The sequence below is a fragment of the Athalia rosae genome, chromosome 3, assembly GCF_917208135.1.
Source record: "Athalia rosae chromosome 3, iyAthRosa1.1, whole genome shotgun sequence".
In the NCBI taxonomy this organism is placed as follows: Eukaryota; Metazoa; Arthropoda; class Insecta; order Hymenoptera; family Athaliidae; genus Athalia; species Athalia rosae.
In genome coordinates, this window is record NC_064028.1 from 1,609,955 (window position 1) to 2,123,694 (window position 513,740).

Genomic DNA, 513,740 nt, shown 5'->3' on the forward strand with positions numbered 1-513,740 from the left:
TACATGTACATTACTTTTCATCTGATTCCTGGTGTATGTGAGTCACTCATACGACGAAATTTGTCAACCGTATAGGAGTAACGATTAATAATTGGTAAATAAACAAAGAAAAATGATAAAATAATTGAATGAATGAATAAATAATAAAATGACAAAACAAATAGAATTAGAACAATTTGCGAGCTAAACGAGACACTGGATCGTTTAGACTTAATTATAGTGCCTAAGCAAAAATGGTCTGACCAGAGTTTCAATGATAAATTGCGGTTGTTCAAAGATTAAAAAATTAAAAACCAAAAAAGAAAAATTTATTGTATAAATATATATTGATATATTAGGAACCTGATTTTCAAGACTGCAGCTCGCATGGAATTTGTGAAATAACGCAGCTCGACATCAATGCAAAAAGATGTATGAGAAATTATCATAAAATTCACTTTCGATTAAACACAACCTGATAACGTTGGGACGGGTATACAATCAATGTATATGTATTTAGTTGAGATTATAAAATTTGCGAGTATGTACTATTTCATTACGTAATCTATGATGAATCTATCCTCGAAAAGTTCTGATCTCGAAGAATAATTATTACATATGAGAAAAAGCGAAGATAAATGAGATAATCTCGAGTGAATAAAATTTGTGAATTATTTAATCAAAGTTTACTACATCAATCATACTAATTCAATGAGCAATATTACCGTTATAACTGACAATGAGTTCATAAATATGAAGAAAGTCTTACTAAAACGTAAATAACAAAATTAATAAACAGTTGTTTAACATGTATAATTGTAGATGTGCAATACCTATATCGAATTATCGTACAAGTCATTTAGTGAATTTGTCCAATTTATTTTGAGTTCATGCATTAACTGTGAACAATTAATAATATTACCTTGATGATAATAATAATTATAATAAGAATGATAACAACAACAACAATAATCATAATCATAATCACAAATAACAATCGATCCCATGATAGAATATGTGATCCTTTTAGGGTTCCTTCTTTCTTTCAGTTATTTGTTTTCTTCTTTTTCTTTTTTCTCTTTCAAAGACAAATAATTAAATAAAATAACGTGTAACGTCTTTTGAATAGTTAAAATATTCCATTATATTTCTCTATAGTCTATTGTATACTTACTAACATTAAATTGTAACAATAACTATATAGTCTGTGGTAAAAACGTAAAAAAGCAACACAAGAAAAAACACACAAACAAAAACTTAAGATACTGTATACAGTAACAAAACCAAAATTCATCAGACTACACATAAGTATTATAACGACGGTAATTTAGAAATCTGGTTGGGCTACGTTGTTGAATTTGTTCAATCGTTTCTAACAGATTATTAATAATCTCTGAAAAATTGGACGTGCAGAAAAATATTATTGATTTGGATAGAAAATCTAACTAATGAACCTGGAGTATTCGATATGAGTACATACCTCATTCCGCTCGGTGAAATTTAAGCAAAGAGATAACTCTGCGGACAAAAATGATCTCCCTTATTAAATCCGACACTTTACTCACTCCTATCTTTGGCACATTTGAAATATAGTTTTTATTGTTTTTGATTTGTTCATCAGCGAGATTAGCTTACAAGCAGAGTTGATGGAAGTTATAAAATAAATGAATACATAAGGTTTGATTTCTGATCAGGAAGGATTTGACTGGACAAGTTTGATAAAAATAAAGAACAGAAACTAATAAACAAAACTCAAAGCAGCATAGTGACTTTGAAAAATAATTCAAAAAATCCCTATCAAATCCAAGTGCTGAGAAATTATCATGTTGCATTCATCAAATTCGCTATTACAATATACATATGTATGTATAATGTACATACATATTATACGAAGGAAAAAGTGTGATTGAGATAATAAGAGAATAATAATAATAATAATAACAACAACAACAACAATAACAATAATGATAATAACAATACCAATAGTAGTAGTAATAATAATAATAATAATAATAGTAATAATGATGTGTTGTTTGTTCGAAAAAAAAAGAAAAAAGCAAAAAGAAAAAAAATCTTTGAATTAAAACAGAACAAAATTAAAATCCTGTGGAATTTTTTTACGGGATTCAAGACGAATTAAAATTAAGTAAAACACAAGCCAAAGTGCATCGCTTGTTTCATGTCTTCGAACTTAGCCGATAATCCAATTATTGTAACAAAATATAGCTGGTATAAAATAAGTTTATAAATATAATGACTATATTATAATAACACAGTGGGTGTATACTGTGATCTACACAATGATATGGCGCACGAAAAATCACTGAATGTTAGGATTATGATGTATAACATAAGTGATGATTTTTAGTTAATATTTCATCTTGTGAGAGTAACACTTGATATATAAAATAATTAATAATAATAATCTTGAAATACTTATTGTTAGTGTATAGGATTAGATATGTGTATATGTGTTACACCAGCTTAATGTTATCTGGTATGGTAAAATAGTGTACGAGCACAGTAATTTAAGAATTTATAATATCTCAAACCCTACAATTAATGAACTAACAAGAAACTTAAGAACACCCTTTCTTACAAGGTACATCAACTTCTTGTCTATTTTCGAAAGACATGCATATTTTGTCACATCGCAGGTAGGCACAAGATACATGTGTATATATCATTTGATTAAGCAATTGATATTAATGAAAATAAAATATTTGAGATCTAGCCAAACTGTTGATTAGAATATGTGATTAAAAGGCAATCTGTGCGTGAGGTTCGGAGAGGTACAAATAATTTAAATATCAAAATGATTATTAATATAACTGTGCAGGACCAGAGAGCAAAGCGCAGTATGGATACGATGTTAGAAAAGCAAATGTAAAGTCACTTAACATATGTATGTACGTGTATGCCAATCGACTACACGATGTAAACTTTAAAAGTATAATTGGCAGATGAACTGCAACTACGTGTCTACAGAATAACTTACAGGTATATACCCTATACATAAATATACATATTTTATGTATTGTCACGCAGCAAATTAAGGGATAGTATAAATGTAATACTGACGATGATGATGAAAAATAATTGATAGTTCTAACGAAAACTAGTTAATAATATGGATCGATAATATATAAGCAACAAAAAGTGCTTTTATGAAATACAATATTATTTATACCATCCTGATGATATATAATATACAACATATGTATTAAGAAAAATAATATAATGAACGTGTATTATCTACCAAGGTATATTATTATTACAAACATGAATAAATAAATTGAAAAATATATATATATATATATACATATATGTACGTATATTATATATACTATGATTATTATTATATCATACGTAATAACATTGTATATTATGACCAGTAAACCAGTAAATAATAAAAGTTGTCCTATATGTAAAAAAATCTATTGAATTGGTTTTTCAGATTACTACCAAATATCAGAAACATTCATGGATTCCTAGGCTTCTACTAGTTTAAATATTATTAAGATTTAGCTCTAATTATTGAATATATAAGGTGTAATAAATAATTTTCGTAGAATTTCAATTTAACGATTCGAGATTGAAGATTTAAAGAGTATTTGACGACTTGTTAAAGTTCGTATCAAATTTGCCGCTCTGGAAAGATGGCGCCGTGACATCGACTCATCGTTTTGCTCATCAAAACTATTTTATATATTTGGCTGCTAATTGTCACATTTTATCTGAATATCACATAAATATTAATAAGATTTTGGATTTTATTTATAGGATAGATACTATCTTTGGTAATTACGTTTCTATTTGTTTGCATTGCGTGTGGCAATATCTGCCAGCTATTTCCGGCGAGTTCTGTCTGTTACTTTGCGGTGACGTTTACGCGATTAATACTGAGAACAGTATCAGTGCTCTTTCTATAGTGTGATTTACGCAGGCTTTGAACAACCAAAGACGTTGAACGTATCCTGAAAACTACAGGGAAGAAAACCAGCAGCGATTCAACATTTTTTAGAATAGATATCTGATAAACCGCATCGACATTCAAACGAAGGACACTTTTGAGGTTTGGGCAGTCATTAGTTATATCAATAGACAAAAATGGGCTTGACCATAAGTAGCCTGCTAACACGCCTTTTTGGCAAAAAACAAATGAGGATCTTGATGGTCGGTTTGGATGCTGCTGGAAAAACAACAATCCTCTACAAATTAAAATTGGGTGAGATTGTAACCACCATACCCACTATTGGTTTCAACGTAGAGACAGTCGAGTACAAAAACATCTGCTTCACGGTCTGGGACGTCGGTGGTCAAGACAAGATCCGACCACTCTGGAGGCACTACTTTCAAAATACTCAAGGACTCATTTACGTCGTAGACAGTAGCGATCGGGATCGTATTGCCGAAGCTGAACGGGAACTAGCCAATATGTTACAAGAAGATGAACTGAGAGATGCTGTCCTATTGGTATTTGCTAACAAACAAGATTTACCTAATGCTATGTCTGCCGCTGAGCTTACCGACAAATTAGGTCTTAATGCGCTACGAGGACGTCATTGGTACATTCAGAGTACTTGCGCTACTCAAGGACATGGACTTTACGAAGGGCTTGATTGGCTGAGTAACGAAATGGCTAAAAAGTGATAATATCAATCAGTTACCAATTCGTCGCAACAACAAATTATAATGTTTATCATTTGGTATATTTAAGCATGGACATAGGGAAAAGTAATCAAGACTATAATAATCGTATGGTTTGCTACGCTTTACACTAATGCAGATATCTTTCTATTTATCTAAACTTTTCTCGGCATTGAATATAAATTCATTCTCGAGCGCAAGCAACGCATAATGCAAATTCTATATTAAATTTGTCCTTGTTGGTAGCAAATTACTCTTGGACATTATTCTAAATTTACGTTAAAGTTGACATGTACACACCTTGTGAGCATGGTAATTCATAGTTTTAAGATATATAGTCACTCGTTAGTAGGTACTAACACAAAAGGAGGAACTAATTCTTTTGTCATTTTATACATGTTATATAACTCTCTTTGAAATTGTTTTCTGCAATTTTGGAATGTTATTCTCAACACTCTTGGATTTGAATAGCGCAAATGCAGCCAAATTTTGAAATTGCTACTTGAATTTATATCACTATGTAAGGTCTCATGTGTAAATTTATCTGACCAATACTCACATTTTCCCAAAAAGGTGTATTATTTTCTGAATTAATTTTGTGAAAAATGTGAAAAAGTAGCTAGCATCTTACATATGTAACGGTGAGACTTTGGATTATACGAGCTATATAACGAATAGTTTTAAGTACATTTAAGATTTGATTAATTTTCTCTATGCCTGCGCAACTAAATAAGCCGCAGTGGTGTCTCCTTCAACAACACAGACTGTTTGTATCGTCATGTTGACAAGAAAATTGTAAAATTAGTAATATTCATAATTAAGAATTAAGAATATAAGTTGTGCGGTATCTGGCTGAAGATCCATTCATTAATACTGAAGATAGTTGTTTGTATTGTATGAGACTAGTTATTAAGTGAATGATAAATAAATCAAAAAATAAAATCCTAACATTGTGGTAAGTTAATAGCTTTTACACAAATTTGTGCAAATGATTTAGAGTAAGGGGCAGGTAAATACTAGAGTAATTTCTTGTTCATTTTATAACTTTATTATTGTACAAAACATTTACGGTACATTTTCTTAGTACAACATAGAGTTCTCCAACAACGTATCAAATATTCTTCGTTCTCATGTTACCCTAGTGTAATTTTTTCGTTTTATTGATGTATTAATATTACTGTATGTTCATATATCATTACATCATTACGGAAATTATCTGAACTATTAATAGGTATTATTTATGTACAGGTGTAACATTTGTTCACAAAATTTATCAAAACTTCGCATTTAGCTCTTCAAACTAATCAACCTTAAACAAACTTAGATAAAACTAACAAAAGAAGAAAAAAAAAATAATTTCAACATCGCTTTATTGCCCGTAATAGATATATATTATATTTAATCTGTAAATTCCGTTGATAAAATAAGAATATTGATATTCTGTTTGCTGGCAGTGTCCATATCCATTTATTCCAAGGTTTTTTTTTGAAATATTGAGCTTGTTGAAAATTCTGATCTCGAATTTCAGATAGTTATTGCTAAGATCAAGACAGCTTAACATGCGCTTAGAGTAAAAAAAAGTTCAACCAGTTGCTTTACATTTACAAAATGTCTAGAGTAGAATAAAATTTGTAGTTTGTCGATTTCCACAGCCCATACGTTTAATAAACAGTTACATCAAAAAGCTTTCACAGTATGTCTGATTGATGATGTTAGAAATTTCACCCAGTTTGGAATAGACAGACTAGAAATAGGGCTGATGAATGTAGTTCTCAATTCAAGAACAGACAAACCCCAAAGGTTCGACTTTTCTAACAAGGTGAGGATAGATGATTCCGCTGAACTTATTTTTTTATCCAACTGTTACTTTGTTGTAGCGGTGCTGCCTTCCCAAGCACGGGAAAATGATTTTCTAAAGCGTGACTTGTCAAATGAGCTCGCAAATCGGAACCACTCTTCACAACCTGACCACAAGTTGCACAAGCATCGAGTCCCTTGATCTGTGACCCTAACTCTTTTTTGTGAACCTTGAAAAGTTCTTGCTGTTTGTTTATATCTGGCAAGAGGACTAACAGTTCTGGAAATATTGTTCCGAATGCAGTTAGACCTATTGAATCACGGCATCGACTGTAATAATGTTGAGGATCGCAACTGCCCTGTCTAAAAAGTACACTAAGACAACGAAAATCTTCTATTGCTTCAGGTATACTAAGTTCTTCGCTCACCTTGGCGACCAAATTGATATTTCTCTTAGAAAAGTCTGGAGGTGGGACATATTCGTAGGCTCTTTCTTGCTTGTCGTTGTTTGGCAAAATTGAATAACTTTGACCTGAACTATTTGTGAAGGTCAAACCATTGCTCTGTGGTCTCTGAACACTATTGAGAGTTACAAAAAATCCAGGCGGTGGCGATGGAGCTGTTCCAAACCCTGGAGGAGGTTCCGTAAATCCAGGAGGTCTGCTTGGAACTGTTCCCAAAGCTGGAAAGTCTTCAAAACTGGTACCTCTGTCACTCGTTGAATGTAAACTATCGATTTTCAATTCCGATCTTTTTCGTTGGACAGTAGCAGAAAGAGTGGCACCTGTATCAGTATTTACATCAGATGAGTTTGCTGAAACAGATGTGGCTTCCATAGAACTTGCATTTGAAGTGTTTTTCGCTTTCTTCTTCTCTTTTTTAGGTAGTCCGTTGTCTTTTCTATCATCATCTGTACTCATTCCAAGTGTTACTTTACTCTTAGAATTCCCACTACTATGGAAGACATCTTCAACTTTCTTGGAATCGTCGGATGAATTTTTAGATGATTCCCTTTCTTTCTTTATCGTTTCTTTTACTTTCTTTGGGGATGCATCTTTTTTCACATTTGGTGCACTGATGTTACATTTAGAACCACTGGATTCGTTGCCACTAGAATTATTGCTACTCGAGTTTTGTTTAGGTTTTTTCTTTTTGGTTTTTCCCTTAGTAAAATCGCTTGTAGCTTTTGCACTATTTGTTTCAGATGTTTGTGGTTGGACCCATGAAGGTACGGACGGTACAACAGAAAGAGTCGATTGTTTTTTGGACTTCAGAGGTTTTGAAAGGCTGGGAAAATCTCTGCCAGATGCTATCGGGGGTGATGGTGCCAGTGGAGGTGGAGCAACTTTTTTAGATTTTGGGACAACGTTTTGTGGGGCTTTTGTACATGTTACTTTTGTCCATTGTGCTGTATTCAAGTTTGTGGAAGGTTCTGGGTTACCTAATGCTGGAAAATCAGAATCTCGCGATAACTGAGCAGGACGTATTCTTATGTTGGGACCCGATACTCTCGTTGTTACAACACCATTTGGTTTATGATTAACATGAATTGAAACGTTTGGCGCTGAACTTTGTGGTCGCTGTAGTGTACTTGGACCGGGTTTATTCGAACTTGAAACGCTTAAGTTCACAGTTTTCGAAATAGTGCTTGTGGAACTAGGAGTGGATTCTGGTCCAAGAGCAGGAAAGTTTTCGTCAGTTACGTCTAGCGTTTTGGATCTAACTGTGCTACGAATCGTTACATTTCCCCTCCCTTTTGCTTGCCCAAAATTCGGAATCATTGGTGTGGCATTGCCCAGAGTAGGGAATTCTTCAGTGCTTTGAACATCGACTGAAGGTTGCCTCACATAGGTAGGTTCATTGCTAGTTACAAAGTAATCTACGCCACCTACGGCACCAGATTCTTGTTGAAAATCTCTAGCATTAAAATCTCGGTTATTATAATCCCTACTATTGTTATGATCCCTAGAATTTCTGGATGTTGAAGAACCTGGCATTCTTCGATTGTTTCGATTATCACCCCGTGGTGCTAAAGTAAATTCCAGTTCTAAAGTCCTTGCCTGTTTAGTAGCTGCTTTTCCTAATTGCTTACCGTGAATGCTAGCTTTATGTGCTTTCAAATCAATATCTGACCTAAATACACGTGTGAATTTTTCATCCGCGCAAGGACCTTCCTCGCATAGAAAGTGTTCTTGTAGAAAATGATCTCTAAGATCATCGTACGAACTGTAATATTGATGCAAGCCATCGGCGTCGCAGAAATGGCAGTACAGATGATCTCGCCGTAGATGTCGGAACAGCTCATCGTTATCCATATAGCGTTGATCGCAAAACTCACAAAGTGGGTGTCCCTTATGACTTTTATCATCCGAGTCCCCTTTTCTGCGATGCTGGGCCAGGTCTGATCTTGTGTAACAGCGTCTCTCGTGTGAGAATATCTGTCAAAAAAGTACACGTCACAAATATTGACAATAAACCACTGTTTAGAATTGGACTGTGTAGGATTGATGAAATTTTATTTAAAGCTGAATAATTAGCGGTATCTATTATTGAGGCACGATCAAACTAATGAAGATGACCATTTAATTTACCTTCAAATTTTCCACACATAAATCACAATAGTGTAACTTGTGATGTTGTCTCATATGATCCTTCAGGCTATTGAAATTACTGAAGACTTGTCTCTCCTGGCAAGTATCGCACGAATGTGCCAACAGCATAGTGAACCTTTCCTGGATCTCTTCATCATCAAAATGAATGTTGTATCTTTTATCCAAAAGATTTCCTTTTTTCAAGTGTCGGAATGGCTTGACTTGCCTTGTAAATACAACTTTTGGTAAATCTTGACGACATATGGGACACTCATTTTGACAACACAATACACGCATGCGAGTACTACAGTCATGACAAACTGGATGTTCACACATTCCAATGCTGTAAATCTCAACATTTTTGAAACAAACTACGCAGGTGTTGTCAGGATTACTGTTGTCTAATGTTCCAGACATTATTCTGTGTATATATTTGACTTTCTGTCAGAATCTTGTTTGGTTTTTTATTTATTTTTTTCCTGTCAAACAAGTGTCAGTTTGAAATTTGCGATTCAGGGAATGACTTTGTATTATGGTGTTTTTCTTCTAGGTCTATACCGTTTAGACTTGGCATTCAAAATAGGCATTCAAAGTAATTCCCAAGTGGCTATGGGATAGAGGAACATAAGATCCTTGAGATAGGTTGTGAACTTTGATTTTCTGGTCAAGGTGTGTTGCGTAAAATTGTCAATTACGGAATATCACATATGCCCAAAAAGGGGTTATGCAGGTAGCAACATTAGAATTTTTATTCTTATGTTGTATTCGTCCTGTCTCGGTAATATGTATCTCAAAATAGACACAGGTGATAAAATTCGGAGCAAACAGATGGTGAAATGTGCCCGTGGTGATAAGGTTATACCAGTCCGAAGTTCATTATTTGTAAAGTTTTTCTACGTTCACCGCTATATTTTCAGATGAATTTCGAAAAACTAGGATCTCTCCAAATTTACCGCACTATGTAACAGCTTTTTCTGCGATCCAACTGCTTTTGGAAATTTTTTTTTATCCAAAAAGTAGATCCACGAATTACCGTAATAAACCGGAAATGTGTATAACAGCATATGTTGTAAGCGATCGTGCTGCTACCAAACGCGTGGCAGATGGGTTCATGAGATTTAAAATCTCATACGTTCGTTATCATGGAACATATTATGTATATTTGCAGACCTTGCCCAGACTTCGACCAGACATAAGACCAGACATGCATTGAGTAATGGTGAGTAAAGCCTATTAGCAGCCACAATTGATATTTCTGCGAACCCGAATAGTTCAGATCTTGTCAGATATTGTTTGACTTTTAGGCAAGATTCTATAAGGCCATAACGCGACTTTTAACACCAGAATTTAGCTAACGATAAGTATCTCTTTTGGCTCTTTGGAGACACGACTGAACGACTATGATCCATCTGAAGAACTGACTACTTAGATATTCTATTTTAAACCTGAAATCGAAAAAATCTGGCTGGATCATTGTCAATTAACAGAGGTCTACAAAAAACATCGCAGGTACGGTGCGCGCGAAAAATCGAGTTGAAACCTAATCGAAATTTGCTTTGTAATGAGCAGAAGAAAGGCGGTTGCCCAAGAATCAAAAAACTAAAACACAGACTATAGCAGTCTTGAATGTTTTTCGAATCTGAAGCCAAATTATCACACTTTTTGTAATTCGTTCGTGCGACTGGTGTCCAATGTATCTCAAGCAGGGAATTCGAATCTAAAACTTAAACTGACCTTGCACTATTAATAATCAAGTTTCCATCAATACTTAGGTACGGAAAAATCTTCATAAAATCGCCAAAAATAGAAGCCCTCCCGTTTCGTATTTGTGGACTTTTCTAATTCTCGTACGGAAATTGCCGGAGAATGGAATATTCGTAATATTGCATTAATCTGGTAGCGTGGCGGACCCATTCGACAAAAAAGGACTTAAATTGAAGGCAGCAAGACATACTGCTGGAAACGTCTATTCGGATACCAAATCGAACCTTTAAAGAAGTCTAGGATCCTGTACCCAATGCAGGTAACTGCTCTTCCGTTAATGAGAAAGCTTTTCTAATTATGAAAAGGAACGTTCAATTTGATCGCCGTCGTCCGATGCTCTCAACAAACGAGACCGCGTCTTTAAACCGACGAATATTTTAATCAGCGTATCACGTCGTGACACGAACCTCATTCACGAATGATGCAAAAATTTAAACATGAATTAACGCCCACCGGATGTTCATAATTCCTTCAGATAATTTCGACCGCTATTATGATTGTAGTATCTTATTCAGGATTCATTACGACTACGGCCATGCAGCAGCATTAATGAAAACGATAGTCTCTAAAGCTCAGGCTGTTTCCCCGCAAAAAGATTGCACGTTCATATCCTTTGCGTCGTCAACTTTTCATTCTCCAATTGACTCAACTCAATTGAGAGTATACGAGACATAAGATCTTATCTACAATGGCTCAAGTGGTACAAATATTTTTTCGCGAAAGTCTGCCTTGTAGTCTAAAAAAACGATTACAAAAAACATGAAAAAAATAAAACAAATCAAGTTATGTATGCATTAACGTCCATGAAATAAATTATCCCAAGGATTGAGACCGAGTAAAAAGAAAAGGATTCGAAAAGAAGAAACATAAAATCTTCCGCCGCTTCTTTGGCGAACCGATGCATGAATCTTCATCATTGACAAGACGCACGACACTCCTACAAATTTCAGTACATAAATATGACCCTGAAACGACAACAATAAACGTATAAAAACCGACTCTACAATCGAACTAAACTTCTCGTTATGTATACATGGCAGACAACACGAATATATATATTCATATTACAATGCATACATACTGAACAAAAAAATAAGGAATGCTATATAATGCGCGCATATCAGAGCGCCATTTAAAGATATTACATACATATACTTTCTGTTCGTGTTAAGATTACCAAATTGTTTTCGTCGATTATAGGATGACCTTAAATGGTCCTATATACATATAGATAAATCGGGTCATCTAAGTTATTATTTACTGGCTTCGAAAATAATTATTTTTACCCACAATCGACCAACTGTTATTTGTGGGAGGTAAAACTGCAAGTTTTCCAATTGAGTTTGCGATAAATGAACACACAAGTATACACATTTCATGATAAATAATTTGCGTACCATTTTTTTTTTTTTATTCATTTTTTTTTTATTTCATTATTTTATCACAAAAATACCAATACATGTACATATAATATTTATTGTATATACTACCTGCACGAATACGTCGATGACTGGGCAATTAGTACTTTTCTTTTAAAATATATTAAAAATTTCTCTTGAAACTTATACTTTTAAATTTTATAATTTACGTATATAATGTGCTCGGTGATAGTATAAATATTATTATAGCTGATGAATAATGAGACCTGCGGTCAACACAGATATCAAACTGAAAGTGATCGAAGAAGCTCCGTTGGCGCTGTCACACTCTTTTGGTTTTGGGTTGTCGGTGATACGTGAGCACAAAGCACTCTTGAAAGAAGATACAGCAGCGTCGCTATCTGCCTTGTTGAAAGACTGCGTGGAAACAATAAGGAATAATGAGTAAGTTTGACTATTGTATATAGTATTCTGATAATAGTATTCCCGATGTAATAGTATTCTTGTCTTCTCACCCGGTTGAAAACTACTGTTGGTACGGATGTCAATGGCGGTTGTAATAGGGCAGTTTTCCTTCCATTAGCTTCAAACAGATCTTCTCCTTTTTGCGTATGAGCGCATGCTACCAGTGAAGCTATTTCCATACCCGTTGGTTTCTCAAGATTACACTGTAATAAAGAAAAAGATAATATTTTTCTGAATGCTGATTCAATTTTGGAAGAGAACAAAAACCATAATAATTAATATCCAATTCTGATTTTCAATTCTGATAGATATAGATGAATATAATATATAAATAAAAAAGAATCTCACTTGAAGAGCGGTTGCATCATAAGGTGTTTCTTTCGTGGCCTTTTGCATGAGACAGTTGATCAAAGTAATTTTAGCATCAAGGTTGGCGTTTGTTGAAGGATCGATGAGGCATGACTGAAATCTGTTGCCCATACATTCGTTGGGTCCGTGATGACACGTCCAATTCTTTGATGAAACTACAGCACCAGGAATTTGGGGGAATGCTCCCGGATTGTTGAGTGGAGTGTAGCTTGATTTTCCAAAAGGTACGAGTTCTAAGTCGATGTAATTATTGAGTTGGCGCCAAGTTGGTTCGAATTGTTTTGTGAAGAAAGCCATACTGTCCGCACATAACGTCTCGTAGTAAATCGTGACCGGAACTTTCTGTGAAAAATAAAGAAATAACATTAATAAATAAAAGTTATAATGTTCATACACATATAGACAAACGAAACAACAAATTTGTTGCCACGAATTTATTTATCGCAAAGTGAAACATGTTCACGGCTTGGTATCGAACTTATCGCACGCCCTAATACCATTACGTGCTATATGTTTGAACAATAATTTGCATTTCTTTTATCAGGAGGACTACTGGAGACTGGCCGTGCCTTAATGTCGCGTGTTTACTCGAACGTCCTGCTAATCAGCCGAATGGAAATAACGTATAGGTAGATATGTACGCGTACATATAATATTATCTAGTTTAACGCATGTACTCAGCTGTATTACATTGTCCTGCGTGTATTCTTATTGTCTTCAAAGAAAGACGGGTTTTAGAAAGTGACCCATAGGTCTAATTGACAATAAAATTATAGGGGGAAAAGAGTCTCGGCGTGTACGTATACATATATTACGTGTACAAGTATTTTAAATCTATAATCGTGAGATGAGACCAAAATAAATCTGCCACACAGATATCTATATTGATATATATATTACATTTACCAGTTTTCAAAGTTTAAAATAATATCAGAATTCGGAGCGCCGCGCATCAGATATATATATATTAATTATGGTAGTTATTCATCAGTCCCTGAAATAGCTTGTTATACCGTGTGTGTGTGTACATACATATATCAATGTATATATGTATATGTACCTGGTATACTGCAGTGAGACTGGAAAATAACCGCGTATCCATGACCGCTCAGGAAACAGGTATATTATCCTTTGTCTCACGTAGTTCGCGTGATAATCGCATGTATAAAATTGCAAATGAAATAATTGTCCTTGTACAGTAATATATGATAGACGAAGTCCTAGGTTTAATTATTTCAAAGTAGAGACAAGTGTCGTTATAATATTATTTTATACGCGTTTAAACCATGAATAAATTTGCAAGACGCCCGGAAAAAAGAAAGGTAAAGAGCGTCCTTGCAAGCGTCGGTCTGACCATATGAATATTAAAATTTATTTCTAATCAAAGTTCAGTATATAATTGTTCGATGAAGCTATAAATTCATTTATAATTCGCAGGTAACTAGTCGCAATAGTCAACGATGATCGAACACCGTTTAAATTCAAATGAAGAACCAAAAGAATATCGAACTCTCTCTATCTCTAGGCGTGGCGCAGCGGCCATTTTGGTGTAACGGTGCAAATCGCCGGCGGTTTCCGGCAAAGACAAAATTACGAAATCAAAAACTATTGGTATCGAATGTGTATAAAAAATGAATTTGCGTTATGTACTTTCCAAATATTCATGAAAACCAATCTGTATTAATGTCCGAATGTAAAAGATCTATTATGTAATCGAAATCCTACGAATTTTCAGAATATAAGGGAGAAAAACCGGATAGAATCGAGGAGTGAAAAAGAAGCTATTCAAGGAGGATATTTACCGTGACAGCCGTTGCGGTGCCGATGGCGATAAGTAACACAAGTAACTTGATCATTTTTGCAAATAAAAAATATTCGTTTGTTACAGAAAAAAAAAATTGGCTCAAAAATTATGAATTACGATTCCGTTTACTTTGGAGGTTGGCTAAGAACTGACTCAACTGAACGAACGGGACGCGAGAGCTGACGAGACTCGTTCGCGAGTATGTACATTATACGCTTTGAAACAGGCTGAATAAACGTGTGTATAGCATAGAATGGTCGTACCTACAGTATAAATATGTACATGTACGTGTACATAAGTATGTTGATACAAAGGAAAGGCCGTGGATTCCTTGGTCAGATAATGGTGGGGGGAAAAATTTCGTATCGGCGAAGAGCATGAAGAGAACGAGCGAACGAACGGACGATGATGCCGGCTGGTAAACACGCAAAGCACGCTATGTATTCGTATCTATATATGTATTTGTATTTACTAGATGGGTGTAGATACGTATATACACCTCACATACACCAGAGTAAACGCTTTGGCTTTCTGTACCACCGAGCTTGACGGACATACACGTATACGTGTGTGTGTGTGTGTGTGTGTGTGTGTGTGTGTAACGTACCTAGGCATACGGGTTTGATTCTGAAAGTGTTCATCACGAATCATACATACCAATCTAGCAATAGCCATACCCATATTCCCGAAGAGTTTCAGAATCGGAACATCTAAGCGCACCTCTATATATACCTGCACACTAACCTGACCGCGTGGGGCTATGTCAGGTATATAAAAAGAAGTAAAATAAGACGATGGAAACTATATGGAACTTGAAAGAGCTGATGAGAACTCGACGCCGAACGTAACAACTATCTCTCTACCTTTAACGGTTTCTTGCTCCGTAAGTTTCGAGGAACATGTACACGGGTATATATGTAGATACGATACATTATATATTGCGTGCGGACGATTTGGAACACGGGAATTAGTTTTTAGGACCTTTTGGGACACGGTCAAATTTTTTTTTTCCTCTCAGGCTACTTATAATATTGCACGGGCTACGCCCGGAGGATCTCCACTTCAGCGACGGTGTTTGATTTTTAAAATTCAAACGCGTTTTATACGCGGGGCCAATATTATTATACCGTATAAATTATCGGGCCGCTTTTAGTCACGTAATACGGTATTTTTGGTTTCGGCGAAATCTTTTTACGATTCCTAAATTTGAACTACCGCTGACCATGTATTAGTTACGTAAAATTTTTTTAAAATATCGTACCAACCAGTTATGGATTATTCGCATCTTCGTTCTTAAGTATATATATATGTATATTTTTTTTTCTTCACTTCTTTCTTTCCTCTCCAGTTTACACTTACTCGAGAATTAAATTAATATAGCTCTATGTGCTATAGGTTGAAATTAGCTTCTTACACCGCTGCATATTTTCACGATTCTATGTGGGTGTGAGACTATGCCGCGTAACAATAGTACATCGTTTATTATTATACACTCATGTACTGGCGATTCACATTTGCTCACACGTAACTAAACATTCTATACTTCTTTATGTCTGTCCAACTATTGGCATAATATAATGGACGTTTCCTCTGATGAAAATTACATGAAAAATTGTTACAGAGCATTCGCAAATTTAAATGTGCGGTTTAAATATACATATAATGTGATGTGTGATCGTACAGCAGACGAAATTAATTCTGCGTGAAAATAATTATACTATAAATACCATGTTCACTTTAATCGTGACAAATTCTCGTTTATGAAGAAAAGAAGGAAAAAGGAAATGAAAAAAAATCCCATCAGCGTAATTAAAATGTATATATTCGTCCGACTGATGCTGAGTTTCGTGAAATATAAATATTCGGGATAGTATATATGTTGTATTTTAAACTCTGAGAAATTCAGAATGGACTTGAACCGATAGGCTTCGCTGGGGTATCAGATTTCGATTCGTTGCTTCAATACATTATGAATAAACTTTTTTTATCGCTGACGTTTACCGGTAATAACTCATCGTTTGTGTGATTTTTGTTACGCATATAACTTGAGAAATCAATGTCCATAATGCGGGAAGAAAATGCGATATGCGGTATGTATTTATCTGCAGCAAAGAATTGTGATAAACTGCCGCAGCTTATGTATCATGCCGCGAGCATAATAATATAATCATTGGCGGAGATTAGGTCCTGTAGAATTGCCCGGAAGTGTTGGTGACAACTTGAAATCCATATACACGTTTCATAAGTATACTCGTGCGAATACCTATGTATGAATCTGGGAGTTTGTTCAATTATTTCAATGTAGGTACAATCATAGATGTACAATAATTGTCAATTCAACTCTTTGACTCATAAATTATTATAACGAAAGCTTCAATTGCTACTGTAGCGCTGTACGGTTGGATATAAAAAAATTAGATCAATTGCAACCGACTGTATGGAAGAATTTTTGCCGCGCCCATTTTCCTTTATTATACATATACACTAGACTATCCAACTATAGCTACCTATGTAATATCTTCTCTCGACGTGAAACTATCATAAAAATTATCCTGTAGCCATTATATTTGTGAAGTTAATTAATTTTGTTACTTCGTTTAAAAACTTCAGACTTGAAATTTTGGAACATTTTTAAATTAAACGACTCTCCCTAATGGACAATGTGCGTGTGGGAGTACGTACACCCCATTAAATTGAGATCAAACAAAAATATTTCAGTTTGAATTCAAAAGTGCCAAGTAACAATGGAGAGGAAACTTTCAACTATGATCGGTAGAAATGGCTTCGGAGAAAACTGAGGCGAAGGTATGATAACTCACGATCAATATTATTTTTCGTTAACAATTTTGAATAAAATTGCGAGTAGAAAAATACAGTTATAAGGAAGGGAGATTAATGTGTGTCCCGCTAAGTGAACTCGGTGGTAATAGCGTCGTTGGTAAATGATACACGTATATTAAAATTTTAAGAAAAGAAGCTATGTACAGAGATATGGAATTCGGAGAGGTACTGATATTGATAAAGATTTATTGCCTAAGTATGCTTTGCAAAAAAAATCAATGAATAAATAACACATTCTGGCCACAAATTGCATTTACTGTTATTTATTTGCTATAAAACTTAACTTTTTGAAATCATCAAAGTACCAAAAAATGTAACCCAGCTTCACCATCCCAGGTTTTTCCCCAATTTTTTCGTGATTATTTCCCATTTTTCCCGATTTATTTTCGATCTTTTAATGAATTGTTCAATTACCCCATCCATCCCGCCGAAAAAGCGACAGGCAGCGCCGAGTAGTTTAACATCAGCCCGCGGCACTTGCCTGAACTAAAATTCCAAGTTTCTTGCCCCTTGACTCACCGAGACCCGCCTTACAGCGGAGGGGTCGCGTGTAATGCGGGTGCATCTATCATCAGGCGCTTTGGTCGCGGACCCGCGTGTAATGCGGGAGTGCATATCGCTAGGCGCATTGAGGGGCTGGGGAAGATGCGGCGATTAAATAATTAATGCACTCGAAATATCTATGAATTGATTAAAGAATCGGATTGCATCATAGATATATCAAACAATATATATTGAATAATTTAATATATTGAATTGAATATATTGAATAATATATATTGTTCAATATATCTATGATTGGATCTAGAAATCAACTCGAGTTCGTGTCACTCTACCTGCATATCATTGCAGGGAATGAAGGTCTATTAATTAATTGAAAATCGAGTAAGAAATAGATAATGACATGATGATGACAAAGCAGTGATTCTTTATAGGAAGCGAGGGTCTAATTACAAATTTTAACAACGATTTCATTTCGAATATCTTCGTGTCAAATGATGGAGACGAGAAGGAGTGAACCCGTGGGCCCTTACTTTCAATTGAAACGTCTGGAATTATACAAGTAACCATTCCAATTCCGTTAGTGTTAATCTACCTGTTGCAATCTCTGATACTTCTATCCTTTGTAGTGGGCAGGTTGAAGTTCTCCTCCAAAATGCCTCGGCTTGATATAGGCAAGGTATTGTTGGATAACATCGGGGTCTTTTATGAATAATATAAGCATGATCTCTATTTTGGTTCCAGTCTTTTATTTCAAATACAGAGATGCTCTAGTCATACGATCGTGGCCCATCTCAGAAAAGGAAACTGCGGCGATGAGGTTGTACTAGAGGAAAAATTGCCACCTCTCCCTCAACTTGCGGATTCGACTCGCAAAATCCTAAATGAAGGATGATGAACCGATTTCTGTGTGCTATTTATCCGGTATCAGCCCTTTCTGACGAGCATCTCCTTACCTGCAACAAGAAGTGTGCTTACACCCGCCGGTTCACAATTTGCAAAATAATTATCATACATATACATAGCGTCGAATAGTGATGTATACAAATGAGTCCTTATGCAATATATTCATAAGTTGTATTCTCTCAAATAACTGGGGCAATATTTTAATATTGATATGAACATTATTCATGTTGTCAATGATATTGCAAAGTTTTGGATAATTATTCAAATAATGTATGTATGCTGAATGTATTCCACCTGCATACCTCATGAATAAATGACAAGCTATTTTAGAAACGAATACTTGTTTCCTATTATTTCCACCCTTACATCCTTGGAACCATCTCTCATTGACATGTAGAGGCCTGGAATAACTAATAGTGAGCAAGCAAGTGATGAAGAATGATACAACATGATGTCTAGGAAAACCTCCTCGGTTTTTCTGTTCTCCTGATACAAAAATAAATTTTCAGCGAAAATTTTATCCACAGGATCAGACACCCGGACTCGGAATACCTCCTCAGGATTTCTGTTCTCCTGATACAAAATTTTGTTTTCGGAGAAAATTTTTATTTCCGGATTTGGAATACCTCCTCGGTTTTTCTGTTCTCCTGATACCAAAAAAAAAAAAAAAAAATTTTGAAAGAGATTCTATACACATGATCAAATGCATACACAAGATCAGGCACCCGGACTCGGAATACCTCCTTAGGATTTCTGTTCTCCTGATACAAAATTTTGTTTTCGGAGAAAATTTTTATTTCCGGATTTGGAATACCTCCTCGGTTTTTCTGTTCTCCTGATACCAAAAAAAAAAAAAAAAATTTTTGAAAGAGATCCTATACACATGATCAAATGCATACACAGGATCAGGCACCCGGACTCGGAATACCTCCTCAGGATTTCTGTTCTCCTGATACAAAATTTTGTTTTCGGAGAAAATTTTTATTCCCTGATTTGGAATACCTCCTCGGTTTTTCTGTTCTCCTGATACCAAAAAAAAAAAAAAAAAATTTTTGAAAGAGATCCTATACACAGGATCGAATGCATACACAGGATGAGGCACCCGGTCTCGGAATACCTCCTCAGGATTTCTGTTCTCCTGATACAAAAAATAATTTTTGACCTAAATTTTAATCTCCAGGACCTACATTCTAGAGCTTAGAACTATTCTTTTCCTTTTGTATCGAGAAATCATTGACTGATTGAATACACAGGCAGGCATACAGTTAGTCCTGCAAGGAACCAGTTGCTCTCTTTATCATACTAGAAATAAATATACAGGATTGAAGGCATATGCATGATGAGGCACATGGGGTCTCGGACCACCTCCTCGAGTTTCCTGTTCTCCTGATACAAATACCTACTTTTGGGCAAGTTTTCAATTTTAAGGGCGTGTATTCTAGAGCTCTACACTATACTGCCGGTCGTGATTCAGTGTGATCTGATACGCATGCATGCATGTGATGTGTGATATGATTTACACAAGAACATATCACCAACAATGGATATCATCATACCTATGATATTATCTAATGATGCATACAGGGATGGATCATTGATAACTGAACAATTGACATTTCGGTTACAATGAGTTTTTATTAATAAATTAATCGTCAAGAATACATATTGAGACTTTGCAATGAACAATATAAAATCATTTTTGTATACTTATGATTAATGCGTTACAAGAGTATGAACGATAGTTTCATTTCAATTAACATTCAATTATTAATTTCTTGTTCTCCAAGATACGAGACGTATACATTATTATTAATTTCTACATAATTATTCACTCGGCACACATAATAATAGGATGTGTGAATCACCAAACTACAGGATATTGTATAGTCTATTGGTGTCAATGCATCGAGGATAGTCTTGTATTTTCTATGCAGAGGCGGTCCCACCGTTTCTTCAGAGACTGTCCAATGCTCTTCTGAAAATAAAAATGAGAAAGAGGTGAGAAAATATGATGAAACTCAACTTTAGCTTGTCGGGTCTTTGTCCGGATTGATTCCAGCCTAAAATAGATCCCCTTTGAGTTTACGGGCAGCATCTGGTACGAGTCCTGTTTGATCCATGTCTTCTAAGCGTAGAATAAAATTTCCCTGGTTTACTCGAGCCAATGGATAGTTGCATCATCTTGCACAGAGCTGTACGGAGGCCTCCGAGATGCAGGTAACCTGAAAACGGCATCGGAGTGAAGAGAATCACATCAGTAAGAAGAAAAACCAAATCCTCATCTCTTAACTAACCAGTGAATATTTTCTAAGCTCACCTGTTGGGCTCGGGGCGAACCGAACATGCATCCCTTATGTTCTGTACGACCTTTTGGGAAATGTTCCAAGATTCGAGGAGGAGAGTAGAGCACGCTGCACTTTGTGCATGTCATCGAATGTCACGCGATAGAGATTATAAACTCTATGAATTCTCTCAATTTTCTTTAATCTGGGGGGTTACCTGCAAGTGTCATATGCGCGTGGAGCCACACACGTCGAAGTGAACGAGAGAGACCATCAAAGTGCACCCATTCCAGAATTGTTCCCCAATTTTTCCTTGTTTTTTCGTTTTCGTAATTAATTTTCCAATTACTGCATCTTGCCCTGGCCCTGGAAGCGTTTTAAGATATGTGACTGAAGTTACACCATCCTAGATTTATTTTGGATTTTCTTCTAATTTTTTCTAATTTTTTCTGATTTTTTCTAATTTTTTCCGATTTTTTAATTAATTATTCAAATTTTCCGCCCATCCTTCTGGGCGCCGCCATTTTCTCTAAGCTCCGCCCACCGCGAGTACAGCTAGCGCCATGTGGCGGAATTTTGGTGAACTAACTCTCGGAAAAACGCGAAAGTTTTGACCCTTCTCCGAGCAATACCGGAAAAGTATTGACCCTTCCTATAGGCAAAAAACGTGAAAGTTTTGACCATTCTCTGAGCGAACCCGGGAAAGTATTGACCCTATTCAAATTATTATCACCCTAGGTGGGTCATTAGTTTTCCGGTTAAACAAATTTCCGGGTAACAAAATATAAAGAATCACTGCTTTGTCATCATCATGTCATTATCTATTTCTTACTCGATTTTCAATTAATTAATAGACCTTCATTCCCTGCAATGATATGCAGGTAGAGTGACACGAACTCGAGTTGATTTCTAGATCCAATCATAGATATATTGAACAATATATATTATTCAATATATTCAATTTAATATATTCAATTATTCAATATATATTGTTCGATATATCTATGATCCAATCCGATTCTTTAATCAATTCATAGATATTTCGAGTGCATTAATTATTCAATCGCCGCATCTTCCCCAGCCCCTCAAGGCGCCTAGTGATATGCTCTCCCGCATTACACGCGGGTCCACGACCAAAGCGCCTGATGATAGATGCACCCGCATTACACGCGACTCCTCCGCTGTAAGGCGGGTCTCGGTGAGTCAAGGGGCAAGAAACTTGGAATTTTAGTTCAGGCAAGTGCCGCGGGCTGATGTTAAACTACTCGGCGCTGCCTGTCACTTTTCGGCGGGGAAGATGGGGTAATTGAATAATTCATTAAAAAATCGAAAATAAATCGGGAAAAATGGGAAATAATCACGAAAAAATTGGGGAGAAACCTGGGATGGTGAAGCTGGGTTATATTTGTTGGTACTTTGATGATTTCTCTCGTTCACCATGACGTGTGTGACTCCACGCGCAACTGACGTTTGCAGATACCTCCCAGATCACGGAAAATTGGAAGAATCCAGCTCCATGATAATTTCTCATCAAGATCAATTGTAGTGTCAAAGTGCAGCGTCGCAGTCTCTCAAAGGTGAGTTCTATAGCAAATAAATAATAGTAAATTTGATATGTGGTTAGATTGTGTTAATTATTTTGAATTTTGCTGTCAAAACTGTTCCACGCTTTTCATTCTACCAGTATGAGCGCTGCAGGGTTCATTACTCCGGTATTGATCTCACGGGAGATATACCATACCGGATAACGAGCAATAAAATGTGTTTCTTTTTGATAGAATAAAGCGTTATTTGGTTCATTTCAATTCTTACAAGCGTCGATATTATTTTATTACAGTTATCACATAGCTGCCGGTGTCAAAAATATGAGACGTCATTTTTATTGTCACTTTAAAAGGGGATCGACGAGTCGTAATTTCCTATTGTTATCAGCTCTCGAATCTAATGTAAGTAGGAATAATTGTGAAAGCTTGAATTCCTCAGTGACTGATGTTGTCTTTTATTTTTTATTTATTTTGCGCAGATTTCTTCAATCACTGGCATGAGTGATAGACAATCGTCGGAAAAAGGGGATGAACGAATCTTCCGAAATAATGATTCGCTTCGCACATGAAATAACAATCATCACACTTGATGAAACGATCTACTTTACACTGGAAAAAGTATCAGTCCAACGATGTTCGAATTCCGAAATGAATAGTCGCGCCTAATTATGGTAAATATAAAATACTGTCGATCGCAAGTTGATCTTTCGGAAAAATAATATTTATCCGTAATGCATAATTCTCACTTCTTTGAATCCAACAGATGGTTTTGCGTCAAGAATTCCAGAAGCAAATGTAAACGAAAAATAGACCGTTTAACATATCAATGAATACTAAGACACATATCATAAAATAAAAATGCACGTTCCTGGAAACTATCTTCGTCCATATTATTAATAATAATAATAATTAAAGGTAATAATAGTATCGATAAGAGAAATGATAATTTGAAAGTGAAAACTGAAAAAAAAAAAACAAGATAAAATTTCAATCTCAATTAGCATGGAGTTGAGGAAAACATTTTGGACTAAGCAATTTTTATTCGTTCTATTTTTATTGATCGCATTATTTTGTATCGGTTTAAAGTACAACGTCTGTTTTTTGGGTGGGTTATCGCGAAAATTAAATCTTGACAAATCTCAGAATGCGGATTCTTATTCCGACATATTGTTACTGAGGTCGCCCAGTAGAGTAGTAAATGTTGAAGAAATTCCGTTGGATAATATTGCAAGCTTAGATCCTCATGTAACGAAAGTACAACTGGTTCCTTTGTGGCCAAACAACGAAACACTCAAAGAGATTATCGACGTTGCTCCAAAGTACCAAATACTTCGACAACAAGGACTCAGACCCGAAAGACAATTGCCCGTTGCTCTCATCATCGGTGTCAAGAAAGGGGGGACTAGAGCTCTCCTGGAATTTCTAAGACTTCATCCAGACATAAGAGCGGCCGGATCCGAAGTCCACTTCTTCGACAGACATTACTCGAAAGGATTTCATTGGTACAGGTAGGTGGTGATGTCTCTTGCCGTAGTTAAATATCGTTGATATTTTCAAGTGAGATAAAAATTCACGTGTGAATTAACATTTCAGACACCACATGCCGCCGACTTTAGAGGGCCAGGTGACGATGGAAAAAACGCCGTCTTATTTTATAACTGAAGAAGTACCTCGGCGAGTGCAGCATATGAATCCAGGAACGAAATTGATAGTCGTCGTTCGAGATCCGGTGACGAGAGCGATATCAGATTATACGCAAGTTAAAAGTAAACGAGTTAGGATGCCGAAATTCGAGGAATTGGCATTTTTGAACGACACACAAATCGTAGATACTTCATGGGGGCCTTTAAAAATTGGTGTTTACGCCAGACACCTGGAACACTGGTTACTCTACTTCCCACTTTCCCAGCTACTTTTTGTCAGCGGTGAACGATTGATAGCCGATCCTGTCGTTGAGGTCACGAGGGTCCAGGATTTCCTTGGTCTAAAACGAGTCATATCGGAAAAACATTTCTACTTCAATTCGACGAAGGGGTTTCCTTGCCTCTTGAAATCTGAGGGAAGATCGAGCCCGCATTGCTTAGGTGAGTCGCTGAGAACATTTGAATTCAAATTATAATCGATAAAAATTAAATACAGTCCTCGCTTCCACGTTCATTTATCTCCTGATCAAAAAGGTAAAACGAAGGGGCGGAGTCACCCTCACATTGATCCAGCGGCTATACAACGATTAAGGGATTTTTACCGGCCTTTTAATCAAAGATTTTATCAACTAACCGGGATGAATTTCGGCTGGCCATAACCAGGAACTTAATTTCATAACTCGACGAATTGCGTAAACGTATTCACATTCGCATACGTAGAACATATCTTATAAATATATCGAAATGGTGGTACCATCGCTGTGAACGAAATACTTGACTTTCTCGCACTTTGTTATTTATTGTTAACTCACAGCTTCCATGCACAGTTGAAAAACTGGCGTCAATTTTCAATACTCTTTAATGGCGACTGATAAGAACTTCATCCCTCCTAGAGCCTCGTGTGCTGCAGGAGGGTGAATTCGTTGGTTATTAAATTTCTACGCATCAATATAATTATACGTGGAAAGCAATCAACGCATAGATTCATTAGGGTGCGGATGCGTACTTGGGATAATCTTTTCTATAACGCACATTTAATAGGTAAAAATATAATAATTATAGATAAAACGCTGTTTCAAACTACTTCCACGTGACGATCGATCGATGACGTAGTTTTTCACAGCCAAATGCGACGATAAACCTGGAACCGTAAAGTTTTTATAAAAGTTGGAAAATTTTATTTCGCAATATTGAAAAAAATTCGTAAAATCGATAATACAATTGTTAGTATTTAGAAGTGCACGTATAATAAACAGCGGTAAAATACAGCACGTTGCTTTGCTCAAATAAATCATACGAATAGACATTTAAATATTATTATCCCATATTATAAACTGAAAAGCACTCACGTGCATATCTAGAAGTATACATATACAGGCATACTATACCTATTGAAGATATGTATACGCGTATACAAGTACAATAATTTTAATTGTAAGCCGAGTCATGAAGATGATATTTGTAGATGAGAAATTATGATACAATTACAATCAAAGTTTATAAAGACTATGTACAAAATTAAGATATTGTATTATAAAAAGATTGCAATTAAAATTCAAAGAAATATGTAAGAGACCTAATTATTCAATTTCTTCTATACATCCGAATTGAGCTTGAAATGTTATGGTACTTAGAGTATATAGTACCAAACCAAAGTCAGCAGATTTGGATTTTTCAACGGAGGGTAATATGTATTTTGATTTCGGAAAGGGAAATCTGCCGTTAAATTTGAAGAAAGATATTTACGAATGATAATTATCGTCGTATCCCCGACATTGTTCGAATTCAGGATGAATATCGTGAAAACTGAAGTAAAATCAAATATCATTGAGTAGCGATTTATTTACAAATGCATGGTGGGTACACGTATAAAAAGGCACTGCCTGGTTGAAATTTATCGTATGAGATAAATACACAAGTCATTTAAATAAATCCTAGGCTTACGTATGATCGATCATTAAATTAGTTGACGCGCTCAGAAGTCCCGACGCTTCGTTAATAGTAAATAACTAAAAATCTATCTAGGCAGCAGAAGATTGCCGCGTCTTTGGTCTATTTCTTAGACAAACTTCGAAACGTGAAGAATCTATTATTATCAGCGGCAGTGATTCGGAACACTTTGCTATTGCTTTCGTCGATATATTTCAGCTATTCGTTCCTCGTTTCGAAATTCGTATATTCATTTGTAATTCTACGCATAAATGCATAAACTGTGCGTTTAACAGATTTGAAAGCTACGATTGTAACAGTCGCTAATTTCATATTAAACTGTGGCGAAATTTCTTTTCTTCTCATTTCTTTTCGTTTACTTTTTTCTATCTCCAAATCCGCACGACCTCGAAACGTGGCGTGAATTATATCGTTGCCGATTCAAAATTCCAGTCATCGAATGTAAAAGAAATCAAAAAGATTTCACTCAACTTCCGCAGTCGACAAAGACTCTTGAACAGAAAAAAAGTGTCCACCTTTTCTCAATTGACAAAAGATAACACTCCGTAGATCGCAGATGTGAATTAGTCGTTTGATTTTTAGGATGATTTCTATATACCTATCGCATCGGCACGCGTCGATTTGTACGGAAAGCGAACGAGACAGAACGAGAAAAAAACAAAAAAAAAATGGAAAAGAAAGCTTGGTTTAAACTAGTTATAAATTGGCAACGTTAATCATATCTCGGAATTACGTATGTCCTGGAATATGTCAATTAAATTATTAACGCCAATTAAATAACCGTCTTCGTGATTTCCAACCTGCCATTCGGCGTCGTGACGTATGTTCATTAAATGCGAAGGAAGTGGTAGAGTTTTAGCGAAATCAATCATCCATATTCCCGCATCTGTAGCATCGTGGACAAACAACAGACTCGATCCAACGACCTCGTGTGTCGCGAAAAACGTCGAAGCCTTCAGCGTTGCTCGTATGGCTTTCAACCGTTGCAAATACTTTGGAACGGCGTGCGGATAACCTTCGGTAAAACGCTTGAGCGCTTCGGTAACCTGGAAATAAATAATTCAATTAAACTCCATTATCAACGGTCCGTGGGATTCGAGGTTGATTTTTGTCTTTTTGTCTCGTCTTTTGTATCCACAAATCGGTCGTTCTCCGGCGTTTTTCACCTGCTCGCGGGTTCTGGTGGTCTTGAAATCCTTCGTGGAGCCTCCTTGAGCCCTTTTTATCCCTTCGACCCTAAATCCGAGCGTTGCAGTGCTGGATATGGTTTCCCTCCACACCATGTACCTCGGTTTCGTAACGCCCTGTACCCGACGTTCCTCGACCGTAGGTGCGGTCGGATCGACTTGGACCATTTTTTCGTACATGTCTTTGCGCAGCTGGAATTAATCAAACGTTCGACAAATTTATTATCGCCCGCAAGCTCTGACGCGCGATAACCGAACGCGTGAGCCTTGAACCGCTCCGAAATCAAACGCGAATCGCGCGAAATGTACGGGAAAACAATTATTACAAATGAACGATATACGAATGATCGATTTTCCATCCCCTCGTCGCTGCTACTCACTGTTTAACATTCATTTTCGAAACGAGGACGAAACGAATACCTTCGGTCTTTCCTTTGCCTTGGCGAGCTCCGATTCGAGATAAGTCCGGACCCCGACCTTGCAGTCCATTACGCAGGGCTGTTCGAACTCCCCGAGGAGATCCTGCAGCTGCAGGTAAGACGCCATGATCGATTTCCTCGGGTCGCCTTCCACCGCGGTCTCCCTACGCTTATCCGTATCGGGATCGATGGTCTCACCCGCGTCTTGTTCGCCGCCGTCCTCCGTCTCTCTCACGTCCAAAACACCCTTGAATTCCGGGACGTATGGCCTCAGTACGTCGCGCATTAGCAAACGGAAACAGGATTCCTCCTGAGGGCATAATTTTTTCAATATCGTACCCGGGGTCGGGCCGGCGCGGAAATTTCCTTGATGTCCTGCCAGCTGCACCTGAACAACATCGACGCGGTGAATTCGACAAATATTTATCCATCGCTCGATTTGAAAAATTATTCGATAAGGAGGGGGGGTGCGATTTGTCTATAGGCTCACCCATGGGTAACGCTGTTTCTTATAGGTTTGGAAGAAGGGCGTCCACTGCACGATATTTCTGAGCTTTCGCCATCCGGAGGTCTGTAACGTGAGAACGGGATAGATGAGACAAAAAATTAATCGAGATGTTATTTTCCGTCGGAAGAGAGGAAGAGAGAGGGGAAAAGAAAGTACGAAACTTGGTCGAGGAGGACGCGCGCGGATGATAATTTCGCCCTTCGATATTCTACGAGTAGGTCGTTTGAAAAGTTCGCATCTCCTTTACTCGGGACGATTGATAAATTTACCTCGGAAATGCGAGTTGCCGATATCGTTTGATTTCCGAGTGGCCGTAATTTGGTGTTATCCGAGTAATCGGATTCCCATTCGGAGCTTAGATCGTCGCCGCTGGCCTCTCCCCATTCCAACTGGGATGAGGAATTCGATTGCGGAACGGTCAGCAACTGGAAATACGCTTTGTACCCCGAAGACGAATTTTGATCGATTCCGAAGCCGGCGGACGACTGTCCGTTAGCCGACTGATTTTTCTTGTTCTGACTTTTCTCGCGCGCGTAATTGTTAGGGGGCGATGGGCTCCTCGACGAGGAGGACGACTGCCTGTCCACGGAGATGGACAATTTTCTGGGGTTCCTTTTCGAGCGCGACCTGCTCAGGCGTTTCTGCTTCGACACTATGATCCTTCCGCAGTCCAGCTGATGCGCCAACACGTCCGGATGTTCGTTACCGTCGAAAATAACCGTGGCATTGTTGCAGCATCCTCCGCACGCGTGGCTACAGATTTCGCTGAGCGCCGCGGTGTACACTATCCTGGGCACCAGTCTCTTCAAATCCTCCTGCATCTTCTCCTTTCTCGGGGGTTTGGTGTTTTTTTTTTTTGTTTTTTTCTGTTTCGTTTTTTCAAGGATCTTCGCCGTGGAACGTGTTACTTCGCGGTGATACGAGACAACGATTTTTCCCTACCCCTTTCACCATGTAGTCGAAATTCGGCCCGAATATTTCCCCGTGTTTTTCACTCAACAAATACACGAACACGTTTCGCTGGGCGAACGATCCGATCGATCGAATCGTTCGTTCATTCGTACAGGGGAACGTGCGTCTGATAGAAACCTGAAAATATCGATCACGTGACGTTTACACTAATGCTTCGAGGACACCTGTTGGAATCCCTGTCCGTTTGCCCGTGCCTCTTTCGTACGCCGTGTATATTACCGATACGTACATGTATATTTATTATATCGTCACGCGCTACGTCATACGAAACACACGTATGTACGCAGGGGCAACACCTTTTATGCAAAAATAATTTATATACACGCGCGTATGTAAATACATAAATATTTTTTATCGAACGTACATCGTCTCGTTTGTAACGGACGATTCTATTTTTTACTTTTTTTCTCTTTTTTTCAACGACGAGGATACGATTGTCATTCCGCGTATGTAGCGCCGCCGTCCGCTTCCCTTTTATCGCCTATAATAACATTTCACGAATTCCGCCGATTTCCGAGTTCTTCGTCGCACTGCACACGGTGAATGTGTCGCGCTCCGCGGAGTCAGCGAATCGAAAATAATACGAAATAATGAGATATGAAATAATAAAAAAAATAAATAAAAAAACAAACAGCGAGGGAAACGAACGATTTTCGGTCGCTGCTGCCGCTGCCGCCGTCGCCGAAGGTCTCGATACCGTGCACTTTACCGCAGACGTGCGACTTTGCCCGTATAATTAATATCGCAGACATCAAGATGTCCCGGTTCTCGCGGTGTTTGTCTTCTACTTAACCCAATTGCGAGTATTGCTAGTACCAGCGACAGCGGAGATACGCGACAAACTCATCGTTATAAAATACACGCTACACACCGCACACGCCGCTACTGAAAAACCGCGCTTCGCCAGTATGTAACACAACTTACACCTATCTCTACTGTATAGTTATATGTATCGAGCGTGGCAATGTGGGCGTGAAGCAAACACATTTATTTCTCGCGTGTACGGGGCATTCCGTATGTCTCAACCCGTACGATCAGATTCCGACCCTCGCCTCACCATTTTCGTTATGTACTCTTCCCCCCCCCCCCCCCCCGCGAATTTCGAGTTTTCTTTTTTTTTTTTTTTCATCTAATCAACCGATCGGAGAAAATCGATCGGTCGGATCGTGGTGCAGAGACGAAACGGTTGAATGAAAATAATAATTGCGCACAGGTAGAATAATAATTGTGTACAGAGGCACAGGTATGCGCGTACCTGTACCGTGCGTACGATTCGTTGAATTGAATTTCCAGCTACGGACGGGCATCTGGAGAGGAAATAAAATACGCGAATCTAACATGTGTATCGAAAGTCACGTTCTTTAATTATATACCCACGTCAACGCGATGATGTTGCAGTTGCGTAATTTCCGATCCGCCGTATGACGCGTCGTCGATCGTACATCTGTATATTCTCCGTGTGAGAAGCAATTTATCGACAAAAAGGAGAAGCTGAATTTCCAAAGATCGCGTAAAGAACGAAATCGAAAGAGGGGGAAGAAAAAATGGCGTGCGATTTCTGTCCACACGGTATACGTATAACGTGTATAACTCGGAGAATGATGCACTCCTTTCGAGCGGATGCAGATACATACGGACCTATTGAATAACGCCGTACCGCGGAGTCGCGAAATTCAAGATGATGAGAAAAAAAAAAAAAAATAGAAAAAAAAAATAAATAAAAGAAAAGGGAGACGATTAACCGAGCGATCTCGTCCGAGAGTTGAATTTCCAGAAATTCCCGTTACACACACGGTGTAACTGCGGTGATGTTAATAAAACTCGGCAGTGAATTCTCCTCTCTCGCTGTCCTCACTGGCTCTTTTTCTCGTGGTTGAATAACGCGCGTATTTCCATTGTACGTTATACCCTATGACACGGTGTGGTACGTACGTACGTGAACGTGGTCAAAAACCTGACCGCTTTATCATCGCGTATAAACACGGACAGATACGCGCGGTTATCGTACTTTTCAGTTTAATTCAAAAGTTGAAACTAACGATTCCCGACAAACATTCCACCGTTGATATCACACAACGTCTACACACATAAGCACATAATCTACATCTACACGCATACGCATAGATTATGTCTATTTATCTCTGTCTGCTCTACCCGCGTGCTATACGTGTATATATATATATATATACATGTATACGTATGTACTAATTTATGGATCATGTATTGCCCCGCGATGCAGCAACGTACGACGTACATACGTATACGTGTACCCGCGTGCACGTCGGAAATGCGTCATTGGGGAGAGCCTGTAATTAACATACGCTGTACGCATTAACATATGTACACGTACGCGCAATTATATACGTGTGTATAAGATACACGTGTATCCCGGGCTATTTATTTTCTCTTCCTTCGACGTTTTATGTGCGTTAAGTATGAAATATTTTAATAATTATTTGGCAGCAAAGAAAAAAAGGGATAAAAGAAAGAAGCGGAGCAGTGAGAGGAAAAAAAGATGGTCGATTACTTAAAATTATTACATGAGTAATTATTAAGCGTTTATTATAATTACGAGAGTTTAATGTATAGTAGGTATGTATGTATGTATGTATACGCTTGCGGTCTTATTCGCATGTGAAAATGATGAATATAAGTTGATTTTTCGATAGGTAGGTACATGGCGCTTATATTTATTTGCATGTATATATATATCGTACGGTAATTTATAGTTCACGGTCGCCCCTGGCTACGTACGAAAAAACTGATAATAATAATGATTACAATAAAAAGTATATACCTTTGATATGTGACTATACATATACATATGTATATATGTAACGTGGTATATTGGGTATTTAAATGCCAACGACTTCACGCGAGTCTAACAACCTTCGATTTGAAACGCGGGCTATGCACTACTTTATTAAATTACCGATAATACGTACGTGTCGGTGTACTATATTGTATTACACATGGACACCGAGTTATACGTACGACGCGAAAACGCAGGTTGCGCGGTATTAGCTAAATGTGGGGGTTGAGGCGAGGAGATCTAGGGATGAAATATTTCATTACCTTCTTTCTTCCCGCTACGGGAATTTGGGGTTGAAAACGATCGCATATTCCTAACAAACAGTCGTCGCATTTGCAATAACAGCTGTTCGAATTCGAATCGTTTGACCCTAGCGAACTGAAGGTGCTCGTGCTCGCTTGACTGTCCATCGAATCAGCCCTGAGAAAAAGTGCCCTCTTCGACGACAGATTGGCGCACTTTTCATCCTGACTCTCCATTTTAACGAGCAAAAGTTGCTCCATCAAGTTCAACGTGGGCGGTGGCAACCTCAGAGTGTTGGGTGGCGATTCTTTCTTCTTGCGATCCATTTTTTTTTTTTTTTTTCAAGGAATTTCAATAGCCTTTATCTTCTTCAATTTTTAACGATTTTTATTCTTGTTTTTTAGACGGCCTCCTACGTAGTTCGACGTTCCATAACCGTTGGACTGATTATTTATTCCTATCAGGATTTTCACCGACCGAAAGTGTTGTACGACACGATCAGCGGTACGACTGAATAAATTTTCGAAGCATTCACAATTGTTTACTCGGGTTAAAACGATTACGAAAATTTAGTCGTTCTCTCCGGTTAGTTTCGGCAGCTGATTATTTCAGGGATAACAAAACCGCTTGGTTGCGGAGGCGTCGTTTCGATTGCGGCAGCATCGCAGTCGTCATTATCTTCGTCATCGTAATCCTCGTCGTCGTCATCGGGAGTGACACCTACTTTTAGTTTTTAGCGGGCTCTTCTCTCGACCCTGGACATCGCGGTCGCACATTTTGCAACACTTGAGGTCGCAATAAAAATAATTAGCTGTAACGCAGAGTATTTTTCGCGCTCTGTTTGCAGGTTTGTATAAATACCGATTATGCGAAAACGACAGACGCCAAAAAAGAATGAGATAATATAGATGAATTTTTGGTAGAAAAAAAAAACTCAAAAACCACGACTACTAACTTCGGAGTACATGACTAGCTCTTACAGTTAAGAAAAAAATCAAATAAAGAGGAAAAAAAAAACATTGCGAGGAAAACGAACGATTTCCATGAGACGAATATCCGCTCCGACGAATACAAAAATGAAAGAAAAAAAAAAAATCAGAAGGAAAAAGAATCCCTTCCTTGGAGGTGCTTCTCTTTTACTGTGGGCGGGGTGCGGTGGTGCCGGCGAATCTTTAGACGTTTATCTCTTCCAAGTTTTCAATGAACGCGCACCGTATAATATTTAACATTTATTTATGTATTTATTCTCTCATCCTCTAGTTCTTCTTCTCCTTCGTTTTTTTTTTTTTTTTTTTTTTTTTTATTACCTTTTTTTCTCTCGCTTTATTACGTATATAATATTTAAACTATGAACTTGACACACATATTTATTGTTATTATCAAATTTCTTCTGTGAATTTTTTGCTGTTACGTATATTTAAACACAGATTTATGAAAACAAACAAACCAACGGCACACAAAAAAAAAAAGAGAGAAGGAAAAAAAACGAATTTAAATAAATCGAAAGCACTTCCGTTTTTAATTATTTTTCACGTCGTCGATTCCTCCGAACACAGCACTTAGGTAGTTGATGAAAATTATTTTTCAAATCTAAGTTCGACCGACACCGAGGGCACGTGTGAAAAATTTAATGAAAAGTTTTGGCATAAAGTCGAGAATGAGAATGAAAAATGATTAATTGATCAAACGCAGCGACTATTCGCGGTTGCAACTTTGGAAGTAGCGGAGAGAGAAGTAAACTAAGGAGGAGAAAAAATATGTTTTTTTTTCTTTTCAAAGACAAGCGAAGTTATCGTGTCGAGTAGTTGCTAACATTAACTTTATAATAGTAACGGAGAGTATCTGTTTGCCAGCGACACAACCGGGCTGCTGTAAAAGGGGAGCGGAGTAGACTAAGGATTTTATGGTGCCAGTCATGTTACACGCTGCTACATAGGTGTACGGTACAGTAGGTACAACTGTGGGAGAACCTAGACAAACCAGCAACGTTCACATCGACACCGGTATTCGTCATCTAATAGTTTACACTATACCACGCCGTACTATACCTAGACGTATAAAAGGTACGCGAGCCTATAAATTTCAAAATCATATCACACGGCTCCTCCTACTCCTCCTCCTCCTCCTCCTTCTCCTCCTGCTCCCCTTCGACATCTTTTGCACTCGTATAAACGTTTGACATTATCGGGGTTGAAATTAACGGGGAGGGGAGAATTCGCCTGTATCATTATTAATTAAATTCATACACTGTACCGCAACTATATCATCCGTGCGTTACAACACACATCTTCCAAACTTTCCTCTCGTTTCTTTTCTCCTTTTTTTTTTTATTTTGCTCTCTTTTCGTTGCACTACTTTCGTCTACTTCTATACAACAACTATAAGTTATATTAATTTCTTCTGTGTGTGTGTGTGTGTGTGTGTTTTTTTTTTTCCCCCGCCAGGTCGATTTTTTCAATCAAATTAAATTTCGTTTTCTCTAATCTAATATAATAGAAATTATACCGTGCCTATTGGCGTTGGTATTTATAAGAGTGTTTAGTGTGGACAGTAGTTACTGCAATAGCGTATAGTAATACGTGTAGTAACCAACCCAGATTGGTGAGCCTGTGACGTCATTCGAACGAGTCGAGTAAAGAAGAGGAAAAAAAAGAAGAAATAATATTAGAGAAAAAAAGAAAAAAGAAAAAGAAATGTTAAAGCACAAAGCTATCTGTCTATCGGATGGAGCGCGGTGTACGTTTTACGTACGCTATGCTCAATATTTATCACCCATAAAAATTGAGGTACTGCAACGCACGGTCTGCTAAACGCGTTACAAACATCGTACAGAAAAGGATGTAAAGAATTATATCCCTCTCTACAGTCTTGTCCTCCAACATCTTATCGTACATACATATATAGAAGTTTCATCGAACGAGGGAGAAAGTTATTTACTTTAAAAAGAGCTCGGTACACACGTGTGTAAAAACAATATATACAACCGCGTACCTGTACGTGCATAATAAAAAAAAAATTTAACGATTCTTACATCGCGCGAATGCACCTATGCGATTTCCTCCCGGAGCGCGCGTGTTCCACTAATTGACACAATTAGTGTAATCATTATACTTAACCGGTAGCGGCGCATGAGTATTATAACGAGTGCTTCTGACGCAAAAGAAACGTAACAAATGAGAAAACCTCCGTACACCTAGGAGCGCGAGTGCAGTAATTTCGCCGGTAAATTTTATTCGTTGAAATTTAAACAATTAAAAAAGAAATAACGTTCATAATGTAACTCTGAATTATGCATTATGGCGTATCGAGATCGTTAATTAAATTTAATTGGTTGTTAGCTCGCCTTCCCTGTAAATGGGCGTAATGAATTTCGACGATATTCACTTACATTCCCAGCAGAAGAAAAAAAAATAAATAAATAAAATCGAATAAAAATAATCGAGAAAAAGTTAAATAAATTTAAGTGCGGTCAACAACGAATGCACGAGCGCGGGGTACCGCGTAACGGAGTGTGAAATCGTGAAAAAAAAAAAAATATAAAATAAATTAAATAATAATGAATACATTTCATGGGTACTCTCTCATTATAATACCGACGAGAGAAAAAAATTAATATGAAAAAAGAATAACCAAAAGTACCACTTGAACACCACGGACAGACCGCTACAGCTTATGTACCACATAATTATACGTATACCTCGTGTAAAATAGGTAGGTATATCATGTATAGCTGAGTATGTATTTATGCGTTCGGTAAATAGATAGGTCCTCGAGATGGGCACGTACCGAATATCGAGAATACACACCGCCAGAAATTGCGAACGCAGTGAAAAAGAAGAGAAATTAATATTAAGAAACGGAATCTGGTCGAGTTGACACGGAATGCACCATACGCGGTATATACGATATAATGTGACGCAAGTAGCCGTTGGCATTCAACGAAATCAGGCCCGACCATTATTATGTTACATTAATTCAGCAACGCATTAAACGTACACACTACATACCGCGCAGAACTTACGCCCTTATACACATATACATTACTATAATCCGCGATGCATACATATTCGTATGTACATACAAATAGTTAACTACATGCGTCGGTAAATAATTTGATTACATATCACATTTTGATAATTAATCGCTCGTTACACTTTTTAAGCAGCGTTTGCGAAACTCCCCATATACCTATGTATTGTACGTACTGAGATATATACCTGTAGAATATGTTGTAAACATTTTTATGTATATAAATATATATGTGTATTTTTTTGTTGCAAGTGGATATACAATAGCCGCTGTTAAATGTTACGTACGATGAACGCAGACGGGAAATGCCCGGCATAAATTGTGGTAGAAATTTTCCGTGATCTTTTGCTTCTATTTTATTTTTTTATGTTTTTTTTTTTTCCCTGCATGGTCAAAGGTATGCGCAGAAGATGTATCGGAGATAACTATATTCGTAGTAAAGAGGTATCTGTAATTCGCATATCTTAAATAAGTTGGAGAAAATAGTCCGGTAAGAACTGACGTCTATTTCACAATCGTTACTCGGTATGGGTATTGATAGTATAATACTATTTCATCGTGCAACTTGAACAGCGAACAGCTGACTGCGCTTTGCTATTAGAATTGCTAATATTATAAGTAATTCTGATGTATACAACATAATATACTACGGTATAAGTGATTTTTTTTTTTTTTTTTTCTTCAATACAAATATAGGTATATGTTGGAGTAAACGATTACGAAGACAGAAATATTTTACAGCTTGTATAATATTGCATAGTTGCCTTTACATATGTACACGGGTAGATGTGTACGTACTTATACCTGAGAGATCACAAATCATAGGATTTATACGCGTGGACAGCTGAATAAACATTATAGCAAAAGTAATTTATCGACTTGTTAGATTTTATAAGACGAATTACTGTTATGGATATTTATCGTATAAGGTTTTCAGCTTAAAGAGGGGAATGAACGAACGTCAGAGGTGTTTACTAGAAGTAATTAGGAATGTTTGAAAGTTTTACAAGCGATGCGCCTTAACACCAGCAACTCGAAGTACGGGATGAAATAATTTTATAGAATTTTTATTTCTTAACGTGGGATTATCATCTGTTTTTTAGCGCTTCAGTTTCGGAGATACATAGACCTACTGTCATAAGCTTGAAATAACTGAGGAAAGGCAAGAGCGCGTTTGAATCGTGAATTTTTGCGAATCGGATGACTGATGGAGGAATTTTTTATACGCTGAGTTTCAGGCCTCTACGGCGATTTGAGATGTCATCGAGGCATCGGTCGCCATTATTATAGTTTCGTACTCGTAAATCGACGGAAAATACCCAATTACACAATGTAATTGGAGTGGGACTTGGGTTCTGGCCAAGTTTTGTTATGATAAAGAAATCAAAAATGATTTACCACTCACTTTTGGATGCCTGATTGGTTGGAGCTCACTGATTTCACAATCGTCCCCGCTGAGACTTGAGTTTGTTGAACAATCGGAGATTTTACGACACATCGGAATATCCAGTAACTCAACTTGGCTTTTACTACGACTATCTTCAAAGAGGACCCCAGAAGCTTCGGAATTTGGAGAGTTTCCCTCGGAGCGTGTTAACTTTGGGTAATATGGGCTTGGCGAAGCTAAACACGAATTCCTTCTGTTGATATTGCTAGAAATAGAGGAGAAAATAAAGAAATAAATAAAATACCAAATTGTTCTATCTCTACATGATGGATATTATGTGCTGACCACAGTCTAAATTATTTTGAAAATGACCCATAAAATTACCTTTGCGTAATGCTGTGTTTGGAGCCGACACACAAGCAGCACGAGTCAGAATGACGTCTGTGGCGGCATATTTGGAGCAGATGGAAGTCCAACGACAGGGAATTTTCAGTATTTTGTTTGATCTCATCACAATCGAAACAGGAACAACTGCTAGCTTGACTCGGACCACCATTCCCATCAAATTTCTCATCTATATTATTCCTCTCAAACTTCTCTTCCAGATATGAATAATCCGAAAAATCACTAACCACTACACTAGGAGTTCTCCAGTACCTCGGCTGCCCATCATCTTTATCACCAGCTTCGCATTCTGCAGCCTCGTTCACGTTTGAACTCCCCCAAGCTGTAATTTGAAAATTTACATTTAATAATTTTCATAACGACTCTTAATACCGCTGTGCAACAGCAGGTTGATACATCTACGGACGCAAGTAAGAGTGCTGGATACTCACATAAAATTTGGTACTGCATGAAGTGCAGGTTCACAGCTCTCTGTAAAGATAGTGTCGTATTTGATCAAGAATTCTGTTAATTGTAATGTCGACACTTTAACAAGTATACGCATACTTTTCATATTTTCTCAGAGCAATTAGCACCTTAAGAAATTAATATCCGTTTGTTATTCGTCAAGGTTCTAACAAAATTAACCAGAGTAAAGCAAAACCGACTAATTTTTAACAAAACTACAATGAGATTTAATTCTCAAACATTTTTCAAATATGTTGCGGTATCGAGCACTCTTTGTCAAAGGACTTGAAAATATTACCTTTACTTTGATCGTCGTCACTCAGCACCGCGCTGTCAGAGCTACAACATCTGGAAACCCGTACCTTCTGCCCATTCGGAGGTTGGATATTTTGGTAGTTATCGTCGTCACTGGGTATTGCAGAATCGAGGCTCCAGCATCTAGCAACAAAGCCTCTTTTCTGGTCAGGATCCGGCTCGATGCCTTCGTCACTCTGAGGACTCTTGTTGTTCGTTCGTACTATTGGAAATCTTGTGAGTTTTAAATGGTCGTAATTTTTGTTACCCTCGACTAGCGTGTCATCATTGGTTCTATTCTCATTCATTTTGGAATGTTGCTTTGCGTTGTTGCTTGGAGAATGATTTGAAGAAGATGCCAGACTTTTGTGGTCTAATTTATCAACAGTTTCCAGCGGTCCATTTCTCAATTGAGATTTCTTGACCTCAAGAATGTTAGAAAAGTGATGAATCAAATTTTGTATAGAACGGAAGATGGACAGCTCAGTAGAGAAAGGATTCTCGACTGTTCCAACACGGCGTTTCTTCTGAGAATTTTTCAGAGGTGAATTTTTATTCCCTGATGTGAATTCACCCTTCTGTGGAATCTGATCCACCGTAGATTTGGAAACAGGTCTAGATACCTTAGCCTGATAATCAATTACACTACACTCTTTTATTATAAACGTTCTATTAAAAACACACATCACATTGTTATTCAAGACCTTGCTTCGCTTCTTCCGATTTTTCAAACCCTTTTTGTAACCTTTTTTTATGGAAACACAAAGCAAGCATCTTGAACGGTGTTCATGCCCTTTGCGATGACGGTGGCGGCCATTAAACGAAGACAGTCGTTCCTCAAACTCTTTGGAACCCTGATGCTTGATACGGCCGCTTCTTGGTCTTCGCTGTCCTATTCTTTTAGTTTTGTTGGTTTTTTTAAATATGTTATCGGCATCACAACGAGCGTTGACTAACCGCGTGGGGTTAATACTATCATCAAGGACACCGTTCACCGAACGTTGGACAAAGTGTTTTTGTCCAGACACAGCGCGATTCTCAATTACTGCCAATTTATAATTCACAAATCGTGACATGAAATCGTTCGCCTCGCACGCTGCCTCTCCAGAATCGTTGAAATCTTCGGAGCCGTTGCTTTTATCTGGGTTTGATAAATACCTCGTATACTTCTTGAACGATAATAATTTCCCCTCTGAATTACCATCGCCAACGACGTTGTTATGCACATTTTCGAATATTGTTTGTTCATCACCAAGTATCAGGTTCTTCCAAAATATCGTTTGTCTGTAAACACAAGAAGAAGAATTCTCGTGATTGTATGTTACAACCGTTCAACAGGTGAATGTAGTTCAAATTGACAATTGACTATCGATCATTAATTTGAGAATCAAAGCGCCACGTTTTTTATCTCAACTAAATTTTGTCTGGTCGGTAAAAAGTTATCAACAAAGAAAAAACTTTAAGTCGGTAAGCGAGTTAATTTGTTTATTTCTGCGCCGGTAAAGCAGAAATTAACAACAATAAGAATCTTTACGCGCGCCTGAGATTCAAATTACTTATAAATGAGACGACTTCTGAATAAATTCAAACGTAGCGCAATCGTTATTATTACAAGATTACATCTCCGTTTCAATTCCAATAAATACAGACTTTCGTTCAACAATTTCCTTGAGTGTCCGAATGAAATGGTCACGCGGCAATAAATTCTATACACTATAAATTAATCGTTCAATAAACGCTGTTGCTATACGTCCATTGACGTCACAACGTGCGTCAGAGTGCCGAAAGAAGTAAAAATGTTTCGATTGAATGATTACGGTTAATCAGCAGCCTTTTCTCATGTGGGTATGATTCTATGGTATGAACCCGGTATAAGGTATGGCTATTACATCGTTGGATCAACTTTAAATGCCCGTTATTTGAAAAGCAAACTCTCTTTTCATCATCTTGTGACCGATTGCAATCGGTCGCAAATTAACCAGATAATCAATTATCGCTATTTCATTAATCAAATAATCGTATACCTGCTCACTGATCATGATGCAAATATCACAGGATAAAACACCCATTTCATAGATATAGCTAAGAAATATTGATTGTTCACGTATGAAGATTTGATTTACATCATATTATTCCAATAAAATTTTCCGTTGTTATTATCATTTAAAAATTTATGTATCATCTTATACAACGTAAATAGATATATAATGAAATAGATTATAGGTGTTGTAAATGTTCCGCTCGTTTACGAAATATGTTGACCTTTTTTTTTTTTAATTTTAAATTTTCTTCTTTTCTTTTCTTTTCCATCATTTGGTCGATTGCTATGAAACCGAAAGAGAAATTATTCAAAGCAGAGAGCCAGAAGTTGATTCAGAAGAAATCTGAGAACAAAAATCAATTTCGGCCCTTGGATGTTTTGTCCCCGGGTGAACATATAATTTTTCTAGAAAATAATTCAATTAAATCTACGTAACTCCGTTACGTTACATACTATAAAGGTGAAGGATCCGTACGTTAGTGAATAATTCTAAGGTCATCGTAAATTGCAAGGACGATTCAATACAACGAATATTAAAATCACTTCATTTGAAAGGAAAAAAATAACATTTATGATCGTGATGAATTCATGAGGAAAATTTTGTACAATCAGAATTTAACGATAGCTCAGTGAAAAAGTGAACAGAAAAGAAAAGACTGGAACAAAAAAAAAAAACAATTATTGAAGAAGGTTGGGCACCAAAATACATATGGCATCATTCATAAGCGATCAGTATTCTTCAGGCGTGTTTCTTCGCGACGCGAATCATCAGCCGTGTCTTAACAATAGCAAAAGCTTTAGACGCCTTCTACCGAATATATGTTATGTAATTCGGTTGAATATTGATGTGATATTTATGAACCACCAAACGGGACACTAATTCTCAACGTGTCCATTGTAGTCAAGAGACTCGTTAGAGTCTCGCACCGAGTAGATTCAAAAGAACGTGAGTCTATCGAGTATTTTTACTGCGCCGAAAGCTCGAAAGCTCATTTCCGTTACGTTGAAGCGAAACCGCCATGGTTTGGAACAGTATTTCCGGGCGCTAGCATCAAACCTAGTCTTTAGAGAGTCCCAATTTTTCACTTTTCCCCAGAAGGGTGTATGTTACAAAAAAAAAAAAAGGTTTCAACACACACATTTCAATCAAACTACCCGAATTTTGATGTTTTCTCTTTAAAATACGTCCTTCTGGCACACAAATGCATTTGGTGCTCACGACCTTCTGGTAACTACGCCAAATCCAGTGAAAAGTTGCCACCCTCCTCTACATCTATTAATCTATCTAGGCAAACGAACTAACAGCTTCTTCGCAACACAACATGAAGATTCATCCCAACACAACCGCAGTCTTTTTCTTAGTTGTTCAATATTCACGATAGAGACCTTTTTTTGATCGTAAACTTTCCTCGGTAATATGCCCCGCACATTCTCTATCGGATTCAAATCAGGAGTTGAAAGCGGCCACTCCAGTATCCGAATCCCAAACTCTTGAAACCATTGTTTGGTGGTAGAAGCTGTAGGGGGTGGTGCCATTATCTTGTTGAAAAATTAAATTGGTATCCTCAATTAAAGTAATGAAAGATAATAAGTGGTCGTGAAGCAAATTCGGATAATAAGCAGCGTTCATTATGTCGGTTACATGGGCTAATTTGGTTTCAGGAAGTCGAGATACAACAGACCAAACAATGACGGATCCACCTCCCTGATCTCGTTGTGAGATAATTTCTCTATCGTGGGTCCATCCAAATTAAACATTTGGTCGTCACTAAAAATCACGCGTTGCCAAATATTTGAATTCTCAGTCGAGCTGCAACTTGATGTGGTTTCGATCGCGGTTTCTCACGCGACTAGGACGACAATTCAAGTTGAAGTCGCGCACCAGACTTGACAATAACACTCCTCTTTAATTTTTAATCTTTAGTTTTTGCGAAACTCCTCATTCACCTTTTTATCCGTCGTCTTCCCTATACCGTCGAACGCACTGCATCATCAATTAGGAGAAAAAGTCTCTCGGTGCAAGGATAAGCTCGTTTCCAGATCGCCGTACCGTATGAGCGCAAAATGTATTTCGAAACTGATCTTCGGCCGTCATTCATTTTTGCTATGCAAGCATGATTATGCGCGTATGCACGACCGTTAATCTTGTAACTCGGCCATCTACCATCCCTCGTGATCTGACAGTGTCAACAGTGCGCTGATATGTATCGCTCTACCAATCTCACGAACGTATGATTTCTATTGTGAGATTGTCGAAGGGGGGGCACGAAATCATGCAGATTATATAACCAGGATTCGACGCTTCCGAAGCCTGAGTATGAGATGCGCCGACCCGGTGATGAGCTGAATTTTCGTTGAGTGTAATTTTTCATAGATCGTTAGAGCTCGGAGTAATGCTCTAGGAGTTTGATTCAGCCATCGACAAAATGGCGCTATTTTCGACGCAGGTTTATTTCCAAATTCTTGGAGCTTTGATTGGCTTGGTCGGTTTCGCGTATATTTACCTCAGACATGTGGCATATAAGTACTGGAGTTCAAAGGGAGTACCGCAGACGAATCCGACTGCCCCCTTTGGAGACTTGTGGCCGGTCCTCAGGGCGAAAAAATCGATAGGTGAAAGGGTCTAAGAATGAACCTCGTGCGAACCTCATCCTGCATATTTTGCGATCCTTTTTCTAACGAATGTTCCATTTTTTTATTGTCAGGTCAACTGGTCCGAGATGAATACTTCGAGTTTGAAAAAAAACCGATCTTCGGAATGTACTCTTTCCACAAACCAACCTTGGTGATTCGAGACCCTGAAATCATTCGATTCGTGCTTATTAAAGATTTTCCGCACTTCCAAGACCGCGGGGTGTACTACAACGAAGAAGTCGATCCTTTGTCGGGCCATTTGTTCAGCTTGTCCGGTCCGAAATGGAAGAAGTTGAGGGTCAAGTTTTCGCCAACGTTCACTTCTGGAAAAATGAAGTACATGTTCGCCACTGTCAAAGAGTGTTCCGAAAAGCTCGCGCTTTACTTCGGGGAGGAAGTTAAGCGAAATAATCAGCTGGTCGAAGTCAAAGATTTCATGGCAAGGTAAGCCTGGCGTATTCAAAGCGAAGATATATCGCAACCGAAAGACGTCATCTCACGATCGACATGACTCGATATTTTTTTTTTATTTGCCCGTAGATTTTCTACGGATATCATTTCATCGGTTGCTTTTGGTATCGAGTGCAACAGCATGAAAAATCCAAACGATGAATTTCGCGAATGCGGTCGAGCGGCGTTTAAATCTAGACCTCTGATAAACGCACTGTTCGCAGTATTTCCGGACGCGTTAAAATTATTCAACATGAAGGTCATCCTCCCAGAGGTTTCGAATTTCTTCATCAAGGCGTTCAACGATACCGTGAAATATAGAACAGAGAAGAAATTAATTCGAAAAGATTTTCTCGAGCTGATAATTCAATTGATGAACAAAGGCTGCGTACAGGGCGACGACGAGGAGGAAACGGCGACCGAGTCAAGTAACAGAATAACTATTCTCCTTCGAACCGGTCGACTTGTCTCGGTTTCGGATAATCAAGTTTCCATCGCGTTTTTTCAGAGGATAATAGTGAAAAAATCACGATGCTCGAAGGAGCTGCACAAGCGTTCGTCTTTTTTCTGGCCGGATCCGAGACCTCGTCGTCAACGGCGACACACTGTCTCTACGAGTTGGCGTTCCATCAGGACATTCAAGACAAGCTGGCTAGCGAGATAAAAACGGTAACGGAGAAATTCGGAGGAGTTACTTACGAGAGCATCGCGGCAATGCCGTATTTGCACAAGGTGGTGTCCGGTCGGTATCCAAAAAAATCGAATTCGTTCGTCTCTGCGTTAACGAGATCTCCGTTGAGAGGTGTCCACTGATTTCAGAGACTCTCCGAAAATATCCATCGGTCCCCATACTGAACCGACAGGCAACTGCGGACGTTGAATTGCCCGGACTCGGTCTCACAGTTGCAAAAGGAACTCCAATTATCATTCCAGTTTACGGACTGCATTCGGATCCCGACATATACCCAAATCCGCAGGTGTTCGATCCGGAACGATTCAGCAAGGAGAATATTGACCGCAGACATAATTACGCCTATCTTCCCTTTGGCGAGGGACCGAGAAACTGTATCGGTAAGTTTTTCGGATCGATCGCAAAAGTTGACCATTCGACTGACGGGTTCTCCCTTGACTTGTAGGAATGAGATTTGGACTTCTCCAAAGTAAAATTGGTATCATCAGCCTGATAAGCAAGTTCCGGTTGGCTCCAGCACCTGATACCGCAGTTCCACTACCCATAGACACGGGTAACTTTGTGCTTTGTCCAGGGGAAGGAATAGTGCTTCGCGTCGAAGAGAGATCCAATTAATAATAACCTGGTTTATACTTTTGAGTGATCGTAAGTACGTAAGTTCAATATTTCAAAGCAGCGGTGCTTTGTTACTTGAACGAATTCGACCGTCAAACGACTTTGAAAAATGGTCGTCGTTACGGCAAAATGGTAAAAACAATATTCAGTTGGTCTTATAGTGAACATTTTTTTTAAAAGCTTCAATTCTCGATTTCGAATGAAAAATTACGAGAATTTAAGTGCTCGCGTAAAACTTTAAACGCGTTCTTCTCGAAACCACTTTTTTCAAACTGGGAGGTCCGAATATTTGAACACCGTTGCGTGGATCGATTCAAAATTTTCATAAGCTTCACAATTATATTCTCTACGGAAGTACGTAGCCATTTTTTTATTTTACGTGAACTTTTTTTTTATCAACGATTCACTGCTTATTTTTTGATAAAAAATCGTTTCATTTTTTTTCCAAGTACACCATTTCTACAAAAGTTGATTAAAAAAAAAAAACCCCTACGTACTCTTATAAGCAATGATATATAGATTTTAAACAGCGATTTCAAACATTGTCTCTGTCGCCTCCATTTCAAACCACAATTGTAATAAAAAAAAAATATTCTCCATACTTCAATATCTGTTAAATAAACCCTTTGAAAAGAAATTTCATTCCTTTATCCATGCTCCCAAAATAAATCGTCAAAGTTAGGCCTTTTCGATGGTACGACGAGTTACGAAAAGGCCCGCCAAGTACCACTTTTCGATTTTATTTTCTACTTGTTTTTTTCCAACAAATATTTTGATTTTGTTTCAATAGTTTACTCTTTTTTCCAATTGGTAATCTGGTTTGTTGCATGTTTATTCCCGTCTTCGACAGTACGTCCGATGAGGATACAAATTTACATTTATAACTTGGCACGATAATTGATTTGGATCTTTTTGTTCCTTTTGTTGATGATTTTTCTTCATATCAAAGATATTTGTGCAGTAATTTTTCTCGAACATTTGACGCACGTACTTGGCGAAACTTTTTGCACCGTAGGTGCTTTTTGGGGGTATTGAATACAATACAGCAGACGGTGAAGTAGTTGTAACAGTTGGAATAATGGTTAGATAACATGATTTACAATACGAACAATCGATTGCAGAATTAAGAGAATACAAAAAGAAAATAAGCTAACGATTCATCAAACAAGAATGGTGGAGGTTGAGTTTAAATGTAATCAGGTCAATGTCACTCCAAGGCGAGTGAGAGCCGCCAATGTCCCAGATTGTATTACCTATATTTTAGATGTACAACTATCCAAGCTCGTTTGGTAGTTCAACTAACCATATAGTTAAGGCTACGATAACGTACGATCCATGTATTATGATCGAATTCAGATTCTTGTGAAATACAGGAAAAAAAACCCCGTAATTCACGAACAAGTTCCTCCGCGGTTTACCGCAGTTCTGTTGGCCACTATACATTCACGTAGAATCTTTTGGATGTGAATCAATTTCGTTATAGTACGGTGTGAACGATTTTATTATATGACGTCCGACCGAATGTACATTCCGCGATTATCGATAATGATATTAAAATTAATTATAGTAAAAAAAATTATGATATTGAGGAAAAATCATTTTTCTACCAACACCATTAAATATGAGTTAAAATTGAAAGAATTTATACTCTCACCTATTATCCATTTTTGCAATGAAACCAGCATCTTATCCAAAATGAAATTTTGATATCAGTAGCACATGGATATATGTTAAGAAAAGAAGGAAAAAAACACTGTTCACAAATCGGATTCCATAGGAATTTCAGTTATATCCCTGAACATGCTATACTTTGCCGTATGAAATTGAATAAAACATATGTATTAAATGAAAAAAATTAACAGGAATAAATAAATAAAATTCCGGGGTAATGTATTAATATAGATTTAAATTTGAATTTCAAATTCTTTTGCATACTATTTAGTGGTTTAAGGAACAACTGTAGACTCACTGAGCTCCAGTTATAAACTGTACTACCACTACCATGTCACCACATTTCACATCGGTCTCTTACAGGAAGGACACTTGGAAGGGGATTTTACGTGTAGATATCATGGATGCACTTGTGTAATATGAGTGTACAAAGAAGGAGGAAGATCGTCGGTTATTGATATACTATAATTGTCTCAATTGCCAGTTATACTTGGAATGTTAAAGAAGAAGCGATGAACTTAGAAAGGAAATATTCAAAGACTTTCCATAGCGCAAACAGCGGGTGGCGGAAAAAACAGTTATGAAAACCTGCAACGTTATTCTGGAATCAATGTAACTGAATTATCTTGTTTTTTGATTGATCCATGCATTTTTTTTGATAGACAACTAAATTTTAAAATTTTAATTTATCATTTTATTGGAATTATAGAAATAATTTAGCAACTCGCGTTAGCGTGAAAAGGAACTTTTTTTTATAAACTGCTCTGATTGTTATATTAATTATGTATGTATATTTGATTATTTGAGGAATATTATAACATCCCGGTTAGCTAATTTATTAGCTAATTTGAGTTCTAATTTACAAGAGTCATTTCTAATCATTATCCTCGTATAATTCACCTGGAAGGCAACAAGTTACTCATTATGAGAATTCCCGGATAACATATCGGGTATCTTTTATGAAATATGCAACAGAAGATTGCACACTGCATTATTAACCACTGCCAAATATAGCTTGGGCATTTATTTCAAGTTGTCGACCGAGTTTGACGTAACAAACTGATAACCCATTGAATCGAGGTTCAGTGGAAAGCTTTTTTTTTTAATTTATTTTTATTACATTACCGTTATGCATAATTGATTTTGCCTAAAAAAAATTGAAAAGTAGATGGAAATTTTGGATGTATTTAATTCACAAATCGTTCAAATCAGGCTGCTACTCAATAGAAAAAGGAACGCAACAGTCGTCCGGTTGTAAAAAAAAAATTTGTCCTTCTGAACGTTCGCCAAGTTCATAATCGCTAGAAATGTTTGCGGACTAATGAAAATCGTGACGTGAATATCTATCACATACGAACTGGCGTACAATCTGGTATGAATTGGCACATCAGCGCTACAATAACGAAATACATACGTGATAATGACGATACATACAGAGTAAACATGAAATATTTCACAAAACATTATGACCTCAAAGGTTACGCAGATGCTTGCAAATTACCAGATTGACTTACCAGCACATTTACTGAGAGAATATTCCAGCATGGAATCCTGTAGTTTATTCTAAAAATTTTTCATCAAAATTGTGGCTAACAAATGTTGAAAGCGAATGAAGAACCTTTTGCCCAATAATTACAAAACTTCGTAACAGGCAATTTCAGTGAACGCATTATCATCGTCATTTTTATCGGTAGAAAAAAATTGAAAATCTTCTGAAGCAGTTGCGGCAGTGACGATAGGTCTCAACCATGTGTCAATCTCAATACCAGTGTCTAATTGAGAAAATGTAGTTTCGAGTCGCGGTTGGGTCACTATCAACGCTTTTTTTTTTATATTGGCTCTTAAGAATTTCCAGATTTGTACTTGTACAGTTTCTGGCAAATAAAATTCAAAGACGTTATTCAAAATGATTACGTCGCTGCTTTTCACAACTTCGTCTGCGTCTTCTATCTTCTTGTGCAATATCTTTATTCGATCATCCATGTTATATTTTTGCACAATATCCGATTGTAGTTTACAAAATTCTTCATTCATTTCAACCCCAATAATTTTTTGCGCATCAGTATACACATATGCCTGAAAAGTTAGTGTATTTATCCACCCAGATACATTCACGAAACTATAGATCAATCAAGATTTGTCTAGTGCTCAGATGACAATTGTAATACACGATCTCCGCTAGAATGTTTTTGAGGTTTAAATTTGATCATCCAATTCTGAAGGTTAAAAAATGTCACTACTTACTCCGTACAAAACAGCACCCAATCTAGACCCAACATCCAGCACAGTCTTGCCTTCCAATGTAGGCAACAAATTGTTGAATATGTGATATAGACAGTCCTTAGACATCGAATGCGATATATAAACTGAAAATTTTCATATATGTTGGATTACTGCCTGAGAAATGTTCAATGTTTCTGCTATAATTCTAGACGGAAAGAAAGTTCAGATCCTTACTGAATGGTTTGGCATTTTTTGATCCACAATTTTGGCAGTAATATCTATTTAATTTGCCAGCTTCAACCAAATCATCGACGTCATCATCTGTGTAAAGAAATCCATCGACGTGTAACGTTACATTAGGATCACAGTCAGAATTCTGTGGATTATTTGCAGAAATTAATATTAATATAAGAAAGGCTCAGCTCCAAATTAGAGCTATTCAGACAACTCGGTCGGCTTAATACACACCTCTCCAGATTTTGGCGAGATTATTTTTTCAGATGGAAGCGTGGCGTCGAATGGAATTCTTTCTTTAATATCTTCAGCGATATTATTGAGTATAGCAACGGGGTCATCCAATATAAATTCCTTGGAGTCAAAATCCTCAGTACTAAGTTTGAATTTTTCTAATCCTGCAAGAGCTATTCTCATTATCAACAAGACAAATTAATATAAATCCAAATTACATATTCGCTGCTATGATCGATCTAACCTATCGTGTTGAAACCCTTCGCCAAATCTGGCAATATCCAACGTTGTTTTATGAAATTGAAAAATGAATTATGCTCTACTGGGTCGAGTTTTGCTAGCAGATTGATGAATTCTGTTTCCGCTTCTTCAAGAGTGACAGAATATTTTGATGTGGACATTTTAACCTTTTTAAACAATTATCTGCCAACTATTATCACTGTTCGTTACACCGGTACACGCTCATAGTAGATAGCGGCGACGCAATGCAAACCGCAACATTTGACAACAATCATCAACAATGGTTTTCGCGGTTCCTACAACAAAGTCCTGAAGCAGGGAACGACATGAATTTACGAAAATAGGATGATGCTTATGCGAGAACTTTGGTGCGAATGCGAACAGCCAACGGTCTTGTGCGCTTTCATTGAACTTGTCCAAACATACGATGGGCTTGAGTTTCCTTCCTCAAAAGCCTTACCGAATGGCGTTCTAACCATTCTAACTAACCTGCTGCACAGTAATTAATGGCGGACCAGTAGTAGTGTAGTGCGTATTGTACGATAGGCACAGATGTATTATTTCTAGAAATGTTGAGTGCGCCAACGATTGAATGAAAATTATTTTCATGCAGTTTATTGCAACGAAGATTTTCTAGCATGCTGCGCAAACAAATGGATAAAATGTGCAAGCCCCGTCATTTTGAAAAATAAAAGTTTGCTTGTGTGCAGTGCATACAGTGTAGCCTGCTCCTAAATATTTTATCAATTTATACTGCACTGCAAAAGGTCTTTGAAGAAAGTCGAAGCAGAAAAATTATCACTCTTGGCCGAGTGAAATTCGTGACGGGATATGGGGGACGCAGCGATGGGCGTCGTGACGCCCGGGGACGGTCAGCAGGTCGTCAAGGAGGGCTGGCTTCAAAAACGCGGTATGGAATACACACGTACACACAATGCACTCATATTCGTTCATGCACCGCATGTATGCATACAAACTTGGATGCACGAATTCTTAAATACGCAAATTACTGAACTGTTGATCCAATGATTCGATACTGTGTATACTTTTCTTATAATGCCACGGTCCATCAGCCAGCGATCGACAATAAAGAATTTTGATTGTAGGTGAACACATAAAGAACTGGAGATCTCGATACTTTGTTCTTCGAGATGACGGAACACTGGTTGGATTCAAAACTAAACCAGACCAGCAAGTTGCCACAGCAGCACAGCCACTGAATAATTTTACAGTTCGCGGCTGTCAAATAATGTCTGTTGACAGGCCTAAGCCATTCACATTTGTTATTAGAGGCCTGCAATGGACCACAGTTATCGAACGAACGTTTCACGTCGATACTGAACAAGAAAGAGAGGCTTGGGTTGCAGCTATCAGGTATTATTACACCAGTGACAAGACATCCCATAAATTTTCAAGTCAGGTAAAATATTAACTTGGTTAAATACGTGTAGATACGTGGCAGCCAGGCTAGCTAGTCAGGACCAATTAGAGCAAGTGATGCAGCCATCCACCTCGTCGGAAGATGTAGATATGGAGTTGTCGGGTGGTGCACGATCTGATTCCTGTGGTTCTCTAGGAGTTGTATCAGGAGACAGTGACGGCGGTAGTATTGACGAATTATCGGCAAAATTCAGTGTACAGGGTACATCGAGCAGTAAAAGTACTGGAAAAAAGAAAGTGGCAAGTGTATCTCTTTTTTTGCTTGTAATTCTAATTCTACAGGTTCCAAAATTTTAACGTTTGTACGATCTCTGATATTTCAGACCCTGGAAAACTTTGAATTTTTGAAAGTGTTGGGTAAAGGAACATTTGGCAAGGTGATTTTGTGCCGTGAGAAAGCAACCGGTCACTTATACGCTATAAAAATATTACGAAAGGAAGTAATAATCCGCAAAGACGAAGTCGCACATACACTTACAGAAAATCGTGTTCTCCGCACGACCAGTCATCCTTTTTTAATCGTACGTAAATCACGTGTTGTTGACATTCATCTGCTGCATTCCCTCTGCGGATTGTTAACTATGTGAATCATTTATTTTATCAGTCCCTCAAGTACAGCTTCCAAACAGCTGACAGGCTGTGTTTTGTTATGGAATATGTCAATGGCGGCGAACTATTCTTCCACCTCAGTCGGTCCAGATTATTTGGAGAGGATCGTACACGCTTTTATGGGGCAGAAATTATATCTGCGCTAGGATATTTGCATCACCAGGGTATTATCTACCGTGATTTAAAATTGGAAAACCTTCTGCTCGATAAAGATGGACACATAAAAATAGCAGACTTTGGACTGTGCAAAGAAGATATTACATATGGTATTGCTAGGATAATCGTCTAATGTGAATACATTATTTATCGCGTTGAACATTCTCATATTTTGAATCTGTTGAAGGGAGGACTACAAAGACATTTTGCGGAACGCCGGAGTACCTAGCTCCAGAAGTACTTGAAGACAATGACTATGGCAGAGCCGTAGATTGGTGGGGGGTCGGAGTTGTTATGTACGAAATGATGTGCGGCCGATTACCATTTTACAACAGAGACCATGAAAAACTATTCACGCTCATTATTATGGAGGAAGTTAAATTTCCAAGAGCCATCAGTAACGAGGCTAAAGATATGCTCGGTGGTAAGTGAACTTTGATTGCGACTTTAATGCAGATAGATATTGTATAGAAACATGAAAATTTTATTTATTCCATTCTCTGTCGTCATACCCAGGTTTATTGATAAAGGATCCTAGCAGAAGATTGGGAGGTGGTCCAAATGATGCAAAGGATATCATGAATCATGCCTTTTTCTCACCAATTGACTGGTCGGACTTGGAGCAAAAGAAAATTCCACCACCTTTCAAGCCACAAGTAACATCGGAAACGGACACTCGGTATTTCGACAGCGAATTCACTGGAGAAAGTGTCGAACTAACGCCTCCGGATCAAGGATGCTTGGGAAGTGGAGGTGGTTTGAATTCAATTGCGGAAGAACAAGAACACTTTCCTCAATTTTCATATCAGGAAAGTCATTCAGCAGCTACGTCATCGATAGTTTCCATCAATCGCTGACCCTATACTATGCATGGAGTCTTCTTCAAACTTCTCAACGTTAAGTATGGTGATTCGGTGCTCTGTAGCCTCTGATTTTTTTTCCTTCAGAGTATATATAGGTACTATTGAGCTATTCCTTAAATGAAATGCAATCCATCTCCTGATTCATGATTCTACATTCAAAATATAAATATATGAAATACAAGAGAAAAAAAAAGAAACTATTTATAATAGTAGAATGAGGGGAATTGCAGATTGCTGACTCACCTGAGATTGAACGTGAATCCGAATATGTCCTAATCATGTACGGAATTATTCCGGGACATCAATAATTGTATAAAATTACCTGCAAAAAAGCCTTTTTCAATAGCATGGGTTATTCATGATTAATGCCTAGTAATAAATATCTTATTACCACGTCATGAGGTTTTAGGTGAGTGAAAAAAAAAATAACTAATCCACAAAAGTTACGATTAACACTCATCCGAAGTATTTATTGAAATTTTTTATTCTGCTATAAATCGCAAATTGTATCTTGAAGAGAAAAAATGTTGAAAATTTACGGAAACGTCAGTTTCGCTTTGATATTATATACATGTATACATTTTTTTTTCTCTCACCCTGTTATAATAAATTGAATACTGATTAATTAAAAAATAATAATAATGATAAAAAAATGAAAGATAAACCTTTACAAAGAAAAAAGAAAAATGAAAAAAGCAAAAAAAAAAAACGAATGAAAACAAATAACATTATGCCAATAGGAAATTATAATTATACACTATAATAACTATATTATTATATATACATATATTTATGTTTTAACAATTAAACGATCATACAGTATATGTCGTTATCATTGATTTCCGTACATTCCTAGTTATGATCCCCAATTGCATGCACCTTAACGTAAAGATAAATTGAAGTTCGTAGTAAAAAATTAAAAGTTGAACCGATCATTGCTTCTTATTAAATAAAATAGACCTTCTAGTTTTTTGTGACTAATCCATAGAGTATTGTGGCCAGGTAGTTTCTTTGATTAACCATAATTGATCTAAAACTGCGCCTTCCTTGTCATCGGAGACTTGTTCCAAGTATAAATGAGTTCTATTAAAAGCCTTCATTCTTGTGTATCCATAATCGGAACTTCGATAAGCAGACCACGATGGTCGAACGGGGATAAATTTTTCTTTACCCTCCTTACAACCCGCCGAACCTGTCACTACATGAACAGGAGCTTTGTAATTTTTATACGGTTCTCCATACGATCCGTTATACACCTATAGATCAAAAACAGGAAATAGAATTCTGGTGTCAAACAGATGAAAAAATACAAATTATTATCAAAATATGTAGAGCTATACCTTAAAGTTGTACATAGGCCAGGTACGTTCGTAGCTGTGTTCGTGTGCCCATATTTCAAGATCCACTTTGTGTTTGTAAAACAGATCTTCTAAACCGAACCAATTGAAAAACGGTAATCCAACTCTGACCAACGATTGATGATTTGTACAATCGTCGGCGTTACTATTACTGCAGTACATGGGTCTGTGGCCGTAGGTAACGATCCATGGTCGTTTAGCTCTGTGATAAATTAATATATTTCCATAGATGCGAGTAGTTGGAACAGACCATCAGTTTAGAAAAGAGCTGGTTTATACCTGACTTCAGGACGATTCGCTTCGCGCAAGTCCTGTTCGAGCCATTCGAATTGTTTGATCATTTGTTTTAGTCCATAATTCATAAAATAATAAGCCTCAGTTTCAATGGCAACAAAGTGAACTGGACCCATATTAAAACTGTACCAAAGCCCTTCCGAATCGCCAGGCATTGTGAAACGAGCCCTGTAAAAATCGAACGAGTATAAAAAAAAAATTCATGCATCGATATGACAGATATTTGTGAAGATATTAAATACCTGTAGTTACTAAAATTATATTTTTCTTCGTGATTACCAGGAACAGTCATATACGGCAGATAGGCAGCGATTGATTCAATTTGCTTCATGAATTCATCGCCAACCTGTGCATTATTAGTATTCATATCATATGCAAAATCACCTACATGGATCGCCGCATCGTAAAGACCACGCTGAGTCTCTTCCTGCAATCGCGTCAAGCTTTGAGCATTCTCATTACCCATATCACCAAATATCACAACCCGAGGAGACCACGTATTCTGGTCCTCTGGTGGAGTTGAAAAATAAAACAAATCGGACCATCCATGTTCGCTCCCGACATGATACACTATAAATCAAGAATCAAGATTGAGCTAAAGTTCAAAAACTACAGATAATGAAGGAGAAAATAAACTCTCACTGTATTTGCTATCGGGTGTTAAATCTCGGAGCCAAACTCTGTGAATGTATTGCTTGTGCTTTTTTTTGCCACCATCGATAAAGAGAGTTGAATTTCCTTTAGCAGTTAAAGCAAAACCACCAATTCCATACTCGACGATGGATTCCGCTGTTTCATCCATCGTACTCCAAGTGACCGATATGTCATGGATGTCATCTTGTCAAGTACAATAATTCATGGATAATAAAATGATACTAAATGAAGCTACGAAGATATTGAATATTCGATGAAAATATAATAATAAAATCTACCTCCATAAGCAATGTGCACAGCTTCAGGCTGATACTGTACAACTCCTAAGGCTGTACCCAATAGTCCCAAAATTAAAACACTCGATGAGCGAAACATCTTGCACCGGTAGTTAAGAGACAAAGACTGATGTCAGACCAGACTATACTGCGGAGTCAAACACGAACGCGCATATATTTTCACTGGGGGAAATATTGTTATCTGCATGGGACAAGGGAAAACGTAAACATACGACTCAAATCGCACTGCTTGGATTGGTCAGAGTATTTGTATGACGACTATGGAGAGGTAAATAATATACGTACACATCAAATGACTAATAGATTTTTTGCAGTTCTATCATTTCATCAAAAGAAAAACTACCAACTATTTACAAATTTAAGGATCTATTGGAATATCTAATGAATAACACTGGCTAATATTCTGATCTCCTAATCTAGCCCAAAATCAATTAGAATATATGATTGTGTGTAGAATTGTAGAATGACTGCAGTGAGTGAGGCATTGTTATGTGCAGATTAGATGAAGCGGTATGATAAATTGATTAGTCACTTGCATGGTTGTGTGTGAATTAATGATTTCCGTTAGTGGAACAATCCTTGATTCGGGTTTGATTTGCATAAAGTAACGCTGAAGCTTTCAAACGACAAATAACAAACATCGCATCAATCCTGATCAAATATGCAATTTTGTTCGGTACAATTGTGAATAAATAAATTGAGATAAAATTTCTTTAGTCTCATACTTTTGCATGGATAAAAATCCAGGTTAGATTATCCAAGATTCTACACGTTCCACTGAATTAAAATATACTCAAAATCAAAGTAAATCCCTGTCAACACTTCAAATAACTGTTTAATCTTTACATAATACAATTACTATCATCCATGGAGCTAGGAATCCATGTTGATCCATGCTATCATTGAACTGTCAAATGAAATCTCAAACCAAATAACAACACAGAGGGCGTGTCGGATTTTTTTCTAAATTAAAAACCCGGTGCGTGAAGAGTTGCATTCTGTCAGGCGGTAAACCACCCCGGATGCCGGGAGATTTGAAAATCTGCCTACTGAATGTAGTTCCATTGAGTTGAAGAGTCGGCTTAAACGCTTCGAGGTATAATTTTCAAAATATTTCAACGTTTCATTTATCCTCTATTCAACAGTAGAGCCGAGTATGTTCACTATTCGTTACAAGATTTTAAATTTCGTAATACAACGACGTAAATTGATTTTTGATTTTATTGCGATGTTAGTGTTGTCACAGTCAGAGAAGAAGAAAATTTTCAAATTCGTTTCAGAAGAAAGAAAACTGAATGGAATGTGTTGTTTTTTTTTGGTTCAGGAACCTGTATACATGTTATATGTTAATGTGTTGTCCCTTGCAGGGTATAAAGCAACAAGTCCGAAGTAAGTGTCCTCAAATTGGAGCGTCCGTAGCATTTTCCAAGTACCTCGTCTCATTTACAAGTGTCTACGTGCCCATGCTAGTCTGAAGCTAGGTGCCCTCGAGTTAACTGAGACAGAAAATAATTATTCAACCACATGGAAGAAAACAAATTTTCGCAGGTCGATCGCCGCGGCTGGTTATTTCTGTAATTTTTTGACGAAAACGATGAAAAAAAAGGAGAAAAAAAGGGTTGAAAACCCCAACATTTAATGAATCAAATTCAGAGTCTCTCAACTGCATTTCGCTCCCAGCTTATCTTTAGTTTTCTTTTCAAAGTGACGTAGAAATCAGGTGAAAAGGTGGGCGTGTGCACATTAGAAAAAATAAATAAAATAATATTAAAAAAAAGGAAGGAAAAAAAGAGAATGAAATAAAATCGTGTCGAGGGGGAAGGGTGAAAAAAACTCGGTCAAGTTGAATGCAAGTATGAGGTATAATGTATATATCCTGTAGTATAAATGGAAAATGGTAGTAGCGAATTGGTACTTGAATATCACGGTGAGATTTTGCGCTAGAGGGTTTTCGATAAAATTCCCAATGGCGTAGGGTATAGAAAGGTTATAAAGGAAGGTTGGTTGGTAGTTTGGTAGGGTAGGTGGAATAAGGGCGATGCGCCGTATCGAGTCTCGACTCGAAAAGCATCATCCCCTACGAGAAGGCAGAGGCAGAGCCAGACTGGCAGCATCGGGCCCCCTATATTGATCTCTCGACTCACCTCCTCTCCGCCGTGTGCATTTCGCACGAATCTCAGTGTTAGAAGGTGGCTTCGTCATTCGCGCAAACCTTCGCAACTTACGTGAATTAAAAATAAAAATAAGAAAAGAAAATAGGTATCGAACAACCGAAAAGCTAAAAACACATTGGGGGTAAAAAAACGGCGGATGGAAAATAAATTATTATAACAAATAACAGAAATTACCGAAAACGAACAACAAAGAGAACGAATGTTAAAATAAAGAATTTCAATTGTAAAAAGAGATAAAAAATTAAAAGAAAAAAAAAACACACGCACACACAAGCGAACGAAAAATGAACGCGGTGACGGGGTATCTTCGAGTACGAGAAAAGAAAAAATAGTTTTGTTACGTACATATATTAATGATAATGCAACTGATTATTTCACTATAATATAGGGTGGAAAGAATCTGATAATCGTAATAATAACGATAATAACAATAATAATAATAACGATATTATTGATAAAATAATGATGACGATAACGATGGTTAAAGAGATCGGGTAGAAGAAAGTGTTTCGCAGGTTAAAAGATCTGGTGTACATATATTTTTTAGAATAAAACGGGGGATTCTGTACAAGGTGCGGGCGTTATTTGTGTGCAAGTTAAATATTATTATCAATATTGATCTGAATGAAATGGAATCAAATGAATGAATTAGATAAATCGAAGGAAGAAAAGAAAAAAAAAAGGTAAAAGAAAAGGAAAATAAATAAATAAATAGATAAATCAAATAAAATAAACTAAAATGATTATTTCAACGAAGTGTAGTGCGCCAGAATACTTATACCACGATCATAGAATTGGTATACACCCATCGCGAAGAACAGTTTTGAATGATATTTCAAATTCAATAAATAAAATTCACGATAGTAATAATGAGGAGGCCAACAAATGCAATTTTGACGTATTAGAATCGGGTCATTCGTTGAAAGCTAATTTTAAATAAATAACATTAGTCATTTTTCTCATTTCTCTTTCTCACCATCCGAGAGAGAGGGAGTAAAAAATTTACAACACATTCCATCACCCGTAGCAAGTATTATACCATAGATATATTGACATGGTGGACGAATCGAAAAGGCTGGAGAAACAAATTACAATGAAGAGAATAAACAATGGCCATAGTTCAGCGGGATCGTATATCATGATGGAAAATAAAAGTAAAAAAAAATTCTACCCCTAATAATTACCGAAGTTGTAAAACAAGTAGGAGGAAAAAACGAACGAACGAACGAACGAAAAAAGAAAAAGGAAAACAATAATCAAACGCGAAAAGTCCATATTGACTATTCAATAAAAAAAAATATATATATACATATACATCATATATTATATATATCTTTAACTAATAATATTTGACAAACCTATGCGCATCGAGATGTAGAGGGGCCCAAATACGGGGCCCCCCCAGCGTGCGGTGCCCAAATTTTGATTATTCGTTATAAAATAACAATTATATTATCAAATATACCATCGTCTAATTGACAGAGAAAAAATATTCATAAAATAAATAACAAGAAAAAAATAACCGAACGAGGTTCTAGGCCATCGTATAGTTAAATATACATATATATCAATTATAAGGAAAACCTGTCTTTCATATAAACCCTGATCCCCGGATCAAGGGTGCCAAATTCAGAATATTAATAGTAACGATATTAATACTAATAATAATAATAATAATAATAATAATAATAATATAATAATAATATGAATAAAGTATACATAATAAAAAAAAAATATTTAGGATCCAAATCAAGTGATCGTTGATATGCGATTTGCCTTAGTATTTGTTTGTGGTTAGGGGAGGAAAACTAAACTTTAAACGAGAGTTATGAAACATATTATAATTAATTGATTGGATAATTCTCTCGATTAAACAGAACAAAAAAAAAAAAAAAAAAATAGAAGAAAAAGGAAAAGGAAATAAAGTAAAGCAAAAGTAAACCTATGTCTGCAGTGCGTTGGTTGACGTATTGCAATAGACGTGGGGTGTCTTGAAATCAACGTTTGTTAAAAGCAAAATTCAATAAAAAAAAAAACCCAAAAATAATAACAAAATTAATAAAATAAAATAAAATTACTTTTAAATAAAGTTTACATTAAATACTAATATGTCCGTTCTAATAAAATCAAAATCGAGCTGATATTATATCGTAGATAAAATAAATACATGTAATTATAAAAAATAACAAACTAAAATAAAAACAGAAAAAAATTATTCTATCCATGTATAATAGTGCAGTAATAAATTATACATATATTATATCTTTGCATAACAGAGTAAAGCTCCGATTATTATCAATCCATCTGGTGACAAGATAAATAAAGAGAAATAAGGAAGGAAAAGAAACGAAGAAAATAATTCGTATTTTATGATTATTGTTATTATTATTATTATTATTATTGCTGTTGTTGTACTATACCTATGAAAACCGCTGCACAAATGATCGCACAACATTGATACACGTTTGCGTTAAAAATGATTTGAAAGGGGGGAAAAACGAGAAAAACAAAAAAAAAAAAAAAAAAGTAAATCAAAATTTATACACATAAATTAAAAAATGTTCGCAACAATTCGAGTGAGATAATCGTTTTGAAAAACGACAAAACCGCGACGATGACGAGATGAAAAAAGATAAGAGACGTGACGTTGTAATTTTATTCGTAAATGATCTACCGTATACATATATATGTGTATAAATATAAAAATCTAGTAAATTTGAATAACAAAAAAAATTAAAAGATGGTGGACCTGGGTGGATACATCATCATACTGATGAATCACAATGGAAAAGTCAAGTTGTACGGTGAGTTTTGATTTTGAATTGAAATTATTTTTTATGTTTCTGCAAATGAAATAGAGGTAAGGGAAAAAAAATTACTATCACAATTCACAAGTTACCCATCCATAATGTGGGGATATAGGTAGCTTACCTACGATTACACGTGCTTTGGAAAACGCGTGCCAAGTTTCTGAGTCGTTACCATAGAGACACACAAATATGATCATAGCAGCTTCAAGGGTAGCTTGCAAACGAAAAACTTGGTTCGAAGCCAAATATCGAAAAGACAAAAAGGGGTAAAGAAATGAGAATGAAAAAATGTACACGAGCTCGGGCTTACTATCACATGGATATAAAATAATGGTGTTTCTTTTTCGAACAAAAAATTGATTCGATTCAACGACGGTTGTTTTTGATTCAACAAATTATTTATCTCTTTGAAAATTAGGATCGCCTGCCGATAATGCGGATAGCTTAGAGGTCGGTGATGAGATTTTAGAAGTGAATGGACGGACCTTGGAAAACGCTACGCACTCAGAAGTCATCCAACATATTCATCAGGTAAATGTTATACAATATGAAATGGTTTGATTTATATTCGTTCGAAGAGAAGATGAAAAATATAATAATTTATTACACGTGTAACGAGTGACGAGGAATTTGATACTGCATAAGGAACTTTGTGTGAAATTTGGAAAATTTCAAACGATGCAGTTACAAGACGATTACGACTGGATTGGAATGTTACTCTTTGTTTTTCGAGTCTTGAAAATATCCAGATACAAAAATTTTCACTCTCTCCTGCACGCTGTTATGCTTTCCCGATTATCACTTCGATCGTTAATCGTGGATAATTGGTCGAAAATTAATGAGATTGAAAAAGAAAAATTATTTTCAGTGCATCAAATCGCGAACGATATGTTTGAGGGTCCGGAGAAGAAGTGGAAACAAAATGGGTGAGTTTATTTCACGTGCATCAACAATAAAATACCGGCAAAAATACCACCGAAGCATAATTCAATCAACTGATCAATCAGTTGGAATACCGCAGGTGTATGTGATGTGCGTTATTGGACTTACGCTAACGGAATTACTCGCGGACAATGGGCCGATAGCGAATGAAAAATTACCAAGGTTTCAAAAAAAAATTCACCGGATCCTTCAGTTTCCGGGGGAATGTAGTAAAACAGACAAACGAAAATCGAAAAATCTAAAAAACGTAGTAGCATCGCCAAGGATATGTACACCAGTTGGATAGGTATTATATACACGCACATACATACATATATACCTGTATACACCTACCTTATAATATTTACCGGAGGTGGGAGAGAAAGCCTGTTGCCTCCACGTTGATATACAGTTATCCAGTATTGGTTCTGTCTCGCGTATAACAGCTTGTTTTAGATATTTTCGTTCCCCTGCCTGGTAAAATGTTAAATAATTTAATTAATCGATTACACGAATCATGAATATTTCATTTCATTTCATATCACATTTATAATCCGTACATAATCCGTATGTTCAATGATACGGCCGTCTCGAATGTTGTAAAAAAAATCATGTGATGCGTATATGTGAAGAACGAAAAACCAAAGAAACTAAAAATAAATCCGAAAAAGTTCATTCGACACCCAAAAAAAGAAGAGAGGAAGAATATAACGAAAAAAAAAAAAACAAACAAACGGTGCATATGTTATAATTCGTACGTTGCGGCCGACGATTTAATTTTTATTATCGCATACGTAAAAGAGAAAAAGAAACTAGAAGGAAAAAAGAAGTTCTTAATTCAACGAACAAAAATATCCTCGTAACATTAACAACGATACCAACAACAACAACCATCTAGGGAATCGGCTGTCCTCACTTTATCATTATTATGATTGTATTGTGCATTATGCAGGTTGGATTAAAATCGGGTGTTGCAAAATCGATGTTTGCCGCGTTACGATGAGATCCTCGCTAATATTTTAAACGCGGTATAATATTGGAATAATCATCGACGATGATTCAAGTGATATAATAATAATGACGATGATAATAATAAATAATTTGAGTACGTCATGTAAAATAAACCAACATACATACGTGTACGAGATATAATACACACTCCGTGTACCGCATATATCTGTACGTGATTTCGCGATGATGGGCGGAAACCCGGTGATGTGGTACTTTGAAAATTTGTCCGTTTAATTGTTGTGAAAAAAGAACAAAATAAAACGGAATTGTAATAACAATAAAGTTAAAGGATAATTTAACTACGCACGTGTATATATATATATATATGTATACGTACGTTATACGCGTGTATGTACACACGAGAGTGGCACATAATAGATAATCATAAGTTCATATATAGATATATTATTTACTGCGGAATTATTATGTCGCGTTTTACTCATTCGAAGGACACGTACGGTGCATAGTGTGGATATGATATAAGTATATGCACCGGAGAAGAGCGAAAAAATCTATTTAAATAAAAATTCAAACAAATAAGAAATAAATCAGACACATTTTACACCTCTCATAGCCCAAGGATCCTTCGCTGGGAATCGGTGCATTGAATATTTTTTCTATTACAAAAGGAAAAAAGAAACTCACCACTGTGAACCCGGACCGATAAACAATATTATCGATTTTTGAAGCGTTGGTCGCAAAAAACAAATAAAAATTATCCAACGAACGGATTATGGGATGGAATTTTGAGGTATTCTACTTTCTCGTACAAAAAAAAAAAAAAATTAATAATTGGAACTAAAAACAAATTCTTACTCATTTTAATTAAATGTAATCAAATTTGCTTTTTTTTTTTTCTATCTTTGGTTTTCCGCAGGCAATGTTAAAAAAATTTTCTCTCATATTATAAACGGTGTGGTTATAACGTCCCATTGCAATATGTATAATACTACACATAGGTATATAAATGTACACGGTTGAATACAGTTAGAAAACTGGTTTCACACACACACCGAGTTATTACGCTATACATGCCGTATACGCTTATATACCTCAATACCTATGGCTATAGTATAGCTGCACACAGCACGACATAACATTTAAAAAAAATATGTTGAGATGATTTTTCGGTTTCTTTTTTTTTTTCGTTGTTTGATAAATATAAAAAATATCTATAATCTGCGTATTTATCCAGAGTGAGAAGAGAAAGAAGAAGAAAAAAATCGATCGATCAATTCATTGAAATTTCGTTCGATTCAATGAAACCGTTGATTGATTCGATCCACGTTATATTCGTGCGAATCGAATGAAAATTAAAAAAAAACGAGAAATTGAATGAGCTACTCTTCGTTATAAAAGTACCAAATTTTTCGAAAATAAAATGAAGAAATAAGAAAAATGTAAGATGGAAAAATTACATAATCTGAATGACGACGATGATGTTCGAAAATCGATGAATAAAAAATAATGGTAGATCCCTCGTCCAGCTGGTGGTGGAAAATCAAACCATGGAAAAACCGTACGGAAATTACGATAAGCACGGTCGTTAAAAGAAAAAAAAAAGGGGGGAAAAAATTCACGACCATAAAGCAGTTACCCTTGATTTTATAATTTTACGCCTAGTTTTTTCCCTTTTTTTTTTACTGTTTGCCATATCTGCTATGAATATGCATATCGTATACGTGAATGTATGTATCTTTTATATAACGTACATGCAGTATGTGGCACATGTGCATATTTTTCATATGGGTATGTGATTATTATAAGATCATTACGAAATGTGAAAAACATTTTTGAAGTTTATCGGTATTCGTGAAGCCTGATCAAAACTATTCATTAATCGTCAGCGAATTACAGGAGAATTGCCAAACCTCGATCGTGTGTGTCCGACTAGCTGCAGGTATATGCTCATTACAGGCAAATTACACAGGCGTATACATAGCTATGCATACGGTTACATAAACTTCAACAATAAGTAGCACACACCTGTGCACTGTATTTCTTCTTTTCTTTTATTTGCCTTCCTCTACGTTACGATGCACACGTGTTCTAATCAAGCACGTAAGAATCATGCATGAGGTGTTCGCTCCCATACGATATCGCGATCGCGCATATCGACGTAATTCGCACGTTGAATTTTACGAGCACGAGCTAGATAGGATAGTCACCTGGAAAAATATCAAATAACGATTATATGATATTCGAGCGAATTGAATGAGCGAATTGAAATCTAGTTTATTTAAGTGCGTTGAACTCGACTGCATCCCAAAGTAGTGGTGGTAGTAGGGATCCGAGTTTATCGGATTGCACCGGTCCATGTAGGTGGTACTGTGATCCAAAAATAAACGTGTCCGTGAGTGTCGATTGATCTTTTATTTTTCTAAATATACGAATCAGTTCTTTCTCTATTCTCGATCATTGCGGGACGGTTTTGATCGATGACAGGGTGGAAATGTAGAAAAAAGAAAACTTAGAAAAATAAAAATACAACAGTCTGATGTGGTGCGGTTGCGACAGGAGCCGATCGAGGCGAAACAGCGATTCGACTATAATTGATGACGATGACGATCATCAAGATTTTGATAATAAAAACTACTTCGTCGATTTATCGACGATAAAATTCATCGACGAAGACGAACCGGACGACGTTCGTTATCCGGCGATAGGTTTCTGCGTACTTTGTCGATAAAAGCAATTAGAAGAAAACACAATATAGGTACGTCAAACGTGATTGAGATGAAAAAAATTTAATTTTTCCTCTTCCAGAAGAGTTGGATGGACCAAACGCCGGGCGTATCAGAGATGCTTGGGTCATCGCAGTGGAAAGGTATAAAAATCCGAACAAAAAATAAAACAACAATTTTCGTACGAAACGTAGAACGTGTAGTCCAATAAGTAGCTCGGATGAAAGTTTTATCCGTATAATGGATTTTTCGTATTTCTTTTTCTCATTTCTTTTCAAATTTTTCACAGAGGAGCGAGAGAAAGATTGCAGAGACTGACAGCTTTGAGGAGAATCCAACCGCGAGATATACAAGCCATTCTTCACCAAAAGGTAATTTCTTCTCTTTCAAAGATATACGAAAGCTATATAGTAGCATGTGTGTACGAATAAATTCGGAACTGAGAAAAAGTAAAAGGAAATTAAACGAAAAAATAATAAAGGTTGTACGCAAAGCGTGGATATAGTTGTGAAATGAAAAAAATTAGAGTAATGGAAAAAAGGAGCAAAAACGACGTCAGCTCTTTGTCGTCAAAGTAGAATTTTATGGCCTTGTACATGTGGCACATTTTATCGCCCATTGCATTACAGCTTTGATACTCATTAAATCGTTTTTTCGACAATAATGGCGGCGCAATGAGAACGTCGCGTCGATACCTACAATAAAACCGGATACATTCACCCGACCAAAAACTATTCCATACATCGAGCACAGGTGTACACACCCATGCATGATAATGATCGGAACAACGACGTCACTGTTCCACAGAATAACAGGGCATAGAAGGAAAATGAATATTTTGATTGTCGGCGTGACAAAATGTGATCTTTCTGATTTAACTGAGCATTGCATACGCACGCCTCATCTAGTTTCATTCGAAAATTAGTTCATTCCCTTCAGTTCGGTTCATTTTCCTCTAAGCGTGGGATAGGCGTCGATCAAATTGAGTAGGAAATAAATTCCATCGCAATATATCTCAATTTTTCTGCTCCCAACAGCGAATAATTGATGATTACTCGATCGATTGCATGATTTTGGCTTTCAGATTTGAATTCCTGAGCTGATTATACGTGAGATTACCCTTGAAAAACCAAAAAAAAATTCGATTTTTGAGCAAAAAATAAATCATTCTTTTAATTGGGTTTAATATGCTTTTCTGGCGTATTTTGACCTCAGGAATCCAAATCTGGAAGAAAAATTGATCTATCTCAATAATTGAGCAAGTTATCGCCAATTTTCAGCTTTTTGGGGTCAAAAATAAAAAATTGAGTTTTCAGTCTATATTAATGTAATTTGAGCTCAGGAATCCGAATCCGAAAGAGAAATTGATCTATCTGCAAAAATGACCGAGTTATCGCCGAATTATCGCATTTTTTTGCATAAATTTGAGGATATCTCGAAGGGAAAAAATCGTAGCTCAATTTGGACAACGGATTCGTGTTTCTGGGATCAAAATACGTAAGAAAAGTGCCATACGATCAATTTTAAAAAATAAAAATTTTTGGCCAAAATTTGAGATTTTTCCAAGGGGTACCCCTTACGATTTTTTCAAATTTTGACCAAAAATTTTTATTTTTAAAAATTGATCGTATGGCACTTTTCTTACGTATTTTGACCTCAGGATCACGAATCCGTTGTCCAAATTGAGCTACGATTTTTTCCCTCCGAGATATCCTCAAATTTATGCAAAAAAATGCGATAATTCGGTGATAACTCGGTCATTTTTGAAGATAGACCATTTTTTCTTTCGGATTCGCATTCCTGAGCTCAAATTACATTAATATAGACTAAAAAATCAATTTTTTATTTTTGACCCCAAAAAGCTGAAAATTGGCGATAACTCGGTAAATTTTAGAGATACATCGATTTTTCTTCCAGATTCGGATTCCTGAGGTCAAATTACGTAAGAAAAGCATATTAAACCCAATTAAAAAGATGATTTATTTTTTGCTCAAAAATCGAATTTTTTTTCGGTTTTTCAAGAGTAATCTTACGTATAATCAGTTTAGGAATCCAAATCTGAAAGCCCAAATCATCTACTCGTGCAATCGATCGAGTAATCGTCAATTATTCGCTGTTGGGAGCAGAGAAATTACAAGACATGTCGAGTGGTTTTAGTCGTGGCCCCACTTTGATTCTTCGCATGGGTCAAAATATTCGAAGTTCTCAATTCAGCAGCAAACCCGAGCTCACAACTGGAGTCAGGTAGCCACGAGCGAGGGGGTTTGTTGTGGGGCGTCACCTCTGCTCAGCCCTGAAGGTGACGTTTCACAACAAAGCGCTACGCTGCCGGCTACGCTGACTCCAGCAAAGCTCGAGTTTGCTGGTGAATTGAGAAATACGAATATTTCGACCCATGCGAAGAATCAAAGTGGGGCCACGACTAAAACCACTCGCTATGTCTCATAAATTTTCTGCTCCCAACAGCGAATAATTGACGATTACCTGATCGATTGCACGAGTAGATGACTTTGGCTTTCAGATTCGGATTCCTGAGCTCAAATTACATAAGAATAGCGTATAAAATAAAATATTTTTCTTTGACCGAAAATCGACGAAAATCCGAGGGGTACTCCTTTGGATTTTGGATTACATGGGACACTTTTGACCCCCTGAACTTTGTGAAAATTCATTTTCATTCATATGTTTGCGATGTACCATACAGCAAAGATCAGGCTACTCTGCCATGCATCGGCATTCTAGACTCACATGCCTACATCGTAGACGTTTGTAAAGTGTCTCTTTTTTTTACACCCTCAAAGAGCTTTTTAATCTTTCCTTTTTTTCCTCTTTCATTTTTTCATAAGGCTATTCACTACGTATAATTACTTCGGCCCTTGCTCCAAGTTATGTGCTTACATCCTCATTCTCCCCCATTATTATTATTATGATTAGCAGTAGTTTTTGCTCGCGGGGCTGCTCATGTAAAAAAAAAAAAAAAAAAAGACCTCTGAAATCTTTTGGCACACTTAGATGCACTCAGGTACATACCTCTGTATGTACGTACAATAGGGTATACATATGTGTACGTACATACCTGCGCAACTGGGTCATCGATATATACCTGTATCCACAACCTGAGATTATTCTGACCGATTCATCCGCGAAATTATAAAGACTAGTTTACTAAAACCAGCGGAGCACCGCGCGGGTAGTGAAAAAGAATAAAATGGAGAAATATGTAAAATGAAAACGGAGATGGAGATGGAAGAAAATTATTTCATATCTCTGTCAAAATCGCAGGATGAGAATACGGACGGAGGAGCGTCTTCGAGCACGATAACAACCAGGGCTGAAGTAGCGACCAACCAAATTACCGTGACGGTGAAGGACAGGTGAGATAAAAAAAAAAAGGACGTTCTCCTTTTGTATTTCCTATTTTTTTTTTTTTCGCAATTTTGAAACCGTACGCGATTCATCGATGTGGTTTATTTTTCAGAGATCGTGGGGCGAGTGAATTTCCGGTGAAATTGAGCAACGGGACCGTGCCAAAAGTGTCTAATAAAGTTCAACAGGGATCGGTGACTTTGAATAAATCTGGTAATAATGACAACAAGGACGAAATATCTGGTACGGCGGTCGCGCAACAGCAGGGCGTTTTGAAGGACAAGAAGGATACTCTGGAAAAGCAACAGAGTTGCCCCGAAGAATCTAACAATCTTCTTGTTCAGCCGCAAGCTAATAATCAGGGCAACAGAGGAATCGGTGAAAGAAGGGCCAGTAGTCCATTTCAAAATGGCCGTACCGAAGTCCTGATAGGAGACGCCGAAGGAGGACCAAGATCTCCCAGAGGATCGACATCTTCGGCTGCCAATGACAATAACATATTGAACCCGACCCTAGCTGAGTCCGACAATCCAGAACCAATTTGTAGGTGAGTAAATAGAATTTCGCACAAAAATTCAAAAAAAAAAAAAATCAACAAAAAACTTCGTCTCCATCGCGCGTTACACGGACGCGTGTAGGGTTGCCCTGCGTTAGGGGCGCTTTTTTTTTTCTTTTTTTTTTTCCTCTACTCATCGTCGCGACGAAGTGTTCCCGAGGAGGTTTTTCTCTTTTACCAAGGATCGATGAAATTCCGTACTCCAAATCTAAAGAAATCTTCGATAAATCGATCGTTATCGTCCTACGACGGAGAGTAGAAACTTGTAAACGCACCCCTTGCGCGATTCATAGGCGGTGTGTATTTCCCCCTTCCTTCGTTTCGTTCTTATTTTACTCCGCCGTTGCGAGTGCAGTCTAAACAAAATTTTATTTTTTTTTTTCCATTATTATTTTTATTGTTACTCGGCTTTTTATTTAATCTTATACCGCGACCGGCAAGGAGTGGCGGCCCAGGCCGTATTCTCTCGAAAGGGAACGAGGGGGCGCGATGGCGAGCGCGCGCGCGCGCGCTCGCTAGCGTTGAAGTAAAAGAATGGGTAAGGAAAAAAAGGAAAAATAGAAGTAAGAAAAAGAGAAAAGGAAATAAGAAGAAGGAAGAAAAAAAAAACAAGCAAACAATAAGAAAACAAGGAGAATGAGGAAGGCGGGATGAGGAGAAGAAGGGAAAAGAACGAGAGGAGACAAAGGCTTGGCGAGCGCATACCTTCCTTACTTCTGCACCCCAAGAACTAACAAACTCGAACACACTATAGACCATACCACTTTAGCATATGCTATACTTTCCGGCGATAGCGTGCAAAGAGAGTAACCCGTAAAAATCCAGATCCCTCAATTCCTCTTGGTGAAGGGTCGACAAAACACCCTGGGATTTTACGGGCTCCCTTGCCCCCGCCAACGCCGGAAAATACGTCATCTCCGCAACGATCGAAATCCCTGACGAGGATTTCCCTCTTTCGATTCGAGGGAAATCCTCCGGAATTTATTAACCGATCTCTCTACGTCGGTTAAGCGAGGACCGTATATTCCTCATCGCGTCTAGATACAATTGACCGAGGAATTCCAAAAATCCTGTGGGTTGGTTTCGCACTTTCACTTTTATGAGTAGACGGCATACCTACGAGGAAATCGCGATCCCCATGAGCCTGTAACGCGAACGTTGTATCGCCAAGGGGATTTCAACCGATCTTCGTTATTTCGAGCGGCATTTACGTACCGACCACCATTTCAAATCTGCAATCAATGAAACGTCGAATACGCGAGTAAACCATACGATACCCGACCTGGGTCAACGATCGCGAGTCGAAGATCGTTCGCTTCTTGAATTTGAAGGGGATGTGTGGTGAAAAACCTGCCGTTCGAATTTTGGCCGGATAAAACGAACGAAAACGACGAATTTTTTTATTCGAAGTAACGTTATACCGTATCATACGTACTGCGCAACATTTGTAGGCGTACTTTTGATAAAATTACACTATAGAGAATCGAATCATTCGAAACGACGAGCGGATTCTCATATTGGTTACAATGAGTACGTGTAATACGAGGTTACGAATAATACAAACGTTCCAGACGATAACTGCAATGGAAACGACGATGATAAAAAAAAAATTTATCTCGTACATGAGACACGCCGCCGCGTGCGTGCCGCAAAATAAAATACTTGCCTATTTTTTTCATTCCACGACTTCGAAATCCGCGAGTGGAATCTAAACTGTAACGATAATATCATCGATGTTGTTATTATTGTTACATTTTGCCTTTCTATTATCTGGAGCGCTATAATATAATCGCTGCACATCGGATATAGGAGGATGTGCGGATGGTGAATACGCGCCAATAACAATGTTGTATACTATTATTATCAAGGTCAATGTGGTAATTTCAATTTTCGCTTCATGTTTTTACCGAATCAGGTTACCGGTACGCTCGACTTTTGAATTCCATTTTATCGCACGATTTTGCCGTACAGCTACGTACGGGATACGTGCCGGTTACCTAATTTTTTTCCAACGCAAAAGGCCCAAAGAAATCGATGAAAAAAAGCTAACGAAAAGGTTGATATACCTGCGGGGGAAAAGGGCTGTAGGAGAAGGTGAACATTGCGCCGTTACATCGAAGGGCTCGTTTCCCACCGGGCTTCAACAAAGAGACGACCCGTCGCCGTGCGTTCTTCGATTATTATTTTTTTCATTTCTTTTTGTTCAATCTCCATCCTTTGTACCCTCGCATCCATTCTTTCATTTCATTTCAATTCTGATTTTTTTCCATCCTCTTTATTTTCCTTTTATTTTTCATGTCTAATTCCAAAGCGGAATACGGGTTGGAACAGGAAACGATATGGGAGAGTGAGCAATTGGTATGCTCTACCTGTAACGTTGACACACTATCGCCATATTGCACCACGTGTCGTGTAGCTACTACCGTGCGGCGGTATTATTATTGGCTTTTTTTTTCAGTTGGTTTTTTTTCTTTTTTTCCCCCTCGTTTATTACCTTTTTTCCATTCATTTGGAAAAGTCAGAGCGGGATTCTCGTCGACGCTTCGATTCGTATTTGCGTTATGATAGGACTTCGCGGTAGTCGTACGTGTAAACCTCGGGCAGGGAACGTTGTTTCGAGTTCTCCAAAGACGGTCGCAAATTAATTTCGCGCTTCTCCAACTTCTTCCCTTTTTTTTTTTTTTTCAAGTTTACGTATGATTAGAAAAAAAAACAAGCAAACGTGCACAGGAATTTCCGTAGCCACTGACGCGGTTACTTCGTATGCAATTCACGTGAATATAAATATACTGTGGGCATCGCATCTACATATGTACACAGTCGTATACATAATATAAACGCATCGATTCCATATGCGTAATTAATTATTTATCAATTTTTTTTTCCATTCCGTTTTCTTTTTCTTCTTCACGTAAGGACGAACAACATCGCTACGTAGAGTAGATTTCAAATGTACGGACAACACTTCGTGTATTCTTATAAATCAAGGAGCGAATCGTTTTCTTTTTTTTTTCTTTTTTTTTTCTTAGTGGGGATTCAGATGAATAAATAAAGATGTGCGATATGAATCGAATCGAGGCCGATGTGTATGGAAAGAATGTAATAATAAAAACGATGTATATGTATTCATGTATCCGAATACGTACAACACGGCGATTAATTAAGCATCGTACGGATCGTAATGTCATAAATTTTGCGCTTCAGTTAATGAACTTTCCAATTTTTAATTAATCAAACAATTACTTATTATAAATAATATCTATAGAAACTATAATTGCAATCTCGCATGAGAACCAGACCGTTCCACATCTGTTCGGATATAATCAGACGATAAAAATTAATTTCACTTGTACAGAAACGCTGCGCGTGGAAGAATTTTCAATTTTTCTTCAAAAAAAGATCTCAAAAAACGTAAAACTCTCGAGATAAAAATTCAGGCTCCCAGTTCTCCGGTTTCGTGGAATTTGACTTACAGTCAGTTTTCGGTTCACTGTACCACGTTTACTTCAATGGGTAGGTTTATCCGTACGTATACCACCGTAGATACCATAGATATACACACACACACACATATATATATATATCGAACATACCACCGTGCGAAGCTGCAAAGAAGCTGCAGGATATCGATTCCTTTTTTTCCACATACTCATCCGTACGTGTGCGTGGGTATATAGGATCAATGAAGAAAAGAAAAGAAAAAAATAAAAAAAAAAAAAACCTAATTCCCCTCCCAGAATTTTTACGGTCTTCGTATTTCATACCTGCGACTATTTGATCTTGTGCCTACCTGCTGTCATTACCGCACAACAGTTTCCGCGTTCAGAAAGCTACCGGCGGTCCCCATAGAGGAGCGCGTAGGAGAGTAAAATAGAATGAAAAAGATAAAGAGGAAGAAAAAGGAAAATTCTTCGGGCGTAGCGTGGCCCGGGCTAACCTGCAGGTAGCCACGGGGATCTTAAAAATACTTTGAAAAGCACGGGGGCCCCTACGCGTCGGCCTTTCCCGGGGTAAAAATTGTATATATATATATAGATATGGGGATAGACCGCACTCTCTACGGGGATAGTCACGTCGTGAGTCAAAAACCGTTACACCTGCACTTCCCGTCATTTGTATTTCACCCGAGGGAGGGAAGAGAAAAGAAGAAAGAGAGAAAAAAAACGTATCGAGAGAGACGGGAAGGGAGGACAGGTTGATATTGAAAACATGGCGGTTCTGCCCCGGTCCCCACGAGGTAATTACGCCGATGAATCTAAGGGGTATTTCCATGCCAACAATTTTCGTATACACACGTTACGATTCCCCTGCACGCGTGGAGTAGGTCCGAGTCGGTCAACCCCGACTTTCTTTCGATTCGTTTATTCACCTGTTTGTATTACATACTTTTTGGATTTCCTTCGAACGATGCGCGACAGGTTTCCACTGGCAACGAATTGCATACAATAATTGTTTTTATTTTTTTGTTTTTTTTTCACGTATCGGTGACTCACCGCGAATGACTGGAATAACGGAATACGCCAGTTTTCATTATTTTCTTATCGCATGTAAAATCGTAGATGCGACGAAAGATAACAGCGTCCGGTTGTCAATGGAGTACGTATACGTTACATACGAAACAATAAATGAAATGAAGCGAGAAATCGAAGAGAAGAAAATTAAAATCACGACGCACAACTGTGCGCCAATTAATTTCTCACGCGTACGACACGGTGCAATTAGACGGATGAAACTCGTGTGGAGATACACGAGCAAAAACACATCGGAAAGAAAACCCACACGTACGAGCGTACGTATGTGCAATAAAAATTATATACCTCTATGAATACGAAGATAAGCTTTTGTTATCGGTTGGTGCTTCTGATAAAGCACATTCCTGGCATCGGGCCTGCATGATTCTCGCGCGAGAGACACACCTCTGATAAATAATGTCCGCGCGTTGTATCCCGCCGTTTAGAATCTGTAAATGAGAAAAAAATCGCGTTTATATTTGTTCGCTTAAATCGCCGCCGAGTGACAACAAAAAAAAAACAGTCCAATAAAAATCAAATAAATACATACCCGCATTATCGCAGCAACTGGTCGTGCATACGTGTACGTACGTGTGTCATAAATATACCATCGATTACACGCGGTAAAATGGTGCTTACGAATTTTTCAAATGTGAACGAATTGTGCGGACCTTGTTACACTTGCTGGGAATGTTTCACCGGACATTTGCGAAACTGTTTCTGCAGGTAAAATATTATCTCGTCTATCTTTGTACGAGTTGTTCGTTTCCTTCGTCCTTAGCGTCGATTTTCCGAAAATCAACGCGTTGGCGCAGTACGTCTGACACACGATTACGTAAATAGTAAAGTAAAATAAGAAAAAAAAAAAATAGATTACGTTCTGCGGAAGTTCCGATGGTGTACACGATACAAATTATACCAAGGAATGTGCACACACAGATACGAGAGTATGTAATAATTGAAGTTTGTGTATTACGTAATTTCCTGTGCAAGAGGATAAACTCGTTATTGCATATGGGTAGACGTAAACGTGCGTACGTACCTTTACATTGTTACACACTCAATTGCGATACGATTTTCGCGCGACATCATCGCCAAAGCAAACCTCGCCCTTGTTATTTTATTGTGTAATCTGATCGCTGGACGAGGTGATTCGCTACGTCGTCAATATACGTGCGTCTGTTATTTACATCGCAGACCGTCGCACGTCAGATCCAAATTTATAGGAGATCACATATTTATCTGTATCCATCTATTCAGCCGATTCGATAGATGAAAAAACTAGTTCAAATATCTCGAGAAATCACGTGCGTGGGATCGCGGTACCTAACGTCTGACGTTAGGGAGAAGCACTCGACAAAACTTCTAAATATGTTATCACCGATACATAAATACATCGTATGTATAGAAAATGTACATACACTCGACACTCACCCATATACTTTTTGAAGTGTCAAGGCTCGAATATCCTCAGACTTTTTTTTTCCTTTCTCCATACTCGAGGGCAGAAAACGAATGAAAATTAGAGAACATCACGAGAGCCTTGTAATAAGGGATGATGGTTTGACTCTGCGGCTAAACGCGAGGAATATCATCCAGACGCATTGAAGGGTCTCAATAATTTTTTCAAAACGTTGCGTAGCGGCGCCTCCTGCACCGTCTCGGTATTTCGTATTTCCTTTTTCATATTTTCGTAAGTAATACGAGTTGAGAGGGAGGTTTTTACATCTGCAGTCTGAAACAGAAGACGTTTACTTTCGTTTTCTCTCTCTCTCTCTCTCTCTCTCTTTGCTCTTCGCTCTTCAACTTCGCCTGTTCGTATACCCCTGCTTATAATTTCTGGATTTGCTCAAAAATGAGAAGAGAGAAAAAGAAAAAAAAGAAAAAAAATGGAGGGGAAAAAAATGCGTATAGAAAACTGCAGGAAACGTACGCCGCAGCTGACCACTCGTGGGGCGTAGAAAAAAAAGTGAAAGAAAAAAATGTGAAAAATAAAAAAAAAACAAAACGGAGATGCCGCAGAATACGAGGGTACGTTGTTGTACGTATACGCGTATCCTCCGAACGATGAGATGGAAGTAAAATTTGAAAGCCAAGGGGTAAAAAAAAGACCCGTTCGTCTTGCGCCATTTTTCATGTCGATCTTTGTTTCGCGTATAGAGTACGCTAGAATTTTGCACCGAGCGAGTTGTTTGAAATTTATACAATGCGGTGTACCGGGTTAAATCCCTACGGAGCGACGTTGAAGACCTATTATTTTATTGTTCGTTTCACATACGTATACGTGGGTATGGGTGTGCATGAAATTTAGCTCGTGGTCTTTGGATGCTTTGGTACTTTTCTTCATTTTCAACGAGACGTACGTCGGGTAGATGGGGTGCGGGGTAGGCGTAGCTATATGCGAGTCGCGTTGTTAAGTCGGCTTTACGCGTGGCCCTCTCGTTTCTTTTGTAGACTACATCGGGGACTCGTTATGTGCCTATACTGCATAATACCCGAACGTACGATATACCTGTTTTTCCACTGTCAGTGTCTGCTGTGGACTGAACGACAGACGACGACGACGACGACGACGACGACGACGACGACGAGGATGACGACGACTCCGAACGGCCTGCGCTACGCGCCGACCACATCGAGTTGGAAGAATTTTTTAGGGGCTTCGGACCCTGTATTATAATACCTTCCCAACTACCGTATCTACCACCTATATTCCGTACTATAGAATTTTTTCTTTTTACCTTCTTTCTTTCTTTCTTTCTTTCTTTATTTATTTTCAACGATGAAACGGGAATAGCTGGTGCAATTTTGCGACTCGAAGAAAGAAAGAACTCGAAGATGAGCGATTTTCAGCTCTGCAGTTTGAGGAAAAAAGAAATTCTAATTTTCCTCCCTCCGCAGATACGTATAAAAATGAAATGAGACCGCCGGTTGTTTTTCCGACTACGGGTTACCTTCGTGTAAAAGTCGGTGAGTGGAGTGCGCACAGGGGTACCTCCTATGTATAGCCGCATCATCGTCGTCGTCGTCGTCGTGACGTTTCTCAGCTGCACTCGGAAAGTTTGAGTCCGTGGCGGCCGGTACGGCGTGTAGAAGTACGGTCTGAAAATTGAGGAGAAAAGGTAGGAGAGACGACGACGGTGCAGCGGCGCCTGGACAGTGCAGAGAACCAGAACACTCGGGGCACACATTGCGGGCCGACCCAAGACAGGTACGCCGTCTTAACCAAGGTTCAACTTCGAGGGGGGAACAAGACTGGAGAGGAAAGGGAAGAGGGATGGGAAAAAGTACCCCCTCTTCGCCCTTCCCTTCCACTCCACTCCACTCCATTCCATTCCATTCCCTTGCCTTGCCTTTCCTTTCCTTTCCTTTCCTCATTTTATCCCTCGCCCTCGCGCCCTCGCCGTACACACAACCTGAAACTACCACCTCCACTTCCACCTTCTTCGCAGGCAATAACGCGATCATCGCAGCGCGACACGACGACCGAGCGAACGCCGTCCATGCATACCTGGTGGTCGTACGCCTGCAGCCGTCTGAAAGAGTAAAAAAAAATACACGATTCGTTAGAAATGGGGGGGGGGGAAAAAAAAAAATGGGTAACGAGAATTGAAACATAAAAAGGAAGATGGACGCGATTCTTCTTCGCGACGAGGTACAATTAATGGTACTACACGTAATGTTTACCCGACGAAATCACGAGCTATATATAAACGTGTACATAATGATATTCAAGGTTACAGCCGATCGCATGGCATCGCTTCCGCGGACTACGAGGCATTGAAATCTCCGGGAGGAAAAATTCGAACCGCAGCTATCGTCACCGTTCGCTGAATATTATAGGGACCACGTATTGTACGGAGATTTTGAACGTTGGCCCATTTAATCAACCGGAATAACGTGCGTCCGAAATTTTCGCAATTCATTCATAACGATCGATTAATTATTTCATGATAAAAAATATCTGCACTGTTAAACCTACGCGTACGTGAGAATTTTGGTTTTTATGATCCGTCGTTCGATTTTGCCGATGGTTTTTCAATAAATTTTTCTTTTCCGCTTCGTTTTCTTTTTGACGAACGGAAAAATTGGGGACTCTTTGCAAAAACGAAACAACGGGTCCTGAGAGAGATAAAAATATCTACAATATTTGGATTTGTCGTGGCAAGTGTTAGAAAAATCTTTTGCGAGAACCCGTATGCGTGTATGTGTAAGTGGAGAACATGAGGAACGTGTGGGAGTAGGAGGGAAGAAGAAGAGTAGGAGAAGAAGGGAAGGGAGTTAAGGGGGGAAAGAGGGAAAAGAGGGAACGGAGGAGTTTTGAAGTGAGGGGTAAAATGTGGTGGGGATGGGGTAAGCCGAAGCCAACAAACTCAGTTCCGAGCCGGACTGACACCTCGCGCGATATACCGCGGTGCATATAGAGCTAACTTTGTTTTTTCGAAAAAAGGGAAAAATCAAAAATTCAATTTTACGCGATAACCGTGATTCGGAAAAAAACATTCTTTCGCAATATCCGGTTACTATATTATTTCGAGTACGAAAAAATTCAACTCTCTCAAAATCAGAAACCTGAGAGACCGAGTGATTCACGTGAATGAAAGAAAGAAAGGAAAAAAAAAAAGATCTTTCTCTGGAAATAATAAATAATAATTGTACACGAAACGAGAGATGAAAATAAATCTGTGAATCGAGGTGCATGCCTTTAAACGCGATTAATTTCCGCATGCACGGTGCATCTGCAGTGAGAATATAATCATCGTCAACGTACACCTCGTACTACATACATGTGATGGAAGATAAAGTCGCTATCAAACTACGTGCGCAGTTAATGTTACGTACACGTTAAATAAACACACACGCACACCTACGTAGGTGTGTTTGATATTTGGATTACTTCCGAAGTTTGTTTCAGTTTTTTTTTTTTTTTTTCAATTTTCTCCTTCGATTTAACTTTTCTACCGATATTTTCTCAACCGATTCGCCGCTGCTCTTCGCTTAGTGCAGGTGCAAGAGGACATAGGTGCGTACCGATCGGACGAGATTTAGAGCCGCGAGGAACGCTGAGAAGGTACCAAACTTGTAAATGCTGAGGTGAAACAGCGAGCGAGAGCAACGCAACGAACGCAGCATCTCACCGGCTATGAGTTGCTGTTGAGGAATCTTATATTAATACCGAGAATATATATATATATATATATAGATATATAGATATATATATATAGCCTGTCGTGGGTAACGGTGGAAATACCAATCCCATACCTTGATGAAAACCGGTATATATGCGAGAAGAAACGCATTGAAACAAAACGAAAAGCGAACGAAAAGACGGAAAGAAGGAGAGAGAGAAAAGGAAAATTGGATACACATGGCGTTCTACGCGTTCGTCGACGATGAATCGATGATTATCAATTGCGTCGAATGACACGATGTAACAATTCGAAAAAATACAACCGTAACGGACTTTTTTTATTTTCGATTTTTTTTTTTTTTTATTCTTATACTATTATCATCGATACCATTTTATTCGGGCGAGAAGAGAGAACTGTTACTTTATAGTTACTTCCTCGTATAATTACTCGATTTATTTCACATTTCCTGGAGGAGTTCATCACGAATCCGAGTCAAAGCTGTGAAATTGACTAATAACGATCGTTAACGGTGGAATAAAAGGAAATAAGCGAAAAAGGATACTACGTAGTTCGTAGTGTAGATACGTACTATAATTAGTCTAATTACGGAATTTGGACGATTTCGATCTAGAGATAAAAAAAAAAGAAGGAGAAGAACAGAACGGAGAGAGAGAGAGAGAGAGAGAGAGAGAGAGAAACCCGACAAGTGCATCGGTATATGTAGAAGTCGTGGCAAGACGATCCGATCGAAAATATACATATGTATGTATATATACGTACAACTGAATATCAACTGACAATGATATCGTAACATAATGCCGGCACCTGCACCACCACCACCACCGTCGTCATCATCATCATCATCATCATCATCATCGTCGACGAATGGGACTCTTATCATTTTACAACAAGCTCTAATTAAAAAGCAAATAACAACAAATACAAGGATCGCAAAACGATGTTATAAAATCGTCGAACATTCAGCGTTATTCGACTATCGAGCAACGATTCACTCGTGAATCGCTTCGATGAATAATTATTTTCTTCATTTTTTTTAAATTCGATTAGAACAATCATGAACAACGTCCACGTTATTTATTATTGAAAAAAGGCACGTTAGGAAAAATCAACGGTCAGAAAACGACAAAAATAAATATACAGCTACGCCATGAGGATATTGAAAACACTGCACTGGTACGTTTCTATTTCCCCTTTTCTTTTTACCACCAATTTTCTCTCGATGTGTAAATCCACGAAAAACGGAGGAAAAAATATCATATACTTTGAAAAAATTAGCATAAATGGATGATCACGTGTCCATTGTTACGAGAGAACCCCTACAGATACATTAGAGACTTGGCGAATTAGATAATTGGCTAGGAAAGAAAATCGGAATCCATATGAGAGGCTAAAAATATCTTGAAAAATATACCATTTGACATTAGAATAGTTTTTGGATTTTTAAGTACGCACGGTTATTGCGGTTCTTTTTATTTTTGTTTTTCTAATTTCTTTCTCCATTAGATTGCGTGATGATCGTATATTTTTCCATAAATATATATTATATTTTCACGTTATTCGATAGCTGATCTCGTATATCCTAATTTATGAAGTTATTTTAGCAATTTTATGCAAAGAACTGCTTCGCCGGCTAGGGGTGTTCAGAAAATTCGGATTCTGAAGAGAAGGAATGCAATTATATATAGGTGTGTGTCAATATAAAACGATCTTTCTAAATAATATATTGGTGTATTTGATCGAAATTGATTGAGTAATTTATTTGAAAATAATAAGAAAGGAAAACTGTATTCATACTTCCACATACTGAAACCGGTCGATTGTCATGGAAGTTGCCGGTATGCAGGCGTAACCGACACGCGGTAAAGGTGCATACCGGTAACTTGAATGACAGACGCCAATTTCAACGTGGAAAATCGTCATATTTCGATATCGCACATGATAGATGTGTACGTAACGCTGTAGCGTAAAAGTAGAATTTATACCCGTAAATAGAAAAAGAATGAAACGAAACGAGAGGAAAGAAAATTGAATAAAATAAGCAAATGAATAAGGGAACTACAATGAAACAAACGAGTCAAATAAAACTAGATCAAAAGTCAGTAGCCTAGAATCCGCGATAATCCAGTTTTACAAAAGTGGACAGAGAGCGGCTGGCAGCTCTGTAGCTAATCTCTTGGTAGCGTACATTAACTTTGTGTTTTTTTTTTTTTTTTTATTTATTTTTATAAAATAGAAACCAGTCAACGTACCTGGTAACGACAAATTTTAGAAAACGTCGTTAAACCAGCTAGAATATACGTATAAAAATTTTACACGAAAATAACATTCGCAACTATGATTTCTCTGTCGAAGAAAACCTGAAAAATGCGTTTATTTTATTTTATTTATTTCTTTTCCCCTCTCTTCCGTTAATGATAATTAGAAAATTTCATCAGACCGGCCGCCAAAATTTATTACAACCACTCTCGTAAATATAATAATGGGTACGTGCAATGAGCGTGTAGGAAAAATTCCGCGGTATAATTAAGAGTATATTTGTTGGCCCGACGATATGAGAAGTGAAAAATAGTTGTGAAAAAAAAAAAAGAAATAGAAGAGCACACAAAAAGATACCACGCGATTGTTGAGTCGACATACTTAATTTGCATATCATTTATTTCTCATCCCGCAAATGCTGTATACCTCAAATACCTACACAACGAATAAACCGCGCACCGCCATCGGTCGTAGAATTTTATTTGAAAATTTATGCAAATATGTAATGGGCGTTGAATCGCGTCGGATTTTTTTCTCATTTTTTCTCTTTCCTCCTCCTCTTTGTTCCGATTTACTTTCATTCGACGTATGCATTGCAATCTTCTCGGTTTACGTACGCGTTATTCGGTGCAAGTTTTTTTTTTTTTTTATTACAAACGCACCTGTACACGTCCCGTGCGTTAGCTTTTTCCGGTTCGCCGTGACGATGACGAGGATGTACCGGACGACGAGACGGACCGTTCTCTCGCACAGTTTGCGTCCAGAGTCACGCCTCGCAATTTTCAAATCACCGAACGTTTCGTTCTGTAAAAAAATGATTTCCACAATTTTCCGATCAACTTTCGATCCAATTATCGATTCGTAAAAATCATATGAGACGCAACAGGTTGACGGGACATGATACTTCGGGCGTAATAGTAACGTACCAAAAGTTACGTGTTCCTTCTACACGTATACAGTCGGACAACTTTTCCCCTGCGGGTCGTAACAGCTAACTTACCGCGTACACTTCACCATTACACACGCGCCGTGCACATATCCATACGCGTACATAAAAAAGTCCATATCCTTCTCGACGTATTATATGCATACCGATTTAATACGACGCGAAAGAAATACCTGAGCGCAGCGGCAGCGGCAGCCAGGATATTATTACCTACGGTGAACGGTAGCTAAACATTCAAAGGTTTTACAATATCGCGGTACGTGCCAATTTTCATATCCAACCTGCGATACTCGGATATCCGGTTACCGCATTTTTCATCCCCGCGCGTTCGTTCGTTTTCTTTTTGAAAACTTTCATCGACACTCGACGAACGTGTCGGGGACAATTCTGCAAGCTCAACCCCCCCGCGCGATTTTCGCACGGTTCGTCGAGCCTTTTTTTTCTACTTTTTTTCAGCGTCAGGCTCGGGTCGCGCTTTCATCCCCCCGAAAGAGAATTTTCGTTTGAGATACAAACGTGCGTACACGTTCGACCGTAGAGCGAAATAATCGAACACTCGGTATGTTTTACGCGTCCAGTTTTAGTTCGAAAGGCAGGAAAAAAAAAAAAAAAAAAAAAGAAACACAGGTACAGGTATGTGGGTACGACGCACACGTATCGAACCATTGTGCGGTGACCCATTGTTATAGTTAACAGCGGTAGAATATCTGGTAACCGCGTTTACAAATTCAAGCGCACACATCGTCTGCGAGCAACTTACGTTATTCTTAACATAAGCAGATCGACGGAACGATCGATCGATCGTTTGTTTCGCACTTAACGTATAACGTTCGGTGTTTAAAATTAGCAGAGCTGGCGTCATTTCATGCATTCCAGTTTATTTTTTTACCCTTTTATTTATCCCGCCGTCTGTCCTCGGCTCTGTAACGAATATAATTCGACGTTCAATCGTTATCGGGGTGGAATCACAGTTGCGTGCATATCGCGTATCCGTACGTTCGAATATGTCCCTGTTAATAATATGAAAAAAAGAGAAATGAAATAAAAGACAAAGTATAGAAAAATCGCAGATACCTGAATCGAATCCGTGTACCGCGTGTGGGTTGAGACCCCGGTTGCATTTTGTCATCGGTAGTGTGCTGAACCTTTTACACGGGTGGTACCTATACTACATACGCGGGGAGAAACGAGACACGTAGGTATTTCCTACTCACGCATTCTTTGTCCTCTCCTTTCTCTTTCCTCTTCATTTATTTATTTGTTTATTTATTTTTTCACGTCTCTTTGTCCGCGACACCAGCGAAGTCTGCAGTCCATTGAGTACCCCGTTCCTCGAAACCATTATTCAACCGTTTCGTATTTTCCTGTCGTCCGCAAACGTCTGCCGAACCGGCTGGATTAGGTAGGTAGGTAGGTAGGCCGCCGATACCTGGAGAACCGTGAGGGGCGAGGGCGGGCGGGCGGGTTACGGGCTCTGCGTATTTTGCCCTTCTCGGTATTAAATTCGACCGCTGGAAAAAAGGAAGAGAAAAACTATGAAACGATCGAAAAGGAATACGACGCGCGGCGTCAGAGCGGGAGTCCGTCAAAAGTCATCTGGAAAAATGAAAAATTAGATGGGAAAATTTAGAACATCCCGAGCGGAAAATAGCCGAATACGCAAACGAGGGATAAAGTCGATTCGGTATTCGAGCACTTTCGTTCTTTCATAGGCACGGTCGTACCCCTCATTCGTCCCTAGCGTATAACCGTGTACCGTTAAATCCCAAGTTTGAAAACACTATAAGGTAATTAGAAGACTTCCTCCGTAGATAGAATGTATTTGTAGGTCTTCTAATTGCATAAGTCGCGTAAAAAGTGTAAATACCTGGCATGTACGTTATTCGTTGAAACGCTTCTTAGATAAAATGAGAATACGGAAAACGTATATCGGTAGCGCGGGAGAACGGAGAGAGGGAGAGAGAGGGAGAGAGAGAGAGAGAGGGTGAAAGAAAATTGAGAGAATTATTTTTGCAATTTCCAGGTCTCGCAGACAAGGCAGTGGCGTAGCGGAAATCCACCTGCAACAGGAAAATAACAACGGGTCACGGGAGGTCAAGGAGGGGGTTGGGCCCGTAGAGGGGCCCGATGAAATGTGGGCCCCAACAGCCCTCGGGCATCACCGGGAACTTCCCGTAGACGTTCCCGACACCCTCCTCCAGCAGGCCTACCCCAACGCAACAAAGGTAAAAGTAGATACCGAGTCACCCCGCGCTCGGAAAATCGTCCATTCCCGTAGCGCTAGCGATCTTCGCGAATTGCAGGCCGATAACTGCGCTGATTTAACCCCCTTTAACAACGTTCTAACACTCGATAAAAATCATACATTAAATTTTAACAATAACACAAAACCCGAGAGAATTTGCAACGGAAACGGCGGAGAGGAGGACGGTAGGGAAACGGAGGTAGATATCGCCGACCAAACGGACGGCGAGGCTCCTCGGAGGATCGATCCGCCCTTCCCGAAGACGGTGGAGGTCGAAATTCAGCCGAGGAATCAGAAGGAATCGAACGTAGACGCCGAGGACGACTATCCCTTCGCCAAAGAGGATTATCCGACGATGTTGAAAACTTGCAGCGACGATTCCGCCAGCCCTCGAAGCTCGTCGGGCAGGTCGGACAGTACAGCCCCGCTGGACGGAAGCCTCGAAGTAAATTTGGACGCGAGTTTGGTGATCGGGCATCGCATCAACGGTGGCGAAAAAGATTCCACCTCGCTGTACGACGCGCGACGCATCGACCTCGGATCGCCCTGCAGGACGATGATGATGTCGGACATAAAAGTAACGCCTTTGTTCAATCGTGGTAGGGTTTCGACGTCCTTCGACAATCCGGCCTACGGTTTGGTCGGCCTTCAGGACATTCAGGGGCTGTTGATAAGGTCCGACGAAGTGTCGGATCTCACCAGATTGATAGACGACGCTCTGGTCACCGGAAAGTGCAACAAGGATCAAGCCGCTCCCAACGCCGCGAAACTGAGGAGGAGCGCGAAGAATCAGAAGAATTCGCATCAAGCGAGGACGATAGCGGTCGGTTCCAGGGTCGATGCGGAAGTCGAGGAGTTGAGCCGGGCCGGATCTACCGATGATTTGATAGACGGCGAGACGCCGGCGACGATCGCTTCGAGGATGAAGAACAAAAAGAAGAAGCTGTCGTCCAGCGGATACTCGACCCTCAGGAGCGAGGGCTCCACGGACTTCGACGCCTCTTCGTTCGTCGTGGAGAACGACAAGAGCTTCAGGGAAATGGCGGTCGACTGTCCGACCGATTTTATACCGATCGCTAAATCACATCCGGTTTATCCGCCGCCGGGCAAACCGGCGGGCAACGGGAAATCGGGCGTCCCGGACAATCAGAAGAGAAAGGAAAAGGCGATAGAAAAGTTAAACGTTGCAGATTCTAAACCCTGTGATGTAAATCCTAACAACGTGAATTTTCACGTCGACGTAAACAACCAGTCACGAGAATCAAAACCGAACACGAACGATATTAAAACCGTCGAATCAATTAACAACAATCGCAGTACGCTACTTCCAACCGATAAAGCTAGCGATAGCGTAATCGTAGAGATCGTTGATCATAAAGATTTGAAGGTAAGGTCACGTGTCAAGAGACTGCTTTTGGATAGCTTCTCACTAAAGCACCGCAAACCAACACAATGTCATTTCGGCACCGCTTCTAACAATCCTTCCAGCTGCTTTAAACCTAGCTTGACCATTTCAAACGACAAAAGAAATACACTCCGACGATCAAAAGCCAGGTATTCGTCGACCCGAAACCGTTTCGAGACCAAAAACTACCCCGAAGATTTGTCGAAAATCATGAATTTCGGTTCCAGCGACAATTTGCTGAACGATTCTCACTATGATTCTATCGAAAACCAATTTTCATACGTAAATTCGTGCCTCGACGTGTCTCCAGACCGTCTACCAGATTTTTCGAGCCGAGATATTCCCGAACAGGAAATTCAAGTTTCGGAAAGTGTCCCATTTTCGTGCAAACCAACTTTCTCTCCCGATCGTTTTTCCGACGAATCGTTTACTCAGGAGAGAAATCAAAATTCTCGCAATTCGTTTCGTGAATTGATCAACCAAAAGGGCGTCCCGTTGATAGTATATTACTCCCAAAAAGAGGAGACCGCTCGTATCGCGAACGGGATAAGGGTAATTTCTTCCAACGAGAACTCGTTAAATTCTGTTGAAAATTTTCATCCTTTGGACGACTCGCCAAACACCCAAAATATGAAGAACTCCAGACTCTCTTTAGATTACAAGAAATATCAAAATAATCTCGCAGTCTCGAATTCCCCGCTTAGCGGGAGATTATCGATAGAAAATATTCGGATGAACGAATCTCTGTCAAAGAGTGAGTTGAATTTGTCGAGTCCCCTCGATACTTCGATTTCGAAAGTTCACTCCTGGCTTTCCGACTCTAATTTAGCGCCGTCCGGCGAATGGGACGATAAAAAATCCACGACAAACGCCCAAAACTTATCCCAAATACTTTACTCTGACAAAACCTCCACACAAATATCACCAGACCGCACATCGAAGAATTCGCTTTACGACTCGGTACACCCATACGAAGACCTGGACGATGTTTATTCTCAGGTAAAAATGCACAAACATCTTATCATTCATTTACTCACCTACCTCTAAGCATTATTAACATTGAGTACACACGCACACTTCCGCATGTAAATTACAGAAATATTTCTGAGAGCCTTGCTTCTGTCCTTCGATCAAAGACAAAAAGAAAAAAAACTCATCATTATTTCATACAATCGAATCGTTCATTAACTTCCGAATCGAAAATCATAATTAATACCTTCGAAAAAAAATCAAAAAATCTGACCGAGTTCTCTCTTAACATAATACTACAAATTTTTGCAGCATTTTCAATGCGAGTCAGAACTGCGAGAAAAATAATAAATAAATATATGCAACCGAACACCAAAACGTTCGAAAAAACTTTTCAACCAAGATCCCAGAGTTTAAATAAAAAGTTCATCACGAATGAAGAAAGTCTGATAATGATGACGATTACTATGATAAAGATAATAATTTTAATTAAAGTAATAAATAATATTAATAATAGTCTAAACTATACATTTAATTTTAAGCGCATGCCGGTGGTTTTCTTAGGTTTTTGGTTTCTCCTATTATTTATTATCCAAACGAGCTATCTTTTTCCGAATCGTGTGTGATTTTGTGCATTGTAAAATAAAATGGTGGATACTGTAGAGGTGAGAAAAAAAACTATGTGGGTTTCATGTGGGTATAATACTTTGGCGTAAATTTGCACCTTCGATGATGTAATGACGATGATAATAATAATAATAACAACAAGGATAACGATAACAACAATAATTATCCCGCTATGTATACTGTTGTAAAAGTAGAACTTGTTGGTACTCCCTTAGAAAAATTCTTCGCTCTTTTCTCTATCGCAACGGTGTTTATGTGAATCATATATTTGCGTCAGAGAATTGCGATGATATACGAATAACGAATCGGCATAGACTGCAAATTGATTGGGAAACATTTTTTTTTTTTTTTCTCTCTTCGTGAATTTTTAGGCCGGACTGAACGGAGTTAAGCCTGCCATACCACCTAGAGATCAAAAACGAGCCCCAGCCAGACCTCCCAAGGACAACAGATTGTCGCAGAACAACAATGTCGAACAAACCGAACCAACGCAACAACAGCTTCATTCCATAAGGAAATATCAGGTGAGTTTGAATATTTGTTCATAAAAATAAAAAATAAAAAAAATCAGAGAGAAAGTGAAAGGCTTGAAAAAATCGAGAGAACGAGGAGAAAAAGTATGATGGTAAAATAAAATAAAAAAAAAAAAGGGAGGCAGCAGGGTTCCACGTGGAGTTCGTAAATTTTCTAGCAGATAACTTTCCCGAACAGTTCGTAACAACGCAGACACAAAGAATGCCAGAACCAGAATCCCTGTCGTCCTGGGCATTTGCGCCAGTGAGAAACGTGCGCTCTAACGTCACTTAGATTATCGCTTTATCTAAAAGGTACAGTTTCTACAGTCGCCCGCATATTATAATAACGTATTTTTTACGGGGGACTAGTTGGGGTTGGTTGGTTGAACGCGTCAAGTGTTTTCTCTGGAATTTAAAGAACCCATAAAACAAACTCGTCGAGGTGAGATTAGGGGCCTGGCTTTTTTATGTACAAGAGTTCTGCTGGAGAACAGCTTTTCAAAAGACTATGGCGTAACTCGATGTTACGCCGTGTACGGTATCTGCAATTGAAAGCTGAGAATTAATCTGGAGAAGACCTAAAATACGGACCATCTACGATTACATTATAGTTGTCTCAAGGTATATTCTATAAGATTATATAACACGGCGCAACCATCTCATCCGTTTCTCTCTCTGACAAAATAATTCTTTTTTTTTTTTTTTTTTTTCATTAAAAACGACACGACGTTTTATTATTTCACCTTGTTTCAACATGATCGCGGCAACAGTTTGTGTACTCGAAAGCACATGTGTTTTTGATATATAATTTAAATTCTGGTGGGGATCAATGCGGTAAGTGAAGCCTGATACGCGAGTACGTTATGGTATAATTCGCTCGGTTATTTATTTTCGAAAAATAGGAATTGCCTCCTTTAAATCTATTCGACTATTTTTTTCTAACAGCGAAAATATTTGAGACCGTATCAATGTTTGCTGTTCAATACCACTGTTAATTGTTTACCAGGAACAACTTAGAAAACGGAAAGACGAGGAAGAAAAACAAGAATGTTTGAACCGGTCACTTAGAGGATCCCGGAAACTCCACGCTTTAGAAAGTCATTCGACAAACCTTTCCGGGCAAGAAAATCCAGCCTATGCTCAAGACGAATTTGTTAATAGATCAAACTCAATAGCGAGCAAACCAACGAATTCCTTAACTTCGCAGGAAATTGAAGAACCTCCGAGACCGCTCAGTGAGTAGTAGAAAAAAAATAACAACCCCCAATTCAAGGCGTTGTTCACGAGACAACGTATCTTTTTGCCATTCTTTTTAGCTTACGGAGAAGTTGTAGCGACCTTGGAAAGGTTACAACTGCAGCTCAAAAACGTTGCGGGAGCTTTAGGCGTGCCTTCTCCTGGAGTAGAAGCAAAACTAGAAGCAGTCAGAACACTTTTGGTACAAAGACGTTTTGCAACTGCTCTCGCCACGCACCATGCCCTACGAAATTGTCTGAGGGAAAGCGGGAAAATTATTAAACCTCTACATCATACCGAAGATGCAGCTAATCTTGCTCGAGATGTAAGTTCATTCGATCTGACTCGTCCTGTTTGGGAAAGGCGTCAATATTCTATTTTTTTTTTTTCTAGTGCGTTGAGGTACTCGAACAATGGCAGACATCGACGAAGGGTGGTGGAAATAGCGGAGATGGTATGGGTTCAATCGTTGAAGAACTCACCAGTTTATTAACAAGTTACGAGATAGAGGGTCTTCTCCTGGCCCATGATTCAGTTAGTTCCTACGTCGACGGTCTTCAACGCCGACAAAGTCCGTCCTCGTCCTTGCCAAGCGGACCACCAAGTCCTAATTCTAGCACACACGGTTCTAGAGTAGCTGAGAATATTAAAATCATTAGGATTGAAAAAACTAATGAGCCACTCGGTGCTACTGTTCGAAACGAAGGAGACGCAGTCATTATAGGTAAGCTATACAAGGGTGTTTCGAAGGGCGTTGATATGAGGCTGAGATTTAACAAAAAAATTGTCTAACACAGGTCGAGTGGTTCGAGGAGGAGCAGCAGACAAATCGGGTCTCTTACACGAAGGTGACGAAGTTCTAGAAGTCAACGGAGTTGAAATGCGGGGTAAAAGCGTAAACGAGGTCTGCGATATCCTTGCCGGTATGCAAGGAGGCCTAACGTTCCTTGTGTTGCCCGCTCCGGTTGACCACAGAAATACAATCAGCACCAATGTACGAGAAGACAACACTTTGGTACGTATAACGTGCGTTAGACCACTTTTTCAGACATTCGCAATTGATTGCAATAATGTGTTTGCTCCAAATTACAGATCCAACATGTACGAGCCCATTTTGATTACGACCCTGAAGAAGATCCTTACATACCTTGCCGAGAGCTGGGAGTCAGCTTTCAGAAAGGAGATGTTCTGCATGTAATTTCTCAGGAAGATCCTAGCTGGTGGCAAGCGTACCGAGAGGGAGAAGAGGACCAGACCTTGGCCGGTCTTATTCCTAGCAAGAGTTTCCAACACCAGTAAGAATATAATCATATCTTATTACTTGAGGAGATTCGTACATCTCGAATATTCGGTTCTGACATTCGCCGTTTACTCCTTTCTCAAGGCGCGAGTCTATGAAGCAAACGATAGCTGGAGACAAATCAGCTGGACGTGGTTCAAAAAAATCGAGTACATTACTTTGTGCAAGGAAAAATCCTAAAAAGAAAAAGAGAAGCAAGTCTGGTTCAAATTTCAACGACGACGGTTATCCCCTCTATGCTACAACAGCTATTGATGGTGAGTAGCTAGTTTGATTATTTCTTACAAATGCGAGGAATTTATTATAAAATATCAATCATCCATTCAGATTATGACAGCGAAGAGGTACTCACCTATGAAGAAGTTGCCCTTTACTACCCACGAGCTAATCACAAAAGGCCGATAGTATTAATTGGCCCACCCAACATTGGAAGGCATGAATTAAGGCAAAGATTGATGCAGGATAGCGAAAGATTTGCAGCAGCAATTCCTCGTGAGTAACTGCTGAAAGCAAATGAAATTTTTTTCAAATATTTTCATTACAATTTCAAAAATTTTCTGCCCGGTTTCATCTATAGATACAAGCAGGCCGAGGAAAGATTCTGAAGTAGATGGACAAGACTATCATTTCATATCACGTTCCCAGTTTGAATCGGATATACTCTGCAGAAGATTTGTGGAGCATGGAGAATATGAAAAGGCTTATTATGGCACGTCAGTGGAAGCTATACGCTCAGTGGTGAACTCTGGTAAAATTTGTGTACTTAATTTGCATCCGCAGAGTTTAAAGATTCTTAGAAGCTCTGATCTTAAACCATACGTCGTATTTGTGGCACCGCCAAGTCTCGAAAAGTTGAGACAAAAGAGGATTAAAAACAATGAAAACTTCAAAGAAGAAGAATTAAAAGATATCATCGAAAAGGCCAGAGAAATGGAGGATAAATATGGTCACTTATTCGACATGATTATCATCAATAATGATACCGATCGGGCGTATAATCAGTTGCTCACAGAAATTAATTCTCTGGAAAGAGAGCCTCAATGGGTTCCTGCCTCTTGGCTCCAATGAGAGCAAAATAAAAAACAAGCGATTAAATCTTGGTACACATTCCCTCTTAGAAGCTTCTCAAACGAATGTTGACACATTTGAAACAATAGTTGATACTTCTTATCGATTCTAAAATAGTCAAAATGAGATCTTAACCATCTAGATTGATCGTACCTTGAGCTATCCTTCGATTTTTATTCATGGCCAAATTACCAAGTTGAGCTTGCCTTGACTTCTTTCGTCAAAGATCGTTGTCTCAAACCTGTAAACATTGTTCACTATTTTTGTTACTATTCTCATTCATGAGATATTTTTTACATAGAATTCTGTAATTTAACTTTATGATATAAGCAGATATTTTGTAATTACTTAATCATTTGGTAATTTGATTATTAATTGTCGAAGAAAAAAGATAATGAAGAAAAAAACGGAAATTGAGAACAAAACAATGCAAAGTAATCGTGATGCTAATGAGTGTGTTAAATTACATAAACAGAAGCGTCTATCAGGGAAATTTAGAATCTCGATAAAAAAAATATCACAACACACATAATTTTATCGCATCTAGTAAAAATCGAAATTAAAACAACACAGTTATTGATATTTCACCGTATATTAGACTGTCTTTTATCTGTATAGAAATTTTATTCCCAACATGTAAACTTGTTACGTAATAGGCATGTAATAGATGATCGATTGAAATTTTCAAGCTTGTGTCAAGTTCTAAAATTGTGCCAACTGTTAAAATAGGCAGGTTGAAGAAAAAAAAAACCGATCATAAACACGAATGTGCCAAAATTGAATTGGATATAATTCATGGAGTTTTAAATTAAAAAGATGCGCTCAAAGGCACTGTAGGACTCGTCGTTAATTATAATTATGTAAATACTTGTGCAATTGACAATTGTATAGAGAAATATAGATATATTATCCCATACCTCCGCGCTAAACAAGAGTATACCATCTTCCCTCCAATGCTCATACTTTATTTAACATCAAATGTATTCATAAATTTGTTGTACGTTTGTTGTTATTATCATGAATTATATTAGCTGAGCCGTCAAATTTTCACTGAACTTTCTTTGCTAATCGAGTATTGTCAAAGGTATGAGAAAGTTTGCAATTTTAAATTGTTTCAAATCAAGGTTCTCTTTGATAGCAAGGTGGTAATAACGCTGCTAAGATTCTATCAATAGTCAATATTACATCGAAAATTATTTCTCGATCGAACGAATAGATTATCGATACAAATTATTGACAGCTGATAGAAACTTGGCGATTAAGTAGATTATCGATAATGCTAAAGTGTGTATATTGATATTGGTTTCAGATGTAAAATAAACATATAAGCGTTCAAGCGTATATAAATAAGAGAATAAATAATATAATTAGCAATAATGTTGATAAGTAAAATAAATTCAAGCATTCGAAATACGTGCGAACATTCTAAAAAGAAACTCTTCCGAACGTTAACTATATTATAATATATTACGTTAAATTATATTAACATAAAGGATGATAATTCCAACAAGTATGTGAATTCAGAGATCATATTTCAAAGGTATCGTCAGACTCTTGTGGGTAACGCAATCACCTACGGAACTTGCATTGTAAATATGATCTTTCGTTCAATCATTGGAAAACGAATACTTGCCCAAAGGCAGCTACTTATACATGCTCTTCAATGTCTTTCATTTAAGGAGGAAATATTGAGAAAGAGTACGAGTTGAAATTTAATTTTCCAGAATTATTGACCGAGAACCTGTCGTGATTATACTGTGAAATGTGCGTTAAGTTGTAGAGAGAATCTTGTAAAAATTGTAACATTTAAAAAAGTCAAGAGAAATATCGCCATGTGCGGTTATTACGCCGCCATTCGTGCGACATTCATTCTGTTACATGTTATGTTAAATAAAGGTTATTATAACATTTCAAAAGTCAATTTCTAGCTTACTTGGATTAAACTGGGTTGAGTTGAAACTTGCAATTTCCAATCAAGTCTCTGCGGGTTGCGGTAAAAACTCTGGGAAACCGTTTGTGTCCCTCTTTACATGATTAACAATTTTTGAATGTTGAATGGTAACACGTAGCGACACCAACTGCCACATTCGACAACAATCACTAACCTTGTTTTGAGATTCCGGACGCAAACGAAGAGACCGTACGACACGACGACCGCTATGGGACTGACGATAATGAATGAACAGCGCGAGTAGAAAATTCCAGTGGTGGCCATTTTGTTTACCGACGACAGCCACAGTCACAACAAATAGGCACCGGTGCCCTCTACCAAGTACGACTTAATACCCGTTCTCCATTCATTTGTCGTGATTGTCATAGCATTGAGCAGAGCATTGAGAATAGATAGGGTCTATTCTCAATGTCAGTACATCACCTGTCAACAATTGAAAAGACAATATGAATTACATGGTACAGATAATAACCGTGATTTAATATTTATGACTACACATATCGCGGATAAACTGAGTTTTAATTGACGAAATGGAACAACGGAGGCCAAGGTGCTGATTTTCAAATAATTTGATTCCAATTACTCCATTACTTTTTTATTGTTTGAATACACTCTATCACTCTCGGGAAAAATGAAAAATAAATAATTCTAGGCATAAGAAAGGGAACAAATTCGACAAACAAAAAGATGAGCGTTCTAAGTTACCTGAAAAAAGCTTGAGCAACCAATCTGAAGCTGTCAAAGCATCCCCAAGTATAAAGAAGCTGACCCCAGAAGACTACGACTATGTCAATTCTGACAAATCTCAATTTGATCATCTGAAACGAGAGACGCAGGTGGATACGTCTGAGCAAGTTCCAGCAAGTTCTCACTCTCGACGTAAAGTTGTATCAAACTGGGAAAAATATGATGACATTATTAGCACCGATACAGAAACACATAGTAAAGATTTTCAGTCACTACTAAATGCACCGATATCGGAAGGTGGTCATTTCGTATTCAAATCAGAAAAAAATTGGACGATCCAAGCAACTAAATACTCGGATTTATTCTCACTCAATGTTGATAAACTTGCCAGAGATATCAACTGTATTCCATTCAATGAATACATTGAAGTAGAAGATAAATATTTTACTGTAAGTTGTGACTCTAAGATATGGTATCAAAGCCCCTAGCAATCCAAACTGTCTATGATAATATTTTCAGATTGATCAGTTAACCAGGTTTCAAAATTTAGCAGAAAAATCTCGATCAGGCAACGAATACGTGGACAACATTTCAAAAATTCTGATAGAAAGTTTTAAAGAAGATAGTGCTAAAAATCAGGGAGTTGAATCCAATGGTGAACTGGAAGAGTTTTCTGAAGTCATTGATACACATCCTGATGAGAATATCGAAGAAGAGTTGGAGTTTCTCTTATCTTTGAAAGAACCCATCAATATTGATCAACCTAGAAACGCACCAGCTATCCACCAAACTCATACGGAAGGTAAGTTTGCCAATCGATTTTAGTTCATAAAAATATTTGGCAGACAATCTGCATAACATGAGTGAAGAGTTCTTAGTTGATGACAATATACTTAATTTCTGTTATAAAAGAAAAAATCCAGAACCCATCTTCGGTACCTGTGAAGTCAATTGACCTGGAGAAGTGGCTGGATTCAATCTTGGATTAGCATCATAATATAATAAGTATCCCAAAAACACTGTAGAATATATTTATGAAATGATTTATTCAACAATAAATTCTACACCGCATCTCCCAATTTCTATATTTATCGTATCATCAATCTCAATTAAAAAAAGACTAGAAAAGTAAAGTCACCAAACCTTCATCTAAAAAAAAAGATGGAACTCATAACTCGCAATGTTATTAACGGCCTATGGTATGATAAAAATCTGTTTAAAGCAAAGAATACGAAATCACGGTCTGAATAACTTAACAAAATATGTCAACTATACAATATAACAATACCCATAATTTTTATTTATAACTCTGAATATTTCAAATTAGAGAGCACAACGCTGTGGAGGTAAGATGTGTATGCGTGATTTTGGTGCGTAATTATTTACGAGACGAAAAGAAAAACAATTTCATCTGTAACGGATTATAAAGCAGCCACGTATGGTGTTTTTCGCCCTCGTTTATGTAACAAGATGTGGCTTTATACATATATAGAATGTACCAGCAACTATATTTCTATTGACATATAATATCAAACTTTCATTGCACCATAAAGTTTTAGATGCGGAAGAACATTAAACAAAGTACAGCTCTAGTCAACATTTATACAAAAGAAAATAAATAGAGTTGTAATATGTTATTCAGTGTTCTTTTAGCACGATGGAATGAGAAAACTTATATAGATGTTTTTTTTCTCAATATAGGAGTCCTCGAGCAAACCGACATATGTGCATCGAAAAGTTTTCCAACATCTAATTATTAGATCGATCGGAAATTGGAAATATTAAATTACAATTATGAGATAACGAAACAATTTTGACAAAAATCACTCAACGAATGATTGCCAGATATCTCGTGGAGATATAAGTATTAATCAGCAGTCTTAAGAAATGACAGATCGTTGGACTAGTCAAGATTATATTCATATACAACTGCTGCTGCATCTTCATTATCGATATTCACAGCTTCAGTCGCAGTTTCTGTTGGCGGTGCCACTGCTGGAACAAGAAGATTTGGCAATGACTTCTTACCCCGTCTAGAAGGGGACTTGATACTTTTATCGTCATCTGTTTGTACGGGACATTCAAAATGTACGCAGTGAAATACCTAGAAGATATTGCAAAATTACCATATTTCTTTCAGATGTATCACAAATCACAGCGAAAAAATTACATAGACTGGGCTTCCAAAACTTACTTCATTAGCTGTATTGTGCGTTCCGACAATGCGAATAAAAACGACTGGTCTTGGCGGTTGGATGCGGAATGTTTGCCACGATCTACAAGCCTCCTTTCTTTTGTCTGCAACGAGTTCCCAGTCCCGCGAATCACCTGAGATCTCAATGTAGTAAGAATACGAACGTTTATCGCAGTCCCAGAGCAGCAATCTAATGAAAAGATAAGTACATCGTCCGGTTGTTGGTTTGTTCTTTATTTTCTTGAAAAAGAGATAAATACCGCATAGAGTCGATCATGTATGGCTGTCCAAGTTGTACTAAAATAGCCCCAGAACCAAGTTGATGACACGTGTATCCACTGTCCCAATCATAATTTGACGTATCTCCGTTAAGTAGAGCATTACGAGACCTGAATGAAATTACCTAGTTTTATCGTCATTGCAAGTGAAAAGGAACTCCCAAACATGACCAGAACGAGAGCTAACCTGCTGACACCCTCCATTACGCTGGCACTTTTTTCCAAAGTAGCAACATTTCCTGATGGCACCACAAAGCCTTTGCACAACTTGACTGGCTGGTGTGTGAAATAAGCTTCGAAGCTCACCACATGAAACACCTAATCAAGCGGATCATAAATTGAGGTTTTTGGACCCTCTTATTTTCAAATCACGAATGCTGGAAAATATACCTTGTTTACAGTGTTGTTAGTACCAACTATACGAATGTACGAGACAACTCTGGCTTCAAAGTGTAAATACTGCCAGCTCCGACAAAAATATTCCGTGTGATCTATCACTCTGACCCAATCCTTTTGGTCCACTGATACCTGATGAGAGAAAATTAACGATGGTCAATTATCGCTAAAAGTTGCATTAAATTTATCATTCTTCCCACATAGCACGACTTACTTCAACATAATAAGAGTACGATCGAAGGTCTCGATCCCACAATAACATTTTTACGTGATTTATAATACACTGTGTGCCCAACTTGATTAAAATTCCATGTCCTTGAGCATCGGTTATAGCGTGACGAGTGTACCTATGGATGAATATATTATAACAAGGAGTTGAAATAAACTCAGAATGAATTGTCTCCTTATTCCTGAAGAACATAATGCCTACCCTCTTTCCATATCATATGTGTGTGTATCGCCATCGAGTAAAGAACTGCGCATTTCACCTTGCAAAACTTGGGCACCAAGTCTGGGATGGGCTACGTTTTCATCGAGCAACAGACGACCACGATAATTTAATTGCGAGTCTTTTGTTAATGTTCTCACTGTAATTGCATCCAGAATAGCCTCCGATGAGACCAAACCAGTAGGTCGAACTACATTCAATAAATCTCTTATATCAACCAATCCTAGCCTCACCTGGCCTAGAGACAAAAAAACCGAGTATGGCATTTATTGTTAGATGAAAAAAAGAAATCCAATGACTTTTGACAATATCGACAAAATAGATTATATTTTTAATCCTTGCCTACAACGTCCTTGGCTTCTACTTCAGGATTTGCTTTCACCCAGGCATGCACTGCTAAGAATATATCCACTTCTGGTGCGTAAAATGAATCTCGAGCAATTAGTTCATTCAGCGCACTCGGACTCAATTGTAAAAAACTATCGTGCTGTATAACTTCGAGAGCATGTTCATCCATGTACTCGTGACAAACCTATCCAGAAATAACAGTAATTAATTAGGGATTCAAAAATCCCATGGGGAAAAAAGTAGCATTCATGGAAAACACACTTTAGTCAAGAATTCAAGCTGATACAGTCGAGCAGCATCAAATATAAGGCAAACATTTTTAATGTTGAGAATTTCTCTCAGATGATCAGAGACTGCTGTTTCCATATCTAAAAATCCATACTGATGAGCCAACCCCAGTATATCCAGAATCACCTGAGTACCAAATGAAGCTTGTGTAGGTAATATGGTGTTACAAAAATTCATAAAAACTAATCACTGCAAAAAAAAACAATACCATTTGTGATAAAACCTACCTCTTCACGTTGATTTGCCAAAGACATGTGGCCGGTGTAAACATATTTGAGCAATTCTTTGAACGCTGGTAAATTGGTTCCTTTGAGTTCAATTTCCTGTTGATTTGATTCTTTCAGACCTCCGTACAAAAGTGCTCTGAAGTACTGACTCCTTGCTGCCAATATAACTTTGTGACCATTAAATCGCTGACCAGCCACAATTAAAGTTACATCAGAATAATCATCAGATAAATACAATGCACCGATATCCTCGGATAAGGAATGTATATGTTCTATTTCACCTGACGAAGGACTCAAGTGATGATGGGAGCTCATCTTTGGGGATAAGCTTCTAGAGTGTAAGCGATATAAATTTGTTAGAAAAATGAGTATAACAGTTGCCACTATGGAATCAATAATAAGAAGACGGTGTCTATGATGAGCTGGAGAGCTGATGTAAATATTAAATATATTCAGCTCAACTCATTGACCTTAAATCGAAGAATATATTAGGTGAATACAAGGTAACTCACCAATGGATTTTGTGACAGAACTAATGATCCAGGTTAGAAAAATGCTAATCCAATTCACAAAATTCGCCACTAAAATGTTTCGACCTTTTGACCTAGGTAAGGTTCACTATCGTAACCCAAACTCGGCCAGGCTATGAATAACCTTTTCAAGGTATAACATTAGAAATCATAAGAAAGTAAATGCATATGTAGTGCGTATTTTCCTTCAATGAAGATTTCGGTCTCTGATCGACGAGCCGCGACACGGTTTAAAATCGAGAGTCGATCTCAGAATCGAATTTCAAATTCGGATATCTGCGAGTTTATCATTCTCCCCGTGGCGATCGAATATGAAACATCAAATTGCGAAGATGATTCCTTTGTTGGGAAATGTAATACAAAGTCACAGTGATAGTTCTACTTTTACAGCAGATACTTTAACTCGGTCACCGATTATCACAGTTAAAAGTCCTGTAGGATCATGATGTCGGATGGACTAAAAAAACAATAAGAAAAAGCAATTTTAGATCACACGATCGGAAGGCCAAAAGCGTTTCGGTCAAATCATTGCCATCCACCTTCCGCCCATAAAAGGTAATGATTACAAATTGTGTTACGGTGAGCCCCGGGCATTTAACGAGTACCATAACCGTGGTAGTTCAAAATATGACAAATTTCATATACCGAATGCAAAGTTATAACAAATAGTAAAGAAGACCCGTAAAGTACTGACGTATTGTGCGGTAAGTCGGTATAAAAAATTCCAAATCTATATTTCAAATAACAATTTTTTTTCCTGTGGTGAGTTTATCAAAAGCGATTGTCTGTCAATAAATAGTTGCTTATTGGTTGTGTAATTAAAATACATATATATACCTAGTATGAGGACTGTATCTGCGATACAGGACTGCGTCCTACATGCCTTTTATGGTTGTAGACTGATTGTGAGCAAATCTTGTGTAGCTATACTTCCATTCACTCAGAGTTATTACAAACTAGGTATGATATATACTAAGTTTCTTTAATGTAGAAGAAATTTCAACCTGACAATCAAATTTCTTCCTCAGGAATGTACTATAGATAAAAAATAAAGAATATGTGTTAGCTGAATCTCGTTCAATAAGTGGGCGTTTTGGCCTGTTCCATTCACACACAGTTGTATAATAACATTCTCCTTATTAAGGCGATGAGATATTATATTCAATTACATTACAACTATTTACAATTTCAATTACTGAATAATGATTTCATAATTATTTTATTAACACAATAATACAGACTATTCAATAAATCGTATCAAGCGCATTGTTTTTTGTCTCTATTCTATTCCAGTATCAAATTACGAAGTGAAACATATTTCAATGAGTATTAACCCAGTTCTGGATTGAAAAAATTCTCAGAAAAATCAAAATTCACATCGGCTTGTGAAAATGTTTCTATAGAAATATCAATTACATTATCCGATGTCATTATGTGTCCTGAATGCAAACTCTCCCCGTCACTACCGCCATCCTGAAAGCATGAAGTAATCCTACCATCACCCAAATAGTTAATTAGAAATACTCGAACATCCGTAACATAATACATATACTCTTACGTTCCCATAATTAGGTGAATTCAGGTGATCACAGGTAGATGTGTTTAATGCTGTAAGTGTGCAGGTATCAGTGTCACGAAAAATAATCGAATGGGACTCCATCATATCATCGTTACTGCAGTCGTCATTACTATAAGCTCCATTATCTTTGTGCAATAATTCTGTAAGTCCCTTTATATACTTCATAGCTAATCGCAGAGTCGATATTTTTGTCAATTTTTCATTAGATCCATCTCCCTGAATGAAAAAGTACGTTCTCAATAATTGCTTACCATTTAATTGAATTAACCAGGTGTATATGAGGATTTTAATGGATAAAAAATTTGAGTGGATGCGCAATTTTCCTAATAAAGTGTCTTTTATTTAAAAAAATTAAGGTCCGCTTGCCGAATTCCATGTCTCATTGTAAATAAATTATAGAACAAATTGGAACAAAAAAAATCATTTATTTTTTACAGAACAGGCATTACGTTATGAATTAAATGACTGATATTTGCTGTAGGATATCTTCCATACTTCTATACGAGACCACTAAAATCCCCACATTTCGTTAGATAGGAAAAGTGTGAAAACAACTGAGTCAACTTACTGAGAAAATTAATTGAGGCATGTAAGACGGTACGGCCTTCCTTAATGTTTCGAAAGCCAAATTTATTTCACGCATTCTTGAACGTTCTCTAGCGTTTGCTGTTTTTCTTCTGTACTTACTCAATGATGCAGTTGCAGGTTTTTGTTTAGCGTTCGATACAGACGTTGATAATTCAGAAGCAACATTATTATCGTTGTTTTTACCCACCACCACGCACCCTTTTTCTTTGCCGGGTAAAGTTGTTGTTTTTTTGGCTCTATGGCCAAGTCGTGGTCTTAAACTATATTTTTCGAATCTGTTTTGGCAATTAATTAACGATTTACTCACATTCATTTTTTATTCAAAATACCGGAGTGAACATAGAAATCAAATTATTTTTGTATTTGCGGTTCGACATTTATGATTATTTTGTTTGCGTGAGTCGAAACACAGAGAGGTCTATTGGGATCTGCTTCGAAGTGTAGAATACGCCTTGATCAAACTTGTAACATAAATCTCCAAGATATTTCAGTGGGAGAACCAGTTTTATACGATATTCAAAACTTGAACTCAACCCGCTAGAATTCAGCGCTGCAAGCGGCTTGGATTTTAACTATGATTGCCGTCTTTTTAAATATCGGCGCATAATCCCAATTCACAAGATTCAACCCTCAATAACGTTATCATACGGAATTACTTTTTTTTCTATCTGCAAAGAATTTGGCCATGTTCCGAATCGTGTTTGGAAATGAATCTGTGATGACTAATGAATTTTGTAACCACGTTGGTAATGAATTTGACTTATGAGTGTAACGTTTGTCGAGTAAAACGACAGCAGCGTAGTCGTTGATGTGACGTATGGCTCTTCCGATACACTGGTTGACTGCTTTCATACATAAATTCTCGTAGAATAAACTACCAGCGTTCGGGGCCTGGAAAAAAATTTGTATCACAGCGCGGGAGTGACTGGAATCAGTCGAAATTTCGTGAAACGAATTACGTACCATATTCTCGTTTAGAAATTTAATTTTTTCCTGTAGCTCCGGCGATTTTATGTTCGGATATGGCATACCTATTACTACAATACAACGGCCTAGGTTGTCAGAAAAATTTAATCCTTCGCTCAGCTTTCCTCCTGCAACAAGAAAAACGCAATCCATCAATTGTTGATCGAAGAATTTTTTTTAGATTTTACTTTTAACCAATTATTCTATCACGATTCTATTATTGTAATGGCACACACCGATAACACTGAATAACAAAGAGCCGTTCCGCGGATGCTGAGGATTATTCACAGACTTAGTGTAATCTTCGAGTGTTTTTTCTACCTGTAACAAAGTCCAACATTGCAATTGTTCAATCTGATGCTTCGGGTTATTCACTTACTTCTGACGTGAGTTTTGGCTCTCTAAAGATACGTTTCTTCATGGATAATTTTTTCAGGATTCCTGACGCCTCGAGATGCTCGTGGACTGTTATTTCATATTTGTAAGATGGTAAAAATACGACCATTCCACCTGGCGCAATGTTGCAAAGGTTGGATAATATGCGACCAACCTCATCTAACTGAAAAAAAGATTGGTAATTTAGTTCAACATGTATTAGTATTTTAGTTCAGCGACTTACAATTTTTTTATTATCTCGATTTTGGTAGTTGAATTCCAAATCCGTTCCACTAGGCCCTCGAGTCAACACAGTGGCCAAAATATTATCTTTTGACACAACATGACCACAAGTAAATGTACGAATCCTCTTAGGATCTGCACCTGCACTCGCAAATAATTGATCCTTAAATTCAGATATAGGTTCCATTGTCCCACCAGCTAGGACAACTGCCCTTGCATCTGTAACTGTTAAAAATTCTCTAATTATAAACTATGTCTATCAGGACTTTACATTTCAGAATAAAGTCACAAACCTATATCTATGAAGTGAGCTGCAGGATTCAGAAGCACAAACTTCAGCCCAGCTTGACCTATCGTGGATGCGGGAAGTAGAAAGACTCGTCCGTCAGAACAATTATTTTTCAAGCATTCCAAGAAATTTATCACAGCCATGAGAGAGCTGGATTGACTCTCCGCTGATTTTTTATCATCCTTCACAATCAATGGAATTTCTACAACTTCAGATTGCTTTCCTTGAAGAGTGTTTAGAAAATCTTTCAGTCCTGATTTATGTGTTTTATTATTATGGATCATTACAACGTTCCCTGCTTTATCCATGTATTTCTGAAGTTTGAAACATAGTTTTGAATTTTTCACAAAGTCGATCAACTTAAACAAGTTTATCGTGTCTATTTCAGCTGCTGTTTCAAACTCTTCTAATGTATACAACCTCGATGATTTTTCAGCGATCTTATCCTGAGGATTGGACTTGCTAGTTCCACCGAGAAAGTGAATCAATTTCTTCAGACAAAAGCTCAATTGATTTATGGAAAGCAGATTCATAGGAGAAAACCGAGACTCAAACCTGTCGAATAGTAAAACTCTGTGAGAACTGAAATAAAAAAAAATTACTAAAAATCATTATGCTCTCACCTATTTTGATACTGGGTCAGTTGATTAATTGAGTGTAGAAGATTCCTTCCTGTGATTTCTGCACTATGCATTCTTTCTATGGCATCTAATAAATTATGTGCTTCATCTATTATCAGTACATTTCCTTTAAGATTAATTCCCAGGCTCAGACGTGTACTTTTATGCAAGATTGAATTGTACGGCAAAATAATAACTTGACCATCTTCCACACTATTTCTTGACGAATAATAAGCGCAAGTGTTTAATTCTTGTGCAATTCGAGATACATCTTCAACATCTTTTATTGCACCCAAAATCTGGGTCTTCAGTGCTTCTTGATTTCCAGGTAAAAAAGGGCAGCTGGTAGTTACCTTAGATTTTTTAAGACTCTTTTCATCTTTGGCTGTGGACTTTTTACGCTGTAACTGCAGGCACTTTTCATTTATTAGATTCGAGTGTTTCAATCGTTTGACATTTTTATTTATGCAGTAGCTCATCCTGGAAGCAAGAGGTACCAATCGAACGTTACTACTGTAAGGGCTTTGCTTCAATTCTCCAATAAATTGAGATAACTGAGTATGTGTTCTAGAACAATAATAAATCTTGGTATTCTGATATTGATCGGTTTCCTCATCCGATTCGTCAGAATCATCTGAAAGATCCTCTAAAATTAGATCATCATCGTCGTGATCTTTTTCATCTTCTCTGTTATTTGAATCCAGATCTATGGAGTCTGGTCGGACAGCTTTTGATTTGTGAAATACTTTTTTAGCATCACCTACTATCTTCTGTTTGATTTTTGACATTTTTTCCTCATTCTTTAGTATCAGATCAAGCTGATTCTGTAATAGTTGTTTCTCATTTCTAATTTTTAGTTGGTCAGTTTGAATGCTGAACCAATCTGTGGTCTGTTTTTCATCCATTTCTCGTAACTTGGTATCCAATGCTGCTATTTTTACAATTAAGTCGTTCTTTTTATGGTCTTCATGGTCTAGAAGCCATTTAACAGCTCCGCAGATGATTGAAAGAGACTTGCCAGTTCCAGTGGGACTCTCAAATATACCTAGATCACCATTCTCAAGACACATGTACAACTCTTTCATAAAATCTTTTTGAATTTGATATGCAGGAAATGGAAAAGCAAATTCCACAGGTGGTTCCATAGCTGTCATTTTTCAAACAATAATCAGTCGCCTTGTAGTTTGTTATAATACTCGAGTAGCAATATTTATCAAATTGTAGCTTAAGATCCTGGAAAATTTTTAAAGTTTATTTAGTTACTAGAGAACTGATTTGGAAAGTAATATTCGGACTGCTGAATGAGTGCTGTCAAAATCTTCAGTCAAAATAACATGTGCTCGTAGCGTTGCCATCTCGTGCAAGCATTGTGTAAGCAATTACCTTCAACATCAGCGCTCAGCAGTGGCAGCAAGTATGGTGGCAGCCCACTACAACCCGTTCCTGTTGGTAAGGGAAGGGAGGAAGAAGGAAAGAAGCTGTTAGTAGTTCGATTCCGAGCACCCTTTGTTGGTTTACGTTAGTTCACGTTTGTAAATTCCGAAGAGTAGATACCAAAATGGCAGTGACGGTTATCCAAGTGACGTTTCGCAGCAGCTTTCTTTTTTCCATTTTCACGTATAATTCAGGGCCTCAGATCTCAGCCAAGTGAGCATGTGAAATTGTTAATCAAACGTCATAACGTTGGCGAAGGACACCGAACACCTAACAATACTCGACAAGATTGGTAAGTTTGAAGAATCTCTCATTGTTAGTCAGCTCGTCGTTCTCCAAATCGTATCTAGAACGCTCCTGTTTTAAAAGTCCCTTTATCATTTGAAAAATTTTCATGCATTCATTTAAAATCCCATGTATTGAAATTTTTCTGTTATCTACGTAGATTTTACTAGTGACAGCACCTAGGTTCATGTTTATACGGTTTTTCAAAGTCTGCTATTATCTGTAGTCAAATATGTTTGTCAAATTTTATTGTCATTAAAAATATTCATCGGTAACTACAATTGTTACGCCAGTATACCTCATTAGGTAGGCGCTATGCGATTTAAGCCAAAACAAAACTGTGACACAATACTTGATGAGGGCAATGATAAGCCTTGCAATGGTGATCGTAATAATAACATCAACAACAATGTGTATGCAAATAATTTCATGTTGCACAAAAGATAATGAGTCTGATTAGTGATCAAAAGATTTCAATTTTCAAATACTCATAGACTCATTGGAATAAAATTACCAGTGTCTTTATTTTTTCTGATATTTTTTCCTCTTGCTAAGTTTACAGTCAGATACTAACATACGTCAATTAGTATTCTTTATTTGGATGCTAATTGCACAGGAATGAACAGATTACATGTATTTGTGATGTGTGTGTTGGTTATTTTGTACGCCTTTATGACACACTTTCATATTTACGCCTACCCAACACAAGTGCTTATCTCTTTTCTATAAATATATGATTCTTCCGGTTATCCAGGCGATATTAATGATTCATTTTTTCATGAATCACGCGCTTGTTAGCAGTCAGGAACTCCTGTAATTCAGGTAATGTTTTCATAGTCATACATCTTATGTACAATCTCACTACATCCTTGAGGAAGCGTTTCGCCCCGTTGATTTTCTGGCTTACAAGAGCATGACCATATCCGGACTGATATCTATAAGTATAATTAGCGGGTATAAAAAAAATTTCGAGATTGCTATTCATTTCAGTATGGAGGTATGATATGATTCATTGATAATTCCTGCGATATCAGAATCTTGATATTCATTGTTGTGTAATGTCATTTTATGCTGTGTAAGGTTATTTCCTTATAGAATTTATTTATTTATAGTTATGTATTTAAACTTTCTTTAAATAAATAAGATCAAGAATGTGAAATGATTCAACAACCTGTCTCCATTGATTTTACTGCAGTTACAGTGCTGTGTGTTTCTCATTAGCTTGTCATTCACGTCAGTCGGAAATTACACTCTGCAAAAACGTCCAATACTGGTACTAATAATAATAGTTCCTGTTAAATGGTAACGAGACATTTATTTATCTGAGCTTGGTATACATACCTATCCACCTACACAATCTCATTTCTCATTCATTTGGCTTCTCGCCGACACAGTTTCATCTGTAGCATAGGGAACTGCAACTACAGGTATTATTTATATTTTCCTACACATATATTTCTAGATACTTACATATTTACATGCTCTGAATCAAGTTTTGCGGCCTAGTTATGATACTATGGATTCATAAATGATAGATTCATGCACGCGTCACTTATCATAACTTAACCCAATTGAATTAGAGGGAGGAAAAAACCCGAATTCCATTAATCTGAATCGCAGGTCCTCCTGCTATTCACATGACGCGATGACCCTCCACTGGTGGATGCATTGGTTTTGGGTTACTCTATCAATCACTGGTAAGTAAGATGAACTGTAATTATTTTTAACAATTACCATTAATTATTGATGAATCTGATATGACCAAATAATGGATTTTAGCTGTTACGGGGATTCCCTTACCCTCTACGTCAGCTGAACTTGGGCCGACATTGATACTGACAGAAAGATTTCTGCAGACAACTCCTCGGCATTCCACTTCCCCTTCCCCTTTGTCTTCCTTGCCTTCTGCGTCTCCTAAAAACCAAAATCTTCGCACTGTCAAAGCGATTGAAAATCCTTTACCACCCTCATCGACGGTGCAGAGTAGTACTTCTGCTGCGGTAACTGAGAAGTCTGAGGTTTCACCGAAGAATTGGAACACCACGAGAGATGATAAGAAGGATGAAATATCAGTATTAACTGATTCCGGGCCCCAGGATTCCAATGATACACGACCTGCCTTATATATTGATCACGCAAATAGATCTTCTGTTAACAGAGCTTCATCTGTAATAAAAAAGGACAGCAAAGTGACATGGATATTAGCAGCTAATAAAACTGCGAGAACGATAAAAATCATTGATGGAAAGTCGAACGGAGAACGTGAGGGGCTTAAGATGAGCAAAAATTCTTCAGAGGTAGAAGTTGAGAAGGTCAGTGAGGCAGACCTCGCTGTATTACCACTGAACGAGGCTGTCTTACCAACTAGGCTTAAGCTGGTCTTGAACAGAACTAAATTTATTCCTTCCACTAATGTAAATGAGAAATTGAATGGCAAGGTTGAGGAAGTAGAACCTCTGAAGCAAGAATTTGCTGAAACAAGGCTCGAGGCTACCGCAGCATCCATCCTGCAAGGTTTGCTGCTCATTCTCAAATAATGTTCATCAACGGCCCATAAGGTTCAAACGAATTTTTACTTTTTTCTAACACAATTTTATATCTAATAATATTTACAGAAATAAGCGAATCTCCGAGATTAAGTCGGGCAAGAAGCGCCTTTGCCGGAGACTATCAAGAAGATCAGGGTAAGCAGCAAGAACAACGGAGGCAGGAAAAACCGCCAGAAAACTTTGGAAACGTGACTAACTCTGCCGTTGACATAGCTGCTGTCACTGGCAGCTGTTTGGCAACTCTAATTTTAATCGGAACAATGGCAAGCTTTGGATTTGTTATGTACAGGTAATGAAGGAAAAAAATAGTCCTGAAAAAAATATTTAAATATTAAACTTCACCAACAATGCAAGTATCGTTAATTGTAGGAGGCGATATTTGAATCCACCACAAACGCTGAACAGTGACAAATGCAGTAATCCGGACAGCTCGGGGTACATCGATGACTCAACGATTCGGGTAAGAAATATTAATGGCTGACCATTGATGATTAATTAAATTACTTGGATATTTTACAGGATAATTCGGAGGAGATGTACAGCTTGGATAACGACTCCTTCCTCAATTCTCTCGAGGCTATGACCATACAGAATTACTGGACTGACAGCGTAAAACATACAAAGTTGTGAGCTTGTTCAGCCCGAGCAAACTAGGAACAGAAAATCCGTCCTGCGCACTCGGATAATTTATTTAAAGATTGGTTTTGTTGGAGATCTCGATACATTCCGATACGGCACACTTATTAGCTATTCGATGGTCAGATTTATTGCCTATTCGTTCGCAGGACTTTATTGCTGAAGTTTTATAACTGTCAATGAAAGAGCGTGCCCAGTTGAGCTGTGAAACTGTCAAGTATTAAAAATAATCGTGCAATAGAACGCGACGTGTTCTTGAGTGTAAGTAGTTTTATGTAAGGTAACTTTAGGTTTTAAAAATATACGTATGTGCGTGGCAAATTCAAATTTAGTAGATCATATGTTGGCTGGGTGTTAATATTATTGAAATAGCTTGAAATGACAAGTACAAATAAAACTCGTAGGGCTCAGTCCAGAGCGTATTTTGTAACGAATGACTGTGAACCAGCAGGTATGGACATTCCAAATTTCCAAGTATGTGAATTAACAGATGTACATAAAACAATATTGTCTGAGGTGATGAAATTTTTAACTGCAAAAAAAGCTCCGCTGCATATTTCATACACTAGTATAGTATTAGAATTAGTATTAGCATGACGGATTCGTAGATCGATTGGTCGGCTACCATTAAATTAATTTGCAAGATACAGTTAGTCAGAAAGGATTTTAACTAATTAACAAAACATCGGACCAATATAATAGATACATAGGTGAGCTATCGATAAACTACTAGCCTTTACATGATCGACATATCCAGGTAATAGTTATACTCGTAAATATAGCGGTTTAGAGATGTAAAATATTGGGAATTGTCACGGTTATCAATCTTTGGAATATGGATACGTGATAACGAGATGGATAAATATGTCCGTTGGAAAATCTGAGCCGATAATAAAAATATTTAATTTTAATTCCAACAACAGAAAAGTAAAACTTTCATATTTTACGGGTGATCGAAATCACTGCTAAAATTCATCATAATTATCCCTAAAATTATATTTCTATATGATAAACTCTGAAAATCAATTGTGATAGATACAATTAACTAACTTTTCATCGTTAACGGTAGTTTGTAGGGTAGACCAGGACTTAAATTAGCTACCCACACACCCACCTACTTAATTACTTTTATCTTATACACTGACGTTATTATCCGCACTACACATAGTTCGTCGTATCGTTGTTACTATTTAATTCGTAAGGTTGTGAATATTAGAGGCATACGTCGTTGATATTGCTTAGTCGTAAATAAAATTAATTATCAAGAATAATCGAGGTGAAACTAAATAAAAAGTCGATGACACGAATTCATCATTAAATGCTTCTTTGCACTTCGGTAAAGGATATAATTATTATTACAGATTATTGTAACATCAGGTGGCTAGTTCGTATGGTATAGTCGAGTTATTATACTGTTTATACTATAATATTTCACTTATTATATCGTGTAAATACCTGTAAGACAAGGGAGATATGGAAAAATCTTCATGACCTTATCACGTCGGGCGAGCAGCAATAAATTTCGGTTATCGTTATACCAACCGCAACTATGATGCAACGCGAAGGAATTAAATAATGTATACAAAAACCGCGCAGTATGCGGTATTTGAATCGTAATAAATTATTTTATCGTTCACAAAGCACGAAATGATCTACCCTATTAAATTCACGTTTTTGTTCCAGGTCCTATCCCGCGTACCTATTTGAAATTATTTAAAAAAAAATTTGTGCGCTCCTGATGGCAAAAATAGTTCATCGAATAAACGTTAGAGGTCGACTGTAGGTCAACTTTTGAACTTTGGTTTGAACTTTTAGGTTCCGATCAGTGCCTCCGATGAACCGTTTAAAGTGACGAAGTAGCGCGTTGTTGCCGCCAGAATTCCTGTCGGCTTTTCAAAAACGCGATTCCTTCTTCCGCGTATGTAGCGATGTGATCTGCCGAGGCTTGGTGCGGTGCTTTTATGTCTGAAAAAATGTTAAAGAATGAGGTAATTAGAACCTAAATAACACGAAATATCGCCACAGTTCATACATTTGATCTATTCTTTAATATTCTTCGAGGTTTTTGAATGCCTGTTGCATGTCATCATGGATCCTATCAAACTCAGCGCGTATTTCATCTTCTCCGGAGTTTCCAGGGTCCTGAAATTTCATGGAAGCGATCCTGTAAAGTAAGTCTCGCATTGATTCCTTTATGATATCCCAAGTTATCCTGTGCGCAAGGTGTGTGTCTTGTGGGCTATATTCAACAGCTGCTTTTGCCAGTTCATAAAACCCAATAATATTTTTCAACATCCCAACCGTCTTGTAAAACGGACAAAAACGGTCATAGACCGAATAACTATTCTGCTGTAGAAAATCCTCCTTCAAGATCCTTGCAACCTCAAGAGTGACCTTATCCCCTTCGGCTAGTGAACCCTTTCCGACAAGCTGGACTATCTCGCTGAGTTCCTGTTCCTCCTGAAGGACCTGATTAGCCCTAGCTCTAAGACTGACAACCTCTGGAAAATTCTCTTCGTAGAATTCATCCAACGCTCTAAGATTCTTGCTGTATGAAAGGAGCCAATTTATGGCAGGAAAATGCTTTCGCTGTGCAAGTTTCTTATCGAGCCCCCAAAAAACTTGAACAATCCCAAGAGTAGCGCTGGTAACTGGGTCAGAAAAATCTCCTCCAGGCGGTGAAACTGCCCCAACAACACTGACGGAACCTTCCCGTTCAGGATTTCCCAGGCATTGAACTCTCCCTGCACGTTCATAAAAACTTGCAAGTCGCGCACCCAGATAAGCTGGGTATCCAGAGTCAGCAGGCATTTCGGCTAATCTCCCCGATATTTCTCTAAGGGCTTCAGCCCACCGGGACGTTGAGTCTGCCATCATTGATACATTGTATCCCATATCCCTGAAATACTCGGCTATTGTTATTCCCGTGTAAATTGAAGCTTCTCGGGCTGCGACTGGCATGTTGGATGTGTTTGCTACAAGGGTCGTCCTCTTCATAATTGATTCTGTGGCACCTTCGACTTCTACCGAAAGTTCTGGAAAGTCCCTAAGGACCTGCAGAAGAAGAGATTGATTTACGTGAGGTGAAAATTTTTATAACAATTTACACACTTCTGACATCTCGTTGCCTCGTTCCCCGCACCCCACATACACTATGACGTCGGAATTAGAGTATTTCGACAGTGACTGCGAAATGACAGTTTTTCCACATCCAAACGCACCCGGGATCGCTGTGGTTCCTCCTTGGACACAGGGAAAAAGAGCATCGAGGACCCTTTGACCGGTGAGAAGTGGATGATTGGCATTGAGCTTTTCGGTGTATGGTCTTGGCGTCCGGACAGGCCAAAGCTGGAGCATGGTATGCTTTTTTATTTCCCCATCAAATTCTGTTTCAAGTATAACATCGTCAACGGTATAGCTTCCTTCCGGAGCGATGTAGGTAATCGTTCCCATAGCCTTTGGATGGACAAGCAGCTTGTGTCTGACTAAACTATTTTCATCCACAATACCGAAGAGATCACCCCCGGCAAGATGACTTCCTGGTCGAATTTTAACGGGCATGAAGTCCCACTTTATACTCCTGGATAACGCAGGAACAGCTATACCCTTTGGTATGTAAATCGAGCCTGTTAAGTCGTGGATATCTTTCAACGGTCGTTCGATCCCGTCAAAAATACTTCCAAGAATACCAGGACCCAGTTCTACGCAAAGAGGACTCTTGGTACGCAAAACGGGATCCCCGACCGTCAAACCGCTTGTTTCTTCATAAACCTGGACCGTTGCCGTGTCCCGATCGAGACGAATTATCTCTCCTATCAATTTTGAGTGACCGACACGCACTAATTCGTACATTGCAGCTCCTAACATTTTTTCCGCCGTAACGACTGGCCCCGATACTCCGAAAACGTAACCCACGCATGATTCTGAATCAGATAAATCAAGATCCCGTAACGCGGAAGACATCGCTAAATTTATAATCGAACAAATGAATCATAATTGAAACGAATTTTATGCATGAGCGGCGTTGCACCAATTATAAAAACAATGAAACGAGATAAACTGAAATTATGTAATCATCGTCACCTATTCACCTGGATGTTTTAGCAAGTTCTGAAGGTACTTTTTGTCGACTTCCAACTGTCCCAGAAGTCGTTGATGAGCAGTGCTGCTTTTCTGCTTCTCCGGAGTCTCGGATCGGCGCCTTCTGGTCACATTCTTCTTTTCCTTTGGTGGGTCCTTGGGTTCAGTGTCACTCCGTTTGATATTTAAAGAGTCCGTCTCATCATTTGAGGGCTCATGTTCCTCCGTAGAGACATTTTTTCCAGCCAAAAGAGATACAGGTATGGGAGGAGATTTATCTGCGATCAAAGGTAAAGATATTGCGACTAATTTTCTCGAAATTTCTGTAACAAAACGGGAACTTGTTTATTGCAGGTCAAATACGAACCCCCGATTATATTCTGGATGGCTTCTTGTGCTTTTTGAACGCCGAGTCTGAACCCGTCAAATTCGGAGCGAATCCTCATACCTCTGTAATAATAAACGAGGCTGAGTTCAAAATCTCCAAGATGATAGAGCGCCTCTGCCTTGTAATACATCGCCCTGGCGTTGCTTGGTTCCTTTGAATTTTCCTGGAGAGCAGCCTCGGCATCCTGTAGAGCCTTTTGGGGCTCCCCAAGAAGAAGGTAACACTTGCTTCTCGCTATGAGCGCGTTTCTATCTTCCGGACTGAGTTCGAGCGCCTGAAATGAGATAAATTTTTGCAAATTCAATATCAACACCAGATACATCCGTGGTACGAAATTTATTCGATTATCAGAATCTATGTTCCTCAGAACCTTATTAACAAAATTAACGGCGATTTCAACGTCTCCGGATCGCATTTCGCGCGCCGCAAGAGCTAACATTGCTCCAGGTTCGGCTTCCTCCGGGATTTGTAGTGCCCGGCACCTATCTTGTTGCCTTTTCATTTTGAGGGATTGTTTTATATCTCTGCTTCCCATGTTAACAGCAGCGGCACGATCCTTATCCGTGTAAACCTCCTCCTGCCTCCTAAGTCCGCAATTTTTTCGTCTTTTTTTCTTCTTAGATTTTTGCGCGCTCATCTCAGTATCCAGCAAGTTAGTTTTCATCCCACGGGCACCGCTTTTTCGTTTTTTCCTTTTATCACCGCTCTTTCCGTGTCCTTCGTTCTGATCATTTTTCAATTCCGACAGGGTGTCTATCGTGGCCGAAGTTCCGATCGTTGAAGAATCACCCAGAGTAGCTGTCCTTCCATCTCGCTTGGTCGTTTGCCTACCACCACCGTATTTTCCTCTGCGATTTCCATTTGCGCCTCCACGATCGACGCTCTCCTCAAGACCGACCCGTACAAAACTCAGGAGGAAATCGTTCGATTGCAACGTTGGATTGAGGATTTCTGTTGCCTGAGCACTCGCCATATCTGCAGACGCGAGTTCGCCAGCGATAACATCCGGTAATCTATCCTCAGCCATATTTTTACGTTAGTGATTAGGCGACTTTATAAAATCCGTTTACCGTCTACGCGTTTCTTCTGGGGATGCGTCACGTAAACCGAAAGGTAAAAATCTGATACGTGTGCATATCGACACCGAAGGTGGCTCGTTTCCTTGGAAACTCAGTCAACAATGCGTCATATTCTTATATTATTGTTATCGTACACACATAGGTTTTTACCTATTTCAGAATCATCCCCTGCATGGCACCACGTGACTCTTATACCTATACGATTTTCGATGTACAGCTGCGTGCCGAACTTATTTTTCTTTTTAATTCAAACCAAATCGCATCGGAACACGATGCTTTTTATTACATATGTATACCATATCCTGCGATACACGTCGCGTGCAGATTTCTCGAATTCCCGGAAGTTGAGATGGGATATCTTCGGGAATTCGTTTGATACGAGTAGACAAAAAAAAAATAATATATACATCATGTCACAACATCATCGTATCCCTATACTTGTACGAGGTGAGTTTCGTGTGCATTTCGCACCTGTGGCTTCTCAAGACGAGTGACAAATCGGTTTTTGATTATTTTTCGACAGACTATAAACAAAATAGTATAGTATACAGTAGTGCACCAACCTGGTTGTATGAATACAAAGCTTTATTGTAGTTCCCATTTTTCAAATGTCCCGCAGCTTCGTCGACGTGAAGTTTTGTTTCTACCGTAACCGCAGATGGTTTTATAATCTTTGCTTGATTCCCTTTTGAATTACCAGAATTTCCCGATGGATTATTGGTACGCGGCGCCATTTAATCTCTCCCCTAGGATATCCTTTCACCTCCTCCAACAACTGGAGCAGATCCACATCACGCTGCGAGAGGGTGCAGGGAATTCACTCTGTAAAAATTCGATTCAACTTCGTAATTAATCCGAATATATCTATTTTATTTTATTTTATTTATTTTTTTGAGGGGGATGAATTCTTGAAATCAAACCGGGTCTCTTATCCAGACCGTTTAGCGATTCTCAGGAGAATGTGAGCTTCGCTTCCTTTTCTTTTCAATATCAGAATTATTATACCATGGCGAGCAGTGTTTCTTCGAGGACGCTATTATATTATTTAACCGAGACAGGCGGTGCCAGCTGCTGCAGATAATGCTTACAAATTACTAATTGCAGTTCAGATATATCCCCGTTTCAGAAACATTTATTATCCCTATAGGATGTAAACCTTAACTGGATATAATACAAGCTTTTATTTTCATCGACACACAACATATAATACACACACCGCACATGCATACAATGGTACACATATAAATACTCCGAAAGGTAATTCACTTTGCGTGCAGTCTAATAAACCTTGTATCATACCCGTTAATTAACCGCTGACTCATCACGCGGTCACGAGATTCTCAATATTATTATTATCGTACCTGTCTCATTTCCCCCAAGACAAAGAGTTCTGAGGATTTTCAATATTTCGAATTTTCATCTTCCTGAAAACTCATGGGATCCGGTCCTCGCACTTTTCATGTTCTGTTTATCGGACAAACAAAAATTATTTTCATAATTGTTCATTGATTCATTTTCTTGGATTCCAGTTTCCAGATTTTCGAAATTATCTCCTGGACTGAGGCGAGTGCTTTTTTGTACAGTGCTTTCAATTTTCGAATTTTTGTAACGCGCTTCACTCACCTTTTCTGCGGCGTGATAAAACTTTTCGTTAACTTTTCTCCCCCCTTTTCTTCTCGGCTTCTCGGGTTGTTCGTCTTCTTCCCCTGGGACGATTCCTTAGGGACAGAGCATTGTATAAGCCGTCTTTTAAGGGTGGTGCAAGGAATAAAACTGAGACATATTTGAACTGAATTACGTCTTCTAGGCATACCGAGCTATTATTTCGATATAATTATTAATCGATAAACAGCTGAGGGAATGAACGAGCCCCCGTGGAAGACCCTTGCGTGTTTTGAATTCTTTAATATCGGCGGAATTATTATCGAACAAATTTAGGTATTGTAGAAGCGCGGTACATCTATAAGCGGTAGCTCGACTATATACATATTCTATAATATCATATTTATATTAAAAAACAGTCTGCTGCATATGACGAATTGATAGGGTCACGCTACAGAAACTGGTCATAACTTTGTCGAGGGGAACGGGAACCAACAGACTCGGTAGGAAGGAATAAAAAATGGAAAACTAGTTACACTACTTTGATTCAAATAGTTTTTATTATTCCATGAAAGTGTGAAAAAATTATGGAATACGTGAATCGAAATTCTCGCGTGCCTTAGGCCTGCACAGTCTCCAACGCAATCTTTTCTAATTCAGCAATTGATTCCTTATTCTTGTGGGTTCCGCGGATGTCATCTTTGGTGATGCTGTACTCGAGACCCTGTCCGGAAATATAAGTTCTAACGTCTGCGCGACCCAAGGGATTGAGTTTCGGACCATCGCCAAGTTCCTCAACGACTTCACTGGAGGCAAAAAAAAAAAAATAATGAACGATCAGAGATAACGAAGATGAATCAATCGACATTCGCGCGCATGTACAATTGTTCGGAATATTTTTTACTTACGAGACAACTCTGAATCCGCCGGTTCCAGCAACGTAATTTACAGTACGCCGGAAATAACCATCGCTGTAAGAGTAAGATCCCTTCAGATTGAGACCGTCTCTAGTTTCGGTTCTGTTTTGATTGTTGTCCATTATTCCATCGACAATTGAGGAAGCGAATGTGTAGACTGCGTTCGCTGCTTCCTGTTCTAATCTAAGTTTTTCCAGGAATCTTGCCCGCGCTCTCGGCTCAATGGGAACCTTTACTCCGTCGATATCTTCGAAGAGTAATTCCGCAGGGATTTGTTCGGGTTCCTCGGAGATTTTCAGGGGTTCCTCCAGAATTCGGAGGGGTTGCTCCAAGATTTGCAGGGTGTTTTCCAGGATTGGCTTGGGTTCTTCGGAGACCTCTGCAATCGCAGCAGCTTCCGTCAGCGCGGGTTCGGTGGGCACAGGTAATTCCTGTGCGATATCCTCGCTCAGGACTCCTGCCAAGAGAACGGCGAGGATCGTAGTCTGAAAATGGCGAAAGAATAGGAAATGTATAATTCAGATCGTGTGATAACATCGGATTTAAGAGTAATTGATTTTCCGCAAACTTGTTCAATTTTCTCTATCGAATTCTCACCTTCAAAATTGTTGAGATCATCCTGATTTCGGTGGCGATTGACTTCTGTTGAATTTCAAAGTGAGGATGTCTTTTATATACTAACAATTGACGCGCCCTCGGGACCACCGCTCATTTAAGCCTGTAGGGGAATCACGTGGATTGGTTAATTTTGGGACCGATTGTCATATTTAGCTTTCCAAATTTCGAATACACTTTCACAATCATTTCGTACGTGTATAGATAACCGCGTATGTGACTATGGAAAATTAAAAATATTATTCGCCTGGTTTACTCACTGTACTTTCAGTTGCAACGGTTTGGTGCATGATGCAAATTCCCAACGATTCCTCACAATATTTATAATTCCAGAGTTTCGTCCAGTGAAAAACAATATTTTTATTCTTCCTCAAATTTTGGTGTCCCCATTTACCCAGCTACTAAGACTTTTCCCGGGGCTCATTGTCAACCTCTGAGATAGTGACATAATCGCTAATTATACACAAGAGGAAAGTTAATGACTAGCTATCATCGAAGCATTCCGATCTCATTGAAGATAGTAACTTAGCAAATTAAAAAGGTAATCTCTTCTGTACAAACTGCTCAATTTTTTGAAAATTTCGTTACTTTAACTTTTTTTTATTGGAAGTCTTACTTTTCTACAGTCTTTCATTTTTTCTCGATCTTGAGATCAAGAATTAAAATCATTCGTATGGATAAATAATTGAAAAATTCGTCAGGTATCGGCGTTCTTAATTTTTATTACTCATCAAAATATACACGATCAATTACTGTATAGATTTCTCGATCAATGCATTTCCCGGTGCACAACAACCATGCACTGAAACGTATTTATGTCATTTATTCCAAGGCACGGTTCGGAGGTCGTTTTCTTAACTCTTCTCTCATGGCAAAACATGCTGGTGTTGTTGTTTACTTTAACATTGATGCTTCCCTTGAAGCAAGTAGCGATCGTCGTAGGCCTCGACGAGGCAATCGGTGCTATTCTGGGAGGTCTCGATAATTTTCCGCTTGATTTTCTCCTCAGAGACTGCAGATTTTCGTTGTCAAATTTCCCCTGGAATATGTAATAATCGTTTCATTTCCGCCACAACGGTTCGCCAAAAATCGATGGATTAATTTTACCGGTACAACTCTGAGGTACGCTGGGATGAAAAGTCCAGAATTCAAAGTAACCCGAGGTGATCGTCGCTCTCTGCAGATGCCCCGTGGTAACGGAATTTCCCCACAATTTCGGTCATCGTCGCCCAAATTTTCTCGCTGTTTCATTCTCCGCTGAGAATTACCGTATTTTAAAAGTTTTGCCGTCATGGATTCCTCGGACACGACCTTTGCAGAGGCAAAGTAATTTTATTCCGAGATCGGGGAACACCGCGGGACAATCAGAGCGTTAACTAAATATTCCATCTTTTTACCTCCAGGACGGTTTGGATCAACCGTGGCATTTCCGGTTGAGTTTCTTTCCCCAGTTTTATTACCTCGGACTCTACATCTCGTAACGGTTTTTCACGCGCTGCGTTTTTTCTCATCAAAGACCTTGAGACATCCCATGAGATAAAGTTCGACAGAAAATCGTCGGATAATGACCTAGCAATGATTGAGAAATGATTATTCGAACCTTGCTTTTTTTTTCAGTATCTCCTGCGCATCCGGATAGTGCGCTATGGCCTCGTTTAGATCCGATTTACTGAGAACGAAGAGGTTTGAAAAACCGTGCGATCTGACGTCTGCCGTTCGACGATTCCCACCGTTTAACGCTAGCAAACTTATTTCCCCGAAAACCGATCCTTCCGTTAACGTCGCCAGAACTTCGGTTCCCGAGGGTCCCCCGATGACCTGTACGCCCCCAGTTTTCACTATGTACATCTCCTTGCCGACTTCCCCCTGAGGATTTTTTTTCCAAGGATAAAAACTGGTTCGATTATCGGTAACCAGAATAGCGAAATCATATCCTGCTCGATCAGCCAGCCACGCACCTTTCGACAGATTATATCACCGGGTAGAAAAATTACGGGGCGAAGTTTCAGTACCAGTTCGCGAAGGAGAGCTTCGTCGCAATCGTGGAACAGTTGGACTTTGCTTAGGGTCTGGATGTGGACGTTTATGGCCACGTCAGTTTTCATTTTAATCGGAAGAGAGTCCAAGATTCGTCCCTCGTCTGAAAAATTATCGCAATACTTAAAAATTCTTATATTCATTTATTTTATCAATATTGTTATTTACAGGAACGTACCAAGGGTGTGTTGCTGCTCCCAAGTAAAAGTGAACCAGAGTTTCACCCTCTCTTGTAATTCACCAGGGAGGTTCAATCTTCTCATATATTCAAGAGTCTCGTCAACCAGCTTCCGGTATTCCGTTCTCGAGTAAGTAGCCGTCGTTATTATGTCTCGAATCTACGTTAAATATTGCAATTCAATTTTGAATCATTTTAATGGGATAGGGAATTATTCAGATATTATTTTAATTACCTGCCCGATTAACAGAGCAAAGACAAAAACGCCCATCAGCCAACTAGCCGTCATGAACATGTATTCGTACTCGTTTTCTGGCTTAGGATTTTTTCCAATCGAAGTCGCTGTTTTCGTTGCAAAATAAAAACAACGGATGTAACTGAAAAATATATAAATAACGATATTGATTTAGATGCGTTATCGTAGTACAACGTTATTTCTATACATTTGATAACGATGATTGTAAATGACGAGATCGCGGAAGATGATTTATTCATTTTGCATGATTTGAAGTGCGGAGTTTAATGGAAACTCACTCACGCGTTTCCAACCCCATTGAAGACCCATCCATTGCTGCCGAGGCCTTCCCAAGCAGAAAAAGCGTAATAAGCGCAAGCGTTTATGTGGATTAAATACAGCATGTAGGATAAGGTCCGAGCTATCCGTACAACGTGAGGATTGGAAAGAACGCTATCCATGCAATTATACAACTCCCAAAATGTCTGAACCTGCGGTGCATTATGAATATAATTCTGCTTCTCATCTGAATTCGTGAGATATTCTAGCAACTTTGGACATGATCTATGAATACATTATACCTTGAAAAATCTAGGAATCCTCAGAAGAGCTTGGCAATATCCATATGCAAAGTAAAGCAAGTCCAGAGGAATCAACGACAAAATATCCATCTGTGAATCAAGACTCGATCGATTATTTATTTATTTTTTTATCATAAGAATCTGGAATCGAAAATGATATTTGTTCATGTAAAAAAAAAAAATAATCATTCTAAACTTGTTCAAGGACGAAGTGCAGATTCTAAGCTCACGGGAGCTCACAAGTTTTTTAGCGAAGTTAAACTATTTGTTTAACATACTTTGAACTGCCATTTTCTCATGTAATTCTTCCTCGTGAGTCCGGGATCCTTCACCCAAAATCCATCTTCTAGAAACATTACTCTTGGTCTGACAAAAACGATATCTACAAGGTAGATGATGTCCGCCAAATAATCGCAGACCATCCATTTTCTAGCATTACTGATTGTTTGGTAAGGAAATGTACTTCTCAACGGGATTACACAGCAATTGTAAGTGAAACATAGCGTCACGAGAAGAAGCCAGTATATGTAGGCGTAGCCTGCAATTATCGAAAATTTCAATAATATTCCTATATTTAATTGCCCTAGGATATCAAGTTTCCATACACTACTCGAACCCCTTTGCAGTCCTCTGCAATTGAACCTACTTTGGGGATCTATAGATCGGTTCCAATTGATGTTCTTCAGCATGTACCATCTGCTCCTGTTTTGCCCGAGGGCGGACTTTGTCCATCCAGCTTCGGTATCGTGAATAGTTTTTTGTGTTCTTACGCCAGCGTCTGTACAGTTACAGTTGTCTCCTGCGGTTGGATAAAATTTCATAGAAAGGATGGGTATTATATTCATATATCTGTTTGAAATCGATATTATGATAATAATCGTATGAGCGCATTATCCCGAGGGAACCGCTCACCCTGCTCGCTGCTAGCCGTCGAAGGTGTTGGCGGAAAATCGAGACGCCTTCGAATTCTTTGTGCACGTTCTGTAAAAGCACGTACCAAATGTTGCATTCTTTCCTGGATGAAAAGCTGACCGTTGGAATGAACGCTGAAATAATAAAAATCGGAATCAAAAAAGAAAAGGTTTAAAGCTAAGCAACAACACCAGGGTTATTATTATACTGACGTATAACCACTTCCCGTGTTGCATAATATTTTCGGCGAGGCCTGAATTTCCGTCTCAGAATCCCCGTTAAAGGAATCAACGTCCTCTGAATTTTTTTTAATCATTTCTGGTCGCGATATTGTTCCCGATGGATTCAAAATCTCTGAGTCTGGAGGATCAACTGCTCCTGCAGGAATAAAACAAATATTTGCCAACCCTTCTATCCGTTTGTATTTATAATTTTTTTTTTTTTTCAGAATTGTCTGACTCCAAGAATTCAGACGGATAATTCTGTACCAGAGTTTGCAAACCCCTCTGTTATTCCGTCATCCCTGGAGCTGTTCTCCCTTCGATTGCACAACGGGAATGATTCGATATCCTGATTATCACACCAGGAAGACCCTATCGAAGAATGTTTATCGCAGGACATTTTATCGAGCTCCAATTGCACCGGGTATACCATTCTCTGTAAATATTTTATTTATTTTAATTTTCTATCAACATTTGCCACAGTTCTTTCCTTTCTACATGTTATTTACTATCAGTCTGTGGGTTGAGGTATATAATTTACAGGTACACGGCAAACATATTTTTATGCAGTCACTGACCTTCTTCAACAATCCCATTCTTTCCATTGCCGTTGAAGAGCAAGGACTGAACTATCGCGGTTCTTGAACACGACGTATGATGTTTTATTATCATCATGATTATTGTTGTACGGGAAAATCGAGATTTTAGAGAGCCTGCGCGTCGGGATGGATCAATATTTTCCGATACTTTGCGTACACATCAGGTGTATTTTTACACCTTATTAAGAACTTGAATTGCTGGGAGTTTTCTTCGTTGTTGGAAACAATTTTTCTAAATTTTTTAGGCGTTATCGGAAAGCTGGTCACTGAATCTCAATTAATGAATCTCTGAAAGAGTTGGTAGGATCTCAGAGTTTATTCGGATCTGAATATGACTTTAAAAGTTCAGAATTTAACTTGCGGAGTGAAACAATTGTGCCCGATGGTTCTGTAGAGGTCACCGAACAGACTATGACATCAAAATTCACAAATACATCGCACAATTCAATTTCAATAACAAATTCATCTTCAACTTTTTAATTCTAAACTCGTTTTCGAATTAAACTTCAGTTATACGAGTATAACGCAGCATAATTTTGTTTTGCAAATGCGTACAATTAGAAAGTATTTAAGGAGTCTGCACTACCTGTTTGTGAAACAATTAATGATGTGTCATCGTTGTACTGCAAGTTATACAATTGCTTGTTATTTTTATCATTCAAATGTTATAATCACATAATGAATAATGGACGTCAAACTTTACATCTCGATAGAGCTTGAGATCCATTGCGATCGTTGGACGATCCCGAAATCCATATCTCCAAAGCATAAAATTGATAAATCTATCACGTGAAATGTATAAACTCATTTCTCAAAAGGAACTTCGGTCCCTAAACTTCGATCAAGGGAAATGTAAACCTATATCCGAGATTCATAGCGCGATAAGTACGTAACAGAATATAAAATATCTACTTAAGGCGATAACAGAATCTGCTTGTCATTATCGTCATAATTTTTTATAAACAGCCGAGGTATCATTTTGAAATGAGCAAATCTGAATTCGATTACGCCAATCGCTTTGGCCGAAGTATTATCCATATCCCCCATCATCCGTCTATCATTTTCAAGCCTGTTTAGATAGTGGCGGGAATAATCGGCTTTGAAATCGTCGATCTTCAGTCTCCATATAATTCTTAGACAGACCGAACGCTGTCCAGCGTACCGCTACTGCAAAAAAGTGACAAATCGTTTTTGTTAACTAATAAATAGGCTCAAAATGAAAAAACTCACTACAATAGTTCCGGTGCTATCCTTTGTTATAGTTTTTTTATATAACCGACATTTCACCTACGATTATGTAGAGGTGCAAATTGACAAGGGGATTTTGAAGGGATTTAAAACAACAACCGGAAGATCAAACGCTGATTATTACGCTTTTAAAGGCATTCCCTACGCCAAACCACCAGTTGGAGAACGAAGGTTCAAGGTCGGTGCAATTTCAGACTATATTCGATTACTTTGAATCGTCGTCATCCCATTATTAGACAGATTCGGATAATCGTCAATAAGGAACACCCAGAATTACGGAATGCAGTATTCAGGTACTCCATAATTACCGTTCCAAAATTCCTCAGCTGACCGAGAAACGCTGACCTTCAACAGTTTCTCTAAGTATTGGAACAAGTTCACGTTCATGTACTAGATCGGTATAAGCCACTGCTATACATATGTATAACCTGTACGGTTATACACACACATATTAATTGAGGTCACGCGACGTCAGTGCTAGTTTTTGAACCCGCTAGTCAATCTGCCGGTAATTATGCGACCGTTTGAAACACCTGTAGACAGGTATTGTTGAACCTGAAGTCTGGAGGCTCAGTGGTTGCCAAATACTAGGTTAGAATAATAGACTAGGTGGAAAACTTACTCGTGATAACTTTGATATTAGTAACTATTCCAAGAAAAAGGTGAGCTGGATTTATTATCAATGAAATGTTTTCAAATCCGATTACCAAATCACAGCCTCCAAAATGCCATGTTTTTAAAAATATTAAGAATTAATGCAACACCTGAATGCATGATCAAGAGTTTGATTACATTGATTCGTTGATTTATAGGCTCCCGAAGAAGAAGCAGCATGGGCTGGGGTTCGGGATGCTCTATCCCACGGAAACGTATGTCCACACCTGGATTTGGCCTTTGGGTTTCTTCGTGGCCAAGAGGACTGTTTATACCTGAATGTTTACACTCCTTCGGTGTCTTCGGAGGGTCCCTTGCTTCCTGTTATGGTTTGGATACATGGGGGAGGTTTTGTTTTGGGGTCTGGTAACGAGGAAGTTTATGGTTCTAACTATCTCCTTGAAGCAGGAGTGGTACTTGTCACATTGAATTACCGTCTGGGTGCTTTAGGTATATTTCTAATCAAGAGAAGACTCCATGCTTATCCAAAAATATATAAATAACCTGTTGCACGCAGGGTTCCTATCTATCGAAGATGATGAAGCTCCTGGAAATGCAGGGCTTAAGGATCAGGTTGCTGCACTTCGATGGGTCCGAAGAAACATAAAACATTTTGGTGGTGACCCAGAAAGAGTTACTCTTTTTGGAGAAAGTGCTGGTGGAGCTTCTGTGCATCTCCATCTTCTATCGCCCTTGTCGGCAGGTTAGTTAAGTGACACACTCAAGTTTGTTTGTATTCAGATCATTGGTGATTTACCGCCAGCTTTGTCGATTCTGCTTTAGGACTTTTTTCACAAGCCATTGGACAAAGCGGCTCTGGTGCCAATCCATGGGTGATATCGCACAACGTTTCAAACAATACGATCAGACTTGCGGAATGTCTTGGTGCTAAGAATATCGATGGGGATAAAAGACTGGCATTACAATTTCTAAAAACTGCACCTTATGGGGATATTATTAAAATTCAGTCAACTTTGAGAACTTCGGAGGTAATAAATATCAGATTTGTTTGCATTTTGAGAGATGAGATTGTATAGTTTATGATCTCTTCGACAACCTTCAGGAAGTACGTACGCGTGTAGCGTTCTTGTACACCCCGTCTGTTGAGACTGGAGTCAATGTAGATGAAGCATTTCTTCCGGACCATCCAATGGAGATTATACGCTCTGGAAAATTTAACAAGGTACCTTACATCACAGGATACACGAGTCACGAAGGATACTTGTTCATGAAAGGTGTGTAAATATTAGGGTGGGTTGAAAAATTTTTTTTTTTTTTTATTTTCTTAGCATGGGGGCAGAATTTGTACGTTATGAAAAAAGGAAATTTTTTAAACATGGAAAAAAATTTTTTACTTGATATTTTGAGGTAGCCCACTCGTTTTTCGAATAAATAATTAATCAAGTGGGGTACTTCCCGCAAAAAAATTTTTTTTTTGGTCAAAAATCATAGAAAATATAAAAAAATTGTCGATTGTGATTGTTTTTTACTCAACTTCAATTTTGAGTCAAAAAAAGAGCATGTCATTTTTTGATTTCTCGGTCTACGAGAGAGCCCGCACTTTGCTGGAGTCAGGTAGCCAGCAGCGTAGCGCTTTGTTGTGAAACGTCACCTTCAGGGCTGAACAGAGGTGACGCCCCACAACAAACCGCGCGCCCGTGGCTACCTGACTCCAGTTGTAAGCTCGGGTTTGCTGCTGAATTGAGAACTTCGAATATTTTGACCCATGCGACGAATCAAAGTGGGGCCACGACTAAAACCACTCGATATGTCTTGTAATTTTTCTGCTCCCAACAGCGAGTAATTGATGATTACTCGATCGATTGCATGAGTAGATGATTTTGGCTTTCAGATTTGGATTCCTGAGCTGATTATACGTGAGATTACTCTTGAAAAACCAAAAAGAAATTCGATTTTTGAGCAAAAACTAAATCATTGTTTTAATTGGGTTTAATATGCTTTTCTGACGTATTTTGACCTCAGGAATCCGAATCTGAAAGAAAAATCGATGTATCTCTAAAATTGACCGAGTTATCGCCAATTTTCAGCTTTTTGGGGTCAAAAATAAAAAATTGATTTTTTAGTCTATATTAATGTAATTTGAGCTCAGGAATGCGAATCCGAAAGAAAAAATGATCTATCTTAAAAAATGACCGAGTTATCGCCGAATAATCGCATTTTTTTGCATAAATTTGAGGATATCTCGAAGGGAAAAAATCGTAGCTCAATTTGGACAACGGATTCGTGTTCCTGAGGTCAAAATACATAAGAAAAGTGCCATACGATCAATTTTAAAAAATAAAAATTTTTGGCCAAAATTTGAGATTTTTCCAAGGGGTACCCCTTACGATTTTTTCAAATTTTGACCAAAAATTTTTATTTTTTAAAATTGACCATATGGCACTTTTCTTAAGTATTTTGACCCCAGGAACACGAATCCGTTGTCCAAATTGAGCTACGATTTTTTCCCTTCGAGATATCCTCAAATTTATGCAAAAAAATGCGATTATTCGGCGATAACTCGGTCATTTTTGCAGATAGATCATTTTTTCTTTCGAATTCGCATTCCTGAGCTCAAATTACATTAAGATAGACTAAAAAATCAATTTTTTATTTTTGACCCCGAAAAGCTGAAAATTGGCGATAACTCGGTCAATTTTAGAGATACATCGATTTTTCTTTCAGATTCGGATTCCTGAGGTCAAAATACGTCAGAAAAGCGTATTAAACCCAATTAAAACAATGATTTAGTTTTTGCTCAAAAATCGAATTTCTTTTTGGTTTTTCAAGAGTAATCTCACGTATAATCAGCTCAGGAATCCAAATCTGAAAGCCAAAATCATCTACTCATGCAATCGATCGAGTAATCATCAATTACTCGCTGTTGGGAGCAGAAAAATTACAAGACATATCGAGTGGTTTTAGTCGTAGACCCACTTTGATTCGTCGCAATCCATGCATGGGTCGAAATATTCGAATTTCTCAATTCACCAGCAAACCCGAGCTTTGCTGGAGTCAGGTAGCCACGAGTGAGGGGGTTTGTTGTGGGGCGTCACCTCTGCTCAGCCCTGAAGGTGACGTTTCACAACAAAGCGCTACGCTGCTGGCTACTTACTCCAGCAAAGCTCGGGCTCCCATGTAGACCGAGAAAATTCGAATATTTCGACGCATGCATGGATTGCGATAAATCAAAGTGGGTCTACGACTAAAACCGATCGATATGTCTTAATTTTTCTGCTAATGTGGCCATTGTAACTTAATAATTATTATTTCAGAGTTAACGAAACCAGAGACAATGAACGCTGCTTACGAAGACACTGCGAGATACGTTCCGCGTGATATCAAAAACGAAGAGTTCAGAAATGCTCTAGGAAAATCAATCAGGACTTTTTACTTTGAGGATAAACCAATCGGGACTGACAATATATCGAATCTAGTCGATGTAAGTTGATTCTTACTTTTATGAAATCACGTAAGCTCTGTTATTTCTACTTAGCAAAATTTGTCTTCGTTTCAGCTTTACACAGATACGACTTTTGTCGCAGGGATAAACATAGCGACCAAACTCCAGCTCTCTGTGGGTCAAAGCCCGATATATTTTTATCTTTTCTCTTATGATGGTGGATTGAATCTTCTGAAATATTTCTTCAAAATAAGCCTTCCTGGTGCGTTTTACCTCCTCAGTTGCTGATGATTGCCTTGCAACCATCAACTTTTTATTGTTTTGCATTTTTTTAACATCAATAATTAATCAGGTGCGGCGCATGGAGATGAACTCGGTTATCTATTCAACCATCAACTCCTCTTTTGGAGAAAGGCAGAGCCGGCTTCAGAAGACGAAGACGTCATGTTAATGATGGTACGGCTGTGGACTAACTTTGCTAAATATGGGTAAGTATCTGTGACAAATTTAAGAGGTATTTTTCTTAGTATTATCCCTAATCTTTTGTCTACAGCAATCCAACTCCAAAGGGAGACTGGACTGGAAGTCGACTGGAACTCGACTGGAAGCCTACAACGGCGGACAGATTCAATTATTTGCACATCTCAGGAAGGGATAGTAAGCTTGAGGTTAACCCAAACGCGAAACGTGCAGAGTTTTGGGAAAAGGCTTACAAGCAATACGCAGCACTTTCATCGTGACCACATTTTTTGAGGTAGACAATTCATGAAACACTCAATATAGTTGTTATTGATTTTTTTTCTTACGAGTTAAATCATATTCTTACGTTCAATCGTAACCAGGCAGATTCCTCGCACTGCTTAGGACACGATTGCGAATCATAAGAACTATTATTGAAATATCAATAAATAAGTGGAATGGGATATTGTGAGATAATTTATTCGCAAAAATATCCATGGGGTTGACAAATTTTTGTGCTCCGTCTCAGACCCTCAGTGAGCTTATAAGTTTGCCGCCAGAAGAAATTCAAGTTTAATTAGAGTCACACAAGGCAAACGTTGCATGTTTCTTTTGATTTATCGGGGGCACTCCGAGGTATTCAATATATATATGAAATGAGTTTAAGGAATACAAAACACAATCGTTATATTTCGTTATTAACAATACTCATAATGATGATGTTAAAAATTATCAGTAATTACGATTATAATGGTAAGGATGACCTTCAGGTTTTCTTTTCTGCTTTTCGGAAGACGGCATTTGTCCCAAGGAAGAAGATCGTTAAAATATGTATTTACGTAACAGTTTTTAGGCTTATTAATATTTCCGTTTTGGAAAAAAAAAATATGAAAAAAACCTTATATTAGGAATGCACTGACAATACAATGATTTCAATCGAAACTCCCGTGGATTCGTGATCGCGATACATTTTGTGATGTGCTTTCAAGTCATCATCTTTACCATCAGATCAGTCTCCATATCGCCAACACGTTTCGACATTCAATCGATATCGATTGAAGTTCAATTATTCATTGTTTTTACTGTCTTTGGAAACTTTATACATGATCTAGAGTTCGTCTTTTTCATCGAGGTCAATATCACTCAAATCTATGTCTTCTTCCTGAGGGGGCTCGCCATCTTTTCCATCCCATGGCTCTGTTTCGTAAATGGGTGGCAACTGGGCTCCCTTCAAAGGTGCGGTACCACCTCGGCCGTAGCTCAAGTCCCTCAAGAACTCGCCGATACCATCTTCAGAAAAGCTTCCCCTTAAGAGTGAATATTTCATCTTTTTAACATTCACAACTGCCATGGCCGGGTAACCGAAACCACCGATTTCCAACGCTTCTTCAATATTTGGTTGAGTACCAGCCTCGGCCCACACCCATCTAAAGAACGTTAAAAAAATTATTTGACGAATCTAAAAGAAATTTCATTCAATATCTCCACACTCACCCCCACATCTTCTTCTTGTACTTTTCACCCAAATTTTTCAAGACCTTCAAATATCCGTTTCTGCAATCTGCCTGACAGTCGAGAATGTGAGGAAGCACCGAAACCACACACAGAGGTCGACTCTCACAAGTATCTTTCAAAGTCCGCTCGTTCAATATTTGCACAATTTCAGGGGCAGGGATATTCTCGGCAAGTTTTTCGATAGCCCAGTTTACAATGTCGCTACTGGTGCGTCCTCCGTCGTATTCCCCAACTGAATCGGAATCTTTTTTACCCGGGGCAAAGAATTTTACCGTTGGGTAACCCTGTACTCCATATTCACTTGCCTAGGAAAAAAATTGTACAAAATCGAATCGATCTGTTTACAGGTAATAGCCAGACAGATATAAAAATTAGGGTTGAGTATAATGACAACAATAACTACCTTCAAAGTGTGCACTGTGGCATCTAAGGCTCCCAGTTTCACTTTTCCTTTGAGTTCAGAAGCCGCAGACTCCCAATGAGGTGCCAAGTTCTTGCAGTGTCCGCACCAAGGAGCATAAAATTCAACCAGCCACATATCTTCCGATCCAAGTACTAGTTTATCAAAGTTTGCATCGGTAAGTTCGATTACATCTTTGGAGCTACCTGTCTGTAACAAAGTATCAGCGTTCAGGAAGTCATGATTGAAGAGCCATACTGGAATCATTTGCCAGTCGGGACATCAAATTGAGCAAACCTTTGAACCAGAGCTGCTTTTTTTGCCACCCAAAGCAGCCTGTATTTTTTGTTTCGCTGCATTAATTCCTGCATCAACAAAAGCCTGGGCTGTTCGTGCTCCATTGTAATCCTCAGGTTTGTTTTTATCTGAACCAAATACTTTAATAGTCGGGAAACCTTGTACAGAATATTTTCCTGCCAAGGATTTGTGCTCATCAGCGTTTACTGCTCCAACTTTAATGACACCCTGTGGATAGTTAGAAATTAAATTAAATATGAATTAGAGCTTGATAAGCTTGTTTTTACCTTGAGAGCTGTTGCAGCTTTGCCATATTCGGGTACTAGCTGTTGACAGTGTCCACACCATGGTGCATAAAATTCAACAATCCAAACATGGTCGCTTTGCAACACTAAGCGGTCAAAATTGCTTGGTGTTAGGTCTACAACATCAGAACTACTTGGATATAGAGCTTCGGAGGCCGCAATCAGCAGCAACAATCCGAATGCAGCTGCAGGTGCAAGAGATGGACAGTAAATTAGTAAAATGAGTAAAAGAACATAGGTAGATGGCTTATCAATACAAGTGAATCAGAATAGCTGGTTAAATGTGAAAAACCGGCTAAATTTAATAATTTGATTACGTTACCTGGAAAAGTCCGAATCATCTCTACAGATACCTCCGTTCAATATGGATTCAATATTTCAATTTGCAGTAATAAATGTACAGAGATGGGAGTCGTCTAGTGTCGTCGTCGATGATCGGTTTGGCTTTGTGGTTCAACGCGCTTTTCAAGTCGGTCTGTCGCACACCTCCGCAGCTCTCCGTGATTTTTCGTGGACTGCAAGGATTGGTCCACCTCAACATAACGTAACCACGATACGCAAGACGCTTTACGTAAATTCAAAGATCAGGTTATAAAGAAAACATTTTTACCATCATAGAAATTCGAGCAAGAGACTGCAGTGCTGCCGTTTTTAACGGCCATGAAATAAATTGTTACTCGTTGCTGCTGCCGAGTGCTGTAATGGCTAATCTTGCCATTGTGTGTGTGAATTCCTAAATTTTCTCATAAATTTCTACCATCTTCAGTGTCGATAATCATTAGATGACCCCCTGGAATTGTTAACTATACGCTGAAAGTTGTTACTAAAATAAAATCTCAGGTTTTTATGAGCAAAAGTCGCGAGTGGCTATCGTGCGTCTGTCGTATCGTGTTTTAACTCAACGTCGTCGTCGTCGTCGTCCTCTGAAAATTTATAATAATAATTTTCGGCGGATTTCGCACAGTCAAAGAAAAGTAGAAAAGAATCCATTTCGATATAAAGAAAAACTAAAGAACGCTCAGTGCGGCGTGTAAAAATGGACTTCAAATGATTATCTCAAGGAATTTTCCCCTCACTATTATTAATCATTTTCATCTTCATGCTTCATCTTCTTCTGCTGCTGCTTCTTGTCGTGGATGTTTATGGGATGTGGTGCGCGTGCCCAAATCCTGGATATTCGTATGATAATGCACGTTGTAAATACATAACATCATAATGCTAGACTACGATCCGTCATCGTCCCCTCGTCCTGTGTATGCATATTATAAATAATCATTTCAAACAATCAATAGATGCCAGGTAATCGATAATTAATCAAAGTTTAAAATCGTGTAGCGCTCGATGCGTCTCGGAAACTCAACAAAAATTGAAAGCTAAAAACAAACAAAAACCAAAATAATAAGAAGATGACTACAAATAGGATTCAAGATAGGAGTAGTCAGAGGCTTATTCATTTTTTATCTTTTTGTTAACCTCTCCTATCTAGACTTTTAAAAGTAACATTTTTCTTTTATCATCAGATCATAAACCAATAAAACCAGTGAAAAGTTTTTTAAACTTGTGTAATTGTGAAGTATTAGTATATTAGTATTTGTGTATCAGTGGTTAGCCAAAATGGAAGAGCAAAGCGTTCACAGCAGTACAAGCGATATAAATAGTGAGGAGGCAGCAAAGACCGAGCGTGAGTTAATCATTCTCTGATACATATTATGTTGGGCACTATAACCCCCCCAACTGATCAGGTCTTTCAAAAACTGCCTATAATGATTATTATATCTGATCAAATAACCTACATGATACGTTACATCGATACCACCTGACTACATACATAAATGTCTGGTTGTTTGCATTGGCAAAAAAGAACATATTCAACTACATCATTACCGTTGTCGCTAATTGTCTAGTAGCAGCTCTTCAATTTTCTTGTGCTCTCTCATTTTATTAATATTCTCTCAGGCATAGACTCGTGATCCTTGTACTTTGAGCCTTGAATCCTCTCGTTTTAAGCATTAAAATTCATGGGGATGGGCAAAGATCGAGTCGTAGACTTCGAATAATGAATTGATGTTACTTAGCAAACGTTTTTATTCACCTTTAACACCTGTTTGAGCTGATAAGTTTATTTTTAGTTAGGAGAGGGGAGATTTTATATATGTATCAGTATTTCATTTTCTACACGATTGATATTATCTCAGAGTATGAATACTGATAATAACTAGGCTACATGCATTCGGTTCAGCTATTACGTACATACAAAATTATTGCCAAGAGAGATAACAATCCTCAACCAACAATCGGCTACCAATTAAGAAGCCAGATGGTAACAGTTATGAGTAACTGATGATGATTGTTTGAAAACACTTGATTTTACATCAGAATCACAACATATTCAGTAATGCAGACATATTACAAAAATTACGGTATAAATTCAGGTCACTTTTCTCAAAGAATTATATCATTTTCTTTTGGTTTGAAAGCATTTCTCTGTTTGCACCATCAGCGCTGATAATACCCCGCAAAAAGAGAATATGCCTAGTTGGAAGCACAGGAGAAGACCCAGCGCTTGGAGCAGCTGCCCAGCAGTTCAGTGTCCCTGTATTGAAGTCAGAAACAGGAACGGAGTATTTGGAAGATACAACATATTGCACTTATTTCATACTTATGAAATTTGAAGGTCCCGAATACGATGCTCTTCACAAAAGCGCCCATAGGTATGAAAGCAGTCAAAAAAACAGTGAAAACACAGCAATGTGATGGAACAAATTCAATGTGATGATTCAACATTGTCATTTATTATTTCTGCAGGATACTTGGGCCAACTGCTCTGCTCCAGTTGGCTGAAAAAAAGGATTCACTGCCCAGTATAAACCGGCCAATGTACACCCAAGCAATGTTGGGATCTGTTGTTGTTTTTACCGGGTTTAGGAAAAAAGAAGAATTGGTAATTTTATTTTTATCGCCTTTTTTTTTTTTACAAGCCTCTGAAAAATCATCCAAACCATACTGTGACGCTTTCATTACAGACAAAGTTGATCAACATGATCCACAGTATGGGCGGTAGCATAAGGAAAGAAATGGGTGTAAAAGTAACGCACTTGATAGCAAACTGCTGCGGGGGTGACAAATACAGATATGCCGTCACATTCAGGGTTCCAATTATGTCCATGGATTGGGTTACCGCACTTTGGGATGCAAGGGACGATCTCACAAGTTTTGGTTCCAATGACAAACTGGTGATTAATCCTACAATTTCTAAATTCTGAAACATTTTCGAGCAGATAAAGTAAAACAGAAATTGATCCATCTTTTTAAATTTCTGTGCAGATAGCAGCTCACAAGTTGAAACCCTTCTTTGGCGCAAAAGTCTGCTTTTTCGGTTTTCCTGATGAGGAAAAAAAACACATGTGCGAGGTCTTGCAGCAACAGGGCGGAGAACCCGCAGAAATTGACGACCCTAATTGTACACATGTGGTATGTTCAAGTTCGGCTTTTTCAATATTTTAATGAATTTCTTAGAATCTGGCTTCAACAAGCTTCGCTAACGTTTTTACTGCTGCACAATTTGCGATCTAGGTAACTGACAAAGACGACAACTGTGGTACTTCAAAATCAGTTGAAACTAATTCAATTCCTGTCCGCTCAAAATACCCACCATTTTCCTTCACTTATTATAACCCCTACACAAACCAAATTCCGACAATTGATAAGAGAAATGGTAACGCAGAGACTGTTTCTTCCCATTTTAAAGACTCTGGCCAAGATCTTGACAATCCTAAATGCAAAAAAAACAGTGAAACTTTTTCTGATCATCGCGAGTGCACGCGACAATCCAACAGTGGTATGAACGAAACATCCAGTCAATATGATTCTGCTATTTCTTTGGATAGCACTTCTTTCATTCCTGACGACTCTTGCGACTACGCTTTTGATTTTATTGCTAATATTTCGAGCTCAACTAGAACTTCTCAGGGATCTGACGAGGGTTTTGTTTCTCTAAATTCGTCTCAGCTATTCTCTACCTGTAGTAATTTCTGCCGAGAAGATGATGACACTTCTTCGTCTTCCTTATTCAAAATCACCACTGAAATGAAGAAAGAGAAGAAATCGTTTAAGAGCATTGAATCGGTAACTCCCCTGAATATCATCCAGCCAAAAAATCGGTCTAAAAAAACTTTATGGAAGAAGTCAAAGTCATGTATCTTGGTTAGCAAGCCATTGCCCTCCACCAGAAGCAAAATATTCTTCAGAAATCATTCACAACCCAATTTATCAAATTTCAAGATGACAACAAAGATTTTTAGGAAGAATTCTGTACCTGCTCATCCTCAATTCTCAAGATTTCGAACCCTCCTGCTTCACAGAATGATTAACCATGCAGGATTTCCCTCAAATTTTTGCCCCAGGAATTTGATCCCCAATTCTAGAAACCTGTATCCAAAAATTCACCTTCCTCGTCGAAGATCACAGAGAACACTCGGCCCGAATCTTAGTACAACCAGAAATTGGAGGATTGGTCAGAGAACCGCCGATCACCAAGCTATCACAGAGAAAATGGAAACGGAAAATGAAAATCCGGATTTTTTGCCGGTACTTTTTGCTTGTTTCAGACTGGGGATCGGATCTGGGCTCCCTTTGTTAGTTATACTAACAACCGAAAATTTCCAAAATCCAATCCGAACTTTTCCTAAAATTTGTACCGATTTGTCCAGGGAATAGAAAATACCTAACCAGTGGTTTTGTGAATGTATATGTTTTATTCGAATCAGTTTTTTCCTTCTGTTGTGCTTGTAAATTGTGGGCGTTGCCTGGTTTGAAAGTTTGACCAATCATCATTGAATTTTACGTTTCAACAGGTCGTTGATGAGTCCAATGTGAATTCTCTACCTGATTTAGCATCCGTCAGAGCCCACATAGTGAAAGCTGAGTGGTTCTGGACGTCCGTACAGAACGAAGGCGCTGCAGATGAAAAAGAGTACCTGTTCGAAGATGTGAGCTGAAATTTAAACTTAGCTTTAAATTCTTAGCTTTCTAAAATCCCTGGTATTTTTGATTTGCTTGATATTCTCAGTATTTGGAATCTGTTGTATCACCGTTGGCAACAGCACGGAGGGACAGTCAGGCAGCTACTCCAACTACAGCTTCAACAAGGAGAAAACGCAAGAGACTCGCTGAAACTTTATCTAGTCTAGTTCAAAATGGTGCCGATTCCCCAGCCGTCCATAAACGAAGATCAAGCATAAGTGACGCAGGACATCTGAGTGTCAGTGGAAGTTTTTTAGACTGCACTTCGAGCCCAGATAAACAACTGGATGGTAAGTGCTGTGTAATAATTGATGTTTTTGGTTGTCACATTAAATTTCGATTATCAGACTTCCTTCGACTTATGATGGTTCCGCTGTTTCGAGAGACAATTTTTTTCTTTTTTTTTTTCCTCCTCATCAATAACGTCACTTATTAACTGCCATTGTCGCTCGGATAATTGATTTAGGAATTTGAAGTTGAAATTATGAGAAAAAAGTTGCATGCATTGAAAAAATACTAACTATCTAACATGGACCATTAATATGAGAGGGAAGAAACTGACTTATTGAATTGAGTTGGTAACCGACAGCTATTCCAGAGGTAGAAGCTGCCAGCACAGAAACAACGAGAAAAAATCTTTCCCCTAGACATCAAGTATTCTTAGAACTTGTAACTACCGAATCTAACTACGTCGGAATCCTTAGCACAATTATGACGGTGAGTAACAAAAATATTTCAACATCGAATTCGACTGGCTGTTTGATGTCATTCAATTTACAGCTGTTTAAATCTCCGCTTGAAGACCTGATAGAAACAAGTGGTGAGCTTTTAAACAGTACGGAGGCAAAAATAATATTTGGAAATTTTCCTCCGATATACGAAGTGCACAAACGGATGCTCGAAGAGCTACGATACAATGCTGGTCACTGGGTAGAGGACGTTAGCATAGGAAATATATTTTTAAAGTATGCTCCAGACCTGGTCAAAGCGTATCCTCCATACGTTAATTTCTTTGAAAATACTAAAGAAATGTTGGAGGAATGCGATCAAAACAAACCCAGGTTTCACGCGTTTCTTAAAATCTGTCAAACCAAACCAGAATGTGGGAGGCAGAGCCTCAAAGAACTGCTCATTAAACCTGTACAGAGGTTGCCCAGTATTAGCTTATTGTTAAATGGTGAGTTCTGTTTGTTTGCTTCTTTTTTCATTCTTCCTTTTTTAGTTTTTTTCAATTAATCCACTTTGTGGCCGATCTAATTGTTTTGAATATCGCTTTTCAGATATTCTTAAGCATACCAATAAAAACAATCCAGACCACAGTGCTTTGGAGTTGTCTATAAGTAGCATAAAGGAGGTGATGACGTATATAAATGAAGATAAGAGAAAAACTGAGGGCCAGTTGGTCATGTTTGACATATTCAACGAGATAGACAACTGCCCGCCCCATCTGGTATCTTCACATCGTTCATTCATAGGAAAATGCGAAGTTATGGAGCTCGGTGAGGGACTCAGTGGACGGGGGGATCACCTTGTGCTTTTCTTATTCACCGACACGCTAGAAATATGTAAAAAGAGATCGAAAGCCTTCAACTCCCTAAAGAGCCCAAAAGAAGCTAATGGACTACATCCCACAAAGCTTAGTCAAGGAAAACCATACAAACATATCAGAATGCTGTCGCTCAATACGATAAAGAGGGTTGTGGATATCAAAGAAACTGACGGTGTGTATTTCAGACCTTATGTATTTGATCTCTTCAATATGTGAATAATTACGAGCGTTTCTCTCCGGGGCTTGTTTACAGAATGTCATAAAGTATTTGCTCTGATGGTTCGGAGCAATCAGGAGCTGAAGGAAAAACTTTTTTCTTTTACTATTACGGACGAGGAAGTTAACAAGACTAATTATCTAAGAATTCTATGCAGACAGATGGCCAACTCCGTGTGCAAAGCCGACGCGGTAGATCTTTTGAATTACAATGATATTTTCGAAAACTAGTCGCTGATGACTCTTATTTAAAAAAACATTTTTTTCAACATCCCACAGGACACATTTTTGATCAGTCTGGATTCCCATCAGTTAGAAATCGACACGAGCGACGTAGCTTTAGGAACTTTGAGTAAAGCATTTAAGTAAGTCTTTCTTCAATTTATCATCTCACGTTTATCTCTTTCTTCTTTTAAAATATTTTATATTTCTCACGGTATCTATTCTGTATCAGTTGAGGAGCCGATTTCGTGGCTCCTTGTTATTGGAAGTGCATTTAGATTATAATCAAACTCTCATAGATGAATTAATTTATTGTTACCATAAGTTATAATTAGTGGGAATCTTTTTTATTTCTGTTTCTTTTGTGTCGCATGTGAACAAACAAATAATGGGGCGTCGACCCGCGTTTGGTTGCAGGAGCCTATTTCATAACTTTTACCTGGAGTATATGGACCCGTATGTGTTCCTACTCAATAGCATGTGTGAAACCACGTTACATGTCCCACTGCCGTCAGTTTACGCAACAAGGCTGATTATGTTTTATTTTCGCTTTTGTTTCCCCATCCTTGAATCCCCATCAACGCTTACAATTTTTATTTCAATTATTAGCATTGTTGTTTAGAGACAAAACTCGAAACTTTTATTATTCCATTACCACGTGCATGCCCAGTTCAATTTAGTCGTTGTTATTATTTTCTTATTATATATTCTTTTTTTTTTCTTCAATTTTTCCAAATACGGTGAACCTTTTGATAAAAAAAATTTAATTCTCTGTAGTCTATTTTATGCACGTGATTTGCTATTACTTTATTTAAAATTGAAAAATTCAAGAACACAAGACCTTGTTTGATAAATATGAACGAGTGGCAGTTGTAGCTAAAACCCTCTTGTTTGTCAGAAACATTATTTTCACTGATTGAGGATGCAACGAATATTTGGATTCGATCTAAATCTAAATAGACAAAACAAAATACCTTGGAAAAAAAAAAACTATATGTCAGTGAAAGTAATGGATCTGGAAGCGTTGCGATTTTTAACAAATATAAAAAAAAAAAAATTTCAAGAATCTTATTAAACAAACGGAATACCATTCAATGATGAAATCGATATAATTTTGCACAGGTTCGCCTCTCGCACGAGAATGAAAGTTGGACGAGCTTTTAGTTTTAACAAGACACCAAGCAAACTAAAAAGAGCAATGTCTACGATGATGTCACCCTTTGGATCTACGAACAGTTTGACACCCGCAAGTCAACAACTCGCTCAGATGCGGTTAGCCAGCTGTAATAACATTAACGTTAGTTGACATTTTTATGTTGTATGGTTCTCATTTTCATCCTCCAACTATATCAATTCTTATCTTTTCAATCCCTTCTCCCCGGTCCATCTACTTGTGCCTACAAACTATTCTTCTCCCTCAACGACCATCTAACCAGACCTAATATTGTATGAATTGTTGTTCATGCATCTATGGATTAAAATTCTGTGTCAATTTTTGTAAGTATATCTTTCGATCGTACGATTTTTTCTCTGATTTTTCATCGACAAACAATCAAGAACTTTCTTCTTCACCTGATCCTGCTTCGATTAAAGATATATTTCTCCTTGTAGGAACTTGGTAATGGCGGTTCGGGCTCCCCTACGAGAGATGACGTATTGGTAGCTCCGATGTCTGTTCAGCCAACCCGAAAAGCTAAATGCAGTTCTCTTAGCATGGCATCATTAAGAAGGTTGTAGCAATAAAACACAAAAACTGATATACAATTATTTATCCAATTTTCATGATGCTATTATTGCTAAATATCATAACTTAACCGCCTCATATTCATAATCATCATCCCGAATCTTTGGCTTGCTAATATCAGCGCCGTACATCTACTTTGTTCTGTTTTTTTTTTTTTTTTTCTTTTTAAAAAAAACAAAATTGATCTGCTTATTATCACTCGACGGTTTGGAAACAAATTTTTGTGTTTTTTTTTCGCCTACTACTAATTGGTTGTGAAACACATGATTAAACACGAAATTCATAGATTCAAACTCCTCCGTTACATGGAAAAAAACCGAAAAAAAAAACCAACTGTGCCTATGCGTATTATGATAACATACGCTAACGTATGTTCCTCTAGCGTGAATGTTATTAATGATACCTACTTGATTAGCGCTATCATCATCATCATCAGAATCGTCATCATCATCATCATCGTTATTCTTATTATTTTTATTATTATTATCATTATTATAATTATTATCGATATTGTTATTATTAATAACATGTATAGTTGTTAATATTATTTATTTTTCAAAACTACGTTCATATCAATTTTATTGATTATTGTAGACGTTATTCCAATAATCAGTCAATGAACTAATTGGTCGATCAATCATGCTACATAATTCCCTTCATCTCCAACGAAATAGTGCTACTAAACAATTATTTTAAGTGTGTACGCACGGACCTATGATATATTGCATAAATCTACTCATAGTTCTTACCGAAAATGTTATTATTATTTTTAGATTATCATTATTACTATTATTATAATTATTGTTATTGTAATTAGTATTATTACTGTGTGTATATTTTGGAAAAATAATTTCTGAAGCAGAAAAATGCCGAATGAATAAAAATTGGTGTTTTTCAGCTACAGAGAAAAAAAAATCACAAATAGGCTGAATATTCTTTGCGGTGTATTTAAAAATCCTAACCATCTTTCTCGTTGCTAAAATTCCTTTTGTTTGTTTCGCCAGAGTTTTTTAACGAACTATTTTTGTTTGCTTTCGCAGTAATCCATACACAGCTTGTTAATAAGAGCTTCTTTGTGATGAAATATGAATTAGTTGTTATTATCGCTGACATTTAACTTGGTTCTCTTTTCCCTTTGATTTATTTTATCAGAAACTGTTCGGAGGAGGTTGTGCAGGAGAAAAAAACTGAACTTTGAGTGGCGACGAATTAAAAAGCAAAAGAGAATAATTGGCAACGAGGAGAAAAAGAATTTGATCTTCAAGGATTATAAGGAAAAATGGGAGGCGATGAAACAATCCGATGATAATCGATGGATTTATTGTATAGCGGATATAATAATGTACATAATTAATTAATTTATTTATTAATTGATAAATCGTACAGATTGTAATGATTATTTTTGAAAGTTGAAAACTCACTTCCTGTTTGCCTGGTATGTATTCCTATCGAGTCACTGTGTCTGTGCGAGTGTATGCTGTGAGGAGAAATCTATTTTTCTTTTTTTTTCTTCATTTCACTCTTCTTTTCTTAAAATTCAACAATGGTCTGCAAGAAAATTACTTTTTAACGAACGAAAAGTGCATATTCGTACGAGGCAGCGAATAACGTGAATCGATGAATCATTTCAATATGATAGCTTCTCGTTCTGGTATCATCGTGTAATAGAGAAAAAAAAATCCAACGAAAGAAAACGGTGTATTTATCTCTGTATTTTCATCTCAGGGAACGGTATAAAATAATTATGTTATAATGATGATGATGATAATCATTTTAATGAACATAGTAATAATAATAATAATAATAATAATTAGAATTGCAGTGTTTCACTGAGATGTATGAGATGTATTGTAGTACTACTATTAACATCTTGAAATGTATTTCTGTGGTGTTTTAGATATTAAGATTTAGAAGAAGAAAAATTTTATTATTAGTTTTGTATAATACCGAAGAAAAAAGAAAAACATGTGAAAGAACAGTAATCAATAAATAAATAAGTAATTCCTGGTGAAAAAACAAAATTGAAAAAAAAAAATGAATAACAAAAAAAAAAGATCGGAGAATTAGATAGCTTTTTTTTTTGCAATCTTTTGATCTAACAATTGGATATTAAAAAATTGAAATTATTTGACAAGAGCTAAATATATTAACTAAGTATTTGATTATACATAATAAACGATTATTTAAGTGCAAAAAATAAAATACATATATTTAAAACTTCGAAGAAAAAAGGACACTTTTTTTGTTAAAAAAGTCATCGTCATTTTGAAAACTAAATTAGGGTATACAATTTGAAGAGAAAAAAGAATTGAAAGATTACAAGAAAAAAATAAATAAATAAATACAAAAGCATGTAGAAAAAGTGATGGATTAAAACGTTGTAAAATAATTATTCCCTCATAACTTGGATATATCATTCTAATACGAGATCCTATAAACGAAATCATAACTTCAATTCATACTTCGCGCGTAACTACCTAAACCGCGCGGTAAATTTGTTTTGAATCGAAGATTTGAATATTTCGATATATCTCGAAAATCGATCTCTCGTAAAACGAGAGCACGGCGGCAATTGTTTTTGTCGTTCGGTGCTTACAAGCGTTAGTTTGGCCGTTAATTTTGATTGTTCACAAGTTTAATTGTCGAAATATCTTTTAATTTCTAAAGAATAAGTAATTATTATGGTGATTAAAGTGATCAGGATGGCCCAAGTGTCATTCAGGGCCCAAAATCGGCGGTGATGGCGTTGATAGGAAGCCAAACTGGAAATTCGGAATTTGCAACGGCGTTCCTCTCTGTGGACGCTCTTTCTCTGTAAACGACCACCATAAGAATTTTGACGCTCTGTACAACATTCAGAATGGAAGATTAGAGAAGGTACGCATTATTATTTTCAGAATATGACCTAGGTGGAGAGCCGCTTCAGGAATTGCTGAAGAATTTCAGAAAGAAAAAAACTTGACTTTGGCAAAGTCGCAGGTGAGGTCTTATCGCGTCGTTTCGTTCGACGTTATCCATCAGCATTAGCGCCGTACCTTGACAATATTAGCAGCTTTTTCTAATTTTCCTTTTCTGTTATTTTTGTTACTTTGGACGCGGAGAATAGACAGGTATCCTCGATGCTGTGGGTTTATAACGCGCATGTGTGTTTTTTGGTTGGTCATCCGACCGTATACCTACGAAGGGAAACGACGAATTACGACGTCGACGTCGACGTCGCGACGCTCGGGGAACTCTTGCGATGAGCGCTGCTGCCTTTTCCGAAGAGGCGAAGAGGCAGTGCTGAGGTAGTCGTTACAATGCCACCAACCCTGCTGACGCTCTCGACTGTGTCAAACCTCGAGGGTACATTACAACAACAATAATAATAATTAGCATAATCGTAATAATCATAATAGTAGTAATTACAAGTAATAGAAACATAATTATTGTGCACAGGTACACACGCATATACTTATAGATAGACACACATAGAACATCTTCGCCGCTTTCCAAGTAAAAGGAACTAAACATAAATACAATAACAAAATATTTAAAAAACAGAAGACATATAAAAAAGGTGAAAATAATAATAATAATATACGCAAATATCGAAAGGGAAGAAAATTTAACGCTAAACGACGCCGAGAACTTGGATAAAAATAATAAATATACATAAATAAATACGAAGAGAATCGGAAAATTTATACATGAGAAACGAAACACATAAAAAAACAAACGAGCTACAAAGCTAAATAGTCCAAAAGAATTAATCTTTTACACGGAGATATGTAATTACAATATTTGCAATTGAAAAAGAAAAATACATGATACATAAAATTGGTGACAAGAAATATCAATAAATATACATGTATACGTAATACACAACGTAAATAATAAATGAGATAGTTGAAATATAAGTGTGATGAAAAAGTGATTGATTATCATATGGTGTGATTATTACATATGATAATTTTGGTGGTGGCTAATAATAAATTATTCTGCAGTGTATATAATATGGTATATAATATATTTATTCAGTGAGATTTATTTTATTATCACAACGTATAGAACGAAAAAGAGAATTTAATATCGAAGAATCGTGGTATAGGAATAACAAGTGTATGTTTATATTAAAAACGAATGTATAATATGTTGTCTATAAAAAGAATAATAATAACAACAACAAATTCGTGAAATAAACCAAAAAAAGAAAATAAATTAATAAAACCAAAAACAAATAAAAGAAATCCAAAGAACCAAAATTCGAAAATTAAGAAATAATTATAAATAATAACTAAATTCACTCTAAAAGTCAGGTGGATGAAATTATTATTATATTATTATAATTATTGCTATAGCTCGTTGTGAATATCATACCAATAGAGGATGAGGATATTTATTAATGAAAAAACGAAACACACAAAAAAGAAAAACAAAAAATACTCAAAATAATGATGACAACAATAATGATCATACCAAATAACAAATAATTAATCAAACAATTTTCATGGGGTAATAACGAATATAAATATAACGAATGTATAAGTGTAACGAAATATAAAGCGAATATTAACGAAAATATATACCTAAAAAGAGTGAAACAAAAAGGAAAGGAGAGAAGTGTGGCAGAGAGCAGCTGCTGCACCTGCGCAAGAAACCAAAATCGCCGAGATATATATCTGCATTATATATCAACTTTACCTGCTACGCCACCTACATATATGAATATTGAATAGGGGGATAAGGATTTATAAGTAAAATCGAGATTACATTATACATAAAAAGAAGAAATTCCTCAAAATTGGAAAATCAATCAACAGCAGTCGCATACAACGAGAAAACTCGAACTCACGATCCTCTATCACAGCATATAGATGGTACGCCTTATTTATTTTTCGTTTTTTATTTCTGTCTTTTTTCAATTATTTATTAATTTATTTATTTGATGGTATCGTTTAATGGTTCAATTTGGGTGGTATGTGCATGTGATCGTTTACGGAGCTGTAGTTATTGGAATATTGTTTTTTTCCTCCTGACATTTTTTTAAATAATTTTTCTGTTCTCTTTTTGTTCAGCTAAAAGAAGCTTTTGAAATAAATACGGAAATGAACTCGATGACTTCCGAGATAGAAATATGATGAAATTCCTCTTAAATGAAAAAACCAAAGCTGATTTATATTTGCGTATAATAAGGTTGGTTGGTTTATTTTTTTTACTTTAATGATATCAAGTTATATTCTATCCTCTTGGAGGCACTTAAAATTTTGTGATCGACATCCGGTAGATTTGAGATTTTTTAAAATCCCTGGATTCAAGGGTCTATTTACAATTACTATTTAATGATCCTAACCTAACCCAGAGGAGAAGAAAAAACCTACCCCAAATACCTCTTTGGGAGGGATAGATATTTTTTGTTTGTTTGGTATCAGATCTGATGAAGAATATCGTAAGTCAACTTAAAGTTGAGCTGAATAAAAGAACAACTGGAATCAGAAGCATGCATGCGCTTTTTTTCATTTATTGTTCAAAGAATTGTTCGTTCTGTTCGTGCTTGTTGGCTTCGGAACTAGTAATTGTGAATCATGATTCTATTTCCTTGACACCTCCCGGAAAGCTAAAGAAGAATACTAACTATAATACAACTCTGCAATAACCTCATATAATATTTCATTCTTAAAAATCGTAAATGAAAGACGTCATCTTTTTTAAAAAAGAATATTTTATTTACTATTCGTTGGAACAATTCCGCCCTGAAAATGTCTGTTTTAAGTAATTTCAGAATCCTATGATAATCCAGTGATGATGATGATGATGATGATGATGATATTCGGGGGAAATTCTGTTTAATTCCTAAATGTCCGTTTGAAGTGATTCCATTCCAAGTGATAAATTACGATGTCTGTTTTGATGCTGATGATGATGGTGATACCGTACAATAGTACTTGAATATATTTCGTCTAAATCAGCGGTTTTATGGTTTGTGCGGTAGAAAACGTGTTCTGCAGAGGTGGCCCGTATAATTCCTCTTCAGAACCAGCAGCAAACTGCCTATTTATAAAACGGTTTCGAACCCGCCGCGCCGCTGCTTCTCGACTTCGCGTGGCTAGCTGATGGCCCAGTGCGGAGCAGAGCGGAGCCAGGAGTCCGTTCTTCGGTTATGGCAGAAGAGAGCGAGAACGAGAGTTCGCCCTAACCCCAACCAAAAAGCGAGTAAGCGAGTAAGCATCGTGAAGCACAAGCTCAAGTTTGATAGTGTTGTTGGTTGGGGGACGTGAAACCAACACCAGTTTCATGCCTACAGGGTGGTACAAAAAAGATGAAAAGAAAAAAGAATCTACATTACCGAGAGGCGAACGATTCGGCAGAGTTTCCAAAAATTCTTAATTTCTTTACTCGAGGCTGACGTTCTAAGGGTAGCTTTGACGGTACAGAATTTGGAGGTATAATTTAGTACCTTTGGGGTAGAAATTTGTAAAATAATCGTAATAGCTGCCGGTGGGTATTCAAACGTCAGATTCAGACGTAGTTAGAAAAAAATCTCGTCACCGGTGAGTTCAAGCTGAGGAAGCTACATAGATTCAGAAAACGATAAAGTAAAGGTCTGTTCATGACTGTTGAAATGATCAAATTACACGGAATATTTATCGGTATCACCACCTGTCGTTATCGTGGCAAAGACTTTTTGAAAACCTTCGCTTCGAGCGTTCGTTTTTTGGCCAGAGATATCGACAAATATGCGAACGACAGAGGGATGCTCTATTTTTCTATTTTGCTGAATGAAAAATTCATCAACGCGTACAGCTTTTATTGAAATTTTAAAAGGGATCAATTAGTTGTTTTTTATCAGGCATTTATTTACTTATTTATTTTTATTGCCCACCCTATATACCTGTATCCTCATGCAGGTTCTGATTCTGAAAGACCACGCGAACAATTCTCCTCCACTACCAAAGGGTAAAAATAGAAACATCGCTTAGCTCTCTGCTGATGCTGCCGCTAGAAGTTATATACTAATCTGAGGTACCAGAAAGCGAACCAAACATCTCGAGGGATTATGGCCTCCTCATGATTTCAACCTGAATATCCGTGTAGAAGATGTTTTACCGATTATGTTGGACTCTGGTAACACCGTCGACAGATTTTTCTCATTCTTCACTTCTCACAGTCTTTTCACTCTTCGCTCCTTCGTTAGTTCGATTTCGCTTTTCCATCTGTTCCCTTTCCTGCTTCAGCTTTGAAAATTGTGTAGTTTAATTATAATTATTTTTCTTTTTCTTGTTTCTTCAGTGTTTCAGATTCTATTCAGCTTCGTTTTCTTCTTTATCCCTAAATCGTTTGGCCTGCAGCACATTCTTCGCAACCACTTCTGCGCTGAAAATTTACTCTCTGTGTCGGGCACCGTATTCAGGGTGTTCGAAATTAATGGCGATGAATAACTTGCAATAATTTGAATTCTGAAAAGAACGATTCACTATGACTAACGGTCATCGTTTCCTTCTGAATCACCGGAAGCAGAATTAATCTAACGTGTGTACGAGTACAATCGTACTCGAATATAGGAATAGAAGAAATACAATCCTCTTTCGCTCCGTCATCATCATCATCATCATCATCATATATTACAATAGGATATCCCAGTTTTTCAGTGATTCTTGTACAACATAAAGTGAGTCAACATTTCCAAATGGACCAAAAATAACGCAAGGGTTTTCCAACTCCGAATCACTCGATAACTTTTCTGGGAGTTTGATGTATTTTATCGAACACCCGAATGAATTCGATAAAAATTCTTCGACATCAATCGTCACGGTCGTCTGTGGAGTCCATTTTCTTATACATATGGTTTATTTTTCATTTTAATTTCCCAAGAATTTTTTTGGCTCTCCATCGGCCACGTGGCCCTAACGTGCAGGCAACCGGACATCGGATATATAAAAACAAAAAAACCATTTTCTTTTTTTATTTCCAACGTTTCGCCCACCGGGCGCGTCACTACGCCAAAACCAAATTCGACGCCTGCGAAACGGTCGGGTCGACGTCGTCGTCATTCGTCGCCAATTATTATTCGCACACTTTTCAAATGCTTAAAATATTCCTGCCCTTTTTAAATACACCCCGTTGTATAAAAATATAATTACCCGTATACCTCGTTACGGTTTCATTGCGCAAATTGTAGAATTATTTAAAAAAAAAAATTGAAATACATATTTCATCGACATCGTCACGAGCATCGCGTTATTTGGGTGTACGGTTTTCGGTTTTTTTTACAGAAAAAATTCCCATCGAAATTTCCTCTCAAATCTTGTCCGCAGCCGATCGATGACATTTTAAATTTTCACCGATCATGCGATCCGGTCAGGATATCGCGGGCGTATCTGGGGTAATTTCCTTCGTTTTTTCATTAATTTTGAGTAAGTTGCCGGGCGAGACGCGGGTAAAGCTCGTCGAGGATCAGAGGCAACATTCCTAGCAGATCACGGATGCTTATAGAAGCGTTACGTAACATGCGTATACGTACCGTGGCGGCAGCGGTACTCGGAAAGCTTGCGGGTTGCTCACGTCTTGTCTCGTCTGGTCTCGTCTCGTTTCATTTAGTTCAATCTTCTCTCTCTCCCTCTCTCTTTGCAGATTTTAAAGCATCGTTATACCAAGAGAAACGTTGAAATCGTTAAGAATTAGGGAAAATCTCCTTTCGCCGTTCATTTCTCCTCGAAGATTATACAGGGGCTGCCCAAAGTTTTTTTCATTCTCTTTCCACCCTCCGTTTGTCTCATGGGTCAATGAGAACAGAATATGACATTGAATCGATATTCTTACATTATTTATTTAATTTTTCCATTCTTTTTGTTCATAGATCATCGGAAATTGTAACGTCGACTTAACGAGAGGGATGGTGGAATGCGTGGGGCGGATGAAAGTCGTCGATATTTGACGAGGATAGAAAAAAATCGTCCTGAAATAATCCACCCCCCCAGAAGATAGAAAAATAACAACAAAAAATATTGTCGAGAAAAATTGAGAAAACAAAAGGGGGGAAAACAAAAAAAAAATCGGCCATACCAAATTTTTTTATAAAATATAATGCAGCAGCCCCAGGGTGGGACTCCAAATGGACCACCCAATGGAGTTGCGGGTGGGGCCCAAATGCCTGCGGTGGCTACAGGCCTTGGAACCAACCAAACTGGAGCCACTGGAACTACGTCAGTTGGCCAAAATCGGGCACAAGTTAACGGGGGAAGATTCGATTTCGACGACGGTGGTACTTATTGCGGAGGATGGGAAGATGGAAAAGCACATGGGCACGGAGTTTGCACCGGACCCAAGGGACAGGGTGCTTACTCTGGAAGCTGGCACTACGGATTTGAAGTTTCTGGCGTGTACACCTGGCCAAGGTGAGCTCGATGAAATCACTCTCTTATTTTTCTCGTCTTCCGAAATATTAATACCTGATTTCCCTCTTTCGTTTCTTTTCTCTTCTTTTTCAAATCAGTGAAACCACTAGACGCTGATTTTCCCATTTTTTTTTTTTTCTAGCTGTGTGCAAAAATGAATAAGAATGAATGTGGAATGGCTATAAAAAATTGAAACTATCTCGGAAACGTAATAATTAATTGGAGGGATTTGGAGTTGCTCTAATTTCGAATCTGATCCATCGAATAGGGCAGTCGAAATGGCGGTAAGAAATTGAAAAATCTATCACACTAGGTAAAAATGAACGCCGATTTTTACCTCACAAATCGCTCTCTTCGTTTTCAATTAAAAATTTCTGTCAACGCACAATTTGATCCGGACGAAATACTCGGCAGAAAAATCTTCCATCCGTAGGATTTTGGTGACGACTGCGGCGGCAGGACCTTGACCCAGATTATCCCTGGGGATGGAAATTACCGTTCCTCTGGAACTAGGGCGACGGGTACAAGGACGTTGAACGTCCCGGTGGCCAGGGCTGTTTCCCGAATCCCTCACACCCCGCGCCTACACCCAACTATCGTTGGGATATGAAATCCCTTCTGCATTAATTTAAAGTCCTGTGGGACTACGGATACTGAATTTAAACCTTCCACCGGGATCTCGGGCTATTTTTACCGGAAATTTAAAATTACATATCCTGAATTATTCCTCGACTCACATCAGTCGTGAAGATTTGTACAATTATTTTTTCAAATTTTTCTTCTCGACTTTCTTTCGCCTTTCAAATCGAGTTTTTAATATTCAAGCCCGACAAAGAACAACAATTTTTGACAATCGACAACAAGCGAGGGTGAAAGACGACCAGAAAAACTGGTTTTATTAACTTTGCGATAAATAAATAAATACACGCATGGGTATGACGTGTACATACATTTAATGTGAGGTGTATCGGAACACAATGTTTCCTAGAAATACACGTCGGTTTGAGGGACGGGAGCTGCTTGGTTCTGGTGCCGTTGGTGATGATGCGATTCCAAAAATAATCTAGTCATTCGTTACATCTGGGGTACCGCGCGATGCCGCAGTCGACGAAAGAATTTCAAACCCAGATAAATATCTATATATACATACATACATATTTAAATATATATAAATCGTACACCTCTTAACACAGATATTATGTATCCGCCAAATCATCGTCATTAGGCTCGAAATTCATTGGATTCACATCACGAACCACCCTCGTCAGGTTCGGCTTTTTATTCCTCGTCATTTTCCTCGTTCGTTCCCCGGTTATTTGATATAAGAATTTTTTTTTGCTCTCGCCTATGCGAGGTCATTCGTCGCCAAAATGTCTAATTTCACCCTAGTCGGATAAGGTACACGTTTTATACGATGAGATAGCTATATCGATAATTTATATGTGTAAGAATATGCGTATGTGTTACACCCGCACGCGTGCTTCAAATAACTAACCTGCCGCTTCGTATTATGAGTATGTGTACCACATCGCACACATACCCATATACTTGAGATTATTAGTATGGAATGAAACGAAACGCACGGATGACGCAGATCTAGATGCGATTATATCTCGAGATGCACGCATATGTTATACGTATATAGCATTAAATATTCGTACAGGACGATTAAAGAAATAAGGAAAAAGAGAAAGCGAATATAAAATTATCCGTTCGAATCAACCCTCAACTGCGCTGCAATGGGTTCAATTAAAAAGTATAATGTAGATATTGCCGTGTTTTCGTCGAATATTTCCTCAGATTGTTCGATAACTGTTTTTATTTATTTATTTTTTTATTCGCAGCGGTTCGGCCTACGAAGGACAATGGCAGAACGGAAAACGTCATGGGCTTGGTATGGAGACACGTGGCCGTTGGCTCTACAGAGGGGAATGGACGCAAGGTTTTAAGGGTCGTTACGGAGTTAGACAATCGACTACGTCGACCGCCAGGTACGAGGGCACCTGGGCTAGCGGACTCCACGATGGATATGGATCGGAAACATACGCCGATAGTGGTGAGAATCTAATTTCACCGATAAAAGTTAAACGAAATCCCGAGGGAATTGGAATGAACGAGAAATGGTAATTTAAAAAATTGATGTCTTTTGTGTTGGCCCAAATTTACTGCAACCAATTTCCAGATTTCTCATACTCTGCCGTCAGAGCTGTAAAATGAAAACGTATACTTTTAGAATTATTGGTACAGATTTCAAATCCCGCGGAATAAAGCCAGAAAAGGCGATTTAACTTACAAACTGGGAATGGGGGATGATATGGGGCGGGGTGACGAGGAGAGAAGTAGAGGAGGGTCGGAAATCAATGCGACCTTGACTACACGATGCCGCCAGCAACTCTGACGCCGCGACAGGACGTCGCGACTATCCCGAATACCTTCTAATCCTCCCGAACTGCCTGGAAGTTCTCTAAAATTTGATCGATTTTATTCGTAACTTTTCTGCAGAAAATACCTGAACCCGAGCAATAGAAACAAGGACATGGGCATTCCTTTTCTTTATTCTAACCATTTTCATTTATTCCCTAGGGACTTATCAGGGCCAATGGCACCGGGGGATGAGACACGGATACGGCATACGAGCGAGCGCACCTTTTGGACTTGCTTCACATTATAAACCACCTAAGCAAGTTAGGGCGTCCCTGACATCCCTAAGGAGTGCGGCAGATGGAGGAGCTGCGCCACCGGCTCCTACACCGGAACCTACGGACAGAAGGGACAGAAGAGTCGATGACAGCAGAGGAGGTTTTGTCCTAAAAGCTAGAAGCGACGATCCACCGGCTAGACGGAAAAGTCTCACCGAAAAATCGGGACTCAAAAAAGGAATTTTATCGGTAGGTAATTCTCTTTTGGGACTGTCGGGTATTGCGGGAGAATAGCGTGACCTGTTCGCCCTTTTCTCTCACGTTCGTTTCTTCGAAGGGACTCAAAATAAGAAAACAGAGGAGCACCGGTGACCTTGAAAAACGGGGTACAGGAGGAAGTATCAGAAGTAATGCAAGCTCCGCGTCATGGATGTCGACGGAAAGCTCGCAAAGTCAAGCTTCCGCTTCCGTTCATACCGACAGCAACGCGTCCTTCGTCATCGAGGTAAGGTATTATTATCTGATCTTTTTGTTTTGATCATACTCCTCAGTCTGCCCGGCCACTCCGAAGCACTTTTTCGACTTTTGGAAACTTACTCTGATTCCGTCATTTGAACGAACGACTTTTTTGTTGATCTAGGACGAGCAAATGGACGCTTCGGTTACCGAGACTTACCTCGGCGAGTGGAAAAACGACCGTAGAACTGGTTTTGGAATATCAGAAAGAAGCGACGGTCTTCGATACGAAGGTGAATGGTTCAACAACCGGAAATATGGTTACGGAGTAACGACTTTCAGAGACGGTAGCAAGGAGGAAGGGAAATACAAGAACAACGTTCTGATAACGAGTCAAAAGAAGAAGCACCTGTTCTTGATACGTTCTGCGAAATTTCGAGAGCGAATAGAGGCCGCTGTAAATGCCGCCCAACGTGCCAGTAAAATAGCCTTGCAAAAAGCCGACATTGCGATATCGAGAACGGCGACTGCTAGAGGAAAGGCCGAGCTGGCTGATATTGCTGCTGAACATGCCAGGGAGGATTCGGACATTGCCCAACACACCGCTAGACAATTTGCTCCTGATTTCCGACAACCGGGACTCGAGAGATTGAGAAATCGTGAGATACCAAAATATGTTCCACCCCCGCAAGACGCCACCCCAGGAAAAAGCATTTTACATAAAAATACGGGTCTTCAGGAACAAAATTTGCAGGAAAATGCCAGTCAGACTCAGAGTCCGTCCCAAGGATCGCCCATCGGCAAACAAAGTTTAGAAAATCAACAAATTAACCCCATCGGTCCGAGTCAAAGTCTGACTCAATCGATCACGCAATCTATGAGAAGAGCTAGTATGAAGCCAGCGCAAAATCAGATCAATCAGAACAGTCAAATTAGCAACAACAGTACCGTTTCGAATCAACAATCTCAATCATCCGCTTATCATCCGACTCAAAGTTATAATAATATGGCCACGGTTCAACAAAATCAGTATCAACAACCAGCGGTACAGACCGCAGGTTACTCTCATTCGGTAAATGCGTACAACACTCAGGTGAATAATACTAGCCAATTGACGTCGTCGTCATCGTCGCAAAATCAATTTCAAACAAATTATGGACAAAGTCATCAATCCGCGACTGGTTATGGGAGTGCTCAAGTTCAGGGACAGTTCTCGCAACATAATAACGCTGGTAATAATCAGTTGTTACAAAACCAACCGCCATATGCTATGCTGAATCAGCAGGATCAGGCCTCCGAACAATATCAGGTTTATCACCAATCGCAAGGATACAATCAAAATCAGTATCAGCAACAAAGTTTTCAGAATCAACAGGTAACCGAGCCCAATGTAACTTTTTGACTGTCTTTTCTTTGGCTTTACATTCCGTTTGATGGATCAGAGAAGGGTAGAACAGATATTCTGTGAAACGATTTTACGGAATATTTTCAAACGGCCATTTCGAAACCCCATTTTTCAAAGATTTGCGATTATTTGAACTTTGTCTACTATCCAAGTCAAATTTTTCAACAATTGAATACTACTTTTTTGATAAAATGCCCAACCGAACGTTTATCTAGTAATTCAAGCCGTGCAAATTTTTGGAATTTTGTATTCTAGATATTATTGCCTATAAATTCTACTAGTACTCCGGTCATTTTCGGTCCCATGACGCAACCACAAATGAATCAATTTGGAGCTCAACTTTACACAGGACTTGTAAGCCTATAATATAGTATACCTGGGTCTGAATTGCATTTCGACTGTGCACCTCATACCCTTCGTTATTTGGTTTTTATTCTTTTACTTTCCTCACCCCACAAATCTCGATGTCAGTGTAGCACATGAATAAGAAAAACGACCTCAATAACGCGCTGTGATGAATTATACCACATACCGGTTTTTTTTAAATCTATAACCGTTGTCGTTTCCCATGTTAAAATTTTTTGTGGTTCATGATTTAAAATTCTTGTCATGCTATTAGAATGAAAATGTATGCGCAAATTACTTTATGTATTATTGAATTGAAAATTATTTTGCAGTCGCCTACGATGCAACAACAACCAATGAATAATCAAATGGTAAACCAAATGAACCAGATGAATCAAATCAACAACCATAGTCAGAGTCAAAATCAATATAACATATTGCCTAATTATGGAGTACAACAACCACAAGGCGGTGTTGGTGGAAATCAGCAACTGATGCAGCAACAACAATATCAACATGACGCTTCAGGTGGTAGTAGCGAACAAATGATGTTTATGCAACAACAACAAAGAGGAGCTCCCAATTCGACTAGTATACGAAGAAACAGTAGGGTACTGAATCCTCAGGACAGACCTGGGGGACAAGGAATAGGACAGGCATTAAGCGATAGGTAATTATTGCTATACTTATCTGATTTATGAAAAGGTTTTGTAATGGAAACAGTACGATAATGTTATTTTCTTTCTTATTCTTATTCTCAGACTTGACCATTACAAACGACCTCCTAGCAGAGATAGTTCCGTAGATCGATACGCGAAAGCACATTCAAGACTCACAGGTTCGAGACAGCCCTCGGTTGACAAAACGACTGTTATAACACCGACAAATTCTCCTGGCATGGCGACGCAAGAATCGATCGACAGGTGAAGTTTATAGATTTGAAAATATTTCATCTCGTTATTGACCAAAATGACCTGAAGTGAAGAACTGCGAACATAATTTTTCCTTTTTTTCCTTCTTCTTTCTCTTACCTTCTAGATCTGCGAGGGGAGGAAGCACTTTCAGATCCGCAACGCCTCTCAACGGTTCAGCAGTTGGAAGTGGGGCAGCAACCCCGGTGTATACCGTTCCCACGTCTAGTCAGTTCGAGAACGCTTTGATACGAAATCGAGGCCTGGGGCAGGATATCCTCCCCAGTCCTGGACAACCGAAAAGAACGGAAAGCCTTTACGTCAGTCCTGGTCCTCGAGGATCAGTTCCATCGTCAGGTGGCGGAGGTGGGGGAGGCGGGGGAGGAGGAGGACCAAAGGTGAGTGTTTTTTTTCGGTTTTTTTGGTTCTTGAGTGTTTGATTTTACCATTTTTCGTTCTAAACTGTGCATTTTCTTAGCATAAAAACCACCATACCTAGTGAAAATTGATTATCCTCGTAAAATTTAGGAAGTATATTATTAAAATTTCAATAGTACTATAAAGATCAATTTTCGAATATTATTATTCTATTTTCTCTCTATATCTTCTTTTGTTATCGTCCTCATAATAATGTATAATTATACTTAATTACTCACTTACTGTCACCCATCCTACTATTGCATTATTCAATTAGATAAATCTATACATATATTATCTGCTTGATTATCCTCATAGATCGATTAGATATAATTTTGCCTCTCTGTCAAAACTATTTTCATACCTTTGTCTGCTCTACAACGAAATTTCGTCCTTGGCCCCCTTGAAAACTTTTAATTAATACACATACTCCCTATATAATACATATATCTCAATCGTTTTACATGCCTGTATAGAAAAAAAGAAAGCAAAAACAGACTCAAACATTTAGGGATGATTAGATAAAATTAACAATAGGAATTGCGTATCCCGATCCTGATATCCGCTTTATTATCTTCCATGACGTCCATCTCTTCAAATCATCGATAAATATTCATATTCATTATTTTGTTTTTTTGGTTACTTGTTTGTCTGTTTGTTTTTATGCCCGTGCGCCTCGATGAGAAAGGTGTTATAATTCGATCAAATTTTTCTATCATTCATTTTTTAATTCTCGTTTTCTTTCAATAATCATGTTTTCTTGTTGTCGATGCGCTTTATTCTTTACCATCTCTTTACTGGCTAAATGAATAATGAAATGTTTTATAACATTATTATATACCTATACACGATACATTTATATGCAATATAATAATATCTCTTCTTGTAACTCTATGTGACATTTATTTTTTCTCTTTTTTCTTTTGGGTTTTCCTTTTTTCCGACCCTCCATTCTGTTCTTCTTATTTTCGGTTTTCTTTTTCTTCCCTTATTTTCTGTTTTTTTTTTTGTGGGTTTTTTCTTTTTGTGTTGTATTTCTGTGCATGCCGTACGCGAATCCCAGGAATTGCGGAATCGGAAAAAGGTACCCCGCGCCTACTCCTTCTCCGCCACCAACACCTGCACCATCACCGTCGCCGCCGCAACCAGAAACGGGCGCGCAACCCTCTGATCAGTATAAGTATTTGATTAATACAATAATGATAATAAATAACAATAATAATGATAATAAATAATGAAAAGGTTAAACCATACATACGTATAGGTATACGACTTCTGTTATTACAAGTACAATATGTATTTATCGATACATGATGTGCGCATAGGTACATAAATTGATTTATTTATTTATTTATTTTTTTTCATTCAATATGGCGAGGTGCATGACGTTGATGTAGCGCATAAAACCAAATTATAATTTAAATGAAAAGTAAAAATACAAAGAAAAAAGAAAATTATAAAACATGATAAAGGTATTTCTAAGTCGTCGAATAGAGCAAAAAAACGAAACCAAAAAATAAGAAAAAAAACCAAAGAAACAAACAAGAACAAACTCAATATAGAAAAACATCTAATAACAGAAGACAGCTTGTTATTATTATTATATTATTTTTTTAAACCAATTTTTTTTTCTAATTTTCTATTTTCAATTCGTGTATATGGTGTAAATATGTATATGCATACATGGTTACTATGTATTAGGAAATTCTGAAGCATAATAGGTTCATACAGGCATGTATAGCTGTTAGTATGGTTGTTGCCATGAAAGTCATCATCATTATCATCATTATTAATATCTGTATTTTCTTCATCTCCGCCATCTCCTTTTTCTTCTTCTTCTTTCGTCTCTTACTATTGCTGTTGCTATTGTATCCTGCCAGTCTATATGCGCATGCATAATTAGATTATTATACATACCTCTACGTGTATATAATTAATATAAATATCATCAGCTGATACTCTATTAGTTTTTTTATTACGATGATGATGGTGATGATGATGGAGGTTCACCGTTCGATACCAGTACCTAATTTCCGACTGACGAATTCCGATGACATTTTCATTAGTTATTGTTAGTCTAGTTGTGATAAATAATTCATGATATACGTTATTATTTTTTTATTATTATTCAAAAGACCACATGAGATGAGAACAATAATTAATTGCCATATACTACATACTATGTGATATACCACATTAGATATAATAGCTCGATTATTCATAAATGTGATTATCAATAGTTCCTCAAAGAATAATGAAATAACTATATATATAAATATGAGAACGAAACATACACACAGATGTACTTAATTGTACGTACTAAAAATGTAGCAATAGGTACACAGATAAATGTGCTCTGTACGCTTAATTATTTTTTTCTCATCTTCAAAAAATGAGCTTAATTAACATTACGGTGTATGTATGTTTATTTTATTATACATGATCGTACGTAATACAGAAAGAAAATGGAAATCAATAACGATGATTATAACTTGCTTGTTCGATAACTGTTCTCTCTGTTTGTTTTTTTTTAATCTTTTTCTTGTAATACCGCTTTGGTTTTTTATTCTTGATTTTGGATTTTAATTGTTCCTATTATGATTATGATTATTATTATTATTATTGGCAATATTGTAAAACGAAATGGTTGTGCGATGCGGTGCGGCGGGGACGGATAATCGTTTAAATGATTGTTATATGTTTTATTAATTTTTTTATATTTGATTTAATTAGAATTTATCTACGTCTAGTTGCGAGGGTCACGTTGCGTTTTGTCGATACGGATTATGAATTGCTAGAAATATACATAAAATGGAACATATTAAGTGCGTGTAAGTGAAAGCTTTATGAGTTTGTATACGTACAGTTTACCTATATGTCGGCGATCGAGAGTTATTTCAGTTTAAAAATATAGTGGGGGGATATTTGAGTCTATTTTCGTAGACCCCGGGCATGCAGGGGCGGTCAGTTTGCGGACAGGAGAGGAGGCTGACTTCTTACAAGAGCTAAAGAGCGCCACGTATTTCTCACCGTCGTTTTGAGAGATGAGAAAAAAAAAGCGCAAGTAAAAAAGAAGAAGCCAACAAGAGAAAATAAGGGAATAAAATAAAATAAAATAAAATAAAACCCCGATTAAACTTGAAACGCGAGAGAGGGACGGACAGTGCTTACACCCTGGCATTTTTTGCTCTTTTTCGTGTGCCTCTTCTTGTTTTCCGGGGATGTATTTATTCTATTGCTAAATCGGGATCGTGCAGTTGGTATTTTTTTTATTTTTTTTTGTCTCGTGGGATATAACGATTCTTATAACATTTATAATAAAAATCGTAATAATAACATTTACAAAAATGAAGGGGTGAAGATAATGTGAGCTTTCATTGAAACATCCGTGTTTTGAAAGACGTATTTTTTATCTTTTTTTTTTTTTTTCTTTTAGTTCGTTTCTTGATAAAATATCTAAAATTTGTGCAGTGTATCTAAAACTTAAGTAAAATTTTGAAGGCAAAAAATAGCGTGCAACAGATAAAATTAACGCCAATTGTATAATACCGACATCATCATGCTCTGGTCAGACCCAGACGAAGAAGAGGAAGCTCTTTTGTGCAGCCCTGCGCTGATGGCACGAAGAGCTTCGGAATCGTGGATAGTCGCTCCTCCTGTTGAGGTATCAAAAATGGAATTTGAAAAAATTTAAGATCTCGAGATTCGCGATACCTGAATTAAGCCCTCTATTTTATTCCGCGATCGCGCACGCGTCTTGTTCGCTTATTTTACCTCTGTTCTTCAATTTCACCATTTTTTCGTTCCTTTGAGTCTTTATTTTATTCATTTATTTATTTTTTTTTGTTTTCTCAGGAACGTATTTTTGTTTTCAATCTTCCATCCATTTCCCAGCCTCGAACTGCTTGATAATTAGCGTTTAGAAATGTCCGGATTTTTTTCTTCTGCTCTGCAGCTGACCTTATACTTAAGAATAGGAATTAATATTTACATAAGTATACTCATACTGTACGCCTATAGCAGCATGATGTTTGGATTGCCGTAATACATTATATACAATTCCGTAAATTGTCACGATGGTGATGACGATAATGATGATTATTATTATTATTGTTCCTGGTTTCTAAATAAATTTTTCTGAAACATACGAATATTTATGTACAGATATATGTATATTCCTTTATTTTCTTATATTATTATTAAATCAGGCGATGCCGGTGACAGCGATGCCCCTGCAACGTAAAAAATCATTACCCGATGTAGCACAGCCCATACAGCTATCGGCAAGTTCGCCGTTGTCAAGAGAAGAAGTTAGCGTTTTGAGCAGCGCACGTAGAGAGGAAATAAGAAGGCAAATTGACGAGGGGGAGAGATTGAGGGCGAACCCTTTCCTTTACCTTGTCAGTCCGCAGGTCAAAGTATGTTTCATGAGAATAAAATTAGAAAAAAGCAAAATTGAAGAAAAAACAAAAAAAAAAAATCAGTACTTTGCAGAATTTAAAATTTTGCCAATTACATTTTTTAACTGATGTAATTTTTTTGGTTTTTCAGGACTGGTTTTCCCGACAGCAGCTCGTTATGCTGGTACTTTTCATCAACATATCTCTCGCCCTTATGTTTTTCAAATTATTAACGTAGCAGGCCGAAGAAATTCGGATTAACAAAACCTTTCCTACGCCGAACCTTGTGGTCTGCCTCGCTCCTCGACTGTAGCAGGAGCAGAGTAATATAATTCACTGATCGTATACAACGGAAGTGATATCCACGAAAACGATATTAATAATAATAAGACAAAAGAAGAAAATTGAGAGAATTTTTATCAAAATGAAGTGAAGAAAAAAATCAACTCGATTTGAAATAACTGAAAAATAAAAATTGAGAGATAAAAGTTCATCGTAAGAAGAGCAGAAATGAAAGAAAATAGAAAATGAACTCTATACATGAATGACGATGATTAGATTAACATACGAACACACATATATATACATACCCATATGTATATTATTAGGTAAATACAATATAAATCATTCTCTGATGTTTTATCATTATACTATTTTTACACTGACTATATAGGAATATATCTATACATGTATTTTAATGAATATACAAGTATCACCATCTATAATGATAAGCATGCAAAAGGGAATAATAAAAAAGGGGAGATATCTCAGATTGCAGAAAGAGTAAGGAAAATATAGAAAGAATAAACGGGCGCCAAAAAAATTAATAATCGTAATACTAATAATAATAATAATGATGATGATGATGATGATAATAATCGCAATAATAATAATAATAATACCAACGTTAACAAAATTTACATGACGCACAAATTTCATTATGAGAACCAAAAATTAAATTAATCGTTGTTTTGTTTTCCTTTTGTTTCTTCTCATTATTATTTGATCTTTCATTTTGTTATTATTATTTATTGTAATTGTCGTCAGCTGTATTATTACTGCTGTCCTTATTAATGTTACTTTTTCTATTGTTATAATTATCATCATTATTATTGTTGTTGTTCTTATTATTGTTATTATTATCATTATCAATAATTACGTCGTGTGCCTTGTACAGCCTTTCGACCGCGTAGAGTGAAAAGAAGAAACATCTTAAGAAAACTTAATTATTATAATTAACAGAACAATTTTTCTACATTCATGATGATAATAATATATGGTAGTGATAATAAGCATCGCTATTGTATGTTCATAATGATTGTATTTTATTTACAATTAGTATAAATAAATTATTATACATATATAATATATTCAAATGCGTATAGGTATTTCCTAATACATGATCGTTGTTGTTGTATTTGTTGTTATTATCATTATTACTATTACTATTATTATTATTGTTACTACTGTTATCCCTATTTTTGTTTTCCAATTCGAATCCTTACATATATATGTATATATATATATATATTAATGTCGCGATGCCTTTTCACATAAAAATATTATATTTAACATTCATGCTATAAATACGTACACGTATATGTATACATGATACTTTATATCTAGTATAAATGTATATATGTATACCTGCCATGTAACACATATATATGTATATATATAGTAATTTATATACCTATATATGATACTAATAATATTAATAACAATGATAATACTATTTTCTAAATATTCTGTCGTAAAAATTACAATTGAAAAAAACGAACAAAGAAAAAAGAAGAAGAGAAAAACGCACATCCGTATTTATAGTAAAACTATACCGTTAAGATATGAATAATATTATACACTATCAATTGATTAATTCGTTTATTGATTCGTCGAACGATAATGAATTCGTGAAATTATTTACCATGAAAAAATTCCTATTTATAAATCATAAAATTTATATACCTATTGTGCATATTAATTAAATGGGACGATTATAGTTGATATTCAAAATGCATTCTTGTTGTCACAATCGTTATCATGACTATTATTGTTGTTATTATTATCACTATTATTATTACTATGATCATCTCACTATGCATAACCATTATCATTATTGTTGTTGTTGTTGTTGTTGTTGTTATAATTATTATTGTTAATTTTATTATAATTTTATTTCAAATCACCGCATGTATACCTGTGTCATTATACTTATACGCAAAGCCATCTCTAATTATAAATATACAAGCTGTACAATAAACTAATTCAAAAGAAGAACAAACGAAAGATAACAAAACAAATCAGTTGATTAATGAATTAGAAGAAAAGTTATACATAACTTCACTATATATTAATATCAAACTACGCACGAAGTATAATATTCATATTTATACTCACACGCATAATTATTTGTAATTAATAAATAGAATAATAATAATAACAATAATAATGAAATATCATTTGAATGAATTAAAATAATATATTATATTAATTTATATTGTATATATAGTTTGATAAGAATAATTGAATTTATTATATCATATACGTGGTATGATGGTATGCATACTATAAATACCCAGCTTTCATCGGTACATACATCTACTTTTGCAAATCTAATATTCAGTTGCCGTAGTTGTATTATTATTATTAATGGTGGTTGGTGTTGTTATTTTCACTATTATTACTATTATCATTATTTTTATTGGAATCAGAATTATTATTGCGACAAGATTTTGATGATGATAATAAGAATATTAATATTAATGATAATAATGATGATGAGAGCGATGAAAATGGAACAGTAATTTTACAGGATCGATATTTATTTGAATGATACAACACAATTCGCAAAAAAAGGAAATACATAATGATAGTAATTGATTAAAGATATAAAGAGAATCATATAATATGGTAATAGTGATGACAAATTTTATATCATAAAAATATTTATTGTTGGTAGTGTTGTATCGGTGAAAATCAATGGTGTATACATACATACTTATACCTATGCTTATACCTAGGCATACATGACATACATACGTGTTTATCATTATTTAAAAAAATTAAAGAACATAAAAAATAAATCAAATAATATCACTGTATTAGACTATTAAACAATGAAGTGAGGTGGTTCAAAATATGCTATTATGAAATAATAAAGTAAAAAGAAAATATCTTTTATTTTGAGCGTATGTTAATGAAACAAACGACTTGCTGATGGAATTCGATCAATACAATGAGAAGGCAACGACCGGAGCTGTTATGACGCCTGCACTCGAATGAACCTGAGAAAAAAAACCCTTTCAATCTTCAATTGGACGAATAATATTGTTGAAAACTTTTTCATATGGGAATGTCGTTTGTGGAGAGAAACAAAGAACAAAAAGTTTTACCATCGCCAACCGAAATTCTACAAAAATGAATAAAACACAATGAGATATCCAGAGTTCTGACAACTTCCTATCGTATATCGAAGAAATATCGGAGATGAGGGAATTCAAAGGATTTTCTATCTACATGGTCGAATGATGATCGCACGTGCGTAAATTTGAAGTAAACATTTTTACTACATAATAATACAAGCGAGCATACTTTGGTATGCGTGGCCTCGGATTTTGATTTCGTTCCGCACGCGGTTTGTGCGTGATTAGAAATAAAATACGGTGGGGGGTTATAAAATAGTTTAGCTAAAGGTTAAAGCCTCATGCAAATTAGCAAACTGCGAAACTAACATTTTAATACAGAATATTTAGAAAATTATACAAACTAAAATCATGTTTGAACACAAATCTTGGACTGCACAAAGCAACTAATAGGTAATTTCTTCATTCTTATTTTTTTGCTTTGAACGGAGAAATATTTCCGAATTAAAGAAAAAAAAATAAATTACTGCCTTTACAAATACTCATAATTGATTAAATCATTAATTACGATCATTTTTATCTCATGTTGATTACAATAATTTTTGAAAATTTTAGTACCGCCTCGGGGTATAACTTTCAAATCGCGGGGTGGCGCTGAAATCATTTGAGAAAGTTATTTCGCTTCAGATTGGTCGATTGTGATTTGCTTCTCTGCGCAAAATCCATTTGCTGTTGATGTTACTTCAATAATTACACACGCTTTACCATGTATATCCAAATCTCAATTGTGTTGTATGATACGAAGAGTGACTGTGACTTTGGTGTATGAACTTAATTTCAATCGACTTGACGCATCCCCTGACTAAAATAAATTACAAATATTCGATCTAGAATTTACGATCGTTGATCATCGATCGAATCGATCAATTAATTTATCTTATCGAACATTTCATAGCCTGTACAACAGAGAAACAACATCTCATTACTATATTTAATTGCGTGTGTTTTGATTCAAGAGGGAATGAGATATAGGAAGATAGAAGAGCGAGAGAGAAATATCAAAACACAAGATAGTGAGATTCTAAACGAGTGTCAATACATACGAATAAATACCATACACATGGAAAATTAATCACTAGTTTGTTTAAAATCGCGTAAACAGCTGGCAGTCTTCGATGGAACGTTGAAGTGAAAATACAAGTGCGTGACGAGTGACAGGTTGATAACTAAACGTAATTTTGGTGAATCTATACACGATATACCATCCTTTCCTAGGAATATAATAACTACAAACTAGGCTGTGCTCTTGAAAAATAACATAAAAATTCACCAAAAATAACATAACAAGTTTATACTTTTTTTCTGAGCAAAAGCTCTACCTCTACATCACAACGATGCGCTGTGAAAATGTGTTTTTGTTTTTTCTATAAATAAATAAGTGATGATAGAAAAGTGCAACGAGAACAATAGGAAAGCACAATAAACTCGTCGGTCCTGGACGATTTAATTAATAACTAAAATCAATCGATGCATTTAATTTATACATCGTTATTAATAGCTGACGACATTCAGCTTCGTGTCTTTGAGGGTTTATAATAATCATCTCTTGAGTTGAATGGAAGCCAACTGAAATAGAATCCAAATCTGAATCCGAAGAAGAACGACTGCAAATAAAAGCCTCTTTGTTCTGCTGTTTCTGCGCAGTCGTTCTCTGAATTTGTGGCGCAGCGTCCGACAACGACGCGTTTTGTTGTGATTTTTCTTATTATCACTATTGAGTATAAATCTTGTGAAAATAAAACTCTTGAACGATTTTCATATTTAAGCATAAAACGAAATTGTACTTGGTTGTGGTAACGATTACCGAGCGCGTCGTAGATCGCCATTTTTGATACTCCAAAATCACGAATAGTAATTTCTGACTACAAGGTGCGCGCTGTATATCCTTTGATCGTTATTCACCTGTTCTTATTCTCTTTAACTCTATTAATTGATGAACAGTTTTGATATGAACTGTGAATTTAATTTTTATATCTCGATATAACTCTCCGTGTAATCAAAGAATCGACGACATTGCAACAGGATCATTATTATCGTTAGTGTTTTGTTTTCGCGAGCAGCTGATTACTATGACGTTATTTGTACTGTGAAAATCAGCAGTTTTTAGAATCAGGTGTTCTCACAGCCAATCTCCATAATCATATGAAATCATTCTTCGAATCAACTCTCCGGGCAACGTTCTCAACCAGCTGCAAAATAATAATTGAATTTTGTAATAGTATTAATAATAAGAACAGTAAGAGGAGTAATATTGAACAATAGAAAAAGTGACATCCTATCGCTAATTCCATAGTTTAAAACGTACAAAAAACGAGGAAGAGGAATTCAAATTTGTTTTTTAATCCCCAGTCCAACAACTGGATGAGGTCATATGAGGATTGACGACCAAGATTTTTTTTTTATGCCATGCCTAACTGAGACCTTGGAGAGATATTCATCAAAGAATGGTCGTTCCAACAAGAGAATACTCCAGAATTGAATGTGGTAACCTGTCTGAAAGCTTGGATTCATTTATTCCTTTGTTTTTTTGACTGCCATTATCTCCAGCTGATCATTGGCGTCATTCTTCAATTCTACCAACAAATACTGTCAATAAGAAATATAGCTGTGAATTATTTCAGTCAATACAAGTTGCGACAAGTTGAAAGAAGAAAGGAAGAAAGAAAGACTACAAGAATATTGTTGTACTTTGCTGGGATATGAGAAACCGGTAAGACAAAGTAGTTTATAAATATTGCTACTGAGCGAATGCAGCAAAAAGAGATAGCTGTAGAAGTAATTTGTAACTACGAGCATCGTAAACAAGAAGAGGAACAACTGAGAGTGAAATCAGTGGTTTGTGAGTTGTTTGGTGAGTGAAAATTGAGGTTATCGTGAATATTGATATCCGCTGATAATATTCTATCCATACAAAATAATACAGCGCTTGTGTTCAAAATCTTTACCTAATCATCGATGAATAACAGGACATCGGGGGCCGACCTCGCGGTAGGTGAAGAGCGTGGGGTTCGGCCCCGGTCCAGCTGACTAGGAGCCCCCAAATAGTGATTGAACTACATGCAAGGCGGAAGTGTTTTTATAGACCACAATCTCATAGTCAGCTTATTGCACAGATATCTCATCAACCGATTATTGGTATACCTACTCAATATCGGATGACGCCGGTTTTGTCCCACTGCTCGCCAACAGAACGATCTATTTTTCCTTGTTGCTGTACAATTTCATCTCCAATTAGTTCCTCGTCAAAAAAGAAGAAGACGAAATCCCAACTAGCTGTTCCTGATTCTAATTAGTCGAAGAAATCTAATTATTTTATCATAATAACAATCGATTGGAAGTTTTATAATCACACGTTAAACTAAATCGCTAAAATGTTGTATATATTTCACGTCGACACTGGGACTACCATCACCTTTGACATGAAGTTGGCGCTCGAGAGGTAATTGTAGAAAAAAATTCATATAACCCACCAACATGACTTTTGTATTCCTATTTTCAGTGTCTCGCAGTTGAGAGAAGCTATAGAAAGAGAATGCGGCGTAGCAGCCAGTCAGCAGGTGCTGTTGGTGAGCGGCGGAGAAAGTCTTGAGCCCAACGCAAGGGTCTGCACATATTCTGCTGGGACGGATACAAACCCAATTTATTTATTCAGCAAAGCTTCAATCGAGAGTCACCAACCACCCACACCCAGCATAGACTACGGCTCAGGTCAGCTACTTGAGAAAAAAAAACAAACTTTATGGCAGATATTGACCCTATTTTTCTCAAGCAATGCAATATGCTATTTGCTGATAAATTATTATCTCGGTGTTAAATGAATCGTAAATTGTCGTTGCTGCGGAAAATTATGTACGCCATTTGACTCTGGATATGCATATTCTGTAGTATGATCATCGTCGTGCATTGTCATTGAACCTATTGAGTACAGATGAGTTTGAGAACCTTCATTCCAAATTTCAATGCTTCGTTATAATATCATACGCATTACATGTAATCAGCAATAATCACATTGACCCAGATACTGAATTTGCCTCAAGAGCATGCGATTCACTATGACAAAATTAAAAAATTTCTTGTAGCAAATAATAAAATAGTATCTTCATCTATTTATCTTATAATGAGAGCATGTACCAGACTTGATAGCCTCTGAAGACTGATTGCGAACAGCGTGTCGATATCCAGATACATTCATTGATTTTCTAATTCCTGATACCATCTTACTGACAATAACTACTGAATCACCCGATTCACGATCTGGTTATGTTTGTCCGTTATCCTTAGAGCTAAATTACTTAACTATCTTGACTGATATACTCACAATGTCTGCCATCTGTCTGACACGGTCTCTCTTATCTAAAAATACATATTTTTTTTTATGACGTTTATCGATGGTTGTCATCTGGTGGAGCTGCTGCAACTTGCTTGAATTTAAAATATTGTGTAATCTTTGTTATTACAAATTGGGTTAACAGAAAGTCATCACATTTACATGTTATTATAGACGAGAACTGATAATTTCATTGTTATATAGTGTTTCATATGCAACGTGGTTAATATTGTGGAAGATATTTTATCATTCATAAATAAGTGACTTGAAATTCAGGTCTTTGAACTCACTGTCACGTCGATGAATCTCCAATGAGTATTTCCCACCAAAATTTACTCCAAATAGTAGATAATCATTGCAACATTTAATCAACCAGATAATATTCATTCATTGATATTCAATCCCCGCTTTATCAAAGTTTATAAGTACAGTAGCAACGGTTTTTTTCCCCCCTACTTTCATTAGAAATGATGCAAAACTTTGATTCGCTTACTAATGAGCTAAAGCTGATGTAACGAGCGTCGAATGTGCAATATTTATCAACATTCTTTATATGCAGATGTGGATCTCCAAACGCAGATCGAAGGTTCTTTGGCTATGCCTGCGACTTATCAAACTGTCGTAAATAGAGCACAACTCGGTCATCAATGCTGCGTTTTGGCACGTGAACAAACAAGAATATGTGAAAGACTCGTGCACGACCAACATCTTCAACAACAGGGTTGGGCTGCTGTCGTAGCCAACCTAGAAGATATTACTCAAATGTTTCAATCCAGAGCGGACATTCTCCAGCAAAGTTTCAACCACTATTTAGCGGAAAGGCAGCAGCACATTAATCTCCTCAACAAGTAATTGAGATTTTGTAAATTGAAAACAGTTTTTTCATGGCTGTAAATAATTTCAAAAAAATTTCCATCTTTCTCCCCAGTTTTAACGAGGATTTGGGAATGCTGTCGAAAATTCCCATCCTTCCTGCTCTCAGGGCTCACGCAGAAGGACTTTTAAGTCCTGACGATCAAGAGACAGTCACGGATCTTCAGCGTTCTGGTAACGAAGAAGCGTTGAGTCTGCTGAAGTGGATATCGGCAAAGGACAATCAAAGTAGCCTCGAACAAGTTGCTGAGCAGTGTTCGAGGGGCTTGGAACAGTTTGACGAACGAGTGATGGAATCGCTCAAGGCAGAAGTAAATAGTGCTGTCGAAGCGGCGAATAAACAGGATATGAAAGAGATAAAGGGTCTGGGTGAGCGACTTTTCGGTCTCGAACAGCTGATGTTCGAGGCTAAAAAGTTGGTGCAGGAACAGGCTGATTTAGCGCAGGCCCTTCTACAAAATCAGAATAGAGCGACCAACCTTGGAGATGCAAGCATATTGCCTGATTTATGCGCGTCGCATAGGAGGCAGCTGTTGGTTATGCTCCAGAATCATAATCACCTCCGTGATATAAGAAGAAGATGTACAAAGGCTAAGGAAGAGCTCTCAGTTAATCTTTACCACCGTTTAAAGTGGATTATGTACGTCGAGAATAAGATGATGGAGGTCGATGGAAAGCTAGTCATGTATAACGAAAGCCTTAAAAGGCTCAGACGACACCTGGAAGTTTTACAACAAATTCATTTGGCTCCTGAAATGTATATGAGTGCCGTTGCGGAGGTCGTGAGACGCAGGACTTTTTCGCAAGCTTTCTTGCTTTGGGCAAGCAACCTCGCCTGTCAACTTCTCACCGTACATAGCGAAGAACTTGCTCGGAGAACTGACTTCCAGAGCAAATTCGACGGACACTTTCTCAACACTCTTTTCCCTGGACTGGAAGATACCCCTCCCTCATTTGCTACTCAAGCTCCGTCCATATTCGACAGCGCTTTACCCAAGGTATGAAAACTTTTTTGCAGGCAAAATTTTATATCATAGAAATTGTCATTTTTTACCAGCTAACTTCGGACGACATGCAATCTCTCAGAGAAACACTCCCCGATCTTGCCCTGGCTGTTTCTACGCCGGATTTAAACAGCATCACACAATTTTTTCTATCTAAAAGTCTGACGGAGGGCAGCACTACGGAAGGTTTCAAGGATAAAGAGGTTGGCCAGCAGTCGGAGGATCCTAGTACCAAAATGTCTGGACAAAGAAGAGCCCCGTTGCTGAGTGACAGGTGAGAGTAAACACAATTTGAGTAGTTTGAGGAATGGTAAAAGAGTTTAAGTGCAAAAATCAGCGACTTTTTTTCGATTATTCAGGGGAGGTTTTGAGTCTGAAACAGACACGGAAGAGTTTGAAAAAATAGGTCAAGGTGCACAGGACCTGAAACAAGGGAGTTCTTACGACGGTGAGAGGGAACGAGAATCACAGAAGGAATTATCAGAGGTTGGTCCTTCCCAGAGTGTGTCTTCCCACTCATTTAAAACTTCCGAGTCCCATTGTGTCTTAAAACATGACTCTCCCTCTAACATCGTTGTTCAGTTATCTTCTTCTCCCTCTTCTTTTTCATCTGCTTCGATGGTCGCTAGTTATCGTTACCCTCAAAGAGATGATAATTCCTCGGACTCGGTAAGCTATTCCTTTCACTTGTCTTCGAACGAACGACCGGCGCAGCTCAGTCCGCTCGACGAAAGCGTTGAGGTCGAGGAAGAAACTTTTTCCGATCACAACTATCTTGCTCGCGTGACTAATGATAATATCAAGAAAAGCGTGATGAAAACTCCAAGTATTCCCCTCAATTCTATTTCTAATCGTAATCCTGATCCTAATACCCCGCATTATCCTCCCTCAATTAACCCCGGGGCGTGCGACGGTGGCGATTGCGGAGTGCAGAACCAGTCTGGCAGCAACGGAAGCAGTCCGTCAACTCGAGAAACTGGGATGGCTGATTTCATGGGTACTGAATTTTATATGGACGAATCTTTGCCGAGCAGTCTTAGCGAACATCCTGTCGATGTTCATCAACAAGCAATGGTTTCTCTATTACAGGTACTTTAACGTCACACATTCCACATTATTCTTTCCATCTCAAATACATCTGATTGTTCATCGTAGCCATTCAAACATCATGTTTTATTTTGTTCACTTCTTTTGTCTTTATTTATTTTTCTCTTAGTTTGAAATACTCCACAAATCACGCCGCTTCTTCAGTCAAATTATTTATTCTTGTCTTCTCTCCAAACTTAGGTATGTTGCTATCAAAAATTTTTCTTTATTATTCTATTCGTTGCTTCCTATTGTCGCAAGATTTTCAAAATTCGAACAGAACTCGATGTACCTGGGGAAATTTGACGAAGGATCAAAAAAGGGTGAAGGATATCTCAGTCGTCGTCTTCATTATTTTTTGTCGCGTGATTAATGCGACAGTTTGCACAAAATCAGAGATCAATTTCCTCCGTTATATCGCTCGCTGCACAGTCAGCTTCAAATTATTAACAGCTTTTGTTAGCACCTGTTGGATTCTTTTGAATTACATATTATATTATATTATTGTTATCGAATATTAATCTTTGAAAATGCTGTCTGCGCGTGCAGGTATTTTAATTATTTTTGTTTCACAGGATTATAGCTGCCGTCGCACCCAATTCCCAATCCAATGTTATCGTATTATACATCCCTAAACACACACTCGGATATTAACTTGACACAATACCGTAGCTAATTTGAGGAGAAATTTAGCCGGCATCAATAACGGTCTGATCCTAACGTGGCGTGATTTTTAACTTGTTTTTTTTTTTAGGAAAATCTTGGAAACACGCGAGAAGAGGTAGAGAGACTTCGTTCGGTTCTCCGTTGTATGAAATCAGTCGCTGGAGATGCGCTTCTAGCTTTCCGGCAAGAATTGGCGTCGTTAAAAGAACAGACCGTGAATGACCAGGGCTCGTTCAATCAACTGACGGACAACGTGAGAAAGGCACTCGAAATGCATTCCAGAGAATGTGAAAAAACGTTCCGCGAAAGAGCACAAGAGTTGACCGTAGATCACGAACTTGAACTGGGTGATCTGAAGAAGCTCATGCAGGGACGGGATGAGGAAATAAAGGCTCTTAAAGAATCACTCGCCGACAAACTTGACGCTCAATCAGACGTTGAGGAAGTTCTCGCTGCTTTGAGGCTTAAAATCGACAACGATCAGAGAGAATTGGCAACCTTTCGATCGAAAATTATTCTGATGGACGAGGCTCTCCAGAGAGCTCACCTCGAGAAGGAAATCGCTGTGAAGGAAACTCAGGAAGCTGGTATTGCAGAGGTTTCAAATTTGAAGGCCGTTATCAAAGAACAGGAAGAGCAGCTCAGGAAACTGGAGGAAAGTCTGATCGTTTGCAAAGGTGAACAAGAGGAGGCCATCAAAGCGGCGACTGACAAATTTCAGAAAGAGTATAAAACCGAATTGGATAACATAAGGAGCAGGTTCAAACTCATGGCAGCTTCTACAATGGAAAGAAGCCCCAGCGATTTGAGTCTTGAGAAAATTGAGGTGAGAATCAAACCGTATAAGCGGAAATATTTTATTCAGATAATTTTTTGTACGATAAATCGTTTAATTACAGCGTCCAGACATGATAGGACTCGGAAATCACGAGACCATCATCGCGCAGATGAAGGAGGATATGGAAACTGAGAAGGCGGCCGCAATTCGTGTTGCCATAGAGAAGGAGAGGAGCGATTGCGCGGCGAAATTGGATCACGAACTGCGACTCGCCCGGCAGAGAAATGACGCCGAGAGACAAGTCTGGTTCAACGAGGCTATGCGCCGAGTGATCGAAGAAAAGGAGAGGCAGGTAGAAACTCACAGATCCAGGGAAACCATCCTGGCGGAGGAATGCGAGCGGCTGAAGGACACCATAAGGAGACTTACGGAGTCGGAGAGCAACATTCGACAGACCCTCAGTGAGACGGTAATGAATTTTGAATTCAACGAAGCTCGGTGAGTTTTACTCAATTTATACCGAATTTTTTTCAGGTTGAAAGTCTCGAGGCGGACAAAGTGCGACTAGAGGCCAACATCGAGGCAAATCGAACCATGCTCAGCGAACGCGAGAGTCGTTTAGAAACCTTGATCGCGGAGCGCGACAAGCTCAGGTCGGAATTGAACGACGAAAGACTGAAGATAAACAGTAGCGGTGGAGAGTTCGAGGAAACGCTGCACCTTTTGAAGGCAAAGAACGAGAGGCTTGAAAATCTTAAAGTAGGGACGGACTCGCGACTGCAGAAACTCGAGGCAGAAAAAGACAAGCTCAAAGCGGAGCTTGAAATTCACCGGAAAAACGACGAAATCGAAGTTTCCGAGTCCAAAAAAGTGCGCCTGGAATCTGGACCGGAACTCGATGACCTACTTCGCAGACTGGAAGCACGTGATGTGGAGAATAAGCGTTTAATCACCGAACTCCGACTTTTGACAGAGAGCAAGGACCTTGTTCAAACAAAACTTGAAACCGTAGAATCCGAAAAGGTCAACCTGGAGGTCGAGCTTGTAAAAGAAAGGTACAGATCTGTAGTCAGCGGCGCGGAAGCTCTCATCGCTTCCACCTCTGCAGGACCCTCCGGTGCCGAAGGTTGTGACAAAGAAATGTGTGCCTCTGTTGCCATAGTGTCCGATAGTTCTAGTTGTGACGTTGCGACTAGTCCAGAACCCATTCGCCATCAACCCTCCGCCCACTTGAGAGAAAAGTTGACTCGAAGTACAGCAAGTCTAATTCAACAAGATAGAATAAGCATATCGAGCTGTAATCCTGGAGACGTCGTATTAGTCCTGTGGGATAGCGAGCACAGGAATTATATCATCCTGCAGGAATCTCCCATGCTTTATTTTCTTCATTCTGATTGCGTCAACACGTTAGATTTGAGAGTTGAGCCCGATGGTTCCAGGAGGTTGTACGTCATCGCAGAAGTCATCCGCAAGGAGTATTGCCACGCTAAAAAAGTGAGTAGAGATTATCAAAAATTGTAGATGATATTTTGACAGGTTCTTCCAATGTAATTTGTTTGTTTTTTTTTTTTATTTTCTTTTCTGTTTCAGCCACAGAATCGATACAAGGTACCGCAAGGCACTAAATTTTATCAAGTAAAGGTGCGTCCTCAGCAAAAAGAGGAACATTTGAGTAAACCGGTGAGTTCCAGTGTTCAGGAAACAGCGGGCACTACTGCTTCGACTGATTTGATAGCGAAAAAAAAGCAAGAACAAGAACGGGAACAGGAACAGGAACAAACTACACACTGACAAATCGCGAGTAGTCGGGGAACTCCTCCTTCGTCTTATTCTGATTCTTCCGCTTCTGCGTCAACTTCGTGTTCTTCTCCATTGTCAACGTCCTCGTCTACTTCTGGCTCTAATTCTTCATCTTTTCTGATTAGCTTCCAGCAGAAGAGTAACGGTATCCAGATATCAAGACTCGTTGAATCCCTAGATTTTTGCTTGGTGCGTGTTTTCTGCTCTAATTATCGCCTCAACAGACAACGACGTGCGAGTTTTGGGTAATCGATTAGTTTGAAAATTAAATTCTGAGTTGAAAAAATTGGGTTAATCAATGGCAACGTTTACATTATAAGACGATAGCTGAAAATGACATTCTAGCCAGCATACATTGACGGTGGCACCTCAACAATTGATAGAAATTTTTGAATGATTAGTGATTAAATTAGAGATAATAACGAAGCAAATGATGTTACACATAATCTGCCAAAGCCTTCAACTACTACATTGTACGATTACGATTATCGTTATGACATAATATAGATATACCATGATAATATAATGAGATACCTACACTTACGATATACATATGTAATATGCGTACGTTTCGTGATACTATATTGTTATAATTACACGTTAGATAAAAAGAAACACGATAGATTTTAGTTATAAAAGTAATTTTCAGGTATAAAAATCGGATTAACGGATGGATGTGATGGAATAAAAAAAATCAACGATCGATTGTTGTTAGTTTAAAATAAAAAATATTTGGGTAAAGAGGGGTGAAAGTATAAAAAAATAAATAAATAATGCCAGCAGGGACCCACGAGCGAATGAAAAATTATTCACGATAATGATTCTCTTTATAATATGCTGGCGTTTTATTGTGATAAACGAGTAGACATAGTTTATAACAATAGTAATTATTATTATTATAAATTCAAATATAAAAGTGTTAGTGAAAAAGAAGAGACACAACAAACGAATAAAATAAAACAGAATAGAAATTTTTTTAATTGATTACAATTAATTATAAAATAATATCATTATCATCATTATATATATATATAAATATAACTTGAAATGTGAATAAAGAAACTTGAAAAATAATTTTATCCTACGAACGCGCCTATACCCTAGAGCATGTACACCTGGAGGGAGCACGATCGCCAATAATGAGGGAAATAGTAAATATTATATTTCAGTCTCTAGTCTTCAGGGTCGAATTATTATTCAAATTATCTTTAGAAGGATCCAGGGATCTAGATTATTTCACCGAGTATCAAAGTCAGTTTGTAATAAATATGAATGTGCAAAGTGAAAATATATCACACTCATATTTCATGATACATACCACTCATGATTAAATGCATCAACCATCATTTCAAGACTTTTCCTAAGTTTCCCCCCATTATAATATTCCCCCATTTTCTCCGATTTTTTTTCGACTCTTCCATTAACCTTTCAATCACCGCATCTTCCCCTAGTCCTGGAAGTGTTCTATCATATGCAGCTGGAGTTACACAATCCCAGATTGATTCCTGATTTTTTTTTTATTTTTTCTAATTTTTTCCGATTTTTTAATTAATTATTTAAATTTTCCGTCCATTTCTGTGGGCGCCGCCATTTTCTCTAAGCTCCGCCCACCGCGAGTACAACTAGCGCCATGTGGCGGAATTTCAGCGAACTAACCCCCAGAAAAACGCGAAAGTTTTGACCCTTCTCCAAGCCAAATCGGAAAATTATTGACCCACTTCAGGCGCTAATACTTTGACTAGGGGTCAATACTTTCCCGGGCTTGCTCAGAGAAGGGTCAAAACTTTCACGTTTTACCCCCGAAAAAAGGGTCAATACTTTTCCGGTTTTGCTTAAAGAAGGGTCAAAACTTTCGCGTTTTTCGACTCGGAGAAAGGGTCAATACTTTTCCGGTTTTGCTTGAAGAAGGGTCAAAACTTTCGCGTTTTTCCGGGGGTTAGTTCACCGAAAATCCGCCACATGGCGCTAGCTGTACTCGCGGTGGGCGGAGCTCAGAGAAAGGGGGTCAATACTTTCCCGGTTTTTCTCGAAGAAGGGTCAAAACTTTCGCGTTTTCTGGGGGTTAGTTCGCCGAAATTCCGCCACATGGCGCTAGTTGTACTCGCGGTGGGCGGAGCTTAGAGAAAATGGCGGCGCCCACAGAAATGGACGGAAAATTTAAATAATTAATTAAAAAATCGGAAAAAATTAGAAAAAATAAAAAAAAAATCAGGAATCAATCAGGGATTGTGTAACTTCAGCTGCACATCATAAAACGCTTCCAGGACCAGCGAAAGATAGAGATGATTAACGAATTAATTAGGAAAACGAGAAAACAAGGAGAAATTAGGGAACAATTCTGGAATGGGTGCACTTTGATGGTCTCTCTCATTCAACTTGACGTGTGTGGCTTCACGCGCAAATGACATTCGCCGGTAACCCCTCAGATCAGAGAAAATTGAGAGGATTCATGTAGTTTATAATCTCTATCGCGTGTTATTCGGTGACATGCACAAAGTGCAGCGTGCTCTACTCTCCTCCTCGAATCTCGAAACATTTTCCAAAAGGTCGTACAGAACATAAGGAGTGCATGTTCGGATCGCCCCGAGCCCAACAGGTGAGCTTAGAAAAGATCCACTAGTCAGTTGAGAGATGAGGATCTGGTTTTTCTTCTTGCCAATGTCATTCTCTTCACTCCGATGCCGTTTACAGGTTACCTGCTTACAGAGGCCTCCGTACAGCTCTGTGCAAGATGATGCAACTATCCATTGGCTCGAGTAAACCAGGGAAATTTTATTCTACGCTTAGAAGACATGGATCAAACAGGACTCGTACCAGATGCTGCCCGTAAACTCAAAGGGGATCTATTTTAGGCTGGAATCAATCTGGACAAAGACCCGACAAGCTAAAGTTGAGTTTCATCATATTTCCTCACCTCTTTCTCATTTTTATTTTCAGAAGAGCATTGGACAGTCTCTGAAGAAACGGTGGCACCGCCTCTGCATAGAAAATACAAGACTATCCTCGATGCATTGACACCAATAGACTATACAATATCCTGTAGTTCGGTGATTCACACATCCGATTATTATGTGTGCCGAGTGAATAATTATGTAGAAATGAATAATAATGTATACGTCTCGTATCTTAGAGAATAAAAAATGAATAATTGAATGTTAATTGAAATGAAACTATCGTTCATACTCTTGTAACGCATTAATCATAAGTATACAAAAATAATTTTATATTGTTCATTGCAAAGTCTCAATATGTATTCTTGACGATCAATTTATTAATAAAAACTCATTGTAACCGAAACGTCGATTGTTCAGTTATCAATGATCCACTCCTGTATGCATCATTAGATGATATCATAGACATGATGATATCCATTGTTGGTGATATGTTCTTGTGTAAATCATATCACACATCACATGCATGCATGCGTATCAGATCACACTGAATCACGACCGGCAGTATAGTGTAGAGCTCTAGAATACAGGCCCTTAAAATTGAAAGCTTGCCCAAAAGTAGGTATTTGTATCAGGAGAACAGGAAACCCGAGGAGGTATTCTGAGACCGGGTGCCTCATCCTGTGTATGCATTCGATCCTGTGTATAGAATCTCTTTCGAATTTTTTTTTTTTTTTTTTTTGGTATCAGGAGAACAGGATACCCGAGGAGGTATTCCAAATTCGGAAATAAAAATTTTCGCCGAAAATAAAAATTTGTATCAGGAGAACAGAAATCCTGAGGAGGTATTCCGAGACCGGGTGCCTCATCCTGTGTATGCATTCGATCCTGTGTATAGAATCTCTTTCGAATTTTCTTTTTTTTTTTTTTTGGTATCAGGAGAACAGGATACCCGAGGAGGTATTCCAAATTCGGAAATAAAAATTTTCGCCGAAAATAAAAATTTGTATCAGGAGAACAGAAATCCTGAGGAGGTATTCCGAGACCGGGTGCCTCATCCTGTGTATGCATTCGATCCTGTGTATAGAATCTCTTTCGAAATTTTTTTTTTTTTTCCTTGGTATCAGGAGAACAGAAAAAGCGAGGAGGTATTTCGGAACCAGGTGCCTGATCTTGTGGAGAAAATTTTCGCTGAAAATTTATTTTTGTATCAGGAGAACAGGATACCCGAGGAGGTATTCCTAGACATAATGTTGTATCATACTTCTTCACTTGCTCACTCACTCTCCGTTATTCCAGGACTCTACATGTCAATGAGAGATGGTTTCAGGGATGTAAGGGTGGGAATAATGGGAAACAAATTTTCGCTCCTAAAATAGCTTGTCATTTATTCATGAGGTATGCAGGGCGAATACATTCAGCGTACATACATTATTTAAATAATTATTAAAAACTTTGCAATATCATTGACAACATGAATAATGTTCATATCAATATTAAAATATTGCCCCAGTTATTCGAAAGAGTACAACTTATGAATACATTGCATAAGAACTTATTCGTATACATCAACTATTCGACGCTATGCTTATGTATGATAATTATTTTGCAAATTGTAAACTGGCGGGTGTAAGCACACTTCTTGTTGCAGGTAAGGGGATGCTCGTCAGAAAGTGCTGATACCGGTTAAATAGCACCCAGAAATCGGTTCATTATTCTTTACTCAAGATTTTGCGATTTGAATCCGCAAGTTGAGGGAGAGGTGGCAATTTTTCCTCTAGTACAACCTCATCGCCGCAGCATAGATATATTGAACGCAGTTTCCTTCTCTGAGATGGGCCACGATCGTATGACTAGAGCATCTCTGTATTTGAAATAAAAAACTGGAACCAAAATAGAAATCATGCTGATATTATTCATAAAAGACACCGATGTTATTCAACAATACCTTGCCTATATCAAGCCGAGGCATTTTGGAGGAGAACTTCAACCTGCTCACTACAAAGGATAGAAGTATCAGAGATTGCAACAGGTGGATTAACACTAACGGAATTGGAATGGTTACTTGTATAATTCCAGACGTTCCAATTGAAAGTAAGGGCCTACGGGTTCACTTCTTGTCGTCTCCATCATTAGACACGAAGATATTCGAAACGAAATCGTTGTTCAACTTTGTAATTAGACCCTCGCTTCCTATAAAGAATCACTACTTTGTCATCATCATGTCATTATCTATTTCTTACTCGATTTTCAATTAATTAATAGACCTTCATTCCCTGCAATGATATGCAGGTAGAGTGACACGAACTCGAGTTTATTTTTAGATCCAATCATAGATATATTGAACAATATATATTGAATAATATATTGAATAATATACATTGTTTAATATATCTATGATCCAATCCGATTCTTTAATCAATTCATAGATATTTCAAGTGCATTAATTATTTAATCGCCGCATCTTCCCCAGCCCCTCAATGCGCCTAGCGGTATGCACTCCCGCATTACACGCGGGTCCGCGACCAAAGCGCCTGATGATAGATGCACCCGCATTACACGCGACTCCTCCGCTGTAAGGCGGGTCTCGGTGCGTCAAGGGGCAAGAAACTTGGAATTTTAGTTCAGGCAAGTGCCGCGGGCTGATGTTAAACTACTCGGCGCTGCCTGTCACTTTTTCGGCGGGGAAGATGGGGTAATTGAATAATTCATTAAAAAATCGAAAATAAATCGGGAAAATTGGGAAATAATCAGAAAAAAATACAATAGTAGTGATACATTGTATTTTGATCTATGAAATACGAATCTGATTACGAAATTAAGCAACGACTAAAAGCTATGGAGATATTTAAATTTTTGCGCAAAGATCGGAGTACGGCCCGAGTGAGAAATGATTTTTCGTGCTCAGATGTCGCTCGGTTCAGACCTTTAATAATGGCGGCTAACAGTGAAACACGCTGACTTGTGTAACTGAATAGTACAACTGGTAGAATCGTGGTAGTATATTTCGATATTTGGCGTGATTATTATTTGAATTACGATAGTTCATTGCCAACTGAATCGGCAAAGAGATTAGATTACTTGGACGTAGCTCAGCAGTGAAGATTCCATTTTATAATACAAATTAAAAGCCTAAAAGCAAGCCATGGGTAACGTTCTCGCAGCATCAGCACCTCCACCGCCACCGCCTCCATCGCCGGTCGCAGGTTTTGCAAAGCAAGACCTGGCGACGAACGCCTTTTCTCCAGTACCCCTGGTCTCTGAAGTGCAGCAAAATCTGGAGAACCCAGGGACGATTGAAGACCTTCATAAACTGTGTAAAGGTACGTACATTAAATCCCCTTATCTGAATGTCATGCGCTTTTCGATTCTCGGTATTGTCGAGGTTATAGATTTTTTTCATACCACTCATTTTGTGTGGTTTCATGAATGATAACTCTACTTTTAAGATCGTTCGTCAATCTTATTACCCAGAGAGAAATCGGCCCATCATTATCAGCTGCAGACGATTCTGATATGATTATCAGATCAGGTTAGGTCAGGTTTACTCTACCCAATCCCCACATTATCGCTGACACTGCTTTTCTGCAGATGTATTCCCGGTCAACTTCGAAGGCGCCAAGCTGATGGTCAATAAAGGTCTAAGCAACCATTTCCATATTTCTCACACAATAAATATGAGCTCCATCACGCAGTCTGGATACAGGTAAAGAAGCATATAGTTTAACCCCTGCCGATGTCATTGAAATAAAATGATTCAATGTTTTTCAACTTTAGATTTGGAGCAACTTATGTAGGGACTAAGCAGACCTCACCTACGGAGGCTTATCCCGTTCTTCTAGGGGATATCGACCCTGCTGGTAATCTGAATGCTAATATTATTCACCAGTTCAGCCAACGGATACGAGGAAAACTTGTAACACAAGTGCAACAAAGTAAATATACAGCAGCCCAGATGACAAGCGATTACCGTGGTGACACTTATACAGTTTCTGTGACGCTAGGCAATCCTGATATCATATCTGGATCTGGTGAGAATACAACCACGATATCATTTGCCAAGTTTTTGTCAAGGAAAATGAGCTTATCAGTTCTTCACCAGGTGTCTTGGTAACGCATTACTTGCAAAGCATCACTCCTTCGTTAGCTGTGGGTGGTGAACTTGCCTATCAACGTGGTCCCGGAGTTCCAGGTGGCCACATAGCTGTTGTGTCAGCTGCAGGAAGGTACACGAACGGAGAATCCACAATCAGCGGTAGTCTAAGTGAGTTAGGAAGTATTTTGTCGATCTACGATTGCCACATAATTGAAGCTCATCGATTATCGAGCTTTCAGAGCTTGTAGAACTCATGAACACGGAGAATTGAGGTGTTGAAGTTGATTTTCGCATTCGCCTTTTGCAGGTTTAGCCGGTGCCCACATTTGTTTCCATCAGAAAGCTAGTCAGCAATTACAAGTAGGCGTCGAACTTGAGGTCAATTCTAGAACACAGGAATCCACGGGAGCCATCGCTTATCAAATTGATTTACCTAAAGCGGATCTAGTTTTCAAGGGTGAGAATAATCTAATGGCAAAAACTTGATGCGTTCCAATGTCTTTTACCGCACGAGACATTCGGAAATACCAATTCTCCTATTTTTTCCACAGGAAGCATTGACTCGAATTGGACAGTAGGTGCGGTACTAGAAAAGAAATTGCAGCCTCTGCCATTTTCTTTCGCATTAAGCGGGGTGATGAATCACAGCAAGCACCAATTCAGACTGGGGTGTGGTCTAATAATCGGCTAATATTCACCAACAATGCCAATGATTTATTTTGTTTGAAAATACATAGCCCAATTTAAAAACGTTAACGCAAGAAGGTATCAGACAGTCACAGCTGACACCGTTTTTTATCTAATAGACTCGACATATATACCAACAAAAGCATGCAAAAACGAACTTGAACTAGGGCCACATTGTTCTATTATTCGTTTACGATGTTACGATCATCATTTACGCTCAACTATATTGTGAATACATCCATGTGACTCCACCGTGTTGATACATATATATATATTGAAAAACTACGCAGAGATTTTTCAACTATTGGGTCAGTTTATGTTATCTTTTCAATTGAACCAAAAACAAAAATTTTAGAGAATTCGATCTCTGTTGTCGGAGAAACTGCTTTGGTTACGCGGAGCCTGAGGCGCCGGCGAATTCTTTCCACATAATAAAAGCGTTACAATAGAGACATGGAGTGTTATTTCGATTGATATCAATGTACGGTGAAACAGATGGATACGCATCTCGGGAGTTCAAATCTGCTATTGCAATTAATTTATTCGTCGAATTGATCGAGTTACCTTCAAGTTTCCAAGGATCCTGGATTCGAAGCGTTTTCGTCTTCGTTAGGAATATGCATTTTAACATGAAGCATGATCGATCGTTCTAATTATACTCACGTTCAACAGTGTAAGTCCATCGCAGGACTGTACCGTATCAAAGTCTGACGATGAAAATTCCCAATAATTTCCAACAATCGAACAATGGAACGTTGCTGTGTACGTTCAAACGAAATGCCGCATTTTGGAAACTGCACGTCAGCCACCTCGATCTGTCAGACTGTCACCTGGTCGTGAATTCCTGATCTCCCAAATTGGATGGATTTCACAGTGATGTCGTTCGAACGGACTGACACATCTCATGGGTGTGCCGAGTATAGTGTACAAGTGGAGATCGCTCCGCACTCTTTATATCGCCGTATTTCTGATGAACATCACCGGGTGCGCGATCACGGTGCTTTTGGTAACGACCGCAGCGTCGAAGTTGCGTGCATCAGAGATGGGGGTTTATTTAGATCTGGCGATTCCCGGTGCCGCTTTTTTTTGGCCATGGATGATAATTTTTACCGCCCTCTTCTGCGCTACGATATACGCGATCGGTATCAAAATTTGCCTCCATCTGAAATTCGCGAACGCAGAATCGAGTCTGCGATTGAACAACCTCCTTCTGACCCACTGCGCGCTCTGTTTCTTATCTGCGATCTTTGAGATCGGCTTGGGTGGCCTCTGGGTACACCAAGTTATGAACATCGATCGTAGACTCGAGTCTGGTATCTGGGAATCCATGCGGGAGTATCCTACCGATTTAACGGCTAAGACTAAGGTAGACGCCATGCAGTTTGAATTGAGCTGCTGCGGCAGCGAATCCTTCGAGGACTGGCTAGACCTCGGGTGGTTGCAGGCGCGCGAGAGCGGCGAAAGGTGAGTGTGTATCTGAATATCAGCGCTAATCTTATCTTTGAGCGATAAGATCGATCTTTGAATTGACTCTTTTAACGAGTCGCAGAAATGAGAGCCCCACCGCCGCATCCTCGAAGGGCGTTCCATTTTCCTGTTGCGTTACGGAGACGTTAGCCCCTTGCGTTCATCACGGCCTCGACGTGCCTAATGACGTTTACAACTTGGACCACAGGCTCACCATATCGCGAATAGGCTGCCGGGCTAAGCTTCTGAACCAAACGCTCCATTATGGCGGGCTGATGATCGTCGCTTTGATCTCCCTTTCCACTTACCAAGTAACGAAGCAATTCCACCTATATGACTTTCGATTGGAAGCAACGATTATCAGACTTTTGCCTCTCCTTGATTCTCAATGCAGATGATACTCGCCGTTTTATCACGTCTGCTGCAAACCGCCCACAGCAACGCTCTCTTCATCGGATCCGGAAGGAGTCGATACCTGGCATGGATATTCGGCAGCTCACCTGGTTCAGAAAAATATAATCGGCTCCTCGGTCCGGAGCGGGTAGCAAAAATTCCCTCTCACCGTCCGGAATGGAATAATCGTCCCGTCGATACCGTCGACGCACCTCTGAAAAATTCACCTTTAGCAACACGAGTTCTCGACGAACAGGGGGGATCCTCCTACCGCGGGGCGTTCGCTGAAGCAGGCGAAAAAAACTTGACCGATGAAACGGGTGCAAAGATTACGCCGTCACCTCCTTCCTCTGGCACCACATTGCGGGAGAGCTGCGCCCCGGCGAAGGAGATCGCTTCCTCGGTAAAACCGACCCAGTTTCAGGTAACAACGGACTCGCAATCAAATTACGTCAGCTCCACCAAGGATTGGGGAGGTCCCGCCGAAGAGCAGATTCACTCCTCGACCGGATACGACCAGGTTCGCCTCGATTGCTCGAAAAATTGTCCAAAGGATGACGACCAGCTGCAGCGCAAGGATCTAGCCCCCGAGTACGAGAGGAGTCCGTTTTCTAACTTGCATTTCCGCTCGAATAACAACGAGCGACCCGAAGCAGAAAGCGACGTCCGTTGTTCCCGGTCCAGGGACGCGAACATGCGGGGGGAACGGGTCGGGAACGGGGTTTGTTCCTGCGGGTGCGATCCAGCGGAGACCTCGTACGGTCGGTTTCACCGCACCGCGTCGAGGAGGAACTGCCAAATTATACATCCCCCGGGACCGGCGCTAATCGAGCTACCCCCGATGGATCGGAGGCGGCGCAGCTTCGTTCGCGACAGCCCCGATATTCCTGGGATTTCTCACCCCGCCTGCAGACTGTGCCCTCGACAGCGGCACTTCGTTCACCCTCAAGAAGGCAACGATTATCGCCACCCTCGCCACGGTACAGGCGGCAGTCATTCATTCGGGCGTGTTCATTTCAGAGGTTGATCGCTTCGAGAGTCCTGCGGACGTCGCAGAGAACTGATCTGGATCTTCGTTGTAACGAAGGATCGATCGCCGTCAAAAATGAGAATACAGATGCGAGTGCCAAGGAGATATTATACTTGTACAATATTGCGATTATTTACGGAATATATTGTATTTTATGTTATAATGTACAATTTTAATCGTTTATTCACCAGGAAGTAAATACATAGGGCTTTTGTCTGCTATTTGATGTTAGACTTTTAATAATTATACCCGAAGGTATATTGCAATATGTTTTCGAAGCTATGAGAAAGCGTTCGCTGTTCGTAAATTGTAGCGATCTGTTACTCCTTTATCTACACGTTATTATATATCTCGCATTACGCAGCCTGTTTACATATATGCATACCTAATTATATTGCAGGGTATATATGTATGTATAACCGCCGTTAGAAATCCAGAAATTGCGAAAAAGTCCACTGAGATTTTTTTGCAGAGCAATTAAATATCTAGCGATAGCGATATACAGGTGATGAGATGAATTATTAAAGTGACCCATTTTTATCATTATTTATTGCTTATAGACGTATATATTGTACTATGCATACTTATATCATATACGATACAAAGCCCTTGTTACGTATAAACTTTCCAATTTTCCAAATTAAATAATCTCAGACTTTGATCCCGCATTTATCATTCGTCTATTATCGTTGTACGACATGGTATGATCACAGCCAAGATTTATATACTCTTTACAACAATTACTGCACAGTACCCATTGCGTGACTGTTGCGCGTATATAGATCAGGGCTTGCACAATCAAGGGATGAGGGGATATAAATTACAGTCGATGTCACTTAGTGTACATACATATACATAGAATATCAGGAACAATAGCACGTGAATGAGAAATTTTACAATTTTACATCTACATGCAGACGAACAGCCACTGAGACGAAAAAAAACAAAAATAGAAAAAAAAAAACAAATGGACAAAGGACGAATTACAGACGGACGCATACAGATAATACACATATCGATAGATATACCCATACCATACATAGTTCGATATATCTATGCCTATACCTACATGTATACAGGTATATTATATGCGCTCATATGGCGGGATTGAAAATTTAATAAATGGAACGAACGTATGCGGTGACTGGCTAAAAATTATTTCACGATGCTTCGGACCACTAATTGATCCTTTATTCATTCGGTTTCATCACGTTACACTCCAACCGTTGCTTTACATATACCGTATATTTTCAAAGACAAGTAAGAAAAGAAATAATTCAATAATTCACGGCCGACGAAGTCCACGGTTACAGTGGTATACGGGGTGGAATAGAAAAATACCTCATCACTGTTCAACGAAAAATACAACCGTAACGTCAACGTCAACAATATTGATAATAGATAATAGATGATAATAATAATAATAATAATAATAATAACACCAAGAACAATAATGTTAATGATAAGAAATCACAGCCGTTTCCCCAACAACGCCAACGTTTTCGATAACATGTCGGTCTTATCTGATTATTGAGTATATTCTACAGTAGGTGTATACGTGTTAGATAAGTTTAAGTATGTCTTTTGCATCGATAATTATTCCTCGGAGACCGTATAACGAAGCAAGAATTAAAAAGCAAGTTATTGAACGGTAGACGAGAGGTATAGTATACCCGTAATATGTTAATGAGAGTCAGGTGTACGAAAGTACGAACGAAGAGAAAGCATAAATGTCACCCGACGAATCATTTATCTAACTCGAATCGAAATTTCACATGAACAAATACTATATTCAATATCCATATTCACCCGTGCACCGCTAAAAGTATACACAGTACAATTTCATACACAGATTTATAACGCAGATGCTATTCGGATGGTATACACATTATAGGTACATACACCTTCGGTATATGTATAGGTATAATATGCATTTTGGGAAGCTGCTATGTATAATAAAAGTTTTACGAACAATTCGACGCGACGCAGCTAATCCTGATTCTCTTGATATTCGTTGAATTCGAATAGGAATACACGACCGATCGCATACATCTCGTACTCGTCGACATTAGGTATACGTATAGACGAGTGACTTTTTTGCCCAAAATTTTGATTTCGTACGGTGAAAAAGAATGCACATATCATAGCGCCGTTTATGGCGGTATAGATTGCAATTTGGAGAAGCGATTAGCTGACATCGGTTATTGAGAAAAAGCATGGGTGGCAAAAAGCGAAGAGCAAACATACGATAAGAACGCAAACGACGCAGACGACGATGACAGGTAGTGACGGTTCAACTATATACCTATATTTATCATTTAACAATGATTAATTAACGTTATTATTATGGTAATTGAAGGCGTTACTATATCACGCTACTATATCGCTTGAAATATAGATAATAATATAATAGAATATAATCTAATATAATGTAATGGTAATGTAATATATAACATCCTATCATCATGTATGATATATCAATATAATATGCAAATGCAATAATTGTATACCTATATAATATACATAGAACAATGCATAATAATTCAACGACAAATTTCCACTAATTCATAACGTATCCACATACTAGCGTTCTCTATTATTGACAGTATTAATGATACTAATAACAATATAGGTATTCTTTGTGTAGTAATAATAATAATAATAATAATAGTGATAATGATCATCATAATAATAATATTGCTCCGTCCCGTAACAATTACATATGCTCTATTCATAAATAAGCCAACCTGCAGCATTTTCGTTTATCGACTATTATCATAGTTCAATATATCTACGCTATTATATATCTATGAAGATGAACATTTGTTATTTTGAGGTAATATATACCCAATATACATATGTGTAAGAGATCAAATCTTGTCGTCATTTGCCTTTGTCTTTTTTTTTTTCTCTCTCTTTCTTCTTACTTCGTTTCATTTCGGTTTGTATTCGCGATGCGAAGAGATCGCAGTTTATCGCCTAATCAGGATTGTAATGCGTGAAATTTGGCGAACGTTCGCGATGTTGATCGCCTGGTTTTATTGTAGGACAATTAGTTATCGCTCGATCGTTCAGCGATCGGGCTGTGCGAACGAGCTATAAGTAGGGTCCCAACTTTTATTACTTCCCCGCACCGCGGACCGCGACAATCGCAATGTTCTAATATCGATATACCTATGTATGTTACTATTTTTTTTACAGTCATCTATGGAACATATATAGTTTTATAATCGTAATACGTAATTATAATGATAATTTACAAGTTTTGGAGTTAATCTTACTGTGATCTCATCGTGTTGTTGAATTCGCGGGCGAAGCCTACGATTTACGGTGAGCGATTATAATAAATAACGGAACAAGGCTTGTCAAACCGCGGATATGACGCTCCCTATTTATTATTTTCTTTTGGGAAATAATTCAAATTTCTATTACAACTCAATTCGTGTGTAACAATCGTATAATAACTGACGAATGTAAATCCATGCGACCTGTCTACAAGAATATTCAATGAAGATTTCTTTACTTTCTATCTTGTAGTTAGGATACTCACATGTAAAGAGAATTTGAATTCTTCTACCCATACTCACATTGATATTTATATTTATATTTGTATTTATATTCATATTTGCATTAATATTTATATTCATATTTATAATTATATTTATATTTATACTTATACTTGTATTTATAATTATATTAACATTTATATTTATATTCGTATGCATTGTATACGCATATTCATATTCATATTTATATTAATACTTGTATAATTATAATAATCGTATTTATATATTTGTATATAAATATGCAGGTGTATAATTTGTGGGTATCGCACACCTGTTGAGAGGTGTGCTTGCGTGTTACCTACGTAGGTATATGTATGTATTGAATACACATGTCCATAAAATCATTTATTTGTATAGCTGAACGTGTATAATAAATAATGTATAATTATCATGTGCGACACATAGTTAGGTAGGTATATAGATACATAGGTGTCTGATAAATTATCCAAAATTTTTGTAATACAGATATTTCAAATACGTTGGTTAACTTTTAATGCGTAATAATTATGAAAAGATTAATAACGATGCGAATATATATATCAATAATTGATAATAAATGACAACGGTTGTAGAGAAATTGCACAGATGTACATACGTGTGGGTTAGACGGTACAGAGTATCCGGATATTTCCTCACCCTGACTCCGCAGTTATTTGAAATCGAAGTTCGAACATTCCCATACGAGGTCACGATCACCATCTCATTATCGGATGGTACGATTATCTTTTTGCACCGAAAACGAAACCCGATTCGGCCCAACCGCGTCGCAACTGCCCTTGGTGTACCTGTACCCGTTACGTGGTCCAACAACGAGACGTGCGATCATTTCTGATCGATCGCCTCTCCGCATTGTTACAATATTTTTTCTACCGTCGTTACCAAACGTGCGCGAAGTTAACGATGAATGACAATTTATTCGTTGATGCGGCGAGATGAATATAATAAATTCGTCAAGAGGTCCTCGTTTTCAATGTTCAAACTACGGTAGATAAGGAACAACTTTCTATTGGTTGGTACAACTCTATAATGTAGAGGAATATATGAGGCTGTATGATATCATGTGCGTTGTTCAAATATCTCCCCGGGAGTCTGCCATGCATGTCATGTGTCTCTATGTTACATCGAAATCAAAGTAACCATTACACTTTAATTGCCACTAAAACTACCGTTACGATGATCCGACAACGGCTGACAATGATTCCATGGCGCCGGATCGTTCGGTTGTCTTTTTTCGAAATTGATAGAAAAAAATTACAAAAACATTTGGCACTCATGAAAGGGATTCCAACAAAGTGATACCGTCTGTTCGACGTCGTGTCTATCGGATCTCGATCGATATTACAATTGAAATCTTCACCTCCGAATGATAATTGCGTTAATCACGATACATCCGTTCGTTCTTCTTCGTCCATCGGCTCCTTCTTTCTCTTCGATTTCTTTATCTTGTACAATCAATGAATTTTTTCAATTCCTCTCGACCAGTCGACGAAACAGTTTTAACGAATCGTCGCTCTCGTCGTTTTTCGCAAAAGCGACAATCTTTCTCGAAACATTGATCGCAGGACACCGACCACGACACAAAATTTTCCATCGACACACGAATTCATGCGACATGCATCAGACATCGTACGAGGGAAATAAAGATGACGTAACGAAGGCTACGAGAAAATGAAAAAAAAAAAAAACGACAATTCTACGGGCACATATCTACGACGCAACGTCTCAACGTCCGAAGCGATGCGTCGAGTCGATCGGACCTCGGAAAACTGATGGACATCTCACGCGAAGTAAAATAGGCGAGCTATCGACGCATCCGTGCAGACGTTGCGGACGCGTGCATCGTAACGATAGAAACAATATAAACGGAGTGCGGTACAGGAGATGGAGGACCTCTTTGATCGCTGTTGATTATCCACTATCCACTATCCACTGTCCAGTCCCGCGAACGGAAGAACGGGACAAGGGATATCCCCGCAAACGACAGGAACGGTTTACGACTTCAGTAGCTTGTTCGTACGTTGGTTGGCCACCGCAATCCGAGTTTCGTTGGACTCCCCCTACACCACACACACACATACACGCGATATAATTGATCCTTCGGTGATTGTAATTGATCACTCGTCTGGGCATCGGGGATTCGAGTTACGTACGATACGCGTGCGAAGAGACACGCGTTCACGAGAGGAAGCTGTGATCTCTACACGTAGCGTGGTAAGATTCGAACCGAGTTGGATGCATGCGCGTACGAGAGCCGCGGGGTGATAAGGTACGGTATACCGAAAATACCCGCGCGTTCGAATACCGAATGGTGTTGTTGTTGTTGTTGTTGTTGTTGAATATATGCGACAGGGTCGACCTTGGAAAGTCCACCGCGAACCCCTTCAGCCGAGGCGACGGGGTATACGGGACACTGCGAGGTCGGTAGAGACTACGCTACGATTAATCAATTGTAATACTAGGTCGTTAAGTACATAAATATATAACGCCACCGTATGTGTATGTTCGTATCTTCTCTGTAATACTGTATAAACAATAAGCGACACCTCGAGTGTAGGTATGCGTAACGATGCGTCGGTACGGTAACTGATAATTAGGGTGTTTAGTAGATGTAGTGGTGGTGGTGGTGGAGATGTGTGTGGAGGTGCCGATCGACGGTCGGGTCAGGCGGCTTATTTAAGCAGCTGATGAGCTCGCTCGTTGGCCACCTGTATCCTCGTCTCATTCGACTCGCCCTGTGTGCCAAGAAAACGTATCAATGTTCAGATGTGAGTAGGAAAAAATGTTTCGATTAATATTCCCACGCGAATTTTCGCTGCGTCCACATCGTCCGACGTCTCGGTCTATACCGCTGCAGGTACGTTTCTCCACGGGTCCGCAACGTAGGTACGCGACTTACCTCGTCGTCGGTGGTCGTCACAGCGGCGCGGATAAACTCAAAAATTGATCGTCCTCGATTACGGTATACAACGAACCTGCGCAAGGTAGCGCCTGGCCTCGACCACGAGGATCAACGCGAGCCTACATTCTATCGGCGATATATTTTTTACCTTGCGATTGATCCTGTCGATTTGCCGATTCTGATTCTCGAGCTCGCTACCCATGTCAATGGCCATGTTCCGGAGGTTCCCGATCATCGTGTTCACCTGGCCCATGTTATCCTCCATCTCGTCCTCCCGCGCGTCGTTCGTTATCTTCGCTATGTAACCGCCCTGCGGTCCCAGACCGTTGCGGTCGTCCATCACCCGCTGGGGCTGATTGTTGACCACCTTCCCGTCGTCGTTTCCTTTCCACGTGCCCTCGTCCTCTTTGAAGCTCGCCCCTCTGCGATTCAGACGAGTCAACTTCGTTAAAATTCTCACAGTTTCGGTCGACGTTCGGTTAGTTAGGGGATATTGTCAAGTCGAGTTTCGTTGAACTCGGGGGTACTGGGAGCGAATTGTGACAGTCTAAGGGAGGGGGTGGTGTTGAATATCAACGGCGTACTTGTTACAGGGTAATACGCAGAGACCGCAACATTTCTCCATCCCCGTCAAGTTCTTTTCAGCCTCTCGCATGTCAGCGTTGATCTGGTCCATGCCCTCTTCGATTCTGTCCAGTTGCTCTGTTTCAATGTGAACCAATCGGGTATTAGATAGATGAATCTCATTCCTTTGAAATATAGGTACGTATACAGAGAAAACCACAAAACAATATCACCCAGCTCAGACAAAGCCCGTCGCACGTTTGACGTTAGAGTGGCAGGTTGGATAAAAAGTGAAGAATGACAATGAGCGAGTTGACCCGTGGTGAGAATTCGATTGACGGCCAGTCCGAAGCCGGACGACCGGCTCAAATTTCGTTATTTCATGCTAGGGTCGAGTATCGAAAACTTTACAAGGGAGTTGGAAGCTCTTCGAGGTCTTGGATTGAAATTGATCCACCGCGCGCCTCTAAATCGAAACGATTGCGAACGATCGTCAGTACCCGGTTATACCGCGACAATTGATCAATCTACAGCGGTCAGTGGTCTTCGATAGATTCGGTTACAGTCTGGTATCAAATGAAAATCGAACGAATCGGAGTTTCTTTGTACAAATAAAACGAAAGCGATGCATGCTCGATACAGGGATCTCCCCCCCCCACCCCATCAAACTAATGAAAAGACACAACTGCGGTATATCTCGAATGTTTTTGTTGTTGTTGTTTTAGTTGTTATTGTAGCGGCAGCGGCAGCAGCAGCAGTTATTCGTGTTGTTCGTGGAGTCGCTATTCTTGTTGTTGTATCTGTATAATTAGTTTCGCCAAGTGTCGTCTCTGCGGTTCCACCAAACGAACGATATATTTTTACAAAGAGAATTGACGGGGTTAGCAAATGGCGAAGATAATCAACGACAATGCAACAACGATCGATGACTCGTTGATCGTACAGCGACGCGGGTGAAATGGACCTGGAATTGCGGATGTCGAATGGCGATTGCTCGAGGCTGACAATTCTAATAACTTAGAGGTACACGATCCACCCGTGTCAGCGTCGGTATGGTATATCAATGAGTGTGAGGCATGGTATTGATATATAAATACATATATATCACAGATATCGGTATACGGGTGGTACGGGTGAGGGTGAGGGTACGGGTATCGGTATCGGTCGGTATTGGTATTGGTATCGGTATGCCTAATGATGTATACAATGTAACGCATATATGATCTAAGCACCAACGGTCAAAAGTTAGAGGTGTCAACGTCCCCATCGGGTCAAAGACGGATCGGCGTTTTTTTTTGTTTTTTTATTTTTTTTATTTTTCTAAAAAAATGGCCGCGTGTCGCAGGGTTGTGTTGTGTGTTCGTTGGTTGATATTATATACGTATATATATATAGGTATATGTAATATCTACTGATGTGCGGGGGTGTCAGCAGAGCTAGTTAATTAATGTTAGTCTAGGTAATGGCTTACCGCCTTGCTCGTCCAGCATTACGAGGGTTTTCATCCCGACCTCGTGGCTCTAAACAGGGAACCGACCAATCAGAAGCGTCGTTATCTCACCCACTGCCAGAACCCTCTTACTCAGAATCCGTAGCAAAAAAAACTAGGAGATCGGAGCGGCCTAGTGAAAATTTACGCCTACCAAATTTTCCCCCTGCTGCACCGTGCCCTTTTTCACGGTATAACGAACTATCGTATACATATGCCCGACATCGGCAATTCCCGAGAAATAAGTTTCAAAGTTCGATTGAAAAAAAAAAAACCCGGTAAGTATAGCATAGACGAGAATTTCAAGGGACCTCGAGAATTCCTCGCGACGAGATAATTGTGAAAACGTGTAATCGATTCGTTGCAGATAAGGTGTCGTCGTTGAATATTCGTCGAGTGCGAATCAGTGAAATACAATTGTTGCGCGATGACGAGGGTACGCGTTTCGCGTTCAGATGAAAGATACACACGTGATATACATTACGGTATGCCTAGGTATCAAGATGAAATTTACGGACCAGTAAGAGGGTGGAAGTGGTGTTGCTTTTCAAACATATTCTTTACGTATAAACCCAGCGGAATAAATTTGTCTATCTACGTTACTCTTTGGTTACCTATTGGGAGGTATTAATAATGGTTAGTTGGGGAATCAGATTTGTGCTGCTGAAAATTTATAACCGGCAACTAATTTCAATATCCCGGGTGGTCAACATTGAGTCAAAGTTGCTACGGGTATAGGTACAAGCCGCCCTTAACTATGGTTAATATTATAATGAGTATAATACCTATTAGTATGATATGTACAATATATCCAAATAGGTACGTATACATTATACAATATACCTACGAAACGATTTAAAATAGTGTTGGTTAGTTAGTCAGTCAGTTTAAGTTACTTAGTTGGTTAGATGGTTAGTTAATTAGTTAGTTAGTTAGTTAGTTAGTTAGTTAGTTAGTTACACATAGTTACAGTTGATCGTTAAGGACTCCGAGTGAACCCCTGAAAAGCATCGTTAGATTTTGATAGCCACATGCACACCAGCACCCAAGTGAGGGTCAATGTGACGTAGCTTACCGCCTTGGTGGTCCAACATCATCAGAGTGTTTGCTCCAACTTCCTCGCTCTACGGCGCCCCCACAACGAAAACATATATAGGACCACCAAGATTATTCATTATTCCGAATTAATCATCACAAGTCATTAAAGTAGTGAGGGGGAAAAGAGTCAAGTAACAAAAGAAAACTATCGATAGGACGGGCCCAGTGTCTTACCGGAAACCAACCCCCAAAAATTGAAATCAACCGCCACCCCGGCGAAGTTCGACGGTCGTCGTAACTTCGATTCTTATCGTTGGACATTCTTTCCTTTCACCCCGATCGCGATGGTACACAGCAAATTTTGCAGTCGGGCAAATCTCAGCGTCGAAACGCGTGGCTTTTCGACGATATGGAATCCCAAGATAATCCGGTAAGACATTAGGTACGACAAATAATAAATATCGAATATTGAAGCTAACGTGATATGTACAATAAATGGTAACTGCAATGAGCACCTATACTAAATGAATAACTTGTCACATGTTGTTGACGTTAAAGAAATGCGCGGGTGGTCGTAAATACGTAATGAATCGATAATAATATAATATGAGAACAACAGTGAAAATAATTATAGAATAACAACGGAGACAAAGATGACGATGGTTGTAACGATGATAATAACAATAACGATGATAATAATAACGATGGAGATGACGATGGCGATGATGATGATGATGATGATATCTAACAAAGTGATTCGAACCAGTATGAGTATTCGATATTACAGGAAAAAGATAAATTACAAACAGACAGACTACTGCTATAACGGGACAGGTACAGTATTACACTAGATTACGAAGATTGAAAGCAACACAGCTAAAAGCTCTGGTGAGGCTACGATTAATTACGCAGTTTATCTGTGATGATGTATCTACATGGAGAAAAGAAGAGAGTAAATTATACTTATTATTTTGTCAAAAAAAAGTGACGCGTACAGCTTTCGTGGGGAAAATTGTTATTGTATACCGCAATAATGCATCTTTCGCTAAGCAACAAACAATGATTTTGTCGGTCAAAGAACAATTAACTATATTTCCGCTCGGTACGATTCATCAAAAAAACCTCTACGTGCTACTCTTTTGCTAAAAAATTTAAATAAATTTAACTTTTTGCTCAACTCGGCGTAGGTATCCTATTTGCCTTCCCTTTCCTTCCATTGCTATATTCCCTCATTCGTTTGCCTCGATTAATTTCGTTACTCTACGGGTTGCTTTTGTATGTATCATGTATACTTGCTTCCTTTTCACCTGTCCTTCGTCGGTCATTGCTCAAAAATTTTTCATCGTTATTCTTTCTAACGTATCGCGAGTAGTATGTCTGAAAGTGTTTCATTGTTAGCACAAACACGGGTAAATGGATACAGAGTGTTACTGCGAAGGGGTGTGATGTATAGTACGTAAGTTCATCGGTGTGCCGCGAATCGGTTGTAAATTTTTTTGCCAAATTTTCGTGTAAGGGCGGGTACGTATATAGAGATTGAGATTTTCTCACCGTGGGCACAATTACATCACGGGGTGATCATATTTAACTGTATATATTTTGTGTAACCGATAAACGGACCAACATCTTACCAACCAACCAACCAAGCCAGCGCAAACTTTAAACGTCGACTCTACACGTTGTGTACGTAAAGCACATCTTGCACTCTCTCACCTTTTGGTACCTAGCTGCGACCCAACTAAAACAGCTCCTCGAATCATGCTCATCGATTTTACGTTCGACTGGCTGCAACGGGTGGTGTGAATAAAATCGAACGTCCCGATCGGCGGCGGCTCGTTATCGCTACGGACTTGGGTCCCTCCCCTCGGCCATTTTGATCCACGTGAAAACAGCCGAGCATCGGGGGGGCACCTCGATTTTACTCACGCTCCCCAATGTGCTTGACCCGATCGAGTCGATGTACTTTTTAACATGCAACGCGGTGTCGTGATTGCGTCACCTTCGTTACGTATTCGTATTATTTTTCTCTGTATTATTTTTCAATTCTACCGTCTAGCTACGCGTAGAGGAGAGTCGGGCGGATCGGCGACGGGGGGATACCGAGCCCTCCCTTGTTTACAAAAATACGCCCCACTGTCCTCTACGACGACGTGTGAGTGTTATACGGTGTAAAAATACGTAAGGTGTAACATCGCGTTGTCAGGGGAAGGAATATCGATATTTCGAAAGAAATCGTATTTGTCTGATCGTCTATATGTATATAGAGTCTCGTGTCGATGGTGTCGGGTTTGCAGTCCCCCCCCCCCCCCGCCCGCCCCCCTCAGAGGGTTCGAGAATGTATCATTGCTTAGATTATATAGCATCAATTATATATCATTGTATTAATGGAGAGGGGATGTTGGTCGGAAGAAAGTGGGTAAAAGAGAACGACGAAGTTATCGAATTGCCATAGACACGTGGGGAGGTAAGAGGAATATACACGATCGTCGACATGGGTGTAAAACCATGTCCGAGAACGATTCAGAAATAAAATGATGAGATTTTTTTTAACGAAAGTTTACCTCCGTCTCGCAGCCGTGAATATGCCATGCGGTGTCAAGGGCGAAAATACGATCGGAGGTCAAGGCTCGTGTAGCGAATGACACTGGAGTATCACACACGGTGCCCGAGGAAAAAAAAGTCGTGGGCGAAGAGTGGATGGCGAAAAGATGACCGGGGTGAATTTTGGCATGTTCTGTCATTCGGCTCAACAATTATTCGTTTCGATGGCAAAGCAGCACTCGTCAATCGTAGGCATACTACTGCACCGTACACGCGCACAGACGCACACACAGACACACACACACGCACACACACATTATTGACGACGGACGTAGAATTTCGTGTGTAATGCGGACAATGATATGACAAGTAAGCGTATAAAAAAAAAGGAATATATATATTCCTCGAAGCGCATAAATTATTTCCAAAGGTGAAAAAGGTGTGGTAAGTGTAGATCAGAGAATGGTGGGTATTAGTTATACGCGTAAAAAAATCGAGAAGCTATATAATAGAGAAAATAAACGAACTGGGGTAATGTTAGTTTGAGGGTAAGTGGTTCACTCACCTCCCTGGTCGTCCAGGGCGACCAGAGTACGGATGCCAGCCTCCTTGCTCTACGTTAGACAGAGGCAGCACAACACACACAACCACCACCAGTGTTAGAGAGTCGGTATAATAATGTTATATAATATCGGTATAATATCGGTATATCGGTGGTAGGAGTGCTCGTAGTAGAAGTGGCGGTGGTAAGGGGTAGCGGTAGCGGTAGCGCTGTTACCAGTAGTATTTCCAGTAGTATACAAAAGTAGTGGTAGTGGTATTGTTAGTAGCTGTGGTATCGGTATCGGTATCGGCAGCTGTATCTGTAGTGGGTGATCGATCGCTAGCGGGAGATCACGAGGAAACAGGTGGGCTAGTACATCCTAGAGACTGAGAATAAGTGGATCTCATCGAATAATCGAACGTTAGATTAGCCCCGCAGGCAGCGCCGAGTATTTTGGTTCTGTTATCTGAAAATTCCCTGTATACAAAGTAGGTAACACATAATGGGCAGGGTATACCTGGTACTCGTTGGAACGGCAGGGGTACGCTTATCCCTCTGCATGACTTCAAAAAATTCCTCTCCATTTTTTTTTTTTTTCGATTACCGTCCGTGTTCCGATCTGACAATGTCAACCGCCGTCCATGGAGTGTCTCGATCGCGACAAACGGAGACGTCGATCGTATGGAATTCCCCCGATTTCAAAAAATCCATGGACTGCGTTGATTTTTTTTTAGTTCGTGAAAACGATATCGCGAATTTACTCGAACGACGAAATCGACGATCAAACCGACGGGGAGCTCGCAATGTACACGTATATCGGGGATCGAGAGCCTGGTATAAGTTCGGTTTTATGAGACAGACGGAGAAATCTGTATCGGGTGAAGTGTTGGAGTTTCGGGGGGTGCAGGCGATGTTGTCCCTCGTTAGGAGAGTGGTGACAAGTTTCGTATGCTGCGGATTGGCACGACACAAACACAAACACAAACATACACAGACACATGGCGCGACAACACTGAGAGCCCCGGATCAGCCAGCAGCAGCAAATTGCCGACATTTTTCGTCCTCCTTCTCAAGCCTTACCCTAGCCCCAGCTCTTAGAGTTGACCGATTTAAATAAAGGGACTTTCGACCGCGAGGGATCTCACACGGTTTCAAGACGAAAAGCCGCGTAGAACGACCTTTGATTGTAAAGTTACCTCGAGTCAGAGGAGTCTGTTGAATACGAAGAATTCTTAATCTCATTAAAAATACCGATCATCGAATGTCCGGTATTGCTTATCGTCGTCGTTGTTGTCTAGGCTGTTCGTTAGTTTGAAAAATTTCACAAATGTATCATTCAATTCGTATTTCTATCGCGGATCAACGTCATCTCAATCATCGTTATCTGTAACGGATTCAGAAAAAATAAGGGCGGACCGGCGTTGAGAAGGAAGACGATTTAGTGCCATCAACTATGTCATTATGATTAATTGATAATTGTTTCCGACGACATTGTCATCGTTGTTATCATTCGATATTTAATATGATGGTATTATTTTTAGTTTTATTGCGATAGTTTCGCTTTTCCCCCACTTCCCCTTTTTTTCTTCTGTTTGTATTCACTCGGTTCGTGTGATTTATATAATATCGGTATATGGATATGTTTTGCAATAAAACTTTGATGTTTCGTATTTATGTTTGTATTGGTCTTCTACGACCAATTTGGTCTCCGATGATTCAAATTTCTCCTATCGAACTAGGATGTACGATTCCGTTTATGGTCGGCTGACTATGAATTAAAAAAGAAAAAAAAAACAACGTAATCGAAAGAAATTCTCTCAAATGTGATATCTCCGTATCAGTGAAGACACGTAATGCATGTATGTGTGTTTGTAACTGATCAACTGTGAATTCATTGCGATTAACTTTGATTTGGCAATATTATATAATCTGTCTGGTAATGTATATTTTCTTCTTCACATCTCGCTATATGTATATACTTTTCTTCTCCATTCTCCATTTATTTTGCATTCCTTCGATTTCGAATCTTATACAAACGAATTTTCATCTCTCACAATTAAAGTATAAATGCGAATGCTAAATTCAACGAGTCAGTAATAACGAGGCAACATTAACCAGTGTACTACGAGTACGTATCTACACATCCAGCAGTAGGTGATGGTAGGTAGTGGGTGGCAGCGTCATCGACAACATACCTTGGGTACGTATTATAGGTGTCACATATGAAAAGAAGAGTGTGTAGACGACAGTAAAGAACAATCTGAGATAGCGGAGTGATAGAATAGAGTTAGAATTAGATACATAGACGAACGAGGTTGTAACGAGTGTGTTAAGAGACACAGGTAGCACGAGCATTAGAGGGAAGTGGAGGTATGAAGTATGCATGACCTGAATGAACATAATATCGTGAACATCGCCTACAAAGAAATCTCAAATCGCGATAACCGGAAGAGATACTCGTACGCGGTTCAACCTACGGTTACATTCCGTATCTTTATTGAAAATCATAACTCTGAGAACAGGGCTGGAAAAGTTTTGTCTTTTTTTTTTTTTTTTCTTAATATCCTCCCAGTTTTTCGAACAGCGGTACGAAATAAAAAAAAAGGACAAAGTAGATTCGAGACATCGTCGACGAAACTCGATCATGTCTCCGCATGTTGGCGAGAAAACGCAAATTTACTGCTCAGATATTTTTCAAAGTTTTCATTTTTCGACATTTCAACGGCAACGGAATGTTCCGTCACAGTTATTTCACAGCGAATTTTAATGTATGTTTAGTTGGATGATATTATTATATTTAAACACAGAGACAGGGTGACGGATCAGCCACTACATTTCAGCCCGTTATCAGCACCAGCAGTAGCAGCAGCAGCAACAGCAGCAGAATTTCAGTTACAAACACCACATACATCGACCGATCAGACGCTTTGATTAACATGGGCATATAAGTGTATATACCCATGTGCGCAGGTATATTGTAATTATATTAAATTGAACAGCTATTTTGATACCCTGGGCTATCAAGGGGAGACTCGGTTGTCCTTGGAAATCTAACGAACAAATTATATGTTTAACAGATACACACATGGACATTGATATCGTTAACAATATAGTTGAGTTGTTTAACGATTATTTAATTAATTTTACTCGCTAAGCGACTACGGACGTTCACCGCTGACCGATTGATAACGACTAAACAAGAACAATAGAATACAGAGTGAAAGAGATGGATATATACCTATAATAGAAAAATGGTGTGCTCTGCACGGTCATCCATAAACCTATATCGAGAGCTATCAACTAGTCGGGCGTAATCCACAAATAAAAATTAATCCAATTGAAAAGAAACGTCAAAAAAGATACGCAAAATATCACAGATGTAGCGTGTGAGGAAAAAATTGTTATTCGTTACTCGTCGATATCCATGTAAACTCAATGTATCAAAGAATGAATAAATGAAATTGAACGTCCAAGATCGAAGAAAAAATTGACAATTATCTTATAGCGAACGACAAGTGAGTAGGTGGAAGTCGAGCCTTATGAAATGAAATTTTTTGACAGTCAGAAAAGTGTGGTCCACGACATTGTGGTTATTAGCTCTCGATATAACAGCGTGATCCCTACGAACGTCGGATATTTAAAACGTATAGTCGGGATGTAGACGTTTTCATAGTCGCGATGATAATCATACCTGGCGATATTGGTAGCCTGGTATTGGCAGTAGTAACAGAGTTAACAGATGCTATAACAGTAGCAGTGGCAGTAGAAGTAGAAGTAGAAGTAGAAGTAGTAGTAGTAGTAGTAAAGGTATCGGTAGCGGTAGCAGTAATGGTACGAGTGCCAATGGTATCGTTATTAGTAGTACAGTAGCAGTGGCAGTAGTAGTAGCGGTACAAGTATAGAAGTAGAAGTAGAAGTAGTTTGCGGATGCGGTAGCAGTAAGGACCTAGAAGACTCATTTGGACAAACATAGAACCATTTCACCAATTACAATGATAATAGTTAGGTCTTTCTTATATTCGAACGAACCGTCCCCTGGCGAATAACGAGATTTCAGGACTTAGTTTTTCTTAACCGGCTGAGAGATTTCCTCCAGTCTTCGATATCGACGTCTCAATCGTTATTCGCTAGGCGACGCGAATCGTTCACATTCAATTCATAGAGGCAACTAAGTTCATGTGATAACGTATAGTAAAAGTTATATAACTTGCAGCAGGAGGTCGGCTGCAAGCGCAAACTTACCTCCTCGCATAACGCCAGCATACGCCTCGTGCTCTCCAACGACTGAAAAATAAAACGTTCAAATGAGACCTCGAAATCAAGGAGACGGACTTGGAAAGAAGAGGATATCGGCCTTCGCCGTCGACTCACCTCATCTGTGGTTTGACCAGCCTTCAGTTGGAGTTCCTGAAGTTCGGTACGCGGAGGTCCGGCTCCCGCGCCTCCATCGGGACCGGCGTCCCCACCGGGTCCACCCGCTGTAGTAGGTGCAGGCATGATCACTGCGTTTCTCTCTTTCTCCTTCGGAGAGCGGTTCCCTTTTATTTCCGACGTGTACTCTTTCCGGTATGCCTTCTCCGCCGCCCACAGCAATCGCTCGGTTATTTATTCCACCCCTGCAGTTATTCTTCCTTCGAACGAGAGCGACGAGCGACAAGACTGAAACAAAAAGGAAGAAGAATACATCAGGCGACCGCGAAAGTCTTCCTACTTCTGACGAGCTTGGTAAGAACCGATTTGGTTCCACTTCCGAGAAGAAGTGCAGGTCGAGGAAGACGAGAGAAGAGCTAGAGGTCGCCACAACGAAAATGGCAGATCTTAACGTCCTGGTACCGCAAATCAATACTACGAGAACCGCGCGACTGTACACGTATACGTATCAAACTACCAAAAACTATAGACATAAGTGTACGTATATTGTATGCCATTGTAGGTACGAATAAACTCGGATACAACGTGTCTTCCACCAAAAATCGAATCTCGAGCTTCGTTTGAAATCGGAAGTTTTTGCCAACTGTTTCATTTCAAATAACTTCCGAATGATGAATTGAAAACTTGGAGAACCTAGATGACACCTTGTCCTCCCCCTATGAATTCATGACGAAATATGTCGAGGCAGCTGAAAACGGGATAACGATTCAAATCGAGTAAATTATTCGTGTACCACGTGTACAGTACACTCATATAAGTCGAGAAAAAACAGAAAACTTCCATTTTTTATTCGATCGATCAATACTAGACTACGTGATCGCACGCGTCGCGTTACGTCACACTTGATTAATTGATATAAATAATTTTCTGATAGCTGCTGAGCAGGTGGTAAAAACCGCGACGAAGCGTGTGACAATTAATTTTCCCTCAATTTTCACAGCTGATTATCTGACACACCCGTTCACAATTCATCGACTTATTGCGTTTCAATTCCACCCAAATTGCCGGTCGTCTCAAAGCCATTGGTGCTCGTGTCGTGTATCGACAATGAACCTACATATGGTATATACTTATCTGCGCAAGGTATATGCATCATTCGCTTCGTATGTGCCGGTAATGTGTCGATGGGTGTCGACGACGTGTAATGAATAGAGTTACCCAATGAGATTTACGATGACATGGAGCGATGATTTTTCGAATGCATCGTAAACGAAATTTGAATATCGAGGTGCGAGAATTGATAACTGAAATTTGGCCAGTTTACGTTCATTCATTGATTCTCTGTTACTTACAATATTTATTATGGTATGTGTGCGATACGCAGGCTACCGACACAACACACACACGTCCGAACTGCTTGCAACTGCACGAAGCAATTAAGCGGCACCTCGCTGCTCACTTCCTCATTAATTGATTATTTTCAGCGGACCCAGTTATATCTCACCAGCTGTGATCCCCTAGCCAATAAAATATAACAGTAATTATTAAGAGAAAAGAAAAAAATAAACCCATATACAGCGCAATCTCTGGAAATCAGTGCATTTCACATGTATACCTCTGTCGGCGCGCGCGCGGTGAACTTTGGTGCACACTATACACTGAATTGAGTGAAAATGATGATTAATCCACGCTATGTAATTTTTAGACGACGAGACTTATCGTTAGCGGCATGCATATGTCAGCTGTCATGTTTGAACTTCAAGGCAAGGCTTTCGTGTGAGATTTGAAAATTTTTCCGATAATCGAGTAGGCGAGAGGGTCGAACACCGCAGAGCCGTGAACCGAGCAAAAATGGACGGTCAAGAGCGTTGAAAGAGCGACCCTGTCCATGAACCGTGGAAATCCACTATCTTCTTGTTTCTCCTTATTAGCTATATCCGTGTATAATACGTGAGGATGCACTATCAAGTTATTGAAATTTACCGGATCTTGGGAACTGAAAACTGGGCTACGCTGGTAATCGGTGCGCTGATACCACTGGCTAAGGCGGAACAAACCGACAAATCCCGAGCGATTCCGACGACCGACGAGCTTCGAAGTCTACACCGGACGTCGCGTCGCGCCGCAAAGCCGTCAAGTGCTTACGAGGTTCTATAGGTGAGCGTTGCGACTCGCTCCCAAGTTCGTTTTCCTCTTTCCGTATCAATTCGATAAATCCGGCGGTAGATATAATTTGTTACAAAACCTATGACAGGGATAACGATGATGTCATCCGATCTGATCAAATGGGAATTCGCCCATGTATCAAATGCACGACGAAGACGAGTATGTCAGTCGATATTACCAGAGCGAGGAATGCGAAATCCATTCACAACTGATGTCACATAATCCGTTGAATCGTCGAACCAGGAAGCCCCTGCCGAACTGGGCGACTTTGAAATTGAAGAGGTGCTGCAAAGCGATCAATTTCAAAGTTCACCGCTGGCGATTGATTCGCCGGAGAAATGCCGAAAAGCGATATATTTCGATACTCGTCGAACAGACGGCGATTGTTATTCTGTATATGAACCAACTTTCCACTTTTATATTATACCAGATATACAACGCCTAGCTGTTTAATTGGTAAATCGATGACCGTGACTGCTGCAACGACGTTTCACCTTGGCGTACTCCACCCACTGTCTTCGAGCAATACGTTTAAAAAATTTGTCGAGCCCCGCGACCAAAAATCTCGCTAAATATCAGCAGTTTAACACTCACCGAACTGTAAGCTTGTCGTTAATCCTCAAGCTTTGCAACCGGTGGGAATATATCCGAGAAACACCAAAGGATTGACTCAGCCACACCGTTAACCGAAGATTGGTATTACAAGCGCGCGACGAATCAACGAACACCGACACTTGTCTCCTTCTGACAACCGGAAGCAGTCTCTCTCTTGACTAAATTTATCACCGATCAAAACCTGTTGAGCAAACAAAACCGGACTCGACAATTTAAGATATAATTTTCAGATGCATTTACAACGATTCTCGACGCGAGCTTGCGAACCCTCAACTGTCAGAAGTCCCGACTCGCCATTACCGACGTGTATCACGTGACAGACCCAACCTCAACCCGCGAAACCGATACACCTTTGAAAAGCACTCGACGATTCCTCTGCCGGTATGGCGTTATCAACCCATGGCGGTTTTCATTACCCGTCAATTCGACTACTGCCAAGTACTCGATGCGAAATAACACTTCGATGAGATGCAAGATAAACGTATCGCACTACCTCGTTCTCATATATCTACACACTTTTCTCGACACGAATACATACCTCGAACTACACTCCGGTGACGTTAATAATGCGTGAATTGCTCCTCGTTCGTGGTTATGCTCACTGGTCACTGTACGTCACTCGTCTGACTTGGATTTCACTTATGCCTGCCCTCGTCTGCCGATAGTCGTCACTACTTCATTCTCTTCTCTCACCTACCGCCTTACTTGTGCCCCACGTCCGAGGTCGGCGGTATTGTGTTGTACCAATATACCTAAGGATCTTTGTGTCGTACTATGTCCTAATGCAAATGAGAACACGGCTGAATAGGAATGTCGTAAAGCATGTAGAGTGATGCAAAATCTATGTGTGCACTAATGTAACGTCACATGCAGCTGCCAACTTGTATACTGGCCGAGGACGTGCTTAATACGTAGGAGTTTGACGCGCTTTACTCGTTTGGAAAAATGCAAGAAACGGTCCTGTCGAGCAACGACAGTCGACTGAGCTCCAAAGTGTTATCGTACCGACTGTAAAGATAGTACCAAAACAATAGAGAATCGTCGTTTAATATGTCAAGCAACAATGACAACATGGCGGAAAAATTGAATCAACAAACCGTATTCGCAGACGTTTTTTGATGTCAACTGCAAGCTCTCACAGATACCTTCATCGATGTATGAAAATTCGCAAGTGGTAGGGATTCTGGAGGTACGTTTGGTACATAATATCAAAGCTTAAAAGCTTTCGCACGCAACCTTACAGCATGTCGGCTGCAGCGAAACTAGCAGTTTAACCAGGTTAGGAACCAACTTGCGAAGTTAAGTCTACGCACCGCGATCCTGGGCTCGAAATTATATGGTAAACGACCGCAATTAATCAACGAGACAGCCCAGCTATATCCTTAGATCTTGGTCGAGTAGTTACGGCCTCAAATATAATCCAGTCTAGTTTAGACTCTTCAATAGTACAAAACTGTTAATGGTTACGACCATCTTCGAGCCAGCTTTTTGCCAAGTTTGTTTCACTGATCACTCCAAATGCAAACTTTACAGAATGTGACTCCAACTCTATTGACTCTTTTGAAGAGGGGTGAGCAAAATGAGCATCCCAGGTTTCAGAGGCAGAGGAGTAGCTCTGCGAGGACGAAGAGGAATCGGAGAGATTCGTAATGTGCACCCTAATTTCAACCGTCCCCGCAGAGAAAACAATGGTCCACCTGGAGAGGAGTGGTTCGACCCAACACCTTCTGGCTCTTGGAAACTCATAAATAACGTGCCTCTACTACCGTTGCCTCAGCATCAACAATCTGGTAATTACGAATCTCATTCGTACAGGGGGCAACCTCGGTTCTTTCAAAGAGCTAGAGGTAAAAGGAGTAGAGGCGACGGACGATCGCAGGATAGAAATTCGCCTATTCTTCGTCACAGAGATCTTGAACTAGCCAGAAAGCAGTCCGAACCGTACAAAGTTGCCCCCTTGGGTTCAGAGGAAGAACGGCAGCAGAAGATAGCAGAAACAGCGGATAAGCTGAAGCAAAAACTGTCTGTCCTAACCGGTGGAGATTCTGTTAATTTTTGGGAGGATGATATAAGTGCCGTTACTTTCTCACAAGCTGAGGAAACTATTAATGTGAATAGGGGGATCGCAGAGCTCAGCCATGACCCCCCTGAGCTTAATCTCACTGTGAATGACCTTAGAGACATTGGGAGAGTCGATTCGGAACACCCTCCCAATTCTGGTGAAACTTGTGAAACGATAGCTGTGAAAAACGTGGCAAAAGACAATTGTGATAGTCAACAATCTGCAAATGCATTAAAAGTCAATGCCAATGTCAATGTTGAAGGTGGCAATTCCCTAGAAGTTGAACACTTAAAAGATACGGCACTGCATTCCCAAAAATCAATTGGCACCCACGAAAATCTCATTGTTGGAAACGGAGACAAGATACAAAGCAAGATTGATTCGGAGGACTGGGACAAGGTGAGTATCATAATTTTATTATTCTGTTACTCGATAACATGAGTGAAAACTAGAAACTGAGCGATTCCATTATTTCAGGTAACTAATTATCGACGTAATTGATCAGGGCTCGCTTGATTCATCTGTTATGCAAGGCAGTTAAATGAAAAGTTTACTTACTCAGTTGTATTTTCAGCCTGACGTCAATCGTTTGAATTTTATTCCAAACTGCAACCAGAAAACGTCTACAGCTAAGTCTCCCCACTTAGAAGAGGGCGATTCACCTGATAAAAATGAAATTCAAATCTGTCGATTTGAACCAGATCGTAACAAGGAACCGTCCAGAGCAACAGTGGCGATCGAGTTTGAATCAAGGTTTTCACAGGAAGAGAAAAGCTTTTCTCAGTCTACTTTTGTACCAACATTTGGATCAAACTCAGGACCAAGGCCCCGACCTGATATGAGCTTAGACTTTCATCCTGGTATGCGGTCTTCGTTTCATCAAAATTTTACTTTTGCCTCTGGGCCACCAATAGGCGTACCGTTTCACCCTGAAGCTACCATGGAAATGTCACCAAATTTTAGGCCTGATTTTCAAGCGAGATTCCACAGCAGGCCTTGTTCCAGTGATTCATTTGCAACCCCTAGGTTTCACCGCTCTCACATAGGCACCTCAGAATTCAGCGGGAAAACCCCACAAATTGAAATAAGAAGTGAAAATAATATGTTGAGAGCAATGAATCAAAGCAATCACAATCTTCAAATCAAGTATGATCCTCGTGGACCTCCGCCAAGATTTGCTATGCCTTTTCGTCAAGACCATTTACACCCACCAACCATCTTTAACCCCAATGAACTGCCGCCGAAATTTCGCTCTTTCAATCGAAACGGACTTCAAGCACCACCGGATTTTCACCCCAGAGGTCCGCCACCCCAATTTAACAATGGAGAACATAGACTCCATAGCCCGTTTGTTCATAACAGTCCGAGTCACGATGCGCCACTTGCGATGATAAATGCGAGTATTAGACCAGAATTTCCACAGATTATGCAGACCGGATATCCACAATTTCGGCCCATACATGTAGAAAATCAACCACCTACTGGATGTGAGGCTATTGTCAATGGAAGCTTCAATCCATCCATGCCACCCCCTAATCCTGTGCCTTGCATAGCGCACAAGTTTCCGTTGTCTCCCGTTCCTCCACCACCACCGCCACCATCTTCGTCGTGTTCTCCTTCGCCTAGAGAACACCAAGGCTTACCGCAACACTTACCCATATCTGTAGAAACATTGTGTGTCCAACCACCTCCACCACCTTCTTCGACCAGCTCAATTATCCCCAGGATGAAGGAGCAACAGGTTTTGGCGAATGAAAGTGAGAATCCAATCCCCAATATGAACGATGAATTAGAAGACATGCAAGAGGCTCTTGAGTTTGCAAAGCAGCTCATGAATATGACAAGTGTAGCACAGAATGCCTCGCAGCCGAACATACCTGTTTTTCCAAATCAGTCACAGATTCCATCTACTGAACCTTTCCATTTGGAGGAACAGCAGAGATGTCAGGCCACTGGAAGGAATCAAGTAGAGAACAGAGAGGAGCATGAACATGACATCAAAACACTCAAAAAAATGGAAGACAAAAATGATAGATGTGAAAGAATAGATTTGGAGAAATCAGAAAACCTTGAGCAAAATCAAAAGTTAAACACAGTCGGCTCACAGTCCTTGCAACTTTCTCGTCATGGTACACATCATAAATCAGGCATTAACGACAACATAGTACAATCTGGCAGCATAACATCAGAAGGAAATGGTAGTCTGCAGGTGTCTGGTCCAAAGCCTTCGACTAAATCCTTGCTGGTATCTACAATTGATGCAAACTGGAAGGACAAGGTAATAAATCAATTTCTAAAAATGAGTAAAAAGGATATTTGCAATATGGTCAACAGCTCAGGACTCAGGAAATTTGACATTGCCATGAAGCACCTTGTGAAGGAAAGGAAATACTCTTTGTCTCAGGAGAGACGATGTACCGCAGATGATAAGGTGAAAGGCTACGATATGTCCCGAGAAGAATTCATGAACCAGCTAAGTGCTATGTTAGATCCCAGTGCTACAGTTGATGTCAATAACCTGCCAGCAAAATTTATTCAACATCTGGGCGAAGTTTTGAAGCTAGACATTCAAACCCATCTAATAGACTCAGTTGATTCAGGAACGATGGTCGATGACACAATTCAAGATCACTTAGCTCCAGATATGCAGCTGCTAAATACTGCCGAGTGCTCGGAGCTACCTGCGATCGCTAATCATATCAGCATTGAAACTATGAAAGGGGATAAGCAAGAGAAGACTGTGTTCGAAGAAATATTTCCAGCAAAAATCACAAGAGCAAAGCTACCTCATAAGTCGCCCACACAGAAGACAGGGAGTGTAGAAAGTGGTAGGGAGCATTTGTCCCATAGATTCATCAGCGCTAAGTCCAAGCAAAGCATGATGCCTGAGGAAGGTCCCGATTCAAATGATATAATTTTCATAAAATCAACTACATCAACTGTAGAAGGTGAAACACTGGTTGAAAAAAGCCCACTATCTGTAAGTGTTCTTTCTGAAAAAACTTGCGACAGGACGAAAGAACGGCGCAGCAAGAATTGCCATGATTTGAGTGAACGCAGAAATTCACCTAACATTGAGTGCGATGCCAGAAACAGAGTGCCGATTAATAATTTGAGCGAACAGGAAGTCGGACGACGGAGTACTACTGCATCCAGCCGAGATACTTCATTGAGTGGTAAATCCCAATCGCCAAGAGATAAAGATACCTCGAGGTCTCTTGGCAGCTCGAGTCACAAAAAAGGATATCAAACAAATAGAAATCATTCCCCACCCTTACCTCCAGAGGGGAAAAATTGCAGCCCAATTGTTGTTTCTTCAATGAAGGTTCAAGAAAATTCTGTCGATAGCGAGAGTGACAGTATGAGCAGTAGCGGTACAATTTCGAGCAAAAGTGATAGGTCACCCTCGCGAAATGTAACAAAGCTTTTGAAGATAATTAAAGAGAAGGAGAAAATTGCAAAACATATGAGTTTGAATGAAACAATACGTGATGAGGTCACAGCCGAAATAGAATATGCTCAACAGAAGAATAAGGAGAAGCTACAGGAGCGAAAAATTCGGGAACGAGAGAAAGAGAGGAAGAAACAAGAGTGGAGAGAGGATCGCAAGGAACTGCAAACAAAAAATTTAATCAGTGAGGAGCTTTCATTATCCGAGCAAATCATTGTTGACAAGATACCAACTGAAACTCTTCCAGTGAAAACGGCGAACCACATTACGTCTAAACATGAAGGTTCTAGCGCCAGGATGTCGAACAAGGATCCAGGTCAAACTCCTGTTACAGAAACTAAACTAGCAAAAGGAAACCTAATGCATACAAAATTAGACCAGGGTTCAGATGCTCACGAATCACCGTCGTCCAAAAAATGTGAGAACAAAGCGGTACCTACACAACGTTTAGACAATAACGATGAAACAGACAGTTCCAGTTTACCAGAAAATACAAATAAGATTTCAGGCAAAAAAAATGCGACCCACGCTGCAGACCGTTCGTCTGATATTGAAGTCACTAAATCGAGAGTAAAAAAGATAGATATACAAGCATATAAAGCAAGGACATTGCAAAAAAACGTTGTGAAGCAGAAGGAAGTAATAACAAGTGAAAATATTCTTGGCTCTGTCATTCATTCGAGTAACAACCAGCTTGCCCCTGCAAAAGAAACAAGAAAGGAGAAGGATGTGGAGGATCTGACAGATTATGATCATGGAGAACAAGAGCCAACTCCAACTGTCGTTGAAGAGATAAATGCTGGACGCAACTGCGAATCAAACAATAAGCATCCTATGAGACAGTTGCACAAGGAGAAGAGCACCAGCTCTGAGATGAACTCTGAAATCCAAGAGAAAAAAACAAAACTACGTGAAGAAGCTTGCAAAGAAGTGTTGGCCAAAGACGAGAATAGATGTACTGTCGATGTGCAATGTAAAAATCATGAAGCAACTGTACGGAAGGGCCACCGATCAAGAAAAGATGAACGATGTACGGTTACACAAGATAAGAATAAAACGCATAGAAAAAAGTCAAAACATTCATCTCGAAGAGATTCCTCCTTAGTTATTGATAAATTGCAAAATGATAAAAAACAACAACTTGGACCATCTTTTCATCGAAAAAAGTCTCCAGTAAAGTCTGCACATCGAAATAATAATATTGATGAAATAGTGGATAGAAAACAACGGAAGGATAAAAACAGATGTACCGACTCCAAAGAAAAAAAAAAGGAGAAGCATGAGCAACCAGAAAAAAATGATCCGAAACGCAATAGATCACCTCTCACCCCTCCGGTCGATAAAAAAATACGATTGGATGAAACCGAAATTAAGGACAATGTTAATCGTGAGCAACAGGAGCCTGACGTGATTTCCAACCGATCTTTGGTGGTGGAAACTGATCTGCCAGTTTTGCCACTGAAAGATTGCGAAATTGCTCAGAGAACAGCAAATCTTCTACCAGATATTGTAGTACCGAAAGTTTCAGAATCCAAAAATTCCATAATTTCCCTCAACAATGCACACTCTGAGTTAGCTGGTAAAATGATAGACCATGGAGAAACTTCTTGTAGCCATAAAAATCATCACAACAATAGAATCCATAAGGGTGGAGTTGAGACAAGAGATATCGAAAATGTTGATAGACTTAATGAAAGATCTGCTGACACTAAATTGGAAAACCAATCGTCTCATAATGAGATAAATCGTTGTGATGAAATTGAAGAAGAACCGTCATTATCGCAGTCCAAGGAAAGGTCGATACATGAGGATGTAAAAATTGTCCTCGATGATTTAATAGCCATAGCAATCACACAGCTAGAATCGTTGATCGATAGGAATGAACAGAAGGGTAATTATGCGGCAACTGCGACTTCCTTGCCAACAATATTGGAATTACATTTGCCAAACAACAAGGAATATGAATTCCTCAATGACGGTCACCCAGGGAACTCATCCAATCATGATATTCCAAATCTGAATTCTCCCGAAATTCCTGCAAGTCCACTGCAAGGCTTTTCAGAGGAGTCGATCAAAAGCAGCATACTGGGGAAATGCAAACTAGCTCAATCCGTCTCAAATATAAGTGAGGGCTATATGTCAGACAAGAAACTCGAAAAACTTGATGGAATTATGCTTGAGATGCCCGCAGAAGGTAACGTAATACCTCAAAATTCTGAAGAAGGACAGAGTCTACTTGATGACGCATCTTCAATTTTATATCACAAGTCTGAGAAACCAAGTCGTTTGGCAACTGAAACACCAAACAATGCGGAATCAAAGGCCATGAGTAATTGCCAAGAATCGACTGAAACTGAAAAGGAAGAAAAACAATCTGTAAGGAATGTGGAAAAAAGCGAATCCTTTGTGAGATCTGTAACTCCTTCTGGTGACACTCTCTCACTGGGCAGTACAATAGATTTTGACCAAAATGAATTCATTGTTCTCTCAGAGATATCATCGGATGAAAACTTTTCACAAGATGAGGAACGAAAGCCAGTAACGGTGTTGGAACCTGAGACTGAGAAAGTTGATACTCTGGAAACGACAAACTGTCAACAAAACGAAAAAAAAATTCGTCCAAAAACCCCAACTCCGAGGCATCCAGCAGATTCTGAGTTGATGGAAAAACGAACTTCTGATGTGCCGTTAAGTTGTGAAACTATTACAAAGGATGGAAAACCCGAAACGTCGAATAGAAAATCAAAAATAAAGACCCGAAATTCATCTCCCATTCCAAACATCCAAACAGAATCAGTTGTGGATACTTCTGTGAAAATATCCACAGCCAACAACCTTGGCGAATGTCAAGAAAAAACAATAGAAGAAAGAATCAACTTTAATAAATCTGCAGAAAGCGTGGCTACTCCAGAGTGTAATTCTGTTACTTCCAAAACTTTTACTAGCAACAATGACCGTGGCAAAAGCGAACAAGTTGTAGGTGTTAAATCAGGCAGCCCAAGAAGTGTTAAAAGTTTTCTCACTAAAAGTACGTTATCTTGTGACAGTGTCACCACCAAGAGCTTACACAGAACAAGGCACTTGCACCGTATAAACCGAAAAAAGAACAAGAAACCAAAACTTGATCGAAAAGATATAACAGAAACCATTAACAACAAAGAAATCGTGACAGTAATAAGAAAACTCCACACTAAAGAATCTGTCATGGCAAGAATGATAGAAATTGACGTCGAGATACATAAATTAATGTCTGAGAAAATGAATCTGTATCAAATGCTGGAAAGTGGAGCATTACTAACGGAACAAAATGTGGCTGCTGGTAAAGAAAAGTCTCAACCTTCGAGTGAAAAAATTAACATTTCAGCTGACCCACTTTTCGATGACGAACCTAATGAAAGCTGTACAACCAAGAAATACAAATTTGGCTCCAAGTCAGAAATAAAGAGCGCCACTACCACTTTGGAAAATGATTCAATTCATCAAGGTAATGACGCTCGGCAAACATCCATTGCAAAAAAAGAGAAAACGAATAGACATAGCAGACCTTCTACACGGCAAGGTAAGAAATTGAAAACCAGAAGCGCAGAGGACAAACCCATGGACAGACTGAAGAATTCGTACAAAGATGAAAGACGCAGAAGTAAAGAAATTTCACAAGGGCGGTCCAGCCATAACTCGTGTAAGGAAGAAAATACCCAAAGCAATGTACGTTTGGAAAAAAACCACCGACAAGATACAGTATATTCTCAGAAAACCAGAAGAACCAGTCGCAATGGTATAAAAAAAAATAACAGAGTTGCTGATTCTAAAGAAAATTCCTTCTGTCATATCAAGAAAGAAGTACAATCTTGGAAAGACAGCAATGAAACATGGGCAGCAACAGTAGATAGCTCTGCAAATGTAACAAAATGTCCCGAAATGCAGAGCCAGATTCATTTCACTGACAACCGTCAATGTTTGACATCCTTCTCCCACAAGATTAGTGTAGATTCCAGAAAAGACTCTGTGTTGCTCGAAGGAATGTTGCAACAAGAAGAGATAGTTGTGAAGAATGGCAGTTTTGCTCCGTCCAAGAAGACCAAGGGAGAAGCACCATCCCTATCAAGATCACCGAATATTTTGTCCACTGATGAAGATGAGATGCCTTTGAGTTTGCTATACGTCAAAAAGTTCAATAAAAAGGTCGAGCCTTTTAATTCGAAAAATAGCTTATCCAACACCAGTATAAATCCCTCGGAATTTACCAAAATCAAATCTGCCAGGTTAGTGGAAATTCCAGAAGATGATGTCCAGACGACAAATGACGTGATAATTAATAAAACTGAGAAATATCGACGTTCGAAAAAGATTAAATCTGAAAAAAAAGACCATGCGATGATTCCATCAAATATTGAGCCAAAAGTAATTTGGTCTACGGAGACATCTCAAGACAGCTGTGAGGATCAGTTAAAAGGTGTTTGTACAAATCCGATGGACTTGGGTAATTCTCAAATATCGAAGGACGCGAATATTTCTAATGAGAATAATAAGAGCGAAATTTCCAACAGTAAATCCAAGTATGAGTTGGAACAACGACTTACCGATACTTTGGATAATTCCACATTCTTTGAACACTCTCCTGGAAAAAAACAATGGAATAGTGAATCGGTACCATTGGATCCAGAAGTGAACTCGTGTGGAAAGTACTCACATGAATCCCAAAAGTATCCAAGCAAAAAAAGAAAGCCTGGATATTGGCCTGAATGCAGAGATCATAAACCAACTGATTCCACTGCTACAACTTGTTTAAAAAAAAAATTCGACAAGGGATACAATATAGACAGCGATCACCCATTTAAAAGAAAAAGAACAATTAGCAATTCCAAGATGATGGACTGTAGCGTCAGATTGGTAGATTGCAAATATACTTACATGAGAAAATATTCACATTCTGATGATCATCAAAGCTTTGCCGATTTGTATGACTCTCACGAATCTGAAGAATTCCCTGAATTCGGAAATGATGATCCACAACATCATACTCAAATAGCAAATGTCGTTGAAGAACCGACTCCATCATCAGCAGAACGTTCAGATCATTCGATGTGTAAATATGCAACTCTGTCAGGTGATGATGATGGAAATTATTTATCTACGGCATACACCATAAGCTCCAATCTTGAGGAAGAAGATTTGAACTACGACAATGGGAATCATGAAATTATGGAATTGCATAACATGAGTGTGCCTCAAACTCTGGGAGAGCAAGAATGCTCTACAAGAGAGACTTCAGAAGCCGAAGCTTGCAAATTAACAGATGAATTACAAGCAAATAGTTTGGAGCTACAAGAATTATCACTGCTTGCAGAGTCAGCTGTTGGAATCCAAGAATATGAATCCCCGACAATGTCCGGGCTGCATTCTCAGGCATCAGATATTTGTCAAAACTCGTCAGTTGGCTGCGTAGAAATTTCTGAACATGAGGAATATGCAAAACCAAGACTCCCTGATATGCCTCTATCAAATTTGGTCGATCAAAATATCGATCAAATTCGAAATGCATCGGAACAATTATCAGAAATCAATAGTAATGTCAGTGAAGAAGAGAGTGCAAGGCAATTTATACCCCAAGATAGCAATGATTTTGAGTCAAAAAATAAATTGAATGTTGCAAAATTAAAGGAAATTGAAGAGGTGACAGTACCACGTATCCAGTACAGCGTACACAAAGGACCTATTCTAGAAATCAAGGTAAATGACTCGAAACAAACAGACCAAGCTGCAATTGGAAATGAAGTAACTATTTGCACTGTAATCTCTCTGTTGATATTTTTAAGGTGTTTGGCAACTCAATCCTTGCAGCCAGCGAAGATGGGGTGATATATCGGTATAGTCAAACCTGCAACGGGATTCTGAACACTTATGAAGGTCACCAGGCAGCAGTTACCTGTATGCACGTCTTAGAAGTTTCTTCTTTGGGAACTACTAAGGATTTGTTGTTTTCCGGTTCCTTAGATGGCTCTTTGCGTTGCTACGATATAAAGGTAGTTGAGTATGAACAATATGTTGCAATCGAGAATTTTACTATTCTTGCAATCCTTACAGTCTGGTCAACAAGTTCGAGATGCGACTAAGGTGGGAAGCCCTGTTCAATGTATGGATCAATCTTGGGGTGTAATTTTTCTCGGTACTAAATCTGGCTGCGTATCTAGATACCACGTCAAGGTAAATAAGCATGCATTATATGGTTCGAGTAAGAAACATCCACACGTTTCGAAAATATCAATAACAACGATTCTGGCAATGTCCTATTGTTACAGTCAAACACTCTCAAGGGAGAAGAAATAAAGTTTTCAGACGAATCGGTGCTGGCTTTGAAATCTACAACGGAAGGTCCACGCAGGGTGCTTATAGTCGCCTCCCGAAGCCAGCCAATAACGATCAGAGATGCTCAGAGTGGCTTATTTCTTCGAACAGTCAGCGGGCATAAGAGCCATACCGTTTACAGTCTGATGATGGAGAGTAACCTAGTGTTTTGCGGAACGAGCAGCACTGCTATACCCGTATTTGACTTTATCGTGAGTGACTATGCCAATGTCGACTCGGTCGTGTAATTTTTAGGTAATTTCTCCTCTGTCTGTCTTATTTTAGAACGGATCTCAAGTCAGATTGTACAACGCAGGTCCGGGAATCGTCTGTATGCGGATGTACAAGTTCTTATTGTTTGCAGGCTGTTACGATGGAAACATCTACGTATTTGATACAAAGGTAAATCTCTCGATCCAATTGTGCTATAATGTACATTCAACGCTAGAAAACTATGAGAAAATTTTGTTATAGGTACACAGATTAGTCTGCAGTATACCTGGACCAGGAAATATGTTGCTCAGCATGGACATTGTTAAGGATAAGGTGAAACTTTTTATTTACCTTTATTATTATTTTGGAAAGGAAGACGAACTAAAAATAACAACAGCTATTACTTTTTTTTACAGTTGATAGCAGGCAGCAAAGATCGGCGTCTGCATATGTGGCAGATGCCTAATCAAGTACAGGCACTACTGACGAACAGAGCATAACTGTCGGTTATACCAATACTGTGATTCTAGTCAAATGCTGTTGGTACAGTTTTTAAGTGAAATTTTTATTGAAAATCTAGCAATCCCAACTACGATCATATGATATGAGTTATATGTATGCGTGGACCATGAATGACAGATAATCATCGACTAACAAAGTCTTGGACTATTTGTAATATTTATTGGACAGCGTTGAATTTGGTAACGAGTTGTATTTGAAAGTATATTTTTCCGAGTAACGCGCGCGCGTAACCAAACACGCGACTGTATATAAGTAGAGATATGTAGGTATAAGCACATACGTTTGTACATGTGGATAATTTCATCTAGAATGTATGACGCACATATTTGGGCGAATCAAACTGACTATTCAGAAAGAGATTCTTACCTGTACGTAATGTTACATAGGACGTTATGTAAAGTTGTGTAATTGCAGTCTTACCAAAGTTAAACGTGCCCATGAATTTTTAGAGCGAATAGCAAACACCTTCACAAATCGACCCGAAAAATACAAGAGAAATATAAACATACATGCATGCAGGCATGTTTTTTACTATATTATACTGCGCTGAATATTTGCAATTATAGTATACGAACATTTTTAAAGAATAGAAATTCGTGTAATTACCTGCTGTAGCAAATCGGTTGAATTCTCAATATGCTTGGAAGATTGCCGAATTAACGAACGAGGTATGGAGCTGGTCAGAAATAATGAGTCGGATTTTTTTTTTTTTTCTCCTTACCTGTTAATAATTGCACAGCACTTGAGTTTGAATGAATAAAAACATGTTTGAAATTTATCTTCTCATCATTCTGTCTCCAGTAGAGCACCCTTTGAAAGTGCGTTGCCATGGGAATGTTATGTGCTAAAGATCCAACGTCAGTTATTGCCATATATACCCACAGCAGACGATGTATCTTTGCTTGGGTCCACAAATGTCTGGCAAGACCCTTCTGCTGAAGTGTTTGCAGCATAAAGAAATCGACGAAGCTACACACACAGTTCCTACCAATGGAACAAACATGTTTACAATAAGAAATGACAATGGTCACTTTGAGGTAGTAATCAGGGAGCTCGGTGGTGTGGTAGCACCAATATGGAAACATTATTTCTTACGGGTGAGTTATAGTTTTAAATGACTCATCCACATTCTCGACAAATCGAATTGAATTCGCATTTAGGTCTGACAAATATTGTACAGATTGCGTATCGCTTTAATGTGTATCGTGCAAACAAAATTAGTTAGAAATATAATGCTTGATAACAGATAATTTTATTCAAATACATCATCGTTACTATTGGTTAGCCCGTGATACCGTTACTTATTTAACGAATATTGGGTGAAATAATCTTTGGAAATTATATGTTTAGATTCAGGTCAGGGTAGGTTAGCAAGTCGTTACTGAAGTATGGGGGACTGAGTAGCAAGAGTTTCTTCAATGAATTCAGTAGATATGTGCTGTGATGTATCTACTTGTTTCAATAAAATCAATACATCACTCATCCTACAGTTTAGCTCATTGACATACTTTCTAAAATCATTCTGTTCTTGGCTTTGGGTATTTTGCGACAAAGTTCTCCGCCCAGATAACTAAAAATAACTCAGACTCACAATCGGTACAGGGGATCGAAGAAATGAGAATGATGATGAAACTTAATATTCATAATGTCAATAAGAATTTTTATGTATGATAAAAATATTTTGCAGGTGCGTAAGATAATCTACGTTGTTGACACCAGCAACCTTTGTCAAATAAGTGCAGCAGGTGTGTTGCTGTATTCATTGCTGGTAGAACCACGACTGCAACATGTAAAAATTGCACTAGTTCTTGCAAAGATGGACCTATCCTATCGACAGATGAGAAACGAGGCTTTGCTTATGCTGCAATTGACGCGATTGTGTAAAGAGATAACGCAGAAAATAACAGTCATCCAAACAAGCGCAATGACTGGCGAAGGTTTAGAAGAATTAAGACAATGGATATTTGATCCCGAAACAGTAAGGGCTGCAATTGCTGCAAACTTATGAGACAATCCAAATTTTGAAATGTTAAGAGATTGTGGTAGATCAAATTTACAAGTCGGTTGAGAAGCATAGTTGAAAATAAATTACATTTATTCCTCAACAGCGTGAGTACAGAAGGGAAGAAATATCATACCTGACTATGTCGATGATCTTCGTCTGGTATTGACATTCCACTTGTAAACGCTTACCTCATCTTTAGATTTGCCACTCCAAGGCCTGTCTTAACGTGTGTTTAGACCGTTTGACAATAACTGCACTTCCAAGTGACAAATTCACCAACGAAAGGGAAATAATTGTTTGATAAGAAGACACTATACCGAGGTACATATGTATAAACTATCTTGTATCTCTAGTGATATTTTACATATCATATCCAAATCGATGATGAAATTTTATGTATAATCACCATGACTCCGGAGTCATTTGACCCGAACAACAGGTTGCTTTTGTCCCACAGAGTATCACTCTATCTGGGCGTACATATAATTCACACTCGAAATATAAGCCTGGTGTTCTAGACTTAGTGTATCCTCGTTAGGTCCTCGACGATCTTCACTAGATCATCTACCGTCGCGTCTTTTTTCATACCACTGCCATCGTCGATCTGTAGAAATACACAACCTCATTATAAATCGATCGCAATTTGGAAAAAGCCATATATAAATGGAGAGAACTATTTCAATTAAATAAATAATGCTAGTAACAGCTCATCTCACCTGCAATCCTGTAGCTACCTCCGCCATTTTGTCATGGCTCAGGTCAAGAAAGCTTTCGATTAAATCTCCATCGACAAACCCTTCGCAAGGTTCGATTTTCAAGTCTGTATTGAAACTTCTCCAGAAGCTGTGCTCTATTTTGCCAACGCTTTTTATTACTGTCGTCAAACGGTCCTCCAAATTATGAAGAAATTCGTAAAATCCAGACGGAATTTGCGTGACCAGACCTATGGCACCTCCAACTGTTCCAAATAGCACACAGCCCTGCGTCGGTGTACTTGATTCTCCCAAATGCTGCATCACCAGGGAACCGTGTCTGAATACATTTACCATGTCACCCAAATGAAATTGGCCCACTTCTTGCATTTGTTGTCTCTCTTCTTCCGAAGTTGCAGCGCTGTATTTTGCAACAGAAAATTGAGTCATTAGGCTTGGAACAATTGCTTTGATTTTTTCGATGTCTCTTACCTGTCTTTTTGACAGACAAAAAGATTGAAACAATTCTCAGCTCCGAGGAATGTATCGTCATCCAAAATCTCTATACTTGTCATCCAGTTAGGATTATAATCTCTAGCTATCTCCTCAAAGCTGCCTTCCATTGTTTTATATTGTAGGAGCGTAAGAGATCTCATAAGATCTCCAACAAGTACAAAGTCTCCCTTAGTCTTGAGGAACAGGGCAATGATATTGTTGAAGTGACTACATTCCAATCTGAGCTCCTTTTCAGCTGTCCATTCGAACAGCCTGACCGTACTATTGATGCTAGCCAATAACTTGCCATTGAATTCTACCAGAGAATAACAGGCCCCCTTAATTTCCTTCTCCGCAACCTGAACAAGCTTTCCATCGTTCCAGTGATAGAGTAATATCCTTCCCATTTTTGGCTCCGACTCGTCGGGGTTAATAAGGGCTGTTCCCACTATGAAGTAGGACGTGGAATCCTCTCCTAGCTTAGTGGATATCAGAGACATTGCGTATTCCGATGGCATGAGCGTATGAGCATGAAGAACTTCGAAGGTATGCTGGTCAATGATGAGCAGATTGTGAACTTCGATTTCTTGTCCGATATCACTCGCTGTGTGACCTGGCTTATTATGAGATGCGATATGGCTACTGCTCGATGTTGAAGCTGCCTGTGTAGAGGCTGAAGAACGGACCACGCTAACCCCACTGCTTTCCTGCATGTCCACTCTCATTGTGATGACCCCAAACGTTTGAGAGCTCTCCTGATACGTAATTCTCCTCGGAGATTCTCCTAGGGGGACTGTTCTTATGTGTAACTTCTGGATTTCATCTATTGTTCCAATTGTCACAGTGCTATCCGTTGCCAATGCTAAGCTATCTGGATAAGACTCTGCATTCAAAGAACACATGTGATTCACTTCCTTAAGATTAACGTTACTGAACACCAGCTTGTGATTGGAGGAGTATATTACCGTGGGGCGGTCAGAGCAGGCAAAAACGTTGGTGGTAGAGAGCGACCTAAAGGTACGTAGCACCGTTGGCTGCGTCCCTAACGTCACCTTCTTTTTATCTGTTAGAATACCACTTTGCTTTTGCAGCGTGAAGTAGTACATGCTACCGTCGCCAAGTGCGCATAGAAGGTACGTGTTACCCTCGAAACAAGTCATGAGAATTGATCTCGGAATAATCTCGCCCCCCAGGAGTTCTTTGTTGATTTCTTCCAACCCAGGAAGAGTTAAGATTCTCACCGATATGTCTGTCCAAAGTCCGACTGCGACAATATAGGCTTCCGCGTTACCGTCCAATGGAGAAATATCCAGACACGCAACCTCGTGTTGGAGAGTCACCGATCCCTTGGGAATAATTTGCGACGGGGCTATTTCCATATAAAATAAATCGTTACCCGTAGCGCAGAGCACCTGTTGTCCGTTGCATGCAACAACGCTGATCGTCCTGTTGTTTTCTGGTTTCCATTCAGATACTACAGACTTTGTCTCGTTTGAAATTAGCCTCGCGGAAGTTGGCGTAATCTGAATGAATGTGTCATTGCTCACATTGCCTGTGTGAAAGGTCTGTTCATCCGACACAAACCCAGGGATTTCAGTCTCTTCGACTTCTTCTCCGTTTAAGGTCAGGATTCTGGTCTGACCCACAAACGAGAGTACCAGAGTATTGTCATAGTTTTCTCCACCAATTTTGAGAGCCCACATTCCTTTTATACCTGGTAGGTCAATGCTTGCGTGTTCCTGGATCCCTATACCATTTCTAATTATCCTCAATGATCCTTCTTTGAAAGCCCCGGAGCAAGTAACCATCTGCCCCTGCCCCTGCCTCTCCAAATCTACAACAGCCATATCGACGATCGGGGCTAAGTTTGTAAATGTTTCCATTGGAACACAGTAAGATCCGTTTTCATCAGCTTTTGTTATCAGCTTGATCAACTGTGAGTCCCCCAAGCGACTGCCGATGAAAATCACGCCATTGTCCAAGTATGTTATACATTCGGGGATGCTGATTTCTCCCAAGAGCTCTACCTTCAGATCCTTCACTATCGTTGTTCCATCATTCTTTTTCTCTTGTTCCAAAAATAGCATAAACAAATGGCCGGCCATGTCCCCCAGTAGGTATCTAAGCCCTTGGTTATCAACCTTTGCATAGCAAGTAATTGTACTTTGTTTGATGATAGGTGGTACAACCGCAACATAGGTTGTTCCGTCGTGATAAAGAATGCTTTCCTGGCCAATTATTATAGCCCCGCATATGGGGGAAGGTACAGGAATTACCATCATAGCTTCTCTTTCGACATTATCTTGACGCCATGGTATTTTGACAAACTCCTTATCCCTGAGAGATATTTCATGTGTTTTAACATGCCTGCCATTTATGTCTTGGTGGATAAGAATCAATGTAGGATTTGAACAGCCGTGAAGAAAGTTCACATCCTGAACCTGCAGTTCATCCATTCTAATCGATGATGCCTTCAACTCTGGGTTATCCTTATCTAAAGGAATTATCTTGAAAAGACCGTCATACAGTCGCAAACCTATTACACGTGCTTTTGGATCTATTACAGCCTTTATTCCTGTTTCGGATGCCTTCCCAATTCGATCTGCGACATTCCCATGTGCCTTTGTTATTATCTCGATGTCCTCACCTTCCCCCATGCACTCCAGTATCATTGCATTGTACCTTGTTGTGAGAAGGAATAATAGGTCCTTCTTCTCGTGCTGAAAATGAATAAAAATTGTTGAAAAGAGGTGCTTACCAAACTCTGAGAGGCAACAAATAGTCCAAGTTGCTGTTATCAACTCTTGCCAAAGTATTGAATTCACCAGAAGGTAGATGACATATGGTCAAAAAATTCAGGAATCAATCGAACAGTCTTTTCTTAGATTTGAGTGACTCAAAACAGCCGATTCATAGATTTGGTTGAGTTAACAATAGTATGCGATCAAGAAAAGATTCTCATAACTTAGAGGTGCAATGAACAATGAAAATTAAAGCTAAATGGGTAAAAATTTGTATCAGCGATGAATATCAGCGAATGATTGTTCAGAAGGAACATACACTCACCGGTGGCCTGAAAAACTTAACAACGGCGATCTTTCCGTAAATACCGATTTCCTTGAGGGGACGAAGCCCCTCCGGAGTGACGAGATAGATTTCGAGCCTCATATTTTTCGCCAATATTAAATTGAGGTCAGTCGGAGATGTGAAGTTTCCTGGGGATCAAAAATAACGCATGTTTCTAATTGATAACCAATTTGCTCGCTGCGCGGTTCGCCTAATGTTCCAACTTTTCTAATGCTTACCAGTGACACAAGCAGTAACCGCAGTTGGCTTGTGAGCCGTAACGACGTAGTGATGAGCCATTATTTTCATAATATATTATATTTGAATATGATAGTAAACTGACTCTTTGGACATTAAGAATACACCGTCGACCGTCGATGTTATTCCCAACATAACCATCACAACGACGAACTCTCGCCGGACCCCATTCGACCCTGGTCCAATTCCATATTCCAATGGTCCACCGTAGCACCTACTCTTTTTCCCGCTGCGCGGATTCGCAGTAGCTCCATGTGGCTCCTTTTCAAAATTTTGTAAGTCTAAAACCTAAAATGTACTTCACGACAACAATGGCAGCTTTTGATAGCATACAAGTCACAGACTTGGATACATACCATAGCACGTACAATTATTTGCTTCCTTCCCTACCCCATTGACTTATTTTCTTTGTAATCATTTTCTGATTGTTTGTAGCAGAGGTTTACAGCAAGGATGCAGCCCGTATTGCGCACCTGTGACTTGAGTCGCCTATCACTACGAACGGTACAACGTGACACTAATCTGTCACGCTTAGAAATAATTGTATCATGTTCTGTGTCGTGTGTCCACGAAATACAGTGCTCATGATGACTTAATTTAAATATTTCTCACGGACCCCAGTGAATCCGTCTGCCAACAGATACTCTACATGAAACAACTGTTGAAATGTTTCGCGAAGGTTATTATCTAGAAATAATTAAGGTAGGTGAACGTCGAATATCTGAACCATATGTGCAAGTTCCTGTCATTCCTACACATTTGTCTGTACTTTAGAAACGTACCTATCAGTAGTACGCATACATCCATAATGAACATATTTATAAACAACTATTTAGTTGTTGTAGGCAAATTGCAACAAGTCTGAATATAAATCTACTCTGCTTTCCTTCGTCAGGGTAAAGAGTCCGCGGCAAATGCAGTTATAACAGTGAAAGAGAAGTCTGTAGAAATGAAAAGCAAGAAGAAAATTACGACTAATAAATGGCTCAGTTTAGAAGACTGGGCGTCACTGTATCAAGTTCTAGAAAAAGCTTTGACACAGAATGTCCAAGGCTTTCAGAAGCAAGACTCGATGGCAAACAAAAGGCTCACTAAACACTTGGAAATCGTGTAAGCAAGTACCTCTAATATCTATAGAAAAAGCCTTGAGTTCTGAATTGTGTTAGACAGAAAACTATTCCTGAAATATTTATAATGATGTGAGTCATTTTTATTTTATAGATATACCATTGAAGCCTGTGAAAATCCAACAGACAGAACTTCTCTTCCCACAATGAGGGTCTGTGTGTCACCGCTGAAGAAAAAATCCCATCCCAGATCCAAAAACACCAAAAAACAGAATAGCTATGACTCAGCTGACAAATCCTGTAATACCTCTTCATTATCTTCTACTACAAGCTCGAAAATTATGAAATTACGGAAGTCATTAACGACTGGAACTATTGCGGAAGGCCAAAGGGATGTCAAAGTAGAGGAGTATATACCAGATGCTCCAAAGACTAATAAGCCTGTAAATAGTAATGGTAACGGAGCAAAGATTAAGTATATTCCAAGTAGGAAGAGTGCCCTGGTAAATTTACAGACTTCTACAGACTCTAATGAATATGTCCCAGCTGTGCTGAATGAAGACTTAGCTGCAAACAGTGTACTAGATACTTTATATATTCCAAATTCGATACCCAAAGCTGAAACTTCATATGAAACGTACGAGCCGAGCAGCTCTGTGGAAATGGAATCTACTCGGATGTATATTCCCAACTCCAAGTCAGGAAGAAAAAAGATAGAAGAATACCAGCCAGACTTCACCAGTAAAACTATGAAGTTCGATAACAGCTACGTGCCCTCTAGTTCTGCCAAAATTAAAGAGCTGAAAAAAAGCAGCAGAAAGCCATCATTGGGATCTAAGAAGCTTAAAAACAGGGAAACAGATTTTGGTAAAACGGAAGTAAGTTCTACAAAACACTCCAACTTGACGAATCGCTCAATTAAACGCGAAATTTGACATTATTAGATAATGTGATATCGGCCGGATTAGATACGTGCCACCATTTAGGTGCTAAATCATAAGGAAAAGAATAGATAACTATTTTATTTATACTATCGAAAATACAGAATAGTTAAGGATTGACAGCAGGGTGATTATTACAAACATTCTTCTTTTTTCACTATAAACTAGATGAATTTATTCTGTGCAAAAGGATGCTTATGCCTATGATCTGTGTAGGTTCTTTGTTTTCAATTGTATCATACAGTATTACGTGGGTAAGTAGGGTGAATGGGTCATGATGAAACAAATCGTGTAAAATAATTTTTGATTTATTGTTAAAATTGATTATAATTATCTGTAATATAATTTTTTTTTAAAATGAAATAAATGCGTACATCATCTCTATTGTTATTTCGGACACATGGATATAGGCACATGAAACAGATTTAATTAATCCACAGGGGCAAGTAGGCAGGACACGTGAAGATCCGTCATTTTGCGAAAGTCAGCAGACGACTTGGTGGTGGCCAAAGTGGCAAGGTAGTTTCAGTTTAGATTCAGCCACTGGATGATAGATACATTTTAAGAGCATATAAAAGAGTTCACCTTACGGTTTCGCACACAGTGGCCTACCTTAACTATCTCCTCCGTCTTCAACACGATTATTAAATAAAGTAAATAGGAAGTCCTTGTGAGGGGTGCGTTAAAAATTATACACATGTATACATACTTCAGTATGTATCTACCAACCTACCTACCCACCTACTTACGTATCTTATGTTACACTAGTCCTTTCGGCTGAATTAGGGTGATGGGCGTAAGCGAATCGATTTCAGATCGAAATGAATAATAAAATACAAAAGTAAGTTTGAGGTGCGAATACTACGTAAACGGGACATGTCGTACAGTGATGGTGGACGTTCGATACGTAAATCAAGCACAAAATCGCCAAAAAAGTTACGTGTCGTGAAGGGGGACAACGACAAAGTGTCGACGACGATCAGCAGCTACGGTGATCACAACAATCGCGCCTATGACGGGCACGGTCCTCAACCCTCTATACATAAACGAAATTTGTATATTGTATCGTTCCCCCTGATATTTCTATTTAATATATTGCGAACGCTGCTCTACCAACTATTCGTTATATTTAAGTATTTTTACACGTCAACGTCGCGCCTTGTCCACCGCAGCAAAAATATTAACAACTGCAATAAACCGTCGAATTGTCACCTGGAAATCATAGTCGGACAAGATAATTCTGACAAAGATAACCTTCTTGCCATAACGGGTTCTGGTCTTGAATCCGAAGATCAGATGTCACAAATATCACGGCGACCCACTGGTCCAGGACCTGGGGATCCTCTACTTGCCAAACAGAAACACCACCACAGACGAGCCTTCGAATTCATCAGCAAGGCCCTGAAGATCGATGAAGAAAATGAGGGTGAGATATCCGCTGCCTCCATATTCATCATAAAGAACAAAGGTTTTTTTACACAATCAAATTTCTCGTAGGTCACAAGGAGATGGCCATCGAGTTATATAAGAAGGGTATTGGAGAATTAGAGAAAGGCATTGCCGTTGAATGTAACGGTGGTCGAGGTGAAGTCTGGGAACGTGCTCAAAAACTCCATGAAAAAATGCGAGCCAATTTAGCTATGGCCAAGGATCGCCTCGACTTTTTAGGTTTGTATTCCCCATGTATGTATATATTTTTACTACTCATGTCATTTTTATTTTCCTGTTATTTACTATTTGTATCAAACAAACATCAGAACGCACTTGCTATTTAGTTAGAGCTGATGTGGTGGCTTTTACAATATTCAGAGTTTTCTGTGTGGCTTGCATAATTATTGTACCCTCCAGCGTTTGGATTCTTCAAAACTTGTATGTAAATAGTTGCATCACTAGATATGTATATAACTGTAATTAGTATAATAGATCTACACGCAGATTTTTGGTGTTCTAGACGAAGTTTTTCTAGCTTCCTGTTATTAATTGATTGAGTCAGTATGAAAAAATAGTGCTGGTCATACATTTCCTAGTACAATATTTATTTTATTGTGGTGAGAACACGACTATTCATGCAAAAACAGAGTCTATTCTTCTAACAGTATGGATATGACCATTTTCCCAGTATTGTTCGTATCACTAAATGAGTTTGATTACTTGAGGCTGAATTAGATAAACCATCTTCATTGTGAAATCAATTAACAAAATTTAGCGATAAAGAAAATCAATGATTGCTAGAAGCTTGTGGAATACTCAAGGAAATGAATTATTGTACTACCTAACATAAATCGAATGAATACAATGATAGCATGTGTAGAATGTCTGAAAATTTTTGTAGCTAGTATATGTAAACTGGAGAGACTGGGTGTTGCAAACAGCCCCGTAGAGACAGAGCTGGAAACAATAGGTCGTCACAACCAGCCAGGAAACCATTTGAAACATCGTCTTAGCCCTCGATCGGCACAAGCAATTAAAAATATTGACCATATTAGTCATAACGACACGGCGCAGTCCAGCGCAGATCAACAAGCTATGGTTGCCAACTCAAACACTTCGTACCTAACATTCCAGACACCAAAATACGTACAAAGGCCGCGATCGCCGAAAAACAATTGCACTCACATCCTAGAAGGTATTATTATTTACGCATTTATTTTGTATTCATTCCTTATCGCGCACTCCCAATTTTTGCAAAGCTTTCAACATTTGTAACTCCTAGCATCCTATCAGCATTTTTGCACGACAATTCCCATACTGCAATTCAGAGTAATAATAATGTACACAAATAAAGCCTGGTCTGTGCCACATATTGATTTTTTAGCTTCTGGAAGAAAGTTAGCAGTTCCTGGAAAGCGTGCAGCAGGCTCAGCAATGAGCAAAAGTCAAACTCTACCTCGTAGCATGGGCAGATCGGCACCCAGCCTTCCTTGTCATCGAACAATGCCTGTTAAACCGTCATCCACGCCGCCATCTGTGAAGAGACAATTTTCGGTACCCAACAATGGGTCACCTGTTAGAAGACCAGGAACTCCAGCAGGATCTGGAAGCAACCGAGGAACTCCAACAAGGAAGGCTTCGATGCCAAAAGGCATAGATCCCAAATTGGCTCAGGTCATTCTTGATGAAATTTTAGAAGGTGGAGCACCCGTTCTCTGGGCGGACATTGCAGGGCAGGAAGTAATAAGCGCCAAAACTTTTTCGAATTAGTGCTTGTACCAAAATTAATTTTTAATTGCTCCATTTCTCATGCTCATGTCTAGACAGCCAAACAAGCGCTGCAGGAAATGGTCATCCTGCCCTCTATACGTCCGGAACTTTTCACCGGTCTGCGTACGCCGTCTAGAGGTTTGCTGCTCTTCGGTCCACCTGGCAATGGGAAGACTCTGCTTGCACGAGCCGTTGCTACTCAGTGTAATGCAACGTTTTTTTCAATATCAGCGGCTAGCCTGACATCCAAGTATGTCGGCGAGGGTGAAAAATTGGTTAGAGCTCTCTTTGCCATTGCCCGAGAACTTCAGCCATCTGTGATATTCATCGATGAAGTAGATTCGCTACTCAGCGAACGCAGAGATAACGAACACGAAGCGTCTAGGTAAAGAAATCATGTTTAAAGACTTTTCAACAACTTCCTACAACTCAGAAAACTTTCAGGCGTCTCAAAACAGAATTTCTCGTCGAGTTTGATGGGCTACCCTGCACACCAGAGGAGAGAGTGTTAGTTATGGCTGCGACCAACAGACCCCAGGAATTGGACGAGGCTGCTTTGAGAAGATTCACAAAAAGGGTCTACGTCACACTACCTCATTCTCAGACGCGAATCTTACTTCTGAAAAGACTTCTTAGCAAGCATAATAACCCGCTAACCTCGCAGGAACTGGAACAGTTGGCTCAGTTTACCGAGGGGTATTCCGGCAGTGATTTAACAGGGTTGGCTAAGGATGCCGCACTCGGACCCATCAGAGGTAGTTTTTATTCTTCTTTCGCCGGCGATCGTGGTGGGATATCGCACGATTGCTCGCTACGATAGCCGCGAATGGATTGCTAGTTTGAATAGAATATGGGCTCAAGATATTCATTCGTTTTTTTTTTGTCTTGTTTTTCTCTTCTTCCAGAACTGAATCCAGAGCAAGTGAAAGAGCTAGATTTAAACTTGGTGCGTAACATCACGATGCAGGATTTTATTGATTCTTTGAAAAGAATTCGTAGGTCGGTTTCACCGTCGAGCTTAGCTGCGTACGAGAAATGGAGCTTGGAGTACGGAGACGTCAGTCATTGATTCAAAAATTGTTTAGAGGTAAGGACCCTGATCCTCGGCCCCGAGTGCAGACTTATTTTGGCTAGGCTGTATCACGTGTCGTGAAGTTATATTGCGATATTTTCGTTTAACGTTGATAATTACCCATTTACCATTATTCACTACATCGTTTTAAAGCGTAGCGTACTTACGTTGGACACAGAAATCCTGACTAAAATCACTCGAGTCAAGTCTGAGTCGAAAGGCGTTCTTCTATATGGACGTTACGTAAGTGCACAATCAGGTGACTCACTGCAGTGACTTTGCAGAACGATTTTCGAGTGGCATTTTTTTATCGTACATGCCGACAAACGGTATGAAACAATGAATTCAGTTAATCGTCAAGGGCTGTTTCAATCAGCAGTCCTCGACAAATGCTTAGCGTTCAATCGAAGTTGGTCAAAAGAGAATCTGACGAATTAAACAAACACACGGCACGCAAATTAAAAATAGGAAATTCAAACGAAAAAGCCATTCGTTGAAGGAAATCAGACGATCAATAATTTGGGTAAAGAAAGATGAGTTTCACCTAGCTAGATACCTATAGGAGACAGACAACGAAAGCCGAACAGGCATACGCATCAAACGAAGATTAATAAATCATTGAAACTATATTTTTCTTGTTACTACTGACTCAAAATGACTAATCGGTAGACCGTATGGGCTTACAATTATTTATTTTTTTTTTTTTGATTTGAATTTGCAAGCAAAGAATATCAATCAGTTTGGTTTCTGCCTCCATCATTATCGTGTAGGGCGCAATGAAAAGAAACAACCAGATAGGTACTTAGGTACGTACTACGTACGTAGATAAATATAGCAGATATTATTTATAGTTAGATTGCGGATAAACATTTCTCTATTGTATGTAAGGTGAAATCACCTAGTTACTTCTTCTTTAATATATATTAAATACTTAATATTAGATCTCATAAGTTATCGTAAGACAACACCCATTATGATCCCACTGCACTTTCCGTATAGGTATAACAATCAGAAATCTAATATAAATAGAGCGACAAAATACTTTAGAGTTCTAGAATTGATGAAAAGAATCGTATAAAAGAAAAGAAAAGTATCAGTCCGATACGTTTTTATCTGATTAACCCTTTCAAATAGTTATCCCCCTAAATACTCAAAATTTGGATCTGTCTTCATAATATGCTTCCTGGTGCTCATTTGTTCCACTATCGGTTTTAGAGCCTTCTGTCTAGGATCCGAGTGTGGAGATTTATCTCCCTAGGTATGTACAATTTATACGAACATGGAGTGCTTTTGCATTCTTCCGCCCTTCCAAGCTCACAACAGCTCAGTCTTCATCATCCAGTTATTTTGCTACTTTTATAACTCACATGTAATCATTATTAATCGATGTGATGAATTACTATACCCTAATACCAATACCTCATCGTAACATGAAAATTCAGGTTCAGAAGAACTATCAACATTTTTGGTTTTCAGAGAATCCTGTTGGAATCTTTTTTCAATTATAATAAAACAGACCGCATGGGTATTTTCATAGTGAATTGCTTGGGTAGCTTAAAAATCTTTCCGGAACGCCTTAAGTCATTTGTAAAATTATCTGGTCTGGTTGCTTTTGTAAATAATGTGAGAACTAAGTTTTCATTCTCGAAAATTTCATAGCCTGATGCCCAAAGCTGTGTACTTTATTTGTGTATTGCAGGAAAAATCTGATTACTGTAAAACTTTATTGCTGAATAAAATCGCTCCTTTATACGCTTATAACTTAACGAGACCACGTCTTACCACAGCGCAGGAAACTAAAACGCGTTACAGCATGAACAACTGTGTACGTAATAGCTTAATGTTGGGAACCACATAGGGTGGGACTCCTCGCTCGTCACTAAAAGAAGGAACAGCAGCGGTGCAGATGTATGTATTTTAAATATTTATTCCTTCTATTTTCAAAGGACAATTTCTCTTTATCATAAGATAACATTATCCTAAGCATTGTCGAGGCTCTGACACCTCACTGTACCTAGATTATCGTTTTTCTCTTGTATATAACACACATTTCTTCTTCCCTTTGCTTCTTTCATCGATTATTCACTATTTCCATTGGTCAACTGTTTGTCATTTCATTTCCCTTCTTTTATATCAAGCAAATATCAATACTGCGTTCACACGACAGTGTACTAATAATTTGTTCTTTCTTGGCTTTTCTCCTTAGTTTATTTTATCTCAGATAATTATGTTGTTGACTTCTGCATGCTCACCGTTTTACATCTCATTGGAATCAGCTTTAATTACTCCGGTGGAGGATGTAAAATAGTGCCGAATAGTTGTATAAAAAAAAACAATCTTGTTTCGAATAATTGTTGCACAGAAATATTATTGTTCGGTCGTTACTCGAACATCGATATTCTTGCCTTTGTCCCGTTCACATAAACAAAACGAACCAAAAGTTCTACTCTATCCTCTAAACAAAAATGTCAAAAAGTTTCAGATGGGGTCAGAGTAAAGTCCTCAAGACTTGTGTAAAACATTCGAGTGTTTGGATATTTGAATCGAAACAATATAGAAAAGTCATTGCAAGAGGGGACAGTTGGAGGGGATTGAGCCACTGACTAAAATAGGTAAGCCATGCTACGAAGAAGACTAGCCTCTATTTGTCAGCTTTGATTAATAATTGAGAGCATCGCACCTGCAAGAGAAAGTGTTTCGTACCAACGTTGTCATGTAGTAAAAACTAACTGAAAGTGAACTGCAGGCACCATTGCCAGCCCCCATCGAATATAGTAAAGAAAGATAATTGGAAATAAGAATTATTTCCGAATATGATTAAATTCAATCATAAGGGTGATCGGGTGCCTTTAGAAAGAGGGTTTTCGTCTTACAATTAGGAATTCGATCCGCACATCTCAATTTATAAAATCAACCTTTTTTTTATTGATTATCTTTCGTGTCCAGAATAATTTGCAACTAAATTCCATCTGTCGTTTATTATTCTTCATCTCCAGAAAACAATCGAAAACCACGCAATGCTTTTGCAAGCGACGCGAGAGTGAAATTAAATTTGTACATGAAAAATAAACACCGATGTCTCGGGTTTGGCATTCAACATAATAAGTATTTACAAAAATTCATGGTTCAATAATAGAGAGACGGAAACTTGAAAAAAAGCCAGATGAGAAAGATAAAAAGAAAAAATAAATAAAAATAAATCAAGAATGCATAACTAACCAAAATTTTACTGCAACTACACACTGCCCAATTGTGCACATACACGGCTTGAAACTCTGACTTACTTTGCTATCATGTATACCATTACTTACAAATATACTCTATTTTACGTTAAACACGTGAAAATCACAAAGGTAAGGTGAAGGTCAGAGTCAATGTCAAATTTCTAAGTCAAAGGTTGATTTAATATAAATAAGTTTGAAAGAACGACCTAGTTCCTCTTACTTTTTTTTTTGTTAAAAAAAATGTTTTTTTCCTTTTTCTTTTTTTACTTTTCATCACTTTTATCATCTTTTGTTACATACACTAATGTCTCAAAGATAGCTCCCCTCCCTATCCTTTCGTCCCCCTTTCTTCTCCATTGCCGATTCAAAAACGTTGCGCGATTCATACTTCTATTCGTTTTTCAATGTCAGTTTTCAGTTTCATTGGGTTGGGTATTGAGGCATGGTGTATGCGACCATAGCTGGTTGTTGGCCAGGCTGCAGTGGAGCAGTCGCTGTGGGTGCAGCAGCCGATCCTTGACCAGGTTGCCACGCTCCAGCTGCTGGTGAGGGCATCCTCATGCTGTTCATGTACTGCGCCTGCTGGCCATAGTATTGACCGTAGTATTGGGTTGGTTGCAAGAACTGTCCCTGCATCTGTGGATATCCCTGGGCATACCAGTAGCCCATTTGCTGGCCATATCCATACGGATACTGACCACCTCCGGTTGTCACCTGATGAAAAATTCAAATGAAATCCACGCAAGAATCAGGAGTGTGAAGGAAAGAAATGTAAGAATGGCAGAGCTAATTCAAACATAAAACTGTATGAACAGAACTCCAGGTTCTCTTTTAGACTCTAGATGTTTTCGAGAGTATCTCAATGCATGATTTTGTCAAAAAGAATGAGGCCATGCAAACTGTCATTATTTTTTGTCCCTTCAGAAGCCTTACAAAACTGTCGTATGGATGAAAAAAAATACCCATATAAAGATACAATGAGGAAGGCAAAGAGTCTAAAACAGCAATTAAACAATCAACTACAGATAAACAATAGATCCTTAAGTCCTTCAACCATCCCAATGATCAAAATTTTCCTGATAGAGCGCATACCTGTTGAGGCTGCTGATTGGCATTGGGCCCAACACTGTTTGGATCCCCATTTTCTTTTCCCCAAAAACACTTGACGATGCTACCGTTGATTTCAGTGTTATGGGTAGACTCGATGGCATGCGTCGCAGATTCCTTGGTAGTGAACTTGATAAACGCATAACCCTTGTCCTTGAAAACTCTGATATCCTGGATGGTGCCGAATGGAGAAAAGGTTTTGGTTATCAGCTCATCTGTTATCCCGTTCGTGAATCCTCCGCAATAAACCGTACAATTGGTAGGACTGCTTTGATTGTACACCTGGATAAAACGAAGAACATATGACACAGGTCACGCATGTGAGAACCGAGAGATTTTTACCTCTTCGTAATTGGGTTTGCTATTGTTAGTGTGTCTGGGTCTCTCCGATCTCGGTGGCGGAAGCTTCCTGGTAGACCAATTGGTCCTGATGGTACGTGATCCTAGCCACTGTCCGTTCATAGCAGATATCGCATTTTCAGCTTCGGACTTTTTAACAAAAGAGACAAACGCATATCCTTTGCTTTTGAGGGTCTGCGGATCCCTGACAATCCTGCAGTTGCTTATTTCCCCAAACGGCGCAAAGGCCTCTTTGAGTGTCTGAGTCTCAATTTCGGGTGACAAGTCACCAACAAATATGTGATGGTGGTTGCTTGTGTCTAGCCTTGGCTGATTACCCGGACTCGTGGCCCAGTTAACCTTCATCTCTTTTTCAAGGAATAGCCGCTTGTTCATAGCGGCTAACGCAGTAGCGGCGCTCTGGTGGTTAGTGAACTCGACGAAAGCGTACGGGTCGTTACCGGGTTCGCGTATTATCTTGCAGCCTTTAACGGCTCCGATTTGCGAGAACAAAGTGCATAGCAGCTCCTCGGATACCGAGGCGTCAAGATTTCCGACGTACAGAGTACGCGGGTTGCTTTCCTCGCTCATGCTTGAGACGCTAGCGGTTATAAACGGACCGCAGTGTTCACTTGGATCACTATAATCTATGATTACTATTTACGATTAATATTTACAATTTACACCTTCGGTGCGTGGCGCGTTCATCTATCTCGAGTCCAGCATCAGAATATCCTCTTTTCAATCGCGTTTTAAAGGTAACACGGACAACTTAACGTGAAGCTACACCCAGCCTCTACGTCATACTAACATAAAATGGCCGCTCTCCTGACTCCCGTTCAACCACTTTCCCCCCAATCCCAATCATCCGACGAGCAATTAACGGCTCAGACGCGCCGGTTATTCGAACCATGCGACAGATATGACGCTCCGGTCCTCGCTTTCACCAAAATTTGCCGCTTATTCTCTTACACAGATTTAACCAACATTTACCGCTCTTGTTATTTAAAAATATCGTATCGTCATAAAGTGGTTAATATTCGACGGGGCACGTGTTATCCCGCAAGGGGACGCTAGGATTTCGTAACAGGTAGTGCGGAAATACCGGGCTTTCATTGGCCGTCAAAGATTAGTGCTCGCTAGTTTTGTTCCGAATTTTTTCAGGAACAAACTGCACCCACATCAGCAGTTTACCCCATTCATCTATACTGGTCTGACGCGGTGCGCGACGTCGTACAATCATTGCAGTTGAAATCGGTAGCGAGTCGACGCTGGACCGGAGCATCAGAGCACGGAACAACTCCACTAGCTGCTACATCCCTTCACGTATGTGGCAATCGTTCTCGCAGCCACGAAAAAACATTCTAACGCGATGGATCACGCGAGTCGTACGCGTTAATCCGCGGCCGATTTCGAAGAGCGGCTACGAGCGCGAAACTTTAAGAAACGCGGGACTTGTAACGAAAACGTATCCAAGGATGGACCTACATCCTCATGCATCGTTCACACGCATCGTTTCACCTGCATGCTACTCACAACAGAATTGGATTGCTTCGACAAGTCCGTGCCTAACTCGTCATTCAAACTATCAAATTATGTCGATGAATGGATGAGCGAGATGAGTGCGCGCCGCGCACTATACCGATCGGTAGCGCCACTGAGCGCCGATTATTGGCGACACCAATGTCAATCGAAGCAACAGTGAGCAATAATGTGTCACGATATCCGGGGATCGTGATTGTTTAAAATACCTGTTTTGCTTTATAAAGTAATCACTTGCGCGTGTCATACAGTGAACCGACATACTTGATCTTGCAGTGAACACGGCTTCTTTGCAATTATATTCAACAAGTTGTATTCAAACTGTCGCTCCGTGAATTTTACCTCGAATAAAAAAAAAAGTTGATCAGCCGAGACCTTCATCTTTCACCATGGCTAACGCCCGGGCTCTTCATTTTGTGTTTAAAATTGGTGAACGCAAATTGACCACAAAATTTTATAGAGAAATCCTTGGAATGAAGGTTAGATTAATCATTGGATCACTTTTTGCACCGTTCACACTTTTTACCAAACGTCGTACGCGTAACAGTTTTTCATAATCGCGAACACGATTACAAATCACGGCGAGAACTAATCACTCATCCCTGCGTTCTAATGATGATCGTTGACACTTGATTAATGCGTGATTATTCGTTAATTGTACAATTGTCACTGAGTGAAATAAAAATTGAATTTTAAAAACCGCCCGGCTTCTTTATTTTGTTAAAATTGGTGAACGTAAATTGAACGCCAGAGCTTATTTTGAAATTCTTGAAATGAAGATTAGATTGATTCATAGATCATTTTTTACATCATTGAGTGGTAGACTATCACGACCACTTTACGTGTGATTACGTAATAATAATTTTTTTCCAATTACTAATTGGCGCAGATCGAAGAGTTCCTTGTTGTTGAAAAAATGAATGAAATTACAGGTACTGCGACATGAGGAATTTGCAGAGGGTTGCGAGGCTGCCTGCAACGGGTTAGTAAATTTAAATAATTTGTCCTGTCACAACCTTCCACAGCTTTGTTTTCATTTTCCAATAATCTAGGCCTTACGCGAATCGTTGGAGTAAGACTATGGTAGGATATGGTCCGGAAGACAGCCATTTCGTATTCGAGCTCACTTACAACTATGGAATAAATTCGTACGAGCGAGGAAATGATTTTAAGGGTATAACAATTCGCTCTAAAGAAGCAATTGAAAGGGCTCGATCTCTCGGTTGGCCTGTCCAAGAACAAAATGGGAAATTTCTACTTGAAGCACCGGGTGGTTACGAATACCTCATTATCGATGAGCCGCAGCCAACAGATAGAGGCAATGATCCCTGATTACTGCATAGCTCTTAAATTCTATTTGTTGACTTACATGCTACGAAGTCACAATGTTTTTTGTACTGTTCATTGTTCATTGACTTTAATGATTTTCACAGATCCTGTTGAAAAAGTTACTCTGTCAAGCTCTAATCTGCAGCGTACAATCACATACTGGAGAGATGTTTTGAAAATGACTGTCTTTCAGCAAGTGAATCGCAAAGTTCTTTTGGGATATGACAACAATCAAGCCAAGCTTGAGTTCGAGGATGTCGGTGAGCACAAATCAAGGGAATTGGAACTGACAATCACTTAGATTAAATCTGTTGTCTAAATATGCCTTGTACCACAGGCTCAGGAATAAACCATGCAAAGGCCTATGGAAGGATTGCTTTTTCGGTGCCACATAACGATTTACTTCTTCTGAACGAAGAAATAAAGAAGTCTAAACAGAAAATTCTCACGGATCTTCTGTCTCTTGATACCCCAGGCAAAGCCACTGTGACTGTGCTAATATTGGCTGATCCAGTGAGTATATTTGTGTTATGATCCTCGTCGAATATCTAACTCAGACTCAAGGTCACTTTGGACCCCTAATTGCCAAATCCTTTAACTTCTATGATGTTCGGTCGTTTATTTCAGGACGATCACGAGATCTGTTTTGTTGATGATGAAGGGTTCCGAGAACTATCCAAACCCGATTATCCAAGTGAAGCCATTCTCGACAGATTCATTGCCAAGGAAGATAAAGTCGCCAACCAAAGTGCATAGCAAACTTCATCGATATTGCAAATAATAATGATTTGCTTAATCGGCGACAAGTGGATTGGATTATTTTTATTTTCGTATTCAATATGTTCTTCAAAGAATGTTTATTCAAATATTAAGATGAGGCGTAAATGATACGCAACTCGCTCTGTTGGGTCAATTCGTTTTAATGTCTAGAATTAAGTCAACATTTTTTGGAATAATATAGAAAAAAAAATATAGCTCGTTTCATCAATAAATAAAACCTAGACAGTTCCAGAAGAAAAATTCTCCATCTTTTTTCCTATGTTTGCATGTTCTAAAAACATTTTTGTAATCCGGGTTTACTAGTATACCTTGCACACATAATCAGCATATAAATAACGCGTGGACGTGTATACATACATGCGAATGTGATGTGGCCACACATCTCATGACAGTTTCAGATTACACCGAGTGACCTCTGAACTAATGTTCTTGGCATTTATCATGAGAAAGAATCTGCCCACATTAATAAGAGGAACTCAAACCACTTCCAGTCATCATTGAGCAACTTGATAAATGAGAACTGTAAATAGAGTGTCATTCCAAGTTTGAAAACATCAGTGAGCGGTTGTGAGGCAACAGAAGTTCTGTTCCTATTCCAATGATGGAACTGAAGTTACTGTTGTTCACCTTTTTGGTGCTTGTAGCCAGTTTTAGTGAGTGAATTCGAATGATTATGACATCACGTGTGACATTATTTTTCCACCTACGTTATCGAAGAATACCAGAAATATCTGTACCTAAATTTATTCATCGAAACTTATTTTTACAGGTGACGTTGGAGCAAAACGATTCAGTTTTGGTGGTAGCAAAAGTCGAGGAAGTAGTCATACATCGCATACGTCACATTCGTCGTATAAACCACCAGTCTCTCATTACAAACCCCCAGTTTCTCATTACAACCCTCCGGTTCATAAACAAACAATAACGCCTGTACACCACGGTGGTGAGTTTTTAGCAAAGAAATTGCGATGTTTTTGTGTTTTGTATTCTTGTATTTCCTCAAAGTTGGCTCAATGTCTCTCGTTGCTAGTTTTATGGATAGCGAGGGATTATCAGTGACCTCGAATGTATGATCATAACGTCTTGCTGTTAACTTCTGACCTTTTAATCAGTTCTATCTGAAAGAATGTACCATTAAAATTTTCTAATGTAACAGAACATATCCATGGTAACAGTCTGACCTGATAGGACTGCTGCGTACAAATTGAAAACAAAAATACTTCAAGTCACGCATAATATTTCTTTGTCAGCTGCGAGAAACAAAAAATTATACAAGCGCAATGATCGCAGTATTCTAATTTTTTACAATTCTTTATCTAACTACAAACTTGTCTTTCAAAAACTGTGATGTTAAACAAAAGCATGTATTGTTCACAGGTTCGTCGTCTTTTTTAAACGGAGAACGTGGATTTGGTTCAACAGGTAATACTTTTTTATTAACAGATGTTTAACAGATTAACAAAATTACACGAACGAACGATGGAATCACATTCATCTGTATCAAAGACAATATTCTCGCTTAGTCTTTGCTTTTGAAAACATGCAGATAAATTTGTTGTAGGTAGTAGTAATAAAAAATCGCCCCTCTCTCCATTCGCACCTGTACCAAAGCCTCCAGTACACAGCGGTAATAATTTTTCTCAATTTAGTCATTTTGTCTTTGCTATTTATTAAAACACCAGATGAATTCGTTACAGGTAACAATAATAATAAGTCACCATTCTCTCCATTCGCACCTGTACCAAAGCCTCCAGTGAACAGTGGTAATAATTTTTTTCAACTTTGTCATTTTTTCTTTGCTATTTATTAGAACACCAGATGAAATTGTTGCAGGTAACAATAATAATAAGTCACCACTCTCTCCATTTGCACCTGTACCAAAGCCATCTGTGAACACCGGTAATAATTTTTCTTTTTTCTTATCTGTTTTAGCTGTAATTATGTGTTTGTTATGTTCCATATAATATATTTCAAACTATGACAAATGTTTTATTGCAGGCCATGTTACCAACAATAACAGACCACCATATCCATCCTTTCCTCCTGTGCCAACACATACTGGTAATGGTATGTCCTTTACACCTCTTAATTCATCAAACTTATTACGATTGATAGTAACTTCTTTGTTTGCAACAATTTGTTACAGGTAACTCAAAACCTTCAGCTCCTGTAATAGGCAATGGACAAGGAACACCGTCTAGACCCTTTGTTCCAGTTCCCCCCGTGCATAATGGTGATAATTTGATAATCACCAATTTAATCATGATGAAACAAATATTTACACCAGTTTATTCACATTTCAGGAAACTCTCATTTTGGAAATCCACACCCTAGGCCAGGGGTTAACAGTGGCTCAAGTAATCATTCGATGGGATCAAACGTTGGTCACTCCGGTAATGTTCTCCCACTGCTTTGATACGTGACTCAATTATATTTGCAATTCTGAATCCCATTCCTATTTTTTAGTACACCAGCCAACTCAAGGATCTCATTTCCAAACTGGACACATTCAACCAACCCCTAGCTACCCTCGCCAACCGCCGTACAACCCTTCATTTAACCGACCTGGAAATAGTTCACATCATCAGCTGCCAATAACGCCATCAGTCATTCACGGCACAACTTCAGGAAACCCCTACCCCCGTCAACCACCATACAATCCCTCATTTGGACAACCGGGAAATATTCCACATCCTCAGCCACCAATAAATCCATCAGTTGTTCACGGCACAAATTCAGGGATTTCCTATCCTCGTCAGCCACCATATAACCCTTCGTTTGGCCATCCTACCGGAAACTACTATCCGTTACAACCAGGGCAGCAGGGGACCCATTTTGTCCAACCAAATCCAACCCACATCTATCATCAACCTGTTATGAGTCTGCCACCAAACCCCTCGCACACTGTGGTGGTTGTGCCAGGGCAATCCGGATATCACAGAGGAACTGGGGACATCTTCAAAGAAGCAATTATCCATGCTGGTGTTAACGCCGCTGTCCATAGATTAACCTCCCCGCACTATCATAGCTCCAACTGGAACCATAACTCTTGGAGCAATTATCCACCACAGACTGGAAGCGTAACTACCACGCACATTGTTAACAATAATTACTACGACCAATCTGGTGGTGGTGGTGGCGTTGGTCTTCCCAATAATGGAGCAGGAGGATCAAATTTGCCTCAAAACTATCCTGTGCAGTCTTATCCAAATGGAGGACAAGGCAGTTTTCCACAAACCCAACTACCACCTGGAGTGGTGAATCCTGGTTTGAATTCTGGAAATTTTGGATCACAGGGTTCCTCTGGGCAACCAGGAAATATTGGACCGCAGTCTCCAACTAATGGGCAATCTTATCCAAACCAAAACAATGGTAATGGCCAATCAAACACTGCGTTTGATCTATCGGGCTGGATCCCTGACGAAGAGTTACGAACCATCAGTGAAAAACTTTTTGCCATGGATGAGAATAATGCCTACAAGTTTATAACTCTGAACTTACAGAATCAAACTTTGAACAACACTAACCTCACAGATCAATCACCACAACCGTAAGTCTATAATAGTATTGATAATTTATACACTTGGTGAAATCTTGTCTAATGTTTCGTACAGACTCTTCAATGTGCAATCTGCTGCCTACGAGATTCCAACAATTCGAGCAATTCGTTCTCTATATCAAACAGCCGATGAAATAAAAAAGAAGACTCGTGAGAACAGTCGAAAAGAAGAAGCTCTATTGATAGATCTTCTGTTGAACACTAACGTAATGACTGCAGCGATGGAATTTTTGGCAAAGAAGAAGCTGATAAAAAGTGATTACCTTGAGCACAAGGATGCCTTAAAGCGAATTTGGTTCACACCATATGATGGAAACTCTTCTGGATTCAAGCGTGTATTTCAAGGTGAGGCTATTGGTGGAGAAGTCCTCTATGGAATTCAAGACTGGGTGGCACTCGACTTCCAAGAAAAAACCAATGGAGCTAACTACTTGAGTTATGTACAAGAAATCAAATTGGGAAGGGTGAGATCGATATATTTTTCTCAAAATTGGAGCACTGACCTGATAATTCAACTGATTACCTGATCGATAATTATTCTGTTGCAGATTCCAAAAGCATCCCTTTTGAAACTGAACTTTGAGTTGAGTGGAATTGTGAAAGCTGGGACTTCAATTTTTGTCGGTACCTCCCCAGAGTTAGAAATGGCATTATATACAATTTGCCATTACACAAGACCCGATAATTACTGCCCTATTTCGCTTGGTGGGACGCAATTAACATTATACACTCACACTTTCAGATACTTCGGAAACGATCTAATCGATCTGGGTTTTCCTATTATATTGTAGAAAATGTCTAAGTACAGTAATTTACCAATATTCCTCTCTACAATAATCCTAATTGTTATTAATCGCATATTAATCATGCAATTATCTAAGCTTTGGAGCATCTAAGGTCCAAGCAATTTTAAAAATGCAAATATCCACACCAAAAAATTATCAATTTATAAAAATAATACAAAGTAATAAGAAAATGATTTCTACATATCAATATTAACCGAGAGCATCATTATATTCCGGTAGCTCTCATGAACGTAGCTTCAGACTAAAATATCGAACATATACCTATATCCTAGAACTCGTGGGCTAGTATATCCCTGCATCTTTGGTGATGATGAATTTCCTCGTAGACATTACATAGTGCATTACTTGACCTGCATTCACTTTTCAAGGTAATGGCTATGACGGGAATAGTGAGGGTGTGGTACCGGTGGTACCTTCGGACCCAATACAAGTATTGAGAATCACTGAGAATAGATTTAAATGGTATCCAACAACAACAAGGATTGTATACATACAAGCAACGCCACGACCCCGCGATGCGTATACATATGTCACTTATCGAAGCTTGAAGTTGAGCTTTAAATATGACGTCACGCGATTTTCTTGGGTACCATAACCTGTTAAAAGAAGGACTGATTTCCACTTAGCTTGCTGTCAAATTTTTATGCAATCAACTAGCATTACATGCAATTAATTACTAAAACCAGCCATGTTTTTCTTGGTAGTCACCATTGCGTAGAATAAAATCGGACAATCAAGATACAATTTTAAATACAAAGATTTGAATTAATTATGGGTGACGACGTAACGACTTGTCGTGTCCTAAACAAACATGATGATCAATTTATCATACTATTCACCGAATGGTTAAAATCTAGCTTCAAGACTACAGTCTTCAATCTCAAAACCAGCTCACTTGGAGAGGTGATTACCTTATCTCAGCAAAAAATAATCTCCCTCTCGCTATGGAGTTTTTGCCTATTTCTCATCTCCCTTGGGGATGATGTTACGAGTCTAAGATTTTGTCAAATATATATATTCTGCTAAAGTCCTATGAACCAAACCGTAGTTTCATTGAATCTGATACTTATAAATGAAACATTGGACCAAATAATTTCTTGTAGTTATTAAAAGTAGGAAGATTAGTTTTTCAGAATTTGAATGTTGGGATGAATTCTTATAGATGAGCACATCTCAGGTAGACAATTTTGCTACTAATCGCAACAGGACACGTGATGAGTATCTGAAGGAGGCAAGGATTGCTCTATCTGGGAAAGATAAGACAATGGAGTTTATTTCAACTGAACAAAAATTGCGATGGAAATCTGGGGCTTGGAACCACGGGATAATGGAATTGAAGCACGTACCGCTACAGGAGGTTTCTCTGCAGATACTAGAGAAATTAGTGACACGACAAACCTTCTTGGAAAGCAAAGTTGAAGAGCTCAAAAAAGAGAATGATCAGTCAAAAGCTACAATAGAAAGATTAAATGAAAAACTGGAAGCTATGACAAATTTAAAAAACAGCATGGAGCAAACATTATACGAGAGATTCTTGGAAGTTCTCAACTCAAAGAAGGCAAGAATTCGAGAACTGGAAGAACAGTCAAAAAAATCATGCACCCCTGGTACTAGCGAATCGGTATTTGATGCAGACACTGATGGAAGCGAAACCTCTGATCAAGATGGAACAGAGAATGGAGTACCAGAATGGAACAAATCCAAGGAAAAGTGCAATTCTACATTATTTCCACTAAAAACTAGTGCTTCCGGTAGCAATATTAGAAAGGAAAAGTTTTCGAAGAGGCAAATGGAAGATGATGATGAAAAAATGATAGATTCAGATTACGAGGAAACAAAAAGGAGGCAGAAAAATCATAGACCCGTTGCTTCTAAGCCATCATCTGAGTCCAACGGACTAAAGGTCTCAAAGTTTCCAGTCAATAAACCATCGACGAGTAAAAATTATAATGATATTGAAGCTGACAAAGTAGATAGTAACAAAGTAGAAGGAAATGTTGTGGTTCGAACTACTGAGAGTACTTCAAAAATAAGCATGCTGAATCTTACCAGCGAAGAATCCGAGGAAGATTTATTTGCCTGAGTCTTGGAAAATTGACTGAGAAAGAGTCGCATGCTATATTTCGATCAAGTCATTAAATTTTAGTAGTTAAATATATCCATTTTCTAATATAAGAAAATGTTACAAGACAAAGGATGTATATCAGAGTAATAGTAAATTCTATTAGCTTAAGTTGTATAAATTTTGTTTATATTAACAAAAATGTATAGAAATCAATCTAGTTGCAAACAAGTTTTTACCATATACATGATCTACTTAAAATTGAAGATTTTTATTACATACGTTTTAGATAGTATTTATTTTCCTCCCACTGTTTTAGTTGTCAAACACATTCCTTGATGAAAATTTTAGTGGCCTCCTAGTATTGAGTAGTAGAGTGTCACATTATTACCAGACTGTAAATAAAATTTAGTTGAAGGCATCAATGGAAAATATTTGTTATTTTAATCATGCCTCAGGAAAATTCCTTATCCCCTCGTTATCCACAACTTTTGCTAACAAGTGGCTCATGTTCTCGTGTAATTCCATTTAGGCATATTAGTCTTTTTGCAGGTTTTATTTGTAAATGATTATATATGTATTATACAAACAAGAGACGCAAAAATATACAAGCTTTTTAGATTGGCAAAAAAATAAGAGCACCATTTAGAATTCATAGGTTTATTATTATCATCTTCGCATCGAGCGTAGATTTGTATCGGTATTATTATCGTTTTTCTTTCATTTTTTTTTCTTCTTACGTTATACAATAATTTCTCATTGCATCCCAGATTAATCTTGTACAACATTTCTGGTTGATGGTGAAATATGTGTGGGAAAAAGCAGAAAAAAGTATCGTAGTATTTATTAAACATGAGATTTCATATCCACCCCTTTTAATTTCCATTTGTAAAAATAAAACATGACTCAACAGTACAAGACTGTAACTTTTTCTTGTTTCTTTTCTTTCGTTCCGTACGATTATTTACATCGATACTCAATCGAGGTTTATTAATAATTACCTACGACGACGATATGGTATAAGTGGACAACAAAAACATAATGCCGATGAATTTCGTGTAACAAATGATTGCATAATCAATCATTAATTGATTAGAAATTCCTAATTATACCAATATTTCCCTTTTTCACAGGTGGTATCACTCGTCATTTTGGATTATTAGATAACAGCGGATCGGGCTGTTCTTTGTTAACCCATCATTAGCAATTTCTGTTTAAAATTTGTTTTTTTTTTCTTTAATTTTCCCTTTTTCCCATTTTTAGAATATCTAATAGAAATCTATATTTTACATATATCTATGTAGCTATTTTTTCTTTTTTTTCTCACCATGTATTCAAATATGGCTATACAGTGCAAAAGGGGAAGATTAACAGAATATTTTATTATGATTATTTCTTAAAATCTTTGCCTTCCTTTTTTTACGTCTTTTTCTTTATACTCAGTGCTTGTCATTATCGAGTGATGTGTTATTGAATTCATTCACATAATGGTATGCCTAGTCATGTACATTTCTTGTATTATAATACAATAAATATCGGTTGATCACGATTGCAGAACATAAAAGGCGACACTTGGTTGAAAAAAAAATAACTTTGTAAGAATTCCAAGAGGCGCAGAAAGGTAGTAATGATAATTATGATGACGATGACGATGACGATAATAATAGTAATAGTAATAATAGTAATAGTAATAATAATAATAATGATAATGATAACAATGATGAAAATGAGAATAATTATGATGATGATATGGAACCTATATTTACAACCAAACAACTTTCTTCTTCCTAGGGGTGTGTGTGCGCGCGTAGGTCAGAAAATTGTCAACAAAAAGTAACTCGGCGAGAAAATTAATAACTTTTCTTGACGTTCAATTTTAAATGTACCAAATACCTATGTATCATGTTAACACTGAACATTGTACATCGTTATAATAGTAATAATAACAATAATAATCATCATCATCATAATAGTAATCATAATAACAAGTAAACGAAATTGTGCAAACTATGACATATCATTATAAATGGCAAAGAAAAATATTAATCAATATAAATTAAAAGGAGCGACCACAGTAGATAAAATACATCCAAATGATAATCGACTTCATTATCATAATATTCATATTCAGCTTTTCTAGGTCAAGAAAAAGTATATTTAGATAACGTGCTGCTATTATTCTCGTCGAGATACTATCGGTAAATAATAAAATATTTAGAAAATGGGGCGCAGTGAAAGTTTGTTTTTTTATCAAAGATGAACTCATAATCACGTTGTTCCTGCATCGTTATTGACAGTTTGAAATTCGTAGGCAACATACGTGATTATAATGATTTGCTAGCATCCGCTGCACTGACCAACCCGCTCTAGGCATGATATTTGAAGAATTTATACGTACGAATATTCATTGTTACAGTTATGGGCCACTGTTCTCCAGACATCAAACGTTTCACGATATTTTGGTGAAAATTTGTTTAAAAATTTTCAATCAAATTCCACTGCTTGCATACCGTTCCATCGATACTTCTCATGAATGCTTGTTATAAGGAGTAAGAGATTCGATGTTACAAGTTCAAATGGTCGTTGAACCGATTGTGAGAGAAACGGAAAATTATCAAAGTAGCGAAATGAGAAGAAAATTGCAGGAAAAAAACAAGATGAAATAAAAATATTATTTGTTAAAGTAGATGGTGAACCTGATCGCCAAACTGACAAGATGTTAGTTTGCCGATTCGCTACTAGGTGATATCGGAGTAAATAGGTTTGTGTATAAAATCTTTGGAAAAAATTTGATTATTAAATAATTACGCCTAGTCGGGAACCGTGTCGGAGGGCTGAATAATTAATTAATTATTAATTAATAGGGAATAAGGGGTGGGATGGGTCAGGGACGAATCTACTTTGCACGACGCCGTTACATGAAACGTGAACGTTTGTGCGTTGGTGATCCCATATCAACATCATGCGATGCAGGTCGTTTGTGATGCCGGGCAAACTCGCTGCTTATGAAGGCTGATAATTCTGTTTGTCTTCCACCACGGCGTGATATCGGAGATCCTGGAATATCAAATGCATTGTAGTTTCACTTTTGACAAAACTTCTCTATCTGTTATAATCCGTCTGCAGCAAAGAAGTCATTTTGCATTTGTTTGAAAAGAGGGACAGTGTGTTTACAAACTAAGAAATTAGTTTCTTACCAGATAATGCAATTGCCTCTCTGAATGTATGGAGTTCTGGGTCTGCGTCATTACCAGATGCTGGTGCTGGTGTAACTACCATACTAGGTGCAGGGCTCTGTGATGGCGGAGAACCGCAAACCATCATGCGAGGCTTTGGCGAACTCCTAGACAAGTCAGACTATCTTATCAATTCTTAATACAAATATCAGGGTACTCCCAGAACAAGCTATGTTCCAGGGGCATTTTTCTCCAAACTCAAGAATTCATTTTGCTGAAAAATATATTAAATCCAATTGTGTGAAAAAAAACAACCCATCATTAGCGATAGCAAAAAAGAACACAATAATCTTCGTGCATGTGAGGAAGATAGAAATGCCAGAATCACGTGTATCTTTGATCGGACAGAAATAGCCCTACAGAATACAAAGCGCCAGCTTACAAATAACTTGGCAACTTAATCTCAGAAGCGTGTCAGTAATGATAGGTATAATTATGTTATCTACAGGGTAACTAGGTTGAATTTTTTCGGTTTGAGAAAATATTTATGGATCTATTGAATTTGGAAGAATTATAATTGACTTCATATTTACCTGTGAGAATGAGGTCGTGGTGGAGGTGGTTTTCCAGCTAGATATGCCAAAAGATCCTCTCTTCTTATAGTACGCCGCTTCTTTCGTGCCCAGTTCATTATTTCTTTACTACGCTTCTGCCTTCCCATCTCAACTCCAATATCACTGCACTTTCGCATGCCGTCAATCGATTCTATAATTAGAAATGATGAAAATTTTTGAAACATTGTATCGCACAGATTAACCTCAACACTTTCTGATATTTAGGAAGATAATATTTGTGAAAATTTCCACAACACAGACCTTTGTATAAAGACGTGACTGTGCCAGCAGCAGTTTGGAAAGGTATCCAGAGTGACGCACCTTGTGTCCGATCTGAAGAAAGGATGACATTTATTCAGCTTATCGCAATGCAAATTGCATCGATAGAAACGAGGTAATATAGATCTTTGGGCTAAAGTATAGGAAGCTAATCACAAAATGGATGATGATGACGATAAAGACGAGACGGATCGGAAATCGGGGTTGAAAGAGGATGAAGGGAAATCGGGATTTAAGAAATGTCATGAAATTCTCATTAGCAGTTGATTTTAATCGGAAATATCGACCTTTGTATAGCTGCGCTATGGCTGAGGCTGTGGTATGAAATCCGGTCCATATCTGGTGCGAGTATAATTCTTTTGACGTGTGTAGCTGGCCCTCATAGTCTGGCTCAGCCTCGATCGCTTCAACACATTGTTGTTCCCAATTAGTGTACCATATATCCATTATAGGATCTTCGTCACTCCTGTCCTCACTCATGTTTGTTTATTTCTATCTATCTCGCTAAAATTCGCACGTATTATTCCACAAAGAGCTCGTCGCCGAGCCAACGCCGACCAAAAACAGCTACGACGGTGACGACGACGACAGAGGGCTGTCTCGAGATAAATTTCAAGGCTCTCAAGGATCAGCAAGCAGCCACTTCCTCTTTATTCGTTCCTCCGTTCTATCCTTTTCCAAAATTTCCTCTTGTTTTTGCTTCTATTATCCTCGCTGAGCTACCATCAAAACGTGGCCATTACTATCCAATATTCATCCGTCTGAAATGTTTCACCCCGTTTCTACTGCTACTGCTGCTGTAACTGCTGCGACTGTGCGACGACGACGAATGACGATCGACGACGACGAGGCGTGATCCACTATAAGCACTATCCATATACAATTGCGATATGCACCCACAAGTCACCAGCAATTGATTCCCTTCTGCGTTTAAATTGGACTTCTACTATACTACCAAGATTTACTTTTGCTTGGTCGGAATACGCAAAAGCAACACGCGACACCGATCTACACACTGCTGCATCATGCACACATGGACACGGAACGCGAGCAGTATGTTCAATCTCTCGGTTCGACCGAGACGGTACGCACATGCTCCGCCTCTGCTCATGACGTCGCCCTCGAACACCGAAGCATGGAATTCTGGGAACTGGGAAATCAAGGATGACAACGTTCCAAGGGGCAAAGATCTCCTGAGTCTAGGGGATGCTGTCAGATAGAAACGATTAACTTCACGAGACACCGTTAATTTTAAGAATTTTATCAACAATTATTCAATTATCCATTTTAAAATTGTGATTGTTACGCTGTACAAAACATTCGAAATAATCATTGTGGGTATATACTACGCAGTTATGTTATATATACAATATATATATGCTCTCAAGACATATACGAAAGGCACATTTCAATATTAATTTCTATGTACACGATTGATATCTATAGATATTGTATGAGACAATACCTAAAGTTTAATCTTAACAATTATATACATGTAAAATATATTAAGTACATAACAAGGAATGTTCTGAGCTTATGTGATCGAAACGAAGTAAAAAAGAAATAATTCTATATCCATTACCAAAGAAGACATCTGTAAAACAAGAAGCCCGAGTCATAAAAATCTTGGTTTAACTAAATCTCCGACAAAAGTCGAATCACTAAAATCTGCATAATGTGATGCATCAACATAGCTTTTCTAACATTTGATTTGCGTATAGTTATATGGTAATACGATATCATGATATTGCACGGAGATACTATATTCTAATCGCTATCCATAGTACACCACTCATTTCCATCGAACTTGAATGATTTGTTTGGTTCTCGGTCTTCTGTATGCGCAGATTATTTATAACTAACTTCATCGTGTTATCATTAAAAATAGAGTATTTCGCATTCGTTTCGCAACGAGTTGTACGTACAAACGCTGCACGATTCAGATCAAAAAGAAACATTAAATTACTATGAGACTCCGTTTCTCGAACTTCCCGTTGATTTTTCTGGCAAACACTTCGTTATGGTCGGCTCCATCAATTTCCACACCTCCGTCAACTGGAATGAATTTTTTGTTTCAGAACAGGTGGTAAAGTTAAATTGCAACTCTTACCTCGTATTCTACGTCAAATCCTTAGTAGCAAGTAAAAAAATTATATTTTACATTAGAATTTCGTGCTGTATTATAGGTATAGTTCTGTACTAAAAATGAGACTTACTTCTGAATGCCCTCTAATCTGTACACTGACGAGGCTTTGGAGTACCGTGGCAAGGATTTCCAAATGCGCATGAACTAATTGAGTTTCCATATGCAGACAATGGAGTGAGAATGCATTTCTCAGTTCGACATTTGCAATCACAGTTTCTTGAGCCACCATCTTATTTTCCAAATACTCAACAGTGTCTGCCTGCAATAAGAAATTCATTTACACGATGATATACAACCTGCAGCAATGACTTGACCAAATTTATTGCAGCACTGACAATTTAAAAATTCTTACATCCGTTCCACGAATAACTCCTTGCATCTGCCGTTTTTTCAATGATAGCATAGTGGAAAGTGCTCGCTGATGATCGGCACTCACTCCTCTCTCGTGTCGCTCACATAATACCCTGTGAGCGATGAGAATATCTGATAGTAAGTTCAGCCTTTCACACACCATGCTTTCCTCTATCACTGCCTGTTGCAAAGCTCTGGTTGAAAGAAGGCCAAATTCTCTAAGGATGAAGGTAACTGGTTAAAACTCTGTAAAGAAGATGTGAAAGAGTATGATTTAAATGTAATTCTCACTTTGAAATAACGTGAAATCCTTTTTTCATGTCATGCCAGATTGTCGATCCTCCTGTGGCCCATGCACTGGCACCATGGGGTTCGTTAGCCAAGTTGCTCAGTTGAGTTCCAAGTTCGGCCATGTCGACTGCATAGCCATGAGAGCGGATAGCTAAACAATCTGCTATATTTTTGAGTCTGGATATACCGGACAGTATAACTCGAATTTGGTCCCTGCTGTTAGCAAACTCCGTTAACGTTTCAGGGGGAACGAGTTCCTTCGCTTGGCAAGAGAGTTCCGATGTCGCAAATTCGTCTGGAACACGCCTGAACACTTCCCGGATCTTGTGCTGCGTGTCTTCTCCAGTAAATGTAAAAAAAAACTGCACAATTGGGTCTTTGCTGACCGCTGGGTGGCGTGCTATCAATGTGAGAAACCTGAGTAGCGAACGCCTTCTTTCCTCCAAAAATTGAGAATCCGCTGGAAGAATGTTTCGAAAAATTATTGCAACCATATTTTCATACAAATAGATAAGATACTTTTATTATTTTGTATTTACCGCCGACTATCTTCTTTGGTGGCAGTTTCGGTATAAGCCGGTAAGGGAATCTAGCTATAAGGAGTTCATGGAGAGATATGAAGTCATTGTATCGCCGGTAGACAATAGAGTTAAACCTCTGCAAATCAAAAATTTAATGTAGTTAGTCTATTGCAATAATCGAGATCCCTAGGTTGCTGTTCGATAGACAAAGTATCAGCATCGTACCTTACTTGTCACTTGATATTCGACATGCTTCAAGAATATTCCCTTTTTCTCAGGCACCAAGTTGACTTCTATGGTATCTATGTTGCAAATATCATTGTAAGTTAGATTCAATTTGGAGGGATTACTTCCCTTGTGCATTCTCTGCGCAAGAAGAACCACTTCTGTCAGATCTCCAAGTGCAGGTACTGGTAATTCTATGACAGAATCAATTAGTCAAATATTGCATCGTTCGTTTGATTGGAACGACTTCATGGCATAGATATAAATAACGAACAAGATAAAACTTCAAAATATATAAAGAACAATTGAATAACCTTGAGATTCTGAAATTTCTAGGAGTTTATCGCTCGGCTGTTTACCCTGCTGTGCAAAAGCAACTAACGCCAGACCCTTGTAGAGCCCACTGCGTGTTAAATATCCAGTCTTGCTGTCTACCAACTCCCAGATCTGTAAAATATTATTAAAAGACAGAAAATGCATTTTAATGAATTTGAGGGCCAGAAAACAAAACAGTTAGTTCTATGAAGGATGAACTGACGCTTGCATATGACAATATTATAATCTCCTTGAAAATCAAGATGAGTCAGGAACAAGTGATCTTTAAGCAATTCCACTAGCCTTGAAAATTCTAGTCCAGAATCGAAAGATATTTCAACTAGCTCAATAACGACCAAGATGTTATTTCACATACAAACTGTGGTTAATATTCGTTAAAAATACAGGAAGCCCTATAAAAATCTTAATAAAATCCCCATATATAATATCCTCACAATCTCACTCAATTACATAATCCAGCAAGTTATGTATAACAACGATGATACAAAACATATAACAATGATAGGTCCATCGAACAATTGCAGAAGATTAATGAAATCGATAAACAAAATGAAACTCTGTCGGTAAAGAAAATTGTGTTGATATAAATGAATTGAATTAGATTGATAGAATAAACCGGGCTAGTGAGCACTCTACTGTGAACAGTCAACAGCTATCAGTGGCGACTTATGATTCACAATCTAGGGATACATGTTGACCCCAGTGACGATAAGTACTGGTTCAGCGTATCCACAAATTTTTCTTACAAGGGGCACGCACATCTCATACGTGGGGGAAGGATGGGGGGGAGGCAATTGACTATAGGATCTAGCTGGGACGTTGTCAACTAATGAAAATAAGAACGAAGAGCTACTTTACGCTAGTATGACTAATGTTTCAACAAGACATGATTTGAAAATTACATAGCATGGTTGGGTTGGATAATTCATTCAATTTCTATCTGACTCTTTCAATTTGTACTCAAAACTTCATCACCAGAAATAAATTCAGATTCTGTTTAAACTCGATTGGTGTAGGGTTTCGGGATATCCACACATTTGCGAGGAAACCAGGGGGGCGTTTTCAGTGCTATCAATTGAAATATTATGATTATGCTCTACAATGTGATGGAATAGCACGGTGTGAAAAAGAAGCATGAAAAAACGCGGAGAAATAAATCAAATAACGATATACATTTTTCTGTAATCGACAATGAAGAACAGTTATTATTGTCGAGTTTTTCTGACAAATTTTCTTCTTTTTCAAAGAAAAAATTGGTGAGCAGATAATGAGAAATTCATAAATAAGGGATCAATTAAGCAAAATCGTAGAAGTTTTGAGATCCTCGTTTCATGTTCCTGCGATTTAATAATTTCTCTATCCCATATTTATGCTTAAATATATATAAAATAATAACAGCAACCCACAATAATAATAATTCTAACAAAAATGTGACATTCTAATTTACAAGGTCAAAGCATCAGTAGAGAAAAAAAAAGTAATCGTGAAAATAACGGTATCTGATTTGACGTAAAAATACCGAAGTAGTATGAGATCCGCATACATTACAACGTAAACGTTAACGTCAACGTCAACGTGACAGTTACAGCAACAAAAACATATCAAACGACTGCATTGTAGCTCGGGCCTATAGAGTGTAGGCAAAATTATGCTTTTAAAATAAACTTTCAACCAGCTTAGAACGAATTTCACACACTATTATGAGGAATGGATTGAAATTCAGATTTAAAAATATGAATGCAAACCTGGCTGAGGATGGAGCTGCTCAGTTGGGACTTTACGAGGAGTGATTTAAACACTTCCCTCTCAACATTTCCTCCGGAGGGTGAACACTTCTCATAAACCTCTCTGTAGAAGGCTGGTATAGAACCTGTTGGGTAATCAAGTGAATAAAATTTGGATACATCCCGACATATCTAAGGTTGATATCGGAAATTGAGAACCGCGTTGGAAAATCATTGTAACCCACGTGGCAGTTCTTGGACGCGTGCGCCACATTACATAACACCGAACTATTAAACGATTAATTAATTATTAAATTTCTTTTCAGATCTACATTATCAATATGTAAACGTAACAATGAAGAATTTACCGAACGACAGATCGGTAGACGCCATATTGGATAACTTTTCTAGATCATCCGTAGTAGTGTCGAGATCTGCGTTGGTATCCAAAATTACACTTTCAACGATTACACGTCGCCAATGTCACATTCTTTAGTTGACATTTGCACCAGTTACAGATGTAATCGTGAGTTATAATTCACCGCTATACAGCATGATAATATCGTATCGTTTCTCTAGGCCCTCGATGTCCCCCTGCGTTGAGTAGAACCTGTTGCTCTCCCATCGGATTGGCATCGCGATGTATCAGTATAGATTGTGAATTCTACAAGAATCTTCCAAAATCTACTGACATCTTTATCCAAGGTAGCTTATAATATCATACACCTTGCCACTGAATTTTAAAATCGCGAATTCGAACTGGCGCACTCGAGATTCATGGCATCGTTCAAGTTAAGGCACAAACACTCCTAACACGATCGCAGACTGAAACCAACTGACACCAACTGACACGGCTCTTCGGATCGGAGGTAAACTCTCAACGCTGCTGATTTCACATTTCTATTTCATACTCGCGCCCCTGAACGCGATTAATGGGCGACGTCAGAGCCGAGGAATACCAAATGTTGATGTTGTTAACTGACGTTTTCTGTTTCACAGTTGTGACGTTACAAGTAGTCGGTGCTGCAGTCATCTAGTTGCTCGATATGGCAATCCGTTCGAGTCTTTTGACAGTGCTAAAGATGTCGCGATACGCGAGTTCTACGCTAGTTTACGTAAAGTAATTTCACGTTTGAAATTTCATTTTGCGCGAAACAAAAAGATCTCTGGACGAACGATGATCTGAAAATTCTTCAACGGTTGATTTGTCAGTGGGCTCTTCGCCGCAGGAATAATATGGTTTCGCATACAATAAGTCGTAGGCAGGTTCGAATTGGTGTTGACAAAGTGTGTCATCATCTCATGGAGGTAGAATATCTTCGAGGTTCCAAGGTTAAAATTATTCCAACTTCTTATCCCTCATGTCGCGATATTGATTCAATATTATCAGTCCCATCATAATCATTAGCATCGTCGTCATTGTTATCAATATACAGTCATTATAATACAGGTGTAATAAAAACGAAAATTTGTTCGCAGGTATCGCTCACTAAACCCAAATTGTTCAGATAGAATGAGCTTCTGCTGAAGCGACAAATAAGATAAGATATAGACTATTTGGTGAGTAGGTATGTAATTACTTTAATGTATGTAAAGCTATTTTGTCGCATAATAATTATGCAATAATATCAAAATGTATAAGTATTCATTCAGGAAAAATGAGACCTCGAATACTCCTGATCTTTTGTGCATATTTGATGAACAATAATGAAGAAATCATGGTAGGAATGAATACATTACAAGAATTTCAATTTCATTTTATAATTGAAATATTATAATTGTTGCAGTGCTGCAGTTTCTCAGTCTTCGCTATACATAGTTAAATACTGCAGCCAAAGTGTAGTCGCAGTCTTGGTTTTCCTTCACATATGTAGTGACTCTAATTGCTCGTGGATAGAAGAGACAAGGAAATGAAAGCAAAGTTGGATGGAATGAAAATCTCACAAAGCAATTTCCGCTGTATCCTAGATGTGGATGACGTACGTAAGTCATTTTACTACATACATAAATAAGGAACACCTGCGTCCGTTATGTGACAACAAGCTTATCCGCAATACCACCATCCTCATGACGATGACTTGCGAGACTTAATTCTTTTGCTTTGACTTCTACTGAGGTCTGATACCCAGATATGGGTCCATTTAGAACCTTGACGCATATAATACGTGATATACGTATGTGTACTTACTAGTGCATCGAGGCTAGCTCATGGACAACATCTGCCAATTTCAATTACCGAGAATCCAACATAATTATTATAATAAACGTAAACTAGGTTAATGTCAACCTTATAATCGACGTGTCGATCGTTCTCTTTTTATCAAAATAAGTAGAACGAATTGCATTGTTATTACAGCAAAGTCCTCTGAGATTTCGTTTTCAAGTGAACGGTTACATATGCTTGTATGAATTTTAGTGGAAGTAGGGGACAAAAATATTACAAGTGGGGGAAATTGCTCCCGTGTATCGGCAGTACATATGTATGTAAATACATGCATAATTCGGGTGATTTAGCGCGAATACCTGAAATTTCGTTCGGGTGAGTCATGCATCTAGTTTGATACGACCCGACTACCCCGGTTTCGTATCGCTCCGCCCACATGACCCGCTACAGCAGTAGCTCTTTTATGAATCACCGAAAATTCTGGAAAGGAAACTGATCTTGTTTAAAATTCCGTTTCTACGTGACGTCACTTAAATGATCTTCAGTGGCTAGTTTTTACACATGAAAAGAATTAGGCGATCCTCTGTTTCTTTCGAAATTGACGACACCAATTTTCGCGATTAATTATAAGATCAAATACAATACATTACTGTTATGTTTACCATTCCTTTGTAGTCTGACTAGTTATACCGTAATTTGTGTACCATCTTTCTTCGTTACACTCATTACTGGCTGGTTGGCTAAAATACGAGATTTAGACACAATTTCAGAACTACAAATCCAATTTATCTAGAAATCATTTGGCAAATATATCATTTGAAATGGTATTTAATTGGGAGCGGGGCACCTAGTAGTCCTTATTCGTTCCTGGCTCAATCTAGTCCCGATGACGTCACGTGCTCCATCTTGTGATTGGTCGCTAGCGGCTCTTGGCATGACGGGAATAACGACTGACATCATTTGTTTCAAAGATGGTGGAGCGCCGCGATCATCACCCCTGTCCCCGCGTTTGTTGGTTTCCACGGTATTCCCCCACGAGTGAGTCATTCGTGATCCGTCCATCCATCTTTCGGGTTAAAATCTGTAAGTTGTAACTAGCGAGACGAGAGTTTTTCAAAATTAAACTAAATCCAAGGTTGAAAGCCCAGAGATAATCCTTAAAAATACTTCCCCATGCCATACATGAGCCGTAAGATCTTATGGTGGTGTTTTCGATTTTTTCGAGCGTGAAACTGGAGTAAAAATCTAAAAAAATCCAACGTTGCAACGGCGCAAACTTCTGACGCTGTAGGGGCTCGAAACTGTTTACTGTAAGGTAAATGCGAGATTTTAAATAGTGTTCAACTTCTTGGGTATGTCTGTCGCTTACAAAGTACAGACGTGATATGCATATTCTTCTTAAAACTCTCCGCTCGAATCTGTGGTGAACGATTTGTTTTCTATTTCTAGCAGCCGCGTATTGCTGCTCATTTTTATTGTTACGAGGAAGAGAAGAAGAAACGATTAGGCAGCGGTTCCCGTGCCTCAAATTAGCCTCAGAAAAAGGGTGCATTCGATTTCTTGAATAAGAAAAAAAAATGAAACTCGACGTTGGCGACGCTCTCTACGACAGCTCGAGTGTGTCAAGCGACAGTGGAGGATCCCAAAGTTCCCGTGTCAGCCATGATTTTCTGTCAAGTATCGCTAACTCAACTACACCTAATAACGTGAGTTTTTTAATCATCTAATTATCGAGCGTTTCTACTTTTTTTATTTGTGAGATACGAATATCTGCGGCGACTCGCGTCAAATTGTGCGACTGAATAACAATGACTATTATGTGCCAGGGGTCGTAGAAAGAGAAGGTTTCTAAATACCAACACCACAAGTGTCATTGCTACATTAGGGGCGTCAAATTATTGCAGAAGACCCCGAGCAAAAAAAATATATAATGCATTATGATTGTGTTCGTTACCCTGTTTGATTTGGCACAGTAAGCATAGATGTATGGTTTCCCTAACCAACAAGTAACAGCTGTCAGACACCAGAAGCCATGCAATTTAGCCTAGCTGGCCATCAGTCGGATCAATATACAGCTGATTATACATTCTTTCCTGTGTGAATGTATAAGTTGATCGAGATATACTTATCCTATAATCTGATGATACTGAAGAGTAAATGGTGCTCTTTGCTGTCTGTACCTAGTTTCTTTAGACTTAGAAAGTTGTATCAACTCAAAAAAGGAGGTAGACTCATTAATTTTAGATTAGGAATTTTTCCTTTGTTCTCTGCAGTTGAGGGAGCCCTTATTCAGAAAATAGAAACCTCATTACAAAGATGTGCCAAAGTTTGGGTTTTTCCTCTTGAACTATAACAATCATTCATTCGAAAAACAAATCCCAATCCATGAGTCTGCCGGGGACTTTAATTTGTGTTTGGTATAGCACCTATAACTTGAGGAAAGTAAAACTGCTTACATAAGACTTTTTAACTTCCGGATGACTCATTCCTTGTTACTAAACAGTACCCAGAAGAAATCAAACGAAACAGAGATAAGCGTTTATTTATGTCTGCAGATGTCGTGATTTCTTTCGGGACAAGGTTGTACGCTATAGAGTGTACCAGTACATTCATTTGTATATTTATTTTTTTGATCCAAAAGAGTAACATACAAGATGATTGAGGCAGTGCAATGCCCTTAGCATGTTATACTACACGCAAGGTATGCAGTTATACTATAGACTATTAAGAGCAAAGGGGCTTTCCCATTTCAAAATAGAAACGTTACAATCTTTTGTCCGACTCATGGCTCTGGGTATAATCTCTGACTTGCAGCTGCAGGGTGTATTTGGACTCTATCCTCCAAGGTGATATTTTTGCTCACTCAATTCACGCTGGGTCTGCAAGGGGTTTTTTTCATCGGACAATTTTTATCTTTGTGAATTTGCCATAGATTATCGACGAGCACCAAGTCACGCAAAGTGTTCCTGAAGCGTTGAATTATAATTACGTTTATTTACTCTCAAAGATTGGAAAAATATTCCATCCTGATGTGATTAACCAAACAACTAGATAAGATTGTGGCGAACTTATCATAACGCGGTCTTTCTGAATGTCAGAATCAAAAGACAAATTTTATTCTGCTTAACCAAACTCGACGAGTAATGTATATTTAAAATAATTGCTGTAATCGCTATCGATATTATCGCAAGTTGATAGGGTCTTGACGATAGCTGCAGAGGTGAAAAAAATGTGAGTTGTTTTTGGTCTGTGCAAGTATCATTTACCTTCACTCGATGTAATGTAAAGGGATGGTGTACATGACCCATTGTAGGCGTGCTATATCTAACAGCCTTTTACGTAGTTCTTTGTTCAATTGACCATTGCACTCTGCTAATTATTGTGACGGGATAGATGAATAAATAATATACATTGGTAGGCTTTGTTCTTTACTTTACTATACATATGTAAAGGTATAGTCATACTGTCATCCCTGCAGCTGTAGCAAAGACAAATTTATATTCATATCGCACATTGTCTTCTTATGGTAAAGTATACATATACTTGAACACTAAAATCGTGTAATTGAACGTGTGATTAGAGTATACCGATTAGATATTGGAGTAGCCTGTGCCAGTGTGAAAAATTTTCGAAATTGATGAGCTACTGATAAATGGTAACAACTCCGCAGGTGCGGGCAGATTCTGCCTTATCTTCCAGGTAGAGATTGAAAAAAAAAACAACCCGCACACAATATGGAACTCACGCGCGTTTTATCCAAACGGATTCTCCGAAGTGTTCGATAAAAAGAGAAGGGGGTGTATATTCCGATTGGACGGTTCCGTTTTACTATCGCGGGAATCGACCGTCAAGATGGCGATGACGTCACTCATCCGATTCTGTTTGCGGTGCCTTACGCCTTACAACTTTCTGTCAGGGTATGAGTTTACGCGTATATGTACAAAACTATGCTTATATACACGTAGGTAGGTAGAGGTAGGTAACGGAGGGGGAATAGTTGCTTGGGTCTATATAGCGGTTAAGTCACGTTGGGCAACTCAGTCGGCTAAATTAACCAGCCTATGAGACAACCGTTCTGTGCTCCCGTAGTGCCAAGTACGACACGGAGCATTGTGTTTATTAACTAGATCGGAATACAAGAGGGAAATTATCCGTAAATTAAATATTGCTCAGTGTGTTTGGATAATACAGAAGACATTTTGGAAACGTCGCTTTTATTTTGTTTCGTTTTAATGAATAATAATTGAAACGTCGCGAAGTGCCCACGGTTTCATTCGATATCATTGAACTGTTATAAATGACGCAACGCGTACCGAGTGCTGATTTTTACGACGTTGACGTTGCAGCTATCGAAGATCACAATTATACTATGTTTTCAATGTATTCGCCAATCAATTCTAACACAGCTGATCCATGGCATTTGACTAAGGAAGAGAAAGCAATGGTAAGAACAAACTAATTGAATTTATATCTATACATATCGACAGTTTTTCAAACAGAAGAACATGAAAGAAGATTTACAATATGGGAATTTAGATCGTTATTAATTTAGATGCCGTTGAATGAAAAGCAGGTTTTACTTCCTCATTGGTATTCTCTATAAACCCGTTTATTTATTATTATTTTTTCCTCATCGGACAAGTTTTAACTACGCGCCATATAAATACCGTCATCCACGGTATAGTCGTCATAGGGGAGAAATGAAAAGCAACGTTTACGATTTCATGCAAATTGTCTTATTTTATATTATTCGATTATTGTCGGACGACAATAATCAGTGAAAGGTCATCAATTACGTGCGCTATTTCGATAATTGAAATTATCATTAGCTATCTCATCTCCGATTTGACGAAGCCATATTTTTAGCCCATCACCGACTAGCGCTCGTACGATCAGAACTGTTTCGCTATTACGTCTTTTCTCACGCCATACCGATTTTTAGTCTTTGAATTTTAACATCTCATCGTCGAATGCGAAAAATTCTTCGAGATTTTTCGCATTCGCGGCGACAAAAATATTAATCTTAATAATAAGAAGAGGAAGAAAAAAAAAACGCTTACTTTTTACGCGGTACAGAAAAACAGTGAAATCTTTTTAAACCGGAAGTTAGGAGTTGTCTCTTGTTAACCCGTCTATTATAAGGTCTCGCAGTAGTATGAGCCAGCTTTAGCTTTTAACATTGAGTTCGAGATAATCTTTCAAAATGACAATAATTGAAGTATTACAACTCGAGGCAAACTAGACTAGGAGGTGTCGAAGATCAAAAATGTCTTCCTGTTCCAAAAACAAGCTCACGTCTCGAACAATTATTATATGTAATAGAATCTAAAACTCCGCTGGTCCTCGATTATCATCATTATACCGTTTACTCTGTTCATTATCATTACTCGAAATACGGTACCAAAAGAGATCATTCAACGTACAATTTCGTATATTTTATGAGACGCGTGGGCGTGTGGAAACGTTGAAAATAGGGCTTACCAAAAATAGTTTAAGAAAGTTATTGCGACAGAAAAATTATTGAATTCTCCGGTACGCGCGTATATCCACGCGAATAAAGTACGTAAAGTCAAGCGCAGCTTGAGTCATATTTTTTTCTTGTTAAAACCGTTTACTTATTAACGAACAACGAGGACGAGGAAACTACTTCCAAAAACTAATTACGAATTATTCTAATCTACTGAAAATAGAATCCTCGGCATGTTTCACGAAAGGCACACGTACCGCACATTGAAATCTCCAAAGATAAGATACAAGTATGACTGCTACGCCCCCCCCCCCCTCCGTCCCCACCTCTGCTTTGAAAAATTATCACTCGCCCATGTTACATCCTTAAATGTACCTGAATTCACCGGTGTACAGATAATTATGTTGTTTATTTTCTCGCGTCAGTCACCGACTTGTATGTATGTATACAGAGTTTTGCGAACGTTGCACGTTATTTAACGATGATAAAAACATAAGGTATCTCCGTCTTCTCGGGTAACGGGTTCGTAGCCGGATATATTTTTATTTTTTTTTCTCATATAATTGGGGTGTGCGTACTGATTTTCTATTATCGGGGTATTCGGAATAACCTCGAATGAAATATCTGCCTCTTTTCGACACAAGTCGGCGATCGATGATCGATCAATGGAAACGAGGAATTCGAACCTGCGACGATAACGACTGAATAACAATAACTATCAATTGATCGTTCGTCAGGGAAAATACTCGGAAATAGTCGTTGATCAACGCGATAATGTTGGATTTGTTTTTTTCACGATTGCGCACAAGGAATTAGCGAGCACGGAACTGTGTGTGCCGCATTCGTTCTCATATCACTCGCGGTTGTTCGAAGTAAACTTTTGCACGAAAAGGAGAAAAACGCAGTCGCGGAGTTCAATCGATTTTCATCTCTCAGACACACGACCATTTTGGTAGCCGACATCGGCTCGCGTAGAGGTAATACGTTTGCATAAATTATCGCACGCTCTCCGTCCTTTGTATTGTAACGTATCTACTTTACACAGGTATATAACGCGAATGTGGCGGAGGTTCGCTAGCTTCAAGAAATTACCGACTAGACAACGACGACAACGACGACGACGACGACGTCCTTACGCGAAACGATATACCAAATGACGTCACCGGCGACACCATTAAAAACAGCTTGTCATCGTATCTTTGACTGAAACTACACCGACACAAGTTTACTTGCGACCAGTCGTTTCTAGTTTTTCTTGGTTCCATTTTTTTTTTTTCTCCGCAACGTAAAAACGGTACGTCGGCCACTTTTACTTCCGTTGTATTTCCGCTGTTTTCTCATCGATCGATATCGATTCGGTAACAGTGATCTTAGAAAAAAAAACTTTATCTGCTTCCGTACAAAGGTGTACGTTTATTCAAGGGCATGCTTTGTGGAAGTTGAGGTGCACGTGACTTCTTTCGCTGCGTCAGGTCCGACCACGCAGTCCAAAGATTCCTCGTGGATGACGTAAGCGTTAAGGCATTTCCGATGCGCTGCGTGTATACGAATACACGTACACGTATTCTTATTGTCGGGCACAAAATACGGCGGCCGCGACTCGTGGACGAAAAAAAGGGGCGCTAGGGAGCCCAGCTGTGTCGGTCGTCGGGACCTTTATCGCTCGGAAAACGTTCATCCGATAAAATTCCTCGAATGAGAGAAAAGATGTGGAAAACGAAAAGTGGTCGCGCGTTCGAATCACTTTTCTTTGTCCCCCGTGCGATCGCTCCGTCGCACGGTGTAATACGTGTCCGTATTATCGTTCGAATTGCGCGATATTTCGCAACTGGGTACAGGTGTAGTAGCCGTGGCGGAACAGAGGCGATGCCTTTTCAGCGATACCTAAAATGTGAGCGCCCACTTTATCCAGATTTTTGCACTTGGAGTTCACGGACAACGATTAGCAGCGTCCGATTGTCGGGGTTTGTCGGGCGAAAAAATTTATTCAGATTCTTGGTACGCGACGTCAAAGGTTCAGCTGCACGTCGCAGGTGTCAGGTGTTCTTTTGACAAGCGTGCGTGTACAACGTTCGATATCCACGGCGCAGTTTTATTTCGATTAAATCGATGGAGCGCGTTACGCGAGGCGATAGGAGGCGCCGTTTTTGGAATCGGGTAGCTAATTTCGCGAGAAAAATCAAATTCGCGGTTTTCAGACGCCATAGGAATAATTACCTCGGGCCGGTTACCGTCCATTGGCGGATTACGATTTCACAAGCAACGGTACATGGGCCTCGATCTATAGGCAAACACACCTCTGTATCTATAACAGCGATCCGCGTCCTTGTCCCCACTTTGTACCCGTTGGTGTTTCGTTCGTGTGGATAGAAAATCGCATGTGTTTATGCGCGTAACGTACACCACATATACCTACGCGTGAAATATCGAAATCGGCCCGCCCGACTTTCGCAGTTTCTTGGATCGCTGCGAAACTACGCGATCCGCGCCTATCCTTGTGGGTGTTTTTTTTTTTTTTTTTTTTTTTTGGCTATGACGCAATTGCTTTCGGGTGTAAATCCGCGTCATTCCCAATCGTAGATTCGAGGAAAGTTCGCGCTTACTGCAGCCGAAGAAAGTTTTGCGAATTTTTTTCCGTTTCCTTTTCGTTTCTCCATCGATCGAGACGTACACCTATATGCGTGTATGGGAGTACCTAGCGCGTTAACCTTTCTTTGTTGCACTCGCTTTTCTTTGCGACTTTACAGCAGCGCCGCAGACACATCTCCGCTTTCTTATCCTTCGCTCTCCTTTTTTTTTTTTTTTTCTTTGGTTTATTTGTCTCGCAATGCCTCATCCGACTTTCAGACCTTCGCAAAGCGACCTACGCGACGAATCTCCCGAAACTTGCTAAGATGGGAATAGCCCAATACAGCAGATGCCGAGCTCTCTCATTATCCGCTCAGCTTTTCCTCAGCTCTTCTCCGAATCTTTCCAGTCCACGGTACCGCGTGGCGTCGATGAAAAAAAAAGGAAACGAACCGGGCTCCTCCCATTCTTGGAGTTTTGAGTGACTCACCTTGTACAATATAGACGGATCACGGGTCGCAAGGTATTTAAAAAAGTATATACGGTTGACCACTTTACTTTATCTTTGGTGTACCATACACTTCTGTACCGAGGTTCTTCAGTTCGTGATATGTATAACTTTATGGTTATTGCCGTAGCAGGGGAAAGACGGATACGGATACTGTACGTACAAATAAAGCGTCGGTATTATTCTTCGTTAAATATTCCGAAACACTTGTCGAGTTTAACGAACTTACGCGTTCAACGTATACTACCGCAGTCGTGTCGGTACTCCGGTCTCGTTTTTCTACTTTATAAGTATTGTTATTTATTTATTTATTTTTTTTTTTATCATACAAACTATACTGCAACGAATGGCCCTTACGTCCTATCGAACGATCAGCATAAACGTAGATAATTCTTATGACTGTCCCACTGTCTGTTCTCCGGGATGATCCGCTGCCATTCTTCTATTTTTTTTCTCCCACAACCATCGCTGCGGAGGTGCTCAAAATTCTATACAGAAGAGACAGACAAATTTTTTTCAAAACCTCGTTTCATATTCTATTCAACATTTTATACTTTAACAAATTAGGGTGTCCCATTGTCGAGTCTACCATTGTGAAAACTATGCATATTATTGTCAGTTATAATATCAAGAATACCATCAAGGTTTATTATTTTCATTACTATCAATTCACAGCCAGCTCCACGATGACAAAAGGATGTGTACGATAATTATTTTTTTTTTTTCCACACTCACCACGGTATCCTGGTTTTCGAGATTTTACACAATTACGTACTCACGTGTACCTACATCTATATCGTGCGGTTTCCTTTATCAGATGCGGCTTTCGCGTTTCCTTTTACGTTTGTTTTTTTTTTCTCTCCCCTCACATTTTTCCTCACATCGCGAAATACGATCGACTTCGACTAGCGGCGGTGGATCACTTCCAATTACCTGCAAAGTAAAAAATTCATTTCCAAAATCATCAGTCGACTACCGATAATTCGTTCGTCGGCGCAAAACTATTGTCCCTACACCGACCAGATTCGGACTTTGGTGCGTGAAAATTTCTACTCGCGGTAGAGAGAAAATGTTCGGTTCCCCGTTGGAAGAAAAATGTGTTTGCTCCGGTACGCCCCGCGTGCAATCGACCAACCACCACTTACGTGACTCATTTATACGGTACGTACGTATAAATATGTACGTATTTTCCATTAGTCGCGACGTGTCGCGCCTGTCGTCGCGGCGTAAACTCATCATCAAGTGGTGGGGGAATCCCTGTATTTTATCTTCCTCCTACTCCTCGTATTTTCTTCTTCTCCTCTTCCTCAGTGATGATCCTCGTCGTCCCGTGCCCACCGAAAGAGCCCCGGGTACCACGGGGTGGCTCGTAGACTTCGGAGCTTATGTGGGCTACGAGTTGACAGAGCTGAACGAAACGAAAATCAAGAGAACTTGACGATACCGCTGTCAGTCGAAACCTCCTGCGTCTGCCTAGGCCAGAGGTGGTAGCGATGGTGGTATGGTGGCGGTGGAGGTGGTGCTGCTGCTGCTGATACTTGTTCTTTACTTCATCGCGTAGAGCTGTCAGTGTCACTCGGTTCACGTTGGGAGGAGGAACGTGTCGAAAGAAATAGTATTCGATAATGATTAAAAGACGAAACGTGCGTGCTGAAAATTTATGCAAACAGATCGTAGAATAGGTACACGTTCGCACGATATTTTAACGGTTGTTCAGTTTTTAACGGATATCGATTTTGGAGAAAATTTCTATCTCTTGGTTCGTGCTCGTTGTGTTACACTGGTTGGTGTTCGTAACGTACGCGAATTGACCGAACTTTCGTCATTTGTTCCATTCGTTTATCACATTTATTATTCTTCGATCGATGATTCGAAGAATTTTTGAATAAGGATAATCGTGCACCGGACAAAAAGGGGATTACCAACTGCGTTTCAATTTTCAACGGGTAAGAGTTATGATGAAATGAGTAAAAAATAATACAGCAAAAGGATGATGAAAAAGACGGCGATATTTTCTTGATCATCGAGTCGCGGACACCGGGGAAGGAGAATTTTTTTTCCTCACAATATAGGTGTATATATACGAAGCGGCGTATTTGATTAAAATTAAAATGGCGTCGAAAGTTTTTCCTCTTATATTCATTTTTATTAGTTTCTTTTTCATCCTAACAACAACGAACAATTAACGCGTAATTTTTCATGCAGGAATTTGACGAAATATTGAGTTTTTATTTTCTCATCTGATTGATAACAGTACACCCATACTCGCGTATATCGAAACGACTACGTACGCGACAGAGGACTTGACACGACACAATGAATAACAAAGAAGTTATTGTTGGATCACCTCGCCTCTTCTTATAGCCTACTCCGTACAGGTTAGATTATTATCTTCATTGTGAGGAATTTTTATCCATGCAAACACATTTTAATCCGACGAAAAACATCATCCGTAACCGACTACCTATTTTCCGAAATATTTGGGCGATTCGTTGAATTCATACCGTGAAAGTAAAATGCGATATTATTTCGTTGCTGAGATTCAGAGGAAAGCTATATTTGATTTTACAATTGGCGGTCGTTACAATTTGTTTACTGCAGCAAAGTCGACCTTGGTCTCGCCCACCGCGGGCGGGTTGATTGTACCGCTGATCTTCGTACGACACTCTTTTGGGTGTTCCCCACGATCTACTACTACCACTACTACTACTGCTGCTGCTGTTCCTGCTACCGCCGCCGATTATCCCGATCTTTCATATTTATTGGTTTTTCTACCTGCGGGAGTTCGGATGTTTATCGTATATCGAAGATTTCGTCAAATTTCACGGGGTTTTTCCACCCACTTTTAGAATTGGAAATGTGTAACGAGCACAACGACCGATAGGTACATGCGTACAAAGATAAAAACCTGCAGTGTGTTATCTCTGCTTTATTGTAGATTGTATGTACGTGTAGAGTGTGGTTCAGACAATGGTTCAAGTTGCTGGCCGAATATCGTAGGATTTTCGGTACACACGTGTTCCTGGTGTGGATAAGTTTTCGGTAGATAAGTCGAATCTATGGGTTTTCATGCGGGGTGAATGTAACAACGACGTTTCGGTATCTCGTCGATGTGCTCGAATCGAACGACGAAGATTTAATTGAAAAAGTTTTAACTTCTAGCATTTCAATTTTATTCCAACAATGGTTTCTATCGTTTGTACGGAAAGGGGAGAAAAAAAGTTGGCAAATAAAATTCATTATGCAAACCGCGTGACGCACAAAGAGACGAACTAATACCCCCATGCTATGGTTACTACAAGCGTTATACCCCGAGCGAGATGTTTCTCAAACATTGATTTCTCTCTCAATAGTTGCATATATATTTAATTTTTCTGGCTGTAAACTCCGCTCACATTTCGCTATACATACTGCATTCATGAATATTGTTGTTTTGCGCTTTTGCGATAAGGAGAAACGAGAGCCTCGCGTGCAATTTTAATATCGCTGAGCATGTGCTTGTATACGTAAGTACATGCTGCACTATCGAAACTGCAGATGTGCAATATCGCGATCGAGATGTTCGGTCAGTTTGTTTTTCTCCCCTCTCATTCGCACCGTCTCTCCTCATTTAGATCGATGATTCGAGATTCTGATAATACCAATTTCGACTCGTTACTTTTACCACTTTTGCTACACTTGCCGTATACTATAATCCCGGTGTGTGTTGCCGTTGCGGCGGAGAGGCGGTACGAAGATTCGAAAAGTTATTTTTGGACGAAATCGTTGGCGCGAGAAGAAACTTTGCCGTTACCGTCGTATTCGTATAGGTGTATCGGTACATAGGAGTAGAAACGAGGTAGGAGGATCAGAAATTGCTACCGACTATTCCTCTCTCAGTTTTATAGAGGCATCCGTCGACGGAAGCCGATGGTAATTCCGTAACGACTCTCTACGGCCGCGGGAACATTTTCGCGAAGCCTGTACAACGACGAAAAACGCGACGTGATGCTACGAAATTTTATTTAAACGACAATTGGGGGGGAGGGGGGAAATAAACCACAACGAACGAACGATTCTCATCATTTATTTGTTATGTAATTCTACATACTATTTACGATTCATTTTTACGATACACAAGTACAATAACACATATATACGTATGTATTACCATAAGTAATTGTACTCGAAAGAATTCTCTTCAACGACGAATTATTTATCGAAAATATATAACGAGAACGAAATAAGTTACCTGCTATGGATCCGGTTGATATCGCAAATATTTTAGCCCAGGAACTCTTCTATCAACAGGTAATGATAACGACGTAGGGATTTTTTTTTATTTTTTTTTTTTTCTCTTCTTCTTCATCATATTCCCGCCGAAGAATAATAAAATTCAACGAGTCTTCGTTCATTTTTCAATTATGTCAGGGAAGAGAAGGAGGAGGGCAGGGGGGGACGCATAGGAAGATAGGAGGACGAGGTGGTAGATTAGAATCGCGAGAACGTATATGTATATTTATTTATAGAGACCTGCGTGACTTCGAGATTCAGCGACTCTTGGATTATCTTATAGCGCACGTTTTGTATCTTCGTATACTACTGTGAATTTTGTTGATAATATTGGCTAGTTTTTTCCTGCAACGCACGCAGCAATCACGCATCTTCGCGAAATATCCAAACAATGGCGAAAAACCGGTAGTACGTGAAACGAGAGGACAAATAAACGTGATAAAATACGATGCACGTAAAATAATATACTGACCAGCTATATTTTGATAAAAGGCCTGCAGGCGGGACTGACGAGATAGCGACTCAAGTTTGCCTCTTCCTTTTTTTCCTTTCTTCCTCATCGCTATCTATCTTCGAATGTGTCAATAACAGAGCGGAGCACGGAATTTGAGGAATCGTTCCGACCGTATCTAACGATTAGAACGATTTAATTTTAGCGATGATACAATCGATGTTGCAGGTATTCCTTTATCGCCCGTTAATCCGATGAGTAATTTCACAATCGAAGCATATCTAGAGTTGACAGAAGATAAATATTGCAGAAAAATAAACTTTACCCTTACAACAATGACACCCTTTTCATTGCAAAAGATAACTTATCTCTTTACCTGTGTAACTCAGTGCGAATAACGCGCCCGCGGCAACATTTACCGATGTTCTAGAGTGTCCGGTGTTATACACGTACCAGTTGTTCCCGATCGCATTCAACAATTCGTTAATTTCTCCTTTAAATTTGTCAATTGCAGTTGGTATCACTCGACGGATTACACAGCGGAGTACCTACGAGGACAACACCCACCCTGACACCGACGACGCTCCGTAGCATAGAGCAAACATTTTTGGAATTAACTAGTGAGGCGGGATCGCATAGCCGTGAAGCAGGATTCGTGCCCCCGCTGGTTGAACCTTCCCAACCTACTCCGGCGCAAACACAAAATTCTGGAGTACATCATCAACTTGGACTGAACAACGGGATATTTGAAAATAGTCAACAACAATCTCAAGCTCAACATCAACAACCGCAACAAACTAGACGCAATATGGGAGGTAGAAGACCTACTAGAACCATCGGTATGAGCCCAGAAGAAGAAGAAAGAAGACAAGTCAGAAGAGAGAGAAATAAAATGGCTGCAGCCAGGTGCCGCAAGCGAAGAATGGATCACACCAATGCCTTGCTAGAGGTGAGGAAAAAAAATAACTCATTTTTTGTACAATTTATAAACTTTTGAGGTATTCTCTGCCAAGTCTCTTGTTTCTTGATATCCGAAACGGTGTAGGACTCATCGCGTCCCCCCTGCTCTATGTTGTAAGTAGGTGTCCTAGATAATGAAAAATAATTTTCTTATTTTTTTGCTAGGAAACCGATGGCTTGGAACAGAAAAAACAGAACTTGCAAGACGAAATACAGCAGTTGCAACAGGCTAAGGATGAATTAGAATTTATTCTAGAGGCTCACAGGGCTGTTTGTCGTTTGAGGGCTTCTTCGCCGCAAGATGTTAAACCTGTCATAAAAGCTATCCACGGTGGTAACGATTTGCAGCAGGGTAGCAACGACGGTGGTAACGATAACAACGCAGAGTTCGCAGAGCCCATGAAGAGGCCTGCTGTAGCCGTTAACAAACCTAACAGACCCAATTCATTGAATGTCGGATTCGACAACAACAACAGGCCAAATTCTTTACCGATATTCAACGAACCTAAGGAAAGACCCGATACTCTTCAGTTCAAGACCGTTGAGACTCCAGCGTTTATGAAAACCGTTCCGGAAGTTGCGGGAGTTCCTATAACGACACCGTCGAGTGGAATTCCCTTCAATTTCGAATCACTTATGGAGGGAGGCACCGGACTTACACCTGTCTCTACTCCCTTAATACCGTCTTGCTCTACTCAACAAAGAAACAATATCTCAGCTGTTGATCTTAGCTCACCTGATGCTAATCCACCTAAATTGGTCAGCTTGTGACGCCAGGATAATGAACAAGAAAATGATTGCAATAATGAATCAGACGATAACGACGCCGAATCACTTGAGGGTTGATTTGTATTATGTATTATGTATTATCTATGAACGTATGATCGTGGTAGGGACGATTCATCGACGCTAATTTTTAACGAAGACAAGGGTTCGACCGTACACCGTACGAATCGATATTGAGTATTTCATTAATCGTTGATCCCTCGGGCGTATTTTCTTAATTTGTAATATGAGATAGCAATAAGTGAAGCGAGAGGGAATTCAAAGAGAGAAACCTCCGACCATCTTGACGGTTATCTACACACACAGTTTTCTCTTTCTTGCGTGCATTGTTTGACTTTACATTTAATGTTTCGTTTTTATTGAGCCAAATGACAGTAGCTACAGTTTCCATGAGTATCATCTCCGCGCGTATCTAGTGCTCCAGTTCATATTTTAGTTTCGAACTTGTCAAGTTTTGACGCTAGATTTTTTCAAGAATTTGTTCAAAAACGAAATCCAAAGAAGAAACAAAAAATGGGAAATCCGTCTAAAAGCGAGTGATAATACTATTACAGTATATAATATTTAAAGATTACACAAATTAGGTGGTAATAAATATTATTTTAATTAGACGTATAATGATCAATGACTCGATACGCAGAGATACAAATATTACGCGTCAAATAAGTATATATTGATTATCGTATTTACATACATAGTATACATTTTAAGTATAACAGGTATGAACAGTTATTATGGAAGGCAAAATGCTGAATTTTTATAATAATATTCATAAGAGACGCGACGAAAGATTAATGGAGTTATAATAGAAAATATAGTACGTTTTAGCTCAAGTGTTATTTCAGGGTTTAAGAAATAATAGCGGCAGTGAAGTTGAGATGTGATTTTCAAAAAATCAATTCGTTTTTTCTCTGACTTCTTTCTCCAGTTAGATAAACGCTCATCCCTATTCTAAACGTTATTATGTATGATAAAATACATGTAATGTAGGTGGTTTTAAACTGACCATGATACGCTAAAATGCCAATCACTGTACGCCATGGTGAGACAATAGCGTACTGGCCATAGGTCTCACGATTCGGAGGGAAAATAAAAATCAATCAATCTGTCGATCATTCATGAAGTCGCAATAACGATGACCAGAACAGCTTCGTGTTGTTTCGACGGAGATTATGATTTTTATTCACATCGATAAGTTTATCGTACAACTATCAGCCACTGTTAGAAGCCGCCGAATGAGAAAAGCCTCGATCAATTTATCGATAAAATTTGTGTAACGTTTGATCTCTCCATGAATAATAATAACAACAACAACAATGACGATGACGATAATAATAAATACTTTAGTAGTAAATTACTGGGTATGTCATATTATGTATCTGTACATATTATGCGTAATTTATAACAGCCTACGAAATTTTAATACAACATATACGTATACATACACATTAAGGTATATGTTTTACTCTTTCCCTGCTAGTTTTGCATGATCTTGCGTAGTGATAATATTACAATATTATTACAACCTCATTTATTTATACCTCTATACTTCATTTGTGGTAGAATTGAGAAGATAAAGTATTGTCTGTTATACTTATAGTCATTTTAAATAGATTTTTCCCACTTCTTAGTATTTCTCCATTGCGAAATACACACCTATTTAGAAGCACAGATTCATTCATCTTTTCTACGATTGAATTTGGAGATTGACTATAGATTATGAATATAATCAGTTGGGTGAAAAACCAGTAACCCGTTCGATGGCAGCACGTTCATCAAGCAAATTCATTCCTTGGTAATGATCAAACTCTATCGAGAAGGATCCAGCACCCGAAGTTAGAGTACGCAATGTCCTGGAATAGCCGAGTAATTCAGCCAGTGGTGTATGTGCGTAGATAATCTGGAATATTTGAATTTGAACAACTGTCGTTATTCTCCTAGACCGAACTCTGGGTAGGGAGCTGTTCGTTTACCATATCATCATTGTAATTACCTTGCTCTGACCGCGAGAAGTAACTTCTTGGATTTTTGCTCTGCGACGCGATAAGTCAGATATTACTTGTGAGAGAGTTGCATGTGATGTTACAACTTCCAATTGCATTATTGGCTCTAAAAGTATCGTCCCACCTGTTTGTAGTAGCTGTAACGTGAAGTTTATGTAAGATGAAATGCAGATTGATCACAACGTTTTGATTAGTTAAGAGTTTAAAGGAGCAGAAGATCCAAAACAAAAGTGTGTGTGTAAAGACGCGAGAATCGAGATATTAACATATTTTGATTACCTATCGTGAACAAGCGCGAGCCACAAAATTCTGTGTTATTACTTAATTAAAAAATGACCAACTATCACGATGGTATCGTCCGGCTTTTTGTCTCTGTTATACAGTATCAGGAACAAGCCGCTAGAATACTGGAGCAAACGGCATTCACCGACAGGACGGATACGCAAAATATTGGACATGGATTTACTTGATACAGTTAGTGAAGCTTCAATGCGTATTGTCCCGGCTATTTTGAAAATTCTTGGGAATGTCTGAAGTATTCCATGTACCATATATTTATTTTCATGCCTAGGTTATCGATTTGCAAGACCTGGAGAAATCCAGCAATGTTAATACATCAATTGCCTGTCCTGCTGACGCCCAAAAACTGTTGAACATCCATCTACCATTGCTGGTTATCGTCATAAAAAATATGAACGTTGAGTGTTGTTTTAAAGTTCAGGTAAATTTTGGAATGACCGTTAGCCTTCCGTTATCTACCCTTTCAGCTAATATTGTTCACTACATTAGGTTCTTGACACAGACATGATCCGCCACCACTTCAATTTCTCAACGGAAAAATTCAAAGATGATCCTAACATTCGTACTCATATGGTCAGCCAGGTTGAGTTGAAGCTGGTACCAGGATGGAACACGGTTGAAGTTGATTTAACTTCACTCACACAGCATGCTTTTAACACCCAGTACAAAGCAATGCAGAGAATTGAGATATGTGCAAACTGTAGATTAAGACGAGTATACTTCCTCGATAGGCATTACACGAATTTAGAGATATCACCAGCCCTCTGTCTTGCATTCTTTGATTACTTTAAGCTGAAATGGGGCATTCATTTGACAGAGAAAACAACACAAACAGACAACTCATTCTATTCCTCGTATAGTAAAAAAAAGTGTAAATCGAGTAAAGGAGCAGTGTATGAGGAAGCTGTTAATCTTGTAGAAATCAGACGATCACGTTTCTTGAAAGAGGTCCAGATTAAGGCTGAGAAGTTAATTACCGATTTCTTCAAGAGGGCTGATACAAGGCTTGTAAACATGTTTGACGTGAAGAGCAAAATGAAACTCATGATATTCTCTGTTTTCACCCTTGGCAACAAGAGTGCACAAGTAACGAATTCGAAATATGATTTTAACAAGAGTTCACACTCAGGATTGACTTCTGACCGATGCAAAGCTGCTAGAAAAAAAAAGGACAAGACTACAAGTGTTCCAGATGGAACAAAGGAATCCGTTCAAGCTCCAGCGATCAGGAAAATGCGGAAGAAAGAAAGAAACAAAAGTAAAGAGTGCTGTGAAGCCGTCAGAGGCTTTGACAACATCTCAGATGAAATTCAAAAACAAATATTACCTGAAAAAAAAGGGCAACAGCAAATGCAAGGGGAATCAAAGATCTCCAATTCCACCAAGAAAAGTGCACTCTGTTTTGTTTAGGAATGAAATAGAAGCTAGAAATAGAAGAGTAGGATCATATTGGTAGCATACCAAATTCCTAAACGACCCTTCTCCACTCAATTGAATCCATGTGTGAGATGAAGCATAAATTCAACAACTTTTTAATAATATTTGAGCTTCTACTCACCTTCTGTATGCATTGAGTAACTGAGGCAGATACAAAGGTATCCGAAGTCCCTTTACTGAATTCTAGCCAGTGAAGAGTAACTCCAACATCAATTACTGGACAGCTAAGTTTTGGGCCGTGAGCAAATGCTACTTTTATCCCCTCGGTAATGGCTTGCAACTTTCTACTGCTCAATGATGTAGTGTTAGTTATGCAGTCAGGACTTCTATCAAGATTTAAAATATCTTTTCCTTGATATTCTGGTACCAAAGATAACGTCATATTTATACTGTGCTGAGTAGTCCCGATTTTGTGATTTGACTCATATTTGTCTTTTACAGTGGCCTGCAGAGTTTCTTTGTAGGCTATTTGTAGCGGACCTAAATCTGCTTCTATTTTATACTCAGTTTTTATCCTCTGCCTGATTATTTCAAGATGTAATTCTCCCATTCCAGCTAATACTGTCTGTCCTGTTTCCTCATCCTGAGTTACACGCAGACTTGGATCCTCCCTTTGAAGCTGTTCCAGTGCAGTATCTAATGCTGATTGATACGCTAAGGATGGTGGTTCAATAGCACAGAAAAAAACTGGATTTGGAATCCTAGTGGCTGTGTCGAAGAAGCTTTCTAAATGTTCGGCAGACACATTTTGCTTCTGCATGACTTTTTTTGCCTGTTGAATCGATGAAGCATTTGCAGCGAGTAAATCTCCTGTTACAGTTGTTTTCAAACCTGAAACAGCCGCGATATTGCCATAATTTACAGAGGCCACTTCTTTGTACTCGTCCGCATAAGCTGCATATAATTTTCCACTCTGCTCCATCTTCTCTTGCTGCACATTATAAACCTTTTGCCCTTGTTTGAAGGACCCAGAATAAATTCTTACAAACGTCAATGCTCCTTTCTGCTTGTCATGGACTACCTTGAAAGCCCGTGCAGCCAAGTTATTACCAAAATATTTGTATTGCTTTGCTACTGGATTTGTTTCTGGTGAAGGTAGGTACAGAATAACTGCATCCATTAGCAGCTGTACTCCTATATTTTTATAAGAGCTTCCTAGTAGCAACGGAACTCCCTTCCTTGATATCGTGCTCCTTCTGATAGCATCTACCAAAGTTTGGGCAGATATATTATCGAGGGATTCTTGCTCTATAATAAATTCAGCCAGCTTGTCATCCAGCTCAGATAATTTATCAGTTAGCTGCCTGCGCGCTTTCATAGCTTTTTCCCACAGAGCCCCATTTTTACTCTCAGTCAAATCGCACCTCTCAAATTTTCTGCCACTTGCTTGTTTATCGAATTCCAACAGCTGCAAAGTTAAAACATCGATTATACCTGTTAAACCAGAACCATTTTGTACAGGGATTTGTGCAGGCAGACCAACGACGTCAAATTTGGATTCAATGGATTTCACGCAGTGATCAAAGTCCCCATCCGATCTGTCCATCTTGTTAACATAGACTACTCTTGGGAGATTATAACGGTCTGCTTGCCGCCACACAGTCATTGTCTGAGCTTCAACTCCTGCAGATCCATCGAGAATGACGATTGCCCCATCCAGCACACTGAGTGTCTGCTCTACTTCCATTGTAAAATCTATGTGACCAGGAGTATCGATCAAATTAAACCTGTGATCTTTCCAATCAAAAGTTACCGCTGCTGATGTTATTGTTATCCCGCGTTCACGTTCTTGCTCCATATAATCCGTAACCGTATTACCGTGATGAACTTCACCCATGTTAACGATTGTTCCTGAATAGTACAGCATGCGTTCCGTCGTCGTTGTCTTTCCTAAATTTTAAGCCAATTTAGAGAATAAATTCATCATACTTTTGTTTAATTAATATGATCAAATTCATTATCCATACCGGCGTCGATGTGGGCGAGAATTCCGATGTTCCTAACTCGGAATAATTCGATACTCTCACTGTCGGAATTTTTTATTTGACTGAGGGTTTTCATGGATCTTTTTCGGAACTTGCACCATGTTTCTCTGGAAAAATAACGCCTGAGCATGATGATCTTTTTAAGCACTAAGCAGACTGCATCGATGAGTCCAGACTATAAGCGACCATATGATTAATTAAGGTTATGGCAGTTCGCTAGAGTTTTGCCGGAGTCAAGTGTGACAGAAGCGAGCAGACGACTACTTTACATTTGCACGTCCGCTGTGAATGAATTAAATACAAATAACGGAGTTTTTTTTTTTTTAATGCTATGAAACACTATGACAGCTGTGATTGATTTATTACATATTTTCTTATCAAAGAATGCCCTGATTTATTGTACATATTAAAATTTATATCTTATAGTTGTTTCATCGAAATAAGTGTTGAATTTTTTCCAGTCCCATCTTCTTTTTGGATCCTTCTTACTTGTTGCTGGTGTCAAGTTTGACATTAGGCCTGGACAGAAACAAATATAAAATAAAAACGTAATTTGAACTAAACTAATAACTGAGAATAGTGAAAGTAGCATTTCAATTACCTGCTTTTTGAGCCATTGCAACCATAGTGGCCACCCTCCCTTGCTGCGTTCTACAAAGCCCTGTGATGCGGCGAGGTAGCATGCCACCATCCGATCTTAAGAATTGACTAAGTATCAGAACATCCTGGAAATTAAAAACTGCGCTACACTCAACATCCAGATGGTTGGACAAATAAGACTTAGAATGCTAAGCTGGGAATTACCGTGTGTTTTAGATCTAATCCCGTAGCACAAAGAGGGCACGATCCTCTTTCTGATTCATTTTTTACCAGTAGCTTTTCTCTAGGAGATGGAACTATCACACCCTCGATAATCAGATTCTTGCCGACTCGCGTTTCTCTGACTGAAAATAGGAGAAGCGATGAGTTGGTTAACCCAAAATAGTTGATAATTTACAAGTAGTAGATTGATATTTGTGAGCTATAAATTATGTTAGTTATTACTCAATGAATGTTAATTGGGAAGACATGAGGTTATGGAATTTGTCAAAGACAGTACAGAAGAGGATATGAGGTGAATTTGTAGGTCTACAGAAATAGTACGTGAGATTGAAACTGACTTTCTTTCACTCTCGCCACTGAAGTCAAAGAGATACATCTTCTAGATTCTGCAGATATTAATGACTTTCCTATCTTCGCAGTCAAACGACAGATCCCTGCCATGATTATTTCCAATTGCAATAGAAGCAAATGTAGTTCAGGGTCTTGCGATACATAAACGAGCACACCAGAAGCACCTAGAGGCACCTCATGCTATGTAATGAAAGGTACACCGTCTCAGATTTATTGCCAATTTTTTTCTGATGGTTTCCCATTTTTCCTGATTTATTTTCGATTTTTTAATGAATTATTCAATTACCCCATCCATCCCGCCGAAAAAGCGACAGGCAGCGCCGAGTAGCGTAACACCGGCCCGCGGCACTTGCCTGAACTAAAATTCCAAGTTTCTTGCCCCTTGACGCACCGAGACCCGCCTTACAGCGGAGGAGTCGCGTGTAATGCGGGTGCATCTATCATCAGGCGCTTTGGACGCGGACCCGCGTGTAATGCGGGAGTGCATATCGCTAGGCGCATCGAGGGGCTGGGGAAGATGCGGCGATGGAATAATTAATGCATTTAATATATCTATGAATTAATCGAAAAATCGGATTCAATCTAGATATAAACTCGAAGTCGTGTCACTCTACCTGCATATCATTGCAGGAAATAAAGGTCTATAAATTAATTGGAAATCAAGTAAGAAATAGATAATGACATGATGATGACAAAGCAGTGATTCTTTATAGGAAGCAAGGGTCTAATTACAAAGTTTAACAACGATTTCGTTGCGAATATCTTCGTGTAAAATGATGAAGACGAGAAGGAGTGAACCCATGGGCCCTTACTTTCAATTGAAACGTCTGGAATTATACAAGTAAGCATTTCAATTCCGTTAGTATTAATCCACCTGTTGCAATCTCTGATACTTCTATCCTTTGTAGTGAGCAGGTTGAAGTTCTCCTCCAAAATGCCTCGGCTTGATGTAAGCAAGGTATTGTTGGATAACATCGGTGTCTTTTATGAATAATATCAGCATGATATTCATATATATATCATTAATTATTCCATCGCCGCATCTTCCCCAGTCCCTCGATGCGCCTAGCGATATGCAGTCCCGCATTACACGCGGGTCGGCGACCAAAGCGCCTGATGATAGATGCACCCGCATTACACGCGACTCCTCCGCTGTAAGGCGGGTCTCGGTGCGTCAAGGGGCAAGAAACTTGGAATTTTAGTTCAGGCAAGTGCCGCGGGCCGGTGTTACGCTACTCGGCGCTGCCTGTCGCTTTTTCGGCGGGATGGATGGGGTAATTGAATAATTCATTAAAAAATCGAAAATAAATCAGGAAAAATAGGAAATAATCAGAAAAAAATACAATAGTAATGATACATTGTATTTTGATCGATGAAACACGAATCTGATTACGAAATTAAGCTACGACTGAAAGCTATGGAGATATTAAATTTTTTCGCACTTTACATAACTAGAGGAAAATTAGCTGTGACTCGATCCGTTAGACAGATAAATTAATTCGAATGGCATCTTTCTGGCTATATATAAACCTATATTCAACGAAATGATCGATTTATCGCAATTTTTTTTCCGCCCGACTGACCTCTGAAGATGGATCATGTTGTCCCAACGGGAGATGATTGAATCAATTAATTCATTCAATTGATCATAACTCTTTATTCAATGCTGTAAAAATGATAAACTTTGTTTTAAGTTCTCCTGATAACAAATAGGGGAACCAAACCCCTCTTTTCATAATCTGCTGTCCTCAATTACTTCGGACGGATTTTCTAAAGCACGTTTCCTCAATGCTATCGCATTGATCAACTTTCGTCTTGGTCCTAGAGGTAATTTGAGAGCGAGAACATCGGCTTCGGTTAACAACATCAAGGCTTCCAAGTCGATCTGCTCCGCCTCCAGCACCGTGTGAATTGACGACAAGTTATTAGCTACCAAAAACCGCTTTAATGGCGTCCATTCTTCGCTGACCTCCTCCGTCTCGTCTTCGTCTGTTACAAAGAAACGTAAAGTTCCATTACTCGACTTGTAGCTTACGGTCATCCAAACGGACTTTGATATAAAATTCATAAATATTGCTCCTCATTTTTACCAACTAACCAGATATCAAATCATCGTCCCACGTACTCTGCCTACGTGCCAGACTACCTGCGCTTCCTATGCTAACTTCTTCGTTGTTATGGCTACTCGTCCCATTGTTGGAGTCATGTTGTTGAGGTACATTTCTGCTGTCCAATATATCCGAAGGACCAATCGGTATGGCGTCGAGAGTCGTGGTGACCTAGGGTTATCGGTTAAAAAATAACAACCACAGTGAGGGCCGAAAATATGAAAAAAGCGAATTTACCGATCGTCTGAAAGCAACAGATCCAAAACCTGGTCTGTTGAAGATGCTCGCTGGTTGTTGAAGTAGGACAGTATCCCCGACATTTGCGCTATTGATTACGTGATAATCATAATGTGGTTCCTCTTCCTGTTTGATCCGATCCCCGAGGAGGTCAGGAGTGCTTTTTGCTTTGTTCAGGGTGCCCCAAACGTCTGATATTTTTCCACGTTTTCCAACCTGCTGACTGTGAGTTTCATAGGTCCCAACGTACATGACTTCAGAGTCCCTCCGAAGCCCGGTGAGACTCCGGACTGAACGTTTTCCGTCCATCTCAATCTTTTCATTCAAAGATCAAGAATTTAGTGTCAGAAAGAACAAGAAAATAATATAATTGAACTACGCTTTTCCTTTACCTCTCCAACTTTGAAATCATCAGCAGCTTTTCGCGCTTGTATTTTTCTACCAACCGCACCGCCCTGTCTCTTGGTGCCTCCGCTAACTATGTCGCTAAACGTAGGCGAAGGTTTTATCTTCCCTCTGAAAGTTAGTATGCTAGGTCTATGAGGAAGGATCGCTGGTTCTGCAGAGTCGATGTCCATCATCCTCGTTTTGTCTTTTAATAATTTTTTATGTTCTTTCTCCGCCCTGATCTCCGCCGACTTTTGCCTTTTAGCGTACTCCTTCAGTCTTTTCTCTGCCTCTTTTTCAGCTCTTTCTCTCAACAGTTTCGTTTTCTTCCTGTTGTTCAACTCTTGCTCCGCTTGGGCCAAGTCGAGATACTGCAATATTTCATCGCGGCCATTTATCGCGGCCAATTCTCTCGCCGAATGCCTGTCGATATCCAACGACCATATATTTGTACCGAATTTAACCAGGAAGTTCACGCAAAAACGATGTCCCCGTGCAGCAGCCAAGTGAAGAGCCGTGTTGCCAAAGTAATCTGCCTTGTCCGGATCTCCCCTGAAATGATCAACGACCCCAATTAGGCGTATCGATGACGTTATTTGTGATCAGCTAGCAACGAACTACGGCAGATCGATATAAGTCTGATTGTGAGCTCATGTTCATCAAGCAATAATATCTATTTGAATTCTAAAGCGATCCGATGGATCGAAGGATTGAATATCGGTAGCAAATATATCTATGGTAGCAGGTAGTTCAGTCCATAGAAACAAGGTATGCGATAGTATTTCTTGTGCATTGCAATTATAACATCGATATCTGCGATATCACCGAAATTCTTATCGTCGAGTATTTTATATCCTGATAAGCTTGCGCGTCAATTTAATCATCCAGGCTGACATGGACGGCGTAAACTTTTCGTACAGGTTGACCACGGTTATCGTCATTATTATGATTAATATTGTTATTGTTACTGTTATTATTTTCATATGGAATCGTAAACGAAATGTAATTACGAAATACATCCGGATCAAACAAACTTTAGTTGCAATCAATTTCTCTGTTCGAATTACGTCAACGAAGCGTTTGAATCGACCTTGTGCTGCATAATTTGAAAAACAAACGCAAAACTGTAGCAATAATAATATTATGGAATGCTTTATCGCAATCGATACGAAATTATAAACATTTATATACATATAATTGAAAATACTCATCAATTGCGACGACGTCATTTCGTGCTATCAATTATAGAAGAAAAATACATAAACCGGAAATGCTACCGATATAAAAATTTGATCGTCTGTCTTGTGATCTCATACTTTTATTGTCCGCATGATTCGGAAAATACCGAAAGCGAATGGAACAACAAAAATTGAATGAAATTAATTAACGATAAAATTAATAGAAAAGACAAGAGGTATAAATAAAAATTATAATAACGACGGTCATCGGACGCTTCGCGCTATACATACGACGATAGCGTATAACACGCTTCAGCTGCTTTCCTGTAACCTTCGCAACCTTCAACTACGGAATTATTTTACCATGATTATTATCCAAGTGCTGAATTGTTTCACCGCCATATGCGATAAAAAAGAACCCAGCTACGGTCAATAAAATTAATGGAACGAAATAAGCATCGTCGTTGGTCCGTTTGAGCTCTTTTTCTCAATTGAATGGTGAAATAGATACCCTCTGGCCACCAAAAGTCTCAGGGCGTCGATATTCCCTTCGAAAGCTGCCCACAGCGTAGGCGTCATGCCTCCTTCATCCCGGGCGTTGCAATCTCTTCTCGTTGCTTCCTTCAGAATCTCCAGAGCTCCGTCTCTTGCTGCCCTTTCAGAGAGTGAGAAAGAAAAAAGGAAAATGAAGAAAAGAATTTATCATCATTCGCAATTATTCGTAAAAGTACAGATGTACCGACAGATTGATTAATTAGTCAATTAATTTGTAATGAGATCTGTTCTACCTCAGAATTCGTAGAAAATTATACGAACATTATTTGCAGAAGCGGCATCAGCCTCAAGGCAGCAGCTTTCTAGAGAGCGAATTTGCGATAGGATCAAGAGTATAATGTGTATGATGACGTATAAACTTGTTGTGTGATGTAGATGAATAAAATTCTGGAGTAAGTGAGTGTGACTATTGTAATTATAAGTCACTTTTCTTATTCATATTCAACTAGCGGGTATGATGTACTGCAGGTACACGCTTATAAATTAATTATTATTCGGTGTCGCGCCCTGATTTTCACTTAAAATTTTAATTACTGCGATCATTCTCATCACCGATGTTCACGTAAATTCGACAAGTAAGATCATCTCCGATTTCAATCAGTTTTCATAGACACGCGATTGCAGCTCATTTATTATGTTTTTCCAACGTCCGGTCATCAAAATCTACCTGAGAATTTGGCAATTCAAAAAATCAATTCATACCCACCTGGTTTAAAGGGATTTGATAAATACCTTTGTGGTATAAGGGAATAGCCGGAAATATACCAATAGTCGACCGGTTGATAATTTGTTCATGTTTAACCGTTACGCTTCGATTGATCAGTTAAAATAACACCGTAGGGTCATTGTTTTTGTTATTATTATCATTTCAATACCTACGTAGGGTTCAGGTATGCGAACGATCATAATTATTCTACTCCGGATCACTGTAGTATATAAAAATCGATTCAGATTGAAATCCGAAGCAAGTTTTACTTTTCAATCCCGCGTGTGTTGGGAAATTGTTGAACGAGTTATACAATTTTTTTTCATGTGAAACATTAATTACAAATAGGATGCGAGTATGTAACTCATCGGTAATAATCGTTATTCGATCGATAAGAATTATCTCAAAGAATTATCGTATGCGATAAAAGCGTATATATATAACGCATTTGGAACGGATTATCTAAAGGTTCTGCGTTGCAACGTTAAACAGAAATGATACAAGAATAAAATCATCAAGCATTGATTGTTCTGATATCTTTTCGATTAGAATTCTTGGAATCAGGTTTCCAGGTTCAGTTTGCGATACTATTTGGATGAACTAGGAACAGATAAATTAATTTTTATGATCGCTTCGGTGAAATTTGATGGAAATTTTCTCGACGCAGGGCGTATAAAATTACAAATATTTTGTAGGGATAGAAAAACTTACTTGTGATATCGTTCCGATGACATTTTCAGATGATTTCGAGCTTCGAGGAAATCGTAATTCTCTTATACATAAGTAAACTTTAGGTGGTATTATATTCGGTTCTCCGATACTTCTCGCCAGCTATTTCTTCCATCCGTTGCACTTTCATTTACATTGAATCATATTAAAATAGCGAATAATTGCACTAAATAACGATCATTTCCATCCACGGTCTATCTAGAGAATGCAATTTCTTACCGAGAACTGAAAAACACAATTATGACAATTGAAATAAAAGTACCCCGCGTAAACGGTTGCACCAATAACGCCGGTATCGTAGGAATTAAAAGGTATCAAATTATCTCGAAAAATATAAATCATTTGCGACTATTACCACTGAGGTACAGCCTCTACTAAGTTCACCTGAACACTGAAGTTGTGCTGACAAAGGCCAACAGTTGTGCCCACCTTGGTCACCACAGCTATCTTTCTCCAGCTGGGTAATTTCACAACTTCCTTCCTCTCTCTCCCCATTTTTTTCCTTCTTTCCTTCCATTATTTTTATTTCTCATTCGTGGCTGGCTACCACCTGTTTTTTCACTACCTGAAACAGGTCCTATACTGTTTTACGGGACAGTGGGAGTCGTGGTTAAGAATTAAAAATGTAATAAAAATCGCACACTAGCTCGGTGTCGGTAATACAGTGGGACTACTTTGAGTCAATGAGACAAAGCGCATGGAATTGCCGATTAACTTTTGAATCTTGATGAATGATTGTTAAATTTTAGGAAGGATCATAACGCGTATCTCGAATCATAGGAATTTGTCTTCTGAATTCTCCGAATTCTCGTAAAATACCTGGAACATATACTATAACGAATTCACAGCTGTTCTAATAGATAAAAATATTATCTCATCAACCTCCTGCAAGGTAAACGAATGTTGCATATTTTCCGTTGACAATCAGGAAGAGATATTTTCATCAACTTACCCGGTAGAGCGTTATTGGATGTTGTAAATTATAAAAAGAGGGTTTATACTTCATAAAAGCAGAGAACGAATAAACAGAACGGGGTATCTGATTGGCGGATGAATATCAAAGTTCAATAATCTTTGTCCTAAAATAACGAAATAGCAGCCTGTGAAACAGAAATAGTAACACAAACCTAGAACAGGGAATTAAAACCTGTGAGTGAAATTTGTCCTCGCTTATTGTTTTGTCATTAAACCTGACTCGTTAGCGTAAAAAGTTATGGTGTAGGAGAGCAAGGGAAGCTTATTGTACAAGGACGGGTGACTATTGATTTTGTGACTACAACTCTAATGTTGATATTAACTTCCCACAAAGTTTATGGTAGGTTTACGATCGTGGTATATAAACTCTACAGCTTAATAGAATGCCATCAGTTCATCATCATTTCACGTGTCACCTCGACTCTCTTGTTAAAGAAAAAATACCGCTTCAAACATGGGTAAATATATTGCAGAAAACTAACTTGATTGAAAACTGTCTTACAACAATCTGGATGGTGTGTCTGTAACTGAATAAATAATTTTTTTAATTCGTGAAAAACTTTCCACAGAAGGATTCCGGGTTCTTTTAATAATTCTTGCAGCTATACTATTGGATCACACCGATGCTCAGCCTATAGATAAGGTGGACAACTGCCTTCTCACATGTGATTATTGTTTTAAGGTAAGACATGATAAAAAATCAACGGTGAATTAACCGAAAGTCTAAAGAGTATACTAACAGTCATTATTTTCCCTCGTAATAGGGACAAGTACTGCTGAACTGTGCCAATGAATGCTTACTGACTGAAACGACAGAGATGAATTCTCTTTGGACCATTGTCTGTCCATATTTTGGAGTCCTTGAATTCGTGAAACGTTAAATCATGGCTATGAACTGTAACGTCGCTATATTACCTCTCCCATTATTTTATTCACATATTGTTAGGCAGATAGCCGCTGCAGATTGTAATGATTAAATATATAAATGATATAAATAAATAGATGAATCAATAAAGAACTAATCAATTCTGTTGTCACTCTTAGAAAGCTATCCTTGCTTTCGAACAAAAAATATCCTTAGATTAATCAAGATGTACGCCTTTATTAACCATGCATTTTTCCATGCACAGCTCAAACATGAGGCGTGAATATCGCATAATATATTGTACAAAAGTGGATTTGATAGCACTGTAGAAAATGACTCATATCACGATAACATTGAAAATAGACTAAACCTGTCAATGTGCCTTAGGTTTTGCCGATTTAGTTTTCTTAAGCTTTCTGAGACCATTTATATTCGCCTTGAAAAGACTCCAATATGCTTGTTGGAATTTGTTCACATCCTTGGAATGGATCTGAGAAAATGAATGAGAAACAGTAATTTGAATTTGTTGTTCAAATTGGCATTGCCTTGGCGCGTTTTTATCATTACTCACAACTGTGGAAATTTTCTTAGAGCGAAGAGAGGCCCGCACCAAACACAAAAATTCAGTTGGAGTTGGTAAGGCAGGTCTGCCTTTACGAGGTACAGGTTTGTCATGCCCGTCGACTGAAATGACATCGTATGATTATAGATAATTTATTTTCTAAATATTAATCAATGATTTAACACTGCTCGCTACTCACAGCGTTTCATTGTCAAAACGACAGATCCTGAAAGTCGTGACTTGTCAAATAGTCGAGTCAGCTCTACTAGAAACTGAAATTAATTTTTTATTAACAATTCCCTGGGCAGCCAAAGTTAACATTTTCATTCATAATTACCACATCATTCTCGAGTAAAACCATTCCGTCGATATAACATATGCTCTACGCGAACACGTTGAATACGAATCGTCTATAATCTACTCGTCGCAAATTTGTGGTTATGTGAAATGTAAGGTAAGAGTGGGTAGGTAATCAAGTCTGAATTCGTTGGTAATCAATTGGTAATCCAAGTGGGAAGACGAAGAAAGACTGCGTGGTACCACATTCCTCCGTAGTGGTATGGTATGCGCGGACGGGATGTTCATAGACAAGCAAATGAACATTTAACCTCTGAAACAATTACCGGCATAGGACAACAAATGGTCAACGATTTTACAGTTGCTCACGATGACAGACTCACGTGTTATAATTAAAATATCACACAAGAACGATATTATCATGAACGAAAATTTCAGGGTTGACACAAACGATCTGGCAGACCTAATTACCGTTTTAAAGAATGCCCAGCAGAAGACAAACGAATGTCTGACCAGGTTAACGGAAGAGACAGACGTTACTTCTCCGGGAGGTAAAGGCTTCACTTAATTTCTGATGGTATTCCAAAATTGATAATATTATTGATATCAATCTCCTGTGCAGATGAATTAGATGACAGTGATGAACACGGCGACTCTGATGTGGAGATCTCAGCTGAGAATGAAAATGACATCGCTTCGAAACGTCCTAAGTTGAAAAATTAGACAATGCTTGATTATACTATATTTTTGAAAAATAAACAGTGAGAAAAAAAATAATGGTATTCCGTTCTTGATTTTTCTATGTGAAATTTCCCTCCTTCAGTGGTTTGTTCAACCGTAGAGAATGCTGTAATTTTAGTTGTAACATAGCAAATGGCAACCGTCCACGAGTCACAGCCTCCATTCGGTAAACGTAAATAAACAAGTAAAACAACAAACATATTACCGTTATACGTTACAGACGGCATTCAGACAGCAACAGCCACGTTGATAGAGTCAACAATAGGTGAGGCATTTATTGAAATTGAATTTCTATCATCAGTCTTGTCAAATTCTCAGAGGGTTGTTAACCTAGGACTTTGAGTATTGAGGTACCACGTAATTTTCTAATAAATCAATTATCTCTTCCCAAATAATTTAGATATTTTGTTAGCATTAGAACGTTCATTGTAAATTTGTCAATGAAAATAGTATTTCTATATTCTCATTTCTAGATGAAAAATGTCTGCATTGCTGTCTAACCAAGCTCAGCTGCAATACGTGGTTCAATGGTTCACAGAGTGGTCGGAAATGCAGCGTGGAGATTTCCTAGATATTTTGTTAGAGACCTGCGGTCAGGGGGCTTTGGTCAATGGGCTTGTTTCCAGTCTTGAAAATTTAGCCTGCAAAGAGAATCCGAATAAACCACCCAGTTTGTTCGAGTGTCGCATTAAGGTATACAGAGAATGGACTCAGAACTGGACGTCACAAGAAAAAGAAAACTTGCTGTCCACGATAGAAAATTTAGATCCCAAGTTCGCGGAAAAATATCAAGAACGAGTGAAAAAATGCGAGAAAAACGGTGATGTTGACAACGAAAGAAATGAAGATGAGTAACTATATATGATTGCAGCTAGATTTAGGAATTAAGAAAGCCCTGATTTACGTAAATGCCAATATCAATATATGCAAGATTGTTCGATAGCAGCATGACAAACCTCAAGATAATTCACCGATAATGAACTGAATGCTTCTTCAGTGGAATCATTCCCAAGATAAAAAAAAGAAATAAAATTCAGAATGAGAATCAAGCAATGATCTTTGATCCAATCAAGTTTAGCAGTCTTTCTTTTTCTAGGAAAATCGCGCACATTCCAATTTGAGAAATCAAACTACTTTACATGCATGTAAATATAAATTGTACATGTAAATCTGATTGTTATTATTACTATATTATTACTATTAAATATGGCAACTAATATTTTATATCGTTGATATTTTATAACGACGTAATAGGTTTGTTTGTATACCGATTGTTGGTTGAGATAAATTGATCAGCTCTTATGAAAAATGAAAAACAAATCAGGAAACTTTTAGAAAAACAATTCGGCAAAAATGATTATTACAGCTGGCTTAGAAGATTTATTTCTTTTTAGCCACAAACAATTGTAAAGCTCTATTATGAATAACATTATCAAATAGCTTTGATGTAGGAGTTCGTTTCTTAGTTATTTTTTTTTTTTTTTACATATACATGAAGTGAATTAAGTGCAACGGCTATTGCAATGAATAAATTAATAACGAAATAGTAGATGATTAGACTCACATCCTCCTCGTTGGAGCTGGTACAATTGATGAAAGAAATGATATACTTCACACCAATACCTCTAATAACATTCCATGTAACATTAGCACCAAACATTGCTAGAAAAAAACGTAATTGACATGCCTGACAAAATATAATCATGTATCAAATGAATAAAGAATATTTATAATTTAATTCTAAGTGCATTTACCATTCACTGATTTGTCATACCTCTGAAAAATCAACAGCAATCCAATTCCAGTGTACGGATAAAAACAAATAACCCATAAAGCTAGGAATGTACGATCATTCGGTTTTCATTATTCAGTTCTTAGAATCTATGGCTGTTTTTGGGGTGTAAAAAACATTGTTGTACACCTAATCGTAGCTCGCTATTGCTAACGAGATTTCAATATCCTTCTCGAGTGACATAGCTGACCAAGAGAAGGTCGGAATATATCACAGCTAATCATATACCTATAAATATTTGATCACTTATTATCTACAGCAGATATTGTATAAACGTGAATAAATCTTAGCAAAATAAATTAATATAATGTGTAATAATTCTGGAGAGGTATCGCAATGAGCTACTAGACTAAGAAATATATTCGATACCAGTCAAAGATACAAGACTCTCACAGAATCGCTTGCGTCAAAAATCGGGCGTGGAGATAAATTTTCAATATTTAGTAATCTCAGATTGAAAACCTCATTCGTTCAACACCTACAAATAAAGTAAGCAAAAATGATCAGACTTCTCATGATTTCTGCATTTTTTGAAGCCATTTGGCGCATATGGCTTTGATAGCGTGCTGCTGCAACCTGTCTGCTTCTTTGAAAATTTTTTTCACATCCTGTGGCCTTGAATGCCTCACTGCCAAAAGGTAGGCTGCCTTTAACTGCCGGCTCTCAATACACATACTTATCTGTGGAGAAATGGTGGCGACTCTGTTATTAGTATTCCTGTATTTTGATTATCCAAGATTCCAAGTATGTGTAATTGATACTAATAAATGAATACGATGATAAATTCTTACCTTCAGTTCAAGATCTGTTATCAATTTTATAAGAGAGCTGACTCTATCTTTTGAGCTGGATTCAGATTCGTTCCGAGAAGAGTTTAAAAGTAACTTGACACAATGTGCCAAGACACGATCGGATAAAGCATTGGTATCTGGGGCTCCTGAACTGCGACAACACTTGACCAGTTGTTCGACAGAATTGATTTTTTCTTCAGAAGCCAGGATATGCCCTGCCAAAGAGTAAACCTTTTCCGACCGCAGATTATAATCTTTGAAAAAAAGTATTGAACATCTCTTGAGTAGCTTTCAGAGTTTTTGTGGTATCGGTGCAATTTAGCAGAATTAAAAAGTTACCTTGAATTATGCGAAAAGCGATACCGAAACCTTCCTCGACATCGCGACCGCATAGTATAGCTAATACAGCCAATTGGGTTTTTTGCAACTGGGTTCCAAACAGAGTAGGTAATTCCGGAAACTTTGAGCTATCATTTTCCATGCTTGAAAGGTCCATCAAGAATTTATTCACGTTACGTCCCTCCTGTTCGCTGTAGCGCAAAAATTTTGCTATCTCCATCTGTCTTGAAATGGTATTGATGTGCCTGTCGATATCGGATAACTCAAGTTCCAGCGTAAGAGCACTTTGTGCACCATGAAGGGAACTGGAATTTTTCCGTCGTTTTGGACCAAAACTTTGTTGTGCCTGTAGTTCCATTTCAAGGTGTTTCTGAGCTTGATTCAAAAAATTAGATCGATTACACAGATCCGTATAATCTGTAGCTCTGTTAATATAGAAGCGTATGCAAGACATTGAAGCTCTGACGTGATCCTTGATGAATATTTGGAGCTGGTAGAGAGTGTTCAGCAACTTTCTCGTCTCTAAACTGTGACACGTGAAGACTAGATAACTTTTCCAGATAGATAAATTTGGATCTTTCGCCTTTATAGCTTCGTGCAATGTCTCAACGCAACCATTCTTCAAGCAGAACAAGTAGACGCTATTGAAAAAGATTTCAGGATCAACCTTGTTCTCCAAGACATGAAGTAAACAGTCGTCATACTTTTCATGCTTGACGAAAAATTCCAATATCGCAGAATTGCTTCCATAAGAAAGCAAATAGTGCAAACTTTCGTGGTAATAAGCGTTATCTGCGTTAGTAGTTGGTTCAAGGTAGTGGTAACGACCCTGACTAATCGCTTTGATGTTATTCAATGTAACGGAAATGTCATGAGCGGTAAATGATTTGGCGGTGGCAGTGCGTCGGGATTGTCTATTGAAAGTAGAGCTTTCAAGTATCTGCAGGATTTCAATTAACAGAGGTGGATTTTTCGCAGGTCTTGTCTTTTCTCTGGTGATTTTTTTGGAACTTGTAGCAGATGCGTCAGAACCCTTATCCGTTTGAGAGTAAGATGGCAAAAATACCCAGTCTTCGAAAGAGTCGGCGGATACCTTGTCCAAACAATGGGCAAATTTCTCTCTTGCTTCATTGTAGCACCCAACTTTTAGATACGCCTTACCCCAGGCAGCCCAAACTCCTTGACGATCTAGACCAGCCTTTGTACTTACATCCAGCGCAAGCACCCACTGTTCTTTTTCTGTCAAAAAGTCTCTCAATCTTCTGAGAGAATGTTCATCTAACTGGTGGGATGGAATAAGAGCCGAGCAATCCGACTGGACCAAAGTCGCAACGAGATCCATATGAGAAAGTAGACTATCGCAATTATCCAAACCGGTGTTTAAAGATAGCTTGGCGCACTTGACTTTGGCAGCCACTAAGAGAGATTGAATCATTTTAATGAGCAGATTGTAATCCACCTCTGGATTCGCCCTTCCTGAACCAACGGGACGGAGAAGTTTTTTTATTTCGTCACACCGGTCCAAGAGAAAGCTGTGGTGAGATACATACTGTGTAAAAAGAAAGTTTACCACCACGTGAATAATTGATTAATAGATTGGGATCAAACCTCGCGTAAGCCTTGTGATCCGAGTGGAGATTGAGGATAGCCAGGCACAATGAGACGCTGGGTGCGTGTTCGAAGGAAAATTCATCCCTGATCGTTTGATTGTGATTCTCGTTTGTGGTTAATCTCCAATAATCGAACGCTTCGCTGCTGGGAGTAGAAGGGGTTCCGAATTGCTGCTGCATCCGCAAAATTGTTTCTCGTTTACAATCGTCACATACTCTAACTTGTACGGAGTCTGGATAAGTTGGTACTCTCATGCGCTGTTGTGAACAAACGGCGCACACTACTCGTCCACATCTCCTACAGTGATGACGTCGGTTGAACATCGAGAAAACTATGGACTTGCAGCAGCTGCATACCCGTGTCTGTTGAGCACGTGAAACGAAAATTTTATACAAGGTTTTGACGACACATTAAAATCAGAGAACGGAATGATTCTACCTTATCATTTGGGACCCAGTCGTCTTTTGTTGGTACTCTTGAGGGCATCACGAACTCGGTATTATCCATATCAGTGCTCATTGAAGAAGAATCCTTAGATCTAGACTCGATGTTATCGCGTTGTAGAGCGACTCTGAACTCCAATGACTTTCCTGCGTAGTATCTGACTAACTTGTCGATATCTTCTCGGGAAATTTTCGACTTTGGCAGGTCTTTGGATATAGAGCTGAGAATTTTCTGAAGTATTGCAAACTTGCTATTCATCAATAACTGCTCCAACATTAACAACGGCTCTTTCAACAGATGGATAAACGACGATCTTTCTTTATGCTCGATCCTTGACAATATCTCAATGCTGATCAAGATCTTGTGATGTTCCACCGAATCCGCAGGCTCACATATTTTCAACAGATAACCGGCGATAAATTTCATTGCAGGGATCGATTGCAATTTCTCAATAACGCTATTGCATAATGTGGTCACGTAGGTGGACGGCAATACCCGCAAAAACTGAAAAAAATACAACTATGTAAGAAATAACCATGAATAGCTTGATAAATTTAAACAAATAGAAGATTAACATCCAACCTTGGTTACTGGCTCGAAATCCTGCCGGTCGTTTTCCAGCAATCCAATCAGAAGATCTTGACTAACGAGGGATTGCAATTCATTTGAAAAGGCGTGATACTCAAGCCACTCTAAACAGAGTTCAAACTTGTTCGCTTCGATTAGAGATTTAACTATTTTTAGCGGATCCGATTTATTTGCACTACTGGCAATGCCATACCAAGTGATATGTTCAGTTTCCGGATTATTTGCAAAATGAGGTAACATTTTACAGAAGGCTGTTACCCTGCAAAGGGTTGCTTTCATCTGCATTTTTATGTGTGAAGGAAGTTCGTCTCTGTCACGGTGATTCAACACATAAGTCAAAGCTCGTTTACATACCGTGACGGACCATTTTCGCAAATTTGACAAAATTGTAGCCGTTAGCATGTGGATATTTTTTAATTGGCGAAGATATTTTAGCACCTCTTCACCGTCCAGTCCTTGTGTAGCGATTAAGGTGCTCAGTACTTTATCTTTCAAAAATTGTATCTCACTGTCACATTTGGTGAAATTATCCGGCAAACAATTTATGAGGTCTAAGCAATGCTGCCATTTCTCTTTTTTTACCAAGGATTCGAAATTTGTCCAGAGCTCCCTGTACGACACGTTTTCGTGCATTCCAACAATTGCTTGATTTTCATCGAAACTATTTTTTAAAAGCTGAGCCCACGGTGATTGTAGGAGGTTCTCGAGACAAATACAGCGCTCCGCGTTGCCAGAAATCGTTGGGATTTTCTCGTTAATTCTTTGCACTAGGTAAGACAAAAGCCAACATCGGCCTTCTAAATATTGTAACAATTTCGCATCAATGGTTCTACTCTGCGGCACCGGGATAAGAGGAAGATTGTGTGTTTTAAAACGTAAATTTTTGTTGCTAGCTAGATAACTAAACTCATTTTCCGAATAATCAAGTCTAAATTCGTACTGATGCAGCGGCGGTCTGTACTTGAACTCCAGATTTCTTTCGCTCGTATTCAGTAATCTGCGTAAGGTAAAACTTTCATCGAAATTCGAGCCAAAAGTTTGATGGGCAAGACTGGCATTTTCTAGCAGAAAATCTTGGTATCGACGAACAGACTCTGGCAGCCAACAAAAATCTATCTCCGTACCATCGTTAGCTGGCTCTATACAATGGTAGCAAGCAATACAGTTCTGAATCGAAGCGTTCAAGTCTTGATCTAACTTCTGTGAATCGTATAGCTGGATGAACAAAAAATTAAAGACATCAATTATTAAAAAAAGGGTAATAGCAAACAGGGTGCGATCATAGCTAAGAATCAACAAGTTGAATTACCTGAACGGCTGGAGATCCGAAAAATTCGTTAGCCATTGCAAAAATCACCCTAGGATCTTCTGGAATATCCAAGTCTTGCCATGCAAGTTCATTAATAGCTTCGATTTGTTTAAAAAATTCCAAGTCCCAAGATAAATTTCCAAGTAATTTTGATCTGAGGGTAGTCAAAGTAACCAATCCTAGATCACCGACTCGGTAAGCTATCTTCATTGTGGAAACAATGTGCTGAAGCCTGTTGCATGGAGGATTTCTTGACCAAATGGTTAATAGAGAGTGTAAAAACAGGAGGTTCCAAAGGTTCAAAAAAAACGTCAATGTTTCATTCCCAGCAGATAATTCACATAAGTCCAAATTCACAAGGGAAGTTGTTCTACCAAGAATCTCTTGGATCTCAGAGGTGTTAGATAAGTTTTGAAGATCTGCACAACTCAGTATGGATTTGTTGGGATGAACAGATTTAACTGTATCCAAGAGTAAGGTAAGAATTTCTTTAAGACATTCATTTGGATGCTGGGGCCCATATTTTTGCGAAATCTGTAAGTTGGGATTTTGCGCTCAGTAATCGTAGGAACTAGGGATTGGCTGAATGATGATATAAGGAACACTCACCATACTTGTCGAAGTCTCATTCAGTATGATGTAACCGTGTGAATGTGCTGCGTTTGTCGCTATCGTCTCTGAGAATGAAAAGTTTGGATAGCAGCTGACAAGGATACTGTGCGCTAAATTCATTCGAAGGTCTTTGGCAATGACTTCAAGTTCTTCCACTTCCACTCCAGGCTCAAAAAATCGATTCCCGAGGTAAGCATGGATTGGCACTTCCAGCATACTGTACAAACTTCCAGCAAAATTTTCGTCTAGATTTGAAGATAAAAAGTCAAACTTGATAAATGCTATGAATTTATCATTTATTCAAGATTTTATGGATCATGCTCACCAACGCTTTTTGGGAGAATAGTTTCAAGAATGCTTAAGTGAGTGAAGATCTGGCACAAATAAGGTTTCCCATTACAAAGTGCCGTAAGTTGTTCCAGGTTCTCTCGCTCAGCAATCAGACTTTCACGCCAAACTTTTTTTTGTAAGTTTCCTTTCTGGGCCTGCGATGCGTTGAATTTTTTTACAACGTTTTCTACCTCATTCCAAATCTCCATTTTCTCGTTATATTTTTGGATTGATAACGGTATAGCAGAGTCACAGAGAATGACTGGTAGCGATGAGTTTAGTTTGCTCTGATATAATAGTTTGGTGACTTTAGAAAAGTATGTGGAGTACATAGTCGTATCGATCATTTTACATGACTTCAAATATTTGGCTGCTATCTCGCAGGTGTTGAGTGAACAAGAATGTGAATATGCAGTCGTTAGAGCAATATCCAGAACAGTCAAGGTAAGGATTTCGTTTGTGTTAGCTTCATCGGGATTTATCAAAAGCATAGTCATTTTGTTCAACGCAAGGAAGGTCTCCAACTGACTTCTCAAACGTGAAGTTTGAATTCCTCCCTGAACCGCTTGCCGTATATTCTGGAAAATAGAAACGATACTACTATACCATTACATTATTAATGATCTTCTTCTTTTCCCTTGAATAAAATACTTTGATGAGATACCTCAAGTGTTGACATTTGTGCATTTTGATCGACAACTTCAGGTTGATCATTGTCTTTGATGTAGTCCTTCATTTTTTGTCGAAACTGGCTGATTGCTTTTGACAGCCGTACTTCACCATCCAACTGGGAATCACTTGCATTAAAAATCTGAAAAATTGAATATGAAATCGTTGAAATCATGTTGTCAGAAGGTTACTTTATGGTGACAGGATTGATTGGCAATGCGATTTTATATGTTTCTGATTGTGTTCGAAGTTGGACTGCAATGTGTACATTCGTTTTGGCCACCTGCGTACAAGGTAAGATAACTCGAGATCGAATTCTGTTGGTTCTAATTCACGGTGATTAATCTTTCATTTGTGTACAAAAATTAGGTAGATCTAAACGACAGAAAAGTATTCATAATATCGTCAGAGGACGGGATAGATTACGACGACGAAAGTGAAATGATACAAGATTCGGATTTGGCGCAGTTTGAATCACTTGCCAATGAAGAAGACAAGTACAAGCCTCTGCACTCTCATGTTGAACGCTACAATCAACTAGCAACAAGAACTGCTACCGAGTTTGCCGAAGCGTTTCCTATGCTTAAATCTAATCTGGAAGACATTCACAACTTTGTAGAGGAAGCAAAACCCTTTGTTGCTGGCTTCAAACATAAATTCGATGAGGTAACGATTACTTGAACAACCCTTATTTTGTTTTCAATTAATTAAGCATCCACAATTCTTATCAGTATGATTTTGATGACTTGGAAGAGCGTGTTTTCGGAGCTGTGAAAAAAAGGCGGAATATATCAACTCATTTGGCTTGGCAGACTCCTATACCCTCAAATCTATGGGAAAGTTTCAGTACCATGAATAATGATGCTATACGACAAATGAGACAAATAACGGATCAAGAACATGAAGAGTCTTCAGAAGGCACAGAAGGCACGACAAAAACATATAACAATCATAGTGAAAAAATAAATGTTAGTTTGGAGAAGCAATCACCAGATGAATACGATTACGACTACCACTTATTTAAATCTGAATATTTGGAGCAAATTGAATTCAGTAAAATGGATAATAATACTTTCAATTTCACCGAGAATGAGGTACCAGAAGAATCTGGAGAAGATGCTCTTAAGAAAATTATAAATTTTAAAATGCCGAGGAATTGTACACGCGAAGAATTAACTGAATTTGGCGCAAGGGCTCTGGAATGTTTAGCTTTTGACTACAAACATACAAAAGATAAAAAAAATTTAAATAGAATATTATACAGGACTTGGATCATCCTGAGAATATGGATCTGTATTTATTTATGCATTGCCATTCTTTGCTGGTGTCAAAAAGGTAGACACCGAAAAACTTGCAAATTAAACCTATATTGATGATGGGCTAATATCTTACAGGATGGTGCTGCTGTTGCTTTAATTGCGCCTCTTGTGATCCAATGGATAAAATTCTAACAGCGAAGAAGTATTACGCAGAAAATCCACCGGGGATTTTAACAAAATATGCAGACAGCAATGTGGCAAAAGATGCCAAAACTACAGAATTTGAACCGACTCTTTTCGAGCTTGAAGCTTACGAAAAGTTTGAGTCAGCTATAAGAAATCTGTGAAAAGAATTTTTTCACTCACCTGAATGACTTGTTGGGCCTTTTCAAAGTCACACTTAGACAGACATTGTCTGATTAGGTTTTCTTTTGAAGAAAGCATCAAGTTCAGAATGTATGAATAATTCGAATTAAAAGTAAGTTGGTTTGGAGATTTTTCAGCTATGCTTCGTTTCCTGTATTTTCTCCGTGTTCCTGCAATACTGTTGTTAGCATTAACGGACTCAGTGTCAGAAATGAAGTCTGTTTCTGACTTGCTGTCGTCATCCCTCAATGAGCTATCGGCTAGGTCATAAAATATTGCTTTGTTTCTGAGCACTGTTGAGGGGTTGAATTTTTTGTTGAGCAGTATTTCAGAGAAATCGAAGACTTCTGGTGCTTCTGATGAATCAGCTCCAGCATCTCCCATTTTTTCAACAAACTCAGGGCCTGTTACAATTCCTAATCTCCAAATCGCATCAGCCACGGCTTGATCAATGCTGGTTAATTTTTTTTTAATTTCCACAGAATCAGAGGATTCTAGGTCGCTCAACCCAGTGCATTCGGTTTGAGCATCCGAAATTGCGCTTCCTAAATAGTGTAAGAGATCCCTAATAATGTATTTATTACAAATAAATCCTGAATATATTTGCTTATAATCGGCAACCTGTATTTTCCTGTCATCCATTTCTTCCTCTCTTTCTTCATAGTTTGAATCAGCACCAAAGTCATTGCTGCGCAGAAATAGCATTGAAAATATGTTTTCTATCACTTCCAGTTTTAATTGTAATGGAAACAAATTCTTCAGTGACTTCTCCATGGCTTTCAAATATTCTGAAACGTCCTGAGCTCTGGATAGGTAAGAATCGCAAATTATAATCGCTTTCAATGCGCATAGCATAGCATGATACGCTCTAAACGTTGCTGCAGACTCTGGAGAAGTTTGGAGGATCTTTTCAACTTCTTCACAGGGTACCTCGTGTATGTTAACCGACGCATTCAGAGTAAATAGAACTCCATGGTTCAATAGTAACGACAACACAGATTTTATTGTCAGATCCTTTTTGAATTCATGAGCGAATTCTTGATCAGAAACAACTTTTTTGTTTTTTAATACCCATTCAACAATATCCAATTGATGTTCTGCAGAATCATTCAATTTTTCCCAGACTTCATCACCAGCAAAACAAGTACGGCATTTTTCCAACAAAAACCTCAACCCACTGCATAAGTTTGTAGTGATCTGTTCGTCGGCATCACCCAAAAAGAGGCTTGAAGGTCCCAAAATGTCACTCAAGGTTTTAAAATATAGAGTTCCCCAGAGTCCTTGTAAAATTGGTACGGATAGGAGCTGTGAAACTTTTTCCAAATAGCCATTTGCCAGAAAAATACAGCAAATATCCTAAAATATGAGAGCAGTCTGTATGCAGTAGATATTATTACAACGTATCAAAAACAATCTAGTGTATCGATGAAGAGAAAATTTTTACCAATATGTCAAGGAGCCAATGTCTCTTATGCTTGATCATTCGATAAGCTAACTCTTTCGGATTGATCTGCACATCACCACCATCGGAGAAAATGAATATCGCATTACTAATTGCCAAAGCATTTTCCAAGTTATTTGGGAGCTCTGAGCGCTTCAATTTGTCGTCTACAAAGTTGTTCCACTCTTTCAAGAACTCACTACTCTCCCTGGCATAAAAAGCAAGCTCAATATCACTGGTCTTACACTTGTCAAAAAGTGCAGGAAACAACCAGGCTTTAAGTTTGTCATTATTTTCCTCAGTTAATTCCATCTTTGATAATATGCTGAGCAGAATTCCATAAGCTGCTGTTTCACTGAGTCTAGAATTTCCCGAAACACATAAACGCCGAGTTTCAAGCTCCGAAGAACCATGGCGGGATTTTTTATCGCCTACATATTTTTTCAGGGTATTGATATAGAGATTCTGAAGATCTTGATCACTTTGTTGAAAATAAGGTGACCAAACACAGAGCAAACTCTTTACAATACAGCAAGCAAGCGCGGGATATTTTTCCAAACATCCTTCTAGAAATATTAATGTCTCGTCTGAAATTTTCCCAATATCTTCTTTTATATTTTTGGCGTCTGAGACATTGTTGAATAGGTCAACAAGCTCCTGAAAGTATTGAGAATGTAAATGGGAATATCAGGAGAGTCAAAGTTACCTATAAAGCTGTGAAAAGTGATACTCAGAGTTTCAGCCAAACACAAAGTGACTTACATTTTCCACATTGCTTGGTATAGACTCAGTGATCAATTTCAGCACTAGAAAAAATTTTATCAAATCAGGTCTTCCAGCCAAACTGTCAACATGTAGTAGCTCGAGTATTTTCCATGCGATCCAATGATATTCGTATCCAATTTGAGATTGTCTGTAATAAGTCGAAGGTTCAGTGATATGACCTGTTGTGAACTCTGTCGAACTAAAAAATAGAAAATCGCGACAAATTCAACTTACATTTTACTCTGCACCACAGATATTAATTCCAATATTTTATCTCGAGTATAATGATCAGGTAGGGTATCAATTTCCTCGAGCAAAACCGCCCAAGTAGTATACCATAACCCTGACAGTGCGCACTTGTCAATTTTGAAGACCGTCGAGTTTTCTTTCATGTTTAATCGGCTTGTACTTTCACTCATCTCAGCAATTAGGATGAATCAATTATGATGTGTGAATCTGAACCAGACCTCCTTTCCAACCATCTGGAATCACACGCGACTAATTCATAACAAATTTGCACTTTCCAACGACTTTGCACCATGTTTTCCTTTAAAGAATTGTCTTGACTCGCGAACACTCGCGGTTTTTGGAAGTAGAGGGCATTTAAATCCAAAAGCCAGTAATCTGCCGCGCTTTTTGACAGCGCGCCAATTTCAAGATTTGAACGGTCAACGCAAACCCGAAAGTCGTTCGGAAGTATACAATCTGTTGATACCCATTATAAATTTGTAGCAATTTTTTATTTGTTATAAAACTAAGCCTCCAACAAATTACAGATTGAAATTGTTGCACGTATGTGTTTTACTCGGTCATGCATTTTTGAATGTATGACGAATGAAATGTGGATGGATGCGTACCGTAATTAATCAGCCCGACGCAAAGATTATACGATATAACTAGAAGAAATAACAACGCATAGCATACGGATTAAATTTTGGCTACTCGTGTTCAAAATATTCTCTTTACAATCTTCAAAATCTTTCTTTCTTCCATACTACATACATGTTAACCATACATCGTGATGTTAAGAGTTCATTAAAAAAAAAATTTGATTCATTGCGAATTCGAACGACTAAATATAATGATCGATCGTTATAACTTTTGCTAAAATAACTTGGATGAGATCTACAGTAGGTATCAACCAAAATCTATCCAGCATTATCATAATGTTTGCATCAAAATTAAAACTTACGGCACAAATAGGTATTCATGTAATACTGAAGCCACGAAGCTGTACACGTATATTTGTGGCAGAATTGTAATAACTCGCTATGGATACTATATTTTGTACATACCGTACGAGTGTTTTTGATCACAGCATCATAAACCCACTCAATCATTTTTTCTATCAATTACAACACTTATTTATGTATAGTTTATTTTCTCCCCAAGACTGCCTTCAATTTTTCGTTTCATTGTCACCTTTTTTTCTGCATCTTTACGTATACGATGATGGTACAATATTTATATTATGTATATCTATATTACACTAATTTACCTCCAATTACTAATCGTGCCAATTACGGGCGGATTAGATCAGGTATTACCCTAACATGATGTTCACGATAAAATATCGATTTCGTTACATACTCTGGATTCTCTTTCAACATACTGTACTTATTTGGCCCTGCAACAAGTTACATTTATATTTTTCATGATTAAATTATGCTGTGTCCAGAAAAGCTCATTCGGTACATCTTCCATTGTATGTATAATCTATAATCAATAATATTGTATTTAAATATTATGTATAAAACGATAGGCATCCATAATAGGATTTTATAATATGGGTAATAAGGTATTTCGACTTCTTCCGTCTTTGCAACTTGATTTCTAGGCTTTTTAATAACGTGTTGCAGTTATCACGCTCGATTTTGTAATTATAAATTCATTTTTTCCCTCTTAATCATTTGCTACACAGTACGGCATTCAACAAATGATTCCTTCCCAGGCTTCTAATTAGCTTTTTTCCGAATCATATCGCTAAGGCCGCAGTGAGTCTACTCGACACACGAACACCAAATAAAAATTAAATTTCTGAAACTCGCTAGCTTTTTTCACCAACCAACATTCGCCTAAGGGGTGGCCTGTTGACTGAGAACACTTGGGAAAGTTATATCTATTCACAAACAGTTTGTGGCAAAGGAAATGCAAAAATTTCTCCAGTAACCACACGCATTTATGTATATTTTGTAAAATGCTTCGTGAGAGATCGTTCAAACTATCGTTCAATTCGAGCCGCAAAATCTGAACGACCCAGCATTTACATAAATGCATTTGTAGGCATATAACGTATTGTTATGTCAATTATAGTTTTAATGGTCAATATTTATTTTTATTATTATATATGTATAAGAGCTTATCATACTTTATTGTTCAACAAGGTATATCGATAATATTAAACGTAACAGCCTGGCCAGCAGCGCAAAGACTACACTTCAAATGTTTTTTCTATTTCATTTTCTTGTTTTCAAAATTCTCAGCTACTTTCTCAGTCATTGATGTTATGTTTTGTATCCGAATTGTCTTGGCCACCTCAATAGAATCAATTTATGTATTTTTATTTCAACATAACAATCTTTCACTAGTATATTCAGCAGTACGAAATTTACTATGAGCAGTAAGTCAATATCTACTCACGTGTTTTTTATTTGTGCTCGGTAGAGCTACGTAGATTATTGAAAAATACGCTATGAATTAGTTTAGAAGAAGGGCAATAATGCAATCTGCTCCAGTCAACGTCACAGAAGCATCGCCATAGCTCACCTTTTTCTAGTTTGGAAATTTGAAAATTTCACTTATTTTGATCAGGACTATCTTCGCTCCTATAGAGATTTTTGCTTTCATGCTAACAAAAGAAGAAAAGGAAGATATTTTCGAATGTAGCAACGAATAATATTCCCCAAATATCGTCATCCAGAGAAATGAAAATGGCAGAGTGCGGAGTGCCTATCAATAGGTTGGTTTCGTGTATTGTATCATAATCAATTCAAAATCATGTATTCTATCCAAACGATGATTAGTCGGACAAAGGAGTGTTACAAATAAAGCGTTCATGATCGACATAAATCCACCGCACAATCTGCCAGCCTTGGCAGATCATAAGCTAGACAATATTTACTGTAGTAACTTTATTGAAATCATCTTCAACCTTTGTTCAGCTGAGGCGAATTGCGTGCTCAGACATAATAACGGATGATCGTTGTATGATTCTATCTGTATGCTCAACGATAAGTCAGTTTCCAGAAATAAATCTAGCATTAAAAATCTCATAGCAAACGTTCCAGTTTCGCCCAACTCTGCTCAAAATGGTTAAGCACAGTATAACTTTTTCACAGTTATTAATATCGCTACATATCATACGTGACCAACTAGTTGCTCCCGGGCTTGTTGCAACATCCAAAGTAGAATAGTAGAGGGGTGTGTGTATGGTATGTATCTTTTGCGTATACGCGTACATATACGTATAATGTGTAAGTGTCGGTGTAGGTGTGAGGTGAGGACTAGCAGTTATTAGGGTCTGGTGGCGTGACGAGGTACTCATCTGCACGTTTGTGGTCTGACAATGCTCGCATTGTGTAAGAATCCTGTGGTAGTTCGCTCTTCCTCCGCAGCAGCGTTTTATTCTTCCCCGTAGTCGTCTTTGGCACCTGGACGATTCCAAAGCCAATTGTTAGATAAACTTGCATAAAACTCCGACTTCTTGGACGCCTCGTCCTCTATTTCTTACCTCGCTTAACTTAGGTTTAGGCTTCTCAAATACCAGTGGTGTCTGATCCGCGTCAGCCTCGTCATCAGGTGGCAGCGTGTACGGATAGTTGGTGTCGATGTTGACGGAAGAATATCCAGGATGCCTCATAGCCAGAGCTTCGACCCGTACCCATGCCTCATTTCTATCTTTCAATACCTTACGCTCCTTCTGACGATCCTGAAATAAATAATAATTAACTGTGGTAGTATAGTTGTCAACTTTTTTAGAGTATAGCATGAAAATCATAGAGCCAAATGTAATTATACCTGATAGTACAGCTGAGTGCATTCATCGAAAACCTTTTGATTCATTTCCATGAAAAGTTTCAGAGCATTGTAGATCAGTCCATGGATTGTTTTGTTCCAGTGATTACGTGAATTTCTGTACAAAGCTGGATACATGATGGGCAGTATAACAGAATAGTTGTCAGATATCAAGGACATTATGTACTCGTTGTTCCAGTAGTAGAGAGCTCTTTCAGCCACCTGGGCAAAGCAGGAATTTCATAAATGTAATCTCCAATCGTGAAGAACGACCTCGAGAGAGGTCGTAACATTCCCAACGATTTTTTACCTGAAAGTGCGGCGATGAAACACATTTTGCAAGCTGCCTGAATAAAGGATCCATAACTTTCTGAAATTCAGCAGGTTCGATAACGTCGAGAATCTCCTCTAGTTCATTAAGGAACATGACTTCTTTGGGAGAATGTGTCTTTGGCCAAAATTTTAATAGATTTCGAATAACGGGCTCTGTCAAAGACGCGTCTTTCTCTAAGAATTGAACGACGCAATAGGCGAGCTGCGGGTGATAAACGGAAAGTGATTTTGCCTTATGTAGCGGTAGTAGCACTTTTAATAGAAACACTTTGTGTTCCTCTTTCAGAGGCAGTGCAAAACCGTTGATAATGCTGCAAATAGAATACAATTTGAATGTTTTTACTAAAGGAAAGTAAGATCACTCTTACCTTCCTAAAATTTCAAGTAGTTCCGCGATTCCATTGTGATGTTCCGTTTCATAAATAAATCGATAGAAGACATTGTTAATTTGTTTTCTTATGTAAGCCCTGAGTCCGAGAAACTTTCCATAAATCCTATGTAGCGTTGTTTTTAGAAAATCTCTTTCTCTGGGATCCTCAGAATCGAATAATTCCAGAAGTTGTAGTACAAACTTGTGGTCAATGTATCGTTTAGCGATGTTAGGCTGAAAGTCTTGGGACTCTAATAAGCGTAGGAAAAACTCGTAAACCAATTGAAGATGTGGCCAAGCTGCTTCCAGCGTAGGTTCATCTTCTTCTGGATCAAATTCAGCTCCATTTGGATTTGAGGATGGTGGTAGTGTGCGGAAAAGATTCACTGCAAACTGAATTTAATCATAATATTACTCGAATTTTCTAGCAAGATTGAAATGAATCAGGAAATGTTTCACTACTCACCATATTCACCGCCTCTGGGTATATTGGCTCCGTGATAACAAATCTGTTCTTTGTTACATACTCTACCATTTCGTGTAACGCGCCTCTCTTTACCTCTTTCCATTTTAAATCTGATAAAGGGTCTGCCTCAAAATCAAACAATACGCAACACTGTCTCAACTTCTGTACAAAAAGTTCCTCCCTTTCGTTTCCTTGCTGCGCTTCTGTAAGTTCAAAATAAGAGACAAAATTAATCATGGTACTAATGATAGATGAACCATATCGTTATTCATTTTCCCATCGATCAGTACCAATCAGTAGAGGTTGGAGGGGCTGATAATGTAAAGCAGAAGCGGAAGATCCTTGTTTATTAATCTCATGAGGTAACACAGTCGCAAAGGCAAGGCCCTGATGAAAACTTGGGCTTTTAGGTAAGCCCCCACCTGCACCCCCTAGAGACGGGGCCATCCCACCGACATGCACCATCCCATATATTTAAAATAACTCTTCTTGAGCGTTTATGGATTTTTTAATCTTCTTGATCCAGTCAAAACACGATATGAACAATGTTGAGGTTGAAGTATTAATAAGACCAATACTAATTATGATTAGTGACCAATTGTAAGTAATGGTGGTCAATAAAATACACACACAGAAATTGATCTGTGTAAAGTTCCAATTTAATTCTGTTAAAGTTTTCGTATAAATTACTCTGTCAATATTATAATTTACTTATAAACTTGATACACGTTAAAAAATCGTTGTCACCACAAAGTGTTGCTTCTGATATGAACGAATTTTCAATTATCTAATATCCAAACGCACCACAAAGATTTTTCGATAACTGTAATTATTGATTAGATCTAATGATATGTTGACCATAATTTCATTATAGGTAGAAATATTAGGAAAATAATTCACAGATCTGACGTTATAGGCAGTTAGGACGAATGAAAAGTTTCTAATAAATGATCTTACATCAGACGCAATAAATCAAAGAACTTAACTGTAAAATAATGAATATTATTAAAACTTGGTAAAAATATCCGATCGTGTTGAGAAAATTGTCAGTTGAAAACGATACATGAAATATATTATAAAACTATTCTATGTTATATTTTCCTAGATAGGACGAGATTCTAGCGATATAAACGGAATTTTTGACGTAAGGTGAGATCGTCGACGAAGTCTCCTCGTCCTATTTGCTATGTTTATACACATACGTAAGGTATACTATTTTTCTAGAATAAGAAAGTACCGCAAGCGCATGAGCACGATGATGTTACCCGTTGAATCGATATTTCCCGCCATGTTTTCACTCCCCCGACCCTTCGCAGGCGAGCCCCCATAGATGACCAATGAAAGGAATATGGACAGGAAGAGGAAGAGAATAGATCGAGCAATACGAACGCGAACCCTTGAGCTCCGGATAAACACTAGGAAAGGTCAGTGACCGAAAAGGTCACGTACCTTAAACGGGTGCATGGAGCCTGGAGATGATCAAAAAAGAGAAAGAAAAGCGATCAATAAATCCACTATTGAGAAGGGGATGATTGAGAATAATTACTAGATCTTGTCGGTATTTTGATAATCAGTATTTGGAATGAAAAGCCTAATTTGCTCTACATTAAAAAACTCTTAATTAATTCGACAAAAGGGATACGAGCATGCATAATTTTGAGATAGATATGCTCACCAGTTAAGAGCTGTAATTTTTGTAGTTCCCTGTTTTTAGATATATTGAACCTGGAACTGCTCTGTCGTTTATCCTTTTTAATAACGGGTCCTCCGGGCTGATATTTAATTTTATTTATCAAAGTAGGCGGTGGGGGCGGCGAACTTCCCCCTGGACTCCCTCCAGCCGATTTGTTCGCCTGTAATTAGATAGATCATGATAATTATTTTTAAACTATAAATCGAATGTCTTAGAGTAACAAAATAGAAGTAAATGATATGATATTTATCAACGTAGAGACGAAACATATGGATATAGTATACATCTTATCAAGTTCAACGATATAGTAAAGTTTAGTCGTGATTCACGAATAAATCACTGCATAACAACTCCGAAAAAAGTGAACAAGAAAAAGGAGGAAGACGACGACGATGTTTGACGGTTGAACAATTGGTATATAATTACTTCGACCTTGTGGTATCTTCATTTGTGCAATAGATGTGTGTGTCTCTATATACATATGTAGGAATAAATAAATACTTTTATGTATGTGTTTGTATGTTTTACAAAATGATATAGGCATCGATGTGGGCATATGTCACTAGTGAAAAGAATTCGAATAAAATATAGCTATACGAGTATGAAGAGAAGAGACGGACGATCAAGACGACGCAGATGTTGATCAAATGAGTCGACTGCAAATGACCGCAGTGGTTCTCAAAATTGAGTTATTTATTTGCAATACCTGTATAAAAATATAAATCAAACTAGACCTGCCTTTTTTTTAAACACATTCCCAAAAGCGAGACTGCTGAAAGTTTGCATTTTATTTTGCATCATCGGAGTTGCCGTAGCAGTAATAATAGTAGTAGCAGTAGTAGTAGCAGTAGTAGTAGCAGTGGTAGTGTAGTAGTAACAGCGGCAGCAGAAGTGGGAGCAGTAGGTAGTAGTTGTAGATATTCCAACGATTCATTAATGAAAGTTGACGAATCCGTTATACGAACATTTTTGAAAATCAAGTATTGAAATAATTACATCGGATATTTACAGTCGTCAACGTGAATTATAAGTTTATACGTATATACGAATAAAAATTGATTCGTACAAATTACAAAAAAAAAAGAAATCAAAATCCAACAAAAAACAAGAAATCAAAAGAAGAAAAAATATCCAGAATGTTACATCATCAAAAATAAAATAAAATATAGCTGGTGTATTCGGAAAAACAATATCATAATGAGGATAAAATATAGTTATAAATAATTCACGCACACCAACAAGATCTGCGGTCATACGTGCATAGGCAATATTCTATAAAACTAATATTCTGTATAATATATGCCTGCAATCACTAGATAACAAAAGTAGGTGTGATTCGGAGCAATTAAAAAAACAAGAAGAACCATAAATATCATATACCGGATCAGAGAAGTTATTTTCTTTCAAATATTTCTAAAATTTTCGAGCTGAGAATCGGTCATCGATGGTTGATATGGATGGACACACTTAATGGATGAATATGTATATAAGTATACATGTATACTTCTATCTTCTGAATTTTGTGATGTATGCCACGCTTTCTCGCCAAGATATTTTTGATTTCAAGCGAACTCGTTTTCAAAGTTGGAAACGATCGGACGAACGAGACCAAACCAAACGCAATTTAAAGAACAACGAATAAACGAACGTTGCTGTCCACGCTCAAGGCGTTTTGAATTACATTCTTGTCAATAACACCGTATGACATCACTCAGGTATATATGTAAAGGTATACCTCGAGGTATATCAATTCATAGTTTGTTGTAATACTTCATAAAACTTTAATAATCGACAGTATTCTCCATAAACTCCAACGCGTTTTTCGTTGTTATCACTGTTATCATTTGAACTCAAAATTACGATCATTACATCGTTCAATACAATCATTTTTTTGGCGGAAAGCACTATCCACTTTATACTACATTTACTATCATCATCGTCATCATTGATATTTTTACTGTTGTAGTTATTGTTATCTTGGTCCCTTAGTTTTTCGCACTAAAAATGATCTACTATTGTAAAAATGATCGTCTATAATTGGTGTACATATAGATATTCACGATCATAACGCGGGAAGACGCAAGACTCCAGCGCAAAGTGTGCTATTTGAATAAGAGATACGAAAATATTGACAGAAAAACCGAAACTTCGTGTGAAACTTCGTTACTACTATTATTAATATTATTAATGACACTACGTGACATTATCCACGGCGATGCTTGCTGTTATATGGCTATCAGGGCCAACACATAGGCGATAATTATTATTGTCGATCGTTGTTATTTTTTGTACCAGCAAACGGCTCTTATACAACAGGAACAAACATGGAGCTGATAAAGTTTGACCGATTGTTTATTTATAGATTGATTTTTTTATAATTAATTTGACCGATAATAGAGTGACGTGGTGGATGATTTCAGGTAAAAAATAGTAACATTGTTCCCTTTAATCTGTACACATGTAGATATTCGTTTAGCTGTATACTTTATATTTTTACTAATCACAATGATGATAATGGTAATAACGATGCTATGAATAATACCGTATATGATAAAAGCTTTGTCACTATAGTGTATAGTGAAAATGGAGAAAAAAAATTTGTACTTCTTGTTCCTTTAATTGATTACTTATTTTTTTTTCTAATCCTTGTCAACTCATTAGAAACGGGTAGTAAAATGCAAAGAATACTACAATAAAGAATAAAATGAAATGAAAACAGCGTAACATATAAACGACAAGTCGACAATTATTATTTGATAATAACATCGGCCTTTCTCTATCGCGTGTGTACAACCGAAGTTAATGCCGATATAATACTGAGCTCTTAAAAGCTCGCCAGCAGGTTTCGAGTTGCGTACTTTTCTGGACTGAGCCTCACTTCCCTCCTCCTCTTTCTCATCATACTCCGCCAACTCCCCCGCTAGCCGATCCGCACATGTAGAGTCTACGTATGCGGATGATATCCTATGTGTATATTTTAATTGTGATGTTAACGTGAGCTAGACAAATCACATGGTAGGTATAAGTAGGTGAGTTGAATGTAGCCTGTGTATTCGATGGTAGAAATTTTAAACTTTCAGGATAATTTATCCATGGTATAACAGTTTTGAACTCCAATTGGTATCAAGTATAGATATCATTTTTGGTATGCAGGCAAAAAGAAAACAAACAAGAGTGAGCTAACAAAGCTGTATAATAAGCTGAATCGAGAATCAAAAGGTTTTCTCTTTTTATTTGTAAAAATAAATGTTCATCGAAGGTTGAAAAATTATCAGAAACAAGAGCCAACTGCAGAAGAACAGTGTGAATTGACTGCGAGTAATGTTCAAATTGACCAACTGGAATGCATCGGCATGTTATAAGCGTGCTTTCTATTTGCAAACGAGAGTCAAAAATAGGCATGTGTTATTTGGGGAGGAGGCAATGAGTTTCTGGCCACGATGATCAACATTATATATAGATGTACCATAGTATCGCTAGATATGAAACTAAATCGGTTGAAAAACTTGTTTCAGTTGTATCAGAAACTTTTCTTTTTGAATAACTTATGCAAACGAACAAACAAACTGTGATAGAAGAAATGAGGTGGATATTTCATTGGCTTCGGTGTGTCCTCGTGACGTATTTTAGAGACTTGGGTCAAAAAATTGACGTTTCATATTTCTCAATAACTCCCATCATTCTATTCCATTACAAAGTGTCGTTACTCAGCACAAATTAGAATAAGCAAGACTTTCGTACAGATCACTGAGGTGTATTACTAGTTTTATCATATTACATAACAAGTTAATGAAGTCTTGATGTAAATATTCTTATAATTCATGAGAAAATAAGAAAATGAAAATCAGAGTCACATTAAGAATTAATGATCCAAGTCTCTATGCCCTTGATAGACTTCCTCAGTCCCATATGTATTTAGTTGGATTGCTAAATCCATTGTTATCTATCTATCTCTTTCGTACTGATCAGGCGTAAATGAATGTATACATTACATTTATCCAAGTATATGTGTATTACTATTATTTGAGTGAAAGAGAGAGGGGAGGAGAGAGAGAGAAGAAATATTTAAGTGGAAGCGCCATCTCCTTGGAAAACTTTAGAGTTGGCTGCAAGAGAAATCCCAACCACGTCAACTTTGTGATCCTCGTCGATAACAGATATGTAAGATAAAATATGCACACCTATACTGTATATCTTTCACTTATGTATGTACGATGAGCATAAGTAGTAGAAGAGGCTAGTCATTCTCATATGCCATAAGCAAAATTTCTGACTTGATTATGGATTCCTTAATTCAATTATTGCCAAAACTTTAAAGATTCAATGTTATTAACGAACTGAAGGAAAACACTTGGTGGGTTGAAAATAAGCTAACACAATGATTAATTAATCATCTGATAAATCATTGATTTGAACTGTTACTATGATGGAGAAAAGTGTGACAAATCATTAGCTTATTTTCATTTTCAAGGTTGATAAGTAGATGCTAGCTATGCGTAGAGAAGAGAAATCTCAATATCAATCTCTCGTGTTCGAAGACTCTCCATGTATTCCCTACCGCTTCATGATTTACATGGTTCTTTATTTCCTATAAAGCCAGATCGAAAACAGTTGTAAGGTTGTAAGCGATAAAGATGTACAGCTGGTGATCTGAACAAATGAAATAACAGGGATTCACAACATCCAGCCAGAACTTGTACGAAGGTATGTCAAGTATTTAGAGACCACCAACCACATCCATCAACAACTATAAGAAATATCAATTGATTCTAGACACTTGTCGATGATCAGAACACCAGTAGTTTCTGATTATCTAGAATCTGGGTTGATAATTTTTGTATAGATAATAAAAACCAGATGAGGTTGTGAACTTTTGACAGAGACTGACTGGTGGTTGTTATTATTATTCTATGACTATCCCAGTCGTATGATTAAAATTAATATCTCTGTTGTGAGATGAAGTACATAGCACAGCTACGTTAGGATAATCGAGCATACTGAGGTCCATGCCATAAAATGTAATCACGGTTTGTGTATCAACAAATGCAATGAAAAGTAACATATTAAAATATAACCTTACCTCATCACCACCTTCCGGACCATCTTTACCGTTCCTTCCTCCCTTTTCCTTTTTCACGGACTCCTGTAACAAATAAATATCAACGGTTTGACGTTGTCACTCATCACTGCGATCGTATGAAGCATTTCAAACGCGTATAGTATGAATTTTTTTTTTTAATACAGTAGATATTCACATTGATGAGAAATAAAGTACCATTTTAATGCGCGTCGGAAACAACTGGCACGCGCTCTGATACCACTAACCAAATCACGGATAACGAACGTTTGTAGAATCAGACGATTTTGGTTGAGACGGAGCCTCTTAGTACATAACGTAGACAAAAATTTGTTACACCCTTTTGGGGGGCCGCGACTGCGGTCGGCGCTGTGCTCAACGCTAGCTATTGCTTATGAAACATTGGAACCGAATGTACGCCATACGCTTCTTTTGCCTTGCCTCCTGGCAGTTGACTTCGCACGAAGTATGTACGCGGGCTAACTGAGATTAGGGACGGTGCACTGCCGGTAACGTGATCTCGTGGCTCTGCTCAACCGGATTCGTTTGAATTTCTAGAAATTACGTTACCAATGACTGCGCTGTAGCCTCAGCCAGCCTGTCGGTAATTTATTTTGATATTGCGGATATATCTCGCGATTAACCCATACGGCAAGATTAGACGGAGTTTAACTGGAAACTAACAAACCTTGTCCTTTTTATGCTTATTTGACATTTTGTCGAACTCACTGGCGCGTCTTTACACCACTACCAATCGGCGAGTCGGCGATTTTGAATAACAAATAAAAATAACGGAGGCACTGATAGGGACGGCGTATACATCCGACATGGAATTGAAGAGCAGCGGCTTCAGGAAACTCTAAGGGAGGCCGACACCTTACACTCCGAAATTCCAGAATCTCATTGGCTACGCGTGATCTCTAGATCTCTCGATCCTAAAAAAAATGCGAATGACGAATTTTCGTCAATCATTTTATAAAGGTTACTCTGTCATCAATAGACTTTGACGTTTCAGCTCTTTGATAAAGACGCGTCTTGTCTCTAATTATGGTAACTACACAGCAGCTAAAATCCAATTTTAGAGATTTTAGGTATCGTAACTTTGTTCCAACTGCTTACTTCAATAGTCCAGAGCTACATCTTGCAAAGAGGCAATTCAACGATGGGAGGATCAGACAGGAGAGCAGGCAAGCGAGAAGACAGAAATGTATCTGAATTTTCAGTGGCCTCCGATCGACAGGATGGACAACAGCTTAGGAGCTTTGGTGATGGTGGAGTGGGTGGCAGAATGTATTGAGATCTGAAAGCATAAGGTTGCTTACTGTGTTTCGTTTCAGGAAATTGTCGCTTTCTACAAATATGATCGACAAAATCTCTGGCATAAATGCACTAAAGAATTTGAAGATTCTGTCTCTGGGTCGCAATTACATAAAAACATTTTCTGGGCTTGAAACGGTGGGTGATCATCTCGAGGAACTTTGGATATCGTACAATATGATAGAGAAGATAAAAGGAGTCAATGTTTTAAAAGCCCTTAAGGTCTTGTACATGTCAAATAACTTAGTTAAGGATTGGTCAGAATTTAATAGGCTGCAAGAGATACCCAACTTGCAGGACTTACTCTTTGTCAATAATCCAATCTGTGAAAATATGGATGTAGAAACTTGGCGCGCCCAAGTAACGAGGCGTTTACCAGCTCTCAAAATACTTGATGCTATTCCCATTGTGTTAGTAATTCAGTTTTTTCAGAATAGAAATAAAATACAGACATGGGAAATTGGACTCATTTTTTTTTTGCAGGCAAGCTGAAATTGAGTGATACAGCCTGAACTCACTGTCTTGTTACGTGCTTGAAAATATGAAGTTTATTTAAAAATATAAATAAATCCAAGGTTCCACTGGATGCTGAATACCCCCTTTGCTAATGGGATGATAAGTTAGTTGCACCAGATTGCATCAACATATATCATAGTGAAAAATTTATCTACTATAATTATTGGAGGATTTAACATTGGGTACCATATATTACCAAGTGTTTTTACGGCATTACACGTTCATTGGGCTCCTCATAATTTTCAACTTTCATATCGTTCAACCCCAGCTCTTCGTTTTGCTCATAAGTTCTTTCGTATCTTGTGATCTTGAGCCTCTCATCCAGACCTGAATCTGAAAGACTTTGAACATAACTATTCCCAGCAGGATCATCCAGAATCAGAGTAATTGACATGTCACCACTCAAAACAGCGTCCAAACGACTTAAGAAATTGTTCATTTGGTCAACTGATTTCTTGTCACTGCTATCACCGGTCAAAGTTGTGGAGGAAGCCAACTGTTCTCTCGTTGCTTGAAGAACTCCTTCTACGGTGGTAAACCTTCCGCCTAATGCAGCACAACCTCCATCGAGATCCAACTCAGGAATCAATATTCCACAGGTCTCAGACTTCAGAACATCTCTACTGAAATCTTCAGTCCCCGCTACCACAATTTCTATTCGAAGTCCATAGGGCTCGATTCCACTGCCACTTTTGACTTCGTTTGTTCTGTGGCCACAGGTTTCACAATTTGTAGCCATGATGACAACTTCTTTGAAATGTGGAATATCTAAATGTTTTGCATTAAGGAAAAATGTGTGTCGAGTCAGTCAGCCTAGTTAATTTCTGTTAACATTACTTCAAAGGATACTCGTCATTTTCATATTGGTTTGGCAGAGGCTATTGCAGTTTGGACAGTTAGTAGGAAACGTGAGAACCTCGCTTTCTATTTGCTCCAAGGAATATTCTCCTTCTTGGATTGGCTTGAGCAGAGCTTCGTTTTGTGGATAAATGCCAAGCAGGTGATCCTGTTCTAGATTTCTGCTGAAATGCGTGACCTTGCGGGCATCATCGGACAAAGGTGCATTCGGATTCTCTACGTAACAATTGCCTGAGATATCCTCAAAGATCATTGTGAACGGTTCATCAAGGAGTTTTAAAGAACGCAGCCTTGAAATAAATGAGTCAATCTTGACCGCACCTTCTTCATCTTGTATCCTACGAACGACTTGATCTTGCTCTAGTCCAGCAATACTACGATCTATGATACCCTCAATTGTTGTTACCTCTAGGATTAAAATTAAAAATCAACAATTAACAATTAAAAAAATATCTTTTGAATGAATAAGAGTATCACTTTGATAGAAATCCATTAATTCCTACCTCCTTTTTGAGACTGAGCAGGTATTTCAAAGTCTAGCTTCGGTATTTTCACTGATGTGAAATCAGTCTTGACCACTTGTCGGTTGAGATCGGAAGGTGTGGAGACCAGAAGAGTTATCTGAATTCCCTTTTCAAGGACCTTCCCAGCATTTTGAATCTCGTTGTTGTGGTATCCGCAATGCTCGCAGCGGAATGACATAAGCACGACTTCCTTGTAGTGCGGGATCTTTGTCAGGAGAATTCTGGTTGCCCCCTAGAAATATTATTTTCGTTCACATAGTCCAGATGTTAGAAAAAATTATGGACACCTACTTCATCCCTGATCTTACATTCTCACCGCAGTTCATGCATAGACTTTCAATTTCCGTTGTTTCTGGATCTGGATCATCCGCTACTAGTTCACGAAATATCGGTTGCGACTTACTCGTTTGGGCTTGCGACTGACTCTCGTTGCTCGTCATTTTCTCTAATCTTTAAAATTTCTTATTCGAACGAGACATCCACACTGACTGTCTGAAAGTGGTTCATAACCTGACAACGACCCGTGTACGGTTTTACGGGATTGACGTGATTCTGCGACGTGCGCGATTGATATGAGTATCGTGCGTCGTTTTGACACTGTCGCGATTTTTCGATTGTTGATAGTTGCAACAGTCGAAGAGTGATCACGTCCGCCCTCACAATAGTTACGTTTTGATTATTTGACAGGGGTAGAAACAATAAAAATGAAGTGACACGGGGGGCGTGAAGACAGAGTGACATATCCACTGATAACTTTCGACAAGAAACGATGTGTTTGCTGGCGATTAAAATGGATTTGATTATTCGACAAAGTTCCTTTGTTTGTTAAATAGATTGTTATTTAGTGAAGCAGTTACAAATCTTGCCTAACGGCCGTTACTGTTTAAGCGAGGCTTGCTTTATATCGTGAGAAAAATGTTTTTTTAATGTTCCTCATATAATCAGCTGGTGTCCTTTGAGAATCCCAATATTCTGAAAACCCAGTTGAGGGCACTTTCCAATAAAAAAGTTTATCTGCGAACATGGAGGGTACGAATGAACAACTACAAACAAAATATCAAAAAATTGCTACGGAATATTCAAAGGTTTGTCAATTATGATTTTTTCACTTCGTCAACACACCTATCGATCCACTCATCTGTTTTCATTCTACCGCCATCACCTGATAGAGTTTCTAAATTTTCAGATACGCGCGCAAGCAAACGTTTTAAAAAAAGCAGTGATAGATGAGCAGACACGTAATTCGAACCTGCAGGAGCAGTTGAAGGAAAAGGCAGTACAAACACGTCGCGCAGAGCAGGAGCTGGACAGCTTAACGTTCCGTAATCAACAGCTAACCAAGCGAGTCACTGTATTACAGGAAGAGCTAGATGAAGTTCAAAATAGAGGTAAAAAAAACCGTAGCAAGTCATCAGAAAAAAAGTATGCACCGTTTCCACTACCAGTACCAAACCACATCTTGGATGAAGAATTCCAAAAAAAAATCATGGAGAATGCTCAACTTGTTTCGCAATTAAGCGATAAAGAAACAGAGATTATAAGCCTCAATGAAAGAATAGATCATCTTCAGTTCAAATTAGATCAATGTGAAAGAAGTAAAGTTGACTCGGAGAGCAAGCATCGTGCTGCTTATGCCAAGCTTGAAAAGGAACGTAATGATATACAGAGAAAATTAAGCGAAAAGAAGTTTGCCCCAAGTTATGAAGAGAATCTGTCTGGGCAACAAAATGGGGATAAGGAATCTTTACATGGAGTTTTGGGGCAAATTCCAAATGACTGTGAAACTGAGGATTCAGACTCTGGGTATGGCGTTCACCGGATTCACCAGCCAGATTCAAAACCTTCCACAACCCCTTCCCCTCAGAGACTTTTACAACAATGTCATGAACCCAGGGGATCCGAAAAGTCGGTGTCACAGGAAGAATCAAACGAAGAGTTCGAAATCAACAGAGTTTTTGAGCTGGAAAAAGAACTCAGCTTCTGGAAAGCTGAGTACAATGTGCTCAAGATCAAATATGATCAGTTGAAGGAAATCGAGAAGACCAATCCCAGTCAGATCGAAAACAGCAACACCGAAACGGTAGAAATAACCAACATGGTAATTGAAATTTCTGTGGTTCCACACCTCACCGAAACAGCCATTTTATTCCTTTTTCTTATAGCTTGGAAGGCTCAGATCGCCGTTTGCGGTTCCTGAGGAAATAGAGGCTCGAGAGTCAAAAATTAGAGAGTATTATAAACTGCAAATTGATAAATTAATTTCTGAAAAACACGTTTACCACATAAGAAATTCGGCCATAGTAGCTGATGTGAGTTACTTTGATTTTCTGGCTACATTCTCTCCCAAAAACTAGGGGGTTGATCACTTTTAATTTTCACCACATTCATTTTCAGACCCAAATAATGAGTATACATTTAGAGACAAGTGAGTCTAAGAGAAGGCAGTGTGAGGAGGCCTTGCAGGAGTTGCGAATGAGTTTTGCAGCACTTCATGAGGATCAAGAAGTACAGGAAGGAAATTACAAAGCACAGCTCAGCACGATTAGCGAGCATCTTGCCAATATGAATGACAAACTGATCAGTCAAACCGAGGAGATACAACAACTCAAGTTTGAGCTTGGAAATAAAGTAAGTTAGCTGAGAATAGCATTAATTTCAGTGGTGGGTTAGCATTTCAAAATCTCATTTATTTGTAGAATGCCAAAAGAGGCAAGCAGAAATGAAGTTGGTGGAATAGGGCTGAAGTCCGTCTTACATTCCATGGATGAAAACCTTGCCTGGTAATCTGTGTGATTAATAATGAAAGAAATTTCCAACATTTAATTTCATGTATATACCTATATATTTATGATGTTATTTTGCATATTCAGTCTGTTTATTTCTGTTTTACCGATAATAGTAAAGTATCAACATTCGTTATTTAATCAAGATCAAATAAATAGAACTTGAATTTTTGTTCAGTAAATTTAATTTTTCATTGAAACAATTAACATCATAAATCACGCCGAACACCACTCTAATATTATTTGGTAACACACGTTTGTTTTCTTTCAGGATATTTCCATCATTTTATATTTTGTACATCTTGCGAATAGAGAATAAGATACAGAATTTTAAGTTATTTGCAAAGAAATCTCTATGTATGACTGAGAGAAAGACTACTAACAATTAACTACTTCCGATTAATCAGTCCACTTTAATGGCAAAGCTGGCCCCACAGCTACAACCTTGTTCCGCTAATGGATTATTTGTTATTCTAAAAGCTGAACGTATCAGTTCCTTGTGGTATTCCACTGTTGAGCCTTTGACGTATTCCAGAGATGTGGCATCTATCACCACTTTGACTCCATCCTTCTGGAAAACCCTGAAACAAAGGTGAATGATTCAAGGATGTTATTCAAAAGTGCTCATACAAAATGATGATTGCTCACCTATCGTCATCATTTATAGTTGAGTCTAGATCAAATTTATATTGAAACCCGGAGCACCCACCTCCCTCGACGGTAACTCTTAGGCAAGTTTGTTCCGTTCCAGTTGCGATCTCTTTCAAACGCTGAGCACAGCTGTCACTGATCATCAGTCCACTTTGTTGGAGATTAGGAGCTGTGTTTGCATTTGCGGATGTCCAACGAGCAGAAGCAAAAATACCCCCCTGCCATGGGGAACTGTAATTTTACACCGCAATTCAATATCTTCTACTGTACCGACTGTAAATATAGCAACAATGCGGTAACAATAAGCAGATGGCGTCGTTTGCGGGTTTGTAACTAGTTTGTAATGTTTCACAAATGTCTGCAAACGTCAGAGATGAGAGAGGTTAAAGAACTTACAATATCATTTTATTCAACAGCGTAATCGTAGATCGAAAACTAAGAACCCTGAGGGAAGTCCTCACATTCATTGACTGCTCATAGGACTTATCGATATGAAATTCTGGTAATCTTCAAAATTATCACTGTTTACTTACGAAAGTAATCGTGAGAAGTACTGGTTCGATGAAAAATTTGAGGAAAGTCCTCTGACAGCCTGACCCAGTTTTGCCATGTTTTTCCTTATTCCTTATAGGGAGCCCCCAACCATGAAATGGCTAATCAGACTGTCTAAGGTTCGTCAATGAACTCTGTATTACGGTGAGCTGAACTTGGACCATTGAGACCTATCTATTCCCAATGCTTTGACAGCAGACGCCGAACGACGTGTGGAGCGACTATACATAGACATGAACGGGACGAAGAGGCCCCGAGATAAACTCGTCTTGAAGTTCGGCTGGCGCTTCACGATTTTAGTCGCAATCACATTGATGTTCACGTTTTTGTCTACTTTCACATGTGCCCGTCTGATCGAAGCGCAGTAGCTTTGCAGTGGCGTAGGTTTTGGCACTTCGGCACAGTATATCCAGAGGAGCTCTGAAGGTGTGTTTAGGTTAGATGCCTCATTACTCTCATTTTCAAATTTCCTTATCGCTTCAAATTGTTCGAGCTACTCATTAGTCCTTCACTCGGAAAGAGAGATAATACAGGAAATATAAGAATTTGTTTTGGCTTCAAACCTTAACTGCTAAACAATCCTGCTATGCAATGTAGACACAGGATATACTGATACCCGTTGAGGTAGTACCAGGTAGTACCACTGATAAATACGACGTACGTCAACATGAAACCACAGAAGGACCAACGACGAGAACTCAAAGTTGAAATGGCTAACAATCCTAGCGTTACTAGAGCGTGCCAGGGACAATTATAGGGTTGTATTTTGCATCGTGCATGTGTAAGAGACCTAAATCAGGATCTTGTTATAAAATAAAAGGTGCTGCCGCCGATGGGGACGTCGAGGACTCGGGGAAAACCGATCGAGCGACGGAGCGTCGACTGTGGTGACGGAGCGAGCGACTAGCCAATATCAGGCAAGGGCCAAGGCAACCAAGTATCGGCAGACGCAGGAAGAGCGTAGCAAAGGCGCAAAGGCAGGCAGTCCAAAGGGAGGGGAGTTAGGGAGCGACACATACCTATCCCCATTCCGTGTATACTCGGTATCGCAGGGGGGCTTGGAGTGCCTTGGATCACCGCACGGGTCGAGCTGGGTCGCAAGTTTTTTTGTTCCTAGCGTTAATTACAGTGAAGTTCGTGAATTAAGGAGAAGCCGACCTTCATGGCTGTCAGGATATCGTGGCGGGTCTGTAACTCGTCAAATTCGTCAAACCTCCAGGTGTTCGACTCTTTTAAGCCTCTCCTTTAGAACCAATATACCCCCAACTCCGGCTGCTGTGACTGGCTGCTGTGGATCTAGTTGAGTTATGTGCAAACGTGCTGTCGAGGGGAAAGTGTTTGTTCAAGTTAAACGACGACGGTGACCAGGCTGGAAATTTCGGATCCGTGAGAGGAAAACGTTCCAAGTTTTTTTTTTTTTTTCAATACCAAACTCCAACCGCTACCGGTCACCAACCGCTAAAACCAACAGGAAAAGTGAGCACGATAAACGCCAAACAAGAGGACTGCCACCAACGATATAGTAACGATAAATTATTACGGGACTCGTCGAGTATCATCGTGATTCTGGAAATATTGGGATTACTAATTTTATCCGTCAATATCCCGAGGTCTTACGGAACGTCAGGTGTTGGAATAAAAATAAAACAATAGGAGAAATTCACTGAAGCGAAAACTACTTTGAAACGGGAGAACGAGGTACGGCGGTGACTGAAAATATTTGATCAAATCATTGAATAAAAAATTCAAAATAAATAAACAATAAAAAAAAATACCAGGAGACACACAGCGTAAAGTGGCAGGGAGACGAGTAAAATGTTCACTGGTCAGGTCAGGGTAAAAATATGCGAAGCTTCGGGCCTGAGGGCGACGGATAAACAGAGAAAATTTTGGCAAGACGAACCACCTATTCTGGACCCTTATGTGCTTCTGGATGTTGACGAGAACCACCTCAATCGCTCGACAACAAAACCAAAAACCTTCAACCCTGTTTGGAATGAGACCTTTACACACCAGGTCCTCGAAGCTGCTACTTTAGGGCTCACAGTTTTTCACGACGCAGCTTTAGGACCTGACGATTTTGTGGCCAACTGTAGCATCAGATTTGAAGATCTTGTCCATCGGGACGACGAGGCTGCTGATTTCTGGGTTTGTAGATTTTCAAAACAAATAGTTTGAAATGTCATAATTAAATTTCAATCAGCAAAATTCTGATCATCCACGATTCAATAGACTATCGACTTACTTTTTCTATAAAACTGATGAAAATTGAATATAAAAACGGCTCTGAAGACATATTTATATGATGTATACATGTTGTTCTTATGATTTTCTTTCCAAACAGTTAAAGATAAAGATAGCGATAAGAAATATGTAAACTTGCCTTGCCATCTTGAGAATCAGTTACAGATTACCAGCAGTTGTTGTTAGCATCTTGTTTAGTGCGTTGTTAGAAAGTATACGGATCCGTGATTTAATTTCAAGATACCGTTTAATGATAGAATTCATCTCATTTGGTAACAGAGTCAAAGACTTTGAATGTGGAAATAAGACTCAGATTTTGGTTCATTTTTTGTTTGCATAAAAATGTTTCAAACTCAGAGAAATTACGGTTTTGAGAAATGTTTCCAAAGACTGATACGCATCCGCAAAGAAACGCTGGAAAAGGCAGCTATATTATATCCCAAAAACATGGTACTTTTTTTAACTTCAATCAGAGTAACTAAATTTTAATTTATTTTAACACAAATATTTTACACACGAATTTGCTCTTCATATTGTGATATTAGAATTGACTGCGCCTACCTTATATGGTTGGCTGCTCAATCTGCTATGTAAACTAGATATGAGTTGATGTCTCCGTGGCATGAGAAAGCTTATATTGTAGATAAGACCTGAATATTGTCCCAAATTGTTTCATTTTATTAGAAAATGCATATTTCAAAGTATTTTTTCTTTTAAACATTCAATGGATTTGCAATATTATTTGATTGATACTTCGAAGAATTCCGGTATTGGAGTGGAAAGGATATTCACTTTATTCCACTTGTCTTTATGATCAACACTTCCTTGAAACTAATTTCATAATGAGAAGAAATAACTCACTTGCAATCGCTTTGTATTTTCACCATTCTAAACTGCAAGGTTCTATCCGGTGATCAGTGACACAGACTCATGGTCTTTATCTTTGTACACATGTTATAATGTCCGGAATTTCATAAATGCTCCAGTAATTGCAACACTGAAACTTGGCTTAAGATTCTTGACTCAAGGCTATAGGTCTTCAACAGATTTATAAATATATATCAGCAGAGTTTTGTCTTTAAAGTGGGAGACAGAAATGTAATCAATCTCTCAAACATTTTCATATCGTTTTTCTTCCTTGTTCGCTTATATTTATTCACAGTTGTAATTTATTTCAGGTTGATCTCGAACCTCAGGGAAAATTAAGGATACGAATAGACTTGAAATGGACAAACCAAGGTCAGTGAGCTGTTCTTCTTCGCTGAAATATTTTCAAATGAACTTCAATAAATTTTTAATCAGAATATAAATATTAGATGAAAGGTGAAAAAGTTGTAACAATTTTAATAATCAACAGATCAACAACAATCAGGGTGCGGGGGAGGGGGGTTAGTCGGAGGACCTGGAGATGGTGGCGGTGGAAGCGGAGTCGGAGCAGCAATAGGAGGAAAAGAGCCAAAAAGAGAGTTCAAGGAGCGACAAGGCTTCAATCGTAGGAGAGGGGCAATGCGGAGAAGAGTTCATCAAGTCAATGGCCATAAATTTATGGCCACTTTTTTGAGGCAACCGACGTTTTGCTCCCATTGTCGCGAGTTTATATGGTATGTATCTGAATTGCATTAGCAACGATGAAAAATAGCGGGTTGATCCATTCTTCAATATAATCCAACATTCGTTTATACTTTATTCATTGTGGCTCTAAAAAGCAACTTGCTGACAAAGCTGCAGCATCTAGATTCGTACACGGAGATTGAATTTTGAAAAGGACTGCAGCTACGTATACATGTACAAATATACATGTATATGCCTGGGTAGACCACCGACTTGATGCTATAGCAAGACTCGGCATCTATTCGTTTTCCTGATTTATCCATCGGTGTTTTTGGTTTTATTTGTACAGGATTGTTGTGTGGAACGGGTTTTTGTTGGGTAATTTTCTCCCCGCTGTGTGCGTGCCGAGTCTGCGTCCGGTGTGGGTTTTTAGTCAAATAACATCACACTAGTCCTCAATCATCCAATCTTAAAGGCATGCATTTGGTTCTTTTGTGATCGAACTATATGAGGTGTAATTCAACTCTTCATGGTTATCGGTGGAATTGGGTTGCATGCTTTGGTACAACAAGTTAGCATTACACATGATATAAACTATTCTTTTCTTTTAACTGTAGGTTAAGATCTCCAAAACAAGAATGATAGAGACCCTTCTTGTGTCTTCGATGGATATTTATCGGCTAAAAAAATGTGTAACGCTAGATTGTTTTTTGATTCCCCTGGCTTAGAGTATAGTAGGGGTAACTTTGGTATCACGCAGAGGAGGCATACGTATGTGTTTACTAGGGATTTTGAGGAGACGATGTGACGTGTTTTGTCTGTTGTATTTCAGGGGCTTGGGCAAGCAGGGCTATCAGTGTCAAGGTGAGGAAGACACAAATCACGTTCTTAACCATTAAAGTAATAATTAGTTGCTTGCAGAACTCGTGTGCGTGTAGATATCTTTTTTTTCCACCTGGATGTTGGTGCGGACTATCCCCTGATCTCCCGAATCACCGATGCTCCGAATTTCCTGCCCAGCATCTGCTTACTTATGTTTTATTTATTTAGGTCGAATTATAATTTTGTTCTGCCAAAGTATGATTGAAAATGTTTCCGAATGTTTGTCTTGTGTTTTTTAACCAACGTCTTGTTACGTAAACTTATTGTTCATTACGAGCAGTCAAAGCATGCGATTTGTCCTTCCATCGTATGATTCATGTTGGTATAATTTAAATCCGCAAGGTGGTAGAGAAGAATAGAACCTCCATACTCATTCTTATTTTCCCTTTAATTTCATCTCAAGGAGCTTTACCAAGCTTTTAACATTAATTCATATGTTCTGGCCACGCACTATTGAATATAATTTTCGCATCGCTCAATCAGGATCATTATTCAAATGACGCACGTGATAAGCTTAAGTTTTCGCTGTTCTTATTTGAATAAACATTTGTATTCAACCAATTGTATCCTGAACTTTTGAAAATATTTTTTCCCCATGTTACAGTGTGCACATGCGTCGTTCACAAAAGGTGTCACGAATCGGTTGTAACCATGTGCCCTGGCATGAGGGTCGAGGTAAGTTTTTTGGTTCTAATTCTTAGAAGACATCTCCGCGACCTTTTCAAGTCAGTTGTCACTGAAAATTTTTCTTTCCTTTTATCTTTTATTTTAATCATGACGAAGTGTAGCCTGACATTGAATTTTCGTCACTACCCAGAAGTCGATCTTTATTTTCATTTGCTTTTATTTTAACTCAACCCAGATGCCCGTTCAGGGAACTGTGACAATGTTACAGGCAACTCCGAGCACCCAAAGTCAGCGCTTCAGTGTAAACGTACCTCATCGATTTGTAGTTCACAACTACAAACGATTCACCTTCTGCGATCATTGCGGCTCTTTACTCTATGGTCTTATCAGACAAGGTCTACAATGCGAAGGTATTAAATAATAAAATTTTACTCTCCTCAACATTATTTTGTATCTGTTTTAATTCTCAAATGCTTATAACAAAATCATTTTTTCAGTTTGCAGCATGAATGTGCACAAAAGGTGTCAAAAAAATGTTGCCAACAATTGCGGCATCAATACAAGACACTTGGCCGAAATTCTGAATTCTATAGGGATAACACCTGACATTCAGAACAAACCGGCAAAAATAAACTATACCGCACCAGGTCAACCTGGCGCCCCAGCAACACTGACCTCCGCTAACGAAACTGCGTCCGAAGGAACTCCTGTTCCAAAACCACGGGATGGTGGGGACGGAGGGAACGGCCCGGATACCGGTACCAAGAAGTTAGGTCTGGAAGACTTCAACTTCATCAAGGTCCTTGGAAAAGGGAGTTTTGGTAAGGTCATGCTCGCTGAGAAAAAAGGCTCGCCGGATGAAGTCTATGCCGTTAAAGTATTGAAGAAGGATGTCATAACACAAGATGATGACGTGGATTGTACCATGACCGAAAAACGTATATTGGCTCTTGCTGCCAAGCATCCTTTTCTAACGGCTATTCACAGCTGTTTTCAAACCAAAGACAGGCTCTTTTTTGTCATGGAATACGTAAATGGAGGTAATTTTATTCGAATGGGTCAGCGGAACGACACAATGTATTTAAATTGTTGTCATTGTTCAAATTTTAATGAAATTGTTGTTGGTTTTCAATCAGGTGACTTGATGTTCCAAATTCAAAGAGCCAGGAAGTTTGATGAGGCACGTGCGCGTTTTTACGCAGCGGAAGTGACTCTAGCTCTTCAGTTCCTCCACAAGCATGGAGTTATATATCGTGATTTAAAATTGGATAATATATTGTTGGACCAAGAAGGTCACTGCAAGTTAGCAGACTTTGGAATGTGCAAAGAGGGTATCATCGAAGGTGTTAAAACTACGACGACTTTTTGCGGTACACCCGATTACATTGCTCCTGAAATTCTTCAAGAGCTTCAATACGGTGCCAGCGTAGATTGGTGGGCACTCGGTGTTCTCATGTATGAAATGATGGCGGGACAACCACCTTTCGAAGCTGAAAATGAAGATGATCTATTCGAATCCATTCTGCGAGATGATGTATTATATCCAGTATGGTTGACGAGAGAAGCTGTCTCAATTCTCAAAGGGTTTATGACCAAGAACCCTGCTAAACGCTTGGGTTGCGTCGTAGCAAACGGTGGAGAAAATGCCATACGAGTTCATGCCTTTTTCCGGGACATGGATTGGGAAGCACTCGAGGCTCGTAGACTCAAGCCACCTTTTAAACCTAAAATTGTAAGTCGGACATGCCCAAACTAGCTTTTTCTTTTTTTCTTTATATCAAGTTATCCGTATTAATCTGATACATTTCAGAAAAATAAAAAGGACGCCATGAATTTTGATGCTGAATTCACAAGAGAAGAACCGGTTCTGACACCGGTTAACCCTGACGATCTTCGCTGCATAAATCAAGACGATTTCAAAGGATTTTCATTTGTTAATCGCGACTATAACCCTGCCAGACTTCCAACGGAATAAAAAAGAGAGAGCACATCATCCAGTCACAGTAAGTTTTTATCTAATTTTGCTGGATACATTCAATGTCATGAGCAACAAACCGCTCGTATTGGTTCATAAGTTGAATCTAGCGATGGAATAACTTGTGGCGAATTGTAAAAAGAAAGTCGCACCGCGATTGAATTTGTTGTTGGATGAAATTCATTCGAATTGGATGATAGACAATCGATTGAAATTTATTAGTGGGTGAAAAGTTATGTTAGAAATTGTTGAAGATGATAACCTTATTACATTTGTGCAAATCAGCGAGTTAGTAAAAGGAGAAACGTTCATGAACAATGCAACGGCGTGTACCTAAATAGGAGAGCAAGGTACTTAAGAAAGAGAAAAAAAGTATTGTTGATCAAAAAATCGTCAAAAAGAGTTGAACATACGAGTACATGAAAAACACAAATTAAGTGTAAAATTATTTAAGCTGTCGCAGTAACGTCTGAGAGTAATCAACGGATATTCTAATTATTTATTTATTATTAACATTGTTTTTTTCGATTGATACTCTATATGTTACTGCTGGTAATTAGCGCGCAAAAGTTATTCGATAAAAATTGAAGAAGAGCAAACGTGTAAACGTAAAAGTTCACGAACAAGTTTGTTCATTGAATTCACAAGAGAATCTCTTGCCTGAAGAATCGTAGAACTTTACTCGGTTTTAGCTAGTTGAGAGATTTATGCATTTACGCACAGCGATGTTGAGAAACCTTTTATAATTTATTACTACTTCTGTATTCTATGATATTTGCATTCGTGGGATCTAATTGATCGATTGTTTTTATTCGTATTCCGTTTTTATGGAGCCGGATTTTTTTTCATCTGGGTTACACGGGGGATCTCTGATAATTTTTTCGTACCGAGTAGTGAAAGGTGAAAAATTCGTGATTTCAGTCAGGCTCCGCGTCTGTATTACTACGACAAAATCGTACGAATTATGTTATAAAGATAAAGTTTCCATTTGGATATAATGAAAACTGTCTCGAAAGAAAGATATCTTAATAAGCGAATCATACACAGGCCACGGGTGGCCTGACCAGAGTATAATTAACTTATTTTAGCATACGCCTAAGATAATAGATAAAGAAAACATAGAAAAGAATTTGAAGAAGTCACGTATTGACGCTAGAGGTAAGCTATAAACTTGTAACGATAAGATTAAAATGTAGTCATTGATGCACCTTCCAGGATATTCGTACATGTTGTCTCTAGTTAGTTACGTAACACTTAAATTAAATCATAAATCGATTGATTTATTAACGCAAAGCCCCGGCAAACGGTGTTCTAGCTCAGAACTTGCAGACCCCTGTTGTTCGATGAGCTTTCGTCGCGAATAATGTATTAGCCGATAGAAAAAAGTGTAATAGATTACAAGATGTGATTCGTGTACTTAATCGATATGTCACCCTTCGCCTCTAGCTCTTACATTTAAGATAGAAACTAGTACAATACTTGAGCATCACTCATATCTCTGAAAGGTATCTATCTACCGCAAACTGCAAACATTCTTACATCCCAGCTTGCCCGTGCAAAAAAATAATCGGGTCTTTAATTCGGTGGATTTCCATTCGAGTGAAACAAACCTGCGGTCGAGTCAGTTGACTCGTATTCCTCGTACGATAATGGATCTGGTTGTGTGCTTGATTGCTTGATTCCAGTATAAAGATTTCGAAAAAAAGTTAGCTAGAATTGATACAATAGCGTACTGGAAGTCAAGATGCTCGTAGTTTGCGAACATCTCAGAATATCTCTTGTAATGGTAATTTGTAGACAAACATAACAAAAAAAATTACAATGTTAATTATTACTACTATAGAGCGTATATGTATGTATATAACTATTAATTGTGTGTGATAAATCGACGTTTAGCTTATTCTGGACCATTTTGTGACAAATCAGCCCCAAATTGTAACAAAATGGCCTATTCGTGTACTAACTAAATAACACCTTATACGATCATACCTATTATACATATATACGTGTAAATTTGGTGTTAATCAACGTTAAGATAAGTCGTACTGCGCTTGAATGAACTATTATCAACGTATGGGTTTCAAAATTGTTGGAAGATCATCCGATAGAAATAGGAATATGAATATTTTGATCATATTATACCGATTCGCAATATTCATAAATATAATTCGAAATTTAAAACTGCGTATGCTTTGAGCCTTTGCGGGACTCAAGTCATACAGGTATTATACTTGTTGATTAAAGTAAGTAATATTAAATGTGTATACTCCCGTACTGCGTGCTGAAAAAACAGATATTTCAATTATCACAAACTCATGTAAAGCTTCCCAATTATTGCTGTGTATACCATAAAGCTAGGGACAGAGGAAGATAGTATATAACATAATAATACGGGATATCAAGGTTTTAAGGCCGCGATTGCCATTAAATTGCCACTTATGACGGCTTATCGGCGAAAATCACTGGCAAATAATATGAATATACGGGTTTAAAATTAAAGTCGTTCAATATTGTAATAATAAATATACATATGTTTAACATAGAACATGTATTTATTGCGTGCTAGTTGATTTGAATTGTCACATCGCCGACAGACGGTATGAGAACAACAATTATTCAGACTTTTCTCCTGCTTTTCAAAACGATAATTTCGTCATATTATTGATGAACTTATCAGGATAACCGAATCATTGTAATTTCGAGCAGGAGATTATCTGCAGTTCAATGTTTTCCCATAATATGGAATACTATAAAGGGAACACACAGAAAATTGATTCCTCAAAATAAAACATGGATGCATTGTTGTTCCGTCTGCTGGCAACAACAATAACAATAATAATAATAGTAATAATAATAATATTAATAATATTATTGATAAGGTTTATAATCATAAGATTAATAATAATACTAATAATTAACAAATACTAAATAACTAATAATGAATATGAAGATTAATAATTAATAATTAATAGATCATAATAACAATAATAATAATAACAACTACTACAACTACAACAAAAACAAAGCATAGGTTCTGATCAAATGTTTGTGCTAATTACAAAGATCAGCGCTATTATTTGTTGAACGCTATCTAGTCAGGAGCTGGCAAAAAAGAGAAGCAAAGTGTAACTGCGTAATACTGAAACGGAAGCAAAATACAAATTTAAATAACTAGAGGAAAAACAAAGACAGAGCACTAAAGAAAGAAAAAGTAAAGAAGGGTTGATTATGGAACTGCGGATTAATTCTAAGATTAATGATTGAATAAAAATGGTTAGTCCGGCCTACGTTTAGTAACAAGGTAGAACGTAATATAAAAAAAATAAAAGAAAAAAGAAAAAAAAAGATTACTCGACTATATAGCTTGAAAAAAAAAGTTGATTAGATAGAAAACTTCTTGGCATCCAGTGCGTAGTAGTTAAAAAAAGCTCGTGTCAATTTTGCTACCAGCATGATAACACATGCATACTATAGCCAGCAATGTATTTAGCGGAGTATGAAAAATATTTGTTTCAGCAGTTAGTCGATGTTTTGTGCAAGCCTCAAACGATGGCCCTTTATCTTCCTTGTTCCCCAGTAATCCTTATTGGGAGAAAAAAAGAAACAGACATTGAAAAAGAATTTAAAAGGGTCATCGAAGCTTGGGGGTCAAAATGAATAAATGGTTGTTATATTTGGTTGATGAATTCGAAATCATGAAAAGCTTTAATATTAACATATTGAATAAATTATATTGAATGTTTCGTATATTGTTGGTAGAATATTTAAAGAATTTATATTTATGTAGGTATCGTAGGAGTATAGTATAGGTGCCATAGGTATAATAATTATTATCGTCGTGCAATTATTGTTGTATTAATAGTCGTACACCCTTGTTTTATTTTTAGTTTCTGTATTTTTAATAATAGATTATTTTTCTATTCCTCCATTTTGAAATTGTTGAACAGATGCTATATGTACATTGTATCATCGATACACCGCTGAATTTTATTTTTTAATCGTTTTTGTTTTTAATTCGAAATTTCTCGTAGAATTTTGGCTAATTTTACGTTGTAATTTTACTCATACGTTTACTTACTCGTTTACTTACTTTTTAAATGAAAGGTCGGGTCTGCAATAATGTTTTGAATATTTGATAAGGCTTGATACCAAAAAATAAGTTGGACGGATGAATCAATCGTTCACCTACTTAAGCGACTTACCATTTAGTCCCTACTCACCTCAACACATCGTATCATTGATTCATAATTATAATTTTCACTACAACGTATCTAGATACCTCGTCTGTTCGTTATACTTTAAAAAATGTAATTAAACCATTCAATATTCGATACTATCATGATTAATTGAAAGGCATAAAATTAAGTAAAGTATATTTCAATAATTGTATTTGGATAGGCTCCATCTGACCCGATAGCCTGTACTTGTTGGTTCCACCGACTGTATTAGGGCTATTTTCATTGATAGCATCTTGATGCTGGAAATGACAAAAGCCAAAACAAAAATAGCACAACAACAAAGTTGAAAATAATACAGAAATGATTTTGAGAATCTAGTTGATGATTATTAAATTTCTAATCATAATCACAATAAGATCAACTGTTTAGGATAATAGGTGACAGCTAAAAGTCCAATCCTACATTACGGTGTTTTGTTTGATGTGATTTTTTTTCTATCGCCAATTAATAATTATGTTGAAATATTATACACACATTTAATATTAGACACAGAACACGAAAAGCAGAAAGAGAAAACAAAAAACATTTATGCATGTGTATATATAAATATTATAACGTGCTCGTGTCTAGAATATAGAGATAATAAAACTTATACTTGTTGCAAAATAAAAGGAAATACATAATAAAAAATGAAAAAAAAATGGGAAAAAACCACGACAAAATTTGATGTTGAAAAAAGTAAGTCATATATTTATTACAAGGGAGAAGAAGCAAGAGAAGAGATTTGTGAAAGAAGATAAGAAAAAAAAAGCAGGAAAAAATTAAACCAAATATTGTTGCAATATAGAAACTTAGGAATAGAGGGAGGTCGGATCAAATCTGCGTATTATATTATCATGTCCATGCGACGAGAACAAATGTTGTAACGACACCTCTTGCTTATTTAGTGTTATAAAATATAATTAATAAGTGGCAGTATTGCTGCAAATCATAAATAAATTGAACAAACCATAGATATGATATTTTACGTTACTAAAAAAAATAAAAGTATAACAAAAAAAATTAAACGACAAAACCACAGAGACCATGTCACGTGAATTTTATCATAAGGATAAATGAAGTAAAATGAATAACATATTAATCGAAAATCCAACAAATCTCAATAATCTGCACATGAAAAAACTATACATAGAACATACTTATTAATATATATGTATAAGCAAAAGAAACTTTCATGAATATTCAGAAACATATAGTACATACATGTATGCTTCATTCAAAGGCGTCGTGAATATTCTATATTTCCTTGGTTTGTTACAAGTAGCCGTCCTATACATACATTCATTATGTGTATGTCAAAAAGTTAACGCGCTATATCGAGGGAATTATTATATAAAAAATATGAGTGAAATGTGCGACCGTCTAAGATTTTAGAATCTAAACAAATATAAATAAATAAATAAAGAAATGAATTAATCGATGCTCGAACGAGTCCAGAAGAAGGAAATTACCTATTATATACAAAAAAAAAAACGAGTATAGCAAGTTCAAAAGGAATTATCAAAAAGTCAAAAAAAAACAAACACTAAGCGTATTCATATGTTTATACCGGTATAATAGGGAAAAATATTTGTGCGAGAAATTTATTCTGTATTCAAAAAAAAAAAAGAAGAAAAATATGATTGATCAAACGAATCAATGAATAAATCAATATATGAATGTATAAAGCCGAAGCCATTGCAATTTCTAGACGGTAAAGAAAGAACATACTTAGAACAGATTTTATTTTCTTATTTATTAATATCAAGCAGGTTTGATCGAGATGGGATCTTGCGATTAGGGAAGCAAAAGTGCATGCGGTGTATAAAGTGAGTGAGAAGCATAGTCTCGTTTCAAGTATTGTTATTTTCACACACATAATCATACCAATGTCTTGTGTCAATAATTTACATTTAACTTTTCAATCATGGTACCATTATGATTTGAGAGAGAAAAAATATTGGCAAAGAATGTCATTTTGCCAAATCATTACTGTTGTAATTGTCATCATTATCATTGCCATTATTATTATTATTCGTGAGTGCATTCATAGTATAATTGTTAATTTTCATCGCTCGAATCATTACCAATGTATTATATCATATCTGAATAATTTTAACTTCATTGTCAAGGTAATAGTTAAATAATTTGGCACAACAAAAAAAGTGAGATTTCAGTTTAGTATAAGTACTACAATTTAGCCGGAGGTGAGGGAAAAGATAAAAATGATCTGAAGAATTTTGCGCACACCCTTCTAAATAATAATAATAATAATAATGAAAATAATAATAATAATAGTGGTAATGATTAATAATAGTAATACAAACGCTAATGATAATAAACATTATCATTAATAACAACAACATTAATAACAAAAATAAAAATAATAATAATAATGGCGACGATGATAAAAAAAAAAGTAAAATTAGTTGATATATTAGTAATAGTATTAACAGAAGTCAGTTTTATCTTACAAAAAAGCGCTGTTATATGCACAGGTCACGGGTAAAAATTTGTTACGTTTTTTTTTTTCTATTTCACAAGCTTCGGGTGTCATTGACACCACAAAAAATTATAGAATTTTGATTAACTGTTGCCATCATTATTTCGTGTTATAATTATACATAATCAACGCATCATGAATATAGGTAATATATTCGGTTGATATACTATACATATTCATTATAGATTAACATCCTAAAATAATGGTGTCTGAATTATATACGTATGCATTACATGGTTCGAATGGTCGAATTAATTTTACTTTTTTTTTTTTTTGCAAGAGTGACACGTACAGGTTTTTCGAAAATTATAGTGCCCTGAGAACAAGAGCTACATTTTTGCAGGGTAAAATTTACCAGATACCTATATGTGACCAACTTTTGATAAAAATATGAGAAAAATCAGTTTTTGCTTTTCTTTATGCAAAATCCGTGGCGAATGTATTAAATATACGTACATTTGATCAGCATCAATAGCAAAGTGAGAAAATGAAAAGAATAAATTACACTATCTATTATACATACCTCATAATAATAATAACAATAATAATAATGATAATGATAATATTAATGATAATGATAATGATATAAATGATATGATTATTAATAAATAGTAGAAAGAGGAAAAGTTGATACAAAAGTTAATAATAATTTAAAACTCTCACTATACATACACCTTGATTTTCATGGTGAAATCTATACCTAAAATTGAACAAATGGATAAATTTATATATTATATTTATTATACGGTAAAATATATAATATTATGTCCGCGTATCGCATTCATACTATATTTATGATTTTTTTCTCTTCAAGAATGTAATAGAAGCAAATTACTCAGTTATAACATAGGTTCAATATATCTATGGTTATAACGCTTTTGGTGTTTTGAGGGAAGAAAGATGCAAAAAAAAATAAAGGTTTGGAATTGGAAAAATATATGACGTACATATTGCGATGTATGATTTGTTACACTATTAATGATGATAATATCACCACACAGTTTGAAACCCATATTGCTATATTTATATGGGTGTAGATTTATTTATATTCATCTTACAATTAGCAAAAGATTGAGCCCCATTCTTTTGATCATTATTATTGAACGAAGTTCGTATTCATTATTATCGGTATTATTTTTATTTTTATTTTTATTATTATTATTATTATACTGATAATAAAACCCACCTCCCAAATAATTCAATACGTCAATAAAAGCTATTCCTTGGCGTGTGTCCGTAATACGTATTTCTTATTGAGAACACTACCTGGGACGAATTGAAACACATACAATCATAATAATTTGAATAACAGTAATAATAATGAAGATAAAAATAATTTTTGTTTTGTTCCATCGGTCTAATAAATTTCAGTTTGCGTACAACTTATAAAATCCCATATTGGTTTGAATACTAAGTGAGTTCCGCCTTTGAATCTCATCTACTATTATAAACGATTATTCATTTCATTAATTTAGAATTCACAATTCATGCAACAATGAAGGATTCTCAAGCTAGCGATTCGCCAGGAAAAAAATACATACCTATATACTAATTTGAGAAAATAGAAATACCCCGAGCACCTAATACGATCCCAATACTTGACACATCTCGTGTGACTGTGCCAAAAAGACGTGTATATAAACAGACATAAACATAAATGAGGAAGTAATTGATATCAAGTGATATCAATAATATCGATGGTAAGAATAATATTAATATGCTAATGCTGAATAAATGTATGATAGAATTGAAAGAAAACTGAATTTTTAATTTTCTTTTTTAATTTTTTTTTTTTATTGGCAGCAATTCTTCAAGGTGATGGATACAAAAAATCTGGCTCAGTTATTCCGTCGTAATATAATGAGTCTTTATTATGCTCTTACAGAATTTGAGTATATTATAGTATAATATATACAAATCCGTCTTTTCCTTTCAATTTGTTTTATATACTCTATTAATAACATCGTTAACTAATAATTCATTTATTATCCATTACGTTATCACCACGTTGTTTCCACTCAACGTGGATCACAGTCTATATTTCTGTATTCGTCGACACAACCGAAAATTGAGATTATTAATCAACGTTAGACTCCACCTATCATTTATTTTATACTATATCAATTTTGATCTTTGATAACTCGATCTCCATTCTCCCTCTATATTTTGGCATAACGATACGACGCGTCTGTTAATTTGAAATTAATTTAAGTATTTACATTGAAAGATCTAGTGGAAGAGATATTTCTGTTCCAGCCAGTTAAAAATATCGTATCGGACGTCATGGGTAATACTCTTCTTGGCCGTTTGATTGAAAATTGATTCCCTTACAAATTTTTCTTTTCTTTCCGCTTGTCGTTACTTTTAGCATTTAGGCTTACAACATATTCAAAGCTACATTTAGTTATCGCTGGTATACTCGTCGATTGTTTCATATTAAAATATACACGTAACAAGTATAATATATTTTTTATAATAAATTAATTAATACGTGTGCAAGGTTAAAATATATCGTATTCGAAATTTGTCAAGCGATTAGCGGGTCTTGGTGTACCGTTTACAAATTCAGTAACTATAAACGCACTTTATATCGTTCAAAGTTTTCAAACAATGATAACTTTTATAACGTGAGATGAAATAATATTGAACTGACGATTTCATAGAAAAACTTTCAAGTCAAATGAAACAACATTCATCTCTGTACCTATCGATCGAATACTTTTGACCGACAGTGGAAGAAATATACGCATATATTCAATGCACTTTAGTTGTATGTCAATTTAAACGCTGTGGCAGTGTGAGGATATTTCATCGAGTGTACGAATAATATTATTAATTATATAATTTAAATGCATTTTGGTACGACACGTTTTGCTGAAACTTTTTTTTCAGCCGATCAATAAATACTGGAAGAAATAATTAGGCTTACCGTTCTTTGTGCGTCAATGATACACATGAATTAGAGAGATTTACAATTATTTTTATAATTATTTGTCAACTTTACAATCCCGTGGATACGGGTTTCACCTTTTCTTTTCTTTTACTCGTTTGTTTTTTTTTTCTTCAAATGTGCGTACGTTTCTAGGCTGGTCTAATAATTCTAATCCGTTAACTGACTATCGAATAAATTTCAGTTTTATCTAATTGTAAGTACAATATCAGCTGGACTTAGCTGGCTTGAGATTGGATCACGGGAGTAGGCCTGTGAAGCATAGACACCGGTCTTGACTTGCGACCACCGGTCGAGGGTAAGGGTGTCTGCTGGGGCGGCTGACTGATTTGGATCACCTTGGAATCTCGCTTATACCCTTCCATTGGAGACTGCAACACTTCCGTATACTCCCTGATTAGGTTGGATATTTGGAAAGCCTGTGAAAATGAAGAAGAAATGAGAATATTGAACCCACTAAAATTCTCTGGTGATGAATCCCTGAATACAGTATGTACATATTTTGGTAGACGTACTTGTGACGTGGTTATTATAACTTTGCTTTGCTTTTTATCGGTCCCAGTAATGATCATCAAGCAGTTCAGCGCAGGGCTGAAGCTGAGAATGCTTCCGTACTCATAGCTGCAGAGAGCATTTCTCGATCGATGCTCCAAGAGATGTAATCCCTTCTGGTCAACGGCGAGCCACAGGACTCTGGGCCAATTGGAGGTAAATGATTGCATAACGTCGAATATAGTAGCCTTGTGCAACGGCCAGGACTGTATTAAATTCAGGAACGCTTTTTTCGCCTCCGGTGGTGTCATTCCTCTCAAAGATTGGTGGTGTTGCATAATGCCGTCCGGACTTAAATTCGGTACCAATCTAGCAGGTAAACAGTGCCCAGCTATCCTGCGATATTCCTGCCCCTCGGAAAGTCCTTCTTCGCAATCACTCAGCTCCAATTGGGCTTGCAAGGCCGTCAACATCATCTGAAGAAAAAAAATTGATTATCCACACTGTGCAGTGAAACAACTTCGATTATTCGAATTCAACTCACAGCTTCCTTGTCCGTGATTGGGAAGCGATCGGTGCGTAAATCGTGCAAAACCTGGTGATAGAGGAGCTCTTTTTCAACGGGGTCATCCAGGTTCATGTATTGATCGAGGAACAAGTGTTTCTTGAACAAGAATAAGTGATGCGCGTGTTTCCTTTGCGCTTGTTGTGATTGTTGATTGTTTGTCACGCTAGCTGCTCTGTAACGCTCCCATTTCGACATAACGTCGGCGATTTTTTCCTCCGGCACGAGAGATCGTTCGGAGGAGCCTAGCACTTCGTAAATCGCATATCCTAGGTAGGGGAAAAATGAAAATCGTTCGACGATTAAGCATGAGAAAACATTCAAAAGGTTCGTTACATACTTTGGTCAACTCACCCATTGCTGTTTCCTCTAGTCCAATTTTAGCCTTGATTATTTCCATCACATCTCGCGCAGTTGCCGAAGGGTGGAATTCGACGGCATGATATTGACCGTCCATGAAATGAAATCTCGCGTAAATTGGTCTTCTATTTATGGTGCACATTATTTCTTCTCTGCTAGGCGGCCACTGTCGCCTCCTCGTCCCTTGAGTTTTGTTCAGACATTTCTCTGAGAATCTCGCATACTTACCCTCCTCTGTGACGTAGTCGCTCGAGCACCGTTTTAAGTGAGCGATTAAATACTTTCTTATAATTTTTTGAGGAGGCAGGATAACGGAACATGCTAATGAGAGCAGTGCCCAGTGTCTCAAGTTCACTCGACTGTTGGGGTCGGGGTGATCGGTGGTTTGTTTGATCAGCTGTAAATATAACTCGCCTAAAAGATTTTCTTTCCTCATACAGCGTTCCATGATAGTTTGAATGAGGTTTACGTGCTCGTCTTCGACACTCCGAACGGCATCTCCGTTCTGCCCCAGACCGGCGTAAGTTAAGACCAATTGAAAGACACTCAGCGCAATCTGCTCGTCCGGTTCGGGCAGTTTTGACAAACTTTGCGGAATCGGCTGTCTGCCAAACGCCCAATAAGCGTACGGAAATCCTTTATATGTCTCGCCATTATCCATTGCGTTACCGTGCTCCTGCCGCAGTTTTTCTATCCTGTGCTTGGAAAGCCTTCGTAAAGTATTTCTCAAAAAACCTCCACCCATGTCTTGGGGCTTTCGTAAAGCATCGGAGTCCACCAAAGTCCTGCGACAGTTGACTAAATTATGGTAGAGCCTGACTCTGTCTTCGTTCGTTATTCCCTTCACTTTTTTGACCGGAGCCTCATTCTCCGTGATCCACCCAGCCAGGGCAGGACAGTAGCTTACTATCAGACTCCCGATTTCATTCTTCTGCTTCGTCTCGAAAACAAAACATTTGTGCGAACTGTCCGGATTGTGCCTCAGAAGAGACAGAGTTATGAACGAGTCGCTCGGGTCTAACATAATGCTCTCAACATCTTGATACCTGTATTCCGATAGAACAAACTTATCATCTGGCTTTATCAGCATAAGCCCGTCGCAGTTTATCCCCAATATCAACTGATTTCCATACGACCAATAACCCCTGTACGTTACATTAAACATCGTTGTCCCATATAATGGATATTGCATCACGCAAGAGAGATAAAGAACTTTAGCCGTCAACTCGGAACGGCCAGCTCCGTATTGCCCGTGAGCTTGGGCTATTATTGGTACCCAGACGTCGTCGCCTCTGGCTCGGCTGATACGATATGGAAGGAAACTGTCCACTTCTGCGTAGTAGTCCAAGCGATTGTTATCCTTCGGGTCACCCAAAGCGACTTGAGCTTGTAGACCGGCTAACTGGAGAGCAACCTTCTCCGATACTGGAAAATCGTCACACTGCAAAGAGGGTTGCAAATTCATAACATGGGTTTTTCAATTCTAAAAGTTTTGATAAAATACCAGTGGTGATATGAACTACAAATCTACCTTCACTACGTTGTAAACTGCTTGTGCATAAAGCATGTTAACTTCAACCGGATCTTGTGATAATTCCCGACTGTTTCTGAATAGTCTACGCTTGAAAACGAACCGGTTTTCACCACTGCCCAAAGTTGGATTGTTGCTACGTCTCAAAGTGGAAAAAGTGGATTGTGTTGTATTCAGTTTGCATTGCTTTCTGGAAATTGTAACACAAAAAAATTCAACATCTCTCCAATCTCCATGAATATTTTTATAAGGTAAGAGAACTCACATTTCCCATGCCGCTATAACGTCGTAGAGATAATCATGAGCCCTGACATGTTCTTCGCCATCGGGCCTACTCTGGTATATTGCCCAGCCTTCTAGAGACCTGAGCCCAAGTTTCTCAGCAAGTTTAGCAGCAGCGTCCGCAGCTGTGTCTGTCGGATGCACGTCAATAGCTTTGGTACGCCCATCCAAGAAAAAGAATCGACAAACTATTGTGCCGAGTCGCCTCATGGCCGCTATTTCGACGGTCGAAGGGGCAAACTGCCTGCACGAAACTTTTGTATTCTTGCAGTTGTCCACGCACCACTGCACGTACTGTCGTAATTTTCCCTCCAGTGCTAAATTCTTTTTGAGAAACGAGACGAAATACTTATACAAGAGTTTGCTTGGCTGAAACGCGACTATCGCGAGGCAAAGCAGAAGCCACACTCGCTCTGCCCATTCAGGATTAGGGTTGTTAGTAGCCTGACGCATGCACTGCACCAAGATCTCATCCCTCAATTCTTCTCGTTCGATCCCATAGCCGATTATACTCTGAATGGTCGCAATCTCTTGCTCCAGCTTCATCTCACCTCGCATATGCTTGCACAAGTCCTGTAAGATTACAGCGATTCATTACACAAGAAGGCTAACGGAATACCGACAACAACAATTAGGCCAATCGACTCACCCTGAAAACTGAGCAGGCAACGTTGACATTATCCGGATCGTACATGTGGATATGTGAGTTTGGAATACTGGAACCCTTGTAGTATGTAACCATTTCATACTTTGGTATAAACTCCAAGCTTTTTCCTCGTGATTTCCTCGTCAGGGTGGCGATGATAGTTCCCTCCGGCGACCGTTCGTGGTTGTTGAAATAATTTTGAGCAAATTCGACGATATCGTGATACGTTGTATCGGGCTCCAAGACCTCCTTGTTATCTTCGAGCTCCTGCAGTTTTCTCTCCACTCTGAATTTGCGTCTTTGCTCACGTTCGGCAGGCTGCTGTTGTTCGTGAGCACCGTACGATGCGAGCTGTGTGGGCTGCGCCTGAATTTGGTGGTGATGATTTGCCACTAGATTGCCCGAATCCGACCTCGGAGGAGAGCTGCTGCAAATGGGATCCTTTGTTATCTTGCTGGTGGGAACAGGAGGAGGTGATCCGCACAGATCCCCGTTGCCCATTGAAGATCCAACATTGATAAGCACAGGGCTACTCGGCCCATTCTCATCTCTTGGCAAAACTGACTCGTAGATCGGCTCCCCATCCACGGTTGAAAGACTGGAACTGTTGTTCGTACCGGTCGAATCATCTTCCTGAACCAGAGGACGACCTACGGGCAAAGGTGGCGGGGGCGGAGGTTCGGTTGGTTCTGGAAGACGGGGTTGATTCAGTTTCGCCGCAGCCCTCTGTTGCTGTCCTTTTCTGTCCAAACTGTTGTTATTCGATGAATTTCTGCTCTCCTGTATACCGTTCATGTCCAACTCCATTTCCTGTTGAATTACAGTTTCCAGTTCGACGTCAAGGTCTTCGACTAGCTCGTCCATCTGCTCTCCGATTTCGTCGATTATCTGATTACTTTTCGTAGATTGTACATCGGATAGAAATGAAAATAGATTGTCCAAATCGACAGACTGCAGCTCGGATGTTGCCATTTTTGAATTCAACTGCTCAGCCATCTGAGATAGAGCAGCAATCTCCTCCTGCGCCTTTCTGTAACAGATCACCGTTCGTTAGGTCGCGATTCAATCGTAGGTTTTGTTTTGCACATTATTGTACGGGTTGCGAGTTAGACAATTCATATTTTGAACAATCCAATGCAGTTAGCGTCCAAACTTTAAACTCAAGCTGATCGTGCAAAAAATAATCCTCTCTGTGGAGAATCACTTGACTGGTTTTATTAACAAATATATTCGCCATTTCAAAACGCAAGACGTAAACGATCGGGCAATCCGAACTTACCCTCTATCCATCCCCATTATACCGTCGTATTGTGCGCTACAAGACACAATAAATACGGGAATATCGTTAGCTTCTACAATAAGATTTTAAACATTCATCCTCGCGTTACTCTACACTTTTCTAAACCCAATAATCTCACCTCTGTGTTTCCTCCAGTGCTTTTTTATCCTCCATAAGTTTTCGCTCCTCTTCCATTCTCTCACGTTTCCTCATTTCCTCGTCTACGCGTCTCATCTCACGCAATGCCGCTGCGACTTCTCGTGCAAACACTCCTCGCAAATGAGATTGAATCACGATTGCAGCCCTTCTCTTCCTCATAAACATTATACGCAGTTTCCAGCCCTTGTACGCGTGCTGTATTTTCAACGCGGCTTCTTTGACTCGCAGGAATTCTGAACAATGATCAAACCGTTACTTTTATAGAGGAAATTTTCTAGTTTCTGCATCATAATGATCGAACAACGTTTCTCACCTCTCCGCACCCTGTATCCCTTCCAGTTTTTTTGTATCGTTATCGCATTGCTCGTGACCATTTGATTTCTGGAATCTTCCAAAGGCTCGTGAACGTAGCTTCTGAGGAAAACTTTCGTCCTCCCTATCTGCCATTCCGTCTCCGGAATTCCTTGGCCCCTGATAAGCCTTCGTACAGCCTCTTTTTCATCGGAGAATCCAGGTCTGCCCTTGTCCAGGCATCGATACCTGGACAGGAAATCGACGAACGGCATGTGGATAGGGAATCCTTCTTTTCTGATCCTTATGATGTCTAGCATCCCGAGGTACTTGAGCTGATCGAGAACCAACTGCTCGTCGTAATTGTTCGCCATTTTCTTCATGTTTGGTTTGATGCATCTCGCATACCAGGGGGTAGTCGCCTGCAAAACATCGACCAGCGCTTGGAGCTGGTGTCTGAAGGAATCGCAGAGCGTAGGCTTCCCTTTCGACGTACCGCGGGACATCGTCATGTGTCCTGATCTGGCAACGGTACAACTCAGAAGATCCTGGTATATCGTTATCTCCTTGACAAATTCGTTTGTGCTTCGGGACATGAAATCGAAGAAAACATCCTGCTGGACGTCCCTGTTTTTATCCACGAAACCCTCGACTGTATAGGTAACGCAACCCGCGTAATGTTTTACTCCGAATTCGGTTTCCCACTTTCTCCTGTCTTCGCCCTTCACGTAAGAAGGATGAGAGTCGAATTCGGAGTGTAAATTTGTCAGGTACGCCAGATCAGAGCCCTTCGGCATATGGCATTGTTCGGTCAACATCTTCAGCACGCAACGGGGCGGTTTCTCAATAAGTTCGAGGCACAAAGTATTGTCCGTGAACTGTATATGAGAATAGTAGATCTCTTCCTGGCGATACTGAAATGCAAAATATTCAGTTTTCGTTAGACGTTGATCCAGTGCGTTGAAAAACGATTGCATAAAACCGAAATTATACTCACAATTTCTTGTTCGAGCGCAAATACGTAATGGTTAAAGAATTTATGAAGTTTTTCATTTGTATAGTTGATGCAAAGTTGCTCGAAACTGTTGACGTTGAAATTTTCGAATCCAAATATATCCAACACTCCCAAAAATCTGGAGCTGTCCTGTCCAGGATTCGTACAAGTGTTTATGTGGTTTATCAGCCAGGCGAATGTTCTCGAATACAGCGCCTTGGCCATCGCATGTCTGTTCTCCCTGGCCTCTTGAACTTTCAAAGGTATTTCCGTGATGTTACCGCGAACGTTTATTTGCCTGACTAAAACAACTCTGGTAACATCTTCGATTTGAAGTCCGAGGAGCGGTGCGACTGTGGCAACGATGTCTTCGTCTTCCGACGTCAGCTCGCATCTTTCACCATCGACGTCTTCGAAACCAAGATTTCCCAGCCACAATATAGCGGACAGGACTCTGAATATACCTTCGCACATTTCGCCATCAACTTGAAGGACGTTGAAAGCGAGCCTCAGAGCGTCTAATTTTCTAGAGTCGGATATACCGTCGATTTTCGTGCAACCGGATTGGTTTAAATATTTGTAAAAACCAGCTGGACGCAGCCGGTACTGCTCAGCGAACTCCTTGTTGCAAGCTCCAGCTTCGATCAATTGATAAAATACGTGGTAATTGCGCTCACCCGGACTTTGAAATGTAATTCTACTTTGTTCAAGAAGATAGTCCTGGATGATACAACCTTTTATCATCCATTTATTGTCGAAACAGACCTGCATGAACTTTCCAAATCTTGAACTGTTGTCGTTGCGAACCGTTTTAGCGTTTCCTGTAACATGAAATAATTTTCCAAACTTTATCACCGACGAACAAAGCATCGCTACCGATACGACCGCATGTAAGTATAATCGTAACGTATCTTACCGAAAGCTTCCAGAATCGTGTTCGCTTCTAAAATTTGTTGTTCTACCCAAGTATCAACGTTACTGGTAACCGAGCATAAATATTGAAGTATAAATTTTGTCGTTTCAGTTTTTCCTGCGCCACTCTCACCGCTAATAACGCAAGACTGATTACTCTCCGTTTCCTGAAGTGACCTATACGCAGCTTCTGCGAGTGCAAAAACGTGCGGTTCCAAAGCTCCCATTTTCTGTCCATGGTAACGGTTTACGTACTCCTGTAAAAAAAATTGATACGTTAATAATTAATTCCATAGCAATGACGACAATTGCAACAACAGTACAAAGTTCAATCAATGGAAAGCTAATTGGCAACGAAGGAATAAAAAAAAAAACGGTTCCGTTGAAGAACGAAAGTCGCTAAACGGTTTTATCTCTCGACCCTCTCTGTACCGCTTTTACTGCGTAGGTAACCCGGAATATGAGGTCGACGACGACGACGACGACGACGACGACGACGACGATGATGAAATGGTGCTGCAAAACTGGAAGGGTTGAAAGTACAAAAGCCCCACCCCTATTTACCGGGCGACTCTAACTAGGCACTTTTATCCTCGTGATACACTAGGCGTGCGACATTTTGCTATCTTGTTTTTTACTCAAGAGTTGCACATGGAAAAAGGTGGTGCCGGAGCTAGTCGTTTGCTCGAGGATGTTGGTACGAGGTTGCGGAGGTCCGGGGTACAAGTGCCTCTTGTATGTAACTTGGAACAATGCACCTGGGGAGTGGTAAAAAAAAAAAAAAAAATAGAAAAATCGAAAAACTCATAGGAGGATCCTCGCTACAGGCGTCATGATATTTATTTGATTTTTCTCAGCCGAGGGACGCGCATTTGCATTCAACTGCGGCATCTAAGGGTGATTTTTTCGTTTGCAATTATCATGAATCCCCAACCGGTTGAATGATGTTGAAAAGAAACCTTTTGCTCTTCCAACTTTTAGCCGGTCGTCGTTACCTATGCTGCTGCCGCTGCTGCTGTTGCCATTCGTTTAACGTGCATGCGCTGGTCGGCTCGCTCGCCACCACCCTGAGGACCGATCAATATGAACCCGCCCCTTTAACTTTGACTATCCTGAGCCACGGATCTTCGCCACCCAGTTTCCCGCCGTCGTCCGCTGTACCGCGGTGGTATGCTGATTTTCAAGAGGTACCTCGGATTTCAAAAAATTTCAGGCGAATGCCAATCGACGCGAGGATCTTTCCAGAAAAAAGTATCCACCGAATCGCCCCCGAACCTCCTTCAGATATCAACGAGGGGTAGGGGTGGTGAATCTCTTTTCACTTCGCACGTAATTGGGGCATCTACCCGAACGCGAAGTGAAAAAAAAGATACCAAGAAAATGCAGTATGAAAAAAGGTGTCTTCACTGCGCAGCTCAATTTTTTTCAACCCCCACGACCAGGAGGGCGTATCTCATATGAACGGAGAAGGAACATCGATTTCGTGGAAAGGTTGTTGCTCGGTGGCGTTGCATTCAACTTCTTTATGTTATTTTTTTTACTTTTTCTTTTCATTTTATCCTACTTTATTTTCACTTCAAAAATTATGAAGCGGCCCATTCAGGAAACGCTCTGGTTTTCTGACCCAGTTAACTCCTCTGTTGCTGCCTACTCGCTGCTACCGCTATTGCTGCTACTGCTTCTGCAGGCAAATGAGCACTGCAAACTTCCCCGGCCCAATACAATCGCAGCAAAACAGCGTCGTTTCACATCAAACAGTCACTCCACCGACCTCATTCGTATGCCCTTAAATTTAACGATTGGCGGTTTTCAAAACGCCGGGTTTCCGTCATGCACATTTTACATTAGCTACCTTCCATTTTTTGAGCTAATCTAATAATAACCCAAACACCCAAAAGGTGCGTGTACCGAAAGGGTACGTCAGGACATACTCGTACGCAATTCTAAACGGTATGCTCGCATACGTATATCTACTTGTACACGTCAAGCGGATTTTTTTTTCTTTTCAATTGGTCTGCTTTTCCTCCTGATTAGAGGGGAAAAACCTACAGTGCTGAATATGAAGCATACAATAGCAACGGAACTCGTTCACGTTATGCGCTTCTTGATCGTTTCTTCTTTTATTCACAGATTGCGATAACGTCGTTATCTCGCATCTGCAGTGGAAACTACGAACGCCGCAGTTTTTTTTTTTTTATTTAAAAATTTTTGCTATCACCGCCGCATTATCATACTCGTATCCAGTAATACTACCTCATTGGCGAAAGAACAAAAGATACTTCTTTCCTATTATTATGTGAATCTTTTTTCGTTTTGAAAGAATGGAAGGAAGCAAACTGTATGTAAATTGTTGCAGCTGCCGATGCTGTACTACAGTGCAATATACGGTGCAGTTTTACGTGGGGTTTGGTAGTCAACGAGTGAGAAGTAAAGATTGTTTGGATTGGGATGGCGAGCAGCTATACCAAATCTGAAAATAGTATCCAACTGGTTGCTGTTTATCCTGCGAGGTACAGAAAAAACAGTGGCCATTGCTATAACGTTGAAAGATTCTTTCGACTTTTGCAGTAGACTTCATCTTGTTTACTTTTTATCCTTTTTTCACCATCACTCTCCAATTCTACATCTCGCCGGCACCACTCTCCACGCGACTTCGGTATTTGAACTCTTTTTTATTTTTCTTCTAGCTTCTATTCGGTGATCTATATCGGGTATTCCTTTCTTAGATGAACGATCGATTGTAATGGTTCCATTTCAAAGCTGCGTTTGTCTAGCTACGGAAACGTAAGGAGGATACTCTCTTTTTGCAGCTTTACAGGAATGTCCTTGAGTCGTCCAATATCCGGGGACATCATCGTCGCATCGTCGTCGGCATTTGGCCTAAATATCCGCAGACAACGTAACGATTGTCGTCATCGTGGCCGGAATACCCGTCAACGGCGACAAAGAAACGCCCGGTGATATCCATTTCCTGTTTCTACACGACAAACAACAGCACACACGGACGGAGTAAGACCGCGAATGCTTCGAATTCCTACGATAAGAATACCGCATCGTCATTTTTTTGCGCGATTCTAAGAGTATCCAATATTCAAAGCAACGAATATTCTACCGACGAAAGTAAAGCGAGTGGAAATAATTCGCTCAGTTGTTGGAGTGGAGAGAAAGGGTTGTCCCTTGTAACGAGGCTTTTAAAGTGCTCCAGATATCATCGCAATAATGACGACGCCGCGGCAAGTGACGAAGGAAAAGTTAAAATGCGCAGCTCACTCCCAAGTTTAACATATTGCCTGCAGCTGGTTTTGTCTCTAAAACCCATAGCGTATAATAATAGTTCACCACCTATAACGATTTTCTGTTATTACTATTCTTAAGATAGAACTTCCGGTTTATTACTATATTGAAGTGCACATATATTTTCATCCGGAAGCACGTGGCTAGCGCCGGTGTACGGCGAACTTTATATTATGCCATACGCGTACGATATTAAAAATATTTTCATTCTTACCGTTGTGTAAATGTCCACCTCCTTGTAAGGATTCACAGCGATCAGGATCGAGCCCGTGTACGTCTAAAATCTGACTAAGGAAAATTACCAACTTCGATTCTCGTAACGTTAAATAGTATGCTGATCACGTGTGAAAAATAATCTGAAATTGTTTCGCGTGATTTTTCCCCAACATTTCATCTTCTCTTTCACCATAATTTTCAGTCTCAATTTCAATTTTCTAATACAATCTAATCTAATCTAATTTTTAACTTCAAGTTTAGCGTTAATTTTCCTAGTGGTAAATTGAAAACGCTACGACTGTACTATACTTCACACGGCGTATGAAGTCGATCGCGATCGTAAGCGATTAATTGTTGGACCATCAAATTCCCCCGGCTCCTTCTTCCGGTCTCAAGGTATTTTTGGGTACTTATCTCGTATTCCTCGCGCGACGTTTTGCAGTATACACGGATACATTTGAAGGTAGGGGGAAGAACAAAGAAAAAAATCAAAGACAGAAAGTGAGTTTGCGAGGGATTCAAGGTCTTTGCCAGCCACTATTATCACATTTGTAGGGTTGAGTTTTTTTCCCTTTTTTTTTTTTCTAACGAGAACTCTTCCTTCCTGCACTTTTCCCTGACGTCATATCAAGGGTTGCGGGTTCCCCAATGGATATGACTCACCCCATGTAGTACATACGAATATTATATACGTCATACATCCGTATGTACACGATCTATCCATGCGCCAGATTTTACAACCCTCTCCGTCGAAACGACTCCCAGATACGAAGGGAGTATTTTTTTTTTTTTTTTTTTTCTACTTTCAAAGCTAATTTCTTGAACTGCTAGAGAAATATTGTTCGAATCGTCGTTTCAACGTGTGATGAATTTTTATGAGAGATCTGCTGAAATCATTAGTGACTCCAATCGGTGTCCTGTTGTTATTATATGTGTACTACATTAACGTACTGTAAATACAGTCCACTTAATTATTTTACCAATTCATACGAGCGGATGACGTTCATGGGTAAATTTGTGACGAGAAGCCGAATAAAATAGATTGGTATTTTTACTAGATCAGAGATCGGAATATTGGGAAGATTATTCGTTGAGATTTGTACAGTTGTACTTTTCGAATGACCCTTTATATTTTTCAATACCGTACAGTTGCGCGGGCGTGGGCATAAGTAGGCGCTCGTTGCGAAACGTCAATTGTCAAGGAGTATAGGAAATTGCTATTAGTCAGAAGGTTCGTTTTGCATATGCGATCCGCAGCAGCGGCATACCTATAAAACGGCCTACCGTTTAAATTGGTAGAGCTATACGACACCGGGGGTTGTTGAATTGAAGGGGGTGGGAGGAAATGCCGCGGGGTCACCGTCCTGAGGGTCGTCGTCGACCTCCTCCGACCGCTGCTGCTGCTACTGACGCTGTTGTTGCTGCACCCCGAAATGGAAACGAGCCGTGCGGACACGCGCCCATTTAACGTTACAGTCACTTCGCACACCCTATCTCTCCGCGTCCATCGGATTAACGCATGTTCTACATTTAAATGAGATAAAAAAAATTAAAAAAAACCCGACATAACTCGTTTCAATCATACGATTATACTCGTTTCTCTTTCTGTTACGGAAAAGGATACGTATATCTGGTCCCTCTGATAACGAACTTGTAGATTTTTGTTTATTCCCGTCTCGTCTATGTCGCTGATCACCGTCATGTCAGGGACACCGGTCTCCGGTCTGGATCCTGAAAAATAAAAAATACAACATTTTTAGAATACATTAAAGGTGACTGCAAAAATAACATCGTCGTACGGATATAGTGGCATAGCCCTGCGCTGCAGAAGGAGCAGCTGCTGGCTTTTTTGTGTCTTGTATATTCTCTGCACGCTTCATCGGAAACCAAAGTGTGGAAGTATAAGAAGAAACCCCGTAGTATCATACGTAGGGTATAGTTTCTTGAGCACAGCACCTGTGGCAGCTGCAGCAGGTCCTCCGAGCGCGTGTCGCCGAGGAGAAACGACGTAGAGTAAAAGATTAAAAGTTGTACACCCAACAATCACGATGATGATTATAACGCTAATACCCATGTGTTAAATATGCGTATTAAAAAAAAAAGGGTCAACGTTTCATTGGAAAAAATAATGAGCATTTCGCTGGGTCCTGTGGTGGAAAAAGATCAGGGGAAGCGAGTGGGGATGACAAAAAGCAAACTTCGACGGTAACAAACATTTTGCTCTTCATCTCATCTTCGTTATCTTTTACTCTATTAGTTTTCCATCGTCATTAAATTGAATTTCCTGTTTTCTACGGCTGATTCTTTACCGCTATTGTTGGATTAACGTCCGTTTCCTGTAATTATGTGGAAGCCATATACTGCAAAGATGAACGAACAAGAATGCCTGTTTGCCATCACCAAGGACGAAGCACAGTTAATGCGCAACCCGTGTAAAAAATTGATAAAATTAATTCTCATCGCCAACGAACGCTGCACGTTCATATAAGATAAGAAATACAAACAGGGAAAAGGAAGGCTGCGGCTGTTGCAAGAGCAAACCACTCTCCGTATCCGCCCAGGATACTTATTTTTTGACCGTATACACTAGGATTTGCAATGTTAGAAGAGGTAACTATAATTTATGTTAATATCGGATTTGGTCCATTTTGATTTACCCTCGCCGTTCTAAGCTGACTAATTTTTGTTCTTCCGATTCTTTGCAAGTCCACACTAAAAGGAAAGGTTTTTCAAAGGAGTCGTTGTAATTGTTTATCTTCGGTTCTAAAAATCCCTTCGCTACCGTTTATATTTAGTCAAAGTAGTTCTATTCGAAGCTTAACGCATAAGAGCAGTCGATAAACTGCTTCTAAAGCATTTGGCTTTGCTTCAACATCCCCGGTTTCAACTTTTCCTTCATACTTTATTCCTTTATTTATTTTTTGTCTACTTCAGATAGCGTACGAATCATCATTAGCTCGGGTGTTTGCCCTATTTTTACGCAGTCGTCGCGAGATGTGAAAAAAAAAAACAACAATCTGAATCAACGAGGTCTCCTTTGGGAGGTGATTCTCACGATTATTCGTCATGTAATGTACTGCGATACGTACAAATATACACTCATTCATTTCGATAGTTGAATCATGCAAAGGAGGCCACTATCATCGGCGTCTAGGGAGGGAATCCCCGGAATTCAGTGATCTGTGAACAGCCTCTGATTGTGAGTCATTCGCAGCAGGTACACCGGAGGCCGATGTCTACAACGCGAGCAACGAAAGATTATTCCTTTTCTCTCTTCGACGATGGGGAAAATTTAAAGTCGATTCTATCCCTGATAAAAAGTAGTCGTACATTCTGGAAATGAGTGTAACTTTAATCTCTCCTACTGTTACTTTTCTCTATTTTTTCTTTTTTTTCTCTGAGTTGACGACAATCTATCTCAGCTCAAATTTTGAGAATGTATGTCGATTATTATCAATTTCAATACGACGACGATGGGTCCGGGAAAGAGGGAAAATAAAATGTATGACTCTTGTTTCAGCCCAGACGACATACGGCATGTGTTCTCATGGTTTTGAGCACCGATGATGGTTCTGGAAAGAAAGAGAGGGAGGGGATTGCGTTCAGTCGTTGACAGCTGTTTCTACCAAATATACATAAGGTGTACATGGATATAGGTATACATATATCCGTGTATTTTAAATACATAAGCGGATTAGTGTACCTGATATACATGCAGGGTCTATGTACAAACCTTGCGTGTCAAAGAATATCCGGTTTAATTGATATTTAGGATAATTTTTCGAATGCAATCGTTTCTATTCGATGCATAATGGTTCGATGATAAAGCATCTGCATCAGGTGTGTGTTTCGAATTATTTCTGCGCTATTCGTCCTTCGAAATAAACCCTCTGGTTAACTATACGACGATGAAACTTAATGATTTGATGTCCAAGAATATTGATCCTGACGATCACAGTTTTTGTAAACTTTTTTTGTAAACAAAGAAATGACAAGTAGATATAATTCTGGATACGATCGACCCTTGACAGTTGGTAGAGACTTGGGCGAGGGTTGATGTCGCTATTGGTTACAAATAGTATTTTCTCTTCATTTTGTTCGGTGTTCGATGAATGACCAAAAAAACGATGAAAACTAGCTTGAAGTGATGTTGAAGTTAATGATTAGTTTCACAGAGTACAAGGGTTGAAAATTATATACGAGTGCACGTTGCTTGAAAAAACTTACCCTGAGTAAAGTGCTTAGCAACCATGGTGATGTCGTTGGGTGGAAATTATTCACCATTAAACTGAATCCAATATTCTTAGATGCATGCACCTGGGGTGTTCACCGACAATTACAGCACGGTTTAATAACTTGTCACTTTATTTCAACAATCGAAAGAGAAACACGTCTATATCCGATTCTTGAATTAAATGTTATTCATTATTGCATGTGTCGTATAACTTGCGATTCGTTGACGAAGAAACAACCAAACAAACGAAATCACATGGTTTTTGAATGAGCTGATTTAAATCAATGTGACGAGTCGATTTTTCTTTTTTAAAAATTATTAAAAAAATTAATCAATATTCATTGTTGGTGACGATGAGTTTTACTTCTTTCTAACTACACGACGACAAGAACTCTACTCTCTTTCCGAACGCATGTCTAACCAGCCGCCACAATACCATCCGACTGCAGACCCCAGTCAGGAGATCCCGTGACCCCGTCTTTAGAGTCCTGCTGAAACTGAGCGAACGCCTACGGCTCCGGTTCAGTCCCTACTGTGCCCTCCGGTCAATTTACTAACCCCTAGCGACCCCTAAGGGATGTTTGGGTATTCAAATGGTACCGGTGACCAACGGTAACATTATCGATCGGAGGAAACCAACGTCGTAGCAACTATAGGTAAATAAAATATCTTCTGGCACGAGAATTTTACACTAACAAATCTCATTGCAAGCGTGATATAGACGTCGATAAAATTAGGTAAGTAGGAAATAAATCCCATCGAGATATCTCAATTTTTCAGAACCAAAAAGCAAAAAATTGGCGATAACTCATCAATTTTATAGATAGATCAATTCATCTTTCAGATTCGGATTTCCGAGATACATGAGGATAGCATAGGGAATCTAATTTGAAAAAATGTTCATTTTTGACCTCAAAATCGAAAAAGCTCCTAGGAAAATTTTCAATTCTCGGCCAAAAATTTTTATTTGAAAAAATTGATTATATGGCACATTTCTTACGTATTTTGATCTCAGGAATCCGAATCTGAAAGAAAAATTAATCTATCTCTAAAATTGACCGAGTTATCGCCAATTTTCAGCTTTTTGGGGTCAAAAATAAAAAATTGATTTTATAGTCTATCTTTATGTAATTTGAGCTCAGGAATCTGAATCCGGAAGAAAAATTGATCTATCTTCAAAAATGACCGAGTTATCCCCATTTTTTCGCCTTTTTTGGCATAAATTTGAGGATATCTCGGAGGGAAAAAATCGTAGCTCAATTTGGACAACGGATTCGTGTTCCTGAGGTCAAAATACGTAAGAAAAGTGCCATACGATCAATTTTAAAAAATAAAAATTTTTGACCAAAATTTGAAAAAATCGTAAGGGGTACCCCTTGGAAAAATCTCAAATTTTGGCCAAAAATTTTTATTTTTTAAAATTGATCGTATGGCACTTTTCTTACGTATTTTGACCTCAGGAACACGAATCCGTTGTCCAAATTGAGCTACGATTTTTTCCTTTCGAGATATCCTCAAATTTATGCCAAAAAATGCGATAATTCGGGGATAACTCGGTCATTTTTGAAGATAGATCATTTTTTCTTTCGGATTCGCATTCCTGAGCTCAAATTACATTTATATAGACTAAAAAATAAATTTTTTATTTTCGACCCCAAAAAGCTGAAAATTGGCGATAACTCGGTCAATTTTAGAGATAGATCATTTTTTCTTTCAGATTCGGATTTCTGAGATCAAAATACACAAGAAAAGCATATTAAACCCAATTAAAAGAATGATTCATTTTTTGCTCAAAAATCGAATGATTTTATCGCTTCCTCAAGAGTAATCTCACGTATAATCAGCTCAGGAATCCAAATCTGAAAGCCAAAATCATCTACTCATGCAATAGATCGAGTAATCATCAATTATTCGCTGTTGGGAGCAGAAAAATTATATGACATATCGATTGGTTTTAGTCGTAGACCCACTTTGACTCGTCGCAATCCATGCATGGGTCGGAATATTCGAATTCTTCAATTCACCAGCAAACCCGAGCTTTGCTGGAGTCAGCGTAGCCAGCAGGGTAGCGCTTTGTTGTGAGAAGTCACCTTCGGGGCTGAGCAGAGGTGACGCCCCACAACAAACCGCGCGCCCGTGGCTACCTGACTCCAGCTAAGCTCGGGCTCCCTCGTAGACCGAGAAATTCGAATATTTCTACGAGGGAGCCCCAGCTTATCTGGAGTCAGGTAGCCACGGGCGCGTGGTTTGTTGTGGGGCGTCACCTCTACTCAGCCCCGAAGGTGACGTCTCACAACAAAGCGCTTGCCAAGTTATCGCCGATTTATGGGTCTGAAGAGCGGTAACATTGAGACATCTCCACAGCTCTTCGTCTGATAGAACTGGATGAAGTATAATGTAACTCATCGAATGGACAATCAAAACTTTATTGCGATCAATTGTATGCATATAATCGATTTTTCTGTATTCAACGATAACGCAACGTACACAAAAGACGTATTACTCATCTTTTAGTCTGCGTGTACGTTTCTGTGCGTACATGATTCTTTTTCGTTTCTTTTGAGTAACGTCATTACAGAAATTGCGTACACAGGTCGTTTTATTCTCAAACAAATGCAGCAACTCGACATGTAATAGATTATTCATTCGGATATCTTACCATTAGAGTTTATTAGACTTCATGAAGTGTATTTGTATGTCACACTGTAGGAAGTGTGAGTGTTCTGCGGTGTTGTTGTTGCGTATTCGGTATTCATTATCATTATCATTAGCATATGTGGGGATTATCTATTAATGAAGTTTGTCGGTAGAATAGCCCAAACTCAAACTACTATAAACTATCTTTTGTCGGTATTGAGAACCCGCATCACAACGAATCCAGCTACAGTTGCGACGGCGAGCCCCAGTCCAGCTTTCCACCAAACGACAGATTCTCCTTGGATCAAGCCAAACTGCTTCATGTGCCTGAAATCATATTTTACAAGAATAAATCCTCCGATCACCGGATGAAGATGAATCGTTATAGAGTACCACAAAGTGTGCAATAAAGTTTTACGGGATCACGCCAAGATAAAGGAAAAGAGGAATCATTCGCAATCAGGCTTTCCGTATCTTGAAAAGGGATTCATCAAAATTGGTAGAAATTTGTGAAAAGTCTGGTCAGTTTATCCATGCACAATGAACATTACGATTAAAAGCGATTATTGATGAAAGTTAGGTCGGAATTTCGCACACGTAACAGCAAAGAAATGAAAGGTATAATACTGAGTTTGACCTTCTGAACGAACTCCACCATTCAATAGCTGAGGGTTTGACAAGTAACATGTGGACCATACGCCTCAATGGACTGAAAATAGTAATATAATGGCGTAATCAATTTTCATTCACGCTGTGCGATAACAAAAATTCGACGCGAGGAATATCTCATGCGCATCATGCCGAATGAGTGAATTTCACATGGCCAATGATGTGATCTTTGGTTGCTGGTGCAATTGCAGATGCAGGTGTAGGTGCAGATGCAGGTGCGTGTTTTGGCATAGAATATATGCCTTGTAAAAGCTTTTTAATATAAGTCTCAGATTCACCAACCTGTGCTTGTAAAACAATACCCACGCTGCTTGAAAGCGGCTAAACGTTAAATATTTCTGTATTAGTTTCTAACAAAGACTAATTCCATTGCTTCTGTAGTGATTTACTAGTGTGGTGGAAAATTGTATTCGAATTTCTGACAAGTTTGTTCGTCATTCGTTCGGTGGTACCCGTCGTTAGGCGATATCGATTGATAATTGCGTTGATTTCTATTGTTATCGAATCCTGTCGAATAAGATGTGAATAAACTTACGGGAATGCCGCCATTGTAGCTAGCTTAACGAATATTTCTCGACGCACGGTCCGTGTAACGCTATAAGGCTGCGGTGGCATCAGTTTATATTTGTTGCAGAAGCTGGCGGGCTGCAGAAGATACTCCTGCTTCACTTCGGTCAGGTCACTTTTATTAGCTACTATCAACACTGGAATCTTACTATCTGCGAAGTATTTCTGTAAGAATAGAAAATCAGCTTTTCGGTACCTTGCCTCGACTTACTTTGGAAGAATATGCAGATCACGACTCACGATAAAAATCCGAGCGATGTACTCGAAAGACTTCGGATTACTGGCATCGTAGACGAGGGCTGCCGCATCACATTGAATTTGACCCGGACTCAGAGCATCTTGAACATTGAGGATGTTAATATCTCTGAGAACGATGGTTTTCTCCTGGCCGTACACGTGAACGGTATTGACTGTGACGTGTGCGTTGGGGGGAACTATTTCTGGTTTTAATTTCTGGAAAACAGAAGAAAAATATCACTTACTGGGAAACTTGGAAGAAAAATACCGCTGCAAGGGTAGAGATCTAACATTGTTTACTCACCTCAAGCATCGGATCTATGAAGGTTCTGCACAAGGTCGTCTTACCGCTGCTCTTGGGTCCGATTACATGACAGCTGTAGACGTTTCTACTGGACTGCTTCTTCGCTAAATCTAGCTTTTTTTCACGAGTTACATTAATCGCATTCGTCTGACACTCGTTGTTGTACATGTTGTAGCCAAGGTAAGCCATGTATTCTACGGTTTTCCGCACGTTGGTTAACGTTATGAATGCCCATTGAGCCATGAATCCTTGAAAAGTGATCCAACCCTGTAAGATAACAACCAATCGTTCCCTTACTACGTATTTCACAGAGACCGTGCAAGAATTTTCTCGCACGCTCGAAGACGGTGCGAACCTTTTCGTTAGTAGTAACCATGTATCGGTATTCATCTCCCCAAGGTGGGCTTGGACATCGGGAAAATAGCATATCCATTTCTAGGGGAGACAGTGCACCATCGTGATCGCGGTCGTGCTGCATAAAAAGCACCGCCAAAAATTCATGTCCTTTGTGTGATAATTCTGTTGTACAACCAGCTGGCACTTTCAGACTGTAAATAGAATTTTTTTGGTGTATACATATCGCATAATGAGCACAAGTATCGAATCTATACTAACGGAGGATTAACGTATTCCTTGGACATCTGTAAATCGTTGTCATAGCCAAATTTCCTCAGGACAGCCCAGGTTGTCTCGTTACGCCCACGTTGAATAAATAAACACTGTAGATACATGAAGCCTGGAAAATAAGCAATACTTGGTAATCGGTTGTCGATGGCTACGTTGTGAACGAGCTAGGTAATTGAGACATACCGTTCATAGTTACACATCCTTCGCTGATCCCGTCTGCAATATTTTTGGAAAGAACTGCCTTTACGTCGAGAAGAACTTGGGGCTGTAGAGGAGTATTAAAACACCACTGTTGGAACGTGTTTAGTTCCATGTCGTTCAACAAACCATCGTTATCCAAATCACAAATCTAATAGACAAATAAACATTGATAACATCTTCAGCATAGATCATTGAGATTTTGCTAATTTCAACTGCTTACCTTGAATATTCTCCGCAAGGCAGTTTTACATTCTTCTGTCAGCTGTGAAATGAGGAACTTGAAATAATCGAATTGGTTACAATGTGGGCACCGTAGTTACACCGATACTTGCCTCTTGTGTGTCGTAATCGTACAGTGGAGTTGTAGGATGGAGTACAGCCTTTTGTGCGTAATAAAACATTTCCGAAATATTCTGCAACGTCTTGGCAGAGCACTGCAATCGATTAAACTGTTTTAGGAGACAGCCAGTAGTGGCAAATCAATTCGAGATCTCTAGAAATATCTTACCTCAATGCAACTCTCAATTTCGGAGAACTCTTTCATGATAGGATAGACAGCCTGAGAAATACGGTCGTACAAAAGTATTGTAACAGGTAACTGATAAAAGAATGTTCGAATATAGCAATATACCTCTATGGTGGAGTAGTCGACAAGATCAATTTTATTGCCGACAAGAACAACTGGACATCTGTTGGTTGTCGAGCATTGTCTGATCAAAGGTAACCAGTAGCTGGCTACTCTGTCCAAGGTATCTTCATCTTCAACCGAATATACCACACAGATCACATGCGCTTTCTGAATTTCTTCTGACAGTTGGTCATTGGTTTGCTCGGCAGCTGTGAATTAAAAGTATAAAAATCACACCCATCTCTGTATTTAAACTAAATAACTCGCTTCCATGTTGCAGGAAAAGAATAAGAATAACATGGGGAAAATGCAAACCCGAGTAGTCCACGATGTGGGTGGGAACTTGCTCCGGAGTAACATCGGCAGGGATTGTTATTTCCTCAGCTTTGCTCGGTACTTCCTCCGCGTATTCCTCACTGACCAACGATAAAATCAACGAAGTTTTACCAACCCCGTGTTCTCCCACCAAGAGGATTCGGACATTGCGCCGTGTCCCACCCTGGCGCATAACCATACCGCAGGCTGCAACCATTTGTCAGGTGCCTTACAAAGTTATTGGTATCCAACCGAAGCTATATTCATGATATTTGTCATCACCATCATCACTGTCATTATGACTATCACCCTCTCCATAACCAACAGCACCATAAATCCATGACAGGCACTCTATTATATCTAGTGTACTCTAAACACCGTAAAGGTACGTAACCTTAAAAGCAAACAACGATACAAACTTTAGTACCCCAAATGAATCGCTTAACGTAGACATCCGCCAATTCAAATGATATTTTCAGATTCGGAGGCTGACGTTTCCGAAGACAGTTGCATCCCTCACCACTGTCAAATGATTTACAATTGTCCGTATAGCTTGGGAGTGATAGAGCTGAAGGAAAATTAGCGATGGACCCACACTACGATCCGCTACCGCCTTCACCATCCCTCGCGCCAACCCCCAACGCCAATGGCAATGGTCAATGGTCCAACAACCAGCGTCATCCATTGGCAGCGCGAACTACGAAGAGATCGCCAAAGACAACGCTTGAAGACCTCGAGGATCGCTGATAATCAAATTGTCAGAAAACATCTTCTAGGTAATGTCTGATCCATAAATGCAACATACACCTGTCACGTCTGACAACAAAAATCTTCCAAAACCGCAGATCCTCGCCCAAGGTTGATCATGTTCGTACAGCGGATGGGGAGAAGTGAAGTAAAACTATGGATTTCGGACAATCGGAGAAAGACCTCCGAAAGGTGTATGGGTAGCTGGTCGTTCGTGCATGAGCTGCAGGAGGGAAAGTCCCAAGAGGACGAGGAGGAGAGGAAGCGCGAGGGGCAAGAAGTCGTGGAGCAAGGTGAACGGGTCTGGTGCACCCGCAGCGTAAGTGTACCTGTTCATACCACTACAGAGTCGCTCTTTTACGAATCCGTCAAAAGTAGATGAGATTTAAAATCAAACGTCAGTCGTGCATGCGCCTTTACCGCCACAAGCGGAAGAAGTTTAAAAATCATCCCGCGCGTCACCGCAGTGCTAAAAAGAAGTATAAAGTATCTAGTGGCAAGGACTCTTTAATCGTGTACCTGGAAACATAAACAGTAAATTCTATCAACAATATCCATCGGTAATACCGTTCAACTTACACAGGTGCAGAGAGAGATACCACACATTCGAGTATATGAATTAAGGGTAAGTTTCGGAAACCACTGCACCAACACACCGATCTGATCGAAAGGAAAAAAGAGGAGAAACTGTTGCCAAGTACAAGAAGGTACAGAAGTACGAATCCTTGATCTCTTTTCTTTTGATAGCCGATCAATTTTCGATCACATCTGTCTATGCATGTATGTACCCCGGATACGTAATAGTTGTACCGCTCGACCGCATAGGGATCGGTATGAGTGAGAATTATACAGACACAGACACACGTATCATCCGAGTCAGTTTAAAGGCCCGAGCTTTCTCCACGTTGCGAGACTTTCTCCGGTTCCACAATTTGGTACAGAAGATTACAAGGTGCAGTAGATGCCATTCCTGAATAAGTATAAATCGTAAGGTAAAGGAGCGCTGAAAAACCGCCTTCGTCATACATCTTTGATTTACAGTCACCAGACTGAAAGGCTGTTTTTGCGTTACAGTCCAAAGAGTACAATTCAAGAGGCCTTAGTGGTCTTACACGTAAATATAATGAGAGCCTTTACAAGAGTATAGGTATACCATGGCTGTATTCATTCGTAAAAAAACAGGTACGGTACGGATGCGGGTACGGATACCAGATACAAGTACGTAGTTGCGGACGGTATAATGCGATCCGGTATTTGCACAGAATCGGCACGTAGTCGTCGTTCGGATACGGGAATACGAATATGAGCCCTATCTATGTATGCATGGTTATTCGTATGTACTTACATACCTAATACCTATGCCTATGAATTATAATATTACACGCAGGTGTATAAACCGAAGTGCTCGGACGGTGAGACCAGGTCGGTGAACCAATGCGAAGCGCTTGAACGGACGTCACCGAAAGAAGGAGGACCCGACCAAGGGGTCAAATTGTCGTTTCTTGTTATACGTGTGTGAGGGTATCGCGAATTTTAGCTTCATCCGATACTTGGTATCCGAAGCTGAAAAAAGGAAGAAAGAGACTCTCGATAATTAGATGATTTCATCACACGAAATCCATATCCAATTATTATGTATATGTATCTTATACTCGAAGATTCAATGCATAGCATGTGGCTGCGCCTACGTCAAAAATGAAACAAACATACAAAAAGTTTAGCAATATGAATAATTCAGGAGTAACACGATGCTCGCAACAACAACAATAAAAAAACGTACGCTCGCCAATAACGTAATTTTCATTTTGTATCGTTCAGTAAGATGCCGGCATTGAAATTGTTTGGGCGCAAGTGGTTAGCGGCTACGGATGACCTTGTGTATCCTGGACTCTTTGAAATTTTCATACGCATTACTTGGTAAATTGATGAATATTTATCTACTTATAGATCAATGATTAACGATGCATACCGAGATAATTTCTCCAAGTATATGTATAACAAGAAATTGTTGCAGGTTCGTATTGATGACAATTGCCTGCATCAAATATTACGATGTAACTTGGAGATGCCGCATCGGTGGAGAACTAGTGCGAGTTTTTCTAGCCGGTGAATTGATTCTCCTCGGTGTCGTGACCATACTCCTATTTGCCATAGTAACACACAGCTCGAAAGGTGCCATCGCAGACACACACCCTCGTCGACTGGTCGAACCACTTCTTACCGTCAAGTAATATTTGCACACCCAGATGTTCCTTCCTGGAATTTTTCCTGTACGACGACCGAAAAATGAATTTTATCAAAAGAACTTCACCGAACCTCTGTTCTCTTTGCAGAATTCTACTGATATTCCCTGAAATAACATGGAATATATTGGGGACATTTTGGATATTCACGCAGAAAGTTAGCTGTTCGGACGACAACTATACCATCCCTGTGGTAGAGGGGCTCGTTTTATTCGATTGGGTACTCGTGGGTCTGAGCGTACTGGGCTTGGCTTTGGTATTCGATCCACTGGGATCAATGGGTCTGAAAGACAAAACTGTACCAGATTCCGAGGAGCACTACAGGGTCTCTAATATATGGATGCGGAGGTTCAAATTCTTCTGGTGGATGCGACGAGACGAAAGTGCCCATGAAACTTTTCAACATGTTGCTGGTGAGACATAGGTACATATGGGTAAGGCTGCAATGTTTCCATAATGTACGACAATACATAAGTTACACGCAGAAGCTCAAATGACATTAATATCTACCCAACGACAATAATCTCGCTTCAGATCGAATGTTTCTACGATACGAGAGCATTCACATATTTTTTTTTTCCGTACGATTTACATAGGACTGCTGAGCGCTCTATTTCGTGGCACGGATTTGGTACCCACCGACGTTATGGCGGGTTGTATTTTATTGAGAGTCAGACAAAAACGCGAAACTTTGGAAATGCGCAGGCTGCACATTTTCAATCGCCCGGTCTACACTACCGGTAAGATTTTTCCATACAACGACGTCCTCCACCCTATCGCTCATTATCTCTCAATTATCACGATTCTCTTTCAATTTCAAAAAGATACCAGGGAGATCTTCGATCGCGCACCTAGCTGGATGTCACTGGAATGGGCACAGCATTACATGCAGTTATCCATAGCTTCTTACGCCTGGTTATTCGTAATGTATCAACACGTATGTACGGGGTGTTTTCGACTAATCAGAGGCATGACCTGCTGTGCATGTTTCAGGTACGTCGCTTCGAGTTTTACTGATTATTCATTGGGAATTTTTTTTTTTGAATATTATCTCCTTCCAGGCGAAAGCACAATGTCATAATCGACGACAATTGCTGTTTTTGTAATCTTGCCGGGGTAAAATATTTGTCACAACTGTCGGAAGATGATATTCTCTACGCCTCCTTCAGAAATCATCTTTGCGAGGTGCGTAGATTTAGTTGATAGACATAGAAAACAGCCGACCGTAGACACTAAAGGAGATTATCTTTGATCCAACAGATACCCTTCTGCGTAATAGCCGATCATAAAACTGAGAGCATTGTTATAGTGATCAGAGGATCGCTCTCGTTGCGCGATCTTATCACAGACATCGCCGCAGCATCGGATGCGTTCGAAGCCGATGGCTTACCACCAAACAGTATGGTAAATAATCAGCAATTACGTAGAAAATCGCTGATAAAAAATTTTCTACGCCCAAGTGAGAAATTCGACGAGAGATTCAACTTGGAATAATTATTTACAGGCTCACAGGGGGATGATTATCGGCGCAAAGTTCCTCTTGAAACAGCTCGATGAATCTCAAATTTTAACCAAGGCGTTCACCTTGTATCCCCAATACAGTCTTACTCTGACAGGTAATAACATGCAACCTCAGTTGATCTACGATATTTATCTCGCAAAAGCACGGTCGAATATGAATTACATTGTCATGTTTACGTTCAAGGTCATAGCTTGGGTGCCGGGCTCTCTGTGCTCCTAGGATTACTGATACGACCGATATACCCGAAGCTCAGAGTCTACGCGTTTGCGACACCCGGTGAGTCTAGAATCTCGCTCTACGAAAAATCTTACTGCAATCGTACAACGGTGACTAGAAATAATCTTTGATTGGTTACAGCTGGCCTGCTCAGTCGGGAAGCGGCCAGAGTCACCGAGGAATTCGTGTTTACGGTAGGACTCGGAGACGATCTGGTCATGCGACTTAGCGTAGATAGTATAGAAAATTTTAGAACAACTTTGATGATTACGCTACAAGCCTGCCGTTTGCCAAAGGTAATGCACTGTTTTCACCAATCATTTTGTATCGCGTACACAATGCAAAGCAGAGCAAACACTCACATGGATTGTAGTACAGGGTAGTGCTCAATGGTTTGGGATATGCCCTGTTCGGGGTGCCTCACAGAGATCTTGAAAGGATGTGGCGTAATGGTAATACAATGGGCTCGTCGCCGGGACAGCTCCCACTCTTGGCTGATCCACCCACACGTGACATAGTGAGTGCACCTGTAAACACATCATCCTGTAGAGCTAGCTGCCCCGAGATGATTAATATCTCAATTTTTTTTTTGCCAAGGAAACAACGATATTGGAACGGGACGTTGCTTTGAGAAGGTATTCCAGTGTTCGTTTGTACACCGCAGGTCGGATACTTCACATCTCTCGATGTAATTCAAAACTTCAACAAAAGAAAAGGTAATACTCTACCGAAAAGTTGCTTCAATTTCACTAAGAAAACAACTATTTGCTAAGTCTCATGCTCGATATGGATAACTGGTGTAACACACCTGCGTTCAAATTGCAGTGACGAAGACGGGGGCGAAAATTGCAGATATGAGATGCGTTGGGCCCAAGCTGAAGATTTCATGGAACTATCCGTGATGCCGCGAATGCTGCTGGACCACTTGCCTGAAAACGTTGAGCGTGCTTTGACAGCATTACTCAGACAGAAAGAAGAAATCCCCACGGATATCGATGTAGTGTGATTGATGATAACTAAATTTGGTTACAAAGATGATGTCTGTGACAAGACTTTGCTCGGAATTTTCGAAAAATCAGTATTTTTAATAATATTTATACGACTGTACTCTATGCTGTATCGATTTAATTTCAACTACGATTTTTACTAAAATAGTGATAGCAATTCCTAAATTGTACATTCAAATTAGCTATGTATACTCATGGGTGTAGGTCGCTTAGGCAGGTCGATCCTAACTTGGCTGCGCTAAGTTTTTTATCCAGTGATTCACGTCGAGTCTGCAATGAAATAAATTTCATTCATGATTTCAGAACTTGGGGAATTGTGCTTACCCAATCATTTGTATATGATTACGGAACTATGATAATTAATTACTGTCATGGTCGTGGGTTAGACGATAATGGTTGTAAAAATTGAAATGTTTTAGAATATAACGAATAAATAGAAGATTTTAATAACGTCGATTCATGATTACAGGTATCAAATACGCGATACACGGTAGATAGTGTGAGTAATATTGCATAAGAACGTTGATTTAGCAGCCCTGCGAATCGGTTACAGTTGTTCTCAAGGGTGCATAAAACCAGGCGATGTCCCATACGAGAAGACGTCCATATCATTGTGAGAGCTGGACAAAGACGGAAGAGTTTCATCCATAAAATCGTCTCCTTCAATTTCATTCCTGCTGTCCATCTGGCAAGATTCCTCGTCGACTGTACCTCCTTGGTACATCATATAAATGGGATTTATCCGGGGGGCACTTTTCAGCAGCATGTAAGGATCGAATGGGAAGAAAGTGTCCAGCCATAAAGAGACACGGTTGCTACTCTGAATGATGGGTAGATTACTTCGAGCATTGTGTTCGATTATGGAGTAGCAATAAGCCAACTGGTAGGTCCGCGTCACAGCAGCAAAGTTCTGCACTACCGCCGACTGACACACTTTCAATGGATTCAACTTACACGCTATAACTTTTGTTAAATTCAGGCTTTGTAGGAACAACAGATCTGTAAAAAATGGACAGTTTTACCGAAGCGAATTTTATTTGAATGGATGACGGCATGGTAAAGAAAGGATGCATGAAGTGAATTGATTGAGGGAGACTGCACCCCGAGCATTGGGTTCGTTACTCACTTTTCCGGGTGTTAACCAGGTGCTTATGCCTAAAAGCAATCACGTAGAACATTGCTTGGCAGACGGAATAGAACACAGCGTGTACCCTCACGTCACTATTGGCGCACTCTAGGCTGTCTTGTGAACTTATGTAACTGTGTATCCATGAGGACATTTCGAATAAAGTTGCCTTCAGCAATCTGCAAACAAAAGTTCAACTGATAAGTGACGATCGAAGGGTGAAATATTTATGAAAATAAATACCCTAAATCAACGAATGTAGCTCTGGCCAGTAGACTAGCGACATAGGAGACGGAAGATTGCCGGATAATTGGTGCAACATTTGGATTGGAGACTTTCCGCCACAACCAATTTACGAAAGCTTCAGATATCGTCAATTTGAAACTACAGATGTAAAACATAATAAACTGCACGTGATGGCTGGCATGTGTCGGTAGTATTATCTGTTCAAATATTTTTAGAATGACGTGATACAGATTTTTCGATGTATCCCAGTCGAGCGTGCCCTGAACATGGCAGCAGTGATAGACGTATTGTAGAATCTGCTCCATACACACGTCCAACGTGTGTGCAACAGGATGCTTCATTCTTCGCATCTCTGTCTCCTTTTTGTGCTTAGCTACATTTGGTGAAACCTCGTCCATTGTAAATACACCAATATTTCCTTTGTCCGTCTCATCCATGTCTTCCTCATCTTCGTATTCATCTATTTCAGTACGAGGTACATTCACGTCTAAAACGATCAACCTGAAAACAGAGGAACAAATAATGACGAGAAAAACCATTGTGAGTTTCCATGGATAAATAAACGAGTCGATCGTACCTATTGATTATGAGAGAAAGAATATCAGATCTAAGATGTGGGGCGTAATCCAATATTTGTAAAAGGGCGTATATGTAGATCTCATGACTTTGGGTCGTGCGTCTGAAGTAGGGGTAATTTTCCACCAGTGATTGTAGAAGAATATCTGTAGCCCTGCCGATAAATTGTATGACTAAGTACGGATTGCCATCTTAGAGTGAACCCATTGCATTGCACCACTCTGTGCAACCAAATTGATGACACGATATGGTGCAATAAGTGAACGCTATACTCATACTTACATGGGTATTATCCTGATCAGCATTTGCAAAACGTCGTGCACATGCCTTAATCTTTCTAGATCTTTATTTCTTGATTTAGAAAATTCCCACTCAGTCGCACTATCGTTATCCTCTAAAAAATTTGATTATCAATTACCACTGATTAAGATCTAAAACCTTGGTTTTCTAAATAGATAGTTCGCTATACCTGGCTTAAATTGATTAACAAGTTTGTCTATAACAAGCTTAGTGTGGTAGTTGTGTGCAGATATTAGGTCTATCAAGAACCCCTTGTAAGCATCTGTTACTTGTACCGATCTGAATGTCCAATTTGGAGTTAACAATGCCTCTACAAACAATTTATGAGTTGGACCAAGCAATGGGATGCAACTACACGTTTCCGTCAATAGTTCTAAAAGTTCGTGGTCCTGAAATATGAGCAACAGGGCAATGATTGAAAATAATTCCATGTAAGGCCAACAGTTACTGCGGATTATTTGCATTCCAAAACAAACCTTCATATCTGCATCTCGAATAGTGACTATTAAATTCTCATACTGTTTATGATCAAAGCCACTTCCAAAGTTTGTCAATATATCCTTAAGGTTCTTTGGTAGCTTGAACCTTACTTTGCTTGCTTGATTGACCACTTTTGCTCTCATACCTGGACTTTTCAATAATGAGGATACGCTGCTCAATCTCGATGATGCAACCGACATCTGTAATTATGATCAATTGTAACAGACGAAAGAATACTTAGTTCATAATCACTTGTGACAAGTAAAATAAGCTCTCAAGAATGAAATCTTTGCTTTAGATATCTCATTTTAGATGGGGACTCAACGCGTATGTAATGATTTCTCTGTAGGGGCAATCAGAAGAGGAAATGCATACTTCATATACGCCTGTGAGCATGTCAAAATCCATATGGGAAGTTATATGAATTTTGAAGTAATGAAATAGAAGAGTTGAGGATATGATAGAGCTTTCAGATCATGGAAACCGCTGCTTAGGGCGACCTAATCGTAATGAGAATTCTTCGTGAAAAATTCCAGTCAAGGATGTGAACCACGACCGCCATGTGATCGCCGATGAGGTTAACAATAGTTTAAGCTCGAATAAACGCACCTTGAAATGTGTAGATCGAAGCAGCAGCTCTTTGCTAATTAAAAATACTCAGTTAGTTTTTCCGACGCTTTCACGGCAGAATTATATACCAGAACTTCACCGGATTCTTCACAATTCGGAAGAATTAGGACCTTGTAGCACCGCAGACAATACGGACCGATCACTCACACCAACACGTGCGAAATAATAATGGCAAGCATAACCTGCTGCCAAAGGTGTGATATAGTTCACGGAGAATCCGATAGAGATGACAAATGTTAAATCACTAGCGCCAATAGCAATATTCAGACGAACTATATTTTCCGCAAATTACACAATGTTATGAAAATTATTTACACGAATTTCATTTAACTCAATTATCTAATGATCATAAAAATAATTACACAAGTACACCTTGCGTATCAGAAACAGACATAGGTCGTTGGCAGGGGTTGGATGACAACGGAGAGTACAATAATGGTACAGTTTGTATATTGCACATTTATTTCTTCCAACAATGCAAATAAAAATGATTTTAGCTTTTTTCGAGACACGGAATCGTTGTCGCATTTCTAGCATTGGTCAAGATATTCTTGTTCATATCTTTATATATAATATTTTATTCAATGATTACAGTGGAAATGATCATTTGAATTCGAGCTCGTTCAAATGTACCTCAAGACAAAGCCCGTTCATCCAGGTTGACGAACTTCCATTGATGCAATAGCGGGAGGATGATTTTGAATCGGGTCCATGACCTCCGGATACTCAGCTTTCTCGGACTCTTTATTTTGGATAAAAGGCGGGCAAATTGTCTTAGTAGACCTGCAAAAACACATCAACTTATTAGTGTTGGTTCCTCATTCATCAAACTGGTACATAATATGTGGAGGTAAAATGCTCAGGTGTGATCAATTTTTTCAAAATAATGGTACAGTATTTTTTGTATTTGGACATCAATATCGAATAGCCCTCTGAATATCAATCGATTTTAATTAAAATATTTCATTTTGACTTATAACCTCTGGAAATTAATAAGAAATTAACATGACGAGCTTGGTAATAATATCTGAATTAATTATTTCTCTTCCAAAGATAAATCAGACTTGGCAAGGTATTTGTGGTAACGTCGTGCGAAGAATTAAAAGGAGAAAAAGTGTAGCCATTTTTCGTGATTTCTCAACGAGTTTCGAAATCACATAAATTGAAGATGTACGTTTGAAATTTTGAGGCTGCGCCCTAAAGGGATCTGTGACTCGGAAGAGACGCACCACGGTCCTTCATCTCGCCGTAATGTAGGTATATTCATTTACGCAAATTCTACCACATCAAGTTTGGCGCAGAGTGTGTGTTTGCTGAAATGGTTCTACCATAAATATTCAATTCCCTGAATAGTGAGAAATACCTCGAGCAAAATTACACTCTCGTTCATAACATATTACTACTACGCAAATTATTTTATATCATATAGTAAGAAGACGCCAGTATAACATATTCATACGTTTCCCCTAATAATGAAAAAAGCAAACTAATATTTAACAACTGAACGGGGGGATGGGGCTGCCTCGATTGGGAAGTCAGTAGGACATGGAGGACTGGGTAGACAGGTGTATGTATATGATTACACAACAGCTGGCTTGGCGGTAGATTGAATGATTTTTAAACGGTAATGGATGAAAAGTAAAGGTCGCACGCGTCTCAACATACCTTTTCCAACTTCAAAGCCATCAGATTTGGAACGCAAACGCAATTGCTTCGCGCTATCCAGTTATTGGAGGATGATAATTCGCCAGAGTCTCTATCCGCATCTATTGGGCGCGTATAGGCAAGAGGAGAACGCTGCTTTTCGCTCTCCATTAACCGAAGAATGACGAGCATCACCTGTTGATATCCGGCTAATCCAGTTACGCTCTCGCTCGCATCTAAGGCTGGGTCATGCCATTGTTCTTTTGCGCTCTCGTTTTTGGAGTATAAGCGGCCAGGTGGAGACGAGCTAATCCAGTAAAGCGCTCGCATCTACAAGCCACGCGCAGAGACACGGCTACCAGTTGGTCGTTTTCCAATAAGGTCGGAATAAAGGGGAATCATTTTCTGTGTAGGACGTTTTGAAGGCCACTCGATCGCTGGCGTTTCGACGCAACGCAAGACCGGGGCAAAAAGCTCTTACATCAGCACACCCATGGCTGAGATCGATTGTAACTTTCCGGGGGCTTAACGCAAGTGGATCTGCAGACATCTATTTACCCCGTAATACGCGTTTGCAAATCACGGATTGCTCGAGCAACATTGGACTTGGCGATGATAATGCGATATTCGAGGGTATAGAAACGAAAAAGATTGTAAACAAGCAAAATAAGTAATCAAAGAATAAAATTATCCAGGCAGTACACCTCCGCTTGACGAGGGAAAGATAACGCTATTTTTCTGGGGCGTCATGATATCGTCCAACATACAACTCGACGGTGGTGAAAAATTGAGCGGCTACTACTGAAAAGCTTTAGATATACACCAACACCTGTGTAATCCACGTTTCTTCGATTTATTATTAATGAACATCAAAGACATAGTTGATACATATAAAAAAAAAAATCATGTACATCACATCGTTCATAGTCTATGTTCGTGTTTTCCACTGCGGACCTATGCTAGCTGGGAAAATGTTTGAAATAATAACTAGCGTTATTTATGATTATTAGCCTCCGCCAGATACCAGGGCGAGATACCATGGAATAGCCAAGTTCTCTGCCCAAAGGCCTCGTAGAAGACTGGAGCTAAACTTCACGACTGAACTAACTCTTCGTGTAAGACAATTTCGAACATAAAAATCCATGTTAATTATTTAACGCGATTACGCGACGTCCGCTATCAAAATCATTTGTTTAATAAACTTCACGAGTTTCTAATACTTTTAATGTCGCTACAAACCTAAATCCAAGCTATCCATCGAACATGTCAAACCGATCTTACCGTATCTTATGGTATCTTAGAATTGTAATTTTAAGTTTAATATAAATTACACATTTATTTTTAATGGTTTCATAACTGTGTGAGTGGGCTGTGTATTATTATTATTATTGTTATTATTATTATTACTTTTCCCCCATACATAGGAAGGATTGAAACACTTGAGGCGCAGTTTTATATCCGCACGCAAACCGCCGCTAGGCATTCATTTGCCCCCAGTGAACGCTATCGATCGGTATAGTACTTTAGTACCTCGGCGGCATCGAGTCTGCCGGACCTGGGAAGCTAAAAGGTCAAAAATTGAAAATCGCAGATTAATTTCTCGCTTTGTTCGCGGTTTGTTGATTATGGAGTACAAAATAGAAGACTGCCTTCAGTAACGGAATCAAGAGGCACGTTTTGTTTCTCTTAGTACTAATCGCTTATCAAACTTCTGTTAAATAACAACCGATGCGACAAAAATTCTATTGTGAAGCCAGGCAATGGCACGATTGAAGTAAGAGTAAAGCGGATAAAGCTAAAATGGGTAAACTGACTGCTTAATCTGACTATAACATAGGATGGTACTTGTTGTCGTCAGATTGCGTTCACCGCGTGGGTGGGATAACAGTTACCATGTTTCAATAATGGTATATGTATAGATATACGTCAACATTAGAAAGAAATGCAGTGTCAACTCACCGTCCTGTACTTCTTGGGCCGTAGGGATCTGCCCGGTCATACCCGTCGGTATATCTGAAATTTACAAAGCCATCGAATGTAATGGATGTATCGACTCGCTTACGATCAAATTCATCATTTCAGAATTTAAAAATTGATCGTGGTCTGTTTTCATGATTGTATCCTTGCCATGAATCAGTTAGATACATGCTTCGAACTGGGATTAAACAAGGATTTGATGTTGCCTCAAAAGATTGGAAACAGTTTCAGTAGTGAGAAAACAATTCCCTGCCCAAATTTCGAGGCTTTTGTTAAATATCAAAAGAAAATTGTTACTCACCCTCCACCAACTGGAGGGTATCCGCCAGTGGGAGCAGCACTTCCAGGTCTTCTGCTAAACATATCTGCTTGGGGTCCTGGGCCCGTGCTGTAATTTGGCACCGCGCCAATTGGCCTGTTAAATGGAGGCATATTATTAGGGGGTGGTCCATCGGTCCTGTTGCATTGCGATTGGCCTCCCTGATTAAACCCCCCAGGTCCCCCTGGTCCCCCATGCCCCACAACCCCCGAGCCTTCCGGAAAGCCTCTGTGACGCATCATCATAAAATTGGTAAATATGGAAATTCTACATCCTAAGTAAATAAACAAATAAACAAGTTTGGATAACTAGACATATCTAATCTCATAGACTTCAAGCTTGCAAGTAGATATCGTTACATTTGCTAAAATAACTAAACAACGTGGGGTGTATGAACTATGTGATCTGGCTTCTGAACACTTACCCTGACTCTGCAAATCCTCCGCCATAAGCTGTGGTTGCACCTCCATTCCTCATTGGCCCGGTCACGCCACGGTCGTAGTCATTTCTTGGTGGGTATTCAGCAGTCCGTGCACCCCCAAAATTTTCTGTGCGTCCATAGTCAGCTGGCCCACCCCGGTTAAAATCTCCTCCCATTCCAGCAGCTGCAAGATTCACAATCAATGATTGAGATGGGGAAATACCGAAAGAAGTTTGAAGCTTGTGATTATACCAAGTGATGGGACTTACATGCACGGCCACCAAAGTCCGCCCTTGTTCCAAAATCGGCAGCTCGGCCAAAGTCTGCTCCTCTACCGTAATCAGCAGAAACGGCAGGTCCGTATCCTCCCGTAGAACCAGTAGCTGGTCCGTAGGCACCTCCCATTCCTGACGAGCTGGTCGCGTAACCTCCTAGACCACTAACATTGTTTTGTCCGTAACCACCACGATCGTTGTATCCACCACCAAAATCTGCACCACGACCCGCGTAGTCACCTCCACCCCGATTACCGTAATCATTGTAACCACTACCAGCACCAGGGCCATTTCTACCACCTCCAAAGTCTCCTCTCCTTCCAAAATCTCCTCGTCCACCGCGATCATTGCCGCCAAAGCCACTTTCTCGGCCGCCTTCAACAGTTATAAATATCAAGTTACATTAATACGATGATTTTTTTTTTTATAGACCTGAATACAAGAGAATTGGAACTAATTGTATCTTTGTCATGAATCAGTCAAACACGCCAAGTTTTAACTGGGATTAACCAAAGATTTAATTTAGCCTCAGAAGATTAGAAACATTCTGAATACAACAGAAGATTCTTGCCCAAATTCTGAGGCACCACCCGCTTTTGAAATAGTGTTTACCTCGACGGTCGTTATAAGGTCCTGGTCTGCCGTCGCGTCCTCCATCTCTTCCACCTCGCCCACCTCTCATGGGACCACCACGTCGATCTCCATCCCTACGAGCGCCACCGCCACCACCACCTCCACGTGACTTGCCTGTAGATTGTTCAACATTGATGGTTGCACCTTTGAAATTTGAGTTGTGGAGAGTCTTGATAGCCGTAGTCGCATCCTCTTCCCTGGCCATATGCACGAATCCGTATCGATTCATCACATCGCATTCTGTCACTTCGCCAAAGCGTTGGAACAGTTGTCTCAACTCTTCATTACGGCAATTTTCGGGCAATCGACCGACAAATATTTTTGTCTTTCTCTTTAAGAAAAAAAAGCAACATAGAATTCAAGCGTTCGAGTTCAAACTTACTGTACTTGCAGAAAATCTTATTCCAAGTGATTGTGTCTTTCCTGTCGACCATATCTCAACATGAGGTGAATATGGTGTCTGAGGCAGACCAAATTTTTCTAGCTCATATAAAGTTGAAATATTGGTCACAACACCGAGTATCAAATGATGTGAAACATGTGAGAGCATGCCTAAAGATATTTTTTATTCGAGCATAACATGTGTGCATCTTTTTACTCACTGGAGCAGCAGTTGAAACAATCTTCTGGAACAAAGTGCAAACTTAATGGATTAATGGATGGATGAACTAAGTTAATTGTACAATTGACATTTAAGTTGGTTTCAAGAGCTTGGAAATATGTTTTCAATAATTGTACTAAAGTAATTACCTTTTCGTCCGTCATAGTGGTAGGAAATTAACACCACCTGGAACAAAAAATTATCCAATGAAAATTTCCTCTATGAACTGGCGTTGGTTATAAAGTACGCGTCACGAGCACACAACGCGGATCACATTTGAATCACATCACCGGTCACCGGCCAGCGCATCGGGCAAGATGGCCGATGAAATTCGCTGTGCTTAAAGATTATGATTGCGTGATAAAGAATTAGTGAAAAGGTTGGATAATTTGCAAGATGCGAGTACAAGGTGCTCCTTATTATAGAACGCGAGTCAACAATGCAAAAACTAGATTAAGCTCATGAACACTTGATGCGCAATACTAATAATATATATCATGGATCACAAACTCTCGGGACTGACTCCCCGCCTGTCTCTGGAATAGCGTGGCTAGATGGATCGCCGGGATGGCGGCATAACCGCATCATTGGAATAGTTGATCAATTATAAAGGTATTTGGTGAATGAAATATTTCGGAAATCGCTATAAAGAACAGACGAATAATTGTACATACCAAAATTCACAGGAATCGTAGATATCCGGAATTAAATCTACGTAGGAACAACCTCCAACACTTCTAGAAGCGATCTTTAGCGCCGTGAAAACGGAAACGGAATGAACGTAGTCGAAGCGGCGTCGGGATGCGTTGTCGCTCTAGTCGTCGCGGTCTATCGAGGTCAGAAATAGCGGAAGTTGCCATGAGGCGACGGTATACTTTAGTCAGTTTCCGTTACTGGTTTTTTGACTCAAGTGTGCAAGGCACAAGGCCTCAAAACCACTGAAATCAAAATTCGAGGACGAACTGTCAAAATGGCGGAGCCGAAGTCGCGCCGTGTTGCCCAAACAGAAGATTTGTCTAACGTAGAGTTTGAAACCAGTGAAGATGTCGAAGTTATCCCAACGTTTGATAATATGGGGCTTCGCGACGAACTCCTGCGAGGAATTTATGCCTATGGTAAGTTGCGGACTATGCAGCAATATTCTTTTTCAACAACCCCCCATTTCTCCTAGTGATCGGACATTAATTTTTCTGTCTTTTAAAAGAAGCGTTCTTTAATTCAAGCTTAAGTATTATCTGACTTCGGTATTTATAATTGTCTAAAAGACTGATCCCAAAAATTGTTTTCAACAGGATTTGAAAAACCCTCGGCAATCCAACAAAGATCCATTAAGCCCATAATGAAAGGAAGGGACGTAATTGCCCAGGCTCAATCTGGAACGGGTAAAACAGCCACTTTCTCAATAGCGATTCTACAGTCATTAGACACGCAAGTTCGGGAGACCCAGGTACTCTGCTTGTCACCTACCCGTGAACTTGCAACCCAAATCCAAAAAGTAATCCTAGCTCTCGGCGATTTTATGAATGTACAATGCCATGCCTGTATCGGTGGAACCAATCTTGGAGAAGATATCAGAAAATTGGACTATGGGCAACATGTTGTCTCTGGAACCCCAGGACGAGTGTTCGACATGATAAAACGCAGAGTGCTCAGAACAAGGGCAATAAAAATGTTGGTTCTGGACGAGTCGGATGAAATGCTTAACAAAGGTTTCAAAGAACAAATTTATGATGTATATCGCTACCTACCCCCTGCGACTCAGGTAGTGCTCGTTTCGGCAACTCTACCTCATGAAATTCTTGAAATGACCAGCAAATTCATGACTGACCCCATACGTATTCTCGTCAAACGGTATTGGATCCTTCTTTTTATTATTCTTCTGCATCTATGATCAACTAGTTGAGTGATTGTGTTTTTGTTCCAGTGATGAATTGACGCTTGAAGGTATCAAGCAGTTTTTTGTGGCAGTTGAACGTGAAGAATGGAAATTTGACACGCTGTGCGATCTCTACGATACTCTTACCATAACACAGGCAGTAATATTCTGCAATACTAAACGCAAAGTAGACTGGCTCACTGAGAAAATGCGGGAGGCAAACTTCACAGTGTGTTCCATGCACGGTGATATGCCACAAAAAGAGAGAGATAACATTATGAAGGAGTTCAGATCGGGTCAGAGGTATGTTCCGTTTTTCTAGAATATTTTATTCCAAGATTATCCCGTTTTGGTTTAAAAATTAATTATTACCTTGTATTTCTTTATAGTCGAGTTTTAATCACGACAGACGTATGGGCTAGAGGAATCGATGTACAACAAGTTTCTCTGGTAATAAATTATGATCTGCCCAATAATCGAGAGTTGTATATTCACCGCATCGGACGTTCCGGTCGTTTTGGGCGAAAGGGAGTCTCGATAAATTTTGTAAAAACTGACGACATTAGAATTCTTCGTGACATTGAACAATACTATTCTACGCAAATCGATGAGATGCCAATGAATGTTGCAGATTTAATTTAAATAGTATATTATTCCAAGGGTATTATTTCGCCCAGCGATGGAGCACTAAATGTATCTATGAAACTATTTTGTACCTGCAAATGAAAATTGCTATCTCAAATTAAAATTAGTCGTAAAATAATTATGCCCATGCTTTGGATTCATTGCAACCTGTTTTAATGTTATTGCAGCCCACGAAAAATAAAATCATTGCATACTTCTTGTTTAAATCAATGTGTTCACTTGCCGTCATCTATTTGATTCGGAAAAAAATGTAGCCAATTGAAGTTTCAATAAAAATTCAGAAATACGATGGAATTTGTCTAATTCCCTTGAATAATTATTACCGCAGCACAAGAAATTCGCGGTTGTGCTATTCAAAACGAATGATGCACCCTGCTTATACATTTAAATAATCAATAATCCGACCTTACAACTCAGACAGAGCCTAGTGGGCCAGCTCGCGTTTTATTCAGCATCTAAACTTTCACTTGATTTGCCATTGTTGTTCAAGAAAACTATTTCATTAGTGCTGACTTAAATAGAAACTTTTATCAAGAGTAAATATTATACCCTTGTTGTCCTGGTGATTGGGCATTTAGGTTTTTGTGGATCTTGAAATGAAGTGCTATAATGAAAATTTATAATATTACTAACTACAACCATGCATTATTCAGTCCAAAATTGCTGTTGAAGATTAATTATTTCTAATTCAATTGATATCGCGAGTATGATAAATATTGGAGTTAGAGCTGTAAAACAGTATAGCGGGTCAAGTTGAAATGGATCAACAGGATAAGGATTGTCATACCAGACGGGGGCAGCATCATCATCATTTCCACAATCATTATTTGCCAGATTCTGGAACTTCACCTCGTAAGTATATGTTTATGCCAGGTAAAATATTGATCCCTGCAGATTTACACCCTGAACAATGATGAAAATAACATTGACTTTGCTCTTGGATTGTAACGACTGCAGCTGCTCGTGCTCTTCAGGCACAGCAATCTAGTACGCGTAATCCTGGGGTCCGAATCGCTGTCTACTTGATGTCTGGTGTGATTCTTACCATGGAAGTGGATTGCTCAATTACCTCACAAGAAATCATCTCAATAATTCAATCTGAAAAAGAACTAGGACTGGGTCGAAATACCCCATCGCTGGGACAGCCTGTGTTTGCGCTTTGGCTCTGCTCTCAACAGTTGGAAGTACAACTTGGCCCCACTCACAAGCCACTAGAGTTGGGAAGTAGATGGCAACGGTTGGTTGCCAAATACGGCAGTGAGGGTGTCAGGGAAGAGGAGCAGCCGGTACTTTACTTTCGAAGAAACGTATTTTTATCTCGAAGTGATGAGGAACAAGTTAAAGAGGCAAAGACTCTGGAACTGCTTTATGCCGAAGCAAGATATAACGTTTTAGAAGGTCAGTATGATAAGGTACATGAGCAATTTTCCTTGACTGCAGATTTCATGATACGAGCATCCAGATTTATTCTATCCGGGTTTATTTATCATCTTGCTCTGTTCAGGTAGATATCCTTGCGAGGGTCAAGCGAGATACGCAAGTTTAGGAGCGCTTCAAGCTCGTATAGAGCTAGGGCCTTACAATCCACAGACCCACACTCTGGCATATTTCCGACGACATAGAGGCAGGTTTTTGCCTCATCACTTCACATCTCCCACTCTCCTGTTGGGATTGGATCTTGGTTTGGGTTTGGTAGGTGGCAAAGGGGCTCCAGAGGTCAGAATGCTGGAACAATATAAGCGGATACCACCCCATACAGGAACGAACGCCAATCCTCGAAAACTGATAAGGAAATACCTGGAGTTTTGCTGGGGGCTACCCTGCTACGGTGCAACCTTTTTTCAAGGTCAAATAGAGCGTCCTGTCAGAGGTCTAGCATCCTGGATAACACATCGAGATCAGCCAGTTCTCGTTGCTATCAATGCCTTAGGGGTCTATGTGATAGATGACACACAATGTGTGAGTAAATTGAAATATGACAGCAGCAACCGCATGACTTATCAAGTGAATTGTAAAAAATAAGGGTAATTCAGAACTCTCTCGAAGCCACTTATTTGTCTACTAGAGTCTCTTGCTGGGGCTCAAGTATTCGGAGCTTAGTTGGGAAATGGCCAAACCTTCTGATGAAGGAAATCCGGATTGTTTGCCTTGTCTTTTTCTCCAATTTCCCGTTCGAGAGAACGGTGCTCATGTCTTCAAAATTCTACAAGTATTCTCAAGACAGGCAATAATGATGGACACACTCATCTCTGGATTTGCTGAAGAGAATCGAAGAAACAATACTCGGTGCGATGCAACTGGTGCGTGTCGTTCGTCGGACATAACTATTACAGCAAATGCCAATTGCTTCACCAACAAACTCAGCAAGTTCACTCTGGCAACGTTCGACGATGAAGGTTGATCACACTCTATTGATAACTTTTTTTCAAAGAATGATATCACTACACTTGAAACTAATCATTAATATGTTTGCAGGGCGTTGCATTGGGCAAATGGGATCATGGTCTTTCCAATGAATTGACATACACTGTGAATACTTTTATATCAAAGCAATCAAAAGACATCTGATGAACATGTATTGTTTCTCAAAAACTAAATATGTAACAAGATATTTCTTATTTGGTACGTATGGCATTTAAATCATTACCATTATTCTCCACCGCCTGGTAGTCAAAGAAATCGAAGTATATCAAGTCATACATCTGCGCACAAGCCTTATTCAAACGGGATGATAAATGACAGCTAAACGCGGATCAGCCCTGAGATTCCCAACCAGCATTCTATAACGATCTGGTGCTAAATCGCGGCAACGGTTCAACTGCATTTCCAAGGTATGTAATTTGAAGATAGCATCATTCATCTCGTTCTGGAACTTTTCTTCATCCTCCCGAGTAAATTCACGCTTCTGTTTGAAAGTAAGAAATGCTACTCTTTTTTTGTCAGTGGTCTTATTATTATTGATAATGCCATTCTCATGATCATAGTTTGATACCTGAGTATGGAGATGCTGCTTTTGCTTCAATTCTTGACTACTTTTCTCAAATGCTTCCAGTATAGAGTTAGCTCTATCAACCAGTTTTTGCTTGAAATCTGTCAAGCAATGTTCTTGCAGTTGAAGAGCTTCAGCTTTACTCAAGTATTCGGGATTACCGAGACGAGCCAGGTATGGGCCCAAATAATCCATTTCCTTAACAACTTCACGCTTACTCTGCGCTCTGAGTGCTTCATCCTACAAAATAAAGGAAACAAAAGAGTTCGTACGCTGTTCAATAACTGGAATTGATTTCAAATTAGTTTAATTTTACCCTGGCGAACATCCCAGCTTTAGCATCCTCATTCCGATTTCTATCAAACAGAGAAACCTTCAGGGTCGGCAGTGAGTATTCAAATGAACGTCCTCTCAAAAATGTCTTCACTTCATCCTCGGCAGTCGCTATCAAAGTTCTGCACATTTCCTCATCTCTCAATTGTCTATGCAGTTCATAATACAGCGTCAACGATTTTTCGGAAGGTGCCATAGGATCTGGCTACAAACAGGCCATTGCAATAGGGTATTAAGTTTTCTAGCCTAAAGTACATTGATAGAAAACACAGAAGTTTGACAACTCAACATTATATCCAGTAGTCATATCGGGATTGAAGATGAGGCGGTCTCCCCTGTCAGAAGGAAGTGGTTTTATAAATGTCCTCGTGGCTCTGGTACCTTTGCCTCTTTCATAGTGATATTTCAATCTAATCTCATTATCCCCAATTGCAAATTCTCTTATAGCAATATCTTTACTTGCAGGAACAGATTCGTTTCTATGATACTTCTCAGTTATTTTCTATAATTATATCACGATAATTGAACAAATTGCAACAGTTATCCTTATCATAAATGAGCCTACCTACCCAGAGAACACGTTGATATTCTTCAATCACTGAGGTGGTCCGCTCAGAACTATATTGGACGTACCTGTGACATTAGTAGTCTTTACTTTGCGAAATTCAATGCTCTGGCAATTGGTTAAGTTACCGATAATAAAGAAGGTCTTCGCGATTAACAAAGTGCTGCACAAGGTACAAATGGTGCATTTCGATGCGAGCTAGACCATCCAATCGTACGATATCGTAATAATCTAAGGAAGTTTCTGAATTCGTTGAAGCATTGCTCAGAAAGTATCGGTGTTCTGTAAAGGCATCAAACAATGGAGTATTATTCAATAATTACACCAACATTGGTATGAGCCTGATTTACCTTTGCATGCATCTGGACGTCCTCTGTCATAACAATCGACAACTGTTTCCTGATCCAAATTTCTTAAAGTCTTTACCAGATAATCAGCTCGATTAGCAAAAGTTTCATAGACAGCTATTGGACTCATGTACTCATAATCTTCGTATAATGTGATTTTTTTAATGAGTCCGTCTCTCTGTACATAAGGTGCGTATAATTCTACCTTAGCTTTCTTATACAGTACGATCTTGCTTCCACCAGGATAGCGCCGTTCGTAGGCTGATAACGAGACGTTCAAATGATTGGGGTCAACTCAAATCGATTCACGAAATATGTAAAGTATGGAGTGAGTTTCTAAATCATTGAACTGTAATAGTACGAATACTCACCAATACTGGATATTTCAATTTGTTCCACCCAGGAAGAAGGCATATCTAAATGTTTGTCCGTTTCTACACTGAAATCTTTATCAGTCTTTTCTTCTTCGTCTTCACGGAGCAATGCCGATTCTCCTGGGAGTAGATGCTCCCACAAAGATATATTGAATAGATCCCAATCAATAAACGAGCATCCATCTCCACAAATTTGCATATTTACCCAGTAATTCTGATCATTCCATGCACTTTCTACACCCAGATACAAATTGTTGGTCTGGACATCAGCAGGAAAGTAATATTCCCCAGAAGTACACTCGAGGAAAATAGGCTCTGCTATTTCATCTCTACGAACACCATGCTCATCTGGAAGAAGAATGACCCATGCGTGTACTCGGTGGCCCCAGTAATCGTCCTGCGGAGAACGCTCCAACTCCTGTCATTGAGAAATGCAAAATTTAAGTGGACACTGGGCAGCTATCCATAGAATTAATACCATATTTGTATCATAATAAGTTCTACAAGAATCATCCTATCGCGCTCTTCTTCCTGGCGCCTCAAGTCATCTTCCTGCTTTCTTCGTTCTCTGGCTTCCATTTCAAGGACAAATTTACTTCTCATGTCAGGAGGTGGCTTCATGCGATAGATGTAAGTGTCCGAAGGTTGTTTCACCGGCTCCCTTTCTTCCTGTTTCGGTAAGTGCGGACAGGCCTGCCGTGTGCGATCACATTGAACTTGTTCTCTGCTGGCATAGCCGCTGACAACATAGGCATTATATCCCTGACCCAATAAAAGACTGCACAGTACCGTAGCAAATTCAAAAGAATTTCCCTTCTGTCTTTGAAGTACCCTCGTAGGAGAGCAGAGGCGGTCAGGCTGAAAACATAACGCAATTTTGATGAATTTTGTTGCTTCGACTTTAGTTTGACTTGGACGAAAAAAAAATGTAAAGAATACTTTCCGATTTTCCGATATGTATATCACAATCCGGAAATCAAACGAAACGTACAGCCACGTGCTAGCCAGGTATTCAGTTTTGAAATATCGCGCCAAAATATAGTATACATATACATATGTGTTTCCGCGTCACGTGATCAGCGATCGTCAACCGTTTGTTAGTAGGCAATTGTTCGCGGGGTTTCCGGTCGCAGTGTTCGTGGGTCTCCCTGTGCGCGTTTTAATCGTTTATTCTCTCGTTATGAATTGTTGGTGAAAAGTGCAAATGTGTCCAAGGATTCGGGAATCTGTCGTTGAATATGGACTCCATGTCATCGAAATAGGTGAGTGAAAATTCTTATCGATAATCGCGCAAAGTCAGGGTTCCCTGAGTCTCCGATGCCCGGGGGTAGCCGGATTATTGCCGGAACATTCCACGTAGAAAGTATCACGTAATTCAACGACCTTCACGTTACGAAGTCGCGAGGTCTGAGTTTCTTCATTGATTTCGACAATGAGTTATCGTTTATTCAGGGTTTCCATGCGGTACAGCGATATCATCAGATCGTAATATTCCATTGTCGTGCGCCTAATTTTGATTCGAATGCCGTTGTCGGCCATTGTTGATCGGGTGCGCTTGCGCGTATTCAAAAATTTGTCGGTAACGCGAAATGCGGAGTTGCGGTACCGACGTACGATCTCGCTATTGTTTAAACAATAAATTAACGCAAAAGGTAACACCGAGGTGGCGCTACCGTGTGCAAAGGTCGCGTCCTACGACGGTCCCGTGCATCGATAATAACAGGGTAATTTGTGCGAGTGGCAAAGTGAAAACTGGGCATAGGGTCAATTCGTCTCGCCCGTGTAAAAGTAAAATTCTATCCAATTTACAATATTTCTGATCGTCGGTAACTTCAACGAATTGTAAAAACGAAGCAACCTTGGCGTTAGGGAAACGTTCCGCGGAAACGTTCACCTTCCGTTGCATAATTAACGATGCATCGGATCGCTATGTACATACAAGAGGAGTCTTCGGGTGGGTAATATGAAAAATTGAATGCAACCCATGATCTATGCAACGACAACGAACGAACATCGTACGTACGATCCAGTAATTGTTTTTCGCCATCATTCGATCGTTGATCGTCGCTTAAACCGTGCGCTGGAAAACGTACATCCCCTCGTCGTTGGAAACTACAGCGAAGCTGAGAACGTCCGTTCCACGGTTAAGAAGGGTATAACCTACCCACCTACATAACTAAAGCGAGGTATATACTCGGTATACCTGTGTGCGCGGTATATCCACCCGTGGCCAACGATGAGAATTGGTCGGCGGGTGGTTGAAACCCGCCCCCCCCCCCCCCCCCCCCCGCCCCCCGGCCTCCCGGACCTCTGCCGAACCTTTGCCACCCCTCGTCCTCCTCCTAACGCCAACTTCTCCCGAGGTGTGGTGTGGGTGACCAGCGACGTGGACGACGCGAACGACGTGAACGAGATACCGCCGCGGTGCGGCAGCTGCACCCCAACGGTTCTCAACCACCCCCGCGCAATTTCTACCTCCGCGATCGTATCTTTTCAAAAAAATTATTTCTTCGCCGTCCCACCGTACATTCGACGCCGCGAACTCCCCTCCTACCTGGGACGTAAAAATCGCTTCTTCCGTTCGCACGACAACGATTAAGATTCCATTCGTCGCTCGCGGACTCGCGGACTCGCGTACTCGCCCCCACGTGCCGCTCCGCCGACGATCTTTATATTTATCGTCGCCAGCAACGAAGAGGATACTTGCGGGAATACGCGTATATCCGTCGCACGAATTCCATACGCATACCCGTACCGTAGTACGGTTAGAAGATAGACGCTGTACGCTGCGGCGTTGTAGCCACAGACACAGCGGACAACCGTGGCGAGGGTTGGGGGGGTTGGGGGGGCAGGGGGGAGGATAGGGGGGGAGGGGGGGGGGGGCTTTCGCTGATTACGTCGCGGGTACATAGCCGCGCGTACATAGCCTCGGTGTCGGTTATGTGCCGATGCGGGTGTTGGTGCGACCCGCGGGTGTGGATGTGGGTGGTGGGTATAGGTATACGTATGTACAGCGAGTACCGAGTATCTGCAACGTCCCCCCCCAGCCCCCCCGTATACCCTCGGCGAACCGTACATAGGTATACACAGCGTCGCGTCGCCGTCCTCCTTGCGGCGAACGGTCCTCGGGCTATACGTACGTACGACCCGCGGCGGATAGCCGCCTAGGACGCCGAGGTTCTAACTCTAGGACGCCAGGCTAGGGCTTAGACACGTATACGGTATACACATGCGACGTCACCCATCGCCGCCGGAGCTCTCCCCAGGGGGGTTTGTCGGGGGGGAAAGAGGGGGGAGGGGGGAGGGGGGGGGGGCGGTATATATCGACGACCGACGTTGCGAGGGCGCCTATATTTAGTGGCGAAGAAACTACGCGTTTTCAGAACCCGACCGATCCACCCGGATCGCGACGAGCCTTTCGATCTGTCGGTGATTTTTTTTTTTTTCGCAGCTACGGAGGAAACGCGAGTCGTTTCCGACGCGATACGCGTTATCGGCGATACGGAGATCTCGCGGGTCGATTCCGATTTATGTTTGCGATACGCTCACCTCGCTCGCAGGCGGCGAACGCGGGTGAAAATCACACGGCACCATTGCGTACAAAACGTATGCCGTACTCGTACGTTGTATACCTGCGAAGAAGGGTTTTGTAATTCGCGACGAATTCCGCGATTTCTTTCTCTCTGTCGCATTTACCGAGAAGTACGTACCTGCGGTTGCGTTACATCGCGACACGCATGTAACGCAATTATACAGCGGGGTGGTGTTTAGGTTTCGGGTGAGCGCAAGGTGTTCACCGTGACTCGTATTAGTTGGAAAAGTCGATCGTGACGAGGTAAAAATAAGGCTGTATTACTAATTACGGTATACGAAGGGGGAAGCGGACGCGTCGAACGCATTTCCATAATCTTATACCTGCATCGATGAAATCGCGCAACTGCGATGTACGGATATTCTTGAATCGACGTTACATTTTAATTCTACAATATTGTCGAAACTTGAGTAACTCTTTGTTTCGGTAGGTACGCGCATGCATTGTACGTATTTTCGTATGACTCGATCGAGCGAAGATTCAACTATGTACTTACGATCTTAATATCATTTGAGAAAAGAATTTCAATAAAAAAAAAAAAAGACATTTTTTCCCCCTTTCAATGGGAGAGAAAAATATTGCCATTTTTCCACTGATCAAATATCCATAATTCGAAAGTTCTTTATACTCCTACTGCGAACCACGAGGAGCCTCTAGATTCAAAGTGAGAATTTTCGCCCTTGAAATGACCGAAAAGGTATCTCGGGGATCGCGAAGGGTCGATACCATATTTTTTTCGGTAGGGACGCGTCTTTCGCCGAAAAAAAAAAAGTGTCCCGAATTTAATTTCTATTTTCGCGTTACGATTTACGCGGTTCCTAGCGGAAATCATATTTTTCGCCAACTTCGAAGCGTACACCGTGTACATGGAAACCGTCCGTTCGTTCGAAAAAAAATCCGAAATTTCACCCGAGAGAAAATTCCCTCGATATTTGGAGACGAAATTTTTTTTCTACTTCAGCCCCGTAATTTTCACGCGGCTCACCCTCGTACCTAGAATCACTTGTGTGCGTGTACACGTACACCAGTGACACGTGTAAAACGCAGGTACGTCCGTTCGCGTTTTTCTCCTTCTACCTGTCTTCCGGTATTTATGACGCGCGCGGCTCGATTATATCCCGCAGGGTAGCGAAAGGTACGGAGTAAGAAGGGGTTACATTATATATAGCGGTGGCGTCGGGTAATTGTGAGGTAGAAATTTTGGAACATAAACACGAAAACTCGGGCGATCGGATAGAAAATTCTTCGATCGATATTACGCGAAAATTCGAATTTTGGAGAAAACCAGATAAACAGATATTAGGTAATTAATTTGCTCATAAATCGCTGATAACCGTGAGAAGTTCGGTCGGTTTAGAAAATCGACATAATCTCCGAGGTAACAAACGCTCGGCTTTCTCACACATCCCCGACTGTATTTCGTCGTTTCTAGGACCCCCGTTAAATAATCGCAGTCGCGTATATACCCGTCGCACCGCAGGTATACGCGACTGCAGCCTTACGTCGTACGTACCATCGATACACATATATACATACACATATATATACATATATATATGTATACGCGTGTATTGTACTCTACACAACGGCGCGTAACGCGGGCGCAAGTTTCAGGCTCTAGGCAGCTGCGATCGGTTGGTTATAGTTTTGCTCCCGTTAGCCCATCGCACGGGGTACACGCATATCCGCACGTGTGCGTACAATACGTGGAGACGAGCGGAGCGCTCGGGGGGAAATATATCGGGGAGAGGTGTGCGAGTACGAAGGTAATTCGCGATCGGTGCAGCGGCGGCGGCAGCCTGCGGCGCGAAGGGGGCCGAGAGGGGGGGAGGGAAGGGAGGGAAGGGGGGAGGGGGGGGGAGGGCGAAAGGGGGAAGGAGAGGAGAAATTGCGACGTCATCCGTACACGTATAGGTATACATATAGGTAACGTGTGCGTGGCGAGCGCGGTATTAGGTAGGTAGAAATACGCGCGACTACGGGGCGCGGGGCAGAGTTTTCCTTTATCCGGGTGCACGTGTAAGCGGCGTAGCCGTGCGGGATTCGAGGAAGGAAGGAGGTGTGTATAGGTGTATATACGCAGGAGGTATGCCTGGGTTCGGAAATAAGCGAAGGGTCGTAGCGTAGCGCGGAGGGACGAAAAGAGGAGCGCGTAGTCGATTCCTAGAAGGCCCTTATCCCAACTCCGAAAACTCCTCGGCTCTCGCGGCGGACGCAGAGAGAGAGAGAGAGGGAGAGAGAGAGAGAGGAGCCCCTGGGTCCCCGGGCTTCGGAGCCGGGTATCGTAGGCGTGGTGGGACTCGACCCAAATTCCCGACCCTTCGGAACATCCCGTCCCTTCGGTCGCGCTTTAAAAGACTGCGGAAAATTCTGTCTTCGGACGCGGACTCGAGCGAGCGAACTTTATAATAAAACGCGAACGCCGGCACCGGCGTGCACTTTGAACTTGGCGGTTCCGAAGTTTCGCAGCGACTCGCGGGGCGGTAGGGGGAGGGGGAGGGGGAGGGATCGAGTTCGCCGTTGCACTTGGAAAGTTGCAGCGCACCGCGACTCGAGTCGGGTGGTGGGTAGTCGGGTATAATGCGACGTAACGGGGGCGTCGGAGTCGTATGAATGAGCGTCGCGCAACAAGTTGCCACTAAAAACTCTCGAGTCCGCTTCGCGTCGAGTTCTGTTCGTTACACGCCGCGTGTATGTGCCCCCTCGGTTTCCTCGCCTCTGTGTACAAGCGCGGTGCCGTTTCGCCCGATCTCGCCCTCTTTAAAAGTCTTCTCTTTTTAAAGCGGAACTCTCACTACGCACGCACCGCCGCGCGTCGCTCACCCTTCGGACTACCGAAATACAACGGGGGGGGGGGGAGGGCCGGGGGGAGGGTCGGGGGGGGCGGAAAGTTTCGAACTCGCAACGCGCCGCATTTTCTCGTGTCCGCGCGCGCGTTTCGCCCCGGCGTTATATTCGTCACACGCGGCGCGATAATCCGGAACGTCGACGCGGGGGTCCCGGATTACCGTCGCTCCCCGCGTTGTATCCGCCGGACGGGGTACGCGTACATACCCCGCAATTTATCGTTCGACCCGTATAAGAAGGAAAATCGCACCCGCGTACCACCGCCGCGTCCTTCCCGAAATCAATCGGCGGAACCCGTGTAACGCGTACGCCGTTCGCGTTGCCCCCGTACATACACACACACACACACACACACAAGTATACCCGCCGCGCGGCGAATATAGGCGTGCTCGCGCGCGTGTATAGGTGTGTACAGGTGTGTAGGTGGTACACCGTATACCTACCGATCTCTCGTTTCCGGGCGATTGCACGAATGCAAGTCCCGGAGAACCTATGTACTCGTCTGTACGTACACCGCGCATACTTATATACACGTATATATACACGTGTATACATATATACTCGGCGGGGTACATAGGCGCGAGGTTCGACGGTGTGCGCGTCGGTACATCGGGGTCATCCCGTGTAGGTGTGTTTTACGTATATACCGCACGTGTATATACGTATACATATAGCGAGGATGTGCCGCGAAGGTACGGCGACGTTCGCGACGGGCCTCCGGGATACATAAGGGAGCTCTTTATGTGGCACATGGGCGCTCCGCTGGCTGGCGTTCGCTCGGCGTTTGACGCTCAAATTACCTTCGCTACCCCTCCGCCGTATCCACCACCCTCCCCCCCGTCCTCCTCCCCCCGTCCTCCTCCCCCCCCGTACACCGGCGCTCGGCGTCCCGCGATCCACCCTTACCGCTCCCCCTGCCGCTCCTACACGACCGCGTACTCCGGACCGGCGGACGAACGGACGGACGGACGGACGACCGATCGACCGCTCGCACCCTTTTGCCGCTCCGCGAACTATACGTACACGTATATCGGTACCCCATACACGCGCACGCGACGAACTTCCACCTCGATTCCCTACGAGTGTGTACGCGTTTCTGCATCGGTGTAGTATGCGTGTATATAGCTATAGGGTGTCGGTGCGTGCGTGTGTGTGTGTGCGCGCGGATCTCTCGCCTTTCTCTCTTTTCCGCACACACGTCTTTCGTATAGGGAGATAGATAGATAGAGAGAGAGAGAGAGGGAGAGGGAGCGACGCAACGGTCGCTCCGAAACGCATATAACAGCGTCAGACGGGCATCGCGGGTCACCGCCTCCCGTCCCCCCGTATTTCTCCTCCTTCGCCACCCTCCCCCCCCCCCCCCCCCCCCCGGGGCCCCCGCGCCGCCCTTATTATTAGTCGACGGTCTATACGCCGTGTGTGTAACGGTGCGTGTGTGCGGGTACCGCGCGGTTGTGCAAGCCCACCCTAAATTCACTCGGTCGCCGTTGGAACGCGGGCAAATTTTGCCCCGAGGTCAGAGGCGAGAGCCGGGGATATCCTTCGCGGTCGCTCGCACCTCTCTATACACACGCCCGCCGATATTCCACCACGACGACGTCGACGCCGGGAGGAAAACTACCGCGCTTCTGCTACGATACGCGTCGCCGTATCGCCGAGCGCAAAATCATCCGACGCAACGAGCGACGAGCGTTCGCATTTTCGTGAAATTCGCCACCGTCGTCCGAGGAATCGAGGTATCACTCGAAAATCGAATATCTAGCGACGGCGGTAGTCGGAGATCCCCCGTTTCGATTTTGTGCGGGACCACGCGGACGAGAGACATGCGAAAGGGGAGGAGGGGGGGAGGGGGGGGAAGACGAGGGGGAACCCGATCCGACGTACAAAACGAACGAACGAACGAACGCGTGGAACCCGCGGTGGTATAATAATCCTCCCGTGTAGGTACGTACACAATATAGTATACACACCGGGAGTGTACACCGGGAGCTTCCAATATACAAGGGGACATCGTTCGAGGGACTCGCACGGAGAGGGAAAAGGTGGGAATATCCGCGCGCGCGGGAACTCGCGGGAAATAAATATCTACGTGTACCTAGGGGGGGACGGGGGGGAAAGGGGGGGACGGGGGACGGGGGAGAGGAACGCGCGATCACGCGCGGGTTGCTTCCACGTACATATAGCGTGCTACGGCGCGTATACGCGTATACGCCATTTGGGCAGCCTGGCCACCGCCGTCGTCGCCGCCGCCGCCGCCGCCGCCGCCGTCGTTGCTCTCCATCGCTCTCGGGTGAGTCACGCATCGCGGGCTTCCTGTTGCCCGCCTGCCAGCCTGCCATCCTGCCCACCCTTCGTCCTCCCGGTGCCTCCTGCCCGTCCCTTTTGTCCGACGATCCACCCGTCCGTCCGTCCGTCCGTCCGTACGTACGTACGTCCGTCCGTCCGACCGTACGTCCGTCTACTCGCGCGTGGCGCAACACCGTCGTCCGCTCCACCGTCACCCGCAGGGTTAAGGGTCTCCCTTTTATCTCCGCGAGCTATCCGCGTGTGTACGCTCTGTCCTCCTTCCATCCCGTGTATACGTGTATACCCTGTTATACGTATATATCTGTATTTATGTCGAAGGTCCTGAACGCCGAACACCTTATTTCCGAATAAAAGTAGTAACGCAGACGTCGAACGCGATCAAACGATTCGACTGTTGCGATCGTCGGTGTAATATCGGAATTAGCGCGGCGTCGCGTACACCTATACATGTATACGTATACCGCGTGCGGTAGTTTTGAATACGGGTGTGTGCGCGCGCGCGCGCGTGTAACGTAACGTGGGTATATAGCGTTTATCGGGCGCATATATATATATATATATATATATATATATACACACAGTCGAGGTTCGCAGGTTTCGCACACCTGCGCGCGTTTTAAAAGCGACCGAAATAATACCCGAAATAGAATCGACCTCCGAACATCGCGCGACCCGCGAATATACGCGTACGGTATACGTATACATGTATGTATATCCTACCAGAGGAGAGACCGATGCCTTCGCGCGTTCGTCGCATACGAACGCGCCGCGCGGTTTATACTCGCGTATAATCCCCCCCCGGTGTACGCGTTTTCGTATACGTGTATAACGCAGCGAGAGCGCGGTGAGAATGAGCGGCCGGGCTGACCTCGAGTTCTCGGATTTTGACGGTCGAGAATTTAAAGAAATCTCTAGGGCGGCCGAGAGCGAAACGGAGGAAAGAACGACGACCGGAGTCGAGGCACCCGGCCGAGAAGGATAAAGAGGAGAGAGAGAGAGAGAGAGGAAGAGGAGAACCGAGAGGGAGAGAGACGGACGAACGGGCGTCTGCGGTGCAACGCGTGCATTTCGTAGTTCGTACCTGCGCGCACCTCTCTGTATACGTACACAGGTATACGGGTATACAGGTATACACGCGCGCACACACGCGCGTATACGTGTGTAATACCGATACCGCGGACGTGTCGGGAACGTCTTTGGGTCCCCGTTGAACGCGCGTGTGCGTGAGTACGCGATTGTTGGCGCGCGGTACCCCGCACCCTCCCCCCCCCCCTCCGCCCCTCGGGATACACGCGGTGCATCATGCGGGTCTCTCGCGGGCTAACCGAGTGTCGCAGCTGTCGCCCTCGCCTCCCTTTCCCCACGAATAAGGGCCGCTCGGGTTCCACGCTCACGTTAAACGCGTTTCGAGTTTCCGTCTCCGCCCCCCCCCCCCCCTCCCCCCTCCCGCGCCTCCCTCTCCGCGGTCTCCCGGTCGCGTTTTCCGCGATACGGTCGCGCGGAAAGACGAGATAAGGGCCGCGGCGATCGCGAAAATGGCGAAGATAAAGAGACGGACAGACAGACGTACGTACGAACGCTCCGGAGGCACATCGTCGCCGCGGCAGCTGCGATTAGCGCGAGTCGGAGGGCCGCGCGTCGTTCACCGATAGCCCTGGGAGCCGACGTCGAAGCGACGCGACGCGACGCGACGCCCCGCTCCGCACATGCACAGAGCCCAGCGAAGCGCGTAATGCCGAGGACCGAAAGCGGCGCGCGGAATCGCGGACCCTCGCATCCTGTCTGTCATCCAGGATGGCCGCCGTTCGTCCCCCCTCGAGCCATTCCGCCGTCGTCTACCGCCGTACCCACCTCATTTCCCGTCTCCGTAATAAGTATAGCGTGGCGGCGGCAGAGGCAGAGGCGGCGGTGGCGGTATATACGACGACGTAGCCTAGCGTAACACTCTCGAACGCGTATTATACCTATACCTATACCTGTATGTATGTATATATCGGTGAGCGCGCGAACGCGATGCGAAAACGAAAACTTTAACCGTATTTAATTATACATCCACACGCTACGTGATCGCGCGGCTACGCCGCCCCGCGCTCGGATTAAAATTACCCGCACCGACATACCTGCGCATACATATATATATATATATATATATATATATACCTGTACGTACGTACGTGTAACCTTGTTACCTATATACCCGCCCGTATGCACACATGGGTACATACATACGTACGTATATATGCATACGATTCGCGTTCCCGATCACCACGTCAGATAGACGACCAGAAATTGTATAATAACGACAATTTCTTCAGTCGCGTATCCGCAGGTGCGGTGGATCCGCGTCGATTGTACTCGCCTCGCGTTGCGAGAAGCGCGAGAAAAACTAACGCGATACGCGTTGCCGCGACCAACGATCGAAAAAGTTGTTTTTTTTTTTTCTTTCTTCTCTTCTCTCCTCTTCCCGAAACGCCGTACAATATATTTACCTACGTGACGCGCGTTTCTCCGAAAGAAAAGGACGTCGTACGTTCGGCGACGCCGTGCCGTCGCAGGGGTTTAGTCTGGCGGGCGAAATTTTCCGTGGAAGCACAAAATGCGCCATATCCTCCTCTCTCTCTCTCTTTTTCTCTCTCTCTCTCTCGCTCTCTCCACGGCTTCGCGACGGCGATGGCGTCGGTGTTGTAGAGGTGGCGGTGTTCGTGCAGCAGCGCGACAAAGGAGGAGAACTTAAAGGGGAGAGCCGGAGGACGAGGGGCGCGAGTAGGGGGGAGTAGGGGGGAAGGGGGGGAGGACGGACGGACGGACGGACGGAGGGACGGAGGGACGGAGGGGCGGAGGGATGAAGGCCCAAGGGTGAGTCGGGTCGCGAGGGACGCCGCGCTACCGGCTAAATAACGGTCCGCGTCGCCCCGCGCCCTCCTCCTCCTTATGTATATATATATATACATATCCCCGGTCCAAAGGCTTCGCCGTATTTTCCGGACCGTGACGCCGCCGTGCGACGACGATTTTCCACGATTTTTTTTTCCGGCCCCGAAGCCCCGTCCGTGTACCTGGACGCGGGTTCGCACCGCGAAAAGAACCCCGCCGCGTACGCCTGATGGGGTATAAACCGCCGCGCGTCGCAACGGACGCGCGAAGCGCAGGTAAAAATCGCCGATCCGCCGCATTTCAATGCGTATATTTATAATACGCCGTGTACGTGTGTATATATACATTTGTTTGGAACGGTTACTCGAGGGCTGCGGGGATTCCCGACCTACCCCTAGAACGCGGTGCGGCACTCGCGCGTTTACCCCCTTCGGTTTGTTCGCGGTACAACGGCGGACCGAAGTTTTCCACGATTCGCTGCACCCTCCCCCCCTTCCCCCCCTTTCCTCCCCCCGCCGATTTGCGGAAGGCGACAAACGCTTCGCGGATGGCGAAATTAACGGCCCTACTTCGTCATTTCGCCGATAATCCGATCGAAAACTTTGCAAAACGCGTCGCGATTCTACTTAATACAATTGACGCGAAGCGGCGTTTACGCGATGTAACCGAGTGGCCGATTTTTGCCCACATCCAGTTCGTCCTTGACTCGCCGACACCCTTCGTTCGCGCGACTCGACCGCGGCCGCACGCTTATCCCTTCGACGCGTAATCCGCGCTCGCGTAATTGCGTCGGACGTACGCGTATAACGGTATAAGGTATACATACACCGTATATCGTATACCGTAGCGTGGAGCGGCAACGTGCCAATTCGTTATTCCAATCAGGTCGGTACACCGTCCGATTTACAAGCGCGCAGGTATATATGTACAGGTGATAGCGAGCGGCGCGTCCCTGGTAATAACAGTCGACGTATACCTGCGACGACGACGACGAGGAGGACGACGGCGACCGCGGGGCAGGGACAAAGTAGTCGGGCGATATTCGGGCTCGCGGACTCGGAATTTCTTTTCTAGATGCCTAACGGTTGCATCACCGTCATCTCGGCTGCGAAGGTTCGCGTATCGTCGCTATATTCCCTCTCGCCGTACGGAGAGGCGATACCTTCGCGGTAGTAGTGGTAGCGGTGGTGGTAGTGGTGACGGTGGCGGTGACGGTGGTGTTCGTGTCACGGTGGCGGTGGTGGTGGTGGTATAGCGGCGTATAGAGGCGGGTTCGGCGAGGGTTTTCTCGCGGACCCGCAGGTCGGTGCCGCGTCTGCCTTTATGTATTTACACCGGGGTGGGTTCTGGTCGGTACCTAGTACATTACATAGAGGCAACCCGGGGTTGTCGCCGGGGTGGTCGGAGGGTGGAAAACGAGGGACGAGGAGGGACGAGGCGAGGGACGAGGGGCGACGGGGGTAAGGAGGGGCGAACGGCGGGGCGGCGGGTCGGGGGTCAAAGGGGAACGCCGGGAGACAGCTGCAGGCCATGCGAGGGTCCGATTCTGGTGCTACGCTGCTGCCGCTGCCGATGCCGATGCCGCTACCGCTGTCGTCGTCGCGCCGTGCCTGTCGAGTGAAACAGGCCGTTTGCCACGCTGCTGTATACCCTACCCTCCCTATTACTCTCTCCCAAACTACGGCCGACTGTACCCTGTGGGTCGTTAAGAAACTCGGAATAGGAGAGACGCGCGTACGCGACGAGCTTCGCCGTCGTAGGTATATCGGGTGCCGCAGGTATCTCCGCGACGAAGACGGAGAGAGAGAGAGAGCGAGAAGGAGAGAGAAGCGAATTCGCGTTCCCGTCTTTTTGCACCCGATCCCTCGATTCCCCCCCCCTCCTTCCTCCCCCCTTCCTCCCCCCATCGATTCAATTTCTCGCCCTGCGGAAACGCGTTCCGCGAAGGGACGGGGAAAATTCGAGGAGAAACGGGGACGGTATCCGCGGGACGTACTCCGCCGGAACGCACAAAGCGATAGCCGCACGTCGTGTTTTCGCCGTGGCCGCGGTTCGCTCGCGATCACAGGGTATATTTTGCTCTACTCTACTCTCTTCTACCTTGCCTTGCCTTGCCTTGCCCTGCCTCGCCTCCTTCGCGCGCCCCCCCTTCGCCCCCCCGACGATCCCTTGGCGCCCCTTTGCCCTTAGCTGTGCCGCGATGCGAACTCGCGACGGGGTCGACGTCGGCTGAAAGAGAAAGAGGGAGAGAAAAAGCCGGGGCGGGGGGACGAGGGGAGCGGGGCGGGGAGAAGAGCGGCGGTCGGGTGGAGGAGGGGCGGGGGGCGAGGGGGAGGGGGAGCGGGGGGGGAGTTACCGGCTACGCGGGTCCGCCGACCGTCCGGCATCCGCACAACCCGCAGTCGTTCCTCGCGGTACATCGCGAAAGGACCGTGAAAACCTTCGTCGATCGAACGCGCAAAAACTGAGCTCAGAGGAGAGTGAGAAATAAACCTCGTCCGAAATACAACGCGGTTCAACGCGACGGAGAGACCGGCGTGAAGGACGTGGCGCGTTACACAGACGAATATCGTCGGTTGTTGTATTGGTAAACGAGGAACGAGAGTCGCGAACTTTGTTGACATCGCGTTGTTTTCCGTTGCTTTTATCTCGCCGTGGAATTGTGCGAGGAACCCCCCCCCACCGCCGCGGTGTTTTTTTTTTTTAACGAATTTATTGGTGATCGTCGCGTGCACGGCTGTGTAATAACTATGTGCGGATTGTTGTACCGGCGAAGTAACGCGGATGTGCCGAATCAATCGTGAGGATAACGACAGACGGGATTTTTTCTCCATCGAGTGTCGAACGCGGTGACGATTTTTTGGAGAATCGTCGGGAGAATCCCCGCGGTGCCGCGAAGAGGACGATCGGAGGTCGTACGCGGCCGTCGCGACGCCGGCCGTACAAAACTCGGAGAGGAGAAGAAGAATAAAGACAAGAAAAAAAAACACAACACAACACAACACAACGAACCGCGAGCATTCGAACCTCGTGGCAGGTCGTAATAACAGACATTTCCCGCGTGCAACGAGGATTGGTCGAACTGCGGCGCCGGTGGTTTACGACCAGGTGGACTCGGCGGAGTACGGGGTGCGGAGGGGGAGGGGGAGGGGGGGAAAGGGGGGTGGGAGCAGGAGTCGTTTCATTCATAAAAAAGTTCTTTATTGCATTCGGCGCATGTGCCACGTGAAACGCAACGACAACACTCGCCGGTACTCCCGCTTTCTCTGCATCCGCGATCGTTGCGACCGGAGCCCCGTTCGTCTCGCAACGCGATATTATCACCGATCGAGGGAAGGTCTTCGCGCTGTCGCGATCCGCACCTCGGATGACACAAGTGTAGCGGGACTTTGAGGAGCCAGAGGGACCGTCGTCGAGGATTTTCGAAAGAAAAAAAAAACCAAAAAAACACGTCCCACCTCAACCACCCCCGATCGCCATGAGGGGCGAGTCGGCAGCGCGACCGGGCAAACGTCCGCTGCGGGCGCTTTCCGCCGCCGAAAAAATGGACGCCATCCAGAGGGTACACGAGGGCGAGAGCAAGGCCTCCGTAGCCCGAGACATCGGGGTGCCGGAGTCAACGTTGCGCGGCTGGTGCAAATCCGAGCACAAGATAAGGGGGATGGCGCGTAATTCCTGCACACCGGACAGCGAGGCGCACTCGCCGGCCTCGGGTTCCGCGAACGCGGCCAACAACTGCAACTCCTCGTCCCTGGCCGGGGGCAACAGCGAGGACGAGGGGTGCACCGTGCGGACGAAGAGGCAGAAGACCGAGGAGGAGGGAGTACCGCAGGGCGGCGATCGGCTGAAAAACGAGCACCGCGCGGCGGCTCCGCCGCTCGACGGCGGACAGTCGAAGATAGATTACGCGGCGATTATGGCGAGCGTGGCGGCCCTCCGACCCGAGGGCGGGGGCTCCCTGCTGCTGCAGCAGCTCGGATTGCTCTCGAAGAATTTGCTGCAAGTACCGGCCGGCGGGGGGGTCGGCGGTTCGCAGGGCAGCGGTGCGGTAGTCGGACTAGTGGAGAACGGACTCCAGTACACGAGGAGCGCGGCGGCCGCCACCAAGAGACAGTCGCAGAGCACCTCGGCCGCGGCGCCCACGCAACCGGAGGCCGCCGACAAGAGCGAGGCGAGGAACGGATTCACGCCGGCGGCGGAGGCACCCTTCGCACCGGCGCCCTCGTCACCGAGGAAAACCGGCGACGGCCAGGCCAAGGCGAAGAAGGAAAACGAGAACGCGGGGGGGGCGACGGGGAGCGCCGGTTCCGCGGTGAACAACAAAGTCGACGAGGCGCTGTGGCTTTGGCTCACGCAGCAGCAGCAGCTGCTCGGACAACAGTCGGCGATCTTCAACCCCGGCAACAACCAGGACCTGGGTGGTTCCTGGTTCTGGAAATGGTACAAGCAGTACGGCTTCGCGCCGGCCGCACCTACGCCCCCGACACCGGCGAAAAAGTCGCCCACCAAGGCCAGGGCTCTGCTCGACAACGTCCTCGGCAATAACAACAACATAAACAACAACAACGAGAACGTGATGAGGAGTTCGAATTTCGAACAGCAGACGGCGAACGGCGGTGAACAGCATCAGGGTGACACGCAGCAGCAGCAGCTGAGCACCGAGGAGGCCGTCGCCCACGGCGAGAAGTTTCTCAAATGGCTCGAGAAATGTTCGGAACCCTCGGTATCGCGGATGCAAATAATGCAGTTCAGATACCTATTGGACAATTTGAAGACGTGCAGGCGACCGACGCCGAGTTTGAAACGTAGCAGAAAATAAATAGTATAGACATACATATACAAGCGCATATTTCGGCACGCGATCAGGCGGGAGCGTGTCGTAGGGTACAAATGAGGATGCGAGTTTTTTTCCGAAAATCTAATTAGCTTTTAATCGACGCGAGAAACATCCGGTTGTAGAAATTCATTTCTCTTATCATGTTAGGATACGTGTACGTGCACGCGCGCATACGCGTGTGTACGCGTGCGTGCGTGTGTGTGTGTGTGTGTGCTTAGGCATGTGCGTGTCTGTCTGTCCGTCTCTGTAATCGTTATCCTAGAATTTATAGGTGTATAGCCGCGACACGGTGGACGATAACCGCTCGTCTGTGCGCCACTCACGTGTACGTGTGCAAATCTGCTATCGATTGTATTCTTTTGTAAATTAGAGGACGCGTTACCCCGTTTCTACCGTGCCGAGGTCGTTTCCAAGATCGAAAGTATCGCTCGATTTCAGTTCCCTTTTTTTTTTTAATACCACCGACCAATCTTTTTTTTTTTTCTCTCAACTCGACGCGCGACTCGAGAATTCGTAACTCACCATCAGGATCGGATCTCTCGGGGTTTCGTAGGTCAGGTAATCGCTGACGAATTTCAGGCATCCTTGCCAGTTGTAGAGTTCGGGATAAGGCAGCGTACTTCGTCTGATCGTCGTAGAGACGAATTTCTGCGAGAATTGAAAACATAAATAATGAAAAACACGATAAACTCGAAACGAACAGCGATCCGTACACCGTCCCCGCACGCGCATCGTTCGCTCGAAGTACAATGTCGCGAAGAGAGATAAACCAACTGGTTATTCGTTCGGAAACGGTGCGTCGTCGTTGGGGAATAATTTCCGTTCGTTTATTGCAAATAAGATCGTATTAATTATACTATACGTTTTCGTTAAAGCCAAAAAGCTGCCGCGGCGCAGCCTGTACATAAGACTGCAGCAACTTAAAAGAAAAAAAATAAATAAATAAAGAAAAATAAAAATAAAGAAAAAGAGACACGAAAAAAAAAAGAAGAAGAAGAAGATGAAAATAAAAATAGAAAGAAAGAAAGAGAAAGAAGTTTGCTTGAAGATCCTTTGAGCGCGAACCATCTGTATTATAAAAATCATATGACGACTCTAAGAAATAGGTATAAAAGAATAATGAATGTATAGCGAAGTTTATTTTTATTATTTAGATCGTAGTTTGAAAATGAATAACGATTGAATGAGAGAAAAATTGAGTGTGTATCCGAAGTAAGGGCTGACTATATGAATCCGATGTGCACAATTATATTTCCATTAATTAGGATAGGATATAATATTTAGCGAGCATTAAAAAAGGCTCGGCGCTGTTTGAGATGACATTCCTTGTTACCTTGCGTATACCTTACGATTAACAAAGTTTAATATTAAACGATAATATTTCTATTTATGTTTCCTTTTAATTTTATATGAAAAAAAAAAAAAAGATAAAATAAAATAAAATAAAATAAAATAAATAAAACGCCTTTGTATGACTCGACGTCGAAACGATACAGAATTAAAGAAAAAATAAATCGAAATACCTTACGTGTAGATCAAATGGGGAGTGTTGAATCGAATTTACCTGTGTCCCGCATTCGTTGTCCCGCGCCAGCAGCGGCGGTTTTCTGTCCGGGTATAAAGCGCGGTATTGTCTGCGAAAATTTTCCGCGTACCAGAGGAGCAGCTTCTCCTTGTCGCTGGTGCTCCGGTAGCTAGCGGGCAAATTCTTGCCCCGCCGATCCTCCCGTGTAATGTCTGGCCACGCGAGACGAACCACGCACAGTTCCCGCTCTATTTGCCCCAATATCGCCCCGGTTATTTCGATCGGTCCCACCGACTCCTCGTCCTCCTCCTCCGCCTCCTCCTCCTCGCTCTTCTCTTCGCGATCGTCGTACTCGTCACCGTCCACGTCATCGATCGCCAGAGCTCCTGGCGAAATGGAGGTAGGCCTACGATCGGCCGAGGCGTTCGTACGCGAAATTTCTCGTTTCGTCGCGTCGTCGTCGAAGGTCACCTGACTCCGATAATCGTACATGTTTCGGAGGAGAAATGTATCCGAGTAGATCACGGCGGGTCGCGGGCGTCCCGATCGCCGTCACGATCGGTGTGACGTTTGTATTTTCGGTAAACAGGCGAGGTAGTCATGACGACTTCGTCAGAGAACGTCGACATCGAAGTCGCGAAGGGGTGGGTGGAACGACTCGCGACGATCCGTCGCCACGTCGCGGGGTAACTTTTGGACGTGATTGGTGGTTTTTTTTTTTTTTGTTAAAATCGTTATTATTGAGGAAAAAAAATCCGATACATTTTTTGCATACATAATTCATTGGTAAAAAACATACGCGCGGCATCTCTAGCAGCGAATACTCGTTGCGTTCGCCTTCTGGTCACGTGTTATAGCAATAATCGTTCCATTCCGTGTTCGTTCATATATATATACTTTTTATTTATTCATATCTAATTTATATAATTCATTATTCGTAATTAGTTCGTGTATAGTATAACATACGATATGCGAAAACGAATCGTAAATGAAGTCGCAAAAAATTGAATCGCCCGAAGGCGACCCCGGCTCGATCGAATCTGCCTATACTATACTTATACAATATATCACCGTACGATATTTTTCTTTTATTTTTCCCCGTTTTTCTTCGCCGCTCCGCGTGAGAATCGCTCTGTGAAAAATGACGTAAAATGTAATTCGACAGATTTCGACAGCGCGACCCTCGTACCGATAGCTATACATAACTCCTCCGAGTTCTTCGAAGGTGCTTTCATTTTACTTTAGTTCACGTCGCGTGGATCTTGTCGCCACTTTTGAGCTGCTTCCCTCCTCGCGTCCGGTACCAACTGGGAGCGCATACCACCCAAAACGTTGCTGGTAGCCTCCGTAGCGAGAATTATCGGTTTCACTACCGTCGGTGGTATTTGCCTCAGAACTCCGCCCACCGCTCCGGAGACTCCCTTCTGCTCGTGCTCCTCGCTGGCTACCCGCACCAATTGATTCGCCGTCTCTCCCAAACCCTGCGGAAAAATAATCACGTGGTTAATCGATCGACGGATCGGTATAGGTGACGAATTTCATTTCGTTCGCCGGTTCACCCACCTCCTTCACCAGCGTGTAGGCGTTGGCCATTCCCTCCCTTATGTCGAGCGGCTGGTTGAATCGTCTTCTTCGCCCTTTTTGCCCTTTACTTTTTTGCCTTACTCCTGGCCCGGGACTGACCATGTCGTAGGCCGTCTCGGCGGTGCTCTGTATGGCGTTGACCAGTCGCGAGGCGAGTTCCAAAGCCGCCATTGCGGTAGAAGTTGTGAAACTATTGGCACCTCGCTGCAGTCCTCGGACGATTCTGCCATCCTTCTGGTACTGTTCGATCGGCAGCCAAAACAGATCACGTATACCCTGAACTGAAATTAGAAATCGACGATCGATCGGTGCTTTCGAGGGTGATTCTTCTCTCCTTCCACGGGATACTCACATAGTTGTACCAGCGAGTGCATAGGCCCCACTCCGCCCAGCAAACTGGGTAGCTGATTTTTTTTTATGTCCTGCAGCCACTCGGTGAGCATGAAAGCGACCAATTTGTCGAATCCCAACAGACCGTGGCGATGTGACAATCTTTTCAGCCTTAATTCGGAACAGTTCAATTGGGCAAGGCCCATCAGTAGGCCGGCTAGCGGGCCGTGCGTCAGGTCGACTCGTTTCCCTTGGTAATCGAGCCTCACGAGTACTTCCGGGGCGAAGATAACGCTTCTGGAATAACGTGTATCGATTCGTGAAAATAGTAAAAAATGAAATTAGGCGGAGAGCGAAATAACTACGGAGTATCAACCTGAAGTAGATCGGCTGCGTGTCCTCGTGCGCGTCACCGCCGGTTTTCACCTCCGATTTGCTCTCTTGTATCTTCAACTCGTCTTCGAGGAGTATCAGCAAATTTTGATCGTAGCTGCCGCCTACCTGGCAGCCCGTCCCACTCGCCGATGGGGGGTCGTTGGTCGACGAGGAGGACGAGAGGGATGACTCGTTTACGCTCATTACCGGAGGGTGATGCGTGGGTGTGCTGTGCTTCGATCCTGGGGAAGACTGGGTGCTGCTCGGAGCACTGATCCCAGTACCACCCTGCAACGGTTCCTTCGAGCTGCCGCTTAGCTCGGTGAAGAAGTCGATCAGGAACAAGAGGCTGTCCTGATCGACGTTCAGTCTCAACGGCAGCAGGCTCAATTTCAAGCAGCACTCTTGGGCCACCAACTTCGGGTCGGGTCGCACGTGGACGGCTTTCATCGCGAACATGTTCGCGTGGGACTGACGCGGTCGGGCCTCGCTGCTGTACTGGTAGAGGAACTTGTTGATGTGGGAAGATTCCAGTCTGTCTCTTATCTCGATTTCGTTGACCAGCAATACTTGTCTCGACGCCTCGGATGTGTTGTCGGGATAAACTTCGTGCTGAAATCTGACTTTGTTCAATTGAAGCTCCATCAGAATGTCGCGCTGTCTTCCGGGACCTCCGATGGACTGCCAGTCGGACGACAATTCCCGCGTCTTCACACGGGGAGAGTTTGGCACACTTCCGAAACGTACTTCGTTCGGCGTAGCTTTGCTGAATCCGACACCTCCGACGCCCCCGACCGCGGAACGACTCCTGCGTTAGAAAAGAGATGAGGTAAAAATACGTTTCATTATGGTGCAAGGGTAACGTGTAGGTAGTCAAAAGCGCATCTGACCTCCCTTGGACCGAACTCCCGATCCTATGCGAGCCCTCGTCTATTCTGACGTTTTTTTTCGACGACAAACTTGAACCGCCAAAGTCTTTACCTCCGTACATGTGCCAAACGAGCGTCATCTCGCATAGGGTGTACCGCAGTATGGCGGCGGGAAAATTTTTCGGAGCTTTTAAGAGATCCGTTTTTCCGAGTGGTACGGAGAAATGATTGTCGACAACGCGAATCGGATCCTCTGAAAGCCAACGAATTTCCGGCACCCCGTGTCTAGGCATTATACCGGCCCCTGCCTCTTCTCCTAGAATGCAAAAGTCGTCATCTGGATAATCGGGATTTCCACTATCCGCCTCTGTGTTTCGCACCCCAGGATTTTTTTCAATTCCCACACCCGCCGGACTCTGATTAACCGGATGTGATTCGTCGGGGAAAAAAAATACCTGGGCTTGAGTGCTGTCGTTTGGAGATTTTCCGTCATTGCTTGTCATAGTTCCTGCAAAAAATCCATCCATCCGATTGGAGTCTCGCGACACCTCCGTAATTTTCCTCTCCCAAATACAGGTGGTATGTACTCACCTTTGACCGTATCCTCCATGGCGTCGACCATCAAACTGTTGACACGTTCTTCTTGACTCTTGCTCAACACGTTGATATTTTCGTCTCCCAATAAGCTTTCCTCGTCAACCGAGGACGGAATCACGACGCTATCGGTACTTTTGCTGCACGACACGAGATCTCCGTCGCTTGCGAAGTAAGTCAGTAGCTGCATCAGGGCTCGGCCTGAGTCGGAGCAAGTGCGAACGTGCAAAACGTTATTGCTAGCCCTTAAGTCGATTCGCGGTGCTCCCCCGCACATTTTTTCGTTCAACCTCAGCGACAATTCGAAGAGCCCGAGATCCATAACGCACACGTAGTCTTTTCTCAAATCCACGTCGCTACCGATTTTCTCCGATATGAATAGGGCCACATCCTCGGCAATGAAGCGCAGTGTGGAGGTATTCGTCTGTGCGGCGATGTTACTCGACACGCTGAAATTTCCTAGAGTAACCATGGAGCGTAGTTCTAGATTGATCGGCCTGTAAAATATGAAATGTTTTCAAATTATTTCTATAATTAACAAATGACGAGAACATTATTTGCTTTTACCTGTAATCTACCGAGCAATCCCAGAGATGTAAGTGTAGTTCGGTCAGTACTCCGGGTGGTGAATATCCAGCTAGCGGATGATCCACTACATCCAGACAATCAGTTAGCTGCGTGAACCAAGATGCTTGCGAAGAACTCATTCTATGTCTCAGCGTTGCATTCCGTATCCCCACCGCCACTCTGAAAGTCTATGATATAAATTGTAAAAGATCACCCGATCAAATCTCAGAAGGGATTTAATTGTTACCTTTATCCTATGGGTCTGATGCGCGGACTGTATCCGCACGGCGACGCTGAGCATGTCTTTTTCAATGGAATTATTTGTTACGTTAGCCCCCTTTTCGCTGCGGTATATAGTTTGCTGGCAGTATCTCGGTGTCGTACTGTTCATACCGCGAAGCGGGGGCGCCTGCGAAGGCGCAGTTATCAAACCGCAATGATTTAGCGAAACGTTCCTGAGCATCGCGCAGACATATCCTAAATCATTATTTCCTTTGTAGGCACTGACTGAGAATATCAGAGCATCTTCCAGCCGTAGGATCAACTCCCCCTGCTGCCCTGGGATAACGTTATGGGAGGAATCTCTCACAGGTGTGTACATGCTCAGTAGTCCTTGATTTATATTCAGAGTCAAAGCTACCGTGCTTTGTCCTGTTTCGGAGATCTTTGTCTCACGCTGTTTAAAACTCCTGTCCGCCACGGATCGATATATACCCTCTTCGTCAGAATCAGAATCCGAATCATACTGGATTCCACTTTTACACATGCTGAATCTGGAAATTTTCGATTCGGTAATTTACGTATCTTCTTTTAAAAAGTAATCAAGCACGGAAATAGTACCTGGGATATATCGATTCCTGTAACAAAGTTGAAGCCAAGTCCAATCCGATATGGGATTCGATGTGAGTCATAGTCTTGGGCTTTGGCGCGGACGGCTCCCAAAGAAATAGGTCCGAGTTAAACCGATTGTAAAGCAATTCGTATAAATGCTTGGAAGGTATCTGGATCGAAACACTGGGCAAACCAATTTCCAGCTGTATCCTAGATCCACGTATTCCTTCCTCTATAAAATCTAGCATCTCCTGTCGACTTCCAGGTATCACTAGCTCCTCACCCTCTCTGTGGGTCAAACGTTTCGATGTATAAATTTAGTTTTATCTTTTATTTCATGCTATTATACCACAAAACTGACCTGTGATCGGGATAGTTGTTTCTGTCATTCTGTGTCTGAGGTTTGGAATGAGGCGTATCTGACTCGTGAACAACCCGTTTCGAACTGAAGGGTGAAGGCTGATGTTTCATTGTGTTTTCCAAAGTTTCGGCCAAGCAAGGCTCCTGCTCCCCTTCTGAGCTATCCTCCAAAGGCCCTCCCAAATGCTTTGGATACACACTAATAACCATTCTGGGCCAACCAAAGCCTTCTCCACCTTGAGACAACGAACTGTTGGCTTTTTCATCTGTAGAGGCTTTGCCGATTTCAACAGGAGTGTCAGAATCCGCTTCTGTATAAGACAGTAATACCTGACGGCATTGAATTTCATGCCGAGCTTGACAATGGTTCCGACTCTCCATAGAAGAATGAATTTGCGCATCGCTCAGTCTCAGGGTTACGTAGTCTTGTCGTACCGACCTCTTCCACCAGGGCGTTCTACTCATGTCGTGCAAGGGTCGTAAGTCTGGTATGGGAAATCTGGAATAGGAATGATCAAATAAATTCACAATTGATTTTCTACCTCATTATGTTCGGAGAAAATCTTACCTCAATTTTATCGTACAATTTGGTGAAGAGATTTTCACATCAGTTTTTGAATCTGGTAGCAATGAACTTTCCACGGCTTGATGAAATAACGTTTGTTGGTTCTAGAAAAATCGAATTAATGATCCCACGGTTCAATCAGAATGTATAGAAAAGCTGGTATACCCATAAAGACTTACAACAGCATCTCTTGAGGTTGTAACAGGGTTGCAGTTGCATATAGGATGCGGATTCAAGATAGCTGATATCCTGTCCACTATAGTAATATCCATTTCACTTCTACATTCTTCCAATTGAATGCTAAAGATTTTAGATATTTTAGGTGGTGACCAATTGGCGTTTTGTCAATCATAATAATTTGACGAGAATTAATTGGCTTACTCGATATCTGTGCGTGGGTGTGCGAACTTTGTTAGCTGAGCATGTCTGACAGCCTTCTCACTGTATTTAAATCGTGCTCGGAAATCAGTCTTATTCGCAAAGCTGTAGTTATTCGGCAGAGTGTCTTTTGGAAATCCTAACAATTCTATGTACTCTACACTCTGAATTTTCTTTGAATTCGGACCATTGGAATCGATCAGACATTCCAGTATTTCAAGACTGGCTAGACTAAGGTTACCAGATATCGTTGAAGCTTGCGCGGTGGTTTTTTCATTACCCTCGAGAACCAGCGGTGCAGCTAACAGTCTGAAACATAATTAAGAGAAACGTGGTCAAGTAGGTGAACTGAGACTGATGTTTGATAAATATCAGGGATTGTCTTCAAAGGACTACCTGATATGGCTGAGTTGACAAGCCTCCACAAATAATTTCGAGGCCTTTTCAAAATCTTTATTTCCATATCCAGTTACTGCAAATATACCTAGTTTGGCGAAAAATTCGTCTGCTGCACTTTTCATTTGGCTAACGCTTGCTTTTGTTAATCCCGATCCCTCGATAGAAGATGTGAGTATATCCTCGTGCAATAGAATGATGGCAATTGACGAAAGTCTTGTATGGAATTGAAATATTTCTGCAGTCGGATCCACGTCTATGCTCTGTCTATGTTTCTGGGGTTTGTGTACGTTAGACGCGGAACTCTTGGAACTTATACTGCTTGCTGAGATACTTCCTTCCATACTGGTGTTGTTGCTTGTTATAGAATCACTAGTGGACATTATGCCAGGTAATCGCATCGGTAGAAATTCATCTTCATTGTCCGACTCATCCAGAGATGCTGTTGACCATCCTTGTGTGTGACGTAAATCCTTGAGTAAAGAAAACGCTGAATTTTGTTTTTCTTGCACTCAATAATCTAGTCTTACGGTTCCTTACTGTTGAGCGGAGTCCTTGCACCGGGTGAATCTGCTGCAAAAGCTCACGTTCTATACGATTAAAGTCACTGCCCCCCATTGGCTTCTCCATACAGGATCTTGGAGCTACGTTGCTTGTATCTTCCAAATCCGGAGAAGCAAGCCCATGAGCTAGCTCTATTAAAACATGCAGTTGTCGGGGGCTGATGAATGATGTGAATGATCCCAGGGTCACCTCGATTTCCACCTAAAAAGTCGAAAGTTACAGGTTTCTGTCGAGACGGAAATTCTGCAAAAAATTACCTTTGGGCCTAGAACTCCATCCCCTTGTTTGATTTTAAGCCGCACCTCCTGTCGCCCAGCTAATTTTCCAAACATTATTGGATCTGACTCGCTCAAGTTGTTTATCATATTCCTTTCGGGTGGAGTTTGCATGTTTTGTGTGGGAGATATTTGTGCGGAAGAAAATTGACTATCCGAATTCTGAAGAAAAATCAATGTAGTTGATTTACTACTAACTCATAGCATGTTATCAAATAAAAATGAAATATATCAGATTAGGTCATTTGAAAGTTACCTTTGAATCCGGAGTGGAACCCCTACTAGCGGTCATTACACTCCTAGAGAATGTTCGAGCACGGGAAGGAAACTCATCTGTGTGGAAGGTGACTCCCTCGAGGTAAAATTTCTTGGTTGCAAATGCTGATACCACATAGCCTTTATTTGTAAGATTTGGATCCAAAGTAGAGCTTCCGGGGTCAGAACCTGCTTCATCCGAATACTCCAAATTCTTTATACTCATTTGTATTGCAACGCCAGTTGTTGAATCCACAGGCACATGTTCCAGGCGTATCACAGTATCTATAAATCTAACCTTAACCCTGCATAAGACTGCAAATGAAATAATAGAGGAGAATAAGTCCTATTGTGGTTGAAATGCTGTAGTTATCTGGGAAAACGAAAAACTCAGCAATTTTATTACTTGAGTCTATTGCCTGAGCGAACAATTCCAGTCCTTCGAGTGGCTGAGCAGTTTCTGTGCCCGTAGCATCATGCTGTAAACATTCTTGGGCAAGCTGCATGCTCGATGTCATCGAACTCCACATCGATTCAAACATGGAAGCACCGGTGTCGATTCTTTGCCGCGGCTGGACCGTGAGACGAAGTCCTGTGACTTCGACATAACTAGCATCGCTTAACAGTGCGGACCAGGGTATACTGACAGACATCTCTTCTACAAACCCATCAATGAACTCTACAGGCAAGTGTTGTTGCTCGCCCATTTCATTCAGGGCCTGAGAATCAGAAAATATCACGTGCATTTTGTTTGACTGGAAACAAAAACTCACTCCCAGACAAAAATTAACAGCGACAACAAAGAAAGACTCATTATACCTGGACATCAAGTCTGACATCTGTAACTCGACCTGTGCCATTGTAAAGATCTACAGTCAGTTGATCGAGCGTCAGTTTTTCCTCAAGGAATTGGCCCAGATATCTTTGTAGGAGGTATCTGCAAGCCCTTTTCTTTATTCCCTCTGACCAGGGTAGACATCCCAACCAAGACATTTTGTCTTTTTAGTAAATGTGTTACTCTAGGACAGGCATGGGAGCAAGGCTCTCACGAGGAGCTTTCGAGACTTCTCTAATCATGCGTATCGGTTTCTTCTCTAGTCGTTGTTTCCAAAAATACTAAAAACTAAATTATTTGAATATGGGTCTATTATTTCTTCTGTGACTTGCGCCCGTGGTGAAAAAACAACACTGATCATAATATGACGATTGACGTCTTAAGTTTATACGTTGCACCAGACACCTGCACGCGCACATTCGCAAACGCAATGACATTGTTTCTACATGCACGCAATCGCATTTGCTCGTCTGCTCTGACGGCATAAGATACAGTGATAGTATACATCAAAAGCAGACATCACCATACACAAATGAGAGTTTTGAACTACAAAAACGACCATTGATCCGTTTTAATTTGAATACTTACCGATTTGTAGATATCAAAGTGCTTAAGAACAAATCCAATTTCTTTGTAGTGATAGAATCGTGTGCGCTCCGATTCATGAATTGGAATAGTTTCTAAAATCCACACACTGACGAGATCATTTTATTGGTTTCATAAATGTGATTGGAAATGACATAGCATTATTTGACATCGTACAATAGTATTATTAATTCAGAATCACGCTCATGACGTGATGCATGTTGATTCATAAGCGTTGAAGGGGAGAACGATATTTCAAAAACGAGTCGCACTTCTCGCACCGTACAGAGTACGGTTTTTCTGGAATGCCGTCCAATTTTTCATCGTTAATTTGGACTGACACTGACAGCAAGGCGAAAGTAAATATACGTGACCGTGGAAAATAATCAGTCTGTTAAAACAAATCTATCGAGGTCAGCACTCAAGATCTTCAGGATAGTTCCATCACAGGCTGAAAAGGTCGGATTTCTACTGAAGCTAACCTTACACCTGGTGAACCATCCAAAGCTCTGAATACCAAACGCACAATGGCCTTGACAAATGTTTTGCTGCTCAGTCAGATATCCGGATATGTCTTTGCACTGATTTTGTCTTTGTGCGTAATTGTACCCATGAGCTTGCACCAGAATGAATTTCGGTAATATTACTTTATCGTCATACTCTTAATACTGAATCATTATTGCTTGAGTCACCATCCAAGACTTAGAATTGCATCACCAACAATTTTGTCAAATGGGCAACAATGATTGAGGAATTATTGGTTCGATCTGTCATGAAATTCATCTCTGTTTGCAGCGGACACTGCCTTTTATTTTCTACAGGAGTGTGGCAGGAAGATGATGGACAGTTCATGGTTGATTGGGCATCACAAGCTTACTGCAATTACACGATATTTGTCGGTTTGCTCTTATTCCTAACTTGTGCCGTGCAGATATATCGCCTCTCCATGCTGATGTATCGTGGAGAAGATAGCTCCTTTCTGTCTGCTTTTGTGGATGTAGTTTCCTCAGTGTTCCTCACTGCATTGACTCTCATTGCAGCTATTATTATTACCCTAGGGTTCATGACTTGGTGCGACTGTATGACCAAGAGATTTCAATCCTGCGAACTTGCAGCGGGCAATGATATCGATAAAAAAGATGGAATAGATACCTCAGGGTACCACATAGAACTGGGAGCTGCTCAGTTCGGAGCCTGGAGCAGCTTATCTGTTTGGGTCGGGCTGTCTGTCTTTGCAGTTCTCAAGCTTCTGAGGTATCATCAGTTGGAAAATATGAAAGTTTCCATGTACAGGGAAAGGCAGAGGTTGATACAAGCCAGCAGTAGCTCCTCTCAGCCATTACATAGTTAGATGCTGAAGAAAATATTGGTTTGTACATTACTACGTGGAGACATAATAATCAATTGTTGGTACATATTAGTTATGTTCGATTATACTGACAATAATCAATTTGGAACCAACATATCAGAAAAAATATGGGTACAGTCTTGAGACTAGATTAGGGGAGCTGACAACGAGCAATATGAATTTTACTGTTCACCGCTACCTCTATATTATATTTCCATTCAATCATTCGATAAATATAATTACTCTGTAAAAGTGCAATGTTGATGAAAGCATCGTGAAAAATTTCAGAATAACTCGTCTTTCGGTGACCCACATAAAATTCGATTTCCACGAATATAGTGAAGTATTGAGAAATATGAGACTGTCAAGATAACGCTACACATGGCAAAGGTCAGCTCAGAAGTATCACGTGTAATCTGTGTAATGTTCGTTATATTTTCCACAACATAGTATGATCTTTCAACCTTTGCCAGTTACGGCAACAGAACTCACCCAAATTCATACGTAAATGTTGGATATTTTCAAGGTCAATGAAAAAAATATCTGTCACAATATCCTTGTGATACGTAAGGTGAATACAATTTTACTTCTTCTTGAGATCAACAATTATCAGACCAAAAATATCTTAGCTATAAACAAAGCTGTATATAGTAGTCCTTGAGAAATTGCAAAGAAAAACATGCAGTGATTCGTATGAAAATCAAATATTGGACAAATGAGTCATTATTTTTATGAAGGGCTATGTTCGAAGTAAAACATTGCCAACGATATCACATGGTTTACAATCTCTATGAAAGAGGTAGACTGGAAGAGATACAGTAAAAAATCAAACAAGTCGGGCAGGAAAGAAATGAAAAACCCTTCAGGCTATTTGCATCACATATGAATGTCATCAATCTTTGATTGATAGCAGTAAGAAAACGTATCTCATAATGAAATAAATGTCATATGTAACTATGAATTTACGAATAACTCAAATCATTTTTCTGCATTGTCCCAACGTATTTCGGCGGCTACCATTAGGACAGCGATTAGCTGGTACATCGATTATCATAAATGGGTCTATGCTAGCCGATACACATTCTAGTTGAAAAGTGGTTTCATTAACATCTATATATTGACCGTGAGCGCAAGGTCCCCCAACTTTTCTCAATTCGTAGCACATGTTTTTGAAAAACACCAATCCGTCTTTTAAACATGGATTCGTTTGACACTTTGGAATTGCCTCTCCTAGAGATAGAACTGCGTAATTTTGAGGTTCACAAGGTCCTTGTCTATAAGCAGGAAAACACGAATCGTTCAGTGGAAAATAGAGATATCCTCGCTTGCAGTCACATTCCCAAGCACTGGTATTTCCATCCCCAGGGTAAAGCAGCATGTTTATTGGACATCGATCAGGCACATATAACGGAATACGTTCGCTTATCTGGGGAAAATTAGTTTAACAATTTTAGATGAACTGTATCTAATTCATGAGGATCTGTTATTTGGAAACAAGTCTCATAGATTATGCCTAGCAAAAGAAGCCAAGGCTAAACAATGTTCAATCCCCGGTTTAATTTATACATTATTTTCAATTATAAACATTTACAAATTTGATTTTTCCACGTCAGGATTCATAGAAACTTTGTGTTGAATCATTAATAATGATAATGATCAGATCAATGTCAGGACTTACTTTTGGGTTATTCCCGCTGAGTCTGTCATCTTCATCTTCCGTTGGAAACTGAATATCCTGCCCCGATATTCCCAAGGAATATATCATCACAGCAAGAGTTCCAAATAGTAGCCACATCATTTTTTCAAGCTATAATGCGTTAGAAAACTAGACCTTCTAGTTGAACAAATAATAGGATGAGAGCACGGAATACGAATAAATGATATAAATAAAACCAACAGTAGGTGATAATTTATGCTGATCTTTGAACTAAATGACTACTTCACTAGTTTGTGGTATTTATTGTCCAAGAACGGTATTGGGAATGGACTAACTGGCTGACTGCCTGGCTGGTTTATACCGCCACAGCAATTGCACTGACTATCTTCTGCAAAATCATTTAATAAAACCGTTATACCACAGAGGCTCCTAAGCCTCAAGGCTAACTAGTACTGAGAAAAAAGAGACCACAAAAATAACGGCTGGTCATTATCAGGCAGTGGGAACACATCAGAATAATATGTTACTATAATTAGTACGCTGTGTGCCATAATTCAAGTTAGATAGGTGTGCTCATTAAGCACAAAAACATGCATGAAGTAAATATACTTTATAGCCGTATACATACACCTGTAAGTGTATGAAATTTGACCGGTATCAGTTTCAGATATAATTGTTCATGGTTCTTGGTACTTTTATGACGCACATTCTGTGAACCCACTCTTCACTGCAATTTCAGTCAATAAACATGCTAACTAAGGTAATTTATCTATGACATATGCCGATAGATTAGAGCATTGAATCTTTGTGCAAAGCATTCAAATGTCTATACCAATTCACATATCTAGGAATATGAATGCGTGTAGCTCTAATATTTGAATGAATAGATCATCAGTCGTCGATACTTGCTTACCAACTAACATTGTATCCGAAAAGGTCATACCTTTGGCAAGATTATTAATTAATCTGTTACACAAAACAAAGCAAATATCCGGGATATTTCAGACTGACACTTTGCAAAACGCAACCTGCCTCCAACAATACTCACAAAAAAAAGGGAAAATTGTGTAAAAGGAGTTCGAGTGTAAAACAGATGGATAGATTTATTGACATTTTCATTTTCTGCTTCAAAGGAACTAGATTAACTTTCACGATGCATATGTATACTCGGCTTAGTAGAAGTTTCTGATTTGGATAAGCTCTATCCGTAAGCAAATTTTTCCAAATCACCGACTTCCACATGGCTTCGTGTGTACGTAGGTGTTGGATGTAAATTCAGGATACGAGGATATCCATCTTTTCTGGACTGTTGTCCAATGATTGTAAAAACGATGAATATCCCTCCCAAGTGGTAAACTCCTTGAAGAGCTCCAGTATTTGGTGAGGTTTCAAATCTCCGAATTGAGTAAAAATGTCATAGTCTTTCATGATCAGATTAGGCCCACAACCTGGTTCCCAGGTCCTATGCAGAACGCAAAACAAGCATTGCTGATGGAGGTCAATGTTAATGTACAACATGATAAATAATGCAATTACTCACTCCATATGTGCTATAACTCGTGCCCTTCTTGCCACCATATGTTGATTCAAAAAATACCACAAAGGTTTTAGATGTTTTTCATCAATAACTTCATCAAAGAGGTTTTTTTTTCCTTCGATTCGGACAATGTTCCAATTGTCTAGATCCAACCTCTGGTTTGGCGATAGTTTTGCAACTGTATTTCTGCTAAATTCTGGAAGCCACGGCAGAAGTGACTTTCTTGGAATTTCGCCTAGTATTTCAAAGTCAAATAACACTTGAAACAGGACAGATACTCCCCGATAATTGTGAAAGCCGAAGCCTTTGTGGGATGTTAATTTCTAAAACCAGAAGGCAGTTTTTGAACGTAAGAGACATTGGAACTTGGCCTTAATTCCAACTCATTTGTTACAAACCCGCAAAGTTGATGGTGGGACACAAACATAGAAACGAGGTCTTCCATAAGATACAATGCCAGATTGTCTGACAACATCCAGTATCAATCTCCTAAGAACATTCAAATCTGGTAGGATTCCGATAATTTGTATTCCCAACTCAGCCCCCCACTTGGCTGTGTTAAAACCTGAAAGAAATCGAGCGAGCCTATTCCCTTCATCATGTTTATCTTGATACATGAATCTCCATATATTCAATAAATCAGCTTGAAGAATTGACACTCTAGACGGATATTTATCTCTTAAATCTTCGAGAACTTTGATGAAGCAATCCTGAGGCTCTAGTACTGTGATATGTGGAAGGCCCGCGTCTAAAAGTTTTTCAGTTATCAGACCAATCCCTGCGTTTGCTTCGATGACATTGTGAGGGTCACTTAGTAAGGAATCTTTGATCAGGTCAAAGATCTTTTTAGCTGCATCGTCGTGCATCAAATACAACTCCTTTGTCTTTGTCTTCCTGCTCAGTAATCGTTTTGGTACAGCATTTATGTATTCTGACAATTTTCCACTCTCAATGTGTTTGAGAATTTTGTTTTTAACGTCCGTGGACCCACCATCGATATTTTCGATACCGATGTTTTCTGTTGGATTCAAATTCGTAGCGTCATTCGACTCGATGATCGTCGCGTTCAGGTTACTATCTGTCAAAATCGAGGTTGTAGTTGAGGTTACGTATCTCCGACATAATGATAAACCAACTTTGGACACGACTCCGATCATTGAACCTCGAAATCGTTTTATTACTCAACATCTACCAACTTCGTCTCTTTGTGGAAAATGCCTCGGAAAAATAACGCAACTTCCAACTCACTCGTTCCGTGATACAACACGTGGTCACAGCACTACTGCTGTACTCCATACATCTAGCCCCATTGACTTGGCGCGTTGTACATACGTGAAAGAAGAGCTTGGTGCCCGTTGCCTAGTCTATAGTCTACCGTTGATGAAGAAGAAACTAAATTTCGCATGCATTTCTGTATTTCATAAAATTATTTTAAAGCAGTTCTTTGCTTTGAAATTGAGTACAATAGATATTTACAAATATGTCTCTGTATAATTTCATAAGAATTTGTCATCCTTTTTTCTTCCCTTTCCTGGCGACCACCAACTGTGGTGGTAAAGGTAGCTTAAGTATGACACTGTTCTTATCATCTTTTGATGATACGGCGCCAACAAATCTAGCCAATTCTCCCAACTTCTTGATTCCGACACGGTTTTTGAAAATTGTAGTCAATAGATTCAAATCTAATTTGTAGTTTGATATCATGAGGCCTAGGATTATGCAATGTATCATTCCCTTGTCTCTCATGGTGTTTGGACGTTGCCTGAAATAAAATTCAGCGATATTAGGTACTATTGATACTATTGAAAATAAATATTATCTACCTTCCATGGGCACTGGGTACGCTGTACGACTGTATGACGTGATTACTAATATCAGTTGACAAAGGGCATATGTCTGATCCTTTTTTTTTCGCATCTTTGATAGGCATACTCAGCCATGTAACTACAGCTTCCATATAAAGCAGGATGGCGATCTCATTTAAATCACAGACCTTTGATTTTAATTTGCTAAGAGTTTTCTCAAAGAACTTTGATTTCCTGAAAAAATATGTTCATTTTCAATCCTTCAAGATATAGAAAAAAAGGGAATTAAAGTAAGAATCAGCATATGATTTCCACATTACCCTTCTACTTTTTCATGTAAAATAAAGTTGCATCCTTCATGGAGTGTTTCTAATTTTTCTAAAGGAACGATATCATTTATGTCATAGACATCCTCTACTCTGGAAGCACTTCTGTTACAATTGGGCATGTTCATGTTGGTTACTGAATCATCTTGCAAAGACGGTAGAGATAATTCCGATCTTTCTATATTCACACCTGCAAAAAGTAAAATAAAAAATTGAGCAAATTGGTGCTGACGTCTCTTCTGTTTTTTTGGTAAATTGCAGTTCTTACTCGAAACTGTTTTTTCCAACTGTTCTTTAACGGTTTCTACGTCGATTTTCATCCTTTCGATTTGTTCGGTTCTTCTTTTAACTTTTTTCGAACCAAACTGTTTATGTAGCATAGCAATTCTATTTTCATCTAAATCGATGTTACTTTCAACTTCCTTGTCTAGTACGGCGGCAACCTGCCATCTTTCAGCTTGGACCAATCGGACCTTGCCTGTTCTTTTGTTGTGAATAGCCAGCATGGTATACGTCGGTGCTTCATCAGGGTCAGGTCTATGACCTCTGTAAACAATCTGGCCGTTTGACAGAGCCAACAATTGTTTGTTCGATTTTTCTTCGCGGTACAAACCACATTTCATATTAGTGACCTCCTCATCCTTCAGCTTTCCATTTTGAAAATGAACTAAAACGTATGAATACAACAGAAGCAACGTTGGTAAAGTTACAATTAGTTTGAAATCATGGTCAGGTTATAGCAGAGTTGTATCAATTGATTGACCTACCAATAATCGGTTGTATTTTATTCGGTTTCAGGGAAACTTTATCGATCGTTGCTTCGACGGGACGTTGCATTTTTGTGTGATAATTCGACTAAAAAAGCAAATATCCGCTAACACCCCGTCTCAGGTCGTTGTGAACACGTGCCAATCCACCCAGCCTTTTTGCTTTGTATACTATATCAGTCAGCTATCGGTGCGCAAAGCGTAAAATAGTCGAAACTCGAAATAATCAAACGAATGAAGTGAGCCTCGAAGAAGTGAGTGCTCGGTCGGCCGTCGACGGGGTAAGTTCACGGGTTGTCCGTGGGGTGGATATAAGTGAGTGGCGAGTCCGCCATCTTGGCAACGATCTTCCTTCGCACCGGGCGGCATTTCGCGCGCGATTTGTTGACAAAAGCTCACATAATTCTGTCCCACGTACAGAGTAGAAGTGAACAAAATTACTATTTGTCGGTGGGAATACATAATATCTATTTTTTCTCGTCGAATTCTGACCGGGCACAAATTAAGTCAGTCAGAGTTCAAGCCAGAGCCCGATCGGTGAACGAGGACGAGGACGTCCGACGTGGGACCACGGGGTGGGGGGTGCCGGACCCGGAGAGTTGCGTGACGACGGTTGACGGCAGAGCGAGGGGCAGTTGGGTGTCGGTGTCTGTTTCTTGCTGAAATGAAAATGGCGTTCGTCTGTTGAGCGGAGCGGGCCGCCGCTAAAGATGCTCGCGGTACTAACGGGCACGTGAAAATAGTGAGTACGTTGAACTGGACGATATACTGTGGTGTAAATAATTGTTTGTGCCGTGAGTCGTATCAGGTTATTTATTAAACGTCAGTGATGGACATAAGACGGCGTAAGAAGTTACGATGAAGTGACGAAGACTGCGGCTACGACGACGAGAACGGAGGTGCGTCTCAGTGTCGGCTAAAGTACAGTAAAAACCAGTTGCGCGGCAGTGCATTTGTGACGGAGAGCGCCGATGCCGGCCGAATACTACGAAGATTTCAAAACAAATTTCCAAATCCAAAGGGCGTTGCACATTGATCCTCAAGACTCAAGCAACATGACCGCAAACATGTATCGGGTGGGAGGTATGATACCAAACTATCCTTTACGCGATGCATCCGAAAAATATTCTCTCATTTCCTGGCTCTAATTAGCCACGGGAAAATTAATGTTTGCAAATGGCATCGCGATGGCGCCTATAACTGTGCGCGTCCCCATGTTGCTTCTTCTCGCTTCTCCCTGCCCTCTTCCCTTCCTTATATCAATGGTGCGTATACCCATCGTTGTCCCCACGTCCTCTGTCCCCCTCTCTCGCCCCCTTCAGCTCGAGAAGCAAAGCACCAAAGGTTTCCCGCACGGCGATCGGCGTCGTCGCGTCCTTTGAGACATATCTGACATGTTAGCTTCCTATGTATTCAAATGGTACCCGTTTCTATTGGACGATACGTGCCGGAGGAAAAAAACAAATGCGAATCGGATATCCTGTGTACCGATTATATTTTTCCGTGTCCTCCTGTTATCGTCCGCTCTCTTCAAGTTCTTTTTCAACGTTGTTATTCGAGATAGATGTGATTCCGCGAGGATTTGCAAATTGTCACAGGCAAAATAGTCATCTCACTGATGATGATAGTCGAGTATGGTTAGCGATTGGCTCAATTTTTGTCTACCCAATCGTTTCCCATCCACCTCTGGAAAGTGAATGACTTTCCGTTTGACTTTGACTTTGGAATTATATAACTGTAGTAATGTCAGGGATATGAATAATGGTGTTAAAGATAAGGGCAATGTTATGGTAATAATCCAATGACTCTTCGTTATTCGTGCACTAGACTAGCTGCCACAATTCTTTGGAGTTTGAGGGAAAAATTTTCTTTATCTTTTGTGCTTTCAGATTACGTGTACTTTGAGACGTCCTCGACATCACCCTATCAGATTCGCAGGATAGAAGAATTGAACAAGGTACTGCCAGCATCTGCATCCACTTTATTATTACCTCAATGATTTTCCAATGAACAATTTTGGAATCTTGACCCGAGTCGCTTAAATTTGTATTTGGTTTTGTTTTAGTTATTGGTTTCTTATTATTATTATTGTTTTTTTTTCATTCGTCTAACCAGGAGTGAGATCATTGACTCTTTTCAACAAGTTGTTCCAACTCATTCTTTCAGACAGCCAGTGGAAATGTCGAAGCAAAAGTAATGTGTTTCTTCAGGCGGCGAGATCTGCCTTCTACTCTGATCATGCTAGCTGATAAGCATCAATGTAAGTTCACATTCATTCAATAATCGGGAATGGCAAAATGTGCTCTCATCTCAACTGACAAACGAGATAGAATGCAGTTTTGGGGTGAGAATGTATAATAAGTAATGTTGAAAGGAGGGTAGCGGTATCGATTTACCTAGAGGGGTAATGGGGAAGCTATGGGGAGTAGTATTCACCCTATTCTCTCTGCTTCCCCCTTACTAACACCCTCGGCTCCCCTTTCACCCTACTCCCCTTTTACAACCCCAACTAAATGAATGATTGAAGCAGGGAAGGGGGTACCTGGCGGAGGGGAGTTTGAGGGGAGTGGGAAGTTTGTGCAATTGTGCATGCACACATTCGTTATTTGGACTGTCTGTGTAGTCGAACACAAACTTGTGGTAGTGCGACGTACACAAGGTGAGGTCAGAGATTCAACATTCCCCCACCCTCTACCTCCAATTTTCTTGTCGAATCGCGCTACAGGCTAACATACTTTACAACTTTGACAAACTGATTCAACCATTGATAATCTCACCTTTCTCAGGTAGCTAAATTGTGATTGTGCAACTACCCATTTACTTTCCTTCACTTTAACAGTAGATGCGCGATTAAAAGAATCGAGCGCATTCTAGTCTAGTAAAAAGCTTGTATTTCATAATGTCGCATACATTGTCATCACACTTTGGATTCGCTTGTTTTTAATTCAATTTCATTCCCACACCAATTATTAATTGATTAAATTATAATTCTAAGTTGCTGTTTGGAAAATCGAATCATCGAAGCGAATATGCAATGGTTTGGAGGTGGCAATGCTTTTCGATAAACAATTACATTGATAAGTTGAATAAACCCTGAGATAGACTAGATTTCTGATAACAATTCCAGTGGCAAGCGTGGAGCAGCAGAGGTCAGATTCACCCGCGATCACGCAGATTCAAAAACTAGAGAATCCAGACTCGACTAAGGAGTTGACCGGTAAGGACACTATTGGGATCGGCCCCAAAACTATGGTCAAAGGGGGAGGTAAAGGTGGCTGGTTGAAGGCCCCACTTTCGGAGGCACAGGAGCCACACGGTGAGTTGCTTAGCCAATTGAAGATTGCGTTTTTACCAAAATTGATTAATTCGGTCGTTTTATTCCTCATACGAGTCTCAGAGTTTATCGTTAACAAATTAGTTTTTGCTAATTACACCTATTCGCAAAATTTGAAAATACTTATAAGCCTATGATGATGTACGGCTACCGATTCAGCAGTGGGATCTTAAAAAATTCTTCGTAATCTTGGTGGTGGTCCAAAGTCTAGATTCCGACCACTGTAAGGCCGAAGATACAGAATTATAAATATCGGTATCGAACGACACCCTCTCCTGGAAGCGCTATGGTTAGGGCTTCGTATTCGTGTTACTGTAAAAAATTTTACATGAATCATGAAGTCCGAGACATTTATTCATTCTTTATATGACGTTTGTGAGCACGGTATTTTCTTCAAGTTGTTTCAAATACCTTTTTAGTCAAATTTAAGATTGATTTTGTCAAATCATTGGAAATTCTACGTGTTCGAATCGTCGCTTATAGTCGCCTGTAGAAAAAACCATGCTCACAATTGTTTTACAAGTCCCACTGTACTTCGTGATGATTCTTTAGTAATCTGAGGCTTTTACCTTACTCAGAATTTAATTATACACCTATTTTTATTTCCATTAGTACATTCATTTCAGTTCATAAGCTTCTGTCGCACCTGCAATTTGTTTTCTTATACATTAATTGTATTAATTAGCGATACAACTTCTTTACTATTAATTCATCCATTTTTTTTTTTTTTCCATAAATTCAGGCGTAGACGAAGGAGCAATGGGAAGTGGAGGTGTAGGTGATTTGAGCGTCAAACAGAGACACCAGATGAAACATCGCGAGTTGTTTCTATCACGGCAAGTGGAGACTATGCCTGCTACTCACATAAGGGGCAAGTGCTGCGTCACTTTGCTCAACGAGACCGAGTCCCTGCTGAGCTACCTCAACAAAGAGGACTCTTTTTTTTACTGCCTCGTGTTCGACCCGGCCCAGCGAACATTACTAGCTGACAAAGGTAAAAGAATTCTTCGACGACAATTTTTCATTTTTTTTTACCAGCAATTCTGGCCGTTTGCGTTATCTTGTTATTTTTTTTTTTAGGGGAAATCAGAGTCGGCAGTCGGTATCAGGCCGACGGTATTGCCCCCGTTCCCCTGACTTTGTCGGAAAGAGAGATGGATACCCGGAGACTCCAAGACCTCGAATCATTGGTATGGACTCCACGCCACACTCTCACAGATCGCCAGATAGACCAATTCCTAGTAGTCAGCCGTTCCGTTGGCACGTTTGCACGAGCTCTAGATTGCTCGTCTTCGGTCAAGCAACCTTCTCTCCACATGTCCGCCGCTGCTGCATCCAGAGATATAACTCTCGTGAGTAAAAAATAACCTGAGAGATAATCTAGCGTTTTTTGTTGTGAGGCTTTTCCATCGCCGTTGTTCATTTTCAATTCAATCAATTCCAGTTTCACGCAATGGATACCCTGCATCGGCACAACTACGATGTAGCCAGAGCTATGTCATCTCTGGTACCAAGTTCGGGACCGGTATTGTGCAGAGATGAAATGGAGGAGTGGAGTGCGTCCGAAGCGAATCTCTTCGAAGAGGCCCTCGACAAATATGGCAAAGACTTTTCCGACATTCGCCAGGATTTTGTTAGTCTCACTTATATTCATTCGTTTTTCACGCTCTCTAACGTACCGTATACCTTGAGATGGACCTTGACACCTTTCTTTCATTTTTATTTGTTCCTTTTAGCTACCTTGGAAAACGTTGAAAAACGTCATCGAATACTATTACATGTGGAAGACAACGGATCGCTACGTCCAACAGAAGCGAGTGAAAGCTGTGGAGGCCGAGAGTAAATTGAAACAAGTGTACATCCCAAATTATAACAAACCATCCGGTAATTCGGGAGCACCTTCGACAGCGACGGTGATACCCTTGGGGAACAACAACAACAACAGCAACGGAAAATTGCCGAACGTATTGAACGGCAGTAGCAGCAACGGAAACGTGACAACGGACGTCGGGTCTTTATTGGCTTCCGGTGTTGGCGGTAGCAAGGCCTGCGAGAGCTGTCAGGGTATGCAGAGCGGTCAGTGGTACGCATGGGGCCCGTCCCACATGCAGTGCAGATTGTGCCAGTCCTGTTGGACTTACTGGAAGAAATACGGCGGGCTGAAGGTACTCTTTTACAAATCTCCCGCTTGACGCGAACGTACTAGCGTCCAATTTCTAATCGCTAAACGATGCGCGTTATGCTCAGGTACCTTCGCGCATAGACGACGTGGACTTGGACAGAAAGAGAGGAGGCTCGACCAGCGGAGGTGCCGGGGGCGGCGCTTCCGACGAGGAGAGCAGGACTCCGGGTGGCGCGCACAGACCGCACCGATGCAGCATCCCTTCCTGCGGGAAAGAGTTCAAATTGAAGGCCCACCTGAGCCGCCACTACGCCAGTGCCCACGGCGTGGACCTTCGGGGGAGCGCTGTCGGAGGTGTGGGAGGCGTGGGCGGGAGCGGCGGAGGAGGGGGAGGCGGTTCGCCGCGTCCCGTCATGAAAACCCGTTCCGCCTTTTATCTGAGGACGTCCGCCCTGGCTCGGGCCGCCCGCAGACTGTGCGCCGCTCAGCTTCGGACTCGACACGCGGCTCGAGCTCCCCATCAGCCGGTGAACGCCATGCCCCTCAGACATCTCTGCGCCTCGCCGCAGCTCGCCACAAAAACACCTCGCGAATTGCAGATCCTCGCGCGAGCGACGCGACCCCGGCCACGTCCGCGCGTCACTGACATCGCCACGAGACTCGGCGACCACCCGTCTCCACGTCAACCCGGAGACTGGGACTGGCTCACACTCACCCTACCTGCACAGAGGAAGCAACCGGATCGCGTATTTTTTCCACGACCTCCCAAGGCGCCAGGTATTTCAGTTTTACATTCAGCTTTACTTGTTCCTACGGTCGATGAGTCGATGCTTAGAAAATGATTGTCGAACAGATGGTAGTCTGCTCTACGAAAGGGTTCCCAACAAACCGGAGGCCGAGAGGCTGCCCCTGACGCCTCCTCAGACCCAAACGTCGTCACTACAGACCTCGCAGACGATCCTGAAGCGTTCGCGGCCGCCGTTCGACGAGGTCAACGGATCTGATGGTAAGTTCCATTGAGGAGACCCAGGGGGTTAAATTCTTAACGATTAAAAAACTGAAAGATATCTTTGTTTGTTGGCCTTTACTCGGATCTGGACTGGGACGAAGGTAAATCGATAATTTTGTCCTGTCAGAGCCCTCGTCGTCGTAGTCCTAGTCGCGTTTCACTCCAAGTCAAGCGATGCTCGAACGATATCCGTGATGATTTCAGGAATAGCTATAAACGCTGGACTTCCCGGGGGACCTCCGGCGAAAAGAGCCCATCACTCGCAGCAGTTGCACCCTAAGAGTACCTTGGAGCATTCGACTCCCGCGGCGATGCCTCTGCCGCCCCCTTTAAACGGAAGAGCACCGCCTCATCCGCCTAATCATCCTCACGGAGCGCAGCAACCGATATCGCGAAGCAATGCGCGGAAGCAAGTTATTTCATGGATGGACGCACCCGACGATGTCTACTTTCGGGCCTCGGATCAGGCCAAGTCGGTATAATCGACTTCGTTATTAATCCCCGGTTCATTCGCCAATCAAAATTATTATTCTCCGATCTTTATTATTCTTGGATTAGATTTGAAAAAACAAAAAAAAAAAAAAAAACTGTGGCAACATTTCGCTGTAGATAGAAAATGAACCAGGGGTTAGAGATGATCCGATCAAAGTACACCGTCCCTAACTATTTGATTTTTTTCGCTTCTTCCCGCAGGAGAGTTAGGAGAACGCTATCTTCGGTAGAGCTTCGACGAGCTGCTCGAAAGCCATGGCGGAGATTGCCGACCCCCCAGCACCCGCCACAACCGATTCATAGGGCGCAACGGGGCGAGGATATGGTCGTCATTCTCGATTGAATATGATTACGATTATGATTATGATAACGATAATAATAATAATAATAATAATAATGTTGGATGCACCAAATTGAGCTCACCGACGACCGAGTATAACGACGACCTCGACTTGATTCAACGTTAATACCAGGCAAAAAAATACCCAAAGCCGACGGGGGCTGTATCTTTTATTTCATTTGGGTTCGATCGATATCGATACTAGCTCAGCTCTCTTCTATCGCAAACGGTGAACGATCCATTTGATAAATTCAGTTAGTTTTTAATTCACACGGAAATAACTACGTCATTAAATACTTGAAAATTCTCAACTTTTCCCAGCCTGCTCCACCCTCGGATCTAGCCAAGGAATTGTTGTTGTTGTTGTTGTTGTTGTTGTTATTTCCACTATTATTATTATCATTGTCATTGTTATTAATATCATTTGATCGGTCAATGCACGGTTGTATCGTTGATGAATCCGCAGTCATCGACAATGGTGGAACCGCACTGGTATTAACCGTTGATGAAGAGAAATACTTAACAAAAATGCGAGACATTCGTCGTGATTTTCTATTTGTATTAATTAAGTATCGTTGTTATTGATAATAATGATTATTATTATTATTAAATGTACATATACATGTCACTAAACGAATAGGCAGACTTGACCGGACTCGACCGATAACGTACATAGACACATACGTGAAGACAGACAGGAAATTGGAACAGTTGTTGGAGATCCGTAGAATAAATCAACGGATCACCTTCGAACATATTCCCGGAGAAATATACAGTTTACAAGGCATTAACCGAAATAATTAATTGAAAATTACGCTAGCCTTCAATGCTGGTGTGATTAAGACCGTGCGCTTGTTTTATGTGCTCGGGGACAGAATATGCCTGATAAGATTACCATTACACTGTATGCGAAAAGAACGAATGCGAGTGAGAGAGGAAGAATGCTAATTGTGAATATTTTTATTAAATTTTCAAGTTTGATGACGTCCGTCGCAAAAATTAACAAATAAATACACTTAAGGATGACTAGCAAGTTAAGAAAATTATTTATTATCCCATTACCCGTCGAAGACAAGGGCGACTAATATATAAGTTCTTTAGCAACATCTTGACGTGTTTTTGTGCATATTAATTGAGGAACACGAATTTTCTCAATCAAATCCTCGTTCTTTATTTTTTCCAATTTGTTCCGATTTTCTTTCGATTTCTTAATTGATTTTTCGATTACTGCATCTTCTTCACACCCTGGAGGCACCTCATGATCTGCAACTGAAGGTACGTCATCCTAGATTTATTCCCGATTTTTTTCTGATTTTTTATAATTTTTTCCGATTTTTTAATTAATTATTTAGATTTTCCACCCATATCTGCGGGCGCCGCCATTTTCTATAAGCTCCGCCCACCGCGAGTACAGCTAGCGCCATGTGGCGGATTTTCGGTGAACTAACCCCCAGAAAAACGCGAAAGTTTTGACCCTTCTTCGAGAAAAACCGGGAAAGTATTGACCCCCCTTTCTCTGAGCTCCGCCCACCGCGAGTACAGCTAGCGCCATGTGGCGGATTTTCGGTGAACTAAAACCTCGAAAATCACAGGGGGTAACCGGGAAAGTATTGACCGATACATTGGAGGGTCAAAACTTTCCCGGTTACCTTCCCAGCCCTGCTCGCCGGGAAAGTATTGACCGATACATTGGAGGGTCAAAACTTTCCCGGTTACTTTTCCGAGTCGCGCTCGCCGGGAAAGTATTGACCGATCCATTGGAGGGTCAATACTTTCCCGATTACCCCCTGTGATTTTAGGGGTCTTAGTTCACCGAAATTCCGCCACATGGCGCTAGTTGTCCGGAGGCTGGATTCAGAAGAGGGTGCTTCATCTCTTTTCAAAATTAATTGAATCAAGGCCAGGGTGCGTCATCTCGAAAAATTCAAAATAAAGTGAGTTCAGGGTGCGTCATCTCGAAAAATTCAAAATAAAGTGAGTTCAGGGTGCGTCATTTCAACATTATTGGCAAAAATTGAAAAAAATTGAAAAAAATTGAAAAAAATCGGAAAAAATCAGGAAAAAATCGGGAATAAATCTGGGATGACGTACCTTCAGTTCCAGATCATGAGGTGCCTCCAGGTTGTTGGGAAAATACAGTAATCGAAAAATCAATTAAGAAATCGGAAGAAAATCGAAGAAAAATTGGGAAAAATCTAAAAATTCTTTTAAAGGTCGTGTACTTTACCTGCTTACCATCAAAAGCTTGCAGGACATAGAGGAGGCCTAGTTATTAATCGATCAATAGTATATATATCAGTGGTATATACATATATCAGCTCCATTGATCAATAGTGTAATAGTCAATACATCTATGATAGTGCTCAGTGTGAAGTCTGAATTCGTAGGCTCAAGAAGTGTACGGTACGTGGTCAGTAGCTTTGTTCAGCAGGGTTTTTTATTTCTTGCTTTCATTTTGTGTTATCATAATCTGAAATACCATGTCACGCATTGCAGTGGTGAGTCACTCATATTCTATTAATTTTGATTCCCATCGGTCATTTACTACACAATGGTAGTTCACAAACTTATAATGGTCAACAGGTAACTGGAGGAAATAAGGGTATAGGTTTTGCCATCGTCAAAGGTCTCTCCAAGCAGTTTGATGGGATAGTTTACTTAACTGCCCGAAACACAGAGCTTGGAAATGCTGCTGTAGAAGAGCTGAAGAATACTGGTCATCATGTGAAATTCCATCAACTTGATGTTACAGATGATACCAGTGTTGAGATTTTCAAGAAATACATCATAGATACTCATGGAGGAATAGACATCCTCGTGAACAATGCTGCTATTGCTTTCAAGGTAGGTTCTGGATTTAATTACAAAGAACAGGCACTTATTACCTCTAATTCATAATAATTCAACCTAACCCTCAATACAGACTACTGCGACAGAACCGTTCGAAGTACAAGCAGCTGAAACGATTAGAGTCAACTATTTTGGCTTGTTGAGAGTCTCCAAAGCCCTTTTCCCTCTGCTCAAACCTCATGCTAGGGTGGTACAAATTTCTAGTAGCGCAGGCCACCTTGTCCAGATACCAGGAACAGATCTAAAAGCTCAGTTCTCCGACCCAGGACTCACAGAGGCACAGCTGACCCAGTTAATGAATCAATTTGTTGAGTGAGTTTACCGGGATATTTCTGTAAAATTTTCATCTTGTTTTTATCTTGTATTCCATCCCATTCTAAATTGATTGAATCTTATTTATCACAGAGCTGCAAAAACGGGTTCGCACAAAGCTGCAGGTTGGCCAAATAGCGCTTATATGGCGAGCAAAGTTGGAGTTTCCGCTCTAACTCGTATTCAACAAAGAGAATTGGACGCAGATCCAAGAGAAGATATCGCTGTGAACTCTGTGCATCCAGGATACGTGGACACTGATATGACGAGTCACAAGGGACCACTCACCCCCGACAGAGGAGCAGAAGCTCCGATTTATCTTGCATTATTGCCCAAAGATACTCAAATCAAAGGGAAATATGTCTGGCACGATAAAACTCTCGTCGATTGGGTCAAAGACGAATTGCCAGCTCCCTATTAGTCACCGATCATATTATTTTGACTAAACTCAGCAACTTTTTCAATGTTCTTTTCACATATAACATATTCCAGAGGGTGAGGGTAGCTTGAATATCTTGCAATATTGTAAACTTGTATGTAAAATTGTGCAATCAATTACAATCTATTCAATGGTTATTGTGTCGATTTTTAAGCACTTCCCAACAATTAAATCCCAATTAAGGTGCGGCAAATATAATCTCTCTGGTCTTGTATCAAAAGATATCGATCAGTAGATTCGTATGACTCCAGATTCAATCTTGGAAAAGTCAATCTTTATCAGGGTGTACGATAAAAGATAGTCTGTTCATACATTTATTATATTAATTATTATTTTTTTTTTACACTATCTATGTTATGTAAGCTAATAATTATTGCTCGCTTAAAGCATATGGTTATCACCAGCTATTAGCAAGAAATAAAAAGAAAAACTCGGAAAGACGTTTCAATTTGTAACTTTTTTTACGACTGCAAACCAGTAAAATTATAACAATCAATGTGAAAATTAGCCATAAACGATAATTAAACTTTGACATAAAGTGAAAAATCAAAAAACAAATAATATGTTCTATTTCATCATGACCAAAAGATAAAAGAAGATTACACTGACAATAAGTGTGGTGAAAACCATACCCTAGCAGCTGCTTGTTTTTTTCCCTTCAATAGTGATTTCTTTAACTTTATCATTCTTATCAATATACCTATTAATATATCATTCAATAAATATTTGGATAATAACCAATAATAATAATAATAATGATAATAATGATAATGATATTATGGCAACCCAAGAGATTTATATACTTACATATGTGATACTGTTTTTGGGGGTATGTATATATATATGTATAGTATATACATATATACACACCTATATACACCTACATGTATACGTTTTATACATATAAGTTTAAGTATAACTATGCGTATGATTTGAGACATTTCCATACAGACATTTTTACGCCACAACGATACTGTTATGATATCTCTCATACATGTATGTTTGTATATATAGTTAATTCTTATACTTATTCTTATTATTATTATATACCAGATCTATAAACTTAACATGTATTTCAGGTAGGTATATGATATATTAATAATGTCGGTGGTAATGATTACTACTCGTGAAACTGCTGTGCGGAACGAGCTTGTGCTTTGTCATAGCACCCGATCAGGCCAGCTGTAATCGAGCCGAGATAGCGATGCGTTGTCTCTACTATTATAATGCTCTATATGTTACTATAGATTTTATCGTCTACTTCATAGAACTTCGCATTTTGTTTATTTTTAATCATTTTTTTTCTTTGTTTTGTTAAGTACTTGTGCAGTAATACAGGTGGCATAGGGAGTAATGATTTATAGTAGCATGAGAAGAATATCGAAGGGTACGATCAAATGACGTCAGCGTATAGCTAGTTAGATAAATATTTTAACATATATTTGACTTAGCAAGTGTTAGGATCATGTAATTCTGGCTAATCACAGTAACTGAGGCAGCTTTATGTATGTGTGTATGGATGTATAGTATATGTGTAGGCATACACGTGTGCATGATAAGTGTACATATGTATGTGCGATTGGACGACATTTACGTTAATTAGGTACGTTATTACTTTTTCTCTAGTTCCATAATTTTTTCATTTTAGTCGCCAGGGGTATTCGTTACCTGATGTACATATCTGAATGGAAATGCCTACACTTTCACTTCCTGGCGTAGCGTGGATTCTCATTTGAACGATATTAGTGGCTATATTTGTCTCCGCGTGTACGCTGTGTGTGCTTTGTAATCCTTGAACAACTTTACTTTGTGCTCAATGTTCGATTTATCATACCTCTGAACATTACATACGTTATTGTTTGTCTTTTTGTTGTTGTTATTTTTCTTAAACCTCCGTTCACCTTTATTTCCATAAAGAAAAAGCAGTACATCATCGTCATGGTCGCCTTAGCTATTGCTGCTTCTATGCCTTTTACAGTCTTCTGACTACAGTAATTGGGAGTAGGTGATCTCCCTTCTCTCAAATAATTGGTTCTATAACAGTTTTATTCAAAGCCATGACATTGCAGCATTATGGTCAACCATCGCTTCGACTGCTATTCAAGTATTACTAGCTCTCCGTTGGCAGTGAGTTATTATTTCAGATTGTCACCGCAGCTGTTTAAGTCTGTGCGTTGGTTATTAACGTCTGTTTATTTATTTGTTTATCTTTTTCAAAAATATATCGAGCAGGATCAGCAACGTAAATCAATCGATCACGACCGTTGTTGGTTCTTTTTTTCTTTTTTCTTCTTTTTTATAATCGCAACTCCAACATTGGACAATTGTAAACGTTACAGATATCCAAAAAATACTCGCACCGTACCGGGCGGCTTTGATTTATTCGAAATAGTATCGATCGCCTACACCTAATCGTTATCGGTTATGCGACGGTCGATGATAATCTCGCAATGACATGATACGATATATATCTTTCCTTAAATCTCTACTCTTCTTGTGTTAATAAATTATACGTAAAAGGTAAATATGTATTATCTATTCCACCAGCAGAATTTTTTCTTCGGTATAATAAGCTCATTCGCTTATACATACAGTTACATATCTTTACTTGGACAGAGTATAAGAACTTACACAGGTATGTGTTGCTTACATATTACATATAGTTATTACTTAAATATTGTTTGTTCATTCGACAGAACGCCAACGGTTAGTTGATGATATCAAGCGATGAGAATCTCGTACTCGTACTACACGCAAGCTTGTCGATAGAATTTAAAAAAGAATCCAAAAAATAAGGATCACAAATCCGCTTAGGAACACAAATGCTGTTCGTAATTCGTACGCAAGAAAAGCTTGAAAATATTGCAATTCGTTTGCGACTTCTTCCACACTCGCGGTTGGTTGTTTTCGTTTTTTTAACGCAATCGCACGACCGTGAAATATTCGATAAGCTATGATAACGAGCAAAAGTAATTATAGTTTAAAACCGTTCAGATCGATAATCGAGATTTTTCGTTAAAATACTGTTCATGTTTTTCGTTACACGACGTTTGACTTTGAGGAATAAGGATAAGATCTTACTTGCTTGTATCGGATGAATTTTTTATGAAACGAAATAATGAAAAATTACCTAGTTCAATATAACTTGCTAGATTTAGATTTTGATATTCTAATTCCACGCAAATTCCCATATTTCTTACTACCATCACTAGATTTTTTCGCTTTGCAACCATCGCAAGTTCGATGCTTGGAACAAAAAATTGACAATTACATAAACCGATGAAATTTTAGAGAGTTAGTTACGCTACAACAGATCAACAGACAATAGCTATTACGTAATATTTAGTAACGTGAAAAATAGGATTTCTTTGACTTACTCTTGTGTGATTGGTATTTCGTATTGTGTTATTCTAACACTGGCTTCAAGCAGACTGTGATCGTATCGGAGGGTGCAAACGAATTATGCAGATGAACACGAACTTAACAAACTACCTAAACAATGGGTTAAAATAATAAATAAAAAGATAGCTGACGGTGCCACAGACCGGTCTACTTTGTGCGGAAAACAAAGTCGAGCAACGAGGGTTTACAATCTCTGCAAGCCAATGGTAGAAATTGTATCGTCGATGATTTTCAAGAGTAAGCCACCCTTGCGCGTCAATGTCTAATATTTAAGCATGTCGATGAATAGATGTTTGTTATTTTTTTTTTTGTAATTTTCTGTTGTTTTGTTTTCTTTACTTTAATTTGATTTTTTTTTTTTTTTTTGTTGTTTTTGTTGTGACAAGTTGAGGGTGTTCATCGAACATCGGAGATATTAGTTTTACTGCCAAATATCTTTACCAGCTGATCCTCGTAGTCCTCGATGTTACGTTTCATCAGTTCCATGCAGGGACCCAACAGACGCTCAAAAGCCTCAACGTCCAGAACTAAGCACACAGAGAGTAAAATAATTTCCCCGTACGACCTGACCCGTTCCTTTGAGAAATAAATTTTCGATCGTATTCTGGTCATACTTACACGCTAGCTTGACGTTTCCTACCGCGTATGCTGATGCTGCACGTGGTTTGTGTGTGACAAGGGCCAATTCCCCTAAATAACCACCGGCAGGTACGCGGTTGATCTGGAAATCAGTTGTATTTTATATCATCAAAGTCACCGCCACAGATTTTCGGAGGCTACTCTGGGCGTAGAATGTAGTACAAGGAATCACACTTACACGAAGTTTAGATACACAATATGGTCACAGGGAACGTTGAAGTAAATATCAAATCACAATACAATATGCGGATGAGATAAATTTCAGTTCAAACTCTCTAAACTAAAGCTTGGCTCGAACGATAACTTTCGGTGAAATTGATGTATAAGTTTTTAACAAGTTCTGATATATCGACACACATAGAGCTGAAGTTCTAATGGTCAGACAAGGGTTTGGGTATTACTGTACATTGATTAGGAATACAATTACTCAGACTATCTATGTGGGTTCGCTTCATACCTCGATGACATTCGTGGGAATACCCTGTCCCAGCCGGATTAAAAAAAACAACGTAGCAAAATAAGAATAGAGAAGAACACAGGTGATCAGAGCTTGCGACGAACCGAGGTAAATAAATTGGCATAACAATAAGTGGTGAATAATTGTTTGTTTTTCAATTATGCGGTGAAAGTAAAATTTCACCATTTCAACTCGGTGTTGCGAAGCTTTAACAAAGTGTGACTGTTAAGGGTCGAATCTTGGAGCTGATTTATCGAACATTCGGTAAGTTCTTACCTCAATTTCCCTGCCGTTATCCCCTAGTATCGTAATCTTGACTAGACCGTCTTCTACGAAATACATTCCGTCCGCAATGTCACCCTGTTTGATGATTCTCTCGCCGTCCGAGAAGTGCTTCGGCGCCAGAGCGTCGGCCAGATTCATACGCTCGTAGTTCTGTACAATGAAATTGGAGTAACAAAAAAAAAAAAAACCCAAAAAAGGTGAGCTCTCAATTCTGAGATCCCCGACAACGTTCAACGATCGAGTCGACCGGTCGGGATACGCACCTCCAGAGACTTAAGCATGGGGACTTTATTGATGAGGTCCTCGTACATCTTGCGTTTTTTATACGCAGATTTAAGAAGAATGCGACGAAAGGTCTGTCTGTCCATCGCCCACAACGTACCCGGTGAAATTGCCTTGATGGTAGCGGCTCTCGGCATGTTGTAAAGTAGTGCCAGTTCTCCGAAAGCACCGCTATTCTCGTACGTGTGGATCAGAAGATCATCCCCCGTTGGGTCCTTTACGTAAACCTCGAATTTCCCCCTGAAAAATAACTAATGCCAACCACTCTTCCCCTTTTACCAACGAATTCAATCTCACCTCTCAATAACGTAGAAATTATCACCGTCGTCCCCTTGTCGTATAATGAATTCCCCGGGTTCCACGGCCTTTTCAAACATCGCGTCCAAAACGTCGGCCATTTGTTCCTGCGACAACGATTTCGAAATTGTTATTGGTATCATTGTTGTTATAACTATCATTGATATTGTTATTATCGTCGTCGTTGTCATTCTTCTTATTATCAACATTCGCCGCATACTTTCAAAGCCTTACAGCTCGACGTGGTCGAATCGTTTGTGGGAGAAGTGAAGCGAGTTTAGGAAGTATAGGCTACCGGGATCCGTGAGGGGTCGAGGGGGAGGGTGGGTGGTCTGATGCTTTTGAAATTTACTCGGCTGAGTGACCGCAACCTTATCTGCAGTCTAGTCAACAGCTTACGAAAAGACGGGTGGTTGACTTCCTGGGGTTGGAATTACGTTGAAAATATCTTTTGTCCAGAGGTAGGCTTTCATCTCCGCCAATTACCATTCGCGACATGGGCAGCTCCTTTGTATTATTATTTATTTTTATTTTTTTTTTGTTTTCACTCAAATCCGTGACAAAACAGAGAGTAACGGTAAAAAATCCACGACGATATCGAATTCGCGGTACCCTCCAGACGAATAGGAACAAAATTTCAAACGCATCTCGCTGCTCTCGAACACGTTCGGCTCATTGTCCAAATTCGAGGGTAAGAGGGACGTGATTTCGTCGATGATACTCAAACCTCTGAACGATTGCGCTTTTCGATTAACGCTATTTCAACATCCAATACATTCGTCTCTCTAAGTGTATTCTACGTTTCACGATTCGACAATATTTTTAATATAAATGACAATGTTCTTTTGGGATCCAACTCACTTTGTCGAGGGCACGAAACAAGAGAATTGTCTTGACGCTTTCCCCCAGCCTGAGCCGTTGCTGGTCGCTCTTTGGATGCACCATCTGTAAATATATGATCGAAGAAACACTTTTATACTTGAAATAAAGTAGGGAGGATATACACTTTTCATGAAAAGCACAAAATAATAATAATAATATATATTTATATATATATATTCCAGTTTATTATTTGCAGACGCGGTTTTCGCGCGGTATCGAGTCGATCGCGATCAGAGAGTAACGAAAGGATCTCCGCGAAGATCGGGCTCCCAATGATCTCGACCGCCTCCGTGATGTGTGTATTTATATATGTGTGGGCAAGAAAAACGAACGAACGAATCCGACGAACGAATAAAGTCTCCCATGGAGAGCCGAAGGGACGAAAAAAAACCCCCGAATGGAAACAAGAAAGACGAAAAATAAACATTGCATTTCTGCGACGAGTGCACCGGACACAATCGGGTCAAGTGCAGCCGCGGAGGTGCAGCTGAATATCTCGAAAGATTCCGGGCGTATAAATTATTGGTTCACTTACCGCAAAAAAGAGAGGAAATACACGGCGCAAAAAGGCGGAGAAAAAGGAGGAAGAAACAATCGCGAAAGGCGTACCCGAGACACTCGTATGTATAATACACGTGTACATCGGCGGTAAATCGATGAAGAGAAAAAAACTTACGAGATAAGGATCGTCGAGGACCTCGCTATTCTCCCCCCCCCCCCCCCCCCTTGAAAATTGACTCGCCAGATAAAACAAATAAACAAGTAAAACGTCGACGTGGTCCTGAGGTTTTTCATCTTGAAATTAATTAATTCATTCATTCATTTTTTGTATCTCGACAGCGTTTGGTTTCTGTCTCACATTGTACACCTGCGGCGTTCCGTATCGATAACGCCACCTCTTCTCCTATCTCGCTCTCTTCCTTTCGGTATCCTCGATGAAGATGAAAAACGAACGCATGGACGAAGAGTTATCGCGTGGTAGACGACGTGTGTGCGCGCCGGGCATAAATCGAGTAGAGAGAGAGAAACTGGGTCGCCTCAGCCCTGAGATGTCAAATTGGCGACGAAGGGCGTACGACCCAGCGGAACGCGGAGCGTGTATGTATCGGACCTTTCGTATTTTTCGGGACATCGGACGGTCTCAACCTTCTACGACGTCGCGAATTAGCCGAAGAACGGAAAACGAGGGGGTGCAGCGCGGAAAACGCAAAATCTCCGCGAGAATAAATTCACGGAATTTCGCCCGACGATCTCGTCCGTCCGTATCGTTTTTTTTTTTTTTTCTCCTCTAGCGCATATACCACCTATGCCTAAAAATGGATCTATCCGAGTTTTGACACGACGTGTACCGTCGCGCTCGTAGTTGTGCATGTGCCATAATGACGTCACAAAGGTTGGACGAGCACACGCATCGCTGGTCAAAGCTACCCGCCTGACACACATGCATATTAGCGCGTGTACAGCGTCGTCGCGGTGCGAACGAAAAGCACGTTGTACGTGTACCCGTGTAGTAATATTTGCTCAGGGTGAACGCGATCGGGGGACGTGGATCGCGGACGGTCAGGACGAAACGGAGGACCTGAGAAACTAGAAAAGAGCCAAAAATGAAATAAAAAATAAAAAATAAAATGAAATAAAAAAAGGAGAAGGAGAACGACTTGGCGATGCATCGAGGTGGGATCCGCGGCGGCGACGAGGGTGGATCGCCGACTCGCTAATGGTTGGAAATTAAATTTTCCGGGCCCCGCGAGAGGCTTCGTTGAGGTAAAACGGCACGTGACGAGGTAAAGGTGATCGTGGAAAGTGTGTAAGGGCGCAGGTTCAGGTGGCGTGTGCCGGGCAAGGAGTAGTCGGGGGCTGCCTGGACTGCAGGGGGTGGCGGTGGAGGCGGGCGAATCGATAGAAACACTCTCTCTCGCTCTCTCTCTCTCTCTCCCTTCCTCTCCCTTCCTCTCCATCGCCGACCCTCTCCCTGTCACGGTGACGTAACAACGACAGCCACCCCCCCGACCCTCCCCCCACCCCTCCCGCATCTGCTCGTTTTCCTGCCGGATTCGATATAGTCTTTAACCGAGCGTATAGTCGGATGGATGGATTCCACGCGAGCTGGCTAAGGATTGCGAGAATCCGGATCCTCGGACGCGGCACGATTCAGACTCCTCATCTCTCTCTCTAGCCCCGTCGAAGGGATACCGTATGCGAAACGTGACAGAGAGTCGGATCTAGAATGAGAAAATTTTTTTCGAGAAACAGCACACGTGCGTCATCCGATGTATAAGTACGTACGTTACGCAGAGATCGTCCCGCCCCTCGTGTATATCTCGACTACGGAATTGTCGGTTTAATTGGATCGGCAATTAGAGTACGTACGTACGTAGGGTAGACACTCGTCTCCGCGACGCGAGTCTTCGACTCGACAAATTGCGCGTAATCGATGAGAATCTTCTTCCTCCTCCGTGTCTCAATACTCAGATCGTGCTCTCGGTTTTTACGTCTAATTTCGAGTCGGTTTTCTCGTTACCCGCGGATGCGGCGTACGCGGAAACGTCGCGATTCGGAACAGGTGTGGAGGCGTAGTCGATCTCCCGTAGTCTAGTAAGCGGTAAATCTCGCCCGATCGGACGACGCGGCGACGAATTCGAACGTGTTGTAAACGGAAATACGTGATCGGGGCCTTTTACCTTGATCCCTTCCTCGTCCTCGTCATCCTCGGGGTTGTAAGTCTCGGCGAAAACGCTCTTCCTTCTAGTGGCGAACCTCGCGACCGGTGGCTCTGCAAATATTCCCGACAAACATACAGTTTATTACACAATCGTCATGAATCAATCGTATCATCAATTTTACATCAACAACAACAAAAAAATCGCATCATCGTCGTCTCATTGTCGGATAATTATTTCACAACGATGCTCGGATAGCGGCAAACGGGAGGGCGAGGAAATTCGACAAAATCTACCAAGAGCGAACAACAATTCCCCTCAAAGAACCGTTAGAACCGAATATCACGTACCGCAAATTACTGTGGGTAATAAATCTGCGTTCATCTTATTGTTAGGAAAAAAAAACCGTGAAAAATATCAACAAAATTACCATCGTCGTCGTATTCCCAGGCACGTAGACTGACTTGTTTGCCACCCGAAGCAGCGGCGATCATCCTAATTTGTTTGTATCGGTAAAGTAAAGAATCGGTCGAGGGGAGAAGCAAAAAAAAAAAAACCAACAACCGCGAAAGGAAACAAAATGGCGAAAAAAAAGAACCAAAAGAAGAAAAAGATCGATCCAAATATTTCACCACCACCACCGCGCGCGCACCAATCACTGTAATTTAATTTTCCTCGAATATTGCACGATATGAAAATAACTTCGATCGATTACTCCGTATCGTTATCGTCATTCGTCCCGATCGTCGTCGTCGTCGTCGTCGTCGTCGTATTTTTATTCACACGCGATATATCCGCGTCCGCGGTCTCTAACTGACCTACGACTACCCTCGGTAGCACTGCACCCGCGTTCCACCGTCGACCGATTCATGCCAAATTCATGAAAATCATCGTCGTCGAGGTACACTCAAAGCGACAAAGAAGACGATCGTCCGGTACTTGAGGTATATTATTACGTAAGGTATACGCAAGACCTACAGGTGCTCGGAAAAAAATCTCTCGCAATAATTTCCTTATACGCTACGTACAATTTTCGTAGGATAATATCGGTATATTTATCCTCGACAAACGGCCGACGGGGGTAAAAAAGAACGATCAACGATTATATCATTACGACACTGTCGTCGGCTCGGGGTGAAATATCGTCGTATTCCTTCGCGTCAACGGTACAGCCCCCCTCCGCGTATTTTATTCTTCCCTCTCACTGACAACGAATATCCCGTTTCGCTCCCGACTCTCGTCAGCCGCCTCCGCTCTTGTTCATGGGACGAGTGGTGGAGTGACTACCACCGAGTGACTAGAGCCCGCGAGATGACTCCTCCAACCTTTGAGCGTAGGTACCTAGGAACGCGAATAGATCGCTGACGAGGAGGAAGAGAAACGGGGCACAAGCGACACAAGCGGCGCCGACAGAGAAAGGCAAAAGCGAAAGCAGCGGCCAGCAGCCAGCAGCCCGCAGCAGCGGCAACGGGAGGCGGCATGGGCAAAAGCTCGAGCGGAAGGAGCGAGCGGTTCGCTGACCATAACCAACGGCCTCCGACGGCGGGGAGGACTTCGGACGGAGTCGCTCGCGAGGGGCACCCCCGACCAAGGGGGAAGATAGGGGGGCGAGGGAACCGCGACGCGTCGCCGCTCCGGGGGGTTGACCAGAAACTGGGAGAGAATCGGGATACCCCCCCGCGAGGAGGAACCCTCTTGCCAGCCAGCCACCCGTTTCTAATGGTGGATCAAACGGGCCGACCGATACACTCCTCTCTCCCCCTTGGTCCACCGTACCCGTTTGATTAGCGAAATACGTGCACCGGATATACATAACACCGCGCGCCGAGCGCAGCTGTACCTACTACGCTTTGCATGCGACGTGGGTAGAAAACTTTGAGGGGAAAATAGGAAGGGGGCGAGGGTCGCGGTTCCTCCGGTGCGAAAATTCGACGTTGTGCGACTTTTCTCGTTTTTTTTTTTGGGGGTATTTCGCGAAGATTTTTACACCTGCGGTTGACAAGCGCCGCCCGAAATTATCCACCCCCCGAAGATGGGGAGGAGGGGGGAGGGAGGGGGGGGGGAAGAGGGTCGCAGGTCAGAATAACAGACTAGATTTATGTTCTGCGTTATTTTGAGTTATACAGGACATACATAGCTGTTGGTTTAAAATCGTCCCGATATATATTTAGCTCTTCTTGGCGCGTTCCGAGCTATACCGATTCCCTACGTAACTCGAAATGTTACGTATGCCAGCTGCAAACCGAGCAGCAGCTGAGTTTTTGCACCCAAAAAGAAGAAAAAAAACAAAAAAAAAAAAAAAATCTCCCGGTACACCGGACTGCAGAATCGATACGGTATACAGAGACCGATGTTAGGAGCGGGTGTACGTCACGCGAATATTTGGCGAACGTGAGAATTGGCGGGTAGCCCCGGAAAACGCTTTTTGACGAAAAAAAAAAAAAAAGAAAAATAATGTGTTTCGGATTTTGGGAATCGTCGTAGAGAGCGAATTTGGCAATCGTACGCCGATCTGAGACGTAGTGGGGTGCAAATCGAGTGCAGAAAAATCGTTCGCACCGAACGAAACGCGCGCGAGGGGGGCAAAGAAAACGCAACGCGGGGCTGACGCGGGGAAAAAAGAAGGAGATGAAGAAGAAGAAGACGCGCGAACTCTTCGCTCAGCTGTGACAACAGTTTTGAAGAACGCGAGCACTCGAGACAGCTGTTTCCAACTCGTACACATTTCTATGTAAGGTGTACCGCGCCTCGACAACGACACCGAAATGCATTAATTTTCATTCGCCTCTATATTCCATCTCCTCTTCTTACGCTCGTTGCGCGTTATATACCTGCAATTTTAATCTCAACGCCGCGAGCAACAAGTCACGACTATTTTGCGCTGCTATTTTATCGAACCAAGTTTTCGCGCATTCGTAACGCGCGTTACTTTAATAGGAAGTCTCTAATTGCGAATAATCGTGCAGGCGGCCGAACGCACTTTATACGGTTATTATCCGACCACGTCGAATCGTAGAAAAATGGACGTATATATAATCGGGTAGATAATAAATTCCCAATAAAAATACCCCCCCCCCCGAACTTTATCACCTTTTTTATCCTCCTCCACGAATTGATGTATTTTGAAGAATCGGCTACCGAATGAGATCCAAAAGGAGAGTTTGATGACCACAACTGGTCGAAATATCGAAACGAAAACTACATTCGCGTACATGATATTTATCTAATCGGAAATCTTCACGCCCAGCATTGTTCGCTTTTTATATTCAACCGTTCGTAAATAATCGATCAATTTGTACCGCAATCTCTGACACGAGAAGAGACGGAATCTCACCCGTATATTCCTGTACGAATATTCGAACGCAGTGCATCTCAGAGTTCACCGTACATCGAACATGTATAATACCTGTGTACGACGGGGGGAGGTACATGCTTAAACGTACACCAAATTTCCTGGAGCGTCTATAAAACACGACGCAAGCAACGATCGTAATCTAAACACGACGTTTCTTTCATCTGTAACGCCACCGCTGCTCGTTCATATTCCTCCACGATCCGTTCGAAACTATATCTCGTTTACCTCTCCTCTTCTCATCGCGTAGCGAAATGTCAACGATTGATCGGATATCGAACAACAGTTCAATAAAACGTGGACCGATGACAATCAACGATTCCGATTGATCTAATTGATTTTTATCCGCCTTTCCGATTTCGTTCCGAGGCACCGAAGCGATCAGTATGGGGAGTTGAGAGGAGCTTCCCCGTCTCAAAAATTCGAAATGCATCGCCATAGTTATTTGTCGCACGCACCGCGGAGATTCACGTCCTATATCCGATGGTGAAAATCGTTTCGAGCCAAGGAATGGAGTCGCTCGACGAATACGCGATGGGGAAAAAGGAGAAGAATCGAACGAATGGAATAGAAGACGCGTCGCGAAGGCGATACAGCCGTACGACGATCGTTGCCTCTCCGTTTCGACGAATTAATTGTCTCTGATCGATTCATATTCCGTACGCGCTTGTATCTCGTGGGCCGAGCTGCGTCCTCTGCAAGTAAATCGTCGCGTCGCCCTGCCGTTCTCCGATTTTTATTTTCAGTTTTCGCGATCAATGACGGATAAGAGAGTCGGCCGCTCGCTCGACGTTTATTAAACGTACAATGGATGACGATGACGATAAGGATTAATTTTTGCCTTTATTGACCTTAATCGAAAACCGAGCTAAGCCGGTTAGCAGGAATTAGCGAGGCGGAGCTAAATTAGCCTGGCGACGAATGATCCGATAGCGAAACCGAAAGAATTGTCTCTACCTAGAACAACTGTCGATGAACGGAATGGAAATTATGTCATGTATCTTATTTTTCGAATTGAGGGCCGGCAAAGAGATCCACTATCGACCGAAGAACTATTCATCGTCTATCGTCGCTCTGCGACACGCGGTACGAATGTACAACGACGAAAGTGGTACGTATAATTGTTTTCCATGCGCCCCTCCTGAAGAAAAGTTGAACGCATCGAATTAGCGATGCAGGGCCCGTTCTCGGGCAGCGATGGCTGGCCGGGATGACATTATCCGATTCGATAATTATCCCCGTTAATGTATTTAGGTTAAAAAGCTGCGAGCTACGAGCGCGCTAGAAATTAACGATAAGTAGAGGGATACCAGAAAATGTGGCATTAGCCGCGCTATCGCGGTGGCGACGAACGAACGACGAGTCTCGCAATCAGGTACGCAAATGCCTACTAATTAAGGCGTAGGCAAACAACGAGTCGGCGAAGGCTGATGAATTTTCCTATGCATACCTGCGTCGTCTTCGAATATTTATGTACGTTACGTAGGTACGTACGTACTACATACCAACACTTGCGGTGGTATGGAAGCGTTTCATTTACATGATAATAGAGGCGAACGAGGGTACATGGTGAATAAAAAAGAAAAAAAATGTCGATGATAAGGAGGCACTACTCACCGTCGTCGACGGATTCGTCGGGCGTCGAGGAGCAAGTTTGCTGTGCGTTAGACTGTATCATTTGGGTCTGTCGATTTTCCTTCAGTCTTGTGAAAAAATCTACGGCATAATCGACGATGTCCCCGGGCTGTTCGAGCAGATAGCTTATGGTGAATTCCAGCAATATATCACGGAGATCGTCCGGCACTGTTATTTTCCCAGGGTTTCGTTGACAACTCATATTTAATAAAATTATTAACTTTGTGTGTTTGGTTTCAGTTACGAATTATTTAAATATTCCACTTGGTGAACCTTGTTTTTTTACAATAACAGCTAGCGGAAAAATTTCAGTTGCACGATAAAACTTGATACCTTTAAACTTATTTTTTTTTTTTTTTGGTATACCTTGAGATTGCAATGTGATTATGAATAGTCGAATTAATTATCGCGTAACGAACACTTTACGCGATACCTACGAAAAATGAGATTACGGTTAGGTGCGTACGAGATTCAAACGATCCGCTGCATCGGCCTGGGTCGAGCCCCTGGCACTTGACATTCACCGATCTGTTGCAAAACCGGCCCCTCTTATTTAATCCCTTTTCTAACGAGCTTCTGAACGCCCGTCCCGACTCCGAGTAGCTACGGACGCAGTTGGATTAATTTTACCTGTGAATTTTATTACACGTAAAAACAATAGGATAAATGCAAAACTTTGATTTTAACGCGATATCACCGAGGGAATTATTGGAACGTCAGTGCCCGATGGCACTACCACTGCCGCCACTGTGACTGCCTGCCCCCCGGCCTCGTTACCCAAAGTCCTATCAAAGTCCTACACCTAAAATCCGTCTGCTGGTGACTGCTACTTGCTCGTTTTCTATTACCGCTGCTGGTGATCCTGGCTGTCAAAGATGGCGGCAATTCACGGTGCAACTTGAATCGCTGCTGTGGCCCAAGATACGGTTTGCGGGGTCTCTACGCCGGGATAGTTTGAATGATTCTTCGATTAAAGTTCGTACGGATTTTCAGAAAAGTATCGCTGCAGTTTACGTACACTGTCACACCCGGTGCACTTTGTCGGACATATTTTTGCACTCCCCCGAATCCGGTATTTATCGAGCCTCTGCACAGCGGGTACGGCGTTATAGATATTCACGGCATTGACGCGCGCACCAAACTGCGAATGGTGGAAGTGGTAGACCGGAAGCTCAGGGGTAAAACAAAAGCGCGCGTTTTTGTCCAACGTACGACTGTCTGTTTTTTAAAGATCGTCACGGCGCAGCAGGCTGGGGGAGTATACCTGACATCCGTGTGCCTAGCTAAATTCAAGAGCTGACCGCTGACTTCGATTACTGTGTACCTCATTGTTGATGTTGAGTTTCGGAACGACATGAGTTTGACGTTTACTTCCGAAGATGGTTGGATAATATCGCACCTGAAATACATTAATAATATTTACAAAAACATAACTGACGGAACGACAATACGCTCACTTGCGTTCAACGGTGAATTCTTTGACATAAATACGAAATACTTGAGGCAAAATCAAGGCTGTAATCAAAGTGACAATGATGCAGAGATCGAAGCTGGTGTCGGCAACTCTAAAGTATCACAAACCAAAAGTAAAAAGAGAAAACGCGTCAAAGAATTCCCACACGCTGATTTTGAACAGGTTTAACTTATACTACATCGTGCGAAATTACATAAAAAAATCCTTCAACCAAAATCATTTCTTTCACAGATGAATTACATCCGGCGATCTCTAGAAAATTTGCTAACATCTGCAAAAAAGATCGGTTACTTTTCGGAAGAATTGATTTCCGACAACAACAGGGCGGCTCGTTTTGTGTCGCAGAAGTTTTACACAGACTCATTTCGCCATCAGATCGACAACTTGCATGGATGCAACAAGACAGAAAAAGCAATAATTTCTGAAACACTTTACGAAAGATACGTCTTCCCGGAAAGATGCAGTTTTTACTGTTATGATGTTCGCGATATTCCAGATAAAATGGAAATGAATAACCAATTTGACTTCATACTCTTAGACCCTCCTTGGTGGAATAAATCCATTCGCAGAAAAAAGAGCAAGTGTACAGAGGCCAGGTAGGAAGCTATTGATTATGTTTTGGAGGATATGATCAAAATAATTTTCAGTCTAATTTTACAGCTACAAAATGATGTACAACGAGGAGCTAGCCAAGATACCGATTGGAAAACTCCTGAGTCCGAACGGCATTGTTGCAGTTTGGTGCACCAATGCTCCTAGCCATCTGCGCAGCATTTCTAATGAGATATTTCCAGCCTGGGGCGTTACGTACAAGGCAAAATGGTTTTGGGTTAAGGTAAGAATGTGAAAAAAATTCACAATACACAGTTAGAATTAATTAAAAAAATGGCATTGACCTGCGGTATTGATCTTCTTTTTCTTACAGATTACAAGCTCTGGAGAAACAGTCTGCGATTTCAACCCACCTCCAGGTAAACAGCCTTATGAATTATTGCTACTGGGTTCAGTGGCTACGAATACATCCATCGATATACCTGATGGAAAGCTATTGGTCAGCGTGCCGAGCGCCGTACATTCTCACAAACCACCCCTAACAGGTATTACTCACATTCACCTGTCAGGCTAAAGATGAACTCTGTCTCCTCCCCGCAACAATTCCATTTACCGTCACTTATTATTCCACTCGATTTCCAGATCTAATAAAGTCGTATCTACCAAGCAACCCGAACTGCCTGGAGATTTTTGCGAGATATCTACTACCTGGTTGGACTAGTTGGGGACTGGAGGTGTTGAAATTTCAGCATCTGTCATTGTACTCTATCGTTGATGAAGAAAGAGACGCTGGTGTGGATGAATAATATTTCAAGAGATGTACATTGAGTGTAGCGAGTTGATATCTGATTGTGAGGTTAAGAAATATTCAGAGTTACCATCGCCACTTTCGATGGAAAATTTTTAAGAGACTACTTACTGGACTCCAGCTGACGATATTTCTCAATTCCTTTGACTTTGTTTCGCATTGATATCAAAGTCCAGTGAAAACTTTGGAACATTCTTATCAGAATAGTAACGCTAATTCAAATGGCTTATGGCGACGCGTTATCATGATATGCGTAATATGATGTGAGTATAACAGATCCTAAATCAGAAAATAAAATTATGATTATCTGACGAATTTTCAACGATACACTATTATTTCCATCTATTTTAAAATTCAGAAATACTGGTAGTGAAATTCGGAATACTCAGTTCGATTATTCCTTCAAAATTTAATTTCTCATATGCTTCATGTTAATCATAATGATATTTATAATAACTAAAATTAATTCGCCCTCTCTGTGGCACAATTGGATGATATTTGTAAAATTACTTTTCAAGATTTACCATTTTTCAAGGGTGCACGATAACCAGAAGGATTCGCAGTTTGCCACCTCCAAAAGTCTTTGCCTGTGAAAATCATTAATCTATAAGATAATAAACGAATACATCACATCAACAAAATCCATCGTTCAACGTACACATTTGTTCGACATCGTATTTCGCCGTCCATCCCAGTTCATCCCGAGCCAAATTCGCGTTTGCATACATAGAGACAATGTCTCCTTCTCTCCGGTCCTGGATTACGTAAGGTACCCTGGTGCCCGTCACTTTTTCAAAGGTTTTAACTAATTCGAGAACTGACACGCCTCTTCCAGTGCCCAGGTTGTACGTCTGAAAATAATGGCAGGATTGAAATTTGTGTAAATCAATTCAATTAATTCAATTTAATGCATTTTACCTTTAACCGCAAGTGTTTTTTCTTAAGAGCTGATAAAGCTGCAACATGCCCGGATGCCAGATCCATAACATGTATATAATCCCGAATTCCTTCACAACGAACGAGATAATGATTAAAAGATTCAAGCCAATGAATGAAAGTATAAATAAATAATATACACACCTGTTCCATCCTCGGTAGGATAATCACCCCCGAATATAGTCAGTTCCGGTTTGTGTCCGATGGCAACCTGTGCTATGTAGGGCATTAAGTTCGCAAAAGCCTTTGTAGGATCCTCACCTATTAATCCACTAGGATGGGCTCCAACGGGATTGAAGTACCTCAGTGACACGATATTCCAATTCTGCAGACCCCGTAATAATTTTTTGAGCCACGATGTGAAAGAATACTTGTACTCTTTGAATGAATCAAAAATTTACCTTTTCCGCTCTAGATATATCTTTGAGCATTTCTTCTATGAAGTACTTGGTCCGTCCATAAACGTTCGTTATATTCCCTGTAGGGTGATCTTCGGTGATGGGAAGGCTGTTCGGTTCTCCGTAGACCGTGCAGGAGCTACTGAACACCAGCTGAAAACACCCGGCAGCCTTCATCACCTGTAGTAACGTTCGAAGAAATATTATTAGCATTCGTTCATCGAATTCTTCGGATTATTATTTCGTAGTTACCTCCAGTAAATTTATCGTTCCTATGACATTATTCCGATAATAGTGCAGAGGGACCTGCATGGATTCTCCAACAGCTTTGATCGCCGCAAAGTGGATAACGCAATCTATTTTTTGCTAGGATTCGATAATTGAAAAAATCATCACAACAATTAAGTAATCAATCTGCATCAATGACTGCATACCTTGTTAAATATTTCCTCGAGTTTTTTCTTATCTATGAGATCGCAGTTGTAGAAGTCCACCTTCTTCCCTGTTATTTGTTCGACTCTCTTCAGGGCTGAGGATTCACCATTGGCCTCGATTACGCTGTTAGCAAAATTATCAATCGCTACAACGTCGTAACCGCTCTCGATAAGCTCGACAACGCAGTGGCTACCGATGTAACCGGCGCCTCCGGTTACGAAAACTCTCTTCCAACCATCTGCCATAACGATTACGTGTCCCCAGGGCTGTTCTCCCAATTCTGTACAACCGGAAAAATTCAAAGGATTGAGCATACATCGCTACTCATTGAGATATGATGTAAGAAATTCTCCAAAAAGATGTAACAATCGCCGAACACTTCAAGGTCGTTGACCTCAATGGTGTGGACATGACCGCCGTCAGGAAGCCAAGAATCACCATCATCATCCTCCATAGGAGACATTAAGATCCGAACGATTCGTGAATTATGTTTAAATTACGGTATTTCACTCTTTTCTCGCGATAGCCGATAATCGGACAAGAATTTCTCATCTTCCTTCTACAACCAAAATTAAATAGTCATAGATCCTATCTCTTCAGATTGGAATCTTTGATCGCGTATACAAATCTGATACGAAATTTATTGATTATCTTTTCACGAATTATTTACCGGTATTTGATGAATGTATGATAAAAAACTAGACATACGCCAAAAATATTTTCTCCATTCCTCTTCACCTTACGAATATTGTACAGTTTATCAACGGCGTTATGCGGCGAAGTATATATATATATATCGATTATTTTTAACCGCAGCGAACCATTACTTTACGGAGACATCAATGCCAGAGAGACAACTATTCGACTCACGGGTATTAGATTTCAAATTGACTTTGGCAATGAGATTAGCGATCTAAAGCAGGCACGAATCTTTCTACATCTTATGAATGAATCTGATACCTTGCAGCGCAGCTAAGCTTCTATATACCTATTTTTTTTTTTATACATAAGTACACAGCGTATAATATGTGATAGCGCGTTCTCAGCCTGTATTTGAGACGTGGCATTATAATAACTATGCAATTTACGGTAAATTGTTTCCAAGTTTATGAAAAATATACCAAAATCCAAAGAGCACGCGATACCGGCAAGTTATAGCTGCAGCACGTGCACGAGGAAGCAGGTAAAACAGGTTTTAGATTTCGGGATCTTCCAACGAGAAATGTGTACATAGTGTAATGAAGGTATAAAATAACGCCTTGGTACAGCTCGCAAGGCAGCTCAGATGAACAATGATCATGAAAGGTCATCGTGCAACTTGATGTACTTATTCTTTTGGGGGAGAGTAGGGCAAGAAGGACCAGCCCGGGGGGTATTTTTGAGCAATGCTTTCGGAAAAATATAATCCCTCTTGCGCCACTCTCTTCTATTGTACGTATATCGTATTTGATGACGTTATATATTGTGTGTCAAGGATCGCGAATATACGCGTGAAGGTCAAATAATTTTATAGACACAAGTAAATAGGTACACACCGCAAGGGATTTGGAATAAGATAATGCTGTAACAGCTTCGCAAAATTGTCAATGCACCAGCCAATGCTACAATAACGGTATACGTACACCCTATATTTGTACTGCTACAACTACATTTCCAGGTATTCCCACCTGTAATGATTTTCCTTTATAAAGATGATCGAAAACAAAATCATTAAATGCTCGATCAGCATCCAAGACAAAATATCTCGGTGGCCAAAAAATCCCGTGGCGGCCGCTATCGTGTAATCGAGATTCAAGTCAGTATATGTTTGTCATTGGCACAATGTCACGTGAATAGATGGCATGTATACCTATAATAATGACCACGGTATACACGAAGCTACCTGTACGTTGCCATCGATTATTCTGAATGAAAACTAACGTAGACGAAAATACTAAACTTCGTCAATTCGAAAATGAATAAATGAGATAATTACCCTGAGAAATACCGCAGTTGCGATTTGAGCTCTTCTCCCTCCGTTACAGCAATCGTCGCGTACAAGGAAATCGTCGGTTCAACGGTGTTTCAATTCCATACGTGTAATAAAATAATGGGTATAAATAAATAGGATGATTCTTTGACGAACTTTTACAATCCGGTATACCGGAGACCGGCGCACAGCGTCCTAGGGCGTCGGTTTTGCGTTGCTCGATCGCTCGATCTGTCCGATTACGTGAGGGGAGGTGGACGGACATCGACTGACCATAAGACGAACGCGAGCCGCGAGAACTGGGATTCCTCGTGTTCCCCACCAACTTGATTCCAGTCGCGCGTCAGGGATCGGATGCAATCATGAAACATAACTGTTACTCGGTATCATCACTTTATAATATTTTGTCTTCCGTTTTTTTCAAAGTTCCAAACGATTTCATTGAGGTCAAATTCTTTCCTTTCTTTTTTGAATTTAGTGATTTATTCTTAATGTTTTGTAAATGATTCATCATCCAATATAATCTCATTTCTTATGGCAACGGACGCAATTTATTTCATTTTACTTAAGGAATCTTTGGCCACGTATACGTACCTATGATTAGGAAAAGAAAGAATTGTCTTCGCTTTCATATCTTACACTAACAATTGTGTCATTGTCTATTGCAATTATTGTATTTACTTGGTCTAGTTAAACATAATTATTTACAAGTATTTTACAAATATAACATTTTTATTGTTTTTATTTTTTTTATTAGATTATAGTTGTTGTTGCTGTTCTGTTAATTATATTATCACTGATATTTTGTCTTGACGTGATATGCGACAAATTCCTTTCAAATCATTCTCTCGATAAATACCATGCTAAGTGTACCAACCGATAGACCATATTGAAAATATAACATCGGAACCGTATTATTGTTGCAGTACAATGTTAAAAATATAATTACTAATATCTCATTATTGTACGGTTCCTTGTCCCAACATTCATTTTTGGTCTGTTGTCTAAGCAAATCGTGGCTGTCATGGTGTAACATAACTTACCAAAATGATTGAACACTTCGTTCAGTCATCAACGAAGGAACAGACAAGTTCACATGAGCTAATCTCTATTCCAGGGTTCTCAGTCTATAGGTAAGTGTGTGAGTCGATGAGCATTACAGCTAGTATTGGAGAATCTGAGTATTCCTGAAAATCAGTCTATTGTTGCTACCAAACGTTCAAAACCGAACGTATTTAGAACTGGTTATGGGAAACATTTTGAAATTCATTTTGTTCTTATCTGATATTGGAGCACTTGCAATGATCGGCCACCAAGATGAGTGAACCTTATCTGGTGAGAGATGAAGATAATGACATGAGTAAGACTCTTCATACATTGTACTGCGTAGTCACGGTAAGACGGTGAGAAACATCGTTAGCTCCGAGGAGTTCCTCATCTGCCGACAACAAAGTATCGGATTCTGATTCTTCTCGTTTATCTTTACGAATCTTTCTGTATCGTATTTTAACTCGCTGCAGCAAAGATTGGTCTTTGGCCGTTTGTACACGCTTAGTCTTCCGCATCAAAAAGTTATCCGTCACCCAAAACATCAGTGCCTGAAGTATTTAATCATAGATATGATGACGTTTTTCAGACAAATTCTACCTAGATAATTCCAATAAACTTAGAAATCAGGGTTTCGGAGTCGACTTACATTGATGAAAAAAGGGATTATGAGCATAACGATGACTGCTTCAACCCTGGCATTTGTGATAGGAGCCAGAATCAGGACTTTGACTTGATCCCAAAAGTCGAATTGAATCAGGAGGGTGATGCAAATTTTTACCACTATCATTAAGAGCACATACAGGACGCATTGAGCTAACCAAGCATTAATCGATGGAGGTTTTCCTGTTGAATGATGGATAAATGGAATCTATTAGTCCTCACGCCATTATTGTAGATATTTACACAGCTTACCATACTCTCCAAAGTTTATAGCCTCCCATTGTTTAGCACGAGCTAAATACTGTGATAATCTTATTCCTACCCAGAGTATGAGTAACCCAATGGAGGAGTCCAACAAAAAGTTGATTATGTACCTAAAATGGAAATTGGAATTCTGGGGTTGAAAAGTAGTTTGGCATACCAAACCATTACGTATAACTTTGATTTACCAAGTGCACGGATCTCCTTGAAAATGACTAGCCAAGTAGATGTTAGCTAGATGAATAACGAGTGCCCCAAGACCTTGCTTGCTAGTATCGTAAAACCAGATAAGCCAAGGTCTTCTCTCATATCGGGGTTCACAAAATCTCTTCACTGGAAATATAATAGATTATATTGGATATCAATAATAAAGATCTTATAACACCTACAAAGGTAACAAAAAGCTGAATATGAAACATTGAGATATGATCGAGAACTCTGAGACTTTGACAATTACATGTATTGCTACTTATCGCAAGGAATCAGGTGAATTATCAAGGTATTGATAAATTGGTCAGGTCTTAATCCAATGATCATGACTTATTTGTCTGAAATTTATGAAAAATCTTACGGATCAAACATGTGAAGGCGAGAGATGCTAACAGGACCTGCAGAAACCATCCAAACATATTGGTTAAGGCATCTTTTTCGCAATGATTATCTGCATTGCTTGGATTCACGATTACTGCAGAAGAATTTGGCATTATACTTTTCATAGCAAATATTGGAGGATTCACGTCGCAGAAAGCCTGAATGAGTGGATGATTTGACACACATGTATAATCCCCGAGTGCTGTTCAGTGGTTTACCGATTAAATTTCAACGGCTTCTCACCGGCAACAGAAACCTCTTCTTTCACTCTTCACATCGCATCTGAACCTTATTAAACATTTAAATGTATATTAACACAGTTTTATGTCTAATGAATAGCTTTTAATCATTTGTGAGGAGAATTAGCTGAAAGCGGCGCAGAGAAAACGAGGCTACGTCCATCAGTCTTTTCAGCTCTTGACGGCACAAAAAATGAACGGAATATTAACGATGAAATCGTATTATGAAACTATCAGCTGCACGCCCCGTCGACGTCGCGCACGCAACTGTCACTCTGCAATCCTACCCCACTAATGGTAACACTACCAACGAATTCAGACCTACATTGTTGACACCATGTTGACACTACCCACCGAGGAATATTTGCGAAGTGCGCATACTCGTCAATCGGACGGGTCAAGTGGTCAACACTTGAACTTCATCTACTCTCGACTCCACAATGGTCGACGTGCGGCAATTTCAAATCGTATGGTTAATTCATGACGTCAGACCACTGATTTCTGTCAGACATAACAAGTGGGGAAAACAATAAATAGTTGGAATATTTTGGGAACTGAAGATAGTAATATAATAATAGGCAAATGACATTAAATATTAAAAGTTATTCAATTTTAGTGTTTATTCATTTTCACCATCCTGAATAATCTGAAACAGTAAATTTACAACACAATGATATTCATCAGTTAATTAATGATCGTGAACAGCAGCCACCTGATGCCTAAAGTTTTTGAGACAGCAAACTTGAGACAATCGTTGCTGAGGTTCACAATAATTCAGCTTTTTTTTAAGCCGGATTTGATATTGGGGTTTTCTCCCCAATGGCTATATTGCCCAGTTAGCAAAATCCAACCAGAAAATGAAAGTTACAAATTTCTGGATGGTACTGAACCAGGTGGATGGGATGCCAACCCCTACCAAGAGTCCTGAGCTTGCCTTTAAAATTACGCTGGTAGAATCAGAAGAAGTCATCGAGAAAACTAGCTTGTAATACCAGCGCAGATAATAAAGCAAGCAAAAGACTCTGTACCCACCAAGTATATTATTCCTCAGGTACTTCCAGTTCCCCAGAACTGATTTCCGTAATCAAATCATGGGGGGGCCGTCCTTCTACGGTGCATCCAACAGATTGACAAGTCCCAAGAATCTCCCTGATGGTGCCGCTGAGTTGCCTGGACATGGAACGCGGTCTCATCGAACGAGCAATCGTAATTATATCGTCGAAAGAGAGATTTCCACTATGCTTTATATTCTTTTGCTTCTTCCGGTCACGTGGGGGCTCTTTAAGGGCCTTGATTATTAAGGAGGCTGCGGATGGAACAACTGAAATCGTTGCCTGCCTGTTCTGAATTGTCAACTGGACGGTGATCTTTAGACCTTTCCAGTCACTAGTAGCTTTGGCAATGTCGTCACCAACTTTCTTAGGAGACTGTTAACATAAGTAATACAAAGACTTGGTTTTTAAACAAGCACAACATACCGTAGGTGAATCTGAAGATCAAGGTTAGAATGAATAAGATGACTTCAAAACTATCAACTATGAAATTACAAATTGGGTAATTGCTTACCAGACCTAGAGGACCGATTTTCGGGGCAAGCGAAGATGTGGCTCCAACTTCACCTCCGACACATCGAAGGAAAACTGTAACCCAGAATATAATAATAAGCATCTGTGATTAAAATGACCACGCGTGATAACCCATACAAAGCACAGGTTTTACAGGGAAATATTCTTGGCGTACGGGAACATACCTTTCTTAACCTCATTGGGATCAAATTTGGGAGGCATGGTGATGTGCTGTTCAAATAACTCGAGCTGAGCGACTCAGATGGAGGCAGATTACCGAAAGGATCTAACAGCGTCGAGTCAACGATTACAAGCTGCTAGTAAAAAGAACGGAAACTACTAGCGCCTCCTGGAATACCCTCACAGTTGTCGCAAACTAAAGTTGGATAAGTCGAATGTCGAATCCCACTGCCCGTATATCGAATAATACCAATGCCAGCGTATATCAGAATGCCGTAGGATGCATTTAAATTAAATGCGACCGACATGGCATTTTATAATATGGTTGTGTGCGACGCTTAATTTTTAGAACTCTTTGAGTAGACAAGCGGTTGAAAGATGATAGAAGGTAACCGATTCTGTAGCTATTACTTCTCAAAATTCTCACCCTCCGATTATGGTTGTCACTTCAAAAGTCAGACTTACACCTTGTCCATTGTTTGGCTTGATCGTTTATTGTGAGTTTCTTTGATCTGATGGTTACCCACTAAGTAATGATCACTGGAGTTGCGGTCCTGGAAACTTCACACACCTCTTCTAATTCATATCACTGAAGCTCTGCCAGTATTTCGGCCACATCCCTGTCATTTTAAATTCAAATTACAGAATACTTAAATGGCTGGAAACAAGCTGAAACCGAAGGAGGCGTGCCATATTACATTAAGTAAGTACAGCAAATTCAAAGCCTCTTGCATCTTTCAGTTCTGACTTGTGATTTAATCTGAGATTATTTTCAAATTCAGCCATGCAACAAAACAGACAGAATGGGACCATCCAAAAATGCGGGAGATTATGCGATCTGTGGAAGAATGCAATGTCATAAGATATGCCTCGTACAGAACAGCTGCAAAAATGAGAATATTACACAGGGATTTGAACAGTGAGCATTCAAATTATTCTCTTCTCTTACCTCTTTACCATTGTTTGAAATTTGTTACTTCTTTCCCTCGTAGTGCAACAAGTCAGATTGGAGCTAATAGCTGGAGTATTCGAACGTCATCGTCTTTCTGTAACAGAGAATTCTGTTACACTGGATCCTAGTGAGCTAGAGGATGTGTTGTCAGACATTTATTTTGCTGCACAAAAAGAGTCCAACTCAAATTTTAATGTGGAGCTAGCTGCAAAGCTTGGTGTCAACTACATACTCAATATTTTTGACAAGTTAGTACTTTTCTCAATTAATGTACCTTTTTCACTTCGTTTTAATTAATATTAACCTTGTGATTCAGAAAACGGGCTGGTAGTGTCTCTGTGTTCTCTGCAAAAGTTGCTCTTACTTTGGTCAGCTGTAGTAGACTCCAAGGAAAATATGGATACTTGTATCAACAGCTTGCCGACCATAATGCATGTCTCTCGCGGGCTGCTCTTCATTCTCTACTCCACAATATTTGTCAAGTTACAGACATGCTCGGAGAAAACGTTGCCTATGGATCGCACATGATTCAATGCAGTGTGGATAATTGCTTTCTCCAAGTAAATCAAAATTTCTTTTGGTTCCAGCAATATATGGTTTATGATCAAAATAATCACACTTTTTTTTTGTAGTCACAGGGGAACCTTGGTGTTAGCGAAGCAGAGTTTGCTGCGTGGCTCATGCAGGAACCACCACTGCTTGTATGGATAACAACCTTGAACCGCATTCAGGCAGCCGAAAATAGTAAATGCCCTGAATAATACTTACTCTTGTCCTAACTCCCATAATTCAAATGTGAAAATAACATTTCTAGTTATCCATAATGTCAAGTGTTCCTCGTGCAAGACTACGCCCATCCAAGGACCCAGATATTCTTGTCTAAGATGTGCAGGGTACCACCAATGCCAGGGATGTTTTCTATTGGGTAAAGCAACGAGTAAACATAAATTGAAACATCCGGTGCGAGAGTACTGTGTGAAGGTGTGTACAGTGAATAATGTTCCATTGGAATTATTAAATGTGCGTGAGACTATCTTTTCTTCAACACTTTTAGACCTCAAATAGAGAGGTGACGAGACTGCTAATGGAACTCATCAGAAATAAGCTAAGGCTCTGCCCAACCAGGACTGTCATCGCAGATCTGGATGAACCATTGCCCGAAAGTCAACAGTAAGAATTGAGTGATTCAGTTATATTTAAACTATAACTTCAAATAACTAGGTTCTTTTACGCAGAGGCTTAATGAGTGAGGCAAAGGATACGGACAACGTATCCTTACGCAGCACAGTGAGGAGAAGAGTTCTGAATAATCCCCAGAAGGAATTGCAAAGTATTATAAGTCACTTGGAGGAAGAGAACAGGCAGCTACAAGTGGAACTGCTCGAGCTATGCGGTACTAGAGCAGAGAGACTGCAACGACACAGAGCAACGATAGAATCTCAGTTGCAGCGCTTGAAGATCTTGAAGGTAAATGAAGATTTCATTTAAAAGATTATCCAAATCCAATCCCTATGTGTTTGTATTTCAGAAATACTTTTTCAATCAACCACCGCAGCCTCGAGGCATGACCCATATGGAGAGCACCCCGATGCTGCGTCCAATTGCATCTAGAGTTACTCCTTTGCCCTTAGAATTCGAGTTGAGCCCCATAGTACAACAAGGAACGATTGAGCGCACATTTAAAGGTGGCTCTACTGCTGTGAGGGGCAAAGACACAGGAGCAGCCCTGTTCATGGCAGAACAATATCAAGCAAGTCCAGTGTCGTCCTTACATGGTCACAACGAAAAACAACAGGCTGACGAATCTAGCTATCCAAGAAGCTCTGGCTTTGGAGATCATTTTGAATTCACTCAAGTGGAACTGAGCACCTGGATTGGAGGTCCGGTTTTATTGCAAAGTAGATAAGAATTGAATGTAGCTCCTTCATATCTGAGGACACAATATGTATTGCAGGTAGAAAGGGTGCTAATGGAACTTCGCTAGCGCCTAGTTGTAGTGGTTTTTCACAGTGGCTGCGAGCAGGAAATCCAAACAACGAAGAAAAACCAGAACAGGTGAGGCCTGTTGCAACTAGCAGTTGTCATGGGGATTCTCCACCCGCCATATCACACTCACCGATCGGTTTACCAAGAGAAAATACTCCCTCCTCACTTCAGCGCCCAGATAAACACTCACAACATAGTAGTCTACAGAATATTCAAGGGGATTTGAACGATATTCTAGATCGTCTGCAAAATATGGTGGCTAACGACGGCTTGCTTGAAGGTAATGTAAAAAATTTACGTTGTATCACAATACATTTTGCACGGTAGTTAGCAGTAGCATATTAACTGCTGTTTGTCTAGCACATAGAGATTGCTATATCAACAGCACAATACTCTGATGCTTGAACAACTGCAATTCTGACGGGTCACATGCTCGTGTTGCAGAGTCTTTCAGTGCCAACGATAACTGCGAACTTAAACGAGCCGCAACAGAAATGGAGGACCTTTTAACTGGCCTAATTGAGGGAATGGAATCCAGAAAAGGCAAATTGGCAACGGTCGTCTAAGCTTGTATAAGTCTTTAAGTAGCACAAAAAGCTATGTGCCCGCAATAAAAAAAGTAAATCTCAAAGCTTTCAAAATATTTTCATATCATGTAGTTGTGTCGAATCGAGCAATCATAAATCTTACACTGTACATGTACATTTTTATAGACAACTTTTTTATCTGCATACCTAATAAAACAATTCGATCTCAATTCTGGCAAGATTCCAAAACTGAGGAATGCACAAGCATTTTATTTGTAAATACTCACCCATTCATGTATTCTCAGCTACTAATGATCGCCATACATGACTTGTGGTAACTTTCATGGCATCTTCTGATTTTGAAATATCACGGTTCACACGAAATAAAATGAAAAAACTTCCGCACAGACACGCAAACGAATAATACAAAAAAAAAAGAATCTGATAAACATTTGATTGTGCCAACCGCATCAGACAATAACCTCATCGTTACCCAACCGTTACTTCACGCAGAGGTCACACAGACGATCATCAAATATCTTGCGTGATCTTGCTATCTCTCGAATATATCCACGTTACCATATTGGTTACGCACCCTAGACTCACCCTTAGACGCACCCTATCCTGAAATCCGCCTCGTAAACATATCTGAAATGTCCCGCGCACTTGCCGAATGATGACTGCGCAAGGCAATTCAACAGTTGTCTGCTATCGTCAACTCACTGATATCCGAGTTGACCCAGTCACGGTTAGGAGCCGAATTTTTATTCTAGTTTCGTTAGATCATAGTGCTCATCGTTAGATTTACTTTAATTACTTTTCGTTGATCAACAATACAAATCATAAAATAAAATGGCCCGTATATTGGTCGGTGTAAAACGAGTAATCGATTATGCAGTTAAGGTAACAACAATACTTCTTTGTTAATTAACAACAATTGAAAATTTCATGTCTGATTCAGTCGGGTCAAAGTGTGATCAGCCTCCAATTATACAATTCCGTAATCTTGATTTTGATTACGTGATGTTTTGCCGCAATTATTATAAACCAAACCGTTCAATAAAACTATTTATTTGTTACCTCATTGTCCTGCTCAATTCCCAACCTGTGTTCCTAGATCCGTGTCAAGCCAGACAAATCTGGAGTGGTCACAGAAGGTGTAAAACATTCCATGAATCCGTTTGACGAGATAGCAGTAGAGGAGGCTGTAAGAATGAAGGAAAAGAAATTAGCCTCCGAAATTATCGCTGTATCTTGCGGGCCAGCCCAAGCACAAGAAACGCTAAGGACTGCCTTAGCCATGGGTGCAGATCGTGGGATTCATGTCGAAGTGTCTGGCGCTGAATATGAAACATTGCAACCGATCCATGTATCCAAAGTCCTCGCTAAACTTGCTCAGGATGAAAAAGCTGACATCGTAATTGTCGGAAAACAGGCCATTGATGATGACTGTAATCAGACTGCCCAAATGACTGCCGCTGTACTTGACTGGGCAGCAGGCACGTTTTGTAGCAAAGTATGTTGCCGATCAAATTTCACTAGAAGAGTCCCCCATTTTACTGAGAATCAAATTACATAACTCAAGTTGGTTAGTTTTGGTAGTAAGGATAACAGGGTCCTATTATCAGAAACTAATCTATCAAGCATATTAAATGTTTATAATAATATACTTTTACTTTGAATTACTTGAATGTGTTCACGAATTGCTCATTTCATAGGTGGAGCATGGATCTGGTCAGTTGGTTGTGACGCGTGAGATTGATGGTGGCTTGGAAGTAGTGGAGGTAAAGTTACCAGTAGTCCTAAGTGCAGATCTACGTCTGAATGAGCCACGCTATGCAACCCTACCAAATATAATGAAGGCAAAAAAAAAGCCAATTAAAAAAGTGAGCATGAAAGATCTTGGTGTTGATCCTGCGCCAAGAGTTGAAGTACTTTCTGTCGAAGATCCACCAGTCAGACAGGCTGGTTCAATCCTGCCAGATGTAGATGCATTGGTGGCCAAGCTGAAGGAAGGAGGGCACATTTAACAGCGTAATGTACAGAATCATAGGTTTTTGGAGACTCCATTAATGAGTTGTATAATTATGCGAAATGAATACTCCGATATTTTTATATTCATTGATGAATTTAATCAAGCAATACTGAAATGTATGCTGAGAGTTGATCAATAAATTTATATCATGTTAAACCAGCAAGTTGTAGAATTCTTCCGTTTTGGTTCAAAATCTCTTTTATTTTAGCTAAAATATTTCTTTAATACAGAAATCTGTAATGCATAGGGTATTATTTCTCTTTGGTAAACTTAATAATATAGTAAATGGTATAGATATAATAATGTATGTATACACATAGTGGGAACATGAACGCGAGTTTCTCCAATACAACCAGAGAATAATAACCCCCAATAATGTTCCCTCATATTCCTACGATAACAAGACACATAAATTAGTGCTTCAAAAGCTTTTGAATAATTGACGAAACACCATTTCAGTTGATTTCTATCTTTTCCAATAACATTAATCGTAATTTCTAATCAGTTTCTGAATGGAAATGACAGAAACGGTCATCTTATTGAATCCTACATTGGTTTTTCATATGTATTTAATAATACATCGTAACAATACTAGTAATAGTAGCAACCAGTAAGCCCGTGTACCCGAATAGTGAGGAATAAATAGTAAAATTGCAAGTATAGAGATCGAGATTGCCTACAGAACAGAATACTAAATACTAAATAAGGTAAACCCGATACCACAGATATATTCAATATATCCATGCCGATACTCATCATTTAAGTACTGTGCCATTGAAATGCCGATGACTATCGATGTATAGTGATACAAATAGCACTGTGTTACTGCTAACGAAAAAAATTTCAATTGTACGATGATAAAAATACTAATTTTGTTATTTATGCAACAAGCTGTACAAAAAAAAAAAAAAATCATCACGATAAAACTCTCCATTAAAAATTCATTGTATTATAGCAGTCTTTGCGATATTCTCCACCATATTTTCTATGTATGTACTTTTATTTTGATACTCACATAACTTTTTCCTAGAAATCCAGTTTCGTTGCTTCTCGTCTTTACGTAGAGATTTACGTCAGTATCTTCCAATCGAATCTATTGTTGCTGGTATGCGTTATCGGAGGAAATGGTGGCGGGTGTAATTGCCAGCCATCCGGGCCCTCGTGAGCAGTTAAGCATGCGAGGTAAGGAACACGTTGTACGAGTCTAGTCACTTCAGCAGCAGGTGGGACTCTACCACCGGTAAGTTGCCGCGTACAAGCTCCAAGAGAAGCAGCATGTGCTACAATTAAAATGTTGCCCTCAGTTTGTTCGATTATATTTTCGATCAATTTAAAGCTCCTATCGTAATACTGCGCTGCATTTTCCCTTTGTGGAAGACTTTCCGTTTTTACAAGAGCCTCATAACTTTCATCTATGTTAAAACCCGACTTAATCAAAGCCTCTGGTGTCATCCATGTTGGAATGCCGTTCGGATACCAGGCCAGCCACTCTATCAAGCCTGGTTCGACTTTTATACGAACGTCTGATCCGTATCCTTGGAGTATCTGGGACAAGGTTTGAACGCAACGAAGGGATGGCGATGCAAATGCAACGTCGATCGACACATTGGAAGATTTCATGGCTTGACCTACTAAATTTGCCTGTATTTCACCCAACGTGGTCAGCGGGCAGTCGTTTTGAAACTCCTGAATATTCCTAGCTGGTATCTCTTTGGGCATGTTTAAGTCTCTTCTCACGTAACAACCATTTGCTTCGAAGCAATACGGGATCCATGCCCCAAAAGTAAAATCGACTCGTTCTCCATGTCGGCAAATAAATATTTGTCGCGATTGGACCGTCGGTGCTTTGGATGCAGCAATCTGTGAGTAAAAGTTGAATTGGCATTGATTCCGAAATTCAAAACTAAATCTCGACGAATCTGCATACTCACAGGTTTGTCATCTGTGGGAACACCATCAGGAATGTCCAGTGATTCGGTTGATGATAATACAGGTGGTTTTCTGGTCTTTGGAATCTCTTCGTCGATTGTTTCAACCCTGCTGTCTGTTATTTGTGTCGTAGAATGAAGCGTCCATGCGTCCGACTCTGCGGTACGTTTGGTGTGATTGAGGGGCAGGTATCCGGTAATACCTGTTAACCACGAAGTACCTTCAACCCATCCATCGATAGACTCCTTGCACGCTCTTTCAGATATGTAAATATAATCTCCCGGTCTTAATTCAAGCTCATCATGTTCCCTGGGTACATGGGCATGAGTGACTTTATGAACATGTGCGTCTCCAAGCCTCGCATCTCTCGAGTAAACTCTCAACTCCCAATTAGCAGGTGCGGTACAGCCTAGTCTCTCAACCATTGTTCTGAGTGGCTGGAAAAGACTGTCTGAAAACTGGTACGCTAATGTCATGTGAAGAGACTTTGTATGTGGCTCTGCAACAATCCCAAGACTAGACAGCTTACTGACAAACTTTACCGCAATTGCTTTTAACCATTTGGCAAATTCATCCTCGATAAAAAGTCCCATAAAATTTGGGGATATGTATGTTTCTAGCTCTACATGGTCCGGGCAATCCTTTTGATTCACAATGTCTTCGAGCAATCCGGCAATTTTCTCCGCAGATCGATCTGGAGCCTAAATATAGTCATAAGTCACCCGCATATTAAACTCCTCCGGGTATCGGTAAATTATTTATAGTAGAGTACATTGAGCGAGTCTTACTTTGAAGAAGGAAACAAGGGTGACGTGTGGCATACAGTTGTGAGCTCCATTCCACCCCAGCTCTCTACTTTCAGTCCAGAATGCAAGCAGCTTCTCTGCGAGTAAACCGGTAGGGCAAGTGTACAAAACATACTGCCTAGGTTCGTTGTCATTTAGCGTCGGATCTCGAACATGTGCAAGAAGCCAATCGGATGCAAGCTGCAATCCACGATTCCCTGTTGCAGCTAAGGCCTTTTCCCTGAATAGTGAACCAAATTATTTCAATTTTCACACTCGCTTGGTGAATAGATGAGACAATTAAAAGAAAAGACCAAATGGAAATATAAATATCGATATATTCCAACGTTAGGAAAAAAGGAGAGAGCGTAAATAACGAGAGGGTAGAGACGAGGTAAACGTTGAGTAAAAATTCAAAAAAAAAACAACGAATATATCGCTTTTATTATCGAGGTTGTAATTTGACAGCTGTTTGTTTACAGTTAGCAGAGGCACCTGTCTCAGGGTGGGAAGGGGTGAGATTAGCGATTCTGTGAAATATGATCTTTAGTCACATTGGATACTGAATGAAATCAACGATATTTTCAGGACTTACGCTCTGTGCTTGGGAAAACCTAGTTGCAAAAGTATTTGAAGAGGGGTTAAATCCTCCTTGGATATTTTCGTCGGTGTTGGATTCTTACGCGGTGGTAACGTCGCCATGATGTCTTTAACCTGTTATTACGGCAAATAACCGATCTAAGGACAATAGCATTATCGGGAATCCGTAGAGCTTTTTAAATGACATTCTGCAGAGCGATTATTTCCGTTATTTTTGTACCAGTGTAACGCGGCGATTCAACAACCACCTGCATATTAAACTTGCGTAACGATTTCATCACCGGTGACAAACCGCCTGTTGGCAAGGTCGCTGGTGGCTATTGGATAATTATCCTACGCGAAGGGGGCCTCCGTAGTTCCAGTGTAATCGCGTACCCGGGTGGCGCGTCCTCGGCGCAGTTCCGAGCGGCAGTTGTTGCCGGTAGAGTTGTGCGTCGCGGGTGTCAAAATGGCGGGTGTGTTGTTCGAGGATATATTTAACGTTAAAGACATCGATCCGGAGGGGAAGAAGTTTGACAGAGGTGAGTTCCACGTTTACCTTCAACGACAGAGAAGCGTTGCAACCATTGACATCGTTCGCAAAGCTCAAAATTTGTTCAAAATCAATCGCGACGGAGCATACGTTGCCGGTGCCTCGCGGCACATGGCCGACCGTAGCGGGAAACCCATTCTCGATAATAATAACTCGGATGATCTCGTTTCTCCGTGACGCGCAATAATCGTCGCCTCGTCGTAGCAGACCGAATTCCCTTGTCAATAATTCGCCGAAAGTTCGACGCGATATCGGTATATTCGACCGACAACCGATGTGTCGCGTATACCTGACGAAAATCCGTCGTCGTGGTTCCGATTGCTAGTAATGGCGGGAAGTTGGCACACGTGACGAACACCGATACGACATTCGACCATCTTCCGCAACATTCAATCAAATTCAAACGAACCCCCATAACGAGGAGAAACCTCGCACCTTGCGAATCCGATTACCGTGGCCACCGAAACTCTACGAAATCGGTAACTCGTTCGAACGTTGCAGGTAGAGCTTGACGATTACCTCGAAATAATTCAGGCCATCGGAAAATGATCGATTCTTGGCACCTGACGTCTCACGGGGTGGCAAGAAAAAGGGGGCGTCTCGCAAGGTGCAGCTACGATGCGACGAATGCATGAATACCGCATGAGCGAAGTTTGGGCGGCACGTAGATACACTCGGCCATTGTACGTGGGTATAAGCGGTGCATACCTACGTCGGAATAGAAGGTGAAATTTCAGCGCTAGGGTTGATAAAACGGCGGGTAGAGACGTTGGGGCGAGGGTGGGAAATTACCCCTCGATGCTGCGGCGGATCGATGCAGCGGCGATGCTCCGTTGCCGCGTCAGGAACACGGGAGAAACGTAGGTGACGGTGACAGTGACAGTGACGGTGACAATGACAATGACAGTGACGGTGACAGCGACGGTAGCAGCGGATCCCCACGTACGTCCCCGTGGCGCAAGTTTTCGAGGACCACGCGCATCGGGAAACGCGAACGCGAACGTCATCGGCGTCGCGTTCGGAGGGGCGTCGCGGTCAAGGTCAGGTTTCGCTTCAAGGTCGCGGGAGATGTCATCTCGAAGGGGGGGAAAGAAGGGGGCGGGCACCCGGCCGAGAGCTTGCACCGGGGATAGGGGAAAAAGAACGTTCTCTGGATGGGCGAAAGCGCAGGGATCGAGAGGCCGGAGAAAGAGGGGAGATAACCGGCACAAGTTTTGCCGCAGCTTCTCCTCGCAATTCTCCTATGCAGCCCCGTCACGTATATACATACGTATCCGTATACCTCCGAATATACGTATATACACACTTCGCGTTTTCCCTCCGATTACATAGTCGCGTTTCACCGAGGGATATCTCCGCACAATGAGTGCGGAGTACAGTATACTCTCTCTTACCAATCGTCGTGATTTCTTGTTTCCTTCTTTCTCTTTTAATCCCGAAGGGCGCGAGGCGAGATTCGACGTCGCAAAAATTCGGTTGAACATTTTCGTCATATTTCTTCCATTCGCCGGTTAGGTACTACCTACCGGACGTTGTTGTTCGCTTCGGCTCTGAGAACGACTGCGAATAATTGAATTCGTCAATTCCGTCTCGTTGTATATTCCATTCCTAAGGTCGATCATCCAATCATTCGGCGAATTGGTTCTCCTCGTTTTCTCTCTCTCCCTATCTCTCTCTCTCTCTCTCTCTCTCCAAGATTCGCCTGGCGATGCAACGACGGCCGGCTGTATCGTTTCATAAGAGTGCAGCAGCTGCAGGTACACCGGCGGCGGTATCGTCGTGTCCGCATTGAGAACGGAGTAAGAGGTTGTTTTACGTTCGACGACGACGAACGACGACGACGACGACGACGACGACGACGACGAAGGTTCGCGGTCGTCGTGTTGCTAGGCGCCTTCATATTCCTGCTGCCAGTGTCAGTGCCAAGGCGAGCCTGCCCGTAATCCAAGGCGAAGCTGCCGGGGTACCGGCTTACGGCAGTCCGGTTACCGAGCTGCCTCCGCTCGTACTGTCGCCGTTTCACACCGGATAATATCGACTCGATTCGCGGATAACAGACCTCCACGGCGTGGGTGCGATTCGAAAATGCAGTGGCGTGTACCGTTCGGCGTTCGTCGCGTCGTCTGGAGAAAACCCGGTGGCGATCGAGTTCGGTCGGCTGCTGGAAAAGAGCAGAAAAAAAATAAGGAATCGGCGATAGAGAAAATAAATTGGCGTTCGTTTTTTGCGACAAAGTTTACGCAGCGAGAATAATGACTCGATTCGTCGCCATATTCGGTTTCGAGTCGGACGAAATTGAACGTCGTCGTTGAGGTGATTATATGTGTATAATTGCGGTGTGCGCGGAAAACAATTTCGCTTTCTTTCCCTCCGACTCGTGTGCGTTTTCTTCTTTCCGCCATCCGGAATACTTTTAACGCGCAAGTACGGCGGTGATACGCATTCGAAATACGCAACGCTTATAGGCGTACGAACGTATATATACCTATGGTTGTATAGTTTACCGGTAGCCGCTGCGTCAAAATAACGTTGGAAAAGAAGATTAGCCGGTGTAGCGGTGGCGTGGAGTACACGGGGGGGGGGGGGGGGGGGGGCCGAGGGGAACCTCGCGGATCTTGGAGTGGAGGGACCGGATCGTCGTGTGTATATACGGTGGGTGGTGTGCGAGATGATGTGCGGGGAGTTGGCGAATCGCGATTCGCGGCTCGCAAATTGCGAATCGACCCTGCGGCGCTCTAGTCGATGACGCGTTCTGACGAAACACGGGTTTTTTAAACTGCTGCGCAATATGTTTCCTTGCTCGCTACGTCGGTCGGTTTGCCTCGAATCGCTTCGTTCCCCGAGCCGCCCGAGCCTGACAACTTGCATTCGTCGTGTCGTTGAGAGAAAAAAACACAACGCCGCTCGAACGTCGCGTACCGAGGACCGCCGGCTGCAGTGACGAGATCGAGGAACGAACGCATCGGTTATCGGGGCAGCCGGATTTTCGACCGTCGAAGATTTATCGTTGCTATCGGTGCTGCGACGATACCCGATTTCTTTTGTCCGATATCGACGTTGCACGTGCGATCGCCAATTTCGCCGATCTTCGCGTGCGGATCGATCGTCCTCGGTCGGTTGCTGCGGTATATACGCACAGTGCGGTGAATGTGACACGGTGACTCCCTACCGTTTTGCGTCGGACGTGATTTTTACAATTTTCTCGCGCGACGATGAGAAAACGAGAAAAAACTGTCGTCGAAAATTACACGCGGCTGGTGTACCTTGGAGCGAAGAGAGAAAAAGAAAAAAAAAAAAAAAAGGACCGACTCGGCACGGCTCGTGCTCTCGTATCTCCCGCACGTAATTATCGATTGGTACGGTTGATTTTATTCGCACCCGGTTGGGAATTGCCGTGTTCTCCTCGTACGCCGAAGCGAACGTCGGGCGTACGAATGTACGGAAGACACTGGATCTAAAAAGAAAACGAAGTGTAACGAGGAGGCGAAGTGATTCATCGCAATGAGGTAAATTTACACACTCGTTACAGTCCTGCCAACGATTGATTTCTCTCCTACTTTCAAAGTTCCCGGTAGCCTGGCGGATGTAAATACGGTTGGCCGTAGAAACGATGCATTGAGAAAAAGAATATTGCATTTATATACCTGTCGCGATATTCCACCTCGCTCGCGTATATCCCACACACGACGTACACGCACACGTACAGGTATACGTGTTTTTTTCGTGTCTCGGAGTCTAGCGAATATGAGAGGCGATATACATTACGTAAAAATAGTTCATCCGCGGTACACGTTGAGCCCCGTATACATAGATGAGAACTCCGTTTACTTTCGTGGGTAGATAGGGAGATCGCTGAATTTCATGGCTTAAAAAATTCTCCTTACAATTGGGCAGGTGGAGAGAGGAGGAGGACGCGGTATGCATCGTGCGATGTGCTATAAGCTGCGTCATATTACCGTCTGTTAGGGTGCGTCATCTCGTCGCTCGCTAAAACTACGCAGTGTAGTCGTGTCGCGTGCTACACTATATATTACGCAGAGACAATTCTGCATCTGTGTGTACGGAAAGTGCATCGTAGAATCGGGGAGGAAATTCACCCCTTTTCTCTCCCTCCTCCTCCTCCTCCTCCTCCTCCTCGTCTCTCTCTCTCTCTCGTTCCATTTGTCTCGATCACCGGCGTATAAAAATTCCAAGTATCTGCAACGCGAGTAGGTACCTCATAATATACATATACCTACTCTCGAAATCGTAATGCAACGCAACGATACACCCCACGAAGTCGCATATAGAAGCGTCGTGCATTCATAATCTCTTATCGCGAAACTCGCAGGTGCATCCATCCGTACATATATGTATATATATATATGTGTATCGACGGTACATATGTATACCCCGTTGATACCTATATACAGTATATATATAAGGGGAGGAGCGCTCGTTCGCCGGTAGAGAGTGTGTACGGGGTGCAGAGACGGGAGAAGTACCTACATATCCCGCGAGGTACGGTAGGAGGGGGGGGGGGGGGGGGGTTGAAGGATGTTCGACGTCGTACAAGGGATGGAGGGCGCGCCCGCGCGCCCCCGACTCTTTGAAGGTCAAGGTTTCCCCCACCCCGCCGGTAGTCGTAAGGGGGTTGGTCGGGGAGGCGCCTGTGGCGGAGAGCGAGCGAGCGCGCGCGGCGTGCCGCTTTTTCGGGGGTTGGGTCGGCGGAGCCCGGTGCCCACGGTATTTATAGAGCTGGTCGGACGATGCGGTCGATAGCGCGCCACTGCGCAGTTCGGAAGACTTTAGCACCCCTTCCTTCGCGGTGGATGCGAAATAGCGCGCCCCCCCTCACCCCCTCGCCCCTCACCCCCCCTCACCCCTCGCGTATTCCCGCACTATATGCCGATGTGAATTATACCCCGCGCGCGCGTTTATATATACGGGGATCAACCCGCGACACCGCTCTACCTACGTGTGACACACCGTCGTCCTCGTCCTCGTGCTCCGAGGAGAAGAAGAGGCGACCGGGTTCCTGCGAAGGGGGCGAACAAAAATCGTACCGATCCCGAGCACGAGGACGATGTCGTCGCACGCGTCGTGAAATACGAAAATCCATCGAACGATCCGTCGGCAGAGTCGAAATCCACGCGTTCGAACGATCGCGTTTTGTGCCCGAGGGATGAAGATTAACTTTTCGTCATACACCCGCGTCGGTTGTGTTTTACCTGCGGGATGATTTCCGACCCCTGCGGATATCCGTTATACACAAATATGTACAATAAGACGAGGGGGCATATAATTTGCAGTTTGGTTTTCGCCGAGGTGGTGGCGGCAGGGGGGGGCGGGGGAGTGACGTTCGCCAAGTGTATGTCAAAGCTATGTACGCGTTACATATCCGTACTTCCCTCCCTTGCGGGGCGAGTTGGCGGGAGAAACCAGAAGGGATGATGATGTACGGGCTGCGATGCTGCGGGGGAGGAGGAAGGAAGTGGCGAGGCGGGGGCAGGGGGGGAGGGGGCGAGGGAGGGCTCGGTTCGTCAGGAACGCGAAACCTCCGGACCACCAGAGTTCGAAACAGTCCGTCCTCAGAGAGCCTGGCCGTGCGGAACTGTACGCGCGCAAAACGAACCAGAAAAAAAGAAAAATAAAATAAATAAATAAAAAAACAAAAAAGAAAAAAAAAAGAAATAAACCACCCCGCAACCCCTGCGGACGACGACGTATCTTCGTACGATATCGTCCGTCGTTGGTCAGCCGTTTGATAAAAAAATAGACGAACTATATCATACGCATGTACCGCCGTACAATCATTGAACAGGAAATATTCCAGAAGATATCGTTACGCTCGTCCTCATCACGTTTTTGGGTGAACGCCGTGCCGATTCTTATACAGCTGATTTTTATCATGCGCCTCGCACTCGCGCTTCTGCATCTGCAGCCGTCCCGCGGGAAGGATACGAATGAGGCGGGTCGGGCACCCCTCCTCTCCCCCGAACAAGTGCATCGCCAGTAGTTCGATTCCTTCTTTTTTATTATCCTCGTCCATGTCCTCAAATTTGGCGTCTCGTTTCATATTTTCAATCGCGTCGCGCTTAACGTATATAACGTGCAGTTGAAGACGTTGCAATATCGTCGCTAGTTCGCGAGAAGATTATTTGGAAATTCTTTTCTCTGAGGAGAAATTACATAGGGGGGAAGGGATCATCTTTCTCATCTTCGTCATCTTTTCCCCCGTACAAGGAAAATCTTCGATACATCGAAGATGGAGATTCGGGAGACATCGCTTTTTTTTCCCCTCTTTTATTATCCTCGTTATTCTTCTGCGAGATATGATCCGTAACGATTTCACGCACGAAATGCCATTGAATTTATATGTTGCAGTGAGCCGGTTGCACTGCGAATCGGAATCCTTCAAGATGGACCTCATACTGGACATCAACAGTTGGCTGTACCCGATGGAATTGGGTGAGTGGTAACCAGCTCAGCCTCATTCTATATCAATTCCTCCGCAACTTTTCTCATATACATATATATTTTCCATCCGAACAAGTCCGTCCGTGACGTCGCAAGACGTCCCATACGTCCACCGCCCGCCGTTCGGCGTCGATCAAAGCCGTATTCGTTTTCAACGATTTCGAATAACTTTTGACCGATTCGCCGTAAAGGTGTATCGCAGATCGATAACCGTAATGATTCGCCGCTGGTGCATGTGCGTTACGCTAAAGATTCCGGGATAGGTAGGTAGTTAGGTGTAGGCAGGCGGGCGGGCGGGAGGGCGGGAGGGCGGCTTATCCCGATTCCCTCGCAGAGGTCAGGGTTAGGTCAGGTTAGGGGAGTGCAGCGTCGAGTGATTTCAGCTAGTCGTCGTTTGTTAGCCGTGCGAAGTAAGAGTTTAGAGTCGGAGAGTTGAGTCAGAGACTCGTCGGAGGTGGGGGGCGCGGACGGACGGACGGCGAGCGAGCGAGGCGGCAGGCTTCGCGCTGTATCGACGTACGCCTCCGAGGCTTGCGCGGAATGACGCAATCCCTCCCTCCCCCCCTCCCCCCTCTCTGCCTCGCTCCCCTCCTCCCCCTCCCGCTTCCCTCCCTCCCCCCGTCCATCCCCTCGACGCCGATCGACGCCGCCACCCCTGACCCTCCCCCGGCGCTCCGCCTCCGCACTCCGTCCTCCAAGTTCAATGCCAAGGTCATAGCTTGGTTCGAGCTTGACGCCCGAGTGCTCGCTCGGACCTCGTCGGCGCAGCAGCAACGCCGAGAGCGGAGGCGTCGTCGTGCTTTGCGGTCCTCCTCGTCGTCGTCGTCGTCGTCGTCCTCCTCGTCCTCCTCGTCGTCGACCTCGTCGTCGTCGTCGTTCGTACGTTGATTAATATTTTGATCCTCGATATTCGGCGGTTCCTTTTACTTTCCTCGACGTTTCGTCACGTTCGAGAGTCACGCTTCGTTATACGCGGAAGCTACGACGTTAACGTTCGTTACTGTAATTCTTGTGCCGCGGTTATATGAAGAAATTACTCGCATAGACGATAAATCCGTTCGAAAACCGGTGCGACGTCGTGTCCTATCCGAGGACGTTTGATAAAAAGAAATATCAACGAAAACAACAACGGGAAAATCGATCGACCGATTAACGCGGTATTTTTTTTAATTAATTTATTTATTTATTTATTTATTATTTTTTATTTATTTTTTTTGTCGCACGGACGGACGTCGCTCGTTAACGGTAGCATCTCGTTCTCTGTGACGCGATATGCGCAACATTTCTCTGTTATTATGTAATGGGGATCGTCGCATGTAATTCTCATTATACTCAAGGAATTACGTGAGATTCGATACGATTGTAATCGACACCGTGTACAACGTAGACGTGCAGCGCGATGTTTTTACGCGGATGGCCTTTTTTTTTTTTTTTTTTTCTCTCTTCATATACAATACCGCGATACACCCACTCCGGAGTACCACCGCGTCCCCCCCGCTCCTCTTGGGGATCGACAGAAATCGCAATAAAATTGAAATTCCTTATTACCTCGTTCCCTTTTTTTTTTTTGTGGCGTATAACATCCAGTTCGCTGTTCACCTCATTCGAGTGACGTACGGATAAGCAACCGGAATCCTGAAAACTCGTTTTCGAATTTCTATACGCCCGGGAGTTCTCGGAGGCTGACCCCCCAAAATTTGAAACCCTCGTCTCGACTCTGAAACAGTCAGATTATATTTTTTTGCAAAAAAACAAAAAATCGAATCCTGCACTGGAAAAAAAAAGTCCCGTGCGCAATTTTTGCAAATCTATTCGAACGTTTTTAGACTTTGAAGCTTAGTTACCTCGCAACACCTCGCAGGTAGACAATCGATCAGGTCTCGTTCATCAGCCGCGTGTACCTCCTTTTATTAATTCGTACCTGTTTCTGTTTTCTGTCGGTTTTCGTATGCAGGTGCTAAATTCCGTTTGGTCCTGGCGACGACACTGCGGGAAGACGGTTACCCGGACGGCGGCGAATGGAACGCCATCGAACAGGAGGGTGGTTCGAGAGCTGACAGTTTCGAATACGTGATGTCCGGTAAGGTTTACCGCATCGAAGGTGATGAGGCCAGCAACGAGCCGAGCAGTCGACTGTGAGTAGCGCAAAAAAAATTCAACCTCTGTTATTGTTGTCGTTATTATTATTATCATTATCATTATCATTATCGCCGACGTGATCGAAGAACGGTTTCACACTAGTATCCCCGCCACGTAACGTTATCGTTCGAATTCGAACGAGCGTAGCGAAGGGTGACGGTGCAGGCGGTGGAGAGGCGACTTTTCACCGATATCGCGATTGTTATACATACCTTGGGTGGCGGAAAACGTTCGGATAACGATGGAAAATTTAACCGAGCTGACGTACGAATTACGTTTTCATTCAAAATGGCTTCTTCTTCGCAGGTGAGAGAAGATACAGCTGCGTCGCACAGGTGTGTGTGCGTGTGTGTGTGTGTGTGTGCGTAGTTGCATCGCGCTGCGACACGCGATAACGTCGGTGTACACATATATATTTATAATATATATATTATATATGTGTGTGTGTGTGTGTGTGTAGAATATTTTTATTTCCTTTTCTTTATCGTCGCCGGCTTCGGTATCGAATTCATTATGAGATAATACCGCAACCTTGTCGAGTTCAGTTCTGATGCGATATATACTCCACTCGTGTATACGTATACCGTACAGTCGGCGAAGCGCGATATACGCGATTCCGTTGCACGTTTCCCTGTACGACGACGTTGATACGGACCAGTACGCGGAACGATGCGTGTATCGTCGTACCCTACCTGTACATCGCGCGTGCAGATTCGGTGCATCGTGCGTACCGACGCGTGTTCGGTGTCTCCTCTCCCGCATATATATACACGTACGGTATACCTGGACAAAATTAACGCACACGCATCTCCGAGCGCATCAACGTCCGACGGGGTACCGATGCACCGTGTGCTGCACCGCCGACAAAACCATCCGCGTTATGCGCCTAAAGATCGTTCGACGCAAGATGGCGGCACGCTTTGACGATTCTGCAACTGGGTGACTTTCCTCGTCGTTTATTTTATTTTTTTTTTATTTTATTTATTTTTTTTTGATTTTGTTGATTGGTTTTTTTTTCTATCCCTTACGTCATCGGTGTACAAGCGTGGAGTGTCTCGGGGGATTCTCGATCATCTGCAACGATGAAAATCGACGATAAACTTGAAATATTTGACCGTGAAATAATTCAAAGATGGAGGGGGGGGGGGGGGGGTTGGATCGAATTGGAGTAACTGAATAAACGAATAAATAAACGAGCGAATCAATAGTGGGTAATAAAAAGAAGAAAATATTTCTCTCGTTTTCAGTGTGTTCGACGGATGAGAATCGAATCGTTCGTTGGTAGCAGTTGGAGAACGGGGAGCCACTCTGCGTTCACTTGTGGGTTGAGATTACGAGTGAACACAGCTGGTGGTATCTCAGTTTTCTATCGGCATTATACACGACGATCTTTCAATAACAAAATTGAATAACACGACAACAAATAAAAAAAAAAAAAGAAAAAAAGAAAAAAAAGAAAATAACCCAACGAGTGGAAAATAAAACCAATAACTAACTAAATAAATAAATGAATAAATAAACTATATTGTGACGGTTCGCGGTAGAAACTGAAGATATAATTTCCACTCAAAAAAAAAAAAAAACGAACGAAGTGTTTTCCAGTGACGTATATACGTGTTGCAATTTTCCCTTTTTTTTACTCTCCCCCCCCCGATTCCTCCGAGGTTCCTATTTCCCCGCATCGTCTGCAGTGACCGGATTGAATCGTCGAAATCGAGGAAGGCAAAACGATATCGTGGACGCGTACCCCTGTAACCCACGTTCGCACGGATCACCTCTGTACACACGGAGGTATCGGAGTGGCGAAATCCACGCGGGGTTTTTGGGGTCGGGGGTGGGGGGAGGAGGGAGAGGGGAGTGAATTATTGATCGGGGGTCTGGTCCGCCCGGTTGTGTTGATCGCCTGCGCGCGATTTACTTCGCGTATTATACCTACGTGATAGAGGAATATGGGGTATGTACATATACACACGGGTATCTCTATACGTCGCGACACGGATACCCCCCCGGCGTCCCATAGAAACACCTCCGCGAATCGTACATCCTTGAGAATTCGAGCCGCAAAATAGGCAAAGGTTTCCCCAGGTTACCGTCCACCTCACGGACCGCGCCACCGACTCTCAACCTTCAACCCTTAACCTTCACCCCGCGCCCCTACCCGGATCGATCCTCCGCCTGCACCCCGTGTACCTTGCACGTCTTCTTAAGCTCACTGCAGAATTCTTCGTTCCTACCGCGGGGGTAGATTTTTTCTACAGAACGACACAGGTGATGCGGTTTACGTATTCCCCTCTCGTCTATTTTCGTCGTCGTTTTCGTTCGCTTCGGTAAGACGGAGACGATCGCGGCGATCCGTTTCCTTCAATTTTAATCGGTCGCTCGCGTTTACGTCGGAGTAAAATTTTCACGCGTCGCAGAGGGCGAGCGAAGGAGGGGCGGGGGGGGGGGTAAGGGGCGGGAAAAAGGGAGGGGGGTGGGGCGGGGGGAGGCGGAGAGGGAGATGCGCGCGCGCGCGCGTTGCGACGACCGGTAACGGCATTGGCAACGGCAGCAGCTGGTGGTGGGTTAGCTGTCAAAATCAGCTGACATCCAGGCGAGAGTTATATCAGCTGACTTTTAGCATCTCGCTACACCTTTCGCTCTTTCTACTCGATTCTCGACTCTTATGTGTCTCTACCGTACCGTACCGTACGTGTGTACGTCGGACCTCCTTTCTCCGTTTGTCTTCTTACTCGGCGCGTATATATCCGCATCCCCCGTATCGTGCAGCTGGTCGATCAGCTGATCGCCCTTCCTTCCCCCCCCCCCCCCCCCCCCCGGGGTTTCTCTCCTCCCCTCCGCCGATTCGGGGTACGGTCGCATAAATAAACGCGAGTAGAACACCTCTCCTTCGGAATTCGAATGTTTTTCCAGCCGAATTTCGAAGGCAGCCGGCGAAAAAAAGTGAGAGGAATCTCCGGAATCTTCTCGTCCTCTTTCGAGGACGGTCCGCACGTTGCGCGATTGCGTAATCGTCGATCGTTCCGGTTTGCCCTTGACCGAAACAGCGTCGCGCACGCAACACCGGCTGCCGTTCGTTCGACTTCGTTCGTTAATTTTTACAATTTCCCAAATTTGTTTTTTTCTTTTTCTCTTCTCTTCTCTTCGATCTCCGGGCGAAAATCGAACGGGGATCACTTCGTACGCGTTTGCAACGCCGGCGTCTACGATACCGGACGCGTACGACGTACGTTTCGCTTATTACGTACACCCGTACAGTAGAGTAGGAACATTAAATTCTTACGCAACGAATCGGACGTTGCGCAATAGGTGTAAGGACGTAACCCGCAGTATACCACCCCTGACACCGACTCGCAATTAGCCGCGACGTTTCGCGAAAAACAACGGCCCCCCGGTATAATCGTCGCAATCGTCGCAGCGTGCGTCCAACGGATCGCGGGGCGAATAGAGAAATTTTTTGAATCGCCCGCGAGCCATCGCGCCGCCGGGTATGAGCGAGTGATCTCCGCGGCACGTCGGACGCAGTATAGGTCGGACCGGAGTTGCAATTTTATATTTAGAATACCTCTGGCGCAACCGAGCGTGTTACAGAGAGAACGACGTAACTACCGCGATGCTGAATTGTTATTCGTCCGTACGAAGTTCGATTTTTCAAATCGCAAACTCGCTGCGAAATAAGCAACGATCGCTGCACGGTGTATCTTCGAATCGATCGATCGGGTGCGGATATATCGGATTATCGGATTATACCAGCGTGTACACGTCATCCGCATCGGTGTACACGTACAGAGGCAAACGCGGTCCTCCCATCTACCGATCCATATATTTTAAACCAACCCGGATTCATGAGCCAGCTTTTCCCAGGGGTGACCCAGATACGCGTACCTACCTACCCACCTACCTACATACCTATCTACCTGCAGAGCCTCGCGCACCTGCTGCTGCTGCTGCTGCTGCTGCTGCTGCCTTCGTCTACCCGCTGCACATCCCTTTTCGCCTCTCCGCCCCCGTAGTCATAGTTTTATTCTCCCTTCGCGTCCACTTCGTTCGGCAAGTTTTCCAATCGCATGAACCTCGGCCTCGAGGGGGGGGTGGGTGGGTGCGGGTCCTCCGCTATCGACTGAAAGTCGTCGAAAACCGTCGGTTACACGTTCGTAGAAAGTAGGGGACGGTGTCCGAGGTGTCCGTCCGTCCACCCTCCACCCTCCCTCCACCCTCCCCGGTAAAGGGCCTATTTTTCCCCCCGACTCACCTCCCACTACGGGGACGCGGTATTTCCGGGTTCTCTCCGCGCGTCGCTCGCTGCAGAAACTAGTTTGACGTCATAGACGAGCCGACGCTCCTGTCCCGGCACCCTTTGCGCACCCTCCTTTCTCACCCCCTTTTCCTCCCCCGGTTTCTCCCACGAACCTTCTCCCCCGGTGGTGCAGCCACATCTTCCGCTGCAGTTTCTCCGTACCTACCGCCACAGTTTCTCCCCTCGATCTCGTCCGCTCGCCCTTCCGTCGTCTCCTCCCTCACGCTCTTCACATCGTCCGCTTCCGCGTTACCCGACCAGCAGCAACCCGCTCGGCATCCTCGGAGTTCGAACCTCCGACGCTCGCGCTACGTTCCATCTGCAATTGAACAACGACCAGTATAACAGATAATCGAATAAATAAATAAATAAACAAACAAATAAATAAATCGATACTGCGACGGATCGTGAACGATAATCGACCCCCCTTCTCAAAATACAATCGCAGTTTACTTCGTACCTCAGTCGCTGCAGGTGAGTCGCAATCAAAAAAAAAAAAAAAAAAAAAAAACAATTTTTTTTTTGTATTCATTTTGACAGGACCACCGGGGTCACCGTAATCGATCCTCGTACGTACGTACGTACATCTCGTCGGTGATATTGTCGTACGCTCCGGTACAGTTTTGACGGAAAGTTTCGAGTCGTGCCGTTCGCACGTCGCTCGATTTGCACGTCGACTGTACCGTCCGCATCGTTCTACCTACTCGTACCACGAGTATAGGTACTCCAACGATAATTAATTAGACGTAGGTGTGTGTGTGTGCGCGCGCGCGCGTTGCTTTTTCAGTGGTGCAAAACTTCACGTGTTCAAAGTTACGCAATCCACGAGTCAGAAGAGACGACGACGAAGAAGAAGAAGAAGCCCGCGGCCGCGGATCGAGAAGGAGGAGGTGGACAAAAAAAAAAAAAATTAAGTAGGAGGTGCACGCGGCAAAGGAGAAGAGCTGCCCGTAGATCTCGTACATGTGTGTATACATGAGCATCCGAACCGAATTAAACGAAACAAACCTGACGGCGGACCCCCCGCCTCTCGACGACGGCCATGTTACCTGCGATGCTGGATGCGAGGATCGCGATATCGTGGCCCCCCCCCCCACCCCACCCCCCCCCCCTTTTATATTCCCCCATTTTTTTCATTCCGTTATCTCTCGTATCGGAGTCTTCTTCGTCCGCAAGGGACGGCGCAGGGTGTCTACGGTGGTGGCGATGCGTCGCGATAATTTTTATGCGCCCCCTCTTCTTCTCCATCGTCCGAATATCACCTGTGACTTTCGTTTCCCCCTTTCCCTGTGCGTGGTTTTTTTTTTTTTGTTTTTTTCTTTCGAAAATCTCAGATTTCGTAGGGGGAATCGTTTTGTCCGGCGAGTAGTAATGTGTATAGTATAGTTAGCGAGAGCCGTACCTGGCGAGAGGAGCGAAACGCGCGCGTCGGAGGAGGAAACTGCCCACCGTTACGAAGAAGGAGGAGGAGGAGGAAGAGGAGGAGGAGGAGGGGGGAGGGGGAGGGGGGAGGAGGAGGAGGTACGGTACGCTCGGCACTCGAAGTTCTTCAGTTATTGCGCGAAAACAATATCCGCGGTGACGTTCGCGGTTGTTAAAATACCGCGGCGAGTACTGGTGGAACGATTGCACGTGTTCGGTCTCCAAGTTCGCGCGTGTTTTATCGTCGTGAGAAATTTCGCCGCGTCGTAGATTATCGTCCTGTTCCCATTGATTTGCGACGACGTACGGTGGCGGCGATGCAGGTAGGATAATTGGTAATTCGGTACTGCGACAATCGCGGTGGGTTCGCGCAACGTGTGGGTAGTTAGTTAGGTAGGTAGGTAGGTAGGTAGATATACGTACGTGCATTATGTGTGCCGCAACGCGCTATTGTGACGAATACACTCCGCGATTCGCCGATGCGATCTAAGATTAAACGTTCCTCCCAGCCGGGTCGGACCTCTAGAGAATCTGGCAAGGGATAGCGAAGCTGGCGAGACACCGCCGGTAAGCGTTCGGCCGTTCCACAATTCGCTGTCGGATTCTTTGAAACATCATCGCCGTACGTACAACGTATACGTATGTACAACTATGGTATAGCGTGTATATACATATATAGTGCGAATCAAACGACGCGAAGGGCAACGGGATATCGTTCGGTAATGGGCAGCGACCGTGGACTGTAATACCGTAGACTGTGAACCCGCTCGAATCCGAGATTCTATCCTATGTATATCCGGAATCGGCAAAAACTTTCGCCTTCCCATTAAATATTCTCTCAATTGCTCTGTAACGACAGCGATTCAATATACCCGACGTACTCTCATGTATACATAACTTACGTACCGTCTTTTCCGCGCAAGAAACGTTCGGTCAAGTTGTTTTTTTGTCATTAATTTATTATTATTATTATTTATTTTTTTCTTCTCTATCCGTAACGCCGGCCTTGAACGTGTTGTTGGTCGGCGTCTCTCCTCTCTCGCTCCGTGGCGTAGTAGTAGTAGTAGGGAAACCGAAGCTAACTACTTGTGATCGGTAATACCGAACGAAGCGTGGCGCGGGTACAACAAACCAAGTGCCAGAGCAGTCATTCTCAATCTCGAGCGAGTCGTGTACGCGCGTTTCGCGAGGTGGCGGTTCGCGAATTGAGTTGGTTTTTCCGCAGCGATCCGATATAGGATTACCGCAGGCGATCCGCGGAGCCCTGGGTCGTCGCAGTCGCCGCGACGATCGCCTTATTTCGGTTACGGGTAGGAGGTGCGACCTTTGACCGTTTTATTTGGCAGGGACAATCGGGACGTGTGCGCGCGCGATACACGCGTCGCCGGTGGTCCCGAATGCCGCAGAGTTCGCCCAGTTTCCTCGACACACATTTTATATAGGTGGTCAATCGTCACGGGGCCGACGACGACGGATTAAGAATTCGAACGCGACGGAATCGAGATCTCTCGATAGCTGCTCCGCACCGGCATCGGCTGCGGGGGGAAAAAATTAGCGAAAATCGCCCGAGCCTGGCCAGAAGACCCCCGACAGGTAGAAGAGGTATATCGAGACAGATATACGCGCGACTCTTTCTAGCGGGTCGCTTTTGTGCGAGTCGTGTGTTCCGGTTGGCACGAGGCGCTGTTGGGTCAGTTTCGTCGTGGGGATCGGTTGTGTAATACGGTCAGCGGTGGTGGTGGTGCGCGTCGGTGCGGCGACGCTGGTGGTGGTGGTGCCGGTTACACCGTGTAGTCGCTGATCTATTCTTTTACCGATGGCGGTGACTATTTAGCTACGCCGAAGCAGCGGCAGCAGTACCATCGTTATCATCGTCGTCGTCGTCGTCGTCGTCGTCGTCAACGCCTCCTCCACCACCACCACGACCACCACCACCACCGCTACCGCCACTTCCATCACTGGCAACGGTCCTTCTCGACGTTCGACCTGACCACGATTTACTAGTCGCGTTCTAGCGGTGCAGATCTACGGTCGTATTTTCATCCCGTAACAATCTCACCCCGGGGAGATCGAGGAAGTCAATTGAACCGAGATATTAACATCGGTCTTCGATGTGGACATTTTATTACCGTTCGCGGTCGACTCGCTCGCTAGATTATCTCTGAGCTATTTTTTTTTCACCCCGTCTAAGCGTTCCTGGTGCGGTGGTAATTTTTTTCGAATTCGACGACGATGGCAAAAAGTAAGGAATCGACGCGGGGTAGTCGAGATTTTGATACAGAGTGCTCGTCGGGATTACACGATTTTTATCCTCCCCCCCCGCCCCCGTTGCCGTCGCGGTTCTCTTCTGCATTTTTTTTTCCCCCCTTGTCGCTCGTATGTCAATTATTGTTTCGCTATACCGGGAGTCGCGAGGCACCCTGTGTGCATTTTCTAATAATAAATCGCGAATATGTACTATGAAAAGAGATGAGAGATAAAAGGAGAACGATAGGAGGGGAGGAGGGAGGCCTCGCGACCCGCCTATACGTACCGTACCTCCTTGTCTATAATTAGTGTTTGTGAGCGAACTGCAGGTCCCAACCCCGTGCGTTCGCAGCGGTAGTCGCGGTATAAACGTCGATGCAAACGAGGAAATTTTCTTATTACCCCTGTGATTTTTCGGTACATCGTCCCTCCGCGTTAGCGAACGACGAGAACGACGGAGGAACGGACGCGATAACTGAGAAAAAAATTTCAACTCGCGGGACGCGGTTTTCCAACGTCGAATTCGACGGAAAAGTAAACAGACCCGCGATGCGTGCGAACCGTGCGTGATGGTAATAAATTTTTCACACCGCGTACACAACAGTATACGTATATTTTATCGCACACTCGGAATCGCGTGATGCGCATGCCGCGGTATAGCATTGAAAATCAATTGCAACGCCGAGTTATATCTACGTACATACGTGTGTACAGCTGCATGTATCGCGCGCTATTGCAGTTGCAGACGACGCGTTTACTTCAAAGTTTTTTTTCCTCCTTCTCTTTCGTTACGTAACGAATAATAACCTCTGCAACAATGCAACGAACATTCGCCCTGCACCGAAAGATATCGAGCGATCCGGTTTTTCTTATTTTTTTTCCTTTTATTTCATTTTCATTTTCATTTTCATCTCCTCGCGCGAATAACGTCGTCGAAACACACGATGATCACGCCCCGCGTCATCGTCGTCCCGTTTCGTACGATTATCAAAGTTTCCTCCGCCCGCCGCGCTTGTTCTCTTCCGTTACCTATCGCTGCAGGTTGAAATTCGAGGATAATCTCTCGCGTAACGGAACACCCTGCAGCCGGTCGTTGGATATAACGTAATTAAAACGCGCGTTGTTCGCCAGTCGGCCGAACTCGGGCGGTAATTAATCGAACGGTCGATAGAATTTAGTACAAAAAATAATGGTAATCGCGTAGCTACCGCACGCACCTATTATTAATTATCTCCTCTACTATGTTATTATTTTATTTGTATATGGCAGTCGGGGCTCGTGCCAGATGCGCGTTTACACGGGCCCTGATTACTGTAAATGCACTATCTGGTACGACACCTCGCCTGTCGCTACCTGCACCGCCACCACCGTCACCATCGACTAAAATGTATTACGGAATTTTCAATTATTGTCCATGTACAGTCGAACAGCCGATCGATAATTTATTCATTTCTCGGCATCTGTGAATGCTCTTGTAGATGTAGTGAAAAAGTGGGTAAAATATTCGCTCGTTAATCGACGATGAAACGAGATGAGAAATAATTGTTGTAATGTAAATTGTAAGATGGATGAATGTTGGGTGTGACGGCGATTTTGCTCAAACCTTACACGTTGCGTGCGCTCGAATAATCGGTAGAGAGGTGTGTGTGTGCGTGTGTGTTTGTGTGACGGTAACGGATGTAAACTTTGAAATGTCATGATCAGTTCGTTTCTCCCCTTCGTTATAGCAGCGGATAGAATTTTCATCGCTTACCTTATTATTTAATGCTTTGTCGCCGAACGTCGGAGAATCTTTTGGACGTTCGTAGGCCAATTTGGAGCGTTTTCATCGATTACATTTACGGCCAGCAATCGGAAGAAGTAAGTCGAACGATCGACAGCATCGGCCATTTCACAGTGTGACATGAACCAGACATCTTCGTAAAGCAACGCACATCCGGGAAATCGATGGTCAACGATCATCGACGCCACGTCGCGTTTTCACAGTTCGATATCGTCGAATATCCAGCAAAATCAAAGTCCGTATCGGTTCATCGATCATTGAATCTCTCACCATCAACTGTCAGATCCTGGTAGAAATGGGATTAAACAAATCTATTCTATTGATTCATCAACGCTCACGTTGCAGTCTGTTTACTTGATAATGAATAATGATGTATTATATTGTTAACATATCTTATATATATATATATGACTCATAAATATGATTAAAGAAAGAAAAAATTACCATCGAGTGATTACCTCATGTTCTGTTCATTTCATTATTAGCACCTCATTAGTGTTATCGTTGTTGATGTTGTGGTTGTTGTTGTTGTTGCTATCATCAGCGTTATCATCAGCGTGCCTAGCGAGTTCGAATCGAAATTTTCAAAATTGAAACGAGAAGAAACGTTTCGTGGAAAAATGCACTTGACTTTTTTGACCTCGGATCGATAGGTTCGAAGATGAAAACTGTGCCACTGTTACGATCCGAGATTGGAATCAATGTTCAAGATTCGATGCAGTTGAGAAAATTGGAAGTTTTCACTCGTCGATGTTGGGAAATTGATGAAATTACGTTTTGTCGAATTTCCGACATTCCAGGCACTACCGAACTGTACCCGTGCTACTGACGTGCAGCCCCCTACCTGGGGACTCGTTGGTCCAAGGTCAAAAAATTTCAAGTGTTATCTATAAAGTATTTCTCGCCTTATCGATCTACAAAGTGATGAATAGAAAAATGTCAGAGGCGGATTTCATTTCACGGCAATGTTTTTCATCGTTTCCTTACCCTTTACGTATGTCGATACACCTCGAGGTATATGTGTACTCGATTCATCATCGCACATCTGGTTTCTTCTCCACCTCAGGGTTCAACACCTGCGCTGCAGTTTTCGGAATTCTGCACAGTCGCCATATTATTTCGGTCTATTTCTGCGCTGCATGCTATATCGGGGGAGGGGGGGGGGGGAAATATTCTTGAATTTTGCGACCCGGTGAATGCCATCCAACGCACGCTACAGCTGGGATAGCGGCCTTGATATAATATTCGGCCAATTCAGTCGCTTCGTACGTTTCTCGATTTCTCAGCGTACCGAAATTCCTTGCATAGACCGTAACCCGTGCTCCAAGCTTCGGAAATACATTTTTACACCTATACCTGTATAACCTTCGTCCAAACCCAATTCATGGATAGCGACCGGCGCCTTGGCAGTGTGGTTAGCTGGTTGTGTGGTCTATTTTATAAACACGACCGCTATCGGCACTGCAGCTGTGACGGTCGCATTACTACGAACGAGAATATTTTATTAACAGGACCGATTCGCTTGTAACGATGCACCTGTTATATTTATCAATGAGCATGAATCTAATTTTAATTCAAGTCTATTTTTTCTACCTCTATTTCCAGATCTGCCTACGTTTCTTTCGGTGGATTACTGATGCGACTTCAAGGGGATGCCAATAATCTTCACGGATTCGAAATCGATCAACATATGTACCTGCTTATGAAGAAGCTCGCCTTCTAGACGGATGATCGCGGGATGATATATGCTTCTGCGGAAAGGAGATCGTTATCAGTTATAACAAATAAAGACTAATTGTCCAATTCCTTTTTTTATATAATACAAACATAAGCGTTGATAACCATTCCCCAAGTTTCACATCGACTCGGATGTACCGGAATTTCTTTCCAAATTGCACCTCGCAAGTGGAATAATAGCGAGGTCATCGAAGGCTCGACGGAATTATACCATCCCCGAGAGCCTGCAGTTTATGTGTACCTAATACATGTGTAAGTAATTAATATTGTACGTAATAAATTATTTTTACAATTGATGTGCGATAGAATTTGTTAAACCTATGTACTTTGAAGTTACAATGCTGTTGCGTGCATGTGTACGTTGACGTACACGTGGTTCGACGAAAATCTTGGATGTCCACCAAACCTTTTTGGTATCCACCGCTGCCCAGTGGCTAGGTAGCCGGCCCATGCATCTAAATGTGACTGCGATACCGAAATAGAAACGAGGCACACTAGAAACCGAAGGGAAATAAAACCTATCGTAGTAACTATGGTAACGAAACCATGGCGCAAAGATATTCATGTCTAATTGCTTATTGTTCAATTACCCCTATTTTTAGTAATTATTTTTATTTTTGTTGGTCGAAAATTCTTCATCTGAGTATTGAATTGCTCATTATTTGTACTCGAAATTTATCCGTGCAATATTTTATGCACAAATTTAATCATGCACATGCGCGACGTCGCAATAATAAAACGCATATGTGAGCGTGTGTGGGCGTACGTGTCTTTGCAGCGGTAGCTATGTGACGCGGCAACGATTCTTCTAATTTATGTAATTAAGCTCGCAGAACCCGTGACCTTGGTAGGCTAAATGCAGGAATGCAAACTGAGCTCATGCCGGCGATGCAGCTATGGCACGCATGCGGAGCTCGCCCACGGTGGGAGGCGATTGACGGAGTCTTCGAACGTCGCACACCAGAGTGAATACCAAAATGGCGTCGCTTGATTCTCTGAAAGTTGCGTAACGATGAAATACTCCATACCCCGTCAAATGCTCGTCGGTGGTTCTGATGTAAAGCTCAATAAGAAACTTGATCCTACATAGATTGTCCCAATGACGTATCATTCCCCTTACAGTATACACACAAACCGGAGAGCTGCATACATAAATACGATCGTTCATTGCATAATTACGCGAGCTTTGGAAATCAATATTAATACCGCTGCGCAGAACTCCGCGTGTACAACAGCCCTGCTCGGAATATACTTTTATTACCATTGTTATCATTATTGTAACTATTTTATAGTCGTGTTTAACGAATTAATACCCTCTTGTTTCGACCATTGCACAAATTTAACGAATGATATTAATTTGTTTCATAATTTGAATTATTTACAGTATCGCACATATCAAAGAAAAAATGGGAACAATTACCGTTTCACGAAATTCGAATCGAACTTGGAATATATTTATTGCGAGTACTCTTCCTTTATCGCTTCCTCGCCGCCTGAAGTACGGAGACCTTTTTCTCAACAGTCGGAATAATTCTGTGCCTATTCTTACAGAGAAGAATAACTCTACTTCGGTTATCAGTACATGTTCAGTTTTGTCGTTATTATAACTCTCAGGCACTGATCAAATGCCGTGCATACTGCAAGCCCCTGTTTGTCGGTACTCCAGTCTAGGGAACTGACTGGCTGAGATGACAGTGTGCTGTTTTGAAGTAAGAGAACTGAGCCTACGACACCCTGTTCTATGCCATCTGCATCGGTAGTCACACGCTTCTCTGGATACTGACTACAAAAGTTGATGGATAAAGTTGTGAATTGAGCACGGAAAAAATATCAAAACTATTCATTGATCGCTTACTACTTCCATAGGCATAGCGATCCTCCGCCACCGGCAGTCATAAAGATCTCTCGGTTTTGAGGCAGATGGCGGACCAGCCATACCGTTGATTTGTGAGCCTACGAGATATGAGACAGTTGTCGATAAGCCAACAGATAGTAAAAGTTATTGGGTCATTGTTCATTTCAACTATACTAATTACCTTTTCAATTAGATACGAGAAACCTTTTTTAGGGTGTTGAGTTTTCATATCAAATAGATAAAATTTTGACTCTAGAGTGGTCGCAACGAGTTTGTTCATAGCTATATCTTTTCTGTCAAACTCGATACCACAAACTCCGTTTTTCAAGTTACTCTCCCACCTGACTCCCATTGTCTTCAAGTCGAAAATTTTAATATCCCCGTTATCGTAACCAGCAGCAACTACTCGTTCTTCTGAATTGTACGAGTTCCCAAAAGTGACTACCCAGCAGTCCCGACGATCATCTCCTGCTCGTGGTTCCATGACTGCCACAGGACGTCCCTTTTGTCGGGGATCCCAAACTTTGACGCTTCCATCTTTCGATCCTGTTACTAATTCAGGAGCTCCACAGCCCACAGTTTGACCTCCGATACCATCGATGGAATTTATTATTTCCTTATGAGCATTTACAGAGTAGATCGGAATGGAGGGATCCTCAAGATTGTACATGTTTAATCTTCCCTACAAATTTTTTTAAGAAAACGTATTCACAGTAGATGGTGAAAGCCTTTTGCAAATTTTACCTTAAAGTCTCCGGTGGCCAGATATCTCTCTCTTAAATTGGAGGCACCAAAGGTACCACATTTCATTGGATTTGATCGTTCGATGTCTTTAACGAGCTTCAGCCCGCCATTTGACACTTCGTATATTTGAATAATGCCCGAACCCCTGGGTCTCGAGCCCATCACAACGAACTTGGCGCTGCTTGGTATCCATTTCGCATCGAAGAGGGAATAGTTGACAGACTTCTCTATGTGACAGATTATCTGTGGCTTCGATAACTTTTCCATTTTTGATTGCTTATAAATACACTTATCTATTTCTCCTCGTCATGCAATGCCAATTACTCAGAATAGAATACTTGCACAGGACTCGATGGGAATATGAACACCGCACTCTGACAGCACATGATGTTTTGAGGTTCAATCTCGAAGCGTGTAAACAAAATGCGGCAACGTGCGGTCTCTAAGAACAAACAGATAGAGGCGGCATCTTACAAAAAATCAATGAATTAACTAACACTGCCGCGGAAACTTTACGGAAAACAATGGGAAAACTCAAAAAGGTTTCTCGAATCCGAATTTGGAAAGACCGCAAAAAGATTTAAGGGCTCTAATGTTTTTTATTTTCGGGCAGCCAAATTATAACTCCTCCAAATTGTTCGCGCAACTCGCCAAGAATCCGAATTTGGTATCCGCGAAAAAACCACATCGAATTTCGATCCTCATCCGCCGGATTTTCAAATGATTAAACGTGTACCGAACAATGATAAATCATTCACGTTTACAAGGTATAATACGAACGTTAAAATGAGATGTGTTTTTTTTTATTCAAATGTAGTTGAAAACTATACATTTATGCCTATATGATAATGATTACGTAATTAACATATCTGCATCGACGAATTTAATTGCGGGTAGGTATCACGGTAGATATTTGTTACTCTCATGAAAATGCATTTCGTTATTAATTTACCTTAAACCGAGAAAACAATGAAGAGAATAAGAAATAAATAAAGGAAATTTTTTTGGACCACCGTTGCCTCTACGGCATCCTTCCGGCGAGAATGTGGTTATACCTCTAATTAACAATATAAACCATTCGCTCAATCTAGCGGAGAATATCAATATTATAATTACACAGCGGCATCCGTTATTGCTTCTGGTAAGCGATCATAATTATACTTTGCATGTATTCGTATCCCTGTTTTACCATATATTGTAACGACAAGTTTGAACTTAAATTATCGTCTCTCTTGCATTGATGTGATCTCATGCCGCTCGATCAGAACCACCTAACTCAATTTGAACAGAAATTAGAAATAGATAATGAAACTATGACTTGAAAATTTTCAATAATTCTAAGAACAATTACATACGTGTTCCTCATACACTTGGCTTCGTAATATGGGGGTAATGAATTATATTCGAATGAAAAATGTCATGCCTTATCAGACAGAAATGCATCAACGAATTAATTTACAATTCAATGCATAACTGAGCAGTAATTGTGAAAAATAGAGCAGCGATGAACCCTGCGTTGCTCTACTTGCTAATTCTATAATATTTTTCTATGCGATAATAGATGTATTTACGTCAACATACAATACGCTGTCAACATATATTCAATTAAGCCGTTGACTGAAGATTTGTCAAGCTTTCGCAAAGTGCACTTAATAATTTTGAAATGCGTTCTATCGACCAACATCAAATAAGTTTTCAAAACACGTTATTTAAGTATTCGTTCGTTCGCGATACTGTAAGGAAGCGCAAATTATTCGTAACATTATTATTATTACTGTTATTATTGTTGTCACTATTATTATTATTATTGTTGTTGTTGTTGTTGTTTAAGTTGTCATTATCACGGTCATCATCATCATCGTTTCTTTTTCTTGTCAATGTATGCATACATAAATCAAATCCCAAAAAAAGGACGATAATTAATTTGTGATGGCACGATTTATTTATACAAGCGTGCGTTTCTAGTGTAGATTTTTTTGTGTACTTATGTATGATGTAATGCATATCCATTGCAATGTGTCTTGTATGATGATGTGTTTCCTGTATTTTTCTGGTTTAGTTTCATGTTTTCGTAGGCATGTATGTATGATTGTACTCACAATGTAAATGCTCAATAAACTTTACATACATATATAGTGTAAGATAATCACGGCTTATATTTTGAACAAAATAATTAATATTCCAATGATAAAAAGTAGTTAGGCAAGTAGGTAGGTATTAAGTAAGTGTAGTGTATGTAAGTAACTATACAAATGAACAAGCCTATGAAATGAATCCCGAAATATATGCAGACATGCAACATGGGAAACATCGTGTCTAAAGAATCCAGTCTTTAATTGTTCTTAATTTGCAATTGAACGATCATTTGCAGATCGACTATAGTTTTCTCAAGCATTTCCAGCCAAGAAACATTTGTCAATGAACACCGTAACTGACTGGTACAACTGCTGCTAGTCATGGTATTCGTCATTGTGGTGATGCCACTAACAGCAGCGGAGGATACGGTCGTAATATTAGTGGCTGTAGTCTTTGATTTGACCATTCCCTCGTTTCTGTTATCCTCGTCAGTTTCTGAAACTTTACTAAGATCTTCATCGTCGCATCTCGTTGTATCCTTTGTGGCAAGTATGAAACCTGGTTTCTTGTCTTTTGTTTCCTCTTCCAAAGATAGCGTAGACTTTTCATCTTGATCTTCTTCTTCTTCGCTTGAGCTTAACTTTCGCTTTTTGGACGGAGCCTCCAGCTCTTTTTGACTCGACTCTTTCGCTTTGGCTGCCCTTGTTCTGGCCAAAAGTGTATCAAGAGCCGGCTGTAATCCACTTGGAGGCTTCAGTCTTGTACCGCTACTGTAAACGAGAGCCAGAGCCCTGAGATCGCCCGTTAATCTGTGCGCAGCGACCTGGACATCGACAGCCTCGACCATAGCGGTGAGGGAGCTAACAAGATTGTCGATTAGTGAGCAAGTTTGTTCGGTCATAACGTGGCTGGCTAATTTTGGAAAAAACGTCTTGAGGAAAGCGTGTATAGCCGGCACACCGAGAGAAGATCTTTCATCGAGAAGAACCGCATCTACGTAATCCACGGTATACGAAGAACACAAAAGGGCAGCTATGTGCTTTCTGTCTATGTGCGGCGCAGCGTGAACATCGAGCCATAATCGAGGGAAAAGTGCCAAGTGTAGGGGAACGCCTGAAATAAACGTAATATCATACTGATTTCTTTTTCCAATTAGTTTTCTAATCAATCGGGTAAGAACTGCGTAAAACTTTACCTTCAAATCCAAGCATCGCACTTAAATTGACCAGTGTGTCCGTCATACAGTCGTTGTTGATGGCCAATCTGCACATGACATCGATTAATTCGTGATAGGGTAGATAAAACTCTAACAACGCGCCGTCGTATTCAAGATCTACTCCTTTGGATGCCTCCAGTTGCGAATGTGGCACGGCCATCTGTACCATAGGACGAGCTGGTCTAGAAGCCATTTTACCAGGAGGATTAGACCTTCGCGGTAAGTAAGGTCCGGGCGGGACGGCAGCATGGGACTCTTGAAGAGCTGCGTGGCAATGAGAGAGAAGAGGAGCCAAGATTGATATCGCCTCGGCAGGTACGAGCATAACAAGTTCTTTGAGTAGGTCTATCGCAAGGGTGCGCATATCGGGTGGATTGTAAGTGTTTAAAAGGGTTGCAAGTTTTCGTAAAACATCGGGCCATTCTTTACTATTAGCTAGGATATTCCTAGCGTCTGGACCATCGCGAGCTGTCCTCACACAACGGATCAACTCTACGATAATCGCTATCAATTCAGCCAAGTCTCCGGCAACGTGACACGCTGTTGCTTCGTGATACATTATGTGCAACATGTGAAAAGCTTCCAAGGCCATGCTGAGACCCCCGTTATAAACGACGTAAAGACGGTCATCGTCGGACTCGATCAAGATTCTGTGAAACAGTAACAGAGTTATGAATAAATTAATTTACCTATCATAGGGCAATGATTTTCAGGACTAAGATGAAGAAGATTATTGACCTGAATGCCGAGATCAGTGTAGCCCAGCAAGAGCGTCCGTCCAAGCCTTGTAAGTATGAGGAAAGAGTGCCCCTCCTGAACGATGCAATTTCAGCTTCCTCTTGCTCGGTTTGATCAGGGTGCCTGGCTACCAAAAGCTGCATGAGTTTGAACAACTCATCGACAGCCTGTAAAATAGGTACAATAGACTGATTAGGATACCGAGTACGTGCTGAAATAAACATCGGTTTATTCACTTACCGTGGAATATTGAGTTGGATGTGGAGTAATATTTTTGAATGCCCACTGAATATTTTGATGAGCGGCCAACTGCCGTGTGAAGGCTCTGGACTGTTGACAGCAAAGTCTGAGCAGACCGTAGTAAGCTGGGAGCATCACACGGTTGAATAATACAACATCTTGGTCTTCGTGATCAGCTCTGGAAATGAAAAGGTTGAAGGATACACCTGTCGGCAGTGTGCCGTAAGATTTTATAGAATACTTTCGAATTTGATCAATTACAAAAAAAAATACGAATAAGATTTATACGAGCCAGTTTGGTCACTCACAATATGTAATTAAATGCAATGTTCTTTGTGATGTGCGGATTGTGCAATATCATTGCAACGTTCTCCGGACAGTCGGAACACACGTGATACCAAAATAATAATACGGCTTGCTTGTTATGATGAACGGGAATACTTGGCTCGGATAATTTGGGATGAAATAACGTCCATAAATCATTCAAGTATTGCCCGAACTGTAAAATACAAATATCGACTGAGCTGGCGCTGTCATATTTTTTTCGATACTGTAATAAAAGCAATTACCGGTAGACTCACCATCAATTTTTCAGTCTTTGAAACGACGCAGTAAGTAAGTAGTGCAAAGTAAGCGGTAAGTTTCATAGTCCCATGTGTTTGTATATCGATATAATGCCTAGCAGATTGTAGCAGTCTCAAAAGGGCGGTGTAGACTTGGTGGAGAATAAGTGTAGCTTCCGGAGATAGCTGTAACTCCCTTGCAGAGTTACATCCCAAACCAAGTCTATGGGCATTTCTATATCCTTGTCTGAAATGTGTCGATGGAACCAGAGACACCAGCAGAAATGCTGCTGCAGATCTGACTCTCTGATTAGAGTGTTCTAAAAGAAAATGCTGGAGCCAGGTATCGAGACCCTGTAACACCCAAGCATGGGCCAATTTACTTCTGGCGACGGCAAGGGCGAGCCATTCGAGTGCTCCATGTGGCGCGACTCTGGCAGCTTCCCAAACTCTACCTAGTACAAGCTGCGTCATACAGGGCAAACCGCTAGGACCTGACCCTTCCGTAAGAAATGTTAGCAGTTTGAAGAATGGCTGGCAAACGTCGGTGTGCTTTGTTATAGCCTGGAATATCATCGTGACTATGTGCACGGCGAGTCTATCGTTCCATCGGCACAATGACTGTATTAAATTACGTGTCTGATTCAGATTTATGACGTCTCGGATCTGTTGATATAAAAACGGAAAACCTTTTCCTCCGGCAACAGCGTTCAGGTCTGCTGGTGAAAGAGTAAGCCTGAAAAGTTGCAAATTTTGCAGTTATTAGTTTTCACGTTAATTTGCATTTAAGCTCAAGCTTAGGTATTATTTTCAGAGATATTTACAGACCTGTGATCGCTTCCTCTACTTCTTTCGACCAAAGCTGCGATCAGTGTGATCATCTTATCCAAAGAAGCGGGTCTCAATTTGTCCGTGGGTACAGCGACAACTTCTTCCTCTTCCTCTTCCTCGCTTACAGTGTCGACGAACTCGTGGGTTTTATGTCCGAGGTAGAAATTCACCATAGTTGAGATAGCTTGAACTTGGATTAAAAATAAAGTCTCTTCTTCTCCCATTTTACTGAACTCGTATAAAAAGCTGAAGTACTCGGTAAGATGCTTAAGGTGTTGTTTAGCATGTTCCATCAAAGAGAGGAGCATTCTCACGAATCTCGTCACACATGATCGAGTACCAACTGTGCTCATGTCGCTCTCAGGATCGCAAGCCAAATATAGAGGGGCCTGTGTAGCTCTCAATCGCTGAATAACATGGATGCAAAGCCTCTGAAACATTTGGCGCACCATTTGATTGGGACATTTCACCAAGATCTGTATCGGCCACCAAGAATCTCCTGCCATTCTTTCTAGAAATCTGGCACAGGCTCCAACCGATCCATTGAACTGTTTAGTTAAGAGTTCGACCCACTGAACCATGGTGGGTTTTTCTTTAGCGTGGATAAAGGTCTCCATGAAAAAAGAAGTTGTCAGCTCAGCCGACATCTCTGTTATGTCGGGCTGCATAGAGAGCAAGGTTTGCGGAATGTATCCACATATCTGCCACATGAAACTAAAGTATGTATGTTCAAATATGTTCTTGTCTTGCAAAAAATGCATATTATCCTGCCATATCCACTCCTCTAATTCCTTGTTCAACTCTAAAGGTGGGGGCTTATTCAACTCGTGCTGCGGTTGCAAGGATTGTGGAGTACCCATTAAACTAGACACGGTAGCTTCATCTTCCTTGTGTTGATCCGCTGGGTCTGCGCACCATTCGTAAAATAACATATAAGCGGAGTTTGTTTTCTCAAAACTAAAGTCCATGAATTTATCAGTTACCGAATCATAAGTCTTGCTGGTCATTTCCCCACCAAAACATTCAGCTGCTATCTGGTTAGGATCAAACGGTTTGACTTCGGCATCATTAAACAAAAACCACTTATTTTTATTCGGCGATGTGCGATCTCTGATAAAACTGTAATAGTGACCCCCATCTGCTGTCCCGGTATGTACGGTAACACCGATCAGGTCGTAATGATGATGCTCCATGGGCTCTTTTATTTTCTCTTTTTCTTCCACATTACGCGAGCCTCCTTCGCACTCCAATTTTCTTTTCTCCGAGGCAACTTTTTCTTCCTGATAATGTTGCGGCATCAGTTTCTTTTCTACATACCCTGACATATCGAGTCTTAGGGGGAAGCTGAAATGGGTGTTCACTTTTTCCTTGAGCATGGTGACCATGTTAAAAGTATACCGCATTGTATTAAAGCACAGTATGTGCGGTAGTTTTTTGAAGCAGGCTCTTTTTTCAGCTCTGACCTTTTTACCGCACTGAGAACACGTATACATATTATCACCCTCCAATGTGTCTTTTACCGTGACTTCATCCAGGCTTTCGTAAAGGTTTCTCATATCAGCGACTTGACACCTGACCGTATAAAATTCTTCCAAAGTCCTACTAACGTGATCGCAATCCAGGGACACGACATTGTTAGATATAACTCCACAAAAAAGTGTTTTCACAAGATTCTTCAGATCCAGAGTCATTTCTTCGAGCTTCGATACAAGGTCTATGAAAAATTCTGCCATATCTTTCTGCTCACCCGTATTAAGAGGTGCGTGATCCATGGTATAAACCCTGCAAAAACTTCGTGGATTGTAGGCCTTTCTTTCTGATTCTTGTAGATAAGCAAACATTCTCTGAAGTTCTCGTAGAGTAAGCTGATGTTTGTTAGCTTCTGCGCAATCAGCCCCTAAAATAGATATGCGTGCCTGAGGCATCATGTACAGATGCTGCATACAGCTGGCCATATAACAAGTAGCTCCAAGATTCGTAAGGCCCACATAGCCACAGTCGGATCTCCCATCTTCGTGTGGCCAATAGTCCCAAGGATACGGAGAATGTGGCCCAGGCCTGTGCTGACTAAGAAGTTTTTCATGGAGAATCCTGTAGTTACCTGGAGCAGATTTGACTAATTCAACTAGAAGGTCAAAGGCAGCAGATCTAGAAACCTGACTCTTGCATTTCGGCACATGCTTTGTTCTTGGATTAGGAAGTGCGAATAAAAAGTCAAACACTTCGTTGAGTAATTTTTGTCCCAGTTTTCCCTGCTTGCAAGGAGGATTGTGGATCATTACATTGCAAGCTAAATTCAATAGACCAACCAGCCCGTCATCCTCTATGGTATTATGCCTGGTCTCGAGATGCTCCCTGGTCAAAATCGAGTCTATAACTCTTACAGCCAATGCCTCGATGTCAATTGTAGAAACGCACGACTGTTCCAAATTTTCATTTATAATTTCTTCGGGCAAAGAATCGACCAGGCGGCAAACGAGCCAGAAATAGTCTCTGCATGCTGGACCGTACGGCTCTTTTCCATCATCTAATGCAGGATGTAAGTGCAGCGGTAGATCTGGTTTTTGATGCGAAGGTCTCATAGCCTCGGCAACAACGAGATGCTCCAGAAGAGTCGTGAGCATCGGTCCTATCAGACTGGAAGTGTCTATCCCTCCGTCATCAGATCCGGTACTGCCCAAACAGAGTCTATAAAGAGCTGTACAAACTTCCCTTCTAACCGCAGGCTCTGGATCTTCGAGAACGAGGCGTCTTAGCCAGGATTTTCCAAAGGGTTCAGAAGATGAGAACAGCGACTGTCTAGCCACAGGATCGCTGTGTACCCAGCAAACGAGTAGGGCTGTTGTGTAATGTATTACTTGCGCCCATCCAAACAGTCCTGTTTTATAATGGTTCGGATCCCTAGGCAACGATGCCTCGTGTAGAATACTAGTCATTCTGGGCATAACTGTTTCCACATCCATCATACCTAGCATTGCCTCACTGAGACGTGGGACGAGCAATTTATCAGCTTTTGTACGTTTTCTCTCCTCTTTAACCACTCCAAGGTGACAAATCTGCTTCAGAAGGCTCGCTAAGCAGTCCTGTTGCCATTCGCTGCCATCTCCTCGCTCCAGACAGCCTGACATGAATATATCAAAGAGATGCCTCAGTCCCCCGTGCTGTACAAAAGCCGTTGCCCAGGTAACGTCCTTGTCTTTCTCTTCCTGGTTATCTTCCGTATCGCCGCCACCCTCGTGAATCGGAGTGACAGTTGCTGCGCTTGTCAGTGTTGGCTGATTGGATGTATTCCTTCTACTCAGCGATTCTACGATGTAAAGTGAATACATGAGCTTTTGGGGACTCGCCGGATCTAGTAGTTCAGGTAAAGAAGCTTCTCCGAGTTTTTGAAATCCCCGAAGGAGGGTCGGACTGGTAGGAAGTAGAGTCAGAGTATCCCAAACTCTCCTAGAGAGAACCTGTGCTTTTGTATGCGGTATTACTTGCCCGCCTTTAACTGTAGTTTTCATGGCACTCAGAGTTCTCATTAGTGTAAAAAGCTGCTCAAAATATTGGGGCCGAAGAAGCAGCAGGGTGGGTAGAGACTCCCTTGGCGGCGGGGGAAGCAGAGATGGTGAATCAATGTCCCGTTTTCCGCATCTACCGCTACCGTTTCCACGCCCAGCACCTAAGGAAATGAAGACAAGCTGCCCATCTTTGAATCCCATTTCTTGCAGCGTTTTCTCATCGAAATCTATGGTTAGTTCCTGCCCTTGAGTAATCATCCTTATCGGCCCATCTGTGAGTAAGGAACCAAGGACAGATGAGCTGCCATTACTATTCGAGGTGACTGAAATCGGAGAATTTTTCTCTTCACAGTTTTGGGTATCATCCCACCATTTGGCCACTTCCGCCCTGAGATCTGCGACGAAATCTGTGCTTAAAAGTGTGAAACTTGTTTTGTCAGGTATCCCAGCGGGTTGGACAAATATTCTTAGCTGTTGTCCTTTGTCCGAAGTATTCATTGCAACGTGACTGCCTGCTCCACGTCCTTCCAGAGCCCATCTGCGGAGGTGGTACGCGTAACGCTTTCTAAAAGCTTCTAGATGCGTTCTGAGTAGGAGAAGAGCTCTCTGTATGCATCTTAGACTCGCCTCTTCGCTAGTTTCTAGGTCAGCGCTTGCTGCAGCCAAATGCGTCATGCATTGAGATACGAATTCCGCTTCCTGAGTGAGCTGCCGAGACATATAGTAGCCATTTAAGTACTGTATAGCAGCCATGCTCACGTCTGTACTCTTAGCTCGTAGAGCTATTCTCCAGAGAAAGTCCATTCCCACAGTGTCTACGTCTCTCAACGGACGGTCCAAGTGTGCCGCAGCCAGTCTGGCAAGGTTGCAAAGTTGTTGAAAAAGGCTCAAACCGGTCATGCTCAATGTCTCAGGTGGAAGACTAGGTAGTTTCCGCATACAAAGATGCTTCAGAGTGTCCATTCCGAGAGCATGTTGTTCCGTCGATTTCGCTTGACTGAGCAGCCAGCTAAAAAGTTCATCCGAGCAAGTGGGATCCTGGGATAAGCATTGCCAAAGTATATCGACTTGTTCCAGACTGAGTCTGAACGAGTCTGGAGAGCCCAGCGGAGAGAATATCGATGATAAAAATTGCAGTCTAACTTGTATCTCGATTTGGTGAGAGTACAGATTAGTTTTAGGACCGTTACTTGCGTAAGTTTTCAAGTTGTTGAAAAAGTGTCGCATCATCCCTCTTTCGCGATCTGCCCACGTTGTAATCGTGTGCGCATCCATAGCTCCGAATTGCTGAAAACTAGCCAGGAGCTTGGGAAGTAATCGCAAGGAAACAACGACGGATCTGTTAGATGCCAGGTTCTCGAGACACCCCTCGATAAACTTCATGGGAATAAGCCTATCGACGTTGAAACAGAGGAGATTGCACAGCGCCTTTTCAGCCTCGAGAGCCAGACCCTCGCCGAGGCTACCTATTTTGTCGTCCTGCAGTATGTCCCACAGCAAAGTATTACCAGGCTTACAAACAGTCTCTAAATTGAACTGCGAACTGAGTCTAGACACAGTTTGTCTGCCAGTTCGGACCTGTGGTGCCCGACACACGGATCTCCTTATCGTCATAGTAGGATGGTGATGCTCCTGGTGATAGGCTTGCATTTGTATCGCGGTTAAATGTCTGGCTGCAAGTTGTGCAAGTTCTTCTTCGCAACCACTTTCCTCCCCATCAAAATCAGCCATATTCTTCTCACTTTTATTAGATATCCTGCTACTGTACGAGCCCTCTTCGTCGGAAAGCATTTCGTCGAGTGTAGATGTGAGAAAAGGCGGTCCGCTGGAGTGCACGAGACCGGCTAATTCGGACATAACTGCACCGGTATCCTCCACAGCGGTAGCAACAGCTCCAGCTACGTCGCTGTCATCCTCGTCGTGCGATGTGTCTGCTGAATCTGGTCTCCTGTCGGTGCTGTGCGCGCGACCCACCAGAGAAAGGTATCTACTTTTGTTAGCTCTTCTTAGAAGAGCAGCAGTTGTAGGTACCTGTTGATCGTTTGGCTCCATTGCCATTGCTTGTTGTTTTACTTGATCCAAGGCGTCGACTAGGCTGGAAGGCTTTGAATCGTGATGGATCTGGACAGGATCTGGACTATTTTTTAGAACACAGTCATCTTTTTTTGTCACCTCACAGTCAGATAAGCATTCGTTTTCTTTAGTTTTTTTTTCACCAGCAGCGGGTGCATTATCGGTAGGTACTTTGATCGAGTCAGAGGCGAGACATCTCAGTGGCTTTTTTCTCTTCCGTAATATTTTTCTGCGCTTTTTTTCATGGACTGGTAAATCCTCTGTATTTGATTTTTCTGTATCAGCTTCTGCGTCTGATCCACTAAGTTTGTCCTTTAATTCCGATGCCTGATCCGTAATGAAACCGGAATCGCGCATCTCGCTGATTTTTTTTAGTACACTCGGGTGACTGCCGTCTCTACTCTCTGCTACCTCTTCCGCATCCGTCATACTCGAAACAATTGGAATTGCTTCCAAGCTCTCCAACTTGAAGCTTGCTAGAAGGTGTGAAAGATTTTTATCGGCAAATTGTCAAAACATCACAGCTAATATATCGAGAAGGAAATTTCCAACTGTAATTTATCTTTGCAACTATTTCTTTACCTTCGCAATCACTGCTGTCTCCTCTAGCTTGTTTTCGAGGTGACGGGCCATCGGATGGAGCAGGACTAGGTTCCTCTTCTTCCTCGTCAGGGCTGCTACCTTCCAAACCACTTGGATCACTGCTACTACTTCCACCGATTCCGCGCGAACTGACCAAAATGCCTCTACTTTTCATAGCGAGCCCTCCCGGATATCCGGAACCTCCGGAGGCCCAGATAAATTTTATCAAAGCTGAGGCGAGAAACAGGCTCTGCTCAGTGTGGTCTTTGGGCTCGAGTTTACCGAGAAGGGAGTATAAGTGAAGAACCGGTGTTGAGGCTAAATGCTTAACCAGCGGAGCCAGCAGATCATATACAGGCCTTCCGCAATGTTTCAATTGTGCGGCCTGCCACATTGTATCCATATCCAAAGGAGATATTCTACCCTCCATTGCAAGGAAGCTTAGCACTATGTGACTTTGCTTGATGACTTCGACATGCAAATTGGGGCCAAATATATGAGCAATTATATTATTTTCCGTGAGCCAAGCTGCGAGGGCATGACCCACCTGTTCGACCTCGGCTACAGTTTCACTGTTGCAGAGTTCGTTAAACGCTGTAATGTGTGCGTTTATTTGAGCCACACCTGCTAACCTCATGGTTAAAGTAGTACTAGTAAAATATTTAAAGGCTAAATCAAGTCCATCCTTATCAAAAGTTGGGAGAACGGCGTCTATCGGATCTTTCACAGCACTCCACATGAAATCTGACAAATTAGAAAAAAGTTTGTTACGATCCCATAAAATAATTAAAAGTCTTTATCTATTAGTTGTTGGGACAACAATGTTGAATCGAGTTTGTACATACCTGCCATTGTCCTGACGGCTGGCGTGCGTAATTCCTTGTCCCCTAAGCAGCACATATATCTCATAACGCGTCTCCGCAAAGGCACAAACAGCTGAATTACACTGCCATAATTTAACCAAAGTTTGAGGTTGCAGATTACTGCTACCATTGAGTGTGCCAATCCAACGGACAGAGCATTTTCCATCTCGAAACAACCGGACATTATGTTGAACCCCCCTTGATGACAGAACACAGAAACAGCTCTTATCAAGGGTGCAGGTACTTCCGGGTCGTGTGGTTCGCAGTAGCCACCTTCGTCCTGCAATGTCAATAGACCCAATATTACTTCAATATTTTTACAAAAGCTGTTCAAGCAAAATTCCAAGATTAATCACTGCGAGCAGATTTTTTCAAACTCTCTAAAACGAATTGCATGTTCAAAAACTTAATGATATACTTGCAATCCGAAAAAAAATGTTCAACACTAAGATCATTAGTTACCTTGACCGGTGCAAGCGAATTATTAGCACCGCCATGTTTCATTGCTATGTAGAGGGGAAAGTTTAATAAAAATATTTTAGAAAGAAGGTGAAGTAATTTTTCCCTATCCTGCTGTGACCAGGAATATTTTCTCTTTGACTCGAGGTTCGTAGCAACAGCTGCGGCAGCTTCGGTGTCTTCGGTGCCAACGTCAGAATTTGCCATGGTCTTTGCTGCTCTATGCCTTTCATTGTGTTTCTCATCCGCATTTTTATCTTCAGCCTCATTTTCCTTTTTATCCCCATCTTTATCCTCCTCCTGAATGGCCTGCAGTTGTTGCAATGTACAAAGAACTACACTTTGTGTTAATCTTGTAAATCGCTCAAAGTTCTTGATATCCCGATAACAGCACATACATTGTCTAGAAAAATGACGGTATAGGTAAACGTTTGATAGACCCTATGGTTGAATGATCTATGGAATTAAGTAATCTGGAATCATTGGAGTTTGAGCAACAAATGACGGACCTTTGTACCCACTGGTTGACGTATTGTAGGATCGTGTCCACATCGGCCATGCACAGGCTGGCCAGATCATCTTGTTCCTTAGAGGCTCGTTCTTCGTCTGAAACCAGAGAAAATCATAGAAATGGCAGAAGATGTAAATAAATTGCCGTAATTTAGTGGAAGATGATGATACTCGGTGATTGGTGTCAATGACTTGTTAGTTTCAAGGATAGATACGTAGGTACACAGTAGCCATTCATTTCGCTTGTATTGAATTTTGTTGTGTGTTTGCAGCATGGACTTTCTACTCGTCTTTATATCGTCTACGTACACATGTATGAATGATTTTTTTATATGTATCATAGTAACGTAGATCGATAGGTTATGCTAGGTTAGGGTGTATGCATCTGGCATTTGTGTAGCTTACAAGACAGAAGAAGATCGTGAAAGTCTGCGCACACATCGCACATGATTCCCTGTCTTTAGCCTCCGGTGGCTTTTGATCACCTCAAGTCCATCACTTAACTGATCACCACCACCTGTCCACCACCGAAACAAATAGCAATATTATTAAACATTTCTATTATATCCAACTATCATCAACAGTTGATTAATCTATCAACCACCATATTGAAATATCGCCTTGGAGAATGGGGAGCAGCAGTCGAGATGGCTTCGTTCACTCAAAACTACATCTATATTACACAGACGTTCCCTTATACGTCCGTAATATGTATACTGCTACTTTTTAAAATTCGGTACTAAAATCAAAATATTTGACCACTGTAAACACTAGAATTCTGTGATGAATCCAATAGTTGTCAAGACACTTCGACGAGTCCGGAGAAATAAACGGATCCTTGCGGAGTACTGTAGGCGTTCGGGCATAACAAGTGTAAAATGTATACATGTATAATGGATTTCAAACAGAGAAACTGCGGTGAAATAAACAAAGATTCTTCTACCGTGAACCCAGCCTCGCTTTGACAGATGACAGCTGACCAGCCGCCATATATGTATGCAATGCACGTATACGACGTTTCACATTGTCAATTCAGGGCCGAAGCTGAATTTGTGCAATGGGGCACGATAGCCTTTCCATTATTTATCAATCTGCTAATCAATCGGCATAAGAAAACTGTCGGACCAAGGCCCCAGATACTTTTCGCAGGTGACAAATATTGGAAAATTGTGTATTTAGTGACGGACAATTTGGTGGTTCGAGTTTTCAATGGGGACCCGATTTGACATCGCGACTTTTATGTTTGCTCAAGCGAGCGCTCCCAGCGCTCTGATCACCCCGATCTTGGTGAACATAAACTAGAACATAATCCTGAACGACCGTCGTGTGCCGTGAGTGTAGTATTATTTTTAACTTTTTCGTATCTACCGTATTTACCGAATTTATAACCGAATTGAATCACTGTCAGTCAAAGTGTCATAATATTTACTGGCAATTGTTGTCACACATCATCGTAATAATGGGCAGCACGGACAAAGCGGTTATTACCGGGTTCATATGTAGGCTTTGTAGCAAGATGAACAGATTTGTTATCCACATATACGGTGAAGAAGGAGAACGAATGAAACTAGCGGAGAAAATCAACGCGTATCTACCCATAACGGTAAGGGATGTTCATAATAATCAAAGCCCCACGTACTCTCTTGTTCATCAATTTTTATATTCAATGTATACATCTCTGGCAGTAAACAAATTTCACCTCGATCAGCCTTGAGTAGGATATCAAGGGACTTTGTTGAAAATTCTCCTGTCACATACTTTGATCGACAAATAGATTTCGCTTCACAATAATCTGAAGGCCAAGTTGATCAATCCATTTCACAAATCATTCCTTATTTCACTTAAATGTTGATTCCTTTCTCTGAAGGTGAACATGAACGATCCGTTACCAAAGACAGCTTGTCTGCATTGCATCGAACGGCTAGAAGCACACCACGAATTGATGGAGCAATTCATGTATGCACGGCGGAGGTTAGCTGCAGAGAATAAAGCAAATGCGGTAGCTTCTTCATCCTCGACAACCTCAGTGGTGGATGTAATGCCAGCGCCTACTTCGCCACCCTGTTGACGCAATTGTAGGACTTTTTTTTTTTAACGCTGACCCGTCGCTCAACCATGTTGTACATTATGCCTACATTCTACATGACCCCTCGTTTTTTTCCTGCTACCTCCAAACATGTTCTGTCATTGGATCAATGGAGTAATTGCATAATTTTTAAATCGAACATTCAGCTTATTGTATTGTAATCATCTAAACATCATTGTTATACTTGCACAGAAGAGAAAACGGGAGCTGAAAATCAGGGTCTCACTTGATGAAATCTCACACTGTACAAACTGGAATGTTGCCACAGAGATTTGATCGAGCGTAATATCAAATATTACTATGCATCTCATCTATTCAATGTAGATACTAAATGACTAGGTAGAGATAGATAAGTTTTTTGCACGTTATGGAAGTCTTTACACACATATTCCAACAGTATCAACGGTCTTTCAGTTTGCTTAGAGGGAAGTAAATATTTAAAAATTACCGTTGTTTTTTTTATGAAATGATATTCCATAGCTGCATAAAACGAAGTAAAAAAAAATAAGATTCGCGACTGCAAAACGATTGTTGGATATTTTCGGTGGAACTCTCTAGTTTTATCCTAGGTAATATTACTACATGGGTGCAATTTCTGTTTGTTTGTTGCAAATGCTATCAACAGTTTGTAAAAATAAGGAATAACTAAACCACGATACATGCAAAGAATTATCTTTACAAGATTTTTAAGAAAGGTTTTCGATAAACTAGTTTGTAAAATTGAATACCTCCTCGTTGTTCATAATAAACTCGGCATGTTCTTGCAAATATTTTCAAATTGCTTCTTTCACCTCCGACTGTGTTCTCTGAGGGTTACATATTCTTTCCCCCCATTGTTTCACCCATGTTATTCGTCATACATACTTATAAGTTTGCTCTATAAGTTTCTCAGTTTCACGCAATAACAGATACTATATTATGATCGTCAACAATAAATATCTTTTTTTCTAGATACACTTAAGTACATATGACTAGAATGTGCCCGTGGTGATACGTTGTTGCCGATCATGATTCGGGGCTGCCAATTGTAAATTGCGTTTGATCCCCCATATATTATCGGTAATAATTAACTATGAATAGGTACCACTTAGTTATAGTATCAATATAACACAGTTTAGGTAAACGAATATATTTGTATAATTATGATTATTATTGCGAATTTTTATTCAAGGCTTGTGCCAGAGTCGTGCCCGTACGACGTCCACTTCTTTGTAAACTGTAATGTATTAAATATATCTGTAATCAATGTTTCGAGCAAAAACACTACAAACTCAGGTTTTTTTTGCCCCTGTATTATAGCACGATTTATTTATCAATCATACTTGCTAGGACAGTAAAATGATATTTGGAATAATGTTTTATATATATACCGTTCTACAATTCTATGATGCAGCACGTGATATTTTAATCTACGGTATACTAAAGCAAATTAGTCATTCAAGTACCACTCTTGACGTTCATTTTGATTACTCTAGGTATGCATCGTCCCTATGGCGTAATAACCTTATACATATATAAAACAACCCAATACCAAAGGACATCATCGCCACCAATTTTTCTTTTATCCACTTGATCTTCAATGCGGTGTTTTTTTGGTTAAGTATTCATACAGAAATTATTTACATATGCTGGAGGCTTTAAATATAATTCTGCATAAGCGAATGTTCTGACACGTGCGAAGAAACATTATTTTTCAGTATTTTTTATAAAAAATATATATATATCTATATAAAATTTAATCATTTTTTCGCACAGCATCATCCACTATCGCTTGGGATGGTACAAGTAAGCTTTTGATATCTCGGTGTTGCATTTTAAAAACAAATATCTTCATCTTTTCGTACAACGTTTTTCTTTCAATTTCAATAACGACAGCTTATTTATTATTGTGCAAATGTAAGTCATTCCTCGATTGAAATAGTATTTACAATCAATCATATTGTGGTAATTTGAAATGAGTACGGGGAAGGGGGTAATAATGCTCTTCTTAATTTAGGGTGGAATAGTTCATTACTTAAATAATGGCGAATAGGCCTTTTTTTATGATCTCGCAATAAAATAATCGCCGTAAAAACTTTTGTCGAATAACTAATTAATGCATAAAAATAACAAACATTAGATAACATTAGAGATTGATTTTTCTACAAACTGAAATAATGAGATTTTCGAATAATTTAAGTTTTGAATATAAAATTATCACCTATACGCCTACGCCATCCTACACATAAACATCCCTCTGTAAGTTTTCAAGTACAATTACATTTATGGGTACTCAGTGGCATAGCCTATTGCATAGCTGCTCAGTGTTGCTGGAAGTTATTATATTAAGTATCAAATGACTTGACCTTTTATAACAAGTTTGTTAGGTAACAATTGTTTCCATGAAACTTTTGAAAAACTGTACGTATTTTTAGTGGTAGATTAAAAATTGATGAGAAGATTGAAGACAACGCGAATTTTGAATCAAACCACTCGTATTTCAAGCCAAATTGACGTTTAGTACCACAAGAAAATCTCAATCCGTCTATTCAAATCCTGGCAATTAAACAATCCAAATAGCGTAGTATATCATCGGAACTACCAGCTATCCGAATCTACGATTACCGCTACGTCTTATAATCTATATCTACAAGTTTGAGTGGACTGTGAAATATTATAGTAAAATACTTATACCAACGACAGGCAGATACGTTTGACAGATAGATGAAAATTGGCATATTTGCGAAAATTGCAGGTGCCCAAATCATGAATATGATATTACTATTTTTCTTCTTCATGATTATTGTTGACTACGACTCACACTGAATGTTTTTTGAAATATACATCTCAATGACTGAAACGTTATTTTTCTCATCACGAACAAGCTTGTTGCATCTCTGCTTTGGCTGCTTTTAGAGCTGGAATAATAATTACGTTCATTTGATTGTATTGATCTGTGCAATGAAAAATTGTTACATAGTAAACCGATGCCTACCGTCCCGTTCTCGTCGTCTCAGCTTTTTTCTGCGCCTCTCGATACCCGCAAGCTCTACTTTAACAGCGTTATAAGTTTTACGTAACTCGGTAAGTTTCTGCTGCAAAACAGCAATCCGTTGGCTTCCATCTAGCTCAGGGTCTGAAAAACAGGACACACATTTAGGATAATGTATAATGCAAAAACACAGGATCAACGCAATTATTATTTCATAATCTGTGAACTCACCAAGTTCAACATAAAAGTTGTACTTCAATGGCCTTGGTGACCTGGTCGAATAACTAGGCAAATCGGGTACAGTAGGTATATTGGTGTGGCTTGTGATGTTTGCATTTCCAGGGCAAATATTAGAGCTTTCACTGGTATCGTCGCTATCAGTAGCAGCTCCCGAATGCCTCGAATGGCGTCCAACATGTCGGGCAGTACTAGATTTTTTACCTACATTACTGCTGCACTCGGAATGTTTTCTACTTCGTTTTCTCTTTTTAGGAGATGGTGATGCTTCCGCCGTTCGTTTCGATGCAATAGTTTTTCCGTTTCTATCTTGACCCCCAGCACTGTCAGCGATCGGTAAACTTACATCGTCCTCGCTAAATCCTCCACCTAAGCCTTTACTTGCACTGTCATTGTCTGCCTCAGAGCTGTCTCTGTTAGATTTGGTGTTATCCTCGAACAGAGGGGAGGATCCTCCGGTGCCCTCATCCCTCGGGGAACCAGAAATATTTGAGATCGTTGAATCGGGAGTTGTCGGTGGTGTGTTATCCATAACTGGTGCAGCCTCGTTACTCTCTCTGCGTTGTGCGGCGGCAGGAGCAGCTGCTAAATTTGGTTGGGGTTGAGGTAAAACTGCTTGGAGTGTAGGCTGAGACCTGGGACCAAGTACGGAAGCTTGTTGGACAGGTAGTGAGACTGGAACCGAAACATCGGGGCTGCTCTTTGGAACTGACACGTTAACCGTGGAAATTGTACTCGTAGCAGAGGCTCCTGAACTTTGACCGGAAGTTGGAGCGCTCGCGAATGGCATTTCCAAAAGGACAATGCTACTTCCAGGGGCTTCAACCTGTGAGGGCAGCAACTGAGTAGTTGAAACTGTAGCTTGGTCAATGTTATCCACTACAGGAGCTGGGGAACCGGGTATTTCTTCTTCGCATAGCAACGAGCTAATATTTTCCGCCTCTTCTTCTGTTTTTAAAATTGGCGTGACAACGGCCAGGGTAGATTTCTCTGCTGGAGTTGGGGAAGGATGGGGGTGTGTCGTTGCTCGATTCTCTTGAATATCTTGAAGTTTTTCTAGCTCGGCTCTCAACTTGATATCAAAATTCGAAGAAACGTACTTCTCTTCTGGAGGTTCCTCGTTGTCTATGACAAGTCTTTGCTCAGAGTCACTGCTGTCGGTGGAATCGAGAAACTCCTGGCTAATTATACGTTTTCGTTTATCCTTTTCTTTCTCTTTTTCTTTATCCTTGTCTCTTTCTGTCTGCTCTCGCTCCCTGCGTTCTTCATCCTTCCTCAACAAGGATAATTCCTCTTCCTCAGCTCGGTCCTTTTGCTCGTCTTCCTTCTCTTGTTGCACAATTTTTTTCTGCTCTACAACTGCAGCAGCAGCCTTTGCTTCCACTGCTTTTTTGAGTTCGGTTACCTTTTTCATTTTTAATTGCTGTAACTCTTCTTCTTTCTGCTTAATCACTGCCCGCATAGTCTCTCTACGTTCCTCCTCTTTCTTTTTTTCATCCTCATCATCATCCGGTTTTTTTTTCTCCCCCTCATTATCCGTTGTCTTCTTCGCTGTCGCCGAAGTTTCCGAAAAACTTTTCTTAGAGGATTCCTTCGTAGACTTCCAAGTTCCTTCATCACCAGTCTGATCTTCCTTTCTGATATCCTTGAATTTATTTCTAAAGGCCAGTGCAGCAGCTGATAGTTTTTCTTCTATGGTAGATGTTGCCGGCAGCCTAGTGCTGATCGGTGCTGGAGTTACTAGAGCAGGTGACAACGCAGGGCTACTTTCAAGGGGCTTGATGTCCAAGATTTTTGTATCCGCAATAACTGGAGTTGAGGTAGAAATCTTGCTTGTTGTTTGTTTAGCATCTTGGACAATTGGAGAGGACTGAACGCTCACAGGAACTGGTTTCTCTTCCACAGTTTCCTGCTGGTTGGCTTTGACTTCCTCTTTGCTGAACTCCATTGTATCAGGAATATCACTTGATGGAAAGATCTCCTGCTGATATGTAAAAAGATTCTCCTGTTCTGCTTCTGACACCTCAGTCTCAGAAATGATTAGTCTATCCTCAGGATCGTCGGCGGTGCCATCCTCGTCTCCGGGCAGGTCACTGAAAAGCATGTCTAGAGCAACCTTGCCAACTTCTTCCGAGACGGTGGATGGTTTTAAAGGACTAAACGATGGAGATTCGCAAAGTTTATCGAATGCTTCCTCGCAAGCAGATTGTGACTTCACTTTACCCGGCGGTGGGGTCACCTCTGTGTCATCAGCTCTCTTGTTAAAAGGTCTGGAGAAATACAAGTTAAGTAAAATATATATTAGAAGAGCGGTATTGAGTGAATTTGATACAAAATAAATATAACGAGTTACCAACCTGCGAACTCTTTTCTTTTGATCGTTATCTCCCTCGATTTTAATCTCTTTAGTTGACGGTAGCAGAGTTTTCTGTTTTTTTTTTGGACTCTTTGGCTCCTCATCAAACACCCGTTTCTTGACTTTGTCTTTCTCTACACCAGGGTCGCGTTTGTTTCTAACTTCAAATTCGAAAGGTTCGGGTTCCTTAAATTCGTATATATCATCCGTGCTCTCGGGAGGCTTGGGATCAATTACTGGCTCAAGTTTTGCAAGATCTGTTAATTTCTTATCCGTCTTTGGAGAGCCGGGCATGAGTGTTGGCTGAACAACAGCTCCGCTTTCTCCATCATCTTCCTTTTGATCATCCGAGTCTCTTTCAACTCTGATCAGTTCCAGTTTTACAGCCTTTTCAAAGCCTTTTAGTTCAGACCTTATCTGATTTAGGTCAAAATCCCTGCCTTTGGGTTGATCATCGTCACTTTCAGGCTCAGATTTGATGGCCTGACTTTTTCCCGGAGTTCTTCTAAGCCTTCGTCCCCGCCTAAGTTCTTCATGAGTCCCATCTTTATCTTCTTCGACCTCACTGCAGTCTTCGGCTTTAACTTCATCATCCCCTCTACGTCTCGAGCTTCTCTTTCGTTCCTCTATACCTCTGGATCTCGTCCTCGCTTGTTCCGGTTCCATTGTATCAGATTCATAAGCTTCACTGTCACTTTCAGAAGCTACAGAGATATCCGTATGTCCAGACATACGTCGGGTACGTCGTCTAGATTCTAAACCCTGCTGGTTTCTAGTCACCCTAATTTTTCTATTGACAGCTGGAGTCGCAGGGCTCTTAGTTCTGGAGCTAGAACTAGCGATTGAAGAGGGTGTCGTCGACCTGGGAGGCTGTTGGTTGTCTTTATCTTTTTCATCTCTCTTCCCATCCTCGACAACTGTTCCACTCGACGAATTAAACGTAGGAGCGACACTGTGAGCCCTCCTTCGGCTCTGGGCTGACATTTTCGTAAGTTTATTAGATGTCGAGGAGCCAGCAGCACTGGGAGTTTGAGGTCTGGGTGTGGTCTTACCTCTTTTAACCCTGACCTGTGTTTGCGTGAAGTTTTGCGCAATCCTAGAGCCTTTAATCCATTCGTCGTAGCGTGTATTCCAGCCAGTATAGTGTACCAAATAAACAGGTTCGGCTGAAACCTTTTCAATGTCGATGACTTTTGCTTCGTATGTTACCTTGGACTCATGAGTAGGTCCGTAATAGACTTTGAGACGATCACCGAGCTCGACAACTCCTTTGTAAGAGGGTGCGGGATCAACAGGCATTTCCTCGGCTGCTTTAGATTTTTCTGGTTCACTTTCCTTGCGTTTGCGTCCCCGCTTTTTGAGTTCTTCATCTGTTGGTCGCCTTTGCTTGGGCAGAATCTTTTTATTCTCAGTTTCAGCAGAGGGTGTCCGGACGTCCCTAGTTTCCGATGTCACAGCCTTTCCTTTAGATGTAGTGTCATCCTTGGATTTCGATCTTGTCACTGTTGGTTGTTCTTCTTCCTGTTGTTTTACCTTCTCCTCTTTTTTTTCCCCCAACTTTTTCGTGTCACCCTTTTTCTTATCGCTCAATGGCTTTCTTTTCTCTTCTTTAATAACTTTCGATGACTTAACTTTTATAGGCGTAGATGTTGTTGCCACAATTGACGTAGTAGCAACTACCACAGGTGGAGTCACGATCGAAGCTTTTAGCGACTTTTCACTGGATGATGATTCTTCTTCACCATCAACAATAACGTCACTCTCATGCCCATCGCCGCTCTTGTCAAAATCTTCTTTTTTCGTGATTTTCAAAACCTCTTCTTCTTTGATTATCTCTTTTTTTACGTCTTTCTTATCCCTCTTTTCTTCGATTTCTATGCGTATCTCTTTCTCTTTATCTGCTTCCTTCTCTTTTCCCTTCTCCTTCTCTTTTTCTCTTTCTTTATCCTTTTCCTTTTCTTTGTCTTTTTCCCTCTCCTTTTCTTTTTCTCTCTCTCTCTCTTTCTCTTTTTCCTTATCCTTTTCCTTCTCTTTCTCCCTATCTTTCTCCTTTTCATCTTCTTCCTTCTCAAATTTGAACGAAGGCATTTGAGGAGGGACGGGAGTACTTCTGTCCCTATCTCTTATAAGGCTACGTCCAGGCCTTTGTTTTCTCGTACCACCTCTCGGATGGTTAACCATTGTACATCCGAGTTTCCTATAAAAATCCTCGAAAGAATGTAAGAACTTCTTATACTGTTGTTTAACCAAACCGTGCGTCGACGACGTACTTTGAATAGGAAAACCGAGACGACGAGTTATAGACTTCCATTGATTCTGATTAGTGACTCGATTGTAACCGCCGAGCTTGTAAACAGCCCGAAATAATCTGTATAAGTCGATATCTTGTGTTCCTATCATTGGACAATTATTTATCGGAGTCCCTCTATCATCCATGAACTTGTAAAGTTGCGCAACAAAGTGGTCTTTTTCCTCCCTAGGCTCATCGTCAGAACTCTAAATGAAAAGGATATAATACATGATAGAGTGACTGTCTAATTAGTAAAAGAAATGACTGTAAAATATAAAGTTTCTAGGTACTACTTACATCCGAGTCAAGTTCTCCATCGCTGTCACTGTTTCCACTAGAGTCTGCATTACCAAATAGGGAATCCCTGTCCCAGTGCGGTGGAAGTTCGTTCTTGTCCAAGAATAACAGTGCTTTTTCAACTGCGACTCTAAGCGCATTGTTCTCTACCTTGTTGACCAACTCTTTAGTGAACTCCGTAGCTTCCTTCTTTGGTACAGTGTAACTACAGAAACAGAACACAATTCAAAATATATTATGAAGAATGAATATTCGATTATCATTGAGAATAAGAATGTTCAATAACAATGCGTACTATCTAGCATCTTTGAACGAGCGAACGAGATAGTCATCCCGTACACGTATCCTGACGGTATCTTGAGCAGTGGGAGCTACAACTAGCCCAGGAAACCAGTTGTCTTTTTTTTTCTTGTCTCCAAGCTCAACGCAGACGACCCTACCAATTTCTGGCTCGGTTTCCGCACATTCTTTGCCAAGCCCCCCGGATCCTGACTCCCTAGCACCCCTAGGTGGGCTGTCTTCATCGTCGCTACTTTCATCTCTACAAAAGATGGAATCAAAAATATTTGGAAGAACTGAGACAACTGGCATGAGGAAAAATGTTCACTCACTGAGCTTGCCTAGACCTCCGTCCCCTGCGCCCTCCGATGACAGGATTTCCAAAATGTTCAGGGTGTGTGAGGGGTAGTTGATCCAAGGTTTCGCTTTCAGCAAAGTGTCTACCACTTTTTAGGCAGAGCGCCGTTCTCCTGAGGGTAGTTATGTCTCCGTCATCAAAGACCACTGTGTATTGACTACAGTCTTGAATTTTCGTAACTGTAGCCTCTACGAATTCCTTTCTGTCATTGTGCTTTGCTTCTACGGATGCTCCAACCCTGAGCGTTCCCTTTATTTGGTCGTCGGTCACAGTGGCTGTTCCTAAGCCCTGCTTGTAAGTTACTCGGCACTTTACCGATCTAACGACTTTCCTGATTTTTGCTTCGCAAAATGCCCCTTTGTACTTTGCACTTACCTCCGTACCAACCGAAAGATACGGTGGATCGTCTCCCTGAAAAATCATAAACGTCACGGTATACATAAAAAAGTTAATTGTTGAGATCTATCGGATACTTATTTGTATTTCAGTACTTTTCATGTAAAGGTTTACTATTTCTCAGATTTGAAGCAAGAGAGAGCTTGAGAGAAAGACAAAAGAAAAATATGTATTGATAAAAGGTGGAGAAGGATGGTCGCAAGTTGATGGAAATTTGAAAGACGTGTGAATATTTTTCAGCAGAAGCGTATGCGCGGTAGAAACTTGCACGCAGTTAATACAGCGGACCCCAACTGCGTGAGCAAATAATGATACAAGAGAAAATACCTAAATTGTTGAAAATACAGAGATAATCTTACCAGCATTTTCTAACGTTCCACAATCTTCATAAGCACGTTACCAAGGTACTCGCGATTACAATACATGAAAACGGTAACGTTTCTCGAAACTTGGAAATTTGACGTCAGATTTTGATCCACTACACCAAACAATTAGTTGATCCCCTTTGCTTTCAAAGCTTTCAGAGCCTGGCTTCTCTTCTCTGTCGCGACTGCTCACTCGCTTTGGCGATACTACGAAACTACACGAAACTACAAAGATCGCGTTGATCACGTTGATCGCGACTCTGACATCAGTGGCGACAAGGTGGCAACTCCCTGTGTCCCTACCATACTCCATGTAAGCTCCATCTCCATACCACAGCTCCGTACTCCGTACCAAGTAGTATATGGTATACTATGTCATAGGTCAGTGCTCCCTATTCCTCCATGGTGCTCCATAGCCACAACCTTTCCCAATCAGGCCCAGACTTTTGATTTTATCACTTTTAGAGCTTCAACGCCATCATCCTGTAATTCGGAGTCTTCGATCACTGATGGAAAATCTCAAGGATAATCGGTGTTTTCGATGCGAGCTGAATCAAAGTAGCAAATGATACGGATCGAAAATTGAACGAGATGTAGAAAAAGCACAGATACGAATGCACGGATTTTCTGTACACTAAAAAATTACAGTAGGCAATAATTATCCCTGCTAATAATAGCAAGATTTTCAACTTCACGAATAGGTAAGAAGAATATATTTTGAAAACCTATACGCGTGTACTCATGTCGTTTTACTATGCGCGCGAAGCGAAGTTGTAAAGTATCGTTTTCAGTCAACGATGTGCAACCCTCGAAATTTCGAGCTTCGAGCTTCGAGTTTTGTTGCCGTCTGCTGCATCGACGAGTAGAAATTTCAAGCAAATAATATAGAAAAATGGCGACGAGCGAGGTACCGGTAGAAATCACTGAAACTAGCCCAATTGTCAGCGAGCACACTGTGAGTTTAAAAATCCATATTTTCGTAAATATGTTTCATTTAATCTGTCAGACCGATAAAACCGTGATTCTAGAATCACTGCAGTATTTTTGTTACCCGTTAAGATGAATGGGTGATGAGTAAAATTTGAGATTTACTCAATCGGCAACGGTAGATCTAATTAAAGTATTCAAGTCCACCCAGCATTTCTTAGGGCTTTAACACCCAATACAATTATCGTATATACGCCGGATTATCCAATGATTAATTATTTATTTGAAAACTTATTCATTCTCGTAATGGCTACAGGGACACCGGCATTCTTTGTTCAATTCTACCAGGATGGTGGCTGAAATAAAGCGCAGCACTAAACCCTTGCTACATCCGCCATTCATTTTGGCGCGTGCACGTGGACACACGCCGTTCTTTAGTTTCTAAAGTTGAGTTACGTCGGTCATTTTGTTCTGATACCCAACCGATACCGGGAGTTATTGTCTCAAATTATTCCGTCATTATTCGTTTATACGTCTATGAACTGCATCGTAAGTAGGTTATTTGAAATTTAGTTTAATTAAAGTAATCATCTGCCTGGATCTATCTTGGTTCTACCAGATTCGTTACTGGCATTAGTTCCTCAACGATTCTAACCAATGAAGCATGTCGCGCCTCGTTTTTACTGAATTTGAATTTCGGAGCATTCGAGAATTAATATTGTATGTGATTCTGCTATGAGGCGTGATGACTGGTTACATCCTTTGTCTCGTGAATTAAGTCAATCAATAACGGTCATTCTGAATTGGAGAGTGAACAAAGACTGAATGTCAATGGGTACCGTCCCATAGACTTGATGCTTCAAAGTTAAGAATCCAATTAGAATTCATTTTTGCAGACCCTGAAGATGGAAACAATGGAAGTTGCCGAGCCAACGGTACCATCGGGAAAAGACGCGGCAGCCACAAATGACAAGGATGCTGTTTCTGTCGACGATATGACATCTCGTGACTATTATTTTGACTCGTATGCACACTTTGGTATACACGAAGAAATGCTGAAGGATGAGATTAGAACGGTGACTTACCGAAACTCCATGTACCACAACAAGCATCTTTTCAAGGGTAAAACTGTCCTGGACATTGGCTGCGGCACAGGAATCCTCTCAATGTTTGCTGCCAAGGCGGGAGCTGCTAGAGTAATCGGAATAGAATGTTCCAATATCGTAGAATATGCTAAGAAGATTGTTGAAGCCAATCAGCTGTCCAATGTGATCACTATTCTCAAGGGTAAAGTCGAGGAAGTGACTTTACCTGATGGAATAGAAAAAGTTGATATAATAATATCAGAATGGATGGGCTATTGCCTTTTCTACGAGTCTATGCTTGACACCGTTTTGTTCGCTAGAGACAAGTGGCTGCGAGAAGATGGTATGCTGTTTCCGGATAGGGCAACTTTGTTCATTTGTGGAATCGAAGATCGCCAGTACAAAGATGAGAAAATAAACTGGTGGGACGATGTCTACGGTTTTGACATGAGTAGCATAAGAAAGGTTGCAATCAGTGAGCCGCTTGTAGATGTCGTAGATCCTAAACAAGTAGTTACAAACGCTTGTCTAATAAAAGAAGTAGATTTGTACACTGTAACCAAAGGAGATCTGGATTTCACGTCGCCATTCAGTCTCCAAGTCAGGAGAAATGACTATGTACAAGCATTGGTTACGTTTTTTAATATTGAATTTACCAAGTGCCATAAACGTATCGGGTTCAGCACTGCTCCCGAAGCGCAATACACACACTGGAAACAGACTGTGTTTTACTTCGACGACTACATGACAGTAAAAAAAGGTGAAGAGATATACGGAGTGTTCTCTATGAAACCAAATGCGAGGAATAATCGGGATCTCGATTTTAGCGTGGAACTGGACTTTAAAGGCGAATTGTGCGAAGTTCACGAAACCAACACTTACCGTATGCGCTGATCAGGCATTAAGCCTGATTAACCTACTTTTGCATTCTCTTTTAGCTGTTAAGGCCTATGGTCTCACGAATGTGGCTTTGGTTACCCATTCGTTTGGAACTAAAATTATAATTGATCAATGGAGGAACTCGGATGTTCAGATTACCTGCCATCGTAAACTAAATTGCTGAAATTCTAAGTTGAGCCTGAATCGAGTTGAGTTCTGTGCAAATCATGCCCCGCATTAAAAAAATTGGTCCGCTTTCCTTCATTTCTGGATTTTTATCGACTACTGTAAGTAAATATGTTATTCTCTAATCTTTCATCATCGATTCCCCGGGCTACGCCGAGTCAGGTTTTCTTTTCTACATCCAACGTTCTGTTTTTTACAGAGTTATTAGGCCTTGCATTTGTCTGGTACAGAAAGGCGAGCAATGCCATGGAATAGGCGTTTGTCGTACTTGGTTCGATTGTGTTTTGACGTATCTCTGTTTTAGTAATTATTGCCAATAATAATTTAAATTCAAGTATCTAGGAATGTTATTTCAGAATTTGTGAGCGTGACTAGCTCAGCCGTTAAGGACACTGTGTATAACTCACCGTACACTGTTACATTGTAATTTTTGTTGAGAATTCAATGTGAGAATTTACTGCATCCAAGGTATCGAAATAAGTGTAATTAATATCTATGGTATTGCTACTGTAAGACGATCAATTTCTGAATTTTCGACTCAGAATTGTACTTTCAAGTCGATTGCGATATTATCCCACTGGACTATAAAAAGTAGACGATTTTTTATCAAATATACCGATGAATTCATCTGCGGTAAATTGTGGAATCCAGAGATGTACATAGGTATATGCGTATCTCTTATTTTTAACAAAATACTATTACCTACTGTCTGTTACTCTCAAATAATGCCATCACAATTTATGTAGTCCAGTAATCAGACAGTTTTCCATTGCAACGTGATTATTTAACAATAAAATTAATACATTTGCTATGAACCTCTGTTTCTTTATTGTCGTTGACCCAATCATCATGCAAAGGAAAGAAACGACGAGAAGATCAACAAAAAATAAGTCTTCGTTTGCTATTTACATTTCATACTCTGGTAGTTTTCCAACACCTTCCATTTTTATTTCTATGGTTTCACGCCGCAAGCCCTTTTAAACAGTTTGCTAACTTTTGAGTTTTATAATCCGTTCTCAGTTGGATAAAGTTTATTAATACTGATCTCTCCAGCATTGCCTGTAAATGTTAAAGGAAGAATTAATAACTGACCTTGGCATTTTTCAAATCGACTAAGAGTGAAAAACCTACCAACTGGTCTCCCGTGCATACTTGTTTCAAATTCTCAGGCTTAACGAGCAGCAGGTTACAGAGAGCATGTAATGTATCAAAGAGGCTGGTTACCAGACCGACTTTCAACGTCTTTGCACATTCTCTGTAGGCGTTCATGTCGCATATAGCGCACATTGCGCCTGCAGAATTGAATTGGAATTGCTGCAGATGTTCATAGATCACCCTGTGGAATCTGACACCTAATTCAGTTAATACAGTTTCTACGTTTTTCTCATCAAGCCGATCTCTTATATGGTTTATCATCGATGTCACATATTGAACTACTACCAAACAAGCGGGTGTGTTTAACGTGTCAACATCCGACTCTGGCTTGAAATCCGTTTTCCGCTGTTCACTTTGCAAATAGATTTTCACCCAGCCTACGATTGCATTTATGCTTCTATCCAAACCAGTGTCCAATTTTAATTCCAGCTGTTCTAAAACTACCTTCTTCTTTGCTAAGCAATCACCGTGCTTAGATGTTGATCTAAGGGAATAAAACGTCGTGATATTAGGATCAGGATAGTCCCTCAATTCTCCGATGCAAGCAGATCAGTAAATCGGAATAATTACGCACATTACAAGTGGTACAAGGCTGTCGTTGAATTGTTTCTCAAGTAGGTGAATGATGGCGTTACATCGTCTCACAACGTTAAAAAAGTGTATTTCTGGCTGAGATCCACTCTCAGGTATAGGCACGCTTTGCAGTCCTAATTCGAGGGCGTAGTCGACGTGCTCATTTGTCAGATACTGAAGGAGAATTTCTAAAATTTGTAGAGCATTTCCAGGACAATCGCTAGGCTGAGAGAGTATTTGACAACGTTGGAAAGCCAATTTGCTTTCTTGCAGTAAAGCGATTGCAAGTTCCTCTGAAAGAAACGTTTCCCCACCGTAATCCTCTATCTGAACGATGTTGATATTCGTTCTTGTTCCCAGAACAGCTTGTAGATCACGTCGTAGCTCTTGAAAGCCTCCGGTCTGGAGCTGTTTTTTTTGATGGTTCTTAGACTCATAATACTTTATCAATAAAGCCGCCGATTTTTCTCGCAGAGATTTAGTTTCGATACTGAAAGAATGAACCGGTACGAATAGCATATTGTTATGATTAGAACAGGGGAAGAGAAGGTTACTAAATTACCTTATGTATGAATCAAGATGCTTTTGAAATATATTCCTGGTCAGTTTGGCAAGATAAGCTTCATCGGTGCCCATATCAAAGTGTTTTAATTCATTCGATATTTTGACAGTCTTCGAATAGAGATCATATAAATTTTTCAGATATTTATCTGAGTCAGTGCGATCTGCGAGCTTAGCCACGATATACTTCTGTAATCTTAGGTGATAGATGTTGAGAACGAACTTGGCCATAACTTGATTGGGATTGGTAAAAACCTGCTGCATCAGCTTGAAATTTTTAGTACACATCGGTATAACATCCTGGAAAACGTCCTTTCCTCCAAACGAGCCCATCTGACTGTGCTCAATGAATGCATCTACACACTGTGAATATCCCTTGAAATGTGATAACATCGAAGCCAGCTCTCTCATCCTTGTAGCATCCTCCCCGCTGTGTGCCCTTGCGAATTCCTCGATCAAACTCCTTTCAATTTCGTCATATTTAGTGCTTATCTTCTTCTTTGCACTGTCAAACTTGTCAGATGGTAATTCTTGAGCTATCAAGTGTAGTTTCTGAATCACATCTGCAGCTTCATCCAACTGAAAATACACATTATGACATTCAAAACTCTGCTCATAAATGTATGATTTATTTTAGAAAATCCTTCTAAAAATGGGCTAGCAACGAACCGAAGATTTATCTGTGAAAACAGGGTCAGTGAGTGGGCCAGGGCTGAGAAATTCAGCAAAATGTCTCATAAGTTTTTGAGCTTCGACAGCTCTTGCCCTAGGAGTATTGACATTTTCTAGTTGATCTCCGAGATGTAAGACTTTGGTGGCCACAAAATTTATCCTTTCATCTAATTGGTGGAACAGTTCCATAGCATGTTTATTCTTTTCTTGAAGTTCAAGAATTTCAAGAGCATGGCGCATTTCTTCATCTTTGCATGCAGCCTCTAATTTATCACACTTCTTTTGCTGTCGCTCCTGCAAAACTTGTAGGTCTTTTATAGCCTGCAGAAATGTCTCGTGTACCAGGACAGGATCAAAGGTGCCTTTTTCTCCATCCTTTAACGTATCGTTGACCGTTCGCCATGCTAGTCTCTCGACAAATTCCTCGGGATCAAAAGGTTCCTTTGAATATAGAAAAGTTGAGTGGATTCATCGGTAGAGCTTTTGGGTTATGGTATTGAACTGTTCATATTATTCGTAGCCATACAGATATCGTGGTATGATTTGATTTCAAAAATGACATTCACCTGCTCCAGCTCCTTCATGTACTGTTGCATCATCGTGTAACGTCAATAATTAAACTCAAGAATTCATCAATATCACTGTCAAATGACGTTCCAGGGGCGTTTGCTTTTCATTCCCCGCTTAGTGTATATACACTCGTATCACTAATAGATAATAGGCTCGTGGTATGTAAACATATGGCACAGTTGTAACTGTAGGTAGGGTAGGTAGCCAGCATCAGTGCTGTCACATGTGTAGCGCGCGCTGCAGCAGATTTAATTCGTCGTTTGAATTCTTGTCCCGCAATTTCTCAATTTCACGTCATTATACACGTATTTCACACGTATTCTGAGTTTTTGTTTTGAAAACCTATGACCTTTTCTCATCGAGATATCCCAACTTTTCTGCTCTAAAAAGTGAAAAATTGGCGATAACTCGATCAATTTTATAGATAGATTAATTTGGCTTTAGATTTGCATTTCCGAGCTGATTATACGTAAGATTACTCTTGAAGAACCAAGAAATATTCGATTTTTGAGCAAATAATAAATCATTTCTTTAATTGGGTTTAATATGCTTTTCTTACGTATTTTGATCTCAGGAATCCGAATCTGAAAGAAAAATTAATCTATCTCTAAAATTGACCGAGTTATCGCCAATTTTCAGCTTTTTGGGGTCAAAAATAAAAAATTGATTTTTTAGTCTAT

General features: G+C 40.3%; 89 protein-coding genes and 7 long non-coding RNA genes across 198 annotated transcripts; 49 read left to right on the forward strand and 47 right to left on the reverse strand.

Moving 5' to 3' along the window:
- Positions 1–3,680: 3,680 nt before the first annotated feature.
- On the forward strand, positions 3,681–5,577 carry LOC105685587 (ADP-ribosylation factor 2). The gene has a single exon (XM_012399834.3). The coding sequence runs from the start codon at positions 4,090–4,092 to the stop codon at positions 4,630–4,632; it is 543 nt and encodes a 180-aa protein (XP_012255257.1). The 5' UTR covers positions 3,681–4,089; the 3' UTR covers positions 4,633–5,577.
- A 77-nt stretch (positions 5,578–5,654) lies between these two features.
- Positions 5,655–10,219, reverse strand: LOC105685586 (E3 ubiquitin-protein ligase ZNF598). The gene is made up of 2 exons (XM_012399833.3): positions 9,018–10,219; positions 5,655–8,864 (listed from the first exon to the last, which is right to left on the reverse strand). The coding sequence occupies exons 1-2, from the start codon at positions 9,432–9,434 to the stop codon at positions 6,474–6,476; spliced, it is 2,808 nt and encodes a 935-aa protein (XP_012255256.2). The 5' UTR covers positions 9,435–10,219; the 3' UTR covers positions 5,655–6,473.
- On the forward strand, positions 10,077–12,025 carry LOC125500135. The gene is made up of 3 exons (XR_007277340.1): positions 10,077–10,236; positions 10,322–10,526; positions 10,790–12,025. It is a non-coding gene; the product is annotated as an uncharacterized LOC125500135 (long non-coding RNA).
- Positions 12,026–12,180: 155 nt separating this feature from the next.
- Positions 12,181–14,991, reverse strand: LOC105685654 (GILT-like protein 1). The gene is made up of 4 exons (XM_012399949.4): positions 14,797–14,991; positions 12,974–13,336; positions 12,676–12,828; positions 12,181–12,577 (listed from the first exon to the last, which is right to left on the reverse strand). The coding sequence occupies exons 1-4, from the start codon at positions 14,848–14,850 to the stop codon at positions 12,404–12,406; spliced, it is 744 nt and encodes a 247-aa protein (XP_012255372.2). The 5' UTR covers positions 14,851–14,991; the 3' UTR covers positions 12,181–12,403.
- Positions 13,525–19,371, forward strand: LOC105685655. 5 transcript variants are annotated; one of them, XR_007277336.1, is made up of 4 exons: positions 13,543–14,316; positions 14,432–18,702; positions 18,770–18,819; positions 18,885–19,371. It is a non-coding gene; the product is annotated as an uncharacterized LOC105685655 (long non-coding RNA). The 5 variants fall into 5 exon arrangements; XR_007277335.1 differs by having other exon boundaries at positions 14,432–18,819; XR_007277337.1 differs by lacking the exon at positions 18,770–18,819.
- Positions 19,372–20,661: 1,290 nt separating this feature from the next.
- LOC110116971 (glutamate--tRNA ligase 2-like) lies at positions 20,662–21,794 on the reverse strand. 2 transcript variants are annotated; one of them, XM_048653230.1, is made up of 3 exons: positions 21,364–21,770; positions 21,133–21,268; positions 20,662–21,021 (listed from the first exon to the last, which is right to left on the reverse strand). In XM_048653230.1, exons 1-3 carry the CDS (start codon positions 21,392–21,394, stop codon positions 21,000–21,002), a joined length of 189 nt encoding a protein of 62 aa, XP_048509187.1. In that variant the 5' UTR covers positions 21,395–21,770; the 3' UTR covers positions 20,662–20,999. The 2 variants fall into 2 exon arrangements, with proteins under 2 accessions (XP_048509187.1, XP_048509186.1); XM_048653229.1 differs by lacking the exon at positions 21,133–21,268 and having other exon boundaries at positions 21,546–21,794.
- A 767-nt stretch (positions 21,795–22,561) lies between these two features.
- Positions 22,562–26,024, forward strand: LOC105685435 (heparan sulfate glucosamine 3-O-sulfotransferase 6). 2 transcript variants are annotated; one of them, XM_012399497.3, is made up of 6 exons: positions 22,562–22,905; positions 23,166–23,274; positions 23,352–23,543; positions 23,636–24,380; positions 24,466–24,956; positions 25,050–26,024. In XM_012399497.3, the coding sequence occupies exons 4-6, from the start codon at positions 23,875–23,877 to the stop codon at positions 25,172–25,174; spliced, it is 1,122 nt and encodes a 373-aa protein (XP_012254920.1). In that variant the 5' UTR covers positions 22,562–22,905; positions 23,166–23,274; positions 23,352–23,543; positions 23,636–23,874; the 3' UTR covers positions 25,175–26,024. The 2 variants fall into 2 exon arrangements, with proteins under 2 accessions (XP_012254920.1, XP_048507557.1); XM_048651600.1 differs by lacking the exon at positions 22,562–22,905 and having other exon boundaries at positions 23,005–23,274.
- Positions 26,025–26,337: 313 nt separating this feature from the next.
- Positions 26,338–50,125, reverse strand: LOC105685433. 3 transcript variants are annotated; one of them, XM_048651592.1, is made up of 10 exons: positions 49,962–50,125; positions 49,728–49,869; positions 49,515–49,636; positions 39,173–40,452; positions 38,407–38,749; positions 38,041–38,287; positions 28,562–28,642; positions 28,073–28,459; positions 27,632–27,844; positions 26,338–27,511 (listed from the first exon to the last, which is right to left on the reverse strand). In XM_048651592.1, the coding sequence occupies exons 2-10, from the start codon at positions 49,740–49,742 to the stop codon at positions 27,182–27,184; spliced, it is 3,018 nt and encodes a 1,005-aa protein (XP_048507549.1). In that variant the 5' UTR covers positions 49,743–49,869; positions 49,962–50,125; the 3' UTR covers positions 26,338–27,181. The 3 variants fall into 3 exon arrangements, with proteins under 3 accessions (XP_048507549.1, XP_012254918.2, XP_048507551.1); XM_012399495.3 differs by lacking the exons at positions 49,515–49,636; positions 49,728–49,869; positions 49,962–50,125 and adding an exon at positions 47,254–48,888; XM_048651594.1 differs by lacking the exons at positions 49,515–49,636; positions 49,728–49,869; positions 49,962–50,125 and adding an exon at positions 42,596–43,083.
- Positions 29,448–34,669, reverse strand: LOC110116973. Its single transcript, XM_020852083.2, has 2 exons — positions 32,627–34,669; positions 29,448–29,668 (listed from the first exon to the last, which is right to left on the reverse strand). Exons 1-2 carry the CDS (start codon positions 32,930–32,932, stop codon positions 29,459–29,461), a joined length of 516 nt encoding a protein of 171 aa, XP_020707742.2. The 5' UTR covers positions 32,933–34,669; the 3' UTR covers positions 29,448–29,458.
- On the forward strand, positions 35,081–38,325 carry LOC125500147. Its single transcript, XR_007277355.1, has 2 exons — positions 35,081–36,317; positions 37,874–38,325. It is a non-coding gene; the product is annotated as an uncharacterized LOC125500147 (long non-coding RNA).
- On the forward strand, positions 43,513–46,200 carry LOC105685434 (cytochrome P450 6a2-like). Its single transcript, XM_012399496.3, has 6 exons — positions 43,513–43,822; positions 43,915–44,287; positions 44,384–44,721; positions 44,802–45,035; positions 45,113–45,364; positions 45,430–46,200. Exons 1-6 carry the CDS (start codon positions 43,636–43,638, stop codon positions 45,597–45,599), a joined length of 1,554 nt encoding a protein of 517 aa, XP_012254919.2. The 5' UTR covers positions 43,513–43,635; the 3' UTR covers positions 45,600–46,200.
- Positions 50,126–50,652: 527 nt separating the features above from the next.
- LOC105685657 (RAC serine/threonine-protein kinase) lies at positions 50,653–54,091 on the forward strand. The gene is made up of 7 exons (XM_012399953.3): positions 50,653–51,111; positions 51,308–51,575; positions 51,653–51,881; positions 51,965–52,162; positions 52,246–52,516; positions 52,594–52,830; positions 52,923–54,091. The coding sequence occupies exons 1-7, from the start codon at positions 51,033–51,035 to the stop codon at positions 53,261–53,263; spliced, it is 1,623 nt and encodes a 540-aa protein (XP_012255376.2). The 5' UTR covers positions 50,653–51,032; the 3' UTR covers positions 53,264–54,091.
- Positions 54,037–74,348, reverse strand: LOC105685457 (acid phosphatase type 7). 3 transcript variants are annotated; one of them, XM_048651599.1, is made up of 8 exons: positions 74,211–74,348; positions 62,131–62,250; positions 55,854–55,998; positions 55,564–55,758; positions 55,164–55,491; positions 54,907–55,089; positions 54,610–54,829; positions 54,037–54,525 (listed from the first exon to the last, which is right to left on the reverse strand). In XM_048651599.1, exons 3-8 carry the CDS (start codon positions 55,948–55,950, stop codon positions 54,247–54,249), a joined length of 1,302 nt encoding a protein of 433 aa, XP_048507556.1. In that variant the 5' UTR covers positions 55,951–55,998; positions 62,131–62,250; positions 74,211–74,348; the 3' UTR covers positions 54,037–54,246. The 3 variants fall into 3 exon arrangements, with proteins under 3 accessions (XP_048507556.1, XP_012254963.2, XP_012254964.2); XM_012399540.3 differs by lacking the exons at positions 62,131–62,250; positions 74,211–74,348 and adding an exon at positions 56,597–56,747; XM_012399541.3 differs by lacking the exons at positions 62,131–62,250; positions 74,211–74,348 and adding an exon at positions 56,597–56,747 and having other exon boundaries at positions 55,854–56,052.
- Positions 56,844–58,292, forward strand: LOC125500149. The gene is made up of 2 exons (XR_007277357.1): positions 56,844–56,967; positions 57,239–58,292. It is a non-coding gene; the product is annotated as an uncharacterized LOC125500149 (long non-coding RNA).
- On the forward strand, positions 58,670–93,545 carry LOC105685455 (protein PALS1). 6 transcript variants are annotated; one of them, XM_012399534.3, is made up of 17 exons: positions 58,670–60,849; positions 61,274–61,386; positions 61,724–61,781; positions 65,554–65,614; positions 65,761–65,842; positions 68,754–68,845; positions 68,950–69,384; positions 84,283–85,891; positions 87,877–88,029; positions 89,027–89,255; positions 89,337–89,581; positions 89,650–89,980; positions 90,054–90,271; positions 90,349–90,551; positions 90,641–90,813; positions 90,884–91,048; positions 91,134–93,545. In XM_012399534.3, the coding sequence occupies exons 1-17, from the start codon at positions 60,786–60,788 to the stop codon at positions 91,622–91,624; spliced, it is 4,722 nt and encodes a 1,573-aa protein (XP_012254957.2). In that variant the 5' UTR covers positions 58,670–60,785; the 3' UTR covers positions 91,625–93,545. The 6 variants fall into 6 exon arrangements, with proteins under 6 accessions (XP_012254957.2, XP_012254962.2, XP_048507546.1 ...); XM_012399539.3 differs by having other exon boundaries at positions 58,677–60,849; positions 84,283–84,484; XM_048651589.1 differs by lacking the exons at positions 58,670–60,849; positions 61,274–61,386; positions 61,724–61,781 and adding an exon at positions 61,912–62,083.
- A 411-nt stretch (positions 93,546–93,956) lies between these two features.
- Positions 93,957–95,341, forward strand: LOC105685638. Of its 2 annotated transcripts, none has more exons than XM_048651601.1 (4): positions 93,957–94,125; positions 94,228–94,711; positions 94,782–95,068; positions 95,175–95,341. In XM_048651601.1, the coding sequence occupies exons 1-4, from the start codon at positions 94,106–94,108 to the stop codon at positions 95,215–95,217; spliced, it is 834 nt and encodes a 277-aa protein (XP_048507558.1). In that variant the 5' UTR covers positions 93,957–94,105; the 3' UTR covers positions 95,218–95,341. The 2 variants fall into 2 exon arrangements, with proteins under 2 accessions (XP_048507558.1, XP_012255336.2); XM_012399913.4 differs by having other exon boundaries at positions 93,960–94,125; positions 94,782–95,064.
- On the reverse strand, positions 95,290–99,213 carry LOC105685637 (BTB/POZ domain-containing protein 9). 3 transcript variants are annotated; one of them, XM_048651597.1, is made up of 11 exons: positions 98,954–99,213; positions 98,442–98,772; positions 98,188–98,340; positions 97,921–98,110; positions 97,561–97,816; positions 97,345–97,477; positions 97,125–97,262; positions 96,922–97,052; positions 96,717–96,845; positions 96,457–96,646; positions 95,290–96,257 (listed from the first exon to the last, which is right to left on the reverse strand). In XM_048651597.1, the coding sequence occupies exons 2-11, from the start codon at positions 98,754–98,756 to the stop codon at positions 96,219–96,221; spliced, it is 1,674 nt and encodes a 557-aa protein (XP_048507554.1). In that variant the 5' UTR covers positions 98,757–98,772; positions 98,954–99,213; the 3' UTR covers positions 95,290–96,218. The 3 variants fall into 3 exon arrangements, with proteins under 3 accessions (XP_048507554.1, XP_020707734.2, XP_012255335.2); XM_020852075.2 differs by having other exon boundaries at positions 95,290–96,366; positions 98,442–98,769; positions 98,954–99,211; XM_012399912.3 differs by having other exon boundaries at positions 95,290–96,366; positions 98,954–99,211.
- Positions 99,214–100,300: 1,087 nt separating this feature from the next.
- LOC105685323 lies at positions 100,301–101,193 on the reverse strand. Its single transcript, XM_020852013.2, has 3 exons — positions 101,119–101,193; positions 100,530–100,766; positions 100,301–100,444 (listed from the first exon to the last, which is right to left on the reverse strand). The coding sequence occupies exons 1-3, from the start codon at positions 101,191–101,193 to the stop codon at positions 100,301–100,303; spliced, it is 456 nt and encodes a 151-aa protein (XP_020707672.2).
- LOC105685322 (ATP-dependent DNA helicase DDX11) lies at positions 100,629–105,368 on the reverse strand. Of its 3 annotated transcripts, none has more exons than XM_048651596.1 (8): positions 105,015–105,368; positions 103,635–104,864; positions 103,016–103,566; positions 102,724–102,947; positions 102,484–102,663; positions 102,341–102,425; positions 101,446–102,232; positions 100,629–100,766 (listed from the first exon to the last, which is right to left on the reverse strand). In XM_048651596.1, the coding sequence occupies exons 2-7, from the start codon at positions 104,783–104,785 to the stop codon at positions 101,781–101,783; spliced, it is 2,643 nt and encodes an 880-aa protein (XP_048507553.1). In that variant the 5' UTR covers positions 104,786–104,864; positions 105,015–105,368; the 3' UTR covers positions 100,629–100,766; positions 101,446–101,780. The 3 variants fall into 3 exon arrangements, with proteins under 3 accessions (XP_048507553.1, XP_012254721.2, XP_048507552.1); XM_012399298.3 differs by lacking the exon at positions 105,015–105,368 and having other exon boundaries at positions 101,446–102,029; positions 102,102–102,232; positions 103,635–104,984; XM_048651595.1 differs by lacking the exon at positions 105,015–105,368 and having other exon boundaries at positions 103,635–104,984.
- On the forward strand, positions 105,048–110,175 carry LOC105685616. Its single transcript, XM_048651804.1, has 7 exons — positions 105,048–105,080; positions 105,221–105,357; positions 106,971–107,047; positions 107,130–107,864; positions 107,966–108,188; positions 108,269–108,359; positions 108,419–110,175. Exons 1-7 carry the CDS (start codon positions 105,048–105,050, stop codon positions 108,527–108,529), a joined length of 1,407 nt encoding a protein of 468 aa, XP_048507761.1. The 3' UTR covers positions 108,530–110,175.
- LOC105685293 lies at positions 109,418–114,616 on the reverse strand. Its single transcript, XM_025746208.2, has 4 exons — positions 113,374–114,616; positions 112,983–113,277; positions 112,627–112,893; positions 109,418–110,500 (listed from the first exon to the last, which is right to left on the reverse strand). Exons 1-4 carry the CDS (start codon positions 114,028–114,030, stop codon positions 110,379–110,381), a joined length of 1,341 nt encoding a protein of 446 aa, XP_025601993.2. The 5' UTR covers positions 114,031–114,616; the 3' UTR covers positions 109,418–110,378.
- On the reverse strand, positions 110,507–112,620 carry LOC112694841 (V-type proton ATPase catalytic subunit A-like). Its single transcript, XM_025746209.2, has 2 exons — positions 111,647–112,620; positions 110,507–111,589 (listed from the first exon to the last, which is right to left on the reverse strand). Exons 1-2 carry the CDS (start codon positions 112,496–112,498, stop codon positions 110,582–110,584), a joined length of 1,860 nt encoding a protein of 619 aa, XP_025601994.2. The 5' UTR covers positions 112,499–112,620; the 3' UTR covers positions 110,507–110,581.
- Positions 112,772–119,560, forward strand: LOC125500148. The gene is made up of 4 exons (XR_007277356.1): positions 112,772–112,905; positions 112,970–113,220; positions 113,752–114,011; positions 119,424–119,560. It is a non-coding gene; the product is annotated as an uncharacterized LOC125500148 (long non-coding RNA).
- LOC125500146 lies at positions 116,280–117,625 on the reverse strand. Its single transcript, XM_048651603.1, has 4 exons — positions 117,477–117,625; positions 117,199–117,319; positions 116,593–117,086; positions 116,280–116,490 (listed from the first exon to the last, which is right to left on the reverse strand). Exons 2-4 carry the CDS (start codon positions 117,217–117,219, stop codon positions 116,304–116,306), a joined length of 702 nt encoding a protein of 233 aa, XP_048507560.1. The 5' UTR covers positions 117,220–117,319; positions 117,477–117,625; the 3' UTR covers positions 116,280–116,303.
- On the reverse strand, positions 117,919–122,100 carry LOC105685452 (cyclic nucleotide-gated cation channel beta-3). Its single transcript, XM_020852147.2, has 15 exons — positions 121,959–122,100; positions 121,648–121,816; positions 121,372–121,537; positions 121,160–121,293; positions 120,894–121,046; positions 120,526–120,785; positions 120,248–120,337; positions 119,970–120,157; positions 119,667–119,808; positions 119,432–119,591; positions 119,175–119,356; positions 118,817–119,082; positions 118,614–118,734; positions 118,324–118,527; positions 117,919–118,255 (listed from the first exon to the last, which is right to left on the reverse strand). Exons 1-15 carry the CDS (start codon positions 121,983–121,985, stop codon positions 117,986–117,988), a joined length of 2,532 nt encoding a protein of 843 aa, XP_020707806.2. The 5' UTR covers positions 121,986–122,100; the 3' UTR covers positions 117,919–117,985.
- A 939-nt stretch (positions 122,101–123,039) lies between these two features.
- On the forward strand, positions 123,040–128,207 carry LOC105685453 (juvenile hormone esterase). 2 transcript variants are annotated; one of them, XM_020852148.2, is made up of 9 exons: positions 123,040–123,405; positions 124,040–124,331; positions 124,399–124,584; positions 124,665–124,870; positions 124,945–125,116; positions 127,157–127,323; positions 127,399–127,546; positions 127,637–127,772; positions 127,838–128,207. In XM_020852148.2, exons 1-9 carry the CDS (start codon positions 123,196–123,198, stop codon positions 128,022–128,024), a joined length of 1,704 nt encoding a protein of 567 aa, XP_020707807.2. In that variant the 5' UTR covers positions 123,040–123,195; the 3' UTR covers positions 128,025–128,207. The 2 variants fall into 2 exon arrangements, with proteins under 2 accessions (XP_020707807.2, XP_048507555.1); XM_048651598.1 differs by lacking the exon at positions 123,040–123,405 and adding an exon at positions 123,737–123,889.
- LOC105685454 (protein disulfide-isomerase A6 homolog) lies at positions 128,208–130,743 on the reverse strand. The gene is made up of 6 exons (XM_012399533.3): positions 130,583–130,743; positions 130,243–130,445; positions 129,956–130,183; positions 129,662–129,868; positions 129,238–129,563; positions 128,208–129,170 (listed from the first exon to the last, which is right to left on the reverse strand). Exons 1-6 carry the CDS (start codon positions 130,599–130,601, stop codon positions 128,852–128,854), a joined length of 1,302 nt encoding a protein of 433 aa, XP_012254956.1. The 5' UTR covers positions 130,602–130,743; the 3' UTR covers positions 128,208–128,851.
- A 204-nt stretch (positions 130,744–130,947) lies between these two features.
- Positions 130,948–141,402, forward strand: LOC105685451 (protein ECT2). Of its 7 annotated transcripts, none has more exons than XM_012399529.3 (17): positions 130,948–131,941; positions 132,761–132,971; positions 133,066–133,201; positions 133,284–133,493; positions 133,585–133,731; positions 133,834–134,847; positions 135,114–135,248; positions 135,329–135,572; positions 135,872–135,999; positions 136,063–136,459; positions 136,563–137,003; positions 137,085–137,239; positions 137,327–137,412; positions 137,687–137,725; positions 138,392–138,566; positions 138,881–138,999; positions 140,166–141,402. In XM_012399529.3, exons 1-17 carry the CDS (start codon positions 131,875–131,877, stop codon positions 140,209–140,211), a joined length of 3,750 nt encoding a protein of 1,249 aa, XP_012254952.2. In that variant the 5' UTR covers positions 130,948–131,874; the 3' UTR covers positions 140,212–141,402. The 7 variants fall into 7 exon arrangements, with proteins under 7 accessions (XP_012254952.2, XP_012254951.2, XP_012254950.2 ...); XM_012399528.3 differs by having other exon boundaries at positions 135,881–135,999; positions 137,687–137,779; XM_012399527.3 differs by having other exon boundaries at positions 130,949–131,941; positions 137,687–137,779; positions 140,166–140,406.
- Positions 141,403–142,303: 901 nt separating this feature from the next.
- Positions 142,304–151,140, forward strand: LOC105685562. Its single transcript, XM_048651604.1, has 4 exons — positions 142,304–143,872; positions 147,850–148,387; positions 150,232–150,443; positions 150,971–151,140. Exons 2-4 carry the CDS (start codon positions 148,105–148,107, stop codon positions 151,001–151,003), a joined length of 528 nt encoding a protein of 175 aa, XP_048507561.1. The 5' UTR covers positions 142,304–143,872; positions 147,850–148,104; the 3' UTR covers positions 151,004–151,140.
- Positions 151,141–151,456: 316 nt separating this feature from the next.
- LOC105685292 (RNA polymerase II degradation factor 1-like) lies at positions 151,457–154,642 on the forward strand. The gene is made up of 7 exons (XM_048651805.1): positions 151,457–151,531; positions 151,667–152,857; positions 153,143–153,241; positions 153,565–153,902; positions 153,994–154,155; positions 154,271–154,541; positions 154,622–154,642. Exons 1-7 carry the CDS (start codon positions 151,457–151,459, stop codon positions 154,640–154,642), a joined length of 2,157 nt encoding a protein of 718 aa, XP_048507762.1.
- Positions 154,643–155,771: 1,129 nt separating this feature from the next.
- On the forward strand, positions 155,772–160,330 carry LOC105685561. The gene is made up of 3 exons (XM_012399787.3): positions 155,772–158,224; positions 158,769–158,978; positions 159,112–160,330. Exons 1-3 carry the CDS (start codon positions 158,120–158,122, stop codon positions 159,196–159,198), a joined length of 402 nt encoding a protein of 133 aa, XP_012255210.1. The 5' UTR covers positions 155,772–158,119; the 3' UTR covers positions 159,199–160,330.
- A 2,747-nt stretch (positions 160,331–163,077) lies between these two features.
- LOC105685578 (RB1-inducible coiled-coil protein 1) lies at positions 163,078–173,891 on the forward strand. 2 transcript variants are annotated; one of them, XM_012399816.3, is made up of 10 exons: positions 163,078–165,821; positions 165,882–166,090; positions 167,269–167,557; positions 167,638–168,580; positions 168,640–168,860; positions 168,946–169,072; positions 170,427–171,164; positions 171,238–171,585; positions 171,651–172,610; positions 172,713–173,891. In XM_012399816.3, exons 1-10 carry the CDS (start codon positions 165,754–165,756, stop codon positions 172,905–172,907), a joined length of 4,098 nt encoding a protein of 1,365 aa, XP_012255239.2. In that variant the 5' UTR covers positions 163,078–165,753; the 3' UTR covers positions 172,908–173,891. The 2 variants fall into 2 exon arrangements, with proteins under 2 accessions (XP_012255239.2, XP_012255238.2); XM_012399815.3 differs by having other exon boundaries at positions 163,079–165,821; positions 172,707–173,891.
- Positions 169,079–170,417, forward strand: LOC125500145. The gene is made up of 2 exons (XM_048651602.1): positions 169,079–169,675; positions 169,803–170,417. The coding sequence occupies exons 1-2, from the start codon at positions 169,205–169,207 to the stop codon at positions 170,043–170,045; spliced, it is 714 nt and encodes a 237-aa protein (XP_048507559.1). The 5' UTR covers positions 169,079–169,204; the 3' UTR covers positions 170,046–170,417.
- Positions 173,892–178,729: 4,838 nt separating the features above from the next.
- Positions 178,730–181,040, forward strand: LOC105685310 (mitochondrial import receptor subunit TOM40 homolog 1). The gene is made up of 6 exons (XM_012399285.3): positions 178,730–179,130; positions 179,399–179,513; positions 179,585–179,838; positions 179,910–180,071; positions 180,211–180,360; positions 180,455–181,040. Exons 1-6 carry the CDS (start codon positions 178,953–178,955, stop codon positions 180,592–180,594), a joined length of 999 nt encoding a protein of 332 aa, XP_012254708.1. The 5' UTR covers positions 178,730–178,952; the 3' UTR covers positions 180,595–181,040.
- Positions 181,041–181,875: 835 nt separating this feature from the next.
- On the forward strand, positions 181,876–183,922 carry LOC125500176. Its single transcript, XM_048651806.1, has 3 exons — positions 181,876–182,054; positions 182,140–182,368; positions 182,452–183,922. The coding sequence occupies exons 1-3, from the start codon at positions 181,876–181,878 to the stop codon at positions 183,475–183,477; spliced, it is 1,434 nt and encodes a 477-aa protein (XP_048507763.1). The 3' UTR covers positions 183,478–183,922.
- Positions 183,697–203,953, reverse strand: LOC105685439 (synaptosomal-associated protein 25). Of its 11 annotated transcripts, none has more exons than XM_048652125.1 (8): positions 203,812–203,953; positions 203,253–203,454; positions 200,493–200,780; positions 200,364–200,405; positions 193,074–193,122; positions 190,530–190,647; positions 190,094–190,367; positions 183,697–189,778 (listed from the first exon to the last, which is right to left on the reverse strand). In XM_048652125.1, the coding sequence occupies exons 3-8, from the start codon at positions 200,616–200,618 to the stop codon at positions 189,716–189,718; spliced, it is 672 nt and encodes a 223-aa protein (XP_048508082.1). In that variant the 5' UTR covers positions 200,619–200,780; positions 203,253–203,454; positions 203,812–203,953; the 3' UTR covers positions 183,697–189,715. The 11 variants fall into 11 exon arrangements, with proteins under 11 accessions (XP_048508082.1, XP_048508085.1, XP_048508088.1 ...); XM_048652128.1 differs by lacking the exon at positions 203,253–203,454 and adding an exon at positions 201,845–202,009 and having other exon boundaries at positions 203,812–203,947; XM_048652131.1 differs by lacking the exon at positions 203,812–203,953 and adding an exon at positions 196,143–196,191 and having other exon boundaries at positions 203,253–203,702.
- A 244-nt stretch (positions 203,954–204,197) lies between these two features.
- On the forward strand, positions 204,198–216,644 carry LOC105685438. 2 transcript variants are annotated; one of them, XM_048652113.1, is made up of 9 exons: positions 204,198–205,734; positions 205,910–214,167; positions 214,285–214,516; positions 214,603–214,809; positions 214,871–214,990; positions 215,086–215,343; positions 215,417–215,533; positions 215,606–215,677; positions 215,761–216,644. In XM_048652113.1, the coding sequence occupies exons 1-9, from the start codon at positions 204,853–204,855 to the stop codon at positions 215,842–215,844; spliced, it is 10,230 nt and encodes a 3,409-aa protein (XP_048508070.1). In that variant the 5' UTR covers positions 204,198–204,852; the 3' UTR covers positions 215,845–216,644. The 2 variants fall into 2 exon arrangements, with proteins under 2 accessions (XP_048508070.1, XP_012254925.2); XM_012399502.3 differs by having other exon boundaries at positions 204,198–204,462; positions 204,807–205,734; positions 205,910–214,516.
- A 102-nt stretch (positions 216,645–216,746) lies between these two features.
- LOC105685618 (ADP-ribosylation factor-like protein 16) lies at positions 216,747–217,954 on the forward strand. The gene is made up of 2 exons (XM_012399883.3): positions 216,747–216,963; positions 217,554–217,954. The coding sequence occupies exons 1-2, from the start codon at positions 216,757–216,759 to the stop codon at positions 217,872–217,874; spliced, it is 528 nt and encodes a 175-aa protein (XP_012255306.2). The 5' UTR covers positions 216,747–216,756; the 3' UTR covers positions 217,875–217,954.
- LOC105685617 (DNA damage-binding protein 1) lies at positions 217,939–222,575 on the reverse strand. The gene is made up of 5 exons (XM_012399882.3): positions 222,364–222,575; positions 222,125–222,273; positions 219,056–221,778; positions 218,588–218,984; positions 217,939–218,475 (listed from the first exon to the last, which is right to left on the reverse strand). The coding sequence occupies exons 1-5, from the start codon at positions 222,431–222,433 to the stop codon at positions 218,392–218,394; spliced, it is 3,423 nt and encodes a 1,140-aa protein (XP_012255305.2). The 5' UTR covers positions 222,434–222,575; the 3' UTR covers positions 217,939–218,391.
- Positions 222,576–222,868: 293 nt separating this feature from the next.
- Positions 222,869–224,770, forward strand: LOC105685414. Of its 3 annotated transcripts, XM_012399466.2 has the most exons (3): positions 222,869–223,084; positions 223,278–223,492; positions 223,604–224,770. In XM_012399466.2, the coding sequence occupies exons 1-3, from the start codon at positions 223,049–223,051 to the stop codon at positions 224,382–224,384; spliced, it is 1,032 nt and encodes a 343-aa protein (XP_012254889.2). In that variant the 5' UTR covers positions 222,869–223,048; the 3' UTR covers positions 224,385–224,770. The 3 variants fall into 3 exon arrangements, with proteins under 3 accessions (XP_012254889.2, XP_048508079.1, XP_012254891.2); XM_048652122.1 differs by lacking the exon at positions 222,869–223,084 and having other exon boundaries at positions 223,284–223,496; XM_012399468.3 differs by lacking the exon at positions 222,869–223,084 and having other exon boundaries at positions 223,284–223,490.
- A 122-nt stretch (positions 224,771–224,892) lies between these two features.
- On the forward strand, positions 224,893–232,425 carry LOC105685410 (spastin). 6 transcript variants are annotated; one of them, XM_048652115.1, is made up of 9 exons: positions 224,893–225,816; positions 225,888–226,073; positions 226,723–227,016; positions 227,206–227,561; positions 227,645–227,976; positions 228,036–228,346; positions 228,497–228,678; positions 229,879–230,571; positions 231,140–231,894. In XM_048652115.1, exons 1-7 carry the CDS (start codon positions 225,267–225,269, stop codon positions 228,658–228,660), a joined length of 2,193 nt encoding a protein of 730 aa, XP_048508072.1. In that variant the 5' UTR covers positions 224,893–225,266; the 3' UTR covers positions 228,661–228,678; positions 229,879–230,571; positions 231,140–231,894. The 6 variants fall into 6 exon arrangements, with proteins under 6 accessions (XP_048508072.1, XP_048508074.1, XP_048508076.1 ...); XM_048652117.1 differs by having other exon boundaries at positions 229,879–229,921; XM_048652119.1 differs by having other exon boundaries at positions 225,888–226,058.
- Positions 231,561–234,626, reverse strand: LOC105685412 (nucleolysin TIAR). Its single transcript, XM_012399464.3, has 3 exons — positions 233,337–234,626; positions 232,980–233,276; positions 231,561–232,601 (listed from the first exon to the last, which is right to left on the reverse strand). The coding sequence occupies exons 1-3, from the start codon at positions 233,922–233,924 to the stop codon at positions 232,308–232,310; spliced, it is 1,179 nt and encodes a 392-aa protein (XP_012254887.1). The 5' UTR covers positions 233,925–234,626; the 3' UTR covers positions 231,561–232,307.
- Positions 234,627–234,720: 94 nt separating this feature from the next.
- Positions 234,721–237,224, forward strand: LOC105685415 (glyoxalase domain-containing protein 4). Its single transcript, XM_012399469.3, has 6 exons — positions 234,721–235,354; positions 235,808–235,857; positions 235,928–236,193; positions 236,309–236,464; positions 236,542–236,717; positions 236,832–237,224. The coding sequence occupies exons 1-6, from the start codon at positions 235,265–235,267 to the stop codon at positions 236,958–236,960; spliced, it is 867 nt and encodes a 288-aa protein (XP_012254892.1). The 5' UTR covers positions 234,721–235,264; the 3' UTR covers positions 236,961–237,224.
- Positions 237,225–237,477: 253 nt separating this feature from the next.
- LOC105685409 (atrophin-1-like) lies at positions 237,478–241,536 on the forward strand. Of its 2 annotated transcripts, none has more exons than XM_012399459.3 (12): positions 237,478–237,637; positions 237,754–237,927; positions 238,362–238,406; positions 238,546–238,611; positions 238,682–238,747; positions 238,818–238,883; positions 238,983–239,051; positions 239,131–239,217; positions 239,288–239,377; positions 239,451–240,534; positions 240,599–241,007; positions 241,092–241,536. In XM_012399459.3, exons 1-12 carry the CDS (start codon positions 237,583–237,585, stop codon positions 241,332–241,334), a joined length of 2,454 nt encoding a protein of 817 aa, XP_012254882.2. In that variant the 5' UTR covers positions 237,478–237,582; the 3' UTR covers positions 241,335–241,536. The 2 variants fall into 2 exon arrangements, with proteins under 2 accessions (XP_012254882.2, XP_012254883.2); XM_012399460.3 differs by having other exon boundaries at positions 238,983–239,045.
- Positions 241,537–241,592: 56 nt separating this feature from the next.
- On the forward strand, positions 241,593–243,836 carry LOC105685413 (DNA repair protein XRCC4-like). Of its 2 annotated transcripts, none has more exons than XM_048652121.1 (2): positions 241,593–241,717; positions 242,512–243,836. In XM_048652121.1, the coding sequence occupies exon 2, from the start codon at positions 242,512–242,514 to the stop codon at positions 243,430–243,432; it is 921 nt and encodes a 306-aa protein (XP_048508078.1). In that variant the 5' UTR covers positions 241,593–241,717; the 3' UTR covers positions 243,433–243,836. The 2 variants fall into 2 exon arrangements, with proteins under 2 accessions (XP_048508078.1, XP_012254888.2); XM_012399465.3 differs by having other exon boundaries at positions 241,676–242,252.
- A 219-nt stretch (positions 243,837–244,055) lies between these two features.
- On the reverse strand, positions 244,056–248,543 carry LOC105685416 (telomere attrition and p53 response 1 protein). The gene is made up of 5 exons (XM_012399470.3): positions 247,768–248,543; positions 247,463–247,534; positions 247,181–247,352; positions 246,609–246,754; positions 244,056–246,468 (listed from the first exon to the last, which is right to left on the reverse strand). Exons 1-5 carry the CDS (start codon positions 247,958–247,960, stop codon positions 246,326–246,328), a joined length of 726 nt encoding a protein of 241 aa, XP_012254893.1. The 5' UTR covers positions 247,961–248,543; the 3' UTR covers positions 244,056–246,325.
- A 182-nt stretch (positions 248,544–248,725) lies between these two features.
- On the reverse strand, positions 248,726–254,008 carry LOC105685653 (sorting nexin-8-like). Of its 2 annotated transcripts, XM_020852036.2 has the most exons (10): positions 253,443–254,008; positions 253,096–253,220; positions 251,329–251,461; positions 251,015–251,208; positions 250,808–250,925; positions 250,269–250,728; positions 249,979–250,195; positions 249,697–249,885; positions 249,591–249,610; positions 248,726–249,535 (listed from the first exon to the last, which is right to left on the reverse strand). In XM_020852036.2, exons 1-9 carry the CDS (start codon positions 253,465–253,467, stop codon positions 249,599–249,601), a joined length of 1,473 nt encoding a protein of 490 aa, XP_020707695.1. In that variant the 5' UTR covers positions 253,468–254,008; the 3' UTR covers positions 248,726–249,535; positions 249,591–249,598. The 2 variants fall into 2 exon arrangements, with proteins under 2 accessions (XP_020707695.1, XP_012255371.1); XM_012399948.3 differs by lacking the exon at positions 249,591–249,610 and having other exon boundaries at positions 253,443–254,003.
- A 2,186-nt stretch (positions 254,009–256,194) lies between these two features.
- On the forward strand, positions 256,195–271,702 carry LOC105685548 (transcription factor kayak). Of its 4 annotated transcripts, none has more exons than XM_020851977.2 (4): positions 256,195–256,553; positions 256,688–256,944; positions 269,019–269,453; positions 269,630–271,702. In XM_020851977.2, exons 2-4 carry the CDS (start codon positions 256,816–256,818, stop codon positions 270,233–270,235), a joined length of 1,170 nt encoding a protein of 389 aa, XP_020707636.2. In that variant the 5' UTR covers positions 256,195–256,553; positions 256,688–256,815; the 3' UTR covers positions 270,236–271,702. The 4 variants fall into 4 exon arrangements, with proteins under 4 accessions (XP_020707636.2, XP_012255174.2, XP_012255173.2 ...); XM_012399751.3 differs by having other exon boundaries at positions 256,691–256,944; XM_012399750.3 differs by lacking the exons at positions 256,195–256,553; positions 256,688–256,944 and adding an exon at positions 259,269–259,682.
- Positions 264,073–265,234, reverse strand: LOC125500226. Its single transcript, XR_007277467.1, has 2 exons — positions 264,802–265,234; positions 264,073–264,714 (listed from the first exon to the last, which is right to left on the reverse strand). It is a non-coding gene; the product is annotated as an uncharacterized LOC125500226 (long non-coding RNA).
- Positions 270,879–276,231, reverse strand: LOC105685546 (ribosome-releasing factor 2, mitochondrial). 2 transcript variants are annotated; one of them, XM_012399748.3, is made up of 4 exons: positions 275,958–276,231; positions 274,112–275,880; positions 272,244–272,390; positions 270,879–272,150 (listed from the first exon to the last, which is right to left on the reverse strand). In XM_012399748.3, exons 1-4 carry the CDS (start codon positions 276,103–276,105, stop codon positions 271,980–271,982), a joined length of 2,235 nt encoding a protein of 744 aa, XP_012255171.2. In that variant the 5' UTR covers positions 276,106–276,231; the 3' UTR covers positions 270,879–271,979. The 2 variants fall into 2 exon arrangements, 1 of the variants encoding a protein (XP_012255171.2); XR_007277466.1 differs by lacking the exon at positions 270,879–272,150 and adding an exon at positions 273,881–273,977 and having other exon boundaries at positions 272,282–272,390.
- Positions 272,384–274,250, forward strand: LOC105685547. The gene is made up of 3 exons (XM_012399749.3): positions 272,384–272,727; positions 272,825–272,974; positions 273,043–274,250. Exons 1-3 carry the CDS (start codon positions 272,602–272,604, stop codon positions 273,961–273,963), a joined length of 1,197 nt encoding a protein of 398 aa, XP_012255172.2. The 5' UTR covers positions 272,384–272,601; the 3' UTR covers positions 273,964–274,250.
- A 48-nt stretch (positions 276,232–276,279) lies between the features above and the next one.
- Positions 276,280–277,428, reverse strand: LOC105685333 (39S ribosomal protein S18a, mitochondrial). The gene is made up of 4 exons (XM_012399315.3): positions 277,136–277,428; positions 276,780–276,919; positions 276,577–276,700; positions 276,280–276,494 (listed from the first exon to the last, which is right to left on the reverse strand). Exons 1-4 carry the CDS (start codon positions 277,236–277,238, stop codon positions 276,382–276,384), a joined length of 480 nt encoding a protein of 159 aa, XP_012254738.2. The 5' UTR covers positions 277,239–277,428; the 3' UTR covers positions 276,280–276,381.
- A 1,357-nt stretch (positions 277,429–278,785) lies between these two features.
- On the reverse strand, positions 278,786–283,867 carry LOC105685645 (Usher syndrome type-1G protein homolog). Of its 3 annotated transcripts, XM_020852187.2 has the most exons (7): positions 283,433–283,867; positions 283,031–283,273; positions 281,570–281,713; positions 279,886–280,432; positions 279,494–279,808; positions 279,247–279,427; positions 278,786–279,137 (listed from the first exon to the last, which is right to left on the reverse strand). In XM_020852187.2, the coding sequence occupies exons 2-7, from the start codon at positions 283,051–283,053 to the stop codon at positions 278,881–278,883; spliced, it is 1,467 nt and encodes a 488-aa protein (XP_020707846.1). In that variant the 5' UTR covers positions 283,054–283,273; positions 283,433–283,867; the 3' UTR covers positions 278,786–278,880. The 3 variants fall into 3 exon arrangements, with proteins under 3 accessions (XP_020707846.1, XP_012255352.1, XP_048507609.1); XM_012399929.3 differs by lacking the exon at positions 283,433–283,867 and having other exon boundaries at positions 281,570–281,708; positions 283,031–283,426; XM_048651652.1 differs by lacking the exons at positions 283,031–283,273; positions 283,433–283,867 and adding an exon at positions 282,489–282,946 and having other exon boundaries at positions 281,570–281,708.
- Positions 283,868–285,105: 1,238 nt separating this feature from the next.
- On the reverse strand, positions 285,106–286,345 carry LOC105685646 (signal recognition particle 14 kDa protein). The gene is made up of 5 exons (XM_012399930.3): positions 286,219–286,345; positions 285,788–286,060; positions 285,650–285,722; positions 285,460–285,572; positions 285,106–285,378 (listed from the first exon to the last, which is right to left on the reverse strand). Exons 2-5 carry the CDS (start codon positions 285,809–285,811, stop codon positions 285,262–285,264), a joined length of 327 nt encoding a protein of 108 aa, XP_012255353.1. The 5' UTR covers positions 285,812–286,060; positions 286,219–286,345; the 3' UTR covers positions 285,106–285,261.
- Positions 286,000–288,226, forward strand: LOC105685573 (uncharacterized protein C14orf119 homolog). Of its 2 annotated transcripts, none has more exons than XM_012399808.2 (3): positions 286,000–286,298; positions 286,370–286,838; positions 286,962–288,226. In XM_012399808.2, exon 3 carries the CDS (start codon positions 286,969–286,971, stop codon positions 287,341–287,343), a length of 375 nt encoding a protein of 124 aa, XP_012255231.1. In that variant the 5' UTR covers positions 286,000–286,298; positions 286,370–286,838; positions 286,962–286,968; the 3' UTR covers positions 287,344–288,226. The 2 variants fall into 2 exon arrangements, with proteins under 2 accessions (XP_012255231.1, XP_012255230.1); XM_012399807.3 differs by having other exon boundaries at positions 286,001–286,298; positions 286,370–286,753.
- On the reverse strand, positions 287,849–299,373 carry LOC105685572. Its single transcript, XM_012399806.3, has 14 exons — positions 299,039–299,373; positions 298,802–298,952; positions 298,043–298,696; positions 296,599–297,954; positions 294,969–295,115; positions 294,300–294,882; positions 293,972–294,219; positions 293,363–293,896; positions 292,048–293,268; positions 291,460–291,969; positions 291,019–291,383; positions 289,411–290,942; positions 289,072–289,325; positions 287,849–288,960 (listed from the first exon to the last, which is right to left on the reverse strand). The coding sequence occupies exons 1-14, from the start codon at positions 299,221–299,223 to the stop codon at positions 288,793–288,795; spliced, it is 7,908 nt and encodes a 2,635-aa protein (XP_012255229.2). The 5' UTR covers positions 299,224–299,373; the 3' UTR covers positions 287,849–288,792.
- LOC125500153 lies at positions 295,744–296,585 on the forward strand. Its single transcript, XM_048651679.1, has 2 exons — positions 295,744–296,308; positions 296,368–296,585. Exons 1-2 carry the CDS (start codon positions 295,825–295,827, stop codon positions 296,577–296,579), a joined length of 696 nt encoding a protein of 231 aa, XP_048507636.1. The 5' UTR covers positions 295,744–295,824; the 3' UTR covers positions 296,580–296,585.
- Positions 299,374–299,525: 152 nt separating the features above from the next.
- On the reverse strand, positions 299,526–311,594 carry LOC105685418 (serine/threonine-protein phosphatase 2A 56 kDa regulatory subunit gamma isoform-like). 4 transcript variants are annotated; one of them, XM_048651646.1, is made up of 9 exons: positions 311,446–311,594; positions 310,761–310,823; positions 305,663–305,840; positions 303,988–304,190; positions 303,520–303,914; positions 303,129–303,462; positions 302,822–303,040; positions 302,535–302,732; positions 299,526–302,454 (listed from the first exon to the last, which is right to left on the reverse strand). In XM_048651646.1, exons 1-9 carry the CDS (start codon positions 311,470–311,472, stop codon positions 302,308–302,310), a joined length of 1,764 nt encoding a protein of 587 aa, XP_048507603.1. In that variant the 5' UTR covers positions 311,473–311,594; the 3' UTR covers positions 299,526–302,307. The 4 variants fall into 4 exon arrangements, with proteins under 4 accessions (XP_048507603.1, XP_012254899.1, XP_048507604.1 ...); XM_012399476.3 differs by lacking the exon at positions 311,446–311,594 and adding an exon at positions 310,956–311,247; XM_048651647.1 differs by lacking the exons at positions 310,761–310,823; positions 311,446–311,594 and adding an exon at positions 306,419–308,468.
- A 97-nt stretch (positions 311,595–311,691) lies between these two features.
- Positions 311,692–312,699, forward strand: LOC105685288 (dynein axonemal light chain 1-like). Of its 6 annotated transcripts, none has more exons than XM_020852163.2 (4): positions 311,692–311,807; positions 311,885–312,033; positions 312,095–312,484; positions 312,558–312,699. In XM_020852163.2, the coding sequence occupies exons 1-4, from the start codon at positions 311,805–311,807 to the stop codon at positions 312,574–312,576; spliced, it is 561 nt and encodes a 186-aa protein (XP_020707822.2). In that variant the 5' UTR covers positions 311,692–311,804; the 3' UTR covers positions 312,577–312,699. The 6 variants fall into 6 exon arrangements, with proteins under 6 accessions (XP_020707822.2, XP_048507628.1, XP_048507627.1 ...); XM_048651671.1 differs by having other exon boundaries at positions 312,095–312,296; positions 312,372–312,613; XM_048651670.1 differs by having other exon boundaries at positions 312,095–312,613.
- LOC105685421 (zinc finger protein ZPR1) lies at positions 312,597–314,554 on the reverse strand. Of its 3 annotated transcripts, none has more exons than XM_012399479.3 (4): positions 314,281–314,554; positions 313,952–314,204; positions 313,440–313,856; positions 312,597–313,358 (listed from the first exon to the last, which is right to left on the reverse strand). In XM_012399479.3, exons 1-4 carry the CDS (start codon positions 314,410–314,412, stop codon positions 312,796–312,798), a joined length of 1,365 nt encoding a protein of 454 aa, XP_012254902.2. In that variant the 5' UTR covers positions 314,413–314,554; the 3' UTR covers positions 312,597–312,795. The 3 variants fall into 3 exon arrangements, with proteins under 3 accessions (XP_012254902.2, XP_020707766.2, XP_020707765.2); XM_020852107.2 differs by having other exon boundaries at positions 314,376–314,514; XM_020852106.2 differs by having other exon boundaries at positions 314,264–314,395.
- Positions 314,555–314,630: 76 nt separating this feature from the next.
- Positions 314,631–316,937, forward strand: LOC105685420 (kinesin-like protein KIF15). Of its 2 annotated transcripts, none has more exons than XM_048651653.1 (5): positions 314,631–315,057; positions 315,159–316,070; positions 316,135–316,281; positions 316,367–316,600; positions 316,643–316,937. In XM_048651653.1, exons 1-5 carry the CDS (start codon positions 314,995–314,997, stop codon positions 316,754–316,756), a joined length of 1,470 nt encoding a protein of 489 aa, XP_048507610.1. In that variant the 5' UTR covers positions 314,631–314,994; the 3' UTR covers positions 316,757–316,937. The 2 variants fall into 2 exon arrangements, with proteins under 2 accessions (XP_048507610.1, XP_012254900.2); XM_012399477.3 differs by having other exon boundaries at positions 314,635–315,057; positions 316,669–316,937.
- A 78-nt stretch (positions 316,938–317,015) lies between these two features.
- LOC105685422 (iron-sulfur cluster assembly 2 homolog, mitochondrial) lies at positions 317,016–318,460 on the reverse strand. Its single transcript, XM_012399481.3, has 3 exons — positions 317,940–318,460; positions 317,404–317,637; positions 317,016–317,336 (listed from the first exon to the last, which is right to left on the reverse strand). Exons 1-3 carry the CDS (start codon positions 318,014–318,016, stop codon positions 317,159–317,161), a joined length of 489 nt encoding a protein of 162 aa, XP_012254904.2. The 5' UTR covers positions 318,017–318,460; the 3' UTR covers positions 317,016–317,158.
- Positions 318,461–318,650: 190 nt separating this feature from the next.
- On the forward strand, positions 318,651–328,587 carry LOC105685417 (protein kinase C). Of its 5 annotated transcripts, XM_020852104.2 has the most exons (10): positions 318,651–319,656; positions 319,737–320,106; positions 321,381–321,441; positions 321,560–321,803; positions 322,586–322,617; positions 323,240–323,310; positions 323,498–323,672; positions 323,760–324,302; positions 324,399–324,994; positions 325,073–328,587. In XM_020852104.2, the coding sequence occupies exons 2-10, from the start codon at positions 319,774–319,776 to the stop codon at positions 325,235–325,237; spliced, it is 2,220 nt and encodes a 739-aa protein (XP_020707763.2). In that variant the 5' UTR covers positions 318,651–319,656; positions 319,737–319,773; the 3' UTR covers positions 325,238–328,587. The 5 variants fall into 5 exon arrangements, with proteins under 5 accessions (XP_020707763.2, XP_048507591.1, XP_012254894.2 ...); XM_048651634.1 differs by having other exon boundaries at positions 318,651–320,106; XM_012399471.3 differs by having other exon boundaries at positions 318,651–320,106; positions 323,510–323,672.
- A 5,706-nt stretch (positions 328,588–334,293) lies between these two features.
- On the reverse strand, positions 334,294–350,664 carry LOC105685579 (myosin-I heavy chain). 2 transcript variants are annotated; one of them, XM_020852012.2, is made up of 15 exons: positions 350,156–350,664; positions 347,553–347,659; positions 345,927–345,989; positions 342,423–342,675; positions 341,510–342,327; positions 340,535–341,426; positions 340,202–340,454; positions 340,063–340,098; positions 338,787–339,813; positions 338,121–338,710; positions 337,856–338,045; positions 336,319–337,765; positions 335,944–336,233; positions 335,423–335,875; positions 334,294–335,326 (listed from the first exon to the last, which is right to left on the reverse strand). In XM_020852012.2, exons 1-15 carry the CDS (start codon positions 350,178–350,180, stop codon positions 335,126–335,128), a joined length of 6,645 nt encoding a protein of 2,214 aa, XP_020707671.2. In that variant the 5' UTR covers positions 350,181–350,664; the 3' UTR covers positions 334,294–335,125. The 2 variants fall into 2 exon arrangements, with proteins under 2 accessions (XP_020707671.2, XP_012255240.2); XM_012399817.3 differs by lacking the exon at positions 340,063–340,098.
- LOC125500152 lies at positions 337,978–345,919 on the forward strand. 5 transcript variants are annotated; one of them, XM_048651678.1, is made up of 6 exons: positions 337,978–338,106; positions 342,531–342,657; positions 342,867–343,186; positions 343,276–343,309; positions 343,400–343,605; positions 345,229–345,919. In XM_048651678.1, the coding sequence occupies exons 3-6, from the start codon at positions 343,070–343,072 to the stop codon at positions 345,319–345,321; spliced, it is 450 nt and encodes a 149-aa protein (XP_048507635.1). In that variant the 5' UTR covers positions 337,978–338,106; positions 342,531–342,657; positions 342,867–343,069; the 3' UTR covers positions 345,322–345,919. The 5 variants fall into 5 exon arrangements, 1 of the variants encoding a protein (XP_048507635.1); XR_007277363.1 differs by lacking the exons at positions 337,978–338,106; positions 342,531–342,657; positions 342,867–343,186; positions 343,276–343,309 and having other exon boundaries at positions 343,404–343,909; XR_007277361.1 differs by lacking the exons at positions 337,978–338,106; positions 342,531–342,657; positions 342,867–343,186; positions 343,276–343,309 and having other exon boundaries at positions 343,404–343,605; positions 344,775–345,919.
- Positions 350,665–352,572: 1,908 nt separating the features above from the next.
- Positions 352,573–356,950, reverse strand: LOC105685649 (mitochondrial Rho GTPase). 6 transcript variants are annotated; one of them, XM_048651641.1, is made up of 15 exons: positions 356,775–356,949; positions 356,348–356,554; positions 356,036–356,241; positions 355,913–355,963; positions 355,737–355,838; positions 355,625–355,666; positions 355,387–355,552; positions 355,192–355,312; positions 354,932–355,124; positions 354,577–354,843; positions 354,276–354,488; positions 354,004–354,200; positions 353,751–353,789; positions 353,437–353,508; positions 352,573–353,126 (listed from the first exon to the last, which is right to left on the reverse strand). In XM_048651641.1, exons 2-15 carry the CDS (start codon positions 356,544–356,546, stop codon positions 353,000–353,002), a joined length of 1,995 nt encoding a protein of 664 aa, XP_048507598.1. In that variant the 5' UTR covers positions 356,547–356,554; positions 356,775–356,949; the 3' UTR covers positions 352,573–352,999. The 6 variants fall into 6 exon arrangements, with proteins under 6 accessions (XP_048507598.1, XP_048507599.1, XP_012255362.2 ...); XM_048651642.1 differs by having other exon boundaries at positions 356,767–356,949; XM_012399939.3 differs by having other exon boundaries at positions 356,348–356,950.
- Positions 356,951–356,981: 31 nt separating this feature from the next.
- On the forward strand, positions 356,982–362,532 carry LOC105685631 (diacylglycerol lipase-beta-like). 6 transcript variants are annotated; one of them, XM_048651638.1, is made up of 15 exons: positions 356,982–357,123; positions 357,193–357,413; positions 358,913–359,011; positions 359,109–359,321; positions 359,428–359,750; positions 359,934–360,077; positions 360,162–360,330; positions 360,399–360,522; positions 360,598–360,741; positions 360,842–360,953; positions 361,043–361,135; positions 361,217–361,371; positions 361,449–361,592; positions 361,673–361,791; positions 361,901–362,532. In XM_048651638.1, the coding sequence occupies exons 2-15, from the start codon at positions 357,313–357,315 to the stop codon at positions 362,079–362,081; spliced, it is 2,121 nt and encodes a 706-aa protein (XP_048507595.1). In that variant the 5' UTR covers positions 356,982–357,123; positions 357,193–357,312; the 3' UTR covers positions 362,082–362,532. The 6 variants fall into 6 exon arrangements, with proteins under 6 accessions (XP_048507595.1, XP_048507593.1, XP_048507597.1 ...); XM_048651636.1 differs by lacking the exon at positions 356,982–357,123 and adding an exon at positions 357,678–358,046 and having other exon boundaries at positions 357,314–357,413; XM_048651640.1 differs by lacking the exon at positions 356,982–357,123 and adding an exon at positions 357,678–357,719 and having other exon boundaries at positions 357,398–357,413.
- On the reverse strand, positions 362,506–365,560 carry LOC105685632 (RNA polymerase I-specific transcription initiation factor RRN3). Of its 2 annotated transcripts, XM_012399903.3 has the most exons (9): positions 365,420–365,560; positions 364,807–365,010; positions 364,500–364,719; positions 364,313–364,424; positions 364,032–364,184; positions 363,683–363,955; positions 363,452–363,592; positions 363,209–363,387; positions 362,506–363,081 (listed from the first exon to the last, which is right to left on the reverse strand). In XM_012399903.3, the coding sequence occupies exons 2-9, from the start codon at positions 365,008–365,010 to the stop codon at positions 362,642–362,644; spliced, it is 1,722 nt and encodes a 573-aa protein (XP_012255326.1). In that variant the 5' UTR covers positions 365,420–365,560; the 3' UTR covers positions 362,506–362,641. The 2 variants fall into 2 exon arrangements, with proteins under 2 accessions (XP_012255326.1, XP_012255325.1); XM_012399902.3 differs by having other exon boundaries at positions 363,452–363,955.
- Positions 365,561–365,879: 319 nt separating this feature from the next.
- LOC105685656 (heterogeneous nuclear ribonucleoprotein A3 homolog 2) lies at positions 365,880–372,122 on the reverse strand. Of its 4 annotated transcripts, none has more exons than XM_020852154.2 (9): positions 371,985–372,122; positions 371,460–371,496; positions 371,312–371,332; positions 370,689–371,040; positions 370,071–370,451; positions 369,805–369,985; positions 369,363–369,608; positions 369,044–369,097; positions 365,880–366,223 (listed from the first exon to the last, which is right to left on the reverse strand). In XM_020852154.2, the coding sequence occupies exons 2-9, from the start codon at positions 371,472–371,474 to the stop codon at positions 366,091–366,093; spliced, it is 1,383 nt and encodes a 460-aa protein (XP_020707813.2). In that variant the 5' UTR covers positions 371,475–371,496; positions 371,985–372,122; the 3' UTR covers positions 365,880–366,090. The 4 variants fall into 4 exon arrangements, with proteins under 4 accessions (XP_020707813.2, XP_012255375.2, XP_020707812.2 ...); XM_012399952.3 differs by having other exon boundaries at positions 369,363–369,476; positions 371,312–371,335; XM_020852153.2 differs by having other exon boundaries at positions 371,312–371,335.
- Positions 372,123–372,143: 21 nt separating this feature from the next.
- LOC105685306 (eukaryotic initiation factor 4A-III) lies at positions 372,144–373,949 on the forward strand. Its single transcript, XM_012399282.3, has 4 exons — positions 372,144–372,425; positions 372,603–373,161; positions 373,235–373,489; positions 373,576–373,949. The coding sequence occupies exons 1-4, from the start codon at positions 372,281–372,283 to the stop codon at positions 373,826–373,828; spliced, it is 1,212 nt and encodes a 403-aa protein (XP_012254705.1). The 5' UTR covers positions 372,144–372,280; the 3' UTR covers positions 373,829–373,949.
- Positions 373,950–374,261: 312 nt separating this feature from the next.
- On the forward strand, positions 374,262–376,456 carry LOC105685335 (FERM domain-containing protein 8). 2 transcript variants are annotated; one of them, XM_012399317.3, is made up of 5 exons: positions 374,262–374,683; positions 374,789–375,229; positions 375,336–375,790; positions 375,897–376,227; positions 376,307–376,456. In XM_012399317.3, exons 1-5 carry the CDS (start codon positions 374,590–374,592, stop codon positions 376,345–376,347), a joined length of 1,362 nt encoding a protein of 453 aa, XP_012254740.1. In that variant the 5' UTR covers positions 374,262–374,589; the 3' UTR covers positions 376,348–376,456. The 2 variants fall into 2 exon arrangements, with proteins under 2 accessions (XP_012254740.1, XP_048507612.1); XM_048651655.1 differs by having other exon boundaries at positions 374,263–374,683; positions 374,806–375,229.
- Positions 376,457–376,539: 83 nt separating this feature from the next.
- LOC105685287 (dynein regulatory complex subunit 7) lies at positions 376,540–397,160 on the reverse strand. 2 transcript variants are annotated; one of them, XM_048651624.1, is made up of 11 exons: positions 396,461–397,160; positions 395,419–395,544; positions 378,944–379,297; positions 378,437–378,857; positions 378,069–378,326; positions 377,847–378,000; positions 377,723–377,786; positions 377,443–377,655; positions 377,137–377,358; positions 376,824–377,060; positions 376,540–376,756 (listed from the first exon to the last, which is right to left on the reverse strand). In XM_048651624.1, exons 1-11 carry the CDS (start codon positions 396,911–396,913, stop codon positions 376,688–376,690), a joined length of 2,571 nt encoding a protein of 856 aa, XP_048507581.1. In that variant the 5' UTR covers positions 396,914–397,160; the 3' UTR covers positions 376,540–376,687. The 2 variants fall into 2 exon arrangements, with proteins under 2 accessions (XP_048507581.1, XP_020707821.2); XM_020852162.2 differs by having other exon boundaries at positions 376,544–376,736.
- Positions 393,457–395,378, forward strand: LOC110116970 (protein distal antenna). Its single transcript, XM_020852068.2, has one exon. It carries the CDS (start codon positions 393,538–393,540, stop codon positions 394,876–394,878), a length of 1,341 nt encoding a protein of 446 aa, XP_020707727.2. The 5' UTR covers positions 393,457–393,537; the 3' UTR covers positions 394,879–395,378.
- Positions 397,161–397,299: 139 nt separating the features above from the next.
- On the reverse strand, positions 397,300–405,526 carry LOC105685554 (autophagy-related protein 2 homolog A). The gene is made up of 19 exons (XM_012399767.3): positions 405,184–405,526; positions 404,771–405,083; positions 404,366–404,679; positions 404,092–404,271; positions 403,811–404,035; positions 403,271–403,743; positions 402,878–403,183; positions 402,676–402,796; positions 402,500–402,600; positions 401,933–402,430; positions 401,581–401,859; positions 400,988–401,513; positions 400,741–400,928; positions 400,171–400,670; positions 399,601–400,087; positions 398,712–399,518; positions 398,358–398,632; positions 397,985–398,286; positions 397,300–397,902 (listed from the first exon to the last, which is right to left on the reverse strand). The coding sequence occupies exons 1-19, from the start codon at positions 405,355–405,357 to the stop codon at positions 397,663–397,665; spliced, it is 6,309 nt and encodes a 2,102-aa protein (XP_012255190.2). The 5' UTR covers positions 405,358–405,526; the 3' UTR covers positions 397,300–397,662.
- Positions 405,527–405,778: 252 nt separating this feature from the next.
- Positions 405,779–408,093, forward strand: LOC105685555 (transmembrane protein 179). Its single transcript, XM_012399769.3, has 2 exons — positions 405,779–406,421; positions 406,580–408,093. Exons 1-2 carry the CDS (start codon positions 406,312–406,314, stop codon positions 407,133–407,135), a joined length of 666 nt encoding a protein of 221 aa, XP_012255192.2. The 5' UTR covers positions 405,779–406,311; the 3' UTR covers positions 407,136–408,093.
- LOC105685556 lies at positions 407,687–409,716 on the reverse strand. The gene is made up of 2 exons (XM_012399770.3): positions 408,811–409,716; positions 407,687–408,558 (listed from the first exon to the last, which is right to left on the reverse strand). Exons 1-2 carry the CDS (start codon positions 408,928–408,930, stop codon positions 408,106–408,108), a joined length of 573 nt encoding a protein of 190 aa, XP_012255193.1. The 5' UTR covers positions 408,931–409,716; the 3' UTR covers positions 407,687–408,105.
- Positions 409,717–409,866: 150 nt separating this feature from the next.
- LOC105685589 (dimethyladenosine transferase 2, mitochondrial) lies at positions 409,867–411,635 on the reverse strand. The gene is made up of 3 exons (XM_012399841.3): positions 410,725–411,635; positions 410,330–410,649; positions 409,867–410,251 (listed from the first exon to the last, which is right to left on the reverse strand). Exons 1-3 carry the CDS (start codon positions 411,481–411,483, stop codon positions 410,065–410,067), a joined length of 1,266 nt encoding a protein of 421 aa, XP_012255264.2. The 5' UTR covers positions 411,484–411,635; the 3' UTR covers positions 409,867–410,064.
- An 88-nt stretch (positions 411,636–411,723) lies between these two features.
- Positions 411,724–413,447, reverse strand: LOC105685590. The gene is made up of 5 exons (XM_012399842.3): positions 413,225–413,447; positions 412,726–413,124; positions 412,452–412,647; positions 412,150–412,365; positions 411,724–412,088 (listed from the first exon to the last, which is right to left on the reverse strand). Exons 1-5 carry the CDS (start codon positions 413,292–413,294, stop codon positions 411,836–411,838), a joined length of 1,134 nt encoding a protein of 377 aa, XP_012255265.2. The 5' UTR covers positions 413,295–413,447; the 3' UTR covers positions 411,724–411,835.
- A 78-nt stretch (positions 413,448–413,525) lies between these two features.
- LOC105685588 (metastasis-associated protein MTA3) lies at positions 413,526–421,547 on the forward strand. Of its 3 annotated transcripts, none has more exons than XM_020852125.2 (13): positions 413,526–414,307; positions 415,114–415,181; positions 415,391–415,484; positions 416,352–416,540; positions 417,301–417,552; positions 417,639–417,910; positions 418,003–418,191; positions 418,295–418,723; positions 418,806–419,457; positions 419,534–419,686; positions 419,761–419,790; positions 419,894–420,161; positions 420,383–421,547. In XM_020852125.2, exons 1-13 carry the CDS (start codon positions 414,196–414,198, stop codon positions 420,522–420,524), a joined length of 2,850 nt encoding a protein of 949 aa, XP_020707784.1. In that variant the 5' UTR covers positions 413,526–414,195; the 3' UTR covers positions 420,525–421,547. The 3 variants fall into 3 exon arrangements, with proteins under 3 accessions (XP_020707784.1, XP_048507580.1, XP_012255258.1); XM_048651623.1 differs by having other exon boundaries at positions 419,894–420,165; positions 420,383–420,551; XM_012399835.3 differs by lacking the exon at positions 419,761–419,790.
- Positions 421,548–422,627: 1,080 nt separating this feature from the next.
- LOC105685315 (carbonyl reductase [NADPH] 1-like) lies at positions 422,628–424,259 on the forward strand. The gene is made up of 4 exons (XM_012399291.3): positions 422,628–423,019; positions 423,105–423,365; positions 423,445–423,683; positions 423,777–424,259. Exons 1-4 carry the CDS (start codon positions 423,002–423,004, stop codon positions 424,102–424,104), a joined length of 846 nt encoding a protein of 281 aa, XP_012254714.1. The 5' UTR covers positions 422,628–423,001; the 3' UTR covers positions 424,105–424,259.
- A 172-nt stretch (positions 424,260–424,431) lies between these two features.
- LOC105685467 (cAMP-dependent protein kinase type II regulatory subunit) lies at positions 424,432–438,595 on the reverse strand. Of its 3 annotated transcripts, none has more exons than XM_048651656.1 (9): positions 437,996–438,595; positions 433,048–433,139; positions 430,346–430,429; positions 429,485–429,591; positions 429,169–429,427; positions 428,897–429,055; positions 428,621–428,644; positions 428,143–428,245; positions 424,432–428,051 (listed from the first exon to the last, which is right to left on the reverse strand). In XM_048651656.1, exons 1-9 carry the CDS (start codon positions 438,213–438,215, stop codon positions 427,921–427,923), a joined length of 1,179 nt encoding a protein of 392 aa, XP_048507613.1. In that variant the 5' UTR covers positions 438,216–438,595; the 3' UTR covers positions 424,432–427,920. The 3 variants fall into 3 exon arrangements, with proteins under 3 accessions (XP_048507613.1, XP_048507614.1, XP_012254994.2); XM_048651657.1 differs by lacking the exon at positions 437,996–438,595 and adding an exon at positions 433,457–434,361; XM_012399571.3 differs by lacking the exon at positions 428,621–428,644.
- A 454-nt stretch (positions 438,596–439,049) lies between these two features.
- LOC105685466 (N(6)-adenine-specific methyltransferase METTL4) lies at positions 439,050–441,488 on the forward strand. Its single transcript, XM_012399570.3, has 7 exons — positions 439,050–439,191; positions 439,245–439,649; positions 439,719–440,083; positions 440,148–440,322; positions 440,413–440,584; positions 440,682–441,110; positions 441,383–441,488. The coding sequence occupies exons 2-6, from the start codon at positions 439,368–439,370 to the stop codon at positions 440,843–440,845; spliced, it is 1,158 nt and encodes a 385-aa protein (XP_012254993.2). The 5' UTR covers positions 439,050–439,191; positions 439,245–439,367; the 3' UTR covers positions 440,846–441,110; positions 441,383–441,488.
- Positions 441,242–444,863, reverse strand: LOC105685468 (UDP-glucose 4-epimerase-like). Its single transcript, XM_012399574.4, has 8 exons — positions 444,592–444,863; positions 442,616–442,896; positions 442,434–442,547; positions 442,185–442,361; positions 441,928–442,108; positions 441,766–441,854; positions 441,506–441,698; positions 441,242–441,434 (listed from the first exon to the last, which is right to left on the reverse strand). The coding sequence occupies exons 2-8, from the start codon at positions 442,859–442,861 to the stop codon at positions 441,361–441,363; spliced, it is 1,074 nt and encodes a 357-aa protein (XP_012254997.2). The 5' UTR covers positions 442,862–442,896; positions 444,592–444,863; the 3' UTR covers positions 441,242–441,360.
- Positions 444,864–445,320: 457 nt separating this feature from the next.
- LOC105685469 (store-operated calcium entry regulator STIMATE-like) lies at positions 445,321–447,876 on the reverse strand. Of its 3 annotated transcripts, XM_048651666.1 has the most exons (7): positions 447,712–447,852; positions 447,366–447,435; positions 447,128–447,241; positions 446,745–446,889; positions 446,548–446,669; positions 446,282–446,478; positions 445,321–446,183 (listed from the first exon to the last, which is right to left on the reverse strand). In XM_048651666.1, the coding sequence occupies exons 3-7, from the start codon at positions 447,183–447,185 to the stop codon at positions 445,956–445,958; spliced, it is 750 nt and encodes a 249-aa protein (XP_048507623.1). In that variant the 5' UTR covers positions 447,186–447,241; positions 447,366–447,435; positions 447,712–447,852; the 3' UTR covers positions 445,321–445,955. The 3 variants fall into 3 exon arrangements, with proteins under 3 accessions (XP_048507623.1, XP_048507622.1, XP_048507621.1); XM_048651665.1 differs by having other exon boundaries at positions 447,128–447,435; positions 447,741–447,876; XM_048651664.1 differs by having other exon boundaries at positions 447,128–447,435.
- A 115-nt stretch (positions 447,877–447,991) lies between these two features.
- LOC105685471 (60S ribosomal protein L12) lies at positions 447,992–449,297 on the reverse strand. The gene is made up of 4 exons (XM_012399576.3): positions 449,137–449,297; positions 448,953–449,026; positions 448,419–448,813; positions 447,992–448,032 (listed from the first exon to the last, which is right to left on the reverse strand). The coding sequence occupies exons 1-3, from the start codon at positions 449,171–449,173 to the stop codon at positions 448,427–448,429; spliced, it is 498 nt and encodes a 165-aa protein (XP_012254999.1). The 5' UTR covers positions 449,174–449,297; the 3' UTR covers positions 447,992–448,032; positions 448,419–448,426.
- A 74-nt stretch (positions 449,298–449,371) lies between these two features.
- Positions 449,372–452,845, forward strand: LOC105685465 (dystrophin-like). The gene is made up of 12 exons (XM_012399569.3): positions 449,372–449,519; positions 449,777–449,834; positions 449,914–450,050; positions 450,124–450,331; positions 450,400–450,643; positions 450,716–450,827; positions 450,898–451,064; positions 451,138–451,253; positions 451,319–451,550; positions 451,612–451,963; positions 452,038–452,349; positions 452,514–452,845. The coding sequence occupies exons 1-12, from the start codon at positions 449,510–449,512 to the stop codon at positions 452,633–452,635; spliced, it is 2,070 nt and encodes a 689-aa protein (XP_012254992.2). The 5' UTR covers positions 449,372–449,509; the 3' UTR covers positions 452,636–452,845.
- A 459-nt stretch (positions 452,846–453,304) lies between these two features.
- On the forward strand, positions 453,305–454,790 carry LOC105685510 (electron transfer flavoprotein subunit beta). Its single transcript, XM_012399662.3, has 3 exons — positions 453,305–453,499; positions 453,714–454,112; positions 454,315–454,790. The coding sequence occupies exons 1-3, from the start codon at positions 453,449–453,451 to the stop codon at positions 454,624–454,626; spliced, it is 762 nt and encodes a 253-aa protein (XP_012255085.2). The 5' UTR covers positions 453,305–453,448; the 3' UTR covers positions 454,627–454,790.
- A 21-nt stretch (positions 454,791–454,811) lies between these two features.
- LOC105685508 (protein UBASH3A homolog) lies at positions 454,812–458,080 on the reverse strand. Its single transcript, XM_012399661.3, has 4 exons — positions 457,941–458,080; positions 457,349–457,586; positions 456,563–457,261; positions 454,812–456,491 (listed from the first exon to the last, which is right to left on the reverse strand). The coding sequence occupies exons 1-4, from the start codon at positions 458,045–458,047 to the stop codon at positions 455,700–455,702; spliced, it is 1,836 nt and encodes a 611-aa protein (XP_012255084.2). The 5' UTR covers positions 458,048–458,080; the 3' UTR covers positions 454,812–455,699.
- A 257-nt stretch (positions 458,081–458,337) lies between these two features.
- On the forward strand, positions 458,338–478,857 carry LOC105685511 (DNA-directed RNA polymerases I, II, and III subunit RPABC3). Of its 2 annotated transcripts, XM_012399663.3 has the most exons (4): positions 458,338–458,466; positions 464,844–464,927; positions 466,891–467,071; positions 478,430–478,857. In XM_012399663.3, exons 1-4 carry the CDS (start codon positions 458,394–458,396, stop codon positions 478,545–478,547), a joined length of 456 nt encoding a protein of 151 aa, XP_012255086.1. In that variant the 5' UTR covers positions 458,338–458,393; the 3' UTR covers positions 478,548–478,857. The 2 variants fall into 2 exon arrangements, with proteins under 2 accessions (XP_012255086.1, XP_048507634.1); XM_048651677.1 differs by lacking the exon at positions 464,844–464,927.
- On the reverse strand, positions 468,070–471,469 carry LOC125500154. The gene is made up of 3 exons (XR_007277365.1): positions 471,328–471,469; positions 470,985–471,195; positions 468,070–468,149 (listed from the first exon to the last, which is right to left on the reverse strand). It is a non-coding gene; the product is annotated as an uncharacterized LOC125500154 (long non-coding RNA).
- A 1,136-nt stretch (positions 478,858–479,993) lies between the features above and the next one.
- LOC105685383 (dynein axonemal assembly factor 10) lies at positions 479,994–483,477 on the reverse strand. The gene is made up of 5 exons (XM_012399411.3): positions 482,113–483,477; positions 481,161–481,602; positions 480,598–481,098; positions 480,417–480,514; positions 479,994–480,344 (listed from the first exon to the last, which is right to left on the reverse strand). Exons 2-5 carry the CDS (start codon positions 481,425–481,427, stop codon positions 480,137–480,139), a joined length of 1,074 nt encoding a protein of 357 aa, XP_012254834.1. The 5' UTR covers positions 481,428–481,602; positions 482,113–483,477; the 3' UTR covers positions 479,994–480,136.
- Positions 483,292–495,557, reverse strand: LOC105685378 (ubiquitin carboxyl-terminal hydrolase 34). 2 transcript variants are annotated; one of them, XM_012399406.3, is made up of 13 exons: positions 495,422–495,557; positions 495,223–495,334; positions 494,817–494,913; positions 494,311–494,710; positions 493,831–494,128; positions 492,986–493,729; positions 486,822–492,879; positions 486,012–486,729; positions 485,739–485,929; positions 485,431–485,608; positions 485,191–485,357; positions 484,432–485,102; positions 483,292–484,349 (listed from the first exon to the last, which is right to left on the reverse strand). In XM_012399406.3, the coding sequence occupies exons 2-13, from the start codon at positions 495,263–495,265 to the stop codon at positions 483,493–483,495; spliced, it is 10,422 nt and encodes a 3,473-aa protein (XP_012254829.2). In that variant the 5' UTR covers positions 495,266–495,334; positions 495,422–495,557; the 3' UTR covers positions 483,292–483,492. The 2 variants fall into 2 exon arrangements, with proteins under 2 accessions (XP_012254829.2, XP_012254828.2); XM_012399405.3 differs by having other exon boundaries at positions 495,223–495,428.
- A 523-nt stretch (positions 495,558–496,080) lies between these two features.
- LOC105685384 lies at positions 496,081–497,671 on the forward strand. Its single transcript, XM_012399412.3, has 2 exons — positions 496,081–496,420; positions 496,685–497,671. Exons 1-2 carry the CDS (start codon positions 496,277–496,279, stop codon positions 496,883–496,885), a joined length of 345 nt encoding a protein of 114 aa, XP_012254835.1. The 5' UTR covers positions 496,081–496,276; the 3' UTR covers positions 496,886–497,671.
- A 345-nt stretch (positions 497,672–498,016) lies between these two features.
- LOC105685385 (AT-rich interactive domain-containing protein 4B) lies at positions 498,017–506,843 on the reverse strand. Its single transcript, XM_012399413.3, has 9 exons — positions 506,447–506,843; positions 505,666–506,102; positions 505,350–505,595; positions 505,055–505,259; positions 504,518–504,963; positions 502,469–504,349; positions 500,106–502,381; positions 499,878–500,018; positions 498,017–499,800 (listed from the first exon to the last, which is right to left on the reverse strand). Exons 1-9 carry the CDS (start codon positions 506,450–506,452, stop codon positions 499,757–499,759), a joined length of 5,682 nt encoding a protein of 1,893 aa, XP_012254836.2. The 5' UTR covers positions 506,453–506,843; the 3' UTR covers positions 498,017–499,756.
- A 168-nt stretch (positions 506,844–507,011) lies between these two features.
- Positions 507,012–510,344, forward strand: LOC105685380 (protein arginine N-methyltransferase 1). Of its 3 annotated transcripts, XM_012399408.3 has the most exons (3): positions 507,012–507,153; positions 507,244–507,407; positions 508,276–510,344. In XM_012399408.3, the coding sequence occupies exons 2-3, from the start codon at positions 507,345–507,347 to the stop codon at positions 509,356–509,358; spliced, it is 1,146 nt and encodes a 381-aa protein (XP_012254831.1). In that variant the 5' UTR covers positions 507,012–507,153; positions 507,244–507,344; the 3' UTR covers positions 509,359–510,344. The 3 variants fall into 3 exon arrangements, with proteins under 3 accessions (XP_012254831.1, XP_012254833.1, XP_048507616.1); XM_012399410.3 differs by lacking the exons at positions 507,012–507,153; positions 507,244–507,407 and adding an exon at positions 507,681–507,928; XM_048651659.1 differs by lacking the exons at positions 507,012–507,153; positions 507,244–507,407 and adding an exon at positions 507,915–507,932.
- Positions 510,334–513,421, reverse strand: LOC105685379 (exocyst complex component 5). Its single transcript, XM_012399407.3, has 6 exons — positions 513,057–513,421; positions 512,488–512,931; positions 511,820–512,397; positions 511,259–511,747; positions 510,661–511,168; positions 510,334–510,588 (listed from the first exon to the last, which is right to left on the reverse strand). The coding sequence occupies exons 1-6, from the start codon at positions 513,087–513,089 to the stop codon at positions 510,490–510,492; spliced, it is 2,151 nt and encodes a 716-aa protein (XP_012254830.1). The 5' UTR covers positions 513,090–513,421; the 3' UTR covers positions 510,334–510,489.
- Between the last annotated feature and the right edge of the window lie 319 nt (positions 513,422–513,740).

Coding starts and splice junctions, on each gene's coding strand:
- LOC105685587 (XM_012399834.3), top strand. CDS start 4,090: ATGGGCTTGACCATAAGTAGCCTGCTAACACGCCTTTTTGGCAAAAAA.
- LOC105685586 (XM_012399833.3), bottom strand. CDS start 9,434: ATGTCTGGAACATTAGACAACAGTAATCCTGACAACACCTGCGTAGTT. Junction 8,865..9,017: donor TATGTGTGGAAAATTTGAAG/GTAAATTAAATG, acceptor CTTTTTTGACAG/ATATTCTCACACGAGAGACG.
- LOC105685654 (XM_012399949.4), bottom strand. CDS start 14,850: ATGATCAAGTTACTTGTGTTACTTATCGCCATCGGCACCGCAACGGCT. Junction 13,337..14,796: donor GCACCGCAACGGCTGTCACG/GTAAATATCCTC, acceptor TATTTTTCACAG/AAAGTTCCGGTCACGATTTA. Junction 12,578..12,675: donor CAACAGTAGTTTTCAACCGG/GTGAGAAGACAA, acceptor GTTTCCACGCAG/TCTTTCAACAAGGCAGATAG.
- LOC105685435 (XM_012399497.3), top strand. CDS start 23,875: ATGGAGTTGAGGAAAACATTTTGGACTAAGCAATTTTTATTCGTTCTA. Junction 24,381..24,465: donor AAAGGATTTCATTGGTACAG/GTAGGTGGTGAT, acceptor TTAACATTTCAG/ACACCACATGCCGCCGACTT. Junction 24,957..25,049: donor ATCGAGCCCGCATTGCTTAG/GTGAGTCGCTGA, acceptor CTGATCAAAAAG/GTAAAACGAAGGGGCGGAGT.
- LOC110116973 (XM_020852083.2), bottom strand. CDS start 32,932: ATGGATCGCAAGAAGAAAGAATCGCCACCCAACACTCTGAGGTTGCCA. Junction 29,669..32,626: donor CCGTAGCGGGAAGAAAGAAG/GTAATGAAATAT, acceptor CGATATTTTCAG/GTTTCTATCAGACGCACGTT.
- LOC105685434 (XM_012399496.3), top strand. CDS start 43,636: ATGGCGCTATTTTCGACGCAGGTTTATTTCCAAATTCTTGGAGCTTTG. Junction 43,823..43,914: donor CAGGGCGAAAAAATCGATAG/GTGAAAGGGTCT, acceptor TTTTATTGTCAG/GTCAACTGGTCCGAGATGAA. Junction 45,036..45,112: donor TTTGCACAAGGTGGTGTCCG/GTCGGTATCCAA, acceptor CACTGATTTCAG/AGACTCTCCGAAAATATCCA.
- LOC105685433 (XM_048651592.1), bottom strand. Junction 40,453..49,514: donor TGGGTGCTGTTTTGTACGGA/GTAAGTAGTGAC, acceptor TTGTGTTTACAG/ACAAACGATATTTTGGAAGA. Junction 27,845..28,072: donor AGGCAAAGGAAAGACCGAAG/GTATTCGTTTCG, acceptor GATTAATTCCAG/CTGCGCAAAGACATGTACGA.
- LOC105685657 (XM_012399953.3), top strand. CDS start 51,033: ATGGGGGACGCAGCGATGGGCGTCGTGACGCCCGGGGACGGTCAGCAG. Junction 51,112..51,307: donor GGGCTGGCTTCAAAAACGCG/GTATGGAATACA, acceptor TTTTGATTGTAG/GTGAACACATAAAGAACTGG. Junction 51,576..51,652: donor GCTTGGGTTGCAGCTATCAG/GTATTATTACAC, acceptor AAATACGTGTAG/ATACGTGGCAGCCAGGCTAG.
- LOC105685457 (XM_048651599.1), bottom strand. CDS start 55,950: ATGTTTCGCTCATCGAGTGTTTTAATTTTGGGACTATTGGGTACAGCC. Junction 55,759..55,853: donor TGTGCACATTGCTTATGGAG/GTAGATTTTATT, acceptor GTACTTGACAAG/ATGACATCCATGACATATCG. Junction 54,526..54,609: donor GGCCTATGTACAACTTTAAG/GTATAGCTCTAC, acceptor TTTGATCTATAG/GTGTATAACGGATCGTATGG.
- LOC105685455 (XM_012399534.3), top strand. CDS start 60,786: ATGGTGGACCTGGGTGGATACATCATCATACTGATGAATCACAATGGA. Junction 65,615..65,760: donor TGGGTCATCGCAGTGGAAAG/GTATAAAAATCC, acceptor AATTTTTCACAG/AGGAGCGAGAGAAAGATTGC. Junction 89,582..89,649: donor CAGCTAATCTTGCTCGAGAT/GTAAGTTCATTC, acceptor TTTTTTTTCTAG/TGCGTTGAGGTACTCGAACA.
- LOC105685638 (XM_012399913.4), top strand. CDS start 94,106: ATGGAACAACGGAGGCCAAG. Junction 94,126..94,227: donor ATGGAACAACGGAGGCCAAG/GTGCTGATTTTC, acceptor AAATAATTCTAG/GCATAAGAAAGGGAACAAAT. Junction 94,712..94,781: donor TAGAAGATAAATATTTTACT/GTAAGTTGTGAC, acceptor TAATATTTTCAG/ATTGATCAGTTAACCAGGTT.
- LOC105685637 (XM_020852075.2), bottom strand. CDS start 98,756: ATGAGCTCCCATCATCACTTGAGTCCTTCGTCAGGTGAAATAGAACAT. Junction 97,817..97,920: donor AGAAGCCAAGGACGTTGTAG/GCAAGGATTAAA, acceptor TTTTGTCTCTAG/GCCAGGTGAGGCTAGGATTG. Junction 96,367..96,456: donor CGCACAATACAGCTAATGAA/GTAAGTTTTGGA, acceptor AATATCTTCTAG/GTATTTCACTGCGTACATTT.
- LOC105685323 (XM_020852013.2), bottom strand. CDS start 101,193: ATGCGTGAAATAAATTTGGCTTTCGAAACATTAAGGAAGGCCGTACCG. Junction 100,767..101,118: donor TGCCTCAATTAATTTTCTCA/GTAAGTTGACTC, acceptor TTTTTCATTCAG/GGAGATGGATCTAATGAAAA. Junction 100,445..100,529: donor ATTCACCTAATTATGGGAAC/GTAAGAGTATAT, acceptor TCATGCTTTCAG/GATGGCGGTAGTGACGGGGA.
- LOC105685322 (XM_048651596.1), bottom strand. CDS start 104,785: ATGACAGCTATGGAACCACCTGTGGAATTTGCTTTTCCATTTCCTGCA. Junction 102,664..102,723: donor ATCGAGATAATAAAAAAATT/GTAAGTCGCTGA, acceptor TCTTTTTTTCAG/TTAGATGAGGTTGGTCGCAT. Junction 102,233..102,340: donor TTTGTTATTCAGTGTTATCG/GTGTGTGCCATT, acceptor TTCTTGTTGCAG/GAGGAAAGCTGAGCGAAGGA.
- LOC105685616 (XM_048651804.1), top strand. CDS start 105,048: ATGGTGGCAGCCCACTACAACCCGTTCCTGTTG. Junction 105,358..106,970: donor AACAATACTCGACAAGATTG/GTAAGTTTGAAG, acceptor TCTGAATCGCAG/GTCCTCCTGCTATTCACATG. Junction 107,865..107,965: donor CGCAGCATCCATCCTGCAAG/GTTTGCTGCTCA, acceptor TAATATTTACAG/AAATAAGCGAATCTCCGAGA.
- LOC112694841 (XM_025746209.2), bottom strand. CDS start 112,498: ATGTCTTCCGCGTTACGGGATCTTGATTTATCTGATTCAGAATCATGC. Junction 111,590..111,646: donor GAGGCAACGAGATGTCAGAA/GTGTGTAAATTG, acceptor CTTCTTCTGCAG/GTCCTTAGGGACTTTCCAGA.
- LOC105685293 (XM_025746208.2), bottom strand. CDS start 114,030: ATGGCTGAGGATAGATTACCGGATGTTATCGCTGGCGAACTCGCGTCT. Junction 113,278..113,373: donor CCGTTAATTTTGTTAATAAG/GTTCTGAGGAAC, acceptor ATCTCATTTCAG/GCGCTCGAACTCAGTCCGGA. Junction 112,894..112,982: donor CATCCAGAATATAATCGGGG/GTTCGTATTTGA, acceptor CTTTGATCGCAG/ATAAATCTCCTCCCATACCT.
- LOC125500146 (XM_048651603.1), bottom strand. CDS start 117,219: ATGATCTCAACAATTTTGAAG. Junction 117,087..117,198: donor TGATCTCAACAATTTTGAAG/GTGAGAATTCGA, acceptor CGCCATTTTCAG/ACTACGATCCTCGCCGTTCT. Junction 116,491..116,592: donor GGCGGATTCAGAGTTGTCTC/GTAAGTAAAAAA, acceptor TTTTGCCTCCAG/TGAAGTCGTTGAGGAACTTG.
- LOC105685452 (XM_020852147.2), bottom strand. CDS start 121,985: ATGGAAAGAATGGGATTGTTGAAGAAG. Junction 120,786..120,893: donor CCGATCTATAGATCCCCAAA/GTAGGTTCAATT, acceptor CGATAATTGCAG/GCTACGCCTACATATACTGG. Junction 118,735..118,816: donor ATACTGAAAAAAAAAGCAAG/GTTCGAATAATC, acceptor GGATGTCTCAAG/GTCTTTGATGAGAAAAAACG.
- LOC105685453 (XM_020852148.2), top strand. CDS start 123,196: ATGAAAAAACTCACTACAATAGTTCCGGTGCTATCCTTTGTTATAGTT. Junction 124,585..124,664: donor TCTATCGCCCTTGTCGGCAG/GTTAGTTAAGTG, acceptor ATTCTGCTTTAG/GACTTTTTTCACAAGCCATT. Junction 125,117..127,156: donor AGGATACTTGTTCATGAAAG/GTGTGTAAATAT, acceptor TTATTATTTCAG/AGTTAACGAAACCAGAGACA.
- LOC105685454 (XM_012399533.3), bottom strand. Junction 130,184..130,242: donor AAGCTGCAACAGCTCTCAAG/GTAAAAACAAGC, acceptor AACTATCCACAG/GGTGTCATTAAAGTTGGAGC. Junction 129,869..129,955: donor AAAGCAGCTCTGGTTCAAAG/GTTTGCTCAATT, acceptor ACTTTGTTACAG/ACAGGTAGCTCCAAAGATGT.
- LOC105685451 (XM_012399527.3), top strand. CDS start 131,875: ATGGAAGAGCAAAGCGTTCACAGCAGTACAAGCGATATAAATAGTGAG. Junction 136,460..136,562: donor TATTAGCTTATTGTTAAATG/GTGAGTTCTGTT, acceptor ATCGCTTTTCAG/ATATTCTTAAGCATACCAAT. Junction 137,004..137,084: donor GGATATCAAAGAAACTGACG/GTGTGTATTTCA, acceptor GCTTGTTTACAG/AATGTCATAAAGTATTTGCT.
- LOC105685562 (XM_048651604.1), top strand. CDS start 148,105: ATGGACCACCCAATGGAGTTGCGGGTGGGGCCCAAATGCCTGCGGTGG. Junction 148,388..150,231: donor GGCGTGTACACCTGGCCAAG/GTGAGCTCGATG, acceptor TTTTATTCGCAG/CGGTTCGGCCTACGAAGGAC. Junction 150,444..150,970: donor GGAAACATACGCCGATAGTG/GTGAGAATCTAA, acceptor TTTATTCCCTAG/GGACTTATCAGGGCCAATGG.
- LOC105685292 (XM_048651805.1), top strand. CDS start 151,457: ATGTCGACGGAAAGCTCGCAAAGTCAAGCTTCCGCTTCCGTTCATACC. Junction 153,242..153,564: donor CTCAACTTTACACAGGACTT/GTAAGCCTATAA, acceptor ATTATTTTGCAG/TCGCCTACGATGCAACAACA. Junction 153,903..153,993: donor GGACAGGCATTAAGCGATAG/GTAATTATTGCT, acceptor TCTTATTCTCAG/ACTTGACCATTACAAACGAC.
- LOC105685561 (XM_012399787.3), top strand. CDS start 158,120: ATGCTCTGGTCAGACCCAGACGAAGAAGAGGAAGCTCTTTTGTGCAGC. Junction 158,225..158,768: donor TAGTCGCTCCTCCTGTTGAG/GTATCAAAAATG, acceptor TTATTAAATCAG/GCGATGCCGGTGACAGCGAT. Junction 158,979..159,111: donor TTGTCAGTCCGCAGGTCAAA/GTATGTTTCATG, acceptor TTGGTTTTTCAG/GACTGGTTTTCCCGACAGCA.
- LOC105685578 (XM_012399815.3), top strand. CDS start 165,754: ATGTTGTATATATTTCACGTCGACACTGGGACTACCATCACCTTTGAC. Junction 166,091..167,268: donor CAGCATAGACTACGGCTCAG/GTCAGCTACTTG, acceptor CTTTATATGCAG/ATGTGGATCTCCAAACGCAG. Junction 168,861..168,945: donor GCCCCGTTGCTGAGTGACAG/GTGAGAGTAAAC, acceptor TCGATTATTCAG/GGGAGGTTTTGAGTCTGAAA.
- LOC125500145 (XM_048651602.1), top strand. CDS start 169,205: ATGGTCGCTAGTTATCGTTACCCTCAAAGAGATGATAATTCCTCGGAC. Junction 169,676..169,802: donor CAATGGTTTCTCTATTACAG/GTACTTTAACGT, acceptor TTTTTCTCTTAG/TTTGAAATACTCCACAAATC.
- LOC105685310 (XM_012399285.3), top strand. CDS start 178,953: ATGGGTAACGTTCTCGCAGCATCAGCACCTCCACCGCCACCGCCTCCA. Junction 179,131..179,398: donor CCTTCATAAACTGTGTAAAG/GTACGTACATTA, acceptor GCTTTTCTGCAG/ATGTATTCCCGGTCAACTTC. Junction 180,072..180,210: donor CACAATCAGCGGTAGTCTAA/GTGAGTTAGGAA, acceptor CGCCTTTTGCAG/GTTTAGCCGGTGCCCACATT.
- LOC125500176 (XM_048651806.1), top strand. CDS start 181,876: ATGAACATCGATCGTAGACTCGAGTCTGGTATCTGGGAATCCATGCGG. Junction 182,055..182,139: donor GCGCGCGAGAGCGGCGAAAG/GTGAGTGTGTAT, acceptor AACGAGTCGCAG/AAATGAGAGCCCCACCGCCG. Junction 182,369..182,451: donor TCTCCCTTTCCACTTACCAA/GTAACGAAGCAA, acceptor TTCTCAATGCAG/ATGATACTCGCCGTTTTATC.
- LOC105685439 (XM_048652125.1), bottom strand. CDS start 200,618: ATGCCTGCACCTACTACAGCGGGTGGACCCGGTGGGGACGCCGGTCCC. Junction 200,406..200,492: donor CTGGTCAAACCACAGATGAG/GTGAGTCGACGG, acceptor TTTATTTTTCAG/TCGTTGGAGAGCACGAGGCG. Junction 190,648..193,073: donor GATGTTGGACCACCAAGGCG/GTAAGCTACGTC, acceptor ACATTGAAACAG/AGCAACTGGACAGAATCGAA.
- LOC105685438 (XM_012399502.3), top strand. CDS start 204,853: ATGAGCATCCCAGGTTTCAGAGGCAGAGGAGTAGCTCTGCGAGGACGA. Junction 215,344..215,416: donor TACCCGTATTTGACTTTATC/GTGAGTGACTAT, acceptor GTCTTATTTTAG/AACGGATCTCAAGTCAGATT. Junction 215,678..215,760: donor TGGACATTGTTAAGGATAAG/GTGAAACTTTTT, acceptor TTTTTTTTACAG/TTGATAGCAGGCAGCAAAGA.
- LOC105685618 (XM_012399883.3), top strand. CDS start 216,757: ATGTATCTTTGCTTGGGTCCACAAATGTCTGGCAAGACCCTTCTGCTG. Junction 216,964..217,553: donor GGAAACATTATTTCTTACGG/GTGAGTTATAGT, acceptor AATATTTTGCAG/GTGCGTAAGATAATCTACGT.
- LOC105685617 (XM_012399882.3), bottom strand. CDS start 222,433: ATGAAAATAATGGCTCATCACTACGTCGTTACGGCTCACAAGCCAACT. Junction 222,274..222,363: donor GGTTACTGCTTGTGTCACTG/GTAAGCATTAGA, acceptor TTTGATCCCCAG/GAAACTTCACATCTCCGACT. Junction 218,985..219,055: donor TTTGTCTGTCAAAAAGACAG/GTAAGAGACATC, acceptor TGCAAAATACAG/CGCTGCAACTTCGGAAGAAG.
- LOC105685414 (XM_012399466.2), top strand. CDS start 223,049: ATGTTTCGCGAAGGTTATTATCTAGAAATAATTAAG. Junction 223,085..223,277: donor ATTATCTAGAAATAATTAAG/GTAGGTGAACGT, acceptor TTCCTTCGTCAG/GGTAAAGAGTCCGCGGCAAA. Junction 223,493..223,603: donor ACTAAACACTTGGAAATCGT/GTAAGCAAGTAC, acceptor TTTATTTTATAG/ATATACCATTGAAGCCTGTG.
- LOC105685410 (XM_048652118.1), top strand. CDS start 225,267: ATGTCGTACAGTGATGGTGGACGTTCGATACGTAAATCAAGCACAAAA. Junction 226,074..226,722: donor TTTAGGTTTGTATTCCCCAT/GTATGTATATAT, acceptor AAATTTTTGTAG/CTAGTATATGTAAACTGGAG. Junction 228,347..228,496: donor CGCACTCGGACCCATCAGAG/GTAGTTTTTATT, acceptor CTCTTCTTCCAG/AACTGAATCCAGAGCAAGTG.
- LOC105685412 (XM_012399464.3), bottom strand. CDS start 233,924: ATGAGCGAGGAAAGCAACCCGCGTACTCTGTACGTCGGAAATCTTGAC. Junction 233,277..233,336: donor GCAAACCCAATTACGAAGAG/GTAAAAATCTCT, acceptor CGTTTTATCCAG/GTGTACAATCAAAGCAGTCC. Junction 232,602..232,979: donor CCAATCAGCAGCCTCAACAG/GTATGCGCTCTA, acceptor ATTTTTCATCAG/GTGACAACCGGAGGTGGTCA.
- LOC105685415 (XM_012399469.3), top strand. CDS start 235,265: ATGGCTAACGCCCGGGCTCTTCATTTTGTGTTTAAAATTGGTGAACGC. Junction 235,858..235,927: donor TGCGAGGCTGCCTGCAACGG/GTTAGTAAATTT, acceptor CCAATAATCTAG/GCCTTACGCGAATCGTTGGA. Junction 236,465..236,541: donor GCTTGAGTTCGAGGATGTCG/GTGAGCACAAAT, acceptor CTTGTACCACAG/GCTCAGGAATAAACCATGCA.
- LOC105685409 (XM_012399459.3), top strand. CDS start 237,583: ATGATGGAACTGAAGTTACTGTTGTTCACCTTTTTGGTGCTTGTAGCC. Junction 238,407..238,545: donor ACGTGGATTTGGTTCAACAG/GTAATACTTTTT, acceptor AATTTGTTGTAG/GTAGTAGTAATAAAAAATCG. Junction 238,612..238,681: donor AAAGCCTCCAGTACACAGCG/GTAATAATTTTT, acceptor AATTCGTTACAG/GTAACAATAATAATAAGTCA.
- LOC105685413 (XM_012399465.3), top strand. CDS start 242,121: ATGGGTGACGACGTAACGACTTGTCGTGTCCTAAACAAACATGATGAT. Junction 242,253..242,511: donor AAACCAGCTCACTTGGAGAG/GTGATTACCTTA, acceptor GAATTCTTATAG/ATGAGCACATCTCAGGTAGA.
- LOC105685416 (XM_012399470.3), bottom strand. CDS start 247,960: ATGAGTGAGGACAGGAGTGACGAAGATCCTATAATGGATATATGGTAC. Junction 247,535..247,767: donor CATAGCGCAGCTATACAAAG/GTCGATATTTCC, acceptor TCCTTTCTTCAG/ATCGGACACAAGGTGCGTCA. Junction 247,353..247,462: donor AGTCACGTCTTTATACAAAG/GTCTGTGTTGTG, acceptor TTCTAATTATAG/AATCGATTGACGGCATGCGA.
- LOC105685653 (XM_012399948.3), bottom strand. CDS start 253,467: ATGGCGTCTACCGATCTGTCGTTCG. Junction 250,196..250,268: donor GGATTTCACGTTATTTCAAA/GTGAGAATTACA, acceptor CTTCATCCTTAG/AGAATTTGGCCTTCTTTCAA. Junction 249,886..249,978: donor GAGTTATTCGTGGAACGGAT/GTAAGAATTTTT, acceptor TTCTTATTGCAG/GCAGACACTGTTGAGTATTT.
- LOC105685548 (XM_012399750.3), top strand. CDS start 259,536: ATGACGCAACGCGTACCGAGTGCTGATTTTTACGACGTTGACGTTGCA. Junction 259,683..269,018: donor CTAAGGAAGAGAAAGCAATG/GTAAGAACAAAC, acceptor TGTCAATTGCAG/TTGGTATCACTCGACGGATT. Junction 269,454..269,629: donor ACACCAATGCCTTGCTAGAG/GTGAGGAAAAAA, acceptor TTTTTTTGCTAG/GAAACCGATGGCTTGGAACA.
- LOC105685547 (XM_012399749.3), top strand. CDS start 272,602: ATGGTATCGTCCGGCTTTTTGTCTCTGTTATACAGTATCAGGAACAAG. Junction 272,728..272,824: donor ACATGGATTTACTTGATACA/GTTAGTGAAGCT, acceptor TTTCATGCCTAG/GTTATCGATTTGCAAGACCT. Junction 272,975..273,042: donor AGTGTTGTTTTAAAGTTCAG/GTAAATTTTGGA, acceptor TCACTACATTAG/GTTCTTGACACAGACATGAT.
- LOC105685546 (XM_012399748.3), bottom strand. CDS start 276,105: ATGCTCAGGCGTTATTTTTCCAGAGAAACATGGTGCAAGTTCCGAAAA. Junction 272,391..274,111: donor TTACTCAATGCATACAGAAG/GTGAGTAGAAGC, acceptor TTCACGTTACAG/CTACTACAAACAGGTGGGAC. Junction 272,151..272,243: donor CTTCTCGCGGTCAGAGCAAG/GTAATTACAATG, acceptor CAAATATTCCAG/ATTATCTACGCACATACACC.
- LOC105685333 (XM_012399315.3), bottom strand. CDS start 277,238: ATGGCAGGGATCTGTCGTTTGACTGCGAAGATAGGAAAGTCATTAATA. Junction 276,701..276,779: donor GATTAGATCTAAAACACACG/GTAATTCCCAGC, acceptor TTTAATTTCCAG/GATGTTCTGATACTTAGTCA. Junction 276,495..276,576: donor TGCAATGGCTCAAAAAGCAG/GTAATTGAAATG, acceptor GTTTCTGTCCAG/GCCTAATGTCAAACTTGACA.
- LOC105685645 (XM_048651652.1), bottom strand. CDS start 282,519: ATGATCGTTCGCATACCTGAACCCTACGTAG. Junction 279,809..279,885: donor ATGATTTCAAAGTTGGAGAG/GTAAAGGAAAAG, acceptor TTGAATGAAAAG/ATTGAGATGGACGGAAAACG. Junction 279,428..279,493: donor CTGTTGCTTTCAGACGATCG/GTAAATTCGCTT, acceptor CGATAACCCTAG/GTCACCACGACTCTCGACGC.
- LOC105685646 (XM_012399930.3), bottom strand. CDS start 285,811: ATGGTTTTACTCGAGAATGATGTG. Junction 285,723..285,787: donor TTTTACTCGAGAATGATGTG/GTAATTATGAAT, acceptor AATTAATTTCAG/TTTCTAGTAGAGCTGACTCG. Junction 285,379..285,459: donor CTAAGAAAATTTCCACAGTT/GTGAGTAATGAT, acceptor TCATTTTCTCAG/ATCCATTCCAAGGATGTGAA.
- LOC105685573 (XM_012399808.2), top strand. CDS start 286,969: ATGTCTGCATTGCTGTCTAACCAAGCTCAGCTGCAATACGTGGTTCAA.
- LOC125500153 (XM_048651679.1), top strand. CDS start 295,825: ATGAATAATGATGCTATACGACAAATGAGACAAATAACGGATCAAGAA. Junction 296,309..296,367: donor TCTTTGCTGGTGTCAAAAAG/GTAGACACCGAA, acceptor AATATCTTACAG/GATGGTGCTGCTGTTGCTTT.
- LOC105685572 (XM_012399806.3), bottom strand. CDS start 299,223: ATGAGTGAAAGTACAAGCCGATTAAACATGAAAGAAAACTCGACGGTC. Junction 298,697..298,801: donor TACCAAGCAATGTGGAAAAT/GTAAGTCACTTT, acceptor CAATACTTTCAG/GAGCTTGTTGACCTATTCAA. Junction 293,269..293,362: donor TCGGATCTCCAGCCGTTCAG/GTAATTCAACTT, acceptor TTGTTCATCCAG/CTATACGATTCACAGAAGTT.
- LOC105685418 (XM_048651646.1), bottom strand. CDS start 311,472: ATGTCAAATAAGCATAAAAAGGACAAG. Junction 303,915..303,987: donor ACCCAGAGGCGGTGAATATG/GTGAGTAGTGAA, acceptor GATTAAATTCAG/TTTGCAGTGAATCTTTTCCG. Junction 303,041..303,128: donor TTTCATCGCCGCACTTTCAG/GTAAAAAATCGT, acceptor TGCTTTGCCCAG/GTGGCTGAAAGAGCTCTCTA.
- LOC105685288 (XM_048651670.1), top strand. Junction 312,034..312,094: donor GGAGCTTTGGTGATGGTGGA/GTGGGTGGCAGA, acceptor GTTTCGTTTCAG/GAAATTGTCGCTTTCTACAA.
- LOC105685421 (XM_012399479.3), bottom strand. CDS start 314,412: ATGACGAGCAACGAGAGTCAGTCGCAAGCCCAAACGAGTAAGTCGCAA. Junction 313,857..313,951: donor TGCTCAGTCTCAAAAAGGAG/GTAGGAATTAAT, acceptor TTTTAATCCTAG/AGGTAACAACAATTGAGGGT. Junction 313,359..313,439: donor AACCAATATGAAAATGACGA/GTATCCTTTGAA, acceptor CAAAACATTTAG/ATATTCCACATTTCAAAGAA.
- LOC105685420 (XM_048651653.1), top strand. CDS start 314,995: ATGGAGGGTACGAATGAACAACTACAAACAAAATATCAAAAAATTGCT. Junction 316,071..316,134: donor CGGTAGAAATAACCAACATG/GTAATTGAAATT, acceptor TTTTTCTTATAG/CTTGGAAGGCTCAGATCGCC. Junction 316,282..316,366: donor ATTCGGCCATAGTAGCTGAT/GTGAGTTACTTT, acceptor ATTCATTTTCAG/ACCCAAATAATGAGTATACA.
- LOC105685422 (XM_012399481.3), bottom strand. CDS start 318,016: ATGGCAAAACTGGGTCAGGCTGTCAGAGGACTTTCCTCAAATTTTTCA. Junction 317,638..317,939: donor TACTTCTCACGATTACTTTC/GTAAGTAAACAG, acceptor GTAAAATTACAG/TTCCCCATGGCAGGGGGGTA. Junction 317,337..317,403: donor ACTATAAATGATGACGATAG/GTGAGCAATCAT, acceptor CCTTTGTTTCAG/GGTTTTCCAGAAGGATGGAG.
- LOC105685417 (XM_048651634.1), top strand. CDS start 319,774: ATGTTCACTGGTCAGGTCAGGGTAAAAATATGCGAAGCTTCGGGCCTG. Junction 321,442..321,559: donor CTTGAAATGGACAAACCAAG/GTCAGTGAGCTG, acceptor AATAATCAACAG/ATCAACAACAATCAGGGTGC. Junction 322,618..323,239: donor GCAGGGCTATCAGTGTCAAG/GTGAGGAAGACA, acceptor CCCATGTTACAG/TGTGCACATGCGTCGTTCAC.
- LOC125500152 (XM_048651678.1), top strand. CDS start 343,070: ATGGAAAAAGGTGGTGCCGGAGCTAGTCGTTTGCTCGAGGATGTTGGT. Junction 343,187..343,275: donor AACAATGCACCTGGGGAGTG/GTAAAAAAAAAA, acceptor GATTTTTCTCAG/CCGAGGGACGCGCATTTGCA. Junction 343,310..343,399: donor TTTGCATTCAACTGCGGCAT/CTAAGGGTGATT, acceptor TCCAACTTTTAG/CCGGTCGTCGTTACCTATGC.
- LOC105685579 (XM_020852012.2), bottom strand. CDS start 350,180: ATGGTTGCTAAGCACTTTACTCAGG. Junction 342,676..345,926: donor AGGTGGACATTTACACAACG/GTAAGAATGAAA, acceptor TTTTTTTTACAG/GAGTACGTAAACCGTTACCA. Junction 338,711..338,786: donor TTGCCTGCTCAGTTTTCAGG/GTGAGTCGATTG, acceptor GTAATCTTACAG/GACTTGTGCAAGCATATGCG.
- LOC105685649 (XM_012399939.3), bottom strand. CDS start 356,564: ATGGTTGCAGCCTGCGGTATGGTTATGCGCCAGGGTGGGACACGGCGC. Junction 355,553..355,624: donor CCTTGCGGAGAATATTCAAG/GTAAGCAGTTGA, acceptor TTTGTCTATTAG/ATTTGTGATTTGGATAACGA. Junction 354,489..354,576: donor TCATAGATCCGATGCTTGAG/GTGAGTAAACAA, acceptor TCTGTTTTCCAG/AAATTAAAACCAGAAATAGT.
- LOC105685631 (XM_048651636.1), top strand. CDS start 357,877: ATGTACCCCGGATACGTAATAGTTGTACCGCTCGACCGCATAGGGATC. Junction 359,751..359,933: donor AACTTTTCAACATGTTGCTG/GTGAGACATAGG, acceptor CGATTTACATAG/GACTGCTGAGCGCTCTATTT. Junction 360,742..360,841: donor GCTTACCACCAAACAGTATG/GTAAATAATCAG, acceptor AATTATTTACAG/GCTCACAGGGGGATGATTAT.
- LOC105685632 (XM_012399902.3), bottom strand. CDS start 365,010: ATGTCGGTTGCATCATCGAGATTGAGCAGCGTATCCTCATTATTGAAA. Junction 363,956..364,031: donor CTTTCTCTCATAATCAATAG/GTACGATCGACT, acceptor CTCTGTTTTCAG/GTTGATCGTTTTAGACGTGA. Junction 363,388..363,451: donor GCTACATTCGTTGATTTAGG/GTATTTATTTTC, acceptor TTTTGTTTGCAG/ATTGCTGAAGGCAACTTTAT.
- LOC105685656 (XM_020852153.2), bottom strand. Junction 370,452..370,688: donor ACCTTATAACGACCGTCGAG/GTAAACACTATT, acceptor TAACTGTTGAAG/GCGGCCGAGAAAGTGGCTTT. Junction 369,986..370,070: donor GGACTTTGGTGGCCGTGCAT/GTAAGTCCCATC, acceptor TGAATCTTGCAG/CTGCTGGAATGGGAGGAGAT.
- LOC105685306 (XM_012399282.3), top strand. CDS start 372,281: ATGGCGGAGCCGAAGTCGCGCCGTGTTGCCCAAACAGAAGATTTGTCT. Junction 372,426..372,602: donor GCGAGGAATTTATGCCTATG/GTAAGTTGCGGA, acceptor TGTTTTCAACAG/GATTTGAAAAACCCTCGGCA. Junction 373,162..373,234: donor ATACGTATTCTCGTCAAACG/GTATTGGATCCT, acceptor TTTTTGTTCCAG/TGATGAATTGACGCTTGAAG.
- LOC105685335 (XM_012399317.3), top strand. CDS start 374,590: ATGGATCAACAGGATAAGGATTGTCATACCAGACGGGGGCAGCATCAT. Junction 374,684..374,788: donor AGATTCTGGAACTTCACCTC/GTAAGTATATGT, acceptor TAACGACTGCAG/CTGCTCGTGCTCTTCAGGCA. Junction 376,228..376,306: donor GGCAACGTTCGACGATGAAG/GTTGATCACACT, acceptor ATATGTTTGCAG/GGCGTTGCATTGGGCAAATG.
- LOC110116970 (XM_020852068.2), top strand. CDS start 393,538: ATGAGGGGCGAGTCGGCAGCGCGACCGGGCAAACGTCCGCTGCGGGCG.
- LOC105685287 (XM_020852162.2), bottom strand. CDS start 396,913: ATGTACGATTATCGGAGTCAGGTGACCTTCGACGACGACGCGACGAAA. Junction 379,298..395,418: donor CGAGAGATCCGATCCTGATG/GTGAGTTACGAA, acceptor TTATGTTTTCAG/CCTGACCGCCTCTGCTCTCC. Junction 378,001..378,068: donor ACGTCCAGATGCATGCAAAG/GTAAATCAGGCT, acceptor ATGCCTTTACAG/AACACCGATACTTTCTGAGC.
- LOC105685554 (XM_012399767.3), bottom strand. CDS start 405,357: ATGTCTTGGTTGGGATGTCTACCCTGGTCAGAGGGAATAAAGAAAAGG. Junction 404,272..404,365: donor GTTCCACTCCGGATTCAAAG/GTAACTTTCAAA, acceptor ATTTTTCTTCAG/AATTCGGATAGTCAATTTTC. Junction 402,601..402,675: donor CAACCTCAAGAGATGCTGTT/GTAAGTCTTTAT, acceptor CGATTTTTCTAG/AACCAACAAACGTTATTTCA.
- LOC105685555 (XM_012399769.3), top strand. CDS start 406,312: ATGGCCTTGACAAATGTTTTGCTGCTCAGTCAGATATCCGGATATGTC. Junction 406,422..406,579: donor TTGCACCAGAATGAATTTCG/GTAATATTACTT, acceptor CTCTGTTTGCAG/CGGACACTGCCTTTTATTTT.
- LOC105685556 (XM_012399770.3), bottom strand. CDS start 408,930: ATGATGTGGCTACTATTTGGAACTCTTGCTGTGATGATATATTCCTTG. Junction 408,559..408,810: donor TCAGCGGGAATAACCCAAAA/GTAAGTCCTGAC, acceptor AATTTTCCCCAG/ATAAGCGAACGTATTCCGTT.
- LOC105685589 (XM_012399841.3), bottom strand. CDS start 411,483: ATGATCGGAGTCGTGTCCAAAGTTGGTTTATCATTATGTCGGAGATAC. Junction 410,650..410,724: donor TCCCACCATCAACTTTGCGG/GTTTGTAACAAA, acceptor TTCTGGTTTTAG/AAATTAACATCCCACAAAGG. Junction 410,252..410,329: donor CGAGTTATAGCACATATGGA/GTGAGTAATTGC, acceptor CGTTCTGCATAG/GACCTGGGAACCAGGTTGTG.
- LOC105685590 (XM_012399842.3), bottom strand. CDS start 413,294: ATGCAACGTCCCGTCGAAGCAACGATCGATAAAGTTTCCCTGAAACCG. Junction 413,125..413,224: donor TAAAATACAACCGATTATTG/GTAGGTCAATCA, acceptor CATACGTTTTAG/TTCATTTTCAAAATGGAAAG. Junction 412,648..412,725: donor GTTGGAAAAAACAGTTTCGA/GTAAGAACTGCA, acceptor TACTTTTTGCAG/GTGTGAATATAGAAAGATCG.
- LOC105685588 (XM_020852125.2), top strand. CDS start 414,196: ATGCCGGCCGAATACTACGAAGATTTCAAAACAAATTTCCAAATCCAA. Junction 415,485..416,351: donor GCTAGCTGATAAGCATCAAT/GTAAGTTCACAT, acceptor TAACAATTCCAG/TGGCAAGCGTGGAGCAGCAG. Junction 417,911..418,002: donor CATCCAGAGATATAACTCTC/GTGAGTAAAAAA, acceptor AATCAATTCCAG/TTTCACGCAATGGATACCCT.
- LOC105685315 (XM_012399291.3), top strand. Junction 423,366..423,444: donor ATGCTGCTATTGCTTTCAAG/GTAGGTTCTGGA, acceptor CCCTCAATACAG/ACTACTGCGACAGAACCGTT. Junction 423,684..423,776: donor TTAATGAATCAATTTGTTGA/GTGAGTTTACCG, acceptor TATTTATCACAG/AGCTGCAAAAACGGGTTCGC.
- LOC105685467 (XM_048651656.1), bottom strand. CDS start 438,215: ATGAGTTGTCAACGAAACCCTGGGAAAATAACAGTGCCGGACGATCTC. Junction 429,592..430,345: donor TGTTTCGTGCCCTCGACAAA/GTGAGTTGGATC, acceptor TCGTTGTCGCAG/GAACAAATGGCCGACGTTTT. Junction 429,056..429,168: donor CCATGCTTAAGTCTCTGGAG/GTGCGTATCCCG, acceptor TTCATTGTACAG/AACTACGAGCGTATGAATCT.
- LOC105685466 (XM_012399570.3), top strand. CDS start 439,368: ATGAGTTTGACGTTTACTTCCGAAGATGGTTGGATAATATCGCACCTG. Junction 439,650..439,718: donor CACACGCTGATTTTGAACAG/GTTTAACTTATA, acceptor TTTCTTTCACAG/ATGAATTACATCCGGCGATC. Junction 440,585..440,681: donor TCACAAACCACCCCTAACAG/GTATTACTCACA, acceptor CTCGATTTCCAG/ATCTAATAAAGTCGTATCTA.
- LOC105685468 (XM_012399574.4), bottom strand. CDS start 442,861: ATGGCAGATGGTTGGAAGAGAGTTTTCGTAACCGGAGGCGCCGGTTAC. Junction 442,109..442,184: donor ATATATCTAGAGCGGAAAAG/GTAAATTTTTGA, acceptor CGGGGTCTGCAG/AATTGGAATATCGTGTCACT. Junction 441,699..441,765: donor AAAAACACTTGCGGTTAAAG/GTAAAATGCATT, acceptor CATTATTTTCAG/ACGTACAACCTGGGCACTGG.
- LOC105685469 (XM_048651665.1), bottom strand. CDS start 447,272: ATGAAAAGTATAATGCCAAATTCTTCTGCAGTAATCGTGAATCCAAGC. Junction 446,479..446,547: donor TATAAACTTTGGAGAGTATG/GTAAGCTGTGTA, acceptor ATCATTCAACAG/GAAAACCTCCATCGATTAAT. Junction 446,184..446,281: donor TAATCCCTTTTTTCATCAAT/GTAAGTCGACTC, acceptor TAAATACTTCAG/GCACTGATGTTTTGGGTGAC.
- LOC105685471 (XM_012399576.3), bottom strand. CDS start 449,173: ATGCCTCCCAAATTTGATCCCAATGAGGTTAAGAAAG. Junction 449,027..449,136: donor TCCCAATGAGGTTAAGAAAG/GTATGTTCCCGT, acceptor TCTGGGTTACAG/TTTTCCTTCGATGTGTCGGA. Junction 448,814..448,952: donor AAATCGGTCCTCTAGGTCTG/GTAAGCAATTAC, acceptor TTATGTTAACAG/TCTCCTAAGAAAGTTGGTGA.
- LOC105685465 (XM_012399569.3), top strand. Junction 450,051..450,123: donor ATTACACAGGGATTTGAACA/GTGAGCATTCAA, acceptor TTTCCCTCGTAG/TGCAACAAGTCAGATTGGAG. Junction 451,065..451,137: donor TGCGAGAGTACTGTGTGAAG/GTGTGTACAGTG, acceptor CAACACTTTTAG/ACCTCAAATAGAGAGGTGAC.
- LOC105685510 (XM_012399662.3), top strand. CDS start 453,449: ATGGCCCGTATATTGGTCGGTGTAAAACGAGTAATCGATTATGCAGTT. Junction 453,500..453,713: donor TAATCGATTATGCAGTTAAG/GTAACAACAATA, acceptor CTGTGTTCCTAG/ATCCGTGTCAAGCCAGACAA. Junction 454,113..454,314: donor CAGGCACGTTTTGTAGCAAA/GTATGTTGCCGA, acceptor CTCATTTCATAG/GTGGAGCATGGATCTGGTCA.
- LOC105685508 (XM_012399661.3), bottom strand. CDS start 458,047: ATGGCGACGTTACCACCGCGTAAGAATCCAACACCGACGAAAATATCC. Junction 457,587..457,940: donor GGTTTTCCCAAGCACAGAGC/GTAAGTCCTGAA, acceptor TTCACTATTCAG/GGAAAAGGCCTTAGCTGCAA. Junction 457,262..457,348: donor CCCTTGTTTCCTTCTTCAAA/GTAAGACTCGCT, acceptor GACTATATTTAG/GCTCCAGATCGATCTGCGGA.
- LOC105685511 (XM_012399663.3), top strand. CDS start 458,394: ATGGCGGGTGTGTTGTTCGAGGATATATTTAACGTTAAAGACATCGAT. Junction 458,467..464,843: donor GGGGAAGAAGTTTGACAGAG/GTGAGTTCCACG, acceptor TATATGTTGCAG/TGAGCCGGTTGCACTGCGAA. Junction 467,072..478,429: donor AACGAGCCGAGCAGTCGACT/GTGAGTAGCGCA, acceptor CTCTATTTCCAG/ATCTGCCTACGTTTCTTTCG.
- LOC105685383 (XM_012399411.3), bottom strand. CDS start 481,427: ATGGAAAAGTTATCGAAGCCACAGATAATCTGTCACATAGAGAAGTCT. Junction 481,099..481,160: donor TGGCCACCGGAGACTTTAAG/GTAAAATTTGCA, acceptor AAAAATTTGTAG/GGAAGATTAAACATGTACAA. Junction 480,515..480,597: donor TCTCGTATCTAATTGAAAAG/GTAATTAGTATA, acceptor CATATCTCGTAG/GCTCACAAATCAACGGTATG.
- LOC105685378 (XM_012399406.3), bottom strand. CDS start 495,265: ATGTGCGATGTGTGCGCAGACTTTCACGATCTTCTTCTGTCTT. Junction 485,930..486,011: donor CAAAGACTGAAAAATTGATG/GTGAGTCTACCG, acceptor TGTATTTTACAG/TTCGGGCAATACTTGAATGA. Junction 485,609..485,738: donor ATTGCATTTAATTACATATT/GTGAGTGACCAA, acceptor TTTCATTTCCAG/AGCTGATCACGAAGACCAAG.
- LOC105685384 (XM_012399412.3), top strand. CDS start 496,277: ATGGGCAGCACGGACAAAGCGGTTATTACCGGGTTCATATGTAGGCTT. Junction 496,421..496,684: donor ACGCGTATCTACCCATAACG/GTAAGGGATGTT, acceptor CTTTCTCTGAAG/GTGAACATGAACGATCCGTT.
- LOC105685385 (XM_012399413.3), bottom strand. Junction 505,596..505,665: donor CGGAGGTCTAGGCAAGCTCA/GTGAGTGAACAT, acceptor CATCTTTTGTAG/AGATGAAAGTAGCGACGATG. Junction 505,260..505,349: donor TCGTTCAAAGATGCTAGATA/GTACGCATTGTT, acceptor CTGTTTCTGTAG/TTACACTGTACCAAAGAAGG.
- LOC105685380 (XM_012399408.3), top strand. CDS start 507,345: ATGGCGACGAGCGAGGTACCGGTAGAAATCACTGAAACTAGCCCAATT. Junction 507,408..508,275: donor CAATTGTCAGCGAGCACACT/GTGAGTTTAAAA, acceptor TCATTTTTGCAG/ACCCTGAAGATGGAAACAAT.
- LOC105685379 (XM_012399407.3), bottom strand. CDS start 513,089: ATGATGCAACAGTACATGAAGGAGCTGGAGCAG. Junction 512,932..513,056: donor ACATGAAGGAGCTGGAGCAG/GTGAATGTCATT, acceptor CTATATTCAAAG/GAACCTTTTGATCCCGAGGA. Junction 512,398..512,487: donor TTTTCACAGATAAATCTTCG/GTTCGTTGCTAG, acceptor GTGTATTTTCAG/TTGGATGAAGCTGCAGATGT.